Source organism: Mercenaria mercenaria, chromosome 1, assembly GCF_021730395.1.
Source record: "Mercenaria mercenaria strain notata chromosome 1, MADL_Memer_1, whole genome shotgun sequence".
Lineage (NCBI taxonomy): Eukaryota > Metazoa > Mollusca > Bivalvia > Venerida > Veneridae > Mercenaria > Mercenaria mercenaria.
In genome coordinates this window covers 92,803,092-93,300,000 of record NC_069361.1, presented here as the reverse complement: position 1 = coordinate 93,300,000, position 496,909 = coordinate 92,803,092, and the positions used below count along the sequence as shown (strand labels likewise).

The window sequence follows — 496,909 nt, the reverse complement described above, 5'->3', positions numbered from 1 at the left end:
ATTATGTGCAGCTGCGCGCCAGTACAAGAAGTTAAAAGTAGATTGGATAGGAGGATAAAAGAAATACACGATGTGTATTGCAAGCATGAATACAGTTGATAGTGTTAAAAACAAGAAGGATTTACAGCACACTCGTTAGTATATACTTACTATTGTCTAAATAATAAGAGATACGGGGCTAGTCTAGTCGATTATTTATTAACAAATATAAGAAATTTTGAATATATTTCTGATATGACAACTATGGAATTGACGGAATACTCTGATCATTGTCCAATAGCATATAATATCATGTGTCAGAAAACAGCTTTCTCGAATAGCAGGGAACATATTAAATTTGATAAGATATATTGGGATTCTGGAAGGTCTATGGATTTATTAGCATCACTGGAAGAAAATCGAGAGGTTTTTGATCGATTAACGAATAATATTGTGAATGATAATGAAAATATTGATTCGAATATAGAAAGGTTATCTGAAACTATTTATCAAAACTGTTTTAAGATTTTTGGTAAGTCTGTAAATTATAAGCCAAAACGAAACTAAAAAAAGAAATGAGTGGTTTAATGATGATTGCAGACGGGCTAAAAATTTATTTTTAGATAACAAAAGGAAAGTAAAGAGGTGTGGAAATTCTGAAAATATTGTCGAATTTCTGCAGAGTCGTAAATATTATTGTGAAGTAAAACGTAAAGCCAAGTACAACTTTTTTGCAAAGGAAAAGCGCAACATTTCTGAACTTAGTCGCAAATCACCGAAAATGTTTTGGAAAAAAGTAAACAAGTATAGAAATTCAAGTAAAACAAGTAATCCCGATGTTGATGTTTCATTATTTAGAAATCATTTTTCTAAAATTCTAAATACACCTGTTGAAAGTAGTTTTATTTCAGATAATGTACAAATAATAAACGAAAGGGATCGATATGTTGATACTGATTGTTTAGATAAGCCTTTTGACGTACAAGAAGTAAGCAAAACCATATCTTCTTTAAGTAGGAATAAATCTCCTGGATGTGATCTTGTTGTTGCAGATTTTTTATAGATGCCAAACAATTTATAACACAATATTTGGTTAAAATTTTTAATAAAATTTATCGTGATGGAGTATATCCCATATCATGGACAAAAGGAATAATTGTCCCACTACATAAAAAGGGGGCTAAATCTGATCCTTCTAATTATAGAGGAATGTCACTGATAAGTACTATGGCCAAGATTTTTTCTTTGTTATTAAGAAACAGATTGAATAAATGGTGTGAGCACCAAAATGCTTTTACTGCTGTGCAATTTGGTTTTCGAAATAACAGAAGTACTTTTGATTGTGTTTTTATTCTTCATAGTATTATACAAAAGATTATTTCTATGAATAGATCGTTGTACTGTGCTTTTATAGATTATGAAAAGGCGTTCGATACAGTTAATAGGAATGCCCTGTGGTTTAAATTATTTGAAATAGGTATCAGTAATAAAATGGTTAGAATGCTTCAGTCAACATACAAACATGTATCAGCTTGTGTTAAGGTTTTTTCAAATGTTTCAGATTTTTTCGAGGTTTCGCTTGGCTTAAAACAAGGGGAACCACTCTCGCCAATACTTTTTATACTCTTCGTAAATGATGTCACAGCAAACCTTGATTTTAACTCATTAACAGATCACGACTTTCAACAGCTTTCTATTTATTTGTTGATGTTTGCAGACGATATGGTACTATTTACTACCGACCAGAAGAGTCTCCAGGCACAGCTAGATAGCTTGTATATTTACTCTGTTAAATGGGAACTTAAGATAAATATTGATAAAACGAAAATATGTATTTTTAGAAAAGAAGACAGAATATTGATTTTCAATGGTACATTAATGATACACCAGTGGAAACTGTGAACTCTTTCTGCTATCTTGGTGTGAAATTTTATTGTAATGGAGCTTTATCTGAAGCTATTAAGGCACTGCCTGATCAAGCACTTAAAGCTGTTAATGGTCTATATTCACTATTTTCTAGGTTAAAATTTGATGTTAAGACTAAATTGACACTCTTTGATCGTATGGTTGAACCGATTTTATTATATTGTGCTGAAGTATGGGGCGTATATGATACAAGTTGCTTAGATAGAATACATATGAAATTTTGTAAAAGAATACTCGGTGTAAAAATGCAAACCCCAAATATGGCAGTGTTGGGGGAACTTGGAAGGTATCCTGTCTCAATACTGTGCAAAGAGAGAGTTCTAAAATATTGGTTAAGCTTGTAAATAATCCAGATTCTATCATGACTGATATTTTTAGAGACCAATGTAACAATGTCAATTCTCCCCGATGTACAAACTGGCCCAAATATGTTAAAACACTTTTAGAACAATTAGGATATGGATATTTATGGAACCATACAACGCCAAATATTAACTATTTTCCAATGCTACAAAAACGGTTAAGAGATCAGTTTATACACGAATGGCATGGTAGTATTACAAACATGCCAAAACTAGAATATTATTCAAGATTTAAAACGCTGTTTATGTTTGAACCATATCTCACAAATGTTGATAATGATTACTTAAGAAAATCACTCAGTTGTTTTAGAATGGACAATTATATAGTAGTGAATCTAGGCCTTTAAGATCTTATAACTGACAAAATGCGTTACATATTGTATGCCCTAATTTTCTTTGATTAAGTAGTGTACATCTATACGTCACATTCTCAACAATTGGCAATATTTGGACACGACAAGGAATCAAAAAATAATTACAAAACTTTTGTAATAATTGTATTGTGAAAAAAAGATAAAGACGATTTGTAATTTATTATCACATATTCTAAAATAACATAAAATAACATAACATAACATAACATATTCTTTATTCGACATAAAATTGCAAACATACAATTTATAGTCTATACAAACAGCACAATTTTAAACATTTAACTGAGAAGTTCAGTAGATTAACACCTATTACATGTACACTTCTATATCATAACTCCCGACAACAAATGGGTATGAAAAAGAACCTGATCATAATTTACTCTTATCTACACAACTAAGAGCAGGGTAAGGACAAGTAACTTTTGATTGTAATTATATGACAACTTGCAGAGGTTATTTCCCTTGCATTGTTTAACTAATTTGTGGATATAACGGGTATTATTGGACCTTGCATTGAGAAAGTGACGCTAAGGAGTATCAACGGCTCATTGTTCGAAATTAATCACTACATAAATAAAATAAGCCATGAATCGCCATTACATATATACATCGGTATCGAAATCACATTATTTCTTGTTTCATCCTCTAAACTCAATGACGTTATGAAACGAAATTTTTAATACGAGAACATCCGCAAATAGATTTACGATGAAGCATTAATCAGAAATTTAGCTACGATATATAAAAGCTAGTTCCTTGACAGATATGTCCAAAAGTCAAGGTGTGGACGATGTTGTAAATATTTTCGGATATGATTTATATCTATGGACCAAACTTCGGTTGGCCTTTCCGAAAACCAAAAATAAAAGACCAGTTCGTTGGTCTATGTAAGATTAAATCTACTACCTGCGGAATTTATTCAACTATTGTATTAATAACGTTCTCGGATGATGACGTATATGGCAAGCCAATTGTCCAATAATTACGTGAACCCTTTACGTGAACCCTAGTAAACTAGGTTTCTCGAACGTAAAACTAGGTTTTTCGAATACTAACCTATATTTTCAAGCGAAAACACAGGATAACGCCGTGAACCCTAGTTCACGCTCGTAAATGTAGGTTCACGATTGTAAACCTCAGTTCACGGTCGTAAACATAGGTTCACGTTTGTAAACTAAGGTTTACGAGCGTGAACCGGGGTTTACGAGCGTAAACGTAGGATAACGATGGTAAAGATAGGATAACGACCGAAACTCACAGTTCAATCGAGAAACATAGTTTATCAAACGTTAACCATGGTTTACGGTCGACATATCAGGATTATAGAATCAACAATGAATTTCGGGCGTGAACATGTGTTTACGTCCATGAACCTATGTTTACGACCGTGAACCATAGTTTACGGACCTGAACCTATATTTTCGAGCGTGAACCCATGTTCACGAACGTGAACTTGGGTTCACGAGCGCGAACCTAGGTTTACGTTCGATAAACCAGGTTTTTCAAACGTAAAACCAGGTTTTTCAAATACTAACCTATTTTTTCGAGCGAAAACATAGGATAACGTCGCAAACCATAGTTCACGCTCGTAAACGTTGGTTCACGCTCGTAAACCCAAGCCCACGGTCGTAAACATAGGATAACGACCGAAATTCATAGTTCAATCGAGAAACCTAGTCTATCGAACGTAAACCATGGTTTACGATTGATATACCAGGATTATGAAATCAACCACCAATTTCGGCCGTAAACCCATGTTTACGGTCGCGAACCCATATTTACGAGCGTGAACCTAGGTTTACGGCCGTGAACTACAGTTTACCTTCGTAAAACCGTGTTTATCTATTTGTAACTATATGGCAAGCCAATTGTCCAATAATCACGTGAACCCCAGTTCACGGTCGAAAAACTAGGATTAACGATCGACAAACCAGGTTTCTCGAACGCAAAACTAGGCCCCTCGAACACCAACCCACACCTTCGAGCGAAAACACAGGATAACGCCGCGAACCACAGTTCACGCTCGTTAACGCAGGTTCACGATTGTAAACCCCAGCTCATGCACAATACCCTTGACTGATGAAAGGGGTGGGGGAGGGGGGGATCCAGAGGAAATTTGTTTACATAATGATGACGTAATATGTCGCGTTTATGAATAGAAAACACGAAATGTCGCGTGTATGAATAGAAAACATGACATGTTGAGTTTATGAATAGAAAAGATGACATGTCGAGTTTATGAATAGAAATTAGAACATGTCCAGTGTATGAATAGAAATCAGGACATGTCCAGTTTTTAATAGGAAAGTGAGCATTTGTTTAGTCAAAAAGAAAAATGGTCAAAACAAACATTGTCAATTTTATGAATGGAAACCTAAACACTTTGTTCCTATATAAAAACAATGTTGCGGTTTAACAGTATTGAATGATAGCCCTGTTGAAGATTTTTAAGCGCGTGTTTTTGTTTGCATAGTGGATTAACTGCATTTCCTTCGAACAATTTTACATCCAGTCTTTTGAAATAATAACCAATGTGGTCAAAACTAGTTTAAAGTAACTGAATCAGAGATTCCTTCTCCCTTGAAAATAAGTAAAAGTGAGTGAATGAGGGGTTCCTCCTCACTGGGAGGAGGTAAAATGAGGGAATGAGGGATTCATCCTCCCTAGAAAATGAGTAGAAATGAGTGAATGAGGGACTCCTCCTCCTCCTCCTCCTCTCTGGGAGGAAGTAAAATGAGTAAATAAGGGGTTCCTCCTCCCTAGAAAATGAGCAGAAATAAGTGAATGAGGGGTTCCTCCTCCCTGGGAGGAGGTAAAATGAGTAAATAAGGGGTTCCTCCTCCCTAGAAAATGAGCAGAAATGAGTGAATGAGGGGTTCCTCCTCATTGGGAGGAGGTAAAATGAGGGAATGAGGGATTCCTCCTCCCTAGAAAATGAGTAAAAATGAGTGAATTAGGGGGTTCCTCCTCCTTGAAAATTGAGTTAGAAGTATTTATCCTCCATAGAAATGAGTTAAAACCGGTACAAGAGTGGTTTCCCTTCTCATGAAACGAAATAGAATTGACAATGAATTAAACAAGTTAAATCAAATTTGAATAAGAAATCCTTACACAAATCCAAAATAAGTCAATTTTATGAACGTAAGCTGGTAATGTGAAATACAAACAGACTGATGTGAAATACAAACAAATTGATCATAGGGTTTACAAATCAGATAACCTTCAGAGGAACTCTGTATTCGTAAATTAGTAAAGAATCGGAAAAACAGTAGTATGTTGAAATATTATGATTAGCATAGTGGCTAAGACTTTAAACAAATATTATAGTCCATTGTTACGACTAAAGGTAGCGTATAAAATCATTGGACATAATGATGGCGAAATATAATATAATTAAATTGATTGAATGGTCATGGCCCTAAGACAACCTGTATTATGCCCTATATTACACATTACAGGGGCATATTTTACAAAACTAACATGTTCAATTATACCAGACTTATTTCAGTTAGAGTTCATAGTTTATTCAAGTTTCATCCATTTGTACATACAGGTAAAATACATAAGCAATAAAATAACAATAGGTCAATCTCAAAAATTTATAAGAATCTAATTATAAATAAAATTCCAATTTAATGAGACATTATTTTTATTCCCTAGATAAAGACGGTACAGTGATATTGTTTTAAGAGATACTGTTTATTTTAATTGATAGCAAAACATTGTTTTATGATTTAGCTATGAGTGATACCTGACTTTTGAGGGGAACAAATCTTCCCCACACCTTGGTTGTTGAAAGATTTTATTTCCAATTAAGCTACGTGTCTGGATAACAATGCTGCAGCAGTGTCTGGACATACTCAATATTACAGCCTAGTTAACAGATGTATTTCAGTCCTAGATTTTATCCAAAGAAATAAACAATTAGTATCTAAGTCTGTTAAGTTTGTTTCTTTATTAACCATTTAGTTTCATTTTTGTTTCAAGTAGGCGATTTCATTCTTTATAATATTTGTAAAACTTTAATTCCTTTTAGATTTCATATAAATTTAACCTCGATGTAATACATAAACACGATTTGTCTATGACCTAGCCAGCATCTAGCACTCACTGACTATTGAAAATAAGTGTAGGATAATTATAACGCTAGGAAAAAAATATATTGTTTTGCAAAAGACTGAATTCACAGATTTATTTCAAGTTAGTTATACAAATGTACTGAACGTGTTTCAAACCGCAGTTACAAAATTGTAACTGTGTTTAGAAAGATACCTATTGAATATAAGAACAAAGTCAAATTGTTTGTTATTACCATACATGCGACGAGTAAATATTGTTTAATGTTTTAATAGAATGTGGTACTTAAGATTGGGAGAGTAAAGATGTTTGAACACCAAGATTTAAAAATGATTATATTTCATATTATGTAATCCAAGGCATCATTTGAAGGTACATGCCGTGCACATAGAAACTTGGAAAAAAAGGAATAGGTTTGAAAACATTTATTTTCTGTATAACATACATTTACTACAGGTGTGACAGTATTTGCATATGTGCTACAAATTCAGTACGAGTAAGCAAGGTAGCGCACTAACCATAATAAAATTATTTTAACTTTAAAAATCCATAGCATGAACTGTTTGCAAAGTAATATGTTTATAAATGTTCTGTTAATCAGTAATATGACAGTTATCAGTCTTATTATTGTATGTATATAAATGTTTTCCACGTTTTCTTCTGAGCTGTTTGTACTCTCTTCTTCTTCACTACTTTCATCCATATCCTCAAGCTCAGGCAATGCGTATTGATCCATAACACTCTCCATTAGATATTTCCTCTTTTTAACAGCATACTGTATCACTTCATCTTTTGAGAATTCGTCTTCTTCTCTTAACCGCTTCGCACTTCTCATAATTTTTTGATGTACCGGATTTTTACGAAGTGCATTCATTTTTCGGATGAAGTCAATATAGTTTTGTCTGAACTGTTTGTTATACAATGATTTCAGCTCATCAAATGTTAAGTCTTGAATTTCTTCCGGTGTGCTGTCAGGGTATTTTTTATGATTCTTCTTGGCCTTTTCATTTAGCATTTCTTCACCTGCATCGTAGGCAAGATCTAGGAAGTATTTCCATATATCAATATGTTTCCTTTGTTTATAATTGCTAGAAGAGTCGTTCTGATGTTTCGTATCAGTATCGGTATCATAGCCAGAATCATCATCATCATCATCATCATCATCATCATCATCATCATTATCATCATCATTATCATCATCAGCAGCAGCAGCATTTAAGCTTTTCCTGTATCTGTCGAAAATAGTTTCGGATTTACTATAGTCTATTTCCTCATCTGAAGAGTTTCCATTCTTTGAAAGATTTTCAGACATATTGTTGTTATGAGTGTGTTGTAAGTGTCTTTTTAGATTATCTTTTCTCCCAAACTTTCTGTTGCAGTAAGTGCATGTGTAAACCATGGTGTCAAGTTTTAAAATGACAAAGAAAGTAGGTTTTAGCCAATTTTATACACTTCCTCCTCCTCCTCCTCCTCCTCCTCCCCTACTACTACAACAACGAGTTGCAAAGAATCCAAAATCAGTATGAAGTAGTCGTAATAGAATGTTCATTGTCAATTCTATTTCGTTTCATAAGAAGGGAAACCACTCTTGTACCGGTTTTAACTCATTTCTATGGAGGATAAATACTTCTAACTCAATTTTCAAGGAGGAGGAACCCCCTAATTCACTCATTTTTAGCTCGACTATTCGAAGAATAGTCTAGCTATTCTACTCACCCTGGCGTCGGCGTCGGCGTCGCCGTCGGCGTCACACCTTGGTTAAGTTTTTGCATGCAAGTACATACAGACATCAATTAAAGGCATATAGCTTTGAAACTTATTTTTTCTTTTTCTAGGTCAATTACCAACCTCTCTGGGTCAAGTCCCATAACTCTGACATGTATTTTGAGCAAATTATGGCCCCTTTTGGACTTAGAAAATTTTGGTTAAAGTTTTGCGTGCAAGTACATACAGCTATTTCTAAAAGGCATATAGATTTGAAACTTATTTTTTCTTTTTCTAGATCAATTACCAACCTTACTGGGTCAAGACCCATAACTCTGACATGTATTCTGAGCAAATTATGCCCCCTTTTAGACTTAGAAAATTTTGGTTAAAGTTTTACATGCAAGTTACTATCTCCAAAACTAATGCAGATATTGATTTGAAACTTAACATGTGTCTTCGGGGTTATAAATCTAGTTGATAGCAGCAAGTCCCATAACTCTGACCTTCATTTTGGCCAAATTATGCCCCCTTTTGGACTTAGAAAATTCTGGTTAAAGTTTTGCGTGCAAGTACATACAGCTATTTCTAAAAGGCATATAGATTTGAAACTTATTTTTTCTTTTTCTAGGTCAATTACCAACCTCACTGGGTCAAGTCCCATAACTCTGACATGTTTTTTGAGCAAATTATGCCCCCTTTTGGACTTAGAAAATTTTGGTTAAAGTTTTACATGCAAGTTATTATCTCCAAAACTAATTCAGATATTGATTTGAAACTTCACATGTGTCTTCGGGGTTATAAAACTAGTTGAAAGCAGCAAGTCCCATAACTCTGACCTTCATTTTGGCCAAATTATGTCCCCTTTTGGACTTAGCAAATTCTGGTTAAAGTTTTGCATGCAAGTACATACAGCTTATACTAAAAGGCATATAGATTTGAAACTTATTTTTTCTTTTTCTAGATCAATTACTAACCTCACTGGATCAAGTCCTATAACTCTGGCATGTATTTTGGGCAAATTATGCCCCCTTTTGGACTTTGAAGATTCTGGTTAAAGTTTTACATGCAAGTTTCTATCTCCAAAACTAATGCAGATATTGAATTGAAACTTCACATGTGCCTTCGGGGTTATAAAACTAGTTGATAGCAGCAAGTCCCATAACTGATATGCATTTTGGTCAAATTATGTCCCCTTTTGAACTTAAAACTCCTTTGATATTTAACCTTTTTGGGTAATAATTTCCTGCTTCTGGGACAATATTTCGAATAGTCGAGCTTGGCTGTCTTACGGACAGCTCTTGTTACTCATTTTCTAGGGAGGAGGTATCCCTCATTTTACCTCCTCCCAATGAGGAGGAACCCCTCATTCACTTATTTCTGCTCATTTTCTAGGGAGGAGGAACCCTTTATTTACTCATTTTACCTCCTCCCAGGGAGGAGGAACCCCTCATTCACTTATTTCTGCTCATTTTCTAGGGAGGAGGAACCCCTTATTTACTCATTTTACTTCCTCCCAGGGAGGAGAAGGAGGAGGAGTCCCTCATTCACTCATTTTTACTCATTTTCTAGGGAGGAGGAATCTCTCATTCCCTCATTATACCTCCTCCCAGTGAGGAGGAACCCCTCATTCACTCACTTTTACTTATTTTCAAGGGAGAAGGAATCTCTGATTCAGTTACTTTAAACTAGTTTTGACCACATTGGTTATTATTTCAAAAGACTGGATGTAAAATTGTTTGAAGGAAATGCAGTTAATCCACTATACAAACAAAAACACGCGCTTAAAAATTTTCAACGGGGCTATTGTCCGTAAGTATTGACCTGGCACTCATGAATATTCCGTATATTTCCGTAAATTAATTTTCGGTGTCCGAATATAAATAGCGATATAACTAAATATTACATATATCGTTCTTAATTGATATACTGTCACACGTGCAGGTAGCTGTGCGGACAAGGCGTTTACCTGCCAATATCAGGATTTTTGGGTTCGAGTCCTACCTCTAACCATGTCTTTTTTCCCCAAATTTTACATGCAGACTTACTACTCATTTGATCAAACGTATCGTGATATTTATGGTTCATTTATTAAGAGTAATCATATTTACCCGTTGTAAAAAGGGGGAAGGAAATTGTTTTAAAAGTATTTGAGATAAAAAGACAAATTACCTGTCACCAGCGTTCCAGAAAATAAATACTACAAAAGAAAACAATTAAAATTCATGCAATATGATACAAATAAAATAATATAAACGATAACATACTAAACATTAAATTGAAAAAAAAAACCTATTCAGTAAGTGAATTCGAACCCGTGGTAACATGCGTGGAAGTCAGACACCTTACCTCTACGCCACCGCGTCATCGATTAACATTACATGTTACTTTAGTAATGTAGAGACTTTCAAGATACTAATATTGCGTAAATTAACGAAAACACCCGAAACTATTGCCGAAGACTAATGAGTGCCAGGTCAATACTTACGGACAATATCATTCAATACTGTTAAACGGCAACTTTGTTTTTATATAGGAATTATCGACTGGACAAAGTGTTCAGGTTTCCATTCATAAAATTGACAATGTTTGTTTTGACCATTTTTCTTTTTGATTAAACAAATGCTCACTTTCCTATTAAAAAACTGGACATGTCCTGATTTCTATTCATACACTGGACATGTTCTAATTTCTATTCATAAACTCGACATGTCATCTTTTCTATTCATAAACTCAACCTGTCGTGTTTTCTATTCATACACGCGACATTTCGTGTTTTCTATTCATAAACGCGACATATTACGTCATCATTATGTAAACAAATTTCCTCTGGATTCCCCCCCCCCCCCCCCCCCACCCTTTCATCACTTGACAACATGGCTATTAAGAAATTAAAGGTGTTACCGACTGTTTGTCTACTTACGGATGTACCATGCGTTCCGTTGGTCGCTCTCGCTCTTGAAACGATCTCGAAGATCTGTGAACCTATGCAGGCGTTGTCACCCTTCTGCAAGGCTGCCTGGGCTCATTACAACTCGAGCTGTGCGCTGAAACTTCTGCCGAAGGCTAGCCATGGTGGACACATGTCTGTCAAAGATTCGGGCAAATAACTCAATATCAAAATTTCGCTGATAAATGTACTGTACATTTGTAATATAACTTATTGTGACAGATTCATTTTGTAAATATTTGCAATCAAAATATCGTTATATAAATAAAATCCGATTTTATACTTATGACGAGCCGATTGCGCGACCGCGCACTCCAATTACTAAATTATGGGTTTTTTCAGTGTGAATAGAATTCTAGAAAAACTAAACGAAAATAAAAATCGATAATTTGCTTACCAACATTTCCTCGTGCATAGCACTGGCACCAGATCAGAAAGAAAATGCCTCCGTACGTGTTATACCCTACCCCTAGGTATTCTATAAGAACCATGGTCATGAACGGGAAAGTGCACTAATCCGTTTCAATCGTACATTTCTCAACTTAAACGCGCAGTTCGGTGAATGGGTACCTAGTATATTGAACAAGCGATAATTTATCTTCCATCGTGCACCAGTCACATTGTCTCAATATTCCATATTGCTGAGATTATAAACATATTTTATGCTTTTGTCAACGTTACAGAAAAAACTTGCTTGAACTTCCCTAATGAACATCCGGTCTAGAGGTCACGGCAGTGCGCACATGTTTGGCGAAACGTAAACAAACACAAACAGATTTTTCAAAAATCACAATTTTACACTAAAACTCGAAATGATGAATGAAATTCATCTTGTATATGATCTTTAATTTGAAATCGTACATTGGTCTGCATCTGTTCAGTATATTTTATTCATTTTGCACATTTTGCTGCATTTTCACATTTTAGCGAACACGTGTAGTAAAATGACGATTGACATACATTTTTACAACAGCCAATCAGAATCGTTTTATAATCTAGAACGGAACTTCACCAGGGAAGTTCAAGCAGGTTTTTTGTGTAATGTTGAAATTACTATAAACTACGCGTTGTTTTTCTAAGATAAAATGTATTGAAAAAATGTGACCGGTACACAATGGAAGATAAATTACCACTTGTTTGATATCCATAGTACATATTTACCCCACTGCGTGTTTAAGGTATGAAATGCGCGATTGAAACGGGTTAGTATATTTTTCCGTTCACGACCATGGTTCTTATAGAATACCTAGGGGTAGGGTATAACACGTACGGAGGCATTTTCTTTCTGATCTGGTGCCAGTGGTGCATAGTGTTAAAATCGTGCATGTACTAGGCGCAAAACTGTTTGATCGTCAAGGTTGAAATAGTTTATAATCATAACTTCTATCCAGCTAATGCAGCCAAACAATTAAGATTATGTATAAATTCAAACTAATACATTTGAACCATGTTCGAGAAAACGGGATTAAAAAAGTGTCAGGTTAGAAATGGCCTTAAGTGTATGTGACCATTTGATTGAAACATATAATTATTAATTAAAAAGAAAATACAAATATGTAAGGTATATAAAGTGACCTGTCAGTATAAAACAATTTCTTTATTTTTTTGCGAACCAGAGCGTAGAAAACAGGATTCTTGTTCACGAACATCTTTTCTTAGTCTGTAAGAGAAAGTTTAAACTAAAACATTATCAGCATGTGAGCCAGTTCCGTGGGGCCACTCAAAATATTGCGAGACAATTTAACCAGAGAACATATATCTGTGGTCATTTACTCTCGACACGAATTTTATGGGCAAGTTGTTGGTTCGCTTGATACAGAATCTCAATAGTGCTAAAATGGTATTATAGCGGTATAAAACAATAAACAAATAAACAACCAGCATCTGTCAGAATGAGTGTTCTAAAGTTAATTATGTAACGAAAATAAAACAATATATTTATCTGCATGTTTTTATTAACATCCAAGATAATAACCCGTGTAAAAGTTTATAAATTCAAAATAATTCATCAAAATCCTTCATTTTCCGTTGATGCAAGTAGCATAGATTATGAGGCTATAGGGCCTCTTTTCTGGTGTTTTAAACTTTATATTCTTATGATGATTTAATTTTTTGATTCCAATTGAATTTTTTTACATGTTTACTTTAAACAATAATACAAACGATTAAGTCACAATTTGTAGAGAGATTCAAAAATCTACTTCAATATGCGGGGCAGTCTACTGAGATGTGAAATCGCACCTAGAATATATTGCTTCATCGGCTAATCTCACCTGGTAAAAGCCATTTTCAATGAAAGACTAAAACATGGCTGTATACGTACGAGTAATATTAAGCGGAACTCTATTACGTAGACTCCATGATCCCAAAGGACCAGAAAACAACAATACTGAATCAAAGTATGGGGAGACTTTACGGACGCCACACGGCAGTTAAAGACTATTGCCAAGATATAAATGTCCCCTACCAGAAGGGGCATTCGTCACATATGCTGCCAAAGGGACATTTTTATGAAGAAACTGCATGTACACGTATTTTTCAAATAACCTACCATCTGTTGAAAAATTCTTGTATCTTGAAACTTAATGAAGGATCTGTCTATTGACAGAATGACAAACAGAGAGATAAAGGGACAAAATATAACGACCTGCATATTTTACATACAACGGTTATATCTGATTCCCAGATTTCTTAAACAAGAGCTGTCACAGGCGGCAATGAGCTCGACACGATGCTGGATAGTGAAACTGGACACATCTCCAATGTGGATGAAGATATGGGAAAAACTGGTGCTACAGTTATGGTCCTTGTGTCATATGATGTGAGTGATGATGTGGAACAACTACTTTAAGTTCGAATCAAATCCATCTAGTAATATCTGAAACAGAGTGAATGTGCACCAAAAAAACTTTAACCTTAAATTCTAAGTAAAAAGGGAGATAATTAATGAAATATTGGTACAAGAGTTATGGCCCTTGTGTAATGATGTGAGTGATGATGTGGAACAACTATTTTAAGTTTGAATCAAATCCATTTAGTAATAATTGAGACAGAGTGAAAGTGCATCAAAACTTTAACCTAAAATTCTAAATAAAAGTGGGGATAATTCATGAAATATTGGTGTAGGAGTTATGGCTCTTGTGCCATATGACAAGGGTGATGATCAGGAATAACTATTTTAAGTTTAAAACAACACCATAAAGTAATTACAGAGATAAAGAGAAAATGCATCAAAACTTTAACCAAGGTGTGGATGCAGAACGACGCCATAGCCGGGTTGAGTAGGACAGCTTTCCATACTTAGTATAGTCAAGCTAAAAATCTCTGTACTATATGACAGAATTTACAATATCTGACTGACAGAACAGATAAAAAATGGAGAAAATGAAAAAATCCACATGTTCTCCCAATTGTCTTCTACCTATTTCCATGGAAAAATCTCTTGTACTTTTTATGTTATCACTCTATTCTATTTTTGGACTATTTGTAGCCATAGCAAACAAATTTTTGCCATAAGGGTGTATATTTTCCATTTTACCATCCATCCATGTTTCATGTTCAACGAATGAATCTCTTTTGGGTTTTTTTTGTAAGTTTCTTACAATCCACATTTTTGTCATATCTTTTTTTACTATTTGTTGCCATAGCAACAACACTTGTTTCCACAGTAACAAACTAGAAGATGCTTTTGTAAAAATGCGCATGTACCCCCACTGCATAGTCGTATATGCAAGAAGTCAGTAGGGGAGAAGAGCGAAAGTCAAAGAGACACTGATGGTTGGCTGCAAAAGGGATCACCTATTTGGCATGTCCAATCATCCCACTAAGTTTCAACATTCTGTGCCTAGTGGTTCTCAAGTTATGAATTAGATACGGTTTTCCATGTTCAGGCTGCTGTGATCTTGACCTTTGACCAAGTGACCCCAAAATCATTTGGGGTCATTTACTCTGCATGTCCAATTATCCTGTTAAGTTTCAACATTCTGAGTCAAGTGGTTCTCAAGTTATTGATTGGAAAGAGTTTTCTATGTTCAGTCCCCTGTGACCTTGACCTTTGAAGAAGTGACCCCCAAAAACAATAGAGTCACCTACTCTGTTATTCCTATCTCCCTATGAAGTTTGAAGGTTCTAGGTCAAATGGTTCTGAAGTTATAAACTGGAAATGGATTTCCATTTTCTGTCCACTGCGACCTTGACCTTTAACTGAGTGACCCCAAAATCAATAGGGATCATCTCCTCTGCATGACCAATCATCCTATGAAGTTTCAACATTCTGGGTCCGGTGGTTCTAAAGTTACTGACCGGAAATGGTTTTCCATGTTCAGACTCCTGTGACCTTGAACTTTAAATAAGTGACCCCAAAATCAATAGGGGTCATCTACTCTGCATGTCCAATCATCCTATTAAGTTTCAACATTCTGGGTTAAGTGCTTCTCAAGTTATTGATCGGAAATGGTTTTTCATGTTCAGGCCCCAGTGACCTTGACCTTTAATAGAGTGGCCCCAAAATCAATAGGATTCATCTATTCTGCATGACCAATCATCCTATGAAGTTTCAACATTCTGGGTCAAGAGGTTCTCAAGTTACTTACCGGAAATGGTTTTCCTTGTTCGGGCCCCCATGACCTTGACCTTTAATGCAGTAACCCCAAAATCAATAGGGGTCATCTACTCTGCATGTTTAATCATCCTATTAAGTTTCAACATTCTTGGTCAGGTGGTTCTCAAGTTACTGACCGGAAATGGTTTTCCATGTTCAGGCCCCTGTGACCTTGACCTTTAACTGAGTGACCCCAAAATCAATAGAGGTCATCTACTCTGCATGTCCAATCATCCTATGAAGTTTCAACATTCTTGGTCAAGTGGTTCTCAAGTTACTGACCGGAAATGGTTTTTCATGTTCCGGCCCCTGTGACCTTGACCTTTAATAGAGTGACCCCAAAATCAATAGGGGTCATCTACTCTGCATGACCAATCATCCTTTGAAGTTCCAATATTCTGGGTCAAGTGGTTCTCAAGTTATTGATCGGAAATGGTTTTCCATGTTCAGGCCCCCGTGACCTTGACCTTTGACGGAGTGACACCAAAAACAATAGGGGTCGTTTACTCTGTAAGTCCTGCCATCCTATGAAGTTTGAAGGTTCTAGGTCAAATGGTTCTCAAGTAATTGATCGGAAATGGGTTTCCATGTTCAGGCCCCCGTGACCTTGACCTTTGACGGAGTGACACCAAAAACAATAGGGGTCGTCTGCTCCGTAAGTCCTGCCATCCTATGAAGTTTGAAGGTTCTAGGTCAAATGGTTCTCTAGTTATTGATCGGAAATGAAGTGTGACGTACGGACGGACGGACAGGGCAAAAACAATATGTCTCCCCCAGATGTGGGGGTGGGGGGGGGGGGGGGGGCAGAGATATAATTAAAAAGACAAGTAGCATGTATCCATGTATCAAGTTTCGTGAACAAATTGTAACTTAAAGTTATCATAAGATCCTACTTTGTGTGATGGACTGGTACAACAGGCAAACCATAAATCCTCTCCAGGGGACAAATACAGATAAATAAACACAGTCAGTAAAATTAAAATTTATTTCAAATAAAAGGATTTTAAGAATTGATATAATTTGTTGAATGCTTTAGATCTACAATCAATTAATAAAAATAGAAAACAATCTCAGAAATTTTTAACAGTACATACATGGCTGAATAATTTTGTAACAAAGAAAGTACATTTTAAAACAGAAATATAACATACATAAATGAATTGCAATCTCTTTTAATTGGCAGTGGGATAAAACACCTGACAAAAATACATGGATAGTAATTTGCAAACCAAAACAACCAGCTTCTATATTAAAGGGCATTCTCAAGTTGAAATATCCAATTAACCACGAAATCAAGAGCTGTCTGTAAACATGATGGCCTGTCTGAGGTAAGTATACATTCCAGTTTCAAGCATGTTGTGATCCTCAACTTTGGTCTAATGGTAAAAACAATAGGGGTCATCTAATGACCATAGACAATCATGCAATATTATTAAAATTAAGTCTTTACTAAATTCTATGTAATGAAAATTATTCTTAAGAGACAATTAAATCATGTGTGCCTATAAAAACTAACTGTAAAATTATACCTATATTTCCAAAATGTCTACTTTACATAATCTTTCAGGTTTAAGACTGGAGTATATTCAACTGCTGTTCATAAATATAGACAAATTAAGTGTGTACTTGTACACAGACAAAATAATTTTATTTATAAAACTTGACAAGGAAAAGGTGTTATTATTACTGTTGTGCCAACTAAATCAGTATTTTTTCTGGAAACAGATAATGAATAAAATGTAATCTTTGTGTTACATATGAAAATAAAATTCAATTTCCTTATGTAATAGTTATAGTATGTGTGAGAGTGTGTTACCAGGATATATCAGAGCTAGGGGTACATCGAGGGTATTTTTCTCTGCACATATCGTCGAGGCCGGTAGGCCGAGACAGATATGTGAAGAGAAAAATAACGAGATGTACCCCTAGCTCTGATATATCCTGGTAACACACGAGCACTACATATTATAACTGTTTTATCGCATAGTTTATCATAAAAATTTATATATTATTTTCATTTAAATTTGTTTATTATTATTTTTACTATTTTGATTCCCTTTCTGCGCCTTGCTGACTGAAACACTAAAACTTCTGTTTTAGAAAATGTGTTCCCCAGATAAAAGTACCCAACAAATTTCTGCATTGGTTTTAAATCTTTGCAATTCATTGGCCAGACATATTGTAAAACTTGTTGTTTTGTTTGTAAAAAAATCAAAGAAAAAGAAACATTTGAGAAATCTCAGAATTTCATATATTTCATGTATTTCTGAATTTGGCAATAACTATCAAGTTTTTGAAATATTCTAGTTTATTTATTCTTTTACTTTATAAATGTAGGTGTTTGTGACAATTCTTTCTCTGTGAACTGTAAATTGGAGCTAAAATCATCTTTTCTTTGAAAGGAAAAAATTATACTCCCTTGATAGGACCTCAATAGAGAAAAAGTGTTCCGATATATATCGGTACAGTTTTACTGTGCTGATATATATCGGAACACTTTTTTTCTTATGAAACTCCATAGAGATTTCCGTGTTGATATATATCGCAACAGTTTTGTAAGATATCAGCACAGTTTTGTAGTAATAATGTGTGTTACTATGTATAACATGCTGCAAAGATCAAAGGAAAATTGCCGCACTATGCGATAAGAAGTTGTCACTGTTTAAATTTATTGACCAGAATTTTTGTGTAGTGACAAACCAGTTAAATACTCACAAAGTCACAGTTACTCATAAAATGAATTTATGGAACAAATTTAAGACCTACATGTAATATAAGATTCAGTGTATATTGTATGTATATTATATAAAAGTGATCAAAATAAAAAATTCATTAGAAATAAATAACATCTACAATGTACATCACTAATCAAAGAAGTTTCTACTGACATAACAATATATCATCGTTAAAGACTGAAAAAGTATAACATTCAAAACAGCACATGAAATATCACCAGGGTTTCGTTGTTCAAAATTCTTCTGTAAAATTATCTCTAGCAAAACATTAACTATAACCATACCTATGCCAATCTTCAATAGCAAGGTTTGGAGATCATGAAACATATTTAAACAAAACACATCTAACAGAGCCTAGAAATACATTTTTTTGTATTATTCTTTTTCTGGCACCCAATACACTGGGATGATATTTATACAATTTGATGATCTCCGTTTTTAGTATTTAAAACCTTGGTAATTTGTGAACAATGTCAAACCAGTAACTGTTGACGATTCAAACTATTGCATACTTCAGTATAGCCAAGAACATCTTAGGTTTAGATAACAGTATGTTGACACATAACTGATCACTGTAGTGGTGACAAGTTGTCATTACGTTACCTGAATCTTCTGTCTAATACAGATATTGGGCAACAGCGTACCAATCCATACAAACCAAGAAAGTACACAGTACATCCTGTTTGATGATCTGATTTTGTGTTTTCATGTATATACACTTATACAAACTCAACTTCAGTTTCTGGTAGGTTTATAAAATGTGTATTCATTTATCAAGACATTGAAAATTGATAGACTTATAACACCTTTCGGAAAGTTCAAATATCAACTGACCCATGGTCAAAAAGCTACTGACCACCACTCGTCTAAACCAGTCTAAAGCACAATCTAAACCAGACTGTCTCTAATTAACTAGAACCAGTCTGTTTAATAAATGTAATCATCAAACTGGAGCACTGTCTAAAACTGTATGTACCAACAATACATCAAACACTAACTAAATCAGACATCCAGACTGGACCCACAGTAATAATATGTCAATAAATCAAAACATGTCTTTTTCAAAGAACATTTCATAATATGATTGTATATAGCTGTCATACACAGATCTCTGTAGATACTGCATGCTTCATTCTCCCATTCCTTCACAACTGTAGTTGCCTTTTCTGCAGCTTCAAGTGTAAAGAGACTGTTCTAACCACTGAAGTAGAAATATCAAGGGCATTATTTGTCAGAATTACAAACAAGAGGGTCTTGATGACCCTATATCGCACACCTGTTAAACCTGGCCTTGGAATCATCAAGATAAACATTATGACCAAGTTTCATGAAGATAGGGTCTACAGTGTTAACAAACTTTTCCTTTGATTTGAGCGGGTGACCTAGTTTTTGAACCACAAGCAATCATCCTATGAAGTTTAATGGGTGTAAAGCAATGGCTTCTCGAATTATTTATCAGAAACCATTATTAGTCTCAACATCATTGTGACCTTGACCCACCACCTACTGATCCCTATGATAAGATGACCCATATACTAACAGCAAACAAACATTCTGTAAAGTGTCCTCATGTTATTAAAACATAAACCCACTTCCAGCTTTAAGATCACTGTGTTTGTTTGTTCTGCAGAGTTTCAAGTCGCACCGACATGAGTTAGTAACTTTCCAGGTTTGATGGTGGAGAAAGACCTGAAGTGCCTCTACAGGCATCATTTCAGACTCAGGCAAGCAACTGGGTTAAATATACATGTACCTTTTTAAGGTGAACTTTGACCTAATGACCCCAGGGGTAATCTACAGACCTTAGGCAATCATCTTATGAAAACAAAGACAAATATCAAACAGGGAATGCCACGTACCAAAATCGCAGCCTCCCCAAAACGAAACCTACAGCACGCAGACGTGCACACCACAAACACACACACATACACGTGCACACACACAAAGCCAATTCACAAGGACAAAACGAACAAACAAAGGAACACACACACATACACACAAAGCCTACACAAGAGGACAATACGAACAAACAAAGGAACACAGTGGGGCACCGCCTTGGAACGGTCAGTGGCAAAAACACCACTGGGGAGCTTAAACCGGTTTATGGTGCGCACCCAACCTCATCACTCTTACCCCCACCATGTTCCAAAGACACGGGACAGTGTAAATAAAAGTAATCCCCTCCATGTGAATCTCTAACATACGTAATGGAAACAAAAAGGCATGGCATGTAAAACACAAAAATGCTCGTGTATAAAAATATAAAAGCAAACCTTTAGAACCAAAAACGCATGTACTCAATTCTCTAGTTCTTGATGTCCCTCCAACATAATAACATAGCAGAACCTGAAGAGGCATAATAAAATGATTTATTTGAATACTTTTAAATGCTGAATGTTTACGGACACCGCCTAGGAACGATTGAATTGGTGTGAGTTGGCAATGTCTTGTATTCAGTATTCACCTTAACTATAAACAGGGACATCACTTGATACAAAATGACAATACTGAACTAAAGGTATTAAACATATTAAAATTAAGTTTTTACTTGTCAGAATTACAAACAAGAGGGTCATGATGACCCTATATCGCACACCTGTTAAACCTGGCCTTGGAATCATCAAGATAAACATTATGACCAAGTTTCACGAAGATAGGGTCTACAGTGTTAACAAACTTTTCCTTTGATTTGAGCGGGTGACCTAGTTTTTGAGCCCACATGAACCAGTTTCAAACTTGTCCTAGGAATCAAGATAAACATTCTGACAAAATGTCATGAAGATATGGTCATAAATGTGGCATCTAGGGTGTTAACAAGCTTTTCCTTTGATTTAACCTGATGGCCTAGTTTTGACCCCACATGACCCAGTTCCGAGCTTAGCCTAGAGAACATCAAGATGGACATTTTGTGCAAGTTTGTATCAGATTTAAGCAAAAATGAAACCTCTATATGCAATTTGGTTCAAGACAAGAAAATTTTTTAATGTTTTCCCTATACAACTCTTTGTAAAACTAAGTTTGCCTCAGGGTGGGCAGGGTGGGACCAGTTTCAACCCTATGTCTAACCCTTACCCTAGAGCGGAGTGATTCCGAATGCTTCGAATGTGAATATAAAAATCATAATTCTAGAATCCGTTGCTCTTTGTTTTTTATTCCCCTCCGTGAGTGGTGGGGGATTATAGGAATGGTCTCCATCCGTCCTTCCGTTTTCCGTCCGTCCGTCCTTCCGTCTGTCCGTAACATTTTGTGTCCGCTCTGTATCTCCTAAACACCTTGAAGGATTTTCATGAAACTTGGGTCAAATGATCACCTTATCAAGACGATGTGCAAAACTTAAGTCAGCCATGTCGGTTCAAGGTCAAGGTCATAAATCAAGGTCAAAGATTTGAGCCTTACATTTTGTGTCCCCTATGTATCTGATAAAGCCCTTGAAGGATTTTCTTGAAACTTGGGTCAAATGATTACCTCATCAAGACAATGTGTAGAACTTATGAGTCAGCCATATCGGCTCAAGGTCAAGATCACAACTCAAGGTCACATGTTTGAGCCTTCCATTTTATGTCCGCTCTGTATCTCTTAAACCCCCTTGAAGGATTTTCTTCAAACTTGGGTCAAATAATAACCTCATCTCGAGGATGTGCAAAACTCATGAGCCTTCCATTTTGAGTCCGCTCTGTATTTCCTAAACCCCTTGAAGGATTTTTATGATACTTGGGTCAAATGATCACCTCATCAAGACGATGTGCAAAACTCATGATTCTGCCATGTCTGCTCAAGGTCGAGGTCACAACTCAAGGTCAAATGTTTGAGCCTTCCATTTTGTGTCCACTCTGTATCTCCTAAACTCCTTGAAGAATTTTCATGATACTTGGGTCAAACTATCACCTCATCAAGACGATGTGCAGAACTCTTGAGTCAGCCATGTTGGCTCAAGGTCAGGGTCACAGCTAGAGGTCTAAGGTTTGAGCCTTCCATTTTTTGTCCGCTCTGTATCTCCTAAACCCCTTGAAGAATCTTCAAATTCATTGATGTAAACATTCATGGACTATAAGATATAATTAACAACATCAATGCTTCCACTCAATACCATCAACCCTTTCACTATTCATAACAGCGGCGGGGGATATAGCTGTCTTTCCGACTGCCTTGTCTTGTTAAAAACAGCAGTCCTCAGTTGTTCACAATACCAAGATTACAAAAGACAAATATAGGACTATTATTTTTTACACGTCCAGAATATTTATGTGATGCAGTCACAGAAATAGAAGGAAAACTCAAACGATGCTAGATTGAAACTTGGTAGTTGATTTAGAGCTATAGCCAGTTGCTAAAGCACTGGCTAAAATGGCAACAAAAAGAGAAAAATTTGATGCATGCATTATATGTTGAGCGTATCTATACAATACTGAAATCTAACAAAAGGCAGTGCCACTGAAAAACATATCCTATCCACATTCTTTCCAATAATCTATTTAACTAACATTGTTTTGTTTTTTCATATCATATACTTTAAATATTCCAAGTTGAGAGCTAACGAGTTACTCCTTAACTTCATTGTCCATATGCATTGAAAAAGGAAGCGAATTAAGAACCTATATGGCATGTAATCCGCTGCATTAATGTATCAAATGATGATAAACTGATGTATCCACAATTTTAGAATTTTAATTGTATGAGTATTATAAAATATTTTCCAGCCAAAAAATCAACCATTATTGTAATTAAGTCTAAAAAAAATATTTTCTTGTCAAAAATAGACACCTTTTTGGATAAAATTGAATGCACAGGCTAATTACTAAAACTGCACGAGCTGACAACAGTTAAGAAATTGAGTAAAATATTTAGAATATAATCACTGCAAACAAGTCATAACTTAATGAAAATAAGAAAAATACAAGTTTCTAACTTTATTACCTTTTGAAATATGACAATGGAAAGTTTTCAGTTTTCGCGATTACCAGCTTCAGTAGCCGTTTCCACGGTTACGGCACATCGCTTAATTTCTACGACATCATTTAAAACCTCAATTTATTGCCGTACTGTATTATTAAAGGTGAAAACGTTTTGTATGTTGGGTAAATTAAAATCCTTACGGAGGGCCCGTACTTCTTCAGTTACAATCACTACAGCCTGAAAACTTCTGAAATACAAAGCCAGAAAACGCTACGCTAATCACAACATCTGAAATAAACAGATAATATCTGTGTGTAAAAAATGTAAAACAGACAGTGGCCTCATATTAAGGCAAAAATACAAGGTCAAACGCTTTCACAGCAGTGTCGTTTTATTTTAAAACATCTGAATGTATAATGGACGCAACTTGATCCCGATGGTTGACCTTTGCATTATAATACATAATGAGGCACAACCTATTATTGAAAAGGAATGTACGTAAAACACGAGCTGCACGAGAAAAGGAAATATAAATATATGTAAATATAAATTAGTGTATCTGAAAGTTTAAACTGATCAAATGAAAGTATATTTACTTTGATACTGCAATGTATACAAACTTATTCAATATACACGGCTACCCTAAGCACCCCTGATTACTATAATGAAATAATCGATATGAAGAATCAGCCTAAGGTCAACTATTGCGGTCAAGTTGCGACTACTATACTACTATCGCACGGTATTTGTAACAATAACGTGTTAAATGTTACTATTGAGAAAAGGGGAATCGGGTAATGAAACCATTATCCGTGACAAAATAGTTGTACTACTTTTGAATCATATTGACTATAAAAAGAAAACCCTGATTTACCATGAAGTAAACCCTGAATTACCAATAAAGACATAATCGACCTTTCCGATAATATTTTCGTTATCGTTCTCTAATTATATCAAATCATTGAAAAGAACAATATATATTTATATTTTCATAGCAGTTTTCCATGCAATGTACTTTTTAGTTAGTCTAACAACTTATGAAATACTGAAACTGAAACTGATTGATTTGATTAAACGCTTATTTCTATACAATGACATTTTTCACTGTGCTAATTGTAGCTAGACATCTGAGGAAGAAACCTTTTTACGTTATCATTATTACTGACAACCTTTCTCATATCCACATCGCTTTAGTAACCCTTCTGTTTTCCTACTTAAATCTTTTAAAAACATTTTAAACACTATTTGTTTGGTATTACGCTTATATATCAGCTGTACAAAATAATAATAGTAATAATAATAATAATAAAAATAAATAAAAACACACACACACACACACACACACACACACACACACGCACGCATACACACACACACACACACACACACACACGCACGCATACACACACACACACACACACACACACAGAGAGAGAGAGAGAGAGTTTGCGTCCAAAAAAAACACGCTAAAAAGAAATGCCTACACAGTACCAGTAACAAATTGTTATTAGCCCTTGGCCGCAAACCGCGCCTGCGACATAACACTGTGGATTATCTGATCTACCCTTTAATTGTGATCACATGTATATAAAGACTGTACTTATGAATCATCACGGATATTAAGTTAATATTGTTTACTTCCGCTACACATTTTCACATGTCTACAGTGCCGAAAGGAAATTAAATATCCGAGTAATGAATAGAGATGTGGTCTTGGTAAGTGTAATACTTCTATTTCTTACATTTTACCGATATTGATACATGACTTTGATATTTAATGAATATCATTTGATGATTATATGAATACTACTAAAGTAATTTCATTCCTACCGACAGTAAATATGAGAAAAGTTAAAAGCGATAACTAGTTTTTAGCTCGACTATACGAAGTATAAGGAGAGCTATCCTACTCGACCCAGCGTCGGCGTCTTTCCGCGTCCCCACCTTGGTTAAAGTTTTTTACACTTTCTCTTTTTTCAATTTATCTGTGTAATTACTTGATGGATTTGATTCAAACTTGAAATACTTATTCCTCAACATCATCCACATCATCTGACGTAAGAGCCATAACTCTGGCACCAATATTTCATGAATTATCCCCCCTTTTCACTTAGATTTTCAGGTTAAAGTTTTGATGCAGTTTCACTCTATCTTTGTTATTACTGAATGGATTTGATTCAAACTTAAAATAGTTGTTCAACATCATCACCCACATCATATGACACAAGGTGCTAACTCTGGCACCATTTTTCATGAATTATTCCCCCTTTTTACTTAGAATTTCAGGTTAAAGTTTTGGTGCACTTTCACTCTACCTCTGTTATTTCTGAATGGATTTGATTCAAACTTAAAATAGTTGTTCAGCATCATCACCCACATCATATGACACAAGATGCATAACTCTGGCACAATTTTTCATGAATTATTCCCCTTTTTACTTAGAATTTCTGGTTTAAGTTTTATGCACATTCACTCTATCTCTGTTATTACTGAATGGATCTGATTCAAACTTAAACAATTGTTCAACATCATTACCCTTATCATATGACACAAGGTGCATTACTCTGGGACCAATTTTCATGAATCATTTCCCCTTTTTACTTAGAATTTTAGGTTAAAGTTTTGATGCACTTTCACTCTGTCTCTGTTATTACTGAATGGATTTGATTCAAACTTAAAATAGTTGTTCAACATCATCACCCACACCATATGACGCAAGGTGATAACTCTGGCACCAAGTTTTCATTAATTATTCTCCCTTTTTTCTTAGAATTTTAGGTTAAAGTTTTGATGCACTTTCACTCTGTCTCTGTTATTACTGAATGGATTTGATTCAAACTTAAAATAGTTGTTCAACATCATTACCCACAATATAAGATACAAGGTGCATAACTCTGGCACCAATATTTAATGAATTATGCCCCTTTTTGCTTAGGATATACTTATATAGTGTTTTGATACATTTTATCTTTACCTCTCTTATTACTTTAAGTTGATATTTTTGACATAGACTCAGCTATTGTGCAATATCTTCATCCACAATTGGAGTCATTAAACACTCCAGTGACAGCTCTAGTTTCCTCAGATGCGCCCAGTTTCACTATCCAGCATCGAAATAGTCGAGCGCGTTGTCTCCTGTGACAGCTCTTGTTGACGTACGACTGTTGAACAAACTGTCACACATAAAACTGTGTCTGCACTATTTATCTACAATAAAAATCACAGTGTGCTATGCCCCAACGATAAATTTTTATTTACAAAACATGACTATAAATAGATTAAAATGGAACATAGGGAACTCAACATTTTTCTAACATGTTACAATCTACTAGTAAATATTTCTAGTTTTTGTACCAGTTACAAATTAGCTCAGTGGTAAAGCATAAGTCCATGTTCAACAGATCTTTTGCCGTGCGGGTTCGAAACTCTGCATCGACATTAAATTTTTATTTCACTTCCGCATAAACATTTATTTTCTTTCAGGAACTCAGTGACAACACAACAGAGATATATCCTAAGCCGATATGGCAGATCAGAAAAGTTTAGCATTATATCAAAGATGATATATTGATTAAATGCATGCATTTAAGCATACAAATGATAAACATACTGTTGTGTTATATAAAGACATACATGCAAATACAAACCTTCAAAGAAAGAAACAAAATACTGGAAAAAACGCAAACGAATAAAAAAAGTTAAAATTAAAAAACACCCTCATGGGGATTCGAACCCACAACATGATTTGTTTTTACTCAATTGTTATCTGCGTTTTGCCCGACTGAGCTATATTGCCATATAATCATAGGATATTTAAGATAAAAGAAATACTAATATTTACTTGTCAGGTTATGTGCAAGTATCATGAATTGTTATAGTTATTTCATCGGTTGTCATGAAATAGAGTCGTCCTCGCGTTTCGGCGGGAATCTTATTATCATTTGGAATTAGTACACAAACTGATTGTTTATATCAATGCAGTAACCACACTAGGTAACCGGATACGTTCGGCGCAGGATGCTATGTTAGCGCAGGATCGATACATTGATTTGAAAACTTTAGAGGGTTTAGTATTCTATAAAAACAAATAACCGGTAAAATCACCTCACTAACCTTATCACATAGTAAACGAAGTTTCCAAGGGCAGTTTAAAATCCTGAAAACTGCCATTTTAAGAGAAAACGACGGAGTTAAATGTTTAAAAACTTTACGCAAATTTCGACAATTATATATTATAGTTTATAGCCACATTTCTTTGAAAATATAACTAAACAAAGACAATATCTTTATGGACTACATTTATTAATCTTTCATCTGTCATCCTTCCAAATCATAATGTCTAAATCATTGTTTTAGTGGAGATTTTTTTTATTTGAAATACACCATATACATGAAAAAGGAGATATTTAGCGCATGTTGGGCAATGTTCGGGAGCTTCATCACAGATAGCGCAATGACCGTTTTTGACCCTGACAGGCAAATTGTTTTCAGAAGGAGCAGGATGTGTATCTATGAATATAGGCATACAGACACTAAATAGAAAAATGGCGCGAAAACAAAATGGCGGATTCAAATAGTCCTCAGTTTTTTTTTTCTTTTGCTCTTTGCTCTGTAGAGCTATTTTCCTTATTTTCTTTGCAATGTTTTGCTAAAATCACATGACAGATCTATGCTTGACATGTATGTAGCATTTTCCTAATGAAATAATAACATGACTGAATATGTCATAGAAATTTAGATCATTCACCACCATTACAATTTGTGGTCTCATTTTTAGCTGATTTTGCAGTTTGTGTGTTTGACTGAAAATAGTTTTCTTGCATCAAACATGACCCCAACTTTTCTTTTGACTTTTATTCAGCACTGACAATATTCTTCAGGCATGTAAGATCCTTAAATTTATGCAAAGCCAACATATATCAGGTTAATCTAGGTTCATTGAAATTTCTTTGAAATATATTTTCTGTGCTTAAACATGGATGCCTAACTGTTCTCAGCAGATTAATCACCAATAAAGAATTCAATTTTTATCCAATTTTCCAGAATTTTAATCGACGTCCTGCATGTATCTCATTTGGGATGAAGTTGTATTCGAAAACCGCTCGACTAAAAAGAGTACATAGCATATATTTTCCATAAAAACGTTTTGTTTGCTGCTAATGAACACCGTTTCTTGTATAAGTTAAGCTGACCATGTTCTCTGTGTGTGTCAATAACGCCCAGAATTGTTTGATATTTCGTAGAAATCACTACTTGCATTGGCATCTCTCCTTCACAGATGATTTGCGGTTAATCAATCTCTGTCGCATCAACTTGCTTATACCGGTTTCTTTTGGACTGTGTTCAAAATCTGGGCTTTTTGTAGGCAATTGTAAATAAATCTTTGTTGTCTTGGGCATGTTCTTGTGATATTACGACGATTTCATCCCTGCGTTTTAAACTGATACGTATGTTCCTTCCTCAGAAACCTGTATGTCATGGAGAATGAAAAGTTTTGTCGGATACCCCAATTGTCAAGTACAGTAATCTAGTTTCAGTTCCTTATATTTTAGACAGTCACTTTTGTGCCTCTCACATAAATGATATGCCAATATTGAACATTTCCTGCATCTGCGTATATTTTTAACCTGTAAGATTTCTTTTAAGAAATAAAAAATCATCTGGATAAATCTTTACATGCTTCGGAAGTCTGAAAACGACCAGCTGCAGGGCGGAGAACTTAATATTTGTATAAAAATAAATGGTCTTACTAACTGGCTTGTATTGAATTATGGACAAAGACATATGAATGAAAAAAATATCCTAAAGAAATCGGATAAAAACAATAGACACAATTGCTTGACAGTGTCCAAATTGGTCACTGCACTCTATCTGCTAAATAAATAAGTAAGTAAATGTTTTATTAACGTGACATGTGCATAAGTATCACAATACATATATACAAAAATAGTACAGCACTCGGCCCAATGGTAAAATCATATACATGTAATTATTTTAAAGTAATATAGTGTACATGTATTACCCTATATTCTGTGGTTCATATTTAATATAGTTACAAATTTATTATCAACTGAGAAATATATACATGTATCACTGACATATGCGGACAACAATAAATAAGAACGTCTGTTATTAACTAATAAATAAATAAATAAAATCAGTGGATGTAAACGATGAAACAAAAGAATTTGAAGGATTACGTGTTCAGAAAAACATTTGCTTAAATTGATAAAAGTATATTCTATAAGTTTATGTGGTTAATTTGCTTCCTCAACAGCTATCGTTCACATTTTAGGTGAACTGGAGAAAATTCGTAGTTAAAAAATATTCAGTTTTTGTATTAACCATTACCAACACACGTTAAGTTAAGTGAAATACAAAATGTTACATGATAATTGTAAGTAGTGATGAGTTCAATATCACATTTTATTAAATCATTAAACATCTTCAATCATTGTCATCACATTTGAACAAAAATTTTAAGAAGAATCTTTAGTCTTTGTCTACCTCATTTATTAACGAAAACAGATATGAATTTATAAAGGAACACTCCAGATAACGGTCATTGCGTATTTTTGTGATGAAGTTTACAATAACCTGCTCCTGAACATCGCCGCAAATTTTTTATCCTGCGCTAAACATCGCCTTTGTTTCGTGTATATAGTCTATTTCAAACTTAAAAAATCTCTACTAAAACACCGATTTAGACATTATGATTTGGAAGGATGACAGTGGAAAGATTAATAAATATAGTCCATGTAGATATTGGTTTTGTTTTGCAATATTTTAAAAGAAATGTGGCTATAAATTTTATAATTGCCGAAATTGGCGTAATGTTTAACATTTAACTTCACCGTTTATCCTTATAATGGCATCGGCTTTGGAAACTTCATTTATTATGTGATAAGGCTAGCAAGGTGATTTTACTGGTAGACCGAAATGAGGGGAATACTAACCCCACTAAAGTTTTCAAATCAATGTATCGATCTTGCGCAGAACAATGCATTCTGAGCCGAACATATCCTGTTACCTAGTGTGGTTACTGTATCCGCTTTTTGCGCTGAGGCGTCGAGCTTAAATACATGTTTGACAATACAGTCTACAAAGACAACGATAATCAGAACATACCCGAATTAGGAACGTGAAAAACAACCCCTTCTTCCTATATTTAATAAAGAATCTATCAATATCAAGAATTAGGAACCGATCATTTGAAATTCTCGCGGGGGCGAGGGGGAGAGAGAGGATTTGGTTGTTGGGGTGGGGGTCAGGGATTTTTCTTGGAGCCAAATAAATTTTGTTTTCAGAGTAAACCAATTACATTTTCCTATTTTTCAAAATATTTTTGATTCATTTCTTTTATTCAAAAACGAACCTTTACGGAAATACTTGTTGTGATCATGCCATGAATAAAAGGTGAACATGCTGTAAACTAATGAAATTAACCTAATCAACATAAAATCGTTGTAGAACTACACTGAGACAACGGCAAATTACCTAAATCACATTTATATCCATTTCTTGCTACTTAGTATATGCTGAGTTACAACACAGCACTGACAACTGAAAACGTATTAAAATGTCTGGCCAATCTTAATAAAGTTAAAGTTTTACAGCTTACGAACACTCATATATAGCTAATATCTTCATTTTGCATATCCTTTTGATCTGGCTGTTCTGATTCAGATACAACTATTACATTTTAAAGTGTTCTAAATCATAAATCAACTTTTTTTGTTAAATGTGTCATGTGTATTCAGGCGTATAGCATACTAATTCATTTATAGATAATTTTTCTAACTTACCAAAATATGGAATCATATCTTCCTTCAACCCTAAAGCAACACCATGCACATTTTAAGTATATATGTCTGTAATAAATAGTTTTGTCTCTAAACATGGGCCAAAATATCTGGTTGTAATTGAATTACTTACCACACCTTACAGATAGTGTAACATATTAATTGATATAAAATAATTACCTGACATTCTTCAAGTGAATATGCTGTGAACAGTTTACCAAAAGGACAATCTTCTAAGTTCATCCGGCGATTATACTGCAATCATTGGTTGGTCTTACCGTGAACAAGTAGCATGTTCGCGGCTAGTGACGAACATCCCGCAAATACTTTCCGCGAAGGGATATGTTCGCGGCATAAAATTTGCAGCATGTTCGCGACACGTTCACATCATTTTGTAAGGGAATAAACACGACAGAAATACACACATTCTGTATTGATTGACCATTCTACACTTAGTCGCTACGCTTTCCTATTTGAATATCCGATGACAACTCATATGTGAGACTAGACGCTTTTCTCCTAAATCCTACAAATGGACAAAGGAAGCGTTCTTTGCTTAATTGTGCCCTTAAAAGTTTGGCTCTTGGTGTTCTAACTTCAGGCGCGTTGTTGAGTATATAGGTGTACTGATACCTTGAACTGACCATATCTATATGTTTTACTTTATACATTCTAGTATTTTGTAACTTACGTTATAGAACTTTGCGATACTGGCATGTCTCAAACGTATTTAAAAAACAAAGACAAATATCAAAAAGGGAATGCCACGCACCAAAAACGCAGCCTCCTCAAAACGAAACCCCCAGCACGCAGACGCGTGCACCACACACACACACCACCACCACCAGGTTGCCTGCTGGTCTAGTGGTAACACGCTTGACTGTCAACCCAGAGGTCCCGGGTTCGAATCCCGGTCCAGGCACTGGAAATTTCTGAGATGCTCTTGGTGGCCTGTACTGTTTTTCTTCGCGTGTACCGGTGCTATACACCGGGCACATTAAAGAACTAGACTGTCTACTCGCAAAGAGCTAGGCTAAGTTAGCCGGACAGGTCTGTATCTAACACGTTTTTTCTCTCTCTGTTCTTTGGGATTTGTCTCACGTTGTCCCTCTGGTCAGATCGCTCTATGTCTGTACTATTAGAGGATAAAATTTGGCGCCCTGAGTGGCTGCCTTTGCGCTATGTAAAGCGCTCTTGAACGTGTTTATCATGAAAAGGGCGCTATATAAATCTAGTTTATATATTATATATATTGTCTGGAATATTGGTGGCATTACTTCCTACACAGGTCTGAGCTCCCAACTGGTGTTTTGCCATTCCTCGCCGCTGTGTTGTTTTATTCGCGTCCATGCTTTGATTGTTGTGGTTTGGGGAGCTTGCGTTTTTGGAACGTGCTTTCCCTACTGAGGATTCATCATTTATTTTCTCCTCCCCAACAACCACGTCCCCTTTTTCTTTACCCCATCCCGATTTTCATATCTTTCATATAATTAAAATGTATTTTTGATGGATATTTGAAGCCACCCGTCTGCTATATCTTTCCACTACAGTTTCTTTTGTGTGTGTCTGGCTGTGTTTTCTGAGGTCTAGAAATCCAAGAAATGTTTACTTTCCACGTTTTGAGTAGTACATAGAATAGCTAAATGCAAAACTTTTGTCATATACTTCTTTGATTAAATATTAAAATAGGAAAGAGGTTAACCAAAATCATAGCTTCTAATGTTTATCACTGTCATATAAAATAGAAAATGGTTCCAAATCTGCTATTAATTTACGAGTAAATATATAAATTGTATGACTGATGCCTAAAAATAAATAAACTATCAGGGCGTAGGTAGCCACAAATAGATGTTAATGGACAAGTTAGTGGGCTTCGAGGGCTTAGTTTGAATTGTAGAATAGTTCTGGCTGGTGAATACTGACGTATATTTGGAGATATATCTCAGCGGTTTTGAAATTATTGATACAAAGAAAATCGTGTGCAGGCCCGAGCCTTTTGGGCCTAATAGGTAGCTATGCTAATGACTACCCTATACACGCATGTAGGGCTAATCGGACATAAATTTGATAAAAGTTCATCTAAATTTTTCAATGATAATTGCTTTTAGGTAAAAATACATACATATATCTAGACTTCATGCAGGTCCTTAGATAAGTACAATCAAAGAGTGGATGAGTAGAGAAAGGGAGAAGAAGCAAAATATTTTAATAAAATTCACAGTTTTATCAGTTTCAGTCGTTCAAAATTTAAGTATTTTATAACATATAAGACATGTATTTCATCAGACAACGAGTCTGGCGTCCGGTCTCTTCCGGACTTAAGCTTAAATAAGTACTACCGATACCAAGCAAGAAGAAAATATCATCTAAAATGATTTGATGTCTGAATTTAAGGATATCAAAAATGTATTCTCGTCGGTTTTAGAGGACGAGCGTTGGGTGCGCCCCGGAATCAGCTAGTGTATACGCAGTATTATATAGGTGTGTAGGAACGTTTTCAAAGTTGGATGTGCAAGTATGGTAGGGGGAATCCCATTTCGTAAGTGGGGGTACGGGGCTCGTACCCAGCAAAAATTTGATATGTTAAACGCTGAAACCGGCATTTTTGTCCGTTTTGAGAGAAAGAAAGCTCTGTCATAAACTGAAGTTCCACGAGTGTTTGAGCCGTTTTTACCCAAAGATAAGGTTACATCATAAGGATGTTTTAAACTGAAATGTTTCATTACAGAGTTTGAAGGTATAAATATCGTTATTTACATTTTGCTTTTTTGTCTATGTTTTTGAGAGCATTTTTTAAAGATAAAATGGTCATGTTAGTTTTAGAAAGTGTGGTAAGAGAGTGTGGAGTGATGGTACGGGGGTCCTCTCCCAAAAAAATGAAACACCAAATCCTGAATTATACGGAATTTTAACAGTCAGCCAATCTAGGTTTAAGTTATATAATGACAAATAGTCTTAGAAAAAATGTATTTTTGAGTAGCAATTTTTATTCGGATGTGCGAGCCTTGTAGGGAGTGATGCCATAAGTGATTTTGAATTTTCAAACGCCAAATGCTGCATTTCAATTACTTTTTTCACTTCGCTCTGAAAAACAAGAAATTATTTCCTATTGTCTATTGTTCTTTACAATATCTAGTGCAATTAAAATGTAGAGTAAAGCCTGATTCAGGCTAAATATCTTTTGTTGTTGATATATTTTTTTGTGTTGTATTGTATGTCCATATCATTCTGTGATATGTAGTTTGTTCAGCGCTTTTGAACGTTTATTTTATAGATGAAAAGAGCGCTATATAAATCTGGTAAATAATAATAATAATAATAAAATTATCGGTATGTTCTCAATTGTCCTCCTACGCCATTGTCCTCCTACGCAATTATCCTCCTACGTCTGTGACTGTATAGGTTATTGTTAATATATTGGAAGTATTGGTGCAACGTAGTGCAGTCAAAATTACCCCATACAGCTTTAATATTTTCAAGTCACGCTATCGGTGTTTAAAATATTTAAACATCAATGGAAATGGTGTTCATGAACAAAGAGTAATATGTAATGATATATATATATATATATATATATATATATATATAATATATATATATATATATATATATATATATATATCGTCACAAACTGATCAACAAAACAAGTAAAAACAATGTTAGGCCTTGTTCATAATGAAGTACAGAGCAAATGGTTATACTGGTTATGCGGCATAAAAATTCGATATATATCATAAGGGGGTGGGTTTCAAAGACTGGGCATTATATGTACATTTGTTGGTAATATTCAAACATACTGTGTTGTATTATTCAAGATGCTGTTTATCTCATTTGATAAAATATGGAAACACTAGCCACCTCATGTCAACAGTATCAGAAGCGAAAGTTAGTTGTCATTTTTCAGATTGGCTATAATTTCTGGTTAAAAGATATAAGCCAATCATGGATTTCAAAGCTGTATATTTCCTAAAAGTAATTGTCGGACTGTTCATAAAAATCAGACAGAAAACAAGATGACATTTTCAACAAAACAGAAAATAAATCAAAATATTCCTTATAACCAAAGAGCTAGATCAGCAGAATTTGACAGCATAAAAAAGTAATAAGTAAAATGTCTCATAATTGGGGTTACCACGGAAACTGTCATTGTCAGCACAACATTTTTTTGAGCGTATCGAAAGCTGAAATGTCACTATTAACAAACCTACTGTAATTAGTTGCCTAAATACCGGTATTGCACTGGTAAATGGCAGCAAATTTTCAGAAGGTCACTGAAACAGGTCAGTCACTGAAACAGGTCCTCCTACGATACTAATCGTATAATGAAACTGTAAATTATTAGATTTAAAAGCAACACCTATGGCGAGTAATTAAAATATTTATTTTTATTTTAAAAAATTTGACCTGAATATTTTTCAAGCAAATACAAAGTCAGATTTTTTCATAATAAACCTCCCCCTCCTTGAATATCAAATGGTCGACCCCTTAAGAGCGGAGCATGAAAACCAACCTTCTTACTATATTTATCAGGAATTAAAGATGAGGGTTATACATGGATATGTAAGTACTTACTTTTATTTATTTATCCCCCCGCCAAAGGCGAAGGGGATATTAGAAATGCTCTCCGTCCGTGCGTGCGTCCGTCCGTCCGTGCGTCCGCAACGATCTTTGTCCGGAGCATAACTCCAAAAGTACTGGAGGGATTTTCTTCAAACTTCATACACTGATAGAACACATTGGGAGGAAGTGCAGTGTGCAAGAACAATAACTCTACCTTGCCTATTTTTTGAGTTATTCCCCTTTATCATATTTTCTTAAAAAAATTTGTCCGGAGCATAACTCCAAAAGTACTGGAGGGATTTTCTTCATACTTCATACACTGATAGAACACATTGGGAGGAAGTGCAGTGTGCAAGAACAATAACTCTACCTTGCCTATTTTTTGAGTTATTCCCCTTTATCATATTTTCTTAAAAAAATTTGTCCGGAGCATAACTCCAAAAGTACTGGAGGGATTTTCTTCAAACTTCATACACTGATAGAACACATTGGGAGGAAGTGCAGTGTGCAAGAACAATAACTCTACCTTGCCTATTTTTTTAGTTATTCTCCTTTATCATATTTGATATATCTTGGCACAATTGTTTACCACCACGAGGCAAAGTGTCCTGCGCACGAACCAGGTCCCTAGGTCTAAGGTCAAGGTCACACTTAGAGGTCAAAGGTTACAAGAATGAAAACCTTGTCCGGAGCATTTCTTCTTCATGCATAGAGGGATTTTGATATAACTTGGCACAAATGTTCACCACCACGAGACGGAATGTCATGCGCAAGATCCAGGTCACTACGTCTGAGGTCAAGGTCACACTTAGAGGCCAAATGTCAGATACAAGAATGACTTTGTCCGAAGCATTTCTTCTTCATGCATGGAGGGATTTTGATGTAACTTGGCACAATTATACACCATCATGAGACGAAGTGTCATGCGCAGTTCCCTTCTTTAGAATAACTTCCCTTTGTTGTTACTTTAAATAGCTTTTATTGTAACTTTTTCATTACTAGTCATAGGGAAAAATCGAGACCACTTTTCTGTAGTACAACATACATGCTATATCCAATTTTGAGGTGTATTTTGACCAATCTCTACCTGATAAAGATTTTCGTATGGACTTGCATTTTTTTTTTTTTTTTTTTTTTTAAGATTAACTTCCCTTAGTTGTTACTATAAAATTTCTTATATTGTAACATTTTTATAATTGACCATAGGGAAAAAACAAGACCACTTTTCTGTGGTACAACATAGATGTTACTCTCCAATTTTAGATGTATTTTATTATATATAAGGTATCTCGATCTTCCTGGTCAGGAGTTTTTTTGTGGACTTAAAAAAACAAAAGACTTACAATGATTACTAAACAACCACAAAATTAACATTCCATTTGCAAATACAGCTGCTAGAGTAAAGAAATTGCTGCGACGGGCATATATTGTGACATTCTGGCACTCTTGTTCCCTGTTAGCTTTCCATTCCTTCTTTTTACAGTAGCCATATAGAAAAACATCATAGCTATACTCTTCATGAAAATTAATAAAATTTAGCAGTAAACCACCTCACTACTGACTTATTCTTTCTTCCACATCTTTAAAACCCCTGATGCTGACCACAACTAAACGGTTCTTCAAAGCTTTCCCCAAAATTAATACTTTCAGACACTAACTTGCCAGGAACTTTAGCCTTCAATTATAATATGCCCGGCGGGGGGATTAGCCATGTGTAACATGGCTCTTGTTTACATGTCTTCTCTAGTGTTATAAGATTTATTTTAGAGTATAAAATGTTGTGGCATGGAATACTATTATTGACAGATTCAACTCTTTTTCAAACACTGGAAATACTGTCAGTTCAATGGATCAGGACTTAAGCATTTGTCCCAACTTGTAATAGCGATTTTTTCCCATTCAAGCACGGGTCTTTGCCAGGGGAGTGATTTGTTAAAACTAGTACAGTTTCAACTCAGTGTCTCGAACGCGCTTACCTCGAAATTCCGGCTATCTCAAAGACATTTCCATGCCATGAATTCCCGGTCCAATACTATCACTTTATATTTCCCGCAGTAGTGGTCGCTGATAAGCGTGCTATGACAAGTCTATATCTGCATGTAGTTCTCGTGTGGCTATCAGTGTGTGACATTATCGCTTTCGCATTAACTATTAATAGATAGGCTATAGTATTTATTTTTTACCATCGGTATTCAAGAAATTACTTGAAGTGTTAAGGTAACTTGACAACAATGACATTTTATCGAGTAAAGATACAAGTATAAATAACTCTCAAAATATACTAAGTATTCAAAATTGAACCACAAACAAGAGCTGTTACTATTAGTGACAGACGTCCCCGAAGTGTGCCCAAAAATGCTACAATTGTCTGCACAAAATATGCCAGAATAGTTTAGGTATGAACCATTTTGTGACCATATAAAAAAGATGTTCTCCAAAGGTAACCTTGACCTTGGAGCTAGGGGTCTGGGTCTTGAGCATGACATATTAACTCATTATAGGGAACATTTGTTACTAGTAATTTTAACGGCAGAGATATTGACAGGACAAGAAACATTCAATGTTAACTTAACTTTTGACTTCTAAGTGTGGCCTTGACCTTGAAGCTAGGGTCTTGGTCGTGCGCCTGACACGTCATCACAACATAGAGAACGTTTACGCAAAGTAATTTTAAAATCCCTTCATCGATGGAAGAGTTATGGAATGTATAAGAAGCAGACCATGTTAACCTTTAACCTCTAAATGTGACCTTGACCTTAGAGCTAGGGGTCTCATTATGGTAAACATTTATGCCAAGTTGTTTCAAAATCCCTTCATGAATGACAGGGTTATGGACCGGACACGAAAACGACCCTATTAACCTTTGACTTCTAAGTATGACCTTGACCTTGGAGCTAGGGATCTAGGTCTTGCGCATGACACATTGTCTGATTATGGTTAACATTTATGCCAAGATATTTCAATATGGACCGAACACAAAAACAGACCCTGTTAACATTTGACCTCTATGTCTGACCTTGACCTAGGAGCTAAGGGTCTGGGTCTTGCGCATGACACGTCGTCTCATTATGATAAACATTTATGCCAAGTAATTTCAAAATCCCTTGATGAATGGCAGAGTTACGAATCGGATACGAAAGAGCCCATATTGACGTTTGACTGGGTCTTAAGCATGTTATTTCAAAATCCCTTCATGGATGACAGAGTTACAGCCCGGACAAAAATTTACAAATTTACGGTCGGACGGACGGACAGTGCGATTTTAATATGCCAACCTTCGGGGGCATAAAAATATAAGAACTTACTGTAGTGTAAATAAAAAGTTATTTGCTGAAACATCGTTAAGGTGTTAGAAAGTTATTAATAAATACCACCCCCCCCCACCCCCTTAAAATGATCAAATGTTTGTGTTGAAATTCACGAAATAGATATATACTTAATAACTTGATTAAAGAAAAATATATTAAGCCGCATTAGCTATCTAAAGTGGTATTATATTCATGGCATGCGAAAAACACCTGCACTAAATATCATTTTTGAGTCAAATTTCGGTTAACTTGAAGTAAAATGCTCGGTCCCTTGGAATTCCAGATACCGAGTTTCACCTGTATATAAATCATGGTCGTAATTTTTGAGAAAATGTCATAAAGTTAGTGATTTTATCTTTTTTAGGTTATATTTTGTAAATCACACTACTGGTCAGCCTGCTTAGCTCAAAAGGGAGAGCGTAGATCTACGGATCATGCGGCCGTGTGTTCGAGCCCCGGTCTTTGACACAATTTGAAAAAAAGACATTGCGTATATACATTGCGACTGAAGACATTAAGTCCTCCACCTCTGATTCATGTGGATAAAATTTATGATATATTTATCTATTTATCACTACGCACGGCAAACTGATGGCTAACTAATGGACAATTATCACCGATAAAAATAGATCAGAATACATACAACAGGTCGGTCCTAATTTTTCCTACAAGTTTGTTGTCAGTTGCTTATTATCTTGACAGTTTAACTGAAAATATATTATATGAAATCAATTACCAAATTTAGATCAAAGAAAAATTACTGAACTTTTGTCTTACATGTAACATATTTGATAACAGAACTTTCATTGTGTTTCATCTAACGTTTTCACGGAAGAAAGCAGTGACATTGTCACCTTTATACTTTTCAAGTAAAGACGCATTTGGAATTAAATTGATTGCCTGCCTTTGAGTATAACATACTAACATACTCATCCTGGCGACGGCCTCGGTAATGAATTGTTGGTCAACATTTTTGTCTGCTTTTCTTTTTCGCCCATTCTTTTAATTTACTCTGTGGATTTGCTTTATTTTCATATCGTATATGATTTGAATCGTCGCTCTGGCACGAATATATCATTATTAATGCACTTTTTACTTGAGAATATAAGAATGTGTCCAGAGTGTTTAAACAAGATGTTTTAAGCAATATATCTATACAAAATAACTGCGACGTAATTACTTACATGATTTACATTAACTTGAAACAGGTGTTGTGCACACCAGTAAGGCCTGAATGGTGTGTGCTCTTTGAACATACTGTAATCTAAAAAGTAATATTGTGTCATTTCATTTTCCCAAATATTGTTACCATAATTTATATACAGCTGAAACTCGATATCTCCAATCAAAAGGATCAAGCATTCGATTATCATATTCAAAGAACTAAGACAATGGTTTGGCCTTTCAGGGTTATTCAGATGCTTGGAGCCAGTGATAACAGATAAAACTTGACCGTAATGTGTTCATGTACAGTAAATGATATGGACTGATATCTGAACTGATACTTTTATTTCACCATTGATCACTTCTTATGTATCTTATATTAACACAGTTATTGATTCCATGCAAGTCTGTTAAATGTATTTGATATTTTTTCACTATGAAAATGCCGGATGTATTTCATTCTAATATTTTGATCATTTACAGTAAAGTTCATATTTCATGCTATCACACTTTAAAATCATAACATCATTGTTATTTTAGCTATTTTTTTCATTTTGCTGCTGTTTATGTTGTTGTTGTCACATGCCCTTAAAGGGTGTTGACTTTTTATCTTGAAGCTTATAAATGTAAATATCAGAGCTTATGTCTATTTATCTGTTAGCTATGTATGTTAAAAGTGTTGATGCATATTTGAAAATTACGCCGTGGTGATATCACGTGCTAGCATTTCTACTAATTTCCTAACATCCGCTACTTGTTTAATTACTTTCTGCTATTTTATACTTTTGTAAGGTAAATGCTGTTTGTATGCTATCTGAATAAAGTTTAAAGGTACATTAGATCAACATTTTATATTTAAAAACAATTACTTCATTTAGTATATAATAAACATAAAATTAACAAATTTATGAGTATTTAACAGTACTATGCATTACGTTTGGAGGGGCCTGGGGTCTTCGCCATATGACCTATATAATTTCGTCGTTGCGACGTTACACCCAACAAAAAGAAAAAGGATCTATACAAGTGTAAATTATGCATAGGTAATATTTTTACACAATGAAAGCTTGATTTAATTTTTACCTTGATCTTTTGCAGACTCTGATTTTTCTAGGAATAACATTGATTACCTCTTGCAATTCTGTACCAGTTCCCTACATGAAATTGAAGCATGGTGGCAGCAGCGGAGCTTATAGCACTACAGTGCATGGTATATAAATATTTCAGCTACTGATACTATCAGCGTATTATTTTTTTATCCAACACTAACAAAAACGCAGTTACCCTTCAATTCTAAATTTAGAAAGTATTATTTAAGTCGAAAAATCCTAAAACTCCTAAAATTTCTAAACACATATAGAGAATCTGTCATTGGTCTTCGGTTAAGATCAGAAAATCCCAACCCGAGGGCGCACCGCTCAAGTCTTAAACGAGGCTGTGGGATTTCCGATCTTCACCGAACACCAATGATGGATTCTATTTCTCACTTACCACAACAGAAACAATAAAAACAAGCATGAAAATATGAAACTATTTAAAACGCGGGAAATTGACGTCCGTAAGCAGAAGTGACGTCGTGACATTTCAGTGACGCACAATAACAAAGTTCCATTTTAGTTTTATCGTTTGTAGGGTAACGGTACGTTCTTATCATAAAGTAATGAATTTTGAATCGAGAAATACACTATAAGGAACGGAGAGTAAAGATAAAGGTACCTGATTTTTAATTATTTTACATAAATAATATATATATTCAGTGCATTCCGATAAGTGAGAAAGACTTATCGGACAGAAAAATCTCTATTTTTAGATATACTGGAAAATCTTATCTCACATGGGTTATCCCACACTCTTGTGACGGACTACTTCATGCACTGAATACAGAAAAATCTCTATTTTTAGATATACTGGAAAATCTTATCTCACATGGGTTATCCCACACTCTTGTGACGGACTACTTCATGCACTGAATATACATATTATTTATGTAAAATAATAAAAGCATAAGCAATTAATTGAGTAATTTCTATAGGCAGATTGAGACGAGCACCGTGTGAAGTGAGTCTGTTTTATGATGTAGCCTGTCATGGTCTTTGTCCTCCGTACAAAGAAGACTGGGAAAAGAACAGGTTATATATGAACTGCACAGATGGTCTGTCCTATCATTGTGCTAAGGATAACACCACAGGAGAATATGTAGAAGCATGCGCCGAGCCAGTGCGGTGTGAACGTGGTAATTGTGTTTATCGTATATCAAATCAAAACAGTACGAGCGATCTTTTACATATTTTCCGATCAATATCATTATCTAAAATCTGTGTACTCGCGATAAAGATAAAAGTATAAGATGCTCACCAACGGTTTTTCGCTTGCTTGCTGGTTTATATTTTATTCACTTCCACAGCAAGGAATCAAATAAGCAGGAGACTGCAAGAAAGTCTTATTTATTTCTATCATAAAAATATGTTAATATATAAAAAGGAGACACAAATTAATAAAAATAATGTCTATTTTCAACATATAAAGTGATAATTTAATTAGGTTTATTCCCATAGGCATATTTGTTATACATATTTTTATAATAAGTTTGACTATGACATCATTTCAGGTAAAGAGCCAAGAATAGTTTTTCCAGCAGGGCACGAAAAGACAGCAATTGTAGTTTGTCGATACTGTGATAATGAAAATTTTTACAATCCTTATGAATTGAAATTGTCTAGCACATACTATAAATGTCCAAACTGGAAAAGTCGATGTGATAGAAATGTTGGGCAAATTAATTGCGACTACGAAAGGGGAGTTGAGAGGTACTATACGAATTATAGATGCAGGTGTGATGTAAGAATAGGTTACATTCAAGAGCTGGCAGTTTGTCCAACAGAATCACCTTGCCAGGAAGCGTCAGACTTGAAATGCGTTCCACACCAGTGTGGCTCTACCTCGGATGACATTTCACAAGAGTTATTGAAGGGTTTGTGATTTTTGTATTGAAAATTAAAGTACAATATACTTGTATTACTTATAGATGTGCAGTTGCTTTTCAAAAACTGTATTTATATCCAATTATTACACAAGCTACTGCTTATCATTATAGGTGAAATTTACCAAGATTCTCTGTTTCGAAATACAATAAAAGAGTCGGAAAAAGAAAACAGACATTAATAATTATTAACATTAGATAATTCCAACATTGATTTTAATGGATAAAATGTAAAATACCAGCGATATTAATAGCAAAACTTTTCAACAATTATATTACTTAGATAGAATGATATTATGTACACATATTAAATGGTGCCAGTAACAACTGAAGGCACGTTATTATAATAATCGTTAAATGAATACCTAAACTTAACTTTGGTTATTGTGCACACTTCCGGTTATTGGAAAGTATTACTACATATGAACTAACTTTAACTATGATGTTTTTACAAAAACGGTATGTGTAGTCAGTCAATAATGGAAGGAAGATATATGTTCTTGTTTTATTAGCATCATTAGTCTAGATCCTACTGGAGGTATGTGTTGCTGTTGACACAGTTCTTTATCTTCTTATGCACTTTTATGTTAGCATCTGCCAAATCTTGATTGACGCACTTTTAGTTGTTTTAAATGTATATGTTCTCCATTCAATTACTGTAGACTTTAATCGCTTTCCTTTTTTCTAAGTTTTTGTGTTTAGTTTCAATTTTCTTGGCAATTAAGTCCCTCCTTGATATTTCGTGGTGAATGATTGTCTTTCATCTTCAATATCCTCTTGTGGTCTGGTGTGCATGATTTGGAATATTGTCCCTACCTACATACAATGTACTTGTATCTGAATGAATTTGCTAACACTTACCATTTTGTCTGGTAAGGGTAGAGCGATAGATAAATATAAATACCTATATGTGGTTGCCATGCAGTGTAGGCTATTTTGTACACACTGTGCTGATCTACTGGCAATACCAAAAAGACCAATTTCATTGATAATGTCCCAAAAGTCTAGAACTCTGTTACTAAGATGGAAATTATTCTTCACAAAACCATTTTGTACACCACATATAGCCTTATGTATAGCGCACTACTTTTCAAATTACATACCAATTTATTTATACTAAGTAAGGCTCTGTTTAGCCCGGCTTTGAATTCATCTTTACGTTAGTTTTAATATTACATTAGTATTGATATGCAGGTCTTTAGTCATTTTCTCAATTTACTTGAATTGAATCAGTTTTGTTTTCTCGTCTCCGTAACATTTTGGAATGTTTTTATAGAAAAGTTTTTTTAGAGACAGTTTTACTATTTGAACAGTGGTTGTCTTGATAACGTTAAGGATTCTACAGAATCAATTCGTTTTTAATTTTAATTTTTTCTAAGATGGCATATCAACACGTGAAGGTACTTTGTCTGATAACACTTTCTGCTGCAACTGTTCATTGGCCTGTGTTTTATGCATTAGTAATGTTATAAAACCATTGTAGACATTAAATATGGTAAAATGGTTATTTTTGTAGTACACCTCTATAGGGGTGTATTTGTGTTTCTGCAAGGGTCATGCGAGAATGCCACCCAGCTGCCTGGTTCTTTTCAGATGTACGTCTGCGCCTGAAATAATACTAAGTGGAATGCCAGAGGTCTTAAGCTGGAAAGTCGCCACATGATCATAATGTGCCTGCAAAAATTGAAAAAATGAGGCATTTGTGTTTTTACGCCGTTGTTCTGTTATGTTTCTGAATCAATTAAAAGGTTTCTGATAATTGATGGGATTGTGATTCTATCGTTTTTCTTGGTCAACGGTCAACATAGATAATTGACGTAATAGTGATGAATATGAGTATTCTCTTTTAATCTGTATGATATACTTCAAACAATAAATTCAATTTATATAATTAAAATATAGCAAAATACTCATTAGAAATAAGTATCACACAAGATTTCAAATGTATAGATATACTGTGAACTTTATAGATCTGTTTGCTGCCTTTGCCCGAAATATTTCTTAAGTTTTATACCATTATATATCCCTGTGGTTTAATGACATACATGTATTTAGCTTTGTATATATGGTGGTCGTTGTACATGCACTGCATGATTTCTGCCAAAGGATTAAAAAGCTTTTAACAGAAGTTTAGGTTTAACTGTAATCTTTTCTTTTAAGGAAGATGACTGTGTTACTAAATTTTCCGACTTCAAGACTATAGTGTGTAACATTGAAACTCACATTTTTATTTGTACTTAGAGGATCCTTTTACGCCATTTCAACATAAAAACAATTGTTTTGTAAAACCGATATCTTATTATCTACTTATAATTACAAGAAAATGATTTATTTCGTCGAAATTTGCTAGTTTTGCTAAATTCAGAAACTTTTGACTTTATGTCAGTATTTTCCTTCAGATTATTGTTGTGCACCAGTTTGTGATGAAGGTTATCATAGAAATGAAACGTCTGACGTGTGCGATCCGATTTCAAGGTAAGAACATGATTTTATAACGATCATATGCGAAAGTGTTATGAAGTGAAGAAGGCTGTTACAAAATATAAGCATTTTGTAGATTAAAGATATCCAATGGCCATTTTCACTAAAATATTTTATCTTTATATATTCCACTTCAAATGTAGAAATTCCTCACAAAAAATGTATTTAACTTTGTTAATATATTGATAAATTTTGTATGTTGAGCTACATTCAGAATTAAATGTCATACAGTAACAGTCGATTGTTAAAAACTCTAGAAAGATAGTAACGTTGCCATTGTAATAATTGTTCTCACGGGTTGCCATTAATTCATAAAATGATTTTTATTTCCGTACGCCGAATCGAGGCTTTATTCTACGTTATCCGGATAAATGACGTTACGCCATCACTTCCGGTTTATCAAACGTGCAGAACTACCTTAAGTGTGTACTATTTTAAACCTAAAGCATAGTACTGTTAATACACATAAACTTGTGGTTAGTATTATTTTTACAGAAACTATATGCAGTAATTGTTCATACATGTATTTTCAAATATGAAATTTGGGTCTAGTATACCTTTAGCTACTACATTGTCCTTGTTCGATAAAATGGTCTGAAGAACGTCACTGAGAGATGGGTTCAGTCCTACTAACATACCAGTAAATTACTACTGTCTGTAGGTATAATCCTAACTTAAACTAATTTCTGTGAATTTCTAGTGCTTTAAGCACCGCAACCACACGGCCGTATAATCGAACGACTGCTACAAAACTAGAAACAGAAACAAATGGCATCCAAACACACATCGAAACTACAGTTACTGTAACGACAGAAGCGCCATCTGTTCCCAAAGAAAATACATCAACAACAGCAACACCAAATACAGGTGCGTTAACAGTAGTGTGCCCCTCTACGTGTGCAACAATTACGTAATGGCGAGACATCCGATTTTGTTAGGGGGGTCATCGTATCATGTTGTCAACTAGTTATTTTGACTTCGATTAGGAGAGCGTAATTCATTTATGATATATATTTATAAATATTTTGTCTGAATCTCGCCGATTGAATCTAATTAGCTATCAGAACTTACTTCTCTCTTAAGAATTTCAACATAACATATTTTAAAACATGTTTTACATTTTATGCAGATATAAATGGTTCACTACTTCTGCTAGTTATAATATTAAGTGTTGTTCTTGGAGCGGTGATAACTGGAGTTTTAGTCTATGGTATCTACCGTACTAGACATCACAATAAAAGGAAATCCAACAAAACACAAGCTAGAAAACCCGGAGATGGTAACACTTCTTATATTACATTACAAGTATATTTGAATATATTTCAAGGTACAAGTAGTCACAATTTGTACAACGCAATCATGTTGGCAAAACATGCCTGCGATATTCCATTATGTTTAAACTCATCACCAAGGTCTATCTGTTACACTGTATCATTTGGAGTTTTATTCTGGTAGACAAAGGCAGATAATGACTGTTTTCAGTCTCAGTGTTATTTTGATAGTAGCACAGAGCAGAGGTTAAGGAGCTTGATTCAGGCAACTTTGAGAAATATATGCTGTGTCTCCCCGCCCCTTAATCCTCACCGAACTCCGCCACTCACTTTTGGACATAACATAACATAATCATTCAAAAAACATTGTCTCGTTTTTTGGTAATATGAATCTTTATTTCCATAGATAATGGTTATAATGCGAATCACCAGGGTCACGTTTCGCGACGAGGAGCTCCAATCAACGATGGGGAGACTAAACCGTTTATAGGTGAAAATTAGTGTATTACTCCTTGTCTTCTTTTCCCTGCTATTTTTTCTTTCGTTGGTTCTCTGTCTTTTTAAAAGAGGAAGAAGATGGTATGCGCCCGTCTTGATACATTCTCGCATACCAGAGATTTTCCATTGTGTCCTAGTTGAACGAACCTCTGATAGATGAGAATGCTACGGATATTAATTACTATTAAGTAATAGCAAGCACCTGGTTATAACATTCGACTTTCCACAAGTCAGCTGGATAGCTTCCTAACTTGAACGAATTCTTTATAATCAGCATAAGGGATAGATTGTTCGAAATGAGCAACACTAACCACGCGATAACTAGTTTATTGAACGTTCATTTACCAGAGTTCCTAAGTTTTGTACATTTGCTAAATTTTTATGCAAGTATGTGAATAACGGATAACTTCTGAAGTGGTTTAGCAAACTGGTTATTTTTGCACGCTCCCTATTTATCTATTTTAAAAATTATTTTGGTCACAAAATGCGTCTGTAATTCTTCTATAGAAACTGTTAAACATTTAGTATTAGATTAATTAAATAGAATATTTTCTTACATATCATCGTGGGTTTAGTGTAAGTAAATCTTAATTTATAGGATTTGTTTAAAAACTGAAATTTATATGCCTAAGAAAATAGATTTAAAACTGTTGGAAAATAAAACTTGAAGAGCTTTTAAATGAGAATTGTGATTGGAAAGAATATGTTTATTATCATAGATAATGACATATATCAGCATGATGAAACTGTGGCACAAGTACGTGTCAGTCCTTCTCAAGAACGGGAAAAATTAAAAAAATTCCATGAGGCTGGCGATGAAAATGATGCACACGGTGAAAATAATCATGGACATTTTTCTCAAGCTGCTCAAGGTAATGTTTCGTGTGTTTTTGTTTATACATGTATGTCTTATACTCCTGCTCAGGATATTGTATGGTCTGATGTCTGTAAAAATATATGTCAATTGTTTGCTTACATTGACACTGCCATATGCACTTTTTTTATACACCCGAAGGGACGTATTATGTTATGACGCTGGTGTCCGTCTGTCCGTCCGTCTGTCTGTCCGCGCCCGTGAAATGATGGTTAAGTGACTGCATAACGGTACTTTCTCTTTGATGTCATTCATTCCGTTCTATTTATGTGACTATTTTTCTTTTTATTTGACTGTTAGAACAATAGAGAGAACAATGGGGGAGTCACATAAAGACCGTTTCGTTAGAACGTCCGTCCGTCTGTCCGTCTGTCCGTTAGCAATTTCGTGTCCGCTCTGTAACTCTTGAACCCCTTGAAGGATTTCAAGGAAGTTTTACACAAATGTTTACCACATCGAGACGATGTGCAGAGCGCATGTTTTGGATGTCTCGCTTCAAGGTCAAGGTCACACTTAGGAGTCAAAGGTCATATCACTTTGTTTCGTGTCCGCACTGTAACTCTTGAACCCCTTGAAGGATTTCAAAGAAACTTGACACAAATGTTCACCACACCAAGACGACGTGCAGAGCGCATGTTCCGGATGACTTGCTTGAAGGTCAAGGTCACACTTAGGGGTCAAAATTCAAGTTCTTAAAATTTTGCTCCCATCCTATGATGTAAGCCTTCGGGCGTATATTGCCCCGCTTGGCGGCGCTCTTGTTGACTTTGAATCAATAGACTTTGAATAACGTACATAGCTGAGACATACTTAATACTTTAACCTTAAAACTAAGCATAGTTTATTCCTTGTCTCCGTAATGTGCCCGTTTTCAGTTTGGCTATTAGCATAAGTAATTTTTATCAAATCATAATATCATACTGATAGGAAATGATCAAAATGGAGACAACCCTAAGAAGAAAAAACATAATGTGAACTGTCCTGCTAAAGCCATCGCAAGTCAGAATGTGGGGATTCACGAACAGGATGAGGATCACAATAGTGAAAGTGTACCAGAAAATAGTAGAACTATACCTGCAAATCATAATGGTCATCATCACAATCCGACATCAAACGGCCATCTGTCGCTTGGTGATGATACTTGCCTGACTGAGGTTGAAATTAATAGACATGACGCTACCAATTGTGATGAGCTAGCTTTAGGTGGCCTTACACAAAAACTACCTGTTGTTAATGATGGCGGCGGTTTGTCAAGTAATAAACAATGTCCTGATCGTTCTAATAATCAGGAGAACGGTATTGATGGATATGGTAATCAGGAGAACGGTATTGATGGATACGGTATGTAAACGAGATAAAAATTAATGGTTCAGTAGTAGCAGTAAAATGACAGTGTTCAAAACAGCTGCAGAAAAGCAGAAGCAGACCCAAATGCAAAAACAAAACTTGTAACTCTTAGTATTGACAGATATGATATTTTAAGTTACGTAACAGTAATGATAATATTAAAAAAGACATCTAAACAACAGAAATAAAATTCATGTTTCTGATTTGTTCAAAGTTTGTGTGCATTCTAATTTTAGTTAGTTTGAAAATAAATTGTGGCAAAACCAGGTTCCATTTGTAGCTTTTGGTTAATTTATTTTATTTTGCAGGATGTCATATATGTGGTATACAAAGTGCAGATATCATATGTATAGATTGTGATAAGAAGCTATGCCGAAATTGTGATATTACATGGCACAAACACCCAAGTCGTCAGAAAGGTAACAAAGATCGAAAGTATGATAGATAATATAGAATACGACATTTGATAAAATGAACAAAAAAGAATTTTCTGCTAATCGTCGGAATTTGATATTAACAGATTTATCTTGTTGCTTTAACTTGTAATATAAATAGATAAATGTAGATAAAATGTTAGAAATGATAAGGTTTGAGGTAATATCACCAATTATATATTAATGTTGTAAGAAAAAAGTTATGGTAAGTTTATTCAATTATAGTAAATGACTGTAATAATGTTAAGAATTAAGAAATGACTTGCATCAACCAGAGTGGTCTATCTATTACAATTTCCAACAATTTAATTGCACATTATATAGAGGATATTACATGAGTGTCTTTTCATATTGAAATTATTAAACGAGTTGAATAAAATGATAAAATGCGAGGCTCCGTCGAGCATTTTATCAATTTTATTCAACGAGTTTAATAAATTCAATGTGGAAAGTCACAAATGTAATATTCTTTTTATCACATGTAAGCCTTTCTTGTCGAAACAAAAAATCGACTTTCTTTTACTATAATATAAACAAGACAATTTGACCGGCGTCGCCTATACTATAAATGACGTCGACGTAAAAGCTTTATTACACTAGTGTATTATCATTTTTATTTAATGGCTTTATTACACTCCCGCGACGTCAAACATGTGATGAATTGCATTATTTAAATACCACACACTACCATTTGCTCTGCAAAACCCATGTGTCATGTCTTCTCAAATTTTCGGTATACTAAATGTTTAAATTTATTAAATCTATCAGTTTTTGAGATATTAATACATAAATTGATTTTAACTTATTAAAATGCATTGGTAGCATGTAGGCGATTTGATGAAACCAAAACACAGGATTCCAGACAATTAGCAAGCAATCAAAATCAAGAAAATAAAAATCATAATTCTGGAGAAGTTTTCGATAACCCTACACATGATCAAGATCATCGCAGTCAAAATGTGGAAACGAATAGTCCAGCCCAGCGAGTCAATGTTACTGCTCACACCGAAGGTAATAATTACCCTTCCATAATTTACCCCCAAAAATACCATTCTCGAATGCAACGTGCTTCTTACCATGATATTTTTTTAAAACTTGGTGAAAGTCGAGAGTAATGTCAATACCATTGTTCTTAATAGTTCATAAACGCTCTAAAAGAGTTGTAAGTTGTCATATCGTAATAGTTTCATATGTAACAATCGCAGGTCATTTTTAAGCTAAAACAAGTCAAATATTGCCGTAATATTCCGTTCTCGACATGACTGTGTATAGTATTGTAATGCGATTTTTGTGCGCTCATATGGGTGTAAAATACATATTGGAACTTCTAGCAAATCCATTAATCCCACTAGCGGTTGAACGAATTCTTTTAACGACGTTTCTGACTGACGTTAGAGTGCACATGCAGCCATCATTGAATTTACACCAATGTCTTTATACGAAAATAAACGTCTGTTGCTATACAAAATGTTTAGATATATTATATTGATCTGGCGTATGTCAGTGTATTAGTGGTTAATATATAAATCTATATATTTTAGGTGAGGAATCTATTCAGAATGGATATCGGCCGGGCAAGACTGTCTCTCTACTTCGTAAGGATAAATTCTTACAACCGCGTACACATACTCAAGAACGAAAGACAGGAAATCGACATTATCCTCGTGAGCCAGAAATTAAGATTATTCTTCCTGAAAAGGATCAGCATAATATTGATGAAATGAATGTCCATTTTAAATTTAAAACAGGCGATCATCCTACACAGACATCGACTGGGAATACAGCACTCGAGATAGTTGACGATTGGTCAGAAGGAAACATACCAAAGATAGTTCCTAATGACGTAGAACAAATTGATATAGAAGCTGAGCATGATGAGGAGAAAGGTGCCCGTCTCGAAGAATCTGTTCAGTTTGACAAATCATTTCATGACGTGTCTTCATCTGTCTAAGCATTAATTCTTTGAAACCAATTATTTATTATTACGAGGAATAATCTAATGAGATTGATACTTGGAAGGTTGTCAGCTTCGTTATCATATCGACTCCCGATATATTTAGTTTGCGTTGTCTGATTATTTTTATTATGTTATGTAACATTACATGTATGTCAACAGAAAGTGTTTGCATTACGTTTTTAGTCCCCCGCCACAAGTGGTGGGCGTTTATAGGAATGGCCTCCGTCCGTCCTTCCGTCCTTCTGTCCTTCCGTAACATTTTGTGCCCGCCCTGTATCTCCTAAACCCCTTGAAGGATTTTCATGAAAGTTGGGTCAAATGATCACCTCATCAAGACGATGTGCAGAACCCATGAGTCAGCCATGTCGGTTCAAGGTCAAGGTCACAACTCAAGGTCAAAGGTTTGAGCCTACCATTTCGTGTCCGCTCTGTATCTCTTAAGCCCCTTGAAGGATAATCATGAAGTTTTAATTAAATGATCACTTCACCAAGACAATATACAGAACCCATAAGTCAGCCATGTCGGTTCAAGGTCAAGGTCATAACTCAAGGTCAAAGGTTTGAGCCTATCATTTTGTGTCCGCTCTGTATCTCTTAAACCTCTTGAAGGATAATTATGAAACTTCGATTAAATGATCACCACATCAAGACGATGTGCAGAACTCATGAGTCAACCATGTCGGCTTAAAGTCAATGTCACAACTCAAGGTCAAAGGTTTGAGCCTTCCATTTTGTGTCCGCTCTGTATCTCCTAAACCCCTTGAAGGATTTTCATCAAACTTGGATCAAATGATCACCTCATCAAAGTGATGTGCATAATTGATGAGTCAGCCATGCCGGCTCAATGTCAAGGTCACAACTTAGAGTCAAAGGTTTGAGCCTTCCATTTTGTGTCCGCTCTGTATCTCCTAAACTCCTTGAAGGATTTACATTAAACTTGGGTCAAATGATCACCTCATCAAGAACTCATGAGTCAGCCATGTCGGTTCAAGGTCAAGGTCACAACTCAATATCAAAGGTTTGAGCTCTGTATCTCCTAAACCCCTTTAAGGATTTTCATGAAACTTGGGTCAAATGATCACCTCATCTAGACGATGTGCAGAAGCCATGTCAGTTCAAGGTCAAGTAACATCTGAAGGTCAAAAGTTTACCCTTTCACTATCCATACCAGTGGCGGGGGATTTAGCTGTCTTTCAGACTGCCTTGTAATTAATAAAAATATATTGACAGTTAGATAAATACTGGACCAAAGAGTGAAACCCTTGAAATCTTGTTATTGGTTGTTGTAGTACAAAATTGTAAAAAGACAAAATAAGATATATGCATATGCTTGTTTTTAGCTGAATACTAGTATATTGTACCTGTTCTCTGGAGGTTCTCGCATTACCATCTGTCATATCAGATAATTGTTTAAGCATCGGGTCGAGATTGTACAGTAAATGATTTTTAACAGACAACTCGCTGTAAACAACTCGAATAAAGAATTGTAAGATGCATTTCTTTAAAGACATCATTTGTCAGAGCATTATATAAAATCTGACCACTGTCTACTCGCCTTTTCTTTTCATTTTTACCAGGAAATATGATTGACACCATGAAAAGCTAAATGACCCGAAGTCAATTAACGTATGACTGGCAGATATATCGTGTGTACGTGAAATAATACTCTTTGATCTCTAGGTCTGAGACATTGTTCCTTGACCAAACGGACTGGTAAAATGTTTTCAAAATATGTTAAATGAGCGTCGAAGTGTGGTCAGTTTTTTATTTCATGTATTGGAACTTTCATTCTTAGTATAACCTGATGTCAGACGAACAATGTTTTGAATACTATTGGGATAAAGGAAAAGTAGAAGACTACATACTTGTACCAAACATCTGTATATTATGAGTGTTTCTTTAACTCGTGTCATGGCGCAGTTCTGGTGAACTTGTATGTCATTTCAATTTTAAAAAATCCTCGAGAAATGAAGGATCATGAAATGGAACCTCTTAATTCTATAAATATACTTTGACCTTCAAAAATGACCTTTGGGCGAGTTCATTTACTAAGGTGGATCTAGTATTGTAATCATCTTGGCCTAAATACCATAAAAATTAACATTCTGACCTAGTTTCACGAAGATACAGTCATAAATGTGCCCTCTAGATTGTTAACAAGCTTTGCCTTTGATTTGACCTGGCGACCTAGTTTTTGTACTCGCATTACCCTAAAATTGTGTTGGTGCCCAACCCCAACCCGACCATATTGGAACTTGACCAAAAGACCATTAAGATTACATTCTGACCAATTTCCATTAGGATAAGGTCATAAATGTGTTCTCTAGATTCATCTGATTGTTAACAAGATATCGTATTAGAAATGTAAAGAACTACAACGCTGTGCCCAGGTTCTGCCTTTAATCGTTGTAACGTATATTAGAATCATGCAACAACAACGGATGTGACGTAGACGTCATTAGCGCGACGTCGCATGTTAAAGCGTGGTAATTAACGTAATAACATTTTCTACACAAGCTTTTCCTTTGGTGACCTCGTTTTTGACCCCACATAATCCAGATTCGAGCTAAACCTAAAGATCATCAAGATTAAAATTCTGACCATGTTTCATTAGCATATGGTCATAAATGTGGTTTCTAGAGTGTTTAATTTTTTCTTTGATTGGACGGACACAGGATGATCGCAAAAGCTCACACTGAAGCTTTGATAATTTAAACTATCTCGGTAGAGGACCACTAGATGATGTTACATACCAGATATCAAAGCCCTAGGCCTTGTGGTTTTGGACATAATAATTTTTAAAGTTTTTTTTTTCCTTTCGGTTGCCATGGCAACAAGAGTTCTGTAAATGATTCAATACCTTGAACAATTTTTTTCAAGGAGGGCTAGGTGAGGTGAGCTAAAAAAGATGTATATTTTCTATTTTATCATCCACCCATGCCCCATGTGGTTTTGGGACGATCTGTGTATGAAAAGAATTGGAACCACTGCCTTACCTTTGTTATATTTTGGTAGGGGACCACTTGATGATGCTATATACTAGACATCAAAGTCCTAGGACTTGTGGTTTTGGACAAGATAATTTTTAAAGTTTTTTTTCCTTTCGGTTGCCATTGTAACAAGAGTTCTGTAAATGATTCAATACCTTGAACAATTTTTTTCAAGGAGGACTAGGTGAGGTGAGCTAAAAAAGATGTATATTTTCTATTTTATCATCCACCCATGCACCATGTGGTTTTGGGACGATCTGTGTATGAAAAGAATTGGAACCACTGCCTTACCTTTGTTATATTTTGGTAGGGGACCACTTGATGATGCTATATACTAGACATCAAAGTCCTAGGACTTGTGGTTTTGGACAAGATAATTTTTAAATTTGTTTTTCCTTTCGGTTTCCATGGCAACAAGAGTTCTGTAAATAATTCAATACCTTGAACAATTTTTTTCAAGGAGGACTAGGTGAGGTGAGCTAAAAAAGATGTATATTTTCTATTTTATCATCCATCCATGCCCCATGTGGTTTAGGACGATCTGTGTATGAAAAGAATTGGAACCACTGCCTTACCTTTGCATGATCGTAAGAGGCGACTAATATTGTCTTAACACTTGGTTTTGCGGTTATTCTGTAATTCCATCAGGTATGTAAGTTTTTATTCCATACCTCATGTTTTCATTTCGATGTATACGAGATGTGAAACCAAAATTTGTAGTCCTGTTTGGCGCCATATAACCTATATTGTGTTGGTGTGCCGTAAAATATTATTATTATTATTATTATACCAGATTTATATAGCGCCCTTTTCATGATCAATTTCACGTTCAAAGGCGCTTTACATAGTTCAAATGCAGCCACACAGAGCGCATAATTCATCACTACTAGTACAGACACAGAGCGATCTGACCAGAGGGACAGAGTGAGACAAAGCCCCCACGACAGAGAGATCAGAAATCAGATACAGTCCGGCTAACTTAGCCTAGCTCGTTTCGAATAGACAGCCTGGTTCTTTAACGTGCCCAGTGTAGTGAGACAAAGCCCCCACGACAGAGAGATCAGAAATCAGATACAGGCTTGTCCGGCTAACTTAGCCTAGCTCGTTTCGAATAGACAGCCTGGTTCTTTAACGTGCCCAGTGTATAGCACTGATACACGCAAGGATTGCCTGGGTTCCTGACCAGTACACCTCTAGTTGGGTGGGAAAAGCGTTTCTGAAAATTCCCGAGTAGCTGCCGGGGATCGAACCCCCGACCTCAGGATTGGAAGGCCAGTGTGCAAACCACTGAGCTATCCGTCCAACCGAAATAAATAAAAATCATCCATCCATGTATCAAGTTCCATGAATAAATCTTTTGTACTTTTTTTATAAGTTTCTAACAATCAATATTTTTAACATTCTTTTAGACCACGATAATCCGTAAATAGCCAATCGTAAAGCAGACTTGTACCCGGCCATATTTCATATACAACAGTAGCGTTGTATATATATCGGGTGAAACTTCGGCAAAAAACGCGTGAATTTCGTGTCAATTTACCATCTAACAATACATGCTAACGACGGAGTTAAATGACTTTGCAATATTCTCACCAGTTATCAGTGGGATAAAAATAAGATTGACTTGAAGGTAAATTCAGTTGACAACGTCTAAATATTAATATCGTAAAAATGACCCATGTTTTGGATATCAATAAAAGAGTTCACATGACTGAAATACAAGACTGGAATCACTATACATATAAACATCAAATTGAATTACAAGAAACACCATATTTCTAGAGTAGAACCGACGTGGTAAATACGTAATTTACACATTCACTGAAACGTTTCCAACATAGTGACTTTAATGTTCACTTGTTATAAAATAGATAAATCAGCAGCTCGATCCTTACATTTACAAACAACTGGATCCAGTTGTTCGAAACAGGCGATTGTGCTAACGGTAGATTAACTTTATCAGTATATTTCGACAGTTCAGAAAACTTAGAAATTTAAACAAATGTATTTAGTAAGTATTATAAACAAACATTAAATCATCTTTACAGTACAATTAAAACATCATACTTGTGTTTCCCACCCACCAAGACTAATATCTTGAACAGAAATTTAACAGGCGGTTAGTTTAATAGCTGAATGCAGGATCGTGGGTTCGAGCATCATTGGAGTCACGACCATGACTTCTCACTATATGACCACAGTACTGGTTTTCCCAGGAAACGGACTCGAGAGTGGTTACAATAAGCTTGCAGCTGTCATCACAATCGAGCTAAAACAAATTAGTATAAACTAAACTAAACTAAACTAACAGCCCGTTAAAGTTTCGAACAACTGGGCTCTGTTAGAAAGCAAAACAACTACATCATTATTACAATAAAAGCACGATATAGTTAAAAGTGTCCGTAGTCCTACGAGTATCTACGCACTAACGATATCCTGATAAACAAAATAAATAAATAAATAAATAAATAAATAAATAAAGATCGACACTGGTTCCCGTTTTTATAAGAACAAAAATGAATATAAGCATAATTGTTTTGTCACTTTATACCGATTGTTGAAAAGTGATTTCTAATAGAATCCGATAATTTGTATGTGATTATGTATATCTGTATATTACTAATAAGCACTAGTCCATACTTAAAATACCAGATTACTTCAAACAACATTTTTTTGTCCAACATGTTTACCTCCGATTCGCTGTCAGCCTTTTTGTAGTTTCGGAACCTGGCTATCTTCTTGAATCAACGTATCTGTCATCGTGTTTCGCCAACATGCAAACTCCTCACAAAAACTAATTGTTCAGCAGTTGTTTTTGAGAAATCAATATTTAACTGTTTAGCGTGGATTAAAGTGTTAATGAACGTCAAATTTTAGTAAATCCGGTATTTGAGTAAAACTGAATTTATACAACCTGACCTGCATTCTTTCACATGCACTACTGACAAATAAGCGCTAACGGTACTAAGATAATATCACTCTTATAAAAACACGTTAATCCTAATTTCTATGGAACGCGTGGGACAGTTTTCAATAATTGCAGTTTTTATGTCACGTGGTCTAAGTCGGATAGAAAACTCGTGCCGTTGTTTACGGGATATATACAACTCGCTTTGCTCGTTGTATATATCCCGTAGACAACGGCACTCGTTGTCTATCCTATACAACTATTTGCTGCCACAGCAAAAACACTTGTTGCCATGTAACATAATAAAAAGACAAGTGTCATGTATCCAGTTTTGTTAACAAAATTTAATTGTACCTTTAAAGGTGCATTCCATAGTTCGATTAAATTTTGTTAAGAAAAATGTCACTTTCAATTAAGGTGGTTTAATTACTTAGTATATTAGTTTAAATTCTGGCGCATTGATAAAGGTTATAATCGGTATACTTTCTAATTTATAAATGAGTTATGACTAACTGTCGTCGACGACACTTATTGAAATTATATAGATTACACGGTCAAGCTCTGAAAAAAGGACATTTTTCTTACCCAAATATTTGAACTACTCTTAATGATATTTGAAATAATAATTATTTAAATCAAGATTATATAATACTGGGAATTCAGTCTTCGTTCGAAATCACTATATGATCCTAAAAAGGTTTACGGTCCTCCGTGGAAAATCAGCTGTTATAAAGTAAAGGAATGGAATTTTAACATAAAAACTGCTAACTGCATAGTCTGATACCATGAATCGAAAATTTTGTTGAATGTTTAAAGTGACTTCAATATCATGGAAAGTAACTTTAAAGTTATTATGAAATCCTACTTTGTGTAAACAGGTACAACAGGCAAACCATAAATCTTCACCAGGGGACTAATATGGATAAATAAACACAGTCAATAAAATTAAAATTTATTTCAAATAAAAGGATTTTAAGAACTGATATAATTTGTGGAATGCTTTAGATCTACAATCAATTAATAAAAATAGAAAAGAAATCTCAGACATTTTTAACAGTACATACATGGCTGAATAATTTTGTAACAAAGAAAGTACATTTTAAAACAGATAACATACATAAATGAATTGCAATCTCGATTAATTGGCAGTGGGATAAACACTTGACAAAAATACACGGGTAGAAATTTGCAAACCCAAAACAACCTGCTTCTATGTGTATTAAAGGGCATTCTCAAGTTGAAATATTATCCAATTAACCACAAAATGAAGACCTGTCTGTAAACATGACGGCTTGTCTGAGGTGTGTAATTTCAAGTTTGAAGCATGTTGTGATCCTAGCCTTTGGTCTAATGATTAAAAACAACAGGGGTCATCAAATGACCATAGACAATTTTGGTATAAAGTTTGGTGGTCCTAAGAATAAGGGGTTGAAAACAATATGAGATTCATGGTCAATTAGACATTGTTCTTTCATCTGCTGATCCCCTAAACTACAGGGTGTTATCTCATTACAGATAATAATCCTATGCCGACTGACAGTTCTATGTCTAAGCATTCTCTAGTTATTACTTGGCAATCATTTTCAAAGTCAAGATTGACCTACTGACCCATAAAACACTATAGGTAATTTACTGACCACAAGCAATCATCCTATGAAGTTTAATGGCCATAAAGCAGTGACTTCTTGAATTATTTATCAGAAACTTTTTTCAGTCTCAACATCAATGTGACCTTGACATACCACCTACTGATCTCTATGATAAAATGAACCATATACTAACAGCAAGCAATCATTCTGTAAAGTGTTCTCAAGTTATCAAAACAGAAACCCACTTCCAGTTTTAAGATCATTGTGTTTGTTTGTTTTGCAGAGTTTTAAGTCACACCAACATAATTTAGGTCAAAATTTGGTGGTGGAGAAAGACTCAGGCAAGCAACTGGGTTGAAAAGACCTTAAACAAAGTCACTGTGAACTTGACCTTTGACCTAATGACCCCAGGGGTAATCTACAAACCCTAGGCAATCATCTTATGAAGTTTGACCACTGACCGAAGCATTCTCTAGTTCTTGATGTCCCCCCAACATAATAACATAAGCAGAACCTGAAGGGGCATAATAAAATGATTTACTAGAATACATGTAAATGTTGAAATGTTTACACACACAGCATAGGAACAATTGATCTGGTGTGATTTGGCAATGTCTTGTATTCAACATTCACCTTAACTATAAACAGGGACAAACATCAATTGATACAAAATGGCAATCCTGAACTAAAGGTATTATAAAATATTAAAATTAAGTTTTTGTCATGAAAGTTATTCGTAAGACAATTAAATGTGTGCCTGTGTAAAAAACTAACTGTAAAATTATACCCATATTTCCAAAATATCTACCTTACATAATCTTTCAAAACATAAATTTCTGGTTTAAGACTGGAGTATATTCAACTGCTGTTTATAAATATAGACAAATTAAATGTGTTGTTGTATATAGACAAAATCAAAAGTTTATAAACTTGACAGGGAAAACGTGTTATTACTACTGTTCTGCCAATTACATCTGTATTTTTTCTGTAAACAGATATTGAACAAAATGGAATCATATCAAAATATAATTCAACTGCCTTATTAAGTTATGTCACTGTACACTGACAAGATATGAAAACGCAACAAACAAAGCCCTGAATATATTTCTACTACAAAAAACATCACCTTGAAATGTTCAACACATAAACATCTCGATACTCTATACCCACTGTGTTTCAAATTTACTCATCACAACAGACCGTAAAATTAACACAATATGTATTGAGTATTGAGATGTGTATGTGTTGAAAATTTCAAGGTAATGCTTTTTTGTAGTAAAAGTATATTCAGGCATATGTTTGTTGCGATTTTATATCTCATCAGTGTATTAATTCATTGACCAGAATTTTTGTGTTGTGACAAACCAATTAAATACTCACAAGTCACAGTTACTCATAAAATAAATTTATGAAACAAATTTAAGACCTACACGTAATATAAAATTCAGTAAATATTGTATGTATATTATATAAAATTGATCAAAATAAAAAAATTCATTAGAAATAAATAACATCTACAATGTACATCACTAATCAAAAAAGTTTTTACTGACATAACAATATATCATCATTAAAGACTGAAAAAAGTAAAACATTCAAAACAGCACATGAAATATCACCAGGGTTTCGTTGTTCAAAATTCTTCTGTAAAAATATCTCTAGCAAAACATTTAACTATAACCATACCTATGCCAATCTTCAATAACAAGGTTTAAAGATCATGAAACATAACAAAGCCTAAAAATACATTTTTGTATTATTCTTTTTCTGGCACCCAATACACTGGGACCATATTTATATAATTTAATGAGCTCCGTTTTTAGCATTTAAAACCTTGGTGATTTGTGAACAATGTCAAACAAGTAATTGTTGCAGATTCAAACTATTGAATATTTCAGTATAGTCAAGAACATTTCAGGTTTAGATAATAGTATGTCGACACATAACTGATCACAGTTGTGGTGACAAGTGGTCATTACGTTACCTGAACCTTCTGTCTAATACAGATATTGGGCAACAGCATACCATACAAACCAAGAAAGTACTAGTACATCCTGTTTAAGGATCTGATTTTCGTTTCCATGGTTATACACTTATACAAACTCTTCTGTTTCTGGTAGGTTTACAAAAAATGTGTACTCATTTATCAAGACATTGAAAATTGATAGATTTATAACACCTTTCAGACAGTTCAAATATCAACTGACCCATGGTCAAAAAGCTACTGGCCACCACTTGTCTAAACCAGTCTAAGCACCATCTAAACCAGACTATAATTAACTAGAACCAGTCTGTTTAACAAATGTTTATCATCAGACTGGATCACTGTCTATAACTGTATGTAACACTATATATCATGTTACTATTTTGCTATTTCTACTTTGTTACGGCCTTATTCTTTGCATTTGCACCAACAATACATCAAACACTAACTAAATCAAAAATCCAAATTGACCCACAGTAATAATATGTGGATAAATCAAAACATGTCTTTTTCAAAGAAAATCTCATAATATGATTGTATATAGCTGCCATTTAAAGTGAAATGCGAAGTCCTTGAACAGCACTGTCCACCACACACAGATCACTGTAGATACTGCATGCTTCATTCTCTCATTCCTTCACAACTGTAGTTGCCTTTTCTGCAGATTCAAGTGTAAAGAGACTGTTCTAACCACTGAAGTAGAAAATCAAGGGCATTATTTGTCAGAATTACATGAAGAGGTTACAATATAAAAACAATAACAGAAATGACACCAGTCTCTTATAGCACTAGATGGTGATAGGTCTTCTATGTTCCTTCCTTCTCAAGCACTATGGACAAATCCTTTATAATTATACTAAAACTAATATACTATTTAAAAAATAATAAATCTGTTCCTATATTTTATCAGTTAATAAAATATGGGAAGGAGTTTGGATGCATAGTAATTAAATCACGAGTGCATAGCATGAGTGATTTAATTATTCGCATCCAAACGACTGCCTATGTTTTATTAATTGATAAAATTATTGGAACATATTCATTATTTCGATTCTAACAACGCAAATGATTCGCAATTTACAGTACTACATTTTCAGCGTAATACGTCATTCAGGTCATATGCTGTGTTACAATTTACCCCCTTAGAAAGTGTTGCATAGCCAATGGAACGTATAGATATTTGTTTCTTTTTTATCAGAATTTTGAGAAGTATTTATAAATTAGTAATCTAACAGCTCGCAAACTAATTATGAACAGAATCATCAAATTAGTTGACCCTGTGTTACAAGTGACCAGCTTAACTTTTATATGACGTCACATCATTATGACATACATTTATGACGTCACCGCTAAATCATAATTGAGCTAAATGAATTTGCTCGTAGAGATCAGAACGTATTTTACGGTCCTACACATAAGTCAGTATGACTTTTATCATATTTATGTTTCTGAAAGGCTGTTTTCAACAGTCTGGCCCTGAAATAATTCGTATGTAATGGAACTGAAGTAGAATCTCTTATGTCGCAATCATAGGGGGTGAAATGTAACAGCCAACCATATTTTATCGTAGATTCATGTATAGGCGATTTTGCTATATGTTTATATAGCAATTGTTGTGGATCGTGTTAGAATCAGTATTCTGATTTTTTCAAAATGGATTACAAATGTCCATGCCAACTGCTGTCACTGCTATTATCAATAAAAACCCGGACCTTTCAATAATTACGTAACAAATATTATTACATGACACCTTACAGAAATCACCCATCCACAGTCTATATAACCAGTCTATATTCAACATATGTTTACTGAGCTAGTAGGTCAAAAACATTAAAAAAGCTAGCAAATAAAATGCATCTAGCATAGTATAGTTAACACTGCGTATCAGTGTTAAACGATATAGCAATTTCAATGTGTATATCTGACCACTACTTATTCCCTGCATTGACTTACAGGCTCCTTATAGAAAACTGAAACTAAGGAAGAACCTTCCAAGTTTGAAGCTAAAATGAAAAGAGAATGTAATAAATCTTCACCTAAGGAACCCAGAACTACTACTGTAAACGTTTCACAGTGATCATTGTTTGTTTGTTTAATTTGGGTTTAACGCCGTTTTTCAACAGTATTTCAGTCATATAACAGCGGGCAGTTAACCTAACCAGTGTTCTTGGATTCTGTACCAGTACAAACCTGTTCACCACAAGTAACTGCCAACTTCCCCACATGATTCAGAGATGGAGGACTAATGATTTCAGACACAATGTCGTTTATCAAATAGTCACGTAGAACATACGCCCCGCCCGAGGAGCGAACTTGAGACCCCGCGATCTGTAGACCAACACTCTACCTACTGAGCTAAGGGGGCGGGTCTTCACAGCGATCAGGTCAGTTGGATTGTTCACTGCATCATATGAAATAAAATTTTCAAAACATAAAATACAAACAAATTACCTCTTCTATTGTGAAAGCTGCATGGCCATTTTTCCTATGCTTTTGATAAATATCTGAAAGGAAAAAAGTCATACTTGCTGGGCTTATACATATACTAAGTAACAATATAAGAAATATAAAAAGGATTTCTCAATGTCTCCCAGAATGCTTCACCAGATTTCAAAAGGCAAAAGATTAAAATAACTCACTTTTTAACAATCTTTCATTTAAATAAGATTAGTGATGGATAAATCATTACTTCCAAGCAACAAAGAGAACTACTAAAATGATCTTACTTTTCTCATTTATGTCGTAAGTCAAGCCATCTACATGTGGAACAAATATTAACATTTGTAGGTAACATGGCAAATTTACAGCATACTTTCTTGTGCAACATGCTATATTTACAATGGTATTAAATTTACAAGTTTATATATACATTAATGAGAACAAGAGCTAATAATAAAACATGCCCTCCAATGATGACCTTTCAGAGGTGACAGGTTGCAGAACTTTTAGTCTGAAGTACAGTGTGACTTAGAACTTCAGCTTAATGACCTCTGAAACATTAAAGGTTATTTACTGACAACAGGTAATCATCCTGTGAGACTGGGAGGTCACAGGCATAAGGGTTCTCAATTAATTGATCAGAAACCGTTTTCAATGTCAAGATCAACAACTTTGATTTTGGACATAACTAGGGGTCTTCTACTGGCCACAGGTATTCATCTAATCAATTTTAAGGTTGAATATATTCAGTCAAGATCAATGTGACCTTGACTTTTGACCTGCCAACCCCTAAAACAATATGGGTCATGTACTTATCACAGGCAATGACCCTGTAAAGATGGAAGGCAGTTGGCACAATTGTTCTTTAACTTTAAACTATTGAGCAGAAACCAGTCTACCGACAGACCAGACATGAGCAAAACAATTCGGAGCGGGGTAAGCTGATAGAACCATCATGACTACAGTCTGATCTACACTAGTCTTTATGTACTAATGCACATGAATACTTACTGAATAGCTTCATTAATTTGGCAAGACAACAGTAAAAGTTTTCTACACTAATTTGATTGTGTACATTGGAATACTTGAACACTAGGGCTGCTAAAGTGCTGCTGTTCAACTTGAAACCTGTAAAAATGGATAAAATCAGAACTGTTCCAAATTCCTACTAAAGCAAAAATATAAAATAATGCATATAATATTAATTTTGAACATATACTAAAAGGCTTTAGAAAACTAAGCACATTTTATTGTGTCTCATTTAATTCTGTAACAATAATAACATTTTACAAAGGCATTTTACGGTTACAATCTTTTATTTTGACTTTACTTTAGGCTTATCAACACAACCTTTAAAAACACTAAAGTCTTACAAAATTACTGATTTTCAAAGTGAACTGAAACTAACATGAATTTCTGCTAACATATAGTAAACAGTGTGTAAATTATGTTACCTGCAGACAATAATGCTCTCCTCAACTCAAAGGAACTCATTAGACCAGATTTATCACCATCAAACTGGTAAAATAATTTCTGAAACATGGACAAACACTGACAAATAATTCAAAAACAACTGAATCAGACTGGACAATAAAGTTTACTTTAAGTTTTGGTTTATATCATGTCAAGTACCATCTACATAGTATAAAACAGTAAAAAAATTAAACTCCAGACTTGAATAATAGTTTATAAAGAAGTGAAGTTGAAAACAGCATCAAAGTTATTTAAAAGAGCTCAGAAATTCGTAAAAATCAATGATGACAAAGTTAAAGTAATATAAAGCCTTGCCACTTACTTTCCATGACCGCAAAAGATTCCAGAGGTATAGGAATTCTGTATAACCTAATTTCCCAGAGTTATCAACATCCAGTAAAGAAATAAAACACTTGCATGCCTCCACGCTCAGGTCTTTGTGAAAGGAATCTGTCAAATATATCCAGTAAATGTTAACTAAATAACCAACTGGGGCAAAGAAATAAATTTCGCTGAATGGTAGTGGCAGAAATAATGTTTTCATTATAAAAGGTATTTTCAAATTGTTTCAAACAGAAGTGGGCAGACATTTAATCTGTCATCTATATATTACAATGTGCTGTCCAAAATACCTAAGCTTTGAACAAAACATGTATGTTAACTTGGGTTGCTCCACTGACCTTCCACATTCTACCATGCAAGCCTTTCTTTGACTAGCATCCGGCTGCAATCTATATCCATTTGGCTGAAGCTACTTGCTTGGTAATTACTAATTGCCTCTTGCTGCTTCAGATCGTATGTTCAAGGTGGATATACAAACATACTAACTTCCATTTAACTTTTTGGATTTGCAGAGTTGGCATTTTATATCAGATTACACTGGTGTTCTCAAATACACGATGCTGGTCACTCCTTCCTTGGGAACATAAAACAGACAGTTCAAGTCTGTTTTTAAACTTGCGGAGAAAAGCATGACAAACAATTATTTAATAAAAGATTTAAAGACATTACCCACCTTTTTTAAGGCCATCATTTAAGGATTTCAATAGTTCAAAAGGATTAACCTCCATATCCTGAAAATACAATAAGTAAGATGATGCTTTTGTAGTAAAGTGCTTGTCTCCCCTAAAACATAGTTGTAATAGGCAAGAAGTCCAAAGGGGATAGGAGCCACAGTCAAAGAAACACTGACAGTTGGCTTAGTGACTTAAATGCAATAGGGATCATCTACTTGGCATGCCCAATCATCTCATGAAGTTTCAATGTTCTGGGTCAAGTGTTTCTCAAGTTATTGATTGGAACCATTTTTCCATTTTCTGCCTCCTGTGACCTTGACCTTTGATCCAGTGCCTCCAAAATAAACAAGAGCTGTCCGTAAGACAGCCCGCTCGACATTTCTCAGTGCTTGACTCTGAATTAGAGCTTTGCCAGTAAAAAAAATTCCAAGTTAAAAAGGGACATATTAATTCTGTCAAAATTAAAATCAGAGTTATGGGAATTGTGTCTCCTGGTGTAGTCTTTGATAGAACATAACTGTTTTGAGTTTCAAGTCAAAAACTTTAATAGTAACAGAGATATTTGACTTTATCAAAAATTTTAACAAAAAATTCTAAGTTAAAAAGGGGCAAAATTCTGTCAAAATTCAAATCAGAGTTATTGGGATTGTTTCTCCTGGTGTAGACTTTGATAGTAAATATCTATTTTAAGTTTCAAGTCAATAGCTTTGATAGTAACAGAGATATTTGACTTTATCAAAAACTTTAACCAACGGCAACGCCAGTTTGAGTGCAATAGCTCTACATTTTCTTTGAAAAGTCGAGCTAAAAAGAGTCATCTACTCTGTTGTATGTTCTGGCTCAAGTGGTTCTCAAGTTATTGATTGGGACGGTTTTCCATGTTCAGGCCCCTGTGACCCTGACCTTTGATTGAGTGACCCCAAACATTTAGGGGTCATCTACTCCAGACGCCCTATCACCCAATGAAGTTTGAAGGTTCTAGGTCAAATGGTTCTCCAGTCATTGATTGGAAATGATTTGTGACAGACAGACTGGGTAAAAACAATACGTCTCACCCAGTTTGGGGGTGGCATTAATATAAAGTATTAGTTCTTTCCACAAAATCAAGACGAAGTAAATATTAAAAAAATTTTAATCTCTCGATACAGCTATAAAGCTCCACCGCCTATGACAAACTCCTGCCAACCATTTAGCTAGCAATATATTCTGTACGACAGTAAGTACAAATTGGGAGGTATAAAAATAACTAACCTCTCCAGAGACAGAATAAAAGAAGCGCCTGAACTGCTCCTCCTGTTCATTGTCTGGTTGTGGTTGAGGTAATGAGATCTCTAGTTTTTCAGAAGGCTCATCTGTACCTCTGTAAAATCAAACATCACATAGATATACACCTCAAAATAGTTTCCAAAAGTCAAATTTAAACACACATTTATATTTTATGCTTTAGACATTTTTTTTTAAACTCATAAATTGTTTTAACACGTCTCAATTCTTTTATGAATTCTCTTTAATGTACAGGTTTCATCATTATTACTGGCCAACTTTTCCCCCCAAAATATATAAAGGACAAACATTTATGATATGTTTTAACGATTTTTGTCAATTTGTCATTTACATATATCAGGATTTAAACTGCATACATCATATGAAAAATTTGCTGTTGATAAATTCACAGAATTACACTATCACACTTTAAGACAAGGTCAAAAGTTTTATAAGTAAAATATAAAAAGAATAATCTGATTACTTACTCTGATGAGTTTTTATTCTCAAAGAAGAATCGTAGATAAAATTCTGCTTCTTCATTAACATCATATGTACAAGGAATAATTATATAGTCACCAGGTGGCAGCACTAATCGTTGAATAATTTGTCGAGAATTTACAAACATATCACAGCTAGCAACACGATCATTATGATCAAAATAGTCACGTTTTAATGGCAATTGATGACTTGAAATATACTGAAATAAATACAACATAAAAAATATTATAACTTTAAAATTAAAGTCTTCGACAAAGGGCTTAAAATATATGCAAACCTATTTGTTTTTCTTCAGTTTTATACTAAATACTTTATCACTTACTGAAAGATGTTTCTCCAATTTTAAACTTAAATTTTCCTATACAGAGTTTGTCTGTTGGAAATGAAATGAAATTCAATAAACCATTAAAACTTGGCCCATATATCTTTAGAATCCTATAATAAATTATGCATTTTAAATTGATCTTAGTAAAACAAAATGTGTCATTCTATTTAAAAACGTAATAGCACAGAACTTACTCTATATACAACAAAACCTATATACACCAATCTCTCTCCTTTATTTTTCATTTTTCTTCTGTCTTTCTGCATTAGTTGTATAATAAAACTACACATTTTTTCATCATCCTCATCTGTATCTTGTAATGTTACCCGGAACTGTGGATTGCACCAATGTGTATCTACAGAAAATAAGAATTCTTTGAATAAATTAACATCTCATAGCAAGTCACAAACAAGCAAATTCGATGAATTGGTATCCCCCGCCGAAAGGGATTGAGGTGAGGAATGGCAAAAAAATATTTCTGGCAAAAAGTTAAGGATGTTACTAAGAAGCAAATGATTTCATTAGTCAAAATAATTTTAACAGAAAATGAATGCTTTTTTTTTGGTGGGGTGGAGGCAGCGGGGGTGACTGGGTGAGAGTACAGAATTTCACCTGTTGATTATAAATATTGATGGAAAATTAAAAATGAACACAAAAAAAAAAAAAAAAAAACTGGGTTGGGGGTGGGGATGCATGATCGGGGTGGTGTGGGCAGTACCGAGTGGACAAGTGGAGAGTGCGGTGGGGGAACGGTACAACTTTGCATGCTCATAAATATTCACGAAAGGTTCGAATATAAAATAATAACAAGAAACGCGGCAATGCCACGAAACCAGGTTTTCAACACTTTTCATAAGAATAAACAAGAGTGCCAGAATGTCACAATATACGCCCGTCACAGCAAATTTCTTTACTCTAGCACCTGTATTTGCAGATGTAATTTTAATTTTGTGGTTGTTTAGTAATCATTGTAACTCTTTTGTTTTTCTAAGTCCACAAAAAAACTCCTTACCAGGTAGAGATACCTTAAAATACACCTAAAATTAGAAAGTAACAACTATGTTGTACCACAGAAAAGTGGTCTTGGTTTTTCCCTACGGTCAATTATAAAAAAAGTTACAATATAAGTTATTTATAGTAACAACTAAGGGAGTTTAATCTTAAAAAAAAAATTAAAAAAAAAAAAAAAAAAAAAAAAATTAAAAAAAAAAATTGTAAGTCCACACAGAAATCCTTACCAGGTAGAGATTGGTCAAAATACACCTCAAAATTGGATGTAACATGCATGTTGTACTACAGAAAAGTGGTCTCGATTTTTCCCTATGTCTAGTAATGAAAAAGTTACAATATAAGCTATTTATAGTAACAACAAAGGGAAGTAATTCTAAAGAAGGGAACTGCGCAAGACACTTCGTCTCATGATGGTGTATAATTGTGCCAAGTTACATCAAAATCCCTCTATGCATGAAGAAGATATGCTCCGGACAAAGTTTTCATTCTTGTATCCTTTGACCTTTAAGTGTGACCTTGACCTTAGACCTAGGGACCTGGTTCTTGCGCATGACACTCCGTCTGATGATGGTGAACAATTGTGCCAACTTTCATCAAAATCCCTCCATGCATGTAGAAAATATGCTAACCCTAACTCTAACCCTATTTTTAGTAACAATGACCTTGACCTTGATCCCAGAAACCCCAAAATCAATCCCAAGCTACAACTTTATATAAGTTTTCTATACACCAAGTTTCATCATGATAGCTCATTCCTAAGTTAAGTTATTGACCGGAAACCCTTTTTCTATTTTAAGTAACAGTGACCTTGACCTTGACCCCAGAAACCCCAAAATCAATCCCAGCCTTTGTCTTGATATAAGCTACATACATACCAAGTTTTATTCAAATATCTTTACCGAAACAAAAGTTATTGACCGGAAACCCTTTTTCTATTTTAAGTAACAGTGACCTTGACCTTGACCCCAGAAACCCCAAAATCAGTCCCAGCCTTTGTCTTGATATAAGCAACATACATACCAAGTTTTATTCAAATATCTTTACCGAAACAAAAGTTATTGACCGGAAACCCTTTTTCTATTTTAAGTAACAGTGACCTTGACCTTGACCCCAGAAACCCCAAAATCAATCCCAGCCTTTGTCTTGATATAAGCTACATACATACCAAGTTTTATTCAAATATCTTTACCGAAACAAAAGTTATTGACCGGAAACACCAGTTTGACGCCGCCGCCGCCCGCCCGCCCGACCGACATCTACCCCAATCTAATAAATCAGGTTTTCAACGAAAACCTGGTTAAAAAGGGAATTTTTTTTTGGGGGGGGGGGACGGGGAGGGGTTGTGACCAAGGCAAGGTGGTGACCAGGTGTGGGTACACAACTTCAGATGTTTATACTAAATGTTCATGGAAAAGAATGAAAGAAGTTTAATGAAATTCTACCAATGGGTTGGTTTGTTATGTACAAATCTGTAGATTTTTAAACAATTAAAGGGCAATAACTCTAAGGAAAATTGACCAATTGAAAAATAACACGACAGGCATCATCAAAGTTTGTTGGTTCATATTTATTATAAGTTTCATGAAATTCTACCAGCTTGTTACTGAGAAATGGTTGCAGACGTGGATTTTTCATTAAATCAAGGGCAATAACTCTAAGGGAAACTGACCAATCCGATAAAAAATTTGACGGGCATCATCACAGTATGTTGGTGCATGTTAGTTTCAAGTTTTATGAAATTCTACCTGATAGTTACTGAGAAATGGCTGCGGACGGACATTTTGGGGTATTATTGATTAAATTAAGGGCAATAACTCTAAGGGAAATTGACCAATCAAAAAAAAAAAAACTAGACGAGCATCATCGCAGTATGTTGGTTCATGTTTATTTCAAGTTTCATGAAATTCTACCTGAGAAATGGCTGCGGACGGACTGACAACGCCATTTCAATACCCCCCTCCCGATATCATCGGCGGGGGATAATAAACTTTTCTTTTCTTAGTTTGGTGACTTGATAAACTCCCTTACATTCATGCCATGAACACAACTGATGAAAGTAAATCTAGTACTGTGGCTTTGAAATTATCAAGCTTTAAGAACTCAAGGCCGATGGATTTCATAAGGAATTGTGTTATTTCAGCTAAAAATTTCACAACCTCCGCACAGTAATATTGTCAAACAATCATCCCTGCCTTCAAGCAAATCTCGTGACGATGGTACAACCATGTGATCCTAAAATGGCGGTGCGCTTGGCAACGCCGAGTAAATCAAATGCTTGCCTTAATCTACAGTCAAATTGACATTTATGTCACAACCTTTAAGAACATAATGGAAGTATTTGATATATCTATATTTTGCAGTATGCCACTTGTCAAATTTTCTTACTGTACTGAAAATACCATCAAGTTATTTCATTGTTTACATTTTTATCAGGTGCGCGTCACAACACCAGAAAAAGAAGTTAAGTTTTTTTTGCTCGTTTTACAAACAAAATGCATAATATTTAACTACTGAGATAAAAACTTTGTACAACAAAATTAAAATAAAGAACAAGAGGGCCATGAAGACCCTGTATCGCTCACCTGACCTATTGACCTAAAGATCATCAAGATTAATATTCTGACCAAGTTTCATTAAGATATGGTCAGAAATGTGGCCTCTAAAGTGTTAACAAGCTTTTCCTTTGATTTGGCCTAGTGACCTACTTTTTGACCCCACATGACTCAGATTTTAACATGACCTATAGATCATCAAGATTAACATTCTGACCATGTTTCATTAAGATATGATCATAAATGTGGCCTCTACAGTGTTTACCAGCTTTTCCTTTGATTTGACCTGGTGACCTAGTTTTTGACCTCAATGACCCAGACTCAAACTGGACCTTGAGATCATCAAGATTAACATTCTGACCAAGTTTCATGAAGATATAGTCATAAATGCTGCCTCTACAGTGTTAAGAAGCTTTGATTCGACCTGGTGACCTAGTTTATGACCCCAGATGACCCAATATCGAACTTGTCCAAGATTTTATTGAAGACAACATTCTGACCAAGTTTCATTAAGATTAGGCCAAAATTGTGACCTCTAGTGTTAACAAGCTTTTCCTTTGATTTGACCCAGTGACCTTGTTTTTGACCCCAGATGACCCAATATCAAACTTGTCCAAGATTTTATTAAGGGTAACATTCTGACCAAGTTTCATTAAGATTGTTTTTTTGTTTGTTTTTTTTTTTGGTTGAATTTTCGCACCTATACATGGAAGGTCATATGGCGACTTTCCAGCTTTAATGGTGGAGCCCAATTTATACGTGGTGGCAGTGTCTACTGTACCGATAAGGGGAAGTAACAATGTGTTGGAGTTTGAAAATATCAATTTTTAAGTTTCACATGAATGTTCAATCAATCTGACAAGTAACCATTAACCCTTATCATGTTAGACATGACTGATTCTGCCTTTGCGACCAGTGTAGATCATGATCTGCCTGCACATTCATGCAGTCTGATCAAGATCTCCACTGTTCGCCATTTAGTCAGTTTCTTTTTTAGGAAAGCACCCCTTTTAACAGTTAATGGTACTTTCCAAATTGAAAGATTGACAAGTCCATTATAGAAATTTAGCAGGGTAAGCATTAATAACCTTGTTGAATAAAATGATCAGAAACTCTTAATATTACTTTTACCTGAAACATGTACTATCTTTAACAAAACATAACCAAAAGTAATGTTTCAACAGCTCCTATGAAACCTGGACTTCAATATTTTTTCTATTATTTATGCATACATGTATCACTTTACAAGGTGTGTATGTATCACTTTTCCTAGTGTGTATCAAATGCAAATGTGAACATGTGTATTTATTCTCACCTCTAAGAGTAGGTCTACCCCCAGCACTAAAACCTTTCAACCATCTACCATGGAACTCTGTGGTGTGCCACTGTCGGGGCATGTCTATTGGGGAATCAGGTGTCAAGTTACAGATATCAACTGTGTCAAAATTCTTTAAGAAATCATTAAAATCCATCCTGAAAAATGTAAATTTACTGCTGATAAAAAAAAATACTGTATGTCAGGATACTGGTTATATGACCCAGGGAAGTGCCTACGCCTTTAGTATCTTGAACAATGGTTTGGGTCCAATCGCTAAGGTGACTATGTCTTAGACTAGCTGACAAACGATGTAGAATGTCCTTTGTTAAAACGTAGAGCTGGTGAGACCAAATATCTCAGATATAGAATTTTCCTCTGGCTACCTTGCCTAAATGATTCGTGTACCAATGATTCGTAAATGATTTTAATTATGAGCTAGACAATTTCAGGGATCAGGCAGATCACTAAATGTTTCAAACTAACAATCTTTAATTAAAAATGATTAGCTCAAACTCCTATAGGCTGGAGACTCTATACTTGACTGGTCTTTTTGTTGAAGTTCCCGTCAGACAATGTCTTTGAATCAACAACATACGAGTCCTATCGCATAGATGCTCGGCCTCTGTCCTCTCAACTCTATATGAATGCCCTGATTCCTGGATGCTCAGCGCCTATGTGCTATCATATGTAGCATTCAACTACCATATAGGTATTATCCCCGATGCCTTGGCTGTACTTCGCCAATAATGCTGAACCGTCTATAAGCTGGAACTCTCCTACTATCTCAGTAGATTACCAAACTCTGGGTCTCTGTCTCAGCTTCCCGATGCTCAGCCTATATATGCTATCGTCTATAGCATTCAATTACCTTTAAGGTAAAGCTCCTATGCGCTGGCCCTATAGCTCGAAACCTTAACGAAATTCTGCTACTCTTCTTTAGTCTAAGAACTTCCAAAGTCTTCTTTTTAATAATTTATCCGCCCTGACAGGGTGACTGCAATAGTCTCCTTCTCAAGGTACTGGGATAAATTATTAGTTGAATCCTCGATGTGTCTTCTTCAACCGCTGGATACCGAATGAGCTCTCTATCATTCATCTACCTATTTATACCCCAGCAGACGTGCTATTTTTAGAACTTGTTTCTGATTGGTCCAAATTTAAACACAACGTCTTACAACGAGTACCTGCTCTATTAACTATCTGGTTCCCTTTTAACTTTTGTATATGACAATGTGCGAAGCAGGGACCCAGTCATCCATATAATAAACCCAAATCAGCCATAAATGACCCAAATTCTATTATTAACAGCAATTCAACAATAATTATAGCAAAGATAGCATGGAAATGGAGTCGAGCACTATCTGTGCTCTTATGTTACGTAATCAATACATCAATTATATAAATTATTCTGACACTGTATAAAATATCACCTAACAACTGGGTATTTCCTTACCCTTTTAGTGTATCAAGTGTAAGCAAATTTCCCGCAAGTCAGAACAAATGTACATTCCCTTCTCTCCCTCAAGGTTCATTTCAACTCAATAACATGTAACATGTCTAGCACTGATATTATGAACATTATGACCTTTAAGATCTGCAAGTCATGTTGCATTAAAATGTAAGAAAATACAATGTCTTCTATAAACTGTTCTATTTTATGCTGTTTAGACAAGAACATAGAGAATAGTTATAACAATTACCATTGTCATCTTTAAGTATATAAATACAGCAGATGTTATTTTGTGATTTATACATAGTTATAATGCTATGTACAGCATTTTGTGAACTTCTAACATTTAATGATAGAGAAAGACTTCAGGTGTACTCAGACAATATCCTGCAAGCATGACTCCGGAGCCAACAGGCCCTAAGTTCAGTCTCTAATAAGTATTACATGTACAGTCAAACCTGTGTTAAAGACCACATCTGAACAGAGACCACCTGGCTCTAAAGATCACATATTTTGTTTCCCATTTTAACATTTACAGTGCATTTTAACCTGTGAATAAAGACCACCTCCCAATAAAGACCACATTTTGGCTCTCCCAAGGGCGGTCTTTATAGACAGGTTTGACTGTATTAGTATCTTAGATATAAAATAATGAATATACCAGAATTCTCCTTCGTCCCTGAACACCAAGCCCATCCTCTCCTTTTCATGATCAGGTATACTGTTCCATTCTGCTGACCTGTCATTACACACATAAATAAACAAGTAATTAATCACATAAATACAAATGCTCAAAATTAAACAATGTTTTCCATTCAGTGTGTGTTTTTTTCAGGCAAATTTGAGGTTGAAATTGGGTCCCAATCCCAATGGCCAACAATATACTTTTTCCCAATTTCAAAGTTAAAATTCCCAAAGTTAAGAAGAAAAAAAAAACCTTTTTCCTTTTTCAACCAAGACTTTACTAGCTTGGCCCCATTCCTAAACCAGTGGAAAAAATAATGTAAATAATTTTCTGTTGCTAGAGGAAAACAGCTGATGAAAACATGAACAAGTGGACCATAACCTTTAACCATTTGACCTGACAGAACTAAACAAACATTAAAAAACTCCATGTAAAAAGGAAATATCTTAAACCACCTAAACACAGTTAGTCATTTTTTTAAAGAGATGTAGCCAGAGTGAAACATGACCTGGTGTTCACAAGTGAAACAGTTTGATCTTACATGTAGAACAAACAAATTTTCTTTTAATTCCCTGTCTTTTCTTTGGTTATAACCACATTTTACCCATTTTGTGGTTTCATGCCAATGAGAAATATATTTGATATTTTTCAATGTGAAATTACCACAAATATTTCAATGATTCACCACAATGGTCATGTAACAAGTTTTCAGTCAAAATAGAGGAATTTCAGTGCAGAAATTTTAAGTGTATAAATTCATCAGTACATTTTTTTTTATTTCAAGTTGTTTTTAACTGCAGAGACAATAAGACATATTATAGCGCTGGTAATTAACAAACAGGACAACAAGTGATTGAGCAGTAAGTGACTTGAATTGCCTCTCGTTTTCTGCCTACAACTTTCAGCATAAAAAAAGTTTTGTTGTTTTTTTGTTTTGTTTTGGGCTTAGCACTGTTTTTCAATAGTATTTCAGTTATGTAACAGCTGGCAGATAACCTAACCAAAGTTTCTGGATTCTGTAACAGTACTAACTTGTTCTCGACAAGTAAATGCCAACTTCTCCACATATATCAGAGGTGGAGGACGAACTATTTCAAGCACAATGCATTTTATCAAATCCTCAAGGAGAACATATGCTTCATCTGGGATCAAAATCATGACCCTGTGATCCATAGAATTGCACTCTCCCTATTAAGCTAACAGGGTGGGCAAAAAAATAAATAAAGGAAAGTCTGCAAAAAATATAAGAAATATAGGAGGTCAACATATACATATGAGAAAAAACCTCTGTTTTTTGACATTTCAAACAAGCATATTTACAGTTGTATTGACAGGCTGACAGCAAAATTTAATTAATTAACTAAATGAGGAAATGTGGAAAACAACACTTGCTACAGACCTGTCACCCCAAGGTCCTCTCCACTCCACTCTACTGCCCCAGGGATTTCTCACCCTGATCAATGTGACTGGTACCTGGCCTCTATCTGACATCAACAGTATCTGAAAATATTTATTTATATATATAAATACAGCAAATTATTTCTTATATAACAAGAGCACCGTCTTTCAGGTGCAGACGCTCATCTGATTTTTTGTCTCTGTACAATAGAATTTATATTGTTCTACCTGTGTGTTTTATGATATTTTCTAAGTCCAAAAGGGGCCATAATTCTTGCAAAAAGCAATGTAGAGTTACGGTACTTGCTGTGCACAGTCAGCTTTTAATGGCAAATAACTGCTTTTTTTGGCCTAAAAAAAGATTTGTGTCCAGTAACATGCTCAAAAAAATTTGGGTAGGCAGGTCAGTAATTTGTTGGGGTTTTTTGGATTTTTTTTATTAAGTGGGACTTTTTGGAAATTAGTTTTGTGTCAAAAAATAAATACAAATAAGGGGGTATGCTTTAGGGCATCAGTAAGTTGATTTCTAACATCACTGACCATGTTTAAGGCATAAAAAGTGCTGTTTTGCAACCTTTTGATATAAAGTTGAAAAAAAAAATCTCCAAGTCTTTATAAAAATATAAATTTGAGGATTTGATGCAATACTGTTGTAAATAAAGAGAGTATTACAATAGTACTTCAACTTTCATACTGTTATCATAGCTGTTGAACAGATGAGATAAAATCATCAACAATACCATATATGAACTAAAATTCTGTATGCACTTTTGATTTTTGGCATTTTCAGAAGGCAACTAGAAACACCTTAATCATGTTATCAGGGTTAGGATAATTAAAGATTATCTTTTACAACGTAACTTCTATTTATAAACAACTCTGCATTTACAAAGATAGAGAAGAATAAAACTAGGGGGGGGGAAATAGTTGTTCTGATCAAATATTTTATTTGTGAATCAACACACTGGCCTTGGCAGGTGCAATATGCAAAAAAAATTTAACCGAATTGTTCATACTGTAATTCAACTGTATACAAAATGTAATATTATTCCCTTTAATAGAGTAAATGGTTCAACTCGCATCCCTCTGCACAGTAATAAGTTTGACTGGCACAATTCATGACCAAACTGTTTTTTTACATGTACAAAGCAATCATCAGGGCATTTGATTTTATACAATCATGTTGTATCATCTTTCAAACTCAAAGTTACAATTTCTACATTGTATGTAAAATGTGATTTTATCATGAAATGCTGGTGATGCATAGTATTTTAGTGTTTACAAACAGTCAGATTTCATGATAGTACTCAGATAACCATCTTGGAATTCAATTTATCTGGAATAATCTTAAACTGTTTAAAAGACAACAAATGTTAAATTTATGATTAAGATTAACTGGACTTGTAATTTTATACAGGTACTGACTGGCCTTATGATTTTTTATGTGGTAAATCTAATTTAAGAGACCTTGAAGAAATATAATTTATTTATTTAGAATGTTAGACCCAACTAAAGATGATGTTCAAAATAGTGTGCTGTGTATATGGATCATAAAAAATAAAATGTTACTGTAACATAAATTGTGATAAAAAATGTTCGCACACATTCTACGCCTGCCCAAGTCACACACAGTCAATATTTTCATTCACTGGAATACTGTTATATTACTTGAAATTAGAAATATATTTTAACAGATATGTTTTCAATTTTTCACTTTAGCCCAGTTTACATAAGGAGGCATGTAATAAAAATGATCATATTTATCATGTATAAAAAATCTTTTATTCAAGGATATTTCCTCACAGTAAAACACCTTAATTGGATACTTGACTAGTATAAATGTAGCAGGTTATTCATTTTATGCAATAACGATAACTTTTTTCTGTGTTTTTTTTCTTCGTGTTTTTAAAATCTTTAACATCAAAAACATTATATCAATATCTGACAGAAAACCTGCACCAACACTGACCGAATTATAACTAAATTACCAGACCACAATCCTATCTCGTTACATTTAATTACATATTTAACATACTGATAATATTTTTATGATCATTTTTGTAATTTATGTGATTAAGTCAACCAGGTATCGTAGTATGAAGTTTATACCTGTAAGTCAGTCAAACTGTATACAAATCAATCAAACCTGGTTCAATTTATGTCAATTACAGTTTAATATCTCATAAATTATGTAACAGAACTTAAAATGAATGCATTTATTGCAAAAACAGGTAGTTTAATTGATAAACAAGGAAGCTGTATGTGTTTGCAGTGTCAATATTTGTTTTTATAGTCTATAAAGTTCAGTGCATATCTCATGATTCACAACTGGGGCATTCATTGCAACAAGCATTAAGTTCATAGAGCAATTGGGTTATTCAACATTCAAATGAATGGTCAAAAGTCAAACATACTAAACAAGTGAACACTTTACATCCATAAAATATCGTGAAACACTACGCCTTGCATGTGGAAACCTACAAATTCCCTACCAAGCAGCATTTGTTATACCTGCTGTTGTAGGAAAAACATTTTATACATTTGAAACTACATTTAAATGACCTGCATACTTTTCAAATAACCAACAATCTATAACCCAGGTTTTAAGGAAAAAAAGCTCTTGTACTTTTAACATTAACCTTGATCTACCTTTTGTGACTGACAGATGGACAGAGAGAGAGCACACAGACTGCCATATGGAAAGACAAAATAAAATGATATGCATACTCTCCATATTGGCCGCTATCCATGTCACAGGTTTCATAAAAAAAATCATGTGTACTTTAGAGGTTATGGCAGATGGGAACAAAGAAGAATGGAAAAACAATAAGTGATGTGCATGTTCTGCATATTTTCTCTTATCTATGTACAAAGTTTTTTGAAATATTCTTTTACTTTTTAATTTACTGCAAACTACATTTTGTCATATTTTTGGACTTTTTGTTGGCAAAGAAACTTAATACATTTGTCAGCTTGAGTGTTACTGATACGGGACTAGTAAATTAAATGACTTATTTAATCAAGAATGTATAAATTATTATATATGATCAGTTGATTTTTTCAACAGAAAAACTGCTAACCCTTTGAACTTTTTTTTTATCTATCATCATTAGGTACGTGACTCTAATAAACATGTCAATGATGGTACTTTACAGTAATATATATATTTGGCTGAAACTTTTGTGTGACTTTAATTTTTGCAAAAGTTTCCCATTCATGAAAATCACAAACATTTCCATGCTGCAAAATTAACCACTTATCCATTACAATGAATATTAATTTGGATGGACTATTTACCTCTCTGAGGTCTGTAATACTGTATGCATGCCCAGCTATCAATCCATTTGGCATTTCTGTCTCCGTAGCTGACCCTTTCAGGGACTAAAATAAAGATATTTGTATGTAGCAGTTTGAAGCAATCTAAAAGTATATATGAACTATCATAATTATGGCAAACATTTGTAACTAGTTGAAAATCTTTCCAGAGGGTAAAATAATGGAGAGAAAACTTGATACATGTTGTTTTGTAATATATTTTTTGTATTACTCAAACTGAGCACAATATTCAACAGGATATTTCAAGCTGCAATTTTGTGCATACATGCTGTGGTTATCATTATGACACCAGTGTTGGTTTTCTAAGACTGTAGAGTGATTCAAATTTACATAAACCATTCTTCTTAACTGAGCCAAAATAAGTGAACTTTGTAAGAACCTCAATTAATCGAGAAAATCTGATCAAACAACTTCATTTCAGGGTTACCTCCTTCAAATAAATTCGCCATCATCTATAATGGAAATTCAATACTTACATTTATTCCACAACCAATCAATGACTGTCTATCGAGAGCTTTGAACAGAATATTTACAATATTTCTTGGCACATCGGTATTTGGCCCACGTAAAATATAACCCTCAGTTATTCCCCCTGTGAAGTCTGTCAAGGCATCAGCAACATTACCTCCCTTTAAGGCCTCATATGAACCATACAATCTGAAATGAAAATAAAGACAACATTTGAACCTTTTATAAAGCAACGGTTCATAAACTTGCAAAAATTCTAATGTAACACTGAGAAATATTCATGAAATATAATAATTATGCATTCACTGGTATAATTTCTTGTTATTTGCAGTCAACCACATTTCCTGTACTTTCACTGGTTTTGACTTTCTTGAGGACTACAGTTTGAAATTTTAGGGACCACAAACAGGACTGCCAAAAAAGGTCTCCTTATAGAATGATAGTTTGATAAACTCTGGTAAATTTAGAAAGACAAGTAATATGTTGTACTATTGCTATACCATGTTTACCAAAGTTTGAAACTGTGATAAATATTGTTCAAGAATTGGTTTTTAAGATGTAGAACACGTCTTTAACTGACTTGCAATTGTTTGTTTGCTTAACTGGTTAAGACAGGATATAAGAAAACATTAGCAAACAAACTCACTAATTAGATGAGATGATGAGATATACTTTTATTTTATACATATATTAAAACACAAATTTTTTTACTGGGGGTAGTGGGGGGTGGGGGTAACTTCACATTGACTTAATCTATAGGTTCTACAATTTTACTATCCTTCACTTGTTTTTGTTCATATTTAATAACAGAAAACTGATGTCAGAACATGCAAACTACACATTGTGAGAAACAATGGCTACTCTGTATTGACCTTAATATTCCCGATAATTAATTAATAAGCCATCACCTGACAAATGTCTGTAAATGGTGTTGCATGAGATACAGATGAGGAAATAATTTTACACTACTGATAACTGCCTTAAATGGGAACTGAACAAACTGGTCATAGGGGAAACACATAGGAAAATAGAAATAGTTAGAACTACATGATAATTTCAACTGAAGAATGTTCAATGTTTCCTTCACAGGCAAAATAGTATTAACTTGCTATTATACAATAAAATAAAATATTGTAAAAAAACATTTTGTTTTGCATTTCTGGTTAATATGTTGTTTGTTTTTTTTGATACCTGATTTTATAAGTTGATGAAATGTAAGGTATACAATTCTTACTTGGCATAAGCTTTCTCCAGCAGAGCTCCCCAAAATTCTGTTTTCTGGTGCGAATGTATGAACATCAGTTCTCCCCTGTATGTTGGTAATCTATCATCAACAATAACCTCCTTCCACTTTCCAAAATGCCAGAAGTTGAACCGAAACAGACCAGCATACCAGCCATCCTGGAACCCCTGGTCAGCCGGAACTATCCGACGGAACAACTCCTGGTGGTCAGGACTAGTGAGGCAGGCAACAGCAGCAACCACCCAACAATCACCTGAAACAATTAAAAAAAGTTTAAAGTTTTGATTAGCTGATGACGCAAAACTGTTAAATCAGCAAGAAGTAAAAGTGGAATCTCATTCAGCCATGGCCAAAATCAATGTTACAAAACTGATTTCCATTGCAGCCTGTCACTGCGTTTATCAGCCATAGCTACTAAGAGACTCTGAAAAAGGGGATCAAACAAGTTTATCAGCTAAGGCTACTAAATGTTTTGAATATTTCAAACAGGAAAACAACACATTAACAGAGTTTATCAGCCACTATTGTACAGCAAACTAGGAAAAATAGGGTCAGTCAAGGGTTATATTGTAGCAACCTGTGTCAACAGCCAGGGCTATTACTGTAGCAAAATGGAATGCAGGCATCAACCAGACAATCAAAGTGGCATCAGCCAAGTTTATCAGCCAAGACTACATTTTTTAGCAACCTAGAAAATACACAAACATGCCTCACCCAAGTTTATCAGCTAATGTAACTAAGTTTCTCAGTCAAGGCTACAATTGTCAATGGTAGCAACCCAGAAAACATGTAGCAGCCAAGTTTATCAGCTAAGGCTACAACTTTAGCATGGGAAAAATGCACATCATCAAGGTTTATTAATTATTAGCCAAGAGTGTTATCTGTTTTCATTGAGTTTCATGTTGCACGTAATTTAGGTCATATGACCACTTTCTAGATTTGACGGTGGAGGAAGACCCTAGGTGCCACTCCGTGCATTATTTCATCATGGGCGAGCACCTGGGTAGAACCACCGACCTTCCTCACATGAAGAATTCAACACCCTGACTAAGGCTCAAACCTACATCAGTGTGAGGCAAGTGATTCGAAGTCAGCAACCTTAACCACTTGGCCACGGAGGCCCCTCAAGGCTTTTATTGTAGCAACCTTAAAAAGCATGCATCTGACAACCAAGACTACAATTGTAGCAACCTCGAAAACACAAATCAGTCAAGTTTATTAGCCAAAGAACCATTGTACCAATCAAGAAAACATGCATCAATCTGATTTATTAGCCAAAGAACTATGTAGTTACCTAGAACACAAACATCAGTCAAGTTTATTAGCCAAAGAACTATTGTAGCGCTCAAAAATAAATGTAATATTAATGATCAGTCAAGATTATCAGCCATGACTGCAACTGTAGCAACTTGGAAAACAGACATCAGCAAAGATTATCTGCCAAGACTATGGTATCCAGAGGACTATTACCTGATACTGCTAGCTTGGCTGGTAAACTCAGAAAATGTCTGCAATAGCAGCAAAAGTAATGGATATATCAACCAAAATATTCATATCACACCAAGGCACTTGTCTAGGATTTTTTTTTCTGAGAATCAATAAAGTTTTTTACCAGGAGCTGGTTCTTTCACACTTGGCTATGTCCCTGCTAACAGCCTTCAATATAATATGCCAATTTGATAAATAAGGCTCTTATTTAATAAGTATCAAAAATGCACTAAAATTTATGACAAAGTGTAAAAAATGAACGTCTTTCTGTTGATAATCTCTAACATAGGTTAAAGAACTATCAAACGAGTCTGTTACAGAAAGTGTACACTCCTATTGAAAGCCATGTCAATATTATAACTATATTTTACAGTACAATTTTTGTTTATTGCTTTATTTTCCCTGCTTGAATACACAATTTTTAGAAGGGAGCGTTTCAATCTTATTGTAATAGGGTTCTTATTGCAATACATACATTTTACCAGTATTTAGTATTCGCTTTATATTTCCTTAATAGTCTGGAATAAATACTGTTACCATGGTAACACTGTACAATAATGTGTATAAAATGCAAAATGAAAATTTATTAGTATTACCTAGACTTCCCTGCTTCACATCAAATCTTGTTGCGCCATCTATGAAGAAAGAGGGCTTTTGTCTACTGTAGCCTGATATCTCCTGTAATCATTAATGATATGATTATTTTCATTTTTAATACATTTTTATATAATGAAATAGGTACATCTTTATTTCTTACTGAAAATTACCTTACACTGCCACTACTGATATGAAGACAGTAACTATATTTTTAATCAAACTGATCATGGGGGCAGCTCCAGTAATGTTGTCTGGTGACAAAACCATTTGAAAAATCTGAGAAAAAAAGGGTAAGTGATACTGGGCTGGACACTAAGAAAATTAAGAGTGTAGTTTGGCAAATAAAAGCACTGAAACTCCTGCTCAGATTTACTGGCAGTGAAAGTACTTAACGCTTTGCCTTACATTTTGAGAAAAAATTCAAACACCAAAATCATAGAAAGAAAGGGTTGTTTAAAATGAAAATTAAATATCATATAAATAAAACATGTATATAACTCTACAAAACAATTGTTAGTATATTGTAAACATTGAGTTCTGGAAAAGGACTGCATAAAGAGGCCACACTTTCAGACAGTTCAACACCCTTAAGCACTCATCATTTTCAAGGAACTGTTACATATCTTTGTTTTGATGCATTTGCAATAAGGTCCTAGAGCTGAAACTTCACATACCGGTACCTTTTCAGCAATTGTTTAGGACGGATTACACCAAACCGGAAGTAACTACTCAGTGTTACATGTGAAGTAGTCCAAAATGTAGTTCCATGCTATGGATGAAATCTGGTATAATGAGTGACATGAGGAGGTGACAGTTAAATTTTTGGCTTATGTTTATTGCTTATAGTATTGAGAATAGATCTAGACCATTTTCATTGTAAATTTCTTGGAATAAGTTTTATTCTTTGCGAAAAATGTCTACCTACGCGTAACTGCTAAACGGCTGTTTTCATGGGGGCATTTTTAGAGGGTGATGTTTCTCAGATCAGATTATTTTTCTTATATACAACATAACATGTCAATATTTTTCTATTTTTGATAAGAAGACAGTCATGTTATACTAAATGACCATATATGGTTTTCATATCATTGAAATGCTCTAAAGTGCTGAAAATGAGGTCTGAATGTTTTGTTATTAATATGAAATAAATAAGGAATTGAATTGGTAGAATGTAACCTATAAGTTGTGCAGGGGTAAAAATTGAAACTTGTTTAGATGTGGCTGTAAATAGGCTAGTTTGGCCAAATTATGATAGAAAATGACAATTTCAGTGCAATTTAGCAGAGAAAAAGAAGAAAAACTAAAAATATTTCAAAATCACTGTTTTGGGTGTATTTTTTTCAAAAAATGCATATTTATTGACTAAATATTGGTAAGTTTTAGGTGTCAGGGGTGAGTTTGGGTATATTTTACAGTAACAGTGTGTGATTTGAGTGCAGTTTATGGTAAAACTTGATTAAATATGGCAAAAATAAGCTCAAGCAAGGAAAAGTGGTCAAAAATGATGTCGCGACAGCTTTTTTTCCAGGAAATTTGGCGCGCTAGCATACGTTACTGAAAAAGCCATAAAACCTTGAAAATTGATTGTATCAAACTGAAACTGGTATTTTTTTCATGCATTTAGGTTACTGGTACAATTTAAGTGAAAATAACACATTTTGAGTATGCAAAATTTTCCTTTAAGGACGGATTACACCAAACCAGAAGTGACTACTCAGTGTTACATGTGAAGTAGTCCAAAATGTAGTTCCATGCTATGGATGAAATCTGGTATAATGAGTGACATGAGGAGGTGACAGTTAAATTTTTGGCTTATGTTTATTGCTTATAGTATTGAGAATAGATCTAGACCATTTTCATTGTAAATTTCTTGGAATAAGTTTTATTCTTTGCGAAAAATGTCTACCTACGCGTAACTGCTAAACGGCTGTTTTCATGGGGGCATTTTTAGAGGGTGATGTTTCTCAGATCAGATTATTTTTCTTATATACAACATAACATGTCAATATTTTTCTATTTTTGATAAGAAGACATGTTATACTAAATGACCATATATGGTTTTCATATCACTGAAATGCTCTAAAGTGCTGAAAATGAGGTCTGAATGTTTTGTTATTAATATGAAATAAATAAGGAATTGAATTGGTAGAATGTAACCTTTATTTTTATTTCATTCATTACATTCATTCTTAAAGGGGGACAACTTTTTCAGAATATTTTAAGTATCCATCTTTCGGGACAATACGGCTACGGCTAATTTCACCTACAACCATTCTTTAATTATTAAAGTGTGTGAAATGGTAAAAAAAAAAAAAAAAAAAATATATTTTTAAACATTTTTATTGTGCTCTGTACTTTTTTTTATATCTAATTATTTTTAATAAGATACCTATGGATTAGCAAAACTAGTTCGATTATATTGTTTTATAGTTTTTGTAAAACCATTGTTGTAGATTTGACTGTGCAATAATCTCTTATAGTTCCAATATGGAACGGCGTAGTACATATGTAATTGTAAATATATATAGCTGTTTATTTGTTGTATGTATTACGATGCGAATAAAGATTACTTCTTCTGTAATGGTAAGGTAGATTGTTTGTAAAGATGTTGTTCATTTATCAAATATTTCTGTGTTTTGATGATATACTCCTAAACCCTAATTATATTAATGAAGCAATTAGCTGAAAGCTTCCATACAATCAATCATGTATTGAATAAAATGTTTCTACTTTGGTTCCTCACTTCAACACTGCCATTACTGTGTAAACAATGATATGGAGCTGTCTGCACGTTTTAGGCAAAGAAATTAAAATTGCTATCTCTAAATTTTTCATACGTTTTAGGACATTACTGAAATAGACTAGGACTACCAATTTTTTTCCATAGTATTACACTGACGCTTCAATTTCATCATTTATTTGTGTGTCATTGCATTAATTCTTTTATTTAGTTCGGCATTGTCAATCTTATTCAGGCTATTGAAAAAATTCATAATATTTACATCACATTTATACGTGTAGATATGTATGTAATAAAAAGGTTATTATCTTTGCGTCGAAAAATATGCACTTGTACTTTAGCAGAAGAATATTGCGCACTTTAAAGTCATGCAATATTTCCGCTGCAGAACTTGTGCGTATTTCCAGATACAAAGTTATTTACGCCATTTTTGAGGAAAATTTAAAAACACTTTTTGTGAAGTTTCAATGAGTGAAAATAGTCCCAACATTTATTCAGCTCAGTGTTTTGTCAGATTTTTTTTAACTTACAAACTGAAAAGATGCATACAAAAATTCAGACAGTGCAGTTTCCACAGTCATTCTCGGATGTTTTTACATTTGGCAATTTTACATCTATTCCTGTCTTTATATTTCTGAATCCTGCAAAATCTATTATCATAAATCAATTCTTTAAGTAAATGTAGAATCTATAAGACAATTTTTTCTTATTGCTTTACATCTTCACTGGACAGGTCACTTTACGATCTAAAATACTAGTCTGCCCTTCACTGCTGTAGGTCCAACCCCGTATTGGCACAAATTCCTTCATGTGTAAGCTATTCAGCTTTCTTGCAGATGTTTGGTGATCAACCGCTTGCACCTGGAATTCTCCCCAAAGGGACACCTTAAGTCTCCCTACATTTAATATATACATTATTACAAAACTGGAATCCTCAACAACAACAAAAAAATAAGTAAAAATATGTTTACAATGTTACAATTTGACCACATCAAAAATATACTTGATTGGTCATTATAGCATTCTGATTAACAATTTAACAATTTCTTAACCAAAATATATTGATATATTTTCATTGATTAAAAGGCTCAAATTTTATTGGCTTCATATCAAACACAATTTTAAATTTATGTTGTAGGGTTGTGGTCAAGTTTACTATAATGTTTCACATTATTAGCCAGTTGTATCCCTCAATGGAATGTAGTCTACGATAGGAATGCTAGATAAAGGTTAACAATTGAACATTTATAATCTGATTGTTAACTTAGTTTACAAAATGAAGACATAGTAAATTATATTGGGTAGTTTGGACCCCACACTTATCATACATTCCACAGTAATAAATTACACTTTGTTATATATGGAGCTTAAAGTATTACAATGTCAATATTTGCAAGCATGTGAAAATTAAATTTAGGTGTCCAAGTTCTATATACAGCTTGAAATGCATGTTTGCTTTTTTATTTTTATTTTTGGTACAAAATGAGGTTTACCTACTAGGTGAAAAACAGGATATTGCAAACTTTTTGGGCAAAAACTATATAAATGACAGATGCAAGATACTTTTCAGGCAATAAGGTTGTCATAAAGTGTCCTTTCTCAGTATAAAATATAGGTTATGGAAAAAAAAAACAGCACACAAAATGTCAAGACTAAAACAAAAATTATGTTACATCTTGCTCTCTTTATAGCAATTTTGTCCCCTGCAAAATTTTATTTTGTTGAATCAAAGACTGTATTAGTCAACTTTCATATTTACCTTAAAAATCTCTCATAATGTTTTTAAAATGATATGTAAATTTACATGTAATGGAAGCTTTTGAGTAATCTGACTGTTACCCCCATCATGAAAACAATTGTCCCTCCGTCAGTCAGTCTGACCTTCTACCTAGTTTTCTTTTTTTCGCTAGTGTGGAGGTATCCCAATCATAAGCCTTACTTCAGTCACGTATTCTAACATTAACACTCTTGTAGTCACTTTACAACTCAAAACATCACATCTGATTATCAAGACCAATGATATCAGTAGGCATTAAATGTGTTAATGCAGCAATATGCCTCTCCTGAAAAATGCTTAAATCCCAGTTACGCGGGGGTTTGACCCCAAGTGACAATATGCTAAATGCCTACAGGGACATTCAAATATAGTGCATTATACATAAATCTGACATCTTACAAATTACTGCTAAATTTTTCAGTCAAGACAAATCCATATGTTTACATGTTTACAGTACAGGTATAAAAGATGACACATATTTGATATTTACAGGTATATAACTGCACTTTCATACCCAAAGAATGTAAAGAATTCATCCTAAAATTTTTTATCTTCACCAAAGCAAACAAAAGGTGTTGGTTTATTTTTCCTTTTTTCTTATTTATACAAGCAAATAAATAGTTTGTAGTTTCAAATCCTCTGTAAAAGTATATTAAAACAGTTTTTGCTCCAAAGATTTAAGCTAGATTAAATTCTTTTGTATGTAAAGAAGAGTCTAAACCAACATCATCTAAAATTTCTATATAACCATCATAGTAACTGTGAAATTAATGTTCACAGCTTAGGTACATACTCGGCTGGGCATAATTATATTATTTGAAAGGGGCTCATGTGTCATTTTGGTTTGATTTGGGACTGAAATCTGGCTGGTCGTATTTCTTTCATCTTGATTCTGATACTCATGACAGCAGTAACAAAGCATCACAGAAGGAGAAAAGGAAGTGATGAACACAACTTATTTTTGTACAATGTAGAAGATATCTGTAAACAATCACGGAAAACTAGTATTGCATCCACAATTTTGATTAGAACCCCAACAAGAGCTGTCTCATGACAGCGCGCTCAACTTTTCTCAGTGCATGACTCTAAATTAGAGCTTTGCCAGTAAAAACTTTAACCAAAAATACTAAGTTAAAAAGGGCCATATAGCTCTGTTAAAATTCAAACCAGAGTTATGGGGATTGTTTCTCCTGGTGTAGACTTTGATAGCAAATAACTGTTTCAAGTTTCAAGTCAAAAGCTTTAAAGTAAAGCCAAAATTAAAAATATGTTTGTTTGCTGTCTCCCTACCTACCCACTTAAAATGCTGCGCCCCAAAAGTTTTTATTGGACAATGCTGGTCAAATTTTTTTTTTAGTTGCGATATGACAAGTGCCGCATAGATTTCAAGTAAGCAAAACAGTAAGTAAGAAAGTTTTTGTGTTATTTAATTTCATCCTTTTATACAACATGTACAGATTTGTCTTAATTTTACAGAACAAATATTCTGTACGAAACGATCATATATATCTATTGGTGAAAGTATAATCCCCCCACCAAAAAAAAAAAAACGAGCTGTCTCCATAGGATGACACATGCCCCCGATGGCACTTTGAATGAATAGTTATGGCCGATGTTAGAGTTTAGGACCTTTGACCTATGGACCTGGGTCTTGCGCGCGACACGTCGTCTTACTGTGCCACACATTCATGCGTAGTTATTTTAAAATTCATGCATGAATGACAAAGATATGGACCGGACATGCCCATCATTGCACTATCATGAAATATGACCTTGACCTTTGAGCTACGGACCTGGGTCTTGCGCGCGACACGTCGTCTTACTGTGGTACACATTCAAGCCAGGTTATTTGAAAATCCATCCATGGATGACAAAGATATGGACCGGACACGAATGCACTATCATGAAAAATGACCTTTAACTTCTAAGTGTGACCTTGACCTTTGAGCTACGGACCTGGGTCTTGCGCGTGACACGTCGTCTTACTGTGGTACACATTCATGCCAAGTTATTTGAAAATCCATCCATGGATGACAAAGATATGGACCGGACACGAATGCACTATCATGAAAAATGACCTTTAACGTCTAAGTGTGACCTTGACCTTTGAGCTACAGACCTGGGTCTTGCGCGCGACACGTCGTCTTACTGTGGTACACATTCATGCCAAGTTATTTGAAAATCCATCCATGGATGACAAAGATATGGACCGGACACGAAAATTGCGGACAGACCGACAGACAAACAGACGGTTCAAAAACTATATGCCTCCCTTTGGGGGCATAAAAAGAAATTGCCTACCTACCTACCCAACTTTAAAATGTAGGGTCGGGAGACAGCAAACAAAGACTTTTTTAAATGTGGCCTAACAGAGATATTTCACTTTATTAAAAACTTTAACCAAAAAATTCTAAGTTAAAAAGGGGCATAACTCTGTCAAAATTCAAATAGAGTTATGTAGACTTTGATAATAAATAACTATTTTAAGTTTCAAGTCAATAGCTTTGATAGAAACAGAGATATTTGACTTTTTCAAAATCTTTAACCAATGGTGACGCCAAAGCTGAGGCGAGTGCAATAGCTCTACTTTTCCTTCGAAAAGCTGAGCTAAAAACACAAAATTTGTCTTCAAAACAGTTCCCCAGTGATCATGAAAACCAAGGACTTTCTGAGCATCTTTTTAACGATGATTCTCAGCAACCGTATGCCCATAATTATTTGTTTCCACAACAAGTAGTACAACAGATACTGGCTAGTTCACTTACTGTGTGTTTCTGCAGTACCGAATTCCACCATTTATTTACACATTTTTATGTTATATTCTGTGTAAATGATCTATTATTTTCGCATTTTGGTGTTACTGGATACAAACGCTGACAAAGATAAAATAAAACAGTTCATTTACCCCTGGTCTTTTCCATTCAAATCTGTAAGGTGGTGTCCTGCTGTAGTATAATGAAGTATCATTGGCTGGGAAGTCTGGATCCTCGAACATGATTCCCCGACGTAGACAGTCCATTCTAATCTGATCAAAGTTGCTAGATCCTCGATGAAACCTAGTAAGAAATTTAAGAATGTTTAATTTCTTTTCAATCAGAACATTAACAATTAAAGATGGGGATACCTGATGTGTGTCAACTTTGGGCACTGGTGCCACTACTTCCTGTCACTGTAATATAATGTTAACTTGTTGACAATGCAAGAATAAATAAACTTTCATACTATCTTGGGTTGTAGGTGTGAGGGGGAGGAACACTACAGAATATCATCAAACAAGAAATGCAGCAATGCCACGAAACCAGGTTTTCAACACTTTTCATAAGAATAAAAAAGTATACTGAATCACAGTGCACCACTTTAAAGCACAACCCTAACCCTAACCCTAACCTTATTTTAAGTAACACACAGCTACTAAACGCTAGCGCCACCACCAAATTGTGGTGATAAGGAAAAGAGCTATTGACATTTCCGTGGTGCAGCTATCGCCCGTTTCTACTTGTAAACACGTGAGTAAAATTTATATTTTATCTTATATTTTTATTGATAAAACTTTTTTCGAAAATCGGAGAATGTAGTTCCGTGTAACAACACTTTTACTAGAGGTTGGCTGTAATTTCATTAAAATATTATGCAAATTGTGGTGCCAGGAGCTTTTCTCCCAAATTTGACAGAGGCATATTTTCATATCGGCTAGTTTGTGAACACCATTCCGATGATAAGACATACTGTAAAAATATACCTGCGCATGCAAATCGTGCAGAACTGAATAACACGTATTCCCATACACCAAAGAATTACGAAAAATACAGTAAAAAGTTACAACACAACTATTTTTGAAAATGATGGTGCTATCACCCAAGTGGTGGCGCTATACAGTAGTGGTGGCGCTGTTGTATATGATTAGTGGCTGATATATTCAATTTTAAAATATGAAAATTTCTACAATAATTGATGTTATCAACCTATCCCACACTACACCCAAATTACGTTACTCAACAAAATATATGTAGTAACCTGTACATGATCGCAAAATAATCTACATGTATATGGATTCAGATTGTGCATCTAAGCTGTATTGATTAATCATATTTAATCGACTGGAATTGAAAATGTACTGTACTTTTCAGAAAGAATTGTGAAAGTAGGGTCTTTTGTTTACAATGCATGCAAACGATGTAAAAATACAAAGGCAAGTAACTTTCAGAATCTTAATATAACAAATAAATTCTACACACATCTTTGTTTGAAATAAAAGTATTGCTACTATTTTTCATGACCTGAATAAAGTACACTTACGTTTGTATTTAGGTAGAATGTTTAAAGGTTAGAAATAATTCTACATTAACATTTTAAACAAAGGAAATTTACTTGACTACAAGAGTCCCAAGAGTCTGTGAGTATTTTGTTCTTTTTTTCTTGGATAGAGAATGTTTCATAAAGGTAAATAAACTATGATCATGTTTTTCTTTCTTTAAAAACATGATTCCTTGCAGGAATATTACCAGTTAGAGAATGTTGTTGTTTGTTTTGTTCCGGATGCGTCAGCAGTTCGTATTACTGAATGCCGTAACAGCGCCACCACTACTGTACAGCGCCATCACTAGTGTTATAGCGCCACCACTTTTAAAAATCCTGGAATATTTCTTCTAACCAGAGATTCTATTATTCATCGTGTGTGCCTATATAGTTAGTTATGATTTCTACACCATTTGCATGCGCAGGTATGTTCTTACAGTGTGTCCATTAATCGGAATGGTGTTCGAATACTGGCCAATATGAAAATGTGCCACTGTCAGATTCGGGAGAAAAGCTCCTGACACCACAATTTGCATATGATTTTAATGAAATTACAGCCAACCGCTAGTTAAAGTGTTGTTACACGGAACTACATTCTCCGATTTTTGAAAAAAAGTTCTATCAATAAAAATATAAGATAAAATATAAATTTTACTCACGTGTTTACATTTTTAAACGGGCGATAGCTGCACCACGGAAATGTCGATAGCTCTTTTCCTTATCACCACAATTTGGTGGTGGCGCTAGCGTTTAGTAGCCGTGTAACAATGACCTTGACCTTGATCCCAGAAACCCCAAAATCAATCCCAAGCTACAACTTTATATAAGTTTTCTATACACCAAGTTTCATCATGATAGCTCATTCCTAAGTTAAGTTATTGACCGGAAACCCTTTTTCTATTTTAAGTAACAGTGGCCTTGACCTTGACCCCAGAAACCCCAAAATCAATCCCAGCCTTTGTCTTGATATAAGCTACATACATACCAAGTTTTATTCAAATATCTTTACCGAAACAAAAGTTATTGACCGGAAACACCAGTTTGACGCCGCTGCCCGCCCATCCGCCCACCCGCCCGACCAACCAACGACATACCCCAATCTAATAACTCAGGTAAAAAATACAAGAAAAACAATACTGAAAAAGTAGATTTTTGACTATTCAGAATAAGTTACATAACTCTTACTTTTATTCTGTCAAAATGCCCCTTCTTAACATAGAATTTGCAAGTAAGTCTGAAAGTCCCAAATGTCAGGCGTATCACCTTCACCTTCAATATTCACTAATGAATATTTTTTACATTTTTATTTTTATTTGCAAAATGTAATCCTACGTCTGACTTATGTATTAGTCCAACAAATTTGACGCAATCCTAGGAAATATTGAGGTATATTTTTTCATAATATCATATAATTTTTTATGGGCAATATCTCCACTCGCATCAAACACTTGAAAGACCAAAATAGTGGAGGAAATTTCCGGTGAAAGTTTCATCGCTGCCGATGCTTTACATGCTATAGGTTTAAATGCAGATTATGTCAGGAATTGGCCATAAATTCAAATAAAACTTACATTGCAGTCTTTGCCTTAGTTTTTTTTCAGCACTTGTCCTTTTGGGCAAGTAACTTAAGAAAACCATTTGCCCGAAAACATTTATACTTGCCCCAAAATCAGTTTGTTTATAGTATACGGTGCATTTTTAAAGAAAAAAACAACAACAAAAGTTTGCATTACCCTTCTCTAGAAACAGAAAATACTTTTGTTTAGCCAGGGCCTTTAGTGTTGTTTTTCAAACTGCACTTAGTCTAATGGATCCAACTTGACAAAATAAATCTAAACATTTGGGTTTTGTTATATTCACAACACCAATGCTTACCAAGTTTTGAACTAAATTTTACAATCAGTTTTCCTATTTATATGAATTTGATAAAAGTACAATTCGCTTTTTGTTGGGTTGAGCACCCTCAAAGTATTTTAGATTCATCATTTTGCAAAGACATTGAATACATGACAACGCTTGCAAGCAGTAGTATTTGATAAGCGTCTAGGCTAATAAAAATGCGGAGAACGCAAAATGCTGTGACGTCACCAATTTATGCGTAAATATACAAAAGCCAGTATTTAGGACGTTCATTTCGGATTTGTGAAATTCTTTTTGTAATAATTGTGAAAATTAAGGAATTTAAATTTCGGAAAAATGCACTTGTCCATTCGGGCTGGAAACTTTTGGCTTGCCCGAAACAGGATTTACTTCAAGTCTTGTCCCGGGCTTCGGGCAACCCAGTTACGGTGTAGACTGCATTGTATCAAAAGGGGATTCAATTCCTATTTGATTTATGTAACAAGAGGACCATGATGGTCCTGAATCGCTCACCTCTTCCCACATGACCCAGTTGATAAACATTCAGACCAACTTTCATACAGATCCCATGAAAAATATGGCCTCTAGAGAGGTCACGTTTTTTCATTATTTGACCTACTGACCTACTTTTTGAAGGCACGTGACCCACTTTCGAACTTGACCTAGATATCATCAAGATGAACATTCTGACCAATTTTCATGAAGATCCATTCACAAATATGGCCTCTAGAGATGTCACAAGGTTTTTCTATTTTTAGACCTACTGACCTAGTTTTAAACCGCACATGACCCTGTTTCGAACTTGACCTAGATATAATCAAGATGAACATTCAGACCAACTTTCATACAGATCCCATGAAAAATATGGCCTTTAGAGAGGTCACAATGTTTTTCTATTATTTGACCTACTGACCTAGTTTTTGACAGCACGTGACCCACTTTCGAACTTGACCTAGATATCATCAAGATGAACATTCAGACCAACTTTCATATAGATCCCATGAAAAATATAGCCTCTAGAGAGGTCACAAGGTTTTTCTATTTTTAGACCTACTGACCTAGTTTTTGATGGCACGTGACCCACTTTCGAACTTAACCTAGATATCATCAAGGTGAACATTCTGACCAATTTTCATGAAGATCTCATGAAATATTTGGCCTCTAGAGAGGTCACAAGGTTTTTCTATTTTTAGACCTACTGACCTAGTTTTTGAACGCACGTGACCCAGTTTCAAACCTGGCCTAGATATCATCAAGATGAACATTCAGACCAACTTTCATACAGATCCCATGAAAAATATGGCCTTTAGAGAGGTCACAAGGTTTTTCTATTATTTGACCTACTGACCTAGTTTTTTACGGCACGTGACCCAGTTTCGAACTTGATCTTGATATCATCAAGGTGAACTTTCTGACCAATTTTCATGAAGATCTTGTGAAATATATGGCCTCTAGAGAGGTCACAAGGTTTTTCTATTTTTAGACCTACTGACCTAGTTTTTGACGGCACGTGACCTGGTTTCGAACTTGACCTAGATATCATCAAGATGAACATTCTGACCAACTTTCATAAAGATCCCACAAAAAATGTGACCTCTAGAGTGGTCACAAGCAAAAGTTTACGGACGGACGGACGCTGCGTGATCACAAAAGCTCACCTTGTCACTATGTGACAGGTGAGCTAAAAATGATCAAATGATTTCCAAAATTACTAATTTTCTGGTGATTTAAACCCATGTATGTACTGTACACGATTAACGTTTACCGCATCTACACGCCAATAAACTTGTGCAAGTGATAAATGCAATTAACTTTACATGACGGTGTACTGTGATTTATCCTCCATTATTTTGGTCCATCAAAGTTCTGAAGTCACAAATATAAAACAATCTTAACATCAAATTATTTTGACAAACTAATGTTTTAGTCCAAATAATAGGACGATTTAGGGACAGCGTGATAACTTTTGACTGCCACTGTCCTGTCACTGTTAGAGGGATGGCAGCTATAAAATATCAGATCATAAAATAAGCCATCACAATTTAGCCAAACGAGTAAGGCTAATTAATGTAGCCCTGTGGCCGCCGGTAATATGGCGCAGTTAAGACTTTTTGATTTGCTAAAAATATCAAAACGCCTACATTTTCACCAAAAAGTGAATTCATTATAAAAAAAACAACACTTGATCTATCATACTGACTTTCAAGCAAATATAATATTGAACATCACTTGTTTTCACGTCTATAACAGCACAACCCTTCTCCGCACTCTCTGTTTACACTGCCGGTAATATGGCGCACAAGGACGTAGCCGTGTGCAATGTGTAATATGTCATATAAAACGGTTTTTAGCTACTGGCACATACAATATGTATATTTTTAAGTGTTTTTAGTAATTCTAGTAGGGATCAGTAGTACAGGAGTGATCTCAAATGATAAAAATAATAGAGTAGTCTAAAATTATGCATCATGGTGTCTAAACAACATGACAATAAGTATAATAACATCTTAACATTAGTTTGAATGCTTAATATTTGCAGAATTAAGATTATTCATCAGATTTTAAATTTCTGCCTGAAAACATGGATCCTATAATGTATTCGACGTTCAAATCATAATAATTCCAATCTACCCAAACCCATTTGCATTGTATAATACAGTCGTATGCATTTTGTTGTAGTGGAAAAATATGATCGATGTTCCAAAGATGTGCTTAGTGTAAAATGAACACTTGCTTAAAATTTCTCTGGCCGACCATTCATGTACTTTGCTGTTTTATACCTCCCTAAACGTGTTTTTTTTTTCAGCAAATTTGCCACAAACGCGTATTTAACATGTATTTTCAATGGTGACGTCATTTGCGCCATATTACCAGCTTTTGTGATATATGATGCCTCACTGGAAAACGTAATTCAGTAAGTGTCATTCTAAACCCTTCTTTCACTTGTTGTGCTGGGGGGCCTAGTTTGGGCCAATTATGTTCAGATACCAGAGTGTACATACAGTCAAGCCCAACTAACTGTGCGCAAAGGGATCTTTGATATGTAGAGACTAACGCCCTCTGCGTAGAGGCAGATATACTAAACAGTAAATGTCAGTCTGTGAAATCTATCTGCCTTGCAGTCGAAAAATTGAGACTAGTCTCAATTTTTTGACTGTAAGGGAGCCTGATTTCACAAGCTGACATTTAACATATAATATTATCTGCCTCTACTGTATATATCAAAGAGCCCTTTGCGCACAATTAGTTGGGCTACATACAGTCAAGCCCTAGTTTGGTTCTTTTTAGTTAGTGTAGCCCTGGCAACAGTGTTCAATCTTAGTATTTGTATTTCATTCTAAGGTAAAGAAGTAGGCCTTGAGAAACAAAACTCAAACAACACCAAATCATAGAAAGAAAGAGTTGTTGACATGAAAATTGAACAGCATGTAAAACATGTATATTACTTCAGGAAACAAGTGTCAGTATACTGATATAAACATTAAATTCCAGAAAATGACCTCCTATAGGGGCCCCACTTCCAGACAGTCAAACGCCTTTGAAAACTCACCATTTTCAAAGAACTGTTACACATGTTCGTTTTGATGCATTTGCAATAGCGTGGGAGTGGTGAAATTTCACATAACAAGGTGGAACACAGTTTTCAGCAATTGTTTATCTTTATTTCTTTACAAATGGCATTCATTTTCAAAGGGAGACAACTTTTTCTCAATGATTACTTAAAATAACCGGAAAAAGTTGTCTCCCTTTGAAAATGAATGCCATTTGTACTTAAAATATTCCGAAAAAGTTGTCTACCTTTGAAAATGAATACCATGTGTAAAGAAATAAAGATAAACAATTGCTGAAAACTGTGTTCCACCTTGTGTGAAATTTCACCACTCGCACGTTACTGCAAATGCATCAAAACGAACATGTGTAACTGTTCTTTGAAAATGATGAGTTTTTAAAGGCGTTTAACTGTCCGGAAGTGGAGCCCCTTTCGGCAGTCCTTTTCCGAAATTCAATGTTTATATCAGTATACTGACACTTGTTTCGTAAAGTAATATATACATGTTTTACATGCTGTTCAATTTTCATGTCAAACAAATCTTTCTTTCTATGATTTGGTGTTGTTTGATTTTTGTTTCTCAAGGCCTACTTCTTAACCTTAACCTTGCATATCTCAGACAATGCACCTCCCAGTCATAATCATTAGAAACTTTTGGGTACAGTAGTGTAGTTTAAAAATCACTGTCGCAATTACCTATTATGAGCGTCACTTGCATCCTTATATCTTGGACTCCTATTCGATGGACTTATTTGTGCTGGTCCAACCCCCGGGCCATTATACAGGTGACTCAGGTGTGAGTGGCTCGGGGCCGGTGTCGTCTGAAGTTGCAGCGGCTCATTAGCGTAACCAGGCGAGCCGGAATGACCCTGTCCTCCACTGCCTCCAGCAGCGCGATTATATCGTGGAATCGGCGGTGGTGCACGGGAAGGGTATGCCATCATTCATAACAATAAAATCCAATCAAAATTTACTGTTTAAAATATCCACACCTTGAGTGAACGCACGCATGTTTCACGGTTTGGTAATCTTTGCACAACGCGGTACAAGTTTGATGTTACCGAAATAGCGAGCTGTCAGCAGGAACGCTATTTGATTGGTTAACTCATGGACGATACCACTTTTACATGGGTACTACTTATGGAATGTAAACAAAATATTTGTCATACTGAGTAATGAATAGCTTCGTTCAGTTAAAGGTGTACGCCCAAACTTTTAACTGAATTTTCGTAAATCAGGTTGCTCAAAATTAAATGAATTTAAAAAATAAATGATAAAAGCCTGCTCATCTTCTAAACAATAATTAAAACAAAATTTAACGATACAATATCATGTTATTTAGACAAGCTTACTGTCGCTGAGTGGCTGTTTTTTCCCCTGACATTTGCAGCCACCGCATTTTGACCGTCACAATTATGGTTTACAGTTTGACCGTCACGATATAAAACAAACTGAAGGCGTCGGATTAGTTCGACTACATGTTATTATGTTTTAACTTTTCTTGTATCTTGTACAGTGCTCGGTCTTTAATGCCGCATATGGCGAGTGTAAATGCCTCTCCATACCCAGTATTGGACATACGTTTACAATCATGACAGAGCATTCAGTTCTACTACACTAGTTTAGAATTCCACTAAGGTAGGTGCCAAGGGGCGTCCGTGGTGCTGCACATTTCGTTATCTTTCACTCAAAAACCGAGTCTGCTAATTTTTTTTAATAGTGCTTTCAAAGAGTCTTCTAAAAATATATATCATCCTGTGACCTTTGCTTTCTGTACATTAGTGGCAAACATCCGAGTATTGTTCGAGACGGTAAAAAAGATAAAGGGGCGGGCACGATTTTGTGACGAACGGGCGACCAGACTACCGCAACAAAACAATAGAACTTCTTCCAAACAATAAATTTAATATTTTGAATATAAAGTGAAGGAATTTTAAATAGTCTTGTCACATTATAGACAAATATACAAACAGCGTCATACTGTCACTATGACTCGGGTACAATGCTCGGTTCCACTGTTTCTGTGCTGTACCAATCTTAATGAGCCCAATTGAGCATATGAGCCGTGCCATGAGAAAACCAACATAGTGGGTTTGCGACCAGCATGGATCCAGACCAGCCTGCGCATCCGCGCAGTCTGGTCAGGATACATGCTGTTCGCCTTAAAAGCCTACTGTAATTAGAGAAACCGTTAGCGAACAGTATGGATCCTTACCAGACTGCGCGGATGGTCTGGATCCATGCTGGTCGCAAAGCCACTATGTTGGTTTTCCCATGGCACGGCACATATCTAATTTCTCCCTGTACCTCTGGCTGAAATTTTGCAACTTTTCAGGATACAACGTAGAATCACTTCATTTTCTCCAAAAATAGAAACTTTTTTTAGCAGGAGCAATTATTATACTAAATATTCTATCAAAATATAACTTATCACTTAAAGCGAAACATATACCTTAAAATTGCTACACTGAATATCTTAAGCTGCAAAGACTCTTAAAGAAATGATTAAAGATGTGTAATCATATGACAGTGTCACAGCATTGCACTATTTTTAAAAGAGTCGGTTAATTCACCCTTCAGAAACAAAATTTGCGATTACGGACTAAATAGAAAAATGTACAACAGTCATTGATATTTCACGATCTTTCAAAACAATAACAGGATAAGATCTTCCTAATACTTTCGAGTCTACAAGCTTGGGAACTATACATTCTATTTCAGTTTCTTTATTGGTTTGTCGTTTCAATTATTTTAAACTTCTGATGTCTATAATAAGTATCGATGGGAATGTTCTTTTTCCCACTGCCGCCAAGTAGTTCCTCTAGGTCTTCTTAATGTTCCAGCTTTGGATGCATGTCTATAAATGTTGTATTCAGAAATAATAACACGACGTAGGTTTCTGTTTTCTGACTATTGAGGATTAAATTTGCATTGGCCAACTAAGTAAGTAGTATATGATTAAGAACATGTCCTTTGTGTTCCATGTTTTTGCGCCAAAAACTGCGACCCAAATGGCGCCCAATGTACAGGCGTGCTGAGACGTTAAATGGCCTTCTTGTGTGGCATATTTGTTACAATATCCGTATTTTGTACACTTAAACAGAGCCTTGTTCTTTAAACAGTCGCCAAAAACACAGTTGAAGTGTTTAGCTCAGGAAAGGGGCAGATCAAAATTGAGACACCAATACCTTTAAGGCATTTAAAAAAATATTCTTCGGTGAAGTCCCCATCTCCCGAGTATCGTAATATTTCAAAATGGTTGCACACCACGGTGACATCATAAAGAGTCAAAGTATATAGTTAAAAAAGGATTTCTACATCAGTGATACAATGCACAAAGGTGATTATTAATGCTTAGTAAACATATAGCTAATGTAAATATGTTTGTTTTGATGACCTTTAATAAAACCAAAGAGCTATAAAAATAAAGTTATTTTATACTTCTTTGATAAAACGAACATTCACATTCAACGTATGGTGAACCGACTTGAAAATATGATTATTATAACAGAAATATGTCCGTATTCTTGAATACCGGTACATAAACTATTGAAATACCAACGGTGTTTGATTGTATTTTCTAATTACATGTCATAATGACTTATATGGCAGCATGCGTAACTAATTTTGCATCTCGGAAAACGGTATGCAATTGTTTGATGAAAAAGGAATGTCAAATGTATGGTTAAACCAAGAAATTTGAATGTCAAATAACGTATTCTTGATATCTATATGCAAAAATAGTACACAAGTTTATACCGTACACATTTTTCAAACATGAATTTGTTTTTGAAAACTATTTGAATTTTATATCAGACAAGCGTTTAAGGATTGCAATGTGTATGTTCAGAACGTCTTCGCACAGTCTTCATATTGAAACTGGTAGATAGAATAATTTTTTTCCCAACTATTTCCTCAAAATAATCAAAATGTGGCATAGCCACCTTCTTGCACTAAACTCTTCAAACTGTCTGCATAAGCTGTGAGTATTTTTTCCACAATCGGACGAATTAAATAAGTAACTTTCACACTAAAATACATGTTATTTGTTGCGGGTTCAATGACACTATCTAGAGATGGTACCTACCCAAGAAAATCGAAGGGGGACAACTCTGAATTGACCAATAAACTGAAGCCAACATTAAACATTGGTCAAAAGTGAAAGAAAAATCAGATAGATCCTTTTTCAAACAACTTATCAGTCAGACAAAATATGACCTACATTTGTTTAAATCCCTTTGTATTCAATATACAATATGCACGCTTTTCTCATGACTTACACTGACAGTTATTTTGTAAGTTGTAGTGAGGCCCTGATAGAAAGTTTAGTAATGCATGAAGATGATACAGAATAATGCATAAATTCCTTTGAAGAAAATTTACGACATTAAGAAATGTTATTAAGTTTTGATCTTTTAGCCAAAGTTATTTATTGTTCTCAATGGTGATACATTGGTTTACACAACATTTATATATCAAAATGTAAAATGTATATATCCAACGATGAGAAATAACAAAAAAAAGTTAAATTGGTAACATAAAATTCATTGTCATAAATATAATTACAATGTTTTAAGGTAGTGATTGTAATTACAACATTTTAAGGTAGCTGATAGGTAATGACTCTATGTAATGTATTTTATTTTGAAGCAATTCTTAATTTAAACTTTCTCTGAAGGGAACTAGCACAATCAGTTGCTTTCCTTGAAAAACGAATAAATGCTGAAAAAGCATATGGAGATTACTTTATTTGATGATTTTCATTACAGGTCAACTACCCTAAACAAACTATAAGTTGTTTTATTTATTGTTGAAAACAAAGTGATTGGGTAACTTCAGATATCAACATTAATTTACAACTTAAACTGTTTACACAACTTAAAAAAAGGTTTTTGTTGGGGCCTCTCATTTACAAATATATCAACAATTATCACCTGAATTGAGTGCATTCGTGAGTGGAAAATATTGATGGTAAAATGATGTAGGGGTTTGTTTACAATATAAAATCTTTAATATCTTCTTTAAGGTACATTTTTGGTATGGTTTTGGTAAGCTTATAATAAAGAGCATGTCATTCTCTTTCACTCAGAATATTTTCAAGCGTTTTAGACTCTTGGCTAGTCTTGGAATTTGACTTTATTAAAAGACAAAAGGAAGTTCAGTATAGGCTCTTTCAAAATGTTGAAAGTAGAGTAAACTTACATTATACTCTATTGATTTTATTTAGCTGTGGGAACGTTTGATATAGACTATAATTAGGGAAATCCTAAAATCATTGAAAAACGGTCAATACAAGAGTTGTCCGTTTTGCTTCAGATATTTTGAGAAAGTCATTTTTTAGATATCAAATATTTCTATTTTTGAAATGGAGAAGAGGAAAACCATAAATATATTTAGAAAATTGGTGCACTTAGCTATCATTTTACTCTGAAAAAAAAACCTGTAAAGATGTATTTGAATGTTTTAGGTACCATCTCTACACTATCCAATGTGATTTCCTAATGATGACAACATGTAAACATGTCATGAAGAATTTTTTAATTCTGACATGAAGATCTTTTTAATTCTGACAGACAATCGGACGGAATATAACAATCATGTAGCTCCTGATTCTTGCAGATATATAGTATCGGTGGGTTCATGTCCCTTTACTTGTACTTTACTTGAGTCATTACCACAAGTTTTATAAACATCCATCAGTAAGAAGATTCCTTAGAAACATATAATGTGCAACTAAAGAAACTAAAAGCTGACTCTCAGTCTGTTTGAGTCTGTACATAAGGGAACGTTGTGCGTATCACCACTCGTATAAAGCGGAACTCTGTAATCAAACGACATTGCATGAACTCCATCAAATATCGTACCGAAAGTTCAATTTCGAGTCAAAGTACGGGGCTGAATTTCTACGGCCGCGATCTGACTGAACAAACTGGACTTAGCCCGTGAGTCACACTATATTTTGTTTGTCTGTTTGAATGCCGTTTCAACAGTGTTTGACAGCGGGCAGTTAACGTAACCAGTGTTCGTGGATTCAATAACAATACAAACCATATTCTCCGCAAGTACCACATGAATCAGCGGTGGAGGACAAATGATTTCAGACACAATGTCTTTTATCAAATCGTCACGGAGAACATACGCTTCGCTCGGGGATCGATTTCACGACCCCGCGATCCATAGATCTGCACTCTCCCTATTGAGCTAAGCTGGCGGGCTACACCATCCCTCTTTGGTCAGGACAAAAAGGCTTCATTTTCTTATTGGCATGCCTACGTAATTCGACTGTAAGATATTCTTCCTGAACCCATGTTTACAGTAACGCCACTTGATACAATATCTCATTCTTCCCTCAATTTCATCTTTTATATTTCTGCAATGCCTTCTCATAACACTTCAGTCTGTATCGACTTTCAAATTAGATTTTTTTCTTATACCCTACATAAAATATCGCTACTTTTACCAGTTTTTATAATTAACTAAGACTTGCGTAAGAACCTCATTCTGGAGAGAAAAACAAAATATGTTGAAACACAGAAAGACCGATTTTATCTATACTATATATTGTTTTCGTGTGTGTATTATTTGATGGATGATTGCACGCCCCCAAAGGGCATATCAACTTGCATCATTATAAGCATTTTGTCGGGGGTGAATGGCTGGTTAATGCATATCGCCGGAAATCATATAACATTAACATTTTCTATAAAAGCTAACGGCAAAAGTCAAGTCTGCCCTTTTATTTCAGAATCGAGATAACTATACAATAGACCTTAACTAGAAAAGTAAATTAAAGTATCAAACTTAGTTACAAACTTAGTAAAAAGATAACATTAATACAAAATACTACTTTTAAAAGGTACATATTTGAACAATGTTGATATACACAAATGTATGTCCTATAGGAATTGTAGAATTTCACTTTGATAAATCATGCATCCTCTTTTCTATAAGTTCATCCGAATCAGCAGCATGTTCTGAAATATCTCCTAGTGGGCTCTGTCTTTGTTCGTTTAAATTCTCGTCCGAGGGTGGTCTTGGTAACGAATCTATCCGTTCAAGCGTTTTCCGATCTTCCTTCTTCACTTTATCAACAACCTCTTTATCACCAGGATGGCTTATTGCGTACAACTTTTCCCCTAGCCCTCTAAGACGTTCTCCATATTCCAGATTCTTATAATTATTTTTGTTGACACCATAAAAGCCGAACATGGCACCATAGCAACAAGCAGCTATGACACCAGTGCTGTCGCTATCTCCGCTGTGAAACATTGAACGGCTGCAGAGATCCGGCCATGTCCCGTCATAACTGAGAAGTGCGTCGTAGGCAATCATTGGTGCGTCGTGACCGCTAGCACCTCCCCAGCCGCTAAAACTGAGGGATTTATAAAAGGCATCACGTTCTTTCACGCCAAATTTTTCCGGAAATTTCGGATTCTGTATACCGTCCGATATGCCTCGTAGTTCTAAATAGTCTGTCCATCGTTTTGTAAAATAATCCCATGCATCTACATTATCCTTCACATCTATTTTACTTTCTTTAACGTAAGTAAGAGCTTTTGGCAATGCTTCCATCAATCCAGCTCCCCAACTTTTCACAGCTTTTCCTTGAATGGAATAAGACGTAAACAAAGCCACAGCAAGAGCACCTAGGTATCCTGTAGGATGGTGATGAGTCATACGTCCAGACTCCACACTGACGGCAATAAGTTGGTCTAGGTCTTCAGGATTAGGATAACACAGTCCTATACACATTGCCCTCATAGCAGCGCCACATCCACCGCCTCTGGGATTAAATGGAATAATATAGCCTCCACTTCTACCTGGCTTCAACATATGACAAGAACCCATACAAGTGGCACCCGCTGCTCTCCCCGCCATGTCGTGCATACACATTTTGTATTTATCGGCAAGTTTTAAGTAGAGGCGTTCCTGTGGTTCTGAACTAACGTTTTTTAATTCCGTAAAGCTGAACCATTCCACCAGGGCCTCTGCTGTAGCCAAGTGCATAACCGTATCATCACTGACCATCCATTTTTTCGGATTTACTTTAATATTGTCCACACCACCAAGTTTTTTTACTTCCTTGTGTATTATTTCTCCAGAGTTGCAGAACTCCCATTCTCCGTTCTTATAGCCCAAAGCGTCACCTACACCACTCAATACCATAGCTGCCTCATACCTATCCTTTAAATTAACCACACGATTAGAGCTTTCCATTTTAATTTTAGCTTCCGTCCTTCCTTGTTTATACTTGTTCATGATCTTATAAAAGGAAACGTGGCTTGATAAAATTATTCCCGTTGTAAGTCCAGAGTTTACAATATTTTACACAAATAAATGTATCATGGTCAGTTAACCGTGTTGCCTATGTGTTATCTATAATTAGAATTTACACGATATAAATATATATGCCGCTGTGTACAAATATTTTAGTCAATAGTTTAGTCACAACTCTCCGCGAGATTTGTTTCCCTTACTTGCCAAGGTAGTGGATAACTGTTATACATCAATCTAGACTGAACACCACTAAATCCGGCTGTTCTTTATTTCATATAAAATCCACTGATTTCATAACGTTTTTTTGACATTTTCTAGAATATCAGATTTTCAGAGACTTATATTCCCATAAAGAACTATATATATCGCTACTTTAGAAAACCAAAAAGAAAAGGGGATGTTAACTTTTATATAAGAAAACTACAGTTCGTTAAATACAATTTAACTAAATTACTAATCTTCGCTTCTTTCAATTTCTCTTTTCGAGACATGAAATTCTTACGCCGCCATTTTTACCTAGCATGCGATAGGAACATGCCGATTTCAATATATTTCGATAGAATGCAAAGTGATACATACTGAAACGCGGTAGGGTAAAAGTAAACACGTTGCTGTTAAGAAAAGGCACTAGGAAAGGAAACAAGATTAGCATTATTTATATTTGGACTACTAGACCAGCGGAGGCTTACATTTGATTTGGTAGTGATCAGCCTCTAATAGACGGAGGATACGGAATAAACCGATGTTTCACGATTGGGTTGCAGCACATAGTCTGGTTCCCGACTGGTTGTAAGGATAGCTTTAAAAAAGCTAGAAAGTGGCTCGCTTAGCATTTGTTATGACAGGACAGGGATGGATCCATTGAAAAAGGGTCTATGAACGTTTATAGTTCCGCCTCGAGCTCCGTTCGAATGCACAAGGACGTGGGTTCAATCCCTGTTAAACCCACAGAGTTAAAAAGTTGAAAAAACATATTCTCCAAGGCCTTAAAACATTTAGGGTCGGGCCAAAAATTTAGGGTAGGCCGAGATACCGAAAACAAACATTTTTTTTACGCCTTATGTTCTTAAATGACCTAAAAAAGAAAGAATAGAAAAGTACGGGTCATGTAGATCTATCTCCTAAGAACGAATTTCCTGTCTGTCAGGTCAACACTATGGAATATCTTCCAAACTACATGAGTACATTGTAATACAGGTTGTTTACATTTCTATAAATGCAAAAAATCTTCTTGAAAATGCTACCAAAATGTATAGGTCCACAATGAAATAAAAACACTAACTGGGAGCCAGGAATTGAAGATGTTCGGCGTTTTAGGTTGTTTTCATAGTAAAATTCTATCGTATGGCCAGCATGAGACGTAGAGAGTAAACAGACAACCTGGTCAAATGACGTCGCCGACCTGTAACATTGTACATTTCCAATAAAACTGGTTGATGAGAGAAGAAATCGCTATTATTGTTAAGGATGTAGGAGCAAATTTTTTCTAACGGTAAGATTTTTTTCATACTCTGTGAGCTTGAAGAACATTTGTTTCCAAGACAAACAGGAGGAGAAAAAACATAGGTCACCGAACTCGTTTTAATTTTATAGGGCATTTTCTTCACCCACTGCTTTTAAAGCATTTCTGAAATTTTGTAAAATTAGAAAAATGGTGGTACTTTATATAACATATAATATCCCACTTAATGTTATAGGGATTTCAGGTGTTACAGGTTAATATGAATACAAGGTGATACCAGTAATATATAAGCATAAATGTCACTAGCAATTCTCTTTCATTTTTACATATTGATATAATTACCCCACCCACTTTACTGTCAATGGAAAAACGTATTTCGACCTACAAAAAAAATTCTGACGTTAAGATTTTCAAAACTTTTACAGCTTTAATGACCCACAACAATGCTTCAAAATGGAAAGAAAAAAAGAAAAAAAGTTGGGATCACCGTGCATCTAAGAGATTTATTAAGAAAAAACTGTTAAAAATTGGTGAATTTTGATATTTTTTGTTCTTTTTGCTTTAATATATGTTTTCTAGATAATATAATGTGCTATCTTGAAAACTTTTATTTCAATTATAGCTTATTATTATATGTATCAGTCAGGAAAATTTCAAAACCAAACCTGATCTACTTTAATAGATATTTGACATTACCTACCCCTACCCCATTGTAAATCTTACGTCAATTTTAGGCAAATACCAGCCAAAAATAAGGGTGAAAACATTTTTTTCGCAAACAGTAGAATCTGTTTGGTTAAATGGTACATTATTAGCCATATTTTAATTATCTATCATTAATTTTTGGCAAAACGTTTGTTAGAAAGCAATATTCGGAGAAGCATTTTTCAAAATGGCGGATATCCTGAAAAAAAAAGCGCTCGTACATCCTTAAGAGCAACCTTTCCACTAAAAATCTACACTGTATAGTATATTTTGCATCAATTTCAGCATGACTCATGATGCTAAAAGGAAAGCATGGGTCTCAAAACCTCAATATCGCCGGCAGATTTTTATTATGTTTAAGGGGACGCATACTTTGAAATTAGAAAAAAGTGGGTGGGGTATTATAAAATTTACCTGCAAAAAAGTACAAGGTTTTGGTAAATGAAATGAATACTGTTTCAACTGTTATAAGTACACAAAGGATTGCTCACTAAAATAAAAATGAGAAAAACTGAAACAAGAAAGTTATTGTTGAATTACGTAAGACTTCTTGTGTACATTCAAAGTCAACAATTAAGACTTTTTGGTGCGAAAATAATAGTGCTTCACTTTGTCTAAACATTTATCAATGTCCTACAGATTCTAATTTAAAGAAAGAATGTGAAATAAGTTCACTGTCTTGCTTTTCATTTCGCATATGTGAGCTAAAACACATTATTTAGTTTGTTTACAAAGTAGTGCATAAGAAAAGATACGGTGGTCAAGGAATGCCACATTACAATACTAAAAGAGTATATTCCCCTTAATACATTAAACATTTATCGTTACAGAAGTCTAGTGGCTTACAATAAAGGCCTAGAAATGTTGCCATTATTAATTTTTAACTTGGTATTCATGAACTACAATGCACTTAAATATCAAAACACATTCAACAAACTTTTGAAAATGTATTGTCTTAAAAATCCCTAAAATAAGGTATGAAATTTGGTTGAGAGGTCCAATCAATGTGTATTTGTGCAAAAGCAACATTCTAATCTTGTTCACAAAAGTTACTAATAAACAGCAGGAATGTCAATGATCAAAACTGGACGAATATACAGTTATCCTCACTTTAATGTCATTTATAATTTGTCCTTGAATTCTCCACCATACTTTTCATAACTCTGTTTGCACGAGTTGCAGGAGAATGCTGTCATTCACGTAAAAAAAAACGGGGTCAAATAAGTTTTAAATGCAATATCATCTAAACGTAATTAATGGATTATGCAGTTCAAGATAAACTTTATCTCATATCGTAACGAACATGTATAATGTTGTAACAACAACTTTACTTACACTGATTTATGTAGCAGTCGGTTTATAAGTGACTTTATTGATTCATTTTGTGTTTTGTTATTGTTGTCAAAAAGTATAACGGAAGTGCCTCACAACTGAAGCGGAAACCAGTTTGATGCGCAAAGTAGTCCACTGTAAGTAATATTATTTGACAAATGTCCACAGAAATTAATAATTTTCTAATATTAAAGACGAATATCTGAATAGGATTCATTATTTGATAAGAAATTTTAATCATCGACATGTTTTTTTAAAAATCGTACACGTGCTGACACCTAAGTTGTCTCCCGTTGTTTATTAGAGTTACCTTTCGTCCGGCGCAGTAATACATTTGCAGTGAATCGCCGAGAAGTCGTGGGAAAATTAAAAACCATGTAAACAAACTAAAATTAACCACCTTTTCAAGATGAATTTCAAGTGATCGACATTATGCATTTAACCCGCCTGACCTGTGTAGCATATTAGATATCTGTTCTAAGGTATTCATTGTGTAGAATGTCATGTTATGCCCTTGCAATGCTAATCCCACTCTGATTTTTTTGTTTACATTTTTTATCAATGAGAAATATGGCGTCCATCCCGAGATGAACAGACGTGGCGTTAAATTTTTACATGTTTAAGCAAACCTGGTGTGTTAGAAAGAAAATCTCATCCCTTCAACATTATTTGGAACACTGTTATTGTAAAAAACCTGTATTTTCCTTATACAAAAGCTTAATATTTTGTGTTGAATGTACTTTCACAAAGACCTCTGTTTTCCTATTACATTCATAGTACCACATCCTTATCCACAAAATACTGAATATTACAGGTGTCCATCAGTATTATATCAGTTTAGGAATATGTTTTTTATTTTCCCACCATCGATTTCTTGAATATGCACCCCTTCCGCATTGCTGTATGAACTGTGAATGTAGCAATATGCGTCCCCTTAAAAAGTTGTATGTGAGCGAAACGTCCACAGTGGAATAACCTTATGCATTACTAGTATTTAAGTAAATTCTATGTAAGGCTATAAAAAGAAACATGGAAATTTAAGAAAAGAAACAACTTCGTATATTTTTTTGTGTCTAATAGTCCTTTGTCGCCAAATATGGGAAATCTACAGGACAAAATACAAAGTAGAACATATATCTTCCTTACATATGATGTGATTTTCATGAGCCTAATACTGAAAATCTAGAAATGCCGGAAACGGTTGTGATTTTGAAAATGTTTGAGTGAGGAAAGTTGGGAAGAGATGCCCAAGATAAAAGTAGTATAGGAACACAGATTGTCCATAAGAAAGCCGTTGGAAAAAGTGTGAAAATGTACAGAATGGAAATTAACATCTTTGGACTGAAGGAAAGCAACCACAAGCAAAAGCTGTATTAGAACAGAGAACAAAATTATGTACAGATGTTGTTAGTGTGGTTTAGAATGAGAGGATAATTCCCGCATAATGCCCTAAAATAGATGTTGTCGAGACTTAAACGGAAAAGAAATACAAAAGAGTACTAAGATCACCATTTTGATTATTTTGGAAATGCATCGTTCGCATGTACCCAGAAATTGTCAATAGGAATTTTGTTGTTAAAAAAAACAAGAACAATATAATAAATGAAAGTGCAGATGAAGACATTTCCTTACCATCAGGCAGAAATATACTGAGATTTAAAACCGGGCGCATGTTTCTGATGATGTGCTGATATTGTTATAGAAGTCTATAATCATGAATACATTCAGATGTTATAAAGCTATATGTTTATATATTAAATCTACGTGACAAACTTTCACTGTAGATTTACTGGACTGTATGCTATAGTTCACTAATTTCTTTTATGTAATGCAGGTATATACACAAAATATCAGAGAAAGCAATAATGAAGTCAAAGATACAAATTATTTCGCATATTGTGTTGATATTTTATGACACTGTTATGTCATTTATTTAAGTATTTCACGATGGAAGAAGATGGTTCTTGAGTATTTTTGCAAAATTCACATATTATGTTAAATGGTTAATTGTTTTACTGTTATTTTGTTGCGAATAGTTTATACTTTGACAGGTTTAGTTATAGCCAAATCGATAACCTGATCGACAATCTAGGAGCCAGACTGGTGCAATCTACGAGACAATGAAAGAAAGCACTTGAATCATTATCATTGTACCTTTGGCAAAACTAGAATAGTCTCGTGAAAATATCAATATATTATTGATTCACTTAGACGGCATATACTAAATATATGTGTTTGCTTGTTTTTATTTTATTTAAATAAAAAGAGAAGGTATATTGAAAAATAGAATCAACAGCAAATATTTTCTTTGTTTATTTGTCTAAAAGAAAAAGTTACTTAACAATATCAATACAATAACATATATTAAACAATACATACTTCTGTAGCTTTGATAATTGACATACATATTTCTTTTGTAACAACTTGTATCATTTGCATGTAAATTAATGATAGTATTGTTGTAAAATTTATCATTTTTGAGCACGGTATCAGGGCCGTAGCCAGAGGCTAATTTTAACCGAGGCAGTCTAAGGGGGTCCGGGGGCATGCCCCCCCCCCCCCCCCCCCGGGAAAATTGTTTTCTTTAGGTCGTCTATGGTGCATTCTGGAGGGTCCTGCGACCATGTTTTACTACTTTAAATTTGGTGTTTTTAATGTAGTTTTTACTGAGTTTTTACTTATGAGTATGCGGATCCATAATTCTAAATCTGATTAAGAATTACCTAATAGGCTGTAGATCTTTATTACGGCTGTTACTGTAAAGTCATTCTGAATGGGTGTAATATATCATTTCCGTACGTTTTTGAACTTGAACTTTAATTGTTCATGTAGTTCATGTAGTTGTAGAAACCGTACAGCTCTCAACGAGAGCTGTATAAACAATGATGTTTCTTTGGTCCTTTTGACGCTTGTTTTCCCGCAATGGAATTTGGCACTTCCAGTTCATATATATGTGTATATATATATATGTATTCTTCTTGTAGTTGGCAACTTATATTTTGTTATTATTTTCTATTTATATTATTAGCTCGACTATTCGAAGAATAAGTAGAGCTATCCTACTCACCACGGCGTCGGCGTCGGCGTCGGCGTCACACCTTGGTTAAGTTTTTCGTACCAGTCCACATTTTGACAAAGTCTTTTGAGATAAAGCTTTGAAACTTTCAACACTTGTTTACCATCACCATGACCAGTTAGAGGCAAGAGCACATAACTCCATCAAGGATTTTGGCTGAATTATGGCCCCTTTTGACTTAGAAATCATGGTTAAGTTTTTCGTACCAGTTCATATTTTGACAAAGTCGTTTGAGATAAAGCTTTGAAACTTTCAACACTTGTTAACCATCAATATGTCCAGTTATAGGCAAGAGTACATAACTCTATCAAGGATTTTGGCTGAATTATGGCCCCTTTCGGTTGAGTTTTTCGTACCAGTTCATATTTTGACAAAGTCTTTTGAGATAATGCTTTGAAACTTTCGACACCTGTTTACCATCACCATGTCCAGTTATAGGCATGAGTACATAACACCATCAAGGATTTTGGCTGAATTATGGCCCCTTTTGACTTAGAAATCTTGGTTAAGTTTTTCGTACCAGTTAATATTTTGTGTAAAGTGTTTGACATATGGCTTTGAAACTTTTATCACCTGTTCAGTATAATAGTCTCTATCTGTAGGAAAGAGTACATAACTCTGTTATCTATTTTGGCTAAATTATGGCCCTTTTTGGACTTGGAAATTTGTTCTGTTTTCATACAAGTCCACATTTTGTCAAAACTATTTGACATATTGCTTTTAAACTTTGAACACTTGTTTATCATCATGATTTCAATCTGTAGGCAAGAGTACATAACTCTGACAACTATTTTGGCTGAATTATGGCCCTATTTGGACTTTGAAATTGGTTCACACATTGCCATTTAGTGTAAGACTTATCGAAATCCACAAATACAGGAACATTGTTTGTCTAATCTTTTTTTTCTTTTGTCTGAATATCTGTTGTAATATTTTGACCCCATTCTTCAATCAATTCTTCGAATAGTCGAGCGCGCTGTCCTCCGACAGCTCTTGTATTTTCTTTACTTGTATAACATGTGTATCACGTCTTAATATTACGTATCTTTTTCATTTATATTATAGTTATATTTATTATATCTACACAATTCACAACAGTTAAAACAAGAGCTGTCTGATGACAGCGCGCTCGACTATTCGAAGAATTAATTGAATAACGGGGTCAAAATATTAACATAGATATTCAGACAAAAGAAAAAAATAGATTAGACAATGTTCCAGTATTTGTGGATTTCGACAAGTCTTGCACTAAATAGCTATGTGTGAACTAATTTCAAAGTCCAAAAAGGGCCGCAATTCAGCCAAAATAGTTGTCAGAGTTATGTACTCTTGCCTACAGATGGAAATCATAATGATAAACAAGTGTTCAAAGTTTAAAAGCTATATGTAAAATAGTTTTGACAAAACATAGACTTATATGAAAACAGAATAGATTTCCAAGTCCAAAAAGGGCTGTAATTCAGCCAAAATAGATGATAGAGTTATGTACTCTTTCCTACAGATATAGACTATTATACTGAATAACTATTATACTGAATAAGTGATAAAAGTTTCAAAGCCGCATGTCAAACACTTTACACAAAATATGAACTGGTACGAAAAACTTAACTAAGATTTCTAAGTAGAAAGGGGCCATAATTCAGTGAAAATCCTTGATGGAGTTATGTACATTTGCCTATAACTGGTCATGGTGATAGTAAACAAGTGTTGAAAGTTTCAAAGCTTTATCTCAAATGACTTTGCCAAAATATGAACTGGTACGAAAAACTTAACCTAGATTTCTAAGTCAAAAGGGGCCATAATTCATCCAAAATCCTTGATGTAGTTATGTACTCTTGCCTATAACTGGACATAGTAATGGTAAACAGGTGTTGAAAGTTTCAAAGCTTTATCTCAAAAGACTTTGTCAAAATATGAACTGGTACGAAATATTAACCCAGATTTCTAAGTCATAAAGGGCCATAATTCAGTCATAAACCTTGATGGAGTTATGTGCTCTTGCCTATCACTGGACATGGTGATGGTAAACAAGTGTTGAAAGTTTCAAAGCTTTATCTCAAAAGACTTTGTCTAAATATGAACTGGTACGAAAAACCTAACCAAGATTTCTAAGTCGAAAGGGGCCATAATTCAGCCAAAATCCCTGAAGGAGTTATGTACTCTTGCCTATAACTGGCCATGGTGATGGAAAACAAGTGTTGAAAGTTTCAAAGCTTTATCTTAAAAGACTTTGTCAAAATATGAACTGGTACGAAAAACTTAACCATGATTTCTAAGTCAAAAGGGGCCATAATTCAGCCAAAATCCTTGATAGAGTTATGTGCTCTTGCCTCTAACTGGCCATGATGATGGTAAACAAGTGTTGAAAGTTTCAAAGCTTTATCTCAAAAGACTTTGTCAAAATATAGACTGGTACGAAAAACTTAACCAAGGTGTGACGCCGACGCCGACACCGATGCCGACACCGATGCCGTGGTGAGTAGGATAGCTCTACTTATTCTTCGAATAGTCGAGCTAATTATGTGCACCGCTTCATACTGTCAATATTTCTTAAAACAACACTGTTCATATAGATCAAAACTATTTACACTGTTTTATTGTCTTATATTGAGGCTTATAGTACCAGTTAACCCCTTTAACTATAGCAGTTAGGCGAAAATTTATTTGGCACAACCCAGAACTTGTTAAGTCTAGACTGAGAGGAATTTAGAGTGGGTGCATTTACCTCTTGGGCTGGTAAGTTGTTCCATGTCTCGACCACCCTTAGACTGAAACATTTTAACCGCGTTTCTGTACGAGCCTGTTTTTGTATAATTTCTTATTATGGCCTCTAATTGTTACCATTTGTATTCTTAGTTGAAATACATGTACTTAATTAATTTTTTCATTGCATGCCAAATTTTAACCGAGGCAACTGCCTCACTTGCCTCAACGTAGCTACGGGCCTGCGGTATAATTATCATACTTGTATATTTTGAAAACCTTTTTAGTGTAACTGGTAACAATTCACATAGGCACTAGATATATCATTTACACCGCTGGTATTTCTTGAATACAGATCAGAAGAAGTAAAAAAAAAAAACAATGACTTTCTAATATGTCAATTGACCAGGTTGTCGTTTATTATTGTAATAACTCACACGTTACTGATACGATAATTATGTATTGTTACAACGTAATGGGGAAAAATGATAAAACACTATGTTATATAAATCATTATCATATTCCATACATGCAGGCCACCATGCAGCATATAGAGAACTCGTTAAACTAAAGGGGCTGAAATGAAATAGAATTAAAGTTTTTTTTTAATATCCAAAGAAATTAAAGTAACAATATAAGTCACTTGGATTCACTCAAAAAGGAAGAAGTTTCAAGGTTAAAAGTCATCACTTCAATGAAACTGTTGCATGATAAATAATGTCATCGAATACTTTGAATCAGCAATATCAGGTATCTGTGGTAAAAGAAAGTCTTCAAGCAATGACAAAAAAAGCTGTTGCTAAAGACGTGACATGTTTTAAAGCAGGAAACAGAACAACGCGGAAATTAAGTTTATTCGGAGTATTCGCTTTAGATTATTGAAATATCTCTGTCAAATGAGAATGTAAAACTAGAACATCTATTGAACATAAATTTTATAATCCACTTTTTTAAAGCTTTCATATTAAATGGGAGTAATTACAAAATTTCATAAAAATCAAACAATATAACATACATTTCTAATATGGATATAACTCTATGTAATGAATCTTTTTGTTCATTAATAAAACAAATCTTTAACAGAATACACTAAAAATGAAAAAAAAAACACAAGAGGGCCATGATGGCACTATATCGCTCACCAAAGTTGATCTGGCCTGGTGACCTAGTTTTTGACCCCAAATAACCCAGTTTATAACTTGACCTAGATATCATCAGACAAACATTGTGACCAAGTTTCATAAAGATTGAATCAAAATTGTGGCCTCTAAAGTATTCACAAGCTTTTCCTTTGATTTGACCGGGTGACCTAGTTTTTTATCCCACATGTTCCAGATTCAAACCTGACCTAGAATTCATCGAGACAAACATTCTCACCAAGTTTCATAAAGATTGGATCACAAATGTGGCCTCTAGAGTGTTCACAAGGCAAATGTTGACGGACAACGCACGACGGACGACGGACAATGACCGTTCACAATAGCTCACCTTGAGCACTTTGTGCTCTGGTGAGCTAAAAATGTCATAAAATGTTGCTTAAATGTGATTGGTCACCTTTAGAGTTATTTCTATGTTTAACTCAAGCAGCCCACAAAGGGGGCAGAATGCATGAAATGGGGAGAAGACTTCAAAAAGTTGCTACAGACAAAGTTTCATGAAGATCCATAAAGCGGTTCATAAAAAGAATTCATTTTAAGGTATTTCTATTTTTAGTTTTAACGGTTCCAAAGAGGGACCGAATATTCCCATTTGAGTAAAACTGTGAAAGGCGTTATAATGATGCTACAGACAAGTACTGACAAAGGTCCATCAAGCAGTTGGTGAGAAGAAGTTGTTTAAGGCTTTTTTGTTGTTGTTTTTTTAAGGCTAGCGGCCCCTAAAAGGGAGCCGAGTGGAAACATTTGAATAAACTTGAGAGGAAACAGGGATGTTACATACCAAAGTCAACGTACTTTTGACTAATAGTTTCAAAACAGAGCATTGTGTAAATTGTGGATGATGGACGACGGTCCATCCACCTATACTAAAAGCTCACTTTGAACTTTCGGTTCAGACGAGCTAATAAGGCTCTTAAATGGCGCTGGCATCAACAGCTGAATGTGGAAACTGGCGAAGATATATCCAGTCGTTACACAGTAATTAAATTTGTTTCTTTGATTCATAGATTGATGAACTATTCATCCTCATTTCTAAAGCATACAGATACTTCCTTTGATATTTCACGACACAAAGTATCTGAATCACCGTGATTGATTTTCAACTTCATTTTTTTAATTCATCACTATTTTTACTTGTCGAAGGTTTGGGTAAAGACCCTGTATCATTTTCTGCTTTCGTTTGTTGTTCTTTAAACTTGTCTAGGTGGCTTATCCTATACAACTTCTCACCGAGCTCTCTCAGACGTTCTCGATATTCAAGATTTATATAGTTATTTTTGTTGACACCTTTAAATCCAAACATAGCACCATAGCAACAAGCAGCGATAACACCTGTACTGTCGCTGTCTCCAGCATGGAACATAGCCCTTTTACATAGATCTGACCACGAGCCGTTATAGCCCAGCAACGAATCGTATGCAATCATAGGTGCATCATGACCACTATGTCCGCCAAAGCCGCCAGGCGTGTAACCGATGGATTTATAGAACGCATCGCGTTCTTTAACGCCATACTTTTTGGGAAACTTCGGAGAATTTTTGCCGTCAGATATACCCCGAAGTTGTAGATAGTCTGTCCACTGCTTCGTGAAGTAATCCCAAGCTTCTATATTTTCTTCTACATCTATCTTACATTTTTTGATGTATTCAAGCGCTTTCGGCAGTGATTCCATTAAACCCACACCCCATTCTTTCAATGGTCTCCCTTGGATTGAATATGATGTGAACAAGGCTGTGGCAAGAGCCCCTAGGTACCCTGTAGGATGATGATGTGTCATACGTCCCGATTCAACACTAACAATAATGAGATTTTCAAGGTCTTCGGGATGTGGGTAAAACAATCCAATACACATTGCCCTCATAGCAGCGCCACAACCACCGCCTTTCTTACTGAATGGAATAATATAGCCGCCACTTTCGCCCGGTTTTAAAAGGCCGCAAGAACCTACACACGTGAAACCCGCTGATCTTCCGTTCATGTCGTGCAAACATTCTTTATATTTCGCGGCCAGTTTTAAGTAAAGTTGTTCCTGTGGCTCTGAGATTACGCCGTCCGTGTTTGTCAAATCAAACCACTCTATAAGGGCCTCCGCCGTTGCGATATGCATCACTGTATCATCACTGACCCTCCAGTCTGGTAACGACACTTTAATTTTGTTCACTCCGCCCATTTCTTTCAGTTCCTCGTGAATTTCTTCTCCCAAGTGGCAACACTCCCAGATACCGTTCTTGTAACCCAGAGCATCTCCTACACCGCTCAACACCATAGCTGCTTCATATCTTTCTTGTAAAGTTACTCCAGTAATTACCTTCTTTATTCTGTTTAAAAGACTCATCATACAGACTGTCTATGAAATATTACTCTCCGCATTTAGTCTAGACTACTGACATATTAACAACACTTATGATAATTTCATGCCAACTCAAAGGATGAAAAATTTCCGATACGTGTGTAGAGCATGTGTAGAACACGAAAAGCAGCGAATAGAATGTATGAATATTAAGAAATCCGATAGTTTGCGATCCTATAATAGGCCTGAATATAATTTTGCTTGTACTAATTTTATACAGAAATCTATAGTCACAGACTAAGAGCTCTGGCATGTCAGGCTTTACAACTTTGTTCCTGTTATGTGCAATTTAGTATAACTGGTACCGTTATAATCAGTATCATATATTATGTCATTTAGCAACTGTACAATGATCTCACTCAAAGCCTTGACAGCAAACAAAGGTCAGTGATATCTTGATTAGTTATCGGAATCTAAACTTTCCAAGACTGAATAAACTAAAATTTCGCCTTCCCAGTTCACCAGCTGAATTGATGCACTTCCCAGCCCACCAATTTCCAGCATGACTAAAATCGGGATGGTTCATATAAATGTGATCACGTTTGTCTGAACGTTCTTTTAATTGTAACAGTGCTTGCACTAGATGGTCCGTAAACTTCATTTAAGCATTTTAAGATATTATTGAAAGAACGAGGCACATCTTGAACATTTGTTGTACATGTATACTATTAACGTGCATGTCTGGTATAATTATTACTCTACATTTCCTTATATTTGTCATTTTAGGTGTATGAAAGATGAAAAAGGAGACAAAAGTCTGCATCAGTGGAATTGTCAATATATGTTAAAATGTCTTGCTGAGCGACTGACATGAATGATATAACTGACGTATTATATTCGAAAAGCTGAATGACATAACACTTTGAGAAGTTGAGAACATCCTCTAACGAAATTACACAGACAAGGATTTCTACTTAACTAGGTCTCCGTACCAAACACGACTATGTCGGTTGCTATTTGAAGGTATGGATATAAATAACTGATTTAATTCCAGTAATTTTACAGTTAAATACTTCAACATATCATTACATTTAGTTTCCACTCTAAATAGAAAGTTTTGATAATATTTGGAAACCTTTAGTTAACTTGTTAATTATTTTTAATGATAAATACATATGGCGTGTCATCGAAAATGGTCGAGTATGATGGCGTTGATTCTGAAGGCAAGACTTGATGAGACAAATAAGAACATGCATAATATCTTGCTAAGTAAAGCAAAATTATATACATGTAGTTAAATTATTATCGTGTTTTTTTTTTAAATGCGCAACCTTTTAATATTTGTTGAAAGATAACAAGTCGCACCAATGCAGTATAGTGTTTAATGATATGCTACTATTTATTTTTGTTTTGAAAACATTTTAAAAATTTTAACGTTTCGGGACCACGTGTTCATCATAACTGCTCGGGAAAAGTGAGAAATGATTATATCGGGCCAACGAAATGTTCTGATTGAAGGGACTTTAGTTGTGCGCTGGGAAAGAACTAGAGTGAATGCAACTGAATTATAATTACCACTCAGGGAAAATCGATTAAATCTAAACTACTGGACTAATGTTCAGATTTTGCTGGCAATTCTTAGTGCACCCACTTGCATGTTAAAACGCACAATCTATCTTAGTGAGCTTGAACAATAGTAGAACAATTTTACTTGCAATCTAAATTATTTTACTTTTCTTAAACTGTCCAGTTATTGAAAATGTTGCTGTATTTAATTAAACGATTATTTTAATATTTTTTTATTCAAACTCTTACACAGTACCGTTGTGACACAAACATACGCACATACACTTCCAAGACATGGCAATAACTCATTTCTCTTGTTATCAGCTAATGATCAGAAATCGAGGAAAGTAGATTTATTACTTGATTGTAGCATACATATATGTATGAGTATAACAATAACGTTTCATGAACTTTGGACGTAATTCTTTATGAACTCTACATTTAAAACTAGATGCCCAAGGGCAACATGCCGAGCCCACTCTTTGACCCCTATCTGTGACCTTGACCTTTGAGATAGGAACCCGGGGTTTGCACATGCCACTCCGTCTCATTGAGTTAAACATACATGCCAAATATATACAAGATTCCTCAATGCATGTCAAAGTTATGGGCCGGACAAGATCTGACATGACTTTAACCTCCAACTGTGACCTTGACCTTTAAGATAGGAACCTGGACTTTGCACAGGACACTCCGTCTCACTGAGGTTAACATTCATGCCGAATATAAACAAGATTGCTCCAAGCATGTCAAAGTTATGGTCCGGACAAACAAATCCATCTGACATGACATTTGATCACCAACTGTGACCTTGAACTTTGAGATAGGAACCCGGGGTTTGAACATACCACTCCGTCTCATTGAGTTAAATAAGCATGCCAAATATAAACAAGATTCCTCAATGCAGGTCAAAGTTATGGGCCGGACAAGATCTGACATGACTGTGACCTCCAACTGTGACCTTGACCTTTGAGATAGGAACCTGGAATTTACGCAGGACACTCCGTCTCACTGAGGTTAACATTCATGCCAAATATAAACAAGATTGCTCCATGCATGTCAAAGTTATTGTCCGGACAAACAAATCCATCTGACATGACCTTTGATCATCAAGTGACCTTGACTCTTGAGATAGGAACCTGTGGTTTGCGCTTGACACTCAGTCTCACTGAGTTTAACATTCATACCAAATATAAACAAGATTGCTCCATGCATGTCAAATCTATGGTCCGGACAAAGAAATCCGGACGGATGCACGGACGCACATACACCGAACAGCCATTTGGACAACTATGTCTTCGCTTCCGCAAGCTGGCTCGACAAAAACGAAATTCACCTTCAGTTTCATTAAGATTGCATAAGTGACGAAAACGTTACACATTGTATGCCCTAATTTTCTTTGACCAAGAAGTAGTGTACATCTCTACGTCACATTCTCAACAATTGGTAATATTTAGAGACGACAAGGAGCCAAAAAATAATTACAAAACTTTTATAATAGTGGAAAAAAACACGATAAAGACGATTTGTAATCTATTGTTATCACATATTCGACAACATGGCTATTATGAAATGAAAGGTGTTTTATTTTAAATGGGCGTTTGTCTCCGCCCACATTCTGAAAAGATGACAGAAGTCAAAGAATATGTCAACAGGAAGAAATAACATGGAAAAGAAAGCTCTGAATGTTATAATACAAGTTACCGTTAAAACCACTTATTGCCATGATATATATAAAGTAATTGAAACTATAAAGCGGTTGAAGCGGAGATGTACTGCCAATGCGTAAAATTAACAAAAATCACAATATAATAAATCTCTGGAAACCATCGAACTGGAAAATGTTGAAGCTTTGTGAATCTACACTTCTTGTAACTCCGAAATTTCTGACAAATAATTGATACAGTGGCAATTCTATAAAAGTTTGTTGACCGAGAAATAGAGATAACAAGAATATTTACACTTTTTATCATTCTATGCTGTGTTTTTATCCGTTAGGTGCATGTTCGTGCTGTCAACTACATTTCAAACAAATTCTATTACTTCTGTTACGTTTCATCAAAATATGTCAAATGGCATTTAGAAGAAAGGAAAGGCACTGACAAGACACGGTGAGTTCAACACAGCCAGACGAGACAAAAGAATGTTTCTATAAAACGTCACAATTGTTTTAGGGCACCATATATAGTCACGCAAAATCACCTTCAATTTCGTCTACAAAAGTTGCTGGTACGGTAGTGGCCACACGTAACAGTAAGCTATTTGAAACGGTGTCTGCACATATTGCCACATACTTTCAGGATTGAGTGAATCTCAAACAACGACTACGTTTGTGGTCTTCTGACATTTTTCACAGACATCTACAAACAGCGGGTTTTGTTCTTTCTTTAATTCTGATGTTTTGACGTGTAATTTGTTCCCGATGTATGCATATTATATGCAGCGTATGTTCATCTGTCCACGGATATCACACTGCTGAACCCCAAGTGTTTGGCCTCATAATTTAATTCTGATAAACAGTTACGGAATATCTCAAGTGTTTCCGTTGTGATCTGAAAAAGAAAGAGTAAATGTGCCCTAAACGTAGCCCTTGCAAGGTAAATGAAATGCTTTCATCTAGCTCATATACATGTTGATTGCTAAATACTAGTTTTTGTTAGTATGGCAACTGAAGTACCATTCAAAATAAATAAGTCCAACACGCACAATTTGGACGATGTCGCACGGGCGGAGAACCGGGAAGTGCAAATCAAAGTATTACTGACCTCTGTTTGAAGAACACCCGTCAAGGCTTTGTGCCGTTAAAAATGCATGTAAACTCTTTTTATGTGTGTTGGGGGGGGGGGGGGGGGGGGGGGGGGGGGGGGGGGGGGGGTTCCATGAAGTGCGTTGTGCACGAATTTTACGAAGGCTTTCTTGATAAATGCAAACGTCAGTGATAAACTAGAGACACATGTAGGTACTTTAGACTATGTGTCACTTCCAAATCTATTCGTTACTAATGAAATACACTCGCAAGCGAGGTGTTTTGACACAAAAAAGCCGCATCGGGAAGTGTTGCGCGTACCCGTTGATGACGTACTATACCACCTGTATCTTATAGATTAACAAGAAATGTCTTTAAAAAGACAAACGGCGTAGAGGTAATAATGTTTGGTGCATGAAAAATTCAGAATTAAACAGGATGTACAGACAGAAAATATTTGGATATGCATATACGAACACATTATTCATTTGCAAATATTTCAACTAAGCAGCAAATTTAAATGATCAAGAGGTATCCTTTCAGCGATAGAAGGTCAAAATGATTTGACGTCCTGGGCTGATTCTGAAATAATTTCTTGATGGGTCAGAATCCCCCACAAGTAACCGACCTGCGTACAATTAGTTGGACTGGAAAAGGCTAAAGCAGTTGACATGAAAATAAAACCCTAGCTTTTAAATCACTAGTAGTGACCCCCATAACTCTAATTACTTGATTAAGTTCTCAGTTAAAAAAATAACACTTAAAGCAAAAAATCAAACATTTGCAGATTGGGATACCTTCAATAAATGTTGAAATCGTTTTTATTTGGGTAAAGTAATAGGTAAATACTTACATAATATATGATGGAATAGCGATTTCTAAATTTAATTTGCACATTGTTGTTGTTTGCATAGTCATTATTTTCATGAAATTTAAAAAAATTCAGCTGACCTACTGGCCTCCCTTGGTGTTGTATTTGTTTTTGTCTGCACTTGCAAGAGCGAGGTTCCAGTGGGGAAAGACCCCTGGTGTCAAATTATGTTGGGAATAACTCAGTTTCGTGAAATAATAATAAAGAATTGTTAAATTTTCTGCTTTATTTTCACGAAGAACATGAATTTGCCGTGTGTGCGAAACCGCGTACAGTCCGACACCGGGTACACTGACTCTACAGTTACAACCAGCCACAACTCATTCATCCATAAGCGAGGTACGCAACGGGGGAAGAAGTTTACTTTCGATTTCTCTAGCGGTGATAAATTACTAAAAACTTTAAATTAGAATATATCATTTTAGTTTAGGGTAACAAAACTACTAAATATGTTCCATTTAATATGTGCCTTCTGATAAGCAATGTCATTTAAGACTTAATAAATGGTTTATCTTCTCAGCGCGCACCTGTTCCGTGTCCCGATTACTACAGAATCTAGGTAACATTCCATGTTATTCAGCTAACGCCGAAAAAATTCATAAAGTTGACGTTAATGAAGACGTCTCTGACGTTGGCCGGGATGTGTATCCCTTACCACAAGACAAACATAAAGCTAGGTTACAATTTCCGATATCTTTAAAAGAAACTATAGTAGATATTTGCACGAGAAAATGCTAATGAAAAACAGTTGAGAAGAGATCCGGTTATTCAAGAGCACCGGTATTTAAGTTAAGAAAGTAGACCTTTGCGCCAAATGCCTTGCTGATACCGAAAAAGACAACTCGCACTTCTAGGACATTATCGAGTGCCCTACAGATGGTGTCGTATATGTAAACAAATAGATTAACTGTAGTCACCTGGAATGAAACCAGACTGGACAGGAGTAAGGAAACGCGAATCATGAAGATGGTTAATGACGTGTTTGAAAGGCCCTTTCAACGGTATTTAGGAGTGAAATGGGTCTGTTATTGCTCAATATGGAGACTTCGCCTTTCTTATACACTGCAGTAACATGTGCTTCTTTGCACATACTTGGTACCGCGGATTATTGTAAAGAAGTAGTATTGAACATGTCACAAAGAGGAAAAGATAGTTCGTGTGAAGCTTCACGAAGAATTTTGTTGTTTATGCGGCCTTTTGAACCTGTAATGATTTTAAGACTCTTCGGTCTCTGCCGGGTTAAGATAGATTTCATTTATGAAACGTGTAGAGTTGGATCGTCCCAGATCAGGTACTTCTCTATTGTCATCATCAATTTTTGCTTGCGCCTGGAAACAGCCGTTTAAAAGGTTAGCTTTTTTCAAGATCAGAGAAAGCGATCTGATGTGTGTTTGGATTAATTAGTGTGGGGATAGAGTTATTGATTGTATTAGAGATGAAAGATTTAAGCGTTGCCCACCAATCTTTGGAGGAAATGGAGCCGTTTTTAAGTTTGTCAGAAAGTTTTAAGAAATATTCAGATTTGGCTGCACGGATGAGCTTAACTGTTTTATTTCAGAGTGGCCACAATTTCTGCCAGTGATTTGGAGAGTTTGTTCTTTTTGCTTTTCTGTAGGCCCGTTTTCGTCATCGTATGTGTTTTCTTATTTCGTTGCTCATCCAAGGGACACCCGAGGGTCGTACTTTAACGTTTTTATTTGGGATATTATTTTTGGCAGCGATTTGAATTTGGGTGGTTACATTTTTTGCATATGTATTTATATAAATGTCAATGCAGCAATTCCAATTAAAGTTGTGTATATCTCTTCGCAAGCTGTCAAAGAAGAACTTTAAGAAAGAAAATTTCAATGTTTGTTGTGGATTTAAATGTTCCGTATGTTTTTTCTTTTCTTTTTCTTTTAATATTAGCAATCTCAAGATAATGTAAATACCACTGCTTATAAAATCCGTAGACTATTGGACATTGTATGATCTAAACTTTCCACGAGATGCCCAACATATCTAACAGAAATGAATAACTTTACAGGCATTTCTTGCTTATCCTACGAAAAAAACAGTGTAATATCACTTCTCATCTCCCTGAAACTGGTTCAGAAGTTAAACAAGAGGGTCAATGAAAATAAAGCGCTTACCTGTGTACAAGGCTTCAAGTGTGTTTGTATAACGGAATGGTACAGGTACAGAGTTAGGTTTCTTCTGTGTTAGCCTATATTATATACATGCCACACACATGTTTGAACTTAGGGCAATAATTTGGACAATTACGGTAGACAGCACAAATCTGATATCACACACCAAATATCAAGGTCTAGCTATTACTGATTCAGAGAAGAAGATTTTCAAAGTTTCTTATACATAAGCTTATAGTAAGTACAGGTCACACACAGGGGCATGGTAGGGAAATAATTTGGACAAGTATGGTAGAGAGTTAAACCTTTATATCACAAGCCAAATATCAAAGCTCTAGAGAAAAAGATGTTTAAAGTCTGATAGCTGAAAACCTATTTTTAACCAAAAAGACATATATGTTCAATGAACCGGAACCATTTGAACAACTTTGAAAGAGGGCTATCTAAAGGTCATTTAAGTAAAGTTTCATCAAAATCCATTCAGTGGTTTTGGAGGAGATGTTGTTTAAAGAAATTGTTAATGAAAAGTGACCACGCCCTCTGGCAGATGAATCAGAAAAAAATTGATTAAAATTTTTAGAAGGTCACACAAGGACAATTTGTGTGAAATTATTTTAAAATCGGGCCAACACATTTTCTAAGTTTCTACTATTTACATATACGGAAAAGTGACCACGCCCTCTGGCAGTCATGTTTTTTGACGAATCGGAATAACCTGAATAATCTTTGTAGAGAGTCACACAAGACTCACTTGTGTAAAATTATTTTAAAATCAGGCCAGCAGTTTCACACAAGAAGATTTTTAAAGTTTCTACTATATACATATAGGGAAAAGCGACCACGCCCTCTGGCGGCCATGTTTTTTTTTTGACGAATCAAAATAATTTGAACAATCTTGGCAGAGGGTCACACAAGGACCATTTGTGAAAAATTATTTTAAAATCGGGCTAGCAGTTTCACACAAGAAGATTTTTTAAATTCCCACTATATACAAAGTATGTAAAGTGACCACGCCCCCTGGCGGCCATGTTTTTTGACGAATCGGTATAATTTGAACAATTCTGATGACATAATGACCATTTGTGCGAAATTATTTCAAAATCAGACCATTGGTTTAGGAGGAGATGTCGTTCGAAGATTTTCCTGTTTTAGCTCTGGCGGCCCCTATGTGCAACCAAGCGGAATTGTTTGAGCACCTTTGGTAAAGGACTATCCAAGGAACATCCATGTCAAGTTTCATCAAAATCCATTCAGTGGTTTTGGAGGAGATGTCTTTTAAACACAGTTGTTGACGGACGGACGGACGCACAACGGACACAGCGTGATCACAATACCTCACAATGAGCACTTTGTGCTCAGGTGAGCTAAAACCTGGATAAAATTCATTTTAGAACTATCTAGTAATGTGAGAACTATTTAATGGAGTTATTTGGCCACAGAAATATCACATCTAGCCTTTCACAAAGCGGTATAAAATCGTAAGACACATCTTTCAATTTTCCAACAATGACAGGATCAGAAAAAATGTTAATATACAACACCTATACAAAACTGTAAAATGGTTTTATCGTAAATATATGAAGCCCCTGTTACGCGAATATAACACAATGGGATAAAATCAAATTATTTTATTTAATGTTTCAGCACAAGATCCCTCTACATTATTGTGACACATTCAAATAATGCCCCTTCATACACATACATTTATACTATAGTTACTTATCACTGATATTTCTGTGTAAAATTAATGATATATTTATTACGCTGTGGTTTACAAATTGTAACACTTTGATCAAAATATGATCGAAGCTCTTTCATCGAAAAGTACAAATATTTTGCATACAGCAAATATGTTATTACAGAAGTATGCCTTTTAAATAACAAATATCATACTCTCATTCAACAATGTGTGTGGCAAGGCCTACAAACTGACCGATATATAAATGACCTTGACCCTCGTATGACATTCGCCTTCAAACTTAAAAACCTTCATTAACAGCACAAGCCTTGCAGAAAGACCTACAAACTGACCTAAATAATATATGAGTTTGCGTTTTGAAAACGCAGCTCCGTTTATTATTAAACTTGCTAGGGCCTAGTATTAGAAAAGAAACAATGCATTAGTATTACACCTTTATATATTCTAATAATAAAAGAAATAAATAGCAAAATAATGTTCTGTTAATACATAAGAAACAGAGGTAGCTTACAAGTCTGAAATGACCGCAAATAACTTTTACATGTGTTCTAGCTCTACTATTCAGCAGGGTATCCATGAGGTATGTAATTATGAAAATAATGATGCCTATATTGCACTAATCTAACTCACAGTGTTGCTGTTCTGAACTTTGTCCTACTCGTGATGTAAATGTCGCTTTTAATCTGATATTTCAGGCCGTCCGGAGAGGTATTAAACTAGAGTTACGGTATAGAACTATTCTGAACCTTATTCCGCCACTGCCATCAACCGTTGGTAAAAGTAACTACACTTCTTACTTTTCTTACTTTCAAATCATACAGACAGATCTACTACCTTTTTATATTTCACGACACAATGTCTTTTGAACTGAGTAGGCCTACCTGAATCACCGTGATTTGCAACTTCATTTCTTTTATTCATCACTACTTTTACTTGTCGAAGGTTTGGGTAAAGACCCTGTATTATCTTCTGCTTTCGTTTGCTGTTTCTTAAATTTGTCTGGGTGGCTTACTCTATACAACTTCTCACCGAGTCCCCTCAGACGCTCTCGATATTCTAGATTTATGTAGTTGTTTTTGTTGACACCTTTATATCCAAACATAGCACCATAGCAACACGCAGCGATAACACCTGTACTGTCGCTGTCTCCAGCATGGAACATAGCCCTGTTACATAGATCTGGCCACGAGCCGTTATAGCCCAGCAACGAATCGTACGCAATCATAGGGGCATCATGACCACTTTTCCCGCCAAAACCGCCACGCATATAACCAATGGAGCTGTAGAACGCATCGCGTTCTTTAACCCCAAAGTTTTTTGGGAACTTCGGAGAACTTTTGCCGTCAGATATACCCCGAAGTTGCAGATACTTTGTCCACTGCCTCGTGAAGTAGTCCCAAGCTTCTACATTTTGTTCCACATCAATTTTACTTTCTTTGATGTATTCAAGCGCTTTCGGCAGTGTTTCCATTAAACCCGCTCCCCACTCTTTCAATGGTCTCCCTTGGATTGAATATGACGTGAACAAGGCTGTGGTAAGAGCCCCTAGGTACCCAGTAGGATGATGATGTGTCATACGTCCCGATTCAACACTAACTGTGATGAGATTTTCAAGGTCTTCAGGATGTGGGTAAAACAATCCAATACACATAGCCCTCATAGCAGCGCCACAACCACCACCTTTCTTATTGAATGGAATAATATAGCCGCCACTTTCGTCCGGTTTTAAAAGACCGCAAGAACCCACACAAGTGGCACCTGGTGCTCTCCCTTTCATGTCATGCAAACATTCTTTATATTTCGCGGCAAATTTTAAGTACAGTTGTTCCTGTGGCTCTGAGCTTACGCCGTCCGTGTTTGTCAAATCAAACCACTCTATAAGGGCCTCCGCCGTCGCCATATGCATCACTGTATCATCACTGACCTTCCAGTCTGGTAACGACACTTTAATTTTGTTCAAACCACCCAAGTCTTCCAGTTCCTCGTGAATTTCTTCTCCGTAGTGGCAGAACTCCCAGATACCGTTCTTGTAACCCAGAGCATCTCCTACACCGCTCAACACCATAGCTGCTTCGTATCTTTCTTGTAAAGTTACTCCAGTTATTACCCTCTTTATTCTGCTTAAAACACTCATCATGAAACACTGTCGTACTATTATTTTATATAGATCATAGACTAAACCGTCCACATTGACTATTGACTAGACTAGCATAGCTCTATGTGATATATAATGTAGTTATGCAGAGAAGCCCAGAGGCTGTTTCAAAGATAAATCCAATACGAGAAGTAGTGAATAGAATCATGATATAATAAACACGTCTCTTTAGAATTGTTTGTTTTTTTATTATTATTTTATGCGTCTTGTTTTGTATTTTCTTTTAACAGTATTTCGCCCACATTTGCAAAAATATTGTTTTTAAAACTTCTAGTAGATCTATACAAAGATTATCCCAAACTCCAACACAGTGTTACCTCCCCTTATCGGTACAGATTGACAATATTCCTGCACGGAGGTTGAGATTATACGAGTCATGCTGTATTGTATACACAGTCTCGCAAAAAGAAAAAAGGCATTCCTTTGTTACTTCTACATCTACATCTACATCGGTACAACCAACAATCGATTTCCGATTATGACTGGTCGGCGCTGTCAGAGAACATGGAGAAACACTTCTTGCTTTTTCAAAATAACCAGGCATTAATGTATGACTAAGTGCTACGATATGCTTGATAGGACGAATAGATCGATAGTAGGATAAACCTTTAAGAGTATTTTCACGGCTGAATAATTTACCGCTATTTGATAAACTCCTACCCACATATAAATGGACTCGTCCGGAAAGTACTGCTGAGTCCCTGTTCCAGCAACTTTTGGATCTGACGGCAAAGTGATAAATATTAAGGTAAACGCGGTTTTTAATGCATGTTATATGTATTAAAAGTTACCATTTCCATGTCTTACAAAATATAAATGGTTCTTCGCTAACGTTGCTGTCGTTTCTAATTTCAGTTCGACCGTGAAAAATTTGGATTGGTTCCCGTTTTTTTTCCGCTTCACGTGCTGCCAATACACATTATATTGACGTTCGTGTTTTGATCTATATAACAAACGACCCAATAATATATAGTCATTATGCCGTATAGAACTACTAGGACTGTACGAACCATCATCTCGGACGGAAGAGGACCGCCTAGGGTAGAAACTAAAACTTATACCGACGGTGACGACGACGGATCGTCGGGAGGCGGAATGATGGATTTTGGAGGATTTAAATCAAGGTTTGGAAATATGAAAATAAGTTTCGGAGGAGGTGGTGGTGATGGTGGGGACAGTGGATTTAGATACAGTTACGGTGGGGGCTCGCGGGATACCCAGCGTGGCGGCGTGACTGGAAGGAGTAGTCGTAGGGAGAAGAAAAACCCATTTGCCGGGCTGGAAAAACAGAGTTATGAAGAAATTGTAAAGAAGTGCAAAGAAGAGGGATGCTTGTTTGAAGATCCCGAATTCCCAGCACAGGATTCATCCATTTTCTTCAGCAAGTCACCTCCAAGGCCATTTGAATGGAAGAGACCAACGGTATATCTTTTTTAACTATTTTGTTTTTGCTGCATTGCTTTCTTTTCATTTAACTGTGCAACAAGTGATTAAAATTTTTAATATTTAACCAGACTTAGACATGTTCAGATTTTATAGATCTATCTGAATTTTATATTTCATTAATTTATTTATATTCAAGTTTGTCAGTCTACATTGGGTCCCAGCTGAGAGATTAGAGCTTAGAAAATGTTAAATGCATTCAGTTGATAAGATGTTATAAATGCAAAGATTCACAAATTAGGCATACTTCTGACTGTTCTGTCCATTTAGTTCTTGGCTACGCTTTTTTTAATTTTAGTGAAGTCTTTATTTAGTATGACAGTCATTAATTGACACTACCAAGATAAGTTTTGTTTTAAGTCAGCAAGACATGCAACAATACACTTAAGATCTGAATGAGCTTTTTAACAAGTACAAACAAGTACAAACAAATACAACATATCCTATATATAAGAGCTGTAAGTAAAATCATTTCCTTTAGTACTTAGTTTAATCTCACAGAATAGTCTGCACAATTCATAAAAATTAAATGATTTAATTATACCAAGAGTTTCAATAGTAAAGATTACATAATAACACCTTCTGATCTGCGCCAAAGCATATACAAACTGCTAAATGACAAGACAATACTAAAGAGATGGTTATAAAAAAAGCAAATGTCACATGGAAGCTTATTAAATATGAAGTTATCATCAACTAAAGGTACCACTAAAAGAACCTTTATATTATTAAAACAATGCGACAATACTAGTATTTTTTTTAGTATTAAAAACAAAAGAAAAACTGATATCGTAGGGGAAAACTTGGTTTTGTTCACTTTTGTTTTTTTTTCTTCTGGGGCGAGAATAAAAATGATAAAACCCCTCTTTTTTTCAGTATTTAAAAAAATTTTGTTCAATATTTTTAATTCGTTTTACTGTTTGGTAAATGAAAAACATGACACCGGAAAACGCTGTTAAATTTCATTTCATCAATTTCTCGAACCGAGGAGAGTTATATATACCGCGTCACGAAAATTCGACTAATATATCCCTTTACTTTTTATCAATTCGATACCCTTTTTATGGCCTGTCGCGGTCTATTTCTCAAAGCCCGCTATCATGCTCCTAACCCCTTTCAGACTGCTGGGGAAACAGCATATACGACGTGCACTTTTGCGAATGAAACGGGGTCAACCATGCCAAAGGCCAAAAGGCGTTGATCGTGCCTTAAACGGGCTTCTTTGCAAGGATATTCTGTTTTTTTTAAAAGATTCCTTTGAATCTGTCATAACTTTTTAAATGCGATGAATGATTTGGATTAAAAATTCGTACATGTCGACATTGGGAAAAAGACATTTTGCACGTGCAGCCCCGGAGCCCGTGCCCCAAAGGAGTTAATCGAATTGACAAATCTTTTCACCAGTGACACTCGCTGCGTCAAAAAATTTGTCCTGTTAACTTTTAAAACCTCCAGTGCGATTTTTAAAATATAAAGGGGCCCTAGAGGGGAACTTTTTTAGTGACGGGAGTATAATATAAAATTTACAAAAACAAAGAAAAAAACATTTTGCAAATAATTAAAACGTTTTACCACAATTGCCTATAGAGCTCACCTGGTATTACAGTACAAGAAGAATTTTATTAAAATTTTTCGAATTTGCGATCGATTTTTCCATAGAAAAAATAATAAATACCATTTTCTGTACTAACCATTATTTAAAAAAATTTTTGAAAAACGTTTTTTAAAGATAAAATATAGTACCATATTTCTTTTATCAAATTTTTTACCGTTTTCTCAGTATTCTTATTTATTGCCGGACCCACCGCCCTCCACGGGGTTTTCTAGAGCCGGTTCTGGACCCCAGTCACTTTCCCAAAATATACCATGCACCAGGTTAAAACTAACAGGACAACAGTCGAGCATGGTTTTCTAAAAAAAACCCTATATACCAGTTCCACTGATGCTTTTTTAAAACACGAAAAATGCGGAGATAACATGGGACTCCACCGTAGCATCGAAAACCGAGAAACTTAGGGCATTTTTTTACAGTATTGATACAAAACCAGGCTTGTCTGCACTTAGGCCTCACAGACGGTATTTAGTTGACAACATAATTATCCAAAAAAGTATAATTTTTTAAAATTTTTACATTTGTCAAATCAGACTTTTTCCCCTTTCCATATAAAAAACAGAGATTTTATTAAATATGACGATGAATTCCTTTTAAAGTCATTGCAAATTTCAGAAAACCGTTAGTGAAAAAACAGGACCAGATTTTCACGGAGCTGGTCGGAAACGCACTGTGTTTGTTTTCCATGGCGCGGCCAAAACATTTAACTTTTTGGTCACCCCTTTTTTTATTTGCTTGGGAACCCTTTTTTTATTCAATTTGTGTTTATTTTTGGGGGAAATTATTTCTGAAATTTAAAAACCCCTCTCAAAAATTTTTACCAATTTGGCTTGAAACGTGGGGGGGACGTAAGGGAAAAATTTCGAAAAAATTTTTTTTAAAGTCCTTAAGTTTTGTCATAAATTTTTTTGGCGTACAGTTAAAAAATTTATTTTAAAATTTAAAGGATTTTAAAATTTTAAATGTTTTAAAAAATTACAAAAAACCACCGTCGTTTTAGGGCTTACGTTTCGAATACTTCTAAAACCCTCGGTGAATGTTTACCACTAATTTTTATATAAAATTTAATGCAGTTTTTATTTAATTCACTATTGCAGTTAAAACCCCTTTTTCAACATACTTTCATTTTGTCGGTCGGGGGCTGACACAGGAAAATTCACTCTAAAAATAATTTTTTTACTTTCCAGGGGTTTTGGGATAGCAATAGCTAACTTATTTTTCCCTTTCTCCCTTCCCAAAAAAGAAAAAAAATTTAGTTTTTTTTTCTGTATATAAAAGAAAAGCTCTTTTTTTCAAAAAATTCAGCTTTTAAAAAAGATTTTGTGTTTTTCCTCCGCCCTTGTTTACATAGCCCAATTTTGGGGGGTTTCAGGATAGCTTTGGTCATTTTTCCATTATTAGTTTAAAACCCATTAAACAAATTCCCCCTATGTTTTTTACTATCAATCAGAAAATAATTATTCCTTTTTAAAAAATTCAGCTTTTTAAATTTCTGCAAAAAACTTTTCAATTTAAAGATTTTTTTACATAACACGATTATCAGTAGAGGATAGCTCAATTTCATTTGAGACATAGAAAAAAAAACACAAAAGCAAACATTTAAAAAGTATTTAGGGTCTGTTTGCATGCCAGAAAAAGAATGTTTTAAAATTATAAAAATTCAAGCTAAAAAAAAATTACCAAGCACCTTATACCCTAATATTTTAAGTCATCAAAGACATTTTTTGCTTTCGTATTGAACAACAACATAAATGAAACCTCTTTCCCAAAAAAATTTTTTTCCCATTCCCATGTATCGAAAACCGAAACGGACAATTTTTCTAAAAAATTCTAAAGGGATCCTAAGTACGGGTAATTTTAGATGGCTATTTTTTTCCCATAATTGACACGCACTTTGCAACCCTGCGCGGCCGTTTTCCCCCTCCCTCCCCCATCAGTCAACTGCCCGTTTTGGTCATTGTCCCCCCCGGCGATTTTAAGTGGCATTTCGCCCCTTTTTCGGGCCCCCTTTTTAAAACTATTTTTGAGAAAAAAAATCAAATATGAAAATTAATCGTTTTTTTTTCATAAATATTTATACTAAAAATACGGGAGGGAAATGAATAACGAACAACAAATTAGGGGGAAATCTGACAAAAATTTAAAAATAATAATATTTTTTTCAAAAACATTTTGCTTTATTTAAAAAAATAGAATTCGTGTGCATTCAATTTTCAAGAAAAAAATTTTTTATTTTGCGGTTTTTTAAACGAAAAAGATATGGGGCTAGATTTTGCCCATCAAAATGTGCGGGAATCCAAATGTCGGGCAAAATCAAAAATAAAACAAAGTGAAAGAATTTTCTTCTAAAAATTTTTTTTTTTTTTAAATTTGAATAATTTAAAAGTTTGATGTCATTTTCAAGAAAAAAATTTATATATAAAGGTTTTTTTTGAAACGAAAAACGATACGGTGATGATTCGCCAGAGTTTTTTAGCGCAGAAATTTTTAAAGTGGTAGGAAAATCTAGACTAAAATTTAAACAATAATTTTTAAAAATCATTTTAAATTTTTATTAAAAATTTAAATTTTAATTTTGCATGTCAATTTCAAAAAAAATATTTTTATTGCGGTTTTTGAAAACGAAAACGTAACTGGTCAGATTTCGCCTGATTTACATGTCAAACTCAAGGTCGGGCAAAAACAAATAAAAACTAAAGTGAAATTTCTTTCTAAATTTTTAGTGTTTTTATTAAGAATATATTTAAAGTTTGCATGTAATTTTCAGGAAAAAAAAATTATATAAAGGTGGTTTTGAAAAAAAAACTATACGGGTGAGATTTTGCCAGAGTTTTTAAACGCAGAAATTTCAAATTTCAAACACGACATAAAAAAATTAAACTAAAAATATTTTAGAAAACTTTTAAAAACTTTATAAAAAAAGAATTTTGGTGCATGCAATTAAAAAAAATATTTATATTTTTGCGGGTTTTTGAAGCGAAAAAAAAATATGGCAATTTCGCCCGATTTTACAGTGCGGAAAACTCAAGGCGGGCCCAAATCAAGAATAAAATCTAAATGATGAATTTTTTTTCTAAACAGTTTTTTTTTTAAAAATATAAAAGTTTGCAGCATTTTCAAAAAAAAAATTTTTATATAAGGTTTTTTTTGAAAAAAAAAACGTATCGGGAGATTTCGCCCGATTATATGGCAGAAATTTTAAGGTAGGCAAAAACTAGACATAAAATTTTAAACTATGAATATTTTAAAAAATCATTTAAGCTTATTAAAAAATTTGATTTCGTGTGATTCAATTTTTAGAAAAAATTTTATTTAGCGTGTTTTTAAGCAAAAAAAACTGGGCAGATTTCGCCTGATCACATGTGCGGAAATCTCAAGTTCGGCAAAATCAAAGATATAAAATCAAAATGATGAAATTTTCTTTCAAAACTTTTTGTGTTTTTATTTAAAAAATATTATAAATTTGATTCATTTTTTTAAAAAAAAATTATAATAAGGTGGGGGGGGGGGGAACGAAAAAAAAGTATAGGTGAGATTTTGCCGAGTTTATATGCGCAGAAATTTCAAGTTGCAGGGAAAATCTAGACATAAAATTTTAAATAATGAAATTTTAGAAAATCTTTTAAACTTTTTTTAAAAAAAAAAAAACTTTTTTTTAAGAAAAAAAAATTTTTTACGTGTTTTTTAAGGGAAAAGTATACGGTTTCTAGGAATTTGCCGATTCTAATGGCGGAAAAACCAAAGGGCGGGCAAAAACAAGATATAAAAACTAAAGTGAAATTTTCTTTAAATCTTTTTAAATTTTTCATTAAGTATATTAAATTTGATGTCATTTTTCAGGAAAAAAAATTAATAAAGGTGTTTTTAAACGAAAAAAATAAGGTGATATTTCGCCAAGTTATATGCGCCGAAAATTCAAGTTGCAGGCCCAAAACTAGACATAAAATTTTAAAAAATGAATTTTTTAGAAAAAATTTTAAAGTATAATTTTTAACTTATTTAAATGATTTTATTCAAAAAATTTCTACGGTCATTCATTTTAGGGGAAAATATTTTTTTTAGTATGATTAAACTAATTTGTTTGATTCGCCCGATTTTTTATGCGCGAAATTTACTGAAGGCAAAATCAAATCTTAAAATTTAAGGGAAAAGAGTTTTTAAAAAAAAAACCCTTTTGACTTTTTTAGGGAAAATTTTGCGTGTTCATTTTAAGTTTCAAGAAATAATAATAATAGTGGGCTTTGAAAAAAAAAAACCAAGAATTGCCTGATTCGTATGCGCAAAAATCAAAATAAAAAAAATCGAGACAGATTTTTTAGTAAAAGAAAAATTATAAAAGGAATCTTATTTTTTAAAAAATTCCAAAGGCTTCACATAATCACTCAATCATAATCAAGCTAAACACTTTTTATAAATGATCCCCCGCATAGGGAACGCTTTGTATGCAATTTTAAAACAACAGCTCGTGTTGTTGCACGTGTCATATTTTCAACGTCATCAAATTGTTTAAAAACAAAAAAATTGTATCAACAATAGTTGAAAAAGAATAATATATATTTTATATATATATATAATAATAATATATATATATTATTATAATATATATATAATAAAAATAATGAAATTAAAAAGGGGATTCCTAAACAAATAATCAATTTAATCTTTTAAAGACATTTTTATATGGGAAAAAGTATTAAAGAAAAAAAAATTGTAAAACTGAAAAATTTCGTTTGTTAAAAGTAATAATCTAAAATTGTCGGGTGAAAGATCGGCACAATTTGACCGAATATACCGCTCAATTCACACTTTTCAAACGGTGAGAAAACCACCTTAATTAAATTACGTTTATCCCCGCTTAACAATGGAAAATTATTTGATTAACAAATCAATTTTTTTTTTTTTTACCTGTGTTTTCTAATTTAAAACAAGAATGCTTTTTTTGTACCAAAAAAGGAAATAATTTTATATCAAAAACATTTTGCGAAATCGTCCCTATAAGTATAAAACTTTGAATTAAAAAAACACAATCACCGTCTAGTACATCTGGGTTTTTTTTCGCCCGAGCAATCCTAAATCAAAACCAACGATCCAATCCACCATAATTTCAATATTTTGGCCGGCAAAAAAATGCGATATTTAAATAACACGACTGAAATTTTCCCCGATCTGACAGTATTTTCAATTTCAATTTTTTGTCTTTTATTTTGCCCCACTTGAAATTTTGCCCCTATAAAAACCCGGCGAAACACCCGTTAAAATTTTTTCGTTTCAAAACCCCCTTTTCATAAATATTTTTCTTTAAAAAAGACACAAACTTACAAAAAATATTTTAATAAAAAAACCAAAAAGATTTTAAAAAAAAATTTATCACTTCGCTTTAAAAACACCTTAATAAAATATTTTTTTTTTGAAAATTTGGAACACACGTAAATTTTACTTTAATAAAAGCTTTAAAACGATTTTTAAAAAAAAAATTTATAGTTTTAATTTAAAATCAGATTTCCCCTAATTGAAGATTTTGCGAAATCTAAATAGATTTTTTTCAGCATACCCCAAAAATAACTAAGTTTTCGTTTATTCAAAGAGCTATAAAAAAAAGATTTTAAAATCTTTTGGTTTATTTTAAGAACTTTTTTTTTTAAAAAAGTCGATTTTAAAAAGAAGGATTTTCTGTTGTTTTTTTTTTTTTTGTTTTTTTTTCTTTTTTTTTGTTGCAAGTTGGACAAAAGATTGTTGTATTGATCAGGGCGGGATGACGTCACACCGGGGCATCGATAGCAAATCGCCTTTGGGGGTGAAAGCAGGACCCGGGACTACACAATTAAATAGCGGGGTGGGGTTTTGATGTTTTTATTTTCAAATAAAACAAATCAAGAGTAATTTTTTTATTATCTACAGTCCTTACGCTGTGGTACAATCTATATATTTTTCAAAAAAAGTAGGGTTTTTGTAATAATTGATTTTGTGGCATTTTAAAACGGTCTGGAAAAAGTGACACATTATGTATTGTCAGCTCTTCGGCGCTACGGATAAGTTATAATTAAAACAAGTTTCCAAATTTATTCAACATTTTCTCAGTTTGCATATATAAATATTAAACTAAACTAAATATCTGAGAACATAACAATTTTTTTATTCAACTTCTTTGCTTAAAATCGTAACAGTTGTTTCTTTCATCTTTCAGAGAATCTTTTAAGTGTCTTGAAAAAGAATGTTATTTTCTTTTCAAGAATGAACAGATCAAATAATTAAGTAAATTAATTTTCTGATTTTTTATGTCTTTTTAAAATAAGCTGATAAGCTGATTTTCTAAATGTTTTAATGCTCTGAAATAATTATATTGTTGCCATTTTGCTGAAATGTATTTTGTGCGATATATTTTATTTTGTTTTATGTAAAATACTATAATGTTGAAGTACATTAAGTATGAAAGTCATTTAAATAAAGTTGAAAACTTATACTTTATTCTATGTAATCTTATTTGCAGTCATTTTTTTTTTTTTTGAAGAAATGTGAAATGTCCTTCCAGTCAAAAATTAGTTTGGTGAATTGATTTTAAAATTTCAAATGAACTATATGCCTATATGCTCGGGCATGTGTATTGATTAAGGTTTTTTTTATGTAGTAGCTCTCTTAATCCCTTTGACAATAATTGACATGCAAATAACAATAATGTGCATCTTCCAAATATCATAAGACCCTGAAGGCATACATCAAACGGATAAGACAGGAAAATACCATATGGCCCCGAAGGGGTACATCAGAGGGATAAAACAAACAGGAAATCAATCTATTAATTAGTGATAGTCATTAGGAACTGGTCGAAACTGATTTTCATTAATATACCACATACTGATTGGTTTCCATAGTGATTTATGACTTATGACTGGAATGTATGCTTTAATTTTGTGGTATGTGGAAGCAGTCAATTGTGACAGTCTATAACAATTAACAAAAAAATATGGATGCAAATTATCGTTCACAGTTTTAAATAATTGACAATTTACTACAAAGCAGACAGTATTTTCGTAAATAGAAGTCATCAATTTATTGATACGTCCTGGCTTTTCGTAAAAAGAAGCTAGCATGCAGTTATTATATATCATTTTATCTCCACGTGTAACATATAAAAATCCCTTTGTGTTATAAATGCAGAAAAAGATCTTATATTGTGATCCTGATACGCTTCGAGGGAAAAAATCCCTTCTCAAGTATTTACGCATAATGTACTATTAAGCTTTAAATTTTGACACCTCTCATTAAATCTCACACGAATCAGAATTTAGGTAAGAGGTGTTGATTTAATTAAATTTGGCGTGACTGAATCACTTTTGACACCACAGTTCAAGCTATCTGGCTTTCAGAACTATTTTAATGGCAGGCTACAAATTAGAACGAGAAAAGTGAAACAAATGGATTAACCTAATTAGTTGAGCTAGATTCTCTACTTTATTTATTTTTAAAAGACCTCCAATTTTTTAAATTATGATTTTCATCCAGTCCGTCACAAATATGAGACCTCGCAGCTTACACGGATCAATGATGAATATCACGTCTGAAACCTAAAAAAAGAACGTTTTCTTTCACAGGAGTGATTTCTGGAACATCATGCTACATTATAAATTCACTGACTTATTAATATTGCCCAAAATTTAACTTTAAGCAAAGAAAAACAACCAGCACTAGTGAAACATGAAACGCTTTTCAATTACAATTTAGCGTTTGCTGTCACCTCGGCTTGTTGCTACGCAACGCGATACGCTAAAGTGCCCGGATATCCGACCTGATCAATTTGATGCGGCTTATTTTCAAACTCTTGAATAAGATTAAACTTTTTATTAAACTTTATTATAACAAATAATTTCCTCACTCCAATCAACTATTAACACATTTAATTCTACTAGGGGAAAATTTTGACACATTTCATTTGGTCAATCAACAACTTTTCATGCAATTAAATACCATTAACACCTTCCAGTCAGCCCAATCAACGCCTTTTAATGTGATTAATTACCTTTAACACCTTTCGTATGTAGGATTAGGCTCATTCTACTTTTTTTTAGAAACCCCTGTCTCCATACTTTTGAAATATTTTTTTTATTTTAATGACAAAAAATGAATATAAAGCATGCTAGTAATCTTTAGTAATACATTTGTGACAGATATTTATTGTTTATTTATTTTTTATTGTATTTCTAATTAAAACTCTTTTATTATGACCAGGAATAAGGACTTATTGCTCTCTCTTTCTTACTATAATATCTAAAACGTTCATTAGATTTTCTATTATTTTATATTTTTATTACTAAGGGCATTGTATTTATTTTTATTTTTTTGAATTTTATTTCAGTCAAATTTCTTATATTTTCAGTATATTTCTTTTATTATTTTATCGAACCTAATTATTTGAAGTTCACCATTTCCAATATAACTCCTTCAAAACACACGATGATTTTAAATACCAGTTTTTAAAGTCAAAGATATCATAAAAAAGCAAAAATGCCTAAAATATTAAGGGGGACAAACCAAAAGGGGGACGAATTGACCAAAATGGGGACGAGTTGACCAAATTTTATCATGAGGGGGACGAAATGACCAATTTTGGGGGACGAAATGACCAAATCGGGAACGAGTTGACTGGGGTACGAGTTGACTAGGGGACGAGTTGACTTGATACCGCGGTTACAGGCACCAGTATCGGACCTGGGACAAAGAATATGGCCTTGTTTTCATCCTAAACGAGTTCAAAATGAAAAATATGTGATGAAATATGATTCCCTTCAAAAGATACGTATGTCTACTATGTATCAATTGTAGGGGGCTCATATTTCATTACATATTTTTCAATTTGAACTCATTTAGGATGAAAAGCAAGGCCATATTCTTTGTCTCGGGTCCGATACTGGTGCCTGTGCATGCGATAGGAACATGGCGATCCCAAAATAACTTTTACGAAAGTGAAAGTAAAACGGAAAACCCACATGTCTATTTTAAGCAATATCTGCGCGCGCATCTATTTTGTCGGGTAGTCGTCAATTCGGAATACGAAAGAATCTCGTATGCTACAGGCAAGAAACCATTCAGGGCGGAAATTCCCAGAGTAGCTATTTCAAGCATATGACGTATTGGAAATCAAAATTTTCCAAGGTATAAAAGAATACCGAAAGGAATTCGTTAATTTACTGCGACAAAAATCATGTCAGGCAATCCAGGAACAAACAATGGTTTGTAACTTACTTTTCTCAATAAGAGGATTATTAACAATCATAAATAGTAAATTTTCTGATGAAAAATACTCTATAAATAAAATTTTGTGTCTCGGCCATTTTGTTTCCTTAAGATTTTTCACATTTGATCGTATTAATTCGGCTCTGTGTGTAGCTCATCTCTGTCTGTCTGATATTGTTGTGTCATAATAGCACTGGAAAGTAAACTATAGATATTTTTTCAAGCGTTTTCTTATGTAATTGCTCAAATACTCGTCCAGGGTGAACACCACTAAATCTAGTCAAACTCGTGATCACTTTCATTTCAGTCTGATATTATATTCAACTCAGCCAGGTCGGAAAAACTGGTGTTATCATTCACGTCCAAACATAAATAGTAAGCTCAAAAGTATGAGAAGTTAAAAAAATATACTTTTATTCTTGCACTTGACATGCACCTGCTAGTTTACCCTAAGGGGGCCTCAGCCTTAAGCAGTATGAAAAGGTAAATAGTACTAGTAGTCAAAATAATTCGACGTTTAGATTGTTTTATATTTGTGACGGACAATCTTAACGGCAAAACTTTGAAGGACCAAAATAATGGAAGTTAAATCACAGTACACAGTCATGTAAAGTTATTGGTTATATATGGCGTGTAAACATCTACATCTTTCACCCAACCGTCGATTTCCGACTATCACTGGGCGGCGCTGTCAGAGAAACAGTTGTTAAAGAAATGATATGTTACAATGTTAAAATAATAAAAGATAAAAAAGACAGTATGCTACAGATAAAATGGGGCAGAGGCAATAGAATTACATACTGACCACCGCCAGCCTCTCTCTAGTCTATAGATACTGAGACTGGGGCTAGATTTAACATAAGTTGGTAGGGAGTTCCAGAGACGGATGGTCCTTGGGAAGTAGGAGTTAGAAAAGTACTGAGTGTGAGACATGGGGATTAAGTAATTTAGGTTTCTAGTTGGAATAAGATGAGATTGGTCGACTGCAACTGTCTGGGTCCTTATTTTATAAAACATTACTAATGAGTTGTGTACCTTCTATATTGGAGTGTATTCCATTCTAAAGTTTTCAGCATTTGTGTAACACTACTGGTGTAACTGTAGTCGTACATGACGTACCTAGCAGCTGACCTTTGGACATTTTCGACTTTGCTAGTGAGGGTTTTTTGCCAAGGATGCCAGACGCTTGAACAGTACTCAAGTTGAGGGCGGACATAGGTGTTATAGGCAGCAATTTTGACCTTTTTATTGTCAGTTTTCACATTCCGTTGTATGAAGCGAAGAGTGGAAGTTGCTTTGGAAGTGATATTGTCAATGTGTTTGGACCAGTTTAGATCTTTGGAAATGGTTATGCCTAGGTATTTAGCTGCCTCACAAGTTTTTAACTCTATGTTATGAAGTTTGTAGGGGTACTGTAGACCACGGGATTTTTCTTTCTAAAGATTCTAAGGACTTCACACTTGTCCGGGTTGAACTCCATGGACCATGTCTTCTCCCAGGTTTCTAAGTTAATGAGGTCTTGTTGCAGAGATACACTATCTGAAATGGAGTAAACACACGGTAAACGTTGATTGTGTACAGTACATACAAAGGTTTAAATCACCAGAAAATTCGTAATTTTGGATATTATTTAATAATTTTAACATAGATTAATGAGGAATAGAATCCCCTTTCAATACATCTAAGTTCTATTTTAATTTATGGCCAGTTCGTGAAATAATCGACATTTAAACCTATAGCATTTAAAGTGTCGGCAGCGATGAAAATTTCATCGGTAATTGCTTCAGCCGTTTTGGTCATTCGAGTGTTTGATGCGAGTGGGGATATTTCCCATATGAAAAAAATATCTCAATATTTCCTATAATCGCGTCAAATAAGTTGGACTAGATAAATAGATACTTAGAACAGCGTAAAGTTGTGGCCGACTTGTCTCAGATGTTCATGTATGAACAAGCACATGAGAATAGATATGAATAGATCTCTCCCCAAACATTTTTAGCTGTCAAATTTTGTAACTTGATGTTAGATTCATCTCTTCATCTACTATGTACTGTCCAACAGTCAGTTATAATTATTACTGGGAGGCGCTTTGTCTGGGACAGACTGTTAAAAGATGAGCAAGTTCATTAGGTGCAAAATTAAAAAGAACTACAATTACTAAGATAAAAACATAGAATAGATATAGATTAGAAAGTTACAGTTGGCAGCCTCCCCGTAGTCCAACTAATTTGACGCGATCCTAGGAAATATTGAGATATTTTTTCTTTGGGCAATATCCCCACATGCGTCAAACACTCGAAAGACCAAAATAGTTGAAGCAAATTAACTTCTGATGAAATTTTCATCAGTGCCAACGCTTTACATGCTATAGGTTTAAATGCTGATTATTTTACGAATTGGCCATACTGGGTGCCTACCAGTCACCGGACAGGAATATATACCGGACAAACGTAATTAAGGCTTTGTTTCGCTTATATCGGAGTAATCGGCTAATCGGAATCATTCAGCACTTTGTTTTCATTTTCATATATCAACATTGACTGACAAGTAAGTATAAACGAGGAATATCGTACCAATTCTCACCCGTGTTAACAAAACTGCTGTCCTCTGACCTTGGGGCATTGGAATGGCAGAGCGCAACTTGATTTATTTTTGGGGGGCACCAAGTGGGTCTCGAACAATTACATGTATAGCACAGACCCCTAAAACTGCAGACGACAGTTTTCTTTTTGATTCATTCCTCACTTGGATCACATATTGGTAAAACATAATACTATTTCTGCAAAATGAATGAACGTCTGCATCATTTGCTAGGTCATGTGTTAATACCGCACGAGTGAATGCCCTTGCATATGATAATATATATTTACATCCATTCCGAGCCTCATTTGTATAAAAATATATTTATAGATTGCTTGGGTTTTCTGAAAGTAACAAAAATGGAAATAGATTGGATTGTTGGCTCCTTATGGTGGCATAAGCACCGAGATATTTTCTGCAGATAGTATTTCGTTTACAATGGTAACATGGGTAAATCACTGCTGTTATGTAGTTCGACCCCGAGGATAGTATATCACTTCGAATGTGCATGAAAACATGTTTCTAGAAGGCGTAGAAGACAGATGGACATAATCAGTTGTTTTTTTTTTCGGTACAATTGTCATCGTCAAATAAAAATAATCAGTCTTCGAAATATTTGTCCGGTGACTATTCCACCTTGTTATTTGCTGTAGTGCATTTCATTACCCTTTTTGAGCCTCAAAATATCCGATGTTTTACGTCCGATTGTTTGAGTTTTTTACATTTTTGGAAGACAAATGAGCTGAAGATTTATCGGGGCAAGTCTCATGTTTTTGTGTTCATTTTTTATAAAACGGCAATGGAAAAACCCCGATTTCTGTCCGGCGACTGGTCGGCACCCAGTATATTAAAATTCAAATAAAACTTAATGTATCGAAAGGGGATTCAATTCCTCATTGATTTATGTAAAAATTATCAAATTATATCCAAAATTATGAATTTTCTGGTGATTTAAACCTATGTATGTACTGTACACGATTAACTTTACCGCGTAAACACGCCAATATGCGCAAGCGATAAAATCAATAACTTTACATGACTGTGTACTGTGATTTAACCTCCATTATTTTGGTCCCTCCAAGTTTTGACATTTACATGTTTAGATTGCCCGTTACAAATATAAACAATCTAAACATCGAATTATTTAGACTAGCCTCTCGATGAATAGAATCTAACTGGGGCTGGACTGTATGTGTTGGGGGAGACCATTCCAGGAACAAATTGTTCTTGGAAAAAATGAGTTTGAATGGTATTGCGTGCGAGATTGTGGGATCAAGTAGTTCAGGTTCCTTGTAGGTGTGAGGTAGTTATGGTCAACTGCAATAAGACTGTACCGTATTTTAAAAAATATAATAAGGGAATTTTTAATGCAGCATTGTTCAAGGGATTGCCAGTTGAGATCATTAAGCATTTGGGTGACAGTGCTTGTTTGACCATAGTTTTTACATATGTATCGAGCAGCAGATCGTTGTACTCATTCAATTTTGTATGTGAGGGATTTTTGATCCTTGTAAAATACAACTAACAATGCGCTCATACACATAGAATTTTACTGAGATGTTGTGCTCTCCATTAACCCTTATCCGGTATAGTTATATGTCCGACAGTCGGTGAATTAATTACACACGCATTGACGTAATAAAGCTGTGACATCACCAATGGAAAAAAACAAGTCAATAATAATTATAGGTCAGTGGATGACACTTCAGGTATTGCACAGTGCTCATGGCATGACATATAGCATATTACACGAAAACAAGTACAAGTATAAATTTTCTATTCAGAATTTTTTTTCTTTTCACCATAAAATCATCATTATACTAGCAATCATATAAGAAAGGCTGAAGTACCTCAAGAACGCTTGAGCTCAGGATCATGGAAGTTGATAGAGTGGTTGGTCATAACCAGCAGATGATCCCTAATGATTTTGAGATCAGTAGGTCAAGGTCACAGTGACCCAGAACTGTTAAACAGTTTCCGGATGATAACTCAAGAACTCTTGGGCCTAGGATCATGAATATTGGTAGGGAGGCTGGTCAGCAAATGACCCCTATTGATTTTAAGATCAGTAGGATAAAGGTCAAGGTTACAGTGACCAGGAACAGTTCAAAGGTTTCTGGATGATAACTCAAGAACGCTTGGCCTCATGAAAGTTGATAGGAAGGTTGGTCATGACCAGCAGATGACCCCTATTGATTTTGAGGTAAGTAGGCCAAAGGTCAAGGACACGGGGAGCTGGAACAGTAAAATCGTTTCCGGACGATAACTTGAGAACGCTTTGGCCGAGAATCACGAAACTTAATAAGGAGGTTGATCATAACCAGTAGATGACCCCTATTGATTTTGAGGTCAGTAGGTCAAAGGTCAAGGTCACAGTGACCAGGAACAGTTAAAATATATCCGGACAATAACTTGAGAATGCTTGGGCCTAGTGTCACGAAACTTAATAGGGAGGTTTATCATGACCAGCAGATGACTCCTTTTGATTTTGAGGTCAATAGGTCAAAGGTCAAGGTCACTTTGACCAAGAATAGTAGAACTTCTCTGCACAGTGACCAAATAATTTCTGTTCCTTGTGCAATTACTGAATGCATCAAGGGGGGCATTTCATGTTCTATGAGCTCTTGTTACTATTGCTTATATCTTACTGTAACTTCACATAAACATTGTCTAGCATACAAACAAAGTATGTGCAGGGGCTGTGCACATTATACCCAAGGTCAAGGTCACCAAGGTGGTATACTTAGGTTATTTTTAAGGTTAACTTTGTTTTTGTGTCATATCTTTGTTACTGTCGCTTATATCTTGCTGTAACTTCACATAAACATTGTTCAGCATACAACGTCATTAAGACACTGTCATATCACAAACAATTAATCGATACAACTCGTGATTACCATTGGTTCAATGTTTATCGCAATTAAATGCATTTTCTAACCTTCCTACCAGTAAATAAATATTGTCCATATTATATTCCTATAGTATTGATGAAATGGGACACTGAACTGTGATGCTGTACCAAGGAGCTCTTTAAATAGTTAAAACGTAACTGAACGTCATTTTTCATGTCTGAACCACGAGTCGTCAGCGATATTCTCCTGACCACTTTTAAACATCCAGTTCCACAAATAAGATTCTGTTTTCTTCAGAGCATTGTCCATTAAACCTTTAGCAGTATAGCATTTGTTTCTTTCCTTGATTTTCGATTCAAAACACAAAGTGTTATCTCATGACTCTGTTTAACCTTGGCTTTCACGCGATGGCCAACACAGTATGCATGCCAAACAGTTTAATGATGTCACATTTATAGTTTGACATTATTGGCATAGTCCTTGCACTTCATATTAACATTTACTAAATTAAAGAAAAGGTAGCTTGAAAAATACGCCAGTGGCAAGTACTGTTTTAGCGCATGTAGTATAGAAAATGAAACACAGTTGGGCCGGATGACGTTGCCATGGGGACTAGTACGACTTATTGTTTATCCTCGAAAAATGAAAATATTCCTCGTAGTTTTGCGTCAGTATTGAAATGGACAGGACCATGCTAAATTTTCACAGGTGACTTTGAGTGGTTCCTGAAGATATGTGAAAAACGCTGCTGACTGAATTAATTCTTTTTTTAACTCTTTTTTTTTTCACTGAAGAAGAAAATGGTGTTATTCTGTGACTCCACTTGCCTTGAAAGTGTCTGATATTCAGGAGATGTCTTTCTTGAACACTAAAATACTTGGCTTTTTCATAGTACTTTGATAACTCTTCTTGACAGCTAGCTAACATACATACAGTTTATTGGGAACAATTGTTATTTGAAATGTTAATTTTATTTAGCTTAAATTTTTGTGTCTGAAACTCCTGTCATGAGCGTTTCAGAGATGAAAGGGTTATAGAGGGTGAGACTGATAGAATTGATTAGTGTATTTTGAGTTGAGTGTTTCCCAGATCATTGTCAGTTGACAATGATAATAAAAATAAATAAGAATTATAGAAACTAAATGCTTAAGGCATCTTGATCATCATCATGGTGAGTAAATTTTTGGCCAATGCCAAGGCCTTAAATTAGTTGGGAAAATTGCAACTTGTTATATTTTAAAAACAACCATATGTGAAGCATAAAATTCACAGGGTTATGTTTAAACTCCAGCCACAAAGTGAATTTTCATTTGCACCTCGAAGTTTGTACCAAATTGTTGAGAAGGTAGGTGAGGTAACTGCTACTTTTTATGCCCCCGAAGGGAGGCATATAGTTTTTGAACCGTCTGTCGGTCTGTGAGTCTGTCGGTCTGTGAGTCTGTCAGTCTGTCCGCAATTTTCGTGTCCGGTCCATATCTTTGTCATCGATGGATGGATTTTCAAATAACTTGGCATGAATGTGTACCACAGTAAGACGACGTGTCGCGCACAAGACCCAGGTCCGTAGCTCAAAGGTCAAGGTCACACTTAGACATTAAAGGATAGTGCATTGATGGGCGTGTCCGGTCCATATCTTTGTCATCGATGGATGGATTTTCAAATAACTTGGCATGAATGTGTACCACAGTAAGACGACGTGTCGCGCGCAAGACCCAGGTCCGTAGCTCAAAGGTCAAGGTCACACTTAGACATTAAAGGATAGTGCATTGATGGGCGTGTCCGGTCCATATCTTTGTCATCGATGGATGGATTTTCAAATAACTTGGCATGAATGTGTACCACAGTAAGACGAAGTGTCGCGCGCAAGACCCAGGTCCGTAGCTCAAAGGTCAAGGTCACACTTAGACATTAAAGGATAGTGCATTGATGGGCGTGTCCGGTCCATATCTTTGTCATTCATGCATGGATTTTAAAATAACTACGCATGAATGTGTGGCACAGTAAGACGACGTGTCGCGCGCAAGACCCAGGTCCGTAGCTCAAAGGTCAAGGTCACACTTAGACGTTAAAGGTCATTTTTCATGATAGTGCATTGATGGGCGTGTCCGGTCCATATCTTTGTCATTCATGCATGGATTTTAAAATAACTATGCATGAATGTGTGGCACAGTAAGACGACGTGTCGCGCGCAAGACCCAGCTCTGTAGGTCAAAGGTCCTAAACTCTAACATCGGCCATAACTACTCATTCAAAGTGCCATCGGGGGCATATGTCATCCTATGGAGACAGCTCTTGTTTGAAACTTTACAAGTCACTTTAGTATTAAGAACAAAGTAAAATTTTAGAAAGATGCATGATTGTTTTTCTGCAGATGAGGTACGCCTGTCCTCAAAAGACCTTGAATATTTGCTACAGGCAGGAAATCTCAATTTCGAAGGACTAGACTTTCTACAGATGGACCCAAATGTTGCCCAACAAATTCTACAGTTTAAACAACAACAAACAGGTAAATTTTGGGCAGTTGTAACTGAGAAATATACATGTCTATTTTCTCTTTTCCCTCGTGAAATAAGAGAGGACAAGAGACTTCTGTCAAATTTCATTGAAACTTGTGTTTGGGTCTGGGATCAAACTTGTGAACACTTGATCTATTGTCTATGTGCAACTGACTTATCTAGCCAAATTTCTTCTTATCACAGAAATATTTAGCCAGTATTCAGGTTATGATATGTTCACAATATTTGAACTGAGTGATGCTATATGTTTGCTTATTTTGACTATTCAGTAACTCCAGTTTTAGTTAGTTTTGCCGTCGGTATAGTCCGATTTAAAAAATATTATTAAATGCCTACTCATTTATTGCAGGGTTTTGGTTAGTTACGCAATTGGTAATCAGATTTCTGTTTTCTTTTTTAATGATCAGCTGATCCAAACTTAAATGCCACTGCAGCTTCAAATGTGAATGTACGGACCAGTAAACCAAGGCCGGGACACAGTATGTCTCGGCAGCCATCCCGTGGGACCCAGGTACAGGGACCCTATGTTGAAATTGTGGAGCAACCTCGAGCCAGAGGACTGAGATTCCGATATGAATGTGAGGGACGATCAGCTGGCAGTATACCTGGGGAAACGAGTACCCCAGAGAGGAAGACGTTCCCGTCTATTAAAGTGAGTTGTCCATCAGTAGCTGTTGCTTGATTTTCTCACTCTGTAACAGAAGTTGAGGTGCAGAAAATGTTCAACCAGAAGTTTTATTATACATATCAAATAAGAAAAACATACCAGTTTGGCAGATGTCTTTACAAACTAAATGACATTTATATCAATTCATACTTAGTATACTTGTCTTTTTTGTACCTGTATGATCAAATAGGCTACTGATTTTCATATTTTATAATAATATTCAATGTTTTTATGTTGTAATTAATGACTGTTGCCGAGAGCTTAAAGGGTGTTCTGAGGTTGTATTCACAAAATAAAGTAACATTCTCTTTAAAAATTGTTAAGCAGAAATATGTTACAGACAGTGTAATATACAGTAAAGATGAGCTCATTTTTAGAAATAAAGTTTTTGTCCAAAAATTTACAGATTCACAACTACAGTGGTCCAGCTGTAATTGTTGTATCATGTGTTACCAAAGAAGAACCCTATAAGCCCCACCCACATAATCTGGTTGGCAAGGACTGTAAGAAGGGTGTGTGCACGTTACGTATTCGAGATACAAACACTGTCAGTTTTCCACATCTCGGAATTCAGTGTGCCAAGAAGAAAGATGTAGAGGGAAATCTCAAAATGAGACAAGATATTAATGTAGATCCATTTCAAAGTAAGATATTCTCAATTTCTCATATATAGACAGTATCTTAAACTGGAACAAGCAAAAGTATAACTCTAAATGCTTTGAAAATAAGGTCCAATACAACATTACCTTTGTTTTAGAATGGGGGTAATTAGATAGAGTAAATGCTGATTGTAGGAGAATATTGTTTAATTTATAATGTATGTGTATGTTCAGAGTGTTTAGAGCTCTACTATTTTCATGTTTTGTGAAAAGGGAAGGCATAACCGATAAATACCACTATAACTGACAATGATTCATAAAATTTCCACAGGCATACATGTAGACGGACTTAGATTTTGGAATTCCACAAAATCTATTTTTAGATTCTTTTAGATTAAAAGTTTCATTTTATATATTAATATCTTTTTCTTCTATTTATAGCTGGATTTAAGCACAAAGGTCAGAATATAGACCTGAATGTGGTGAGGTTGTGTTTCCAGGTGTTCTTACCTGATGAACATGGAAAGATAACTCGTATTGTACCACCTGTAGTCTCTCAGGCTATACATGATAAAAGTATGTGATACTTAATTGCACCATTACTTCTGTTTTTAATTCTTGGTTAAACAACATGATATTCCTTTTTGCAAAAGACCAGTGTTTTACAAATCTGTTATTTCACTCTGTTTTTATGTTGCCCATCGAAGAACTGGGGCAGTATGTTTTACTCGTATTTGTTAGTCAGTTAGTACAGACTTTGTTTTTAAATCAACAACAGGATACTGATAAGGCCTACATCTGTCTCATTTAATGTGGTGATTGTCTGTGGTCAGTAGTTGACCCTTTTGTTTTTGACATCAGTTGATTATCATTAAAGTGTTAGCCTTATGGTATGCATCAGAATACTGATACTTGTAGCATTAAAACTGCACAGTGCTCGTTTTTACTATGATTACATCAGCAGTGAAATTTTCTCTAGGACAGCAGTAACATCTGTATAACAAGCAAGTCATCCCAGTAGTATTGTAATCCAAGGTGTCAATGTAATGTACACTTTTGACTGTATCCTACTTCCTGTATGTTTACTGGTTGATTGATACAAAATTTAGAACAGATCTGATGCAAGCTATTTTCTAATGAAGAAAAATTGGTTATTTCAGAGGCATTGAACGATCTGGTCATCTGTCGTATTGACCGCACGTCTGGTAAACCTAAAGGTGGGGATGAGGTTTTCCTCCTCTGTGAAAAAATAAATAGAGGTAACACTAACATGATGATTTTTAGCATCGAAGAATAAGTAGAGCTATCCTACTCACCACGGCATCGGTGTCGGCATCGGCATCACACCTTTGTTAAGTTTCTTGTACCAGTCCACTTTTTGACAAAGTCTTTCGAGATAAAGCTTTGAAACTTTCAACACTTGTTTACTACCGCCATGTCCAGTTGTAGGCAATGGTACATAACTCTATCAAGGATTTTGGCTAAATTAATGGCCCCTTTTAACTTAGAAATCTTGGTTAAGTTTTTCGTACCAGTTTACATTTTGTGTAAAGTGTTTAACATATGGCTTTGGAACTTTTATCACTTGTTTATTATAACAGTCTCTATCTGTAGGCAAGAGTACATAACTCTGTCAACTATTTTGACTGAATTATGGCCCTTTTTGGACTTGGAAATTGGTACAATTTGTGTACAAGTCCATGTTTTGTCAAAACTATTTGACATGTGGCTTTGGAAGTTTGAACAATAGTTCATCATCATGATTTATATCTGTAGGCAAGAGTACATAACTGAATTATGGGCCTTTTTTATGCCCCCCGGCATCTACTGATGCCGGAGGCATATAGTGATTGTCCTGTCCGTCCGTCAGTTCATTCGTTCGTTCATCCGTACGAGGTTAATCAAAAGGGACCGTTTCGTCTAGCATCAATACCCCTTATTAGAATGACTTGATACTAATGCAGATGTAACCTGTGACCATTCCTCATCTTCAGACATCACCTGACCTCAGTTTGACCTTGACCTTGACCTCATTTTGGACTTAGGTTGCTTTATATGGGCCATCTCTTGGTTAACCAAATGGAGCCGTTTTGTCTAGCATCAATACCACTTACAAGAATGAATTGATACTAATACAGATGTAACCTGTGACCATTCCTCATCTTCAAACATCACCTGACCTTAGTTTGACCTTGACCTCGTTTTGGACTTAGGTTGCTTTGTATCGTCAAGGATGCCACTGGGGGCCATCAAGCGTTTATTGAACGCAGCTCTTTGTTTGACTTGGAAATTGGTTCAGTTTTCATACAAGTCCATGTTTTGTCAAAATTATTTGACATGTGGCTTTGAAACTTTGAATACTTGTTTATCATCATGATTTTGATCTGTAGGCAGGAGTACATAACTCTGTCAACTATTTTTGCTGAATTATGGCCCTTTTTGGACTTGGAAATTGGTTTAGTTTTCATACAAATCAACGTTTTGTCAATGCTAATTGACATGTGGCTTTGAAACTTTTAACTCCTGTTTATCACCATGATTTCCATCTGTAGGCTAGAGTACATAAATCTGTCAACTATTTTGTCTGAATTATGGCCCTTTTTGGACTTGGAAATCAGTGAAGTTTTTTGTACCAGTCTGTTATGCCTAACCTGTTTGTCATATGGCTTTGAAACTTCGACCACTTGTTTACCTCTGTAGTCTACTTACCTAGGACAAGGACTTGAGCTTGGTTATGGCCCTTTTCTTGACATAAAAAGGTTAGTTAGGTTTCACATACCATTCAGTATTTTGTCTATCAACTGTTTGATATATGGCTTTGACACTTTGAACACTTGCTTACCAACATGGTCGCACATTGCATTATAATGCAAAACTTATCCAAATCCACAAATGCAGGTATATGATTGTTTGTCTTATCTGTTCCTTTTTTTTTTTGTCAGAAAATCTCAGGTAATATTTTGACCCTATACTTCTATCAATGCTTCTTATAGTCAAGCACGCTGTCAACAGAAAGCTCTTGTTACCAATTTGGATTTAAGTTATGACAACAATAAGATTAAAATGTTGGCAGTCTGTTTTAAGAAAAATTTCTACTATCACTGTCAGAGTCTAAAGAAGTTCGGAAGATATCCTTTGTCAGTCTGTACAAATTAATACAAAATCTTCTGTAAAACTTGAAACAATTAAGGCTAATTTTGATATCTAATATCAGTTGCTATTTGTTTAAAAAAATGAAATTTTAATATTCATCTGGAGGTATTGTCCCTTAAAATCTTGAATGTTTTTCTGAACAGTAGAACTAGGATAATATTGATAGAAATATATAAAAGCATCGCAGTATAAGCAGTTTTCAAATTTCTATTACAGGTTTTCTGTAATGCAGACTAAAATGATAAAAATTTAAATAACAGGTTTTCTATGTCCCTCATTTCCTTTGTCAGAGATATATGGAATTTAGCTTACACACTTTCTTTAGGTGTTATTGATAAATTATTACACAAGAATTATTTTTTTTAGATGATATTCGTGTAAGATTTTATGAAGAGAGAGATGGTCAGCTGGTGTGGGAAGGCTTTGGAGATTTTGGACAGAATGATGTCCATAGACAAGTGAGTGAAAATATGAATTTTGGGTCCTCACTGGTTGAGTGTTGAAGGCTGCTTGCTCCGTACCGCGGTGTGTACGAAACCTCACTTTATTAATATGGTGTAGAATTCTTTCATATGAGGAAGCCGTCTAGCTGACTTATGGAAATCAAAGAGGCACCTGATGTCTTCCTACACCATTAAAAGCTAGAAAGTCGCCATATGACCAAGTATTGTGTTGGTGATATTATACCGAACAAAAAAAAGAAAATGAGTATTTATAAACTGCATGAACAAGAGTCACAAAGTTGAATTGTGAGACTCTTTCTTAGTACCTTGTATCATCATGCATCAAACACTGATATGCCTGTAATCTGTGGTATCATAGCACTGTAGCTCAGAACTATCAAGCAATTTTTATTGACAGTTGCATTAAGTCTCATGGTTCTCCCCGCCCGTGCCTGAAATAATGCCTGAAAAAGCAACAAAAACAAGACTTGAAGTTTTGGAATTAGATAAAATAATAACAAATGATATGCACAATCTTTGAAACTTGAAATTTAGAAATCTACATCTAGAATGCATGTTTGCAATGTTTAATTTAAAAGGAAGACACTTTTGCATATTTTGTAGAGTTCAATGTCAGTCAGTTAACCAGATTTAGCACATGACTGACAAGTTTTCTGCTTGAGCTAGACATGCATAAGAAGTTATTAACTTCATTATTTCAGGTGACTCATTATCAGTATGCCTCTTTACTGCTTACAGGGTTAGGATTGGATCACAAGGGTCATTTTTAGCTCGACTATTCGAAGAATAAGTAGAGCTATCCTACTCACCATGGCATCGGTGTCGGCGTCGGCGTCACACCTTGGTTAAGTTTTTCGTACCAGTCCACATTTTGACAATCTCTTTTGAGATAAAGCTTTGAAACTTTCAACACTTGTTTACCATCATCATGGCCAGTTATAGGCAAGAGCACATAACTCCATCAAGGATTTTGGCTGAATTATGGCCCCTTTTGACTTAGAAATCATGGTTAAGTTTTTCGTACCAATTCATATTTTGACAAAGTCTTTTAAGATAAAGCTTTGAAACTTTCAACTCTTGTTTACCATCACCATGGCCAGTTATAGGCAAGAGTACATAACTCCATCAGGGATTTTGGCTGAATTATGGCCCCTTTCGACTTAGAAATCTTGGTTAAGTTTTTCGTACCAGTTCATATTTAAGACAAAGTCTTTTGAGATAAAGCTTTGAAACTTTCAACACTTGTTTACCATCACCATGTCCAGTTATAGGCAAGAGCACATAACTCCATCAAGGATTTTGGCTGAATTATGACCCCTTTTGACTTAGAAATCTTGGTTAAGTTTTTCGTACTAGTTCATATTTTGACAAAGTGTTTTGAGATAAAGCTTTGAAACTTCCAATACCTGTTTACCATCACCATGTCCAGTTATAGGCAAGAGTACATAATTCCATCAAGGATTTTGGCTGAATTATGACCCCTTTTGACTTAGAAATCTTGGTTAAGTTTTTCGTACCAGTTCATATTTTTTGTAAACTGTTTGACATATGGCTTTGAAACTTTTATCACTTGTTTAGTATAATAGTCTTTATCTGTAGGAAAGAGAACATAACTCTGTCATCTATTTTGGCTGAATTATGGCCCTTTTTGGACTTTGAAATTGGTTCTGTTTTCTTGCAAGTCCATGTTTTGTCAAAACTATTTGAGATATGGCTTTTAAACTTAGAACACTTGTTTATCATTATGATTTCCATCTGTAGGCAAGAGTACATAACTATTTTTACTGAGTTATGGCCCTTTTTGGACTTTGAAATTGGCTCAAATATTGCCATTTAGTGCGAGACTTATCGAAATCAAAGTAATACAGGAACATTGTTTGTCTAATCTATTTATTTCTTTTGTCTGAATATCCGTGGAAATATTTTGACCCCATTCTTCAATCAATTCTTCGAATGGTCGAGCGCGCTGTCATCAGATATATATATATATATATTATTAGTTTAAAAGGCTATTGAATTTAATTTTTGGTTATTTCAGTTTGCAATTGTATTCAAGACACCACCGTATCATGACCAGTATCTGACACAACCAGTGGAGGTTCTGATGCAGATTCAGAGGTCCTCCGACCATGAAGGCTCAGACTCAATTGCCTTTACCTACCAGCCAGAAGATCCAGGTACACGCTCCTGATTTCTAGCTTTTAAAACAAAAAGTAATATTTTTGATTTATTATCATGTAAACAAGTTTTATCACGTGTGACAGGCAGACAGAGCCTCACATTTTATTATTTCATTCAGTTCCCTTAATCAGTCAATATGCAAAGACACTTGTGTAAGTGCCTTTATTTACATTTCAGAGAATTGTTATTAAATTTTAGTGGGAGTGTTATGAATGGCTGTTGATTATTTAACTGTGAGGCTGAGGATTCAGAACAAAAGATGGATGATAACCATCCACTTAATCATAGCAGGATTTTTTTCTATTTTTAGCTTGACTTTTCGAAGAAAAAGCAGGGCTGTTGCATGTGCCCCAGCGTCAGCATCACCGTTGGTTAAAGTTTTTGATAAAGTCAAATATCTCTGTTACTAGCAAAGCTTTTGACTTGAAACTTAACAAAGTTATTAACTATCAAAATCTACACCAGGAGAAACAATCCCCATACATAACTCTTGTTTGAATTTTGATAGTCTAAGAGTTATTCCCCTTTTTAACTAAGAATTTTTGGTTAAAGTTTTGGATAAAGTCAAATATCTCTGTTACTATCAAAGCTTTTGACTTGAAACCTAAAGTAGTTATTTACTATCAAAGTCTATACCAGGAGAAACAACCCCATAACTCTGACTGAATTTTGACAGAGTTATGCCCCTTTTTATACGCCCGTTTGAAAAACGGGACGTATTATGGGAACGCCCCTGGCGGGCGGGTTGGCGGGCGGGCGGGCGGGCGGCGTCCACAGACCTTGTCCGGAGCATTATCTTCTACATGCATGAAGGGATTTTGATGAAACTTGGCACAGTTGTTCACCATCATGAGACGGAGTGTCATGCGCAAGAACCAGGTCCCTAGGTCTAAGGTCAAGGTCACACTTAGAGGTCAAAGGTCAAATTCAAGAATGACTTTGTCCGGACCATATCTTCTTCATGCATAGAGGGATTTTGATGAAAGTTGGCACAATTGTTCATCATCATGAGAAGGAGTGTCATGCGCAAGAACCAGGTCCCTAGGTCTAAGGTCATGGTCACACTTAGAGGTCAAAGGATACAAGAATGAAAACTTTGTCCGGAGCATTTCTTCTTCATGCATAGAGGGATTTTGATATAACTTGGCACAAATGTTCACCACCATGAGGCGGAGTGTCATGCGCAAGAACCAGGTCTCTAGGTCTAAGGTCAAGGTCACACTTAGAGGTCAAAGGATACAAGAATGAAAACCTTGTCCGGAGCATTTCTTCTTCATGCATAGAGGGATTTTGATATAACTTGGCACAAATGTTCACCACCACGAGACGTAGTGTCATGCGCAAGAACCAGGTCCCTAGGTCTAAGGTCAAGGTCACACTTAGAGGCCAAAGGTCAGATACAAGAATGACTTTGTCCGAAGCATTTCTTCTTCATGCATGGAGGGATTTTGATGTAACTTGACACAATTATACACCATCATGAGACGAAGTGTCATGCGCAGTTCCCTTCTTTCGAGTTACTTCCCTTTGTTGTTACTATAAATAGCTTATATTGTAACTTTTTCATTACTAGTCGTAGGGAAAAATTGAGACCACTTTTCTGTAGTACAACATGCATGCTACATCCAATTTTGAGGTGTATTTTGACCAGTCTCTACCTGGTAAAGATTTTTGTGAGGACTTACAATTTTTTTTTTTTTTTTTTTTTTTTTTTAAGATTAACTTCCCTTAGTTGTTACTATAAATAACTTATATTGTAACTTTTTTATAATTGACCGTAGGGAAAAACCAAGACCACTTTTCTGTGGTACAACATAGATGTTACTTTCCAATTTTAGGTGTATTTTAAGGTATCTCTACCTGGTAAGGAGTTTTTTTGTGGACTTAGAAAAACAAAACACTTAGTTATTACTAAACAACCACAAAATTAAAATTCCATTTGCAAATACAGGTGCTAGAGTAAAGAAATTTGCTGTGACGGGCGTATATTGTGACATTCTTGCACTCTTGTTAACTTATCTTTTTTTTTTTGTTAAAGTTTTTGATAAAGTCAAATATCTCTGTTACTGTAAAGCTTTTGACTTTAAACTTAAAATATTTATTTACTATCAAAGTCTTCACTAGAAGACACACTCCCCATAACTCTGATTTGAATTTTGAAAGAGTTATTCCCCTTTTTAACTTGAAATTAAAGTTTTATGAAGTTTTTACTGGCAAAGTTCTAATTCAGAGTCGAGCACTGAGAAAAGTCGAGTGTGCTGTCTTACTGACAGCTCTTGTTAAGGGATCAAAGTTTTTATTACAATTTAGGAAACATACATTAATGTAAAAAAATAGCATTTAGTAATATATTTAGTTACTGATTTATCATACATTAATTTCACAGATCCAGACAGAATTTTAGAAAAGCGAAAAAGGAAGGCTGCCAGCTTAAACTTCCTAACAAATCCTGGTAAGGTTTTCTTTTTTACATATTCTGAAAAGAAAATATTTATATGTGAAATGTTGTGTGGGTTGCATGTAACAACTAGCTGATAGACTGAGATGTCTTCATCTTAGTATCTATTAAACATTGTTAATAAAGAATTGTGTAATATTAAAGAGTGTTTTACATAGGTGCATAATTTGATAGTCTATTATCCTTCCTGCTATATCCTCTGCATATATGAAAAAAATACCTGTTTATGTTTTCTTTGTAATTTTATGATAGCAAAAAGATCAGTTATTTTCATTGCAAATATTTCATTGCAAATATATATGGACTGTTCAATGAGTGACCAAACAAATAAAATTGAGATAACAAAATATTCATGAAGAAAATTCTTTTGTCTTTCAAATCCAAAAATCTAAAGTAATAATATTCATTGTTGCAAGAGCTACAATGATTTTAATTAGCTCACTGACAGCATTTTGAGACTTGATGTTAAAATCGTCATGAAAGCACTGTTAGCAGTATGACATCGACGTGCATGGCGAGTCTTTTTTTCAGGTCATTAAAGCAACAAATTTTGCATAACACTTTCTAAACATCATATGTTTGAATATTTAGGAATAATTTAAAATGATTTTATTGAAAAATAACTGAACTATATATTTATGGTTTCATCACGGGCCTTTTATCTACACACCTCAATATTTTCATGAGGCATGGTAGCTTTGGAATATATGTTGTCATGACAACACAAATGACATTTATTTGTAAAATATGGTAGAATTTGATTTCTATTAGATGACTGTATTACAATGTACCTGATTCTAGTTTCAGCATGAACATAAGAAAAACAATGATTTTCCAGCATTATAAACTACTTATTATGCCACTATGGTTTTCTCATGGAATGGCCCATATAAATTTGTACAAAGTCATTCTTTAAATGACATCTTATCAAGAATATATTCATTTTTCTTACATTATTTCAGTCCTGGAACAAGTAACTATGTTTTATTAACACAGTGATTTATAGCAGTGATTAATAGCAGTCATTGGGTGGTGTAAATATAATTCTAATATGTTTGCCTTTGTTAAAATACTTTTACGCTATAATGATGTTACGTTAACGTGCGGTGACGTTAAAGTTTTTGTTGCGACAAAGAAAGAGCGCTTCTATATTTTATCTACTTGTTTAGATTAAAGGCATATTAGAATCGAAATCATTTATAGGAAAATGGTGTTTTAACACTATTTATACACTTGGGCAGTGATACATCGTACAAATAATTTGCCCTTGTGATATTATTACGCCCGACATATAACTGCCCATCGTGCATAAATAGTGATAAAACACTCTTTTGCTATAAATTATTTCTTAATTCTAGCAGGACCAAGTAGAATGTTGACATTGTACGCAAATGTGAACATCTATTACAGGTGACAGTAATAGTCCAATTACCCAGGAGACTTTGAAACAGAGGTTGAAATTGAAGGCCACAAGAACTACAGGAAGAAGTGTGAAACACGAGAATGTTTCCGTGAAAGAAGAAGGTATGTTTTATATTTATTCACTCTCAGTTGCATAATTTATGATAACTTTCAAGTATTGTTTTAAGATGACATAAAAAACTTAATCTTTTCATAGCAGGTTTATAATGGATATATATACTAAACATTGAATACCAAATTGATTTGCTTTAGATATAAGTCAGATTGTGAGAAGTAAGTCTTTTTCTTAAACTGTTTTACTATGCCTTATTTATAGACATATACCTGTATTTGTGTATTAGTCTTTCTCATTTGTCTTTTAAAAATTTTGTCACCATCAAAAACAAAAAATAACTTTACAGTGAGTATTTCCTTACTAAATGGCAAACTTTTATATAATTTGATTTTTGTTTTTTCCAACATCAGTGAGAAGCCCGGAGGTTCCACAATATTCCTTCCAAAATATTGGATCACAGAAACCCCGCCACAAATTCAATTCTTATACATCACATGTTGGTAAATATTTTCATCCTAGCTTACTTCTTAAACTAGGGGTGTAGTCAACATCTGCGAGATGTCTATCCGGGGAAATTTTAAATAATAGTCACGAAGAGTTTGTCAATTTACATTGACAACCCGATCTCCAAGTCCAGTTTTGATAAAATCGGTATATCAGTTTTGCTAGTTTTACTTAATAAAGTTCTTTTTTAATGTAAAGAAGTAGAACTGCTAGTGGGATTGAGGGGGTAGGTCCTTCTTGAAGACATGTGTAGGAAACAAGCCGTAAAACCTTTATCAGTTTAATGTGTTGGTAAAAGAAGCATCCTGTATGTATATAACTTTAACAAAACTTACTATCAGGTAAAACTCATAGTAGGTACATCAGAATACCATACATATAATAAACACATAAATCTCTTATTTTGACAAATGACAATATAGGTTAAAACATATAGTTGTGTGTAGTGACACCTTGCTGTTATTAAACATAATACTTCAGACATATATTTGAAATATATGTAAACTTACATATGCATCAAAAGTATAAAATTACACAGTATATATGTACACAACAAAACACGACTGCCACACATATATGGGGCAAAACTAAACAAACAGTCAAGTTTGTTGGTGTTCAGTCAATGGCGAAGTTGCATTTTCGGACGAAATCAAGACTTACTTTATGACCACAATGTATCTTTTGTATGATGGTGTTCCTCACCAATATGGTCATGGACTTTGGTCTATGTTTAAATCTGCCCCGAAAACAACCACCCATTTTGTTACACCCTTGGTTAAATTCAGCAATTATGGCACTCAAACATAAAGGGTTGAAACAGAGTATGGCTGCAGCCAACGATATCATGTCAAGGAAAAGTCGTTTTGAAGTCCCTTTGGAAAAAAAGGCATTAAAATCTGTTGGAAAGGCAACAGCACTATCATTGGGAGATCTTTGATCAACAGTATAAAAGTCTCGTAAGCAGTCTTCATCTATACCGCGTCGAGGAAGGACATTGAGACGTACATAGTCACAGAAATTCTAGGTCTCTTGATATTTTTGATTAAGATTATGCAACACGGTCCTTGCGAGTGTAGCAAAATTGAACTTGATGTTTCTGCTGTACCTCCAACCATGACAGTCATGCATGATGGACAATGAAAGGACATTACTCGATTGCGGCTTTGAATAATGAATGTATTATTCCTAAACAAACAGAAAAAATAACTGATTTGAATCAATCCTTTTTTTGTACATCAAATTCAAAATGTTCAAAGCTGATGGAACAGATCTGGAGGCTGCCACTGAAACTCCTGTCTGTGGGCAATAATATTTCCTTTTTCCAACTGTTTGTTCAGTAGCATTGATCTGTATTTGAACATAAAAACTGTTTTCGAGCAACTATACCTACCGAGCATTCATTGAAAATCTCCTGGCATACAACAAAGAGTACAGGCACACAAATACGAGCTCTTTAACTTTTGGATATAGATGCAAGATAACACATTAGGTGGATCTAGATGGATGGAAACGTTAAAAACACTTATTGCCAAAAGCAAATAATGTGAACTCATTCGAAGATTACATTTGGATTTATTTTTACAAGACAAATACGAAATTGAAATACGTCTGAAGTTGAACAGGGCCTCCAACGGGCACCGCCGAAGGAAAAGTTGATATTCAGCTAGTGGGATTCGACGTAAGAACAGTTGAGTTACTGCCTGTGGTTCCCAACGATTTGAATCAGGTCTTTACTCAGCATGAAGATTCTAATACAAAGGGGCGGTGAAAACATTTACGATCCCGATGGACAGAGATCTAAAATTGATGATCACTTAATTGTTTCTTGGAAATTTCCTAACGAATCATCATTGGTATGGTGAGGAATGCAGATACGAATGGATATCCCGGCACTCATCCATTTGATTTCAAACATTTCAACTTTTCTAAACTAGAAGTCAGCCTCGATGGTAAAACCATTTACAGCAAAGCATTCCAACCAGATTCTAAAAATGGAGAATGTATGCGATCCTACACTCTACTGGGAGGCAGGTGTTTTTGGGCTCAATCAGTCTATTGGATTGACCTTGACAGAATATGAAAATGGCTACACTCTCTGGGGATTTGATCTAACCGCAGATCAAGGTTGCAAAGAAGGTCAATTTCACCATGTAAAAAAGGGAAACCTGAGGATAGACTGAGAATAGAGGACACGTGATAGTGTTTGCAGGATTTGACAATGAAATTAAAATCAAAGGGCCGAGAGAAATCATTACAGATTATTAAACATAGCTGGTCATTCCTTTGCCATAAAACTCGGAAGATGCTGAAAACGTGAAAACGTGAAGTATTACGAACCAGTATTCTCAAGGAAACTACAGAGTATGCGAGACAATGTCTTTTCAACATTTTTTTAGTCATATAAACGACGGTGTCTGCTTGTAGCAGTAAGCATAATGTCCAACTTTATAGTGCTGCCACACTGGAATATCACGCCGTAGATACGTGACATGATACCCAACTCAGTCACATTATATTGACACCGGGCTCACCAGTCCTAGCACTATCCTCTTAATGCTGAGCGCAAATAGAGGAAGCTTTTAGTACCATTACTAAGTCTTTGGTATGACACGGCCAGGGATCGAACCCACGACATCCCGCTCTCCAAGCGGGCGCTTAACCACTAGGCTACCAAGACGGTGACGCGGGAGAGAGGGGTGGGTGTATGGGCAGAACGAGTGAAAGACGCCTTTATACTGGATAAATCGTTTATAATTTTATATTGTTACGCTTAATAGAGAAGTGTGCCCCAGGATCACATACAAAGGCAGAAATCCTGTCTTGTTTAAGCATACATAGTGCACACACATGAATCAAGTGAACCTGGGCCGATCTACGGATCGCGGGGTCGTGATTTTCGATCCTCGGGCGGGCCGTATGTTCTCCGTGACGAGTTGATAAAAGACATTATGTCTGAAATCATCCGTCCTCTATCTCTGATTCATGTGGGGAAGTTGGCAGTTATTTGCAGGGAACAGGTTTGTACTGGTACAGAATCAAGGAACACTGGTTAAGTTAACTGCCCGCCGTTACATACTAGTAACTGGAATACTGTTGAAAATGAAGTTAAACCCAACACAAAGAACCTTGAGAAGATTGGGTGGCTGTTTTCTTTAGAGAAAATTCGGCAATCTACTTTGACATTTATCGATTACCACCCTTAGAAGAAGCTGGACAACAATACCAAATGCTGGACTATAAACAAAATACGACTTCAAAGTCGGAACAGTGCTACGTGTGGTGTTTCCTGCATATTTGCTTTGGATGCTTTAAGCTACAGTCACACATACGGATCTGTCCGTGCGTTGAGGTACGGTGCGGATTGGACTGGTCTGTGGGGGGATAAGTACGGAGCAGTACGTCTTACTACGGGAAAAATGGCGAGAAACGGGGAACAAACAAAACAATACAGGACGCGAATAAGTACGGATAACTACGGGGTACTACGTTGAATTACGTTTTACTGCGTCTGGCTACTTGCCCAGCGCTTGGACAGGTCTACGTTGAACTACGCTTAAGTACGGACAGCCTCGGTTAACTACGTTCAGCTACGGCAATGTGCGTTTCAGTACGGATAACTACGTTTAAGTAAGTTTAACTCCGGATGAATAAGTTTCAACTTAGTTGGACTAAAGTCACGCTCAAATGGCTACGGATCGCTCAAACTTTTGTGCATGTTCAAAAATTGGAGAAACTTGCACGTTTTGGATAAGTGTTGGTACGGATTGATACGGATTACTACTTTGAGGTACGGCTCAGGTACGGATCGATGCGGATAACTTTCTATCCGTGGCTAGACGTAGCTATCCGCGCCGTATGTGTGACTGGGGTATTAGGCAGTGGATGTGATTTAGAGACTCTTCTGACCATCAAATTTCGTTTAAAGCAGAAATATTCATGATATTGGCATCTCAATGACAAAGACGTTAGAACTTGGTTTTAACAAACATATGGACACTTGCAAAAGCTAGATCACTAGCTAAACATGAACATTGTAGGAGTTATCTAAGAGTTGGCTTTGTTTAAGCTGTATGTGTTAAACCGTGTTTATTAGTCCCCTACTGTTTGAAAACCAGTTTCGGGGACTATAGGAATGCGCTTTTCCGCGCCCACAAAATGATGTTTGTGTGGCTATAGAACAATGGATAACTGTAAATTCTTTTGTTTCATTCCGTTATGTGGCTATAAATTTCTCTTATGTGGCTAAAAGAACAATAGAGAGAACACTGGGGTAACCACACAAACCAAGTTTGTGGGAACGTCCGTCATTCCGTCCGTCCGCAATTTTGTGTCCGGTCCATAACTCTGTCATCCATGAAGGGATTTTGATATTACTTGGCACAAATGCTCCCCATAATAAGACGACGTGTCATGTACAAATCACGGACCCCTACCTTAAAGGTCAAGGTCACAATTGGAGGTCAAAGGTCAACAGGGCGTTTTCCTGTCCGGTCCAAAACTCTGCCATTCATAAAGGGATATTAATATTACTTGGCACAAATGCTCCCAATGATTAGACAATGTGTCATGCGCAAAAGCTGGACCCCAAGCTCAAAGGTCAAGATCACAGTTCGAGGTCAAATGTTGATAGTTTTTTTTCTGTCCGGTCCAGAACTCATCCATCAAGGGATTTTAATGTTACTTGCCATAAATGTTCCCCATGATGAGACGACGTGTCATGCGCAACACCCAGAACCCTAGCTTAAAAGTCAAAGTCACACTTTGAGATCAAAGGTCAATGGGACTTTTTCCTGTCTGGTCTATAACTTTGTCATACAAAACAGGATTTAAATATCAGTTTGCACAAATAATCCCCTGGATGAGACAATGTGTCGTGCGCAACACCCGAGCCCTTAGCTCCAAGGTCAAGGTCACACTTGGAAGTCAAATGCCAAAAGGTTTTTTTTCCTGTCCAGTCTGTAACTCAACACTCCTTAAAGTTATTTTAATATTACTTGGTACAAATGTTCATCACCATGAGACAGAGTGTCATGCGCAAGAACCTGGTCCCTAGGTCTAAGGGCAAGGTCACACATAGAGGCCAAAGGTCAGATACAAGAATGACTTTGTTCGGAGCATTTCTTCTTCATGCATGGAGGGATTTTGATGTTCACCACCGTGAGGCACCCTTGCTTTTAGAATAACGTCCCTTTGTTGTTACTATAAATAGATTATATTGTAACTTGTCGTAGGGAAAAATCGAACCATTTTCTGTGGTACAACATGTATGTTACATCCAATTTTTAGAAGCATTTTGACCTGTTTCTACCTGGTAAGGAGTTTCTTGTGGACTTATATTATATAGATTTTTTTTTCTTTTTTTAAGGATTAATTTCCCTTTGTTGTTACTATAAATAACTTACGACACCTTTTTTGATAATCGGCCAAATATATGCCATATGAAAACAACTGTAGCTTTTTACATATATAAATTTTAATCCAAATGTTTTGTTATAACATACTGTATATATATAGTATAATATTGTTTATACATCATTGACAGATATATGTTCATTATGTTCTACAGCAGTAGAGAAAATTAGATGCCTTCCAGTAGGGGACTTTGTATTGCATGGCAATACTTTATTCACTTGTTTGTATCCTTAATGTTGTTGTTATAACACTTGTTCAAACAAGAAATATCTTTAAAAAAGATGGTCGGCGTGATGTAACTGAAGCACAGGTTATAATTATATGGGCAGAAACCTGTATTTTAAATCTTTTGGCAATGTTGAAAGGGGCCTCTGTGAAGTTTTGTATAAATGAGGACAGTAGTTCTGAAGAAGACTGTGTTTAGAAATTGTGGAGGGACACACGACGGACACCAAACAATCACAAAAGCTCACTTTGAGCCTTTGGTGCTTAAAAGATGGTAACAGTAAGCAAACAATATTGAAATACGTTCTATACTTTATTTTCTGGAATTGTTGGAAGCAACATGAACCCTTACCCTACTTCAGCTTATTATCAAATTTGTCTATCATTCAGAATATGTACAGTACTGTTTTCACCGGAAAGATTAATCTAAAATTTAGAGTCTAAAATTTAACAGTATCGGACATGTTGTTGCAGGTTAGTAATGACTTGCACTGGTTAGAAAGTATTGCTGTAATGCAGGGTAAGAGTTAATGACTGTATAAAACAAATAACCTTTTTGTGAAAACAAAACTTAAGGAAAGGAAACTTAACAAAACAGAAATAACTTAACAAGAAAACTTAACAAAACAGAAATATGTCCAAATGAACAGATGAATATTTGGTTACGCACACCTGTTCAAGTGGTACGCATATAACCCGATGGTGCTGTACTTATAGAGGTTATAGATGACGAACGCGTTGTCATTTCAATCAGTGTCACACATGACTCAGGGTGAAGCATTTTCAGCCTTTCCTCCAATCAGCGCCACTCTTACAAAATCTCTCATTATGGCTGAAAATACCGAGAATACCTTACCAAGCAATCCGATTGGTACATTATTCAGGCGGCATAAGGTCATACGAGGTCATAAAATCGTGCTTAATACGGCACGCCGAAAAAAAAAGTGTGCACACGATATTCTTGTTTTGTTATTTTTTCCCTAGTTTGGGTTAGTAGTGAGGTCCCTTAAACTCCCCCTAAAGACCAGAGGTCCTGGGTTTTTTTCAAACCATGTTGATGTGGGTCCTCCATGTAAGATCAGATCTCACTGGCTAGTAGATGGTTCTTTATCCGGTCCGTGCAATCTCCATATAGGAAATTACACTGACAAAAATAAAACTCCAATAAAATACCATGATCCGTCTCGTAATCTATTTTCAGTAACATGATCATAATACCATACTTTACTGGTAAAATTATGGCATCGTCCTAGAAGGTGATTTGGTACCGTCCACGAAGGTGATCTTGCACCTCACGGATGATGGTCTGGTACTGGTTGATTAGCATCAAAGAAGTATAAAATATAAAGAAGTATAAAATACACAGAATGGCAACTGGCTGTAATCTCGCGTGATCTCGCGTCCGAGCGTGATTCGGCGTTATCTTAGCGAAGCGAGCATGGAGTTGCAATATGTACCTTTAAAACTACATGTAAAATACATGTTAGCTTTTTAAACAACATTTGTTTAATATGAAATAGTCTTAAGCACAAAATACACGTTTCTTACTTTCAAAAAAGCATGGTCATACGGTGATAATTAATAATTGACAGTGTCATATCTTTCGCATACAAAATGGCGCGTGGAGAACTTCCGGTAACAAGATCTCGTTTGCAGCCGCGGGATGTTGGCGAGATTTGCTCTATCTGCCTTTCAAGTTGCCGATCTATTTATTTTTATAACTTTTTATAACTCTTTGTTAGCATGTACTGTCCTGGATTATGACAAGCAAGAAAAGTCGAAATTATGTGACATGAATTAAAATTGAAATAACAGTAGCAAAATATATTAAAAATATAGAAACAATTAACAAAAATAAGTCAAACATTAATATTAAAATATATGTAATGTTTCTTAAAAAGAGTCTTCAAAGAGTCCGCCGAAGTTGACTAAAATGACATAAAAATAATACTAGAGAAAAAATCTGGCCCTCATTTGGGCTTGAACTCGCATCTCACGGCCTGTAATCATTACGCTCTACCAGTTGCGCCAGCGCTATAGGTTATAATGCAGTAATTCAGTCAAAAATGTGCTTCCGTGGTGTAGAAATAGATCCTATTTTTTCCATTTTTCGCGCAATTGCGCGTAAATCGGGGGCCAAATGGGCATTATTTCACCCGTGGAATGAATTTTACATAAAATAGGACACTTTTCATGCTATTATTCACATGTTTTCGAGTTGTTTACTTGAAAACGAAAGTAGGGTTTTTATTCTGCGGACCGCTTTCTGAAATGCGGCAATATGAGGGTAGATTTTTGATTTTTTTAGCCAGGTATGGACCGAATATCGATATAACCCAATTGAAAAAGTGTTTCATTCCGTCACAGCTCAACTATACCAGTATAATTCTATTTCGAGGTCAGCGATGTTTTTGTACTTTAAATAATGGAAGGAAGTGTCATTCAATTGCCGCTATAAAGCAAGTAGCCTGGGAAGCCGTTGATAATATTTGTGCTTTGTCAGAAGATATCATACCTAATATTCATACATAAATATCCCACTTAATTTGTGCTAATTAGCATTCATCGAGGTTTTGATATTATCAATTTGCAGGTAGAAAAAAACAAGGGGCAGGACGTGAAGTGGTTGCACACTTGGTTCAAGCGAGCGAAATGGTTGCAAACTTACAAAATGGCGGATTTTTTTCTGAAATCATCGCGTGTTCGCTTGATTTTTTATCAGGTAAGTGAGTTTCTATGGTATTTTGAACTCTATGGATATGTGCATGCATCAGTTCTATGTCTACGTCACACTCGGTTTTGCGTTTCAGCGTTGTAGATTTCGAATTCTCGAAGTTATTGAAGTTATAAAATGGTCATGTCCATGTTTTGATATTTGAATTGCGTCGTTTCTTGCCGTTTTTTTACATTCTAATGATCAAACTAGTCTGTTTTGTGGCTCTTAAACGAGACAAAACAACTAATTGTGAAAAATTCTATAAACGTTTGGCTCTGCGTGTTTTCGGGAAAGTGCTGTACCCAAATAAATCTTGTTCAAGCTAGTTTTTGTTGCAAACTTGTACTTCAAGCAATTTCTGTTGCAAACTTTTTCTGGAAAAATAGTGTCAGAGAATGTTTATTGTGCAACTGGTTGAAGAGGCAAATCATAAATTTCCTCAAAGTTGCAGCAGATAGCGCGAAATTTCATAATTCTATTTCTAATCACGTATAACGACGTTTGGGCACAAAACAGAGACTTATTTTTAGCTTTTTGTGATTTTGGAAGATCAGTGAAATAATATTGTCAATGTTTTGCTATGGTGTGCACTAGCCTTGTGTGTATCTTGCCCAAGAAATTACTTAATGCAAACCGTGTAATCTGACAAGTTCTCTTCTCAATTCTTAGTCCCAGTTCTAAGTTTCCATCTCTATTGACCTGTATTTATAACTGACAAAAAATTGGTTATAGATATTTTACATAAAAGAAATATTATAATCGAACTAATATGTAGCAAACTTGTGTTTTAATTTCAATCGATCTGAAATCTACAGTATTGTATTTCCTTGTTCAATTTATTTTTCAGGCAAAAACGCAAGACTGAGACAGCGATGGGAATTCTCCTCTGGAATGTGGTATTTGCGAAAAGAAATTCCGTTCACGGTTTGTGCTTCAACGTCATTTGTCGTCACATGAAACAACAAACTACCAGGATACATGATTTGTTCATAAAAACTGTTTTTCGTAAAATATTAGTACATGTTTTGATAGAAGAAAAAACAACAGCACATTTATATACAATAGTGATGTAATAACATAATGACATAAATGCATACGTTATGTTTCATTTCTAGATTAAATGTACAAAAATATATCCCAGTCTTAAGATATGATTATGATGTAAAATGTTTTGAACTCATTAGAAGTTAGAGTAGTTGTTTATCCACCTGCGCAATCTTGTGTCGATATAACATGATCATAATACGAAACAAGGCTATTGAGTGTTGGTGATAAGATACATGTAAAATACCCCTTTACGGACATGCGGCATAGTTCATATTTTGTTTCTGAAACATAAATCGTCGTCTTTGAATATCTTATAAGTCATACTACTGTGTATCAAAACAATAAATAATTCGATACTAACACTAACACACATGGACGCTGTACAATGGGAGTAAACCTGGGCTAAAATGTTTAACTCATCTATGTTACAGTGTAACATCTGCTGAAACATGAATGTAGTTCCCATAATTTAATCACGTGCTTAATTTTGTCGTTTAAAGTTTCTGATTGGAAAATTGAATCCAAATAGTATCCAAAAAGATGTAATCTTGGACACAAGCAACCACATTAAGGCAAAATTGAAAACAGTAGAGTTGGCATTTAAATTTGTGGTGGCAATCAACAGAAAACATCATAATTATGTTTGTTCATTTTCAGAAAAGACGGATTTAATCGCAGCCGAACATTTTCTTGTTATAGTTTTATCAATTTCAATCCACTGTATACAGCGTAACTGTTGCGCTGTATTTTACTTTGTGAGTTCGCTCAAAATATAGTCTTAGTGGACTCGTCAACTCTGTAATGTGACTTAACTGGTCGAACACCTCATGGTATATCATTCAATTTTCTTAATGTTCCATACTTTGGTACGCTTCCTTTCCTTCGGTTAAACTCGTGATCACTGCAATAAAAAGTAACACTGGTAATTTGTGTAATATATTGCAATGTAATGCAAAATTAATATAATATAGAGAACTGAACATACAACATTATACACTGTTGCACTATAATATTACGCAAAAAATGTATCTGACTTTAGGTTACTAAAATTGTTGGTTCAGAATAGGAATAGAAAATAAGAATAGGCTTACAAAAGTTTATAAATTGCCTTTGATACCAATAACACTTACCTAACGGTTAACGGTTATTTCTGATATACGTGTTAGCGTAGTTTGTTCAACTAATGAAGATTCATGGTCATGCTCTCGGGTCATAATAGCGTCTGATGTTCATAGCATCTAGACCTGAAAAGATCTGAAAGAAAACAACTGCATGTTAAAGTCGTTGTCTGTATAGTGTGTATAGCTGGACAAGATCCAAAAGACAAAATGTACCTATAGACAATGTCTCCGAAAGTTTAGTTTTATTTCTGCTTGCAATCTAGACAGCTGAATCTATAAACAGGGAAGATGTTAAAATTATGTAGGAACACTAACCATAATCCTACCAGGTTTCATGAAAACATGATAAGGTTTTTTTATCAACAGTTATATTAAAATATCAAAGGGCCATTTGATGCTATAAAAATGTACGACCCTTTACAGAAAAGAAATGTACACGAGTTGCACAATAAACATTCTCTGATAGTTGGACACCATTTTTTCAGAAAAAGTTTGCAACAGAAATTGCTTGAAGTACAAGTTTGCAACAAAAAAGAGCTTGAACAAGATTTATTAGGGTATAGCACTGTCCCGAAAACATGCAGAGCCAAACGTTTACAGAATTCTTCACAATCTGTTGTTTTGTCTCGTTTAAGGGCCACAAAACAGGCTAGTTTGATCATAAGAATGTAAAAAACGGCAAGAAACGACGCAATTCAAATATCAAAACATGGACATGACCATTTTATAACTTCGAAAATTCGAAATCTACAACGCTGAAACGCAAAACCGAGTGTGACGTAGACATAGAACTGGCGCATGCACATATCCATAGAGTTCAAAATACCATAGAAACCCACTTACCTGATAAAAAAACAAGCGAACACGCGATGATTTCAGAAAATATCCGCCATTTTGTAAGTTTGCAACCATTTCGCTCGCTTGAATCAAGTGTGCAACCACTTCACGTCCTGTCCCTTGAAAAAAGTAAGAAATTGTCAGACTGGATTCCCAGGCTATAAAGCAAGGTAAATCATGCTGGTTTCCCTAATCGCCATTGAAATTTCAACTTAGATAAAGGATTGTTATATTTCTCGTTTGCGACATAACAGTGTGGGTTATCTTATCTACCCGTTATCTGTGAAAAAGTTTTGAAATACTTACATTTTCATATTCAAATATCTTTTTTAAATGAATAACCGTTTTAGATGACATTTAATTTTAATAGCGGCGTAATGGTGTTCAAATTTTTTGCTTGTTTATAACCTTTCCATTGATCAAATATTGATATAATTTGTGTTTTAAGAAAGTTTAGGCCGTTAGAAAAACATCAGTGTTTACAATCGGATCAGTTCTAAAAATAGAAGACACAACGTATTTGTGTACAAACACGATCTCTCCTATAGATAAAATAACAATTAAATGACTGTCAACTTATATCATACATGTATCGTCACGGATATTGAATCTTTATACTTTTCACTTCCACTCCTTATTTTCACAAAATGTCTACAATGCCAACAGGAAATTAAATATGCAAGAAATAAAGACGTGATCTCGGTAAGTGTAACATTTTATTTTCTTACCTTTACCAGTTTTTACTGATATTTGATATTTAAGGATCATGTAAACACCTTTTGAGACCACCCCTCGGGTAAAATTATATATATATAAACTTATTAGAATTGTTCAGAAGGGGTAGAAAATACTTTCTGTAAAGGTCACCTTGTTCGGTAACATGTATTATGTCTTGCAACACATGTACATCAATTGTCCACAATCTATTTGTAGAAAAATATTAAATTGCTTTTTCATTTTTTTTTTATAAATTTGTTTCTGTTGTGTGTCTAACATATTTACCTAGGCACTGTAAACTGTCTAATATATATTTTTTTAAATATTGCAGTTTTTCGTCATTTTGACAACTCTACTTTCACTTTCATTTTGCAACTTATGTATTTTTTTAAATGTACATTGTAACACTTTCAACTCCCAGAGTACCTGGAGAAATATGTTAGACATATGGGGCGCCGTTTTACTATTTTCTAGGCATTTTTTTAAATCAAGAAATGATTTCTTGATATCAAAAATTCGATTTTTTTAATATCAGGAATTCATTTTTTGATATCAAGAAATGCTGTCTATTTTTTTTTATCAAAAAATCGACTTTTTGATATCAGGAAATGAATTTTTGATATCAAAAAATCGATTTCTTGATATCAGGAATTCGATTTCTTGATATCAGAAAATCATTTCTTGATATCAAAAAATTAGTTATATTTTTTCATATCAGGAAATCAGATTCTTGATATCAAGAAATCATTTCTTGATATCTAGAAATAAGGACTATTTTTTGATATCAAGAATTCGATTTCTGGATATCAAGAAATCATTTTTTGATATCAAGAATTCGATTTCTTGATATCAAAAAATGGCCAGTATTTTTTGATATCAAAAATTCCCGCTATTCTAAAAATAGACATGCAATTAGGGATAACCCCTAATTAATTCGTTTAGTGCGAGGTATGGAACGCCTACTCCCTAGACTGTCTTGACATTATGATTATCAGTTTGTCATGTGCTTTTTCCAATATATTCGGTACAAATCGTAATCTTTCTTGTAAATAAAGCAGTTTGTTATGTAGATTTACTAGTTTGTCCGGTACATTTTTTAGTTTATGTTGTGCATTCACTAGTTTGTGCTGTACAATTAATAGTTCGTCGTGTGCATTTTCCAATATATTTGGTAGACAAAACTGTTTGTTATGTACAGTTACTAGTTTGTCCGGTACATTTATTAGTTTGTGATGTCCATACATTAGTTTGTGCTGTCCAATTAATAGTTTGTTATGTGCTTTTCCCAATATGATCGGTACAAACCATAATTTGTTATGTAGATAAAACAGTTTGTTATGTACATTTACTAGTTTGTCCGGTACATTACTTAATTTGGGTTGTGCATTCGCCAGTTTGTGCTGTCCAATTGATTGCTTAAAAATATCCGATTTCATGTGAAATTACACAACGTGTACCCTTACAATTTTTGTCTTTACAAGTGGATTCTCATACATACAACAAATATACTACTTATGTTAAATAAGTTCTTTTCGGCAGTTATCTATTTTCGGAAACTTTTGAAAAGATAATTAATACATATCTGTTTATTAAAACATAACAAACTGCTTTATCTACAAGACAAGTTATGATTTGTACCGAAAATATTGGGAAAAGCACAAAACGAACTATTAATTGGACAGCACAAACTAGTAAATGCACAACACTAACTAAGAAATGTACCGGACAAACCAGTTAATGTACATAACAAACTGTTTTATCTACACAACAAATTATTAATTAGTACCGAACATATTAAGAAAAGCACATGACACACTATCTGTTGGACAGCACAAACTAGTGAATGCACAACACAAACTAAGAAACTTACTGGACAAACTAGTAAATGTACATAACAAATTGTTTAATCTACAAGACAAATTATAATTTGTACCGAATATATTGGAAAATGCACATGACGAACTATCAATTGTACAGCACAAACTGGTGAATGCACAACACAAAGCAAGAGATGTACCGGACAAACTAGTAAATGTACATAACAAATTGTTTTATCTACAAGAAAGATTATAATTTGTACCGAATATATTGGGAAATGCACATGATGAAGTAATAACCATCATGTCAAGACAGTCTAGGCGTTCCATAGCGGGGATTATACAATTCTATATGATCCTGTTCAATCCATCTTTATTTAGATCGGGAAGTGCCGAGTTTTTTATATAAAAAAATAGGCTTGATTTCTTGATATCAAGAAGTCGATTTTTTGATATCAGAAAATCATTTATTGATATCAAGAATTCGATTTCTTGATATCAAGAAATAACACGATTTTTTGATATCAAAAATTCATTTCCTGATATCAAAAAATGGACAGCATTTCTTGATATCAGAAAATGAGTTCCTGATATCAAAAAATTGAATTTTTGATATCAGAAAATCGATTTCTTGATATCAGAAAATAAATTCTTGATATCAAGAAATCGATTTTCTAATATCAAGAAATGTGACTGAATTTTTGATATCAAGAAATGATTTTCTGATATCAAGAAATGGAATTCTTGATATCAATAAATCGAATTTTTGATATCAAAAAAAGCCTATTAAATAGTAAAACGGCACCCCATATAGACACACAATCTACATATCTTCTGCAAAATAGAACATGAACAGTCAAAGTACATGTGATATAGGACAAAATGTAATGTTCAATAAAATAGAACCTGTCTTGAACGTTCTTTCTGCTTATTATGAATAGTTAGGTATATTGTCAGATTGTATATGATAAACCAAGGAATATGTGGCGTGAAAAACTAAAACAAAAATTCACCCGAGGGGCGGTTTCAAGACTTGACAAGAACCTTAACCTTTACATGCTAAAATACAATACTGAAATGGTCAGTTCCGTCATTCAATTTGGGCAGTACCACTTATTATTTGAAGGGGTGTTCACTGAAAATTTACTGACTGAATAGCGAACAGTGCAAACCATGATCAGTCTGCACGGATGTGCAGGCTGATCTTGGTCTGCACTGGTCGCAAAGGCAGAATCACTTGCCGCCAGCAGGCTAAAGGTTAAAGAATATTCATTTGATGTAATGAGTATCTGCGTACTATTGAAAGTTTATAGGAATACTGCTCAAGTTCTTTCATTCCTACAGACAGTAAATATGTGAAAAGTTAAAAGCCTCATACATTTACTGACAAGATAAAGAAACACGGCATTATTTTTGTTACATAATTTTAATTTGTTTGGCATTGTTAGAAATGTATATGTACTCTGACCGACAAATACAACCAACCGAAACTCGTACGATTTTATTCAGTCTATTGTTCTTTTTCTCAAAAATTATAAGAGCTACAGCTTTGAAACTTTGCACACTTCTTTATCATTATAAAATGACTACATAGGCCGAGCATGATAAATATGATTTGCATTTTGTCAGAATTGTGGCTATTTTTATGCCCCCGAAGGGAGGCATATAGTTTTTGAACCGTCTGTCGGTCTGTCAGTCTGTCCGTCTGTCGGTCTGTCCGCAATTTTCGTGTCCGATCCATATCTTTGTCATCCATGGATGGATTTTCAAATAACTTGGCATGAATGTGTACCACAGTAAGACGACGTGTCCGCGCAAGACCAGGTCCGTAGCTCAAAGGTCAAGGTCACACTTAGACTTTAAAGGTCATTTTTCATGATAGTGCATTGATGGGCGTGTCCGGTCCATATCTTTGTCATCCATGGATGGATTTTCAAATAACTTGGCATGAATGTGTACCACAGTAAGACGACGTGTCGCGCGCAAGACCCAGGTCCGTAGCTCAAAGGTCAAGGTCACACTTAGACGTTAAAGGTCATTTTTCATGATAGTGCATTGATGGGCGTGTCCGGTCCATATCTTTGTCATCCATGGATGGATTTTCAAGTAACTAAGCACGAATGTGTGGCACAGTAAGACGACTTGTCGCGCGCAAGACCCAGGTCTGTAGCTAAAAGGTCAAGGTCACACTTAGACGTTAAAGGTCATATTTCATGATAGTGCAGATGGACGTGTCCGGTCCATATCTTTGTCATTCATGCATGGATTTTAAAATAACTACGCATGAATGTGTGGCACAGTAAGACGACATGTCGCCCGCAAGACCCAGGTCCGTAGGTCAAAGGTCCTAAACTCTAACATCGGCCATAACTATTCATTCAAAGTGCCATAGGGGGCATGTGTCATCCTATGGAGACAGCTCTTGTTGTACTATGAAAATTTGAGTTTCTTGGTTAAAATTTTTGTATAGGTCCAAGTTCCCAAAACCTATAAGAGCTACAGCTTTGAAACTTTGCAAACTTCCATATCATCATTAGATGATTAAGTAGACTAAGATCCAAAACTCCAAATCCACTTCAGTTTCTATTTTGTGGCGGGCACAATTCACGATGTTTGTGTGGTCTACGCTTCCAGGAAATCCGTTACCTTTCAATTTTTGAGAAGAAAATAAAATAGCTAAATTCAAACATTTTGTCTTCTTAATATTTAAATAAGAAACAGGTTGACCAAAATCATAGCTTCTAATGATGACCACTGTCATATAGAATAAGCAAAACGGTTCCAAATCTGCTATTACTTTACGAGTATATAGGAATTATATGACTGATATCTAAAAATAAATAAGGTACCGAGGGGTAGGCAAGTACAAGTTATGTTCAGGGACAAATTAATGGGCTTTGGGGACATAATTCTCCAGGAAAAGTTTGAATTGAATTGTAGAAAAGTTATGGTGAATACTAACGTGTATTTGGAGATATAATCTCACCAGTTTTGAAATTATTAATACGATGAAAATCGTGTGCAGGACTGAGCCTTTTGGTCTAATAGGTTGCTACGCTAATGACTACCCTATACACGTGTAGGGTTAATAAATTCGATATAACTTCGCTAAAATTTTGCTTTTAGGTCAGAGTGCATATATCTATCTAGACATAATGCATGATAAAAAGAGTCTTTTCTAAGATAAGTGAGAAAGGGAGAAGAAGCCAAAATATTACAGTTTTAGGTCGGTATTATGGCACGCGAATTGCACAATTAATCCAAGAACCTATGTTCTATAGTAAGCACCTAAGGTTCTCACTTCAGATCACAAGTTTTTCAGAGAACATAGGTTCTCAGAATATTTGTGCAAATGGCCAAAACTTGTGTTTTCAGTCGGGATCATAAGTTTTTGATTAACGGACGTTCTGTCGCTGTTGTAATCAAACCGAGTGCATAAGTTTTTATTGGCTGATAGGGCATGACACATTCTCGGCGCCCTGGTTTCAATGTGCTAATTTTTATGAGAGACGGAGTTTCGATTAGCTGATCAAGTATCGATTTATTGAATGATGGGAGTTAATATTATTTTTCGGAAAGTGTAATAAAGACACATCGGTGGCGAGGAGAAATAAACACAAACACACGCACATAAAACGGTTGTCAACCTTTGAAGAAAAGTGAAATATATACATGTAATCGATGAAATAAAACATGATATGTTGAAGTTTTAATGTTGTCTACAAGTTCAAAGATATATAACAGTTATAAGAACAGCAAACAATAATGGTGTAGAGGTCTTACAACACAACACAACACAACACACAACACAACAAAACACAATACGCCTTACGGTAATGTTGTCTACAAGTTCAAAGATATATAACAGTTATAACAACAGCAAACAATAATGGTGTAGAGGGCTTCCGAGGGATCTACTTTCCAGATTTTATTTACTTCACAACAGCGGGTGTTAAGTGCTGTGTGGCGGCCGTAAAAAGTCGCCCCGACTTCATCTCAGTGTTGTTATATTTTCTGGTCCTTCGGGATCATTGATTTCAACTCATTTAGATTTGAAGATTGAATACTGCTTAAGCCGGTGCTAGGGGGCGTGGGTAGTGTTGCTTTTTCCATTACTGCCCATGAACAGACTCAATCAAACCGAGTCTGCAATTTTCACTATTTGCTTTGTTCTCGGTGCTTCCGAGGGATCTACTTTCCAGATTTTATTTACAATACAATACAATACATGTATTGAAGGGGAAAGTTGTTTTACATTTTTAATATAATTAACTAATTTAACTAATGTACGATCACTATAGTATATCTGTGATATAAATATCTTTTATGAATATGATATTTCAGTATTGTTTGTGATAATAGTCTCATTTTAAATTCTAATCATAGAATGGCCGTGTACATTTTATTTTTATGTATATTTAATGATTTTTACCATTCACTAAAATAAAGAATAAAATCTTTATCCTTTATTGCAAAGACCAACATGTTAAGATGCAGGTTTTCTGCTAAAAATTAACAAATACATATGTTCACTCATAAAGTTTCATGAAAAAACATTTTGTATAAAACTAAGAGCCCCTCCTCCCACAACTCTGACAGTTACCCATCGATTATAACGATTTTATATAATATTCTTTTGTAATTTTCTAAGTATTGTTTTTACAAACACGAGTTCTTATAAGACGCTCTCAAGCTATCAGCGAGCTCTATTTCAAGTTTACAATACTTAAAATATAGCTGAAATTTTAATTTTATTTTATTGAAAAGGAAGTCGGACATTATGCTAAGGATTTTGCCCTAAGTTCAATGCTTTTTCTTGACTTCAATAGCTGATAGTTTTATATAATGGCTTCATATACTGATAAATAAGTTCTATTCCTATCAAACTGTCACAAAAAATAATTTTATTTCTTATTCGTTTTCTTGAAATTCGAACAGTTAGTAACTAAGGGTCATATTTTTGAAAAAGATTTAGATGTGTTTTTCTAGTTAAAATAAGCATTGGAATTTAACGTATGTCTACTATGAAATATTTTAACACAATAAATAAACTTATACCATGCAGATTATCAGTTTTATTGACATTTTTAAAAATAAATGAAAAGGAAAAAATAAAAGTCGAACAAAACTTTTGGTCCCATAACTGTACTTCAGTTATTTCCACCCGAGAACTTGTGATCTGAAGTGAGAACCTAGACCTGAGTTTGTTAGATCTGATGACCATCTTTGAAAGAATTGGTTAATAAGCATTTGTTTAATATTAATTGCTATATTTTTAGCTCACCTGTCACGAAGTGACAAGGTGAGCTATTGTGACCGCTTGATATCCGTCGTGCGTCATGCGTCGTGCGTAGTGCGTCGTCCGTCAACAATTTCTAAAAAAATCTTCTTCTTGAAAACCACTGGGCAGAATTACACCAAACTTCACAGGAATGATCCTTGGGTGGCCCCCTTTCAAAATTGTTCAAAGAATTGAATTCCATGCAGAACTCTGGTTGCCACGGCAACCAAAAGGAAACACTTTAAAAATCTTTTTCTCAAAAACCAGAAGCCCTATAGCTTAGATATTTGGTGTGAAGCATTGCCTAGTGGACCTCTACCAAATTTGTTCAAATCATGACCCTGGGTCAATTTTTGACCCCGCCCCAGGGGTCACTTGATTTTACATAGGAAAATCTTTAAAAATCTTCTTCTCAAAAACCAGAAACCCTAGAGCTTAGATATTTGACATGTAGCATTGCCTAGTGGACCTCTACTAAAGTTGTTCAAATCATGACCCCGGGGTCAAAATTTACCCCGCCCCAGGGGTCACTTGATTTTACATAGATTTCTATAGGAAAATCTTCAAAAAATTAAAAAAAAATAAACCAGAAGGCCTAGAGCTTAGATATTTGACATGTAGCATTGCCAAGTAGACCTCTACAAAATTTACTCAAATCATGACCCCCGGGGTCAAAATTGACCCTGCCCCAGGGGTCACTTGATTTTACATAGGAAAATCTTCAAAAATTTTCTAAAAATAAACCAGAAGGCCTAGAGCTTAGATATTTAACATGTAGCATTACCTAGTGGACCTCTACAAAATTTGTTCAAATCATGACCCCAGGGGTCACTTGATTTTACATAGGAAAATCTTCAAAAATTTTCTAAAAATAAACCAGAAGGCCTAGATCTTAGATATTTGACATGTAGCATTGCCTGGTAGACTTCTACAAAATTTGTTCAAATCATGACCCCTGGGGTCAAATTGACCCAGCCCCCAGGGGTTACTTGATTGTACACAGGGAAATCTTCATAAATTTGCTAAAAATAAACCAGAAGGCCTAGATCTTAGATATTTGATATGTAACATTGCCTAGTAGACTTCTACAAACTTTATTCAAATCATGACCCCCCGGAGTAAAATTGGCCCCGCCCCAGGGGATCCCTGATTGTACATCGGAAAATCTTCCCAAAATTTTCTAAAAATCATCAGTTTGACATTTGAAACATGTAGCTCATATTACTCAGGTGAGCGATCCAGGGTCATCATGACCCTCTTGTTACTTGTAATTGATCTCTGTTGTAGCCACACATAGGAAAATCCTGTATTGTTAAGGATATCACATATATGATTCATCCATTTAACTTTATTAGAGTCTGCAGAATATAACATGGCTTCATAACATAAAGAAGAGAGTTTAGTATTTTTTTGTGTAATAATTTTATTCCAGAAACATTTTTGTTTTAATCGTAATCTCTATCGGATATCGTCCTAACTCGGCGTAAAGCATGTACATCGGCGTACTTGTACAAGTTTTCGTTATTTTTCTTAGAAAGCTATTGTGTACTTGTTCCAAAGCGGAGAGATTTTCGAAACCAAATATTTAACAACCATATGTTAGTATAGGTAAAATTGTACTATCGAATAATTTTAATTGAAGATCGATCGGTATGTCTATATTGTTTATTCTCATTAGTAATAGATGCATTGCTTTTTTAGCCTGATTCGCTATATTATGTTCTCTTGCTTTTGCAAAACTACCTGTATTGGAAAAATAAAGTCCTGAGTATTTATATGATTTTACAATTTCTAGTTCTTTATCTGCGAGATAGAATTTCATATTTTTTACATTTCTTGCACCGAAAACCATTACTTTTGTTTTGTCAGGATTCACCTCTAATTTCCAAAGTTTACAGTAATTTTTTAAATCTTTTATACATTTTTGAAGGGATTGTTTGTCGTCTGCAAATAATACAGTATCGTCAGCGTAAAGGAGTATTAGGATTTTAAAGGTGGTCAATTACATTTAAACAACATTTAATGACATTTTTTACTTTTTGTATATTCTGGTAGAGAATTATTTAAGGAACAAAAAGACCGATTACATAGAGTTAGATTCCTATTTGAAATGTATATTTTATTATTTTTATAAAATTTTGTAATTACTCCCCTTTAATATGAAAGTATATAAAAAGCTGGGTATTTCCTTTTTATTTCGATACAATGTCTAGTTTTACATTTGCATTTGATAGACATATCAACTATTGAACAATCTGAACCAAAATGCAAGTTTAAAAGCTGTGTGTAGCTTCTGAATTCATTTATTTCCAATCTATCTTGGTTGCGCAACCAAGATAGGCAAAGGGAGGTAATAATAATTTTTCAAACTTGCGTTTCTAATGAATTCCATCTAAATACATAATTTTTAATGCAAATATTTTACAAATATATTACAATATGTCTAATATTTATACATTTCTATAGGCAAAGTATGTTTATCAAATTTATACTTATGATAAAATAACTGTATCTTGGTTGGGCAACCAGGATAGGAAAATGAAATTTTAAAAATACCTCCAGTGAAAATCTAATTTGTATTAAGTGTTAAGTGAACATAAATGAGTGTAAATGATCAGATGCTAAAGTTTCGAACAAATCCGTTACATGGCCAAAATCTGATTATCCACCTTTAAGATAAAAAAACCTACGTTCGCATTGCTGATTTCAATTCCAAGATTATCGTGTGAAACCATAAAATGTTCCAGGTCATTCAGAAAAATACTGAAGAGCAGGGGGGGATAAATGGTCCCCCTGTCTTACCCCTATTTCGCATTTGAAAAATGATGATTTTTCATTACCAATAGAAACACATGATTTTATATGCTTATACATATTATAAATTACTCTTAAAAAGTTTCCTTGTATTCCAATATTTAAGAGCTTTTTCCAAAGACCTATTCTCAAAATCAAAAGCCCGCGAAAAATCCACATACATAATATATAATTTTTGCTTTTTAAGTTTTAATAACTCTATAAGGTAGTGTAATACGAACATATGGTCAGTTGTTGAGTATTTGGATCTAAAACCTGCTTGATTTTCATTAAGCATTTCTTGAACTTCTACATATTTCGTTAACCTGTTGTTTAATACAGCACTAAAGATTTTGCCAAGGCAACATAAAATAGTAATTGGACGGTAGTTTTTTGGATCACTTTGACTGCCCTTGTTTTTATAAATAGGTTTTATTATGCCCTCCAACCAAGATTCTGGTAAAGTACCGGTAACCATTATTTTATTGAATAGTAGTACGTATACTGGCATCAACAGAGATTTTGAACTTTTTTAGATATTCATTAATAATTTTATCCTCTGCCGGACATTTACCATTGTTTGTATTTAATATTGCTTCGGAGATTTCTTCCGGGGTTATCTCTGAGTTTAATATTTCATCTTGGTCATTTAGATTAAAGTTCACATGGAAATCTTCTTCCTCTGTATTTGCAGAGTTTATATTTTTGAAAAAGTCATGTAATTCCTGCATTGGGGGAAATTTACCTTTCGATTTTGGTTTAATGCGGTTCAAAAATTTTTACGGTAGCAATATTTCAGCTGTTTTGAATTTAAATGTCTTAGTTTTTTCTCATTCATTTGTTTTGTATTTTGCTGAAATCGTTTAACTGTTGATTTATAGAATTTACTTGCTTCGCGTAGATGAGTTTTATTAATTTCGTTTTTTACAAGATTATATTGTTTATGCGCTCGGTGGTATTTTACTTGCGCGTTCCTACACTGTGTACCAAAAAAACGGTTTGTTTTTAGATTTATTTTGCTTTGGCGAATTATTTTGTTTACAATTTTGCGGTCTTGACATGAATGTTTTATTAGCCGAACAGTTACACGATTCAAGTGAAGCTTTTATTTCCATGATATCATTCTCATTTATATTTATCAAAAATTCTTCTTTTTAGCTCACCAGAGCCAAAGGCTCAGGGTGAGCTATTCTGATCACTCACTGTCCGTCGTCGGTAAACTTTTACTTTAAACGACATCTCCTCATAAACCGCTAGGCCAATTTCATCCAAACTTCACAGGAATGTTCCTTGGGTAAAGCTCTACAAAATTGTTCAAAGAATTGAATTCCATGCAGAACTCTGGTTGCCATGGCAACCAAAAGGAAAAACTTTAAAAATCTTCTTCTCAAAAACCAGAAGCCCTAGAGCTTAGATATTTGGTGTGAAGCATTGCCTAATGGACCTCTACCAATTTTGTTCAAATCATGACCCCGGGGTCAAAATTGACCCTGCCCCAGGGGTCACTTGATTTTACATAGGAAAATCTTAAAAAATCTTCTTCTCAAAAACCAGAACCCTAGAGCTTAGATATTTGACATGTAGCATTGCCTAGTGGACCGCTACTAAAATTGTTCAAATCATGACCCCAGGGTCAAAATTTACCCCGCCCCAAGGGTCACTTGATTTTACATAGATTTCTATAGGAAAATCTTCAAATCTTTTTAAAAAATAAACCAGAAGGCCTAAAGCTTAGATATTTGACATGTAGCATTGCCTAGTGGACCTCTACAAAATTTGTTCAAATCATGACCCCTCGGGTCAAATTGACCCTGCCCCATGGGGTTACTTGATTGTACATAGAAAAATCTTCAAAATTTGCTAAAAATAAACCAGAAGGCCTAGAGCTTAGATATTTGACATGTAGCATTGCCTAGTGGACCTCTACAAAATTTGTTCAAATCATGACCCCGGGGGTCAAATTGACCCCGCCCCATGGGGTTACTTGATTGTACATAGAAAAATCTTCAAAAAATTTCTAAAAATAAACCAGAAGGCCTAGACCTTAGATATTTGACATGTAGCATTGCCTAGTGGACTTCTACAAAATTTCTTCAAATTTTGACCCTCCAGGATCAAATTGACCCTGCCCCAGGGGTTACTTGATTGTACATAGGGAAATCTTCATAAATTTGCTAAAAATAAACCAGAAGGCCTAGATCTTAGATATTTGATATGTAGCATTGCCTTGTAGACTTCTACAAATTTGTTCAAATCATGACCCCCGGAATAAAATTGGCCCCGCCCCAGGGGTCATTTTTTTTAACATAGGAAAATCTTCAAAATTTTTCTAAAAATAAACCAGAAGGCCTAGAGCTTATATATTTCACATGTAGCATTGCCTAGTGGACCTCATCAAAATGTGTTCAAATCATGACCCCCGGGGTCAAATTGACCCTGCCTCGGGGTTACTTGATTGTACATAGAAAAATTTTCAAAAAATTTCTAAAAATAAACCAGAAGGCCTAGAGCTTAGATATTTGACATGTTGCATTGCCTAGTGGACTTCTACAAAATTTCTTCAAATTTTAATCCTCCAGGATCAAATTGACCCAGCCCCAGGGGTTACTTGATTATACATAGGGAAATCTTCATAAATTTGCTAAAAATAAACCAGAAGGCCTAGATCTTAGATATTTGATATGTAGCATTGCCTTAGGTAGACTTCTACAAATTTGTTCAAATCATGACCCCCGGGATAAAATTGGCCCCGCCCCAGGGGTCATTTTTTTAACATAGGAAAATCTTCAAAATTTTTCTAAAAATAAACCAGAAGGCCTAGAGCTTATATATTTCACATGTAGCATTGCCTAGTGGACCTCTACAAAATTTGTTCAAATCATGACCCACGGGGTCAAATTGACCCCGCCTCATGGGGTTACTTGATTGTACATAGAAAAATCTTCAAAATTTTCTAAAAATAAACCAGAAGGCCTAGAGCTCTACAGAACTTGTTCAAATCATGAACCCCGGGGTCAAAATTGACCCCGCCCAAGGGGTCACTTGATTTTACATAGGAAAATCTTCAAATTTTTTTTTAAAATAAACCAGAAGGCCTAGAGCTTAGATATTTGACATGTAGCATTGCCTAGTGGAACTCTACAAAATTTGTTCAAATCATGACCCCCGAGGTCAAAATTGACCCCGCCCCAGGGGTCACTTGATTTTACATAGGAAAATCTTCACAAATTTTCTAAAAATAAACCAGAAGGCCTTGATCTTAGTTATTTGACATGTACATGTAGCATTGCCTAGTAGACTTAACAAAATTTGTTCAAATCATGACCCCGCCCCATGGGGTTACTTGATTGTACATAGAACAATCTCCAAAATTTTCTAAAAATAAACCAGAAGGCCTAGAGCTTAGATATTTGACATGTAGCATTGCCTAGTGGACCGCTACAAAATTTGTTCAAATCTTGACCCCCCAGGGTCAAATTGACTCGGCCCCAGGGGTTACTTGATTGTACATAGGGAAATCTTCATAAATTTGCTAAAAATAAACCAGAAGGCCTAGATCTTAGATATTTGATATGTAACATTGCCTTAGGTAGACTTCTACAAACTTTGTTCAAATTATGACCCCAGAGTAAAATTGGCCCCGCCCCAGGGGTTACTTGATTGTACATCGGAAAATCTTCCAAACAATTTCTAAAAATCATCAGTTTGACATTTGAAACATGTAGCTCATATTTCTCAGGTGAGCGATCCAGGGTCATCATGACCCTCTTGTTTATTTTCTTTCCATTTAATTTTATTATTACTAGTATACGTTTCTTGTATGCAGTTTTGCTCAGAATATTTTATATTTAAATCAATGCTTAAGGTTAAGAATTAGGCCTTGAGAAACAAAAATCAAAGAACACCAAATCATAGAAAGAAAGAGTTGTTTGACATGAAAATTGAACAGCATGCAAAACATGTATATTACTTTACGAAACAAGTATCAGTATACTGATATAAACATTGAATTCCGGAAAAGGAGTACCTAAAGGGGCCCCACTTCCGGACAGTCAAACGCCTTTAAAAACTCACCATTTTCAAAGAACTGTTACACATGTTCGTTTTGATGCATTTGCAATGGCGTGCGAGTGGTGAAAATTCGCATAACAAGGTGGAACACAGTTTTCAGCAATTGTTTATCTTTATTTCTTTACAAATGGTATTCATTTTCAAAGGGAGACCATTTTTTCCGAATATTTTAAGTACAAATGGCATTCATTTTCAAAGGGAGACAACTTTTTCCGAATATTTTAAGTATTCGTCGAGAAAAAGTTGTCTCCCTTTGAAAATGAATGTCATTTGTAAAGAAATAAAGATCTGTTTCTAAAAAATCTGGCAATCTTGCCATGTGTGCATTTATATCACCTGTCAACAATATACATGAATTGTTGCTACAAAAACGCGTGATTTCGAGTTCCATTTCTACAAAAATGTCGTCTTTATAAAAATTAGATTGTTCTGGTGGCACATAAATTATACCTAACAATAGAACATTACCAAACAAGAACTCTAAGTTATCAATTTTAAGCCATAAAATGTATTCGCAATCCCTTTTTAAAATCTCGACTTTATCGTACAAAGTGTTACGCACAAAAACACCGCCGAATGCCGCCAGATTTCCTTATATGCGGCTGTTCTCTAGGTTTTGATATAAATTCGCACTCAGAGAATGATACTACATCAGTGTTGTCTAATTTAGTTTCAGTCACACAAAAAATGTCATACTTTTTATCTAGCTCTTCTACTTCTGGAAAATTAACCTTATTTTTTTAGACCACACACATTTAGCAATCCTGTAGTGAATTTTGATTGTTCCTTTTATAATAAATCCTTTGTTTGTGAATTTAAACCAGTCAAATTATCTGAGGGAAGTTAAACTGCCCCCTAATGTCCTATCCGTGCTCACTATCTTGGGGAGTTTGTCTCCCATTTGCACCAGAATTTCTAGGATTAGTGCTGGCCTCTTTGCTATGTGCCGTTGAGTTGCCCCTATTAGAGTCTGTGGCTGTAACAGTTGTTATCTAGCTGGGTGTCGTTTGACGGGCTCAACTACTTTTCAGCGCGGCTGTTAGCATTTACTGGCATCCGTGTTTGGGTAGCCTCATTATCAAAGGATAATTTGGCTGCCGTAGAGTTTGAGAGGCTGGGCTCAGAAGGGTCTTCTGTTATATTTTTATCAACAGTATTTTGATTCCGCTGACCAGACGGGGCAGTTAAATCCATGTGCTCACGAGAATCTTGTGCTACGCTAGTAGTATGCATTTGGTCAGCCCAGTGTTTTGCTGATTTTTCAATTTTTTCTTTTAAAGTCATTGAAACTTGTTCTTTAATGTTTTGGTTGCGGTCGCCTCGTAACACATTATCCAAATCTGGGAATTTGTCATTATTAGTTTAATTTCACCATTTATTTCGATTGCAGCTGGTAATTTGAATTTCACTGCCTCCCGACCGTGGACGTTCCTTTCTTCCTTGAATTTCGGCTACAAGCTTCGTCTAGCTTCCGTAATTTCTGGGGGGAGTCTTTATTTATGCTTATGGTCGATCCAGTATATTTCAGATTTGGAGCTTTGGAAATAACTAAATTTGCTTCATATGAGTCATAAAACGTCACTAGAATTTGTCTGGGAATTTCACGCCCCCCTTATATATATATATAATGTACTTTCTTCTGCCCACACGATATGCTCGTTTAATTCGCACTTCATGCACCTCTATATCTAGGTTATCGGTCAAGATGTTTGAAATAACAGATACACAGTTTTCCGTGACATTTCTGTTCTTGTTTTCTTTAATACCGGCGAAAAGTAGGTTATTTGCATGAACGCGTGCTTCATGGTCAATTGATTTGTATTCAAGAAGACGTAAACGTTTATCAGTGATGTCCAATCTGGCCATATTTATATACATGTGCGACTCTGTACCATCAACTCTTGTAACCTTCAGAGGTGCTAGATTAAAATTTATGACAATATATCATAAATTGATGATAATTTATCTTCTGAACTAAGATTTCTAAAGTCTTGTGATGAAGGCCATGCCTTATAACACTTATCTATATTCTTTTGTCAATTCACAAACTTTTAGTGTCAGTTTTTATCAGTTTTAGCAAATTTTTCTATCAGCAATAAAAATGGCGTCTACCTTTTTCAAACCACCGGAAGGTATCTGTCTGTCTGTCTGATTATCATAAGTTTTGTTACTGTAACAGCAAGGAATCTTGTTTTATATGCTTTAAATTCACTTAAATTTTTAATTTAATGTGACCACCCATAAAGCAATAATTCTATACAGAATGTAACAAGGCCGGTCAGTCGAAGTAAATGCACATTCGAACACAGAAAGAATTCGAATCCTTATTACAAATACCCTTTCTGAAAAAAGTGCACTAAACACATTTAATCGATAATTATAAGTACTTTAATCTGAAACATCTTTTAATAAAATTATATTAAAGCCAATCGAATTGCAGAAACTGGAATACCAGTCCTAAAAATCCGAAACCAGAATTATTTGACCGTGAATTTACTCGGCTTAAATACTGTTCCGCATGAATTATTTGAAGATCGGGCCTAACTATAAACGGAGAAATAATGAAATTAAAGAAAGTCGATATCAAAATTTGTATCCATGAATGAGTTTATTATGTTGAAAAGCATTTCAAAGCATTATAAATATTACCTTTACTGTTTCGATTAAACAAAGGATTTGTAACTAATTTAATTCTAAAAATACACGACATATCCAACGAACAGCTATAATTTTGGGTATTTCTGTGTATGCTTTATTACGTTGCATTAGTGTTTCATCTTAATTATTAATTAGTGTTCATTATTCCTTCTCTTGAGAAGGAATATTATAGTTTGGTTAGTCACACTTGCCTGAGCTACTGATATCGAAAACTGTTGTCATTACAAGCTGGCCAGTCAAACTCCGTGACCTTAGAAATAATCTCTGACGTTAAAACTATTCTTTCCTAATTAAGGCGACTCTCTGACTGAACGCGTCCATGGATTACATATTACTAAACCCGAGGATGGTTGACTGATTCTTTTATTTCCTCCATTCTTGAAGAACATAACATATGTACAAACAAATTTACATGTAAACAACTAAATATTATCGTTATCTTCAAATGCATGGTTAATATGTGAAAACAAACCCCATTGCGACCCTCTAATTATGTGTAACAAATTCATGCATCGAATCATAACGGATTTACCGGGTCAATGTCTTATTGCCGTATTTACTCAACTGAAAGTGGTAACAGATTTAATTTGTTGTTGGATTTAACAATTTATGTTAAATAATAACTAGCGTAAATACCTACTTGACATTTTTTGGCAGTATAAAACAGACATTGCAACCAAAATTTTACAAGATGATCATTATATATTTATATAGATGTGCCCTAGAAGGAACTTTTGGTATGCTTTAACTTGTTTTACTTGGTGTCTAGGCAGATGTGCAGAATGTATAAAAGAACTTTTAAAAATTGAAACTAAAAGAAAAATGCTCTTCATTAAGAATTAAAATAACTAAATGGCTTAATTTTCAACATCAAACGGTTAAGAAAAGATGTGTATTTTGCTTCAAAATGAGATCAGCGACTTAATGACATATTTTGAATTCAATTTGAACATGTAAAGGTTTTCCTTAGAGTGAATTATCATTTGTTTTGTTGTATTTTAATTTCTTACATCACTAAATCCAACTTATATAATTTTCTTAAACAGTTTTTTTTTAATATTACAAAAGTATTCTTGAAATTAACATATTTGGGTTAGGTGTAGCATTTATGGTCATTTGCCATTCTTTCACATACTGATCCCTTATTCTCTGTACGGACGGAAAATTTAAAACCCATACATGTTTGTATTAAAATTGGCAAACAAATTACTTAAGCTTAACTGGTTAAGTTTATCATTGATATATCTTAATTGCCCAGCAGATTCCATTTGTATAAGTTTTGAGTGCATGCAGTATTCTAAATATACATGTGAATTGTCTAAGTTTCATTTCATTTTATTTTGATCCAATTGTAATATGTGGTCAAGTTCAATATTTTATTTTTCTTATTCTTTTATTCTGTCCGCCCGGCTGTTATCAGCAAATACTTCTAAAAGTTTGTTTCCTCCCAACTTTAAAAGTTAAAACTTAAATACCCCTTGCACGATCCTAGAGTAGTCCGGTACAATTTCAGCTTTCCTTGCCAAATCCGACAACATGTTTCGAACCGAAACCAGAAACTGCTCTGCATGAGACACAGTTATTTCTAAAAAAAAACATACTTAATCTCTATATTCTGATAACAGATATTCAGTGCTTCGTGGGATTGAAAATGCCAACTGCATTGGAGAGTAGTAACAGAATAAATGATTAGCCAATGAAAACCCGTGAGCTGGGAATTTATTATCCAATAAAAACCTAGGATCTCAGGTTGGACTGATTTGCTTTCTGGAAAGAAAAAACTTGTGTTTTGAAACGAAAACATAAGTTCTCGGCCCAGAACCTACGTTCTCAGAGAAATTGTACATTTTTTCAAGTCAGAACCTAGGTTCTCTGAAGTGAGAAACTATGTTTTTGGTGAGAACCTAGGTTCTCATCCGAGAACCTAGGTTCTCACCCGAGAACATAGGTTTTTGGATTTATTGTGCAATTCGCTTGCCATATGCGTATTCCACTGTGGGTTCAGTGGTGCCTTACTTTTAGCATTTTATATCAGTGGAACAGAACTTACTAGCTAGTATCAACACTTATGTAGATATTCTTGTGATGTCCGTGTTAGTTCTTTGAGGTCCTCACTTATTAGTCACTAGTATTTCGGCTGGCTTCGAAATAAGTTTCAGACGGTGAGCAAATTGGTGTTAATTCTGGGGATGTCAATGTTAGTTCTCCAGGCGAGTCAGTATTAATTCTATGGGCGTCAGTGTTAGTTCTAGAAGCAACTGGGTCAGTTAAGGAGTTGGTGTCTGGTGTAGTTCTGTTAGGGTTTGGGATGCCGGATCGAATTAAAGCAAATGTCGTTCTTAAAAAATGCATTCTAGGTTCGCTTTATTTGTGTCCTACAACAGGTAAAAAATTTTACACCAAAGTGGCACTATTCCCATAGATGTTCGACTAAATCTCTTTGTCATGTTTACGTTGAAGACACATATATATGCATATGTCTAAGCCATTTGCTTGGTTCATGAATTACGACAGACACAGTTGTCTCAATTTCCTGATGACATTAGTCGACAGACTTAGACTGTCAAGAGGCAACAGATCTGATTGAAAAATTCATAAGATATAAGGATCAGTCTGCTTTCTAGCTTGACTTTCTATGTCCACTATTTATTTAGTTTAGTGTTTTCTATGCTTGAAATATTTACAGAAAATGAATAAAGCTGTAGATATGTAAGGTTTAGAAAGCACAGGCAATAAGTGTCAAATATTTATGTAAAATTCATTTGCTGACACCCTGTATTTAGATTTTTTCAATTTTGAACACTTTCCCCCCTGTGTGAACACTTTCCCCCCTGTGACCAAGTACCATTTTTGCAACATACGTATATAATAATCATTTACAAAGGCATGTGAAATATTTTGTTGCGTCATTGGGGGGAAAGATGTTTAAAACGTAACAATGACATGAATAATTTCTGTTCATATTTTAATAGAAATGAGAATGAGAAATGTCTACAAAGTCTTCTTTTTTGTTCATAAACTTGTAAAATTTAGTTGCATTTATCAAGAAATGGTCTTCAACTATCCTTATAATGCAATTTCAGAAGTCTGGCCCTAGGTCGGTTTTTACTTCATTGGATAGGCAATCTGAATAGGAAAATGTCCGAGGTCCTTTCTTTACATTGTTTCCATCATCTTTTAAGTCATAAGTAGTAATTTCATTAAAAAAAAAATCGCCAAAAAACGGGTAAATATATAAATGCACCATTATATTACACTTGATTAATTACTTTTTCGTCGATTATCACCGAATCATTTCAATGGTATGGTAATGATTGCAGCTGACAGCGATTACATGTAGTGATTTACGCAACCTCTTTAAGCGGCTCAGTTAGCAAATTATGATATATAGATAGTTATCATAAATTTAAATTTACCTTAACAGCAAGGAATCATGTTTTATATACTTTAATGTGACCACCCATAAAGCAATAATTCTATACAGAATGTCACACGGCCGGTCAGTCGAAGTAAATGCACAATCGAACACAGAAAGAATTCCTTATTACAAATACCCTTTCTGAAAAAAGTGCGCTTAACACATTTAATCGATAATTATAAGCATGAAAACCTGTTTTAATAAAATTGTATAAGCTAATCGAATTGCAGAAACTGAAAGACCAGTCCTTAAAAATCCGAAACCAGAATTATTTGACAAATACTTTTCCATGAATAATTTTTATTCGAAGATAGGGCCTAACTCTAGATGGAGAAATAATGATATAAAAGAAAGTCGATATCAAAATTTGTATCCATGAACGAGTTTATTTCCTTAGAGTGAAATTATCATTTGTTTTGTCGTATTTTGAAAATCTAGTATATAATTTTCTTAAACATTCGTTTTGATATTACACAAACTTTCAAATTCAAACATATTCTTGAATTTTACATATTTGAGTTTGGTGTCATTTGCCATTCTTTCACATACTGATCAGATGATCCCTTATTCTTTGTACAGACGGAAATAGCTAGATATAATACCCAAACATCTTTGTATTAAAATTGTCAAACAAATTACTAAAGCCTAACTGATTAAGTTTATCATTGATACATATTAAATTGCCAAGCATATTCCAGTTCTATAATATGAGTACAGTATCCTAAATATACATGTGAATTAAGTTTCGTTTTGTTTTAATTTGATCCAATTATAATATGTGGTCAAGTTCAATATTTTATTCTTCCTATTCTTTTTTCATGCCCTTAAAATGCCGTTTCAGCTTTCCTTGCCAAATCCGACAACATGTTTCAAACCGAAACCAGACACTGCTCTGAGTTAGACACAGTTGGCACATTTCTTCCATTTATAAAAATATATTTAATATATATTCTGATAACATATATAAAATGCTTCGAGCGATTGAAAGACACTGCCGAGTGTAATAACAGAATGAACGATTAGCCAATGAAAACCAGTGAGCTGGGAATTTATCATCCAATAAAAACCTAGGATCTCAGGTTGGATTGATTTCCTTTCTGGAAAGAAAAATAACTTGTGTTCTGAAACGAAAACATAAGTTCTCGACCCAGAACATAATTATGTTCTCAGAAATATTGTACATTTTTCAAGCCAGAACTATCTCGTTAACTAAAGTTTCACAAGGATTTGTGCCGTTTTTACGTAAAGAAAAGGTTATATAATAAAAATGTTTAAACTGAAATATTTCATTAATAGAGTTTGAAGTTATAAATATCGTTATTTACATTTTGCTTTTTTATCTATATGTTTCGGAGTATTTTTTTTAAATGATCATGTTAGTTTTAGACTTCTAAAGGAGAATGTGAAGTGATAGTACGGGGGTCCTCCCCCAGAAAAATTTGAAACGCCAAATCCTGATTTTTACAGGATTTTAATAGTCAGCCACTCTAGGTTTAAGTTATATAATGGCAAATAGCCTTGGAAAGATATTTTAGGTAGCAATTTTTATTAGGATGTGCTAGCCGTTTAGGAAATAATACCACAAATGAGTTTGAGTATTTCAAACGCCAATTGCTGGATTCCAATGACTTTGTAGCTCACCTGAGCCAAAGGCTCATGGTGAGCTTTTGTGACCGGTCAATGTCCGTCGTCCGTCGTGCGGTGTCCATTGTGTATCCGTCAACATTTTCAAAAAAAATCTTCTTCTTGAAAACCACTGGGCAGAATTACACCAAACTTCACAGGAATGATCCTTGGGTGGTCCCCTTTCAAAATTATTCAAAGAATTCCATTCCATGCAGAACTCTGGTTGCCATGGCAACTGAAAGGAAAAACTTTAAAAATCTTCTTGTCCAAAACTGCAAGGCATAGAGCCTGATATTTGGCATGTGACATCATCTAATGGTCCTCCATGAAGATTGTTCAAATTGTGCCCCTGGGATGAAAAGAGGCCCCGCCCCGGGGGTCCCAAGTTTTACATAGACTTATATAGGAAAAAAACTTTAAAAATCTTCTTGTCTGAAACTACAAGACCTAGGCCTTAGATGTTTTGTATGTAGCATTGCCTTGTGGTCCTCTATGAAGATTGTTCAAATTGTGCCCCTGGGGTGAAAAGAGGCCCTGCCCCGGGGGGTCCCAAGTTTTACATAGACTTTTATTGGAGAAAACTATTAAAATCTTTTTGTCTGAAACTGAAAGGCTTTTGATATTTGGTATGTAGCATTGCCTAGTGGACCTCTAACAGAATTTTTCAAATTATGTCCCTTGGGTAAAAAGAGGCCCCACTCTGGGGGTCACTTGTTATATGAGTTATATAGGAAAGAATACTTCAAAAATTGTCAAATAATATTTCCTAGACTGTTTCATTATATTTACCTGATGTACCCAAGTGATTACGGGTCACCTTACTGTGACCTTGACCTACTGACCTACTTTCTTGTTTTTTAAGATAGAGTCTTGAAATTTGGATGACATGTACAGTTTTGCATACCGATCTTAAAACTGACTTTCAGTGACCATGAATTTGACATACTGACCTACTTTCTCATATTTGAGCATCAGTTTGCCATTTGAAACATATGGTTGATATTACTCAGGTGAGCGATTCAGGGTCATCATGACCCTCTTGTTACGATAAAATTATCGGTATGGTCTAATCAATACAATTGTCCCCTCCTTCGCCTGTGTATACTGTATATGTAACTGCTGTCAAAATTACCCCATACAGCTTTAATTCTTTAAAGTCACACTATCAGTGTTTAATATTTACCGTATTTTGCAATTATAAATTATTGCATTTAAAAGTAGTTGAAAAGCAACGACTATGGGGAGTAATTGAAATATTTGTTTTTATTTTTAAAAATCTGATTAGATACTTTTTTTTCAGGAAAATACAAAGTGAGATTTTTTTTTTCATAATAACGCCCACACTCCCAGAATATCAAGTGGTCGGCCCCTTAGGAGAGGAACGTGAAAACCAACCTTCTTACTATATTTATCAGGAATTAAAGATGAGAGTTATACATGGATATGTAAGTACTTACTTTTATTTATTGACTTAAATTCTTATTATATGGTTTATTTTAGAACAGAGTAGAAAAAGTTGTGGCATAGACAACTATTATTGACAGATTAAACTCTTTTTCAAATACTGGTAATTCTATCAGTTCAATTGATTAGGACTAAGGTATTTGTCCAAACTTGTAAAAGCTGCTTTTTCCATTCACGCACGGGTCTTGCCAGGGGGAATGATTTGTTAAATTTAGTACAGCTTGAACGCAGTATCTCGAACTCGCGTATCTCGAAATTCCGGCTATCTCAAAGACATTTTCAAGTCCAGTCCCGAAAAACATCTGCATTTTGTGGGCAAATTTCAGTTAACTCGAAGTAAAATGATCGGTCCCTTGGAATTCCATATACCGAGTTTCACCTGTATATAAATCATGGTCACAATACACACTGTTAGTAATTTTATCTTTTTAGATCATATTTTGTTAATCACCCTACTACCCAGCGCGTTGAGCTCAATAGGGAGAGCGCAGATCTACGGATCATGCAGTCATTAAAGGTAGAGGAAAAGGTAAAGGTAAATTTTATTTACAGTCAAGAATACAAAAGAGAAAATTCTAAACATAGAAACGTCTTACTGCAGAAGTATTTTAAAAAGAGTATTTACGCGTATTTTGTACGCAGAAAGACGAAGTCACATGACTCTTTCAAGAAAATAAAATTCAAAACATACTTATTACATAGAAACGACCTACTCCCAAATTGTCTGAAAGAAAGTATTTACAACTTTTGGGTAATTAAAGTAACTTTCTTCAGAAACTCATAAAGGACAAGGTCAGCTGTAAGAGGCAAACGCGCGAAAAAAAACCACATCAAAAGTAGCACAGTAGCAACCATCAAATGTTCTGAGCTATATCTTTAGGTTTTTATCCTCACAATGGCTGAAACACAAAGGAAGTATAAATGGCAGACTTTTCTGACTGCCTAATAAATGTACAAAAAATTAACATGAAAACATATTAGTAGCAGCTCTCTATGGCGCGTGACTAATTCAATAATAATGTTTGATAATACCACTTGTTTAGATGACTTGTCCTTTTTGACCTTTAAAAAATCAGAATTTGAGACCGTTCACGAAGATAAGTCTGAAAATGAAAAACTACAGTCATAATTGTTACATTGTGACGGTCCATAAAGATAATTCCGCAAAGAAAAGACTAGACTATTCTTTCTAAGAGAAAACATATTTGAAAAAAGAAAAACCTACATAATGTTCTGTGCTACATCTCTGCATAATAGAAAGGATTTTTAATTTATGGAACTATCTGACTGTCTAAAACAATCTACATAAAAAAGAGACACAATACCACATTAATAATAGCTTGTGTTAATGACAGCTATCTATGACATGTGACTATTACAGTATTTATATATAGAAATAACAATTGTCTTGTCATTTTTGACAGTTATGAGACAATTCTAAAAGGACCTAAATCCTTTACATTTCCTTTATAACAAAAAATTGAAAATGCCCCTAGGGGGTCGTCAAAATCTTGACTAAGCTGAGATAAGGAATATAAAACATATTTGAAAAAGAAACATATGAAATTCAAAATTTATAAAAGTATTCTGTACTACTAAGTTTTATCCTAACATGACTACACTAACATGTAATAATATCAGATTGATTACTGACATGTCATTTTTGACAGTTAGAGGATATTTTGAGACTGTCCATTAATTTGGTAATTAAGACTAATTTTAATAGTCCGTAAAAATAGTTCAAAAGGGGAAAAAAAAACTTAACAAAATTGAAGACAGAAAAAAAAACTTTTAAGAAAGTAAACATTTAAAGTTCAAGCTCAAAGTTTATAAAGATATTCCGATTTATTGGGGTTTTATCCTAACAGTGACAGCACAAATAAGAAAGAAAAAGCAAATTACTCATTGACAAAAAAATTCTGATTATCTAAAATAATCTGCCTAAAATTAACTTGAAACCATGTTAATAGTGGCTATTAATAACAGTAAGTTACAGTTACCTTTGGCATGTGACTATTTCAATAATAACTGTCTTTCTGACCAATCTTATGCAAACACGTTATAGTTATACACTTGTTTGAGCACAAATAAGAAAGAAAAAGAAAATTACTAATTGACAAAAAAATTTCTGATTATCTAAAATAATCTGCCTAAAATTAACATGAAAACCATGTTAATAGTGGCTATTAATAATAGTTACCTTTGGCATGTGACTATTTCAATAATAACTGTCTTTCTGACCAGTCTTATGCAAACACCTTATAGTTATACACTGGTTTGAGCAAAAAGGAAATTTACATAATTTTTATGTAAATAAACACTGAAAGAAAGGAAAAAAAAAAAGAAACAGAAATAAACACACATGTAATAGCACTAACTAGTGTGTTGAGAACATTTAAATTCGGTTAGTCATCACTGATCAGTCTCTCAGTAATGGTTTTGACAAATCTGAATACATGTCAATTTTGATCTTTCTTCCGTTTTTCAGTAGTGCCACAACTTTACCATTATCCGACCAACAGTTTTTAAATTCTTCTTTCCTGGACAAAGTTTCCAATAGTTTTGCGTTTTTTAGAGTAAAATCCTCTCTGATGACAACACTTTTACCCTTTAGTTTTTTCCTAGCACCAATAATGAGCATCTTTTCAGTTCTGCGCAAAAATTTACAAATTACAGGTCTATTGGCGTCTACAGTAAACTTGCCCAATCTATGCGCCACATCTATAGAACTTTCATCTATCGTAATGTCTAGATTGTCTTTCATGAACTTGACAATCTTTCCTGTTGTATCTGATGGAGTTTCATTCTTGTTGACGTCTTCGAGCCCGTAAATCCTAATACTGTTTCTCCTTGTATATTGTTCTAGGTTATTTATTTGGAATTCAGTATATTTGACTCTATCTGAAGTACTCATGACCATCTCTTTTAAATCTTTGTTTTTTCTCTTTAATTGGTCATTTTCTTCTTTTATTTGCTCGATTTCAACTTCTAAGCCTCCCTGTGAGGTTTTTAATTCATAAATTTCTTCTTCAGAAGACTTAATCTTGTTTTTTACAGATCTTAATTGTTCATACACCTTATCCATTTCAGCTTTAATGTCATTACTAATTTCAGTTTTTAATTCTTGCAGCTTACTGCTAAAAAAATTTCTTCACTCACCAGGTTATGAAGTCTCTTTTCTAAAGTATTTTCGATATACTCTTTGGAAGCTAAGGTGTTTAATTTCTTGTCCAATGACGTTACCAGAGTGATAAGATCTTGCAGACTAGGCTGGTGTTCTTCTCTCGTACACTGTTGCACCAACATCTGATTAATTGTGCCCCCCCCCCCCCATGAGTGGTGGGGGCATATAGATTTGGTCTTGTCCGTGCATCCGTGCGTTCGTCTGTCCGTCCGAAGCTCGTGACGCGCCTAGCTCAAAAAGTATTTGATATAAATTGATGAAACCTTGCATGAGTCTTTATCATGATATGAACTTGCGCACCTCCTATTTTTCGTCTGGCACCGCACCCTATTTTCAGAGTTATGGCCCCTGAAATATTCAAAAATGCACATTTTCACCTTGTGACTAGCTCAAAAAGTGTTTGATATAGATTCATGAAACCTTGCATGAGTCTTAATCATAATATGAACTTGTGCACCTCCTATTTTTCGTATGGCTCCGCCCCTATTTTTTGAGTTATGGCCCCTGAAATAGGCAAAAATGCACATTTTCACCTTGTGACGCGCCTAGCTCAACATGTATTTGATATAAATGGTTGAAAACTTGCATAAGTCTTTATCATGATATGAACTTGCACACTCTTACTTTTTGGCTTGCTCCGCCCCCTATTTTTAAAGTTATGGCCCCTGAAATAGTAAAAAATTGCATTTTTTCACCTAATTATGTGCCTAGCGCAAAAAGTATTTGATGTTAATTCATGAAACCTTGCTTGAGTCTTTATCATGATGTGTCCTTGCACACTTGGCATTCTTCCTGAGAATCTTGGCATTTATTACAGAGTTATGGCCCTTGAAATAGCCAAAATAGTGGATTTTTTGTTTGTGATGCTCATAGCTCAAAAAAGTATATGGCCTAGAAAAATGAATCCTTTTCATAAAATGCTATACTCCATTAAGACTGTAAACATTTTAATTATTTCCCCTTATTTGTGACAAATGTATCAGTGGGGGCACACCCTGTGTCCTACAGACACATTCTAGTTTTTACCTGCTTCTCACCTTTCTCAACTTTATCGTCTTTCTCCGTTATTCCTTCTTTTCTTTCCCTCACTTCCTACAACGTGTTCCTTAGAACTACTCCGTTTAGAAATTTCCTTGCTACTATCCTTTCTAGGCATCTTTCCCTGTATTTTTACGTAAAAGTACGCAAAAATCACGTATCAAGGAGTCATGTGACTTTTTCTTTCTGCGCGCAGAGGGTGTCGTATCTTTTTTCCGTTTTTACGAAATTAAGTAAAAAACATTTTGTAATCTTGAAGGAGTCATGTGACTTTTTCTTCTGGCGCACAGAATACGCGTAAATACTCTATTAAAGACACTTTTGCAGTAAGAAGTTTCTATGTGTCAGCCTTTTGTATTTTTGAAGAGTCATGTGACTTTTTCTTTCTGTATGCAGAGGGTGTTTGTTTCTTTTTTCCGTTATTGTGAAATTGGGAAGAGAGAAGAAAACAAAAAAAACAAAAACGTTAGATTTTTGTCATTCCTTTCTTTTAAGAAGATATTGTTGGATTAAAAAAGAAAAAAAGAGCTGCACATACCCATTTTGCAGAGACACCTATATGTATCTTAGTTTCTAGGTATTTTGTGGAATGGTTTTCTTTGTTGAGAAAAAAAAATGATATAATTATGTCTAAACACTAGAAAGTAACATCAGAAACCTACAGGTATCTTAGTTTCAGGATATTTCGTGTTTTTTGTTTCCTTTGTTGAGGCAAAGAAAAAGAAAATCCAAAATTGACTACCAATAGTTATTTATTTTTTATATACAACTTTATGAAAGACTGTTCCTTTTCTTGTTCAAAAGATTATGTCTAAACATTGGCACATAAATTCTAGAAAATATCATCAGACACCTACATGTATCTTAATAGTTTTTTAGGTATTTTTTGAACTTTTTTGCTTTTATTTGTTAAGGTAAAAAGTCAAATTCAATTATTACTAGACGTCTTTATATATACTATTATGATAGACTGTCTTTTTTAAGGCTTATGTCTAAATATTATGTTCTTTCCCTCAGTTTCACTTCAAAAACAGAACTACATTTTCGTATGTTCCTTAATAAACTGAATTTTATTTTACTATTATTCAGGTGCAGCACTGTGGGGTTTTTTTTTTTTTTTTTTTTTTTTTTTTTGCTGTTACATAAGAAGCAGAGTATTTTTATTATTCTTTTCTTTTCATTCATGATTTGTTTAGTTTTTTCTATGGTTGAGAATATAACTTTCGTCTCAATGAATGTACAAGGACTAGGTGACAGGGGAAAACGGAAAGATGTTATTAATTACCTGAAAGAGAAAAATTATAATATTTATTTTCTCCAAGATACACATTTTACAGATAGAGAAATTAAGTCTATTCGCGCACAATGGGGCTATGAATGTTATTTTAGCAACTTTAATAGTCAGTCTAGGGGGTAGCAATATTTATAAATAACAACTTTAGCTATAAATTCTCTAGTATGGAAACTGACCAGAATGGAAACCTTCTTATTCTTCATGCTTGTATTGCAGATGTTAATCTTTCGATGTTTTGTAATTATGGCCCAAATAAAGATGACCCTGATTTTTATGCCCCCGAAGGGAGGCATATAGTTTTTGAACCGTCTGTCCGTCTGTCCGTCTGTCAGTCTGTCCGCAATTTTCGTGTCCGGTCTATATCTTTGTCATCCATGGATGGATTTTCAAATAACTTGGCATGAATGTGTACCACAGTAAGACAACGTGTCGCGCGCAAGACCCAGGTCCGTAGCTCAAAGGTCAAGGTCACACTTAGACGTTAAAGGATAGTGCATTGATGGGCGTGTCCGGTCCATATCTTTGTCATCGATGGATGGATTTTCAAATAATTTGGCATGAATGTGTACCACAGTAAGACGACGTGTCGCACGCAAGACCCAGGTCCGTAGCTCAAAGGTCAAGGTCACACTTAGACGTTAAATGATAGTGCATTGATGGGCGTGTCCGGTCCATATCTTTGTCATCCATGGATAGATTTTCAAATAACTTGGCATGAATGTGTACCACAGTAAGACGACGTGTCGCACGCAAGACCCAGGTCCGTAGCTCAAAGGTCAAGGTCACACTTAGACGTTAAAGGATAGTGCATTGATGGGCGTGTCCGGTCCATATCTTTATCATCCATGGATGGATTTTCAAATAACTTGGCATGAATGTGTACCACAGTAAGACGACGTGTCGCGCGCAAGACCCAGGTCCGTAGGTCAAAGGTCCTAAACTCTAACATCGGCCATAACTGTTCATTCAAAGTGCCATCGGGGGCATGTGTCATCCTATGGAGACAGCTCTTGTTATAAATATATTGAAAGAAAAGTGGTAGAAACTGAAAATCATTGTTTAATTGTTGTAGATTATAATATAGTGTTAAACCCAGACATTGATTGTTTTAATTATATAAATGTATTAATAATCCTAAAGCAAGAGAAACAGTGCTTCAAATGATGATCGAATATAACTTAATTGATGCATGGAGAGAACAAAACATTGAAGAAAAACAGTATACATGGTTTAAGAGAAATCCTGTCAAAAAAGCAAGACTAGGTTTTTTCCTAATTTCCAGTAATTTATACACAGACTTGAGTAATGCGTCAATTTTACCAGGCTATAGAATAGACCATTCAATGACTTTATTAAGTTTTGAATTCGGAAATTTAAGAAAGGTACCTCATACTGGAAATTCAACAACTCTTTGTTAAGGGATATTCAATTTGTTGAACAAACTAAGCAACTTATAATGCAGATTAAAAGACAATACGCTTCAGAAGAACAATCTTCACAAGAACCAATAGAAAATATAAGTAATGAAGAATTAATATTGACCATAAATGATAAACTTTTTTTTGAGGTTCTTTTAATGGAGATTAGGGGGAAAAGTATAGCTTTCTCCTCTTTAAGAAAAAACAAGAAGATAATAAACAATAGAAACTTATAAATGATATTAGTACCCTTGAAAAACAAAATAATATTAACTTTGATCTATTACAGAGTAAAAAAAAAAAAAACAGAATTGGTAGATCTGAGATAAAAAAAAAAATGCAGGGTGCCTATATAAGGTCTAGAGCTAAGTGGATCGCTGAGGGCGAAAAACCCACAAAATACTTTTGCGGTCTAGAAAAAAGGAATTTTGTTTCTAAGTTAATGAACTCTTTGTACTCGACATCAGGAACCCTCCTGCAAAAGCAAGAGGAAATTATGAATGAGGTTGTTAACCATTATAAAAACTTATATTCAGTAAGACAGACTGAAACAGTAGAATTAGACCATATATTACAAAATGGTAGTATCCCAAAATTAAGTGAAAATGAGAAACAAGGTTTAGAAGGACATCTTACATACAGTGAGATGCTGAACAGTCTAAAAAAATGTCAAATGACACAGCGCCCGGCAGTAGTGGGTTTAACACTGCCTTTTTTAGCTCACCTGTCACATAGTGACAAGGTGAGCTTTTGTGATCACCCTTCGTCCGTCGTCAGTCCGTCCGTCCGTGCGTTAGTGCGTCCGTGCGTCAACAATTTCTTGTCTGCACGATAGTGGTTTCATTTATGATTTTATTTTAACCAAACTTGCACACAATTTGTATCACCATAAGATCACGGTTCCTTTCTTGAACTGGCCAGATCCCATTATGGGTTCCAGAGTTATGGCCCCTGAAAGGGCCAAAATTAGCTATTTTGACCTTGTCTGCACAATAGCAGCTTTATTTATGATTTGATTTTTACCAAACTGGCACACAACTTGTATCACCATAAGATCTTGGTTCCTTTCTTAAACTGGCCAGATTCCCGTTATGGGTTCCAGAGTTATGGCCCCTGAAAGGGCCAGAATTAGCTATTTTGACCTTGTCTGCACAATAGCAGCTTCATTTATGATTTTATTTTAACCAAACTAGCACACAACTTGTATCACCATAAGATCTTGGTTCCTTTCTTGAACTGGCGGGATTCCATTATGGGTTCCAGAGTGATGGCCCCTGAAAGGGCCAGAATTAGCTATTTTGACCTTGTCTGCACAATAGCAGCTTCATTTATGATTTGAATTTAATCAAACTTGCACAAAACTTGTGTCACCATAACATCTCGGTTCCGTTCTTGAACTGGCCAGATCCCATAATGGGTTCCAGAGTTATGGCCCCTGAAAGGGCCAAAATTAGCTATTTTGACCTTGTCTGCACATTAGCAGCTTCATTTATGATTTGATTTTAACCAAACTTGCAAACAACTTGTATCACCACAAGATCTTGCTTCCTTTCTTCAACTGGCCAGATTCCATTATGGGTTCCAGAGTTATGGCCCCTTAAAGGTCCAAAATTGGCTATTTTGGCTTTTGCAGTCATAAAGAGACTTCATTTATGGTTTAATTTGATACAAACTTCCAAAATATCTTCAACAACAATAAATCTTGGATTCCATGACAAATCAGATCCAATCGTAGGTTCCAGAGTTATTTTATATCTGATTACCTCCCCTGATTGTAATCAAAATGGATTTATATCAGTAAGTACTTATAGGACTTATTTGAAATTTCATTATTGTTATTAGTTGGACTGAGACAATCAGGGTAGATAACTATGGACTGATTTTATGTCAAATTACCTCCCTTTATTTCAAATTAAAATGGGTATATCTCCATAACTAATGAAGATACTGATCTGAAATTTCATTTATGTCAACAGATTTATTTGGCAGATCCTTCTTTTGTTCACTTACAATATTTTTTTTTTAATTACTTCCCTTTTACGTTACTATAAATAGCTTATTTTTAGTAACTTTTTTATTTTTGGCCGTAGGGAAAAACCGAGACCACTTTTCTGTGGTACAACATGGATGGTACCTCCAATTTTTAGTTGTATTTTGACATATCTATACCTTGTAAGATTTGTTTTTTCTTTTTGGTTAAATTTCTTCCCTTTGTTGTTCCTGTCCTTTGGACTTAGATATTTTTTCTGAGGACCTTCTTGTCTTCAAGTGCTATGATAACAGGTGAGCGATATAGGGCCATCATGGCCCTCTTGTTTTAATTTTTCTGGTCGGATATTGGCCATTTCTTAGTAAGATCAATTAACTATGCCTTTGATTCGGGGGATCTGTCGGTTTCTCTTAAACAAGGGGTTATAACCTGTATCCCAAAGGGAGATAAGGATAAACGTTACATTAAAAATTGGCATCCCATTTCTCTTTTGAATGTTTCGTACAAAATCGCTTCTGCTAGCATTGCTCAAAGATTAAAAAATGTCTTACCAAATTTGATTAATCCAGACCAAACTGGTTTTCTTCCTGGAAGATTTATTGCAGATAATATAAGACTAGTGTATGATGTAATGTTCCACACGGAAGAACAACAAATACCAGGAATGTTATTGTTAGTGGATTTTGCAACAGCTTTTGATTCCCTTTCATGGTCCTTTATGTACAAGGTGTTACAGTATTGTAATTTTGGTGAAAACTTTATAAATTGGTTAAATTGTTTTATAATGATATACAATCTTGTGTCAATATAAATGGTCACCTGTCAGACTGGTTTAGGGTCCAACGAGGTTGCCGTCAGGGGGACCCCCTGTCCCCTTATATCTTTATTCTGTGTGCGAAAGTATTAGCGGCAATATTGAAACAAAACAAAAATATTAAAGGGATAAGAATAAATAATATAGAATTTCTCCTGTCACAGTATGCGGATGACACAACTGTATTATTAGACAGAACTGAAAAGTCCTTAAAAAACACAATACAAACATTAGACTTCTTTGCAAGAATATTAGGATTACAAATAAACATAGATAAAACAAAAGCTGTTCTGATTGGATCTTTAAAAAATAGCAGGTTTTTACCTTGTCCAGAACTAGGACTTCAGTGGGAGTCCCATAGTTTTAAATTACTAGGAGTAACTTTCACAAATGACCTCAAAAATATGGCAAATACATGTACAGTACTATTTACCAAAAATTGAAGAAATTAAAAGGCTCTTCGCTCACTGGAATAAAAGGGTTATCAGTCCAATAGGAAGAAATATAGTCATAAAAACACTAGCTTTACCAAAAATCAATCACCTTATTATGAGTTTGCCAAATCCAAATAATGATATCATAAAAACTTTGCAAAATTCTTTTTATACATCTTTATGGAATAGCCAGGATAAGGTAAAAAGAAGTACTATTATTCAGTCCTACGAAAATGGAGGTATAAAAATGATAGAGTTAGATATTTTCATTACCGCTTTAAAACTGACTTGGCTTCGCAGATATATGAGATATAATACTACATATTTTGAACTTATTACAGATATCTACCCTTTTCTTCAAACCTATAGTAAATATGGAATGAATTTTATGATTTTTGTGCACAGCCAGTATGGCACAGCAGTAATTTTAAAACTGGTGGTGTTAGTTTTCACTATCCCATGTTTATAAGGAAAGGAGTTTTATTAGTTAATGATTTTCTAGATAGAAATGGAAATTTTCTGTTGTATAATGATTTTATTGATAAATATGAAGTCAGAACAAATTTTTACAATACCAAAGTATTATCGCATCAATAAGAGATTTCATTGACAAGGTTAGATTTCCACATTATGCAAGAAGGGAAACCTCACCTTTACAACCATTTGCAGTAAAAATAATTAATAGTCAAATAAAAGGATGTAGAAAAATCTATGCTTCCCTACTTGCCAGGCCAAAAATAATCCTCTCTTCAAGGAGAAAATGGACTGATAAATTAAATTTAAATGCGCTTTTTAACTGGAAATATATATATATAAATTCCCTTTCATTGTAAATAAAGATACAAAGTTGCAATGGTTTCAATTCAGACTGAATCATAGAATCATTGCAACAAATTACTCTTTCCAAAACATGGGTTTAAGAAATGATTCGTTATGTTCTTTCTGTAATACAGAAACTGAAACTTTACAACATTTATTTTATGATTGCCGTTATAGTAACTTATACTGGACTGAGGTCAAAAGATGGATAAACGAAACTTGTCCGAATATTTCCACTGAATGGTCAAAGACAGATATTATTCTAGGTAACGAAAAATTTAGCATTGCATTAATGAACATATTACTAAATGCGAAATTTATTATATATCAATGTCGAACTAGAAACATATTTCCAAGCTTTCAGTTATTCAAAACACAAATGAAAATGCTATTGAAACTTGAACACTTTAACGCTAAGAAAGAAAACAATTTAAACAAATTCAATGTAAAATGGAGTGATTGTCTATCTCTGCTTTCATTAGACAACTAATCTTTTTTTGTACAGCTCATTTCGAAATCTCCCCAGTGCTGCACCACCAACCCCTACTTTGTTTCTGTCCCTTCTCTCCCCCCCCCCCCCCCCCCCCCCTTTTTATTCTCTCGTGCTTTTTTGCATAGCCTCTCATGCCGATCTGGTATCTTTTATTTTTGTTCTTTATTAAGGTTATAAGAAGTAGGTATTACTTGTAAACAAGAAAGATGAATAACTGTGTTTTGATTAGCTTATTATGCTTGTAGGAATTATTTACCTTTATGTAGCTCAATAGTACTTATTATACTATGGTATTGCTTTGATCCTTGTTTTGTTTAACACAATTGGTTTCTGCCATTGAGACCAGTGTAGATCTTGATTAGCCTGCACTGCAGTGCAGTTTGATCAAGATCTGCGCTGTTTTTACGCCTATTGGTCAGTATTTTTCGGTAAACATCTTTTAATCTCTCCATAGTACTGTTCGAATTGAAGGACAGACAATTTCTTTAAAGAAATCTAACATGGCAAGGGTCAGGGCTTTATACAAGTTTTAGATAATACAAACTTTTTCAAATAACTCAGTATGTAATCACCTACTTATAGAATATTTCTTATCTATATGCTGTAACCTACTTTTGACAAATAAATTTTTTTTATTTACAGTCGCTTTATGAAACAATGAACATAAGCTCTGTATTTTAAGAACAGTTAAAACCAACTATACCTTACCCCAAGCAATTTGCTGGTACCCATTTACAGCTGGGTCCACTGAGGCAGTCGTGATGAAGTGCCTTGCCCAAGGACACAACGCAAAGGGTGTAGCCAAAGATCAAGCCCGGAGCCTTCACCTCCGTAGGAAAGCGTCTTGGCCCTCTCAACCAATGCGTTTATCGAGCCCGGGCGATACGTATCTTCTGTGAAACGATTTTAAAACAGACAATGCGTCTGAAGTCATTTCGTCCTCCTCCTCTGATTCATGGGGATAAGATGATAGTTACGACTGTGCAACATATCAAGAGTAATTGAATACTTAAATATGATAGGTATAAAAAGACACTTATGCACACAATATATTGTAACACTGTGATACCATGTCCAATGCTTTCTACTGGTTTATATATCATTGCAAACTTTAGTTTGATTACTTTTTATGTGACACACAAAAAACAACACAATGCTTTAGATGCATGACACACAGTCAAAGCTTTAAGATCAAAGTGGGAATTAATACCCCAACTAATGGACATCACCCAGATAAAAGGAGGCAAGAAGAATAGAACAGGTCCTATTTTTTCCTACAATTTTGCTGTCAGTTCCATTTATCAGTTGCTAATTGACAGCTGTCTGGACAGCTTAACTGTATATTTATTATATGAAATCAGGTACCAAATTTAGATCGGAGAATTTCTTACATGTAACATTTTTGATAGAACTTCCATTGTGTGCCATTGGCTTTACCTGACATTTTCTTGGAAGAAAGCAGTGCTATAGTCACCTTTTTATTTTTCAAGTGAAGACGCCTTTGGAATTAAACTGATTGCCTGTTTTGACTATAACATATAAAAATATTGAATTGTATTTGTTGAGTCAATAATTTCTGATAATCTATCTCTCTAATGCACACTACTCCTTTAAAAGCGGGACATGACTGGCTGGAAATGGCATCACTCTGTGTTGGTATTTGCAACGAAGTTTTGACCAAGATTATAATCTGTGAATCGATAATAAAAAGGGTATATCTCAAAGTTTTGAAACCCATTTTCACAAACATTCAGAAATCCTTTCCATCAATTCAGTACCGTTTAAGTTCTACTTTGTGAAGTATAAAGAGAAATTACTTATTCACTTTGGTCCCGGCTTTTTATTTATTATTCTAATACGTAGTGGATTTGCTTTATCTTCATATCATGTAAGATTATATTAGTGCCTGATAAAAATAAAACGGATCTGCTAGTGTGAACACAGTATTATATCGTCGCTCTGGCATGAATATTTCATGATTTATGCCTTTTTTTCCTTCAGAATTTAAGAATGTGTTTATTGTGTTTAAATAAGCTGTTATTGTGCAATATATTTATACTAAATAATTGCGGCATAATAATTAATTACTGGAGTTACATCTACATGAAACAAGCGTTGCGCACACCAACAAGGCCTTCATGTTAAATGATGTTATGTGCTCTTTGAGCATACTATAATCTAAAAAAGTAATATTGCGTCATTTTCCAAAATATTGTTACCATAATTTATATATAGCTGAAACTCGATATCTCCAGTTCTAAGGGACCGATATTGAAACAAGTAAGACAATGGTTTGGGTTATTCAGATGCTTGGAACCAGTGAGTACAAATAAAACTTGTCTGTAATGGATTCGTGTACAATATGTATGGACTGATATCTGAACAGATGTTTTTATTTCACCATTGGTCACTTGTTATTTTCCTATTCCCTCTGTATCTTATAGTACCACCATTATAGATTTCATGTAAGTCTGCTTAATATAGTTGACATTTTTTCAATGGGAAAATTCCGGATATATTTCATTCTAATATGTCGATAACTTACTGAAAAGAAACATGTAATAATTCATATTTCATGCTATCATACTTGAATATCATAACACCGCATAACATATGCGCCCGTTTTGTGTCAGTTTTGCCATCCTATACGCCCGTTTTGAAACAAAAAACGGACATATTATATGATGGCGTGTGCGTCTGTCCGTTCATCAGTCATAATTCTAGTTCGGAGCAGAACTTTATAACCGTTGTATGTATTGATTTTAAACTTGGCATATAGGTAGATGAGGATGAGACAATATCTCATCACCACCTTCCTATATTCCAAGATCTTGAATGGCGAATAAGTTATACTCCGAACACTAAATATGACGGACAGATTTAACCTTTAAAGCTCAATTTGTGACTTAAACCTAAAGTATTTTATACTTCTTTGTATGAAATTAAATGACATTGACTTTTATCAACAAACTTGAAATTTAGCACTTATGTAAATATCTGAGTTTATGTCTGTAATGTGTTAGCTATGTATGTTAAATTTGTTGATGTGTACTTGAAAATCACCATGGCCGTGGTGACATGACATGCTAGCATTTCTTAAAAAAGTCAGTTACTCATTTCCTAACATCCACAACTGTCTGTTCACTACTTGTTTAATGTGATTTCTTTCTGGTATTTTATACTTTTGTAAGGTAAATGCTCTTTGTATGCTGTCTGAATAAAGTTTAAATCAACTGAAACAGGACAATATGTACATTATTATAATGACGGAAGGTTGGCATACCCTTTTCCTTCGTATTATATATACTAGATCTATACAAGTATAAATTATGCATAGATATTATTTATACACAATGAAAGCTGGATCTAATTTTCACCTTGATCTTTTCCAGACTCTGATTTTTCTAGGAATAACATTGATTACCTCTTGCAATTCTGTACCAGTTCCCTACTACATGAAACAGAAGCAAGGATACGGCAGCAGCGGATCTTATAGTACTACAGTGCATGGTATATAAATATTTCAGCTACTGATACTATCAGTGTATTATCTTTTTTATCCAACACTTGCAAAAATGTAACTACCCTTTAACTCTAAATTTAGAAAGTATTATTTATGTCGAAAAATCCGTAAACTTCTAAAATTGCTAAATACATAATCTATGTGCTATATTACATTATCAAAGCTTACGTTGTCCAGTATTTTTACGTCCTTAATCTTCCCCTTTCAAGTCCATTTTTGTGTATGCATTTAACTGAGTAATTTCTGTAGGCAGATTGAGAAGGGCACCGTGTGAAGTGAGACTGTTTTATGATGTAGCCTGTCATGGTCTTTGTCCCCCGTACAAAGAAGATTGGGAAAAGAACAGGTTATATATGAACTGCACAGATGGGCTGACCTATCATTGTGCTAAGGATAACACCACAGGAGAATATGTAGAAGCATGTGCCGAGCCAGTGCGTTGCGAACGTGGTAATTGTCTTTATCGTAGATGTCTTAAAATCAAACAGTACGGGCATTTTTAGCTCGACTATTCGAAGAATAAGTAGAGCTATCCTACTCACCACGGCGTCGGCGTGGGCGTCACACCTTGGTTAAGTTCTTCGTACCAGTCCACATTTTGACAAAGTCTTTTGAGATAAAGCTTTGAAACTTTCAGCACTTGTTTACCATCACCATGGCCAGTTATAGGCAAGAGCACATAACTCCATCAGGGATTTTGTCTGAATTATGGCCCCTTTTGACTTAGAAATCATGGTTAAGTTTTTCGTACCAGTTCATATTTTGACAAAGTCTTTTGAGATAAAGCTTTGAAACTTTCAACACTTGTTTACCATCACCATGTCCAGTTATAGGCAAGAGTACATAACTCCGTCAAGGATTTTGGCTGAATTATGGCCCCTTTTGACTTAGAAATCTTGGTTAAGTTTTTCGTACCAGTTCATATTTTGACAAAGTCTTTTGAGATAAAGCTTTGAAACTTTCAACACTTGTTTACCATCACCATATCCAGTTATGGGCAAGAGCACATAACTCCATCGAGGATTTTGGCTGAATTATGGCCCTTTTTGACTTGGAAATCTGGGTTAAGTTTTTCGTACCAGTTCATATTTTGACAAAGTCTTTGAAGGTAAAGCTTTGAAACTTTCAACACTTGTTTACCATCACCATGTCCAGTTATAGGCAAGAGTACATAACTTCATCAAGGATTTTGGCTGAATTATGGCCCCTTTTGACTTAGAAATCTTGGTTAAGTTTTTCGTACCAGTTCATATTTTGTGTAAAGTGTTTGACATATGGCTTTGAAACTTTTATCACTTGTTCAGTATAATAGTCTCTATCTGTAGGAAAGAGTACATAACTCTGTCATATATTTTGGCTGAATTATTGCCCTTTTTGGACTTGGAAATTGGTTCTGATTTCATACAAGTCCACATTTTGCCCAAACTATTTGACATATGGCTTTTAAACTTTGAACACTTCAAAGTTTATCATCATGATTTCCATCTGTAGGCAAGAGTACATAACTCTGACAACTATTTTGGCTGAATAATGGCCCTTTTTGGACTTTGAAATTGGTTCACACATTGCCATTTAGTGCAAGACTTATCGAAATCCACAAATACAGGAACATTGTTTGTCTAATGTATTTTTTTCTTTTGTCTGAATATCTGTAGAAATATTTTGACCCCATTCTTCAATCAATTGTTCGAATAGTCGAACGCGCTGTCATCAGACAGCTCTTGTTTTGTATATTGTCCGTTCAAAATCATTTAAAATATCTAAAATCTGTTCACTCGATAAAGATAAAAGTAGAAAAGGCTCACCAACATTTTTTTGCATGCTGGCTGCTTTATATTTGATTCACTTCCACAGCAAAGAATTGATTGACTGCAAGAAAGTCTGATTTATTTCTATCATAAAAACATGTTGATATAGATCTATAAAAAGGAGACACAAATTAATAAAAAGAAATTCTGTTATCAACATATTAAGTGATAATTTAATTAGGTTTTGTCCCATAGGTATATTGTTATACATATTTTTATAATAAGTTTGACTATGACATCATTTCAGGCAAAGAGCCAAGAATAGTTTTTCCAGCAGGGCACGAAAAGACAGCAATTGTAGTTTGTCGATACTGTGATAATGAAAATTTTTACAATCCTTATGAATTGAAATTGTCTAGTACATACTATAAATGTCCAAAAGAGAAAATTCAATGCGACAGGAATGTTTGGCAAATTAATTGCGACTACGAAAGGAGAGTTGAGAGGTACTATACGAATTATAAATGCAGGTGTGATGTAAGAAAAGGTTACATTCAAGAGCTGGCAGTTTGTCCAACAGGATCACCTTGCCAGGAAGCATCAGACTTGAAATGTATACCACACCAGTGTGACCCTACTTCGGATAACATTTCACAAGAGTTATTGAAGGGTTTGTAATTTTTGTATTGGACTTTAAAGTAAAGTAGATTTTTATTACTTTATGTGCAGTTGCTTTTCAAAAACGGCATGTCTGTCCATTTATTACACAAATCACTGCATATCAATTTAGGTGAAGTATACCAAGATTCTCTGTTCCGAAATACAATAAAAGAGTCGGAAAAAGAAAACAGACGTTAATAATCATTAACATTAGATAATTTTAACATTTGATTTGATTAAATAAAAAATTTAATGTAAAATACGAGCGATATTAATCGCAAGACCTTTCGGTGGAATGATATTATGTACACTTATTTAAGAGTGCGAGTAACAACTGAAGGCACGTTATTGTCGTTACATGAATTGTTCATGATATACCTAAACGTAACTTTGGTTATTGCACACACGTCAGGTTTTTGGAAAGTGTTACGATATGTAGAAAAATGTATAATTAAGGTTAATTAAAGAGGAATTACTAGCTCACCAGAGCACAAAGTGGTCAAGGTGAGCTATAGTGACCAGTCATAGTCCGTCGGCATCCGTCGTGCGTCAGTGCGTCGTCCGTCAACATTTGCCTTGTGAACACTCTAGAGGCCACATTTGTGATCCAATCTTTATGAAACTTGGTCAGAATGTTAGTGTCGATGATCTCTAGGTCAAGTTCGAAACTGGGTCATGTTGGTTTAAAAACTAGGTCACCCGGTCAAATCAAAGGAAAAGCTTGTGAATACTTTAGAGGCCACAGTTGTGACTCAATCTTTTTGAAACTGGGCCAGAATGTTTGTCTTAATGATCTCTAGGTCAAGTTCGAAACTGGATCTTGTTGGGTCAAAAACTAGGTCAGTAGGCTAGATCAAAGGAAAAGCTTGTGAACACTCTAGAGGCCATATTTGTGACTCAATCTTTATGAAACTTGGTCAGAATGTTTGTCTTGTTGATCTCTAGGTCAAATTTGAAACTGGATCATGTGGGGTCAAAAACTAGGTCAGTAGGGCAGATCAAAGGAAAAGCTTGTGAACAGTCTAGAGGCCACATTTGTGTCCCAGTCTTTATGAAACTTGATCGGAATGTTTGTCTTGATGATCTCTAGGCCAAATTCGAAACTGGGTCATGTTGGGTCAAAAACTAGGTCAGTAGGCCAGATCAAAGGAAAAGCTTGTGAATACTTTAGAGGTCACAGTTGTATCCAATCTTTATGAAACTTGGTCAGAATGTTTGTCTTGATGATTTCTAGGTCAAGTTCGAAATTGGGTCATGTTGGTTTAAAAACTAGGTCAGTAGGGCAGATCAAAGGAAAAGGTTGTGAACAGTCTAGAGGCCAAATTTGTGTCCCAGTCTTTATGAAACTTGGTCAAAATGTTTGTCTTGATGATCTCTAGGCCAGATTCGAAACTGAGTCATGTGGGTTCAAAAACTAGGTCACCCGGTCAAATCAAAGGAAAAGCTTGTGAATACTTTAGAGGCCACAGTTGTGACTCAATCTTTTTGAAACTGGGTCAGAATGTTTGTCTTAATGATTTCTAGGTCAAATTTGAAACTGGGTCAAAAAAACTAAGTCACTAGGCCAGATAAAAGGAAAATCTTGTCAACACTCTAGAGACCACAGTTCAAGTTTGAAACTCATTAGAATTAGTAAGAATGATTGTCTTGATTATCTATAGGTCAGTTCGAATCTGGGTCATGTGGGGTCAAAAACTAGGTCACCCGGTCAGATCAAAGGAAAAGCTTGTGAACACTATAGAGACCACAGTTGTGACCCAATCTTTATGAAATTTGGGCAGAATGTTTGTCTTGATAATCTCTAGGGCAAGTTCGAATCTGGGTCATGTTGGGTCAAAAACTAGGTCAGTAGGCCAGATAAAAGGAAAAGCTTGTGAACCTTCTAGAGGCCACATTTGTAATCCAATGTATATGAAACTTGGTCAGAATGTTTGTCTTGATGATCTCTAGGTCGAGTTTAAAACTGGGTCATATTGGATCAAAAACTAGGTCAGTAGGCAGGATCAAAGGAAAAGCTTGTGAACACTCTAGACGCCAAATTTGTGACCAAATCTTTATGAACTTGGTCAGAATATTTGTCTTGATGATTTCTAGGTCAAGTTCAAATCTGGGTCATGTTGGGTCAAAAACTAGGTCACCCGTGCAAATCAAAGGAAAAGCTTGGGAACACCCTAGAGGCCACAGTTGTGACCCAATCTTTTTGAAACTGGGTCAGAATGTTTCTTTTAATGATTTCTAGGTCAAGTTTGAAACTGGGTCATGTGGGGTCAAAAACTAGGTCACAAGGCCAGATCAAAGGGAAATCTTGTCAACACTCTAGAGACCACAATTCAAGTTTGAAACTCATTAGAGTTAGTCAGAATGTTTGTCTTGATTATCTATAGATCAAGTTTGAATCTGGGTCATGTGGGGTCAAAAACTAGGTCACCCGGTCAAATTAAAGGAAAAGCTTGGGAACACCCTAGAGGCCACAGTTGTGACCCAATCTTTATGAAACTTGGTCAGAATGTTTGTCTTGATGATCTCTAGGCCAATTCAAATCTGTGTCATGTTGGGTCTAAAACTAGGTCAGTAGACCAGACCAAAGGAAGAGCTTGTGAACACTTTAGAGGCCAATGTTCTGACTCAATCTTTATGAAATTTTGTCAGAATGTTTGTCTTGATGATCTCTAGGTCAGGTTTGAATTTGGGTCATGTGGGGTCAAAAACTAGGTCAGTAGGCCAGATCAAAGGAAAAGCTTGTGAATACTCCAGAGGTCACAGTTGTGACCCAATATTTATGAAACTCTGTCAGAATGTTTGCCTTGATGATCTCTAGGTCAGATTTGAAACTGGGTCATGCAGGGTCAAAAAGTAGGTCAGTAGGTCAGATCAAAGCAAAAGCTTGTGAACACTCTATAGGTCACAGTTGTGACTCAATCTTTATGAAACTTGGTCAGAATGTTTGTCTTGATGATCTCTAGGTAAGGATTTAATCTGGGTCATTCAGGTTCAAAAAGTAGGTCACATGGTCAAATCAAAGGCAAAGTTTGTGAACACTCTAAAGGCTACAGTTGTGAATCAATCTTTATGAAACTTAATCAGAATGTGTGTCTTGATAATCTCTAGATTAAATTCGAAACTGGCTCATGTGGGGTAAAAAACTAGGTCAGTAGGCAAGATAAACTCTGGTGAGCGATATATAGGGACATCATGGCCCTCTTGTATATAATTATGATTGCTATTGACAATTTGAATGGCAGTATACTAACATTAACTATGATATTTTTTACAAATACTGTATGTGTAGTAAGTCAGTGATGGAAGGCAGATGTAAGTTCTCATTAGAGCATTTTAGATCATACTACAGGTATGTGTTGCTGTTAACACAGTTCTTTGTTTTCTTTTGCACTTTTATGTTACTATCTGCCAAACCTTGATAGACGAACTTATAGTAAATGTATAAGTTCTCCATTCAGTTACTGTAGACTTTAATAGCTTTCTTTTTTTTTAGCTCGACTATTCGAAGAATAGGGGAGCTATCCTACTCGCCCCGGCTTCGGCGTGAGCGTGAGCGTCACACAAATGTTAAAGTTTGCGTACCACCCAAAATATTTTCAAAGTCCATTGAGATATTGCTTTCATATTTTGCATACTTGTTTACTATCATGACCCCAGTCTGTAAAAAGAAGAAGGCAACTCTATCAAGCATTTTGACTGAATTATGGCCCGTTTTCGACTTAGAATAAATGTAAAAGTTTGCGTACCACCCCAAATATGTTCAAAGTTCATTGAGATATTGCTTTCATATTTTGCATACTCGTTTACCATCATGACCTCAGTCTGTAAAAAGGAGGAGGCAACTCTATCAAGCATTTTGACTGAATTATGGCCCCTTTTGGACTTAGAATAAATGTAAAATTTTGCGTACCACCCCAAATATGTTCAAAGTTCATTGAGATATTGCTTTCATATTTTGCATACTTGTTTACCATCATGACCTCTGTCTGTAAAAAGGAGGAGGCAACTCTATCAAGCATTTTGACTGAATTATGGCCCCTTTAGACTTAGAATAAATGTTAAAGTTTGCATACCGCCCCAAATATTTTCAAAGTCCATTAAGATATTGCTTTCATATTTTGCGTACTTGTTTACCATCATGACCCCAGTCTGTAAAAAGAAGGAGGCAACTCTATCAAGCATTTAGACTGAATTATGGCCCCTTTTCGACATAGAATAAATGTAAAACTTTGCGTACCACCCCAAATATTTTCAAAGTCCATTGAGATATTGCTTTCATATTTTGCATACTTGATTACCATCATACCCCAGTCTGTAAAAAGGAGGAGGCAGCTCTGTCAAGCATTTTGACTGAATTATGGCCCCTTTTTGACTTAGAATAAATGTTAAAGTTTGCGTACCACCCCAAATATGTTCAAAGTTCATTGAGATATTGCTTTCATATTTTGCATACTTGTTTACCATCATGACCTCAGTCTGTAAAAAGGAGGAGGCAACTCTATCAAGCATTTTGACTGAATTATGGCCCCTTTTGGACTTAGAATAAATGTTAAAGTTTGCGTACCGCCCCAAATATTTTCAAAGTCCATTGAGATATTGCTTTCATATTTTGCATACTTGTTAACCATCATGACCCTAGTCTGTAAAAAGGAGGAGGCAACTCTATCAAGCATTTTGACTGAATTATGGACCCTTTTCGACTGAGAAAATACGTATTGTAATGTTAAAGTTTTACTCATTGCTTATATTATACTATCAAGCACTGAGAATATTCGAGCGCGCTGTCCACTGACAGCTCTTGTTAAGTTTCTGTGTTCAGTTTCAGTTTTCTTGCAAATGAAGTCCCTCCTTGACCTTGATCTTTTGTATCACTATGATTGTCTTCCATCTTCAATATCCTCTTGTGGTGTGGTGTGCATGATTTTCAATATTGTCCCTGCGTACATACAGTGTACTACAATGTACTAGTATGTGAAAGAATTACTAACACTTACCTTTTTGTTTGGTAAGGGTTGAGCTTTGTGATGATCTGCTTGCAACACCAAAAATAACCAGTATTATTGATATTATTAAATGAGATAATGTTTTATCTGCAACTGCCATCCAAACGTCGACACACTTTCCAGTGTATAAGACGAATAAAATTACATATCAGAACAATCAGAGGTCTCCTGCATGTTCTAAGCTTTTCATAAGCATCATGTCTTATCTTCTATCCTAAAAGTTTAAGCTGTCACTGAGAGGCAAATTCTTGTTCACATCATCATTTTTTTTTTCACCACATATATAGCCTTCTGTACAGCTCACTACTTTTTAGCTCACCAGAGCCAAAGGCTCAGGGTGAGCTATTCTGATTACTCACCATCCGGCATCTGTCGTCCGTAAACTTTTACTTTAAACGACATCTCCTCATAAACCGCTAGGCCAATTTCATCCAAACTTCGCAGAAATGTTCCTTGGGTGAAGCTCTACAAAAGTTGTTCAAAGAATTGAATTCCATGCAGAACTCTGGTTGCCATGGCAACCGAAAGGAAAAACTTTAAAAATCTTCTTCTCAAAAACCAGAAGCCCTAGAGCTCAGATATTTGGTGTGAAGCATTGCCAAGTGGACCTCTACCAAATTTGTTCAAATCATGACCCCGGGGTCAAAATTGACCCCGCCCCAGCGGTCACTTGATTTTACATAGGAAAATCTTAAAAAATATTCTCAAAAACCAGAAACCCTAGAGCTTAGATATTTGACATGTAGCATTGCCTAATGGACCTCTACTAAAGTTATTCAAATCATGACCCCGGGGTCAAAATTGACTCTGCCCCAGGGGTCACTTGATTTTACACAGATTTCTATAGGAAAATCTTCAAAAATTTTTAAAAAATAAACCAGAAGGCCTAGAGCTTAGATATTTGACATGAAGCATTGCCTAGTAGACCTCTACAAAATTTGTTCAAATCATGACCCCCGGGGTCAAAATTGACCCCGTCCCAGGGGTAACTTGATTTTACATAGGATAATCTTCAAAAATTTTCTCAAAATAAACCAGAAGGTCTAGAGCTTAGATATTTCACATGTAGCATTGCCTAGTGGACCTCTACAAAATTTATTCAGATCATTACCCCCGGGGTCAAAATTGACCCCGCCCCAGGGGTCACTTGATTTTACATAGGAAAATCTTCAAAACTTTTCTCAAAATAAACCAGAAGGCCTAGATCTTAGATATTTGACTTGTAGCGTTGCCTAGTAGACTTCTACAAAATTTGTTCAAATCAAGTGACCCCCGGGGTCAAATTGACCCCGCCCCATGGGGTTACTTGATTGTACATGGAAAAATCTTCAGAATTTTCTTAAAATAAACCAGAAGGCCTAGATCTTAGATATTTGATATGTAACATTGCCTAGTAGACTTCTACAAACTTTATTCAAATCATGACCCCGGGGTAAAATTGGCCCCGCCCAAGGGGTTACTTGATTGTACATCGGAAAATCTTCAAAAAAAAATTCTAAAAATCATCAGTTTGACATGTGAAACATGTAGCTCGTATTACTCAGGTGAGCGATCCAGGGTCATCATGACCCTCTTGTTAAAGTTAATATTTAACATTACCACTTTATTTTGACGCATATACTAAGTAAGGCTGTTTTTAACCCGGCTTTGAATTTAGCTTTACGTTAGTTTAATTATTATCACCCTACTTTTGATGTGCAAGTCTTTCTATTTGGAAGTCATTTTCTCAATATATGTTGTAAAGGGTTTAGCCCAACGTTTTATAATACCCAAGTTGTTTTAGTTGTTTTACGTAGAACATACTTTTTGTCCCTTTAGGTCTTAGCATGTGAATGTTGGTATGTTTTTATAGAAACGTTTCTTTATAGATAATATTTTATTCAGTCTACAGTGGTTGTCTTGATAATGTTAAATTTCTATGGTCGGAAAGATACAGAATCAGTTCTTTTTATTTTTTTTCTAAGATGGCATATGAACGCGTGGATTACACTTTCTGCTGGAACTGTTCCGAGCTTTCACCATTGGCCTGTCTAGTGTGTTGTATGCATGAGTTTGAGGGGAAGTTGGAGAACACTACTTTGGTCAAATTGTTCAGTTTCTACAACAAGTAATATTGTAGACATTAAATACGGTAAAATGGTTACTTTTTGTAGTATACTTCTGTATGGGTGTATTTGTGTTTCCGCAAGTTTCATGCGAGAAAGTAATCGAGCTGCCTGGTTCTCTTCAGATGTACGTCTGCGTAGGAAATAATACTAAGTGGAATGCGTGGGGTTTTACCCTACCTTAAAAGCTGGAAAGTCGCCACATGACTATAATGTAACTGCAAAAAAAATGTAAAATGAAGCGTGTGTGTTTTATGCCATTGTTCTATTATGTTTCTGAATCTATTTAAAGGTTTGAAAATTCTATGATAATATGTGGGAAATGTGATTCTGTCGTATTACTTGTTCAATGTTCAAAGTCAAATGTAGGTTTGAAGTAACATAAATAGTGATAGATATGAGTAATCTTAACCTGTATGATATATTTCAGACAATAAATTCAATTTACATAATAGAATTAAAATATAGCAAAATACTCTTTAGAAATAAGTATCACACAAGATTTCAAATGTATAGATACATCTTGAACTTTATAGATCTGTTTCCTGTCTTTGTCTGAAATGTTTCTCAGGTGTTATACCATTAAATATTCCTGTGTTTTAATAACATTTTTAGCTTTGTATATAGGGTGGTCGTTGTTTATGCATTGCATGAATTCTGTGTTGTTCCAACTTTTCCCACTTTTCAAAGGATTATAAAAGCTTTCTACAAAAATTAAGGTTTAATTGTAATCTTTTTCTTTTAAGGAAGATGATTGTGTTACTAAATTTTCGGACTTAAGACTGTTAAGTGTAACATTGAAATTCACATTTTCATTTTTACTTAGAATATCCTTTTCCACCATTTCAGGAGAAAAACAATTATTTTGTAAAACCGATATCTTATTATCTACTTATAATCACCTTTGCACAAAAATACTTTGCTGATTTCACTTGCATAATTCTCAGAAGTTTAGAAACTTTTGACTTTATGTCAGTATTTTCCTTCAGATTATTGTTGTGCACCAGTCTGTGATAAAGGCTATCAAAGAAATGAAACGTCTGACATGTGTAATCCGATTTCAAGGTAAGAACATAACATGATTTTATGATGATCGTATGCAAAATTGTCAAGAAGTGAAAACGGCTGTTAGCGAAATATAAGCGTTATGTAGATTAAAGATATCGAATGCCCATCTTTCACTAAATTATTTTATCTTTAGATATTTACTTCAACTGTAAAACTTTCTCACAAAATGTAGTTAACTTTGTTAATATATCAATACATTTTGTATGTTTAGATACATTCATAATTTAATGCCATGCAGTAACAGTCGATTGTTAAAAAACAGTTTGAGTGGTAGTACACATTAATACTGTGCACTATTCTAAACCTAAAGCATAGTATTGTAAATACAAATAAACTTGTGGTTAGTATTATGTTTACAGGATCTATATGCAGTAATTGTTCATACATGTATTTTCAATTTTTCAAATATGAAATTTGGGTTTAGAATACCTTTAACTACTACCTTGTCTTTGTTTGTGAAAAATAGTCTGGAGAACGTTATTGAGAGAGGGGTTCAGTCCTACTAACATACAAGTAAGTTACTACTGTTTGTGGGTAAAATCATAATTTAAACTAAATTCTGTGATTTCTAGTACTTTAAGCGCCGCAACCACATGGTCATATATTCGAACGACTGCTACAAAACCCAAAACAGAAACAAACGCCATCCAAACACACATCGAAACCACAGTTACTGTAACGACAGAAGCGTCATCTGTTCCAAAAGAAAATACATCAACAACAGCAACAGCAAATACAGGTGTGTGAACAGTTGTGTGCTCCTTTTTATGCAACAATTATGTAATGGCGAGACATCCGATTTGGTTAGGGGAGTAAAGAATTTATCAGTATCGTATCATACTGTTGGCTAGTTATCCTGACAACGTGTGATAAGTTTTGATTAGGATAGTGATATTCCTTTATGATATATATTTATAAATATTTTGGCCGAATCGCCTATTTAATTTAATTAGCTATCAGAAGCTACTGCTCTCTTAAGAATTTCAACATAACATTGTAAAACATGTTTTACATTTTATGCAGATACAAATGGGTCACTACTTCCGCTAGTTATAATATTAAGTGTTGTTCTTGGAGCAGTGATAACTGGGATTTTGGTAGTCTGTGGTATCTACCGTACTAGACATTGCAATAAAAGGAAACCCAACAAAACACAAGCTAGAAAACCCGGAGATGGTAACACTTCTTAAATTACATTAAAAGTATATTTGAATATATATTTCAAGGTATTAATAATTTAATAGACGTAAGTAGTCACAACACAATTTGTACAACACAATGTTTGCAAAACATGCCTGCAGTATTCCTTTATTGTTTAAACTCATCACCAAGGTATGTCTGTTACACTGTATCATTTGGAGTTTTATTCTGGTAGACAAAGGCAGCTAATGACTGTTTTCAGTCTCAATGTTATTGTGATATCAGCACGGAGCAGAGGTTAAGGAGCATGATTCAGGTCACTTTGAAATTCAATTAGAGAGATATATGCTGTGTCTCCCTGCCCCTCAATCCTCACTGAACTCTGCCACTCACTTTTGAACATAACATCATTATTCAAGAAAACAGCGTCTTGTTTTTGGTAATATAAATCTTTATTAGCTCACCAGAGCCAAAGGCTCATGGTGAGCTTTTGTGACCGCTCGATGTGCGTCGTCAGTCGTTCATCGTGCGTGCGGAGTTGTCCGTCCGTCAACAATTTCTAAAAACATCTTCTTCTTCAAAATCACTGGGCAGATTTACACCAAACTTCACAGGAATGATCCTTGGGTGGTCCCCTTTCAAAATTGTCATGGCAACCGAAAGGAAAAACGTAGAGCCTCGATATTAGGCATGTGACATCATCTAATGGTTCTCTATAAGATTATTCAAATTATGCCCCAGGGTTTAAAAGAGACCCCGCCCCGGGGGTCCCAAGTTTTACACATATAGGAAAAAACTTTAAAAGTCTTCTTGTCTAAAACTGCAATGCCAAGGCTTTTGATAGTTGTTATATTGCATTACCTAGTGGTCCTCTACCAAGATTGTTCAAATTATGCCCCTGGGTTGTAAAGGGGCCCTGCCCTGGGGGTCCCAAGTTTACACAGACGTGTAGAAAAAACTTTAAAAATCTTCTTGTCTGAAAGTTCAAGGCCTAGGCCTTCGATATTTGATATGTAGCATTCCCTAGTGGTTCTCTTACAAGATTGTTCAAATTATTACCCTAGGGTAAAAAGATGTCCCGCCCCGAGGGTCACATATATAAGTTATTAAGGAAAAAAAACTTCAAAAACTATCTGATCATATTTTTTAGACTGTTAATTATAATTATCTGATGACCCCCAAGTAATTAGGGATCACTTGACTGTGACCTTGACCTACTGACCTACTTTCTTGTTTTTAAGATACAGCGACATATACAGTTTTGCACACCAATCTTAACACTGGCTTTCAGTGACCATGAATGTGACCTACTGACCTACTTTCTTAATATTTTAGCATCGGTTTGACATTTGAAACATGCAGCTCATATTACTCAGGTGACTCGTCCAGGGTCATCAAAACCCTCTTGTTTTCATAGATAATGGTTATAATCTGAATCACGGTGGGCAAGGAGCTCCAATCAACGATGAGGAGATGGAACCGTTTATAGGTAAAGTTAATATTACTCCTTGTATTTTTCCCTGTTAAGTTTTCTGTCGTGGCTTTAAAAAGAGAAAGAAGGTCGCAGTCACACCTCCGGATATTAATTCAGGTACTAGCAAGCACCTGGTTAGAACCATCGACTTTCTACTAGTCAGCTGGATAGCTTCCTAACATGAACGAATTCTATATAATAAGCATGAGGGACAGGTTGTTCGAAATGAGCAACACTAACATTTACCAGTGTTCCTAGGTTTTGTACATTTGCTAAATTTCTACGCAAATATGTGAATAACGGATTACTTCCGAAGTGGTTTAGCAGACTGGTTATTTTGCACACTCCCTATTTATCTATTTTACAAGTATTTTGATCACAAAATGCGTCTGTAATTCTTCTATAGAAACTGTAAACATTTACTGTTAGATTAATTAAATAAAATATTTTGGTACATATCATCGTGGGTTTAGTGTGAGTAAAATAGAAACAGTGGAAACTCCATAGGTCGCTCAACACAACAAAAACGAAAATGTTGCAGGCTCGGTTTGATTGAGCCTGTTCATGGACGGTAGTGGAAATGCATGCTACCGTCCACGCCCTCTAGCCCCGGGTTGAGCAGAACTCAACATTTACACATGCTAAAACTACAAAAAACAATTTAGAGACATCCGCAGATGTGTTCATACGGCGGTGCATATGGAACCTTCAATGGTATACTAGTGTGTAATTCCATGAAAAGCGGCGTATTGTCCCCAGTTAAAATAATGGGTTTGCCCTAAACGAGAAAACAAAGGGCAGAACTAAACAAACTGGAATTTAGAAAGGGGATCTGAGGTTATGGAGCCTGTGTATCACAGGAACTGCCAAAAGACAAAATTAAAAAGCAGGCACCATATCCATGGGGTGATTATACAATAAATCTTAATTTCTCAAGATGCTCAAGGTAATGTCCCGTGTATTTTCGTTGATACATGTATGTCACATACTCATGCTCAGGGTATTATATGGGCTTATGAGTGTAAAAGTATATGTCATTTTTTTCTTATATTGTGACTGTCATGTGTACTTTTTTGACTTTGTACAGTAGTCCAAAGACTTTGAATAATATAGCTGAGACAGATTTAACTCTTTAACCTTCAAATTTGGCAAAGTTTATACCTTGTCTCAGTAATGTGCCCGTTTTCAATTTGGCTGAACAGCTTCAGTAATAAATATCAAATCATAATATCATACTGATAGGAAATTATCAAAATGGAGGAGACAACCCTAAGAAGAAAGAACATAATGTGAACTGTCCTGTTTTTTAAGGCATTGCAAGTCAGAATGGGGGGATTCACGAACAGGATGAGGATCACAATGGTGAAAGCGTGACACAAAATAGTAGAATCATACCTGCAAGTCATAATGATGATCATCATCACAATCCAACACCGGACGGTCAAGTCTTGCGAGGTGACAATACTGGTCTGACTGAGGCTGAAGTTCATAGACATGATGTACCCAGTGGTGAAAAGCTAGTTTTAGATTGTCGTACACCAGAATTACCTGTTGCTAAACATGGCGGCATTTTGTCAAGTAATGAACAAGGTCCTGATCATTCTAATAATCAAGAGAACAGTATTGATGGATACGGTATGTAAATGAGATAAAAAATCAATAGTCCATATCAATTAACAGTTTTTTATAGTAGCAGTTAATGACAGTGTTCAAAATGGCTGCAAGAAGACAGAAGCAGACCCAAAAGAAAAAACAAAACTTGCATTTCTTAGTATTGACAGAGATTAATTTCTAAGTTACGTAACAGTAGAATCACTAAATGATAATATTAAAAAGTACATCTAAACAACAGAAATGAAATCCAGGTGTCTGCTTTGTTGAAAGTCTGTCTGTATTCGAATTTTGGTTGGTTTGAAAATTTATAAGTTATGACAAAATCAGTTTCCGTTTCGATTAATTTTATTTTGCAGGATGTCATATATGTGGTCTATATAGCACAGATATCAAATGTATACATTGTGATAAGAAGCTATGCAAAAATTGTGATATTACGTGGCATAAACACCCATGTCGTCAGAAAGGTAACAAAGATCAAAAGTATGATTCATGATATAGAATACGGCATTTATCAAAGTGAAACAAGAATTTTCTGCTAATTCTCAGAATTTAATTCTATATCCATCATGTTGATTTAACTTGTGAAATGAATAAATAAATGTAGATAAAATGTCAGAAATAACAAGTGAATGAAGTATTGCCATGCAATACAAAGTCCCCTACTAGAAGGCACCTAATTTTCTCTACTGCAGTATAACATAATGAACTGATATCTGTCAATGGTGTATAAACAATATTGCACTATATATACAATATGTTACAACAACACACTTGGATTAAAATGTGCATATATAAAAAGCCACAGTTGTTTTCATATTGAATTGTTTTGGCTGATTATAAAAAAGTTATCGTATAAGTTATTTATAGTAACAACAAAGAGAAATTAATCCTAAAATAAAAGTCTATATAATATAAGTCCCCAAGAAACTCTTAACCAGGTAGAGATAGGTCAAAATACACCTAAAACTTGGATGTAACATGCATGTTGTACCACAGAAAAGTGGTCTCGATTTTTCTCTACCGCCAGTAATAAAAAAGTTACAATAAAATCTATTTATAGTAACAACAAAGGACGTAATTCTAAAAACAAGGTTGCCTCATGGTGGTGAACATTTGTTCCAAGTTACATCAAAATCCCTCCATGCACGAAGAAGAAATGCTTTGTACAAAGTCATTCTTGAATTTGACCTTTGACCACCAAATATGACCTTGACCTTAGACCTAGGGACCTGGTTCTTGCGCATGACAATCCATCTTATGTTGGTGAACATTTTTGCCAAGGTACATCACAATCCCTCCAAAATGCTCCAGACAAAGTCATTCTTGTGTCTGACCTTTGGTCTCTAAGTGTGACCTTGACATTAGACCTTGGGCCTGGGTTTTGCGCAAGACATATTGTCTCATCCAGGGGAATATTTGTGCCAACTGATATCTAAATCCTGTTTTGCATGACAAAGTTATAGACCAGACAGGAAAAAAATCCTCTTGACATTTGATCTCAAAGTGTGACCTTGACCTTTAAGCTAAGGTACTGGGTTTTGCGCATGACACGTCGTCTCATCATGGGGAACATTTATGCCAAGTAATATTGTAATCCCTTGATGGGTGACAGAGTTCTGGATCGGACAGGAAAGAACCTTATTGACCTTTGACCTCCAATTGTGACCTTGACCTTTGAGCTAAGGGTCTGGGCTTTGCGCATAACATGTTGTCTCATCATGGGAAACATTTGTGCAAGTAATATTAAAATCCCTTCATGGATGTTATGGACGGGACAGGTAAAAAACTCTGTTGACCTTTGACCCCCAATTGTGACCTTGACCTTTGAGCTAGGGGTCCGGGATTTGTGCATGACACGTCGTCTCATCATGGGGAACACTTGTGCCAAGTGATATCAATATCCCTTAATGAATGTCAGAGTTATGGACCGGACACGAAACAGACCCTGTTCATGCTATGTTAACATTTGACTGCTAAGTGTGACCTTGACCTTTGAGCTAAGGGTCTGAAAGTTGTGCATGACACATCGTCTTATTATGAGGTACATTTGTTCTGCGTAATAATAAAAATCCCTTCATGGATGGGACAGTTATGGACCGGACAGGAAAAAAGCCCTGTTGACCTTTGACCTCCAATTGTGATCTTGACCTTTATGCTAGGGGTCCAGGTTTTGCGCATGACACGTCGTCTCATCATGGGGAACATTTGTGCCAAGTAATATCAAAATCCCTTCATGGATGGGAGAGTTATGGACCAGACAGGAAAAAGCCCTGTTGACCTTTGACCTCCAATTGTGACCTTGACCTTTAAGCTAGGGATCCAGGTTTTGCGCATGACACGTCATCTGATCATGGGGAACATTTGCGCCAAGTAATACTAAAATCCCTTCAAGGATGACAGAGTTATGGACCGGACACGAAATTGCGGACGGAATGACGGAAAAGCGCATTCCTATAGTCCACGAAACTGGTTTTAACCAGTAGGGGACTAATAAGCTTTGAGGTGTTGTCACCAACTGTCTATTAATGTTGTAAATGCGTTAATTATAGTAAATGTGATAATGTTAAGAATTAAGAAATGACTTGCATCAACCAGAGCATTTGGTCTGTAGCACCCATTTGTCATGTCTTCTCAAATTTCCGGTATACCAAATGTTTTAATTTATTAAATCTACCAGGTTATGAGATATGAATACAATAATTGATTTTAACTTATCAAAATGTATTGGTAGCATGTAGGCGGTTTGAAGAAACACAGGATTTCAGACCATTGGCAAGCGATCAGAATCAAGATAATGAAAATCATTATTCTGGAGAAGTTTTGGAAAATCCTGAGCAGGATCAAGGTTATCACGGTCAAAATATGGCTGCAAATATTCCAGCCCAGCGAGTCAATGTTACTACTCCCAGTGAAGGTAAAAATTACCCTCCCATAATCCATAATTCACCATTAAACTACCTCTTGCAACGTGCGTCTTATCTTTTAGATTTAAAAAAAACTTGGTGAAAGTCCAGGGTATTGTCAATACCATTGTTCTTTTTACTTGTTCATAAATGCTCTGTGAGAATTGTAGCTGCAAATTAAGTCACATCGTAATAAAGGGTTTCATATCTAACAATCGCATGTCTTTTTTATGGAAGACGTAACAATCAGTTGAATTTTCTTTAAAGCTTGTGTACTTAAGGTTATAATCAACAATTTAATTGTACGAGCGTGTCAAATGTCAATTTTACTGCATTCCATTTTCAGGTTCACTGTCGTTTACCAAGGGCACAAGTCAAAATCAGTTTACTCAATCTACTCACGAAAGTTCGGAGGTCAAACATTTGTATGATTCCGAATCTTCAGTAAAGACTGTTGGCAAACCCTCCGAAAACCTTGCGCGGGGCATTCAAAGCGAAGACCAAGGTGTTCAAGGTCATAAAAAACGTACTGAAGATGTTGCTCAACTTCGTGTTCGCAGTCACGAAATAACAGCTGACCATCAAGATGACTTTCAGGCCATAAATGATAAACAGAGTAAGAAAATCCAAATAAAAGTGAACATTCTAAACACTGTTTTGATAATAACGATGCATTTTCTCCCAACCTTCATTCGGTAATTAAATTAACAGTACAAATTACACTTCCTAATATAAATTCCAAATTATTCTGAGAAAGAAAGACTTTAAAGATGTTATTGTGTTTGAAGATAAATATTTTGCTTTATGTGACGTATTCTTCCACTATACGTAGTGCAATTTATTCAAACAAAGTTATTTTCCCGGCATGTTTGCATTATCTTTATAATCAGTGTAATACATGTTTACTAAGCTAGTCCCAATGATACCGTGAATGTACGTAAAAGTAAACTGTTAAAATAACAGAATTCAGTTACCTAGAAAATTATGTAAGAACACCTCTAAACCAATTGAAAATAGAATGTGTTCTCTGCGAACCAGATCATGGGCAGTCAAAGTGTATGTTACAAAATGCAATATATACTTTAATATATATCTAGTTAGCTTTTGTCAATATCTTAACGAGACCAAATTTCAAATGTGTACTTCATTTCATATTTAGACCTTTTTAATGTAAATACTGTGAAATCATTTTTATTCGCGTAGGACGAATTTTCGCGTATTTCGCGCTAGGACTGATGCGCGAATTTAAGACCGCGCTATTATTATTTTTTAATTATACTTTTTCATTACTAAAATTGAAAATGCGCGAATTAAAGTCCGCGCGAAACAGTCCTTTTTCACGTTTGCGCGAAATTTCATGTCAGCGAATTTAAATGATTTCACAGTATTATGGATTAATGTCGATAAAATAAATTAGAGCCATCTCATAGTTTTTCACAATTTACGACCTCATCCCACTTCACAAAATTACAAAACGTTTTAACATTTAAAGGGAAGTAAATGTGATGTTTACACAAAGAACTCATAAAAAACGTATACATCTGTATACATCTTATAACACCATTGGTTTGTCAAAGCTGTAAAAATTAACTTTCTTGGGATGTTTCAGAGAAAAAATAAGTATAACATATAACATGTTGGGGGTCTATATAGGAGTCAGTTTGGCATATCCCGTCCCGTCCCGTCGCGTCCCGAAATCTCTATGGCTGGAAGGACGTTAATTTAACTTCACATTTTTATTCCTCAAGACCAGATGACGCGTTAAACACGTCGCCTATTCCTGATGGTCAAATGTCAAGGTCACAATTGATGGTCAAAGGTTATATTTTTGGTTTTTGCTCCATAACTTCTATGTACCTGGCATGGTCTTATTACTAAATGGATTTGATTTAAACTTTAAATAGTTGTTCAACAGTATCACCCTAATCATCCGACACAAAGACCATAACTCTTGCACCAATATTTCATAAATAATGTCCTTTTTACTTAGAATTTCAGGTTAAAGTTTTGATTTATTTTCTCTTTATCTCAGTTATTACTAAATGAATTTGATTCAAAATTATAATAGATAAATAGATATGCTAGAAAATGTCGAAAAACCATTATGAAGTTAATGGATTTTATATGAAATAACAGCTGGATTTAGTGGTGTTCAGCCTATAAGGGAGCAATACATGGTATTTTCTGAAACTCCTCGAAAATGAATGGAAATGTCATTAATCTATTCTTTATGATGTAAAACGTTAACAAATGGCGTAATGATTAAATGGATCTTAAGTGAAAATTCCACGAATAAGGTAAGATAAATTGAAATATTTGAGGATGGGGGTGGCCTGTAATGAATTGTCATTTCTCTAGATTTTCTCTCTATCTCAGTTATTACTAAATGAATTTGATTCAAATTTATAATAGATAAATAGATATGCTAGAAAATGTCGAAAAACCGTTATGAAGTTAGTGGATTTTATATGAAATAATGAACAGCTGGATTTAGTGGTGTTCAGCCTATAAGGGGCAATACATGGTATTTTCTGAAACTCATCGAAAATGAATGAAAATGTCATTAATTAAATCTATTCTTTATGATGTAAAATGGTAACAAATGGCGTAATGATTAAACGGATCTTAAGTGAAAATTCCACGAATAAGGTAAAATAAATTGAAATATTGCTTGCACAGGGCTAAATTTCGCGTATTTTTGAGGATGGGGGTGGCCTGTAATGAATTGTCATTTCTCTAGATTTTCTCAATATTTTGCATCAAAACTAAGCAGAATCATTGTAAAATAGGTGTACCTTGAGAATGAATGCAAATTCATAGAAAAACCAAACAAAAATTTTCTCTTATACACCTTATCACTCACATCATGAGACACAAAGTGCATAACTCTGACACAGATTTTTCATGAATTATGCCCCATTTTACTTAGAATTTAAGGTTACTTTTGATGCATTTTCACTATATCTCAGTTATTACGAAATGCATTTGATTCAAACTTCAAGTAGTTGTTCCACATCATCACCTACATCATATGACACAAGGTACATAACTCTTGCACAACTATTTCTTGAATTACGACTCCTTTTTGCTTAGAATTATACTTATATAGTGGTTTGATAAACTTTATCTGTACCTCTCTTATCATTTGATATTTTTTCACATAGACTCAAGCTAGTGTGCAATATTCATTGACATTTCTTGAATGATTTAAATGTTTTGGTACACATGTGTAACATCATAAAATACAATTCTGATGTATTTACGCTATATCTCAGTTAATACGAAATGATTTTGATTCGCACTTAAAGTAGTTGTTCCACATCATCACCTACATCATATGACACAAGGTGCATAACTCTTGCACCAATATTTCCTGAATTATGCCTCCTTTTTGCTTAGAATTATACTTATATAGTGTTTCGATACACTTTATCTGTACCTTTCTTATTATTTGATATTTTAAACTAATGTGTAACTTTCATCCACCATTGGAGTTATTAAACACTCGAGTGACAGTTCATGACAGATTTAAATGTTTTTGGTACACAGGTGTAACATCATAAAATACAGGTTAAGTTCGATTTAAATGCACCTTCTTGTGGCCTTGTATTTCTTATGGCTGCCATTCTTCTGTGACAAGACCGTTTTGTGGGTATAATCGTCACTCCTGTGAAAGTTCTAGTATTGATATGGCGTATGTCAGTGTCTTAGTGGTTAATATATAAATATATATATTTCAGGTTCAATACCTCAAAGTGAGGAATCTATTCAGAATAGATGTCTGCCGAGCACGGTCCCCCCAGTTCATAAGGATAAATTCTTACCACCGCGAACACCTACTCTTGAACAAGTGACAGGAAATCAACATTGTACTCGTAAGCCAAAAATTGAGATCACGCTTCCTGATAATATTACAAAAATGAAACTTGAAATGGAATTTCAAAAAGAAGGTCACCCTGCACAGATATCGACTTGGAATACAACACGCGAGATAATTGATGATTGTACAGAAGGAAACATACCAAAGATAGTTCCTAGTGTAGTAGAACAAATTGATAAAGAAGCAGATGAGCATGAGGAGACTGATAGTCGTCTCGAAGAACTTCAGTTTGTCTCTGACTAATCATTTCATGACACGTCTTGTTCTATTTAGATTTATAATATTTAAAACATTAACAAAAGCGATCTATTTGATATTATTAGGAATAATGCGGTGCTTAACTGATCTCAAACTGACATTTAGACGCTTGACAAAAATGTTAGGATGCTGTCTCTCAATATATTTAGTTTTATTTGTCTGCTTATTTTAATTATGTTGAAAATAGAGTGTTTTCAAAGATGTTGAACTGTCCGAAAGTGTGGCAACTTTTCAGTCCTTTTCCAGAGTTCAAAGTATATATCAGTAAATGGACAATAGCTTTATAGAGTAATATACAAGTTTTGTAAGCTGTTCTATTTTCATGTACAACATTTAAAACAGCCATTTCTTTCTATGATTTTGTGTTGTTTGAATGATTTTTTTTTCTCAAAATATGCAGCTAACCCTTAACTCGTGTCATGGCGAAGTTATGGCGAACTTGTATGCCATTTCATATTTACAACATTGTCAAGAAATTGCAGAACTATGACTAGGACGCCGTGTCAAATTCAAATGTTTGCTTTCTCCACATGGTCTGTGTTTTGGTGTAAGATAATTGGAAACCCACATGTCACGTACTTTTGTAATGAATAATTATCCCCAGTATTTTTTAAATCGCTTAATGCATTGCAGCTCTGGACAAGTTTACATTTAGGTTTTTTCGTGTTCAAAAGCGTCTACAAGAGTATGCATTAGGCATAGTTGAAACATACATTCCATTCGGTCAAAACTGATTACGTTTCAAAAACGTTTCCATGATGATGCTTTAGAGAGGTTGTTGTAGATTCAACATGCATAAGCTACCCTCGACTCCACTGCAAATAGTAATATCATCTACAAAGTTAATGTAACTGTAATTTAGTTGAATATTTCACTTCAATAATTAGATTTCAAAGCCACTGACTACACATCTAGTGCCCAGACTCTACCTCTATTAAGAATGTGGGATGCTGTCTTCGGACTCGTCCTCTGATGCCAACTTCTTAGCATGTTCCATATGGACTCTAGATGGAATACATCTACATCCATTATCAACCCTTCGAACATCAGTACCTGCATGTATCTGATAAATCTTGATAGCTCATATGCCGAATTTTTCAGCTTTACATGTGGAGAGGAAGACCCTTGTTCCCCTCCTAGCACTATGTAAGGCACGAGAGGGCGCTTGGGTAGAACCACCGACCTTCCGTAAGCCAGCTTGATGTTTCCTCACATGAAAGAGATATAGAATACAAGAGAGTCTTCGAACCCACGGCAGTGAAAAGCAAATGATTTGAAGGCAGCGATCTTAACCTCCCAGACATGAAGGCCCCTGGATTTTTTATGATGTATATTCTAAATGTTTTGTGACAGAAGAATAAACCAAAGTACCATCAATATACGTATGTATTCAATAATTCTTTTGGCAAATGTTTACATGCATGGTTGTTATCTTCAATAAAACAGAATGGGAGACAAATTTGAAACGAATATTTGACACAGAAACAAAACTATTGTTTATGTACCATGCACGAACCTCATTTATCATTGATATCAAATTTAGTTTTATTAAATTTCTTTAACTTGTTTGGCGGGAGAACAATAACTAATGAACAACAGTCGTCCAATGACAGCACGCTCCGATATTTGACACTATTCCTTGTAATACTAGCTTGGATTCGAAAGCTTGAACAACATTTTATGAAATGAAGAAAGGCAGGATTCTGTTAACTGTAAATCTGTGTTATGGAACCTAGCTCAGATTAATTTACTTTAAAGATTTAGAAAGCTTTCAGTAAACCGTTCCCGAGAAACCTGCTTAATGTAAAGCTTTCACTTAAGATACCAAGTTAAATTGGGGTGCCAGTATACAAGCCAGAGGCATGACACCTGTCATGTGAGGTAATGTCAGTATGTGTGAAGTTTGAATTTTTGGTCAAGCAGTTTCTGTGTAACATGCATTAACCAAATATGTGCATAATTTTGGACAATAATGTAAGCATCATACTTGTTATAAGTTTGAAAGCATTCCGGCCAGCTTCAATAATCAATGCAAAACTTGTACAAAAATTAACAAGAAGGCCAAGTTGGCCCCAGCTCACCTGAATAACACACCATAACAGTGTAAACATGTTTTTTACCTAGTGGTTTCATGGAAACAAATATTCTGACCAATTTCCATTAAGATCAAAAACACATGGCCTCTCGAGTGTAAACACGCATTTTCTTTGATTTGACCTAATAGCGTACTTTTTGGTTGCGGGTTTATCCCTGTACCAAAGTTACAAGTGTATTTCTGACAATCATATAGCATCTTTATTTTATTGCGAATCACATCCAAAGGATGTTCCTGTGCTACACAAAATAGTCCCATTCATGAACAATGCGGATGAATTATCAATGAACAAGCAGTTCTTATTCAACCTGTATCCACTCACACTGACCATTTAGATTATAAAAGATTTATCAATGATAAGGTATTCCGGCCCATGGTTACATCACATGCTAGGTCAGGCAAAGCTCATCTTATATATGAGGCACATTAAATTTGTATTTGTTTCTCATTCATGTATATTTATAGCCTGATATTTAAACAGAAAATAAATCTACCAAAACCCGCAACCATCGGACATTTCAAGGCTTTGATTTTACCACACATGACACATAGTCAAACTTGTCCAAAATTTCTTGAGAACAAACATTGACAAAGTTTCGGGAAGATTGGAGCAAAAAAGTGGCCTCTAGAGTGTATACAAGCTTTTCTTTTAATTTTACCTAGTGACCTAGATTTTGATCCCACGTGACCCAGATTTGAAATCATACAAGACTTCATGTTAACAAACATTCTGACCAAGTTTTATGTAGATAGAATAAAAAGTCCTCCATGGTGTAAACAAGCTTGTTCTTTTATTTGCCCTGGTGACCTAGCTTTTGACCCAGCATGACCCTGATAAAAATTCATCCGATATTTCATGCAGAAAAACATTCTGAACAAGTTTCATGCACATCAAATGAACAAGACTGATAACAAGTTTTACCTTTGATTTGACCAGATGACCTAGTTTTTGACCCCATATGACCCACATTCGATGTTGGCCTAGGAATCATCAAGATAAACATTCTGACCAAGCTTCATGAATATAGGGTCATTCATGTGGCCTCGGGAGTGTTAACAAACTTATTTGATTTGACCGGATGACCTAGTTTTTTTACCCATATGACCCAGTTTCGAACTTTGCCTAGATTTCTTCAAGATAAACCTTCTGACCAAGTTTCATGAAAATAGGGTCATAAATGTGGCATCTGAGTTGTTAACAAGCTTTTCCTTTGATTTGACCTGATGACCTAGTTTTTTACCCGAATCGACCCAGTTTCGATCAAGGCCTAGAGATCATCAAGATAATCATTTCTATGCAAGTGTGTATTAAATAAAAGCATAAATGAAACCTTTATATGGCTGAACCCTAAAATTGAAAATTTTGCCCATTTCAGTGGCAGAAACTCTAGAACCAGTGAAGGAATCTAGCCCGTTTGCAAATGGAACCGAGATCTTTTTGGTAAAAGGTAAAAATTAACTAAAATGTTGGCTCTTTCAGGGGTCAATCAGGAGCCGTTACTCCGGAACTTATGATTGGATCTGACAGATTCATCATGGAAGCCAAGATGTATTGTTGTTGAAAATAATTTGCAAGTTTGTATCAAGTCAAACCATAAATGAAGTCTTTATATGGCTACAAAAACCAAAATAGCAAATTTTGGCTCTTTAAGGGGCCATAACTCTGGAACACGATGGGATCAGGCCAGGTTTGGAAAAAACCGAGATATTATGCCAATACTAGTTGTGTTCAAGTTTGATTATAAAATTCATTGCAAAAGGTTGTTTCTAACGTGTTCACAAGCCAAAAGTAGCAAATTTTGGCCCTTTTTAGGGGCCATTAGTCTGGAACCCATGATGGGATCTAGCCAGTTTTCGAAAGAAACAAAGATATTATGCCAGTACAAGCTATGTGCAAGTTTGATTTAAGTTGATTGCAACATGTGGTCTCTATCGTGTTCACAAGCCAAAAATAGCCAATTTTGATCCTTTAAGCGGCCATAACTGTGGAACCCACGATGGAATCTGACCAGTTTTCAAAGGGAATCGAGATATTACGCCAATACAAGTTGTGTGCAAGTTTGATTAAAGTTGATTGCAAAATGTGGTCTCTATCATGTTCACAAGAAATTGAGGACGGACGGACGACCGAGGGCGATCGCAAAAGCTCACCCTGTCACTACGTGACAGGTGTGCTAAAAAGGAACATACAGAATTTCGACAAAAGTAAAGATAAAGTTGTGTAACTTGCGCTGAGGTCATCTCATCATGTTATCATGATGGCAACGACCTGCTTACACTTAGATTTTTAGCTCACTCGTCACGTAGTAACAAGGTGAGCTTTTGTGTTCGTCCGTCTTCCGTCAACGATTTCTTGTGAACACGATACAGACATTTTGCAACCAATTTTAATTTAACTTGCACACAACTTGTACTGGCATAATACTAGTATATCGGTTCCTTTCGAAAACTGGCCAGATCCCATCACGGTTCCAGAGATATGGCCCCTTAAAGGGTCATTTGCTATTTTGGCTGTTGCAGCCATATAGAGACTTCATTTATAGTTTGATTTAAAACAAACTTGCAAAACATCTTAAACAACAATAGATCTTGGATTCCATGATGGGTCCGTCAGATCCAATCATAGGTTCAAGAGTTTACGGCCCCTGATTGACTTCTAAAAGAGCCAAAATTTGATCATGTTTTTCCTTGTTAACACATTGTAAGTGACATTTTACATTCGATTTTAGCCCTGTTTTACACTATTTAAGTCACAAAAAAGATCTTGGTTCCTTTAGAAAACCGGCTTGATTCCGTCATGCGTTCTAGAGTTACAGTCCCTGAAAGGGGCAAAACTTCCTATATTTGGCCCTTTCAGCCATATAGAGGTTTTATTATGCTTTGATACAAACTTACATAGAATGTTTATCTTGATGACCTCTAGGCCATGTCTGAAACTGGGTCATGTAGGGTCAAAAACTAGGTCACCTGGTCAAATCAAAGGAAAAGCTTGTTAACACATTAACACATTAAAGGCCATATTATGACTCTATCTTCTTGAAACTTAGTAAGAATGTTTATCTTGATGATTCCCAGGCCATGTTCAAAACTGGATCATGTGGGGTCAAAAACTAGGTCACCACTCAAATCAAAAGGAAAGCTTATTTTATATAGACTTTTTAGTTTTTGTAGTAATGGCAAAGGAATTTGGACCACAAGTATACTATTAGATACAAATTTCAATATTTTAATCGTGACCTACTACTTACCATTTTGCTTTTGTTACAGCATAGAAATTTGGACCACATGGTCTAGTGGTAACACGCTTGACTGTCAATCCAGAGGTCCGGGGTTCGAATCCCGGTCTAGGCACTGGAAATTTCTGAGATGCTTTCAAGTGTCTCCCACCTAACTAGAGGCCTGTACTGGTTCTTCCCAGGAAAGACGGCTTCGCGTGTATCGGAGCTACACACCGGGCACGTTAAAGAACCAGACTGTCTATTCGCAAAGAGCTAGGCTAAGTTAGCCGGACACGTCTGTATCTAAAACGTTCTCTCTGTCTGTTCTGGGAGCTTTATTTCACTCTGATCTGGTCAGATCGCTCTGTGTCTGTACTAGCAGAGGATGAATTTCGCGCCCTGTGTGGCTGCGTCTGCTATATGTAAAGCGCCTTTGAACGTGTTTATCATGAAAAGGGCGCTATACAAATCTGGTATAATAATAATAATAATGACCTACTTTCTTGTTTTCGCAGGGCAGCTTAAAAATTTGGACCACATTTATAAGTTTTCAATTTTCATCTTTGATATTCTTAAACCTGACCTGTTGACCTACTTTCTTGTTTTTAAACTACAGCAAAGACATTTGGACCACCTGTATAATGTTTAATACACAATCAAATACTCATCTTGAACAGTCTTTATCTTGACCTACTGACCCACTTTCTTGTTTTTGAAGTTACAGCAAAAAGACCTGGACCACATCTATAATATTTACTACATATTTCAATATCCATCGTGAATAGTCTTAATCATGACCTACTGACCTACTTTCTTGTTTTGAAGCTACGGAAAGGAGATTTGGACTATCTGTATAATTTTGTAACGGATTTCAGTAGTTATCTTGAATAGTTTGTTCAGTAACAAACTAACCTAGTTTTTTGGTTGTTTTTTTTTGTTTGGAGCTTTAGCAGAGAAATTTGATCAGGCAAGCAACTAAACTCAGGTGAGCGATATAGGGCCATCATGACCCTCTTGTTTAAGTGAAATTGGATATTATCTTGACAATACGCAAGTTCTGAAAGCTGCTCTGTGAGATCATCTCCTGTCAAATCTAAAACCAGCTGACTAAGTCGTTTTGTTTTTAAATCCCCGATTCAGTGTGGGGAATCACGTGACTTACAATGGCAGATTACACGGAAAAATGGCCAATAATTTCTCCGATTCTTCAGGAAAATCAAGGTATTTCTATTGATAAACATTTGTTTTAGATGTTCTAATATATCCTATCATATGCCCCTTACCTTCCGATTTCCTCCGGTACCCATACTTTGTTCCCTTCACCTATATTTTCCGAGAACACTTGGGAAGTTTGAATACATTCGCAGTTTTTGGGATGACAGTATCCACGGACCGGCTCAATTTTGTCAAAAAAATACAAATTACTGAACTAAATGACAGTACAATCACACGAAAAGTTGACCAAGTATCTAGTCCATCATAAACATGTAACGAACTGGCAAAAAACAAAGCTGCTAAAAAGAAAATGTCGAAATCTATGAAATGGCGCTGAACACGTACACAGTCTTCAAAGGCGCTGTGCACGTACAGGAACAACTATTCCATTTTATACTATAGAAATACTTGTTGCCACGAGGCTTCTGTATTTAAACTTGTTTATACATACACAAATGTATTTATACTAAACAGATGTGTAAATATTACTTTAAGAAGTTCTTTTGCTGCTACTGTGTACTTCATTTTATGTTCAATGTTTTGGTTCACTTTACGGAATGACATTCGTATAAATGATAAAGTGGTTGTAGATCTGTTTGTAAGTACTATTTTTATAAATTGTATTTGTATTTCTATACATGCAATATATATGTAAGCTTTAATTTGAGAAAAGTGAATACAGTTAAAGTTTGTTTACGTTATATAATTATTGTGTCAAAGGATAAAATCGCATTTTCTGAAAAACAGGATCTACGAAAGTCCATGCATGAACGGCACTGAAGCAGACATCCGGATAATTTAATTCTGAACGTTCATGAAAGAACACACAAATGAAAATAAAAAGAAAACCTTTTTACAATGTCTCTATAGGTTGACTGCATTTCTACCCAATTTTATTACATAAACGCGGTATTTAGAGTAATATCAACGGTTACACTAGATGACGCTACGAAATCAAATTACATACTGTTCTATGACGTCTCGGAGACACTGACGTAGCTTCCTATAGGCACTTTAGACACGTGCCTACACGTTTTCTTCAAATATGAGTAAAAAAATCCCCGAAAATGCCAAATACGCAATAAAATACGAGGGTGTACGGGATGATGGGTGTTACATATATTTCCTAGTTTCTGTAGTTTTCTATATGAAACTCATGTTTTTATTTACATATTTTCAGAATGTTTGGTGATAAACAGCGAACGTTCAGTGCAAAATGGCTGTCCGGGTACAAGTGGCTTTGTTTATAGCTCTATCGCAAAAGACGAAGTACATTGTGCTAACTACGTATTGTTTTGGCGCATTGGCGGTAGAGAGAAAACCTTCATATTAGAACTACCAGTGACAGATTCGAAGAATTTTTCCATCTGGCTCTAAAGACGTTATAAAAATCCTGTCACCACAATGCGTCGGTCCTAGGGGGAAATTATGCGACTATCAAGACAGGAAAAAATGATTCGATCAACAAGAAAATATCTGAATCAACAAAGAATTCAGTGCAAAGAAATAGACGCATACTTTGGGAAATAATAAAGGTCACTGCTGTTTGTACGGAGCAGAATATAGCAATGCGCGACCATATGGAAGAGGTTAATAATTTCATGACAATGTTCACACATTTGCACAGGATGGTGATATTTTAAGCGAGCACTTGGGCCAGGCACAGTATAAATAAAAAAACCACATCTCCTGAAAATGCACATATAGAGATCTAATTCAAACTCCTGACATTGAAAAAAATGAAATAATAGGAATTTGCTCTAAACAAATAAGAGAAAAAGTGTAAGCGGACTGTATAAATGCTTCTTTCTTTGCCACAATTGTTGACGAAGCAACTGACAAATCAACCAAGAAAAAACTCTCGCTATGCGTTAGGATTAGGCCTACTGATGATACATGTGCCTCTGTAAAGAGTTCCTATAGAATTTATTGAGTGCAAATCGATCAAATGTGTTAAAGTTAATCGAAATATCTTGGATTTCTTGCAAGAAGCTGATCTAGGTATTTTAAAGTTAAGAGCACAGTGCTATGATGGGGCATTAATACATAAAAATACCGTAGTATGCAAACGCTTATAAAAGAACGATCTCCACATGCAAATGATATACATGTACATTGCAAGGCTCGTTGTTTGAATTTAGCCTTAGTACACAGCTCTAAAATCCCATGTGTCCGAACCATGATGCCAACTGTGCAAGAAAAGCTTTCAGTTCGATTACTCAGCAAACGATCGGTAGCGTTACCGAGGAACTGGCAAGGGATGCAGTTTCAATGGACGAGATGGAGCAACGTACTAAAATGTGAACCCTTCTGAGACTCGGTGGTCAAGACGAACTGATGCCCCCTGCACGTTCAAGAGCACGTTTCCAGTGGTAATCCATGCTCTGGAAACACTGCGTGAAAATGGAGATGAGAAGGCAGGCCAGTATCTTGCTGCAGTTCTTAGATTTGACTTTATCATTTCTCTTGTTAAGTATCATCGTAGCGCTGACGAGCCTTTTGCAGAAGGAAGATATGGACTTACTAAATGCCGTTACAGAGACAAAGATACACGTTTCCTCCAATTAGCGGAATGACTGGGCAGTATGGCTTGCCCGATACGAAAAGGCAATGCGTATGATCAGAGACTTCGGCACTAAAACATCTAAACCAAGGTGTGTTGGAAGTCAAATGCATAGAGACAACCATGATGCAGAATCTGTCTTGGATTATTGGCAGTTTACGGTATACAATGTATTTGTCAACCATTTTGTCTAGAAATGGCAATAGAATCTGTAAAAAGATCCTTTGGAAGCAAAGAATGCAACCAAGAAGAATAATAGCAGACTCGGTTTTAGTGAGTCTGTTCATGAGAGGTAATGAAATGTGCCTCCATAGCACCGGCTTTAGCGGAACTCTGTTACACATAATATTATGTTGAATGTACTCCATGATCCCAAAGGACCAGAAAATATAACAACACTGAATCCAAGTATTGGGAGACTTTTTACAGCCGCCACACTGCATTTAAAGATTGCTTTTGAGATAGATAACTCACATTCTACAAAATGAAGACCGTTTTGTCGCCGGAAAGTCAAAAGTGCCGGTGCCTATTTACACCGCATATGCACCAGATCTTCACGGCAAATGTCAGATATTTAAAAATGAGGTATCAAAGTAGAAAGTAAACTGGAATATTGTCAGTCTAAAACCACAGACTTCAGACCACTCTTCTACCTCCCAGCAAGGTCTTGTATCCGTGTGTAAACACTATTCTGTTTGTGCTTCTGACCATGCCTCCAACATCTGCATTTTGCGAACGCTCATTCAGTGCAATGACACGGCTTCAAAAACTACATTTGTTCAACAATGACGAGTGATAAAATGCTTTACTAGCTCTGATACACATTCACAAGGATGTCTGCATTGATGTAGACCACGTCATCAATGCACTCGCTTCACAGAAATGCAGAATATGGACCTTTTCTGATCCAAAGCCTGCTCTTTACGAATTTATAAATGTAACAGAAACGGAATAGACCTTTTCTCTATCAGACACAGTTACCAAAAATTGTTCAATGTGAATAACATATTGTAGCGGTTATTAGAAATGATAATAAAGACATATAACTACTCAAACTGAAACCCATGGCAAAATTTGAATAGCTAAAAGTCAAGACAATTATTGGAACTATTTTGTGCATGGTGTAGTATTTTTAAGTGTGAGAAATCAAATGTAAAACACTTGTTTCTCAAAAGTGTAGTTCAGGATGTATTTTCAAATATTACAGAGTTGTGGAAATGGCCAGGTCAAATAAAAATCAATTCTTCCTATTTTGCATTGTTATTTCTTAGTGTCTCTAAGTCGTTCTACGGGAAACTGTGAGTGAAATAGGTCAGTATCGGCATCTGATCACAATTTCAAATGCTGGAAAAAAAGTAAAAATAAATGTATAGAAATACATTGACAATAATGTGTTGCTGGCGAGGTGCTCAGATGTGCCCAGAATGTAGTACAGGGCGTTTGTTTACCAAACAATTTTCCGGCGGAGCATGCCACCGAACTCCCAGATAACTAATGTGCCAATTAAAACACATCTGATTCGGGCAAGGAGCGCCTATGCAAAAGAAAATAAATCTAACAAATCGGTTTCCTTATTCACAACTAGTAGGCATAGTAAATTCACTTTATATGATAAATAGCGTTGTGTATTCAAATGGTTTCCAGTACATTCTTTTACACAGCTATGGCCGAGTGAGTAAATCAGAGTCTTCTGTCAATATTCTCTGTTGTGTTTAAACAAAACAATCATATTTTGTGCTATAATCTACCCACAGACTTAGCCTAAATCTTTGTGATTTCCAAAAAAAAGTATTATCTGGCATCGGTACGTAAAATAATGGTGACGTACTAAGTTAAAGCTGAGACGTCACAATATTATAAATAACGAAAAACAATCATATAGTGTGTGTAAATACAAAAACCTCGCGGCAACTTAAGTATTTCTATAATATAAAATAGAATAGTTGATCCTGTACGTGCACAGCACCTTTGAAAACTGTGTACGTGTTCAGCGCCATTTCGTAGATTTCGACATTCTCTTTTTGACAGCTTTGCTTTTTGCCAGTTCGTTACATGTTTATGTCGAACAGGGTACTTGGTTAACTTTTCATGTAATTGTACTGTCATTTAGTTCAGTAATTTGTATTTTCTGGACAAAACTGTGTCGATCCGTGGATACCGTCATCCCAAAAACTGCGAATATATTCAAACTTCCCAAGTGTTCTCGGAAAATTAAGGTGAAAGGAACAAAGTATGGGTACCGGAGGAAATCGGAAGGTAAGGGGCATATGATAGGATATATTAGAACATCTAAAACAAAGGCTTACCAACAGAAATACCTGGATTTTCCATGCGAATCGGAGAAATGATCGGCCATTTTTCCGTGTAAGCTGCCTTTTTAAGTCACGTGTTTCCCCACACTGCGATTACTTGCAAAAATAATCTGTGAAAAAGGGCACATCTTGATTTGACCTAGTGACCTGGTTTTTGACCCCATGTGACCAAGATTTGAAATCGTCTAATATTTCATGATAACAAACATTCTGACCAAATTTTATGAAGATATAATCGAAAATGTGCCTCTAGGGTGTAAATAAGCTCATTCTTTGATTTAACTTGGTGACATAGATTCTGACCCTACATGACCCAGATGAAAATTCAAACGATATTTCATGCATACGAACATTCTGACCAAGTTTGATGCACATCAAATGAACAAGAGTGTTAACAAGTTTTTCCTTTGATTTGGCTGGGTGACCCAGTTTTTGACCCCATATAACCCAGTGTCAAACTTGACCTATTAATCATCAAGATAAATATTCTGACAAAGTTTCATGAAGATAGGGTCATAAATGTGGCCACTGGGTTGTTAACAAGCTTTTCCATTGATTTGACCTGTTGACCTAGTTTTTGACCAGACATGACCCAGTTTCGATCCAGGCCTAGAGATCATCAAGAGTATCATCCTGTGCAAGTTTGTATCAAATCAAAGCATAAATGAAAGAAAGGGCCAAAATAGAAAATTTTGCCACTTTCAGGGGCAGTAACCCATGATGGAATCTAGCCAGTTTTCGAAAGAAAAACAAGTTCTTATTGTGACTTAAGCTGTGCGCAAGTGTGGTTAAAATCAAATATAAAATGTCACTTCTCTCCTGTTCCCAAGGTAAAAATAAACAAATTTTGGCTCTTTCAGGGGTGAGTCAGGGGCCGTAACTCCAGAACCTATGAATGGATCTGACAGATTCATCATGGAATCCAAGAATTATTGTTGTTGAAGATATTTTTTTGCAAATATCAAATCAAACTGTAAATGAAGTCTCTATATGGCTGCAAAAGCCAAAATAGTAAAGTTTGGTCCTTTAAGGGGCCGTAATTCTGGGACCCATGGTTGGATTTGGCCAGTTTTCGAAAGGAACCAAGATATTATGCAAATACAAGTTGTGTGCAAGTTTGATAAAAATTGATAGCAGTGCAAGTTTGATTAAAGTTGATAGCAAAATGTGGTCTCTATAGTGTTCACAATCCAAAAATAGCAAATTTGGGCCCTTTAAGGGGTCATAACTGATATGTTTATTCTAAATATTTCTTTCAGTCCATGAAAAAAGACCTGTTGACAGAATCTACCATAATTTTCTTATAGGACAGATGGACAAAATGAAATCATGCACATTATCTTTTCATTGTCTTCTACCATTTGCTAAATTCCATGAAAATAAATTTCTTGTACTGTTTTAAGTTATAACTCGAATCCATTTTTGGACTAATTGTAGCCATAGGAAACACATTTGAGCCGTGCCGTGAGAAAACCAACATAGTGCATTTACGATCATGATGGACCAACAAGGTTGGTCTGGATCCATGCTGGTCGCAAACACACTTTGTTGGATTTCTCATGATGCGGCTCATTTTTGTGTTAGCAACAAAACAAAAAGGCGTGTATTTTTTATTTTATCATCCATCCATGTATCAAGTTTCACAAATAAATCTTTTGTACTTTTTTAGAAGTTTCTAACAACCAATATTTTTTTCGTATTTTTTAAATTATTTGTTGCCATATAACCAAAATAAAAAGACAAGTATCATGTATCCATGTGTCAGGTTTCTGAACAATTTATTTATTTGGATTTTTTTTAAAGCCCGTCCGCTTAGCTCAGTAGGTAGAGCGTTGGTCTACTGATCGCGAGTTCGATCCTCGGTCGGGGCGTATGTTGACGACTTGATAAATGACATTGTGTCTGACATCATTTTTCCTCCACCTCTGATTCATGTGGGAAAGTTGGCAGTTACTTGCGGAGAACAAGTTTGTACTGGTACAGAATCCATGAACACTGGTTAGGTTAACTACCCGCCGTTATATGACTGAAATACTGTTGAAAAACGGCGTTAAGCCCAAAACAAACAAAATTATTTGGATTTTATGGCGCACCAACACAGTATAGGTTATATGGCGCCAAACTAGACTACAAATTTTGGTTCCACATCTCATTTACTATGAAGTAAAACACGAGGTATGGAATCAAAATTTGCATACCTGCTGGAATCACAGAGTTACTGTGTTAAGACCTATTAGTCGCCTCTTACGATCATGCAAGGGTAATGCAGTGGTTCCAATTCATTTCATAAACAGATCGTCCCAGAACCACTTGGGGCGGTTTCTGAACAAACTATAACTTTAAAGTTATCGTAAGATCCTACTTTGAGTGATGGACTGGTAAAATAAGCAAACCATAAATCCTCTCCAGGGGACAATACAGATAAACACAGTCAATAAAATTAAAATTTATTTCAAATAAAAGAATTTTAAGAATTGATATAATTTGTGGAATGCTTTAGATCTACAATCAATTAATAAAAATAGAAAACAATCTCGGAAATTTTAACAGTACATACATAGCTGAATAATTTTGTAACAAAGAAAGTACATTATAAAACAGAAAGATAACATACATAAATGAATTGAAATCTCGATTAATTGGCAGTGGAATACAACATTTGACAGAATACATGGATAGTAATTTGCAAACCAAAACAATCAGCTTCTATCTGTATTAAAGGGCATTCTCAAGTAGAAATATTATCCAATTAACCATAAAATCAAGAGCTGTTTGTACACATGACAGCACGCTGAGGTAAGTGTAACTTCCAGTCACAAGCATGCTCCCCTCTGGTCTTATGATAAAAACAACTGGAGTCATCTAATGACAATAGACAATCATGCAATAAAGTCTGATGGTCCTAAGATAAGGGGTTGAAATCAATACGATATTCATAGTTAATGTGACATTGATCTTTCTCCTACTGATCCCCTAAACTACAGGGGATTATTTCATTACAACTATTCACCCTATGGCGACTCACAGTTCTATGCCTAAGCATTCCCCAGTTACTGCTGGGAAATCATTTTCAAACTCAAGGTTGACCTACTGACCCATAAAACACTGTAGGTAGTTTACTGACCACAAGCAATCATCCAATGAAAAGTTTAATAGAAATGACTTCTTGAATTATTTATCACAAACCATTTTCAGTCTCAACATCATTGTAACCTTGACCCTTCCACCTACTGATCCCTATGATAAATCTGGTCATGTAGTAACAATAAACAGTCATTTAGTAAAGTGCTCTCATGTTATTAAAACAGAAACCACTTTCAGTTTTAAGATCACCGTGTTTGCTTTGTAGAATTTTAAGCCACACTGTCAAATAGTAACTTTACAACTTTGATAGTGGAAAAACCCTGAAGTGTCTCTACATGCATTATTTCAGACTGTGAACTTGACCTTTGACCTAGTGACACCTGAGGTAATCTACAGACCATAGGCAATCATCCTATAAATTTTGACCTCTGCCCAAAGCATTCTCCAGTTCTTGATGCTTTCAACCGCCCCCCCCCCCCCCCCCCCCCCCACCCCAACCCACCAACATAATAACATATTGTTAAGTGGCCGATCTGATAATATGTATGGTTACTATGGCCAGCATCTCAAACCACGAGTTTCATATACCAAATTGTTCATGAGACTCTTGACTATCTCCTAATGTATTTCATATCCGTCATATTTTGAGCGGTTTGTCTAAAAATGAGGGTCTTTTCAGGGGTTCACTAAAACCTGAAAATATGCAAATGTTTCCTTCTGCACTTTTTCTCCCAAAGGAATAGTCTAAAAAACAGTAAATTATAACTGTTCTGTAAAAAATTCATCTTATTTTCAACAGTTATTTCCCTTTGTTTCATGTACGCCATGGTTTTAGCGTGTTTATTGTAATTGTTTTGAAACGGACGTTTCTTTTCATTTTTCTAGTGCTTTGTGTTTTTGAAAGGATATTATATATAAAAGGTACAACTTTTACTTTATATTCTATCTTATATGTTCTCATTTTACATATTTTATATCATGTTGAATGAAATACACGTGATATACATGGAAGTAAGGATGAGTACGTGCAAAACTCGTTGTCATTCTAAAATTTTCAAATTGGTGGTATTTCCATAGTTTGCAGCATCCTTATAGATGCATTTTACAGAAATGTGGTTGTTAAATTGGATTCTATATATAAGTGTATACATTTTCACGAGGAATCCATGCAGTAATTTTTTTCGAAGTGTCATAGTACTCGGATAGGTAGAATAATTTGGATATTACTGAAATATTCCCATCGTCGTGTATTTGTAGTGAACAATGAATAGATAATTGAAACATTCTATTTCTTATTTAAGATATGGCTTGAATTAAGCTTACCTACACAGGGACACGTAGACGAATAGTCTTTATCTAGTTTCATCGATTGAATATTCATTCAGGTATAATGCACATTATTGGTTCTAACTCATACGATAGCAGGTTATAAACATTTCATAATTTTGATTAACGTGTAATAATTTTTCACCTTTTAAAAGTGAAAATTATATAAATCATTGTTTTTTGGGTTTTTTTTTTTTTTTTTTTTTTTTTTTTGGATTTAACGTCGCACCGACACATGATAGGTCATATGGCGACTTTCCAGCTTTAATGGTGGAGGAAGACCCCAGGTGCCCCTCCGTGCATTATTTCATCACGAGCGGACACCTGGGTAGAACCACCGACCTTCCGTAAGCCAGCTGGATGGCTTCCTCACATGAAGAATTCAACGCCCCGAGTGAGGCTCGAACCCACATCGATGAGGGGCAAGTGATTTGAAGTCAACGACCTTAACCACTCGGCCACGGAGGCCCCTTATATAAATCTATTAGCATTATTGATTTCAGAACTTTACAGAGTATACGTCTTATATAGATATCTTTTCTGCTAAATGGCAAAATCTTTAAATAAGCCAGATTCTGTGCAAACCGTTAGAGCTTAAACTTTTAGGATAAATGTTGAAGAACTTGTATTAGAAATGCTCTGTTAAGGTATTAGGTCCCTAATAGTAATGTTTAGAAAATGGCATTTGCTTTGTATATTCTTACAGTTGACCGTGCTTCGCACTGTGTTGCAAGTTTTTAAAAACTTTTAACGTGCCGTTCTTCATAAATTTTGTATAATTTATTATATTTCCTCAAGCTCATATAGAGACAAATTTCAAAATGATGGCCTTTATCTAAAACGTTTGCAGATAATTTATTATACCGTTATTTTTTATGAAAGAAACATTAAACTATTGGTAAACAATTATAAAAAACAAAATAAAACTGTCAGTATATTTTTTTCTAGGGTGCCTCAAGTAAACGGATTTAATGAGACAGAATTCTAACTCCAACATTAAAAAATTAAGGTTGAATCCTGCAGGTCTGATTTGAATTTTGCTCACTTCATTCAAAAATAACATTGGGGCAGAAGTAAAACCTACCTACATTTCTTCCACAATATGTACTCTAAAGAATGAAGGCAAAATAGAGAACTTTTACCGCATGTAACTCAGTATTTTTAAAGATGTCTGAACAGCAAGAAATTTCTTATCAGATGAACGTTTTTCCACTTTTGTACAATAAATCAGTAATAAGTCTTGAAAGAAGTAAAAACTTACTAGAAAAAAAGGAAATTAAAGAGAAAAAAATTTGGTCCCAGTGAGACTTGAACCTACTCCCCCTCCCCCCCCCCCCCCCCCCCCCCCCCCCCCCCCCGCGAGAGTTGCAGTCAAAGTAGGTTTATAGTAGGAATTGAATACTCTTCAAAAAGGAGGCACTATATTATGGGCCTAATACCTTAAAAGACACATATAATTGTTATACATGTAGTGTAAAGAAAATATGCTTACGCATCATTTACAATGTACCCCCCCCCCCCCCCCCCCCCCCACGAGAGTTGCAGTCAAAGTAGGTTTATAGTAGGAATTAAATACTCTTCAAAAAGGAGGCACTATATTATGGGCCTAATACCTTAAAAGACACATATAATTGTTATACATGTAGCGTAAAGAAAATATGCTTACGCATCATTTACAATGTAAACAGACCAATCTAATAACACACACCGAGTAACTATTTGAAACGGCATTTTCCAATACATGTTCATCTAAACTTTAACCCTAAAATGATGATGTGTAGCAGATTCTTTGTGTTTGGGCATGATTAACAATTTACCATCTACCAGAAAGATATAGACATTAATATAACGCTTTAATGCATATCGAATATGGTCCTTCGCAATGTTTAGTAAATTAATATTTAAGAATATGCATACATTTCAGACTGCATTGATTGTATTTTTCCGTCTTCAGATATGTCGTAGTTATCACAGAAAAGAGAGTCATGTCATCTGGAGATGATGAGCATACCAATGGAGAGACTTGGAAAGTGACGTGGCAAATACATGAAAATCAGTGTGTTGTCTGTGGAAAGTAGTTCCGAAGTGAAAGGGTTATAACAGCTGATGTTGACAAAATAGATAAACTGGTGAGCATATGCAAAGTTCGAAATGACAATTGTGCCAAACGAATCCTATCAAACATCACACAAATATATCAATGTAACGTAAAAGTGAAATATCACAGTGCATGTAGATCAAACTACCGTGATCCCAATGCTGATAAGGATGCTGATAAGGGAGATAGCCTCTCGAACAATGTTTTGTGCAAAGAAAGAACGACTAGATCTGGTGTGAATAAGTTCGATTAGAAAACCGATTGCTTTATTTGTGGTGGAAAATGTGTGTCATTTACATGTAAGTATAAAAGAGGCGCTGTTAGAAACCAAACATCACGAAGCTGCATTAGTTACAGACGAAACTGATACACAGTCTGAAAATATGTTTAGTTACGTGTTAAGTGTGGCTGAAGAACAGACTGATACACAACTGCTTCTATGTCTGAGGAGTTTGCCAAATGGTGATCTATCAAGTGTGAAAGCTAGATATCGCAGAAAATGGGATTGTTGTAAATACTTAAATGGTACTAGAGATAAAGAACAATGTTGCTCAACGTCTCCTAGCAAGATATCATATACCGACATTGACAAACGGGTAAAAGAAGAGATTGTCGTTCAAGCACTAAAAGCACCAAAGGTACCCGTTGCATCTGTGGACATGGCTAGTGCATTCTTTCAATACATTTTGCAGAAGTCAAGAGCTATTGTTGGTGTGAAAGAGATCTACGTTGTGTTTGATAAGTATTACAAGAACAGCATCAAAAGCTTAACTAGGCAGGATCGCGGTGACGAAATAGTTTGTAAAAATATAGCTGTGAAGAGGAATATTCTTATTCCTGAGCACTGGGAAGATTTCCTTTCATTTGGACAAGAAAAGGCTCATTTATGTGACTTGTATACCGATTTCTTCCGAACTGAAGGACAGTTACTTTTGCACGATGATGAAACCATGATACTTAGCGGTGGAAGTAAGGATGAGTATGTAAAGGTCACAATTGACGAGGTCATGACTTGTATTCTAACCAAGAGGAAACAGATACAAGGATTCTTCTTCACGCCAAATATGCCATGGACAACGGTAATCATATCATTGTCGTTGAAAGCCCTGATACCGATGTTTTTGTTCTGCTTACACACCACTACCAGACATTTCGATCATGTGTTTTGTACTTCCATACAGGTCACTCGGGTGTTCATACAGATCCATCAAGATACATTCCAGTACATGATTTATTTGATAAGCTAACAGTTCAGCAAAGAAATATATTGCTTCCAATATATTGTATCTCTGGCTGCGATATGTGCTGCTATATTCGGGGCAAAGGAAAAGCAACTGCTTTTCGAGTATTAAGTGATGATTGTATTGAACACCAAGGACTGAAAGACTTTGGGAAATCAGTTGAAATCACAAAGGGACAGAGAAAGGCTTGCGTCAAATTTGTTGGAATGCTGTATGGGAAAACGTCATGCACGTCATTGAATCCTTCTTCGCTATGAAAAGGAAAGGACTTCGACAAAACCAAAGAATCTTCCACCAAGTGTTAATAGCTTCACGCAACACATTTGGCGATGCTGCTTCCAACTACTTCTATGGCAAAATGCATTGAGACCGATCCATGACTTCCCTCCTGTAACAGAGTCTGGATACAAGGTTGATGAAAGTAGAGAATTTTTGGAACATATTCTTTCAACACAGCCTATGGCTGCACCAACACTTCTAAATGATATGTTGTGTGACTGTAAAGAAGTATTTGATGAAGAATGTCCATGTTTCCAGACCAAACAGCCTTGCACATCTGTCTGTGCATGTCTTGGTGATCGTGGAAACACAGACAGTGGTATCTGTGTGAATATTTACACACTTACGAGTATGGTAGATTCCGACAGTGATTCAGACAATGAATAAATATAAGTTGTTTTAAAGGCGTGTTCTGTGGTTTGTTCCAGATAGCAAGTACATGACAAGCATATAAAATCGGATGCCAATCAACATAAAATCATTCGAGAAATTAAATTGTTAGTTTAGTGATGTGATCTATATCACCTTTTATGAATTTCTCGTATATATATAGCTAAATGAAATGATAACAACTGTATTTGTATTTCTCCAATGAAACTGCGGTTTGTTCCAGATACCAAATACATGACAAGCTTATAATATCAGATGACTATCAATATGAAATTATTCGAGGAATTTAACTACGGTGTATGTATTAAACTACTGCAGAAGTGTTGTGATCTACATCATTTATCTGTGAAGTTCTCGTATGTGTATAACTCTTAAAATGAAATGATAACAACTACATTTCTCCAATGAATTACAAGAACAATTATCAGACGGAATATATTGTAAATAATTCAAATGTACATGTATAACATTTAAATGAAATTTAACAAATTATATTTAGTTCAACACATATGGTTAGATTATTTGTTATCCAACATTATACAGAAAGAACGGAAAAAACGGTCCTCGGGCAACACGTGAAAGTAGATTGAAATTAAACATATATCTCAGAATAGATATGCAAAATTTTTCCAAAAGTCTTGATAGGAAGTATATAAGCTCGAATATTTAATCGAATTGTTATTGAAGAATACCGTTCTGACATGAATCAATTGAAATAAATATTCCTTAAAATGTTTTTGATTGTAATTAAAACGTTAAAACGACAATTTCTATTTTTTTGTGGAATTTGGCAACTGCCAAAAAAAAACGGTTTTTAGCCAGACCGCTCAATTTATGACAGCAGAAAACTATTTTATATGAAAGAGCAGATTTTTTTGAAGAATTTGGTATATAAATATTGTGGTTTGAGGTGCTGTCCATAGATGATCGTTAACTAAGCGTCTTTTAAGTCTTAAGCCGTTCAGCTAATAATAGAACCTGAAGAGGCATAATGAAATGATTTACTTGAATACAGTCATGTAAATGTTGAATGTTTACACACACAGCATAGGAACAATTGATCTGGTGTGATTTGGCAATGTCTTGTATTCAGTATTCACCTTAACTATAAACAGGGACAAACAAAATGGCAATACTGAATTAAAGGTATATAAAATTAAGTCTTTACTAATTTCTATGTAATGAAAATTATTTGTGAGACACACAATTAAATGTGTGCCTATAAAAAGCTAACTGTAAAAATATACCCATATTTCCAAAATATCTACCTTACATAATCTTTCAAAACATAAATTTCTGGTTTAAGACTGGCTATATTCAACTGCTGTTTATAAATATAAACAAATTAAATGTGTAGTTGTATACAGACAAAATCAAATATTATAAAACTTGACAGGGAAAAGGTGTTTTTACTACTGTTGTGCCAATTACATCAGTATTTTTTTCTGGAAACAGATTTTGAATAAAATGAATTATTACAACTGCCTTATTAAGTTATGTCACTGTATTAATTCATTGACCAGAATTTTTGTGTTGTGACAAACCAACTAAATACTCCCAAGTCACAGTTACTCATAAAATAAATTTATGAAACAAATTTAAGACCTACATGTAATATAAAATTCAGTATGTATCGTATGTATGTTATATAAAACTGATCAAAATAAACAAGAGGGCCATGAAGGCCCTATATCGCTCACCTGACCTATTGACCTAAAGATCATCAAGATTAACCTTCTGACCAAGTTCATTAAGATATGGTCATAAATGTGGTCTCTAAAGTGTTAACTAGCTTTTCCTTTGATTTGACCCGGTGACCTAGTTTTTGACCCCACATGACCAAGATTCGAACTTGACCTAACGATCAACAAGATTAACATTCTGACTATGTTTCATGAAGATAAGTCATTTATGTGCATCAGTTCACAACGAAGCACTGACCCTGAGGACTATGTATGGGAACTAAGTGCTGACTGAAAAAGGGCAATATTTATTTTGCCGAACAATACCTTAACAAATATATATTTTCACATATCTGGGCGAAAAATACCGCCTTTGCCGAATAATACCTTAACAAATATATATTTTCACATATCTGGGCGAAAAATACCGCCAAAAAATACCTTAACAAATTCATATTTTCACATATCTGGGCGAAAAATACCGCCCTTAAATAGATATGTTCTCATATCTAGTTGAAGTTACAGCGCAATACCATAACAAATATATATATTCGCATATTAGGGCGGATAAAGCCGCCGAAAGCATATCAAGAAAAGTAGATGAATTTGCAAATTCAGAGAAATCTTTCGGAATTAGAAAATTGTCACTTGAAAGAGGAGGTGGAATGGGAGGTGGTGGTAAGATAAAACTAGAAATTAGCCAAAATAAAATTAAAGAAAGAAGCGTGCTATTCACTGTTGAATGTTGACGAAGCAGGGAGATGCCATTTCCCGATTGGTTCAATGGTATCACGTGATAAAAGGAATTCCTTGATTGGCTTTTACCGTAGTACATAAATTAACATAATTCAGAATGGGACCGATTCGCCCAAATGTACAACAATGACATAAATAATTTTATCTACCTATAAAATTCATTTATGTGCATCTGTTCACAACATGCCGTGAATTCCCAGTCAAAATTACCACTTTAGATTTTCGCAGTAGAGAACTGTGGCAAGTCTATACCTGCATGTAGTTTTCGTGTGGCTATCGGTGTGTAACATTAACGTATTGCATTGACCGTTAATTGTAGGCTCTAGCATTTATTTTTATCCATCGGTATTTAACAAGTTAGAAGAGTTAAAGACCCACGAATACCTAGTGGTCTACTTTTCCTCCCACATGAACTTTGTGCAAATAATTCTGGTAATACTGGTATCATAGAACTATTCTACAAGATGATAGGTGGACAAGCTCAGTCCGGTTTTCATAACTTCATCTGCAAACTTACTCAGTCATTCTCTTCTCAGTATAGTTTTATAAAAAATAGAATAATAACTATCTTACACTGTATATAGAAACAAAGTGTGATCTAAACTCACCTTATTACATGAAGTACCGTGCATACTACTACATTAATTGAACAATATATTTAGTAATACACTGTCTTAGCCTTATATCTGTTACTGTCAAACTGTAGTTAGACACTTGTTATTTCTCATTTCTCCATACAAAAATGTATAATTACAATTATGGAACAATCTGACTGAAGTACTTGATCTTCTAAACGAATATCCGAGAAGGACCCATTCTTAATCGTGTTCTGTATATTTTTGATTTCCAGAATTGCTATTTTTATTTTCGCAATTCTATTTCCTTTTTTATTTTAACCAATCAGACGACTTGTTCGAATGTCAAAGATTAAGAAAAATGTGTAGGCTGTCAGGGACTCGAATTCGGGACCAGTCGCTTACAGAGCAAGTGCTCTACCGACAGAGCTAACGCTTTACCGACAGAGCTAACCGGCTGACACTTTACGTCATAAAAATGTACCTATCAAAAACCCAGTCTAAATATAGATTTTTTATTCTTACAAAATGTTGTAAGTAAGTAAAAATGTGTAGGCTGTCAGGGACTCGAATTCGGGACCAGTCGCTTACAGATTTTTTATTCTTACAAAATGTTGTAAGTAAGCCTTCTGCCTGGCTAACGGAATGGTCGTCAGAACGAGGCTATCAATAGCACGTCTTCAGATCCTAAGTATAGCGTAGTAGGAGATGTACTTTAGTCAGACAGCATTATGGAAATACAAAAGGTTACAGTTAGTTAGTGGTGTGTCTTTAAGGTAACTTGACAATAGTCACTACTGACCTTGACATTTTAAAGGGATAAGTACAAATATATATAACTCTCAAAGTTAGAATTGAAGCTCAAACAAGAAATGGCACTATTAGTGACAAACGCCCCCGAGGTTTGTCCAAGAATGCTACAGTTCGATGCGCAAAATATGCCAGAATAGTTAAGTTATGACTAATTTTTCGACAAGAGAAAAAAATTCTCCGAAGGTAACCTTGACCTTAGAGCTAGGGTCTGGGTCTTGAACATGACACACTGTCTCATCATAGGGAAAATTGTGACAAGTAATGTTTGATGATGGCAGAGTTATTGACTGGACAAGAAACATAAATGTTAGCTTTTTAATCTAAGTTTGACTTTGACTTTGAAACTAGAGATTTTGGACTTGCGTCTGACACGTCATTTTAATATAGGGAACGTTTATGCCATGTAATTTTAAAATGTCTTCACCGACGGAATAGGTATGGAACTGACAAGAAACACACCATGTAAACCGTTAACCTCTAAATGAGACAGCGATCGTGAAGCTAGTGGTCTGGTTGTTATGCACGACACGTTTTCTCATTATCGGGAAATATTTTTGATGTTTTCATTTTCATTCCCATATTTTTGTTTCTTTCTTTGATGGTTTGTTTTTGTATGTATGCCTTTATATAAAACAACAGTATGTTTATTATTTGCATGGCTTAAATGCATGCATTTAGTCAATATCATCTTTGATATAATGGTAAACTTTTCTGATCTGCCATATCGGCTTATGATACTTCTCTGTTGTGTTGTCACATAGTTCATGAAGGAATCTTAATGTTTACGATAAAAAAAATAATGTCGATGGTGGGTTTCGAACCCACACGGTAAAAGATCTGTTTAACATGGACTGTATGCTTTACCACTGAGCTAATTTGCAATTGGTACAAAATCTTAAAATATTTAGATTGTAACATGATTAATGACAGAGTTACGAATCGGATATGAAACAGACCCTTTTAACCTTTCACTTGACTTCTAAGTGTAAACTTGATCTTGGAGCTAGGGGTCTGGGTCTTGCGCGTAACACATTGCCTCCTTATGGTAAACATTTATGCCAAGTTGTTTCAAAACCCCCTCATGGATAACAGAGTTATATATCGGACACGTAAAGATCTATTATGATATGACTTCTAAATATGACACTGACCTTGGAGCAAGGGATCTGGGTCTTGCGCGTGACACATTGTCTGATTATAGTTACCATTTATGCCAAGATATTTCAAAATCTCTCCATGGATAGCAGAAATATGGATCGGACACAAAAATAACCCTGTTAACACATTGACCTTGGAGCTAGGGTTCTCATTTTGATAAACATTTATGCTAAGTACTTTTAAAACCTCTTGATGAATGGCAAAGTTACGATCCGGACACAAAACAGACTGTTTGACTTCTAAGTGTGACATTGACATTGTAGAAAGGGGTCTGAGTGTTACACATGAAACGTCGTCTCATTAAGGTTAATATATTTATGCCAAACTATTTCAAAATTCCTTCATGGATGACAGAATTACAGCCCGGACAAGAATTTACAAAGTTACGGTCGGCATTAAAATCAAAGAACATACTGTAGTGTAAATAAAAAGGTTATTTGTTGAAACATCTTTAAATGATGTGAGGATGTTATCATTAAATAAAATCCTAAAATTATCTAATGTTTTTTTTTTTTTTTTTTTTTTTTTTTTTTTTTTTTTTTTTTTTTTTTCTTGAAATAGATATTGATATATACTTAATCACTTAATAACAACATAATATATTAGGCCCTAACAAAATCTGAAAAATAGATCCCTCAGAAGCAATAAGGACAAAACAAATAGTAAATATTGCAGACTCGATTTGACTGATAGTTGGTTTAATTTGTACGCAAGTCAGCAGTGTACATGTATTTAGATAATTTACAACCATGCTTTGCACGGAATGAATTTGCAACCATGCTTTGCACGGAATGTCATGGATCAGAGGGATAGACTGGCTATATTCATCACTAAAACCCGGCAAACTGTATGAAATCTAAAGTGGTAGGATATTCATGGCATGCGAAGCACTGACCCTGAGGACTATGTATGGGAACTAAGTGTTGACTGAAAAAGGGCAATATTTATTTTGCCGAACAATACCTTAACAAATATATATTTTCACATATCTGGGCGAAAAATACCGCCACGAAAGACCGGGGAACAAGTGACCTGGGATGCCGCCCAGAGACACAGGGACAGATGCTTGAGTGTGATGGTAAATATCCATGTAACAAGTATGATGTGGGTGTGTAAACAAGTGTAAAAAGATTACAAGGTGAATTGCAAATGATTGCCGCCTAAAACAGATATTTCATTCCCCGCCAAAAAAATTATTATGGGATGGTGTGAAAAAATATAAAACACATTAGTAATTAATTACGGTGTGTCTATAAATATTGTACAAAACAATGGCAAGAATCGTATAGAAACAAAAATGTAAAATCATTTCGTTCAAATGACTAACACTAGACAAGCCAAGTTTAGCAAAAAACAAGTTCAGTATTAAAAGGAAAACCGTTGCTACTGACTGTCTCTGCTTATAAATTGAGACGCCACTTAAGCTCGACCTCATCAAGCAATGATAAATCACTATAAGGTTCGCAGCCTCAGCCAGTCGAGCTAAAAAGACACTTTGCAAACAATATAACATTTAAAGTGGCTGCTTAAAATTGACACTTTGAATATGCTTTAAGCTCGCCGTCTCAGACAGTCGAGTAATATATAAAACAACACAAAAAAAAAAGCTAAAACATTCAGCTTACTGCCTAAGCCAGTCAACTAATAAGAAAAAAATCTGGCTCGCTGCTTCAGTCAGTCGAGCAAATTAAAAACGAAGAAAGTAAGCTCGTCGCCCCAGACAATCAAGCAGTACTGACTGTCTGTGTTCATTAATCGATACACACATCATATTTCATAAGATCGAGCTCGTCGAGCAATGGGAAAAGACGATAAAGCTCGCCGCCTCAATCAGCCGAGCTAAAAGGACACTTTGCAAACAATATAACATCTAAACTTATTGTTTAAAATTGACACTTTGAATATGTTCTAAGCTCGTCGCCTCAGGTAGTCGAGTAATTTATAAAAACAACAACAAAAACAGACTTAAACATTAAGCTTGCTGCCTCAGTCAGTCAAGTTAAAAGAAAAAATTCTGGCTCGCTGCTTCAGTCAGTAGAGCAAATAAATATTGAAGAAAGTAAGCTCGTCGCCTCAGACAAACGAGCAGTACTGACTGTCTTTGTTTATAAATCGATGCACACCTCATGTTCCATAAGCACGAGCTCGTCGAGCGATGGGAAAAGACGATAAAGCTCGCCGCCTCAGTCAGTCGAGCTTAAAAGACATTTTGCAAACAATATAACATCTAAACTTGTTGTTTAAAATTGATCTTTGAATATTGTTCTAAGTTCGACGCCTCAGTCAGTCGAGTAATATATACAAACAACAACAAAAACAAACTAAAACATTCAGATTGCTGCCTCAGTCAGTCAAGTAATTAGAAAACTCCTGACTCGCTGCTTCAGTCAGTCGAGCTAATGAAAATTCAAGAAAATAAGCTCTATCGAGCAGTACATGTAACTCTCGCGGTACATAGCGAGACTGTTCATTCGACGTATTTATATTATCATATAGATCTAGCCGTGCTTAATTTTTTCACTGTGACAGCCATGATAAACTAAAAACGAACACTTTTAATATATGTATCGCTTTGCTACCACAGACGGTCAATGAAGAAAGAAACTCAAATTAGTGGTAAGCCTTTAAATACCACTGGAAATGGTTGCTGGATATTCCCGTCAAGACAGAATGTGACCACTGAAAATCACACTTGACTATATAGCTGTTATACAGGATCGTTTGTGATTTTTTGACGTATGTATTTTGTGTGAGCCTGTGACGAATAACGGCCGAATCGTGGAATTTGTGTATTAGAGAATTGCATTCCATGGGCCAAAATGGTCCCTCTAATAGGGAATGAGTGTGTTGTGTAAGTAATGGGGTCAAGCCGACAGTCCTCTACACAGAGTTTGAGAAGGCGTCTGATGAAAGTTGAAGGAACTGGATGGCCGCAGCGAAATCGTAATAAAGGACCCTTCCAAGTTGAGATAGTGTTTAAATATATCTGTAAGACCCGTAATGGGCACAGATACCTGTGTTTTGAACGGTGAAGTACTAACGTGAAGGGTAGGAAAAGGTCTTTCCGAAAAAGGACCTTTTATGAAATAAGCACATTTATAAATCTGTTTGTAGTTTTTGTTGGTGAATATCCGGGTATTCAGAATAAGATTTGAGGTTTGAGCATAAAGAAGGGCGATGAGGACCAGTGTAACCAAGATGAAACCCTATGGTGAAACCTTGTATTGAGTAGTCGTGACCTGATGATCTCCTTAAGTATCTTGACAAAACATTTACGATTGATGTTAGGTGTGGTTGTGGTGTTAACAAGTTGTTGAATGTGTGTGGAAAAGGCTTATTCTTCGCAAGTGAAGGCACAATGGCCAGAGTGATATGATCCTCTGCAGAACCCAGAAACGGGGCCGAGGGCATCGTGGCTCTCGGCATAAACATCGCCTGTTGTATGACCAGCATATATTGTTAAGGAACTAGGTGGGTCTACGGAAGATGTTTAAAGAATGACGGAATGAGCAGCTGGACCCGGGCTAAAAGGGACGATTTCCTTAAAAAGAATTATTGGGGAAAGGGTGTGCATGTTGTTGATTTTTTCTGCATGAGATTAAGCCATGTTTGGTAGCAGTAATGCAAAGTCGATGAGCTTGTTGTTCTGAATTTGGTTTTGTTATTTAGAGACTGCGAAATTGAGAGCGTCCTTGGGGTGGAAACCGGTTCGACGAAGTATGTATGGCTACCAAGCATATTTCCTGCAAGCTGATTTACATGTGAATTTAAGACAGGAACTAAATTGTCTTGTTCCTCCTCACTGCTTGAATAGTCTGAAAATGACGTATTTTCGTAAATTGTCGACGATACCTCGTTGTTTGTTTCAGGCACAACATGCTGGTGTACCGTCTGGTGCTATAAATGAGTATCTGTCTCGTGGTAGCAGAGCGTTTTTGGCGTTCCATCTGTAAGAAGAACATAATAATGTTAGAACATTGAGAAAAATAACGTACGCCAGAACATAGCCTGGAGCCTCAGAACAAAGTCTGGAACCCCAGAACACAGTCTGGAACCTCGGATAATCTGGAACCTCAGAAAAAAGTCTTGAACCTCGGAACATAGCCCGGAACCTCGGATCTTAGTCCGGAACCTCAGAACATAGTCTGGAACCTCAGAACATAGTCTGTAACCTCGGAACATAGTCCGGAACCTCGGATCGTAGTCCAGAACCTCAGAACATAGTCTAGAACATCAGTCTGGAACATCAGAACAAAGTCTAGAACATCATAACGTAAGTCTGAAAAAATAACAACAAAGTAGTCATTAATATAAGAAAATATTTATGAACTGCAGAACATAGTCTGGAAAACATCTGTAAGACAAACATAATAATATCAAATGTTTCTTATATTTCTTGTATATATCATACGTCAGAACAAAGCCTGAAACCTCAGAAAAAAGTCTAGAACCTCGGAACATAGTCCGGAACCTCAGAACATGGTCTGGAATCTCAGAACAAAGTCTGGAACCGCGGAACATAGTCCGGAACGTCGGATCATAGTCCGGAACCTCAGAACATAGTCTTGAACCTCAGAACATAGTCTGGAACCTCGGAACATAGTCCGGCACCTCGGATCTTAGTCTGGAACCTCAGAACATAGTCTTGAACATCAGAACATCAGTCTGGAACATCAGAACAAAGTCTAGAACATCATAACATAAGTCTGAAAAAGTAACAACAAAGTAGACTTTAACATAAGAAAATATTTATGAACTGTAGAACATAGTCTGGAAAATATCTGTAAGACAAACATAATAATATCAAAACACTGTGAAACTTAATAATACTATTTGATGTATATATCATACGTCAGAACAAAGTCTGGAACCTCAGAAAAAAGTCTGGAACCTCAGAACATAGTCTGGAGCCTCAGAACACATTCTGGGACCCCAGAACATAGTCTGGAACATCAGAACATAGTCTGGAATCCCAGAACATAGTTCGGAACCCCAGAATATTGTCCGAAACATCAGAACATCAGTCTGGAACCTCAGAACAAAGTCTGGAACATCAGTCAGAACAAAGTCTGGAATATCATAACATAGCATGGAACCTCAGAACAAAGTCTGGAACATCAAAACATAAGTTTGGAATATCAAAACATAACACTGAAAAACAAAGTAGTCTGTAACATCAGCAAACATTCATGAACTTCAGAACAGTCTGTGACACATAAAAATATTAAAACATTGCGAATCTTAATAGAACTATTTCATGTTTATATCATACGTTAGAACATAGTCTGGAACATCAGATAATAGACTGGAACATTAGAACAGAGTCTGGAATATCAGAACATAATCTGTAGCAACAGAACAAAGTCTGAAAACAAAGTAGTCTGTAACATAAGCAAAATACTCATGAACTTCAGAACATAGTCTGGACAATAACAGAAAATAGTCTGGAAAACATCAGAACATAGACTGGAAAACAACAGAGACATAATTTCGAACATCGTAACCCGTACGGAAATCTAAAATTAGTCTGTAACGTATGACAAGGTAACACACCGTGAAAACTTACTATTAAAAAAAATCTATATTATTATTATTTTGTTACAATTATAATACATCAGAACATAGTCTTGAACATCGTCTGGAACATCAGAACATAGTCTGGAACTAAAAAATAAATGGACCAAAGTTACTAATAATTCGAGGAGCTACAGCCAGTCTAAACTAGGTAAAAGGTTTACATTTGTGAAAAAAGCAGTTTTATCTTATTCATCTTTAATATGACAAGTTTGAAACTGATAAGGCAAAAAAATACTTTAAACAATCCTATGAAATTAAAATTCACACGGTTACCTTTATTGTGATTTTAATGCCAAAAAAAAAAAAATAATAACAATATTTAATTAGACTCAAAACAAATGCCGGTAACAAATTTATGAAATGTGAAACTTGATATTGCATAATTGCGAGCTGCGGTTGATAAAATAATTAAAAACTGATATTGGGCAACAGCGTACCAATGCATACAAACCAAGAAAGTACACAGTACATCCTGTTTGAGTGTCTGAATTTGGTTTTATGTATATACACTTACACAAACTCAACTTCTGTTTCTGGTAGGTTTATAAAATGTGTCAAGACATTGAAAATTGATAGACTTATAAGACCTTTCGGAAAGTTCAAATATCAACTGACCCATGGTCAAAAAGCTACTGACCACCACAAGTCTAAACCAGTCTAAAGCACAATCTAAACCAGACTGTCTCTATTTACTAAAACCAGTCTGTTTAATAAATGTTTATCATCAAACTGGAGCACTGTCTAAAACTGTATGTACCAACAATGCATCAAACACTAACTAAATCAAACATCCAGACTGGACCTACAGTAATAATATGTCAATAAATCGAAACATGTCTTTTTCAAAGAACATTTCATAATATGATTGTATATAGCTGCCATACACAGATCTCTGTAGATACTGCATGCTTCGTTCTCTCATTCATAACTGTAGTTGCATTTTCTGCAGCTTCAAGTGTAAAGAGACTGTTCTAACCATTGAAATAGAAAATCAAGGGCATTACTTGTCAGAATTACAAACAAGAGGGTCATGATGACCCTGTCTCGCACACCTGTTAAACTTGGCATTGGAATCATCAAGATAAACATTATGATCAAGTTTCATGAAGATCTACAGTGTTAACAAACTTTTCCTTTGATTTGAGCGGGTGACCTGGTTTTTGAACCACAAGCAATCATCCTATGAAGGTTAACGGATGTAAAGCAATGGCTTCTCGAATTATTTATCAGAAACCATTATTAGTCTCAACATCATTGTGACCTTGGCCTACCACCTACTGATCCCTATGATAAGATGACCCATATACTAACAGCAAACAATCATTCTGTATATAAAGTGTCCTCATGTTATTAAAACATAAACCCACTTCCAGCTTTAAGATCACTGTGTTTGTTTGTGCTGCAGAGTTTCGAGTCGCACCGACATGAGTTAGTAACTTTCCAGGTTTGATGGTGGATAAAGACTTGAAGTGCCTCTACAGGCATCATTTCAGACTCGGGCAAGCAACTGGGTTAAATATACCTTCTATAAAGTAAACTTCTGTGAACTTGACCTTTGACCTAATGACCCCAGGGGTAATCTACAGACCATAGGCAATCATCTTATGAAGTTTGTCCACTGACCAAAGCATTCTCTAGTTCTTGATGTCCCTCGAACATAATAACATAAGCAGAATCTGAAGAGCAATAATAAAATGATTTATTTCGATACATTTAAATGTTGAATGTTAACAGACACCGCCTAGGAACGATTGAATTGGTTAAATTTGGCAATGTCTTGTATTCAGTATCCACCTTAACTTTAAACAGGGACATCACTTGATACAAAATGACGATACTGAACTAAAGGTATTAAACATATTAAAATTAAGTTTTTACTTGTCAGAATTATAAACCAGATGGTCATGATGACCCTATATTGCACACCTGTTAAACTTGGCCTTGGAATCATCAAGATAAACATTTTTATGAAGATAGGGTCTACAGTGTTAACAAACTTTTCCTTTGATTTGAGCGGGTGACCTAGTTTTTGAGCCCACAAGAACCAGTTTCAAACTTGTCCTAAGATTCAAGATAAACATTCTGACAAAGTGTCATGAAGATAGGGTCATAAATGTGGCATCTAGGGTGTTAACAAGCTTTTCCTTTGATATAACCTGGTGACCTAGTTTTGACCCCACATGACCCAGTTCCGAGCTTAGCCTAGAGAACATCAAGATGAACATTATGTGCAAGTTTGTATCAAATCTAAGCAAAAATGAAACCTCTATATGCAATTTGGTTCAAGATAAGAAGATTTTTAAATGTTTTCCCTATACAACTCTTTGTAAAACTAAGTTTGCTTCAGGGTGGGCAGGGTGGGACCAGTTTCAACCCTATGTCTAACCCTTACCATAGAGCGGAGTGATTCCGAATGCTTCGAATGTGAATATAAAAATCATAATTCTCGAATCTGTTGCTCCTTGTTTTTTTATTCCCCGCCATGAGTGGTGGGGGATTATAGGAATGGTCTCCATCCGTCCTTCCGTTTTCTGTCCGTCCGTCCTTCCGTTTTCCGTAACATTTTGTGTCCGCTCTGTATCTCCTAAACACCTTGAAGGATTTTCATGAAACTTGGATCAAATGATCACCTTATTAAGACGATGTGCAGAATTTAAGTCAGCCATGTCAGTTCAAGGTCAAGGTCACAACTCAAGGTCAAAGATTCGAGCCTTCCATTTTGTGTCCCCTATGTATCTGATAAAGCCCTTGAAGGATTTTCTTGAAACTTAGATCAAATGATAACCTCATCAAGACAATGTGTAGAACGTATGAGTCAGCCATATCGGCTCAAGGTCAAGATCGCAACTCAAGGTCAAATGTTTTAGCCTTCTATTTTATGTCCTCTCTGTATCTCTTAAACCCCCTCAAAGGATTTTCTTGAAACTTGGGTCAAATAATAACCTCATCTCGAGGATGTGCAGAACTCATGAGCCTCCTATTTTGAGTCCGCTCTATATTTCCTAAACCCCTTGAAGGATTTTTATGATACTTGGGTCAAATGATCACCTTATCAAGACGATGTGCAAAACTCATAATTCAGCCATGTCTGCTCAAGGTCAAGGTCGCAACTCAAGGTCAAATATTTGAGCCTTCCACTTTGTGTCCACTCTGTATCTCCTAAACCCCTAGAAGAATTTTCATGATACTTGGGTCAAATTATCACCTCATCAAGACGATGTGCAGAACTCATGAGTCAGCCATGTTGGGTCAAGGTCAGGGTCACAGCTAGAGGTCTAAGGTTTGAGCCTTCCATTATTTGTCCGCTCTGTATCTCCTAAACCCCTTTAATAATCTTCATATTCATTGATGTCAACATTCATGGACTATAAGATATAATTAACAACATCAATGCTTCCACTCAATACCATCAACCCTTTCACTATTCGTAACAGCGGCGGGGAATATAGCTGTCTTTCCGACTGCCATGTGTTGTTTAAAACAGCAGTCCTCAATTGTTCACAATACCAAGATTACAAAAGACAAATATAGGACTATTATGTTTTACTCGTCCAGAATATTTGTGTGAAGCAGTCACAGAAATAGAAAGAAAACTCAAACGATGCTAGGTTGAAACTTGGTAGTTGATTTAGAGCTATAATAGCCAGTTGCTAAAGCGCTGGCTAAAATGGCAACAAAAAGAGAAAAATCTGATGCATGCATTATATGTTGAGCATATCTATACAATACTGACATCTAACAAAAGGCAGTGTCACTGAAAAACATGATCTATCCACATTCTTTCCAATAATCTATTTAAAGGAGTTCATCACAATATTTTGTGCGCAGCTCAGTCGCGCAGCAAGCGATATCCACTGTAAAGTTCAGAATTCGCCGCCGAAAGTGCATAATTGTCGGATATGCAGCGCACTCGCGCAAAATATATCGTATGTACTGACAATATAGGTCGTGCATCCATATTTTACCTTTAAAAGTGATGGTATTTTATCGGAGGAGTAGTTGTAAGAAGTGCTCGAATCGAATACATTGTGGACAGCCAATTTGAAAGTAAACTATTTCGTCCAGTAATGATGCAGCAGACTCCAAGTCAAATAAAATTCCAGAAAATCTTAACGTAGATATATCTCCTTCAAGTTCAAATGTGACTTCCTAAAAATGTTGTTATACTTTTTGTGCCCAATCCCGCATTTCACGCAGTAAGACCAGAGTTATGGCCCTTGATAGTCAAATTGTACATAAAGGGTCTAAACATTTGTGTCGCATGTACCTCAAAATTATATGCGCCAAGTGTCATGAAACCACACAAGAATTAAATTCAGCAGGCGAAATTGTACACCAGTGCTTTTATTTGAGGTTTCACTCAATAAAAATAGATTTATGTCCCTTGACGTGGTCTATATATAGTTACGTAAATGGGATGTGAAAGCTTGTGTAGCACGTATCTCAAAAAGTATTTGAGGCATGCAACCTTAAAGGAGCATTATTCCGCATGTGAGTAAGAATATTGGTTAAGAAACTGATAATAACATTGTGCAATATGTTTTGTAAGAAAATTAAATGTTCATAATTTTTAGGTGGGTGGGGTAATGAAAAAATTTTGTGGGTGGAGTGAATATTTTTTAATTTTTCTTGAAAACAAGCACGGGTTGATATTATTTTTTTGGTTTAGATTTTTTTGTCTTAGTTCTAGCTTACATAATATAAAATTTGGAAAATTTCTGTCCGCTAGATTTTTCATATCATTAAGAAATGCTTCGTGTGTTTCTCAGTTTCAGATACTTTCGACATCTGTCAAGAGTATTTTTTCTGATTTTATATATCTATTTGTTGACATTTTATGCATAGTTATAGTGGTGTTATTAATTCGGATGCATAAACAGTAACATCAGAGTGAAACTTCGAATAAATAATTGTTTGCAGTAGTTTTATTATGACATGTATGTACTGTTTCTTCAGACAAAAATGCCGATTTGGTGTTCTTAATAAACTTTGAATATTGAAAAAAGAAGCACGGGTACCTATTATTTTTATTTTTTATTTTAACTTGTCATACATCAGTTTATAAATATGCAAAGTTACAAAAAATTCTGTCCGCTAGAAATAATTGTGAAAAACATCTTTAAGTAACATTGTGTGTGTGTGTTTTTTTTTTTGTTTTTTTTTTTTTTTTCTCATATCATATACTTTAAATATTCCAAGCTGAGAGTTAACGAGTTACTCCTTAACTTCATTGTCCATTGAAGAAGGAAGCGAATTAAGAACCTATATGGCATGTAATCCGCTGCATTAATGTATCAAATGATGATAAACTGATGTATCCACAATTTTAGAATGTTAATGGTATGCGTATTATAAAACATTTTCAGCCAAAAATCAATCATAATTGTAATTAAGTCTAAAAAAAAATTTTTGTGTCAAATATAGACACCTTTTTGGATAAAATTGAATGCACATGCTAATTACTAAAACTGCACGAGCTGACAACAGTTAAGAAATTCAGTAAAATATTTAGAATATAATCACTGTAAACGAGTCATAACTTAATGAAAATAAGAAAAATACAAGTTTCTAACTCTATTACCTTTTGAAATATGACAATGGAAAGTTTTATAGTTTTCGCGATTACCAGCTTCAGTAGCTGTCCGATCCATGGTTACGGCACATTGCTTAATTTCTACGACCTCATTTAAAACCTCAATTTATTGCCGTACTGTATTTTTAAAGGTGAAAAAGTTTTGTATGTTGGGTAAATTAAAATCCTTACAGTTCAGTTACAATCACTACAGCCTGAAAACTTCTGAAATACATAGCCAAAAAATCGCTACGCTTATCACAACATCTGAAATAAACAGATAATATCTTTGTGTAAAAAAATGTAAAACAGACAGTGGCCTCATATTAAGGCAAAAATACAAGGTCAAACGCTTTCACAGCACTGTCGTTTTCTTTTAAAACATCTGAATGTACTACTCTCGCACGGTATTTCACGGGTGGTAAACGCGCAATCCAATTCCCACTGGGAATACGCTAAAAATGGGTTGCGCGACTTCCGGTGCTGGTGTTGCGCATCAATATATACAAAATCGAGGTAGGTGGGTTTTTGTTTTTGTAAATAATGACACATTTACGCGTGTTTTCGAAAAAAAGCAAAATGCTATTCGACACAAAAATGAATAAAGATCATATATGTGAAATACCAACTTATTAATTTAAGAATCAGCTCTGTTATCACGAAAACTCTGCTGGCTAGAACTGTCAAAAAAGCATGGAATCATGAAAAAATGCAAATTTTCTAACTCTTGTGCCATATTTCTGGAAATGTGACGTTTCTAGTGATCAGACATGTGTAAAACAGTCATGAATATTACATACACTTGAATGAAATGTTGCTTTTGGGAAAAAGATTGGCAAAAAATAATCGGGAATGGGGATGCGCCCCGGGAATGGAGTTGCGCTTATACATTATTTACATTATGATGTATACGAGCAACTCCATTCCCGGTGCGCAACCCCATTCCCGATGATTTTTTGTCAATTATGTCCCCATAAGCAGGATTTGAAGCAAATAATTTTGATATTCGTTACTTTATAACATTTGAGTTATCATAAAAAGAATTAGATGTCCTCAGATTAGGCATATGAGGTCAGAAACTTCCATTTTTGTTGATTTCATACTTTTTACAAGCTTCGTGTCGCCTGAGTTTTTGTGATATTAGAGCCGAATCATAAATTACAAACCAGATATTTTACACATATGATGTATTATCATATTTGTGTCGAATAGCATTTTGATTTTTTCGAGAAATTTTATTCTTGTCTCATACTAAGCAAAATCATAACTTCACATACCTCAATTTCGTCTTTTTTTACGCTCAACACCAGCACCGGACGTTGCGCAACCCATTTCAAGCGTATTCCCAGCGGGAATTGGATTGCGCGTTTACCACCCGTGTATTTGTAACAATAACGTGTCAAATGTTACTATTGAGCATAGGGCAATCGGGTAGTAAAATTATTACCCGTGACAAAATAGTTGTACTACTTTTGAATCGTATTGACTATAAAGAAAACCATGATTTACCATGAAGTAAACCCTGAATTACCAATAAAGACATAATTGACTTTCCGATAATGTTTTCGTAATCGTTCTCTATTTATATCAAATCATTGAAAAGAACAATATATATTTATATTTTAATAGCAGCTTTTGATGCAATGTACTTTTTAGTTAGTCTAACAATTTATGAAATACTGAAACTGAAACTGATTGATTTGATTAAACGCCTATCTTTATACAATGACATATTTCACTGTGCTAATTGTAGCTAGATATCTGAGGAAGAACCTTTTTACGTTATCATTATTACTGACAACCTTTCTCATACCCACATCGCTTGAGTAACCCTTCTGTTTTCCTACTTACATTTTTTTAAAAACATTATAAACACTATTTGTTTGGGATTAGCTTATATATCAGCTGTACAAAAAAAAAGAAAAAAAAATTTGCGTCCAATAAAACACGTACGCCTACACAATAAAATGCCTACACAATACCAGTAACAAATTGTTATTAGCCCTTGGCCGCAAACCGCGCCTGCGACATAACACTGAGGAATATCTTATCTACCCTTTAATTGTGATCACATTAGATAAAGACTGTACTTATGAATCATCACGGATATTAAGTTTATATTGTTTACTTCCTCTACACATTTTCACATGTCTACAGTGCCGACAGGAAATTAAATATCCGAGTAATGAATAGAGATGAGATCTTGGTAAGTGTAATATTTTTATTTCTTACATTTTACCGATATTGATACATGACTTTGATATTTAATGAATATCATTTGATGATTATATGAACACTACTCAAGTAATTTCATTCCTACCAACAGTAAATATGAGAAAAGTTAAAAGCGATAACTAGTTTTTGATGTACGACTGTTGAACAACCTGTCACACATAAAACTGTATCTGCACCCCCCCCCCCCCCCCCCCCCCCCCCCCCACCAACACACACACTTTACTTTGTTACTTATCTACAATAATCAAAGCCTTGAGAAGTCTGGTGGTTGCGGGTTTTATTTAGAGTTATTTTCATTTTAAATGCCAATCTATAAATATACATGTATAAGAAACAAATACTTATGTGCCTCATATCTAAGATAAACTCTGCCTGACCTTACATGAACAGCTGGAAGTCAGTGATGTAACCATGGTCTGGAATACCTAATCATTGACAGATCTTATATAATCTAAATGGCTAGTGAATAAGAACTACTTGATCATTGATAATTCATCCGCATTGTTCATGAATGGGACTACTTTGTGTAGCACATGAACAAAATCCTTTGGATGTGATTTGGAATCAAATAAACATGCTACATGATTGTCAGAAATACACTTAACTTTGGTAGCGGGATAAACCCGCAACCAAAAATCACAGTGTGCTATGCCCCAACGATAACTTGATATTTACAAACATAACTATAAATAGATTAAATGGAACATAGGGAATTCAACATTTTTCTAACATGTTACAATCTACTAGTAAATATTTCTAGTTTTTGTACCAGTTACAAATTAGCTCAGTGTTAAAGCATGTCCATGTTCAACAGATCTTTTGCGGTGCGGGTTCGAAACTCAGCATCGACATTAAATTTTTATTTCACTTTCGCATAAACATTTATATTCTTTCACGAACTCAGTGACAACACAACAGAGAAGTATCCTAAGCCGATATGGCAAATCAGAAAAGTTTAGCATTATATCAAAGATGATATATTGATTAAATGCATGCATTTAAGCATACAAATGATAAACATACTGTTGTGTTATATAAAGACATACATGCAAATACAAACCTTCAAAGAAAGAAACAAAATACGGGAAAAAAACGCAAACGAATAACAAAAAGTTAAAATTAAAAAACACCCTCATGAGGATTCGAACCCACAACATGATTTGTTTTTACTCAATTGTTATCTGCGTTTTGCACGACTGAGCTATATTGCCATATAATCATAGGATATTTAAGATAAAAGAAATACTAATATTTACTTGTCAGGTTATGTGCAAGTATCATGAATTGTTATAGTTATTTCATCGGTTGTCATGAATAGAGTCGTCCTCGCGTTTCGGCGGGAATCTTATTATCATTTGGAATTAGTACACAAACTGATTGTTTATATCAATGCAGTAACCACACTAGGTAACCGGATACGTTCGGCGCAGGATGCTATGTTGGCGCAGGATCGATACATTGATTTGAAAACTTTAGAGGGTTTAGTATTCTATAAAAACAAATAACCGGTAAAATCACCTCACTAACCTTATCACATAGTAAACGAAGTTTCCAAGGGCAGTTTAAAATCCTGAAAACTGCCATTTTAAGAGAAAACGACGGAGTTAAATGTTTAAAAACTTTACGCCAATTTCGACAATTATATATTATAGTTTATAGCCACATTTCTTTGAAAATATAACTAAACAAAGACAATATCTTTATGGACTACATTTATTAATCTTTCGTCTGTCATCCTTCCAAATCATAATGTCTAAATCATTGTTTTAGTGGAGATTTTTTTTATTTGAAATACACCATATACATGAAAAAGGAGATATTTAGCGCATGTTGGGCAATGTTCGGGAGCTTCATCACAGACAGCGCAATGACCGTTTTTGACCCTGACAGGCAAATTGTTTTCAGAAGGAGCAGGATGTGTATCTATGAATATAGGCATACAGACACTAAATAGAAAAATGGCGCGAAAACAAAATGGCGGATTCAAATAGTCCTCAGTTTTTTTTTTTTGTTTTTTTTTGTTCTTTTGCTCTTTGCTCTGTAGAGCTATTTTCCTTATTTTCTTTGCAATGTTTTGCTAAAATCACATGACAGATCTATGCTTGACATGTAGGTAGCATTTTCCTAATGAAATAATAACATGACTGAATATGTCATAGAAATTTAGATCATTCACCACCATTAAAAATTTGTGGTCTCATTTTTAGCTGATTTTGCAGTTTGTGTGTTTGACTGAAAATAGTTTTCTTGCATCAAACATGACCCCAACTTTTCTTTTGACTTTTATTCAGCACTGACAATATTCTTCAGGCATGTAAGATCTTAAATTTATGCAAAGCCAACATATATCAGGTTATATTAGGTTCATTGAAATTTCTTTGATATATATTTTCTGTGCTTAAACATGGATGCCTAACTGTTCTCAGCAGATTAATCACCATAAAGAATTCAATTTTTATCCAATTTTCCAGAATTTTAATCGACGTCCTGCATGTATCTCATTTGGGATGAAGTTGTATTCGAAAACCGCTCGACTAAAAAGAGTACATAGCATATATTTTCCATAAAAAACGTTTTGTTTGCTGCTAATGAACACCGTTTCTTGTATAAGTTAAGCTGATCATGTTCTCTGTGTGTGTCAATAACGCCCAGAATTGTTTGATATTTCGTCGAAATCACTACTTGCATTGATATCTCTCCTTCACAGATGATTTGCGGTTAATCAATCTCTGTCGCATCAACTTGCTTTAACCGGTTTCTTTAGGACTGTGTTCAAAATCAGGGTTTTTTTGTAGGCAATTGTAAATAAATCTTTGTTGTCTTGGCCATGTTCTTGTGATATTACGACGATTTCATCCCTGCGTTTTAGACTGATACGTATGTTCCTTCCTCAGAAACCTGTATGTCATGGAGAATGAAAAGTTTTGTCGGATACCCCAATTGTCAAGTACAGTAATCTAGTTTCAGTTCCTTATATTTTAGACAGTCACTTTTGTGCCTCTCACATAAATGATATGCCAATATTGAACATTTCCTGCATCTGCGTATATTTTTAACCTGTAAGATTTCTTTTAAGAAATAAAAAATCATCTGGATAAATCTTTACATGCTTCGGAAGTCTGAAAACGACCAGCTGCAGGGCGGAGAACTTAATGTTTGTATTATAATAAATGGTCTTACTAACAGGCTTGTATTGAATTATGGACAAAGACATATGCATGAAAAAAAATATCCTAAAGAAATCGGATAAAAACAATAGACACAATTGCTTGACAGTGTCCAGATTGGTCACTGCACTCTATCTGCTAAATAAATAAGTAAGTAAATGTTTTATTAACGTGACATGTGCATAAGTATCACAATACATATATACAAAAATAGTACAGCACCTGGCCCAATGGGCCTATAAGTCACCTAAAATCATATAATTATTTTAAAGTAATTATGGTGTACATGTATTACCCTATATTCTGTGGTTCATATTTAATATAGTTACAAATTTACTATCAACTGAGAAATATATACATGTATCACTGACATATGCGGACAACAATAAATAAGAACGTCTGTTATTAACTAATAAATAAATAAATAAAGTCAGTGGATGTAAACGATGAAACAATAGAATTTGAAGGATTACGTGTTCAGAAAAACATTTGCTTAAATTGATAAAAGTATATTCTATAAGTTTCTGTGGTTAATTTTCTTCCTCAACAGCTATCGTTCACATTTTAGGTGAACTGGAGAGAATTCATAGTTACAAAAATATTCAGTTTTTGCATTAACCATTACCAACACACGTTAAGTTAAGTGAAATACAAAATGTTACATGATTATTGTAAGTAGTAATGAGTTCAATATCACATTTTATTGAATCATTAAACATCTTCAATCATTGTCATCACATTTGAACAAAAATATGAAGAAGAATCTTTAGTCTTTGTCTACCTCATTTATTAACGAAAACAGATATGAATTTATAAAGGAACACTCCGGATAAAACGTTAACTACATACAGGAAATTTATAAGATATCAAAGATTTGATTGACAGCGTCAAAAACGGTCATTGCGTATTTTTGTGATGAAGTTTACAATAACCTGCTCCCGAACATTGCTGCAAATTTTTTATCCTGCGCTAAACATCGCCTTTGTTTCATGTATATAGTCTATTTCAAACTTAAAAAATCTCTACTAAAACACCGATTTAGACATTATGATTTGGAAGGATGACAGTGGAAAGATTAATAAATATAGTCCATGTAGATATTGGTTTTGTTTTGCAATATTTTAAAAGAAATGTGGCTATAAATTTTAGTGACGAACATCCCGCAAATACTTTCCGCGAAGGGATATGTTCGCGGCATAAAATTTGCAGCATGTTCGCGACACGTTCACATCATTTTGTAAGGGAATAAACACGACAGAAATACACACATTCTGTATTGATTGACCATTCTACACTTAGTCGCTACGCTTTCCTATTTGAATATCCGATGACAATTCATATGTGAGACTTGATGCTTTTCTCCTAAATCCTACAAATGGACAAAGGAAGTGTTCTTTGCTTAATTGTGCCCTTAAAAGTTTGGCTCTTAGTGTTCTAACTTCAGACACGTTGTTGAGTATATAGGTGTACTGATACCTTGAACTGACCATATCTATATGTTTTACTTTATACATTCTAGTATTTTGTAACTTACGTTATAGAACTTTGCTATACTGGCATGTCTCAAACGTGTTTAAAAAACAAAGACAAATATCAAACAGGGAATGCCACGCACCAAAAACGCAGCCTCCTCAAAACGAAACCCCCAGCACGCAGACGCGTGCACCACACACACACACACCACCCCCAGGTTGCCTGCTGGTCTAGTGGTAACACGCTTGACTGTCAACCCAGAGGTCCCGGGTTCGAATCCCGGTCCAGGCACTGGAAATTTCTGAGATGCTCTTGGTGGCCTGTACTGTTTTTTCTTCGCGCGTACCGGTGCTATACACCGGGCACATTAAAGAACTAGACTGTCTACTCGCAAAGAGCTAGGCTAAGTTAGCCGGACAGGTCTGTATCTAAAACGTTTTTTTCTCTCTCTCTGTTCTTCGGGATTTGTCTCACGCTGTTCCTCTGGTCAGATCGTTCTATGTCTGTACTATTAGAGGATAACATTTGGCGCCCTGAGTGGCTGCCTTTGCGCTATGTAAAGCGCCCTTGAACGTCATTACCAACTTTTAGTAACATCGATCTATCGGAAAATCGATAAATTTGCCTATATAAACAAAGAAGGAAAAAAAAACTTAAACTTAAATAGAAAAAGTTCTATTTGGAAATCAAAAATTCGATACCCCACAAATTAAAGTTTAATTTATTCCGGATATTATGAATATTTTTTTAAAAAAATATTTTAATATTTGGTTGGTCCTTTTTGACTTTAAATAGACCCACCTCAGTTCATATAGACTCTGTAGGAAACGGGTAAAAAAAACTGACTTTTTCAAATATAACAGATAAAATGAGATATTTTCCGCAAATAATCAAAAATTCGATACCCCTAAAAATGTAGAAAAATTATTCAGTTTTCGTTATGTGTAATTTGTTTTAATTTTTTTAATGGTTTATTTGGTCCTTTTTGCATTTTAGTGTGTACTGTGAACATTTCTTAAAAGATTCCGGCTTTTTCCGCCGTTATCCGTAAGTACTCGGAAGCTGTTACGAAAAATATTGTCGTCTGCTACTGCTAGTCTGACTTTGTCGGTACAAATTGTTATAGCTCAAAGCCTATGAATTGTAGGCAACTTCACACTCACAAAAAAAACTTATCATGAAAAGGGCGCTATATAAATCTAGTTTATATATTATATATATTGTCTGGAATATTGGTGGCATTACTTCCTACACAGGTCTGAGCTCCCAACTGGTGTTTTGCCATTCCTCGCCGCTGTGTTGTTTTATGCGCGTCCATGCTTTGATTGTTGTGGTTTGGGGAGCTTGCGTTTTTGGAACGTGTTTTCCCTACTGAGGATTCTTCATTTATTTTCCCCTTCCCAACAACCACGTCCCCTTTTTCTTTACCCCATCCCGATTTTCATATCTTTCATATAATCAAAATGTATTTTTGATGGATATTTGAAGCAACCCGTCTGCTATATATTTCCACTACAGTTTCTTTTGTGTGTGTCTGGCTGTGTTTTCTGAGGTCTAGAAATCCAAGAAATGTTTACTTTCCACGTTTTGAGTAGTACATAGAATAGCTAAATGCAAAACTTTTGTCATATACCTCTTTGATTAAATATTAAAATAGGAAAGAGGTTAACCAAAATCATAGCTTCTAATGTTTATCACTGTCATATAAAATAGAAAATGGTTCCAAATCTGCTATTAATTTACGAGTAAATATATAAATTGTATGACTGATGCCTAAAAATAAATAAACTATCAGGGCGTAGGTAGCCACAAATAAATGTTAATGGACAAGTTAGTGGACTTCGAGGGCTTAGTTTTAATTGTAGAATAGTTCTGGCTGGTGAATACTGACGTATATTTGGAGATATATCTCAGCGGTTTTGAAATTATTGATACAAAGAAAATCGTGTGCAGGCCCGAGCCTTTTGGGCCTAATAGGTAGCTATGCTAATGACTACCCTATACACGCATGTAGGGCAAATCGGACATAAATTCGATAAAAGTTCATCTAAATTTTTCAATGATAGTTGCTTTTAGGTAAAAATACATACATATATCTAGACTTCATGCACGATACAAGCATTCATTCCTTAGCTAAGTACAATCAAAGAGTGGAAGAATAGAAAGAGGGAGAAGAAGCAAAATATTTTAATAAAATTCACAGTTTTATCAGTTTCGGTCGTGCAAAATTTAAGTTTTTATTACATATAAGACTTGATTTCATCAGACAACGAGTCTGGCGTCCGGTCTCTTCCGGACTTAAGCTTAAATAAGTACTACCGATACCAAGCAAGAAGAAAATATCTTCTAAAATGATTTGATGTCTGAATTTAAGGATATCAAAAATGTATCTCGTCGGTTTTAGAGGACGAGCGTTGGGTGAGCCCCAGAATCAGCTAGTGTATACGCAGTGTTATATAGGTGTGTAGGAACGTTTTCAAAGTTGGATGTGCAAGTATGGTAGGGGGAATCCCATTCCGTAAGTAGGGGTACCGGGGTCGTATCCAGCAAAACTTTGATATGTTAAACGCTGAAACCGTTATTTTTGTCCGTTTTGAGAGAAAGAAAGCTCTGTCATAAACTGAAGTTTCACGAGTGTTTGAGCCGTTTTTACCCAAAGATAAGGTTATATCATAAGGATGTTTTAAACTGAAATGTTTCATAATAGAGTTTGAAGTTATAAATATTTACATTTTGCTTTTTTGTCTATGTTTTTGAGAGCATTTTTTCAATAAAATGGTCATGTTAGTTTTAGAAAATGTGGTAAGAGAATGTGGAGTGATGGTACGGGGGTCCTCTCTTCCCCCCCCCCCCCCCCCCCCCCCATAAAAATGAAACGCCAAATCCAGAATTATACGGAATTTTAACAGTCAGCCATCTAGGTTTAAGTTATATAATGACAAATAGCCTTAGAAAAAAAGGTATTTTAAGTAGCAATTTTTATTCGGATATGCGAGCCTTGTAGGGAGTGATACCATAAGTGATTTTGAATTTTCAAACGCCAAATGCTGGATTTCAATGACTTTTTATGATAAAAGTATCGGTATGTTCTCAATTGTCCTCCTACGCCATTGTCCTCCTACGTCTGTGTATACTCTATAGGTAATTGTTAATATATTGAAATTATTGATGCAACATAGTGCAGCCAAAATTACCCCATACAGCTTTAATATTTTCAAGTCACGCTATCGGTGTTTAAAATATTTAAACGTCAATGGAAATGGTGTTCATGAACAAAGAGTAATATGTAATGATATATATATATCGTCGAGGTACCAGTTTCAGTGACCCAAAGAAAACCACTGGCAGAATTAGATAAATTCTTGGAGAAGAACTAGTCTCATTTATGGATTACTATAGTCAAACCTTTCCCTAATATCAGAGGATGTAAACTTTCAGCAAAAAGTATTTGGTACTGTTTATCACAACCAACCCTGATCTGCCTTTTGTAGGACCAGTTTCAGTGACCCCTACCTTATTTCTAAACTAATAAAGGTAGCCAGTAACTGGCCTTTTGTCAATGTTAATTTTCACAAACTGATCAACAAAACAAGTTAGGCCTTGTTCATAATAAAGTACAAAGCAAATGGTTATACTGTACTGGTTATGCGGCATAAAAATTCTATAAATTATAAGTGGGTGGGGTTGGAAGACTGGCCATTATATGCACATTTGTTGGTAATATTCAAACAAACTATGTTGTATTATTCAACAAGATGCTGTTTATCTCATTTGATAAAATATGGAAACACTAGCCACCTCATGTCAACAGTATCAGAAGCGAAAGTTGTCATTTTTCAGATTGGCTATAATTTATGGTTAAATGATACAAGCCAATCATGGATTCCAAAGCTGTATATTTCCTAGAATTAATTGTCGGACTGTTCTGTCTGCATAAAAATCAGACAGAAAACAAGATGACATGTTCAACAAAACAGAAAATAAATCAAAATGTTTCTTATAACCAAAGAGCTAGATCGGAATTTGACAGCTTAAAAAAAAATAAGAAAAATGTCTCATAATTGGGGTTACCATGGAATAATAATACCACCAAACTGCCATTGTCAGCACAACACTTTCTTTGAGTGTATCGAAAGCTGAAATGTCACTATTAACGAACCTACTGTAATTAGTTGCCTAAAATACCGGTATTGCACTTGTAAATGGCAGCAAATTTTCAGAAGGTCACTGAAACAGGTCAGTCACTGAAACAGGTCCTCCTACGATACTAATCGTATTATGCAACTATAAATTATTAGATTTAAAAGCAACAACTATGGCGAGTAATTAAAATATTAATTTTTATTTTAAAAAATTTGACCTGAACTTTTTTCAAACAAATACAGTCAGATTTTTTTCATAATAAACCTCCCCCTCCTTGAATATCAAATGGTCGACCCCTTAGGAGCGGAGCATGAAAACCAACCTTCTTACTATATTTATCAGGAATTAAAGATGAGAGTTATACACGGATATGTAAGTACTTACTTTTATTTATTTACATGTCTTTTCTAGTGTTATAAGAGTAGAAAATGTTGTGGCACAGAAAACTATTATTGACAGATTCAACTCTTTTTCAAACACTAGAAATACTGTCAGTTCAATGGATTAGGACTTAAGTAGTTGTCCCTACTTGTAATAGCGATTTTTTTCCCATTCAAGCACGGGTCTTTGCCAGGGGAGTGATTTGTTAAAACTAGTACAGTTTCAACTCAGTGTCTCGAACTCGCTTATCTCGAAATTCCGGCTATCTCAAAGACATTCCCATGCCATGAATTCCCGGTCCAATACTACCACTTTATATTTCCCGCAGTAGTGGTCGCTGATAAGCGTACAATGACAAGTCTATATCTGCATGTAGTTCTCGTGTGGCTATCAGTGTGTAACATTATCGCTTTCGCATTAACCGTTAATAGATAGGCTATAGTGTTTATTTTTACCATCGGTATTCAAGAAATTACTTGAAGTGTTAAGGTAACTTGACAACCTTGACATTTTATAGGGTAAAAATACAAGTAAACATAACTCTCAAAATATACTAAGTACTTAAAATTGAACTTCAAACAAGAGCTGTTACTATAAGTGACAGACGCCCCCGAAGTGTGCCCAAGAATGCTATAGTTGTCTGCACAAAATGTGCCAGAATAGTTTAGGTATGAACCATTTTGTGACCAGATAAAAAAATGTTCTCCAAAGGTAACCTTGACCTTGGAGCTAGGGGTCTGGGTCTTGAGCATGACACATTAACTCATTATAGGGAACATTTGACAAGTAATTTTAACATCCCTTGATGGATAGCAGAGTTATTGACCGGACAAGAAACATTCAATGTTAACTTTTGACTTCTAAGTGTGGTCTTGACCTTGAAGCTAGGGGTCTTGGTCTTGCGCCTGACACGTCATCACAATATAGAGAACGTTTATGCCAAGTAATTTTAAAATACCTTCATCGATGGAAGAGTTATGGAACGTACAAGAAGCAGATCATATTAACCTTTAACCTTTAAATGTGACCTTGACCTTAGAGCTAGGATTCTGGCTTTTGTGCATGACACGTTTTCTCGTTATCCCATGATGAATGGAGTTACGAACCGGACACGAACCGGACACGAAACAGACCCTATTAACTTTTGACTTCTAAGTGTGACCTTGACCTTGGACCTAGGGGTCTCATTATGGTAAACATTTATGCAAAGTTGTTTCAAAATCCCTTCATGGATGACAGAGTTACGGACCGGACACGAAAAATACCCTATTAACCTTTGACTTCGAAGTATGACATTGACCTTGGAGCTAGGGATCTGGGTCTTGCGCATGACACATGTCTGATTATGATTAACATTTATGCCAAGATATTTCAATATGGACCGAACACAAAAACAGACCATGTTAACATTTGACCTCTATGTGTGACCTTGACCTAGGAGCTAAGGGTCTGGGTCTTGCGCATGACACGTCGTCTCATTATGATAAATATTTATGCCAAGTAATTTCAAAATCTCTTGATGAATGGCAGAGTTACGAACCGGATACGAAAGAGACCCTGTTAACGTTTGACTGGGTCTTAAGCATAACACGTCGTCCCATTAAGGTAAATATTTATGCCATGTTATTTCAAAATCCCTTCCTGGATGGCAGAGTTACAGCCTGGACAAAAATTTACAAATTTACGGTCGGACAGACGGACGGACAGTGCGATTTTAATATGCCAACCTTCGGGGGCATAAAAATAAAAGAACTTACTGTAGTGTAAATAAAAAGTTATTTGCTGAAACATCATTTTAAGGTGTAAGGGAGATATTAATAAATAAAAAACCCTAAAATTATCAAATGTTTGTGTTAAAATTCACGAAATAGATATATACTTGAAAAATATATTAAGCCACATTAGCTCTAATAGGTTTAATCTGTGCACTAGTCAGTAGTGTACGTGTATTCACAACTCTGCTTTGCAACGATGTTATATTTCGGAATGTCATGGGTCAGAGAGATAACATAACCGATAGGTAGACGGGTAGGTGGATCACTTTTACTCGGCGCTGAGTTAACAAACTGTATGGAATCTAAAGTGGTAGTATATTGATGGCATGCGAAAAACACCTGCACGAAATATCATTTTTGAGTCAAATTTCGGTTAACTCGAAGTAAAATGCTCGGTCCCTTGGAATTCCAGATACCGAGTTTCACCTGTATATAAATCATGGTCGTAATTTTTGGGAAAATATCATAAAGTTAGTGATTTTATCTTTTTAGGTTATATTTTGTAAATCACACTACTGGCCAGCTTGCTTAGCTCAAAAGGGAGAGCGTAAATCTACGGATCATGCGGTCGTGTGTTCGAGCCCCGGTCTTTGAGACGATTTGAAAAAAAAAGACATTGCGTATATACATTGCTACTGAAGACATTTAGTCCTCCACCTCTGATCTGATTCATATGGATAAGATTTATCATTGTGCATCTAATCAGGAGTAATGGAATGCTTAAATATGATAGATATAAAAAGAAAATTTAAACATACAATAGATACAATGTCCAATAATTTATACTAGATATAGAGACTTACCCTAAAGCTTCTTTACACAAGGGAAACAATCCGTTTATATAGTGAAATTGTTGAGTGAACACCGTTTGTTAATCCTAATCCTGCCCATGTTATATCAGTGCAAAGGAAAAGTAACCTATCTATGTTAAATGCCATGTATGATAACACAGTTATTCATTTAACAGTCTTGAAATAGGTTTCTTCGATTGTCTCATATTTCTAGATATATTTCCCATACTTTGACGCATATGTATGGGTAGTTGAGATTGTTCTCTTTCTAGCAGTAGCCTTTTTCAACATATTTCACCTTGTAAAATTCTGTGGGTTTTGACTTTTTAAAAAAATCGTCTGTTTGTTGACAAATTTCACCACGGAAAATGTCCTACTTTTCCCATGGCAATCAATTATTTGATCTTATAGTTTTGTATTCAGGTTGCTAATCTATGTGGCAAGTATGCATGCTTTTTCCATGATTAGAGGTAAAAAGTGCATAGTTTGCATGAGGTTCTCGGTCAATAGCCACCTAGGACTATCATAAAGTCTTTGCGGAGTTGTCTCCATTTTTTCCATATATTTCACCCAGGATCATTTTCTCAAATAACTCTTTTTCAGGAAATGATATTTTAATAATTTTTCAGTCCTTGTATTTTGATGCAGTTAACTACACATATATTTAATATAGATAGCTCCTACTTGAAGTTTGCATTTTAGTTACAATGCCTACTAGATATATTTATCTACTTATCACTACGCACGGCAAACTAATGGCTAACTAATGGACAATTATCCCCGATAAAAATAGATCAGAATACAACAGCTCGGTCCTATTTTTTTCCTATAAGTTTGTTGTCAGTTGCTTATTATCTTGACAGTTTAACTGAAAATATATTATATGAAATCAATTACCAAATTTAGATCACAGAAACATGACTGAACTTTTGTCTTACATGTAACATGTTTGATAACAGAACTTTCATTGTGTTTCGTCGGCTTTACCTGACATTTTCATGGAAGAAAGCAGTGACGTTATCACCTTTTTACTTTTCAAGTAAAGACGCCTTTGACTATAACAAATATTAAAACATGTATTGCCTTGTATTTGTGGAGTCATCTGTCTCACATGATTGGCTGTAAATGGCATCACTCTGTGTTGATATCTGCAACGCAGTATTATAACAATAAAAAAGGGTACATCTCAAAGTTTTGAATCCCATTTTCACAAACATTCAGAAATCCTTTCCACTGATTCAGTACCGTTTAAATTTCCACTTTGTGAAGTATAAAGCGAAGGTACTAACTAACTCATCTCGGCGACGGCCTCGGTAATGAATTTTTGGTCAACATTTTTGTCTACTTTTCATTTTCGTCCATTCGTTTAATTTACTCTATGGATTTGCTTTATTTTCATATCGTATATGATTTGAATCGTCGCTCTGGCACGAATATATCATTATTAATGCCCTTTTGACTTCAAAATATAAGAATGTGTCCAGAGTGTTTAAACAAGATGTTTTTATGCAATATATCTATACAAAATAACTGCGACATAATTACAAGTTTACTTGATTTACATTAACTTGAAACAGGCGTTGTGCACACCAGCAAGGCCTGAATGGTGTGTGCTCTTTGAACATACTGTAATCTAAAAAGTAATATTGTGTCATTTCATTTTCCCAAATATTGTTACCATAATTTATATACAGCTGAAACTCGATATCTCCAGTCAAAAGGATCAAGCATTCGATTATCGTATTCAATGAACTAAGACAATGGTTTTGCCTTTTAGGGTTATTCAGATGCTTGGAACCAGTGATAACAGATAAAACTTGACCGTAATGTGTTCATGTACAATAAATGATATGGATTGATATCATGCAAGTCTGATAAATGTATTTGATATTTTTCACTATGATAATACCGGATGTATTTCATTCTAATATTTTGATAATTTACAGTAAAATACATATTTCATACTGTCACACTTGAAAATCATAACATCATTGTTATTTTAGCTATTTTTATCATTATTGTTGCTGTTTATGTTGTTTATGTTGTTGTTGTTGTTGTCAGATGCCCTTAAAGGGTCTTGACTTTTATCAATAAACTTGAATCTTGAAGCTTATAAATGTAAATATCTGAGCTTATGTCTATTTATCTTTTAGCTATGTATGTTAAATGTGTTGATGCATATTTGAAAATTACCATGGACGTGGTGACATCACGTGCTAGCATTTCTACTAATTTCCTAACATCCACTACTTGTTTAATTACTTTCTGCTATTTTATACATTTGTAAGGTAAATGCTCTTTGTAAGCTATCTGAATAAAGCTTAAAGGTACTTTAGATAAAAAAATTCATATTTAAAAACATGAACAATTACTTCTTTTAGTATTATAATATATAAACATAAAATTAACAAATTTATGAGTATTTAACAATACTATGCATTACGTTTGGAGGGGCCTGGGGTCTTCGCCATATGACCTATAATTGCGTCGGTGCGACGTTACACCGAACAAAAAAGAAAAAGGATCTATACAAGTGTAAATTATGCATAGATAATATTTATACACAATGAAAGTTTGATTTTATTTTTTACCTTGAGTCTTGCGCTCTATTTTTAGGAATAAATTGATTCTCTTGCATTCGTTACCAGCCCGTACATGAAATTGAAGCATGGTGCACACAGGAATTACAATATAAACAGCATGAATATGAACATTTACGCATTGATACTATAAGTGACTTGATTTTTTAATCATAACACTTGCATAAACGCAACCATCCTTAATTCAAATTTAAGAATTTTGAAGTCGAAAATCCAAAATTACTGAACATGATAATGATACATTTATTGTAATATTACATGATCAACATTGCTCACGTTATCCAATTATATTTATTAGTGTCCTATATAATATGTCTTCTTTTTTAAATCAATTTCCTGTGTATACAATTAATTGAGTAATTTCTATAGGCAGATTGAGACGAGTACCGTGCGAAGTGTGACTGTTTTACGATGTAGCCTGTCATGGTCTTTGTCCTCCGTACCCAGAAGATTGGGAAAAGAACAGGTTATATATGAACTGCACAGATGGGCTGTCCTATCATTGTGCTAAGGATAACACCACAAGAGAATATGTTGAAGCATGTGCCGAGCCAGTGCGTTGCGAACGTGGTAATTGTCTTTACCATAGATGTCTTCAAATCAAACAGTACTAGCAATTTTTGAATATTTTCCGATCAAAATCATTATCTAAAATCTGTGTATTCGCGATAAAGATAAAGTAGAAAATGCTCACCAACGTTTTTTCGCTTGCTTGCTGGTTTATATACTTAGCGTCATTGAAAAGTTACCACTTAATATATACCTCTTTACTTGTTTATACAATTTCTACGTCACTTTTTCATGGCCTGTGCGCGGTCTATTACTCATAGACCCTGCCAAATCAAGTCTCCTAACCAATTTCATAACTGTCAGGTGAGAGCAGCACATACGACGTGCAATTTCACACGAAAGTTCGGCTTCAACCTTGTCAATGGCCTGATGGCGTTGGTCGTGCTTTAAATGTGGCATTCTTAGCAAAGATATTCTGGATTTTTAACGTATTCCTTTAAGTCTGTCGACTAACTTTCAAGTGCAATAAATGATTGCGATAGAATTTTCGTACATGTCGACATTGCTTGAAAAAGTCATTTTGCACGTGCAGCCCGTGCCTCAAATGGAGTTAATCGAATTTGACAAATCTTTACACCAGTGACGTCTCAGTTGCCTAAAAAATGTAGTCGTGTTATGCTTTTAACACAGTCCAGTGCGATTTTTAAAGTGACTGCAAGAAAGTCTTATTTATTTCAATTATAAAAATATGTAAATATATAAAAAGGAGACGCAATTTAATAAAAATAATGTCTATTTTCAACATATTAAGTGATAATTTAATTAGGTTTATTCCCATAGGCATATTGTTATACATATTTTTATAATAAGTTTGACTATGACATCATTTCAGGTAAAGAGCCAAGAATAGTTTTTCCAGCAGGGCACGAAAAGACAGCAATTGTAGTTTGTCGATACTGTGATAATGAAAATTTTTACAATCCTTATGAATTGAAATTGTCTAGTACATACTATAGATGTCCAAAATGGAAAAGTCAGTGTGACAGTAATGTTGGGCAGATTAAGTGCGACTATGAAAGGGGAGTTGAGAGGTACTATACGAATTATAGATGCAGGTGTGATGTAAGAAAAGGTTACATCCAAGAGCTGGCAGTTTGTCCAACAGAATCACCTTGCCAGGAAGCGTCAGACTTGAAATGCGTTCCACACCAGTGTGGCTCTACCTCGGATGACATTTCACAAGAGTTATTGAAGGGTCTGTGATTTTTGTATTGAAAATTAAAGTAAAATATATGTGTATTACTCTATGTGCAGTTGCTTTTCAAAAACGGTATTTATATCCAATTATTACACAAGTTACTGCTTATCATTATAGGTGAAATTTACCACGATTCTCTGTTCCGAAATACAATAAAAGAGTCGGAAAAAGAAAACAGACATTAATAATTATTAACATTAGATAATTTTAACATTGATTTTAATGGATAAAATGTAAAATACCAGCGATATCAATCGCAAAACTTTTCAACAATTATATTACTTAGATGCAATGATATTATGTACACATATTAAATGGTGCCAGTAACAACTGAGGGCACGTTATTGTCGTTAAATGAATATCTAAACTTAACTTTGGTTATTGTGCACACTTCCGGTTATTGGAAAGTATTACTATATATAAACTAACATTAACTATGATGTTTTTACAAAAACGGTATGTGTAGTGAGTCAATGATGGAAGGAAGATATATGTTCTTGTTTTATTAGCATCATTAGAGCATTTTAGATCCTACTGGAGGTATGTGTTGCTGTTGACACAGTTCTTTATCTTCTTATGCACTTTGATGTGAGCATCTGCCAAATCTTGATTAACGCACTTTTAGTTGTTTTAAATGTATAAGTTCTCCATTCAATTACTGTAGCCTTTAATCGCTTTCCTTTTTTCTAAGTTTCTGTGTTTAGTTTCAATTTTCTTGGAAATTAAGTCCCTCCTTGATATTTCGTGGCACTATGATTGTCTTTCATCTTCAATATCCTCTTGTGGTGTGGTGTGCATGATTTGGAATATTGTCCCTACCTATTTTGTTTGGTAAGGGTTGAGCGATAGATAAATATAAATACCTATATGTGGTTGTCATGCAGTGTAGACTATCATTGATAATATCCCAAAAGTCTAGACACTCTGTTACTAACATGGAAATTATTCTTCACAAAACCATTTTGTACACCACATATAGCCTTATTTATAGCGCACTACTTTTCATATTACATACCAATTTATTTTGACGCATATACTAAGTAAGGCCCTGTTTAGCCCGGCTTTGAATTCATCTTTACGTTAGTTTTAATATTACTCTGGTATTGATGGGCAGGTCTTTAGTCATTTTCTCAATTTATGTACCAAGGCGCTTTAACCCAACGTTTTATAGTACCTGTATTGAATCAGTTTTGTTTTCTCGTCTTCGTAACATTTTGGAATGTTTTTATAGAAAAGTTTTTAGAGACATTTTTACTACAGTGGTTGTCTTGATAACGTATAACGTTAAGGATTCTAGGGTCGAAAAGATACAGAATCAATTCGTTTTTAATTTTAATTTTTCTAAGATGGCATATCAACACGTGAAGGTACTTTGTCTGATACTAGTAACACTTTCTGCTGCAACTGTTCAATGGCCTGTGTTTTATGCATTAGTAATGTTATAAAACCATTGTAGACATTGAATATGGTAAATTGATTATTTTTGTAGTACACCTCTATAGGGGTGTATTTGTGTTTCTGCAAAGGTCATGCGAGAATGCCACCCAGCTGCCTGGTTCTTTTCAGATGTACGTCTGCGCTTGAAATAATACTAAGAGGAATGCCAGAGGTCTTAAGCTGGAAAGTCGCCACATGATCATAATGTGCCTGCAAAAATTGAAAAAATGAGGCATTTGTGTTTTTACGGCGTTGTTCTGTTATGTTTCTAAATCAATTAAAAGGTTTCTGATAATATATGGGAATGTGATTCTATCGTTGTTCTTGTTCAACGTTCAAGATCAAATGTAGGTTTGAAATAAGCATAGATAATTAACGTAATAGTGATAAATATGAGTAATCTCTCTTAATCTGTATGATATACTTGAAACAATACATTCAATTTATATAATATAAATATAGCAAAATACGCATTAGAGATAAGTATCACACAAGATTTCAAATGTATAGATATACTGTGAACTTTATAGATCTGTTTGCTGTCTTTGTTTGAAATGTTTCTTAAGTTTTATACCATTATATATCCCTGTGGTTTAATGACATATTTAACTTTGTATATATGGTGGCCATTGTACATGCATTGCATGAATTCTGTCAAAGGATTAGAAAGCTCATAACAGTAGTTTAAATATAACTGTAATCTTTTCTTTTAAGGAAGATGACTGTTTTACTAAATTTTCCGACTTCAAGACTATAGTGTAAAATTGAAACTCGCATTTTTATTTGTACTTAGATGATCCTTTTACGCCATTTCAAGATACCGATATCTTATTATCTACTTATAATTACAAGAAAATATTTATTTCGTCGAAATTTGCTAGTTTTTCTAAATTCTGATATATCATTCTCAGAAGTTTAGGAATTTTTGCCAGTATTTTCCTTCAGATTATTGTTGTGCACCAGTGTGTGATGAAGGTTATCAAAGAAATGAAACGTCTGACGTATGTGATCCGATTTCAAGGTAAGAACATATATGACGATCATTTGCGAAAGTGTTATAAAGTGAAGAAGGCTGTTAGAAAATATAAGCATTATGTATATTAAAGATATCCAATGGCCATCTTTCACTAAAATATTTTATCTTTATATATTCCACTTCAGATGTAGAAATTCCTCACAAAAATGTATTTAACTTTGTTAATATATTAATAAATTTTGTATGTTGAGCTACATTCAGAATTAAATGTCATACAGTAACAGTCGATTGTTAAAAACTTCCCGTTTTAGTGGTAGTACAATAGGAGCTTTATCTTGGATGCTGTATTCGGCTGAAGTGGATTTAGCCGGGACAGATCACCCGAGGCGCGCAAGCGCCGAGTGTGATCTGACCTGGCAAAATTCAAGAGAGCCGAATACATAATCCCAGATCTAGCTACTGTTATAATGGCCCTTTTATTATATACCTCGACCTTTTTGTTTGTTGTTTTGTTATCGAGTAAAATCTTCTATGTTTGTCGATGTTATTTTTAATTTTTAATTAATGAGTGTTGTTTTTGTGTGCACTATTTATAGAACTGTGTAAGATCATGTTTACTAAATGAAAGTAGTATGGCGATATACAATGCAAAAGAACAATACGGACTTTTTTCCTGCCTGTTCGTATTTTCTTGTTAAATACAAGCTGTTTTCTTGACATATCTTATAAAAGTATATATAAAACATCAATACTGTGTTCGCTATACATGTAATAATGTAGTTCTGCGCGTTTGGATAAAAAAAATTCTACAATGTAGAATTTGTTTAAACCCTGATTTTTGAAAACCTTAGAATATACTTAGAAAAATCAGCAAATAAAAAAGATAGGGTTCTTGTGCTTGATTGTTTGCTATGCTGATTTGAAAAATTAGAACCTCGCGCAAGTTTTCATAATGGAAGTCTATGGGAAAATCACAATTTTCAGAACATTTTCGTGAATAGATTTTTTTTTACAATGTAGGTTTAAATGAAACTTCTCACAGTCGTAAATATACATATTGTCTATAAAGTAGTGAAATAAAATGTGCAGGTCCGTGTGCTTGTTTTGAGTTATTTGCCCACGATTAAAGTGATTTACACATTTCAAGCTGGTTTTAAACCATTATTTTGAATTATTTAACGTGTCACATGTTTTTATATATTATTTTAACTCTAGAAAGATAGTAACGTTGCCATTGTAATAATTGTTCTCACGGGTTGCCATTAATTCATAAAATGATTTTTATTTCCGTACGCCGAATCGAGGGTTTATTCTACGTTATCCGGATAAATGAGGTTACGCCATCACTCCGGTTTATCAAACGTGCAGAACCACCTTAAGTGTGTACTATTTTAAACCTAAAGCATAGTACTGTTAATACACATAAACTTGTGGTTAGTATTATTTTTACAGAAACTAAATGCAGTAATTGTTCATACATGTATTTTCAAATATGAAATTTGGGTTTAGTATACCTTTAACTACTACATTGTCCTTGTTCGATAAAATGGTCTGAAGAACGTCACTGAGAGATGGGTTCAGTCCTACTAACATACCAGTAAATTACTACTGTCTGTAGGTATAATCCTAACTTAAACTAATTTCTGTGAATTTCTAGTGCTTTAGGCACCGCAACCACACGATCGTATAATCGAACGACTGCTACAAAACTAGAAACAGAAACAAACGCCATCCTAACACACATCGAAACTACAGTTACTGTAACGACAGAAGCGCCATCTGTTTTCAAAGAAAATACATCAACAACAGCAACACCAAATACAGGTGCGTTAACAGAGACATCCGATTTTGTTAGGGGGGTAATCGTATCATGTTGTCAACTAGTTATTTTGAGTGTGTTATATTTTTCGATTAGGAGAGCGTAATTCATTTATGATATATATTTATAAATATTTTGTCTGAATCTCGCCGATTGAATCTAATTAGCTATCAGAACTTATTTCTCTCTTAAGAATTTCAAAATAACATATTTTAAAACATGTTTTACATTTTATGCAGATATAAATGGTTCACTACTTCTGCTAGTTATAATATTAAGTGTTGTTCTTGGAGCGGTGATAACTGGAGTTTTAGTCTATGGTATCTACCGTACTAGACATCACAATAAAAGGAAATCCAACAAAACACAAGCTAGAAAACCCGGAGATGGTAACACTTCTTATATTACATTACAAGTATATTTGAATATATTTCAAGGTACACGTAGTCACAATTTGTACAACGCAATATGTTGGCAAAACATGCCTGCGATATTCCATTATGTTTAAACTCATCACCAAGGTCTATCTGTTACACTGTATCATTTGGAGTTTTATTCTGGTAGACAAAGGCAGATAATGACTGTTTTCAGTCTCAGTGTTATTGTGATAGTAGCACGGAGCAGAGGTTAAGCTTGATTCAGGCAACTTTGAGAAATATATGCTGTGTCTCCCCGCCCCTCAATCCTCACCGAACTCCGCCACTCACTTTTGGACATAACATAATCATTCAAAAAACATTGTCTCGTTTTTTGGAAATATGAATCTTTATTTTCATAGATAATGGTTATAATGCGAATCACCATGTTCACGTTTTGCGACGAGGAGCTCCAATCAACGATGGGGAGACTAAACCGTTTATAGGTGAAAATTAGTGTATTACTCCTTGTCTTCTTTTCCCTGCTATTTTTTCTTTCGTTGGTTCTCTGTCTTTTTAAAAGAGGAAGAAGATGGTATGCGCCCGTCTTGATACATTCTCGCATACCAGAGATTTTCCATTGTGCCCTAGTTGAACGAACCTCTAAGTATGTGATTAACGGATAACTTCTGAAGTGGTTAAGCAAACTGGTTATTTTTGCACGCTCCCTATTTATCTATTTTAAAAATTATTTTGGTCACAAAATGCGTCTGTAATTCTTCTATAGAAACTGTTAAACATTTAGTATTAGATTAATTGAATAGAATATTTTCTTACATATCATCGTGGGTTTAGTGTAAGTAAATATTAATTTACAGGATTTGTTTAAAAACTGAAATTTATATGCCTAAGAAAATAGATTTAAAACTGTTGGAAAATAAAACTTGAAGAGCTTTTAAACGAGAATTGTGATTGGAAAGAATATGTTTATTATCATAGATAATGACATATATCAGCATGCTGAAGCTGTGGCACAAGTACGTGTCAGTCCTTCTCAAAAACGGGAAAAAATCAAAAAAATCCACGAGACTAGCGATGAAAATGATGCACAAGGTGAAGATAATCATGGACATTTTTCTCAAGCTGCTCAAGGTAATGTTTCGTGTGTTTTCGTTTATACATATATGTCTTATACTCCTGCTGAGGATATTGTATGGTCTGATGACTGTAAAAGAATATGTCAATAGTTTGCTTACATTAAATTGCGACTGACATGTGCACTTTTTTACTTAATTTGTACCAATAGATTTTGAATAACATACATAGCTGAGACAGATTTAATATTTTAACCTTAAAACTTGGCATCGTTGATTCCTTATCTCCGTAATGTGCTCGTTTTCAGTTTGGTTATTAGCATCAGTAATTTATATCAAATCATAATATACTGTTAGGAAATGATCAAAATGGAGACAACCCTATGAAGAAAAAATATAATGTGAACTGTCCTGCTAAAGCCACCGCAAGTCAGAATGTGGGGATTCACGAACAGGATGAGGATCACAATAGTGAAAGTGTAGCAGAAAATAGTAGAACCATACCTGCAAATCATAATGGTCATCATCACAATCCGACATCAAACGGCCATCTGTCGCTTAGTGATGATACTTGTCTGACGGAGGTTGAAATTAATAGACATGACGCTACACAAAAACTACCTGTTGTTAATGATGGCGGCGGTTTGTCAAGTAATAAACAAGGTCTTGATCATTCTAATAATCAGGAGAACGGTATTGATGGATACGGTATGTAACGACATAAAAAATAATGGTGTGTTCAGTAGCATTAAAATGACAGTGTTCAAAACAGCTGCAAAAAAGCAGAAGCAGACCCAAATGCAAAAACAAAACTTGTAACTCTTAGTATTGACAGAGATGATATTTTAAGTTACGTAACAGTAGATTCACTGAATGGTAATATTAAAAAAGACATCTAAACAACAGAAATAAAATTCCTGTTTCTGATTTGTTCAAAGTTTGTCTGCATTCTAATTTTAGTTAGTTTGAAAATAAGTTGTGACAAAACCAGGTTCCATTTGTAGCTTTTAGTTAATTTATTTTATTTTGCAGGATGTCATATATGTGGTATACAAAGCGCAGATATCATATGTATAGATTGTGATAAGAAGCTATGCCGAAATTGTGATATTACATGGCACAAACACCCAAGTCGTCAGAAAGGTAACAAAGATCAAAAGTATGATTGATAATATAGAATACGACATTTATGAAATGAAAAAAAAAAGAATTTTTTGCTAATCGTCGGAATTTGATATTAATAGATTTATCTTGCTGATTTAACTTGTAAAATAAATAGATAAATGTAGATAAAATGTTAGAAATGATAAGCTTTGAGGTAATATCACCAACTATATATTAATGTTGTAAAAAAAGTTATGGTAAGTTTATTCAATTATAGTAAATGACTGTAATAATGTTAAGAATTAAGAAATGACTTGAATCAACCAGAGTAGTCTATCTATTACAATTTACAACAATTTAATTGCACATTATTGCATTATTTAAATACCTCACATTACCATTTGCTCTGCAAAACCCATGTGTCATGTTTTCTCAAATTTCCGGTATACTAAATGTTTAAATTTATTAAATCTACCAGTTTATGAGACATGAATACATAAATTGATTTTAACTTATTAAAATGCATTGGTAGTATGTAGGCGATTTGATGAAACCAAAACACAGGATTCCAGACCATTAGCAAGCAACCAAAATCAAGAAAATAAAAATCATAATTCTGGAGAAGTTTTCGAAAATCCTGAACAGGATCAAGATCATCGCAGTCAAAATCTGGAAACAAATAGTCCAGCCCAGCGAGTCAATGCTCACACCAAAGGTAATAATTACCCTTCCATAATTTACCCAAAAAAATACCATTCTCAAATGCAACATGCTTCTTACCATTATATTTTTAAAAAAACTTGGTGGAAGTCGAGAGTAATGTCAATACCATTGTTCTTAATAGTTCACAAACGCTCTAAAAGAGTTGTAGCTGCAAGTTAAGTCATATCGTAATAAAGAGTTTCATATCTAACAATCGCAGGTCATTTTTAAGCTAAAACAAGTCAAATATTGGTTATTGCTGTAATATTTCATTCTCGACATGACTGTGTACAGTACTGTGATGTTATTTTTGTGCGCTCATATGGTTATAAAAACATATTGGAACTTACTGCAAATCCATTAATCCCACTAGCGGTTGTACGAATATTTGTAACGACACCATTTTATTCATGTTTCTGCGACTGACGTCAGAGCGCACAAGCAGCCATCATTGAATTTACACCAATGTCTTTATACGAAAATAAACGCCCTTTTGCTATACAAAATGTTTAGATATATCATATTGATCTGGCGTAGGTCAGTGTCTTAGTGGTTAATATATAAATCTATATATTTTAGGTGAGGAATCTGTTCAGAATAGATATCAGCCGGGCAAGACTGTCTCTCTACTTCATAAGGATAAATTCTTACAACCGCGTACACATACTCAAGAACGAAAGACAGGAAATAGACATTATCCTCGTGAGCCAGAAATTAAGATTATTCTTCCTGAAAAGGATCAGCATAATATTGATGAAATGAATGTCCATTTTAAATTTAAAACAGGCGATCATCCTACACAGACATCGACTGGGAATACAGCACTCGAGATAGTTGACGATTGGTCAGAAGGAAACATACCAAAGATAGTTCCTAATGACGTAGAACAAATTGATATAGAAGCTGAGCATGATGAGGAGAAAGGTGCCCGTCTCGAAGAATCTGTTCAGTTTGACAAATCGTTTCATGACGTGTCTTCGTCTGTCTAAGCATTAATTCTTTGAAACCAATTATTTATTATTACGAGGAATAATCTTATGAGATTGATACTTGGAAGGTTGTCAGCCTCGTTATCATATCGACTCCCGATATATTTAGTTTGCGTTGTCTGATTATTTTTATTATGTTATGTAACATTACATGTATGTCAACAGAAAGTGTTTGCATTACGTTTTTAATCCCCCGCCACAAGTGGTGGGGGTTTATAGGAATGGCCTCCGTCCGTCCTTCCGTCCTTCTGTCCTTCCGTAACATTTTGTGCCCGCTCTGTATCTCCTAAACCCCTTGAAGGATTTTCATGAAAGTTGAGTCAAATGATCACCTCATCAAGACGATGTGCAGAACCCATGAGTCAGCCATGTCGGTTCAAGGTCAAGGTCACAACTCAAGGTCAAAGGTTTGAGCCTACCATTTCGTGTCCGCTCTGTATCTCTTAAGCCCCTTGAAGGATAATCATGAAATTTTAATTAAATGATCACTTCACCAAGACGATGTACAGAACCCATAAGTCAGCCATGTCGGTTCAAGGTCAAGGTCATAACTCAAGGTCAAAGGTTTGAGCCTATCATTTTGTGTCCGCTCTGTATCTCTTAAACCTCTTGAAGGATAATTATGAAACTTCGACTAAATGATCACCTCATCAAGACGATGTGCAGAACTCATGAGTCAACCATGTCGGCTTAAAGTCAATGTCACAACTCAAGGTCAAAGGTTTGAGCCTTCCATTTTGTGTCCGCTCTGTATCTCCTAAACCCCTTGAAGGATTTTCATCAAACTTGGATCAAATTATCACCTCATCAAAGTGATGTGCATAATTGATGAGTCAGCCATGCCGGCTCAATGTCAAGGACACAACTTAGAGTCAAAGGTTTGAGCCTTCCATTTTGTGTCCGCTCTGTATCTCCTAAACTCCTTGAAGGATTTACATTAAACTTGGGTCAAATGATCACCTCATCAAGAACTCATGAGTCAGCCATGTCGGTTCAAGGTCAAGGTCACAACTCAATATCAAAGGTTTGAGCTCTGTATCTCCTAAACCCCTTTAAGGATTTTCATGAAACTTGGGTCAAATGATCACCTCATCTAGACGATGTGCAGAAGCCATGTCAGTTTAAGGTCAAGTAACATCTGAAGGTCAAAAGTTTACCCTTTCACTATCCATACCAGTGGCGGGGGATTTAGCTGTCTTTCAGACTGCCTTGTAATTAATAAAAATATATTGACAGTTAGATAAATATTGGACCAAAGAGTGAAACCGTTGAAATCTTGTTATTGGTTGTTGTAGTACAAAATTGTAAAAAGACAAAATAAGATATATGCATATGCTTGTTTTTAGCTGAATACTAGTATATTGTACCTGTTCTCTGGAGGTTCTCGCATTACCATCTGTCATATCAGATAATTGTTTAAGCATCGGGTCGAGATTGTACAGTAAATGATTTTTAAACACACAACTCGCTGTAAACAACTCGAATAAAGAATGGTAAGATGCATTTCTTCAAAGACATCACTTGTCAGTGCACTATATAAAATCTGACCACTGTCTACTCGCCTTTTCTTTTCATTTTTACCAGGAAATATGATTGACACCATGAAAAGCTAAATGACAAGAAGTCAATTAACGTATGATTGGCAGATATATCTGTGTACGTGAAAAAATACCCTTTGATCTCTAGGTCTGAGACATTGTTCCTTGACCAAACGGACTGGTAAAATGTTTTCAAAATATGTTAAATGAACGTCAAAGTGTTGTCAGTTTTTTATTTCATGTACTGGAACTTTCATTCTTAGTATAACCTGATGTCAGATGAACAATGTTTTGAATACTATTAGCATAAAGGAAGAGTAGCAGACTACATACTAGTACCAGACACCTGTATATTATGAGCGTTTCTTTAACTTGTGTCATGGCGCAGATATGGTGAACTTATATGTTATTTCAATTTTACAAAATCATCGAGAAATGAAGCATCATGAAATGGGACCTCTTAATTCTATAAATATATTTTGACCTTCAAAAATGACCTTAGGGCGAGTTCATATACTAAGGTGGATCTGGTATTGTAATCATCTTGGCCTAAAGACCATAAAAATTAACATTCTGACCAAGTTTCATGAAGATGCAGTCAAAAATTGTCCTCTAGATTGTTAACAAGCTTAGCCTTTGATTTGACCTGGCGACCTAGTTTTTGTCCTCCCATAACCCTAAAATTGTGTTGGTGCGACGTTAAACCCAACCCAACCCAACCAGATTGGAACTTGGCCAAAAGACCATTAAGATTAACATTCTGACCAAGTTTCATTAGGATATGTTCATAAATGTGGTCCCTAGATTGTTAACAAGCTATCGCATAAGAGATGTAAAGAACTACAACGCTGTGCCCAGGTTCTGCCTTTAAGCGTTGTAACGCATCTTAGAATCATGCAACAACGGATATTACGAAGACGTATGTTAAAGTGCGGTAAATAACCTTAAAACATTTTCTACACAAGCTTTTCCTTTGGTGACCTTGTTTTTGACTCCACATAATCCAGATTCGAGCTTGACCTAAAGATCATCAAGATTAACATTCTGACCAAGTTTCATTAGCATATGGTCATAAATGTGGTTTCTTGAGTGTTAACAAGCTTTTTCTTTGATTTGACGGACACAGGATGATTTCAAAAGCTCACATTGAAGCTTTGATAATTTAAACTATCTTGGTAGAGGACCACTACATGATGCTACATACCAGATATCAAAGCCCTAGGCCTTGTGGTTTTCGACAAGAAGAGTTTCGAAGTTTTTTTTCCCTAAACCAAGTATATATAAATCATGTGACCACCCCGGGTGGGGCCGTATTTGAACCTAGGGGAATAATTTGTTATATTTTGGTAGGGGACCACAAGATGATGCTACTTCCTAGACATCAAAGTCCTAGGACTTGTAGTTTTGGACAAGATCATTTTTAATTTTTTTTTCCTTTCAGTTTGTTTGTTTTGGGTTTAACGCCGTTTTTCAACAGTATTTCAGTCATGTAACGGCGGGCAGTTAACCTAAGCAGTATTCCTGGATTCTATACCAGTACAAACCTGTTCTCCGCAAGTAACTGCCAACTTCCCCACATGAATCAGAGGTGGAGGACTAATGATTTCAGACACAATGTCGTTTATCAAATAGTCACGGAGAACATACGCCCCGCCCGAGGATCGAACTCGCGACCCCAAGATCCGTAGACCAACGCTCTTACCTACTGAGCTAAGCGGGCTGGCTTTTTTTCCTTTTTTTTGCCATGGCAACAAAAAGAAATGGCCTTGTTTTCCATCCTAAATGAGTTGAAAATGAAAAATATGTAATGAAATATGACCCCCTACAAATGATACATATGTCTACAGTAGACTAGACATATGTATCATTTGTAGGGGGGTCATATTTCATTACATATTTTTCATTTTCAACTCATTTAGGATGAAAAACAAGGCCATATTCTTTGTCCCAGGTCCGATACTGGTGCCTGTGGCCCCAATATTTCATGAATTATGCCTCCTTATGCCCTCTTTATTCTTAGTATTGAAATGATGCGTTTCATTGTATCTCTGTTATTTACCAAACAGATTTGAGTAAAACTAACTTGAAGTAGTTGTTCCACGTACATCATCATCACATGATAATTTTATGACAAAAGGGTAATTATTCTGGCTAAAATGTTGCATGATTTATATCACTTCTATTCTTAAAAGTTCAGTTTTTTTATGCCCCCGGCATCTACTGATGCAGGAGGCATATAGTGATCGTCCTGTCCGTCGGTCCGTTCGTCCGTCCGTACGAGGTTAACCAAATGGGACCGTTTCGTCTAGCATCAATACCCCTTACTAGAATGACTTGATACTAATGCAGATGTAACCTGTGACCATTCCTCATCTTCAGACATCACCTGACCTCAGTTTGACCTTGACCTTGACCTCATTTTGGACTTAGGTTGCTTTATATTGGCCATCTCTTGGTTTACCAAATGGGACCGTTTCGTCTGGCATCAATACCGCTTACAAGAATGAATTGATACTAGTACAGAGGTAACCTGAGACCAATCTTCATCTTCAAACATCACCTGACCTCAGTTTGACCTTGACCTCATTTTGGACTTAGGTTGCTTTATATAGGCCATCTCTTGGTTAACCAAATGGGACCGTTTTGTCTAGCATTAATACCGCTTACAAGAATGAATTGATACTAATACAGATGTAACCTTTGACCATTCCTCATCTTCAAACATCACCTGACCTCAGTTTGACCTTGACCTTGTTTTGGACTTGGGTTGCATTGTATCGACAAGGATGCCACCGGGGGCATCAAGCGTTTATTGAATGCAGCTTCTTATTTTTCATTGTTATAACTCATTGGATTTTATTAAAACTTATAACGTTTTCACCACATCGTCAGCCAAATCATATAGTACAATCCACCTTTTTCACTATCCAGCATAGGAATAGTAGTCTGAATGCTTGTGTTTAATCAGTATTTATATGCTCCAGCCATGAAAGTGGCAGAAGGCCATAATTATAGTGTTACCCCTGTTCATGTGTTTCTCTGTGTCCAAAAATAATGTCAAACAGAGGCCTTTGTCATGCACTATAGGATTTGAAATACCATGCCACCAAGAAGAAGATCAAGGTTGTTGTTGCCGACATTACTGTAAACTAGCAATATCAGTTGATATTGCTGCTGCAAGTTGGGATGAAATGATGATGTGTTTCATGCAAGATCCATTTCCCTAACTAGAAGTTCAAGGTCGTTTTTTTTTTTGTCTGGTCTATACTTCCACACAGAAGCATTAGTTATTATTGTGGCTATTCAGATAATTTGGCATTTACCTTAAGTAAGGCAAGTTGTCAAGTGCTAGACTCGGACCACATTTTCAGGTCTAATTATTGAAAGTCATGGGGCAGGGAACTGACCAGAAATATGTATGTCTGGATTTTGAAATAACTTGGCGAAATGGACCTGGCACAGAGGGCACCAGAATACAGTTCTGAGTCTTTACCTTATTTTGCGGGACACATTTCTAGTTTTAAGGAGTTTCTCTGTTCAAACATTCCATTATTCTTATGATGCATTAGTGGATTTGTATCACAGATTTTTTGCTGACAATGAAGGCAGTGCGCTAAAAAAAGAACAGTGAAACTCTCTGTGGATTTATAATGAATAAAACATGAAACTGTAAAACATCTGAATGCTATAATTGCCGCTGGTATAATTCATCTAGTACTCAATCATATAAAACCAGGAAGATCTATCGGTTTTTGTGTGTCTGGAATTTACCATGCAACTTGCATTGGATTTCATTCAGGACTGTTCCTGCTAGTACTGAAATGTCTTCCTGTTCAAATTCCCATCATCTTGTTACACAGACACTGTGTATATTTGTTATGTATAGATGAATCAAAGGTTATATTTTGCAGGAATTGCAGGGTTTTTTTTTATTCAAAATGAAAGACCAAAACTGGGTTGTTTCTAATCTTCAGTACAACCTGAGAAACATGAACAGGTTCTTTTTGTTGTTGTTGTTGTTTCTGAGGTGTTCTATTAGCAAGAAACTCAGCTTATCTTTATTTGTTACTTTTATGATAATTGCTGGTTGCTCTGGGTCTTTGTTTCAGTTGATTTTGGATGTAGTATTTGTTAATATTCCAGTACACACTGAATATGTGCTCTAGATTGAGGAAATTTTCGCTTAGTTAAGTAGAGATGGAAAAAAATGCTGCTAGTTCTTGATCACATCTTCTCCATTATTCAAAGTACTTGGCACAAAAACACAGCCAGTGGAGGAAACCAGCTGTAAGATGAAATGTAACAAAAACATGTGTTGTGTCTTATGTTAATGAGAAACACTTACACACATAATGTATTGTAAGAGCTTACTTTTGTATTCTGTATAATATGTGTAGGACTGTAGGTGTATTATTACTTTTTGAATGCACCACAAAATTTTTATTTTTGCAAAATTGTTTCATTTTCCGCAAAATTAAAATGTATACTCTGAGACAAATACCCTCATCCTATTTACAAAAAAAAGAAAAAGGTCAACAACACTGTTCCCCGAAATTACAAATAAGATAACACTCTTTTCCATCTAATCTGACTCTACTGACATTTTTTTCTCCTTCGTGTCCTCCCACACTATCTAAAAAGTATTTTAATGTAGTTGTCAAACATCATATTTATTGTTATTCAGCATGTGAAGTTGTGCACCAGAGGTTTTGTTTTGGATTTCACTCGGCATACAGGAGTTATGTATGGGAGGCAGTTACCACCAAAATTAGTAAATATACAATCCATTCATAAACAAGTCAGTCAGTGCATAGCATTTCAGCGCCGTCTAGTCTAAAACTCCAACCCGTCCAATATATTTGCATTCAACGCATTGTATATTGAAACCATTTAATACAAAACTTCATTCCATCCATCTAAACATGGAACGATGCATTGAAAAACTTGTTGCGATGCACCGTAATATGAAATCATCCAACAAAACATGACACCATGCAGCTCAATGTGAAGCCATTTAACACAACCGATGAATCAAAGAAAATATAAAGAAAATATAACATGAAATTATGAATACAAACTTTGACAGTTTTAAAATATAGAATAGTGATAACAAATACTAAGAGGTAAACAAGTAATATTTCCACACATGAGACTGGGCATTGCCAAGATTTTGAAATAACTCGTGTGGCGCTGTCAGATTTGTTTGTTCTTCGCTATTTTGAGAAACTATACTTTAACCAAAAGAGTAAGTTATAGACTGAAAAAGTAAACAGTTTCATGCGCTCTGCATAGTTGTACACTCATTCGGTTCCATAGGGACATACATCTAGTTACATAGTAGTTTTTGGTTGCGGGTTTATCCCGCTACCAAAGGTAAGTGTATTTCTGAAAATCATAGCATCTTTATTTGATTCCAAATCACATCCAAAGGATGTTCATGTGCAACACAAAATACCGTATTTTCCCGAATTAAGGCCCCCCCCTCTAATTAACGCCCCCCACCCATTTTTTGAGGGGAAAAAAAGTCGACAAGACACGGGAAAAAAATTCACACCTACTCATTATTATAAGTCACAATAATAAGCATTTACAGTACTAAGACCAATGTATTAAAAATTAAACACACTATAAACAGTCCATGTACCGATAAAGCCAAAACTTTTGTACTAAGTACGGTAACGTACAGAAAATTAAAAACGTAAATAAATTTTGATTTTGTTTTTTACACACACTCGCACACACGCTTCCTGCCGACTTTAAACAAACTTGCAGCATTGTGTTTACGATATACCCTTTTTCACTTCGGCAGTTTTAAGACTTTTAATTTTAAACAGGCACAGCAGCGTGTCAAAACCATTGACATGTGTAATTGCCTATTAGCTACCAGCTTGTAACTAAGGAAAATGTTATCGGAGTAACAACAGCGTTTGGTCATGACTAATGTGTAGTGGTCGCAAGCGTGGTCAAAAAGGCCAGAACATTGAATACACGAGGTACCGTATTTAAAATGCATAAAAGACACACTGAATTAAATTGGATGCCAAATCATTACGTTTTAAGGGGATTACACAACACAGAAACACATTATAGCTAGATTGAACGATGTTTAAGTTTAGTAACAAATTTTCATTTTTTATTTTTTTAACCCTCAAAAAAACGCCCCCCTCTTTGAAAATTTTAACGCCCCGGGGGCCTTAATACAGGAAAATACAGTAGTTGTCCATTCATGACAATGCGGAGAAATATCAATGAACAAGCAGTGTCTTAATCACCTGCATTCCAACTTCCCACTGACTGTTTAGATTATATACGATCTATCTAGGATAAAGTATTCCAGCCCCATGTTACATCACAAAGCTGGGTCAGGCAGAGTTCATCTTATAAGAGCAACATTAAATTTGTATTTGTTTCTCATTCTGTATATTCTAGACGGAAATTAAACAGAAAATAATCTACCAAAAACCGAGCACGCATCAGACCATATCAAGGCTTTGATTTCTTACAGTCGCGTACAAATGAGTTTGTTAGTGAATGGTGGCATTAATATGTCTTGTACAAATTGTATGACAGTTTGATTGGTGAAAATAGATTCATGCTGTTGTGAAAAGTTGTGTCAGCACCTATAATTTGTGTTTTTTCTCAGAAATGGTTGTTAGAAAACTTTATCTGTTAGAAGCAATTAATGATTTACACATAGTTTTTGAGATACTGTTCTTAGTGCCAGGGACAAGTAAATGATAGAACAATTACATAGGTTGCCAGGAATTGTGCTGTGGCTGTAAGTTCATTGCTGGGAACAGATGTTTCATGTTTGATATTGATATTTACATTGTAACATTGTGTATTAATACACGAGATAGCTCAGACTTATCTGTATGTTCAGACCTGCCATCAGGAGATAAGTTCACAAGTGCATTTTGTTGTCACTAAATTAGAAACTTCTTTCAAGGAGAGTGATATTTGTCAGATAACAGACTGTGTACATTTCTTTGTAAATATCTGTACAGGATGCAAGTGCCTCTTTCTCATTAGGATTAGAAACTAGGGATGAGTTTAGTATTTGCTGCAAAGCATTGACTTTCAGACACATTGTCCACATAAATCTCCTTTCTTTAGAATCAAAGCAATAACTGCAATCCACACATTTCGAGGCAAAAAATATACTCTTTGCAGAATTTTTGAGGTATCATAGTCAAATTCTACCATCCCTGTTCACGCTGTATTCAGGTGTTTGTTAAATGCTGCTACTGTGCAGCAACATCCTTACAAATGTGTTTGATTCCCTTCCCAAATGTGTTTGATTCCCTTCCCAAAGCAGATGTCACAAAAATATTAAATTTCTAACAGCTACATGTATCTATATGTTATATTGATTCGACATTGTTGTCCATGGTTGCAACATATTTTATAGAAGTATTTTGTTTTTTTCAGGAAATCTGTGATGATGCAAAATATGTTACTGGTGGTGCTAGTAGATTCGATGTGCAGCAAGGAGAACTTGGTATGTACTAGTATCTCAGAGCACGTTTATGTTTAGTCCTGTTGGCATTTATATATTGAACTCATAGTTGGTTAATCTGCTACAGAAAAGTGGTGAAAATAGCTCTGTGAGTCATTTACCTATACTCGCCTGTTTTTCTGGAATGTTTGGTTCAAAGAAAATTTCAGTAATTTTGCTAAAAATGTTTTGGCAATGCAATAAACAATGTTCATAAACAATTTCAGATATATAAAATTTCTTAACTGTTGAAAAGTTCCAACATAAACAAGTGGTTTTAGCAGGGGTGGGAACATTGTATGTTCGGTTTATACCAGTTAATGTACCTAGACATTTAATAGATACTTTGCAGCTGTTTACTTTGGGTTACACCTACAGTATCTTTGTGCAATACAGAGGGTTTGATTTAATTTTTTTTTCATTTTGTAATCATTTTGATTCAAATGTTTACTGAATCATGTAGAGGAAAATATAAGTTCACTATATATTACTATGTATTGATTTATACATGTTGCTAGGTAATGTAATGAAGCAGTGAAGGAGCTATGCTTATTTGAGTGCCCACATGCAGTTTCAACAATATTTCAGTTATATCATTCAGGTTACTTACTAGGTGCCAGTAATGACATTCACCGCAAATAGCTCACAACTTCCTCCACATGAATTAGAGATGGAGAAGCAATGACTTAGGCAATTTTCTTCTCTCATTGTCACTCTGAAAATACACTTAGAACTGGGCGGATGAGGTTGGGGCTGAAAATTTCATAGCCATGTGTTCTATGTACTAAGCTAATTTGCAAAGTTAATAAATTCTTCATGCATGTCAAGGTCAGTCTATTTCAGAATAGATGTTCAAAGTAAATTTAACATTGTTGTCATTCATTTGTTTTTGTGCCCATTGAACTGTCCGTCCGTTTGTCTGTCAGTCCATACGAACCAGATTGCCTACAGCCCTCATTAATGACCCGATTTAGCTTACACTCACACTTAACAATCTTTGTGGCAAAGACCTACAAACGGAGTTATATATAAATGACCTTGACCCTCATATGTCATTCACCTTCAAATTTAAAATAAACGTTTTTAGTCCTACAGCACACATAAATGACCTAATTTAGTTCATACTTACACTCAAAAAATCTTGTGGCAGGAATGTAAACTAACCTATATATGAATAACATTGACCCTCATATGACCTTCGCTTTCAAACTTAAAACATTAATAAACAATATTTTGGTCCTACAGCTCACATAAATGACCCAAATTAGTTCATACTCCCACTCGAGAAACCATATGACAAGACCAACAAACTAACCTATATCGACCAGCCCTTCAGAATAAGAAGGGCTACGTGATAGTTTACGCCCTTTTATGAAATCAAAACAATTTTAGAAACTACACACCAAGGGGCATAATTCTGTAAAAAAATTTGTGTCACAAACTGCTGTGTTGACCAAATTCACAAATAAATAAAAGGGCGTAATGAAAATTTTCAGAATCCCAGTAATAGAGGGCGAATCAGCACGTAATTCTTGTACCAGAAAATTCCTTACCCCAGTAAAAAAGAAAAGCGTATCTGTCATAGACAGTTTTTTTTATTTTGCCGAAAACTATGATTTTCCACTTACGCCCTTCTAATTCTGAGGCGTCGATATACAGATGACATTGCCCTTCTGTCTGTATGAAACAGATTGCCTACAGCCCACATTAATGACCCAGTTTAGTTTATATTCACACTCAACACTCCCTGTGGCAAGACCTACAAACTGACCTATGTATAAATGACCTTGGCCTTCATATGATTTTCACCTTCAAACTTAAAACCTTAATATACAGTATGTTTGGTCCTGCAGCCCACATAAATGACCTAATTTTATTTATCACTCAACAACCTTGTGGCAAGACCTACAAACTGACATATATATAGATGACCTTGACCCTTCATATAATTTTCACTTTCAAACTTAAAAGCTCAAAAAACAACATCTTGGTCATACACCTGGGGACATGATTTTGTATTTTGAAAACGCAGCTCATTGATAAGTGGTAGAGTGGGTAGGGGTTCACTTTATTTAACTGAATATTGATCACCAAGTATACAAACTGTTAGTTATTTTAAGCATATCAGGTTAGAATTGTATTATTTATATGTAAAAATCGCAGTTGAACATTTTAACACAATTATGTCCTCCCCAAGCATACAAAATTCTTATAAATGCTTCATTTTTGGACATTTTCTAGCTGCTGATGATCAACTGCCTTGGCTTCTCTAGTATATAACTGTATTGTAAGTTGCTTTAATGTCCACTTGCAGGTGATTGTTGGTTGCTGGCTGCTGTGGCCTCTCTCACATGTAACTCTCATCTCCTCAACAAAATCATTCTACCAGATCAAGATTTCTCTGGACCCAACTATTGTGGAGTGTTCAAATTCAACTTCTGGCATCAGGTAAGACATTCTTTACCAGTTATCTAGCCACTTATACCTCTGACTAAAAACATGAAAAAAAAAATTAGTAGAATTTTCCCTTCTGCCACTCGGGATAAAGACTCAACAGTACCTAGCATCTGTTCAAGATCAGGCTAGAAACAAGCTGAAATAATGGGGAAGAAAAGTTTCAAATTTAAATGAAGCTCTAGGATTGCAGAAGTTTGGAATGAATGATTAAATATTAGTTAATCATGTTTTATTTCTATCAAATCATACACATTTTACAATCTAAAAGGAGCAAAGTATTATATAGGACTATTTTATTATAGGGAGACTGGATCCAGGTTGTAGTTGATGACAGACTGCCAACATACTATGACAAGCTTGTGTTTATGCATTCAACAGATAAGAATGAATTCTGGAGCGCTCTTCTTGAAAAGGCTTATGCAAAGTAAGTATATTATGTAAACAAGATTTTTTTATCCTTCATGAAAGGTTATCTTTGCAATGTATCTGTTCCAGCGAATCAAAATGTTTTTGTCCGATTTTATGCCAAAAATTCAGTTTTCAAGTGACAGTTTTCTCAGACAGGCTGAACAGTTTATTTTTTGATAAAACTCCTGAATAATTTACATAGATCATTTGGTAAAAGTCTCTGGCTGTAGATATGAATACCTTGCATCTGTATGGTTTTATTCCAGGAATTAATTTGAAGTGTTTCAAGCTACTATTCTAGCATAAATAGATTAACAGTATTACATTCTCTGTGTGGATTAGATCCAGACAGATTCTTATCACCAGAAATAGTCTCTCGTAAAATACCTGAAATATCCTTCCAGTATGGTCCTATGTCAGGAACTGAGAATCCAACAGTTTTAATCATTGGCTATAAACCTATAGTGCAAAATAAATATAGTTTATTAAAATGAAATTTTTCTGTCAAAGGTTTACTTGTATGCTAATGAGATTTCCTCTTCATTTCGAAAATAAAATAAAATAAAAGTTGTCAGATTCATTAGAAAATTTATTAAAAGGAAGAAGTAAGGTATCCTCTATATTTATTGGGTTTTTTTTTTTTTAGCTCACATCTCTGAGCAATGCTGCAGTGAGTTTTTCTGACGCTCAATGCCTCCGGCTCGCTGTCGGTCCGTCGTCTGTCGTCTGGTGTCTGACGTCTGTGACTTTCGCCGTCGTCTGTCAAACCATTTAGCTTGTGTATGCGATAGAGGCTGAATTTTTCAATTAATCTCATGATATTGGTCAGAAAGATAACCTTGAGAAGTAAATCTAGCCGAGTTCGAAAATCGGGTCATTCGGGTCAAAAACTAAGGTCACAGTTCAAAATCAAAAAGAAAAACCTTGTGTATGCGATAGAGGCGTATTTTCATTTAATCTTCATGAATATTGGTCAAATATAACTTAGATGAAATTTAAGCCGAGTTCGAAAATGTCATCTCGTGTCAAAAACAGGTCACTAGTCCAAATCCAAAGAAAAACCTTGTAGTATGCGATAGAGGCTGTATTTTTACTTTTAAATCTTCATGAAATTGGTGGAGAATGATAACCTTTGATGAAATCAAGGCTAAGTTCGAAAAATGGGTCCATCTCGGGTCAAAAAACTAGGTCCACTAGGTCAAATCAAAGAAAAACCTTGTGTAAGCGATAGAAGGGCGTATTTTTCATTAATCTTCATGAATATTGGTCAGAATGATGCCTTGAAGAAATCTAGGCCGAGGTCGAAAATGGGTCATCTCGGGTCAAAAACTACTAGGTCACAGGTCAACTCCAAAGAAAAACCTTGTGTATGCGATATAGGCTGTATTTTTTCAATTCTTCTTAATGAATCTTGGTCAGAAATGATAACCTTGATGAATCTAGGCCAAGTTCGAAAATGGGGTCATCTCGGGTCAAAAAACTAGTCCACTAAGTCAAATCAAAGAACAACCTTGAGTAAGCGATAGAGTCCTTTAATTTTTCAATGATCTTCAAGAATTTTGGTCAGAATGATGCCTTGATAAATCTAGGCCGAGTATTGAAAAAGGGGTCATCTCGGTCAAATACTAGGTCCTAGGTCCAAATCAAAGAAAAACCTTTGTGTTAATGCGATATAGGCGGTATTTTTCAATTGATCTTCTGAATTTTTTGGTCCAGAATGATATCCTTGATGAAAATCTAGGCCGAGTTCGAAAAATGGGACATCTGGGGTCAAAACAGGTCACTAGTCGATACCACGTAAAAACCACTTTTGTATGCGATAGCGGCTGTAAATTTCAATTGATCTTCCTGAATTTTGGTCAGAATATAACCATGATGAAATTCTGACCAAGTTCAAAAAAAAAAAAAATGGGTCATCTGGGGTCAAAAAACTAGGTCACAAGGGCAAATCAAAGAAAAACCTTGTGTAAGCAATAGAGGCTGTATTTTTTCAACTGGAACTCATGAAATTTAGCCAGAAGATTACCTTAATAAAATATAGGCCGATTCGAAAATGGGTCATCTGGGGTCAGAAACTAAGGTCACAAGGTCAAATCGAAGAAAACATGTGTATGCAATAAGGATGTATTTTCATTGATCTTCATAAATTTGGTCAGGTGATTGCCTTGATGAAATCTAGTCGTTTTGAATATGGGTTATCTGAGGTCCAAAAAACTATCACTAGTTCAAACTAAAGAAAAATCTTGTTTAGCGATAGAGAACTGTTTTTTTTTCAATTGATTTTTATGAAATTTGATCAGTTGAATTGCCTTAATGAAATCTAGGTCGAATTTGAATATGTCATCTGAGGTCAAAAACTAGGTCACTTGTCAAATCAAAGAACAAACTACTATGTGATAGAGGCTATATTTTTCAGTTGATCTCAATGAATTTTGGTCAAATGATTATGCCTTGAAAAGAAATCTAGTCGAGTTTGAAACTTGGGTCATCTAGGGTCAAAAACTAGGTCATAACTAAGAAAATCTTGTTTATAATCTCAAGAGACCATTTTTTTGGTCCAATCTTAATGAAAAATGGTCAGAATATTTGTTTCCATGAAATCACTATATGTCAACTGTTTTACATGTTATGGAGTGTTTCTTAGTTGAGGCGACCTAGGGCCATCTTGGCCCTCTTGTTTTATTTGCCAGTGAGCAATCACATCCCTGGAGATGATTATACTGATGTTTCTTTTTGAGTAGCAGTAGCCAGTAGTCCTACATATGTAATTGTATGTGAAGTTCAGTCCTTGGCTTTCAGTTTAATTTGAAAAAAGAACAACCATCTCTGCTGATTAGACTATACATGTATAAGTTAGACAGTCCACTGTAGCGCATACCTGTCTCAATAATTGTCTGCAAGCTGCATTGTTGTGTATCTACTGGCACAGTAGTGATAAAGGTATCAGTAGAGATTGTAGATCAATGTTGCTGCGATATCGACTTCGTTTTGCTCTAATGATTGTTACATAAAATCTTGAAAGCAAATAAAACTGTTTTTATTTACATTACCTGTGTAATAATATTCTAGTTATCAAATATTTATAGGATCAATATCATAACTGCTTTATCATTACACATTAGAGAAATACTTTAAGGAAAGTGTTTAAGTGATATGAGCCGTGCCATGAGAAAATCAACATAGTTGCTTTTGCACCAGCATGATCCCTAGACCAGCCTGCCATCATGTGCAGTCTGATTCAAGATCCATGCTATTCACTAAACGTTTTCTCTAATTGCAATAGGCTTTGAAAGCAAAAAGCATGGATCCTGAACCAGAACCTGTGCGGATGGCAGGCTGGTCTGGATCCATGCAGGGTTGCGCTAAACCACAAATTGTAGGATTACTCATGAGCCGGCTCATATTTAAAAATATAATAGTTAGACAGCATGTTTTGTTTTTGTTTCTCCTAAGAGCCATATTCTTACAATTAAAGTTACACAAGAAGCAAATTTCTAGAGTCTACAAGTTAAAAAAACATTTTTATCTTATATTTGAAACAAACATTTTTGCTTTATTTCATGTTTTTTCAATGGGTTTAGCCAAATTTTACCCAATTTGTAGTTCCATAGCAATGTTTGATACTTGATACTACAGTGAAATAACCAGACCCAGTTAAATCATATTTCAGTAAATCACGAAAAAATGTATTTACCCATATAAGGGACAATCAAAAGTTATCCTGTTGTGATATTTGTTACAGAACATTATGTGGTACTATCATACTATTGAAATTTCAGGTTTTGAGATTTATTTTTGGCAGTTATTTGTAGAAGTTTACTTGGAAAGGATCAGAAGATTTCATTTAGTTGCCTCGTAGTTGTTGTTCAAAGCCTTGCCGCTGTTTAGTCTTCTGTTGTGTGAAGGAGCCAGCCATATTGCTTTTAAATGGACATTCTATCCTTTTCTCCATCAATACCTAAAAATATACCTGACACAAATAATATTTTGTAAAATAAAAGTCAACAGGACAGGTATTTAATTGAAAAACTAGTGTTGTTCATTATAGTACATGCCTGTGAATCACAAAATATGGTATTATGGGATCATTGATGGCAGTCTGTGTCCACAAAAGTTGTCCGCTCTCTTAACTTGAACAGTTTTTATCCAGTGTTCACCAAACTTGGTCAGAATTTGTATGGCATAATATATCGTCCATGTTGAAAAGTCAGGCAGATTGTCCCTATGGCTCTGGAGGTGCGGCTTTTTTTAAATTTCACAGAATTGTTAAAATTGACAGTGTCTGCATTTCTTGTCCATTTTGCACCAAACTGAGAATGTTTATGGGCATAATGCCTCAGCTAAATATGATAACCAGCTAGATTGGCCTTGATTGTACTCAAAATCATCTACTCTAGTACTAGACTTTGTATCTCTATAAAATCTTGGTCAGGTTTGATACTCGGCATGATTTGAGTATCTGTAGGGTTATGGCCCTTAAGTTTATTAAATTGTGAAAATTAGCAGTGACAGTATTTTCCATACTGCTTAACTCTGTAAAATCTAAATCAGTTTTGATAACCATCCAGTTTTGATAAGTATCTTCAGAGTTATGTCCCTTGAATTAATCTAAATTGAAAATATTGACTGCTCAATAACAATGACAAGAGTATTTTAAAAAGTCAAAATTAATTTGCTGCGACAGACATATATTGTGACTTGGCATTCTCCTTTTACATGTTAAAATACCGGTATCGGGTTAATTATTTGTCAAAAGAAATGGGATAAAAAGATATTAAATGTGAACACAAGTTGATAAACACAGTCTGAACTGTTGTGAACTATATGATTGATACTAATTTTTGTCAGCTTTGTTGTGTAAATTATTCTGAAAATCATCACACTAGAGGGATTTGGACCTATAACCTGGGGCATAGAACAAAACACCACAGTGCTGTCAAATGTATTTATTATCAATTTTATTCAGGTTGAATGGATCCTATGAATGTCTGAAGGGAGGCAGTACCAGCGAGGCCATGGAGGACTTCACGGGTGGTGTCACTGAGTCCATAGACCTACAGAAAGCCCCTAAAAACCTCCTCACCATTATGATGAAGGCCCATGCACGTGGCTCCCTTATGGGCTGTTCTATTGATGTAAGTGCATTGAACTATTATACTATCAGTGTTTACTTCAAAATAAATCATTTTAACTTGACCTTTAGTAAAGGCCACTGAATGATCTTCCTTGGATAAGCCAGGTCTGGTGTCAGGTAATGATATGATATCAAGACTCTTGGAGTTCGAAACCCACCACTTCGTAAAGACTTTTTGTTGTTGCTGTAAATGGATAGAACAAAATGGTTTATATGACAAAGGAGAAGTAAGAGAAATAAAATGTTAGATAAACTTTTTGTTATATTTTAAATTATGAAACAGAAAATTATAGAAGGAAAGGTATGATGAATTGTCAATGTTTTTTAATTGCAGGCTGATCCGAGCCAACTAGAGGCTATATTAGATAATGGTTTGGTAATGGGACATGCGTACTCTGTCACCAGTGTTAAACTGGTAAGTTACCGTATTAGAAGACTATTAGAAGACAAAAAAGAAATAAGAAGGCATTGATCATTGTAGTTTCATTGTATAAGATCAAAAAATGGTCCCTGAATCATATTGTTACTTGAAAACATTGATTTAATTCTGATTTTTAGCTCGACTATTCGAAGAATAGTCTAGCTATTCTACTCACCCTGGCGTCGGCGTCGGCGTCGGCGTCGGCGTCACACCTTGGTTAAGTTTTTGCATGCAAGTACATACAGCTATCATTTAAAGGCATATAGCTTTGAAACTTATTTATTCTTTTTCTAGGTCAATTACCAACCTCACTGGGTCAAGTTCCATAACTCTAACATGTATTTTGAGCAAATTATGCCCCCTTTTGGACTTAGAAAATTCTGGTTAAAGTTTTACATGCAAGTTACTATCTCCAAAACTAATGCAGATATTGAATTGAAACTTCACATGTGTCTTCGGGGTTATAAAACTAGTTGATAGCACCAAGTCCCATAACTCTGACCTTCATTTTGGCCAAATTATGCCCCCTTTTGTACTTAGAAAATTTTGGTTAAAGTTTTGCGTGCAAGTACATACAGCTATTACTAAAAGGCATATAGATTTGAAACTTATTTTTTCTTTTTCTAGATCAATTACCTACCTCACTGGGTCAAGTCCCATAACTCTGACATGTATTTTGGCCAAATTATGCCCCCTTTTGGACTTAGAAAATTCTGGTTAAAGTTTTGCGTGCAAGTACATACAGCTATTACTAAAAGGCATATTGATTTGAAACTTATTTTTTCTTTTTCTAGATCAATTACCTACCTCACTGGCCAAGTCCCATAACTCTGACATGTATTTTGAGCAAATTATGCCCCCTTTTGGACTTAGAAAATCCTGGTTAAAGTTTTACATGCAAGTTACTATCTCCAAAACTAATGCAGATATTAAATTGAAACTTCACATGTGTCTTGGGGGTTATAAAACTAGTTGATAGAATCAAGTCCCATAACTCTGACTTGTATTTTGGGCAAATTATGCCCCCTTTTGGACTTAGAAAATCCTGGTTAAAGTTTTGCGTGCAAGTACATACAGCTATTACCAAAAGGCATATAGCTTTGAAACTTATTTATTCTTTTTCTAGGTCAGTTACCAACCTCACTGGTCAAGTTCCATAACTCTTAACATGTATTTTGAGCAAATTATGCCCCCTTTTGGACTTAGAAAATTCTGGTTAAAGTTTTACATGCAAGTTACTATCTCCAAAACTAATGCAGATATGGAATTGAAACTTAACATGTTTCTTCGGGGTTATTAAACTAGTTGATAGCATCAAGTCCCATAACTCTGATATGCATTTTAGTCAAATTATGTCCCGTTTCGAACTTAAAACTCTTTTGATATTTAACATTTTGGGTAATAATTTCCTGCTTCTGTGACAATATTTCGAATAGTCGAGCTTGGCTGTCTTACGGACAGCTCTTGTTCTATTCCAGTTCATTTTTTCAGTATTCGTAATAACTTAGTACATTGATTCATGTTTTGTTTGATTACCTCCATGTGAAGTGTGTCTACTGTCAACTAGCTGCTTTGATAAATTTATATTTAGATGATTATCTCTTGTTATAAAAACACATGACTAATAACATTAATGTATATTCATGTGATAGTAGCTTTATCTCACTTAAAAATAGTTTAAAGTTAATATATATGCTAATTATAAATGCTGTGTTAGGTACTCGCACAATGACATTGAGAGGTGATGATGTATGTTTTTGCCCTCCAAAATTTTTTAGGGGCACTTAGAGTTGCCCTTGTTGTCAATCTGTCCAAATTTGTGTCATGCATATCTCAAAAAGTATTTTATCCAGAGTCATCAAACGTCACAGGATTGTTAATCAGCATAGGAGGTTGTGCACCTTATGTTTTAATTTAGACTTCACACAGCCAGACCTGAGTTATGGCCCTTTACTTAGTTCTAAATATGCATAAAAAGGGCCTAAGTTTGTGTAGCATGTATCTCAAAAAGTATTTGACACAGGTTTATGAAACATTACAGGAATATTATTCAGCATGTGAAGTTGTGCACCTATGGATTTAATGGTATCACTCAACCTTATGGCCAAATATGTTTAAAAGGGCATAAAAGTTTGTGCCTTGCACATATTTCATAAAGTATTTGACAAAGGGTCATGAAACATCATAGAAATATTATTCAGCATGTGAATTTATGCACTGAAGTTTTTGTTCTAGATTTCTGTCAGTCAGAGTTATGGCCCTTGATTGTCAAGAATATGCATAAAGGGCATTCAAGTTTGTTTCGCATTTTTTTCAAAAACCTTGAAGGTGTATTACCCAGCATGTGAATTTGTGCACCTGAGTTTTTTTTTTATTTCACTTTGCAAGAGCAGAGTTATAGCCCTTGACTTTGTCAGAAAATAAAAGTTTGTGTCCCATGTATATCAAAATGTACTTAACCTTGAGTCATAAAACATTAGAGGATTAATATAGAAGTTGTGCATTTAGTGCTCTTTTTGGGATTACACTCAGCTAAGCCAGAGTTGTTGTTCTTCACTTAGTGAAAATACATATAAAAGTGCATAATAGTTTGTGTTTCATAATTTTATGTCTTAAAAATATTTCTACTAGAGTGATGAAATCATTTACAATGACATGAGTGGGTGCAGCTCACTCACTCAAAAGCAGTGGAATGAATGATTGTAATTATTCAAAATACACGTCATTTCATCATAAAATAACCCAAGTTGTCACACATTTAGCAACAAACTTATGAATTTGCATACTTAAGTGTGTTGCACATTTGCAGCGAATCTTGAAATTACAGAATAAGTTTGTTATAAACAAGCAAAAATGTCAGCTTGGGAAAAAGAAATTACTCATAACCAATTTTCGCAATATTCAAGTTCTTTATATCCATGCTGTTTTGTGTAAAATATAAATTTGTATGCGGCAAAAATCAGGCCAGATAAACAAGGACCTTATAACCGAGATTTCTGTTAAACTGAGTTTGCTATGTGTGATTCTCTGTGGCTGTGTTTGGGGTGCTCTATGTTTCCAGGAAATCTACCGTTACCTTTTATTTTTTTACTTTACATGTATATTTAACACATAAGATAGGTTCTTCTGAAACAGATCTGACTACAACATAATAATAATATATTTAATCATCTTCATAACTGGAAAATTTTCTCCTACCACCCACAGAGACCTTTAAAATCATGTATGACTTTTATTTTGTACTTTAATAAAAGGGGGTAGAAATTCTCAAAAACATTATGAAATAGATGAATCCATAGGTACATGATTGCATGAGTTTACAGTGATTAATAATTAAGTTTACCAGTTTAAGACTGGCCAGGCTTAAATAAATGTTTGTATATTTATTTATTGAAGAAGTTGCTTGCTTTAAACACTTCTGATAAGCAAGATATAAATGAGTTAAGTTCTATTAACTGCATGAGTGAAGATTGAGAAGATTGCCACAAGCTAAATACTTGTGTATTCATAAGTTTACATTAGGCATTCAACTAGTATATGAGCTATTAGATTTATGGGTTAACAGGTAATAATAGAATAATTTGCAACTCCACATCTCTAAGAATAAGGAGGGCTGTTGTAATTGCCTTGACTATATCTTCCTCACTACTACCCCTGTTATCATCAAACTTCACATAAGGGTTGGTCTTGGTAAAGGAAGGACATTTGGTAGTTAAGGGTCAGGTATTGGAAAGGTCAAGGTCATTGGGGTCAGATACTGTCTGTCTGATAGTTTCTTCCACCTCCTCTAATTCTACTGTCCCACTCCCTCCCCCCACCCCACACCATAGCAGGGCGTCAAGTTACCTATATTTACCTATATTTTCCTATATTTTAGCCCTCTACCTATAATAACCTATAAAATCCTATATTTTGCCAAAATACCTATAAATACCTATAATCTGGAAATTTTGTGGTAAGCAAGGAATACAAAGGTCATTCAAACCATTAAAAAAGAAGTAATTCTATAATTGAGTTTATAAATATGCTGTTACCTTTTAGGCATTGAAATTTGTATTCCTTTCAGGTGTAGCAACCCTGCCCAGCCCAGCTTTAGGAAAGCTTTAAGTAATGGAAGTTCTTTTTTCAATTGGAATATTTTCCATTTCTTAAAGCTTTCATGTATAAAAATGTGAATAGGAAATGCACATGTTTTTATTTTGTTTTCAGAATAAACAAACCTTAATGTTTCATAATTAAGCCTCATAATGCCTGCTAATAAGAGTCAGTTTCGAGATAGGTGGCTATCAGAAGTAGATGGCAATGGACATGAACTGAAATTATGGTGTGTCAAGGGGAAGAGTGACTCTTATGGTCACTGTACATTGTGCAAAACTGACAAAGTGTGATAATGCTGGACTGAGACAAATTCTTCAACATTTTATACTTGTATTAACAATGTACTGATATATGTTGTTAGCAATATGGCTTGGTTTGCCTAATTCCCTGTTAAACTGATTTGAGTACCGGTATTGGTAAAGTTTTGTCTGTTGGTGAATTAATAGTTTATTATGAAAGTAAGATAATGAAAGTAAGATATATGTTAAAATGTTATTTGTTTAAAATCATAAAAGTAGCCACTTTTTCTGTTCCTTTGTATTTTATGTTTAATAAAAGAGAGTGCTGGTAGGTGGTGGAGGAGGATAAAACACTTGTCTGACTTGTTTTCTTCATTATAAGCAACCTATATAATCCTATATTTCTGGCCCCCACGCCCTGCCACAGTCTTATTTTACATTTCTCACACATTTATTTTGCTTACTGTTTCTTAGGTTCTCTCATATCTCTTCACTCCAATTTCGCCCCTTGTAGCACCCCTGAGGTGTTATCTTTATTCAGGTAGTTGAAATACTGTCGAATCTTCGTCTCAAGGTTTCGTAAACTACTTCTTGTTATTAAAGGGAAGTTACATAATATCTTGTTAATGTTATATTTATAGTTATTGACTTTTAGCCAGTTTTTTTTCAGTGTTAATTATATCCTATATTTTCTAAATATTGTAAATAAATTAACACATCAGCAATTATGATTTACCGAGAGATATACTTAAGATTGAGTGATAGTTGTGAGGGTTGAATTTTCACTAATATATTACAGAACAGAGCTACACCCAAGCTCTAAATACTCATGAATTTGACCCAGAATTCTCTCCAAAAAGCAACCAAATTCTGTTGTCTGAAATATGACACACTAAAAGTGAAGCAAAAATTACCTATTGAAAGTAACTGAATGTTTAACCCTTATCATGCTGGACACGATTGATACTGCCTTTGCAACAAGTGCAGATCATGATCAGCCTGCACAACCGTGCAGTCTGATCATGACCTGCACTATTCACAATTCAGTCAATACCTTTCTGGTATGCACCCCTTTTAACAGATAATGGTACTGTCCAAATTGAAAGATGGACATGTTCATTATAGAAATTTTGTAGGGTAAGATTTAATGCATCAAAATGTACTTTGCTATTCAAGGTTGAGATTCAAACACCTAAAGTGAGTGGTAAGATCCCGCTGGTACGAGTCCGGAACCCATGGGGTAATGAGAGTGAATGGAAAGGAGCATGGAGTGATGAGTAAGTATTCTGACCTCATCTGATATTTTATTGTTTAAACGTAAATAAACCTGAAATGCCACATTGAGAAATGACTGGTTCTGGGCTAGTAATTCTTTAGTTGGGCATGTTTTAAGCAGGATCTTGAAGGAAGTGAGATTAACTACAATTATGTTTTTGAAAACATTTATGGTTGAATTGAGATTTCTATTTAAGGAAGGGAAGCAGAAAGAATTGTTTGTAGAAGTAAAAACACCTTAAATGATGGGAATATGTTTAATTCATTTTACTGAGAAATGGAAGGGGTCAAGTGGTTGATTTTCAGTCATTTTTCTCATACTGGTGTCACAGGAATGCAGAACTCTTTTATGATTGGAAACTATCTGGCTGGGTTGCAGAATGTCAGGGTTCTACCAAAGTACCTTGCAGTACCTGAAATGATTCCTAGAGGCACTCCACGATTGACCATTTTGTGTCGATTTGCCATCAAAAACCCAACCCACTCGCACCACAATTGATGCTGGAAAGTTTTCATTTGGTCTATATTGTGTCTGAAACAGAAGAAAGCGAAACTTCTAAAAGACAGCTGACATCACAGGCTGAAATATTATCTATTACTAGAATGGTGTTACTCTGTTTCAAGACAAAAAATAAGTTGATGTAAAGACCAGTTTTCCCAGGCAGATTTACCTGACATGACCTTACACAAATCATTCAGTTGTGTATGTAAAAAATATAACTAACAAAATATACTTGTAATTCCAAGCTGTGTAATTAGTAGGTAGATTACTAAAAAAAACCATTAAGCAGTTGATTGTAGTTCTGAATGGTGTCCTATTTAGCAAATACTTTTCCTTTGATTGAAAACACAGAAGTATGCAGTACCTGTGTTTGCTTTTTTATGTGATGCAATGGAAATCACAATGATGTGTTTAGTGCATAAATGCCACTGTATCAGAGAGGCACAAATAACAATAAGAAATGTTTAGATAATCAGAACATCCCTTCTTCCTCGTCAGTACATTGAGCAATTATTGGCAACTTTTCTCCAAATTACAAACAATTCTGCATACAAGCAGTAGAGAGCATGGCTGTTGTAGACCTCAAGCTTACATAACAATATGGAACAGGCAACAGCAATGTTTGGTGTATATTTCAGGTCAGCAGAGTGGAGGTACATCCCAGATGAAGAGAAACAGAGCCTTGGACTCACCTTTGATGATGATGGAGAGTTCTGGTAATCATTTGAAACTACGATGTAAAAGTTCATTAGTTTGCTAGGGCTAGTCAGTAGGAAGTGTTTTCTACCAAGTTTAGAGACGTGATTATAAATCATAGTTTTGAGCCCAGTCTCTGAATGCAGCATTGACATCAATAGAATTCACGATCCCAGAGACTTCTAATCATGTCATTGAGTTCTGAGACAAGAACCAGCTTTAGAATGCAGCCCTTTCATTGGTCAATTACAAGTTTGAGGTCAAAATCATCGAAACAAATGCTTTAATTTTGAAATACATCTGCAAAACCACCTTGATTATTTGGGAACTGGTGCAGTTTGACCTATATTTGGAGCAAGTGTACTTTGGAAAGATTAAACCAAAGATTTTATTTGTCATGCACCTGTGATTTTTTTTAAGCCTGCTTGCAGATGCGAAGACATAGTTGTCCAAATTGTTGTTCGGTGTATGTGCGTCCGTCCGAGCAACTTAAAAGATAGAGAGGGCCAGCTTAATCAACAATAGATTATAGGGCCAGGGCCCCCTGTACAACAAAAGAAAATAACAAAAGAAATGGCCCCTATATTATTTCAGTGACTCGTCTGTCCGGATTTGTTTGTCCGGACCATAACTTTGGAATGCATGGAGCAACCTTGTTTATGTTTGGCATGAATGTTATTTTCAGTGAGTTGCAGTGACATACATAAACCTCAGGTTCCTAACTAAAGGTCAAGGTCACTGTTGCAGGTCAAAGGTCATGTCAAATCTTGTCCGGCCCATAACTTTGACATGCATTGAGGAATCTTGTTTATATTTGGCATGAATGTTTAACTCAATGAGAAGGAATGTCTTGTGCAAACCCCAGGTTCCTATTAGGGGTCATTGGTCATTTAAGAGCTTGTCCAGGCTGTAACTTTTGATAAGTAGGGAGCAATCTTTTTAGCTCACCTGTGAGCTTTTGTGATTGTGCGGTGTCTGTCCGTCCGTGCGTCCGTAAACTTTTGCTTGTGACCACTCTAGAGGTCACATTTTTTGTGGGATCTTTATGAAAGTTGGTCAGAATGTTCATCTTGATGATATGTAGGTCAAGTTCGAAACTGGGTCACGTGCCCTCAAAAACTAGGTCAGTAGTTCTAAATATAGAAAAACCTTGTGACTTCTCTAGAGGCCATATATTTCACAAGATCTTCATGAAAATTGGTCAGAACGTTCATCTTGATGATATCTAGATCAAGTTCGAAACTGGGTCATGTGCCTTCAAAAACTAGGTAAGTAGGTCAAATAATAGAAAAACCTTGTGACCCCTCTAAAGGCCATATTTTTCATGGGATCTGTATGAAAGTTGGTCTGAATGTTCATCTTGATGATATCTAGGTCAAGTTTGAAACTGGTTCACGTGCCCTCAAAAACTAGGTCAGAAGGTCTAAAAATAGAAAAACCTTGTGACCTCTCTAGAGGCCATATATTTCATGAGATCTTCATGAAAATTGGTCAGAATGTTCACCTTGATGATATCTAGATCAAGTTCGAAAGTGGGCCACGTGCCATCAAAAACTAGGTCAGTAGGTCAAATAATAGAAAAACCTTGTGACCTCTGTAGAGGCCATATTTTTCATGGGATCTGTATTAAAGTTGGTCTGAATGTTCATCTTGATAATATCTAGATCAAGTTCAAAAGTGGGTCACGTGCCTTCAAAAACTAGGTCAGTAGGTCAAATAATAGAAAAACCTTATGACCTCTCTAGATGCCATATTTTTCATGGGATCTGTATGAAAGTTGGTCTGAATGTTCATCTTGATGATATCTAGGTCAAGTTTGAAACTGGTTCACGTGCCCTCAAAAACTAGGTCAGTAGATCTAAAAATAGAAAAACCTTGTGACCTCTCTAGAGGCCATATATTTCATGAGATCTTCATGAAAATTGGTTAGAATGTTCACCTTGATGATATCTAGATCAAGTTCGAAAGTGGGCCACGTGCCATCAAAAACTAGGTCAGTAGGTCAAATAATAGAAAAACCTTGTGACCTCTGTAGAGGCCATATTTTTCATGGGATCTGTATGAAAGTTGGTCTGAATGTTCATCTTGATAATATCTAGATCAAGTTCAAAAGTGGGTCACGTGCCTTTAAAAACTAGGTCAGTAGGTCAAATAATAGAAAAACCTTATGACCTCTCTAGATGCCATATTTTTCATGGGATCTGTATGAAAGTTGGTCTGAATGTTTATCTTGATGATATCTAGGTCAAGTTCGAAACAGGGTCATGTGCGGTCAAAAACTAGGTCAGTAGATCTAAAAATAGAAAAACCTTGTGACCTCTCTAGAGGCCATACTTGTGAATGGATCTCCATAAAAATTGGTCAGAATGTTCATCTTGATGATATCTAAGTCAGGTTTGAAAGTGGGTCACGTGCCCTCAAAAAGTAGGTCAGTAGGTCAAATAATGAAAAAACGTTGTGACCTCTCTAAATGCCATATTTTTCATGGGATCTGTATGAAAGTTGGTCTGAATGTTGATCTTGATGATATTTAGGTCAACTGCGGTCAAAAACTAGGTCAGTAGGTCTTGAAATAGAAAAACCTTGTGACCTCTCTAGAGGCCATACCCTTGAATGGATCTTCATGAAAATTGGTCAGAATGTTCACCTTGATGATATCTAGGTCGAGTTTGGAATGGGTCACGTGCCTTAAAAAACTAGGTCAGTAGGTCAAATAATAAAAAAAACCTTGTGACCTCTGTAAAGGCCATACTTTTCATGGGATCTGTATTAAAGTTGGTCTGAATGTTCATCTTGATGATATCTAGTTCAAGTTTGAAATTGGGTCAACTGCGGTCAAAAACTAGGTCAGTAGGTCTAAAATTAGAAAAATCTTTTGACCTCTCTAGAGGCCATATTTTTCAATGGATCTTCATAAAAATTGATCTGAATGTTCACCTTGATGATATCTAGGTCAGTTTAGAAACTGGGTCACGTGCAGTCAAAAAATAGGCCAGTAGGTATAAAAATAGAAAAACCTTATGACCTCTCTAGAGGCCATATTTTTCAAGAGATCTTCATGAAAATTAGTGAGAATGTTCACCTTGATGATATCTAGGTAAAGTTCAAAACAGGGTCATGTACCTTCAAAAACTTGGTCAATAGGTCAAATAATAGAAAAACTTTGTGACCTCTCTAGAGACCATATTTTTCAATGGATCTTCATGAAAATTGGTCAGCATTTTTATCTTGATAATATCTAGGTCAAGTTCAAAACTGGGTCACATGAGCTCAAAAACTAGGTCACTATGTCAAATAATAGAAAAAACGACGTCATGCTCAAAACTGGGTCATGTGGGAAGAGGTGAGCGATTCAGGACCATCATGGTCCTCTTGTTTACTTTGGCGTAGATGTTCACCTTTTTGAGACAGAGTGCTGTGCGCAACCTCTGGTCCCTGTCCCAAAAGTCAAGGTCACACTTGGGGGTTAAAGGTCATTTAGAGCTTTTCCGGACTGTAACTTTGCCATGCATAAAGCAATCTTTTTTTATTTGGGGAAAATTATTGCCTCAATGAGACAGAGTGTCACATGCAACCCCCAGACTCTTACCTTAAAGGTCAAGGTCATACTTAGAGGTCAAAGGTTAAAACTTGGTGCTGTTTGTCCTTTTGACAACTGGTGGGCTCGACGTGTTGCCCGCGGGCATCTGGTTGTAAAGAAGGGTGTACATACAGGGTTAAATTATAAACCCAAATATGTTTTTTGAACTCGCCATTGACTTAGAGGAAATGGTATGATATTATATAAAGAAAGTTGAAATCTACAGCATATAGACAGAATTGCAGTAAGATAAATAATACGCATCATTTGACCATATTGTGCACAATAATTAGTTTTAGCTACTGGGATTTGTTTCTACTAGTGGAAGTATATAAATATTTTAGCTGGCCACATGTGAGACACAATTATAGATGAATACATGCACATCCAGTATTTTCTGTGCGCTAAGTAGTAGTTGAAGAATGTCAGGTTGTTTTTACAGGATGTCCTTCCAGGATTGGCAGGACAACTTCCAGAAGCTGGAGATCTGTAACTTGGGTCCGGACTCCCTGGATGAGGAGGAGGCGGCACAGGGCAAGATCCGCTGGGAGGCCACTGCAGAGGTCGGAGAGTGGATCTCTAGGGTGAATGCTGGAGGATGTAGGAACTATCTAGGTATGTTTGTTTATACTGAGGTAATAAGCAGCAGGCAGTAATTATGTTTTCCCCCATAGTTGGGGGAGAAATATTGTTTTTGCCTTTGCAGTGTCCGTCCGTCCGCATTAAGCTTGTCCAGCTTCCTCAGGTCAAACTGCTGGCCAGATTTTAACAGGTGTGATCAGTACCAAGCTTAGTTGTGCATATCGCTGACATGTTCTGCTCTGCTGCACAAAATGGCTGCCAGAGCTAAAGATAGAAAAATCATGTCTGGCTTTCACAGGTCAAACTGCTGGCTTGATTTTGACGGAACTTCACAGGAGTGATCAGTACCAACCCTAGTTTTGCATATCACCGACACGTTCTGCTTTGTGCACATAATGGCCACCAGAGCTAAAGATAGAAAAACCTTCTCCGGCTTTCACAGGTCAAACTGCTGGCTTGATTTTGACAGAACTTCACAGGAGTGATCAGTACAACCCTAGTTATGCATATCGTTGGCATGTTTGGCTTCATTGCACGAAATGACCACCAGAGCTAAAAGCAGAAAAATCGTGTCGGGCTTTCACAGGTCAAACTGCTGGACAGATTTCGATGAAACTCCTGCATACCAACAAACATGCCCCTATTTCATCCTTAGAATACATAGGGAGGAGACATATGTTGTTGTGACAAAATTTCCTTCTAGTTTAATTTTACAATGTGAAGAGGGATACTGAAAAATAAATTCCTTAATGGGGAAGGCAATGTTGTACTAATGTTCATTCTCTCTGCAAGGCCTTCTTAAATCATTTTTTTTTTCAAAATTTGATAAAAAAGGAGAAAATTATAAATATTTTGACTTGTGATAAAATTTCCAGCCATTTTGTTTCCATGGCAAGGTAAAGAAAATTGCCTAATTAATGGATTTTAGCTCACTTGAACTGAAGGTTCAGATTATGCAGTAAGTACAACTAGATAGTCTGTAACATTTTTGTACAATCTTATGTAAAATTTCTTCAAATTGGAGCATTTAGCATCTTTAATGAAATACAATGTATTTATAAACATGTTTTTCCCTTGAACTGCTTGGCAGGTCTTCATTTAACTTGATCCATAGCATCCTTGACCGTTAACACTCTAAAGGTCACAATTTAGCCCAGTCGTAATGAATCTTTCTCAGAATATTACTCCCAATGAGATATTGGATGAATATGATACTTGGTCATCTGGGGTCAAAAACTAGATCTCTAGGTCAACTAGAAGGTAACTCTTAATAACACTCTAGTGGCAACATTTTTGCTTCTACTTTATGAAACATTGTGAAAATGTGTGTCTGTATGAAATCTTGGTTGAATTAAAAATTGGTTAACTGAGGTCAAAAACTAGATCGCTAGGTCAGATCATAGAAATGTCTTGATAACACTCTAGAAGCCACATTTTTGTTTGATTTTCACAAAACTTCCTAAGTATGTTTGTTTTTATAAACACTAGGTTCAAACAGGGTTACCAGACGTCAAAAACTAGGACATATAATAAATCATAGAAAAACATTTTACAGTTGATCTTCTTAAAGCTTTCATAGAATGCTTGTCTTTATAAAATGTAGGTCAAGTATAAAACTTGTATACCAGAGGTAAAAAATGAAGGCATTAGGTTAAATCATAGAAAAACCTTGTTAACACTTTAGAGGTCACATTTTCTGTTTGATCTTCTTAAAAGTTTATCAGAATATTTGTGTCTATGAAATCTAGGTCAAGTTCAAAACTGGATAACCCGAGGTCGAAAATAAATGTCGTCATAGAAAAACCTTATAAACACTCCAGAGACAACATTTTCTGTTTGATATTCTTTAAACTTTGTCAGAGTGTTTTTCTGTATGAAATTTAGATTTAATTCAAAACTGTGTTACGTTAGGTCAGAAACTAGATCACAATGTCAGATTATGGGGAAGACCTTTTGAACACTAGGTCAGAAACTAGGTTACAGGGTCAGATTATGGGAAAGACCTTTTGAACACTCTATGGACTACATTTTCAACTTGATCATCATATATCTTTGTCAGAATGTTTGTCTCTACACAATCTAGTTATCTAGTTCAAGCTCAAAACTGGCCACATTTTCTACCTGATCTTCATGAGACCTATTGGTCAGAATGTTTGTGTTTTAAATCTAGAATAAATTAGTAACTGGGTCAGTTGGGAAAAAAAACTAGGTCATTAGCTCATTTCAATGAACTAAATGCCACTTCTTCAACCTGATCTTCATAAATCTTTGTCAGAATATTTGTCTGTATGAAATCTAGGTCAGTTTCTAAAGTGTGGCACCAAACTATGTCACTAGGTCAAGTCCTTGAAAAAAACTTGGTTCATGATCTACCCGATTTACATAAAACATGTTCAAAATGCTTGTCTGAAATCTAGGCTATTTTAGATATTAGGATTTAAACTAGGTCAGTAGATCTAAAAATAGAAAAACCTTGTGACCTCTCTAGAGGCCATACTTGTGAATGGATCTCCATAAAAATTGGTCAGAATGTTCATCTTGATGATATCTAGGTCAGGTTTGAAAGTGGGTCACGTGCCCTCAAAAAGTAGGTCAGTAGGTCAAATAATGAAAAAACGTTGTGACCTCTGTAAATGCCATATTTTTCATGGGATCTGTATGAAAGTCGGTATGAATGTTGATCTTGATGATATATAGGTCAAGTTTGAAACTGGGTCAACTGCGGTCAAAAACTAGGTCAGTAGGTCTTGAAGTAGAAAAACCTTGTGACCTCTCTAGAGGCCATACCCTTGAATGGATCTTCATGAAAATTGGTCAGAATGTTTACCTTGATAATATCTAGGTCAAGTTTAAAATGGGTCACGTGCCTTAAAAAACTAGGTCAGTAGGTCAAATAATAAAAAAAACCTTGTGACCTCTGTAGAGGCCATACTTTTCATGGGATCTGTATTAAAGTAGGTCTGAATGTTCATCTTGATGATATCTAGTTCAAGTTTGAAATTGGGTCACGTGCGATCAAAAACTAGGTCAGTAGGTCTAAAATTAGAAAAATCTTTTGACCTCTCTAGAGGCCATAGTTTTCAATGGATCTTCATAAAAATTGATCTGAATGTTCACCTTGATGATATCTAGGTCAGTTTAGAAACTGGGTCACGTGCAGTCAAAAAATAGGCCAGTAGGTATAAAAATAGGAAAACCTTATGACCTCTTTAGAGGCCATATTTTTCATGAGATCTTCATGAAAATTAGTGAGAATGTTCACCTTGATGTTATCTAGGTAAAGTTCAAAACAGGGTCACGTACCTTCAAAAACTTGGTCAATAGGTCAAATAATAGAAAAACTTTGTGACCTCTCTAGAGACCATATTTTTCAATGGATCTTCATGAAAATTGGTCAGCATTTTTATCTTGATAATATCTAGGTCAAGTTCAAAACTGGGTCACATGAGCTCAAAAACTAGGTCACTATGTCAAATAATAGAAAAAACGACGTCATGCTTAAAACTGGGTCATGTGGGAAGAGGTGAGCGATTCAGGACCATCATGGTCCTTTTGTTTACTTTGGCGTAGATGTTCACCTTTTTGAGACAGAGTGCTGTGCGCAAACCTCTGGTCCCTGTCTCAAAAGTCAAGGTCACACTTGAGGGTTAAAGGTCATTTAGAGCTTTTCCGGACTGTAACTTTGCCATGCATAAAGCAATCTTTTTTTTATTTGGTGTAAATTATTGCCTCAATGAGACAGAGTGTAACATGCAACACCCAGACTCTTACCTTAAAGGTCAAGGTCATACTTAGAGGTCAAAACTTGGTGCTGTTTGTCCTTTTGACAACTGGTGGGCTCGATGTGTTGCCCGCGGATGTAAAGAAGGTTGTACATACAGGGTTAAATTATAAACCCAAATATGTTTTTTGAACTCGCCATTGACTTAAAGGAAATGGTATGATATTATATAAAGAAAGTTGAAATCTACAGCATATAGACAGAATTGCAGTAAGATAAATAATACGCATCATTTGACCATATTGTGCACAATAATTAGTTTTAGCTACTGGGATTTGTTTCTACTAGTGGAAGTATATAAATATTTTAGCTGGCCACATGTGAGACACAATTATAGATGAATACATGAACATCCAGTATTTTCTGTGCACTAAGTAGTAGTTGAAGAATGTCAGGTTGTTTTTACAGGATGTCCTTCCAGGATTGGCAGGACAACTTCCAGAAGCTGGAGATCTGTAACTTGGGTCCGGACTCCCTGGATGAGGAGGAGGCGGCACAGGGCAAGATCCGCTGGGAGGCCACTGCAGAGGTCGGAGAGTGGATCTCTAGGGTGAATGCTGGAGGATGTAGGAACTATCTAGGTATGTTGGTTTATACTGAGGTAATAAGCAGCAGGCAGTAATTATGTTTTCCCCCATAGTTGGGGGAGCAATATTGTTTTTGCCTTTGCAGTGTCCGTCCGTCCGCATTAAGCTTGTCCAGCTTCCTCAGGTCAAACTGCTGGCCAGATTTTAACAGGTGTGATCAGTACCAAGCTTAGTTGTGCATATCGCTTACATGTTCTGCTCTGCTGCACAAAATGGCTGCCAGAGCTAAAGATAGAAAAATCATGTCTGGCTTTCACAGGTCAAACTGCTGGCTTGATTTTGACGGAACTTCACAGGAGTGATCAGTACCAACCCTAGTTAGCTCACCTGTCACAAAGTGACAAGGTGAGCTTTTGTGATCGCGCGGTGTCCGTCGTCCGTCCGTGCGTGCGTCCGTAAACTTTTGCTTGTGACCACTCTAGAGGTCACATTTTTCATGGGATGTTTATGAAAGTTGGTCAGAATGTTCATCTTGATGATATCTAGGTCAAGTTTGAAACTGGGTCAGGTGCCTTCAAAAACTAGGTCAGTAGGTCTAAAAATAGAAAAACCTTGTGACCTCTCTAGAGGCCACATATTTCACAAGATCTTTATGAGAATTGGTCAGAATGTTCACCTTGATGATATCTAGGTCAAGTTCGAAACTGGGTCACGTGCCTTCAAAAACTAGGTCAGTAGGTCTAAAAATAGAAAAACCTTGTGACCTCTCTAGAGGCCATATATCTCACAAGATCTTCATGAAAATTGGTCAGAACGTTCACCTTGATGATATCTAGGTCAAGTTCAAAACTGGGTCACGTGTCTTCAAAAACTAGGTCAGTAGGTCTAAAAATAGAAAAACCTTGTGACCTCTCTAGAGACCATATATCTCACAAGATCTTCATGAAAATTGGTCAGAACGTTCACCTTGATGATATCTAGGTCAAGTTCGAAACTGGGTCATGTGCCATCAAAAACTAGGTCAGTAGGTCAAATAATAGAAAAACCTTGTGACCTCTCTAAAGGCCACATTTTTCATGGGATCTGTATGAAAGTTGGTCTGAGTGTTCATCTTGATAATATCTAGGTCAAGTTCGAAACTGGGTCACATGCGGTCAAAAACTAGGTCAGTAGGTCTAAAAATAGAAAAACCTTGTGACCTCTCTAGAGGCCATACTTGTGAATGGATCTTCAAAGAATTGGTCAGAATGTTCATCTTGATGATATCTAGGTCAAGATTGAAAGTGGGTCACGTGCGGTCAAAAACTAGGTCAGTAGATCAAATAATATAAAAACCTTGTGACCTCTCTAGAGGCCATATTTTTCATGGGATCTGTATGAAAGTTGGTCTGAATGTTCATCTTGATGATATCTAGATCAAATTCGAAAGTGGGTCACGTGCAATCAAAAACTAGGTCAGTAGGTCAAATAATAGAAAAACCTTGTGACCTCTCTAAAGGCCATATTTTTCATGGGATCTTCATGAAAATTGGTCAGAATGTTCATCTTGATGATATCTAGGTCAAGTTCGAAACTGGGTCATGTGCGGTCAAAAACTAGGTCAGTAGGTCTAAAAATAGAAAAACCTTGTGACCTCTCTAGAGGCCATACTTTTGAATGGATCTTCATAAAATTGGTCAGAATGTTCACCTTGATGATATCTAGGTCAAGTTTGAAACTGGGTCACAGGCCTTAAAAAACTGGGTCAGTAGGTCAAATAATAAAAAAAACCTTGTGACCTCTCTAGAGGCCATACTTTTCATGGGATCTGTATGAAAATTGATCTGAATGTTCATCTTGATGATGTCTAGGTCAAGATTGAAACTGGGTCAACTGCGGTAAAAAACTAGGTCAGTAGGTCTAAACTTATTAAAATCTTTTGACCTCTCAAGAGGCCATAATTTTCAATGGATCTTCATGAAAATTGATCTGAATGTTCACCTTGATGATATCTAGATCAGTTTCGAAACCGGGTCACGTGCGGTCAAAAAACTAGGCCAGTAGGTATAAAAATAGAAAAACCTTGTGACCTCTCTAGAGGCCATATTTTTCATGAGATCTTCATGAAAATTAGTGAGAATGTTCACCTTGATGATATCTAGGTAAAGTTCAAAACAGGGTCACGTACCTTCGAAAACTAGGTCAATAGGTCAGGTAATAGAAAAACCTTGTTACCTCTCTAGAGACCATATTTTTCAATGGATCTTCATGAAAATTGGTTAGAATTTTTATCTTAATAATACCTAGGTCAAGTTCAAAACTAGGTCACTATGTCAGATAATAGAAAAGACGACATCATACTCAAAACTGGGTCATGTGGGAAGAGGTGAGCGATTCAGGACCATCATGGTCCTCTTGTTTTGCATATCACCGACACGTTCTGCCTTGTGCACATAATGGCCACCAGAGCTAAAGATAGAAAAATCTTCTCCGGCTTTCACAGGTCAAACTGCTGGCTTGATTTTGACAGAACTTCACAGGAGTGATCAGTACAACCCTAGTTATGCATACCGTTGGCATGTTTGGCTTCATTGCACGAAATGACCACCAGAGCTAAAAGCAGAAAAATCGTGTCGGGCTTTCACAGGTCAAACTGCTGGACAGATTTCGATGAAACTCCTGCATACCAACAAACATGCCCCTATTTCATCCTTAGAATACATGGGGAGGAGACATATGTTGTTGTGACAAAATTTCCTTCTAGTTTAATTTTACAATGTGAAGAGGGATACTGAAAAATAAATTCCTTAATGGGGAAGGCAATGTTGTACTAATGTTCATTCTCTCTGCAAGGCCTTCTAAAATCATTTTTTTTTTCAAAATTTGATAAAAAAGGAGAAAATTATAAATATTTTGACTTGTGATAAAATTTCCAGCCATTTTGTTTCCATGGCAAGGTAAAGAAAATTGCCTAATTAATGGATTTTAGCTCACCTTAACTGAAGGTTCAGATTATGCAGTAAGTACAACTAGATAGTCTGTAACATTTTTGTACAATCTTATGTAAAATTTCTTCAGATTGGAGCATTTAGCATCTTTAAGGGGACACTAGATTTAATGAAATACAATGTATTTATAAATATGTTTTTCCCTTGAACTGCTTGGCAGGTCTTTAACTTGATCCATAGCATCCTTGACCGTTAACACTCTGAAGGTCACAATTTAGCCCAGTCGTAATGAATCTTTCTCAGAATATTACTCCCAATGAGATATTGGATGAATATGATACTTGGTCATCTGAGGTCCGGGGGGGGGGTCAAAAACGAGATCTCTAGGTCAACTAGAAGGTAACTCTTAATAACACTCAGTGGCAACATTTTTGCTTCTACTTTATGAAACATTGTGAAAATGTGTGTCTGTATGAAATCTTGGTTGAATTAAAAATTGGTTAACTGAGGTCAAAAACTAGATCGCTAGGTCAGATCGTAGAAATGTCTTGATAACACTCTAGAAGCCACATTTTTGTTTGATTTTCACAAAACTTCTTAAGTACAAATGTACAAACGTATGTTTGTTTTGATAAACACTAGGTTCAAACAGGGTTACCAGACGTCAAAAACTAGGACATATAATAAATCATAGAAAAACATTTTACAGTTGATCTTCTTAAAGCTTTCATAGAATGCTTGTCTTTATAAAAGTAGGTCAAGTATAAAACTTGTATACCAGAGGTAAAAATGAAGGCATTAGGTTAAATCATAGAAAAAACCTTGTTAACACTTTAGAGGTCACATTTTCTGTTTGATCTTCTTAAAGTTTATCAGAATATATTTGTGTCTATGAATCTAGGTCAAGTTCAAAACTGGATAACCCGAGGTCGAAAATAAATGTCGTCATAGAAAAACCTTATAAACACTCCAGAGACAACATTTTCTGTTTGATATTCTTTAAACTTTGTCAGAGTGTTTTTCTGTATGAAATTTAGATTTAATTCAAAACTGTGTTACGTTAGGTCAGAAACTAGATCACAATGTCAGATTATGGGGAAGACCTTTTGAACACTAGGTCAGAAACTAGGTTACAGGGTCAGATTATGGGAAAGACCTTTTGAACACTCTATGGACTACATTTTCAACTTGATCATCATATATCTTTGTCAGAATGTTTTTTGATTTTGGGGTAAAAACTAGATCAAGTGAGTGATACAGGGCCTTTAGGGCCCTCTTGTTTTTCAGATGGGGGCACTTGGCTTGTTTTATGTTGCTGTTTTTTTAGCTCACCTGAGCAATGCTCAGGTGAGTTTTTCTGATCGCTCGATGTCCGGCGTCCGTCGTCTGTCGTCCGTCGTCTGTCAACATTTAGCTTGTGTATGCGATAGAGGCTGTATTTTTCAATTAATCTTCATGAATATTGGTCAGAATGATAACCTTGATGAAATCTAGGCCGAGTTCGAAAATGGGTCATCTCGGGTCAAAAACTAGGTCACTAGGTCAAATCAAAGAAGAACCTTGTGTATGCGATAGAGGCTGTATTTTTCATTTAATCTTCATGAATATTGGTCAGAATGATAACTTTGATGAAATCTAGGCCGAGTTCGAAAATGGGTCATCTCGGGTCAAAAACTAGGTCACTAGGTCAAATCAAAGAAAAACCTTGTGTATGCGATAGGGGTTTGGTATTTTTCAATTAATCTTCATGAATATTGGCCCAGAATGATAACCTTGATGAAATCTAAGCCGAGTTCGAAAATGGGTCATCTCAGGTCAAAAACTAGGTCACTAGGTCAAATCAAAGAAAAACCTTGTGTATGCGATAGAGGCTGTATTTTTCAATTTCTTCTTCATGAATATTGGTCAGAATGATAACCTTGATGAAATCTAGGCCGAGATCGAAAATGGGTCATCTCGGGTCAAAAACTAGGTCACTAGGTCAAATCAAAGAAAAACCTTGTGTATGCGATAGAGGCTGTATTTTTCAATTGATCTTCATGAATTTTGGTCAGAATGATTGCCATGATGAAATCTAGGCCGAGTTCGAAAATGGGTCATCTCGGGTCAAAAACTAGGTCACTAGGTCAAATCAAAGAAAAACCTTGTGTATGCAATAGAGGCAGTATTTTTCAATTGATCTTCATGAATTTTGGTCAGAATGATTACCTTGATGAAATCTAGGCCAAGTTCAAAAATGGGTCATCTGGGGTCAAAAACTAGGTCACTAGGTCATATCGCGTAAAAACCTTGTGTATGCGAATAGAGGCTGTATTTTTCAATTGATCTTCATGCATTTTGGTCAGAATGATTGCCTTGATGAAATTTAGACCAAGTTCGAAAATGGGTCATCTGGGGTCAAAACTAGGTCACTAGGTCAAATCAAAGAAAACCTTGTGTATGCAATAGGGGCTGTATTTTTCAACTGATCTTCATGAAATTTAGCCAGAATGATTTACCTTGATAAAATCTAGGCTGATTTCGAAAATGGGTCATCTGGGGTCAAAAACTAGGTCACTAGGTCGAATCGAAGGAAAAACATTGTGTATGCAATAGAGGGAGTATTTTTCAATTGATCTTCATGAAATTTTGGGGTCAGAGTGATTGCCTTGATGAAAACTAGGTGGGTTTTGAATATGGGTTATCTGAGGTCAAAAACTAGGTCACTAGGTCAAATTAAAGAAAAATCTTGTGTATGTGATAGAGGCTGTATTTTTCAGTTGATCTTCATGAATTTTGGTCAGAATGATTGCCTTGATAAAATCTAGGTCGAGTTTGAACATGGGTCATCTAGGGTCAAAAACTAGGTCATATCTAAGAAAATGCTTGTTTTATCGCAAGAGACCAATTTTTTGGTCCAATCTTAATGAAAATTGGTCAGAATATTTGTTTCCATGAAATCACTAGGTCAAACATGTTTTACACTGTTACGGAGTGTTTCTTAGGTGAGCGACCTAGGGCCATCTTGGCCCTCTTGTTTATACAAAACACAGTTGTTACTTTTCATGATGCCATATCTTTTTAGCTCACCTGTCACAAAGTGACAAGGTGAGCTTTTGTGATCGCGCGGTGTCCGTCGTCCGTAGTCCGTCCGTGCGTCCGTAAACTATTGCTTGTGACCACTCTAGAGGTCACATTTTTCATGGGATCTTTATGAAAGTTGGTCAGAATGTTCATCTTGATGATATCTAGGTCGAGTTCGAATCTGGGTCACGTGCCATCAGAAACTAGGTCAGTAGGTCTAAAAATAGAAAAACCTTGTGACCTCTCTAGAGGCCATATATTTCACAAGATCTTCATGAAAATTGGTCAGAATGTTCACCTTGATGATATCTAGGCCAAGTTCGAAACTGGGTCACGTGCCTTCAAAAACTAGGTCAGTAGGTCTAAAAATAGAAAAACCTTGTGACCTCTCTAGAGGCCATATTTTTCATGAGATCTTCATGAATATTGGTCAGAATGTTCACCTTGATGATATCTAGGTCAAGTTCGAAACTGGGTCACGTAGGGTCAAAAACTAGGTCATTAGGTCAAAAAATAGAAAAACCTTGTGACCTCTCTAGAGGCCATATTTCTCAATGCATCTTCATGAAAATTGGTCAGAATGTTCATCTTGATGATATCTAGGTCAAGTTCGAAACTGGGTCACGTGAGGTTAAAAACTAGGTCAGTAGATCTAAAAATGGAAAACCTTGTGACCTCTCTAGAGGCCATATTTTTCATGAGATCTTCATGAATATTGGTCAGAATGTTCACCTTGATATCTAGGTCAAGTTCGAAACTGGGTCATGTGGGGTCAAAAACTAGGTCAGTAGATCTAAAAATAGAAAAACCTTGTTACCTCTCTAGTGGCCATATTTCTCAATGGATCTTCATGAAAATTAGTCAGAATGTTCACCTTGATGATATCTAGGTCAAGTTCGAAACTGGGTCATGTGCGGTCAAAAACTAGGTCATTAGGTATAAAAATAGGAAAACCTTGTGACCTCTCTAGAGGCGATATTTTTCAATGGATCTTCATGAAAATTGGTCAGAATGTTTACCTTGAAGATATCTAGGTCAAGTTCGAAACTGGGTCACGTGGGGTTAAAAACTAGGTCAGTAGATCTAAAAATAGAAAAACCTTGTGACCTCTCTAGAGGCCATATTTTTCATGAGATCTTCATGAATATTGGTCAGAATGTTCATCTTGATGATATCTAGGTCAAGTTCGAAACTGGGTCACGTGGGGTCAAAAACTAGGTCAGTAGGTCTAAAAATAGAAAAACCTTGTGACCTCTCTAGAGGCCATATTTCTCAATTGATCTTCATGAAAATTGGTGAGAATGTTCAGCTTGATGATATCTAGGTCAGGTTCGTAATTGGGTCATGTGCGGTCAAAAACTAGGTCAGTAGGTCGAAAAATAGAAAAACCTTGTGACCTCTCTAGAGGCCATATTTTTCACGAGATCTTCATGAAAATTGGTGAGAATGTTCACCTTGATGATATCTAGGTCAAGTTTAAAAGTGGGTCACGTGCCTTCAAAAACTAGGTCATTAGGTCGAATAATAGAAAAACCTTGTGACCTCTCTAGAGGCCATATTTTTCAATGGATCTTCATGAAAATTGGTCAGAATTTTTTATCTTGATGATATCTAGGTCACATGTGCTCAAAAACTAGGTCACTATGTCAAATAATAGAAATAACGATGTCATACTCAGTTGAACACTGGGTCATGTGGAGATAGGTGAGCGATTCAGGACCATCATGGTCCTCTTGTTAATAACAGTCTTGATTTTAATCCTTCAACATCTTGAATGGCATAATATTGGGTTTCTTATTAAGTCAGCTCATGGTTTACATTCCGTACTGAAATATCAAATGGTATTAGCTTGACAGCAGATCCATCTTTTGCTTGAAGTGATATTTTGTGACATTAAGTACTTGTGCGAGCAAGCCTGCAGTTTAATATAATGTAGTATTAAATGTTAATTTACCTTATATAAGAGCTCATGTTAGAATTTATGAAAAGTTATTGTGAGTGTATTACACATTTGTAAAGATTATTTGTTTTTCATTCAGTTTCTTATTTCTAATAAAGATACATTTGCCACCAATCCCCAGTATCGAGTGGTCCTTACTGACCCCGATGATGATGAAGATGACCTCTGTACCATGTTGGTTGGTCTGCTGCAGAAAGATAGACGTAAGAAGCGTAAGGAAGGGCTCGACATGTTAACCATCGGTTATGTTATCTATAAGGTTGGATTTATTTCCATATTGTATTGAAGTTCATGTCTTTAATTGTAGATAGTGAAGCTAACTGATTTATTGGCAAGAAATTGAAATTTAGAATGTTTCAACATAAATTCAAAACTGACTGTGTAACAGGTAACAGTCAGAAAAATACAAAATGTAATATGGTTTTGAGCAAGAGGGGTGGAAATAGTTCTTTTTTTTTTTTTTTTTTTTTTTTTTTTTTTTTTTTGTTAAGTAAGATAATATTATATATTTTTTTATTTTCTAAATGTAAAGATGATTTTCAGTTTTGTTTTAACTTTAACAAGTGAAAACTGAAGTTAATTACAATTTACATTAGATGGTTTTCAGTCTCGTTTTTTCATTGTTTATTACAATTTACATTAGATGAAGGAGGATGGCAGTTGTGGATCAGGACCACTGGATGTTCGTTTCTTCAAGTACAATGCCAGTTGTGCTAAATCACCCTCGTTCATCAACATGCGTGAAGTGTGTGGACGTCACAAATTGTCTCCGGGAACGTACGTCATTATCCCATCTACTTTCGAACCTAACCAGCAAGGACAGTTCCTTCTTAGAATCTTCACAGAAAAGGCGGGAACAACAGAGTAAGTTCAGGTTGCCAAAGCGGTGTAAATAAATATCTGAATAAGATAAGAATTAGTTTGATATCATACCATACTAAACATCATACAAATTGATGGAGTAGTATTTATGCAGTGACTTTAAATTCAATACAGCGGTTAAAAAAGGTCTTTTCAAGTATGTAATATAATATCTGTTTTAATATGTTCCATTGTGTAAGTAATCTATTAATTTTATTTTATTATACTATTAAAGTCTAGTTTATGTTTATAAGGGATCAGTTATGTATTTAATACAGAGAAATTTCATCCCTTTATGACACTGATGTATTCCTGTATTTCTTTCACAAAGTGATTCTGGAGTTGTCAAAGGAACACCATTGTAGGTTACTATATACTGTCTCACACCTGACATTTGATTGAGATACATGCATGCTTGTGATACTGAAACACTAACGAAATATTCTATTTCCTCAAAATCAGTTTCTGTCCTAAATAAGATTGGAACCTAGCATGCACAGTCAGTGATGTTGACGCTGTAGGTCATATAAAACATGCAGACCAAAGATTAAATGTTGACTAATTATTTTGAATGGTTAATCCATTGAAATGTTAATACCAGTTTGACTCCCTGACTTGAATATCACACAAAATGAGGTAAACTGAACTTATCTTGAGGTTTGTAAAAGTGAACTTTTGCACTTATAGGATTGAAAATCCATGTGAGAAAACCGATCTGTTGATTCTTGTTTCTATTTCATATCTGTCTGCAGCCGTTTGCCTGACCATTTACCTGTTTTCCTACATAAATTTTAAAATTGAAACCCTTTTACAATAATAGTTGTGCCATTTTCTTTTGAGATATCTGTCAACTTGATATCAAATATAGAATGACAAAATGTTATTTGTCAAAATTGGTATTTATAATGTTAATATTCTTGATTAATAATTTTAATTAGTTAATCAACCGCATTGTTGGGTCAAGAAAGAGTTGTTAAACTTGTACATTTATAGTCAAAATATATTTCAATCATAAGCAAAAGTATAATAAAACAATACTGTCACAATTAAGATGAAGCAGCAAAAAGTTTGGAGAAGAAAAACAGAATTTTTTTGTCTTGTACTTTCAGAGAAATGGATGAAAGCACCTCCTTGGCTGATAACCAGGTAAGATATTTTCATAACAGCTTTCTTACTTAAACTGTATGTAATATATACATTTTTTTCTTCATTTCCTAGTTATATTTCAGGGTGTCATATACATGATATAACTAGTTTGATATACTGTAGATAAAGATTGTAGACAGTAGAGGGAAGCAATAATGCTTTCAATACTTGCCAGAACTTAAATTGTGGGAGGTCGATAGTACAGTTAGAGGTTGATAATTCTGTCAAGATGCCTTGGGATTATACATGAAGGAGCACCTGATGTCCTCTTACCCTGGTTAAACCTGGGGGGATTGAGTCTGTTCTATAATATAACAACAAAATGTTGGAGTGACCATGAATTAGCTATTGGAAAATAAGAAGACAATCAAGTCCATGACTTGAATATTTAGCTCAGGTTTTTCCATCATATGATACTTTTTAGGTATATGATTTATTACTTCATTCCAATACGACAGTAAGGTCAAATAATTCAAAGTGCATGCATGTTTTCTTATGCTTTTTCGAAGATTTGTTGAATTTTTTTGAGTATGATAAAAAGAACTTACAGCTCTGTAAAGATCACTTTACCTTTGATGTGAATGATGTGTATACATATATATTGAGTTAGTTTTGTATGTGCTTTCAGGATTATTTTACAGAGTGATACACTGTGCAATTATTTCTCTCTTTTTTACCCAGCTTAGGCAATTGGATGAGAAATATGGCAGCAGTGCACCCGAGCAACATGACCCCTATGCAGGGAGTGACCCACCCCCATTGGGATTTGATCTCATAACTAAAACTGATATTAAACGGGCAGAACCTTTACCAGATTTTTCAATATTCAATCAGTACCCATCGGGTCCTTATGGCGGACCTCCCATGGCCCAAGGTTATCAGCCAAATCCTTATAATCCAAGTCATCCATATGCTCCACCAGACGCATACAATCAAGGGTACCAGCCAATGCCCGGTGGTCAGTATGACCCATATGCTGGTTCTGCTGGTTACCAGCCTCCACCTTCGCAGCCTGGCCAGTATTTTCCCCACCCTGCTTATAATGTTGGGTACCAGCCAAATCCATATGGACAGCCTAATGCTCCTTATAATTCTGGTCCCTATCAGCAGCCACCCCAGCAGTTGGGTTTTGGTGCTGTACCAGGCCAGTACCCGGCAGCCCCAGGTTACGACCCAAGTGGTCAGCCATACAGCCAGCCATATGGCTGGCAGGGTGGGAGCCCTAGTCAGTACAACCAGCCCCCTTCTGGCCACAGTTATCCATATGGTCAGGGTGAGGGTATGGAACGTGCCCAGCACTCTTCCATGTTGTCAGCGGAACCTGTAAGTACTTGACCTGTTGCCATGGCAACTTTACAGGCCATGTGATTGCCAGCTGAACGTCTGCTGCTGTGATTTAGTTTTTGTCACATAACCCTTGTGTTTCAAGACAATAGTTACACCAGATTAATGCTTCAAATATAAAAGAATTTATTCCTGGGAAATATTGATATTACAAATGTCAAGATCTACAAAAAAATGCCGTTTATCTATTTGAAAGATGGGTATACATACTATGTCTTGAAGCACTACCATTTTCAGGTAACCACTTTATGTAAATCTGTCATATAATTTGACATTTCTGAAATTTCCCATTGTTAAGTTCAGTTTTTTGAGGCATTTTAAGAAAATTAGAAGTCAGATTATAAAAAAGAAAATTTAACTGTTCCATTCTTTCCTTCTTTCTTTTGTTAAAACTGTTTAATTGGCTCTCCATATTTTCCCTTCATATTTTGGGTTAAAGATATATTCTACCCTGCTATTTTATCACAAGACTCTTACAAATTTTTCCAGCTTAGATCTATCTTTCCCTATGTTTTTGTTTTGACTTACACGAGTTTTGTTTTGAGTTTTGCTTCACTCTCACACATCAGCATGACCTTTCTGTCCTCCACCAAGAAGATCTTTACAGACTTAAACATTCACTCATAAGCAGTTTTGCTTATCTCCTCAATACAGTTTTTGGACCTTTCGCAAGATTTGTCATGAAACACTTCTATATTTTTGTTTTATCTATGGTTTTAGCTGATATCTACATTAGAAACTCTTAACGTATCTGCATTATAGGTCTATGAAGATAAGGATTAATTAGAAACAGGTGATTTCTGTTGAGAAAGCAATTTTGATGATATTTCCTGTCTCTAATGTTTTGTTTAAAGGGAGGCATTTCTGATTTATGTATGTGGAGAATTGATTATTATAGATGCTAAGCATATCTATGATTACATAAGATACTGTTTGTTACATATTACAAATAGAAAATCCAAAAGGAAAGTCATGGTCTGTATTTTTACCTGTTTGTTAGGCATTTAGCTCTTGATGGAAATGTGGCTGATACCGTAATTGTATTATATAGAGAATTTGCATAATGTTATGGGCATTTTATTTGAGTAGATATGAAGAATGATATGTTTATAACAGTTCAGATATATGTTCTCATACATTTTTGCCGTGATATACTGTATGCTATATATATATATATCTGTATATATTACCTGTATCATAAGTACCCAGCCTATGGCATGTATAGTGGATACCCAGGTGCTGGTAAGAGTATGCCGCCCCCATCGTCAAAAGTGGTTTCAACCAATATTGGTGAAATATATACTTCATCATATGTACCAGGTGTGGCTGCTGCCCCACCCTCAGCAGGACAGGTAGAGGTTCAAGCTTTGAGAGAGTCCCCTTACTGGCATGCAGAATATTCTGTCATGTGTTAAAGCAAGTTTTTTATGGGCAGGATGTCACTACTGGCAGAATGCCATTATGGTAAGGATGCCATTATGGGCAGGATGTCACTAGAATGTCATTATGGGCAGGATATCATTTTAGGCAGAATGTCATTATGGTTAGGATGTCATTATAGACAGAATGTAATAATGGGTAGGATGTCATTATAGACAGAATGTAATTATGGGTAGGATGTCATATGGGCAGATTGTCATTTTTGGCAGAATAGCATTATGGGCAGGATGTCATTTTGGGCAAGACTGGAATAATGAAAAACATGATCAGTTGGAAAACATGACTTTAACCACTGAGTTTGCAAGGTTGAAATTGTTGGATGCCTATATTTGGTTTATTCTGGATCTATAACAGTATATATATATATATATATATATAAAATAGTAAACACCTGCTACTACAACTTGCTTATGATACATGAAGGATGTTCTGGATTCAAAGTTATTTTGACATTGGATTCTGTGTGTTACTTATGCTTTTGTGTTGTTAAACTAATTGAAAATTTGACATATTTTTTCAGGATTCCAGTGGAAATGTTGATGTTGTGTGTAAAAACATTAAAGATATTACAAATTGTATAGAACAAAGATTTAGTTATTTGATAACTTGTCACCAGGTTTTATGTACTTAGTAGTTAAGCACAAGTATTATAGTATTATTTTGAAATGTCATTGAATAGTATCAACATTATGGAAAAGACATCTTCATTTAATAAGAGATTTTTGAAAATGACATATTTTTAAAGAATTTATTATATACCTTACTTTAAATTAATAGATCCTCTAATCATCAATGACAAGAGAAAAATTAATTGTTAGCTTGCCACAAGTTTGACATTTCTCCTTTTTTTTTTAAGTTTTTTATTTCTTCAATATGTTCGACTTACATACAGTTTAATGAGTGGTCTTTAATGCAGATTTGTTGATTTTCTAGTTCTGTTCTAAAAAAGTTCAGTGAAATTTAACACCAGTTTGTTAAATTTCAAGTTCTGTTCTGAAATTCTTTAATGAACTTTAACACCAATTTATCGATTTTCTAGTTCTGTTCTGAAATAGTTGAGTGGACTTTAACACCAGTTTGTTGAATTTCAAGTTCTGTTCTAAAATAATTGAGTGAACTCTAACACCAGTTTGTTGTTCTAAAAGAGTTCAGCAATACATAAAATTTCAACTTCTGTTCTGAAATAGTTCAGTGGGCTTTAATAACACCAATTAAGTGATTTTCTGAGAACTTTTACAAAATTTTCCTCTGTAGTTCTGTTCTTACACTAGTTCTGTAGAAAGAGTGACTTTGACCATGGTGTTACGGTGTCAGAAATGGCTGCAACTGTATAAGAAATAAGATTTTGAAATAACTGTTTGTCACGGGATGAGAAAAATGTTCAGCCAGACTGGAACTGAAACCTGGGATCTTCAAATAAGTTCTGATGCTCTACAGACTAAGCTACTCAGCTTCCTACACATTTTTCCTGTTTAAATAATCAAGTCCCATACTGTGACATGTTTCTCAACCATCTTGAAATTCATTCTTGAATTTCAGTGGGTACTTAATAAATCAAGCAACTACAGGCATCAGGGACTAACCGTTGTTACCCAGTTGGGTGCCATATGTCACAGGGGGGAGAAAAATATGAAGGCAGACCATGATTCAAACCTGGGGCCTTGGAATATAGTTCTGATGTTTTGTTGACTGAACTACCTGCTTGCCTACCCACTCTCTTCCCATTTGTAACCAAGGCTTCTACATTTTTATGCCCCCACTTTGGGAGGGGGGGCATATAGATTTGCCCTTGTCCGTCCGTCCTTCCGAGAATGTTGTGTTGCACCTAGCTCCAAAAGTATTTGACGTAGAGTCACAAAACTTTACAGGAATGTTGGTCAGCATGTGTAGTTGTGCACCTGGGGTTTCACGTCCAGATTCATTCAATCATGTTTGAGTTATGGGCCCTGACTTTGTAAAAATTGGTCACTTTAGTGTTGTGTCACGCCTAGCTCCAAAAGTAGGGATGGGAACAAATACTGAAATCAATATTCGAATATTCGGTTTGCCTTATTCGAATATATTCGAATATTCGGTTTATTTTAATGGAAGCTTTAAATTCTTATGAAGTGATTGGCATATACACAACGTATTCATTTGTTTAAAGCGTGGATCATCGTACTTAATTAGGCCAAAAAAATGTTTGTTTCCGGTAACCCGATCCTACCTAGCAAAACCCGCCAATCCTAGCGTTTTATTTCACAGTTCTGTCAGTATAATCATGAATATATTTAACTAATTCAGTGTTTTAGCTTCAAAATGATACAAAAAATCAAAACGATTATAATTTAGACCGTCGCAATTTTATTTAGAAATAGCAGGTTGTCCCATTTAAAAAAGTGACGCACTGTTGTATTACCGCCGCCATTTTGAAATTTTTCAATTGGCGTGTAAAAATCGTCGTGTAAAAAGCAAGTAAGGCAGACTTAAACCTCCTTCAACATGAACTTATGCATCAATCATATGTTATTTCTTGATTTTATTATTAAGTACTTCAACATTTAATTCGAATACGGCCGATTACGGATGAAAACCGATTCTGCGGATGGTCTGAAACGTCGTACAAAATATTGTGAAAAGATCGGCAATATCTACAAGTTTGGTATTGTTTTCGAAAAAAAAAAATCTACAACTTGTTACATAAAACAGGCGCCAATAAAAATGAACAAAAGATAAAAAAAATATCACATTCATGCCTAATACAAACTGTTAATCTGTAGCGATGACCCCAGGTAATTATGCATTGCAATTATCTTGTTAATTGGACATCTTTTGACATGCATCTGACACATTGACGCCTGTTGTAAACTGTTAATCCGTAACGATGGCCCCTGCCAACTATTTTCTTCTTAATTGGACATCTTTTGATACTCGATAAACAAACATGACATGGTTTTATTCTGTAGAATTAGCATGCTCATATTGCCCAAAATCAATGATACTTATTTTGGAAAAAATATACAATAATTTACGAATATTCAAATTCGATTTTCGTATTCGAATATTCGACCGATTTTCGAATATTCGTTCCCATCCCTATCCAAAAGTATTCGAGGTAGAGTCACAAAACTTTACAGGAATGTTGGTCAGCATGTGTTGTTGTGCACCTGGGGTTTCGCGTCCGGATTCATTCAGTCATGTAGGAGTTACGGCCCCTGACTTAGTAAAATATTGGTCATTTTAATGTTGTGTCGCACGTAGCTCCAAAAGTATTTGACCTAGAGTCATCAAAGTTTACAGAAATGTTGGTCAGCATGTGCAGTTGTGCACCTGGGGTTTCGCGTCCGGATTCATTCAGTCATGTAGGAGTTATGGCCCCTGACTTAGTTAAAAATTGGTCATTTTAATGTTGTGTCGTGCGTAGAGTCACCAAAGTTTACAGGGATGTTGGTCAGCATGTGCAGTTGTGCACCTGGGGTTTTGCGTCCGGATTCATTCAGTATTATAGGAGTTATGGCCCCTGACCTAGGAAAAAAATTGTGTCCTTTGTCATATAGTGGGGGCATCTGTGTCCCATGGACACATTTCTAGTTGTCCCTTTTTTTTCTTTTTTTTTTTCACTTTTGTGAAAGCTCTTTCTATTTGAAATTTAAGCATTCCATTAAAGTCATGAGCAAATTTTGATGAGAAAGTTTGAGAACAAAAGCAAATTGGTTTTAGCAAATGGATCCAGACCCTTTCCACAGCTTTATTTAGTTGTTTTGATCATTTTAAAAAGGCATGTTTTACTTTTTTGCTACTTTTTTGTTATAAGTTTTATTTGACTCAAAATTTAGACAATACTTTAGAGTTTTATGTCTTTCATTAAAAGTTTCTCACTTTCCACTCTTTGATTGATATACATTTCTTTTTAAGTAGATTCTTGTCTTCCTTATCTTCTACCTATTGTAAATTAGGCACTTTCTCTTAAGTTCATGTAGATATAAATATTTTCATTAATTTCCTTTCATTTCATTTCATTTCATTGTAGCATGTCATCTCTTTTTATAGTAAATATATATGATTTCATTATTATAATTATTTTCATTATTATTTTGCTGTTTTAGGGGCAACCTTCTGCACCAAAGAGAGTAAGTTAAGAGTGACACTTGACTGAAATATTTTAAATAATTTCTATTGACTTTGTTGCGTCTTTTCTTAACTGTGGTATATTTATGCATACCAGGTTTGAAAAAATACTATTTCTGAATTATGACTTTTAAGGTCAGGGTCAAAGCATACCAAAAAGAAACGAAAGTAAAAATTTAGGGTCTTTCAGTAAAGTGTTCAATGCACCATACTGATATAGATTTGACCAAAATACATTCTTCTAGAGGCTCTAAAATGTCCTGTTTTCCTTCTCTTTTACTTGAATACATTCATTCCCGCAGAGATTCTGGAATGCTTCCATTTTCTTCACTTTTACCAACATACATTCATTTTCTAACAGAGGCTCTAGAATGCCTCCATTTTCTGCACTTTTATCAGCGTACATTCATTTCCCTACAGATGCTCTAGAATGCCTAAATTTCCTGCACTTTTACCAACAGTATTCATTTCCCTACAGCGACTCTAGAATATCTCCATTTCATGTGGTTTTACCAACATAACATGCATTTATTTTTACCTACAGAGGCTCTAGAGTGTATCCATTTCATGCACCTTTACCAACTGCCATATATTTCCCAAAGGAAGCTCTAGAATGGCTCCATAGCATGCACTTCTACCAACATGCATTCATTGCCTGACATAGGCTCTAGAATACCTCCATTTCATGCACGTTTACCAACATTATTACATTCAATTTCCTACACAGGCTCTAGAATACCTCCATTTAATGCACTTCTACCACAATACATTCATTTCCCTACAGAAGCTGTGGAATGCCTCCATTTCATGCACTTTTACCATCAGACATTTATTTCCCAACAGAGGCCCTAGAATACCTCCATTTCATGCACGTATACCTACATTATTACATTAAATTCCCTCCATAGGCTCTAGAATACCTCCACTGCATGCACTTGACCAATATTATTACATTCGTTTCCCTACAGAGGCCTAAAATACCTCTTTTTATTCACTTTTACCACTATACATTTATTTCTCTATAGGGGCTCTATAAATTAGAATGCCCTCATTTCACTCTCATAGAGTATTTGCATTTAGTAAAGGCATTTGCACTTTATTTGGTCTTGCTACAGCAGTAGGGATTCATAAGCTTTCCAGTCTATAGGTAATAAATTCAAGGAACTCAAGACAAGAAGAATATCTCCACCACAGTCTTTCATTCTTTACCTTTGTCTTGAGAGGGGAAGTTGTCATTTACATGTAGAGAACAAGTTATTATATGTAACACCACTGATATACTAAAAGCTTAAAGAGGTCAGGGAGGTGACATGTAAGATGTAGAAAAAGATACCTTTTGGAATTGAATTGAATAAAACTTAATATTCATAATATGAGCTACGCCATGAGAAAACCAACATAGTGGCTTTTCGACCAGCATGGATCCAGACCAGCCTGCGCATCCGCGCAGTCTGGTCAGGATCCATGCTGTTCGCTAACGGTTTCTCTAATTGTAATAGGGTTTGAAAGCGAACAGTATGGATCCTGACCAGACTGCGCAGATGCGCAGGCTGGTCTGGATCCATGCTGGTCGCAATGCCATTATGTTGGGTTTCTCATGGCGCGGCTCATATTATATTTTACAAACATTTAGAATATACAGGACAGTTAAGAAAAGACAATCATGAGTAACAGTGAATTTTTAATGGAATGTATTGCACATTTTTACCACCTCAGTAAAATTCTTACATCTCTCACTTTCTGCTGTGGTCTTAATTTTCCCTTTCTCTCATGTCTTGTTCCAGCTTGGAAGTTTGATTGTTACGGTATCTGTATTAATATTGTCTAGTCTTTGAATTGTCCACATGTTTTACCTTTTCTGATGAGATATGCTAGAGGGTGTAGATCACCAATATGGATTGTCTCCCTTGTTAGGATGTGCTTATACTAAAACTGTTTCAGGTACCTGTACCTAAGAATGTGATATATTGAATCTTCTTGAAGTTTGAAACTTGTTGTATTGCTTGAATGATTTGATACTGGTAAATGGATGCTTTAAGTCAAACTTGAGTACTAATTCTTTTATATATGAATATTTTAATCTTTTTCAGTGCTAACAGAATTAATACCTCTTTTAGACTTTCGACTTCCTTTAATTATAAGAATAGAAATCATGACTCAGTTTGAGTAATTGTTTTTATTTTCTGTTGTGATATTTTCCAAGTCTTGTAGTAGAATTTATCTTCTTTACTAAGGGAAATTCTATATAAATTGGATTGTTATACATAACTTGCTCTTGGTGAAATTTGCTCCGTATTGATTGATGTGTAACTAGTGTGATGAGTAGGAGCATAATAACACAAGTCTTTCATATTCCTGCGTATGAGGCTTTGTTTATTGCTTTCCTTTCTATTAATTATATATATGAAAAACAGATATACAACATTTCATACAACTTTTTAGCTCACCTGAGCACGAAGTGCTCAAAGGTGAGCTTTAGTGATCACCCTGTGTCCGGCGTCCGTCGTCGTCCGTCGTCCGTCCGTCCGTCCGTCCGTCCGTCGTCAACAATTTGACTGTTAACACTCTAGAGGTCACATTTTTGACCCAATCTTAATTCAACTTGGTCAGAATGTTACCCTCAATAAAATCTTGGACGAGTTCGATATTGGGTCATCTGGGATCAAAAACTAGGTCATCAGGTCAAATCAAAGGAAAAGCTTGTTAACACTCTAGAGGTCACATTTTTGGCCCAATCTTAATGAAACTTGGTCAGAATGTTACCCTCAATAAAATCTTGGATGAGTTCGATATTAAGTCATCTGGGGTCAAAAACTAGGTCATCAGGTCAAATCAAAGGAAAAGCTTGTTAACACTCTAGAGGTCACAATTTTGGCCCAATCTTAATGAAACTTGGTCAGGATGTTACGCTCAATAAAATCTTGGACGAGTTCGATATTGGGTCATCTAGGGTCAAAAACTAGGTCACCAGGTCAAATCAAAGAAAAAGCTTGTTAACACTCTAGAGGTCACATTTTTGGCCCAATCTTAATGAAACTTGGTCAGAATGTTACCCTTAATAAAATCTTGGACGAGTTCGATATTTGGTTATCTGGGATCATAAACTAGGTCACCAGGTCAAATCAAAGGAAAAGCTTGTTAACACTGTTGAAGCCGCATTTATGACTGTATCTTCATGAAACTTGGTCAGATTGTTAATATTGATGATCTTAAGGTCCAGTTTGAATCTGGGTCATGTAGGATAAAAAACTAGGTCACCAAGCCAAATCAAATGAAAAGCTAGTTTACACTAGAGGCCACATTTATGACCATACCTTAATGAAACTTGGTCAAATCTTGATGATCTATAGGTCAAGTTCAAATCTGGGTTAGGTGGGGTCAAAAACTAGGTCACTAGGTCATATCAAAGGAAAAGCTTGTTAACACTCTAGAGGCCACATTTATGACTATATCTTCATGAAACTTAGTCAGAATGTTAAACTTGATGATCTTTAGGGCAATTTTGAATCTGGGTCATGTCGGGTCAAAAACTAGGTCACAAGGTCAAATCAAAGGAAAAGCTAATTAACACTGTAGAGGCCACGTTTATGACCATATCTTAATGAAACTTGGTCAGAATGTTAATCTTGATAATCTTTAGGTCAAGTTTAAATCTGGGTCAGATGGAGTCAAAAACTAGGTCACTAGGTCATATCAAAGGAAAAGCTTGTTAACACTCTAGAGGCCACATTTTTGACTATATCTTCATGAAACTTAGTCAGAATGTTAAACTTGATGGTCTTTAGGTCAAGTTCGAATCTGGGTCATGTCGGGTCAAAAACTAGGTCACGGGGGTCAAATAAAAGGAATAGTTAGTTATTACTTTAGAGGCCACATTTATGACCATATCTTAATGAAACTTGGTCAGAATGTTAATCTTGATGATCTATAGGTCAAGTTTAAATCTGGGTCAGGTGTGTTAAAAAACTAGGTCACTAGGTCAGATCAAAGGAAAAGCTTGTTAAGACTCTAGAGGCCAGATTTATGACTGTATCTTCATGAAACTTAATCAGAATGTTAATCTTGATGATCTTTAGGTCAAGTTCGAATCTGGGTCATGTGGGGGCAAAAACTAGGTCACCGGGTCAAATCAAAGGAAAAGCTAGTTAACACTTTAGAGGCTACATTTATGACCATATCTTAATGAAACTTGGTCAGAATGTTGATCTTGATGATCTTTAGGTCAATAGGTCAGGTGAGCGATACAGGGCCTTCATGGCCCTCTTGTTAGTCTCATGAAACTTAATGTCTTTAATGAATTTGTAAGTAAATTGACCTTTAATTTATGAATGAGTTTTTGTGATTGCCTGTCGTCTGTCTGTCATTTTACATCCTCTGAAACAACTTGTCAGAATTACACCAAAGTTAGTCTGTAGCATCCAGGTATAGACTTCACTTGACTGAATGTAGGGAGGGTCAAAGCCCCCCCCCCCCCCCCCCCCCCCAAAAAAAAAAATCAACAAACCTTTAAACAACTTTTTTACATGAATTACAGGATGGAACTTTACCCAACTTGGTCTGTAAGATCCTTTCTCAAGCACTGAATGACCACAGGAGCTAAAAATAGAACTTAACTTGGTCTGCATCTTCCTGGGAACAACCTTCCAAAAAAATTTTGAAATGGCGAAAAATAGTTAGCATACTTGTTCAAAAGTTGGAAAGTCGTAATATGAGCCCGTGATTTGGATGGTGTGGGGAGAGTGGTCCTGGGCATTAAAAAAAACCTGGGCATTATAAATGGGTATCTATGGTACTTGTGATTCCCACGTAGTGTGTCGGGCTGCAATCGGGCTGTAGCATTCTTCGGGGAAATTTGAATTTTTGATAGGTTATTAAAAAAAAAATTTCTGAAAATAGGACTTCTCATTAAATTCTTAGGATATATATAGCTGATACACATAGCAGTAAGAATGTCAGCAAATTTGCTGACAGATTTATGAAGTTAATCTATATATAATTTCTTTTAATGTCCCTTGAGTGAACATCTACCAAGGGTGACTGTCGAGAGTACTGAAATCAATGGCTGTCATGAGCTGGGCTTATAAGAATATAGAGAACAGTCTGAAAATGACCTTGTTTGAAGTTGTTTGATTTCAGAATAATGAAAATGACCTTGTTTGAAGTTGTTTGATTTCAGAATAATTTCACAGTCTTTCCTTGGGTGAATCTTACCAAATCCATAAGGATACATGTTTTAGCCATGAAACTCTGGTGAGCGATAAAGGGACATCATGTCCCTCTTGTTCTATATCAGGTTCATTGGCACCAAAATGTATAGTTGCATAGTATCTTATTGTTCTAGAAGAAAGCCCACAAGGCCGAGGATGTGGTAAAATCTTCTTACGATCTGTTGTCTTTCATACTTTCTTTAAATGACAAATACTTTTCTTTGTTGTTATTATTTAAAAGTTGCATTTGGAATGAAATGGTGTGATCTTCGGTCATTTTCCCCTTTGATGTATGGAGTTTTTATGTCTTGTATATACCAGTAATTGTGCTGCATAAAATATAGAACATTTATATACATATTTGTTATACTGGTACATATTTTTTTGATGTGTATTAGATGTTTTGATACATATTTTTATTACAAACTATGTTTATTGAAATATTTATTATTATTATTATCATACAGGCATGTATTTACAGTATCTGTTTTTCCAATAACAGAACTAATGATGTCAATTTTTACAGATTTTTTGCATGTCGTCAGCCAGGACCTGCAGACCAGAGTTGGAACTGTAGCATGTATTTATGTTTGCTGATGTGAGAGTTGTTTGAAAATTGTTTTCGTCTTGTGTTGTTGTGTTTAGTATATTTAAGAAAATAAAGGTTATGTTGAATTAAATCATTGAAATATGCTGCATTACTCTCAGACAAGTCATGTTTGAGTTGCTTAAGGCAAAGCCGAATTGCCAGATATTTAAAAAATAAATTGCAGTGTTCTTCATATTGGTGTGAAATACATTGGCATGTGTCAAGTGTCTGGACACAGAAGGCTTACTGTAATCGCAACCACTGTATTTTATGCCCAGAAGAAAGATACTTGAAGAGTGATGATTTGTAATGTTTTGTTTCTTTGCTTGTTTACATTGTTTTAATTGATCCAGTGTTGCCCTGTTGAAATTATGAAAAATATGGTTCAAATACCTGCTGTTGTATAAAGGACATGTTTGTGGGTGATAGAAATACTGAAATAGAGAAAGAGTTGAGTGATGCCATGTATATTGTGGGATGATATCTGTGCAGTAGTATATTAGCCCTAATTGCTGACATTATTACAAGTTTCATGCTTGGCAAATATTCAGCAAAATTTGTTTCCCTTAATAATAAATAAAAACATTGTTTGTTATGACAACTATAGTATGGGTGACTGTTTAACTCTGAAAAGACCTCATACCACTTATATCATTGTTGTCCTTTTGTTTTGTCTCTATATCATCATTCATCACTTGTCATTATTCATCACTTGTCATTATTCATCACTTGTCATCATTCATCACTTGTCATTATTCATCACTATAGTGCTTTGTGGTAGTGGTACCTTAACATGGCTTTGTAGTTCACATAATATTTGTCATTTTCAGAGAAAATGTAAAGTATTGCTGTAACTTGGAAAGGCCACTATAAGATGTAGTTCTGTTATTTGGGAGATTCAGTTCTAGATCAAGACCCTATTTAACTTTACCTTTGTAAAGATTGTAAGGAAATCATTCTATTACTCAACACATTAAAAAAAAACATTTCTGTTAATAGTAATGAAGTAGGTAACTTTAAAAACTTTTCCCCTGTTTATGTAAGGTGTAGTTTTGACTTTTAATAAAGATAAATTTTATTACTTGAATTTGAATTGAGTTTGCTATACTTTATCAGATATTGGAACTGAGAGAATGTAAATGAGTTTTTCAATATGTGTTATAGTGAATGAATAAAACAATAGTTGCATTTTCTCTGACTAACATTTCATCATTTTACTAAGTCAACACTCTGTTTAGTTATCTTAGTTATTATTCTGATCTTCTGTAGAAAAACAACCCCAACAATAACCTGTCGACAGTTCAGCTGGCAAACACATTCCTTTCATCATTTTAATGCAAAATGATCTGTTCTTAATAAAGTACTCAGTATTAATCCAAGGTTTGTGTTTGAATTATTTTTGTGAATTTTTGGATTTTCTTAAAACAGTTTGAAAAAGAAAATGGTGCAGTTCATAAAGTAGAACCACGGGACAGATCATTTTGTTTCATTCAGTTTCATTCTGATTTAAAGAATTACAAAAATGTACTTTAGTTTTATTTCTTTTGTAAGAAGTTGTTTTAAATAACATACTATTTTTCTAGTATTGAAGTTTTTCTGCAAAATATTTACATCTTAACTTTGATAAATCTGGAAAGAAAACAATAGGATATCAATTCTGTTTTATTTTTATATCTAATTATTTTCTATAAACGTAAGATTTTAGATAAAAATATTCATATATAAGTATATTTCTATCAAAATTTTCATTTTGGATCCAGGTAACTGTTGTAAACGATCATGTTTTGTTCTTATTTTTGCATGTTGTCTAGGGTTCGTACATGAGTTCTAGTCACGGAGGTATGAGGTCTGAGCGCCGATCACCCAGCCCAATCATACATACATATGAACAGGCGATAGAATTTCTCACTAAACAATGGAAACAAGTAAACTGTAGTGTTTGAATCTCTATGCAGTAACTGACTAGCTCTCTTGTCTATAATTTCGATGCAATAACTGACTATCTACTGATTATCTCTCTAGTTTTGAGTCTCTGTGCAATAACTGACTATCTCTTTTTTCTCAAACTTTCATTAAATTTTGTAAAGGTCTTGCATACAGCTTGAAAAACAGATTTTTTTTAACTGAACTGTCAATTGAGGTTCTGCATTATGTTGGCTTTAGGTAGTTGTAACGTTATTATCTTTCTTAGTATAAAAAATGTTATCAAAACGTTTCACATATTATTAAATCATTCTAGATAATGTCTTAAAATCGGCTTGAAATATGTGGGTCTCTTTGATCATGGGCAAATATCTCAAAAACAAGCATACAGACCTGTACATTTTATTTGACCATAATATAGAATGATAATATGTTTATATTTATGACCTGAAGAAGTTTTATTAAAATCTACATAGTTCAAAAATTTCTGTTTGTGAAAATGTTATCAGAATTGTGATTTTCCCATAGACTTCCATATGCGAACTTGTGTGAGACCCAGATTTCTCAAAACTGTCTAGCAAAAAATCAAGCGCATATCCCTATCTTTTTTATTTGCCGAATTTTCAAAGTATATTGTGAAGTTTCGAAAAGTAAGGATTTTATAAAGTTTTACATTGTTTTGATCCGAATGTGCAGAAATACCTTAAAGGGGCAGTCCTTCAGATTTGTCCGATTTTTAGAACCTAGACCTTATCATTTTTATAAGATATCAATTTCAAATAAGTTAAATTTTTATTGAAAAGTTTGATACTGTGGTGTACAGCTGGGGGCATGTCCTTGGAGTTATTATTTGAATATTTTTCAAACATAATAGTTATACCATAATAGCATTTAATTTTCAGTTGACTCACTTCTGTGAGTTCTGTTTAATACTGTCTTCTATTCTGCTACAAAATGACCACCAGAATTGATCTAGAAACCTTTGTCTCCAATGCCTCTCACTAGTCTACAATATACCATACAATTTCTGAATCCCAATGGACTGGATGTAACTGTATGCATAGCCTTTCAAATCAATTTCACATGAGAACATTGTACAGAAATAATTTGCTAGACTGTAAGGTTCAGAAAGCTAGTTCATTGCTTAAGTGAATGTCAGATATATATGGTTCAGAGGAAATTTGCATGTAACTATATATTTGGCTGCAATGTTTGTAGATCATACAGGCTTTCATGTTAATTTTTTGAAAATGGCCAAATGATTGTTGCTTTGAACAATAAGAATATCAATTTTAATTAGATCATAAAACATTTATTGCTTGATTTGTGAACAAATCATTTTAGTTTGAGAAATTCTGTCTATGATTTGAAATTTGTTTGAAATTATTTTTAATAAAAAATATCGGTCTGCTTTTCTAATACGAGCTCATTATGCATACTTGAAGAATGACAGTGAAGAAATTACTGTGTGGAGGCTGAAGGATGAATGTGGGAATGATGGAGTAACAGTAACAGATTTTTGCAATGCTTCATTTTTGTAGACATTAACTAACACTGGCTATAACAGTTGACAGCTTGTTGCTTCTTTTGCTGGTTTTGAAGAGAAATGCTTTAGTTTGCTCTGATGTGAAGTTATAAACAGAGAGTTCATGGAGTGAAGGGTTTGACGTAGGCTTGCTACTCCAAATCATTACCACATTGTGCAGTGGTTTAATTCACCATAACGATTGTTGACTGCAGTTTTGACCTTCTTGAAAGGCTTATACTCTTATAAAATTATGACTATATCATTGTTGTAAATGGTTAAAATATCACAGAATGTCTTGCATTTTCTTATTATGTAGACAGTATGATATGAATGATTTCTTATATCATGTTATATTATGAATGTATTTTTATGGTACATGTACATTTTCTGTATATATATAGCATTGAGAATGGCATGGTTGGAGAAATACTGACATTGTTACAATAACCGTCAAAAATGTAATGCTTGAGGTCCCTTTGCAAGACTCAGTACTAGCGTTTAAAGTGCATAATACTTTCTTAAGTTTTTTATTGTTGATTCATACTAGTATAGAGTTTTACCAGTTATATGCAGCAGATTGTTTTTGATAGACTTGTATCAGTATTTTTTGTTCATGTGTTGGCTAATTTTGTGCAGAATAACGCAACATATATATAAACCTATCTTTATTATGGACTACCTGAATTTCCTTTTATCTGACTTTTTACATGCCGGGCCTCAGCATGTTTTGTTTTCCTGTATTATAGGACGGGCCTCCCATGACGGAGGAGGATCAAGCACAGGGCCAGGAACTGAGGGAGAGTTTCAAACGTATTGCAGGAGAAGATCTAGAAGTTGATGCTTATGAACTTAGGGATATCCTTAATTCTGTCTTCGCTAAAGGTATTCATTCTTGTTTACACAATTTTCATAATTCACCTGCTGATTGAGATTTAAGAATGAGGCACTTAATAGTATATACATTACCATTACTTGAGTTGTGGCCATATTTTGTCTATTCAGCATAATTATACTCTGGATGTTATTCTAATTGGTAAAATAGACTGAAAATATATGTAATACACTGATGTTTTGAGTATTTTGCACATAATTTTGTCATTTTCTTCAAGGAAAAATATTTGATTACTTAAGTTTACTTGCTATATTAATTATATGAATATTAAGTTATCTAATGCACATGTTTTCAAATTACATAAAAGATTTACAGTGGTAGTAATATATAATCTTTACTTGTGATTAAATTACTTTTGACTTATTGATGTACAGGCGATTCTGCGAGTAAGTTCAGAGAAAGATTAATACATAGTGTTGTAGTTCATATATTTTGAAATAGCAATTATTTTATTTTGTATAATTTTACATGATTGCAAACATATGTATGGAGTATACAATTATGAAAAATTATTGCAGCATTTTGATTTATACTAATTTACCAGTTTTATAAAAACTAAATAATTTTATACTTTCATTTCAAGAAATTCTTGCAAATGCAGATAAAATGAATTATTTGCTGAAGTTTATTTAGCTTCTCTGATAAAACATTATTTTCATGTGCATGCCTTGTGAAGAGCATTTTTGATATGAGTTCATTCTTCTTCATTTTTGAGTGCATTTTTCTCTAATCAGATTGGGTACTGTGAAACATTTTATTTTTGTCCAAATTTTTATATGCCCATCTGAAAGATGGGATGTATTATGGAAACACCCTTAGCAGGAGGGCGGTCAGCGTCTGCTAACTTTGTCCTGAGCATTTCTTCTTCATGCATGGAGGGATTTTGATGTAACTTGGCAGAAATGTTCACCATCATGAGGTGGAGTGTCATGCGCAAAAAAAAGGTCCCTAGATGTAAGGTCAAGTCACACTTAGAGGTCAAAGTCAAGAATGACTTTGTCCTGAGCATTTCTTCTTCATGCATGGAGGGATTTTGATGTAACTTGGCACAAATGTTCACCATCATGAGATGGAGTGCCATGCGCAAAAACCAGGTCCCTAGATGTAAGGTCAAGTCACACTTAGAGGTCAAAGTCAAGAATGACATTGTTCGTAGCATTTCTTCTTCATGCATGGAGGGATTTTGATGTAACTTGGCACAGTTGTTCACCATCATGAGAATGAGTGTCTTGTGCAAGAACCAGTTCCCTAGGTTTAAGGTCAAGGTCACACTTAGAGGTCAAAGGTCAGATACAAGAATGATAACTTTGTCTAGGATTTTGATGTAACTTAGCATGAATGTTCACCACCACGAGACGGAGTGTCATGCACAAGAACCAGGTCCCTAGGTCTAACGTCAAGGTCACACTTAGAAACCAAATGTCAGATACAAGAATGACTTTGTCCGAAGCATTTCTTCTTCATGTATGGAGGGATTTTGCACAAATGTTCACCACCATGAGACGGAGTCTCATGCGAAGCTCTCGATTGGCGTATTTTGTGACTATGGCACCCTTGTTTTCACTTTTATCTTGCTGCTTGCCCATTCTGGCAATGGGCTCAACTGCTTGATCTTGGACAGTTTTGTGTACATGAAATACTGAGTTTTAGAAATCCTTGGTACTTCCTGTTTCTTTCAATGCCTTGTGTTTTATTTCTGAGATATACCAGTTACAGTGAAGCCCATCTAAACCATAACACCTGAAAACTGGAAAACTCTAAACTGAATAATTACCTTGGTCTAGAATATGTTCTTTGTATTGAAAATATCCTATCTAACATGGAAACCTCTCAAAACTGAACTTGTTTATTAGTTCAGATTTGTTACTTTCAATGGGCTCTGCTGTATTACAACATTTGAGACATATGATACTGGTAATAGAAACAACATCACTGCTCTTGTCATGAAATTTTCATGACATAACATATAATTTTATATGAATAATTGCATAGGAGGTCCACATGATATGGGTAAGGCATGAGCAGGGAGTAATATAATTATGTGATGATAGCAGTATGTTTCTGAAATACTGACTTTGATAAAATACAAATGCAAGTTTTATACTTCTCAAAAAGTGACTGCAGAATAACCAGAATATTGTATATTCGGCTAAAGTACAAGATCTTGTATTTATCATGTACTGCAGTTCTGAACAACCAGAATAAAGACAGTTTTTGAAAATCTTTACCATTTTATCAAAGTCAGTAATATGGATGTTAATCAAGTACTTGTGTAGCATGAAGTCTGAGATGTATACATAATAATGTATGATTATTGTTCTGTTTTTCTTCCTAGATTCATCAGGTATGTGGTAAATAATGGTCTGAGTAATTCCTCTCTCTCTCTTGATTAACTGCTAGATTAATAGAAGTGTAATTCTCTTTAATGATAGAAAAAACACAGTAATTACTGTCTTTTGTCCCATAATTCCTTTCTTTAATCCATAAAGTCCTGAACCTTTGCTCAGGTTGCCCCAGTTTGTTCCTGTCCTTCAAGGTGCATGAAAAGGAAACAGACCAAAGGTCTTGAAGAAAATGTGCATGTGATTAGTTTATTTGTTCTATTGCTAGGAAAGATGGTGCATGTTTGTGAAGTGATTGCTTGAGACATTTATATAGTGAACACATAAATTGTTGATAAGAAAAAGTTGATGTAAAAAGAAACACCCCAGTTTTCAGATGATGCTATCTAGTAGTAATTAATACTGACTATAATTTCTGTTACAACTATTCACATTGTTGCTTCAGACAAGAAGAATGAAAATTGTAACGAGAAATGGGAATGTAGGAGGGGCTTATTGTCAGGGAAAAGGGGAGTTCAGAATTAATGCATAGTTCTGAAAGGGGTGCTATAGAATATATTATAATAGATTTTGATGAGGCCAGGCAAAATTTGTATCAGTTTGATGTAGCAGCCATTGTTATATTTCTTTCTCAGCGCTAGTTAAAAGTGATCTATTTAACCAACCATTGCTTAAATTGTTCTAACATTGTTGCCTCTCTTTAGTCAGTCTCTACATTTACCACTTTCTGCTGTGGAGAATCCAAACTAAATTTGAGTTTTAAATCATATCTTTGTTGTATACATTTTAGGCAGTTTTTTCTGATGTAACAGCACTCTCTCTTCTTTCACAACATTAGTTAATGTTCTACTTATTTTTGTGGACCTAATGATTACACATGTTGCTCACTAATTAATCAATTATTTTTTTCCATGCAATTAGCCGGTTATATGGGTAAGACTTTGAAGCACAAGTGTATATTTTACAGATTACAAGTTTTAAGAACTGCAAAAGATATTTTCTTGAAGTAAAATTTCTTGCTTAAAATTTTGGTTATGGTAGACATGAGAAATAGTAATTTCATTTAAACAGGCAACTTTATCTTTTTTCTTTATAAGTTTTAATTATGCAAGAATAATTTGTAGAATAGTTACAAGACAAGCGTGGCTGAAATCCTTTCTGGCATGTGCATTCAGTTCTTCCAAGCCGGTAAATTTCTAGTTACTAATTTAGGACTATTTTCTGCAAAATCATGTCTCTGGTATGCTGTTTGATATAGGGGGACAGTTATTTGCTGTGGTAATACTGTAAATTAAGGAATTTAGTAAATTTGGTATAAACATCATTACTGGGTCCTTTGCAAGAAAAAAACCCTGTGAATACTAGTCTTACAGACAGGTATTTTTAAAATAGGCCTTTTTTTAGCTCACCTGTCACAAAGTGACAAGGTGAGCTTTTGTGATCGCGCGGTGTCCGTCTGCCGTCCGTGCGTGCGTCAGTCCGTAAACTTTTGCTTGTGACCACTCTAGAGGTCACATTTTTCATGGGATCTTTATGAAAGTTGGTCAGAATGTTCACCTTGATGATATCTAGGTCAAGTTTGAAACTGGGTCACGTGCCAATAAAAACTAGGTCAGTAGGTCTAAAAATAGAAAAACCTTGTGACCTCTCTAGAGGCCATATATTTCATAAGACCTTCATGAAAATTGGTCAGAATGTTCACCTTGATGATATCTAGATCAAGTTCGAAACTGGGTCACGTGCCATCAAAAACTAGGTCAGTAGGTCTAAAAATAGAAAAACCTTGTGACTTCTCTAGAGGCCATATATTTCATAAGATCTTAATGAAAATTGGTCAGAACGTTCACCTTGATGATATCTAGGTCAAGTTCGAAACTGGGTCACGTGCCATCAAAAACTAGGTCAGTAGGTCAAATAATAGAAAAACCTTGTGACCTCTCTAAAGGCCATATTTTTCATGGGATCTGTATGAAAGTTGGTCTGAGTGTTCATCTTGATGATATCTAGGTCAAGTTTGAAACTGGGTCACGTGCGGTCAAAAACTAGGTCAGTAGGTCTTAAAATAGAAAAACTTTGTGACCTCTCTAGAGGCCATATATTTCATGAGATCTTCATGAAAATTGGTCAGAATGTTCAACTTGATGATATCTAGGTCAAGTTCGAAAGTGGGTCACGTGCCTTCAAAAACTAGGTCAGTAGGTCAAATAATAGAAAAACCTTGTGACCTCTCTAGAGGCCATATTTTTCATTGGATCTGTATGAAAGTTGGTCTGAATGTTCATCTTGATGATATCTAGGTCAAGTTCGAACGTGGGTCACGTGCCTTCAAAAACTAGGTCAGTAGGTCAAATAATAGAAAAACTTTGTGACCTCTCTAAAGGCCATATTTTTCATGGGATCTGTATGAAAGTTGGTCTGAATGTTCATCTTAATGATATCTAGGTCAAGTTCGAAACAGGGTCATGTGCAGTCTAAAACTAGGTCAGTAGGCCTAAAAATAGAAAAACCTTGTGACCTCTCTAGAGGCCATACTTGTGAATAGATCTCCATAAAAATTGGTCAGAATATTCATCTTGATGATATCTAGGTCAAATTCGAAAGTGGGTCACGTGCGATCAAAAAGTAGGTCTGTAGGTCAAATTATAGAAAAACCTTGTGACCTCTCTAGAGGCCATATTTTTCATTGGATCTGTATGAAAGTTGGTCTGAATGTTTATCTTGATGATATATAGGTCAGATTTGAAACTGGGTCAACTGCGATCAAAAACTAGGTCAGTAGGTCTTGAAATAGAAAAACCTTGTGACCTCTCTAGAGGCCATACCCTTGAATGGATCTTCATGAAAATTGGTCAGAATGTTCACCTTGATGATATCTAGGTCAAGTTTGAAACTGGGTCACGTGCCTTAAAAAACTAGGTCAGTAGGTCAAATAATAGAAAAACCTTGTTACCTCTCTAGAGGCCATACTTTTCATGGGATCTGTATGAAAGTTTATCTGAATGTTCATCTTGATGATATCTAGGTCAAGTTCGAAACTGGGTCAACTGCGGTCAAAAACAAGGTCAGTAGGTCTAAAATTAGAAAAATCTTTTGACCTCTCTAGAGGCCATATTTTTCAATGGATCTTCATGAAAATTGATCTGAATGTTCACCTTGATGATATCTAGGTCAGTTTCGAAACTGGGTTTACGTGGGGTCAAAAACTAGGCCAGTAGGTATAAAAATAGAAAAACCTTGTGACCTCTCTAGAGGCCATATTTTTCATGAGATCTTCATGAAAATTAGTGAGAATGTTCACCTTGATGATATCTAGGTAACGTTCAAAACAGGGTCACGTACCTTTGAAAACTAGGTCAATAGGTCAAATAATAGAAAACCTTGTGACCTCTCTAGAGACCATATTTTTCAATGGATCTTCATGAAAATTGGTCAGAATTTTTATCTTGATAATATCTAGGTCAAGTTCAAAACTGGGTCACATGAGCTCAAAAACTAGGTCACTATGTCAAATAATAGAAAAAACGACGTCATACTCAAAACTGGGTCATGTGGGAAAAGGTGAGCGATTCAGGACCATCATGGTCCTCTTGTTTCTTGATGTAACTCATGCACAAGATTATGATGCATTAAAGAAAATATCTTTTTGCAGTTCAGAGGAAATTTTATTGAAGATGGTTAACATGATATTTTTAGTTTAATGTATATTGTCATGGTTACTAGTGTTTTATTTTGCATGTTTGTGGAAAATGCTTTTAACAGATGAAACGTGGGACAGTTAGAGTGTATTTCATTAAATTCTTGAAATACAAAAGTTTTCTAAACATAAAGCACCATTTAGCTGTCCTGCTTCTGTTACTAGCAATCTTTGTACATATTTAGCAGCTCTAATAAAATAATATATAGCTAACTGATATTGGGAACATAATTATATAATTGGGGAAATGGGGAACACATGAATTACGTATCTGTATTTTTGAATTCAGTTCTTCTGCATGTTGTTATGTAATTATGTGTTGTATATTAGCATGAATGAACTTTGAACAATACATTCACAATTTACTGAGTAACATATATAAATAGAATGCATAACGGTATAGAAATGTTAATAAGTATAAATCATTTTAAAACAACATCAGTATTACTAGTCTTGGATATGGTCTGGATGCTATTCACAGCTACATGTTACTTTAATATTTAATTTTTATTGACCAAGTACAAAGGTCGGTGTTAGAAAGGATTGAAATTTATTGCTTTCTAATGTGTTTTCTTACTTATAAGTCAGACCTTCTGTGTTGTTTATACCAAACATCCTATTTTTACATAGCTCAGCTTAGAACATAAGTATGATCTGACTAAATGAACTATTGTTTGCATACTTAGTAAAAGTAATAACTAATAATTATTATGATAATTCAGTTTGTAAAAGCTATGTGCTTTTACTGCTAATTGAAGCATTCCTAATCTGCTATTAATGATATCTAAGTTATACTTGCGCTGTAGGAATTTTTGGTTGCTTTATAAGATTTGAGCCACGCCATGAGACAACTAACAGTGCTTTTGCGACTAGCATGGATCCAGACCAGCCTGCGCATCCGCGCAGTCTGGTCAGAATCCATGCTGTTCGCTTTCAAAGCCTATTGCTATTAGTGAAACCATTAGCGAACAGCATGGATCCTGGCCAGACTGCGTGGATGCGCAGGCTGGTCTGGATCGGTCGCAAAAGCACTAAGTTAGTTTTCTCATGGTGCGGCTCATTTTGTTCAGTTACATGCTTTACATTGCCGTCATGCTGCTATATGATCATTACCAAAAGCGAACAGTATATTGTTGCATTTTAATGCTTTACAGCAAATATTTACATACAAATGTAAGGAATTCTGTACCATTATTCTGTATCATAATGACTGAATCAAACTGACTTACCTTTGAAACAAAATTGATGCTTAATATTGAAAAAAAGTAATTAGAATTTGACTTTACTAGTAGTAAAATCTTGTTTGCAGTGTTACAGTTTTTTCTCTAATGCATAAAAGTTCTTGCATGATCTGTTTTAATGTTTCCATGATGCTTGAACGTGTCTGACATTCAATTACCTACCTTAACGCATGCTTAAATCATGTACATATGCTTAAATAGGCAATTAGGAAGGAGCTAATTGATATGTTGTTATTTCAGAGTTCAAGTTTGATGGATTTGGACTAGATGTCTGCAGAAGTATGGTAGCAATGCACGATGTATCCTTTCATAAAAATGATAATAAAGTCATCTTTTATCTCGAATCTTTCTGGAAATCTTGCCCATCTGGCTCAATAGGATAAGCACAGATCTATGGATCCCAGTGAGGTGTTTGTTCTCTACGATGATTTGATAGAAGACATTGAATCTTTATTCATTCATGCTCTACTTTATTCATATTGAGGTGTTTGCAATTAATGATGAAGAACACAAGTAAGATTAAATGCCTGCTGTTCCATAACTTCTGTTGAAAAAGATGTTAGACCAAAACAAACAAAAGTCTCCCTGCTTAGCTCAGTGGGGAGAGCACAGATGTAGTAGTTGAGACCCTGGGCAAGGCATATGTTCTCTGTAATGATTTGTTAAAGGACATTGTGTTAAAAGTTATTTTGTGCTCCACCGTTGATTTATGTGAAGGAGTTGGCAGATACTTGAAGAGAACAGGCTAGTACTTGTACAGAATCCAGGGACACTGTTTAGATTAACTGCCCACTGGTACATAACTGAAATGCTGTTGAAAAATTGGTTTAAATGCAAAACAAGCTGAACAAACTAAATAAAACAAATCATGTTGGTGTTTTCTTAGTTTTGATTTCCTGTGGTGACTTCATTGTTGTTTCCACTAGATGTTGTCAGTTACTTTGCAAGTCAGTCTGTACTGGTGCAGAATCTGGGAGACTCAGTATTTGTTAGGATACCTGAATGCCATTGTATTATTGAAATACTGTAGATAAAATATTGTAAAAATGATGTAACAAAAAACAGATTTAGTTTTGTAACATTTCATGTGAAATTCATGAACTTACAGTAAGTGTAGCATACATATTTCTCTGAGACCAGTTATTATTTAGCTTTAACACATGAACAGGGTGATTTGTCAGGAAAACTTGGATTTGACGAGTTCAAACAGTTGTGGCAAGACTTGAGGAGATGGAAGGTAAGAACAGAACTTAATGGTTCTAGAAAGGGGTTGAGCTTTAAACAATTCACTTAAAAAAGTTTGTGTTGGAATGCATAATTTATAGAGTCAAAATATTTTTTAGACCTGCCCAGTGAGCACAGTAGGAAGAGTAAACGACTGTGGACTTAAATTGTCGCACATTTGATATTTAGGTGTGGAAGATACTTTTTATGAAGATTTGGCATTGTGTAAGAACTCATTTATCCTTGTCCTCCAGTTTGCTGCTTCAAGTGTATAAATTATCAGTAACAGAAAAGGCATTTGTACTTGTACAGAATCTAGGATCACTGGTTTTAATGCATGATTCGCACATCATTTAATACAATCCTTGCTGTAAAATAGATCATTGACTTGTATACTATACTATGTGTTATCACTTTCAGGCTGTGTTTAAGCAGTTTGACAAAGATAGAAGTGGACTTCTAAGTACCTATGAATTAAGAGGAGCGTTCCTTGCCAGTGGTACGTTCAGTTTAAATAACTACAAATAGATCAGCAGGTCCCATTACAGATGAAGCTTGCAGTATCTTACAAAATTAATAAAATCTTTAAAAAGATCATTTGGAAGCAAAGAATGCAACCAAGCAAAATAATAGACTCATTTTAAAACTTAGACCAAATTATGGTACATGTAATATATCCTTGTTTGTTAATGTTAGTGCATGAAAAAATCTGTAATGGTCTCCATTTGTTAGCTGTCTAAGTTGGTACTGTTGGTCTCTCCTAGTCTTAACCAACAAATCTATTTAGTTCAGTACATCTGAGAGTATAGCCTTGACAGTATTTCCACATTGGAAGCCTAGATTTTCTTTCACACATTAAGATATAATTTGTCAAGGACTAGTTATTTTGCACACAGTTTTCATTTACTTGCAGCAGACACATTTTTAGCTCGACTATTCATAGAATAGTGAGCTATTGCACTCGCCCATGCGTCGGCGTCCGCGTCCACGTCCCAATTTTGGTTAAGGTTTTGTATGTAAGCTGGTATCTCAGTAACCACTTGTGGGAATGGATTGAAACTTCACACACTTATTCACTGTGACAAACTGACTTACATTGCACAGGTTCCATAACTCTATTTTGCTTTTTTACAAAATTATGCCCCTTTTTCGACTTAGAAATTTTTTGTTAAGGTTTTGTATGTAAGCTGGTAACTCAGTAACCACTTGTGGGAATGGATTGAAACTTCACACACTTATTCACTGTGATGAACTGATCTACATTGCACAGGTTCCATAACTCTATTTTGCTTTTTTACAAAATTATGCCCCTTTTTCGACTTAGAAATTTTTGGTTAAGGTTTTGTATGTAAGCTGGTATCTCAGTACTTACTAATGGGAATGGATTGAAACTTCACATACTTGTTTACTATCATGATCTGACATGCACTAAGTAAGTCCCATAACTCTACTCTCTTTTTTTTCAAAATTATGCCCCTTTTTCGACTTAGCAGTTTTTGGTTAAATTTTTGTATGTAATCTGATATCTCAGTATCCACTAATTGGAATGGATTGAAACTTCACACACTTGTTCACTGTCATGATCTAACATGCCCTGTGAAGGTCCCATAACTCTACTTGGCATTTTTACAAAATTATGCCCCTTTGACTTAGCAGTTTTTTGTTAAGTTTTTGTATGTAAGCTGGTATCTCAGTATCCACAAATTGGAAAGGATTGAAACTTCACACACTTGTTCACTGTCATGATATGACATGCAGTACAGAGGTTCAATACCTCTACTTTGCATTTTACAAAATTATGCCCCTTATTCAACTTTTGTATTCATTCAATTGACAAGGCTGTTGAATAGTCGAGCGTTGCTGTCCTCCGACAGCTCTTGTTAGTACTGGTGATAAATTGGGGAACAATTCTTTGAACAGGCCACTCTATATAATATAACTGAAGTACAATATTAGATAAGCAGTCAAGGCAACCATAAATTAGGACTGATCATGTACTTACCAGGTAGTAATACATGAAGTTTTCTACAGATAATGTACTGTTAAACTTCAGGTTTCCGTCTCAGCAACAGGTCTCTTTCGGCTATTATTCTGCGATTCAGCAACAAGAATGGAGAGATCGAGTTTGACGACTTTGTCCTGTGTGCAATTAGGTTGAAGACGATGATTGGTAAGAAAGTTTTCATCCCTTATAGTAAAGAATATAGTCAAACAAGTTGCTAACGTTATATGATGCCATTTATTTGATAATTATGTCTTCCCCCATTGTTTGTTTTTGCCCTGTCTGTCTGTCCATCCGCCCATCACACTTCATTTCCGATCAGTAACTGGATAACCATTTGACCTAGAACCTTCAGACTTCGTGGGGTGGCAGGGCTTATGGAGTAGAGGACCCGTATTGTTTTTGGGGTCATTCCATCAAAGGTCAAGATCATAGGGGCCTGAACATGGAAAACCATTTCCGATCAATAACTTGAGAATCACTTGACCCAGAATGTTGAAACTTATTAGGATGATTGGACATGCAGAGTAGATGGCCCCTACTGATTTTGGGGTCACTTGATCAAAGGTGAAGGCCACAGGGGCCTGAACATGGAAAACCGTTTCCAATTCATAACTTCAGAACCGCTAGGACCCAAATGCTGAAACTTATTGGGATGATTGGACATGCCAAGTAGATGATCCCTATTGCAGCCAACCATCAGTGTCTCTTTGACTTTCGCTCCTGTCCCCTATTGACTTCTTGCCTATACGGCTATGCAGTGAGGTAGACATGCGCTTTTCTACAAATGCATCTTCTAGTTTTAAGCACTTTTAAATGTATATATACATAAAAAAGAGTGGGAGACAAACGTGGTACGCTAATAATAATGCATGTCTTATTGCTGTAAAACATCCAACTTTAATGTGGAGTGTACTCTTGAATTTCCTGGAGAAGGATAATGGATCAGTATATAATCCAGACCCCGTGTTCAAAAAACATTTTTCAGTCTCAGCTGTGTTTGAGTTTGAAATTTAAATGTTAATTTTACTAAAACTTCAAGGTTAAATTCCAGCTAGGACTGACCATCATTACTGAATAGTCACTTGAAAATTATTAACTTAAAACTTAGTTTTAATCATGCCATTTAGATATAAACGTTTTGTGAACTCTGGACCAGCGCTGTAAACCTAGAATTGTTTTCATTCTTTATAAATTAGCGCCTGTCGCGGGTAGTATATTTCCGTAAAATTAAATAGCCGCGAAAAACTCTGATCTAACAAATACATGAAAGATTTTAGCTTCAGCTTAAATAGATTGCTATAAAATGGTTCTCTGCTTACACGTACCTGGATATTAATAACTCAAATTTTAGTATAATTGTATAAAATGAGTTCACAAATCCACATTAACTCAATTGATTGACAAGTTACTTCTGTATGATGTAACAGCCTTTTCAATATTGATCCATCAGGCAAACAGGGGATAAAACAGAAACAATATGCATGTAATTTGTAGTCGGCAGCCAATACGATATGTTATTTGTATGTAAAATATTGTGTCTATTTCTGCTAAGTGTGGTTTAATCGCCTAACAAAAAATACTGCTTTAAATGGCAAACAAATGACAGTGTAATGACAGCAATTTACTGATTGTCAATAATCGGGGGTGTGAATAACCGTTGATATGGATGAAAAGAATTGGGATGCATATATAATTAAAGGGTATAGTAAAACTGAACGTTTTTGAGAATACTATAAATGCAACTATGTCATGATACTTAACCTTAGTATACTTAATATGTTCACTTGCGACTTCATTTTCACAGGATTCACGATGGTGATTCTGCGAATATTTTTATACGCGAAATGTCAACGTTTTAAAAATTGCGAAATATAGTATCCGCAAACATTTCTAGGTTTACCGTAATTTATTTGTAGAAGATCCAAGTTTAAAGCAATAAAACCTAATTAACAAGGTTCTCATTATTTCATAAGCTGTGTTTTTCATTAGTGAGGTAGTAAGCTAAGAAACAAGGTTTTTGGAATGGTTTTGTCAGTAGTTTACTAGACAAGTTCACTTGCTTTCTGAATGTTAACTATATCACATCATTATACAGCCAGATACAGAGTATATAGAGGCTATATAATATTGGAGTCACACGTCTGCTGGTTGGTCTATCTATTCATCCCGTCTGCTTTAGATTTTCTTGACCACTGGGAATATTTTCAAAAAATCTAGCATCAGTTATTTACTTCATATAGACAACATACAGAGTGCAAATCCCAGGAAACTCCGTCCAAGGTCAAGGTCACACTTTATGGTCAGTGGTCAACTACTCTTGGCAGTCAGTGGTCAGATAGCAGAGTCGAGTGCTCTGTATCTTCTAAACCACTGAGAAGATCTTTGTAAAACTAGCATCGATTTTTTTACCTCGTTAAGACATGCAGAGTGTACATTACAGGCCTCTGGGTCATAGGTGAAGGTCAAACTTGGAGGTCAGTTGTCAGATAGTTACCCTAGAAAGATTTCCATGAAACTAACATCAACTTTTATCTCATCAAGACAACATGACACGGGCCACTAGGTCAGAGGACAGGGTCACACAGCTCTGAGTTTAGTTAGCTTTAATTATTGTCCTCTCCGTTTCTTCTAAACCTCTGGAATGAACTTCATAAAGTTAGCATCAATAGTAAACCTAATCAAGACAACATGCAGAGTGACCAACTAAGGTCACTAGGTCAAAGGTCAAAGTCAAACTTAGAGGTCAAAGATTGAATAGTATAAAATTTTGTCTGCTCCATATTTTCTTAGCACTGGAAGGACATGTAGAGTGTACAGCCCAGATCACTATGTCCAAAATTAAGGTCACCCTTAAAGGTCAGAAGTAATGATCACAACATTGTACTATCTCTGAATCAATGTGGCATTCAGGGCTATTAATCATCTTAAGGGATAACTCTAGTTTTGTCATGAAAATATTCACGAAAGTATAAGAAGTTGGTTTAACATTATATTGTTCTTGTAAAAGCACTTCATGTGATGTTGGAATGATGTAGTGTGCTGAGATAAAAAAAAGATTAAAGGTATGGATGCTGGGACATCAAGCAAAACATCTGTGTGGGAAATTTTGAAACAAGTTGTTGTTTTGTATATTTTCAGCATCATTCAAAAGCCTTGACAGAGAGAACCAAGGCTTGGCAGCATATGACATAGATACAGTAAGTAAAACTTCTCAATGCTAAATAAATCAGTAGTTTGTCCATTTCTTTGAATAGAAAAAATACATTACTGGATATTCCATAAATATAAAATAATTGTTCACAAATGCATATTATTACTAGACTGTTTAAAAATAGTTTCTTAAAACATGAACTAAAAACTAAAATTAATTCATTATCTTTGGAAATGGTATTAAAAGAATATTTTTGTTACATTTTTCAGTTCATACAGACAACCATGTACTCATAAACACAAGAAAGCTTCTAGTTGATGGGTTTTACAGTAATTTGTTACGATGGTTACATCACTGTTCTCAAGTAGCTGGACTCTATCTAGTTGAAACACATAGTGTAGGAACATGTAAAACTGTGACATTATTGTCTGTTATACAGGACTCTTTGAAATTATGACAGATTCTATGAGATTTATTACCTGATAAATGTTGTAGACAATTTTATACACCTTTGGGGTAGTTTAGTGTATTTACCCTAATACCCTTCGCTTGGTAGAAAAGTCTTTTATTACTAGGTATATATTTATACACATTTTCTAGGCATTCTGCAATTACTGTAATTTTACCCTGTAATTTTACCATTTGTTGCTATATCTGTTGTTAAGCATTTATATAGCAGTTGTATTGGAAGCTTTGATGTTTGTAACATGATGGTTTCATATGTATTTTTGTAACATGATTGTTTCATATATACAAAGGCAGTCTTTTCTTGGCATATTTATCTATTCTGTACGTCTCAAGTTCTCTCAATTTCATTTCAGATTTTCTTAATCTTTCAACAAAAAAATTCACTGTGAAATTTAGTTTTTCATATTTGGCTGAAAAAGCAAATTCACATATAGACATGTAATTGCAAGCATTATGAATACTGAAAAAAAAATGAAAATCTGTGTATGTGAGAAGATATGTAACAGGATAGAAACATTTGATATCCTGATATGTCCAATATGGTCTTGTAATTTTCAGCAATGTTATTTGACACTAAACAGGGTACTGTATAAAATATGAAGATAGGTCTGATACAGATGTATGAAAGTTCCTTCCAGGTTGTGAGAGTTGCTTTTTGGCTAATTCATAAATAAAATGCAGATGCCTTCCAATAAAAGTATCTTGAGTATTTTGATTTAGTAAAAAACAACATGTTGGCTGATTGTAAGTAACATTTATCTTGATTATATGACAGTTCATAAAAGGTAGTGATTTAGGAAAATTGAAGTAAAATTCTCTTGAGAAAGATCTTGTGATACAAATGTGTGATTGCTTTTCTTTTCTACCTCATTTTAGAATAATGGGTGCTTGCCTAAATTCTTGATAGGACTTCTCTGCAAGAACTTTTGCACAATACTGTAGATTGATTACATGTAGATTCAAAATGTTTTCTTTCCCTTTTTTGCAGTTTCATGTTGGTGATCTTGCAAATTATGGCAAAGTTCAGATTTTTGATAGTTTTGCCTTGAAAAAAAGGGTCGTTTTTTATAGTCGTTGATTTTATTTTCTTTTCATAAAATAACCTTTTGTCTCCTTTAAAGAGATGTGAAAAAATTCAATAAAAATCATAGAACAAAAATTCTGTTGCCATTCTAAAAATAGTTTGTTTTTAATTTTGGTGTTGGGATTATTATGGAACACATTCCCCACTTTTATTGTTAAAAAGTTGTTTATTTCTTCTCTTTTTTTTTATTTTGAAAATTTCTGTAGTGCATTGTTGTACTTTGTCTTCCATGTAATTCCTGAGAGCATTTTGTTACTGATACTGTTATGTATTGTTAGGTAGGTTTATGACCAAAGTGCCTGTGTCATTCTGTGATAAGGTCCGTTTGATTTGCATTTGATATTTCAAGTTTACACACAGAGGCTTAAAGAAAGCACTTTTAAGGACACATTATGTTTAATTTAATTAATCTGTCTGAAACATTTCTTTATTTTCTCTATAGTTTAAACACAAATGTTAAACTTAAGTAGGTTTTCTTTTGTTTGGAGGATCAAATGTTTTTAGCACATGCAAAATTTGATACAGCATTTATTGAATGTGTTTGAACCAATAAATGTTAGTGTTTTCAAGCATTTAAATATTTTCCCTTCATTTTGAAGAGTTGACTTTATCTACTCTTAGACTTTAAAGACACATTTTCTAACATACTAAACTGTTAGAAACGTGCTTTTTTCAGAGACTTATATTTTCGTACTTTATTATTTTACATTCTGTTTGAGATTTTTTACAGTATACACTTTGTTGTCTTTACAGAGAATTTCTTTGTTAAATGTTGGTTTATAGTTTATATGTAATGTCCCAGAACAGTGTTCAATGGCTTTTACTTAGTTCTTCTTGCCACATAATCAGCATGCCTCTACTATTTTATGTAAGCTTTTGTCTGTAAAAAAAGACTTTGAAACTGCTAAGGAATGAGGAAATGATTGTAGAATGAAATCTGACAAAGGACTTAATTAAAAAAAAAGATATGGACGGTTAATTTCAGCATCATACGAAATTAAAACATCCTATTTATTATAACATTTTCATAGTTATTTTAAGTATATATTGTAACTCTTGAATCTCTTGTAACCATAGAAACCATTGTTGTTATGGGAAGTATTGCAAATGTTACTGGATACTGTAGCAATAATGTAAGATATATAGTCTTGAGTTAATAAATTATTTACACCACCTTGTGATGTTTTGAATTTTGCCGACATTGATGTGTGATATGGACATTGATGTGTGATATGGACATTGAGATTATAACAATTGAGCCACACCATAAGAAAACCAACAGTGCGTTTTTGACCAGCATGGATCCAGACCAGCCTGCGCATCCGCGAAATTTGAAGCCAAAACTTCAATTCATTTTTATATGCCAGTTTGAAAAACAGGACGTATTATGGGAACGCCCCTGGCGGACGGGCAGCGTCCACAGACTTTGTCCAGAACATATCTTCTTCATGCATGGAGGGATTTTGATGAAACTTGGCACAGTTGCTCACCATCATGAGACTGAGTGTCATGCGCAAGAACCAGGTCCCTAGGTCTAAGGTCAAGGTCACAGAGGTCAAAGGATACAAGAATGAAAACTGTCCGGAGCATTTCTTTATGCATGGGGGGATTTTGATGTAACTTGGCACAAATGTTCACCAACACGAGATGGAGTGTCATGCACAAGAACCAGGTTGAAAGGTCAAGGTCATACTTAGAGGCCAAAGGTCAGATACAAGAATGACTTTGTCCGGAGCATTTCTTCTTCATGCATAGAGGGATTTTGATGTAACTTGGCACAATTGTACACCATCATGAGACAGAGTGTTATGCACAGGTCCTTTCTTTAGAATTACTTCTATTTGTTGTTACTATACATAGGTTATATTGTAACTTTTTCATTACTAGTCATAGAGAAAAATTGAGACCACTTTTCTGTAGTACAACATGCATGTTACATCCAATGTTGAGGTGTATTTTGACCTATCTACCTGGTAAGGATTTTTGTATGGACTTTGAAAAACAAAAGAATTACAATAATTACTAAACAACCACAAAATTAAAATTTCATGGTGCTATTTGCTAATTTGCTGTGACTGGCGTATATTGTGACATTCTGGCACTCTTGTTGTTATTAATTATGAGTAAAGATTCACTAGTTTCACATGGACATGGGGATTTGTTCAAGGGCCACTTTACTATGTTAATTCAAATTGGTGAGGTGTACTTATAGGTTATTAGCTTTTTTTAGAGAAATATGAGTTCTGCAGCGGAAAAATTACCTGACTTTTGGAGAACAATATTGTGCTGCTGAGGAATGAGAGCATATTAATTTTCTAGATGCAAGCTGTTGATGTGTTTATTACATACCTAATCATAAATCTATTATGACTTTGTTCAATAGCTCTAAAATTGACAATACTGATGTGAATGAATAATTTAATGCAACAACTCCCATTAAAATGATTTCACACCTCATAGGAAATTCAGATATCAGTATGAAAAAATATTGATGTTTCCAATTCCTTTGTTACTTTACAGAGAATAAAAACCAGTAGGTAACTGGACATGTTTGTATAACATTTATGCCCCCCATGTTGGGTTGTCCCATTTTTAGCTCGACTATTCAAAGAATAGTCTAGCTATTCTACTCACCCTGGCGTCGGCGTCACACCTTGGTTAAGTTTTTGCATGCAAATACATACAGCCATCAATTAAAGGCATATAGCTTTGAAACTTATATTTTCTTTTTCTAGGTCAATTACCAACCTCTCTGGGTCAAGTCCCATAACTCTGACATGTATTTTGAGCAAATTATGCCCCTTTTTGGACTTAGAAAATTTTGGTTAAAGTTTTACATGCAAGTTACTATCTCCAAAACTAATGCAGATATTGATTTGAAACTTCACATGTGTCTTTGGGTTATAAAACTAGTTGATAGCAGCAAGTCCCATAACTCTGACTTTCATTTTGGCCAAATTTTGCCCCCTTTTGGACTTAGAAAATTCTGGTTAAATTTTTGCGTGCAAGTACATACAGGTATTTCTAAAAGACATATAGATTTGAAACTTATTTTTTCTTTTTCTAGATCAGTTACTAACCTCACTGGATCAAGTCCAATAACTCTGGCATGTATTTTGGGCAAATTATGCCCCCTTTTGGACTTAGAAAATTTTGGTTAAAGTTTTACATGCAAGTTACTATCTCCAAAACTAATGCAGATATTGATTTGAAACTTCACATGTGTCTTCGGGGTTATAAAACTAGTTGATAGCAGCAAGTCCCATAACTCTGACTTTCATTTTGGCCAAATTATGCCCCCTTTTGGACTTAGAAAATTCTGGATAAAGTTTTGCGTGCAAGTACATACAGCTATTTCTAAAAGGCATATAGATTTGAAACTTACTTTTTCTTTTTCTAGATCAATTACCAACCTCACTGGGTCAAGACCCATAACTCTGACATGTTTTTTGAGATGCCCCCTTTTAGACTTAGAAAGTTCTGGTTAAAGTTTTACATGCAAGTTATTATTTCCAAAACTAATGCAGATATTGATTTGAAACTTCCCATGTGTCTTCGGGGTTATAAAACTAGTTGATAGCAGCAAGTCCCATAACTCTGACCTTCATTTTGGCCAAATTATGCCCCCTTTTGGACTTAGCAAATTCTGGTTAAAGTTTTGCGTGCAAGTACATACAGCTATTTCTAAAAGGTATATAGATTTGAAACTTATTTTTTCTTTTTCTAGATCAGTTACTAACCTCACTGGATCATGTCCCATAACTCTGGCATGTATTTTGGGCAAATTATGCCGCCTTTTGGACTTTGAAAATTCTGGTTAAAGTTTGACATGCAAGTTTCTATCTCCAAAACTAATGCAGATATTGAATTGAAACTTCACATGTGCCTTCGGGGTTATAAAACTAGTTGATAGCAGCAAGTCCCATAACTGATATGCATTTTGGTCAAATTATTCCCCCTTTTGAACTTAAAACTCTTTTGATACTTAACCTTTTTGGGTAATATTTTCCTGCTTCTGGGACAATATTTCGAATAATCGAGCTTGGCTGTCTTACGGACAGCTCTTGTTCAGCTTATGATAACTATGACCTTGACCTTTGGCCTACTGACCCAAGTCAAATCAAATGTCTATCTAAAATATTGGTATTTCCATTGATTCAGTGACATCCTCTTGCTTCACCCTGATACACACATGTAGCCTGCACGGATCATGGTCTGCACTGTTTGCTATTCAGTCAGTAAATTTTCAATAAACACCCCTTCGAATAATAAATGGTACTGCTCACACTGAATGATGGACCAGTCCATTTTAGAAATTTAGCAGGGTGAAGGTTATGGTTCTCTAGAATTTCTTTTTTCTACACAACATTTTCAAGAATGACTTCCAAAGGTAAATTTTAATAGAAAATGACAAACTGCAGTCTTCTTACAGTAAATCAAAGTAAACTGCCAGTCAAGAGATTTTAAGCCATCTACCAAGTAATCGCTAGAGCAGAAACCAGGTTGCGAGGAATTAAACCTGGTAAAGACATGAAGATGCATTTATTGTACATTGGTGGGAACGTCTTCTCTGCCCTCTTTGTATGGGTGACGAAACCGGCCGGTAACTGGTGTTGACGTTTATGAACAATCCATTAACTCTTATAAAAGTGACTCTGATCATTTCAAGCGGCTTTGTCAAATATGACAGTATTCCTTCGCGTTATTGCCATTTCGGTACTATAGAAAGTTTTGTTTCTATTGTTTCGTTTACATTCACACTGATATAATTTAGATCGTATGGCGACTTTTCCAGCTTTTTACTAAAGGAAGTACGCGGATTTTGCAAGTGTAAATGATTGCTTTTAATAGTAAATCCTTTTAAAATCTTTGAATATAAATTACATTAATTTGTAATGTCATACATTTAATATTACAGTTTAATTCATACATATGCTTAGATTAGAGGATCATATCTTTAATGCATTTCTACCTTAAATATTCCCCTGAGAACCTGTTTTTCTGTACTAAAACTCTTCATTTGAGTGAATGTGCTACAAATAATGTATAATCTCTTCTTATGTTTTAAATCTACACAATTATACAGTTACTTATATTTTTCTTTTTGTTACAGTAATTAACTATGGTTCTGTTATCAGAGACCGATCCTCATTCACCCCTGTAGAAGTAAGACTCTTTGTTGTTACATATCGTTGTTTGAATGAGATAGAATACTTATATCACAGAATACTTCTAACACTTATATCACACTGTTCTGGAATAACAAACTCATTTTTGGTTCTTTATGTTTAATGTTTTAATTAGATGATGTACAATTTCTTTGAGCCCTTCAAACACTTCCGATTGTCTCAATGTGTATACAATATCCTGAAACAATTTGCTAGTATTTAATAAGACCTGATTTATACAGCATTGAACAGATTTCATTTATTACATGAACCAAGTGAAAGAAAATAAGTACTTGAATCCCATAATAGGAAATTAATTGTCGTGCAGTAATACAAAGTCTCCGGGAAAGAAATATTGCTTTTTCAACCTATGGAATAATGTGAAGATATTTTGACAATTGGTCCATGCATATTGAAAGTACGACTCGGAACAATAAATACTTATAATATTAATATGTCCTAAGGATGGCCAGCACATGTTTATACAATCTCCCAGGCAAACGTATATGGCATGCCAGTTGTCCAATTATTACCTGAATCCAGGTCCACGGCTAACGATTGATAAACTAGGGTTTTCGAAAGTTAAACCAGGTTTTTCGAATACTTTCGAAAACATAAGAAAACGGGCGTAAACCTTATTTTACGCGCGTGGACCCAGGTTTACGTTCGATAAGCTAGATTTCTCGATTGAACTATGAATTTCGGTCGTCATCCTAAGGTCACGATCACGGGCATAAACCAGGATTCATGAGCATAGTTTACGAACGTGAACCTATGTTAACTACCATGAACTTGGGTTTACGACTGTGAACATAGGTTTACGACCGTAAACATGATACTAAGGTTCGAGATCGTGAACATAGGATACTGACCGAAAATCAAAGTTTCGTTTGAGAAACCTAGTTTATCAGAGGTAAACCTAGGTTCACGTTCGTAAACTATGGTTCACGCTTGTAGACCCAAGTTCACGGTCGTAAACGGTCGTAAACTATTACTATGGTTCACGGCATGCCAATTATCCAATAATTCTGTTCTTGGTCGAAAAATTAGGATTATTGCACACTAACCTATATTTTTCACGGCCAGCAAAAATATAGGATAGTGAGCGAAAACCATAGTTTACGCTCTTGAACCAATGTTTACGTTCGATAAACTGGGTTTCTCGAACTATAAATTTCGGTCGTTATGCTAAGTTTAAGAGCGTGAACCAATGTTTATCGGCGTGAACCTGGGTTCAAGAGCGTGAACCATTGTTTACGAACGCGAACCAATGTTTATGACCGAATATCTTTTTTTTTTGTCGAGAAACCTAGTGGTCAGAATGTTTGTCTGCATGAAATCTCGAGAAATGTATATCTGGGTCATGTGGAGTAAAAAACTAGGACACCACTGGTCAAATCAAAGAATAAGCTTGTTTATACTCTAATGGGCACATTTTTATTCTATCTTTGGTCAGAATATTTGTTATCATAAAATCTTGGATGACTTCAAATCTGGGCCATGCAGGGTCAAAAACTAGGCCATTAGGTCAAATCAAAGGAAAAGCTTGTATACACTCTAGAGACCACTATTTTGCTCCAGTCTTCCCGAATCTTTGTCAGAATGTTTGTTTTCATAAAATGGACAAGTTCGAATCTGGGTCATCTGGGGTAAAAAAAACTAGGTCACTAGGTCAATTTCAAAGAAAATGTATGTTTACACTCAAAGAGGCCACATCTTTTGGTCCAGTCTTAATGAAAATTGGGCAGAATATTTGTCTCCATGAAATCACTAGGTAAAACATGTTTACACTGTTATGGTGTGTTACTCAGGTTAGCGACCTAGGGCCATCTTGGCCCTCTTGTTCATTTATTTATTTATCTATATATTTTTGCTAATGAAGAGTCAATTTCCAGCATTTTCTAACGATTTGAAAATACCCACAGATACCAGTCTTTAGCACGTCACGTCAGCTTTTCATGTACGAAAAATATTTTTTCACTCGGAATAAACACAAGTCCCACAGGGGTCCGTAACGGATGCAGGGTAGATTTATATGGAGATTTTTTTAGAACTTCGTCAAATCGTTCAAAACGTCCTTTTTTATGTTGTCAGTATATGCCTCAGATGTCAGATATCTGCATTTGAGAGCTGCAGACCAAGACACTTCAGAAATATTTTCAAAATGAATTTCGTGTAATAAATGTTGATTCTACTGAAGCGTGAAAGGACCATCAGACGCTAATATTACGTTTTATACGTTATGGCTGCTGAAAGGATATAGCCCTATGAATGTAACAGATTTTGAGCCGAAAACCGGTCCGTGGATATACAAGTTACAGCCAATGCAAAGATTAGCGGCGGACTGAAGAAACAACGGACAGAACCAACCAAACCTCTAGCCCGAAAAACAGTAGAGGACTGATAATGGAGCCAACTAGAATTGCTCGATATGATGTTAAGGGATCATATATCATATATAAGTATCTGAACGCATGTTTGCACACAACTATACCAAAATGCAAGACGAAATTAATTTAAAAAAAAACGCCTGTATTCTTGATAGCCAACATCCGATTTGACAGCCAGCCGTTTTCGACAGTCATATTTTTTCACTCATGCATGTTTAACGGCTTATATCCTTTTTTCAGATCAGAAATGAAAACGTAAGCCTAACCATTCCTTAACAAAACTGCCAAGTAAGATTGCAAGGATTGGCTTTACATTAAAAGAAATAAATCTCTATCTACCCATTTACAGCGGTTATTTTTTCCAGCGTTTTTTCTTGTCCAGCGGGCACCAGGATAGCCATCCAGTACGGAATTGCTACAAAAAGATAATACATGCAATAGATAATGATTATTATATAAACGATTTAATAGTCTATTTCAAAGGATGAGGAACTGCATACCTGAATCATAAGAGAGCTTTCAGACGGAAGAAATATTCCGTCGCATTTGTATTGTGAGATGACAAATCTATGCGAAATTTCTTCTATACGGCTGCAACTCTAGTTCCAATGTCAACTGTCATACACAATTTTGAAATAGCAATGCAATGGCCAAATCCTATAAGCCCTGTCGTTGTTGTTGTTGTTACTTGTTTCTGAATTACTTGATAAGTGGATAAATAATTTATTTTCGATTAGAAAATAACTAAAATTAATCGCTCTCGACATCTCATTTCTGATGAAATGGTACAAGAGAAGAGCGTCAAACAAGAGAGCAACTGGTACCAGCTTCCATGTTTTCATTATGACGCGGCCGGCCAGAGACCGAACTCATGATCTTCCGCAGTTGAAACTTGGCTATTGCTCGAGGATTGACTTTAATCAAAGTAATTCGTAAAGGAAAACACGGTCGGGTACACAGATGTCGCTTTCAATTCAAGACACAACATCCTGAGGGGATCATATTTATATTCCAACATTTTGGAAAGGAATATAACATGCCCTAAAACAGATAGGCCTATTCGTAAAATGTTATAGTAGCATTTCAAAGCAAATACTGTTATATACCCTGTAAAACTGTATAAATCTACATCCTACTAAATTTTAAAACGGCAATTGAAAACTTGTGAGGAAAATCAGAGTTGAGGAAATTTACAACATTTAATTTAAGTTGCATAAATTATTGGAAAATTTAAAAATTAATTAATATCAATATCGAACATAAAATAAAATCAAGAATACATTCATGCTCTTTTAGTCAGTTTAGAATAAAGTATGATAACCTAAACATCTTTGTAACTTGATCTTAATTAAGTACAGGTAAACGACATTGATAGGCATAAAAACATGACTTTATCGCTGTTCAAACGTTGCCTGTGTAATGAAATAAGTACAGAATTAATATTTGATCAATATATTTACTGGAAGAACGTATATGATGATTCAAAAAAATCATATACGTTCCTCCAGTAAATATATTGATCAAATATTATATCTGTTCTTATTTCATGTAAAAGTGAGAGTTGTTCCCCGTAGAAATACTACGCCATTTGCAACACTGAAAACGTATACAAACTCCTCAACACTTCGTACAACGCTGTGTCAGTTATTTATATTTCAAGTGAATACTTGGTATTAGAAATAACTCATTTCAACATTAATTTTCTTATGCTGGTGGCGGTTTACGCAGTTAACGACTGTAGCCTATACGATATTTCTGATTCGTTACCAGAGTAGCTCGTACCCAGTTTCGTGTATTTTGCGTATTTATCTACTCCAGTATATTTGCGTACTGCAAACCCACAGGTGCTAGTAAATGAATAGTTTTTTATGTTGTATAGTCGTGCAGAATATAAAACTGGTATATACAATGAGGGTTGAATGGAAGCATTCCAGTCAGTTATTAAAATGTTAAATAATGAGTGAGAATATAGTAAAAGAGGTAGAAACATTGAGTAAATCTTTACCACAAACCTCTTGAACTGATCAGTTAGTTCAGTGTTTCTAGGAAGTTAGTTCCAAGGGATTGTAGGCAGCTACGTGGGGGAAATGAGTGTTTGTGATAAACAGAGGTAATATAGCTTATGTCAGGTCAGCCTGATAGGTGTTTGTATGTCAAATGGACGGTTAACTGGTAAAATGTTGTGGTAGGTTTTGTAAAACATATTATGTCCTGTCCCGTGTTGGAGACAGTCAATTCAGATCCTGTTCTTTAGAGCCGAATAATCAAGCTTCGACTATCGATAGATCGATTGCTCAAAAACGTCAGTTACATCATAATTAGCAGTGTAGTTTTTTTCATTAGCAGCTGAGTCTCACTGTCATAATTTAAATGTTAATGATTCAGTTCAGCCTGTTCATGGCCGGTGCAGACATTTACGCCCTCAAGTTCTAGTTTATCAGAACTCAACATGTGTAGACATATTGCTGAAGTAATTCGCTTATGTGTTCATATGAAGATATACATGATACACTATTGTCAGTTGCAATTCCATGAAAAGCGGCATTTGGTCTCCAGCTATAGTGATATAATTTTGTGTTAGCCCTTACCCTCTTTGATTTAAAATTTAAGTTATGATCACTAATGAGCATAATGTAACCAAGATTAAACATTATAACAGTACCTTGATCTGCAGTATCGTATTAGAGTGGAATTTGCCAGGCCTTGGTCCAACGAGGCGCTTGCACGGAGTGTGATCCGGCCTGGCAAAACCTTTGCAGATCAAGGTTCGTCTTTAAAGACTCTGACGTCCAGATCCTACTACAACAAAAAAGCAACACAATTTTATTGGTATATTTCTTAAGAAAGCTTTGAAACTTAGTTACTTACATATTATGATATGAAACACATTTGTTAGAATTAATGGTTTTTACTAATTTATCCATTCAAAATTGAAAAACGTTTTTAACGGGGTACCGGTGATAACCTGCCCTAATTATAAATCTTTGATGTTTAACGACAGCTCAGTACATACATTTACGAGATATGAACACGCAACAATCTTATGCCTGAATATATTTTTACTACAAAAAAAGCATAACCACATACACATCTTGATACTCTATACCCATCGGGTTAATTATACAGTCTGTTGTGCCGATTAATTTTGAACACAATATATAGGTATAGAGTATCGAGATGTGTATGTGTTGAACACTTCAAGGTGATTTTTCTGTAGTAAATATATATTTAGGAGTATGTTTGTTTCGTTTTTATATCTCGTCAGTGTATTTCATGGTGAATTTTTATTGCCGAGGCGACCCGGGTTCGATTCCCGACTCGGGCATGATTTTTTTCTTTTGTCTTGATTTGCCATTCTTATGACAGTTAATAAACCAAAAAACCCGTGTTCAAATGCTCTTAATATGACCAAACTTCAGTTTTAAAAGAAATATTATTTTATAACCAAAATCTGGATGGCAGTGTCTTTTAATGACCCTATCTCCAGTGTTAATCAGAATTTACTATAATTTTAGATAAATAAGACTGAAAACTTGTTTAAAACGGGGAACTGTTTGACGCAGGGAACGTCCAGATGCCATCATTACGTTATTTCCGATTGAATACTTTTTCGTATCCATCGGTTGTTTAATGCAAGATTTTGTGTTCGTAAGTGAAATACGTGCTGTATTTTACATAGAAAAGTCGGAGGTATTTAACAAAATATTTGTATGTATCTCTTACATGTATCTCTTATTCATAAGCATATTTTATCAGTTTTATTTCAATAACTTAAATACTTTCATTTACTTGATTTGCATTTTACAGGACCATTAACAGGAGCCATGAAAACGAAGCCAAAGCAATTGCTAGAAATATATATGTTTGGTGTAATTATCTTCGTGGTAGCTATTGTTGTAATCGATGCGATTGCCTTGCTGCAATATTACACACTTACTAGTTTAAAACAAAAGTATCCAAAATTTTATGACACACCAACAGATGAGTATATGCCTTTAATCTTTCGGCATACCAATATGTCCATGGGATCAAAGCAAATGGACACTTCCGGTATCCAGGGCTCTAATGATGTAACGATTGAGAATTATGATGGAAAATATAATGTCTCATCAAACGACATTCAGTTTAGACAAAAAAGTCTAAAATCTGTAGATACGACAGCAGATGAAAAAATGACGCTTGCAGCAAAAACGTTTTCTGAAAAAATAAGTGAGGGGGCTTTGAATATAAATGAAGGTAAAACGCATCGGATAGCCTTGTACGGAGTTCAGCATCCGGTTCTACGCCACAGGATATTGAGTATGAAAATGTCATCGTGTTATACATATAACAACTGTAGGTTTTTCTATATAGAAGGACTAGGAATGGAAAAAGTTGAAGCTGATGCAGTTATATTTGATGAACGGAATATTCCTGAAATACTTCCTGCGCACTCGAATAAAAACCAAGTGTTTATATATACCGAGCTAGAGCCACCACTATTTAACCATAAAACGAATCTAGATAGAAGAAGATTCTTTAATTATTTCAATTATACAATGACATATAGATTAGATTCTACCATCCCATTCCCATATGGTTCAGTAGTTTTGACATCTGTCGAAGTTGATGCTGTTAGGAAGTTATTTGAAACCAAAGGGTACTTCGAAAGCGCCAACAGAGCTGTTGCCCAACTTACTGATAATCAGGACAATGTTAGAAAAAATTACAGACATATATTTCAACAGAAACATAAACAGGTGGTCTGGTTTGTAGGTCGTTGTACTACTGCCAGTAAACGGGAACAGTATGTTAAAGAAATGAGGAAATATATAGATATAGATGTAGTTGGCGCGTGCAATTCAGAAAACCTAAATATATGTCAGAATGAAAGCAAACTCGAATGTGAATACAGAATTTCCCCCATTTATAAATTTTATATTGCATTTGAAATCTCGTTTTGCAATGATTATATTACTGAAAAAACTTTCAGATGGTTTAGTCGGGATATTGTCTTAGTTGTGCGAGGTGCAAGAAATTACGATAAATTTCTGCCGAAAGGCACATATATTGATGCAGAACAATTCAGATCACCTATGGAATTAGCACTTTACCTTACTGAACTAGGCTCAGATGAAATGCGATACACCGAGATCCTTAGGCGGAAGGGAAATTACAAAGTTATAGATACCAAAACACACGGACAGATGTCGTTTTGTAATTTATGTTATAGACTTAACAACATCGCTCATTATAGAAATGTAATTGCAGATATGAGCAATTGGCGGAAAGGAAATACTTGTGAAAATGCTAGTGATATGCTTACTTCAAAGGAATAACTGAGTATCGATTTGGTTTCTATTTCATTATGTGGTGTTCTATAATGTTAGCTAACTTATTTACCTATATATTAACTTACATGATACGCCAGAAATAATAAACCAGTCAGGATGACACCACTCTTTAAAAAAATGGAAAACAAAACATACTGAATATGTTTCAAAACCAACCAAATGTTTACCAAATAACAAGAGAGGACTTCAATCCAGCATTCATGTATGTATTTTATTATCTAAAATGTACATATTGGGAAATAAAATCTGTTTCAACCAAAATATCAAAATTAGTAATTTAAGGATATGGTCTAAATTTAGCATTCTGAAGTAAAACAAAGTCATTAAAGATAGCTGACTACGTCTGCAAAATATGATGATGTTTGCAAACGGACAAAGCACACTTAGATTTTTTTAAATCAACAAATTTAAGTAAACTTTCAAACAAGCCAAAAAGAAGTGCAACATAATGTGACCTTTTATTTATGTCTGAAAATATTCTATGCAAATTTAGAACTGTAAAATCTAAACAAAAAACTTTATAAAAAATTACAAAATGTGTATCTCTTTGTATGGCATTTGCTAAAATTTCGTTAATGAAAATATATTTTGAGCATCATGTTATATTCTTTATGGACAAGAAGTAAATATCGCCATACATTGGAATGTAAAAGGAAGCAAATATATAATATTACAAACAAATTATAAGTATGGTACTCTACTCTACTTCATCATCATCACTATGCCACAGTATATATGATACTTATATGACCACTTTAATATGTATACATTTCCATCTGAACACCTTGGCCCTATACTATCAAAACATAATCATCACATAATTGAGCTGCACCATGAGAAAACCAACATAGTGCATTTGCGACCAGCATGGATCCAGATCAATCTGCGCAGTCTGGTCAGGATCCATGCTGTTCGCTAACGGTTTCTCTAATTGCAATAGGCTTTGAAAGCGAACAGCATGGATCCTGACCAGACTGCGCGGATGCGTAGGATAGTCTGGATCCATTCTGGTCGCAAACACACTATGTTGGTTTTCTCATGGTGCGGCTCAGTTATATTAGTTTTGTTTCATTCTCCCAATTAACATAATTTATATGGGTATCTTTAGAATGTGCCAGATTACAAAAAGGTAAGTGATTTCATAATCCGTTATGATACAGAAAGTTTAACGAAATTGTCTATGCATACTTACAGTCTGATGTAAATATTGCCGTAGTTATTCCATAATACATATTATTATTTCCCCCGAAATCTTGAGTGTCCAACTCCTCCCACACTATTAGCCTGATTTGCTTCAAACTTTTACAGATGAACGAGCTTGATGTGCAGATGACCATAAAGGAAGGAACATTTGCTGTGACTATTTTACCACAGTAATGGCCTCTTGAAAGTTTTGCTATATAGACTTTTGTTTGTTTTGTTTTGGGGTTAACGCCGTTTTTCAACAGTATTTCAGTTATGTATTAACCTGACCAGTGTTCCTGGATCCTGTACTGGTGTAGTTGGTCAGTACAAACCTGTTCTCCGCAAGTAACTGCCAACTGCCCAGCATGAATTATAGACCCTTTCTTAATTTCACAAAATAGGTCATAGTGAAGAAATTTGGTGTGTTCAACTCGTCATACACTTTTTAAAGGAATGTATTCAAAGTTGCTCAGATGCACAACCTTATCTGAATACAGTTTACTTCAAAATTCTAGTCGAACATCCTTCATGTGCAGATGGTCTTTTCTAAAAAAAAAAAAAAAACGTTGCTATATAGAGGATAGAGGATGGCACAGTATGTGACGGAATCCGTTTCCATTGGACACATTTGTAGTCGGACTTCGAAATATTATAGCTCCATCAAAACATTGTGTACCCAACCCCCCTTCAGTTTCCATCCAAATGAAATGAGACATCATAAACATGCACTGGACATGCCCTTTTTATCAGGACTTACATGTCCGATTTTCACCTGCACCGGAGAGCCTGTGTCCGTCGTCTGTCGTCCGTCGTCTCGCGTTAACTTTCCAACTTTAACAACGTTAACTGCTTCTCATGAACTGCTGGATGGATCATTTGCCAATATTGATTTGTAGCATCCACTGATTTTAGGTTCTACAAGAGCTAAAATATAGAGAAAAAATATTAAACAACTTCTTTTCACGAACTGCTTGATGGAATGTCTCCAATCTGTGTCTGTTGCAAAAAATAGAAGAAAAAACACTTTAAAACAACTTCTTCTCATGAACCGCTAGATGGATCATCACCAAAGTTGGTCTGTAGCATCCTTGTAAGGTCCTCATAAATTTGTCCAAATGGTTCCGTTTGACGGATTTGAGTGGCCGCCAGAGCTAAAGAAGAAGAAAACATTAATCAACTGCTTGATGGAATGTCACTTAAGTTGGACTATAATATCTTTCTAAGGTCCTTCACTATATTTGTTCAGATAGTTCCGCTTTAATGATTTTAGGGGTCGCCAGAGCTTTAAATAGAAAAAACAACAACACATTTTAACAAGTTCTTTTCATGAACCGCTTAATAGACCATCTGTAGCATCCTTGTTAGGTCCTCACTCATTTTTTTTTCAAATCGTTCCGCTTTCAATATTAGTTTTATTGGTCACCAGAGCTAAAGATAGAAAGAACCTTTAAATGACCTCTTCTCATTAACTGCTTGTGAAGTCTTCCCTCAGATTTGTTCAAATGGTTTCGCTTGACTGATTTTAGGGGCCAACTAAGCTAAAATAGAAACAAAAACAACTTTAAATACATTCTCAAGAACAGCTTGATGAAATTTGATATGTAGCATCCTTCTAAGGTCCTTTCCTACATTTGTTGAAATAGTTCCATTTGATTGATTTTAGGGGCTGCAAAATCTTAAAAAAAAGAAGAGAAAAAAACACCTTTAATACATCAGTTACAATTCATGATTCAGTGTGTCATAATTATATTCAAGATCAAATTATCAGTTTCAGGTGAGCGATTTGGGCCAATGTTTGCCGTCTTGTTCGAGTAAAGTTACGGCCCTTTTATTGACTTTAAAATGTTACAAAGACATCAGAAAATTGTCTACTGACTTCATACATTTCAATCCAGTTAAAATGAAACTTTGTATACATCATCAGCATGAAGCGGACATGTGCATAATATTTTCATGACTTCCATATCCGATTATTAGTCCCCTGCTGGTTGAAAACAGTTTCAGGGATGATAGGCGTGCGCTTTTCCGTTATAGGACACAGCTAGGTGTCCCCTTTCGTGTCACTGTACATGGTTTCATGACTCTAGCTGAAATTATTTTAAGACATGTGCAAGACAAACTTTTAAGCACATTATGTGTATTTTTCACTAAGTGAAAGACCATAACTCTGACCTAGCCGATTAAAAGCCCAGAGAACACCAGGTGCACAACGTCACATGCTACATATTAATCCTCTAATGTTTTGATGACTCCAGGTCAAGTACATTTTGATATTCGTGGGACGCAAACTTTTATTTTTTGATAAGTCCTGGGTCATAACTCTGGTCTTGCAAAGTGAAACACACACACACAAAATAAAACTCAGGTGTACAAATTCACATGCTGGATAATATTCCTAATTGTTTTCATTACTCTAGGTGAACTGTTTTTCAAATATATGCAACACAAACTTTAAGCTCTGTATGTGTATTTTCAATTCGTCAATGACCATATAGAACACCGGGTGCGCAATTCACATGCTATATAACAATCCCTGATGTTTTATGATTCTTAGTCAAATAGTGTTTGAGGTACATGCCACACAAACTTGTATGCCGCATATGCATATTTTTGACAATCAAGGACCATGATCTGACTGAACAAAATCCAGAACAAAATACCAGGTGCACAACTTCACATGCTGAATAATATTCCTATAATTTTTCAGGACCTTATACATTATTACTACTTTGGGAGATATGTGCGACACCAACTTTTATGTCATTTCATACATATTTTGACTAAGTCAAGGACCATAACTCTGGCCTGGCTGAAAGATATTTCAAACAAAACCCCAGGCACACAATTTTACATGCAACACAGACTTAGGCTCTTTTATGATATTTCTGACAAAGTCAAGGGCCATAACTCTGGTCTGGCTCTGTGAGATCCAAATTAAAACATCGGGTGCACAACTTCCCGTGCTGAGTAACAACCGTATGAGGTTTGATGACTGGCTTAAATACTTCTTGAGATATGCACGACGAAAATTAGGATGGACGGACAAGGGTAACTCTGACTGCCTCCCCAAAAAATTTAGGCTGGTGGGAGCGGGGGGCACAAACATTGGTGTCCTAGCGAAAGAATAGTTATCCCCTGCGAAATCATGCCAACGATACACAATTGCATTGCCAGTTGAAAGTTCACGTATTTTTCGTCTTTGTTCAATAATCATCCTGTCAGGTGCTATACCTGAAATGCATTAACCTGTGCTAAAGGGCGGCCACGAAAATTATTATTTAATATAAATATTTGAAACTGTTTTAGTAAAAAAAAATATTACCCCAAAATTGAAAGTCAACGTTGCAGTGATTATAACAGTGTAGATCTAGAAAGATATTTCACTAATAAATGTAGATGATATGAAATATGAAAACGATTTTCAAATTCCGAATGTTGAATAGGTTTACTCATCTACTTTAAAGTTTTCTTTTCTAACTTGAGTGCACTTTCATGAGTTAGTAAACGTAAAATGAAAGTAAGATTAAACTTGTTCAAAACGTTATGTGCAATATCTAGATCTATTTATGAAATATTTGTTTAGCCTGTAAACATGGAGAAGCCCACGGAAACGTTAGTCATGGAATTGAATTGGGTGAAACAGGGGGAATTGAGTTTTATTCCATTAATAGATCTATAGGCCCTATTCTGAGAATAACAAATTGAATATGAAACAGTCTAGATCTAGATAACTCTGATTTCTTATAAAAGGTATTTTTCAATTTGTTTAAAAATTCAAGTATTTAAGTGTTCATCTGGAGTCAAGCCCCTTTAAAAATGTTGTCACTGTATGTAAGTCTTAAAAAGACAAGCTTACTAATATATCTCAAACTGGTTTGCTCTTGAATAAAATCATTGTCTGGAGTTCAGATGCGAAGGAATTATATCACGAGGGCGCCAAATCACTGTTTGGGATATATTATTTCTAAAATGAAATCTCGTCAACCAATACCTACATATTCCTGACAAAATACGTTTGTTTTGAGCGAATGACTTATTCAATATGTCATAAAAAGAAGTGCCGAATCTTACAACGATATCATCTAAGTTGATATTTTTCTTACTCAATGTTTAGGCTTAGTTCTTGACTGTATTGTACATAGTAGTCACCGAATCAATTTACATTCACTTTCTAAAAACCCCAAAGGAATCCGACCGTATGATGTGCCCTCTGTCGAACGCTTAAAAATCTTACATGTATATATCGCCTATATCTCTTAGATGAACGGTGATCCCATTATTTTTTCTTTCCATTTTGAAGCATTTTTTTGTGCGTCATTACAGCAGCAAAATATTTTTAAAATCTTAACGGCAGATTTTTTTTTTGGTAGACTAAATACGTTTTTTTTTCCATTGAAAAAGTGGGTGGGGTAAATTTGCCAACATGTAAAAATTCAAGAGGTTTGTTAGTGAAATTTATGCTTATATGATACTAATATCACATTGTATTCATAGTAACCTGTAAGACCTTACATCCCTATAACATTAAGTGGGATATTATATGTTTTCTAGAATACCCCCATTTTTTCTACAGTGGGTGAAGAAAATGCCCAACAAAATAATTTTAAATGATTTCTTGTGGTTGTAAATTTTTTTTCGCGACGGAAATAAACTGCATTTACTTGCATTTAAATATGATGAACTTCTACTTTGACTGAAGCTAGTCAGCACATATGGGCCAGGTAACTTCGGCTAATGTCTATGTTGTTCCATTGCTGACCAAGATTGTAAAATCTAAAGAACGAAATTCACGTGTTTTATTTTTATTTGAAAGCACGCGCAAAATGCAAAAGGATTCACTATAATGTTGTCACATGAATGAATACCAAGATATTGTTGTTGTCTCGGCCTTCCGAATTAAATATGGTTTAAAGGATTCCATAAAACGCAAAAATGCAACATAAATCCTTTTATTTGGCAAAAATATGTTCAGCCAAAAATTCTAAATCAGAAAGTTAAAATCTTTGAACAGCTGTTATAGCTTTTCAAAGTAGAAATGCAATTGATAATAGTTAGTCTTAAAATTTTCTTTAAAATCCTTATGAAATATAAAAGGTGTATAGTATGAGAAATCAAAATGGTTTGTAGATAGATCTAATGCAACTAGTCTGTTTTTTTGTGATGTATTTTAGTTGAATATCTCATCCTCTCTTCCTTTCTTCCTGCATCAACAAATAATAGTATATGTCGTATTTTTCTTTGTTTATTGAACCAACATTGGACCAATCGGTGTAATCTGAATAATTTCTTATTTCATATACAGTTCTACAATAACCATAGCAATCAGCATCATCACAACATCTTATATTCATATTTAGTAAATATCAACATCTGGTTCTTACACTATTTAATAACATATTTGACGCCTGACAAAGTAAATAACCTCATATACATCGCGTTCATCTAAATCGATATCTAGGTTCCATTTGAATTATTGAATACATACATGCATTTGTTGATGGTTTTTTCATATGTTTCAGTCAATTGATTCTTTAATTATCGCAATCCAAAAAGTAGGGGTTAAATCGACAATCATCAATGTTAATGTGATTCACCAAAGAGCTAAATCTAGCTATGTAGTAAGAACAAATCGCAACACTAAACTTGGTATTTGTCCTCTGATATTCATTTTTCATTATTTAGATCCTAGTGACTTTAGCTCTCCACCTCTTCAAGTGTGCACTGTCGATAAAATGTATCAATTTTTCTGTAGTCTAAGACAGTAGATTTGCTTTATGTTAGCATAAGGAGGATAAACAACATTGGTACTACGGTATAACTGACCAAATGCTCATTGTTTAACAATTCTTTTCACATTTTCATTTCAGTCACAAACATTATTTGTACGCTTACATAGAGCAAACAAAAACGGTTACAAGATTTATCCCTCTTTATCAAATATGGTATTGACTATTCATTTTAATCCCCCCTCCAACGCAAACGCGAGAACACGTCCATTTCATGATTGTTGATAAAATAATAATAATTCCTATTGCTTGTGCAATACGTGACAAGTAAATATCAGTATGTGTTTCATTTTAACTGTACAATAACTTTATGGCAAATTAGCTCAGTTGTTTTTTCCCTTTCCGTTTCCAATTCCGCTCCCGTATCCTTCGTTCCTTTCTTTGATGGTTTGTATTTGCATATGTCTTTATATAACATATTATGTTCAATTTTCACTTTCTATTCATATGTTTAATGCATGAATTTAACTAATATCATCTTTGATATGGTACTATACATTTCTCATCTGCCATATCGGCTTAGGTATTTCTCTCTCGTTATGCCATAGAGAAAATGAAAGAATCTATTTTTTATACAGGGGGCCTCCGTGGCCGAGTGGTTAAGGTCGCTGACTTCAAATCACTTGCCCCTCATCGATGTGGGTTCGAGCCTCACTCGGAACATTGAATTCTTCATGCGAGGAAGCCATCCAGCTGGCTCACGGAATGTCTGTGGTTCTACCCAGGTGCCCGCTCGTGATGAAATAATGCACGGAGGGGCGTCTGGGGTCTCCCTCCACCATCAAAGCTGGAAAGTCGCCATATGACCTATAATTGTGTCGGTGCGACGTTAAACCCAACAAAATAAATATTTTTTATACAAAAATAAAACGAAAATTAACTGCCGCGTCATAACAAAGATGTGAAAATGGTACTAGAAACTTGCATATTGTATATTATAGTATGGCGTATTGTGTACATAATCATCACCATGTTTTAAATCCTTGGAGAGTCATCATCGTTTTGTTGGAAACAGCATTAAGCCTCGGATTTTCTGTAGCTTGATTCGCCTAGCTCTTTCCATTAATGTCTGGTGCATTTGCCAGGGGCGGATACAGGATTTGGTGTCTGTGAGGGGGGGGGGGGCGTAAAATATTTGTAGTAGAGCAACTAGGGGGTACGGGGTGATGACCCCCCCCCCCCGCCCCCACCGAAAAATTTTGAAAACAATGGATCCATCTGGTGCATTCTGGGCGTTGTGAGGTATTTTATTTGGTATTGAAAAAGGACAGGTTTTGTGACAAAATCAGCTTAAATAACATGCTAATTATAGTCCATGTTTAATGACTGGTCAGACTTATACTTACGAATTATCGGAATAGAATTTTTAGCCCGATTTCTGAGGATATTTATGGGGAGGGGTTACCAAGGGTGCGCGCCCCCCCCCCCCCGGATCCGCCCTTGTTTGTTTATCAATTTATCATGACAGCTTCAGCATCATAACGTTGTCGTTTTGTTTCCATGCTTTTCAGATAGAAACTTTTATTTCATACTTTATTTTATGGCAGTTATATTTCGTAAAATATGCAATGATATTTTGATAATAATCAATTATAATATTATAATGCCTTATCCCATTTAGTCAGCATTTGTTATTTATTTTCAATAATGAGAAATGACAGGCAACTCGTACTGATATATGGTGTAAATCTGATAAGTAATGAGAAGTGACAGGCCACTCGTACTGATATTCTGGTTCAAGTGTAAGCCGCTTCTCATCACAATTGAAAACAAGAGTCCTTTAGTGAGGATGACGCTTTTTATATTCTTGCCCTGCTAAAGAATATCTGTCTTAAAGTTCCACTGACCTTCTTTGAAAAATAGCTCTAATTGCGATAAAAGTTCACTAGCCTGAACCATTCAAGTCGAATGTACTATCTGTCTCGAGAAATTTTGATTGACGTGTTCCCATTAGCACTTTATCAATTTGATTTAATTCAGATAGGGAATCAATTAGTCAAAGTTAATAAATAGATGATTGGATTTTTTATCGTTCGATCTGTAGTATATTACGATATTGAAATATTACAATAAATTAAATTTGGAACTAAATGGCGCAATAGTATTTTGAAGTAGATGATTCTATTTATGAAGGTAGTATATCTTGTTACTAGGGTAAATTCAAATAAGTGGAACTGTCGTTTTAGCTGCTACATTCTAAAGTTCGTTTATCTCTCCCCCTTCATGTCATTTTTTATCCAGGTTTGAGGTACATGACCCTCTAAAGGTATTTTATATTGAAAGAAGAAGGAAAATACGGATAGTTAACACTTTTCAGTGTATTTAGGTTTCACTGATATCCATAGAAGTCTTTGTAGTTGAAAATTTTACCAGTATGCGCGTTTGCCTTTTAATACAAGCTTAAAATGTGTATGTTGCGGGGTTCGTGTGTCAATGGTAACGCTTTTTTCTCTCATTTTTAAATAACTATGTGTGATAACGGGGATTTCGACGGCTTCAGTGTCATTCTGTGAATGACCAACATGGAATATTATGGTAATATTATTAGCAGAATACCAAACACTTTACATCGTACCCTATTTATCTTAACGTTTAAAAATAACCATGTCAATAGAGACGTTTAAAATATATTATATATAGTAACTGTAAAATGTTGTTTTATTGCTGTGCATGTTTGATAAAAACAATAGTATATATACCTCAAATTATTTCGAAAATGATATTTTAACAAAATATTAAAACCATGTGTTGTAATGAATAAGAAAAATAGATTGCCTATCTTTAATACATATTGTAGATTTACAACTATATGGAGCCAGTGAATATAAACTAATTGTTTAAACAATAGGGCCAAGATGGCCCTAGGTCGCTCACCTGAGAAACACACCATAACAGTGTAAACATGTTTGACCTAGGGATTTCATGGAGTTTAAACAAGTATCTTATTTAAAACGACCTAGTGATCTAGTTTTTGACGCCAGATGACCCATATTCAAATTTGACTAAGATTTCACCAAGACAATCATTCTGACCAGATTTTATGAAGATCAATTGAAAAATACAGCTTCTATCGCATACAGAAGGTTTTTCTTTGAGTTGACCTAGTGACCTACTTTTTGACCACAGATGACCCATATTCAAACTTGACCTAGATTTCATCAAGGCAGTCATACTGACAAAATTTCATGAAGATCAATTGAAATACAGCCTCTATCGCATACACAACGTTTCTTCTTTGATTTGACTTAATGACCTAGTTTTTGACCCCAGATTACCCATCATCTAACTTGCTCTAGATTTCATCACTGCAATCATTCTGACCAAATTTCATGAAGATCAATTAAAAAATACAGCCTCTATCACATACACAAGGTTTTTCCTTGATTTGACCTAGTGACTTAGTTTTTGAACCCAGATGACCCATATTCCATCATGCCCTAGGTTTTATCAAGGCAATCATTCTGACAAAAATTCATGAAGATCAATTGAAAAATACAGCCTCTATCGCATACACAAGGTTTTTCCTTGATTTGACCTGGTGACCTAGGTTTTGAACCCAGGTGACCCATTTTCGAACTCCGCCTAGATTTCATGAAGGTTATCATTGTGACCTAATTTCATGAAGATCATTTAAAAATACAGCCTCTATCGCATACACAAGGTTTTTCCTTGATTTAACCTAGTGACCTAGTTTTAGACCCCAGATAACATATTATCAAACTCGGCCTAGATTTCGTCAAGGTTATCATTCTGACAAAAATTCATGAAGATCAATTGAAAAATACAGCCTCTATCGCATACACAAGGTTTTTCCTTGATTTGACCTAGTGACCTAGTTTTAGACCCCAGATGACCCATTTTCGAACTCCGCCTAGATTTCATGAAGTTTATCATTTTGACCAAATGTCATGAAGATTAGTTGAAAAATACAGCCTCTATCGCATACACAAGCTAAATGTTGACGGACGACAAACGACAGACGACGGACGCCGGACATCGAGCCATCAGAAAAACTCTGAGCTAAAAATTCAAAACAATTCTGCTTTATTACCAATACTGAACCAAACAGATGGGCAATCTTTTGGCGACCTTGAAATGATATAGCCTAGGCAAATGACATTAAAGCTGATGGCTAAAATGTAGTTTAAATGAAATAAACAAAACCAATATACTGTTTTACAGTGATTTGACCAATATATGAAACAATATTATATACCCTTCTCAAATGCGCTAATTTGATTGGTCGAGACTGCGTCCTCGGTCAATAACCATTTTTACAGGTCCGTAAATACACATACTGACCTCAACAAAAGTCAATAACTATATAACAAATGGCATGTGGGTAGCTCATACAAAATGGTTCTAAGTATCTCGAACCTTAAAAATTGTTCTATTGAAAAAAGAAGTAACGAACTACATGCAATTACTAAAACTCTGCCTTTTTGATATTCTATATTTCCGAACAACTATTATTCAATTTTCTTTATATGAAACTTGCATTTAAAATGTATTCATTATGCCTTTTGACCTCTTTCGAAATTACTCTTATAAAATACATGAGCTACTAAAAGCAATCAAATCGGAAGTTGCACAATTATAAATCACCAATATTACGTAACAGAAACTCGGAAAAGGTATAGACTAAAGCATAACAAGAAAGACAAAATAAAAAAATCAGCTTACTTAAAACTATTCCACCTATGCATGTAATAAAATAGCTTTACTAAAGTACCTAGAAATTTAGGAATAAGTCATACTCACATTTCGGTCTAACTTACAAATGCAAATACATGGTAACATAAGAAATATTTACAATAGTACAAATCCATTGCTTGAAAATACTGCCTCTCTGGTTTATACATAGTTTCAGCTTGCCAACACTATGGAATCCAAATTAGTGTCACAATTTGGACTTTCAACATTCTGAAGGTGTCTAAAACACCATGCAGGTTAGTTCCGTATGACTTGATAGAGCTAAATAAGACGAAACATTCATTTTTCCCCCAAAAATTGACAAACATATGCAACTAAGGCGATGAGATAACTAAGTGGGGAAAGGTTTGTTGAAATACAGAACCAAGTTTGTTGAAGATAATAAATCAGTTACAACTAAACGGGGCCAAGCGAAAGTTTTCAACAAACTTAACTACAGACTAAATCTTAGGACGATACAAAAAGCTATTCTTGATAAAAGTTGTAAAAGTTATCCCTACGTTTAGCCGCGATAGCGTCTAAAAGGGGTTAAGTAGAACCATTTAAATACATTTGAGAGAAGTAAAGTTGTACATTGCGTTTTGTAAGATTATGTAATCATTACAGTAAAATGTCCTATTATATAATACACATTCATTTATTTTTAAACCATATACTAAATTTACTTTTTTCTTTAAGATTAACTGTAAAATTATAAAAATGTATAAACTGGAATGCATTTGGCTATTTTCTCATTATCAATAATAGTAAACAGCGAAATGTGACACAAAGTTTTGGAAGAAAACATAAAATATATAATGCAGATTTTGCAGCATGACACTATCAGCTGTTTCCCTGTTTCATCTGCATCGAGCTTTAAGGGCTCGATACTATAATGCTAACAAGAAAACAATTGATGTGTCAAGTCCATCCACTAAAATAATTAAAACAACTTTCAATTTATAATTACTTATACTACCTGCGGTTTATCTTTGCACAAAATAATTTTAATGATATTTATTTATTTCATACACCCCTAAATACTAAATGGATATATACTTATCACAAGTTCTAACTGGACCTAACATGTTCAACCATTATTTCCTTATATATGCATAAAAGAAATTGAAGATTACCACACATGATCTTTGTTCAACGACAATCATGCCTGTAAATGTTAAATTCAAGCCATTCAGTTATGTATTATTTGCAGCTTTGAACATCATTACTACCGAATTCAAAATTCATTAAAAGAAAGAACGCCACTTTGAACTATTTAAATTAGCAACTTATTACAAAAGAGATTTTATTGCGTTTACATAATAGTTGTATGGAAACAAAAACGTACAGTAGAATCATCACTTAAAGAATAATACATCGGTTAAAGTTCAGACACAGAAACCCAGACTGGCAATGTCAGTAAAATGCCTGTTTTTTTTATCATTTTTACTGGTTCTTGGTGTCTTATTTTACAAAACTCGGTATATTTTTAAAAAAACTCTAAAACGAACTGTTAATTTAATGCCAGAATTCTACTAGGTATGTATCAATTAATCATTTGGAATTCATAAATCTTTCATTAAACCCTTAGAAATGAAAAGATGCTTATGCACTTAGTTACAATAAACTGCCGAAAAGTTGTCTTTCGCGAATTTTGAATTTGATATTATTGAGAATCAAAGCTGCAAATCCGTAATTAAGCTCATTTTATTGAAATGAAACTAGACAGGAATAATCCCCTATTAATGAAGGTTAAGCAGGGTGATTTTACATACAATTTAAAAGTCATGAAAATGTTATATTACTCATTCTTTGCATACCAATTAACAATAATTTGCTCACACTGATTTGGTGGAATTTACAGAAGTACTCCTCGAATGCTTTTATTTCTTGTACGTTTATCGGAGTGTTATATTTGAGTCGGAGTGGTCTTCCCCCATGATAATCGAGAGACCATTATGTTGTGCTTCACCTTCGCTGTCGCTGTCCTAAACATCTGGGAAGAGGTCATGATAAATGGCGGGGAGGGAATGGGAGGGATGTCACCTACAAAATATCGAGAATATTTTGAAAGTAACAGAAATGGGGCTATTTCATAGCCTTTGAAGCCCTGCTTTTATTTCGCTTGAAAAGGCCTTAGCATACACATATACCATATAACCCTTCAATTATTATTGCATATTTGGCATTTTTATATTTTCATTTTTGAGAAAAAAGTGTACGTGCCTATATAGTGTCTATAGGAAGCTAGGCAAATATTGTTTTTCTACGTTTAGGGTACTTTATCCAAATTAATTTATAATAAGCCATATACAGATTACTCGATTATTTCATTTACGTGATTAGTCTACATGTCACTAAGAAGATCCTTTTGAAGCATATAGAACGCAATCAGGCACAAAAATGGAAAGCTCGGTTTGATCGAGTCTGTTCAAGAGAGGTTATGAAATGTGCAACAGCCCTTACGACCCTAGCACTGGCTAAAGCGGAATTCTACTGTAGAAAAATTGAATGTACTCCAGGATCACAAAGGACGAAATATATAACAACTCTGTGTCCGGGTGATATTTTTACAGCCACCACACGGCTCTTAAAGACTGTTGTTGTGATAATTAATCAAATCTACAAGAAAATCTTTTGGAAGCATAGAACGCAACCAAGCAAAATAGTAGCAGACCTGTTTTGATTCGAGCCTGTTCACAAATGCAACACACAGCAAAAATTGTTATAATGGGAACGCAGGACACAACTACTACTACTACTGATCTGATATCCATTTTATAAACTACACATGCATACCGTGTTTAGCCATCATATCGTTGAAGAAATAAATAATGTACTTTGTATCAAGGAATCTTCGAAATGATTATTTAAAATCCGAAAGACATCACGCTTTATCTACATAAATTTGAATAAGACAAAAACATTCATTTTTCAATTTTTATAGAAGTGCCAAAAAGTCCCAGAAATTTCACACAAGGCATCATAATTATGTAGTTAAATACATTGCAACATTTCAAGCAAACACTGGATACGAGGAATGTATACACGTTGATATTCATAATAATGGATATCTTATCCTTGTAAAATGTTCCTTTTAAGAAATAATATTCAATTACACTATGTATGAGACTATTCGTTTGAGCGCAACCGTGTGGAATTAAATGTTTGTGTCTCTTCGATATAATAAAAAGTATTAGCGTCTGATGGCCCTTTCACGCTCTGTATATTCAACATTATTAAACGAAATTCAATTTGAAATTATTTCTGAAATCTCTCAAATACGGAAATATCTTACATCTGAAGCATATACTGACACTTTCAGACAACATCTAAAAGGACCTTTGAACGATTTGATAAAGTTCCAAAAATCTCCATATACCCTTGCTCCGTAAAGGACCCCTGTGGGATTTGTGTTTATTCCGAGTTCAAATACTTTTTCGTAAATAAAAAAGCTGACATGTCGTGCTAAAGCCCAGTGTTTTCAAATCGTTAGAAAGTGCTGAAAAATGGCTCCCCATTAGCAAATAAAAACTCCACGCGCATACATTTAGACGGGGTGACCCCTGCGCGTGACCCCCTGATTATCGACCAATGCAAATGCGACTTTCGTTTTCAAGTTTAGCCGGTCAACTTTCATTTTCTTTTCTTCTGGAAATAATTAAAGGTCGAATGACGTCATTTCTTGTCAAAAACATACCTATGCCTGGCGAAATTTCATGAAAATGTGCCCGGTGTCCTAAGGATATAAACGGCAAAATCCCACTAACAAATGCGTCTTTTTTTTTCTTTTCCTTTTGTTGATAGTATTGGACACCACAAAATGTCCTAGTGTTAATGCAGGTGAAATGACCGACACAAGTTCTAGTTTTTACGTGTTTACTTTTAATAGAAAGCTTAATGCAATGACAAAAGCAAAATGGAGCTAAACAGAGTTAAGAAGTCGAGAAGATAGGCAAAATATGGACTTGAATATTCCAAACTATATTCATATTGTAAAGGCTCCAAAACTTTAGTCATTTTAAGAATTGAAAGGTCGAATGATAGTAAACATTGATATTTCAAAAACATATGTTAAAAATTAGTACCTTTCTACATGATAAAATTCAATAGTAAATGCTTAAGTAACAATAGGAAAAGATAATTTAAAACATATGAAAAAATATAAAAAATTATAAAAATTTTACAAATATGTATGAAAACGTTAGATGTAGGAATGTAAATGTAAGTATATAATAACTAACAAGGCATATTTATTTCAAGTATTTACAATGTAGATGAAAGATATATCAACAGTAAATGCTTAAGTAACAATAAAAAAAGATTATTTTGAACATATGAAAATATACGGAAGCGTATACTGACCCCCACCCCCCTTATATCTACTTACAAGTAGGTTAAAAATGGGCAGTTAAATGCTACTGAAATGATTGAAAATAAGAAAGTCACATGATATGTAAATCAGATAGCTGAATTTTTTGAACCATTTGTAATATATCGTAAAATGATATATGTGAATTTTGGTTAATAAATTTCTTAAATTATCGTCATTTTTAGGAGATAATTCTACTTTAAATCGTAGTTCGACATTTTTTCTCTTCAATATAGATATATTTAAATATCAGTTATTTTACAATTTAAAACCATATTTTAAGTAATAATATATAACCTGATTTTGTCAAACTATATATATCTTTATAAATATATAACGGTGCTTTCGACAGTTTTTTACATATTAGTTATCTTAGAAACGCACAATTTTCTTCAATGTATATTAATCAATATATAATTATAACAGGTAGCTTTTCTTATGGTAACAGTCTGCGCGCGCTTGCCATTTGAAAGTATACGTAGTCATTTGAAAGACACGTGTACTCAGCTTCTTACAACATGGAAAACGCTAAAAACGAGACTGCAGCGGGTCCCAGGGGTACACAGGTTTATAATGCACACAAAACAGGCGTAGGTTTATGGAACCTGTACAGTGCATATCAGCTCATGACAATGGGCAATTGTGTGAAGTTTCAATCCATTCCCATTAATGGGTACTGAGATATCAGCTTACATACAAAAACTTAACCAAAAACTGCTAAGTCGAAACAGGGGTATAAGTTTGTAAAAATGCAAGGTAGAGTTATGGAGACTGTGCACTACATGTCAGATCATCACAGTGAACAAGTTTATGAAGTTTACACCCATCCCCATTAGTGAATACTACAATACCAGCTTACATGTAAAACCTTAACCAAAAATTTCTATCGAAAAAGGGTCATAATTTTGTATAAAAGAAAAATAGAGTTATGGAACCTGCGCAATGTAAGTCAGTTTATCAAACAAAATAAGTGTGTGAAGTTTCAATCCATTCCCGCAAGTGGTTACTGAGATACCAGCTTGCATACATAAACTTAACCAAAATCGGGACGCAGACGCCGACGCACGGGTGTGTCAACTGACTCTACCTATTCTTTGAATAGTCGAGCTAAAAGTTACTCATTTCTATTGACATTTTGTTATATTCATAAGATCGATTAACAAAACATGGTTTAAAGTTGGTTCCCTGAGGTAGCTACAACAAGCCAATCGGCGATATACCGTTTTCTATCTGCCACAGTGCAAACATGTGCAATTTTTAAATCCATTTTAGATATATTTTTAATGAAAGTTTATAATATTTGTCTCTCCTGAAATTCCTTGGAAGAAGGGTATTGCGAGTTCATCAAGTTCGGTTCATTATGTGACTTTTGAATAATATAATTTAGATTGTCTATCAGATAAATACTATTAAATCAAAATTTCTCCATATGCAGTCATCAATAACATGCAAGTGTACAAGAAAAATCCAGGAATATATCCATAGAATTTGTTTGCAGTTAAGCATAAAACTGTTATTTGAACAATATAAATTCTGTTTAAATTGACAGATAGATATAAAATATAAACATAAGGGTTAAAAACACATTCAAATATATATTTTAATTATATCTTCATACACTATTTTCAACTTTATAAATATGTAATGGGGGTCAGTATACGCTTCCGTAAAAATATTTAAAAAATGAAAAAAATTCTTACAAATATGTATGAAAACGTTAGATGTAGGAATGTAAACGTAAGTGTACAATAACTAACAAGGCATATTTATTGGAAGTATTTAGAAGAAAGATATATCAATAGTAAATGCTTAAGTAACAATAGGAAAATATAAATTAGAACATATGAAATTATATAAAAAATAAATAAATAGAGCATATGGCTATTTTGATAGATCATAAAGAACTTTCGAGCAAACTTGCCTGTTATGTAGAATATATTCAAAAAGTGTAGTAATATGTTAAAACAATCTTGAAAAAAAAATGCAAAGTTGCTTAATATAATAAAAATACAACAATATTAAAAAGGATAAATTAATAAAACAGCTAAATAAACAATTCTAGTATTTGCATTTTATTCGTTAAAGAGACATACTGTTTTGCTTAGTTTCCCCATAAAACTATCTGACTTGTTCTCAAGAAATTAAAACCTAGAGAAAGAACAGTTACAAAATTAAAAAACTATATTTTTACTAAACTTATCTATTATTGAGTACAATGTTATTACCAATGAGATCACTATAATCCCCCAGAATGATACTGGTGGGTTAGCTCTTGATCGGTAGGCACAAAAAGTAATTATATGTATGCATTTGATTAAGCAATATTTAAAAAATTCTAAGAGTTTGAAATAAATGCAATGTACAGATTTACCAAGACTTTGCTTTTGGCACAAGAGTATGCCTCTGCATGTTATCCTTATTGTAACTGCAATTCAGAAAAAAAGAGCACAATGCAAATAAAATGTCGTTAATATGCAAAGTCATTACATGATTACTTATATTCAATTAATTTCAATTCAATATATTTATTACATTAAACATGTTATACATATTTATATCAACACAAAACATTTAATATAATAGATATATATCGCCGGTCGTAAGTTTGTGCTATTGATTGGTCGATAGTTCCACACTAAATTTTGCTTGGCTAAAGTTAACGGATCTCAGCCATTATACACTTACTGAATGCATTGCTGTCAATAGTCAACACTATTGGCCCTCGGTCCGTAGTGTTTTATTAAATGACATAAGAAAGTCTTTTTCACACTTTTACGTCATGAAGTTTTAAAGAGAAATAACAATGTTTAGTTCCGGTTTTGTGTCAAGAGGAACTGTCAAGGTATTTGATTTTTATTCCGTTTTTTGAAAAAATATAAACTACTTCATAAATCTTCTATAATATCGGAAATCCCCAACTGGTATGCAAGAATATAAGATTCTTCCACTGGTTGTAGTTGCAGATTGGAATTTCCGGCCCCGAGGGCAACTCTTTAGGCGGTAACGAGGCTCTAGCCGAGTTACTGCGTAAACAGTTACCCGAGAGCCGGATATTTCCATCTGCAGCTACAATCAGTGATATAATCTTTTTCTTGCATACCATATTCAAGAAATAATAATACTAATAAAATCAATCGAACGGCTTTCTTTTTATAACTATTTCTTATAGCAGCGTATTTAAACATAGCGCGGGAAACCAACGTCCGTAAACATGAAAGACGTCATGACGTTACAAAGAAAAATAACAATGTTTAGTTCCGGGTTTGTTTTATCATCTGCAGCGGAACGTTATTAATTTTTGATAAAATAACGTTTCTTGAATCGAGAAACATACTATCAGGAACAAAGAGGACCTATCAATGTGATTTTTATTCCCTTTTTTTTGAAATAAAATATTACATAAATCTTTTACATATATGTAGTTCGTAATACGGCATATTCAACACGAGAGTCATCTTACACCCCGGAAATCCCCGTCTGGTATGCAAGAAACACATACTGAATATCCTTTCTGCGGCCGTAACGTAATAAAACTTATTAGCGTCTGATGGCCATTTCGCGCTTTCGTAGAATTAAATTTATTACACGAAATTTATTTTGAACACATTTCTGAAATATCTAGGTCTGTGGCTCTCAAATACGGAAATATCTTACATCCGAGTCATATAGTGACACTTTCAGCCAATATCAAAAAGGACATTTTGAACGATTTGATGAAGTCCCAAAAATTTCCATATACTCTTGCTCCGTTACGGACCCCTATGGGATTTTTTATTAGCTAATAAAAAAGAGGGGGTTGGGGGGAGGTTGTAAAGTCCACTCATATACATTTAGACTGGGTGACCCCTGCGCTTGACCCCTGACTATAGACCAATTCAAATGCGACTTTCGTTTTCAAGTTTAGTCTGTTTACTTTCATTTTCTTTACTTCATGAAAAAGCTGAACGCAGGGATATAAACTATTTTTATTTAGGGGCCCAGACTGTCAAAAATAAATGTTTAACATTAGATATATGGGGATTTTCTCCAGCAATTTAGGGGCCCAGCCCAAAATCTAGGGTCCATAGGCCACTGGGTCCCTACTAATTTATATCCCTTTGAACGTAGTCTGACGTCCTTTTCTGTGTTGTCAAAAACATACGTATGCCTGGCGGGATTACATAAAATGTGCTAAGGATATAAACTCTTAATAAGTGACCAAGGGGTCAAAAAGTTCTTGGTACAGTAAATAATTTAAAATGCCTTACTAATGTGTCCACGGGCACATGCACCCCGCGAAGAAGCAGTAATGTAAGCGATATTACGAAAATGCAATTATGATCCCTTCAATTATTTATGTCTTCATGCTACATTTAGAAAATTTCAGTGTACGAGGAGTGTTCGAAAAGTATTGTGTATTGTGGTCTGAAACCTTGAAAACTGACGGAAAAGTGCGTGATGTCATTTCATAACCTCAAAATATTCCCCGTGGTGAGAAATGCATAATTTAAGTCTATGGATCCATTTCCGGAAGGCGTCACGGTAGGCTTATTTTTAGTATATTACGGAGGTACTGATGGACAGTAAAACCGAGAGCTGGTCGCGATCGATATCTACGACCAGAAAATAGGTTTTTCAGTTTTGGAAACAGAAAGAAGTCGAATGGCGCCAGATCTGGGAAATAAGGTGGATGTGGTAGCACAGTAACTCTCCTCTCTGGCTTCAAAATATGTGTTACTGTACTAGAGGTGTGCGCTGGAGCATTGTCATGCAACAGTCGAACATGTTTGAAATCTGTGACTGGGCGACGTTTTCTGTAGTACTTCTTTATTTTTTTCAAGATAACGTCACGGTAGTACCTACCAGTCACACTTCTACCTTTTTTTACTGGAATCTGTACTGCTATACATTCGCTGGAGAAGAATATGGCATACAAAACTTTCTTTGCACTCAACGTGCGTTTTGCAATTAGTGGCCTTTGACCAAGTTTGGTGGACCATGTTTTGTTTCTGACAGGTTCAAAATAATGCACACAGGTTTCGTCACCTGTAACAACGTTTGCAAAAACTTTTTTGTCGTATTATGGGAACATTTTTTATCAATCTTTTGGCAGTTTCATCACGTAGCCTTCTTTGGTCGTCAGTCAAAAGATGGTGTACCCATCTAGCAGAAATCTTCCTAACTTTCAAGATTTTCTTTAAAATAAAATAAAATGCTGACAGTGAAATGCCAACAATGCGTGCAATATCGCGTACAGTATATCGAGCGTCATTTTGAAGAATTTCATTTGATTTCTGTGATTTTTAAAACATTTTGGTCGCACGTTGCTGTCTTTGGCCGAGCTGATTTTGGGACATTTTCAACAGACTCTACACCTGAATCAAATTTCTTTTTCCACCTGCGAACCGTCCCATAAGACACCTTACTAGACCCATAAACACGTGTTATTTCGGCAAAAAGCTCTTTCAAGGAACAACCGAGTTTACTGCGAACTTTTATATATATATATAATTTCTTCAGTATTTGTTATTCGTTTTCCAACCATTTTTGCTACAGTGGTCAACGACTGTCCAAATTGAAATAGCGACAACTCGGTAAAACGGTTATTGGATGGATATGTATATACCATTGTGTAGATATTGAATAGAGGTAATCAGCTGTATAAACATCGATGTGAAATTCCTCGTGGAAATGACGTGTCACCACAATACACAATACTTTACAAACACTCCTCGTAAAATAATAATGCAAAATAGTTTCAATTTAAAATGCATTTATTTAGGTAAAACCTACTTAATGATCAACTGTAAAAGATGGAACCAGTTCTATAAGATAGTTAATAGGAAGTTCTGAAACACAAGATTTCTGTTAATACTAGTACAGCTGTAGAGGGAACATTAATGTTTCCAGTCCAATTATACGTCTGAAATACAAAGTTTAAGTTATAAGTTTATCCAAATAAATCCCAGTGGGCTATAAGCACATTGTGACACACACACAATAATAATAATAATAGTCCTCTTAACATAATAAAATAAAAATCGTCCTATTTATGTAACATAGACAGTGAAGACAAATAACGTATTATGAACAAATTAATTCATAATGGTGTAAACAATATAAACAATATAAACAAACATTCCTTTTACCAAATTAATTATTGCGTTATACTCATTGCCTTATTGAACTCATTTTGACAGCTTTTTTAAGTATAGTGTTTCTAACTTAATTCAAACCTGTAATATCTGAATTACTTTTATGCGAGAAAAAAAAAATAACAATTGTTATATAAGAGTTATACAAAATAGAGACTTTTTTGTAAGTTTTCAAAATCGCTGTAGCTTTTGATATCGTGTATAAAACTAAAAGACACTTACGTCACGTAAGGTTCTCATTCTGCTAGATCACATACATGATAACTCTTTTGAAATATTTTTAGAATTCTGGTTTATCGCCTAATGTAACATAAGAATATTTTCTCTAACGAGACACAACACTTAAGGTTTTGAACAAAAACTTTTAGAAGAATAATCCAAAGATAAATACACTGTAACAAGTTACAACAGTACAATAAAACAGACGAATTTTAGAAAGAAGTTCATGTCTCATTTTAACGCTTAATCTTTATTGTACAGTTCCGCGCACGATATAAGGCAGCCACTTAAAGTTCACAAATAAATGCTATCCCATTACAAAACACTATATTGGAGCAACATTTGTGTTTTATTAACTGATATTCGATTGCATCAGCAACTTCATGTGTTTAAATGACAAAAATGTTTTGATAAATTCAAAATTCTTGTACTAATCTACTGTAGTCTGGGTCACAAATATACAAACAGCTAAAATGAATAAATGTAAAATTACTATATTAATATTGCATATTGTATATCCTTAGCACTATCTATATAATCTGTCTATTAGTAAATTCAACCTCTCAGAAAAAAGTCATATTTGACCCCAGACTACTTGGCTATGATGTATTAGGGTAAAAATGTATCTAAGCAGTTTTAGAAGACAAATGTTTATAATAATCTTACTGAAACATTTTTTTTGCTATTAATTTTGATAGAGTTTGATGCTGATAATAAATCTTTAAAACATTAGCTGTAACATTTATTTGTGTAAATAAAGGCTTGGGCATTATTTCATGAGAGGGACATGCCGTCTTGAAAGTTAAGCCGTTCAAGTGCTTGCCAACACATTTTGTCAAGCTCACTTAAAGATACACTTTAATGTAATTATTTTGTCACTTCTTAACACTCTGTGCGATCAAATCACGTGCTATTTTTCCAAGCTGGAGCATGTCATTGTGACAGTCGTCTTTGTTTGCTGACAAACGAGGTTTTACATTCAACTTTACTTCTCGACTTATCTAAAAGTAAGAAAAACGAATGCATGCTTTACACTCTTATTTTTGAAATATAGACAGACTTATTTCATACGTGAGAAAACATTTTGTTTACACAATAATTAGTGAGATTATCCAAAGTTATGATTTAAATACAGTGTGTATGATTTCGTAATCAATAGTTGTGGAAGAAAAACAAAACTCTTGTTAAAATGTTACCTTTCTTTTCTTTACGCTTAGATAAACTGTTTCAGCATTTATCTCACCGACCACTAGACAGTTGTCGTGTAGAACGTCTAATACAGCTGCGATATTTGACGTAATATTTAGAACCTCCGCAGGAGACAGGTTAGTCCTCATTTCTAAAACATCACTCATCTTACGGTACGTTGACGTGACATTAGTATAAATATGACTGCTTATTCCTAACACCGCTAAACTGCGACCTCCAATTTCTGAAAAATATAAGCATGTTCTTGCAGTCAAATGATCAAAATCATTTTTAGTTGATCATGTTGATGTAAAGTGCTATTGTTTGTTTTGAACATAGAACCAAACGTCAGAATAATAGAATAAACTAATAAGCTAGCTTCAATAAAAACTAATGAAAAAAGTTCTTCTTCATAAACATTTCGCAAAAACGACCGGGTTTAAATAGTTTACGGGATAATATCAATTCTCATGTGCTTATTTTAATTTAATATATAGTTATCTTTTTGGTCATGTTTAGTAGTGTGAACATGGTCAACACTTCATGTTCTAACTATCAAGGTTACTGTCACTGGACAGGACTAATACCTACAGTATATACCTGTCAGCTGAACAGAACTCACCTTTCGAAAACTTTTTCCTGCTTTGCTCATCCGTATTTGGGTTGAACTTCTATGAATTAGAAATAAACTTGTGTAAAATTGTTTCATTTTCAGTTTTGTAATAGTGTACCTATGGCTTCAATCGTGTCTTGATTGAACAGTTTAAAATTGAATGATTCACTAAAACTATCAATGTAACATATTTCTGTGTACATAGAGAGATGCTACGCTAATCTGTGGTCACTGTGGGCTTTTTTTGTAGTTGTCAATTAGCAATGTGTTAAAACAACACTACAGAAAGGAAATAGGTTGCTCATATATTATTTGTTATAAAAACAAACTTACGCACGCACATACACATGCAAGATCAAACTTTATACCAGTGCTAAACTGAACCACTGAGATTAAATAACAGAGATAACGAGATAGACTACTTTTACAAAGATAGTAGCACTACTTTTGATAGAATGAAGAGTATTGTGTCAGGTGAAAACTGTTATCAATTTCATTTACGTGTATTCTCTTTTCAGAACGTGTAACAAATACCTTTTCGCCAATAATGGCTGACAATGTATACAGAATAGGGTTCAGAGCAGAGTTGACGGGTAGTATGAAGACTGCAGCCCATGCATACACATCTCCTGATATTGCGTATCCGCTCAATGCCATTAAACCTGAAACAGTACTAACAGCGTATATAGAGCATATGTTACATTAATATTTGTTTCCTTTGGATATGTAACACAGTGCTAACTTAAAAAATTGTTACACGCCTTTAGAATTGACAATTGCTTTTAAATGAGTGTTCGTCCTTTCTTTATTCATTTATGCATGTTTCAATGGGTGATGTCAGGTTATTGTTTATACTACGTATGCATATTATATGAATATTAAAGAATGCTGAAAAGTATCGTTATGAAGAGTGTCTGAGCATCAACTCAAGACGAACATTTTATATAGAATTTGATTAAGCTAACGTATGATATTGCAATCATTGCAGTATTTACGGAAGGTACACGTTTGGTTCAAGTTTAATGGTTTTCTTTATGGATGTTATCATTTTTATTGAACTAGTTGAAATATTTCCGATTAGAGGGGGCAATGTTTTTAAAGAGTTATGATTTTTAAAAATATATTCTTTTCTTGACATCATGCATGTATACAGACACCTTGTCCTTTAACTCTTACTAATATTCTTAAGGGTTTATTCCAATTTCCACAGATAAATATTATGGCATTTTTATGTTCTGTTAGGAAAATTCATGATGCAGGTCTAAGAGATATTTCCTATACATGATTACGTGTGTCAAATGTAAATATATCCTATTACATGTAGATTTAATCTTACGTATAATGTCATTCAGGAAGTATAGTTCGTACTGTATGGTTTTATAACAGCTGTTCATATTTATATAGCAAACAGTATATCGACGCACTATTACGGGTATGTCACCTAAAATGGCAACATATGAACATGTAATGATGATCTTTTATAATTTAAAAAACTATTGAATTAAGTAAAACACACTGACATAAATTCGCACTCATTGGTGGGCATTTATAAAACCAATTAAAACATAATAACTTTTGAAGCTTTATACGGAATGTCTGGAGAAATGTTTACACGTATATTAATTGTATGTGGTTTGAACAAGAAAAGAAAATACCCATAACTCCAATCGGAAACCAGCACAGAAAGTCAGTCGTCACGACAAGAAGCAGATTCCTTGCTATCGTTAAATCTTTCTTTCTTGCTCTTTCTCTATGCTTGTCCATGCTAGACTTTTTAAATTCCATAAAAATAGCGATTTGACCAAAGGCGACAAGGACAAATGTTATACAGTTCAATCCAACGAAGATTGCGATAGAATATATCCATCCTGGTTGGCGATCTCGTGTAAGAGGGAGTGCAATACAAACTCCGGATTTCGTGTAAAATTTGTCCTGAAAGTAGCTCCTGAATACAAATGGTATTACAGCTATTGCAAGCGATAGGATCCATGACATTGCCGACAACAAACTCGCGCGCTTTCTGTCAAGTCTTATTTGTCCAAAGGGAAACTTGATGATAAGAAGTCTGTCCACTGTTATAAGACAAAGGAATAAAACGCTTGCTTCAGACGAAACAGTCGAGAAGAAACCTGCCATGCTACACCAGACACTACTTCTCCAGTAATCGTCCATGAAAATGTACCTATCATAAAAAATCATTTCTTTCAGCACGATAAGAAGTAAAAATGATAAATATAAAAAAAAAACAGTATCATCAGAATTTAATGAATAATTTAATAACAAATATATCCCTTTCTTTAACATTTCAATATATATACTTGTATATTTTTAGAAACCCGTCTTCTTTAACCGTTTTCAGTTAAAGTTACGTAGGATATATTTGTTAGTGGTAAGAGTGATACTACATGTGTCTGGTTCATTACATTTACCTTTCCAGTATTATTCCGCGTTTTTCCACGCTCAACATCAGATCATTACAGTCTTAATGTAAGAAAAATAAAGAAAATATAAGATTAACGGATTTCTTTATTACATTTTAATATGTTCGCATACATTTAATTCATGTAGAAAGTCACGAATCCTCGGTTATTTACAAATCATACTCTTTCCTTCAAATATAGGGTTCTACCCATGAAAATATATGATATTTTTATGCTCCCTGTAGAAGAAGCAAGTTTATATTGCTTTGCACCTGTCGGTCGCATTGGTCGGTCGGTAGAGTGAAAGGTTTTGCCCAATAACTTCAGAAACACTTCACCCAGAACATTCAAACTTGGTAGCATGCTTGGGCTTTTGAAGTAGATTAAGCTTTTGTTTTTGGGGTGAGTAAGTCAAATTTCAAGGTTGCAAGGTCCGAACTTTGAAAACAGTTTCCGCCCAATAACTTGTGAATCACTTGACACGTGACCTTCAAACACAATAGCATGAATTGGCTTATAACGAAAATGACCCATTCTCTGTATGGAGTCAGTAGGTCAAAGGTCAAGGTCACAGTTGACTGAACATTGAAAGCCGTTTATTTATCGTAACTTGATAGCATGAATGGGCTGAATGAAACAGATGTCCCCTATTGGTTTGGAGTCATTTAGTCAAAGGTCAAGGTCACTTGGGCATGAACTTTAAAAACCTTATCCATTCAATATCTTGAGAACCACTTGACCTAGTATCTTTAAATATTAGGTCAAAGGTCAATGTCAAAGTGATGACGAGACTGAAAATTGGACAACCCATCATGAGGGACATATATTTTTACATACATCTCTTGTTAACTATGAAAACACTAGATATATTTCACTGTAGTTGATCAATAATCTACAGAAAAACATTCCCCGATAATGCATTAGTAAACTACAGACTGAAATGGTGCGTCAGAATATTTGGAGGAGTGAAACAAATCGACAGAACATAAGGATAAACTGAAAATCACGTGCATGTCTTTGTTCGGGTACAGTGAATTTTTCTTGTAGCAATGAGCACGGTGTCTAACTTTTATAGCTGCCTCACTAAAATATCTTGCACACATGTCATAATACACAAGCCAGTCACATTTGATTGACTCTGGACTGACCAGTTCTAGTGCTAGTCTTTTCATGCTTAGCATCAAGCGAAGAAGCTAGGGGCAGACGCCTTAATTGATAAGATGAAATCACCACATCAGAAGACAAAAGGTAAGGGTAGATTTCTCGTAAGCACAGCTACAGAGCCACACATTTGCAAAGTACGCACACAGCAAAAAGAAGCTGTAACGGAAAAATATTATAGACAGGTTGCTTCAAAAATCCAACAAGTACATTTTAACTTTATGCAAAATATAGACACAGGTGGAGGAAGGGGTAGGGGATAGAAAATGAGGGTTGTGAAGGGGAAAGTGGAACAAGGATGAATATTCAAAAGGGAAGGCAACGTTCCTTAATCACAGTTATCCTACAACGTAAACAAGAGTGCCACACTGTCACTGTCACAAACTCCTCATTCAGTTACGTATCGTAAGGTAATAATGTTGAAGTTGTATGCCTTGTTAACAAAAAAAAAAGAGTAAGAAGGAATCAAGGTATTTGTGAGGTTCCATGTGGGATGAAACTGACAATCGGAGCAAAACTGTTTGAATGGAAAAGGCTAATTTCGCAGATTTCGAGTAATTCAAGGGCCATAATCCAGGAGTGCTTGAATTGATTTGGGTGGTTATCAAACTTGGCCGATATATTATGCCCACAAACATTGTCAGCAAGTTTGGTGAAGATCGGATGAAAACTATTCGACTTAGAGAGCGGACAATACTAAATTCGCAGTTTTACGAGTTATTCAAGGGCTATAATCAAGGAGTGCCTGGGGCGATTTGGTCGGGTATCAAACTTGGCTGAGGGATTATGCACACAAACATATTCAGCAAGTTTGGTGAAGATCGGATGAAAACTGTTTGACGTAGAGACAGCACAAGGCTAATTTCGCAGTTTTTCGGGTAATTCAATCTTGAGCCTTAATCCAAGTGTGCCTGGGGCGATTTGTCTGGTTATTGAACTTAGCCGAGATATTATGCCCACAAACATTGTCAGCAAGTTTAGTGAAGAGCGGATGAAAACTGTTTGGCTTAGGGAGCGGTCATGCTTTTGGACGCCGACCGCCGCATGCCCGCCCACCCGACCGGCCGCAACGGGTGTTCTCATAATACGCCCCGCTCTTTCAGAGACGGGCGTATAAAACAAGGTAAAATATCAAACAGGGAAAGCCATGTTCCAAAACACAGCCTCTCCACGCAGATGTGCACACATGCACACGCACACACACACGCACACGCACACGCACACGCACACGCACACACACACACACACACACACACACAAACATACGCACTCTCGCATACAAAGCAAACTCACGAGGAACATGTGGATGAGAAACTGACAAAAAACGCGATAGTATATTTCAAAGTTAGCCTACAGATGTGTTTCCGCCATTTTATTTATTTTGGACTGTTATTCAAATATTTGTTATACAAACGGGGACATACCTATGTCACTGAAAACTCTTGATGCATATGTTTAATTAATGTAATTATCATATGTTTGAAAATATCAGCTAAAAAAGATGTATCTTACTGTTTTCTAAATGCGGCATCAGCTACTGCAATAATGATGAGGTATACTCCCATAAAGAAGTCTGCAACAGCAAGATTTGTTACAAATATTCCATATCCTATCTTGAGTCTCTTTCTGTCATACACAAGTCTGTACATTATTGAGAGAGCGTTGCCAATGAGAGCTGCCATTCCAATTAACCAGAGCATGGTCTGCAGTGCCGAAAGTCTCATCAGATCTTCACATGAAGAAAATTCGTCTTTTGACGGGAAACACTGGTCTTCATTGAGATAGTTTGGCCGAATACAACAAAATTTAAAGGCGGGAGTTTTTAATCTCCTTAATGAAGCAACACCAGTAAATATGTCCTTGTTAAAGTTCAGTATTTCATTTCCGTTAAAATATATCGTGTCAACGGACATATCGCTAAAAGCAAACGCTTCAATTTCTTCGATTGAGTTATTAGACAAATCTATCACATCAAGTTTAAGCCCAGCAAAGGAATAGGCCGCAACCGTTTTTAGCTTGGCATCCGCGAGTTGTAGTTCCCGAATTAGGCCTATTCCATTAAATGCACCTGCTTCAATATTGTTAAGTTTGTAATTTCCCTTTAGGTTTAAAATTCTGAGATGGATGAGGTCAGCGAAAACATTTGCTGACAGAATACGTATGTCATTGTAACTTAGATCAAGTGTTAATGTGTTAGGTAAACTCTGAAAAGCGAATTTCGATATTATCTCAATTTGACAAAAGGACACGTTAAGAATGACCAAAGATGGAAACATTAGGTGTGACCGCTCTAATACTTTCTTTAAATATCTATTTCCACTTAAGTCAAGCTGTCTTGTCGTTTCCGATATATTGAAAATATCATTTATTTTTATGTTCTTGTCGCCACAAAATACAGCATATCCTCTGCAACGGCAATTGTTTGGACAATGAAAACTACAAAGCCGTTCATCGTCCCCATGTGCACACTGAGAAAGTCCATCACATACTTGGTAAAGCGGGATGCAATTCTTACTCCAAGCACATTTGTAAGCATTTGGGCATAGGACTCTTTTTGTGGCTGCAAATGATAAAAAAATATTTACATTTTATGGGTTTAACGTCACATCGACATCATTATAGGTTAGCTTTTGATGGTAAAGGAAGACCCCAGGTGCCATTTCGGACATTGTTTGAGGCACGAGCGATCAACTTGGTAGAACCACTGAACTTCCGTAAGCCAGCTGAATGGCTTCATCACATGAAAAAATTCTACACATCTAACGTGGATTCGACCCCTAAGCGATGATGGACAATATTCAGCGACCTTGTAAAACAAAACATTTATTCAAATTGAAAATTCTGTCTCATGTAAACGGTGCGAGAAAAATGAAATATAGGCTTATTTGTCAGTACATATGACAAACTTTTATGTATAAATAAATACAATAAAATCCCATCTTCCATGCACACAAATGTGGAGTTTTTCTTACGACCTTATTTTATGATATAAATGGAATGCCATGCATTCAAAACCATTTTGGCAGTAGCACCTTTTTTAGGTTAGGGAATGACGCTGTACATAGTAGATAGTTTAGCGTCAAATAAAATGTTCGACTGCCATATAGACGATGTTTTGCTTGCGAAAATGTTTGCAAAAATGAGTTATCTAGTTTTTATATAGGAGTATGAAATCAAGTTTGTATAAAGCGCGATTGTAAAATGATTTGCAAAGTTATCAGTTTAAGTATACATTGATTATTTCTTTTTTTGTAAAATAGAATCACCCAGCCTATCAACATGGCTGATAAAATGATTTTGTTGTTTGTCAAGGTGCGAGAAACTAGCTCAAATTAATTCATCATTTTGGGTTTTGTTCATTTCACGTTGATTACGAACTTAACTGAAAGGGTATATTTCGTACATATTTAATGGCAAATATGTTAAAATAACAGAAATTCTACATGTGGCATCCGATTCGAAACATGTTCGGCTGCAAGTTACTTCTGCATGTAACGTCATTTATCTGGATAATGCAGATTAAAGCTTGGACTCGGCACACAGAAATAAAAGTCATTTGATGAAATAATAACAACCTTTGATTAAATAACGTTATTATCTTTCTAGAGATAAAATATAATATTGAAACGTTTGACACGTTAAATAATCCGAAATTGTGTCTTAAAATCAGCTTAAAATGAGCGGATATCATGGGCAAATGTATAAAAACAAGCACACGGACCAATACATTTTATTTCATCATATCATATTATAGATCTTATGTTTATTTATTTCTCTGAGAAGTTTCATTTAAATCTCCATTATAGAAAAATCTCTTTTCACGAAAATATTATCAGGTTGTTACTTTTCCTAAGACTCCCATTATGAAATTTTGTGTTAAGGCCAAATATTTAAAATCAGTCTAGTAGAAACATAACATATAAGAACGCACATAATTCTATCTTTTTTGTAGGCCGAAAGTATATTCTGAAGTTTTGAAAAATCAAGGTTAAATGAAATTCTATATTGTAGAAACAGTTTTAATCAGAATGTGTAGAACTACCTAATCTTATGTGTGTTTTTTATTTTAGGATTTTTTTTTCAATTCGCAAAAAAGCAAACATTTCTATGTCGCAAAATTAACCATTTATACAGTACCTGTACATATATTTGGAAACAACAGTGCGCCCATTGAATTAAGCGTTTTCCATCGTTTAATTCTAACATCTTGCACCCTATCAAATACGTTGGAGACATTGCTGACACTGTAAACAGGATCCTCCAAAACTCTGTATACATCAACATTTGGTGGGAGCATCTTTGATATATTTAAGAATAACTGACTTGTAATTGATTTAGATACATCGCTCCTATCAAAGAAAATTATTCCTGTGTCTGATTGTTTGTTTTTTATAAACATAATATTTTGTAGAAACGTTTTTGCCATAATTTTGTATCGATAATCTGGTAATCGATTTACGGATGAAAACGGCTGAGCCCGAGTTTCTCTTATGTGTAATAGAATATCGCCGATATTAAAATCATTTTCAAGCGGTTTACTGGTTGTATAGCTAAGAATTCGGATGGTTGCTGTATCTTTATAGAACTGGTCAGCAAACTTATTGATATTGAAACGGTCTTCAAAGTAATCAGCATCGTAAAGGATGAGTATCTCGTAGTCTTCCTCAGTGCAACCTGTTAATGTTTAATAATAATAGCGTGTGAAATCATTACATTCAGAGATAGATTAGATTAGATTAGATCATTTATTATAGTCTCATCCATTTACATTTTATACAAACATACAAATATAAAATAACTCATATCATACAAGTAAATGGCCATTTTATATAGAATTACATGAGACTACATGTGTCTCATACCATACAATGTTACACACTTAACTTTCTATGTTTAAATAAAAGTATTGATAAATCACAGTAAAACTATCATAAAAAACATTTGGCAAATAATATATTTTTATAATGTAAGACTGAAAGTGTTTCATGTCCGTGCGCGTGTTTGTGTGTGCGTGTATGTTGTATGGGTGTGGTGTGGTATGGCGTGTGTGCGTGTGTGTGTGTTTGTGTGTGCGTGCGTGTGTGTGTGTTGTGGGTGTAGTGTAGTATGGTGTGATGTATTGTGGTGTGGTGTGGTATGGTGTGTGTGCTGTAGATGTAGTGTAGTGTAGTGCATCACTTGCCCCTCATCGATGTGGGTTCGAGCCTCGCTCGGGGCGTTGAATTCTTCATGTGAGGAAGCTATCCAGCTGGCTTACGGAAGGTCGGTGGTTCTACCCAGGTGCCCGCTCGTGATGAAATAATGCACGGAGGGGCACCTGGGGTCTTCCTCCACCATTAAAGCTGGAAAGTCGCCATATGACCTATCATGTGTCGGTGCGACGTTAAATCCAAAAAACAAAATGGTGTGTTGTGGTGTGATGTATTGTGGTGTGGTGGTGGTGGTGTATGTGTGGTATGGTGTATGTGGTATGGTGTATGTGTTGTGGTGTGGTGGTGGTGTGTGCGTGTGGTATAGTGTGGGTGTATGCAATGTATATATGTTTATTTCTGTCTCTTCTATATATGTACAATATAAGATATGACCTTCGAAAATATAGTATGCGTAACATAACAGAAATAAAGTGCGAATTTGTATTTCCTCTCCCGCAGAAACAGTAACTGAATTAAAAAAGAATAAACAAGAAAATTGTATTTTCATGTCTGCTAATGCACCCCAACTAAGATCACAGGTGATGCTAATACTTTTATACCGACAGTGCTGGTATTGCGCCTAGTATTTAATGTAAATATTATCTGCTGTTTGCATGCTGAGAGGATGTTGCAATTGGGAACAACTAACGAATAATTCATGGCGATTATCCAAGCAGTAAATCATACTGATACCTATTGACCTTTAATAATTAAAGAATCAATATATAATTATATTTTCTACTGCTTTTTAAAACATAAAATATTCCTCTTACCACAGTTTTCCTCATCCTGGCCACCGGGGCATTGCGCTATCCCATCACAAAGGAACTTTAATGGTAAACAGTAGCTACCTGAACACTTTACTGTGTCTTTTGGGCACTCGAATTCTCCTAAAGATAAAACATTTAAAAGTTGGACTATTTGTCTTAACTCATCTTAATGCAAGACTCAGTTAGATAAATAAGATCACATATCTTTAATTACATACAAAACATCTTCGAGAGATTTATCATCTTCCATTATCACACTTCTACGAAATATCGTACTTTGAAAATAAAAATTCTTGAGTCATCCAATACATTGAAGTGGACCTTGTAGGCATATGCTTAAGTCTTACGTTACTGCTGTACTTTTATTTAGTATTTTCATTCAATTTGCAATTTTGATAACAGTTGCGAAAGCATATGTTTTAGTTGCCAAATCGAAATTAGTGCTTTTAGTATCGAATCATCGTTCACTATCATCTTTTAAGTTTTCGACGTTTGATTCCTTTTTAGCTTAAATGGGGTTGCCATTAATTAATTACCCCGCTTTGAGTGTACGCACGCATTGAATGTACACTAGTAAGCCTATGTTAGACCTATCAGTATAGTGTACACTCAATACGTGCGTACATCCAATAGGGCGATTTAATGTTGGCGCTTAAATGGAGCACGTCCACAAACTAATTTAAGCACTGTTTGACCACAGTAAAATATGTTCACTTCGAATGATATTTTTCACCCACAGCTGTGTATTGTGAGTAATATGAGGAAGACAACAAAGGCAAATTATTTATTTTGAAGGCAGACCAAAGTAATTACCACAGTTTTCAAGATGACTTCCAGACCTACAGCCAAGTATCACTCCAGTGTCGTCAACGTCATAAAGACATCTAAGATGCGATGGAATAACTTTAACATCGCCTTCGCATGTTAAGCTTTCCACTTTTAGAGCATAGTCTAAATTGAAAGATTATTTGGCATAAAAATGCATATAGCCAATTAATACAAATACAATAACAGAAAAGGTGAAGACGTGTTACAGTGTTTAATATTTTAAAGTAGCAAAACAACACGATATAAGCGAACCTTTAAAAATAAAGTAGAGTAACGTTCTTTACAAATCTCAGATATCTGACTGCTCCCTTATTTGAAATGTTAAGCTCTATTGTATTTTTGCTTGACATTAGTGTTTCAAATTTTTAAGTGTCCGGTCATCTACAGACGTATGGTTTGAAATATTGTTTTCGTGAAGTATAATATCTGGGCATTCTGCAATAAAATGAAACTCATTTTCTTTTAAATTCACGATACATTTTTGACATTTCATTTCTTCCCTAGGTGTTCCGTCATGTCTACTGTTTTCATTTGCAAGGTTATATGAAAAGGGTCTAAATTTAGTCAAGGAAATACTTAACTTGTTTGTCTTAATGACACTCAGATAATCTTCTTGACTATTCGTGTTTGTAAATACTGTAAGGAGATAATCTACTCGAGTTGTTAAAATTTGAATAACCATGTTGTTTATAGATATCTAGGATTCTCGGTTATTTAAAGGTGAAATTATTTTTATTCACATTATGAGTTAACAATAGGTTTGATATTCCTATTTCAATTAGGATGCATTTGGCGTGATAAGCCCAATTGTTTCCCCTGTATGTATATCATTTTTAAGAATAATGCATCTTTCGTTGAAAAAAGTTTCATCAATATTATTTTGAGCCAGTATTAAAGAAGTATAATTTGTTGCTGTATTTTCTTTGGATATGTACCAGTTTTTCGTATAAACCGTGAAGATTTGTAGATGTTCTAACACTGAGTACTTTTCGTAAAACGTTGCAATGGACTTCTTTAATGTTGCTTGCTTCATCATATTCATAAACGTCTAGGCCATAGTTAAATATCGAATCAATAAGACTATCAGATCATTTACATTTAGCCTCAACATTTAATTCAAACTGATTAAATACAATAAAAAGATAACGAAGAGCGTAAAGCGAATGTTGTGCAAAGTGTTGTTGTGTGCAATGTCAGTTCTTAAATAACGTTACTCCTGAGTATTTAATTCGTGTCACAACTTCTGTCGTCACATGATTTAGTTTGAATTCAAATGTAGAATGTTTTTCCTGTTCAAATATCGATATTTTTGTCTTTTTTGTATTGATTATTATTAGTATTATTTTATTATTATTGTAGCACTCTTTTCATGCACATGTACACGTTCAAAAATGCTTTATAGAATACATTGCGAAAAATAAAACAATATCAAATTCAGTAAAAAATGTTATACCCCAGTTTGAACATATTGACAAAGATCGTTGAGTATAGATTGCCAAACTTCAAGTGTGTGGGCAAGAATACTTTGTCGTCTGTGAACAGCAGAACAAATAATGTTATGTCATCGATTGTAAACAAGCCATTAATATCATAATTTATGTTACTAGTATTAACCAGAAAAGAAATAAACATAGATCAGACTAAAACTTTGGTCTCCCTATTTTATACTAATGTTTGATTCGAAAAGTGGTGATTTATATATTTTTTAAATTTGGTTGTCGCTTTTACAGAACTACACATACTTTCGATTGCTTTTACAAATTTAGAGCTTACATTTTCTTGGAATAGTCTTATAAACATATAAGAACATTCTAATTTTTTTTCAAAATCAACAAAGGCAGTGTAGAGATTTTTACATTGTGATAACGTTGTAGTTATAACTAACTGCAGCAAAAAGATACCATAAGTTGTTGATTTTTCTTTCTGAAAGCCATACTGATCATCATTGATTTCCTTATGCTATTTTGACCACTCGGCTCATCGATTCGGAAGAACTTGATGATAATTGTTTGTGATAATATTTATCAAAGTAATACCCCTATATATTGTTTCTTGCATCTTCCTTGTCCCCACTTCTTAAAATAAAGACTATTATTCATCCCAACACTTTGGATATTCGCCCGAAAGATATATTTTGTTGTATAGTAAATGAAGAGTCGGTCGATATTTCAGCGAATGAATATTTATAAATTTCGGCCATAATCAAATCATTGACACTGCTTTGGTTATTAATTTGTGAAGATACTGCTTTTCTTGTTTCAGATATTTCTGTTTTCTTATCTAATTCTGTATCCTATCATAGTTTAACTCTGCATTTTGGCTCTCAGAGTCAGTCCTATATAAACCCTTTAAATGGTCTTAACGTTCGTTTATAGTAATTTATACTCTACGTGGCATTTATATGCTTCATTGTGCATGAAAGGGCGGATGGACCGTAATTAAACTTTACAAAGTTCGTTTACATATTTAGATTTTCGCCTTTAGCTTCTCTTTTAGTATAGTGTTTCTTAACTTTATTCCATTGCTTTGGTTCAGATTTGCTCTTTTTTTTTTTAAATTGTCTTTTCACATAAACTGAATTTTCGTTTATAAATTCTCGTTACTTTTGTGTAATTCGCCCATCGATGTACATGTATTCTCTTCCTAATCATTATTTTTGTTTTTAACAAATTCATTTCTAGCATCTTTAAGTTTTCGTCTAGCATTATAACAATCGTCATTGAATCATGACTGTTTATAACTATTGTTGCCGAAAATGCTATATCTGATAGTATAGATAAAGCATTAGGGCATTAGATGAATACTCACGTATCACGTTTTTAGGATTATCCGCATTTAAATCATCATTTTCTTTATTATGTATTTGCTCATTTATATCATTTAATGCGTTTCGTATAAAGGAAATGGGTTGCAAAAAAGATTTTTTTTTCTTTGATCCCATTTAATCATTTAACATGGACATATTTTTCACTTTAACTAATATGTCATGATATATATTTCTAATCTACATAAAATATTAATGAATTTTACAACAAATGTTATCTTTAGCGTGTTTCTTTAAAAAAAAATTTTTGTTTGTTTTGTTTTGTTTTTTATCATCTATATTTATTGGTTACATTAATTACGTGTTAGAACACATTATTATTTAATGTATACTATTTAAGCTGTTGTATTATTCTTCGATAGATTTTAATTGCCTGTAAAATGTAACTTTTTTCAAAAAACGTTTTTTTGAATAGGCAATATTCAAATACATATTTACCGTGCTCACATACGATGGGTCCTGGAAAGTACTGTTGGTATTTGATCTGTGAATCCAGAAAACTCATATATCTGTATATAAATGTTTCCTCATATGAAAAAGTAAGTTTTGATTGGTTCGAAGGTGACACCAATCTTGTTCCCTCTGACTCTTTGAAGTTATGACCAACACACGGCTTTTCCAATCTACAGCATAAGAAATATTTGTGTTAATAGTTCGATTATACTTTTGTGTTTTATAAAAACAAACACAACACAACTGTCACGGTCGTTCCGTTGAATCTGACCGTGTATGCTCGTCCGGGAATTATGTCCTCTATGTACGTGTAAGCGTCTATAACGTCAGTATTTCCATAGGGAAGTTAGATTGCTTGATAAGAAATTACATTCCATGGGCAAGTTTGACAACCCGAAAAGAAAATTTACAAGATTTCGTGACCACACGCTCAAAAAATATCAAAACTAAACATCAGACTATTTAAATACACAACACCAGGACAAAAAGACACATCAATTACTAGATTAATCTAGTATATCGGATCTGTGTCTCACCATATATTTCGTTAAAACATTTTTATGCGTACGTAATTTTTTTCATAAATATGATGTAAAATTAATTGAAATGCAAAATGCATGTATGCGACACTTCATTTGCTACTCTGCTTTCCGAGACATAAGACTTAACACATCTGTTACTATTATAAATGGTAACTAGAAATTGCTTTTGTAAAAAAAGGCATGTCTCCCCCAATGCAAAGTCCTATAGGCAAGAAGTCAATAGGGGTCAGGAGCGAAAGTCAAAGAGACACTGATGGTTGGCTGCAATAGGGATCATCTACTTGGCATGTCCAGTCATCCCGCTAAGTTTCAACACTCTCGGCCTAGTGGTTCTCAAGTCACGGTTCAGGCTCCTGTGACCTTGACCTTTGATCAAGTGACTCCAAAATAAATGGGTCATCTACTCTGCATGTACAATTATCCTATTAAGTTTCAACATTCTAGTCAAGTGGTTACAATTATTTTCGGAAAGGATTTACATGACCAGGCCCCTGTGACCTTGACCTTTAATAGACTGACCCAAAAATCAATAGGGGCCTTCTACTCTGCATGTTCAATGACCGGAAATGGTTTTCAATGGTAAGGCTCCTGTGACCTAGACCTTCAATAGAGTGACCCCAAAAGCAATAGGGGTCATCTACTCTGCATGACCAATCATCCTATGACGTTTCAACATTCTGGGTCAAGAGGTTCTCAAGTTATTGATCGGAAAGGGTTATCAATGTTCAGGCCCCTGTGACCTTGACCTTTAATTGAGTGACCCCAAAACAAATAGGGATCATTTACTCTGCAGACACAATCATCCTATGAAGTTTCAACATTCTGGGTCGAGAGGTTCTCAAGTTATTGATCGGAAATGGTTATCAATGTTCAGGCCCCTGTGACCTTGACCTTTAATTGAGTGACCCCAAAAACAAATAGGGATCATTTACTCTGCAGACACAATCATCCTATGAAGTTTCAACATTCTGGGTCGAGAGGTTCTCAAGTTATTGATTGGAAACGGTTTTCGATGTTCAGCCCCCTGTGACCTTGACCTTTAACAGAGTGACCCCAAAATCGATAGGAATCATCTACTCTGCATGACCAATCATTCTATTAAGTTTCAACATTCTGGGTCAAGTGGTTCTCAAGTTACTGACCGGAAATGGTTTTCAATGTTCAGGCCCCTGTGACTTTGACCCTCAACAGAGTGACCCCAAAATCAATAGGAATCATCTACTCTGCATGACCAATCATCCTATGAAGTTTCAATATTCTGGGTCAAGTCGTTCTGGAGTAATTGATCGGAAATGGTTTTCCATGTTCAGGCCCCTGTGACCTTGACCTTTGACGGAGTGACCCTAAAACAATACCAACCTATGAAGTTTGAAGGTTCTAGGTCAAATGGTTCTCCAGTTATTGCTCGGAAATGAAGTGTGACGTACGGACGGACGGACGGACAGGGCAAAAACAATATGTCTCCCCCAGAGGATCGGGGGTGGGGGGGGGAAGACATAAATATCAGACACATAAAGATCTGAGCTGGAAAGTTTGCAATTTCATTTTGCTGGATCGTTATTGGTACAAACCTTCAGCAAAGTTGGGAAACAATATGATATATACAGACTATTACATTTTCTGTATGGGAGGAGGAGTAGTTGCAATAAAATACACTGAAATTAGAACCTTTACTGTCTGGAATAATAATGTTCCATGTTTTCTGTTGGAAGAGTAATAGTTCTTACAAGAATAGTGTTTGAAATAATAGATACAGTTTACCTAGTACTACCTGATAGATGAAGGATAGACAAGGATTAAAAAGATACACGTGATTTTGCACTTACTGGATGTTACGGTTGATATGAATTTCAAATACTACACAGTCACAATATTTGTAATTATGAATGTAATTGGGATCATCGAATTTCGCAGCTGCAGCATGTGACGAGAGACACGTCTGCGTAATCTGAAAAATGAAATCTTCATACTGGTAAATTATAAATGACAATCAACCAAGAAATAAGTAAGGTTTAAAATGTACAAAATGGCACTGTTTCCAGTAAAATGTGTTTGTAACTTTGAGTAACTTCATTACGGTCATCTGTAACAAAATAATACATCGGAAATGGAATTAAAGACTTTGACCTGTTTTCTGATAAAATCACAGACCTAATGGTCAGTATTTGCTTTAGTTATGATGTTGATGTCATAAAGCAAATAAACACCACGAGCACAGCGAAAGCATTAGTCTATAAAATGTAACAATATCATAGGAAATTTGGCCTTTCGTAGCTTTCAATCAACATTAAGTTTCAGCGCGAATAACAAGAAACTGCGCTGGACATACGTCTAAATTATTATTCAAGGCTTTTATTAACATTAACAATATAGAATTAGTTCTATTAGATAACATTATACTGAAAAGCTGACATGGATAAACATTTACTCCATACGCAGAGAAAAGCTTGCTAAATCTATATCAAAGTTGAAACGAACATGAATGCATTTTGCAAAGTTGTTGTGACACGGATCCTTGTTATCCTTACCTCTTGTTTGCAAAAGTATTCAGGTCTCTTCACTAGTGCTGACACTATGTAGTCATCTCTTCCTACGTCAATATTGCTGAGTAAATACAGCAGTATGTCATCACAGCATTCAAAATCCATTATGATGTCTCTATTTTGAACTATTGTGTACATCTTACCAGATTTAACAACTAAATCAAAATCGCAGATAACCTCCATTCCAGCTGAAATCAATTGAACGTACCGGTTACGCTAATAACGCTGCTGTGTGAAGTTCTTAGAATTTGTGCCAGCCAGCACAAATGACTAATGAGACCAGTAAACACAATGATTTTATGTACATACAAGCAAATTGACTTATCCCATGAAATGATTAACTGTCGCGTGAAAGTGTGGTTAAATTATTTCCCCTTAAATATTAGAATTGCTCGGAGAGATTAATCGAAACTTCTAATTATGAGTAATAGCATTTGAGACGCAAACATAAAACTGACAATTCTTTTATAACAAAAACTGTATAAGCTAGTAACACAATTTTAATGTAAATAACGATAAGTTCAAGGAAGACAGAACCTGCTATGACTGTTATCTCTTTACGAGACAATATTAAAATTTATGTATGTCTTTGGTTTAGTTTTGTTAGATTTTGATATCATATTCACCATTTATGGTTTACAATGCATTCCTTTAGTACTGTTATGTAAGTAAGAGATTCTCCAGCGGTGATGAGTAATCTTGTAATACAGACACGTGGAGGGATTAAAGAATCAGGTTTGGCGCCAGTGAACACTTAAACTAGTTTAAACTCGCCGGTAGTGTTTCTTGCACTGACGGATGTGCTGTTTTCTCTTTGACTTTATTATTGTTTTCATTTGTGTTTGTATACATGAGCGCATGTGCTCAGCCAGCTGACACGCGTATACATTAACCCGTATCCCTGCAAAGTTGATTGCGTTATTTGAATGTTTTCTTTCCTATTCTACTTTTGTCCATATTTTCCATATTTTACGAGGGAAAATTAAAAGGTAGATCTATTTCAATTTTCCATTTAAGGTCGAAATAGTTGCTTTTATTAAATAGCTTTAAATATTGTTTTTTTTCTGTATCAGTTTAATAAACTAAAATAATTACTTTTGTGTTTGACAAGATCTTACCAACAAAATATGACCCTGTATTTCTGTAACCTGCCTCCCACCACTGATCACATGACATGAACAGTTTTTCACTACACATTTCCTCATCGGTTCCATCTTCGCAATCCATGTACTTGTCACAACGTAAGCGTAGTGGTATACATCTTACAACATCACAATGGAACGCTTTCTCTGTGTTACATGAACCTAACAAAGAGTGATTGAAATATATCTTTTGGAACCTCATGTTAGGCTCGTTTATTATATCAGTTTGTTTATATTCTCTAATGCTTCCTTTCATGACTTATATTTCTGATGCTTTTCTTTGCTACAATGATTAAACTTTAATACATAACATTCCGAGATAAATTCATATCAACGGGAGGCATACCACAAAAAGTCTCGTCACTTCCGTCATAGCAGTCCCGCACGGCGTCGCACCGTCTGTTTAGAGTTATACATTGTCCGTTGGCACACTTATGTTCTGTATCCAAACATCCCCGAAATTCTAGAAAACGAGAAAATTGTGATATCATTTACTACAATATTATGTAAACATGTTAAAAATATAAATTAGTATCATTTATACAAATGGTTTATCATATCGTAAGGCCTAAAGTTTTATGTTTCTCAAGTCTTATAAAGTCTCTAAACAAATAAAATCGTTTACGGCAAAATGAATTTAAAAAAGATTGTCTTATGCAAGATTTGTATTTGTTGTGGTCAATACCTATAAAAAAGAAACGTACCACAGTTTTCATCTGATTGGTCAATACAATCCGGAACAAAATTACACATCTGACTAATATGTATGCAGTCACCACCATCACACTGGTACTGGTCAGGCAAACAGGACCTATTTCCTGCAGGAAAGTTCAAAAACATTTAGTTGCTGTAACATTTCAAACGTATAAAGTCACCTAAGCTATAGCCTCAAAGAAAGTGTCATCTTTTATAAATGGGAGGAAACGATGAATAAATCGTCATCAATGATATTCAACATTTAATTAGTAGATAACTAAAACGATATAAGCATAAATATGATACTTACATTTGCAGGTTGTATTTACTAAATACATGTATTGATCTCATCTAATAACTAAAAATGACTTCAGCTGGTTGATATCTTTTTCGAGGACCTTTTCTGTTATTAGTCAAAAATTATAATCATACCAACAAAAGAATGGTTACAGCTGATTTCATCTGATGCATCCAAGCAATCTATCACTCCATCACAATAAACGGTTATAGAAATCCATTCAAATGTTTCAGTACATCGAAAATATGAACCTCTTTCGAAGACTGGAACTGTCTCGGTAGATAACTCTATTACAGAAGCCATATCATGTGCTGAAAGGAAATTCTGTATTGATTTAACAGAAGTTTTGCAAAATACCACGTCGTATGAGACACTGTATTGTCGAACGAGAGACGTTAAAATGTCTAGCGACTTGTTCTTGCGTTCTTGGCCAAAACTTGGGCCATCTCTTCAAAATTTTGCCTCGGCATTATCACAAACTGATTAATTGTCAGAAAATCTCTGAACATATGGTCGTATGTAGACTTAAACATGTACATGTGTAAAATTCGCTCAGTAGAACCACATTGTTGGCACACACGGGCTACACGAGGCAATCATGAGCAGGTGCAAGAATTTAACGATGGAATGATTAAAATCGTACGAGTTTTGGTCAGCTGTGTTTGTCGGTCAGAGTACATGTACATTTCTGACATTGCCAACAAATTTAAACTATGTATCGAAAATAATGCCAACTTTCGATGAGGCGTGTTTTTATCTCGTATCTGTATTTCTAGGAAGAACTTCTTCCAATAAACGTGTAATAATCTGCAAATAGCACTATTACGGAAATATTTCAGCAGATAGAGACTAAGAAAAAGTGCTTTAAGCTCTACATGTTTAAATAAGATTACCATCATGTGAGATCAGAAAAAATACATTTACACGTCTTTGTTACAATATATCAGCCACAGAATGGGATATGTATTTCAAATTTTGACCGTTCCATGTGTAAAGTGCATTTTACTTACAATCTATATTTTAAATAGAGGTATGTAATGATGCAATGACAAATAGGCTAGCTAGAACGAAATTCAATGAGTAAAGACAGACATTAACCCTGGACATAAGTACCCTGTTCTGTTTGTTTCTGACTAAATTTGGATCCGTCTCCTATTAAATTTGTTCTCGTTTACTGATGTTAAAAGCATAAGTAATGTTACAACGGACATTATTATCTCATGGCATTTTCCTACTTATTTTTAGTCTAGTACAGAATGTCAGCACGTAACTAGATTCACAGATTCTCACTCTCACAGAAAACTCAAACTGTAAGTGAAAAGGCTGCAAGATACTTACGATCAATGTCTTTCCAGCAGCTCGTTTCGTCCGAATAATCCGAACAGTCAAACCTACCATCGCATTTTCTTAATATTGAAATGTTTTTGCCATTATTACATAAAGACAATACCATGCTTTCTCTATACTCTAAACTATCTTTAAGGTCGTAAGAAGTTCCTGTGTAAAAAGATGAAACAATAATTAATTCTTTGTATAATTTCATATAAAATATTATGAAACATTTGCTGTAATGTTATTTAAATTTAGGAAATACTTTCTAAACAGACATTTACTAATGTACAATTGTGTTTTCTGAAATTGATCCTTTCACTAATTTTAGCAACGTATTTAATCATTTGCACAATGTAGTTTTATCAATATCCGATAACTTTCTTGAACGCTTTACAGTTTATATATGTATACAGTGTACAGACATTTATACAAATGAATTTAACATTTTTTTTTTCTCTAAGCATTCTAATCTAAATTAAAAACAAATTTACATTCTTACCATTCAGAAGTGTAAGATGAAAGTGAGTCTTTTGTATATCCACAGTATACAATCTATAAAATCGTATAAATAAAGACGTAACAGTGGCATTTTGTATAAACCTAATACATAAACTATACCATCAGCATCGCATGGTTCCCATCCTCCACCAGAAATGTAGCACCATAAGAATCCCTGATCAAGAGGATCACGACAATCGTTGCCTTTCATGTACCCATCTAAGTAACGATTATGTTTATGTGCAGTAAAATACTTGTTCCAAAGTTGACAAGGCTTTCCAGTATATGTGTGATTCAATATTCCTTTGTATCTTTGATAAACAGTTCCCAGACCATCTTCCTTTGTATCTTAATAGATAAAACATGAACAAAGATACAATTGAAACGTTACAAGAACTCAGGGTTGCGTTTCATGAACAGTCCTAAGTCTTAAGACAGTCTTAAGACCAAAAACTGTGACAATTTTGCGTTTCAAAGAAATCTTAAAAAGCAGTCTTAAGTTTATGACCAAAAACAATCCTAAAATAGAAAAAGTGGAAACTCCACAGGTCGCTCAACATGACAAAAACGACCGACCACGCCCTCTAGCCCCAGATTGAGCAGAACTCAACATTTACACATGCTACAAGTACAAAATTCAATTTAAGAGACATCCGCAGATGTATCCATATGGCGGCACACATGGAATCTTCAATAATACACTTGCGTGTAATTACATGAAAAGTGGCGTATGGTCCCCTGTTAAATAATGGGTTTGCCCTAAACGAGGAAACAATATGCAGAACTAAAGAAACTGGAATTTAGAAAGGGGAACTGAGATTATGGAGTCTAGGACTGTTATTGAACAGTTTGACGATAGTCCTAGAGTTGTTTAAAGGCAAAAGCACTGAAATCAATGATGGCTGCCTTGATGGTATTTGTCTGAGTAAAAATATCTTGATTGACTTCCACTAAAAAATCTCTCAGTAAAACCTAAACTTGCGCACTGAGATTTTCTCAGATTTCTTGCAACAAGGATTGGGCTATCTCAGAGTCTTTCTCAAGAAACAAAATGGCGATTTTCTGACGTTACAATACTTAGGAGGAGCCGGTAGTTATTTTAATGTCAAGGAAAGTAATTCAAATAACACTAAAATGGCTGCAACAGACTAGGGAAATTGATTAGGCTTTTAAAACATGTGTCACAAGAACAGCATTTTCAAACATTTTTTTATTTTTCTAAAATGTTTCATTATTGTCCTGAATACTACAAAACTTTGAAGACAACATTGATCATCTACAGCAGACGTTTTAGGTTTTACTATGACTGTGTTTCGTATCAGAAACACTAGTAATGAAATGTAAAAAAATATAAAAAAAAAAAAAACAGCAAAAAAGCCTTTGATGTATTGTGAATTGTGTGCAGTTAAGTTCAAAAGTATCCTTAGAATAAACGACCATTTAGTACACAACAAAATCATGATCTTACTGTCTCAGGGTAAGAAAATATTCTGTCAGTCCCTGTCCTGAACCTGGGATTCATTGCTTAAAGGGCGAGTGCTCTACAGACTGAGCTAACCGGCTGCCTGCACGAATTCTCTCGGCTAGTATGCACTTTACCGGTACGAACGTCCTGCTAGGAGTTTAAAAGGCATGGTGTACTTGTTACAATAACATAGATAAATTGTAACAATAATGTTTAAAAAAACAAACACTAAAAACGGAAGTAGGGGCAGAAGCCCCATTAAGAATAAATGGGGAGTATTTATTGAAAGTGCGTACTGAAAAGTGCAGTTGTCCCAAATTCCACTTTGTAGTAATCAAAAACAAAGGCAAATATCAAACAGGGAATGCCACGCACCAAAAACGCAGCCTCCCCAAAACGAAACCCACAGCACGCAGACGCGCACACCACCCGCACACACACACATACACGCGCACACACACACAATGCCAATACACCACAAACACACACACACATACACGCGCACACACAAAGCCAACACATTAGGACAAAACGAACAAACAAAGGAACACAGTGGGGCACCGCCTTGGAACGGTCAGTGGCAAAAACACCACTGGGGAGCTTAAACCGGTTTATGGTGCGCACCCAACCTCACTCTTACCCCCCCCCCCCCCCCCACCATGTTCCAAAGACACGGGACAGTGTAAATAAAAGTAATCCCCTCCAGGTGAATCTCTAACACACGTAATGGAAACAAAAAGGCATGGCATGTAAAACACAAAAATGCTCGTGTATAGATATATAAAAAGCAACCCTTTAGAACCAAAAACGTATGTACTCAATGCCTTTTCAGAAGACAGAGCAACAAGAGAAACACCCTTAAGGGCCCGACGAAACAGGCCAGAAGACAGATATCAAAACAGTTCAGTCCTTGTAGGATTTAAAAACTGCTTATCATAGAGTCCCCCCCCCCCCCATCTTCCGTCAGACACAATCAAAGAGGAAAGCGTAGTGTCCAACTGTAAACGGGTTGAACACTAAACATGCGGTATGTCTCAAAACAGTTGGGTCGTAACCTCTTTTAATAAAACGTTTTATAATTTTACCAAATACACATTTGGAAAATTACCATGACCCAAGATCTTACGAAGTTTGTAAACCACATCCCCATAAAAAACGGGTTTAGAAATACCTTCTCGCAGAAGTGTCTTTAAATTACTATTGAATTTTTAAACTAAATCAGAATTACGATAGTAAAATTTAGCAAAATATTTACAGTCCTACATCATGTCACACTTCCCAAAAATTTCATCCTCGAATTTCTAATGGGCCATAATTATCTAGAAGTAAATATAGTCATGGTCCCACATTGGGCACCAAATGTAACAGGGTAAGTAAGATGTGCAGTCAGTCTGGGGATCGAACTCGGGACCCCTTACTTACAGGGCGAGCACTCTACCAACACAGCTAACAGCCTGCCTACACAAAATTTCCCTTTTCTAGAAATCAAGTCTTGTACTTGACATTATATTGCCTCAACCGCTTCGTTAGTCTAATGGTAGAGCTCCTGCTTCAAGTAAGAAAGGTCGTTGGTTTGATCCCTGGTCACGGTTACACCAAAGACCTGAAAAATGGTACTAGTAGCGTCCTTGCTTGGCGCTCAGCACTAAGAGGATAGTACTAGGACTGGCCAGCCCGGTGTCAGAATAATGTGATTGGTTGGGGTATCATATCACTTGTCAATGGCGTGATATTCCTAAGAGGCAGCACTATAAAGTTTGGCACTGCACTCACTGCATCCTTTATATATATGTTGGAAAAGACACTAAACCCGATCACAAACACACACACTTGATATTTGGTTTCAATTGATTTACTGCACATAGTTACATAACAACTTGTTAATAGACATGTTTACCACAGACAAGTAATGAAATATCTTGTAATGGCCGATTTGAATCTACTTCCTTGAAAATGTAAACGTCGAACTTTTGATTGTTTGCTTTCATGGGCTGCATATAGGCATTAGAAGTTCCTTGATGTAATCCTTATTACAGAAAAAGACATGTCCAATATAACCAACTGAGATAATGTGTTTTCATAATCTAAAAGAGAACGCTCCACAAGTTTTGATAAAATTACATTATAACAAATCTATAAACATATATTTATGATTAATTTTATAAAGTAGATATCATTAAAAAGTATGTGTTGCGTATTGTCTCGAGGAACTTGGTGGTCACGAAGACTGTTGGACTGTCTCTGGAATTCGGTTGAATGTCATGAATAAAGAATGTTTGTGTCTATACAAACGCTTTCCATAAGTACGTACAATGTGCATTGTCTTTCACGTTTCTAAAAATGAAGCATGTACCTTTGAGCACACACGGTTCCATTCGACTTTCACGATCCATTGTGTAGCACCATAGATAACCGCTGTCCCACGGATCTCGACAGTAGTTTTCAACACCAGCTAGACTCTCACCAGGAAAGTAGAAATCATGTGCATGTTGAAAATGTGGTGATTTAGAAGCCCAATTTTGACATGCTTTACCGGAGAACGTTGTATTTTGCATTCCTATGTATCTCAGATATCCATCAAATGTGTTATTCACGGCAGGCACTGAAATGTATTTCATCGAATATAATATGGTTATTACAATAGTAGCTCGATCTGGGTTGCTGTATTCGGCTCGAGTGGAATTTGCCAGATCGGATCTCACCAGCGCGCAAGCGCCGAGTGTAATCCGTCCCATTCTCGCATACCAGAGGTCTACCATGGTTCCCTGGATGTTCGTCTCGGGATTTTGACGAATTTCTAGGATGGATGCGAATGAATCCGTCCTTGTAAAATCAACTCGAGCCGAATACAGCATCTCAGATCTAGCTACTGTTGTAATGTCCCTTTTATTATATACCTACAACTTTTTGTATCGAACGAATTCTCAAATGTTTGTAAATGTTAAAATAGAAATAAGTGAAGCTCTTGTGTTCGCTATTTATAAAATTTGTCAGGTCATTCATATTAAATGAAAGTACTCCGGCAACATACAATACAAAAGGTACATGTTCATATTTACTTGTGAAGTACAAGCTGTATTTTTGACAGAATTTATATGGGTATATAACAAAAACTGATGTTATTCTTGAACGGCCAGAAGTAGGTATACTTCAAGTAAATTTGATACAAGACCTTATTATAAAATTAAATATCAAGATTGCAATTCATGTTTAAAAAAAGAATAAAACAGTATTTACTGATAATATCACATTCTTCCCATTCTAATGAGACTTCTTGCGTATAACACCAAAGATATCTGTCCTTGGTTGGAGCACGACAGTAGTTTTCTGCGGCGATTACAGATCTTTCTGGAAACATTGTGTCATCAAGATAGCTGTCATGTATCCAAGCGGTGTAAAGGTAGGAACACTCTATCTTCATCCGACCAGAACGTACAGGATAACCCAGACGGGGTTTTGTTAAGTTTACCGTTGTACTCATCAACAGGAACCTGTTCCGGAATCAGAATCCAGTTGTGTTTTTGGGGAAGATATTGGCCCTCTCTAACTGATGCTTCACAATACAGAATAGATACTAACTACATTATTGCCTAAATTGTGCAGTGCAAAATTACACCACGGAATGAAAATACTTGGAGACTTTCTTATTTAACATGATTAAAACTAATACACCTAGTCAAATCTCTTTAATATTTCAGACAAGATCATAAACACTGCCGTACTGTACCTACAACAATATGTTTAGGAGAAGACCTCTATAAGCTTTTGCTTTCGGCTCTGATCCTTTTTCAGGCATTATCTTATGTACCATGTATCATGAATTGTAAATATTGCAATTTTGTTTGAAATAAACTATGTTTAAACTAAATCTCTTTAATTGTTTTAATGAAAGTTACTACAGGCTTGTAGCACATAAACAACATTTAATTTGCTAAATGATTTAATTGTGAAAAATGAACAGATCATCACTGGGGTAACAATGTCTGAATGTTTGAAATGATACTTGCTTATTACATAAGCAATCTTATTCATAAGCAATAACGTTTAAATAACATATTTGCTCTTTTAGCAGATGCTGTTTTTGTTACTAAACTGGTATCAACATCGGGCAACAAACAACTCATCTAAGCGAAATTTTGTATTTGTGAAAAATTGGCAAATAATGTAAACGAGCGATATACACCTGCACTAATGAGTCGTTCACAAACAAAATATTCCGCAAGCTCAGTCTCACAGTCTTCTGTTTCCCAGGTTTTTTCTACGTCAAACAGTCGATAATTCATGCGAGTACAGTTTCCGACTGAAGGTTCACCAGCGTTCCTGAAAAAATGGATAAAAATATAATGCAAACAAAATGCAATACGTACAAAATAACTCAGCAAATTATTCTTTAAAGACGAAAGCACATTTAAGAATAAACTTCAAACTATATAATTGTTTCGTATATGTTAGAGAAAAAACGAAGGTATAAATTATTACCACGCTGTAAACGTTGCCGGACTACTGTCTTCCCATAAATCGGATATTACATCATTATCGCTCAAATCACTTCGACGTAAACCTTTGATATAAAGATAAAGAAATATTCAAGCTCATGTCTATAATTGTTGATCAATACCAGATGAAGAGTTTTAGAAAGCTAAATATGTATACTCTTTCAAAGATCCCTACAAAACTATTAGCGAAACAAGGGTAAAAAAACCCTTAAAACATTACATTAACATGTTAAGCTATCTCAAAGCTATCTTTCACAAATCCTGATAAAAACTGAGCAATTAATAACAAAAGAAGAAGCAATGGAGATTTAAGTTAAAGTTACGAAAGTGACAGGAAGTAAGCATACATGTGTGTGTCAACAGTTGTGTGCATATGCAAAGAACAAAGGCAGATATTAAGTAGATAAAACATAACAATGAATGAAAACACTGTGACATCACTTTAAAGTTGTCACCTTCAAACATATCACTAAGGATTATACAACGCTGCATAATATCTCACACTTAAACACAAACCAAAAAAAAAAAACAAAGACAAATATCAAACAGGGAATGCCACGTACCAAAAACGCAGCCTCCCCAAAATGAAACCCACAGCACGCAGACGCGTACACCACAAGCACACACACACACACACACATACACATACACGAGCGCACACACAAAGCCAACACATTAGGACAAAACGAACAAACAAAGGAACACAGTGGACTTCAAATTACAAGATAATGTAGGTAAAATGTTATCAACATACAACGTAAAGCTAACTTTTTATAGATCCTAGTACTTACTAAGCAAATTGTAATTTTAGATCAGCAAAATAAGCGACAAAGTTACAAATAGAAAAAGTGGAAAACCAACACGACAAAAAAGAAAATGTTGCTGGCTCGGTTTTATAGCCTGTCCACGGACGGTAAATGAAATGCAAGCTACTATAACCCCGTCAACATTACCAGAATACAATTTTGAGAGACATCCGCAGATGTATTCATACGGCTGTGCACATGGAACCTTTAATGATGCACTGAGTGCAATTCCATGAAAAGCGGCGTCTGGTCCCCAGATGAAATAATGTCTTTGCCCTTAACGAGAAAACAATGGGCAGAACTAAACAAACTGGAATTTAGAGAGGGGATATGTAATTATGGAGCCTGCATATCACAGAAACTGCCAAAAGACAAAAATTAAAAAGCAGGCACCATATCCCAAGGGATGATTAAACAGTACCCAAAGCTGTTAAAGCGGGAGTATTGGAACCACCCAGGCCGAAAAGCAAAAAAATTAAACAGTACACTAACAACATTAATGTCGTGCTGAACGATCTAAAGTAATCGAAATATAACAGTTCTGACTGAAGGTACGAGGAGACTTTATACGCCTGCCACATTGCACAAACAACGCTGCTGTGATAATAAAATTAAAACAAGAGCTTTCACAGGAGACAGCGTGCTCGACTATTTCGATGCTGGATAGTGAAACTGGGCACATCTGAGGAAACTAGAGCTGTCACTGGAGTGTTTAATGACTCCAATTGTGGATGAAGATATTGCACAATAGCCTGAGTCTATGTCAAAAATATCAACTTAAAGTAATAAGAGAGGTAAAGATAAAATGTATCAAAACACTATATAAGTATATCCTAAGCAAAAAGGGGCATAATTCATTAAATATTGGTGCCAGAGTTGTGCAGCTTGTGTCATATAGTGTGGGTGATGATGTTGAACACATATTTTAAGTTTGAATCAAATCCATTCAGTAATAACAGAGACAGAGTGAAAGTGCATCAAAACTTTAACTTAAAATTCTAAGTAAAAAGGGGAAATAATTAATAAAAAAATTGGTGCCAGAGTTATGCCCCTTGCATCATATGGTGTGGGTGATGATGCTGAACAATTGTTTAAGTTTGAATCAGATCCATTCAGTAATAACAGAGATAGAGTGAAAGTGCATAAAACTTTAACCTGAAATTCTAAGTAAAAAGGGGAATAATTCATGAAAAATTGTGCCAGAGTTATGCATCTTGTGCCATATGATGTTGGTCATGATGCTGAACAACTATTTTAAGTTTGAATCAAATCCATTCAGTAATAACAGAGGTAGAGTGAAAGTGCACCAAAACTTTAACCTGAAATTCTAAGTAAAAAGGGGGAATAATTCATGAAAAAATGGTGCCAGAGTTATACATCTTGTGTCATATGATGTGGGTGATGATGCTGAACAACTATTTTAAGTTTGATTCAAATCCATTCAGTAATAACAGAGGTAGAGTGAAAGTGCACCAAAACTTTAACCTGAAATTCTAAGTAAAAAGGGGGAATAACTCATGAAAAAATGGTGCCAGAGTTATGCACATTGTGGCATATGATATGGGTGATGATGTTGAACAACTATTTTAAGTTTGAATCAAATCCATTCAGTAATAACAGAGATAGAGTGAAAGTGCATCAAAACTTTAACCTGAAAATCTAAGTGAATAGGGGGGATAATTCATGAAATATTGGTGCCAGAGTTATGGCCCTTATGTCAGATGATGTGGATGATGATGAGGAGGAATAAGTATTTCAAGTTTGAATCAAATCCATCAAGTAATTACAGAGATATGTTGAAAAAAGAGAAAGTGCACCAAAACTTTAACAAAGGTGGGGACGCGGAAAGACGCCGACGCCGACGCCCACGCCGACGCCGATGCCGACGCTGGGGCGAGTAGGATAGCTCTCCTTATACTTCGTATAGTCGAGCTAAAAAGGTGGAAAACCACAGGTCGCCCAACACGACATAAACGAAAAGTAAGACAACTTAAGTATGAACTAGGGGTACCCTATGTTACGTATGCAGGGTACTTGAAATACAATCTGTTAAAGACCACGAAATGAATTTTAAAGAATTCTTAGATACCAGTGTTGGCATTATTTCTGGTTGTTCGAGACCAGGAAATCCATTAAATATTCTTTTGTTGTATAATCCTACATAAACTGGCGTAGTAGGGCGTTGGGAAGTTTTAACATTTTCATTTCTTCTCGTGAACAAACTTGAGAAAATGCTCCTACTATTGCTAAATTACGTTCCGTGCATCTGATTTTTTTTATCTTTTTAATTTAATTAATTATAAATTTGATACGGAGTTTCTGTTGCAGATCTTTTACTTTGACTGCAGCTCATAGAGTCAAAGTAAACATGTCTAAAAATGCTTAGACATGTGCAGCTTTCATCAATCGAAATATGATTTATGTATACTTGCTTTCTTATTTTAAGGTAGTTCTGCACGTTTGAAAAACCGGAAGTAATGGCGTAACGTTATTTATCCGGAAAACGTAGAAAAAAGCCTGGATACGGCGTACGGAAATGAAAATCAATTTATGAATTAATGGAAACCTGAGAGTAAATTTATTACAATGGCACTGTTGCTATATTTCTAAAGTCAAAATATGACTTAAAATTAGCATGAAATGTCCATTTCACTTTAATCATGATCAGATATCTAAAAAATAAGCACACGGACCTATACATCTTAGTTCACCAAATTATAGTCCATGTGTTTATTAACAATCGTGCGAAAATTCATCAAAGTCTACATTTCAGAAAAAATTCTATTCGCGAAAATTTTATGAAAGTTATGTTTTCCAATAGACTACCATTATGAAATATTGCATGAGGTCCAAATTTTTGAAATCAGTCTAACAAAAAATCAAGCACACGACCCTATCTTTTTTATGGCTACGTTTTCTAGATATATTCTGAAGTTTTGAAAAATCAGAATTTAATCAAATTCTACATCGTAGAAAAAAAATCGATCCAAACGTACATAACTACATTAAATCAAATTTTTCTAATAAGCTTCGTCCGAACATTTATATGTAAGTACCAAAACTGTTGAAACGCACCTGTTATGCCTGAAATAAAATATTTCTAGCTTTTCTTACCAATATGGCTAAAGTAGCTGGCATTTATAAATAAACCAACTTTTGAGTTGACTGCAATAGGCTGGCCGTCGATATATCTATTATCTCGGAGTAGAGTCTTGATCAATCTCATTTCCGCATTTGACCTGATAGAGACCAGCTGCATACCTCTATGCCAACATTCTTCTCCGGCATATCTCCAATTTGTTAGTTGGGGGAAAATACTGTAGCATTTTTCAAATTCTTTATAACAGTCTATACAATGAAACAGAAAACAACATTATGAAACTCCGTGTCAATTATGTAGTACTCTATAAAGAATAGTTTATAACAGACCCCTTTATATAAAGTAACACTAAAATATATCATTGGGACACAATAAATGTGTTCGTTCATTATCACCGAAATTTAATTATAACAGAGACAGATATTAAACAAAATGAGATAGCTTAAACGGAGACTGAAAAATGTTCTTATATATTCGACGTTTCGCTATACCCGAGTATGTTTGTTTTCTATCTGAGCTTAACTTTTACCTAACACACACTTATGTTGTCACCCTATAAGGGAGAAAATTAGTATATGTACAAGAATCTGATAAACTCGCTGATTTTATCATATACATAGCATCTATATTGGATCATACCTTCCGGCTGATGTAGGAAAGTTTAACGCTTACCCTAACAAAAGTCCTTAAACAATTCAGTGATTCTGTGACATTACCTACTGGCTTCTTTGTTCCGATGAGGTCTATAAACACCTTATAGACCGTTTATGAGGTCTATAAGAATTTCCAGACCTGTCCTATTTCTACTGTCTACACAAAAATCTCAAGTGCCTGTAGCGGGAATCGAACCCGAGTAGCTCCGATGCTAGTCCAATGCTCTAACCACTGAGCCAAATTGTCGATACACTTACGCACTTGTCAGAGATTAAATTTAAAGTTATGCGTAAGCGACCGAAACAATGCAGTAGAATCACGAGAAGTCCGTGTATGACATTTTATGTGAACGCGTAAATGACTCCGTAAATATAGTATCAATTGTTAAAAAAAATTACATTTTTACACTAGATAACCGGCTATCCTGACGCCCGCTGGACAAAAAAAATCGCTGGAAATGTAACCAAGCTGTAAATTGGTAGGTAAAGTTTTTCATATTTTTCTAGTAAAACGAAGCCAATTCTTGCAAATCAACTTGACAGTTTTGTCAAGGAATGAACATAGCTTACATTTACAATTTCTGGGCCTAAAACGATCGTTAGGTTTTTAGATATTCGCTAACAATTTCTTCGGTTTGAATAATCGAGCAAAAATCTAAAGTTTTGCACAAATTATTTTGTTTATGAACAACATGTGAAAACTTTTATCATCTGGTTTAACGGATGTTTTCCTTTCGGAACACCTGTGTGAAGTTTCGGGGTTCTACATTATTCCTGAAAAAATATATTTGCCGTTAAATAGGCATGGTCGAAAAAAGGACTGTCGAAAACGGCCGCTAGTGCTGTCGCTGAACTCGGATGTTAACATTTATAGATTATCCATTAACTCCGATGATTTTGAATACTTTTATATGTAAAAAGTATTACTGGCAGTGGTTTGACGGAAACGCGATTATTTTATAAAACGGCACTTTCATTTCAATAAGCTTTATCACTATATTCCTTCGCACCCGGGCTGAATTTTAACCTAGTACACGCGTTCTTGCCATTTTTCAGCCATGCGAAAGCCAACCATATAGTTTTTTTTGCAGTTACACCGAAACAATACAGTACATATTGCCACTTTGCCAGCTTTTAATGGTGGAGGAAGACCACTACAGGTGCCTCCGGGCTACTACAGAAAGTAATTTCACCTCGGGTTTTGCAAGTGCAAATGATTGCTTCTGGTCGTCAGTTCTTTGAATTTCGTTTGAAGAATTCAGTATCTTTAATGAATCTCAAATGCCCGTTCTTGTTTTGGAAAGTGTTTTTATTGCAGTGCTAGATACGTGTATAATCTTATTTGCTCATACATAATTATTTAATTGCTCCTTATGTTATCTACTATTTTGTTTTATTCATAAATACCTTTTCAACAAATACCAGTTTATTCATGGTCTAAAACTGCAAGTTGTTGATGTATACAGCAAACTGTTGTAAACGATTTTTTCTTATCTAAATAAGCAAACTTTGCAAAATCTCACATGACTGTTTTAAAAAATAGTGTTCATTTATCAAATCAGTTTTTTCTTAACATGCCAGCCACATGTAGCTTTAATTAACATATAACAAGGTAGATCGGAACTCTTCTTTGCTTGTTTACGATCCCGGATCCCAGAATTTATGTCACAAGAGTTACTCCCCTTTTGTGCAGTTTACGCATTTGATCTTTCTGTCAACAAGATCTTACACTGTAATTTTGTACAACGCTAGGTATTGTGCATTGTTTCATATACATAATGTCTTTTTGTATAAAAAAAGGCTTTAGAGACCGGATTATTTGGCTGTAGTAAACATTTGTGTAACGTATTTCAAAATCTATCGAGGAATAATAAAGTCATACGCCCGACAAGAAATGTTGCTAAATAAACCCATGGAAAAACATGAATATATTTGAAATTTGGTCTATGCATGTAGAAATTGCCAGTCTGAAACAAAATACTTAAATATAGCTCTATTTAAAGGTTTTTGTGATACTGACATTGGAGGTGGTCATTCGTGATTTGGCCTCACATATACTTGTATCATTGGTAACATATGTTTGAAGTTTAAAAATCAATGCTTAAAAATCAGTCCATGCATGTAGAATCACAGCCTGGACAAGACACTACGGGCAGTCGGACGGACGAAAGGAACTAAGCAACTTTTAGACCCTAAACCAAAAGGACAATGAGAAGAAGAGACACGACGTGGCATATGACATGTCTACAAGACATACGTTGTTCTTTTTTTGTTTTACTTTTATACAGCTGTATTCTCGATAGCCGACAGCTGACTTCAACGATTGCCTATTGCAAATACAGCGGCCGTTTTCGTCATTTTTTTCTCACCATGCCTATTTAACGGCTAATATATTTTTTTTAGAAAGAACGTAGAACCCGGAAACTTCACACAGGTGTTCCGAAAGGACACATCCGTTAAACCAGATGATAAAAGTTTTCACATGTTGTTCATAAACAAAACAATTTGTGCAAAACTTTGGATTTTTGCTCGATTTTTTGAACTGAAGAAATTGTTAGCGAATATCTAAAAACATAAATATCGTTTTAGACCAAGTAATTGTAAATGTAAGCCATGTTCATTCCTTGACAAAACTGTCAAGTTGATTTGCAAGAATTGACTTCGTTTCAATAAAAATAAATGAAAAACTTTACCTACCGATTTACAGCTGGGTTATATTTCCAGCGGAGTTTTTTGTCCAGCGGGCGTCAGGATAGTCGGTTATCCAGTGAGATTTTAAGTGAAAAAATTCCGACCAGTTTTACATATCTTAAAAATTGATCTAAACATGACCTTACTGTAAAGTTTTAACATTCAATTCTAAGCAGGTCTTGATAACTGAAAGTTAATACGGGCATACTCTTCCGCTTGAGTGGAGAATGCTTCTTGAATCAGGACATTTTATTTTATAAAGAAAAATATTGACAATGATATAATTGCAAAAAATACAAACTACACAAATTTCCTCCAAGTTAATTAATAGTCTGCTAACGAAAATTGTGACGATTTTCTGTACAATTAACCTGGAACATAAGTAACGAAGTTTTAGTATTGAAAATTACCCAGTTAAAATATCGTGATACATTCCCAGGGTGTCTGAAATAAGACTGACAGTTTAAACATATTTAAAGGCAGTTTTTGGGTAGTGATAGTTGGTGGGAAACTGGTTAAAATATATTTCTTGGTTTCTGAAAAAAAACTAATTTTGCTGAATGTCGTTAATTCATATCGAACTAACAGTTGACATTTTTATGCCTTTAAATATTATTAGATATTTTGCTCTGTACAAGGTTTCATTAATCATATACATGTATTGACATCAACAAGTATATGACAACTTCTTCACATGAATCAGGTGCGGAGAACCAAAACGACTTTAAACTATATATGGCCAGTTTTTCAACTATTAAGTAAAGACTTAAGTTCCGACTTAAGCCGTGTCGGATATATTTACAACGCTTAAGTCAGCACGTGAATAACGGGGCTCGACAAAAGTTAAACATTCGATTGGATTTTTCTACTTTGAGCGGTGTCAGCAGTGGCTTATCTTTCTATTGTTATTTTAAACATAGGGGAATAGGTGGTTTAAGAAAAGATGGAGGCGGAATATTTAGACATGGATTTAAATTTTCAGCATGAAGTTAAAGCAGAAATGTTGAGAAGGGAGGGACTGATACGGGACTGAGCAATACGACGATTTGGACTTTTGGATAGATTTCGTTTCAGTAAAGCTAGTATTAGAGATGTTTTACTTTATAAAAAAAACTTAAACCAACGGCGACGCCGACGCCGACGCTGACACTGGGGCGGGTGCAAAAGCTCTATTTTTATTAGAAAAGTCGAGCTAAAAATGTAACAGATTCAACTCTTCAATTTTAACTTTACTAAACTCGCTACGTTTGTACACGTTTTAAAATATACGTGCAAGCATAAATATATAAGTGCATGTTATTAATCATAATTACATGTAACGCAAAAATATGTAGTTCAACATATATATATGGATACGCACGTCTACTTCTGTACATATATACGCCTCCTTTCAATGACATGTGGATTTTGAAATTCAGTGCAGTTTGAGCACCTATACTATTAATTTAAATTTACAAATGCATTCCTAATTACAAGTGCATATTGAACATGTTTTGTACATGGAAGGTGGAACATTTAGGAATATTGAAAACAATTAGACAGTGAGCAAACATAGGAATGCTTGTAGTCTTACCTTGAATTAAAGTCACCTTTTTCCCAGCAAATATTTTTTTTTCATTCATTAGACGCGCGCTATAGTGCTTTTATGTTTTAATGTGTCTTTGTATTTTTCTATTATTTATATGAGAGTAGTAAATCACCAAAGTAACACGTTTTATATATGTAAAAATACAGCGAAACGTTTCGATGACTGTATCTACATGTTCATAGTGTGTGACCAAGGCTTAGCTAATACATCGCAAATATACCCGCCGAGTATTAGTAAAAATCCGTTAGAAAACAAGGTTGAGCGATGGCTTAACTAATACTAGTTTAAGCCTTTCTTAGTGCTAGAGTTGAAAAACTGGCCAATAATGTTTATTTAAATCGTTGCCATGTCAATCAAAACAGAGGCCTCTAACTACAAATCTCTTAATTAGTTGAACTCATTAGTTTCATTTTCAAGAAAACTGAAGATTTTTATATCTTCTCGATTGTGTCCGCGCAGTTTTTATCACATTTCGTTGTGTCTTCTTTGCGTGTGCCAAATCAGGGTATATTATGATTCCTATTTCTTGCGATAATGTAATGATAAATCGATATCAATGCTTTTTTATACGGCAATGTATATTTACTATAATTGTCAAATCAAAAAGCTAAATAAACTTTTTTTTTAAAATAATTATGAAAAAAAAGAAAACATACAATACCATTCGCCTCAAATTCTGACTAATTGATGATCTCAGAGAGAGACTATTTCCCAAATGTGCACGGCTTTTTCATGCAAAACAAAATGTAATGTCCTAATTGCTGACAAATATATTTACAGGTTCGTAGCAAGTTGTGCATTTTGTTATATTAATAGTATCAAATAAATTGTGACACAAATTGTCTTGTTCTTTCTTCTAACTATTTGTTTTTATCATACATACATGTTACAAACGTTTTTCAAATCCGAAACCAATCTGGACAATGTAAAACAAAGAAGCATGTTGGTAAGTCAGTTCTCATTCTCGGAATAGGTCTGCATTGTGTTTATAGACCTGTGACGAGCTTTGAAAACCTTTGAAAATGCTCGCTCGGTTCACAAATCCCTCACAGGTCTATAAACACAATACAGACCTATTCCTCGAACAATAACTATAACTTAACACTGTTTTACACTGATTTTCCTGGTTTTCATAGTTAACAGAATATGACACAGAGTATATCAACTTTCGAACTTCATCATAAGATCAGCAAACATGAAGCTCAATTATGATTAATAATCAGAAAATCTCAACTTCTTTTTATGATTTATCGCCTTAACGCATACAATATTAAACTTCAAAAGAAAACATCTTTTTAATTGATTAATCAGTGGAGCAGTCATGAATGATTAGATTCAATAAAATAATGCATGAAACCCGAAAAGTCAAGTTCATTATTTTTCTCCAATCCTCAGTTACGAGATGTTTCTCTGACATAAACTCTTATGTAAGTTTGCATTGTTTCTCATAAACAGAATTAATTTTAATTAAACAACAAGAAAGTACTTATGTTACAAAATTAATGTCAGTGTGAAAATTTGTCACAGATGTGTCACAATTTGACCATTGCATTAGGCTGTATAAAAGTTTTGTATCCTTGAATGTCACTGCTTTTTACATAAGCATATATTTGTGACATTCTGAATCATAACATAAAGTCTTTATGAAATAAATGATATAGACATGAAAAATATTTCGAGAAAGAATAGGTAAAATAATACGCTTTATATACGGTTCGAACCTACAGTCATGTTGCAGTTAACCATCGTAGTACGCGTAATGAAGAAACTATGAAATAAAAAGAACAGTTGTAAAACGAAGGAAAAACTGATAGAAGTTAATGAAAATAAAAGTTAGCAAGCGACATTTCATAATGTTTTTTTTTTTAAATGTAATAATTGAAGTAATTTACGTTATCAATTAAAAAGCTAGGAATGTATTTACATGGACAATTTCCAGTCCCTCTGCAGCTTAACATATCTGTGTTTTCTCCAATACAAGGCTTGCCCATATTTGCAGGAGCTGGATCGGTGCATGTGCGAGATCTTGTTTTATTCCCAGTTCCACACGTTTCCGAACACGAAGTCCATGGGTTCCATGACGACCATTTTCCATCAATTATATCAACTGAAAATTTGCGAACAAATAAATGTTTGCTTGAAAGTCATGTAATTTACTGGTTTGTAATAATATCGCAGACAATTAATGAATTAGGTTTTACAGAGGTTTTGAACGTAATTGATCACTTGAAAAAATATTTCGCTGAAGTTTAGTCTGGAATGAATGTTTACTACATACTAAATAGTCGTTTGTGATACAATTGTCATGTATTTTTGAAGAATATTTTGATTTCATTTGCTGCTAGTTTGCAATCCATTCTGGAGATATGTTCTAATATCAAAAATGAATAGTTTTTACAAACCACGTACTATTCATTTTGTCCTCACATTTATCTTCAAATACCTCTCGGGCTAATAAGATATGTAAAACAAATACGATTATTACGTTAAATCATTTACAGAGGAAAACATCCACGACATGGGTACCGTGGCTCGTATAAACAATTTCTAACAGTTTATAATGCGATCACTGATGAATTAACATTTCATTAGATATTTGCGGATATCTGTAATTACCTTGTAAATATGAGCCGTCCCATGGGAAAACCAACATAGTGGCTTTGCGACCAGCACGGATCAAGACCAGCCTGCGCATCTGCGCAGTCTGGTCAGGATCCATGCTGTTCGCTAACAGTTTCTCCAATCCCAGTAGGCTTTAAAAGCGAACAGCATGGAGCCTGACCAGACTGCGCGGATGCGCAGGCTGGTCTGGATCCATGCTGGTCGCAAAGCCACTATGTTGGTTTTCTCATGGCACGGCACATATAGTTCAATGTGTACATTAAAAAGCTTGCAAGTTCCAAAAGTGTTTACATCAAATTAGCAACTCGTCCTGTGGTGTTTGATTGTTTTGTTATAATTATTCGCTTTCATTAAAATATTTCATTATTGCACATAAATTCTAGTTGCATTAATAGTCATTTATATTATTCTTTCAAAATAGTCAGAATAATAGTCAAATTGTACAATAATTGTACGTCTATGTTTATCGAAATAATATGCAGCTTCTATTGAATAGACGATGACATAGAGCAACAAGAATCTACACGCGTCTCATATATTTCATTGATGTCCAGCATTTAAACGCGGCCCTTACACATTTCATTATAGCAAAAAAATCTTTCAAATATTGATGACTCCACTACAATAATACTTTATTAGAATAAAGGCAATAATTGAAATGATTACATATTTGCCCATATATTTCTACTTCGCATAAATGGAAGAAATCCTTGGTGCCCATCATCTGCAGCTTTACATATTTTGCGACAGTTCCTAGAAGGTCGATTGTTTTGACGATGTGGAACATTGGCTCATCACATTTGAAATATCTACTCTTCATGTCGCATCTTTTTAGTCCCGCTGTTATCTCAATGCTTTTAGTTCTTGACGCTTTTAAAATTAAAAATCAACAATGTATGCTTTTAGGTTTGTGTATATGAACATGCTCTTTGCACTGTTTCTACAAATAATTCTAACACGATCCGCATTAATTATGAAATAATTATTAGCATAACCGTGTTTTAACACTATTTATACACGGTATGTATATGTCTTTTACTGTAAAATCTAGATCAAATATGACAGAACTGTTTCTTCGCGCATGTATGGTCGTCACGCTCCTTTGTTTATGCGTGCCAGGACCGGAAATTGTATTACGTCTTGAGGAATAATTGGATTAGGGCACTAATGATGGTGATTTATTCTGCACAGCTAATAACAAATCCGTGCGTGTGCGTGTGCGTGCGTGTGTGTGTGTGTGAATTAATTAAGACAGTTATGCTGTGACAATTCGTTTTAAACATGTTTCAAGTAAACTATTTGATCAAATGTGAATGCGCTATTTCTCGATGCGTACATGGCGCTAAATCACGTCGGCGTGACGTCAACATAATATATTTGTGATCAAGAAAGCATTGTTAGTCATATTAGACTTGCTTTTTAACCATATAGCAAACAATCTGTAAAACATGATTAGCTAAAATGTTTCGACCTCTATTGAACATAAGAGATTCTACTTCTGTTACATTATATACGAATTATTCAGGGGCCAAACGGTTGTAAACAACATTTCAAAAACGTAATTATGATAAATAGTCGAACTGACTAATGTACGGGGCCGCTAAACACGTTCTGAATCTGATCTCTAAAAGCAAATTAACTCATTTATGTTTCAGCAGTGACGTTATACAAGTATAATACAAGTCAAATGGTTTATCGCGGCCAGAAATTTGTACAAACCGGACAGAAGTTGCGAAATTGTCATTTGTGCAGGAAAGAAGCGTTTACCATAATGTCCAGTACTGGACAGGTATAGTGACCATGCACGGACACAGCCAATTTTCTCAGAGGGGGTCCGATCCCCTGCCCCTCCCCCCACCCCCCACACACACCCTGGAAATTTTGAAATTTAGCACTTCATTTTTTGCATTCTGGAACAGTTTTATGGACTAACCTGTTAAATTTGGGAAAATGATAAAATCAAGCTTTCTTGAAGGTTAAATTCTTAGTTTCTTTTAGATAAATAATATGAATTATGTCGGGGTCGTATGTAGCAGCAGCCGCATATACTTTACATGCAGTCCTAATGTTGCCTTTTTCGAAAAACATTTTCTTTCCTTCTTGTCTTCTTTCCTTTTTAAAAGATTTTCCAGAGGGGGTCCGGAGCCCCGGTCTCCCCCCCCCCCCCCCCCCTGGATCCGCGCATGGTGACATATCATGCTTTCTGTTTATGCAGGTAAACTTGTGTTTGGTTAAATTATCTGAACAGTGTACAAACTCATTACTGTTTTTTCAGGCAAGGGTGGAAAAAAAGTGGTAGACAATGAAAGCAGTAACATTTTTATTAAAAAAAAATAAACAATGAGACAAACATTTCCAGCATCTTTGGACGGTTCAAAAATCCCATGTTAAACATACGATAAAGCCCGAAACGCGTGAAAATGTTCCGAATGTCAATCGGGTGAAGTAAGCGCTCTGTATATAACAGTTAGATTATGCGTCTAGATTGATTAAACTGGGCGAGTCTACTTACTTATTACTTGAGGATGAAAAAAACGTGTTTTTAAATGTTGCTCTTAAACAAGGGTGGCGGTTAAACTTCTAAAAGTACAACAACAGTTAATTCACAACAAATCGTACGGTATGTTTTATAATCAGTAGAAGCTAGTCGTATTTACGCTTATGAGACCTGTTTCACCCACAAGTAAAGAATCGACAGGTCCATCATGAAATATTTTCCCCAGCGTGCAAATACTTGTCCTATTCAATATGATCGCGGCCTCGATCAATAAAGTATGACGTCATAAGAACGTGACGTCATACACAAGTTAAGATTATGCTGCGCACCCAACATCATTCTTACCCCCGCCATGTTCCAAAGTCACGGGACAGTGTAAATAAAAGTAGTCCCCTGTAGTGTCATTAAAAGTTAGTCATTTTATTTAAGCTACCTTTAATCAATGTAGCATTTTCCCTGGCAAAAGTCCTTTGAATTAGAGCAGTTAGTTTGTCATTTATAAAATTATGTGGTAAAGTTGTATATATAAAGTAGAAAAATCGTATGTACTGACTGAAGATAGCTTGTAATTATTAATTTTAAACTTATCCGTCATTTCGCCAGAATGTTAAATCAAAGCAAATAATGTAAAGTTAATAATTCAATAACTCTTTACATTAAAGAAAATGAAAGAACACTACCATGAAATAAATAAGATATTTCATTGAGCTGTGAATTCACGTTTCAGACAGAAACCTTGTGTAAGCTTAGCAACTCTTTATGTTTTCCAGCCACCTGTGTGCTATGATGTTGGGTAAATGAATATTAACGGTAACCTTCATTAAACAGTAAGATTTTACGACAAAATTTTGAACTATTTTGCAAACATTTTAAGGAGGGATATTGTACTTCAAATCTGGGTCATCCACGGAGAGTTCTGATTGTCATGGCAACCAAACGGAAAAAGAACGCTACGGACTAATTGTAATAAATATCTGCAATGCTGTTCAATGGAAAAAGTCATTTAAAGATATGTTTATATATTGATCGTATTTCCCCATAAGGGGCATATGTGCCCTTTTTAAGAAATGTAACAGAATGTTGTATAAGAATGCTACAAACCATGTTTGATGAGATACCATCAAGTATTTTATAGGGAGAAGTCGCTTAAAGGCATTTCTAGCTGACCTTATAATACTGCTACAGGCCAAGTTAAATGACGACCATCAAGCGGTTCCTCGGAGGAAATTTATAAGGTTTCTTTTGCTATTTTCAGCTTGTGACAGGAACAAAATGTCCCCGAGAAGAACTTAAAAATGATGCAATAGACCAAGCTCGATCAAATAGCTAATGACTTGTTTAAAGGTATTTCTATGTATAGCTATAGCGGACCCTTATAACGGCAAAGTCATCCATTTGAATAAAATCAAAGGACTACCTTATAATGATACTACAGACCAAACTCGATAAAGATCCATCAAATGGTTAGTGAGAATAGTTTAAAGTTGTTTCTTTTTGTTGCTCTAGATGTCTCTGAAAGGGACCGTTAGGTTAGACTCAACTCATCTGGAGAGAAAACCTTGCCAGGACGCACGAGGTCAAGTTTGTTGTAATTCTCTAACAAGTAGAAGAGATTCATAAAAATTGTCGTCGATAGACGGTGAACGACGGATCATCCACTTAAGCTAACAGCGAATAAGAATTGTATTAAATCATATTTGAACGCACCATTTGTAATAAAATCATACAGCAAGATATGATGCAAGTAATAAACGTTGTGTAGATCTACCATCCACCAAGGTTGATATTCAGACTCAGTATGAAAACATGTCGATGGATTCTTCTGTCTGGAGTCCCCGTCTATACCCAAAATGGCTTCATGTGACAAATAAAGGGATGACATGTACGCTGTTTTACCCATGGCAACATTTTGTACTGAAAGTGATAAGGATATCATTAGTTATATAGAACGATATACGTGATACATAGTATAATAAACAAATACTTATTTAGGTACTTTGTGAAGAAATCAGCAAATGAAATCGAATTTGCGCTTTCAATAAAATTGCAAATGTAAATGCTGCAAATATATTTAACTATAGATTACGACTTTCTTGAAGGAAAACACAAGTTTAATTGTCGACGATTAATATTTTTAAAACAAAGTAGAAAGAATATTTATATGCTTAACTTGATAACGTTGGACTACGCAAAGTTCATGATTTTGCTTTCATTACCAACGTAGCTAGGTTAGAAAAGCACCTGAAAATTGCTATTAAATATCTTATTGCAATTTCCTGTTTTAATGTTACTCATTTGTCCCACGGAGGAGGTAGAATTATTTAAGTCTGATAATTTTTGCGTGTATCTCAATAATCTGAACCAAAAGCCAACTTTTAAAACAGTGGATATATTTCCAGTCTGTCCTGGTTGCGCAACCAAGATAGATACTGGGAGGTAATAATATTTTTAGTAACTTGCATTTTAAATGAATTTTGGCTAAATATATAATTGTCAATCTAAATATTTGACTAATATAAAAATAGTTCTTATATTCATATGATTTTTAGGCTAAGTATGTTTAGTACATTTATACAGTCATGTGCTTAAATATTTAATATATTGGTTGGGCAACCAGGACAGGAAAACCAAATTTCAAAATTCCTACAGTGAAATTCTAACATGTATGAAGCAGTCAATGTACACAAATAAGTGTAGATGATGATTTATTTAGTTTTCGACCAAAGCGCTTTCTTGATTAAATGGTACTTTCTTCGAAGAAAAAGTTGTTTGGATCGACCTGTTGGACAGTTTAACAATTCAGTCTACCCTCATGTGTCGTATACTTACTGAACATCCCTTTTAGTCGGGTGCTATTTATCACGGTGTGAAGATTGTATGGAACCGCTGCGTGATCATGGCATGTTTCCTTTGATAAGTGACCTAATTACGGCGCGTGATAGGGCAGTAATAGCGTGATTGTGTCAGTTACTCTGTTTTATTGCATCCAGAAAGCAAAGGAACATATTCCTTGCAGACATTGTTAGTAACTGCCTATTGTTTTTGTTGAGAAAATGTTAAAAATCTTAATAATGCCCTGTCCGACTGGCTCAATTCAAATCTGACTAACCTACTTCAAACAGAAAAACAGCCATTTTCTGTTTCTTTCAATTAACTGAGTAAAAATGTGTAAATAAATCATAGATCTACTCTTGAAAATTTAAACAAAACAATCAGCAGATTTGTCCTTTTAAATCACTGGATAGGAATGTTGGGTTGAATAACTGCAGTAATGAACAAGCACTACCAATATTCAATGCTCATCTTTGCTGTTGAATAAAATCGAGTGACAAAGGATGATTTGGAGCATTTAATATAACTCGGTTTATAACTGTTTCTTTTCCGGTAAAATTTTGATAACTGGCACGTTACAGAACGCTTATTCATTTAAAAATAATAACAGCTATGTATGTTTAACAGAAAATATTTTTGACTATTTAATATAATTAAGGAACATTAATATGTTTGTAGACAACTTTTCCAAGTTTGTATTTTTACACGTTAGTTCCATATATGCACTTTAAGTGCAAAGTGTTTCTCTGTAATATATTTATAAGAGATATTCCTTTCATAAGAACAATTTACTGAAGTTAGTATAATCATGTGACATGTCCTTTAACATTTGACATACGTAAAACGGTAACGTAATAATTATGTTTGTCAAATGGTACTGTGACATACATTTCAACTTGCCATTTATTATAGAGTATGTGTAATGCACTTACTATTCCTAAATGTAAGTCTTAAAATGCGCTTTATATAAACATCTTTAAAGAATAGTTATATATTTGCCAATTAACCATGAATAACTTTCAGTGACAATGAAATGATAAAATACTTTCTATATAGAATTTCCTGACCGGTTTAAATGTAAAATTTTTGGTTGGAATTGTTTTGATGGGTTTTGAGATTTCTTGTTCTGTGTTCTTGTGAATTACAGTTAATGTAAACGGTTGCTGCTTCAAAGTACGAGGCATGTGTAGAATGGAACTGTTATTCTGCAATTTCATTGAATAAACATTCTATGGGTACGGTGGTGGCCATTTCTAATTTTTCTTAAATAAAAACAATCTCAAAGGATGACAAAACGTCATTCAGAAGATTCTAATTAACTGAATCTATAAGATCAGGAAACTACAAAAATACATTGTATATACTCCATTACAAAGTACAGTTTAAGTTCTGAGGACATCCAACAAATACTTGCACTTTGTGTGGTTATCTTTTCCAGTTAGCACCTATGACGTTTGACGCTAAGTGATTATAAGTGAGACGTACTTACATAATAACACAATTTCAGTCTTAAATGTTTAACAGGAAAAAGCATTTGGTCGTGATAGAATAAACGATTAAATGAATACTGGATACTTACAATAGCACTGGACGTCAGGCAAACATGTTCTAAATGATGTATCGGGTCCTTCACAAAACCGACCGGAAAAATATGGACTAGGTCTATCGCATGCTCGTCGTCTAGGCTGTGTCGAATTACAAAAGCATATTGGTGACCATGCTTCCCAACTTCCCCACTGTCCATCAACTAAAACAACAAGAAGTATATAATATATGCGTTGAATTCTTCATGTGAGGAAGCCATCCAGCTGGCTTACGGAAGGTCGGTGGTTCTACCCAGGTGCCCGCTCGTGACGAAATAATGCACGGAGGGGCACCTGGGGTCTTCCTCCACCATCAAAGCTGGAAAGTCGCCATATGACCTAAAATGTGTCGGTGCGACGTTAAACCAAACAAAAACAAAAAAAAACAAAACAAAACAAAAATTTAATACTATTAACAAAATTACTAGTATATCGTTACTGCAAAACTTTACCTACAGTAATATTTATGTCGATATTCAACTTATCGTATATAAGTCGCTATGGATCTATTTATAAATGGATGAATTCTAAATATTTTGATCTATATGGACCGTTATCTGGGACGGCTTCTATCAAATTGTTTTTCGCAATATCAACACGAACACTAACATTGTATTTATCAAGTTATCAGTGGAAATTATCTTTCAAGTAATAAATCATTACACAAAAAAAAAAAAAAAACATGCATTTACCTGGTTTGGGATTGTCAAATACAAGGTCTGATGCATTGATGGTTCTTTCTGAAAGGAATACAAATAAATGACAGTTCAAGAGAAAAGAATCATAGCAATCATAGCACGCACGTGCTTGCGCCCTGATTATCCGAGTACAATGTATAATTAATTTCGACGTAAAATGAAGACTGCACTACCAACTATTAAAATTATTGTTATGCTGTAAACATATATGTTATGTCAGTAAACGTTGGTATATAAACATATGTGCACATAGCATACATTGTAAACTAGCTACTAGATTGACAAAAAAAAAGTTTGTAACAAATATTAGGATATCTGTATTTTTTATATTATATTGGATTTAAAATAGACTGGCTAAAGTCTAAACTTTTTAAATGAAACAATTATAGAATAGGAGTTAGTCTACATGTACGTGTACTGATTACAAGTTCACCTATTAGTAAATCGTACAGGTGAATTTAATTTCAAGAGAAAACAATTTTTAACTGATGTTCCGAGTTTCCGCATCTTGGACGAAAGTGTAAGTAATTCTTATGATAAATCATATCTGTCCACGAAGATAAAATTTCTTGACCCGTTTTGTTTTGATTCTAAGGTTTTTCAATTTCTATGATCATACCTAAATATCCAAAAATCTTCATTTCGCACATCTGGATTAAGGACTTCCAGTAAATTTGTTCATATTTAACAAAACGAGCAAGGACATTGTGCATATTAACAGTCCGCACTGGGCCGAATCGTCCACAAATAAAATCGACAAGAGATAAACTTCGAGTATCGAGACCTGTTGAAATCTCGGCATTACTATGCCCGTCTGTAAAGTGAAAATGCATATTCAATATATCTCGAAACAAAACATATTTCATGTCTTCATACATAAAATAAACCAATACATGAATACGGTTATATTTCAGACATATGGCAGCGTCCTGGTGCCAGCAGAGAGATTTAAATTTATCTTACGTAGGACTTAGTAACTCCTACGTAGGACATACTTTCTCTTTACGTATGACTTAATATCTCCTACGAATGACTTAATATCTCCTACGTAGGACATAGCAACACAAACTTTTAAACACTTTATGTGTATTTTTCACTCAGTCAAGGACCATAATTCAAGTTTGGTTGAGCGATATTCCAAACAGAACCTAGGTGCGTAACTTCACATTCTATATAACAATCCCCTATTGTTTTATAACACTAAGCCAAATATTTCTTAGTTACACCCGGCACAAACGTTTATCCCATTTATGCATATGTTTGACAATCAAGGGTCATAACTTAAGTCTGACTAATAGAAATCCAGAACAAAATCCCAGGTGCATAACTTCAATGCTGAATATTATTCCTCTAATGTTCTATAATACTGGGTCAAATACGTTTTGAGATACAAACGACATACCTAGGTGCTTTTTACAAAATTTTTTACTAAGTCAAGAGCCATAACTCTGGTCTGGCTGTGTGAGATTCAAATTGGAACCCTTGGTGGACAACTTCTCATGCTGAAAAACAATCCTGTGAGGTTTTATTTCCCGCCTGCAATTTTGAGAATGCAGTTTTCAGACAAGTAATTGGAATTTCCGAGGGCAGACAGTATAACTGCATTTAATAATTAATTAGTGCGCGTCCGCGTGCTGGGTTTACGTTTGGGGAGGCTGCGTTTTTAGAACATGGCTTTCCTTGTTGGAAATTCATCATTGTTTTTGTAGTTTTTGTTTAAATGCAGAGGTTTAACCTGAAATTCTACTTTAAAGAGGGGCATAATTATGACGAAATAAATGTAAGAGTTATGTAATTTTCCCGTGATATCAACGTGCGAAATTCTAAGTAATTGGCAAATCTTTGCATATTTAAAATAGTGTCCAAATTTTAAAATGGTTTAACTCAGTGCATCATTGAAGGTTCCATGTGCACCGCCGTATAAATGCATCAGCGGATGGCTTTAAAGTTTCTTCTAATACTTATAACATTTGTAAATGTTGAGTTCAGCTCAACCCGGAGCTAGAGGGCGTGGACGGTAGCTTGCATTTCCACTACCGTCCATGAACAGGTTCAATCAAACCGAGCCTGAAACATTTTCATTTTATGTCGTGTTTGGCGACCTGTGGTTTTCCACTATTTTTATTTTAGTATAAGTTACGGTATTTTAAAACGACTTTTGAAGAAGAGCAATACTAATAATTTGTACAAGTGTCACCAAAGTTTCCAACATATACATTTGTTTATAAAGAAAAATGACCACGACCAAACACCCCCACTCCCCCATCCCTGACGGTCATATTTTTAACGAATTGTAAAGATTAAAACAAGGCTAGAAGGATGATACTTTTGTGTGAAATTGTTTAAAATCGGACGAGCGATTTAGAAGATGTCGTTTGTAGATTTATCTATTACCTACATGCAAAGACGCGAAATCATTTGAAAAAAACGTTGGAAAAGGACCATCTAAAGAACACCAAGCACAGAATTCCTCAACTTTCGTCTCATATGTTCAGGTGAGATGTACATAGCTTCTTTTCAGCACTTTGTGCTAGGGTAAGCTTAAAGGATAATAAATATTCAATATTCGATGAATGTATATTAATTTTGCATTTCAAGTATCAATTTATGACAACAACATCATTTATATAGATACTAGGCAACTGACCACAGCAATCCATTCGCATGTAAAGTTCTATCCAGTATAGTTTGTAGACACCTTGTAGGTCGACCAATATCCATGGATTATATTGAAGTTTAGAATGAAAACAAGAACCAAAATCCATGTCTGCATGTACTATCCCATCCGTTACTCCAGAAGAAGCGAGCCCGATAAGCCCCTCTGCATACTGGCTCGACCCAATGGTTGGTTTTCCCAAAGCAATATTCGCCACTGAAATCGTTTCAAAGGTAAGAAATTGTCAGCGGCAATTGGTTTTGTTTTCACGTCCAAATTGCAGTCTTCTGATTGCGGAACCATTTCTTAAATGTTTCTGTTAATGATATTTATCCTACCCGTATACAAGATATAGCACAAAATCGGCTTGCCTAATAAACTTTGCTTTATTCAGTCAGTGTCAAAATATCACTTTTGCGGGAAATTTTGAAATCACATATTTTATCAAAATTTTAAATTGAAACCGATACCATTGTATTGGAAATGTTTGAATTTAGAAAATAGGATAGGTTTTTATCCAGAAACAAAAAAAGTTATTGCTATTTTTCACTTTTACGGCACTTCAGCCGGAAATTTTGAAAACACATTTTTTTCCGAATTTTTCATTGAAACCGTTATCACTGTATTGGAAATGTTCTTACTAAGAAATAAGTGGTAATATCAAAGTTTTTATCCAGAAACAAAAAAGTTATTGCAATTTTTCTATTTTATCCGCAAATTTTATTGCGTTTGCAAACGTTATATATGACGTCAAGTCTGCAAGCTGTTGCTCTTTCCAACGACGTTTGCCCCAATACTCTGAGCAGGTGGGATAAATAGAATATTAGATTACTGTCTGAAAAATTTAAATTTATTAGGCTCTCTACGAAAATATATAAGGCTCGGCAACAGCCTCGCCTAATATATTTTCTTCAACTCGCCTAATAAATTTAAATTTATCCGTCAGTAACCTAATATTCTCTATCTATATCCCGCTAAGCCGTCTATTGAAACAAAAATAAACTTACTACATTGGTGCCATCAATATACATTAATTTTCTTGAAATTTTCATCAACAGTTGCAACATAGCAGCAAACAATTGACATTCATGTACAGTAAGGAAGTATTTTAAACAGGAAACTACTTTTGAAACAGTACATGCTTCCATACTGCTTAATTTGAAAAGAAGTAGTAACTGATACGTAATATCTGGGTACCTGTATGGTCAATCTTTTATAATCTATATGTTATGGACCGGGCATGAAAAAAAACTCCTGACCTTTGACTTCCGAGTGTGACCTTGATCTTTGAGCTACAGTTATGGTATGGGTGTTGTAAACGACACGTTATCTCATCATTTATGCCAAAAATGTTAAAATACCTTAATGAATGGCAGAGTTATGGACCGTACAAGAAAATAAATCCTATTTAAATTTGACCTACAGGCGTGACCTTGACCTTTGAGTAAGGGATCTGGGTGTTGCGCATGACACATCGTCTAATAATGGGCAGCATTTGTGTCAAGTGATATTAAAATCCTTTGATGGATTGTGCCATGTAATCTTAAAATCCCTATAAGGATGACAGAGATTTGGACCAGACAGAAACTACAAAACTACTGCTGTTTGACCTCCAAGTCTGACCTTAACCTTTAGGCTATGGTCTGGGTGTTAGTCATGACACGTCATCTCATTGTGGGATACTTTATGCCAAGTAATATTACAATCCTTTGAAGGATGACAGTGTAACGGAACTGACAGAAAAAAATCACTACTGACCTTTGACCTCCAAGTAGGACCTTGACCTTTGAGCTACGGTTCTAGGTGTTGCGCATGACACTATGTCTAAAACATTTGTACCAAATGAAATTAAATTCCCTTGATGGATGGTTGAGTTACAAATTGGACAAGAGCCATGTTAGACATGGCCAATCCCCCCGCCGGGCATATTATAATTGAAGGCTAAAGTTCCTGGTAAGTTAGTGTCTGAAAGTATTCATTTTGGGAGAAGCTTTGAAAAACCGTTTAGTTGTGGTCCACATCAGGGGTTTTAAAGATGTGGAAGAAAGAAATTTTCAGTGGTGAGGTGGTTTCCTGCTAAATTTTATTAATTTTCATGAACAATATAGCTGTATGATGTTTTTCTATATGGCTACTGTAAAAAGAAGGAATGGAAAGCTTACAGGGAACAAGAGTGCCAGAATGTCACAATATATGCCCGTCACAGCATATTTCTTTACTCAAGCAGCTGTATTTGCAAATGGAATTTTAATTTTGTGGTTGTTTAGTAATCATTGTAAGTCTTTTGTTTTTCTAAGTCCACAAAAAAAACTCCTTACCAGGTAGAGATGTCTTAAAATACACCTAAAATTGGAAAGTAACATCCAGGTTGTACCACAGAAAAGTGGTCTTGTTTTTTCCCTGTGGTCAATTATAAAAATGTTACAACATAAGTTATTTATAGTAACAACTAATGGAAGTTAATCTTTTTTTTTAAAAAAAAAAAAAAAAAAAAAAAAAAAAAAATTGTAAGTCCACACAAAAATCTTTACTAGGTAGAGATTGGTTAAAATACACCTAAAAACTGGATGTAGCATGCATGTTGTACTACTGAAAAGTGGTCTCGATTTTCCCTACGACTAGTAATGAAAAAGTTACAATAAAAGCTATTTAAAGTAACAACAAATGGAAGTAATTCTAAAGAAGGGAACTGCGCATGACACTTCGTCTCATGATGGTGTATAATTGTGCCAAGTTACATCAAAATCCCTCCATGCATGAAGAAGAAATGCTTCGGACAAAGTCATTCTTGTATCTGACCTTTGGCCTCTAAGTGTGACCTTGACCTTAGACCTAGGGACCTGGATCTTAAGCATGACACTCTGTCTTGTGGTGGTGAACATTTGTGCCAAGTTATATCAAAATCCCTTCATGCATGAAAAATATATGCTGCGGACAATTTTTTTTAAGAAAATATGATAAAGGGGAATAACTCAAAAAGTAGGCAAGGTAGAGTTATTGTTCTTGCACACTGCACTTCCTTCCAATGTGTTCTATCAGTGTATGAAGTTTGAAGAAAATCCCTCCAGTACTTTTGGAGTTATGCTCCGGACAATTTTTTTAAGAAAATATGATAAAAGGGAATAACTCAAAAAATAGGCACGGTAGAGTTTATGTTCTTACACACTGCACTTCCTCCCAATGTGTTCTATCAGTGTATGAAGTTTGAAAAAAATCCCTCCAGTACTTTTGGAGTTATGCTCCGGACAAAGATCGTTGCGGACGGACGGACGCACGGACGGAGAGCATTTCTAATATCCCCTTCGCCTTTGGCGGGGGGATAACAGGAAAAATAATACCTGTTGATCTAATATCTCCAAGTGAGACCTTTGTCTCAGGGTCCGGGTCTTGCACACGAATGGGAAACATTTGTGCTAAGTGATATTAAAATCCCTTGATAGATGACAAAGTTACAGATTGGTCACGAATTCGGCACGAACGAACTAACCGACGGACCGACGCGGCAGGTGTGTGTGTAGGCGGGGGTGGGGGGTAGGGGGGGGGGAGGGGGTGCATAAAATACTCACAAAAAGACAAAAAGGTACGCTACGTTCCTTGATTATCATATCATTTTCTCTTTAATTTCAATCACAAGTTGCAATGTTTGTGTTCTAACAAGGAAAATAGAATATGGGAGATAATTCGAAAATCATTCAAGAGAAAGTCATTGTTTTTGTTTCATGCAATTCTCTTATCAATGCCTATCTTTACTTGACGCTCTTTAACATTTGCACAAAAACTTCAAATCATGTAAAATACTGGAACACACTATAACAATTGTGTTAAAATTTTTGTGTACAATATTCATGACCATTTAAATCCCTTAAAGTACTTGCAAAAATATAGTCCAACTGAAAGTAGGGACATGAGGACCATGAGGGCTTTCATACCTCCCTCAGTTTCAATGCACATATCAAATCTGGTAAATTCATGAGTTTTAAAAAGGAGTCACTGCCCAGTAAGTTCATAGTAATTATTGCTAAACGAAGAGCGCTGTTCAGTACAATTATGAGGAATTAATGTTATTAGAGTGTATGCGTGATAGAATAGTACCTTATTTATAAATAACTTATAAACCTCACTAATTTAGCTTATATTGGAACCTGACCAAGATTTTATTGGAATATACAAGGAGGTAAATTCAGGTCCGATAACGCAACCTCCTCAAAGTGCAAAATATAGCACGCGGACATGCACTTGACTAGTACACATAGACAAATGATGGACAGCCAAAAGGCAAAGCAAACACATGAGGACAAAACGAATTAATAAAGAGGTGGGTACCGCTTTGGAAGGGTCAATGGCAAATCCACCACTGAGGAGCTTAAAACCTCTACCCCGACCCCTCCACACACACACACACGCATACAATATTTTAATTGAAGTCGCACTAGAATTACATTTTGCTAACTTCCGAATGTTGCTGAGAGGGTCGTATGTTTAGGATTGGTGACAAAATGAAGGTGCTAAAATGTTAAATACACACTTTGTTTATTTTACACGGCACATGACTCTACACATTTTGTCTAAGCATCATCTGGCCTGTTGATCAATTGAATGCTCTGCAGTGTAAACATAATGAAATAAAGCATTTTGATAGATCAAGAGCACAAAAAAGAAGACACTTAATGATAAATCAATACCCATAACTCTTGATCTAATAGTCTGGTTTGGTCAAGAATCAGACATGACCAAGAACATATGATCATATGCATTATATCTATGTCGCACAAGAATTGTTGTAGACACTGGGATACTGGAAACTATAAAAACCAAATTATCGGCGGGCGAACGGCGAATGGACGAACGACGGTCGGAGAACAGACGTACAGAGAGATAATCTTAAGCACACCATGTGTAATTGCATCTTAAGTAAGCTTAACAGTTAGTGTAAAAACAACCTATTTTAAGGGTAACGATTCCAGCACTCTGCTTATTAACTCATTGTTATCTATCGTAAATAAATAATATTTCAAAATTCACAGTCCAGTGAAGGCATCTCATTACGATAGGGAGAGTCAAAGCTGTTGTTTGTTCCCCATATAATCATTACCATTTCTTACCAAACTACAACTATTGAAAAGAAACAGCCACATTCCGAGAAACAAGCCTCGCTAAAACGAATTTATACAGCTGTGTTTAGTCATGGCAAAATCACACATGGGGAGCTTAAATTGATTATTACGGACATTACCTCAGTCTTTATCCCTACCGTGCTCCAGAGTTACAAGACAGAGTAATCACAAAATATCTCTGTAAAGACAGTCCCTAACACATGTATTGTAAAACGACGATATGTTAAATACAAGAACGTAGCGAGTCTAAACCTCAAGGATCATTATTCAAGCCCGTCTCTACGAATCCGTAATACGATATAATGTCTGTTTAAAAACAACGAAGCTTTGCGAACAATTGCAAATGCATTAGCAAGCTGAAAACAAGTTATTGCAATGTATAAAAGAGACACTTTTTAAATGAATGTTGTTTTCTTTTTGGCAAGCTTCTCGAAGATTTACCAGTATATGTACTTCACAGATCTGTCAGACTTAGTTATATTGAACATTAGTATTATAAACGGGTCGCCGTTGACTAGCTTTTTCGAAAAGTTAACCCTGTAAATTTGTACGAATGCACTAAATGGCTTATCAGAAAGAACTTCAACAAGAGAAACACCACTAAAAACCCGATGAAACAGGACAGAAGGCAAATATTAAAGCAGCCAAGTCTTCGAGTGCTTTATGAACTGTGTATCATTATTATGCCCCGTCAAAAACAATCAAAGAGAAAGTGTAGCGTCCTACTGTAAAAGGTACACACCGTTTGGTTTAAGTCTTTCCACATCATACATATATCCGGCTGTGTCGTATTTAAGTTGGTATCTCAAGGTAAATCCTTCAGAATAAACTCTTTGGCGAGGGTTGACCTCTTTATGGAAGTATATGCTCACATTGTCGGATGAAAGATATATAATATCTGATGGCATTTTGAGGTTACAGAAACTTAACTTCTGTTCTAAATCGACAATATAGAACTCCGAGCCTTTGCCATCTGAAATTACACATTAAGACATGTTTTCTTTCAAAAAAAATAAACTGTGACTCGAAACAATTATGGCTTTAAGTCTCGTTAGTTTATACGCCTTCGGGCTGCAAAAATATAGTGTGTGTTCCACGTACCGATTCATTTCTACAAGTTAATAACGTGTAAACTAAACCTTCGCAACCGTTCGAAAGAAAGATGTACGATATTTTTTATTATTACATACTCGTTTCTATTCCTCGTTAAGTTACACTGGTGTTCAGTATTGTCAATCCTATATAGGCTATTGAACAAATTCATGATATTTACATTATATTTATACGTGTAGATGCGTATGTAATGAAAAGGTCATTACCTTTGCATCGGGAAATATGCATTTGTTCTTCAGCGGAAGAATTATTGCGCTCATAAGTCGGGCAATATTTCCGCTGAAGAAGTCGTGCATATTTCCCGATACAAAGTTAATAACATACAACTATCAAATTGATTTTGTTTAAGCTCATTCGAGTCAGTTGTTTGTCATTTTGCCTGTGCCTTTATCTGATAGGTCACCAATAATCCGGTGAACTAATTAAATAGTAAAATAATGTGAAACTGTAACGTACAATTAATCTTTTCAAATAACAAGTACCGATTAAACATTCCACTTGAAATTCTATGACATGCAGCTCAATTCTATATCTGGGAAAATGAAGTTTCCATAGTTCTGTTGTACCTTCAAAGGGCAGACCAAGCGATGACATTGGTGATATCAGCATAGAGTTTTTCGTACATACTTCCAACCTACCTTCTTCCCAACTCATGACAGAGTTTAAGGAAAAACATGCAGGAATGTCTAGAATAAATTAGAACATTATTCATTCAGTGCTTTACATATTAAGTATTTTGTTTACATTAGTTATAATAGGATGAAATGATACCTATTATTCAATGGACCCGTTAAGCTGGTCAACGCAATATTTAGCATCTCTATGTCTACATGTGAAAACGTTTTCACGCATCTCCTGTCAATTTGAAATATATCAATAAACCCTTTAATTTAAAGCTGTAAGAAAAATCAATCTTTATTTCCAAAATGACTATTTCAATAATTTCTAGTTATATTAATTTAATCAATACTAAAACTATTTTTACCGTGAATTTTCATATTTTGAAATATCCGACTTTCTTACTTTGTTTGGTCACTATTGCCCTAAATCCATAGCCTTTGCCATCGGTCTTTGCTGACGGAAAACATGATGAAAATGTCAACAGAACTGTTGTTTCACTTGTCTCTATGATAAATATTTGACCGTTAAATTTGCTTGTGATCTTTCTTTGTGAACCTCTTTCTGCTATCAAACCCTTGGATATCATCAAGGAATCAAGGCAGCTGGATTCATTCTAAATGCAAATAGTAACGTAATTAGTTTATCTGTCGTCATTTAAAATACTTAAATTATAATTCTTATAAACTGAGACGGCGAATGTAAGCATCAAACTCTGTTTCTGGTTTTACTTTAATTATTTTGTAAAACGCTTAAAATAACAAGATAATAAATCTTTAAGTATTGTTAAATTTCTAAAGTGAAGTACGTGAGTAAAATTTAAACAGACCAGGTCTGTTTCAAATTTACGGTGGTATGTTTAGGACATGCAATTATTTTTTTAGGATTAAATTATCATGAGCGATCAACATCTTATCTCGTGCGCACGACATCTTATCTTGAGCGATCAACATCTTATCTCGAGCGATCAAGATATCATCTTGAGCGATCAACATCTTATCTCGAGCGATCAACATCTTACCTTGAGCGATCAACATCTTATCTCGAGCGATCAACTTCTTATTTCGTGCGCACGACATCTTATCTTGAGCGATCAACATATTATCTCGAGCGATCAACATATTATCTTGAGCGATCAACATCTTATCTCGAGCGATCAACCTATTATCTTGAGCGATCAACATATTATCTTGAGCGATTAACATCTTATCTCGAGAGATCAACATCTTATCTCGTGCACACGACATCTTATCTCGAGCGATCAACATATCATCTTGAGCGATCAACATATTATCTTGAGTGATCAACATATTATCTTGAGCGATCAACATCTTATCTCGAGCGATCAACATCTTATCTTGAGCGATCAACATCTTATCTTGAGCGATCAACATATTATCTTGAGCGATCAACATCTTATCTCGTGCGCACGACATCTTATCCCGAGCGATCAACATATCATCTTGAGCGATCAACATATTATCTTGAGCGATCAACATATTATCTTGAGCGATCAACATCTTATCTCGAGCGATCAACATATTATCTTGAGCGATCAACATATAATCTTCAGCTATCAACATTTTATCTCGAGCGATCAACATCTTATTTTGTGCGCACGACATCTTATCTTGAGCGATCAACATATTATCTTGAGCGATCAATATATTATCTCGAGAGATCAACATCTTTCCTTGGTCATCTTATCAATATATATTAAGGACCTTTGTGCGAATTCAGATCATTAGTAAGAACATACGGCTGCCACCGTTTTTGTTTTTGTTTCGATTATACTTATAACCGTTTCACATGTTTGCAGGGTTAGAAATTTAAATACGCAAACTGATAAAAAGGCAGCAAAAAATCAGTGATGATGCAAAGAAATTAATTTAAGTCCTTGACAAAAAAAAGAATTAGTATGTAGGATTATTAAAGAATTTTACCGGCCAATAACATATAACAATATTACCATTTTACAAAGCAAAATTTTGTCAATTCATAAATATCTGTATATCTGAAAATATCATAGATAATACACATATTTCATGACCTTAACTGTTCGGTAAAGTATATTTAATCATGTTTGCCTGAGCAATTAAAGTTGCTACATTTTTACTAATGTCTCTTTTTTCATGATAACAGCACTGCAAGTCCGGTGCAAATATTGTCTGGTATGTACCCCTTACTTACATCATCTACAATTTACCAACATAAAATGATTTCCATCACCTATATCTTATTTTTCCCGAATATACAAATTCAAAACCGTCCGTCAATGCCAGTGTAGCGGTCTGTTTCTATGCGCTATTTCTTATGGAAGCATAAGCAGACCTGTGCACTCGAAAATTTATCATGTCACTGGAAATTTTTGTTTTTGTTTTACTAATATATTATACAATGAAAGTGTCCTGCTATCTCTGATACTGGACAACACATACATCTTAAGATACTCATCTTCCAATCTTCCAAAACCAAAACCGTGTCTTTATAACATTTCTTTAACGCAACAAGCTCAGGTACATTTACCTGAACTAATCGTGTTTATTTGAAAATTATAACACTTCTTTGTATCTGTGATTAGGCATTGACAAAACTTTAAGCCATTTAAAAACCGGTTTTCACAGCAACATGCTTACTTTTATAGATGTTGACCAGTTTCTTATATATATATTTCTCAACTTTGAGGTATGTGTTCTTCCATTCAAGTTTCATGATCTTAGCAATATATCATTCCACATAATAACTGTACGGTTTTAACAATTTACCTTGTTATGTATATATTAATGATAATTGTATCAGTCTTCCTCCGGATCAATGCTTTTAAACTATTACTACATATTTCTTAGCTTAATACATGTATCTCTTTGTGTCAGTTTTAATTTTATGCAAAGTGTATTTTATAAAAGCAACAGTCTTCATGAAGCTATACCAGTATATAAGTAAGTATAATGAAGTTTGTTACATAAAAAGGTAACTCTCGGCCACATCTGGAAAATGACTGAGAACATACAACACGTGACCCCTGTTACAATGGAGCTTCATATTCATAGTAGTTTAAATATTTCAGGAAATATTCAAAATGTCTTATGATTCAAATTATAAAAAATAAATTAATAATTAATTTCTAAATCATTTTCAACAAGTTAAAAAAGTCGGTCGATGGAATTTATGATTTTTCTGATTGTTCTAAGCAGAAATATTCCTTTATATTTATTTTAGATTACTTTCGAAAATATATTTAATCATAGCCATAAAATCCAATATGTCTCAAAATGAACACGTTCGTCTAAAAATATTACTGTAACAGTACTTGCTCTGAGGTATTCTGTATCCATTTCTGTTTCGCAATATGTCATATGATATCGAGTATACTGGCCTGTGATCTCGACATTATAGAAAACAGACCTGATTTGTACGTGCTTTGCATCACACCATGCTTAACGTATGTATAAAGTTCTTGGAATCCGCAGACTCGTTTAAGAATATAGCTGAGTCTTTCGGACAGTCAGTGAAGACAGACTGTATGTTTACATTTACCTTTGCATATTGATGAAAAGAAACATTTGTAAAGATCAGCTTAACGTATTCATTGTCCTTGAAGATAACGACCCATCTGTAACTTTGGTCTCCTACATACGAAAATGGATATCCTATGCTTGATATTATCGTTTCTTTATAAACTGTATAAACAAGGGAGATAATTGTCGTTCCTGAAGAATGTTGTTTAACATGTGGCTTCACAATGTCAATGCTCCCTACAAAATAATGCATATATTATATAGATATAAATACATAAATGGTAAAGAATGTTGCAGAAGGATCTTTTGACAGATTTTACCTGCAATCAAATCTGCAAACCCGTTTTGAATGAAAATGTTTGATGTAACATATCTGGTTTTGTGAAGGAAAATATCTTTATTTGTGATGACCGAACAGAGATAATCATTTTTATGAACGTTTAAAAAAGATGTTGTCTGTAAAAAGTACCAATTGACCACAGTCCTACAATCATAATCCCATTTGTTTAGATTGTAATTTATGATATGTCGATGTGCATATCAATCATGTTATGGGCATATGACGGACCAAATGGCCTACCACAATTATTGAACAAAAACTTACTATCCCAGCAAAGCTTTGTAGACGTTTCCATACTTGTTACATTATTTTTCAGTACCTTCCATTTATCCATCTCATTTATAAAGTACACCGAGCAGTAAGAACTATTGTCAAAAGTCACAGAACTACAATTTCTCATTTGCTTGCACACTTGTTTGCAGTTTTTAAAATTAGTAACGGTCTTTAATATCGTTGGTTCTGCAACTGACAAAGGTAGAGGACTCAGCTGATCAAACATGGTACCATCTTCATCGCATTTAAGAGATGGAATACCTGTAAAATAGTTTGATATAACATTTTTAAATATATATGTCGTCAAGCTAAGAATTGTATATATGTGTAAAAGGTGAAACAAACCATATCTTCTAAATACATTACTGTATAGTTTGAAATTTATAACTTAATATGTGCCACTTTGTCTGTTGTCCTAATAAATAATCCATAAGTTTGCTCTATGTTGTAACAAAAAGTAAATCGTCACTGTGGAATGACTTGACATAATTTTATCATTCGTTTTTATGTACAAATGCTTTAATCGTATACATTTGGGCACCTGTAGCAAATTAAACATGAAAACGACTTTTGCGAGTCCGCGCTTAAGTAGGAAGAAATGCAAAATTCATTGTCCTGCCAACATTTCCGTGATCGTGTCAACTAAACCTGACATAGTCTTCTCATTGCCATGAATACAGTAGATCTGGGAACAAATCAATCGGCCTCTAACTTGCATACGTTTGCTTAATGTTCGTTCCACCGAATCAGTAGCAAATTGTTTTTTCAAGAAATCAATTATACATTTTGTACTTTTATTTTCAAATTCCAGACATAAGTTGTACATGTCATTTCTAATGTTTTAGGGTGGAGTAGTAGGATCAGTTTCATTTTTAGGACTTCTTTAGTACTGTCAATTTTATTACCAAAACTGTAATTTTCCCTATATTTAAACATCCTTGTTGTCAAAATTGTACATACAATTCGCATGGAAATCATGCGTTCATGATTAAAAAGATATGCTGAAATTAATCACCAACTAAAGTCGAAATTGAAATTTCAGGTATTTATGTGTAAATACATTTTCATCGATGAATTCAAAGCTAATCAAGATATTTTGAAATTTTAAAAAGTTCTAATTTCCCTATTAGAGTTATTTCGACAAATTTATAACATGAATCTTGTATCTAAAGATAATTCAATGAACACCCCTATTACGGAAAATACTGATAAAACAAGTAATCACGGAAGGTTATAACATAGTCAATTTTGTCTCGAATTATCCAACCCACTTTGCAAATCCAGTTTGTGTTTACACGGTCGTCTTATGAATATACGAACACTAACCTGACAACTTGCATCCATGCAGTTCAAACCGTAGGCATCTCAGACTTTCCACCAATCCTTCAATTATTCTGATCTTTATATAACGTGTTTTAAAAGGGTTAAGGAACCAAATTGTCTGTGATTCTGATATCGGTGAGGTGGTGTCGATTTGAAATTCCTATGATATTATCATTGAAAATACAATTATTGTTGAAACATATTAAAACATATACTAATCTTTGTTCCTTAAAACTGTTCGAGTTATTTAAGGTAGTTCTGCACTTTTGATAAACCGGACGTGATGGTGTAACGTTTTTTATCCGGATAACGTAGAATAAGGCCTGGATTCGGCGTACGGAAATGAAAATCATTTTATGAATTAATGGTAACCCATGAGTGAATTTACTACTATAGAAATGTTACTATCTTTCTTAAGTTAAAATATGATTTTAAAACATGTGACACGTAGAATTAAAAAAAATGGCTTCAAACTAGTTTTAAATGGGTGGATCACTTTAATCATGGGCAAATATCTCACAAACAAGCACACTGATTTATACATTTTATTTCACCATGTTATAGGCCATATGTTTATTTACAATTGTGAGATGTTTCATTAAAATCTACATTGTAGACAAAATTTTATTCGTGAAAATGTTATGAAAATTGGGATTTTCCCATAAACTTCTATTATGAAAACTTGCGTGAGGTTCATATTTTTAAATCATTCTAGCAAAAAATCAAGCACACGGCCCTGTCTTTTTTTAATTTTATATCAATGCGAACAGATAATTTTATGATGACATCCAATCACAGTTACAAATGTAGGTACACAACAGTTTTATTAAATCAAAAATTGATATGACAATGCGAATTTATAAATGAATTGATAAAACTTAAATGCATCATGCTAATGAGACCTTAAGCAACGCCGTCTGCAGTGTCTTACAATACAGTGTCACTTTGCGGGTGCCTTCTTTGTATGCATAATATAGCTCTATATTAGTGCAAAAATATGGTTGATTTACGCAAAATTAAATTAATAAAAACGAACATCTATGTACTTACAGTACTTTAATCAGACACTGGTACATGGTATATACAGTAACGTTCATTTAAGTGGAAATACACATACCTTTGGCATATAATTCTGCAGATGATGTTCGCTAGTACCGTATGATATGTGAACAGCCTTAGCTCCAAACAAATATATATAATCTCTGTTGCTAATACTTAATATCTCCTCCCAATTTGCTACTGTGAGACCCTCAATATGAACAGTCGCCAATAAATCAATCTAAGTTGAGGAGCATTAATATAAAAAAAATCATATTAATGTACCAGGAAACGTTTAACTAATACGTGAATCACATGCGCTCTACTTGAAAGATGTATTTCAATAATTAAACACAATGCTAAGCAGTTATAATGTGATTTTTTCAAATTTTAATTCATAACGAATGTTAAAAACTACTTCTAGAATCATGCGCAATTTTTCTCAAAGCTTTTCACGATATATTTGAAATATTTTTGCAGAAAGGAACTGCCCGCCAGATTGTATGACAACAACAAAAATACATTTTTAGATATCAGAAAATTATTGCTATAATTCTTACGAAGGCTTTAAAACTTACTAATTGACAGATTGTACATTATAGAAACACATGCGAAATAGTTGTTTATACTTATTTTTCCATTCAAAATTGAAACGCGTTTGCAACGGTTACAGAAATTAGACTGTTTTAGTTATAACGCTTGATATTTATTGGTAATTAAGTACACATTCCTCTGTGATGTGCCGAGGTGACCAGTGTTCGATTCTCGATCCGGACATTTATTTCCCGATTTCGCATTTTACAAGAACGCTTAGAAATAATACCCCATATATTAATGTCCATAAGGTGGCCAAAATAAACAAGGAAGAATATCCAGCAGGGAAAGCCACGTTCTAAAAACGCATACTCCCTAAATGCAAACCCAGCACGCTGACGCGCACATGATCAACACACACACACACAAAGCAAACACACAAGGACAAAACAAACAAATAAAGGAACACAGTGGGGTACCGCCTTGGAACGGTCAGATGCAAAACCACCACTGGGGAGCTTAAACCGGTTTATGGTGCACCTAACGTCACTCTTACACCCAATTGTTCCAAAGACACAGGACAGTGTAAATAAAAGTTATCCCCACCAGATGAAATCCTTACATACGCAAAGGCAACAGAAGGCACATAATGTTAAACATAAAAATGCCCTTGTATATATATAAATGCGATCCCTCAGAACCTAAAACGCATGTACTCAATGCCCTTTGCAGAAGACAGAGCAACGAGGGAAACACCCTTTAGGGCCCGACGAAACAGGCCAGAAGACGGAAATCAGACATAATCAAAGAGGAAAGCGTAGCGTCCAACTGTAAAAGGGCTGAACACCAAACGTGCGGTGTGTCTCAAAACAGTTGGGTCATAACCTCTTTTAATAAAACGTTTAACGACTGCTAAATACAATTGGAAAATTGCCATGACCCAAAATCTTACGAAGTTTGTAAACCACGTCCCCATAAAAAGCAGGTTTTGATATACTTTCTCGCAGAAGTGTCTTAAAATTGCTATTGCATTTTAAAAACCAAATCTGAATTACGATAGCACAATTTAGCAAAGAATTTACGTAATTTGTAATAACGGTAGCCCTGTTGAAGAAGCTTATTTGTAATATATTGGTTACGTTCATTGAAATCCTCAACATGACTACACGCTCTTGCACACCGAATTAACTGAGAAATATATATCCCATAAGATGTAGCCTTGGGCACATCCCCATCCAAATGGGGGAATTTTACAATACTAAAATTAAAATAATCCCTCTTGTCATAAATTTTGGCATGTATAAAATGTCGTAAATAGAGAGATTTACATAATCTAGAAATGAAGCAGTAGTATCCGAGTTGTACGAAAGACCCGTGGTGACATTTCAACTTTATAATTTCACGCTTTCTGCTTCATGATTTCACGATTTCCACTTCATGAATTCACGAATTCACGAGTTCTGCTTCCTGATTTCACGATTTCCACTTCATGAATTCATGATTTCACGATAGAACTTCACGATTTCGCGATTTCACGATTTCCACTTCACGAATTCACGATTTCCACTTCATGAATTCACGATTTCCACTTCATGAATTTACGATTTCACAATTTCCACTTCATGAATTCACGATTTCACGATTAAACTTCACGAATTCACGATTTCTTGATTTCATGAATTCACGATTTCACCATTAAATTTCACGATTTCACGAATTCACGATTTCCACTTCAAGAATTCACGATTTCTCGATTTCACGATTTCATAATTATAGTACAATTTCAACTTTTCGCGATTTTGTTAGTCACATGACTTATGTATGACGTAGGAAACCGCGGGTGATATTCGCTACATGTAAGATGGCGTGTTAGGTTTAGGTACTGAAAGTGAAAACTGGCCGAAAATGCCTCAACTGATGAGGAAATAGACTTACAAACAATACTTTTAGAATGCATTATTGCTTAAAATGTGAAATTGTTCCAGTCCCTATTTTCGGTTTTAGTAAGCTCCTCATCAGTGTGCTATTAAATGAAAGGCGATCCAAATTCAATGCATGCAAGCATTCTCTTTTAAATGAACAGAAACCAATGTGTCTATGGACGGAAAGACGGATTCCAAAATAACGGACTGACGGACGGACAACTGCAAGGCTTAATGCTCCGTCATCATAAATGGCGTGGGCATAATAAACATACTTATATATTTTGGAATTGTCTAAAACAGTAAAGCTACTTGGGCATCTTATTTTGTTTATACATGTTTTAGTGTTGAAAGTACCCAATACTGTGTTGGTACAGGCACCAATATCCCTTCCCAACCTCCACACAGACGTATGCAGGAGTATAAACACATCCTCTGTAACCCAGACCCTTTATTACGTTTATACTTCATTGAATGGAGAGTAACGGAATGGATTGGCCAAACAGAACAAGTGAAATCAAGAAATAATGAAATCGTTAAGTTTAATGGTGAAATCGTGAATTCAAGAAGTGGAAATCGTGAAATCAAGAAATCGTGAAATCATGAAATCGTGAAATCAATAAATCATGAAGATTTTTTTCGTGAAATCGTGAATTCATGAAATCGTGAATTCGTGAAGCGGAAAACGTGAAATCAGGAAGCAGAAATCGTGAATTCATGAAGTGGAAATCGTGAAATCAAGAAATCGTGAAATCAAAAAATCATGAAGTTTTTTCGTGAAATCGTGAATTCATGAAATTGTGAATTCGTGAAATCGTGAATTCGTTAAGTAGAAATCGTGAAATGAGGAAGCAGAAATCGTGAATTCGTGACTTCATGAAGTGGAAATCGTGAAATCATGAAGCAGAAATCGTGAAATAATGAAGCTGAAATGTCACCACGGGTCTTTCGTAGAGTTGTTAGTTTTATTCAACCTTAATTCTAAAGAAATATCACTTTTAGCCAAAATCTGGAGTCTAATCCCTGTTTATTCTTATTTTTTTTCGTCTAAAAGTGAAAGGTACGATTGCACCAGTAAGACTAAAATGAATATTGTAAGTGCTACCGTTATAAAGGGGTCCTTATCATCGCTAGCAGCACACCATCCCGAGGACAACGGTCGAGCATTTTCCGGAGGATATATGTGGTGGAAAGACGACGACGATATCTGAAAGTCTAAAATACTGCCATCCGTCATTCCAAGGTCGGTATTGCATCTGCCAATGTTTTCTGAAACTATTGTGCACAGTAGTTCATGAATTATAAACAAAGATAAATATATTAAAACGTATATCGTAATACATACTATGAAATATTTTAATGGTAGGTATCATAGAGAGATATATGCATCCCTGACAATAACAGAAGTTAAGTCGAGCGTGATGTTTAGATTTTGAAATAGAAATATAATACAATAATATCATACGGTACTTTAAAGTATTCTGATAGATATCTTCTTTAGCTGGACAAAGTAGCATCTTTTATGAATTTAGATTGTTAACATGTTATATATGAAAGATTTGATCAAGCTCAGTCAAACCGAGTCTGCAACATTTTCAACTATGTCTTGTTTTTAGCGACCTGTGATTTTCCACTTTTTCTATTTTTGTGTCGAATGTTGAAAACTTACGCAAAAGTATTCAATTTCTCGGAGACATTTTGTCAGACATGCTAACTTACCATAACCTGTTATTTTAGCATAAACATTGATGTGCATAGGTTTTTGAAGCAAAATTCTATTTGCTGTATCATCGACTAATGCCAAAAATCGTCCATGTAACAACCTTCAAAATGAAAACAAACAATTTCTATAGCTATAAAAATGCAGGTAGTTCAATGGTAAAAATGTAAATATTGCCGGAAGCGCATAACAGAAATCAATTAGATCCTTTACGGGTTACTTTGCGTGAAACTGTAAAACAAGTGATTCAGTTTGTTTCCTCCTTTTCTAGGGCTGTCAAATGCCAAAAGTTTATACCAAAAGTAAACCGAGGAAGGAAACTATAGTATTCGTTTTGTAATTGTGCATGTCGGCTATCCATTCCTTTTTGTTGTTTTTGTTTGGTTAAGAATCACAACAATACAATTTAGGACATATAGCGACTTTTCAAGCATTGAGGACGGAGAAAGACTTCGAATTCCCTTTTAGGAATTGTTTCAGGTATGGGTGAACCACCGACATCCGTAAGCCTGTTGAAAATTCTATCCTCTATTTCAATTTAAGCGATTTTACCGCTCGGTAAAGGAGGCCTCTCCAATTCAGTAAAGTTGCTCCATACCTGATAAAAAGGAGATGCAAAATGTGTGTGCGGGCTTGATATAATGGTATGTACTGGCAGTCGGATGCTTCAAAATGTAGGAAACTCCATCTGACGTCGCTAATCAAACACTGCAGAACTTGACGATCATCCAAATAGACGCTGGTATCTACATTAGGCAAAAGATACTGTTCAATTATACTAAATTAATCATAAGCGTGTGTTATATACTAACATAACGCTGAAGTCGAAATGAATGAAAAGCTGATTGTGTTAATTCTGCCTTCAAGGAAAAAAGTTTCCAACGTATCAGTAGATAAAGATAAATACAAGAAATGTTTCAAACCGTCAAGAAATTGTAGATCCATTGCAGAAACAAGCATTGTTCTCCCTAAATCTATAAGTTTCCAAGGGACAATTGTAGATTCCTCTCGGCTGATGTCGAGCATTTGCAAAATATCTAAAAATGTAAATATTCATATAAGATTTAACAGGGTTTTATTCATTGTCCTTTCAATGTTAATGAGATAATAGTTAAAGGTCATTTCTCAAGTGTAACGATGATTGATTTACTAATATTCCGTACCTGGATTCCATACAGACACTTACTTGCTGTCTTCTAGTAACAAACAATTTTCCCTTATCAATTGGACAAAAAAGATGCATTTTCCTTCCGTCAAATCGCCATGGGTAACGTCACTTCCCATGTTGATCGAACTTGCGATCTTCTGATTGGTTGTTTCTTACAAGACAAACTTATACAACTGGGCAATCTGCTTTCTGAACAACAGAGTTAAGCCCGATGACGATGCAAAACAATTTCGCCTACAGGTTTAATGCATTGTATTTAAAACTCATAAATTAGTTCCGTTTATTCAATCACTTTGTTGTATGTTGTTCATTTTCCTGTAATTAGAATCATGATTTACAGCCTCTGCCAGTCTAAGTAAACGAATAACACGATTGTAATGTAGTGAAACCCGTCAAAAACTTAGATGGCCTAAGTGGCAATGGTATGACAATCGGACGAATAGAACTACAAATGTTGTGCTTTATTTTTGCCGATAAAGCTCGCCTGAAACTGGCAATATTTACCCAAACTGACCCATCCGACAGTTACTAGTTTTATTAGAAAGTGATTTTATACAATGTTCACGAACGAATTCTGATGGCAGTTTAGACATAACTTCGTCAATATAAAATATAAGGATTCATTCTGAAACGAAGCTGAGCTGTCAGTTTTAAAGGTATCCACTAGCGGAATGAATAGCAGATGAAAAATGAAAACCCTTATAACTATTACGGAATAGATGTGTCCTATATTTTACTGACAAGACTGATTTTAATAGATCGATTATTTTTACGTTGAGTGCTTTTAAAAGTGTGCTATCTATTATTTTGCTAACCTAACCAACGCCATTCAGGGTAGGAACAGACATGAAGATTGTTATAAATGTCATAGTTGCAAGGTAAGATAATTTTAGATTATTGTTCAAACAATTTGTCACATGTTTCACAACTTCATTTATACTCATATAGTGACTATTATAGCGAAATATCATTCGATAAAACAACCTATTTCTATTTCCTTTGATTGCCTGAGTAATTATGTAAAGATAAATCATGGGCTTTTGTCTGAGTTTTCCTTTATTGGTAAGAGTTACTGACGACGGCAAAAGAACTAATTGTGAGAAACGTGATAAAGAAAATTTGTTTGCTGCTTGAATTGTACATAAAGAATGAAGATAAATGTTTTACCAATGTCAGTGTTGGAATTAAACCCTTGCGCAGCATCGGGTTCTACTCTATGATATCCTTCAACTATAGCAGATGTAGAAATAAGGTAGCCTGAAAAGATAAAACCTTGTTTATAATAATAAACCTGACACTTACCATAGTGTTATAATTAAGAAGATGTAGCTAATTAATTTTCAAGCCATTACAATTCGATAAAGGTGTCTTAGAAAACACCATTCGGGGTTAATATATCACTATTAATTCATTTTGCCAGATCTTGTTCCAAATAAACGCTATTTCAATTAAACATGTTTGACTGTCTGTTCAAACTAAAATATTTCAATAATACAAATATCTAAGTTTCAAAGGTGGTATAATAAGGTTATCGCTATCACAATCTACAGAAAGCCTTCACTGAATATTACCACGGGTCGTTCCAGATTCTATAAACAACAACAGAAGTTAAAAACACTACTTGTAATTAATCTTTTCAAAGTCGGAACTGTACGTAAAACGTTTATTTAAAGAGAAATCAATGGAACGATCAAAAAGCACTCTGTATATGTAATTACTCATCTATAGCTAATCAAAATGCCTTTTTATGTGATTACTACACAAGGACATGATGCTTTACATACGACGGATGAAGGGAGCTGATACCTTCCTTGCAACTTGCCTAGTCGTGTCTGTAAAAGTTCAGCTTTAGGTTATCTGACTTCGGATACGTTATTTAGAAAATTGGTGTAATGATACCACGTAACCATTTATGATTTATTTTATACAGCTAGTTATTTGTCTGATTTCTTTCGAGCGTAGCTCTACATGAAAGTTCTTTATTAACAGTGTCGCGTGTATTTAATTGAAGTCAGGCCGTAAAGATTGTATACGGTATCTATTATGGTGTTAAGTACCTTCATCCTACTTTCCCCTCTTCTAAATACCTACGTCCCCATTTCCCATCTCCTAAACTGACTGTTATCATTATAATGAAAAATGTTTCTGTGATAGATACATCCCAGCGGGCACAACAACGTTGAAACAACGTCGGACCTCAACGTTGAAACAACGTTGAATTATAGTTGGATTTGAAAGGTGAAATAACGTTGAAATTTCAACGTTGAAACAACGTCAGGATTTCAACCATATTTCAACGGTTGAAATATGGTTGAAATCCTGACGTTGTTCCAACGTTGAAATATAGTTGGATTTGAAAGGTGAAATGACGTTGAAATTTCAACGTTGAAACAACGTCAGGATTTCAACCATTGAAATTTTCTTTAAACCAGCAAAGATTTACTGGCCTTTATCAAATGGGCACACAAAAACAAGCTGTTTAGACTGAAATTCTTTTTATTTCACCACAAAATAATTCAAAATAAAGTGCTTTTTTTCCAAATAAACAGGAATATGTTTATTACTCTTAATTACATGCATTCATGAGGAAATCACATATCAATAATAAACGTTGTACAAAAAAAAAACAACTAGAAATGTCTCCATGCGACACAGATTGCTCCAATGACAAAGGACAATATTTTTCCTAGGTCAGGGCCCAGAACTCCTACAATACTGAATGAATCCGAATGCGAAACCCCAGGTGCACAACTGCACATGCTGACCAACATTCCTGTAAACTTTGGTGACTCTAGGTCAAATACTTGTGGAGCTACATGCAACACAACTTTAAATGACAAATTTTTAACTAAGTCAGGGGCCGTAACTCCTTCACGACTGAATAAATCCGGACGCGAAACCCCAGGTGCAAAACTGCACATGCTGACTAACATTCCAGTAAACTTTGGTGACTCTAGGTCAAATACTTGTGGAGCTACATGCGACAACATTAAAATGACAATTTTTTTAATAAATCAGGGGCCACAACTCCTACACGACTGAATGAATCCGGACACGAAACCCCAGGTGCACAACTACACATGCTGACCAAAATTCCTGTAAAGTTTTTTGACTCTACGTCAAATACTTTTGGAGCTAGGCTATACACAACACTAAAATGACAACACTAAAATGACTAATTTTTACAAAGTAATTAGGGGCCATAACTCCTACAAGACTGAATGAATCCGGAAGCGAAACCCCAGGTGCACAACTACACAAGCTGACCAACATTCCTGTAAAGTTTTGTGACTACATCAAATACTTTTGGAGCTAGGCGCTACACAACATTCTCGGAAGGACGGATGGACAAGGGCAAATCTATATGCACCCCACCTCCCACTTAAAGCAACAGCAAATCTGGCGATTGTTGACAGGGTAAAGTAAAGCTATCGAGTGAGGTTTAAATCCATTCCCATAAGTGGTTACTGAGATACCAGCTTACATACAAAAACTTAACCAAATTGGGACGTGGATGCACAGGCGAGTCCAATATAGCTCTTCTATTCTTTGAATAGTCCTGCTAACAAGAGCTATCAGTGGACAGCAATGCTCGACTATTTAACAGCTTAACTTTATAAGAACTCCCCAAAGTGGGGCAATATATATATGCTTAAGGGTTATATCATGGGAGGATGGGAGCAAAATTGTAAGAACTTTACTGTAGAAGTCCAAAGGACCTTGACCTTAAGGCGAGCCGTCAAAAACAGGCGCTCCAGAGAACATTTTCTCAATGTGGTGAACATTTGCGTAGATTCTTCGAAATCCTTCGAGAGGTTCAAGAGTTACAAAGCGGACAAGAAATTGCTAACAGACAGACCGGCGTGATCAGTAAAATACAGTTACCTTAACATCACCAGTCAAATAATCAGATCTACATGTATGTAATAACACTATCAAGGAGTAGATGACATCTATACTGTATATAGAAGATATGACACGAGTGTCTTTTCATACTGAATTTATTAAACGCGTTGAACAAAATAATAAAATGCGAGGCTCTGCCGAGCATTTTATCAATTTTATTTAACGAGTTTAATAAATTCAGTGTGGAAAGTCACAAAAGTGATATTCTTTTTATCACATGTTAGCTAGCTTTTGCTGTCAAAACATAAAAAAAAAATCTACTTTCTTTTAGTACACAAGTCAGTTTGAACAACGTCTCCTATTATCATTTTTATATAATGGCTTTATTACACTCCTGCGACGTCAAACATGTGATAATTACTATTAAATCCTACCAGATGAAGTATTTTTTAAATAAATCCAAACTAAATTTATGTCTGAAAAATGAATATATTAATTAACTGATTATCAGATCAATATAAAAACTCCATGATAACATTACCTTCAAATTCATCAGTAATAAGTACTTTCTAGCTTGGCCAGAAAATGCAAGTAAAATAGTATGTCCCTATTATAAAATTGTTGAAAAAATTTAGTTAAAATTGAAAATGTTGTTGGATACCTAAATCAGCCCAGAAAATGTCTATAACAAGTTATGAGAGCTGAAAAAGTTCAAAGCTTAAATGTTATATCTAATGACTCTTATGAAATTAATTTACGAAATGTGTATTAATTTCTAATGCTTCCCATTAAATTATTAGGACATTAACAATATTTTATGTAAAAGAGCAAACAATAACAGCAGTAAAATACACATCTTTCTAGTAGATATTCAACACATTGTACAGAATTGGTCTTAAGATTGTTTTTTTCATATTGTCCAACTTGATAATCATGAATCTTGAATATATACAGTTATCTCCTCATTCTGCTTCTTCCTCCCACCAACTCCAGCTCTTTCAGGGGCATACTTCAAACATTTTGACATCACGTCCTTAAGTTTGTTCTCAGTGCTTTTCGGATAACAAGACTGGACGCTATCTGTAACAGAAAAAATATATCTTTTTTAAAAGCCAGTTTGAGGCGATGCATCTGAAACTGATCCTATTATAGCTTGATTGTAATTACTGTATTTGTACTTCTGAAAATATCAACTAAAAAATATGTGCACCATTTTCAGATGTAATTCTTTGGTTATAGTGGTCATTGAGACTACAAATAAAACGAACTCTCAGATAAAAGCAATGCTGGGCTTTTCAACAGAATTTGTATTTGTTTAGACAGGATTGTTAATTGTAAAAATGCAAAACATATTTATGGAACCTCTATAAGGCATGTCAGCTCATCACAGTGAACAAGCATGTGCAGTGCCTATATCTGTTCCCTTATTTGGGAACTGAGATACCAGCATACATACAAAACTGAACTTAACTGCAAAAAGGGACATTGTATAAATTTATGCTAACCCCCAGTTAAGAAACATGTATACTGCATATTTATATCACCACAATGACAAGTGTGCTTACTTTCCATTCAGCCCTGTAAGGGAGTTCAGATACCAGTTACCATAAAAAACTTGAATGTCTAGTCCTAAAAGGGGCAAGTTTTTACGAGAAACAAAAATAGTCATGGAACCTATACAATGTTTGCCAGCTCATCAAAGTTTTATTACAAGAGTTTGTATTTAAATTCAGATACTACTTTAAATACAAAATTTAACAAAATCTGTAGGCATTTTGAATCTGTATGCAAAATGCCGGTGAAAGAAATGGCTCTATATATACCTATTTTTGAATATATAAGTTTGCTGTTCTCGGAACAAGTTTCATGCAACATGCTGATGAGACGTTTAGAATTCAGCTTTAATAGAGAATTTCTATAAGGTTAATAAAAAGATATGTAGTTACCTAATATAATACTGTACAGTTTTGTTTTCTGGAATGCTAGTTTCTGGTTTTTCCCTGTCATGTTCATCTTTGACATCAAACCATTATGTAGAAATCTGAAACACAAGTCATTTAACTTACAGATCTTGCATCTTTATCCTTACTTTTAAGTTACATTTGTTTCTCTATCAAATACACACAAATTATACAAGGTGAAAATTGAAACTATAAATTCTTAAAGCCAAGCAACTTGCAGAATTAGAAAAAAAATTGCCATACCCACACTCTTTAGTAAGGCCATTCTCTTAATCATTGAAATAACAAACGAGTTTTAAAAAGTTCATTACCTATCCATAGCTTTTTTAGTATGGTCAGCAGCATCTACACCACCAAGTCTGGAAACAAACCCCTTCTGAGAAAAAAAAACAAAAACAAAGATAATGTGTTAAATGGCTGCTTTAAAGTACTGCAGTACTAAATTTCAAACAAAAACTTGTGATTCTATTTGGTAATCTAATATTCATTTTCTTTACATCTTATCTACATATTTTGATTTGAAAAATAAAGGAAATATATATTTCTAAAAGTTTAATTCTTTTAGTAATTTAAGATTCAATGCATGTTGTGTATTTATTTCTATGTTAAACTTACCACTTGTATTCTCTCTGTTTCTTCGCATAATTTGTCTTCAAATTCATGCAGTTCTTCTACAGTTCTGATGGGTATAGTATGATCTAGTGTTCCTAACTTTGAATCATCTAATGTGTTATCAAGTGGACGCCTACTAACTGCATCTCTAATTTCTGTCATCAGGCTGAGAACACGTTTTTGGAATTCTGAAAGGTAAATTTTTTTCATTTTTTGAAAACTTTGTAGGCAAATACATTCAACAACAAACCTATCATACTATATTTTTTTGTAAAAGGAAGTTTTATATTCTACCCTGAAATACCTAGAAATAGTTTGGACAGAATGTTAATTATGTCAAGTGATGTATTCATTTAACAATGCATTTTATGAAAGAATAGCGCATGTTCATTCCATGTTGTAACATTTTCAGAATCCCAGTGTAAAGATCTTCTACAGTCTGATCAGGATCTACACCTTCCTATAACCTGATGAGGCACTATAACCAATCCTGTTGTTAAAGCACAACAAAAACCTGTGTTATCCCTACACAAGGGCATTTGTTTTTTTTTCCATTTCTAACATATTTTATAGCATATCAATAAATAAGAATGGAACTAGTTTAACAGGATAAAGTTTGAAATTACACCAACTGTTCACTTAGTAAATCGCTTTTAAACTTCTTCATTTATGAAAAAAAAACAAAGCAACTTAGGCACCAAATTAGTGAACACATAAGTGCTAGTGCATATCGTTCGTTATAAAGAGATAAATTGATTTGTTAAAAGAAAAATAAACCAGAGTTTGTAAAGGCTTACTCTCTTGTGACAGCGGAAATACACCACCACCAACATTTTGTTTTTCTCTACTGTCTCCTCTGTCTCTTCCATATGACCTGGAGCGTGACCTACTACTACCTGCCCTTTGCGACCTTGAACGACTTCTGTCGGTTTTTTTATATAATCTGGACAAAGATCTTCTACTGTCTGGTCCGGATCTACACATGCTGGTCCTGTCAGACACAGATCGTGACCTGCTCCGGCGTGATGTCCTGTCTGACCATGACCAAGACCTACTTCTGTCGCTCCTGGACCTTCTGCTGAACTTCCTGTCAGACATGGATCTTGAAGAACTTCTATGCAACCTGGACTTTCTGTAAGACTTCTTGTCTGACCTCGATGATGATCTGCTTCTGTATGACCTTGATCTACTTCTGTTGGACCTTTTATGTGACCTAGATCTTGATCTACTTCTGTATGTCTTTAACCTATTGTCGTATCTTATCCTTTCAGACGAAGAGTTCTGGGAACTTCCAAAAGTTGATCCATTCTTAGGAGTACCTGAAATATACATAGCCAATATAAATAACAAGTTAATTTTAGTCATGTAAGTTTCTTACCCATTTGCCCAAAGGTAGAAAAAAATACTGGATTAACATAAAACCTGAAATGGATTTGTTCTAGCCTCTAGGACTTTTGATAATCTCATTTTAAAACTTAAGTAGCCACCTTTTGTTCTTCTAGCTGTGATTATTTGGGCTTTTTTTTATTTACTGCCAGGTAATCATAGATATTTAAAACATACCTGTTACTTTCTTGATCTGAGGGATTTCTTTCTTGTTCTGAAGGTTAGCTTCCTTGGAGATTTTGGAACACAAACTGAAATTTTCAAGAATAATGTTGATAATGGTGCCTGTAGATTTGACAAATATTTATGATCAAGAAATAGTTTCTGTCTGAGAAAGTGATGAATACTTATCATATATTTAGGCATTTTAAAACTTTATCATACGAAGAAGAAAAAATATTCTTTGAAATTATTTTCCAGAGTATTAACATTTTTCTCATTGCCACGCACACATACACAGGCACACACCATGACTTTCAAATATATTGTGACACAGTAGGCTTTCGAAACAAAAACAAAATTCTTAGTGTGCAACCTAACTATATTCAGCCATGGAAGCTCCTTATCTTTATATATATAGAATATAAAAGAAATTCACCTACCAAGTTGAGTTAAATTTTTACTGTTGTTCAGTTTTGGTGAAGATCCACCTTTTTCTTTTTCATTAGTAGCTGGGGTCTCAACATCATCTGAAAATGAATTAATGCACTACTTGTATCATACTTTTCAAGTTATTAATGAGCATCTTCACATCATCTCAGTGAAGAAGTGGATAGGATGACTCGCAATAAGAAGCACTTACCAATATTTTTAATGAGATTTTAGTTTTTCACAATGTGAAAGCTAATTATTTTATGATGATTAATTTAAGATAGTTCGCATTAAAGCAGTACACTGTTCAAACCAATATCACATCAAGTAATTAAAAACCAATTTCTTACCAGTTAAGTAACCATGCAACATCTTAACCATATCAAGTAAGATTTTCAATCAATCACTAGTAGGCTGTAGACTGATTTTTGTTTGTTTTGGGTTTAACGCCGTTTTTCAACAGTATTTCAGTCATATAACGACAGGCAGTTAACCTAACCAGTGTTCCTGGATTCTGTACCAGTACAAACCTGTTCTCCTCAAGTAACTGCCAACTTCCCCACATGAATCAGAGGTGGAGGACTAATGATTTCAGACTCAATGTCGTTCATCAAATAGTCACGGAGAACATACGCCCCGCCCGAGGATCAAACTCACGACCCCGCAATCCGTAGACCGACACTCTACCTACTGAGCTAAGCGGGCGGGCTGTAGACTGAGAATCAAATTCTTTTCATTACCGTACAACTGTCAAGTACGTGCAAGACTTAAAAGATAGTAATAAAACGTAACTAGAAGAAATAATATCATACCATCATTATTTTCTGGAGGATGTGGTTGCAGCCTCATCTGCATTAACTTGCTCCTCTGATAGGTGTTTGTCATCTTCATTTGTTTCTGCAAACAGAAAAAAAAACAAAAAAGCATTATTATATATCTGTAGAAAGAAAACAGCATTTCAAATATGGCAGCCGATTAACATTTCCATTTTATTTCATACAAATGATAAACCGGTTTCAAAATATTGAAATCATCCCAGCCCTAATTTTTTCACAGGCTACAACTTGGATTTTTGTCATAGGTAAACATTTTTTTAACTGGGAACCTGATAAAAAATGGCTACAAAACTGGAAAGAAAACTTGTTGCAAATACCTGACACAAAGTCTGGAAAGACCTTTTTCTTCTTTTTTTCTTTTCTGACCACTGATTTCATTTTCATTGTCTTCACTCATTTCAGCTGTTGTTGTTGCATTATATTCTTCACATTCTTTCTTTGTCACTGTAAAACAGAAGTAAACATTCAGCAGCCAATACATATAATAATAATTATCAAAATCTAAATAAAACACATTGATAAATGTATCAGAAATCTCCACTGTTTTTTTTTTATCTTGGAATAATTTTTTCCTTGACTTTTATACAAACATGTTGGTATCTTGAGATTAAATTTACATTGGACAAATCGACATTCAAAACATTCTTCGATGCCTATCTTTTTACACAAATATACATGTCTGTTTTTGTTTTTTGGGTTCAATGCCATTTTTCAACAGTATTGCAGTCATGTTACAGCTGCAGTTAACCTAACCAGTGTTCCTGGATTCTGAACCAGTACAAACCTGTTTTCCGCAAGTAACTGCCAACTTCCCCACATGAATCAGAGGTGGAGGACTAAAGATTTCATACACAATGTCGTTTATCAAAAGGTCACGGAGAGCATACGCCCAACTCGATGACTGAACTCACAACCCTGCCATCCGTAGACCGCAGCTCTACATACTGAGCTAAGTGGGCGGGTAACATTTATACATTATTTAATTGTTACTTAATTATTATTTAGCAGAAACGGTTCTTTTGCATATAAAAAGAAAGATATATTTACTGTCACTGATTACAAAAACTAACTAACCTGACGTATGTTTAACCTTAATCAGGTCAAAGGTCAACCATTTTTCATCTGGTGGCCGCTGCTCTTTCATTGCCCTGAAAGCATTCAGGCCAAAGGACCACCTCAACTTTTTGCCCTGTATCCAGGAGGATGGTACTACACCTTCTTCCTCCCGGTTCTCCATCCACATCGACCTACTCCACTTTTTCTCTTCCATCTAAAATACATTACTGAACATACAGCTTGAGCATGCTCAAAAAACAGAATCTCAAAACATATTACATACAGTCCAAACATTCAGACCTCAAATATTATATACAAACATATTATCAGATTTCATATCGGATAAGTGAGGTCAATTTTGATCATCAGGAAAAGCTCTTTTTTCAAAACGTTAAAATCCAGGGTTTCAGTTCTTTAGTAGACGAATGTTTCCAAGTAGACGGCGTCTGTTGTGACCTCCACTTGCAACAGGAAAAGGTATTTGGAGCATCAGATCACTATAGCAGAGCAATCAAAGTCCTTCAACAATTAATTTTAATGTTGCCCCTGAATAATAACTAATAAGTAGATGTGTATGAAAAAAAAGATCATTAGCTCTAAATCTAAAAATAGGCACAACTTTTTTCTTGAAATAATGTTGTGCTCATGTCAACATGGTTAAATAATGTATAATACAATATATCACAGAGAACCTACATCTTCTCAATACTGATATTCATTAACCCAAAAATATAAACACAAAATTAAACTAATTTCAAGCATCCAGCTAAATTAAAACCTAGGCAGACATTCTGTTATGGAAGTGCTTTAATAATGCAAAGAAAAATTACCTTTACATACTTTTTAACTACACATTGGGCAATATGTTCATGCAGCATGCACAATCGTTATTCCACGCCATGCAACATCGGCAGCAGGAGGAACCCTGTATCATACGGTAGAGATACAACCTTTTTGTACAAACTGGAATGTTCCAGTAGTTTTCGCCTTGAGTGTCGTTGAATATTTTTGATAACAACAATGTCAAGTAATTTTGAATCGCATGGTTGACTGAAGAAGTTTTCAACATGTGCTTGACTAACAACATCACACACATATGTTCTGTTCCTCCTTTTTTCTCTAACAAAGGCAAAATGAAGATCTTTAGTTAAAAAACAGCAATCCTTCCTTTTCGTTGACACAAAGAATGAACAATTTTTTTAGAATAGTTTGATTTAGAATTTTCTAGTTCTGTGGTACGCTTCACAGTCTGTGCTATTGGGTTTTGAGAACTTTTCACATTTTTCTTTAACCTATGTAAATGATTTTCAAAAGGAAAACAAGATATTTCATTTAATGAGGTTCCAAATTTTTTTGCATCATCTGCTACATGAATCAATGCATGCACATTGTATGATGTGAATGTATTCCCATAAATGTCTTTTCCATTCTTTACAAAACAAAATAAGTAATTCTTTCGCATAGTCAAGATAATAATTCCGTGTAATGTCATTTGAATTCAATAAAATTGACACTGCCACTGTCAAACTTACAAAGTGAGTCCCTTTGATACAATACCACGTAGAACTAAAGGGCCTGTATAAAGTAGAAATTGTCGGATTCTGTGGCTTTCCATCTGTCTAGGTCGTGAAGTGACCTTGGCTGTCTAGCAAATTCCCTGGGCATTTCACCATTTAATTCAACAAACTTGCCAGACAACCGTGAAAACTGCTGGTAAGAAAGCCTACACTCCCTGGGTCCATTTCTTAAAAAAGACAGAATTCTTTTAATTACTTCTAAACATATCAAATGCATATAATCCAGCGGAAATAACTTAATGCATGACAACCCTGCATTTGTCAAAGGTGATCTTTGAACCTGATGAGACTTGTACTGGAAGTCGTTGAAACATTCTTCTGTACGCAGCTGTGGCATATCTTCATCAATAAGATCAAACACAACCCGTCCATTCCATTGTCCCTTTATTACACACCTTTCACAACTAAAGTAGGCATTATGACCTTTTGTGTATTTCAAAAATGCCCTTGCAGGTGCATCACAGACAAAGGCATTCACACTCACTTGGATCACCTCTTCATTGAAGGCCACACCATTGTCTTTCAATGCAGTCAATTCCGTCAAAAATGGGGACAGATAGTCCTGTGCCGAGTTAGGTTTGGAATTTCCATAAAACAAGGCTACAATGAAAGGCTCAAAGTTCTCAACACTGCAAAGAATTGGCCACAACTGAGTGTTTGAAGATTTGAATAAAGGTACACCATCAATGTTAAAATTCAAATTTGCTGAATTACCTCTGAAACACCTAGGATACTGTGCAATTATTTTAAGTAATCCTGTTTCTATCACAATATATATGTACTGACCCCCACATCTTTCCTCAGTATTGATCACGCGAGGTGTATTCAGAAGTGTCCGTGAATCCTTCGGGAGACGGTGACCATGCCTTCTAAGAATGTCCAATATTTCATTTACAGCTAAACGCGAGCATTTGTGTTTGGTTTCCCACGTAGATATTTCCTCTCCAAGCTCAAGGACATTACCATCTTCAGCTTCATCAAAATCACTTTCTTCGGCAGATGTGGAAGAACTATCTGAGGTGGTGTTGTTGTCACCGGTATCTGAATGATCAGAATCAATTCCAGAATTGTTTGGAGAACTGTCTGAACTAAAATCTTGTCCACTAACTCTTTCTGCTGCCTCAGCTTCAACAGCTCTATCAGATGCAGTGAGGCTTCCGTGGTCTTCATCGCTGCTTCCAGGTTGTGCTATAGCCTCAGCTTCAGCACGGTATTTTCTCCAGCGTTTTAGGTAACCAGAAGACATGACAGCAAACTGTTTAGAACAATTAGAAGATTGTTATAAAAAACAAAACAAAAGAATATTTGCAGCATCAGCTGCATAAACCTTCATCAAAGGGGAACACAATCATACTGGAAACACTGCAACAACTTTATAAACTATAAATGTATGAAATAATTAATATTGCAAATGAGTGTTTTAATACTATTCATGCAGGACGGGCGGTTATACCTTAGGCGTAACACAGCCGGAGTGTATAAATAGTATTAAAACACAGGATTGCTATAAATTATTTTGATTCTAATATGCCCTTAATTTAAAACAACTTAGGTAATATATATATATATAGCGCTCTTTCTCGGTCGCAACAAAAATATTGACGACACGGTATGTTAACGTGATGTCATTCTATCGTACAAGTGTTTTAACAGAGAAAAGCATATTAGAATTATTTTTTGGCAACCAACATGCAATATTAATACGTACATAGTCTTTTATTCATCAGATTAGTATGCAGTATGAAGTATTAAGTTAACTATACAGTGATCAATATGACAAATACATGCATTATTAAGGCTCCCACATTGTTATACTGATTTTTTTAAATTTATGTATTAATTTAAATGTTTTTACACAATCTTCCAAACACAAAATCAGTTTAACAGCTAGCAATAATTTTGTAACCTCGACTGATACCCTGTCCCCTTCTATAATCAATTAAAGTCGTAAATGTATACTTCAATGTCTCAAATTGAAATAGAGAAAATATCATAAAAATGTGATTTGTGTTAACATTTTTTTGCAATTTAGAACCGTGTTATGCTTGTCTAGTTTGTACTATTCCATATAATATCTAGTGCAGATATCTTACATGGTGTATCATATTTATTCTAAAAATCGCATAGGCATGACAGTACAATGTTTCATGTTTTCAAACTCGACAGTCTTGTTTCATATATGGATCGGTATAGAAATTTTGTAAATGTTGAGTTTACCAGCCAAACACAATGTGCACTTGCTTAAACATTGGAACCTTAATAATATTTGATCAAATGGAAGATGGGTTCAATTTCAAACTTTAGGCCACACATACACACACATATAAGGCACCACATTAACATTAGGTGTGCGTTCCGGTTCTAAATATGTATCAAATACCGGTATTCAGGATTCGAACGATACATCGAAACAAACATTCCTGTATCGATCAAAATACTGATAAAAAACAAACTAACTACATGGTAAATAGCATCATTAATGGTTCTCCTCCAGTAAGCGTAATTTGTTTACTCCAAAGATGCTTTTATACTACGGCACACCTGATAGCCAATCAGCGTTCAACAGCATCGGAAAAATGTAAGTATATGGTACCCGGAATAGAACTCTTCCCATAATTTAAGGTAATTATTGTGGCGGTGATTTTTTTCATCTGCAAATTTCAAGCGTAGTGAACAAATTAAGAATAAATCTCCATCATAACCATGTCGCCACCAAAAAATACGTACCTGGCGTACTTTAATAAAACTATTGGATACGGCTGTAACGAGTATCTAAATACTCGGATATCCACGAATTCGACCAAAAGTATATTCATCATTGTCAAGATCAATGGATCGCAATCTTTTTTTTCAATACATGCAATATGTAAATTTCTATCAATAAAAGCCAAATTGAATGTCTTCAATGAATTTTCTTGCACATCTAAGATGTACTTTACATGACTAATGTTTATTGTGTCTAGTCAAAGAAATATAAAATACACAGAATGGCAACTGGCTGTAGTCTCGTGTCAGAGCGTGAATCGGTGTAATCTTAGTAAAAACAAACATCGGCAAGCATGGAGTTACAGTTTGTACATTTAAAACTGGATTTAAAATGCATGTTAGCTTCTATATATTATAAAACATTAATTTAATGTGAAATAGTCTTAAGACACAAAGTACACGTTTCTTGCCATCAAAAGAAGCGTGGTCATACAATGATTATCAATTTACATTTTCGCATACAAAATGGCGCATGAAGAAAGCGTCACTTCCGGCAAACCAGATCTCATTCAGTTACCACGGGATGTTGGCCAGATTTGCTCTATATGTCTTTCAAGTTGCCGATCTATTTATTTTTATAGCTCTTTGGTCTTGTGTAGTAATACATGCAAGCGATAAAATCAATAACTTTACAAGACAGTTTACCATGATTTATCCTCTATAATTTAAGCCATAATTTCGATCAGTTCTTTGACGGTAAGACTGCCCATATATGCATCAGTCATCACAATTATAAATCAATCGGACATTCAAATTATTTTGACTACGGAATCTTAATTATAAATGTTAGCTCATTAACTGGATCACCCGTGTCACAGGGTGAGAAAAATGTGCAGTCAGTCCGGGGCTCGAACCCGTGGCCTCGGAATACCGTTCCGATGCTCTACCGACTGAGCTATCCGGCCGCCTACACATTTTTCCCCGTTTTAATATTCAAGTTCTATACCGTGACATATTTCCCAACCATTTTGAAATTCGTCCTCGAATTTCAGCGGGTACTTCATATATAAGCAATTAAAGGTGTCGGAGACTAACCAGTGTAATGCCGTCACAGTCCAATGTTTGGCGCCAAATGTCACAGGGTGAGAAAAATGTGCAGTCAGTCCGGGGCTCGGACCCGTGGCCTCGGAATACCGTTCCGATGCTCTAGCCTCTACCGACTGAGCTATCCGGCCGCCTACACATTTTTTCCCCGTTTTAATGTTCAAGTTCTATACCGTGATACCCGCTTGGAAAAAAAACTAAAAACTGTCCCAACAATGTGCACCAATTTGCTGTAATAAATGCCACATATATTAATAAAAAAGTAGTTAATTTTCACCCTAAATGAGCCCGACTTCTTTTATCTAACTAGACTAACTATGCATGTTATTTCCTCTTCCAAATCACAGGTTCCTAATTACTCCTTAAATATATAAACCTCTTGTAAACTCACAACGTACTGTTAATTAGCTCAATTCAAATACCACACGAAATAATTTGAGTACGAATCAAAATTTTGTGCTTATTTTCTTTTAACAAGTGAACTAATTATCAAGTTTTTTTGTTCACGTTTTGAACTTCGTAGCTGAGGGAAGTACTACATAAACAGAAATATAATATCAATATTTATCACTGTACAACAAATTATCTCAACTTCAAACTCTAGTATTACCTCGAAAAAATTTGGCTCCGATTTCATACACGGCAATTTAAATTTCCACTCTTCTGCAAGTGTCGCTGTAACAAACTTTGAAAGAAGATAGAATCTGACTTCCTCGTATTTACTTACCCTTATTTTATTGAAACTTTATATAAAAAACGCAGGTAAACGAACATAAACCGTTGATAAACTGATTTTCTTTGACTCTTGTTGATTCGAAATACACCGTAATGGCGGCGTTTTTCTGAGCATGCGCAGACAATCCGAGCATGCGCAAACGTGTAGAGTGTGACATCGACTGACATGTACATTTTTTGCGGGGCAAATTTATGTAAATTTCTAACTATAGGTTTTTGTAGAGTCACTGGTTGTTTTTTTTTTGTTTCAAACTAAAATAATCTTCCATGTAATATATTCATAGTTTATACTTTATTGGTCAGATTTTCGACGATTTTTCAACGTTGAAACGACGTCGTAATTTCGACCATATTTCAACGTTGAAAGATCAACCATATTTCAACGTTGAAACAACGTTGATTTTCGACAATATTTCTTCATCGGCTGCCCGACGTTGAATCAACGTTGGATCAACGTTGTTTTATGACCTGACCAAAATTCAACCATATTTCAACGTTGAAATGACGTCGTGTGCCCGCTGGGATACCATCTGCTCTTTCTGTCGAGTGAAGTGTCAATATGTGGGTAACCTGTTGTTAAATGCGTAATGTGGCAATGTTTCGCATTTGATGTGTGTTGTGTTTAAGAAATTCTGCTCACGATTTATTGTGTTAGCAGATTCATAATCAAAGCTAAATATATGGGACATAGCAATCATTAAATACAGTTTTGTAAAATTATCTTGTTGGTTCCTAATGTTTACAGACTTTAAAACTGGATGTTTCTTGAATAGATACAATAGGATATAACCGAATTCATCGATTATTATCAAATCCTACTTGTGTTTAGTCAGTACATAACTAAGCTTATATGATTATATGAGCCGTGCCATGGAAAAACCAACATAATGGCTTAGAGACCAGCATGGATCCAGACCAGCCTGCGCATCCGCGCAGTCTGGTCAGGATCCATGCTGTTCGCTAACAGTTTCTCTAATTGCAATAGGCTTTGGAGGCGAACAGCATGGATCCTGACCACACTGCGCAGATGTGCATGCTGGTCTGGATCCATGCTGGTCGCAAACCCACTATGTTGGTTTTCTCATTGCACGGCTCATATATATTTTAATATCAGTTTATTAAACGCAAAATTTAATATTCTAATAAGTCTTGACAGAAACGTGACATTCAAATTAGATATCGGAGGTATTGTTACAGAACTATTACCTTCTCTATTTTTGACGTCAAGCAGTCTATCAGCAATGCCTGAATAAATAACATAGAAGTTTCCTAATTAACATATCAATATTTGACTTATGTCACATCATATGTGCAATGTGCAACAGAAAATAACATTTTAGTTCAACTATTATAAGCACACCCTTTTATGGAGAAATATAAGAGAGACGGACACAACTATAAAATATAACGCTTTCATTAAACAGTATATAAAGTTTTACCAGGTAGATACATTAACCAGCTTATAAAAATAAGAGAAGGGAGACAAAATCAGGTAGTTTAGCTATCTATATTCAAAGCTGCAGATTTCAGCAACTATGTCTGAAAGGTATACAATATTAATTATATTGAATGTATATTTTAAGTAGAGAGCAAATTCAAAATGTAAGATTGATTTAAAGTCAGGTAAAATATCTGATAAATATTGTTTTAATATTTTTCTACAAATCAACAAAATGATACAGTAAAATGAATTTACATTTTTAAATTAATTAATGCATGTTGTAATAAAACAAAAGTAGTTACCAATTTCTGTCTTTGGTTGGTAGAAGCAGTATGTTTCATACAAAATTGGTAATGACACATCAGACTGTTGAAGTTTTGTTAAGAAAACACCTTCTTCTTGAACAGTTGCATTGACAAATAAAGGACAATAAGCTGTAGCAGCCTAAAATGTAATAATTCGCTCTACGGAGAGTTTGCAATAAAACAGTGTGCTATCTAACAAATAAAGAAAGTCTTCACTAAAACACTGTCCCTCTGAACAATAAAGGATGCTCAGATTTACCAGCCTACAACATAAGAATTCTTTTTCGAACAAATGTATAGGCTCAGAGAAAAACTTGTGTGTCTGTTTCCAGTATAATTAAGCTATCTAAAAGAGGTGCATAATTTGCTTCAATGTTTTGATACAACTGCATATTTCACTCGGAATAATACCCAGTGTCAGTGTTATTGCGCGTCAGGTTAACGTGATGCCGCGACAACTGCATATTTCACTCGGAATAATACCCAGTGTCAGTGTTATTGTGCGTCAGGTTAACGTGATGCCGCGACAACTGCATACTTCACTCGGAATAATACCCAGTGTCAGTGTTATTGTGCGTCAGGTTAACGTGATGTCGCGACAACTGCATATTTCACTCGGAATAATACCCAATGTCAGTGTTATTGTGCGTCAGGTTAACGTGATGCCGCGACAACTGCATATTTCACTCGGAATAATACCCAGTGTCAGTGTTACTGTGCGTCAGGTTAACGTGATGCCGCGACAACTGCATATTTCACTCGCAATAATACCCAGTGTCAGTGTTACTGCGCGTCAGGTTAACGTGATGCCGCGACAACTGCATATTTAACTCGCAATAATACCCAGTGTCAGTGTTACTGCGCCTCAGGTTCACGTGATGCCGCGACAACTGCATATTTCACTCGGAATAATACCCAGTGTCAGTGTTATTGCGCGTCAGGTTAACGTGATGCCGCGACAACTGCATATTTCACTCGGAATAATACCCATTGTCAGTGTTACTGTGCGTCAGGTTAACGTGATGCCGCGACAATGCGATGGCACAATGGTGAGGCACGGTAGGATGATAGGGTGAATGCTAGATGGGGATGGAGCGAGGGTACGATGACAAAGATTCTATACTACGATGACACGATGATTCCTTGGCTTCGTCGTCATCGTGCATTTTCTCGTTAACAATTATTTTTCAGATAAAACTTCACGAACAAGGCACAATGCAGGTACATTATTTTCATCTGAAACATTTTTGTCTAAGGGCATTACTTATAATAATATCTGATACTTTCGGTTTGTTGTATAAAGTAATATTTTTGAAACTGAAATAAAAAATATTTAAAAGAATACTATTCAGCATCCCCAGTACCATGTTGCATTCTCACATATTATCAACTTGTAGGTGGTTGTTAAGAAAATCTCATTTTAGTTTTATTATATTACTGAATATATTAATGTCTTTAAAAAATTAAGTGTGTTATTTATTTTTGTTGGTATATTTAGACGTTTTGCATAATAAATTGAAAATTTAGAGAAAGCATGTAATTGGCTTTTATAGTTGAAACTAAATATAACATATAAACAGTGTAGGTGTATTTAAACGCTAAAACGAAATCATTATAGCCCTTTCAACCAACTGTTTGGTAGAATGCATGATTGAAACAAGATATTACAAGTTCCGCATGGGACAGCCATATTTTGTTTAAAAAGTCAACTATCCACTAATTATTTTGATTGCGATATCATTGTCCTCTGGAATAAAATCAATTAAACATTAGTCTTCACCCGTCAACTCCACTGATATTTGGTTTAGCCATTGTGGATGACGGTAATCTAAATATCAGAAAAGCTTAGATTAGCTAAAACAATTTACCTTGATAAACATAAAGCTTGAATGAAATGACGTGTCAGTTTCCATGTGTTCTGTTCCATTTATATCGATATACTCTTTCGCACACAGTAGTACATGCAACAGTGCTGCAATAAACGGGTATTATTACATGTTTTTCGTGCAAAGGCTACGACAACTACAATGTACAAGAGACAAAGTCTGATCCGAAAATAAAAGCATACCTCCATTTAAATTCTATTTTCCTAATCTCAATATATCGTATTTGAAACAGTTTTACCAAGATCTGTAAAGTTATGTTAAAGAAGAGTATTTTTAAACACTTCTCCATCACTTCTATTGGCATAAACACCCATGCATGCATAACAATCCTAAACGAGTTTTAAGATAGACTGCATTCTTAATGGGAACTTGGATTATTTTTTATTTTGGAATTTTTAATTCTGTACAACACCAGCTATGGTGGCTTAACAATACTTTAACATATTACTGAAATATCAACAACATGAGTTTTTTTTTATTATTTCAACTTGCACCAAAACCCTAAATTTAAAACTTCTATGTG

The 496,909-nt window shown here is 34.9% G+C and overlaps 8 protein-coding genes across 18 annotated transcripts; 4 read left to right on the top strand and 4 right to left on the bottom strand.

Annotated features, from left to right (window-relative positions):
• Nucleotides 1-25,129: 25,129 nt before the first annotated feature.
• On the top strand, nucleotides 25,130-298,820 carry LOC123530206 (uncharacterized). 10 transcript variants are annotated; one of them, XM_053517539.1, is made up of 14 exons: nucleotides 25,135-25,316; nucleotides 35,933-35,962; nucleotides 41,574-41,644; nucleotides 42,467-42,667; nucleotides 43,043-43,405; nucleotides 45,814-45,889; nucleotides 46,596-46,762; nucleotides 47,025-47,174; nucleotides 47,573-47,656; nucleotides 48,384-48,536; nucleotides 49,466-49,879; nucleotides 50,194-50,304; nucleotides 51,142-51,330; nucleotides 51,861-53,824. In XM_053517539.1, the coding sequence occupies exons 2-14, from the start codon at nucleotides 35,955-35,957 to the stop codon at nucleotides 52,268-52,270; spliced, it is 2,397 nt and encodes a 798-aa protein (XP_053373514.1). In that variant the 5' UTR covers nucleotides 25,135-25,316; nucleotides 35,933-35,954; the 3' UTR covers nucleotides 52,271-53,824. The 10 variants fall into 10 exon arrangements, with proteins under 10 accessions (XP_053373548.1, XP_053373517.1, XP_053373525.1 ...); XM_053517542.1 differs by lacking the exon at nucleotides 35,933-35,962 and having other exon boundaries at nucleotides 25,133-25,316; nucleotides 49,466-49,849; XM_053517538.1 differs by lacking the exon at nucleotides 35,933-35,962.
• LOC123530247 (calpain-9-like) lies at nucleotides 59,115-99,625 on the bottom strand. Its single transcript, XM_045311019.2, has 18 exons — nucleotides 99,230-99,625; nucleotides 91,733-91,883; nucleotides 84,310-84,391; nucleotides 82,217-82,478; nucleotides 80,991-81,171; nucleotides 80,476-80,559; nucleotides 77,180-77,280; nucleotides 75,757-75,834; nucleotides 73,643-73,800; nucleotides 68,959-69,119; nucleotides 68,427-68,638; nucleotides 67,927-68,035; nucleotides 66,675-66,732; nucleotides 65,982-66,109; nucleotides 65,641-65,719; nucleotides 65,198-65,314; nucleotides 64,199-64,251; nucleotides 59,115-62,440 (listed from the first exon to the last, which is right to left on the bottom strand). Exons 1-18 carry the CDS (start codon nucleotides 99,475-99,477, stop codon nucleotides 62,414-62,416), a joined length of 2,289 nt encoding a protein of 762 aa, XP_045166954.2. The 5' UTR covers nucleotides 99,478-99,625; the 3' UTR covers nucleotides 59,115-62,413.
• LOC123564389 (uncharacterized) lies at nucleotides 105,256-119,635 on the bottom strand. The gene is made up of 2 exons (XM_053537639.1): nucleotides 118,360-119,635; nucleotides 105,256-106,855 (listed from the first exon to the last, which is right to left on the bottom strand). The coding sequence occupies exons 1-2, from the start codon at nucleotides 119,581-119,583 to the stop codon at nucleotides 105,449-105,451; spliced, it is 2,631 nt and encodes an 876-aa protein (XP_053393614.1). The 5' UTR covers nucleotides 119,584-119,635; the 3' UTR covers nucleotides 105,256-105,448.
• On the bottom strand, nucleotides 129,352-131,217 carry LOC123530266 (ADP-ribosylhydrolase ARH1-like). The gene has a single exon (XM_045311040.2). The coding sequence runs from the start codon at nucleotides 130,681-130,683 to the stop codon at nucleotides 129,460-129,462; it is 1,224 nt and encodes a 407-aa protein (XP_045166975.2). The 5' UTR covers nucleotides 130,684-131,217; the 3' UTR covers nucleotides 129,352-129,459.
• Nucleotides 131,318-373,370, top strand: LOC123530255 (calpain-B-like). The gene is made up of 21 exons (XM_053517603.1): nucleotides 131,318-131,449; nucleotides 131,557-132,123; nucleotides 306,235-306,304; nucleotides 308,616-308,749; nucleotides 309,061-309,182; nucleotides 314,133-314,301; nucleotides 314,635-314,715; nucleotides 320,235-320,335; nucleotides 321,474-321,551; nucleotides 325,554-325,726; nucleotides 338,050-338,210; nucleotides 338,595-338,815; nucleotides 339,922-339,958; nucleotides 356,843-356,978; nucleotides 358,981-358,998; nucleotides 364,506-364,564; nucleotides 365,434-365,502; nucleotides 365,910-365,988; nucleotides 367,543-367,659; nucleotides 370,633-370,691; nucleotides 370,915-373,370. Exons 2-21 carry the CDS (start codon nucleotides 131,680-131,682, stop codon nucleotides 370,939-370,941), a joined length of 2,355 nt encoding a protein of 784 aa, XP_053373578.1. The 5' UTR covers nucleotides 131,318-131,449; nucleotides 131,557-131,679; the 3' UTR covers nucleotides 370,942-373,370.
• On the top strand, nucleotides 174,381-225,042 carry LOC123530163 (uncharacterized). Its single transcript, XM_053517595.1, has 8 exons — nucleotides 174,381-174,495; nucleotides 197,475-197,619; nucleotides 212,515-212,632; nucleotides 212,895-213,095; nucleotides 214,701-215,063; nucleotides 223,151-223,226; nucleotides 223,802-223,968; nucleotides 224,253-225,042. Exons 2-8 carry the CDS (start codon nucleotides 197,599-197,601, stop codon nucleotides 224,417-224,419), a joined length of 1,113 nt encoding a protein of 370 aa, XP_053373570.1. The 5' UTR covers nucleotides 174,381-174,495; nucleotides 197,475-197,598; the 3' UTR covers nucleotides 224,420-225,042.
• A 7,962-nt stretch (nucleotides 373,371-381,332) lies between the features above and the next one.
• Nucleotides 381,333-385,680, top strand: LOC123545397 (alpha-(1,3)-fucosyltransferase fut-5-like). 2 transcript variants are annotated; one of them, XM_045331718.2, is made up of 2 exons: nucleotides 381,333-381,394; nucleotides 383,563-385,680. In XM_045331718.2, exon 2 carries the CDS (start codon nucleotides 383,580-383,582, stop codon nucleotides 385,071-385,073), a length of 1,494 nt encoding a protein of 497 aa, XP_045187653.2. In that variant the 5' UTR covers nucleotides 381,333-381,394; nucleotides 383,563-383,579; the 3' UTR covers nucleotides 385,074-385,680. The 2 variants fall into 2 exon arrangements, with proteins under 2 accessions (XP_045187653.2, XP_045187651.2); XM_045331716.2 differs by having other exon boundaries at nucleotides 381,339-381,425.
• A 28,686-nt stretch (nucleotides 385,681-414,366) lies between these two features.
• Nucleotides 414,367-433,996, bottom strand: LOC128548672 (G-protein coupled receptor GRL101-like). Its single transcript, XM_053524043.1, has 12 exons — nucleotides 433,795-433,996; nucleotides 430,097-430,324; nucleotides 429,485-429,643; nucleotides 427,857-427,970; nucleotides 427,129-427,314; nucleotides 425,996-426,198; nucleotides 425,294-425,415; nucleotides 422,911-423,095; nucleotides 418,824-418,940; nucleotides 417,398-417,532; nucleotides 415,348-415,418; nucleotides 414,367-415,062 (listed from the first exon to the last, which is right to left on the bottom strand). The coding sequence occupies exons 1-12, from the start codon at nucleotides 433,994-433,996 to the stop codon at nucleotides 414,367-414,369; spliced, it is 2,418 nt and encodes an 805-aa protein (XP_053380018.1).
• Between the last annotated feature and the right edge of the window lie 62,913 nt (nucleotides 433,997-496,909).

Coding starts and splice junctions, on each gene's coding strand:
- LOC123530206 (XM_053517538.1), top strand. Junction 50,305..51,141: donor ACACCCAAGTCGTCAGAAAG/GTAACAAAGATC, acceptor ATGCATTGGTAG/CATGTAGGCGATTTGATGAA. Junction 51,331..51,860: donor TGTTACTGCTCACACCGAAG/GTAATAATTACC, acceptor TATATATTTTAG/GTGAGGAATCTATTCAGAAT.
- LOC123530247 (XM_045311019.2), bottom strand. CDS start 99,477: ATGATGGCATACCCTTCCCGTGCACCACCGCCGATTCCACGATATAAT. Junction 80,560..80,990: donor TGATTGGTTGTGGAATAAAT/GTAAGTATTGAA, acceptor TCTTTATTTTAG/TCCCTGAAAGGGTCAGCTAC. Junction 77,281..80,475: donor GTATTACAGACCTCAGAGAG/GTAAATAGTCCA, acceptor AAATATTTTCAG/ATACTGTTGATGTCAGATAG.
- LOC123564389 (XM_053537639.1), bottom strand. CDS start 119,583: ATGATGAGTCTTTTAAACAGAATAAAGAAGGTAATTACTGGAGTAACT. Junction 106,856..118,359: donor GTAAAAATAGTGATGAATTA/AAAAAATGAAGT, acceptor TTTGTGTAAAAT/ATTGTAAACTCTGGACTTAC.
- LOC123530266 (XM_045311040.2), bottom strand. CDS start 130,683: ATGATGAGTGTTTTAAGCAGAATAAAGAGGGTAATAACTGGAGTAACT.
- LOC123530255 (XM_053517603.1), top strand. CDS start 131,680: ATGCCGTATAGAACTACTAGGACTGTACGAACCATCATCTCGGACGGA. Junction 365,989..367,542: donor AGGAGCGTTCCTTGCCAGTG/GTACGTTCAGTT, acceptor GTTAAACTTCAG/GTTTCCGTCTCAGCAACAGG. Junction 370,692..370,914: donor CAGCATATGACATAGATACA/GTAAGTAAAACT, acceptor TACATTTTTCAG/TTCATACAGACAACCATGTA.
- LOC123530163 (XM_053517595.1), top strand. CDS start 197,599: ATGAGAGTTATACATGGATAT. Junction 197,620..212,514: donor TGAGAGTTATACATGGATAT/GTAAGTACTTAC, acceptor GATCTTTTCCAG/ACTCTGATTTTTCTAGGAAT. Junction 215,064..223,150: donor TTCACAAGAGTTATTGAAGG/GTTTGTAATTTT, acceptor ATTTTCCTTCAG/ATTATTGTTGTGCACCAGTC.
- LOC123545397 (XM_045331718.2), top strand. CDS start 383,580: ATGAAAACGAAGCCAAAGCAATTGCTAGAAATATATATGTTTGGTGTA.
- LOC128548672 (XM_053524043.1), bottom strand. CDS start 433,996: ATGCAAAATACAACGTTCTCCGGTAAAGCATGTCAAAATTGGGCTTCT. Junction 427,315..427,856: donor CCAATCAGATGAAAACTGTG/GTACGTTTCTTT, acceptor ACTCTTTGTTAG/GTTCATGTAACACAGAGAAA. Junction 418,941..422,910: donor ACCCATCGTATGTGAGCACG/GTAAATATGTAT, acceptor TTTTATCTTTAG/GAGAATTCGAGTGCCCAAAA.